Raw genomic sequence first — 576,716 nt, 5'->3', positions numbered from 1 at the left:
ATTTATTTTTCCCCACAGTTCCATTCTCCCCATTTTAATGCTAAAGTTGGAACTGTCACCTGCTTCTAAAGAGCAACACTTAGAACGTTAGGGAGTTTTTGCTACATACAAGTTTTAATTTTCCTTACTTTTTATATGTAATTCAGAAAGTCCTAAGAAGTAATTAAGTTTTGGTTTTAAACATGTTTCTTGTATAGAAACATAAATTATATGTATATGCCTTGGGAATTCACAAAACTTGAAACACAGTTTAGCCACACTGAAAAATAACTCCAAAGAAATCAGAATTGTCCCATAATTCACTCTGGAGTTAAGTATCCATGCTTAGGTAGAAGAAAAACCCCATCCTAAGTTCTGTTTTCTATCTTCCCTGGAGTAAATATTTTACTTGTAGACTTTTAGAAAGAAAAGGAAATGCTTGAAGGTGTCAATAGGAAGCTGAAATCTGGGGCAGGATGAAGGATGGGGCAGGGGAGGCAGTGCCCCAAGCTGGCAACAATTTTAGTGAAGACGAGAAATGAACTCTACTTAAGTCAGTAGGTTTGTTTATCTACAATGAGTTTAAATTAGAGTTTGGCAATGTTTTATGCTCCTCTTCTCAAGATAATGACCAGTGTGTCAAGCAAAGCTGAGTTTGGCAGAGCATCCCACAAAAAATGCATTCAGACACAAATACCAAGCGAGATTAGCATCTTCAAATAATTTTCTTGGCCAGTATTTTTTTTTAAAACCTGGGGGACAGGCCAGGAAAAGAAGGGGTAGTAGGAGAAAAAGAGACAAGGCTGAAGAGTGCTTAAAGAACTACTGAGCAGCTCATGCATGTAACCCCAATGCTTTGGGAGGCCAAAGTTGGAGGATCGCTTGAGGCCAGGAATTTGAGAGCAGCCTGAGCAACATATCAAGACCCTGTCTCTATAAAAAATTTTAAAAATTAGCTGGGCATGGTGGTACACGTCTGTAGTCCCAGCAACTTGGGAGGCTGAGGCAGGAGGGTCGCTGGAGCCCAGGAGTTTGAGGATGCAGTGAGCTATGATGACGCCACTGCACTCTAGCCCAGGCAACAGAGTGAGAGCCTTTTGCCAAAAAAAAAAAAAAAAAAAAAAAAAAAAAAAGCCTAAAGTCAGATTGTAGAAAATTTTTAAAATTATTCTTCCCTTTCTCCTTGATTTTTTAAAATCAAATTGGTGTAACTATAATGTAATATTACAATCCTATTTCAAAATTAAACCCAATTTGCTATGAAAACATCTAGGTTTTGATTAAAAAAGGAGGGACTATATCACTAACATATACTGAGTATACCTAAGAGCTGTTGACTACCCTAACTCCTTTTCTGGAGGGTAAGGAACACAAAGAGTAAATAATTCAGATGAAAAATAGAAAGCAAAAAGTTCCTAGCAGTGAACTAATAGAAGACTGCTGCAATTACAGGCAGAATAATGTGTTATAATTTTTAGAAGTGAGAAGGAAATGTTGGTGAACCAAAAATACTTTTACCTTTTAAGCATAATGTTCTTCATATAAACTGCAAGACATTTACTAAACAAAAGATTAATCATATATCATTAACTAAAGGTATAGGCCCATTTCATTTAAAGGCAAAGCAGAGCCAGACAAAAGAAAACCCCAAAGGCATTCATTCTCATTAGCTGCAGTGTAAGTCAAACCAAATGTGAGATTTAAGAAAAATTTCAGAGAAGCCACTCTTAATGCCCATTTTTTGTTCAAAAATAGATGTAAAAGCAAAGAAAAGCTTTTCCACCATGTTTACATGTACCTTTCACAATCCTGACACTTCCTCAATAGGTCTTTCACATTTGCCATCCTGTTTGATCTCTGTTGCTCACTTCTAATACCAGGTTGATGGATTTTGATAATTACATATTAATTATCAATTAGTAGCTATGTCACCTCCCCTCTTAATTCTTTCCGAGACCAAAATCCAGTCAGTTGTCCCAACCTACCAAATTTCATAATAATTATGAAGGTTAAAAACTTGTGCTTAATTTAAAAATCACTGTCATATTTGGTGTTTATATATATAAAGATTCTTGAGACTAAGTACCATACCATAGTAATTTTTTTAAAAAAATTTTAACAAGTAACCACCTTTACCATACTTTCTGTGTCAGATATTGTTTCTCATGGTATCTGGTTTTGAAGCATCCTCCATACCCTCAAAATTAAAAGCCTCTTGAGTAACGTCACATTAATCTTAAGAAAGCAGACAAATCCTGTGTTGGGCCACAGATGTCCTAGTTGAAAAAGGAGGCAGAAAAATATAGACAAGGACTACAATTTTGTTTTTAAGAATTACCCTTTAGTAGACTTTCTTACTAGCTATGCCAGGTATCAATAAACATTTCCTAGTGGTAACAGTGATATATCCTCTTGTCCCTAAATGTTCCAATGGCATGTTGGTTAGAGGGGTAAGATCCTTAAGTTCTATAAGAAGAGATGCATATAAACTGCTGGTCTAGATATAGGACACATGCAGGGGGCAAAAGCAAGATAGCAAACTGAGCATCTAGAAAGGAATATGTTAAGAGGAATAGAAAAGGAGATATAGCAAGTTTTTATGTGAATATAATCCCCCACCAAAATGATGTGGGTCATTCTTGAACTCCATAATTCAAAAATGTTTGATTCATCATGACTGGCAAAACATTATCACCTGGACATTTACATATAACTGTAACACATTAGAACTGATAATGTGCTTCTTTCTCTCTCTTTCTATGCCTCTCTCTCTCACAAACACACACACGCATATATAAAGAGAGACATTCAAAACACTTAACAAGTGGTATGGCATAGGCAGCAATCTTTCAGAATAGACACTGGTCAGCATGCCACACTGGGGTGTACCTGCTGAATGTCAGCCCTGGCTCTAGGACATGATCCATGTTATTTGAAGAAGACAAAACCCTGTTATAGCACAGATTCTTGTCTGCTTGCCATTTTTCATTTTGAAATGCCTGGGTGTGTTATGGGTGGGAACAGAGGTAGATGTGGTAATCATGCAAAGACTAAGGGCTATTAAGGAGGCAGAAATCCTTAAAATGTTCCACAAAAACCAGCATGAAAATCTAGAATGCTGACTACCCTAGGCTATGTACTGAAAGCCTGAGATCTTAATGAAGGCATATAACTGAATACAACTTATGGGAGACAGACCATGAAACCATTTGTAGATGGTAGGTATTTAATTTTCAAACAGTGTATCAGGTATAGAGAAGTATAAACAAATTTTGGGTATTCACTTTTAGGCAAAAAAATCGAGGAAAGGATGTAGAAAACTGGGTAGTTGCCCCACCCCAGTGGGGTGATGAAAGTATCATACAAGGACCTATTGGCTAATAATGACTTTAAGAACACCTAATTTGCAATAAGGGACCCCTTCCCCACCCGCCTTGCCTTACTGTGTCTAGGTTAAAAAAAAAAAAAAAAAAAAAAAGTACCCAAACATAATAGAAACTCAATCAAAGAAAAATGATTACAAATTTCCCACAACAACCAGGACAGAGATGTAATCGAGTCAGGATTCTTAATACTGCTACACGGGACTGTACAAAAAGGAAGCAAAATCACTTTACAGAATAAAAACAACAAACTAAGAATAGTAGTAAAATGTGGTAACAGTGCTCTGAGGCTCCTCTAGGTGACAGATGAGGGCATTTCTGAGCTGTTAGTAAAATCTGGCTTGAGGACGATAAAAAGTAAATTTACCTATTGTTTGAACTATAAATCTTATACCAACTTTACACTTCAAACTAGCAGTGTCAATGGGAACGAAAGTAAATTTGTATTATGCAGAGCCGCAGCAGAGTTAAGTAGAGACTTTAGAACCTAGAAGGATTCTGCCTGAGTTCAAACACCTATCTCTGCCCCTTACTAACTGTATGTCCTTGAGCAGCTACTTTATTTCTCTGGGTTTCCATTAATTTGTTTTGAGTACATTTAGGGGCTTATTAGTTGATGCAATGTGCAATTGCTTGTGCTAAAACACAGAGCCTTCACTTTACCTATTATTTATCAATGTTAGAGAGGTGGGGGAGAGACTCCTTTGGGTGTACTTTATCATTTCTTAAAGCTGGATGCATGCCTACTCGGATGTCAAGTAAAAAAATCCAAAAAGCTCTTAAGGTAAAACTTTCTTTGTGTATTATTCTGGGTCCTTCTTGGTTATTAGCCACTAGAAAAGATCAGGGTAGGAAGAACTTCTAGGAATCTCAGAGCCTTGACCTAGGAACAAGAGATCTGATCTGATAAAATCCAAGTAAAGTTAGCAATATGCTACAATGAGACGTGGCAATGGATTACTGCTTGAGATACACAAGATTTTTAAATTTCCTTGTGAAAGTTCTTTGTAGAATAAAAATCAAGCAGATAGCAAGAATAATACTATAAAAACAGTTGTGTTGCAGGTTGGGGTCCTTTTAACCTTTTAACAATGCATTTAATATAAGCCTCCTGAATGTGGTCAAGACTCCATGCTGTGCTTTTATTTTAGCAACAGGTTAAAGCTAGTGTGGATAAATAAGTCCCATTATTTTGTACAAATGCAGGTTCCTAGGATGTGTAAAATTTGTTATAAAAGATAACTTTAATAATTATGCAAACTGTATCAGTATACTGAGCAGGAAGTAGATGACAGTGACCTAGCTTTATTAATGTTAGAAATAATGTTTACAGTATCATTTTAGACACAAAGCTGCTTCACTTACCACTTCTGTTGATGTTTCTGCATGTTCAGAAGTAACATGTTCTTGAAGAGATGTCTCCGTATAGCCCATTTTTCCACAATATGGACAAGTAAAAGACTGTGGCTGCTCTACAGAGAAAGCTTCCCCACCATAGTATAAATCTGAAAAATAAAGTAGAATTGCACTGAGGAATAATTATTAGTTTTTACAAATATATAAAAATGTAATCATATGGTACAATAATTTAAAAAAAAAAAAGTGTGCCTGAAACATCCACCAACAACCTCACTCTGTCAAAGAGTGCTTAGGTAGTGCTGTTTACATTTGTAACATCCGTATTCCCACAAGGACTCCATGGTACTCCTCCAACATTCCTTCCCCAGATAGCTACTATAGCCTTAAGAGAAAACAAAGCAAATAACTCCCCCTCTCCATTTAATTTTGAAACACTGCTCATTTCACATCTGGTTCTAATTTTATTGTAATTTATTTTTTCCTTATCTGTGTATACACTGTGGCAAAACTGCTATCAACAGAAATAATCAATGGTCTATTATATAGAGGGAAACAAGTACTCAGACGGAAGGAACAAATAACCATGATCAATGAGCCAACTAGCAGATGCAGCTATTTATCTAAAGAACATACCTTCTTAGAGCAGGAAGGAACCTAGACATTCAGTTCTTGTAAATGCTAACTTGAATGGGGTACTACCACAACATACTCTGCCCACCTGGGTTACTGAAGAACTGACCAGCTAGAGTTTGTGAGAATAATTTGTTCATCTCATTAGTATATCTCAGGAAATAACTCTATTTTTCTCCATTAGTAACTGCTATGGCATGAATATGGTTTGTCCCCAAAACTCATGTTGCTGCTCAGTCCCCAATGTGGTAGCATTGGCAGGTGGAGCCTTTAAGAGATGATTAGGTTAAGAGGGCTTAATGCCTTTTTTGCCTTTCTTGGGAGTTAGTTCTCGTTCTCTTGGGACTGGATTAGTTACCAAGAGTGGGTTGTTATAAAGTGAGGCCGCCTCTCACTTATTGTTTGGTGCCTGCTTCCCCTTCTGCTTCTCTGCCATGTCATGACACAGCATGAGGCCCTCATCAGAAGCAGACCAGATGTAGCTGCCTGATCTTAGACCTTCCAGCCTCCAGAATCATGAGCTAAATAAACTCCTTTTCTTAGTAAATTACTCAGTCTCAGGTATTTTGTTATAGCAACAGAAAAAAGCCTACGACAGAAACACACACACACACATACACACAAAAATGAAATTGAAAGTTTATTCAGTATCCTTTGCCACTTTACTACAAATAAGTATTTGATTCTTTAACATGAAACAAATGACAAATTTAAGAGCACATGATTGCTTTTATGAGAAGAAAAAAATGGAAGAAACTGTTCATTACATGACTGATATGTTCATATTCACTTTTAGGGATATTTAAACTATTTTAAAAGTATTTACTCATTATGTATATACTGACCGTTTATTATGTGCACAAGACTTGCCAGATGGATTTGGGGTAGTTGGGGATTAATACATAAAAAAGAATAGAACTTCCTCACCTGATAAAGGGCACCTATCAAAAACCCACAGCCAACATCATTATTTACTGGTGAAAAACTGGATGCTTTCTCCCTAAGATGAGGAAAAAGACAAGGGTGTCCACTCTTGCTACTTTTATTCAGTATTTTACTGAAGGTTCTAACCAGAATAAATAAAAGGTATCCAGATGGAAAGGAAGAAGTAAAATGATTTTTATTTGCAGATGACAGGACCCTATATATAAGAAAATCCTAAGGAATCCACTAATTAGATCCACTATTAGAACTAATAAACAAGTTCAGCAACATTGCAGGATACAAGGTCTATATAAAAAAAATCAATTGTTTCTCTATACATTTGTAATGAACTATCCAAAAATAAAATTTAGGCCGGGCGCAGTGGCTCACGCCTGTAATCCTAGCACTCTGGGAGGCCGAGGCGGGTGGATCGCTCAGGGTCTGGAGTTCGAGACCAGCCTGAGCAAGAGTGAGACCCCGTCTCTACCAAAAATAGAAAGAAATGATTTGGACAGCTAAAAATCTATATAGAAAAAATTAGCCGGGCATGGTGGTGCATGCCTGTGGTCCCAGCTACTCGGGAGGCTGAGGCAGTAGGATCGCTTAAGCCCAGGAGTTTGAGGTTGCTGTGAGCTAGGCTGACGCCACGGCACTCACTCTAGCCTGGGCAACAGAGCGAGACTCTGTCTCAAAAAATAAAAAAATAAATAAAATAAAATAAAATAAAATTTAAAAAAATTCTGTTTACGATAGCAAAAATAATAAAATACAAATGCTCCTTGATTTACAATGGGGTTAAATCCTGAAAAACCTATTGTAAACTGACAATGCATTTAATACACCTAACCTACCAGACATCATAGTTTAGCCTCGCCTATCTTAAACATACTCAGAACACTTACATTAGCCTATGGTTGGGCAAAATTATCTAACACAACGCCTGTTTTTATAATAATGTATTAATATCTTATGTAGTTTATTGAATACTGCACTGAAAGTGAAAAACAATGGTTGTATGGGTACTCGAAGTACAATTTCTACTGAATGTATATCACCTTTGCACCATTATAAAGTCGAAAAATTGTAAGTCAGGGACTGTCCCCACTTAAGAAGATATATATATATATAAAATGAAAGAAGTGCAAAACTTATATTCTGATAGCTATAACACTGTGTCAAAAGAAATTAAAAAAGACCTAAATAAATGGAAACATATCCTATGTTCATAGATCAGCAGATATAGTATTATTAAAATGGCAATACTCTCTAATCTACAGATTCAATATAATCCCTACCAAAATCCCAGTTGGACTCTGCAGATATTGACAAGTTGATTCCAAAATTCATACAGAAACTCAGGCATACAGAATACCCAAAACAATCTTGAAAAAGAACAAAGTTGGAAGATGCACACTTCTCGATTTCAAAGCTTACTACCAAGCTACAGAAATCAAGGCAGTGTGGTACTGACATAAAGCTAGAGGACATATATATAGATTAGTGGAATAGATTCAGAGTCTAGAAATAAACCCTCAGTTACAGTCAACTTACTTTCAACAAGAGTACCAAGACAATTCATTGGGTAAAGAACAGTCTTTTCAACAAATGATGTTGGGACAACTGGATATTCATATGCAAAGAATGAAGATGACCTTCTACCTTGCTCCATACACAAAAATTAATTCTAAATCGATCAAAATCTAAATATAAAAGCTAAAGTTAGAAAACTCTTAGAAGAACACACATAGGTTTAAAATCTTCATAGGCAGTTTTCTAGATATGATACCAAAAGCATGAGAAATGAAAAAAATAGATAAACTGGACACTATCAAAATTAAAACTTTTGGGCTTCAAAGCACACCATCAGGAAAGTGAAAAGGAAACCCATAGAATTGGAGAAAAATTTTGCAAATCGTTTATCTGATAAGGAACTTGTATAGAGAATATATAAAGAACTATTACAATTCCATAATAATGACACATCCAATTAAAAATGGGCAAACGGTTTGAATAGATATTTCTTCAAAGGAGATATACAAATGGTCAATGCACAGAAAAGATGCCCTATCTCATCAGCCATCAGAGAAATGCAAATCAAAACTAACTGCTTGAGATACCACTTCATATCCACTAGGAATGGCTGTAATCAAAAAGACAGATATTAAAGTGTTAGCTAGGTAAGGAATTATAGCATGCAACATTTATAGCTTTTCTTATGACAATGTCTTCTAATCAGCTGTAGAAACAATCTGCTTTCTGATCACCAGAACAAGAACTAGTACTTTGGGTGCTGTTAACAAGAACAGTCAGTTTGACTTTATTCCTTTTCTACTGAAGTGCTCTTCTATTTCATACCTTGTCAGTTGTGCATATTTGTGAATGGCTTTCAAAAACAAGTAAACTATGATTAAGAAACAGAATTACTTAGAATATAAAAGTAAGCTTCATTTTATTTTTAACAAATTTGGGGCCTCATGTATGCTATTGGGGATAATTTAGGAACATTTTACCTTTACTTCTTCACACACATACACACAAAATTCTAAATGATGTAAGTCATTAAAATTTGAATTAAATACTTACCAAAATCTACCCTTGTTAATATGCACTGCATTGGGTGGTCAGTTGTATGCCTTGTTGTTGTTGCACCACTTTCATAACAAGATGCACAAAGATCGTAATCGTAGCAAATTAAACACTTATATCTGCGACCTCGAAAATTTCCTTTTAAACATGCATCACAGCTGACACCTATTAAAAAAAGAAATAATTTTAACTAGCAGCTGTAAAAGGTCACTCTCCATTTCATTTTTATAAATGTTTCTTATGCTCATTTAACCCTATATATCCTTTCCAAAATGACTAGAAATGACATAGTAAAATGATGTGGGAATTTCCAGCAGTGTGGTAGATTCATTACTCTGATTTATACTCCTAATAAAAATAACTTAAAATGTTTGTTAAAATGTAAAAACCCCCTTTAAAAATGTCTCGATAAGCCAGCAAGAGGGTAAAAACCAAGGGAAAGAGGAACTGGTGACTAGAAGCACTAAAGGGGGCTTTTCACTTTTCACCCTGAAGGCAAAGCAGGTCAAACTCTGAGCTTAGTTTTCCAGAGCATTGCACAGGAAACAAAGACCAAGGCCTGCTGAAGGTGGAGTATCTAAGAGGAGATTCCCCATGAAGCTGAGACCCTAATATACTCTCAATGTACGGTGAGCTAGAAATTCTCCCTAGGGGATTACAAAAATTGCACTAGTGAAGCTTCCCACATCCCCTGGGCACAAAATGACAACAAAAAACCCTGAAAAGTCAACCACAAACCAGCCCTCCTGTACGTTTATTAACCCAAACTCTAACAAATGGTTCCAAAAACCTCAGGCCAAGAACTGAGTTTAAAGTGGTCTTAAATTAGCATTGCCACCAAGCATCTGGCGGAAATAAACTTCGGAGGAATGAGTTCATAGTTTAAATCATAAAATACAAACAAAAAACAAAGCACCACCAGGAAGAAATAGCAGAATCAGACAGAGTTCATGTCTGAATTAGGTATCTAATAACAATTCTTAATATGTTAAGAGAAATTAAAAAGGAGCTTGAAGAGGCAACCAGCAGATCTGAAAATGAACCGAACAACTTCTAGATACAGATATAAAAAACAAGTTAAAATTTAAAACTCAATGGGCAGGTTTTCATAGTACGAAATTTTATTCACATGTGATATGCTTGTTTATGTAGAAAACCTAAATACAGCTAAATAATTAGAAGTAAGTATTAAGTAAGGTTGCTATATAGAGACCAGCTTAATAAAATAATGATTATATTTCTTTACTCCAAAACAGACAGAAAAATGTATAATTAAAAATGTCATTTATGATGCTACCTAGATTAGCCAATTAGAGAAAGAGCAGAATATTGGTTACCAGGGTTGGGGGGAAAGGAGAATGGGGAGTTATGGTTTTGTGGGTACACAGTTTCAGTTTGGGATGATGAAAAAATTCTGGAGATGGACAGTGGTGATTTGTTGCACAATAATCTGAATGTACTTACTTCAGGTGAATTGTACACTCAAAAGGGGTTCAAAATGCCAAATTTTATGTTACGTGTATTTTACCACAATAAGAAAATACACCATATAGCATTTTTAAAAAGTGGCTATGAATAAGTCTAACCAAATATAGGCAGCCTGTTATGAAGCAAATTAGTAAAAATGAATTCAAAGACATTAAGGGACTTTTAAAAAATATAAATACCAGGTTCATGGACTGGAAGATTCATAATAAAATGACAATTCTCCCCAAACTGATCTGTGGATTTAATAGTAATACAATTCTAACCAAAATCACACCAGAATATTTTTGTGGACCATAAGCTGATTCTAATTTTGATACAAGTTACAAAGGGCCAAGAACAGTCCAGAAACTCCTGAATTAAAACACGATGGACTTGTTTAGCATATCATCAAGAGCTACAGCAATAAATAATAAATAGCACAATAACCAATAAGAAAGCTATAGTAAATTAAGATGGAATGGTACTGGCATAGCGGCAAACTGACCTATGGAACAGAACAGAAAGCAAGCCCAGAAGCAGACACACACACATTGAAATCTGTTCTACGACAGCAAGGTCACTACCAAAAGAAAGGGGCAGACAATGAATGGTGCTGAATAGGTGATTATCCCTATGTGGGGAAAACAGAATTGGATCTCTTTCCCATCTCCCTCTCCCTCTCCACCCCCCCATACACACACACACATACACACCCAATTCCAGATGGTTTAAAGGCAAATCCAAAAGAAAAATGAAAAAAAAAAAATCTCCAGAAGACAATATAGGAGAAAATTTTTATGAGCTCAGAATAGGAAACAATTTCTTAATCAAACGCTCATTCACTCATACACACACACACACACACACACACACACACACACACACACAGTCCAAACATAAGAGATAAATTCAACCACATTAAAAGACTTTTTCTTCACCTTTTAACAGCCTAGAGTGATTGAAAAGACAAGGCCCAGAAACAGGCGGTATGTGCAATACACACGACAGACAAGCTTGGTATTCAGAATACATTAAGAACTGGCTGGGCACGGTGGTTCACGCCTGTAATCCTAGCACTCTGGGAGGCCGAGGCGGGTGGATCGCTCGAGGTCAGGAGTTCGAGACCAGCCTGAGCAAGAGCGAGACCACGTCTCTCCTGAAAAATAGAAAGAAATTATCTGGCCAACTAAAAATATATATAGAAAAAATTAGCCGGGCATGGTGGCAGATGCCTGTAATCCCAGCTACTCGGGAGGCTGAGGCAGTAGGATCGCTTGAGCCCGGGAGTTTGAGGTTGCTGTGAGCTAGGCTGACGCCACGGCACTCACTCTAGCCCGGACAACACAGCGAGACTCTGTCTCAAAAAAAATAAAAATAAAAATAAAAGAACTAAGTAAACAAATCCCAGCTCTGCTTTGTATTTACTTATTTTTTGTTTGGAGGAAGAGACTTTAAAAAACAATATTAAGTGTATATACGAGAATATTTGTAAAATAATTGCAAGGGAAAAGAATGGTACTATAGATCCCCTTGGCCAGCTCTAAAAAGGTTATCTTTCAAGATCCCTAATGGCTCCATACTATTGTTTTCTTCCCCCCATACTATTCTCTTAATCTCCCCTCACCCCCCAGAGGGAGACTCTGACCACAATTTTGTCATTCCTTGTTTTCCTTTTATAGTTTTACTACATGTTAGATTTCCTAAACTAGACATTGTTTTTTAACCTTACACTGTGTTTTCTTTGGGACTTCCTTTCACTCATCTGAAACTGTTAGATGTTCTTGCCTGTGGCTTTGATTCATTCTTTTTTCAGTTCATCCTATAGATATGAACTGTTGATGAACCTTTGGGTTAATAGCCTTTTTTTTTTTTTTTTTTAATTCTCCTGGTGCACATGGAGAAGATTCCCTGGGGAATGTATTTAAGAATGAAATTGTAATACCATAAGAAGTACACGTTTAACTTGATTAGAATGTGAACAAATTTTTCAAAGTGGTTGTACTGGAGTCTGCTCCCACCAGCAGGGTATCAGTATAACAGAGTCCTTCCTAAGTTTATCTGTCAGGATTTATATCATTTTATAACACAGATGAACAAAACTTGCTCTGTGAGTGTCAACAACAGGAATGTACAGTTCCTATTAGAGAAAACAAGTTAACCCTTTGCTGCAGTTCCTTGGTTAACAACAGTGTCTACCTGGTACCAGGAGGCTCAGGGAAATCTGGAACAGAATACATGACATATATAAAATTACCAATTCCTTGACAGGAAGAACGGAGTTGTTTCTGATGAGATAGCAATAAATTATATTTAAGATATTAAGAATCAAAGTTCCTATAGAAAAGTATTATGACAGAAACAAGAGTTCAAATATTATCAAATAAAATATTGCCTTGAGAGGCAAAGCTGAAGAATCACTGGTTGTCTAGACAGCACTAAGATCTATTATATTAGAAAATGTTAGGTTTCATTTACTCTCTCTCTCTCTCTCTCTCTATATATATATATCTCCATCCTACAAAAGCTGAGTTAACCAAATAATAAAATATGCAACCCATCTAGCGTCATATCGTGTCAAAAAGCAGCTCAGAAAATCACTAGGTTTGTAAAATGGTAACTAGCACAAGCCACATCGTAAAATTATGGTGGGATATTTATAATCCCCCATCTGATCATATTTACCCAGCAAGATAAATGAAAACGCTAACAGATAGAGTTTAACCCCAATTTTGACACTGACACCATTAAATCAAAATAAAAAGAATGGTGTGTATCTGACAACCCCTATCTGAAAAAGTAATATCTGAGCAGATTCATATCCTCTGCATTTACCTCGTATTTGGCAGTTCTGTAAAATAAATAAATAAAAGTTATGAACTAAAATCAGAGAGAAAGAATGCCCTCTAGTGGGAACAGATTTTTTAAAAGCTACTGAAATAATACGTAAAATCTTTTCTAGTTTTAAAAAATGAAACAAAGAGGTTTTTATACTTACTTGCTTACAGCTTTTTAAAGGGGAAAATCTGAGGTTGATGTAGCTTTTACTTTTGATTTGAATTAATTTTTAGATGGGGAATAGGGAGTTAGTGGGAAGGAAAGGTAAATAAAGGACAAGTTACCTGTCAAGAAACACAGTGAAAAAGAATACAACAGCAAGTCGACTCCACCTGCAATCTGAAGGTCTGGGATGGGGTTATACAGCACTTTCAGGTGACAACCAATTTCAACTTCTAGATACCATGTAATTTGGGGGTTGGGGGAGAGTCCTCTTTTCTACTTCTGTGAAATGGCTTTGTATTATCTTTTCAAACATTGTGACCTTTTTTAAAAAAGGCTGTGTGTATTATATATAGTATACAATAATTTTAATATTGAAAACTGCACAGAGAACCGTAGTACTAAATGTAACTTTATGATGATAAAGACAATCTCCAAGAAGAGGCTCTTTGCATTTAAGCAGTTGAAAAATTGTATAACCTTTTCAAGAGGGTCTCAGATGAACACAAAACTAAAGAAACAAACTATTAGTAACTCAGTGAAAAGCAGAAGTAGCTAGAATTATTATGCTTTAAAAAGATGGTCAAAGGGTACTTCCAGAAGTGAAATTCCTAGAGGAAGAGAATCTAAGACAAATTTTATAACGTTTCCTAAATTGGGAAGGAACCTAGATAGTGGAAAGTTTTTTCTCTCTTCTATTTAAGAATCATAGGGGAAATATAAATAATTATCCCTTGCAAAAGTAAAAAGTAACTTTAGGGGTTTGTTTCTTTTAAAAAAAAACCTATTATTAGGATTAGGAACACGACTAAAACATCTGTTAAGTACATGTATTTAACTCTATATATGTGCATCTTTAAAAATCTATGCTATGTGTTTAAGGGATAGACTCAAGAGGAGCAACAGGGTACCGAGTCCCATACAAACATACCTTTCAAGAAAAGGCCTATAGCTAAAGATATTCCAGGAGCAGAGAAAGAGAAATGAAAAAGAGGGTATAAGTTGGGGGACAGCAAGATCCAGAAGAAAGAGAACTGGGTGACTAAGAAGATTAGTGTAGAGGAAAACACAGGAAGCTCAGTAAGTAGGCTTTGCAATATGTGTGCTCTTCACACTTAGGAGTCTTGCTTGAAACTTCAATACATTCACTTAAACCAACTCTTTCTGTACTGGGAATCAACTTTTCTACTTTCACTTTATTTTTTTTCAGGTGGAATTCTACAGGTTCTGTGATAATGTGACAATGGGAGCGTCCACTCATCCTTTCATTATTTATTATCTATATGTGCCAAGATGTAACAGTAGACAAAAATATTTGCTAAGGATATAGCAGTGAATAAAACTTTGTCACACAGAGCTTACACTCTAGTGGTATTAGCAGCAACTTCCTCATTTATTATGTGTCAGATGACTTACATATACTACTTTATCAATCTTCACAAAGTCCTGAGGTAGGTTGAAAGTGTGATAAAACTTCTTTTGTGGATAGACATGATTCAAAGTTGGTTCAAATCTGACTAGCAAAATGGATGGAAAGACGAAGGGATACTGTATTTAAAAAGTTCTTTATAAACTTTATCAAAGAAGGAAGTTTAATTCATTTCTAAAAGTTTTCAGTACAGAGGAAATTGGTACATTTTGAAACAACTGATTGGTTTGCTTGGTTTTAAAGAACTGGTCTGCCTGCACTCTTATTCACAGAAATGTATCCCTGGCCTGCAAACAGAAGCCTATCTTAGTAACAATGGACTTGCTCATGAGTGAGCTTGGGAACAGCCTTTCAGAGCCTCTTATCTGGAAATAGAGAAGCTTCTATATTATTCAATCTACTATTATACTCAGCCATGATTAGAGTTGTTTTCTGACTCATAAAATGAAGGAAGAGGAGGTATGTAAGGAGTGCCTGGGACAATGTAGTGATTCAATAAATATCTGTTGAATGAAGTAAATGAAAAGAGAAGGGGGTATTTCCTAGAGTAACTCAGTAAGAGCTCAAAAAGAGAGATGGGAAAGAGGGATTAATGTGTATCTATAATAGACTTTTGATGTAAGAATTGCCGAATAGTGAAAGCAGACAGGGGAATAGAAGAGGATGAACAACAGGTACTTGTTTCCTATAGAAGTAAAAAAATTAAGTAGGTAAAAATGCTGCACCAAGTACTTCTAGGAGTAAGCCACTAGGTGGCAACACGAGCCCAGGAGAGCTTAGCTGCAAGTTGTTGGTGGAAAAACAGGTTTTTAAGAAAAGAATGGCCTGTCAACCATGGTTCTGTGATAACAATTTTATATGTAAAAATAAAAATATAAAACCCAGTATTTTCATATACATGCACAGTTCAGTTTAGTTGCTTTAAACAAGGCATACTAGATAGAAACTACTGATCCGTTTTGAAAACCTTGCAGGCAGGTCTGTGGGTAAAGGCAGAGAGCTTGGTTTAGGCTCTATACCTCCCTAAAGACAAGAGTTCTTTAGGGAAAATGCTAATTTTTATGAAAAAATCTAGTGATCACATGAGCATTTTGCAGAGATTTGTAAAAGAGAATGTCTGTTAAAAAATACATTAAATTTCAAACTTGTAAGGGTCTGAAAAATTAAAACAACACGGCATAAGAGAATGTCCCTCAGATCACCTCTAAGCAGCAATGTTCCCTCAAACCACCAATCTGGTCACTGAACTGTTGGTTCTTTTACAGATGAATAAACCAAGGGACACAGGCACTTGCTTCAAAGGCACACAGCCATTAAGTGGCAAACTAGTGACCTACTGAAGCATATCTTCTGTTAACAATCCGGCTTTTTTTTGCCCCCAGAAGTGGAGGTCTTCAGAACTTTCTATTTATTATGGTATAGAGATACACATTTAATGTCCTGCTTATTGTTTTTCCCTCAACTTCTTATTTTCTAAGACCTTAAATTTTACCAATTACATAGCTTCTTTAGAATGGAATCCTGAGGTTGAAGAATTATTCTTGAGGCAGGTGCTTGAAGATATTAATTTATTTTCAGATAATCACAAACATAATTCTACCTAAAGTTACTATTTTGTAAGTTCTTACCCCAGAGTAGTGTTTTCTCAACTCTTTGAAAAGCCATGTCCCATATTTTAAAACTTTACCATACCATCTCTTTTACCTAAAATTTCAGTAAGTTAGAAACTTGTCTGGTCTCACCCCTTCAAATCAGTGCAGAATAACAATCAATATGATTCTCAAATACATGATTTTTAATTTTTGGTCTTTTCAAACATATAAAGAAATTTGGCATAAATACATCTTCAGACAGGGGAATCAACAATCTATGACACGTGACATCACATAATGATTCGAATACTGGAACACTATACTCCCATGAAACGGACTTACACATGTATCAACATGTGAAAATCCCTACAAAAACAAGTTGTGAAAGAATACATATTATATGGGAACACTTAAATTTAAAAATATACAACATGAACCTATATAATTGTTTTTGGACACATACCTATGTGGAAAATATACTGAAATGTGGATGGGAAGGATACACATCAACAGCAAAAAGTGATGACCTCTGGGAGGTAGAGAGAGGGAAGGAAACCAAATAGAATCAAAAAAGGGCACAAAGTAGAATTTGTCAGTATCTACACTGCCTTAGTTCTTTCTATATTTTTGAGATGTTTCATTAGAAAAAAACCAACATGGACAATTCTCCATCCCATCTTGACATAAAGTAGCATGTAAGATGACTTTCACTCGTTTTATGCTGAAATATAAATGGGTAAAATAGTTGGATCTAGTAAATTTATGAAATAAAAATACCTTTTTTTTGTTCCCAAAGTTGGAGTCTATATCGCATACTGGTTAATTCCTGTGTAAACTAATCACTGAGTTTACAGCTAAGTGCTCATAGAATGACTTTTCCCAAGCACAGTGTATGACCCAGGCATGCTAGACAACTTACAGGCAACATATAAAGACTATACTATTGAGCACTGACAACAGAGTCTAGGAGCTGTTTAGAATGCCTTCCCATTGTATACTTGGCCAATAATGTACAGACAGCAGGAGATAACTTCTGGCCTATAAAGACAGACTACATATTTATGAAAGAAGAATGTCATTTCAAACAACTAAAAGGTAAAACATATTTAATAGGGGTCTTTCCCCCCTTGGGAACTTCTTGGTCTATTGTTTGAATACTTTCATATTGATTTTCTACAACTGTTTGAGGGAAAGAGCTTCCAGAAAAGTGGAAATCCTCAATGTACCACAAGATGTGTAAAGAGGGAGCAGAAAACATACTGCTTGCTAAATGATATTTATTTAATGATATTTGAGCCAGAAATATCTGCCCATGTATTTATGACAGATTCCCAGTCAAGTAAGACACATGACCACTCTTTCTGTTATAGTGGAAAAGGATTTGTCCTAGATCCGTATTAGGAGACCATTTCACATTGACTTATCTTAACATTATTTCTATCAACAAAAATTTTTGAGCACTTACAGTACAGCGTTTTAGGCATAATGGGGAATAATGGAAGTAAATAAGCAAATAACATAAAGTATGAAGACTAACAGGCCAGGTGCGGTGGCTCACGCCTGTAATCCTAGCATTCTGGTAGGCTGAGGCGGGAGGATTGCTTGAGCTCAGGAATTCAAGACCAGCCTGAGCAAGAGCGATCAGTCTCTACTAAATACAGAAAAATTAGGTGGGTGACATGGCTCACACCTGTGGCCCATGCCTGTGGCCCTACTAGCTACTCAGGAGGCTGAGGCAGGAGGATTGCTTGAGCCCAGGAGTTTTAGGTTGCAGTGAGCTATGATGACACCACTGCACTCCAGACAGGGCGACAGAGTAAGACCCTGTCTTAGGGGAAAAAAAAAAAAAAAAACCACACAAAACTAACAGAGATCATAGAAACAGCCAACATATAAAAAAGATAAAAGATGACCTATTCTGGTTGGGGGAGTACAACAGCCTCACCCTGACACAACTCTTCAGACCAAGCAGTCCCTGAAGTATCTCCTCTTCAAAACACTAAAATATAACCTCAGGTCCCTTTGTTCCTATGTTCCCTACACATAGAGTAGTTACTCTAAATCCAGTCTCAAAAACCCACAAGAATTAAGTCACTTTTCCCTCTTTTCTAGGCTAACCAATTTAAGATCTAACAGGTCCTCCAAAATCCTACCTTCAATTGTTAAATTACTTTTCTTTATATCTGCTCCAGTTCCTTCATGGATTTTTAACTAAAGGGACCCACTACAGCAGACATAAAACTCTGGATAGAACTAGGAATAACTGATACAAAGTACAGAGAATACTCTAGCACTGGGAAAAAAGAGGCATGGTTTATGTCTGGTTTAGGAGGCATGGTAGCCTAATTTTAGACATGTTTGGTTTGAGGTGATAATGAGACATACAAGCTGAAAGTTACAGTAAACAGTTGGTTAGGCTAATCTAATCTTTGGGACAGGGCATGTCTCCCAAAGATCAGATCACTGAGAGTGATAGATGATAGTATGGAAAAGAAAGAAGGAAAGGATTAAGCATAAAGATGAAATGAAGAAAATGGATAGTGTTTGTATGGTTTCAAGTCAATCTGAAATAAACCAAGGTATTCAAATACAGTATAATGGCCCGGCGTGGTGACTTAGTCCTGTAATCCCGGCACTTTGGGGAGGTCAAGGCAGGAGGATTGCTTGAGCCAGGAGTTCGAGATCACCATGGGCAACACAGCCAGACTCCATCTCTACAAAAAATTAGCCAGACTCTAGGAGGCCGAGGCAGGTGGATCATTTGAGCTCAGGAGTTCGAGACTAGCCTGAGCAAGAGCAAGATCCTGTCTCTACTAAAACTAGAAAGAAATTAGCAGGACAACTAAGTATATAGAAAAAATTAGCCGGGCATGGTGGCGTATGCCTGTAGTCCCAGCTACTTGGGAGGCTGAGGCAGCAGGATTGCTGGAGCCCAGGAGTTTGAGGTTGCTGTGAGCTAGGCTGACGCCATGGCACTCTAGCCTGGGCAACAGAGTGAGACTATGTCTCAAAAAAAAAAAGGAAAAAAAAAAAAAGCCAGGCATGGTGGCATGCACCTGTAGTCCCAGCTACTCAGGAGACTGAGCTGGGAGATTCATTGAGCCTGGGAGTTGGAGGTTGCAGTAAGCTATGATTGTACCACTGTACTTCAACCCGAGCAAAATCTTGTCTCAAAACAACCTCCTCAACAAATACAGTATAATCATCCAAAACTGAAAAAAAAATTTTAAATATTGATTTTAATATAATTATTCATGCTTCTTCCTTCCATTTATGAACATTTCCAGCCAGGATTCTGAGAATGACCCTAATAGAGCAATATCCAGGTTAACAATGTATCAATAACAACTCTGAAATGCAATTCAGTCAGGAAGCAATTCACCCACATAAAAACAGTATGGCAATAACTTCAACTAAGAAAATTCAAAACCAAACTTGAAGAACATGTAAATAAATATCAATTTTATCAGCAAGAATTTGAATCTTGCCTGACTATAAAGAGACTGCTTACCTGTTCCTCACTTTCCTCATCAGTGAAAAAGAAAGAAAAAAAAAGGAAAAATGTAATCTCCATATTGCCGGGCCATCACAAGCACATAAACATTAACCTCTCTTCCCTGCCTCACATTTTGAGGACATTTGAAGTAGGGTGCTGGTTACCACTGCTGTTTCTCAGCTCCAAGCCTACCCTTCTATACTCTGTTGGGCAATGCTGGGTCTAGGAAATGGTTCTCAACCAGGGGCCATTTTGCCCTCCAGAGGCCACGTGGCAATGTATGGAGACATTCTCAGTTGTAACAACTAGGGGGAGGGAAGGGCTACTGGCATCAATTTTGCAAGGCCAAGGATGTTACTAAACATCCTACAAAACACAGGGCAGCCCCCTGGCCCAAAATGTCAATGATGCCAAAGTTGAGAAACCACGGTTTAGGTTCTGCCAACTCAATTATTCTGACTCCCTCAGCAGCTTGCTTCTGGTTTACGTTCTGTGAGTGGGAGGCTCCAGAAGGAGAGGAAAAGATAGGAAGAGGTCAGCATCCCTCCAGCAGCAGAGAGGCTCCAGCATCTGCCTCTTCAGGCACTCTCATCACCAGCCAGCTGCAACCCATCCCACTCAGAAGGCCAAGTACCAACTGTGTGCAGATGGGCAGGGGGCCTCTGAACTCCTGAATTCTAGGAACTCCATCTTTCCCCTTTTTGGAATGATGGAAATGTTCTACATCGGTACTGTCCAATGTAACAGCCACTAACAATTAAAACACCTTGTCAGATATGTGGGCCTAGAAGGATGAAACTTCAGTGGCATTGAGCACACCTGGCAAGCACCCAGATCTTGATATCTAAACAGTATCCTCCACTAAGAAGAACCAGGGCTCCTTGAAGAATTGGATGATTCGAGGGGCTGAGCACGGCCAGTACATGAGCCTATGATATCCAGTTCTAAAATGAGTGACCCAGAAACTACCCAGAAAAAACAATGGGGGAACGTCAAAAGGACATGGAAGAAACCCTGAAGCAGTTCCCACTGGCCAAATCTGGGACAATGTGAGCATCAAAATAAATAACAGAAGTAATAGATTATAACCCACTGAGAAATAAATATAGGAATCAATGACTCCTTACTGGTACGAATAAATAAATCACTGAGAAGGAAACAGAAAAAAAAAAAAATCTTCCAATGGTAGATATACTGACCAGAACTTACATTCCAACTCCTTCACTAATACTGGAGCACTGCAGTCCAGTATGGTAGCCACTATGCACATGTGACTATTTAAATGTTATGTATTTATTTATTTGTTTTTAATTAATTAATTTTTTGGAGACAGAGTCTTGCTCTGTTGCCCTGGCTAGAGTGCAATGGCATCATCACAGCTCACTGCAACCTCTAACTCCTCAAGCCATCCTCCGCCTCAGCCTCCCAAGTAGCTGGGACCACAGGCATGTGCCACCACGCCTGGCTAATTTTTCTATTTTTTGTAGAGATGGGGGTCTTGCTCTTGCTCAGGCTGGTCTTGACCTGCTGACCTCAAGCAATCCTCCTGCCTTGGCCTCCCAAAGTGCTAAGATTATAGGTGTGAGCCATTGTACCTAGCCTAAATGTAATTTGTTAAAATTAAATAAAATTTAAAATTCAGTTTAAGTGCACTAGCCGCATTTCAAGTGCTCATGTGGCTAGTGGTTACTGCACTGAACAGTGATGTACTGGACAGTGGTATTTGAGACTCAGCCATAATTTTGTAAAAATAAAGTCGAGAACAGTCCTAAGATAAAACTCTGATTTTGTTCCTTTCTGAAACTTAAAATTTTGTAATAGAACTGAAATGAAAAAGACAAATTCACAAGGATAAGAAAAATAAAAGTAAATAATAGCAATAAAATTTTGGAAGCTGGAAAGGAGAATTAGGTAACTGAATTAGGAGATTGGAAAAAGCTGAGCCGTAGTATGCATGAAGGGGACAGCTAAGAAACAACCCAATTTCAAATGCAGATTTAACAAAATGTCCAAGACTGGCAGCATCAAGTAGTACCAGAACTAGGGTTAGGGTACAGAATTGCTGAAAGATGGAATAGGGGTAAAAGCTCTTTGAGAAGCAGTTAAATTTCTAAGTTGCCTCTCCAACATTATACTCCACTTCAAGTGGAAAGCAGTTTATTCATTACAGAGGGTCACTGACTTAGGGAATTCCAGGCATCGTTGACAACAGAATGAAGTGCATACTTTACTGAAGACAGATGGATTAAGTAACTAAATCATTTCCAGAAAGGGGAGGAAAAGGAAAAAAGAAGAGAAAAGGGAGACAAAAAATGGAACATAAAAGAGAAGAAAACTGGAACATCAGTCTAGGAGCTTTAATATCCTGAAAGTGAGAAAATGGAGGGGAGGAGGTAACAGAATAATTCAAGAAAACTTCCCAGAATAGAGAATATGAGCTGCCAGACTGAAAGGGCCCACAGAGTACTAAACACAATGAATAAAAAGAAACCTATACCAATCACATTTCAGAAGAGCAGGCCTCAAAAGGGAGATTCTACTAGCTTCCAGGAGAGCAGGTAAGGGAAGGGAGTAGAGATTGCACACAAGGATCAAGAATTTAATGTTTTCAATAGGAACACTGGACAAAAAATAACGCACTAATGTCATCAAAGTTCTGAAAAGGAAAGCATCTCCAAATTAAAATTCTATACCTAGCAAAGTTATCATTCAAATATGAAGGTAGTAGAACAGTATTTTCAGATACATTAAGTTCTGGAAAAAATTACTTCCCATGTACCCTCTTCGCCAATACCAGAAGAGAGAGGGGTAAAAAATGGGGAAATGGAATTTAGGAATAAGGAGATCCAATATGAGATGCAATGAAAATCACCAGGAAGACGGTGAACGGACAACCTCTAGGATGACATGCCATGAAACAGATGAGGGCAACTACTCTACCACATTGGAGGAGTGACACAAGAGTCCACTCAGGGTGAAGGTACTGTTTGCTTTATACCGTTTTCTGAAGTGTAACATGCAGAAAAGGATACAAATCATAAATGTACAGCTTGGTTTTCACAAAGTGAACACATCCTGTAAATAAACACCTGGATCAAGTTATGGAACATTACCAGGCCCTAAAAGTGTCCCTTATGCCCCCTTCTATTAACTACCCCGAGGTACTATCCTGAACATCCTAGATTAATTTTGCCTGTTTTGTTTATGTGTATGTATAAATATGTATACATAAACACATGTCAATACTTGCAGGGCCTTCACAGTCATTCCAGGACATTTACAGAGCCACATAAAAGCTGAGTGGCCTGATGCCCACATTTCAGCTTAGGTCCCCAGCTCAGGTCATACAAGGCAATCCTCTCTCTTCTTGTTTCTGCTCGCATTTTGTGAACAAGTGTCCTTTTTGTGGTCTATTTAGTGCCATGTTTTTTACCTTTCTGTGATGTTTGTTGATGATTTTGCTATTTAAAATGGCTGAAAGCATAGTGATGACGGCTTACACCCTAGTGTTCCTAAGCAACACAAGACTGTGATCCGTCTTATGGAGAAAATACACGTGTTACATAGGCTTCATTCAGGCATGAGTTATAGCATTGCTGGCTGTGAGTTCAACATTAATGAATCAACAATATATAATAAACTGACCTTCAACAGAAATACACATAAAACAAGGTTATATATTGATCTGTTGATTAAAATATTGTGAACCTAACCCTATACTTCCTCTAGAAGTGGAGGTTCAGTATTGGCTAATTTGGTGTTCATGTCAACTTTATAGCTTTCCTCCCTCTCTCTGTTTCTCCCTTCCCCCCTTCCTCTTTTTCCTTCTTTCCTTAATCCCCTCTCCTTCCTTTCTTCCTTCCTCCCTTCCAAAAATAAAAAAATTAAAAAAAAACTTTATATAACACAACTAGCATGTATAACAAGAATTGATTACACACACAGAGAGAGAATCATATAGTATTTTACCTTTTCTTTTTAACTTGAGGAAAGAATAGTGCCCAGGGAGTCTGGCCAGGTCCAGCCTTTTATCTGGATTTGGCTGGTCTTGCCCATGTGATGATGAAGTTCCTGCTCTCTCCTTCAGAAGAAGGGTTCAGCTGAGGACTTTCATTTTACCCCATGGGAGCATCCTGCTCTGATCTGCTCCTGGGAGCTAAAGGTGGGCAATGTTGAGCAGCCATCCTCTGACTACATCTCTGCTGGAAATCCACCCTGGTCCACACAAACAGCCCAGCTAATCCCCCATCTATAGTGGGCTCTGAGTTTCAAAGGTTCATTTGTGAATGATTTCTCCAAAGGGTCTCTTGCAAACCCTCAGGGAGGCTGAAGGCAGACTTTGTTCAGCTTCTCTTCTCCTTGGAGCTTCTGCCTAATAGTGCAATCTTGTCCTTTCCTCACATTGTGAGGCCTGAGCTTGCTATTCTGTGTTTCATAACTAGACAATATGTGGCTTAGGGATGAATATGTCAGAAGTAAAACTACAGAGAAAGGCAAGAGGATGATCAAAACGGAGGTCCAATTAATGGTTACGAACATGTGTGTGAGATGTTTATTTCTTAATATGAGTGGTGGATATGTGGATGTTTCATTCTCTTTTTACTGAATACATAATTCTTGTACACTCTTCTGAATACATAACACAGTTCTTACGCAAACATAAAAATTTCATTCTCAAAGGACAGGCTAGCTGTGTACCTTAAAAGCAGCAAATATTGTTTCAATTTTTTTTTGAGACAGGGTCTCACTCTGTCGACCAGGCTGGAGTGCAGTGGCATCACTGTAGCTCACTGCAATCTCAAACTCCTCGGCTCAAGCGATCCTCCTGCCTCAGCCTCCCAGAGTAGTTAGGACTACAAGCAGCTGTCTGCCATGCCTCACTAATTTTTTCTATTTTTTTAAATGGAGATAGGGTCTCGCTATGTTGCTCAGGCTGGTCTTGACCTCCTGGGCTCAAGTGATCCTCCTACCTTAGCCTTCTAAAGTGCTGGATTACAGCCATGAGCCACTGTGCCAGGTCTCGATTTTTTTAAAAAAGGCAAGCTTCTTATAAGAAAATGAGAATATTTTTATACCTCTTGGTGGGTAAAGCCTTTCTAAGCAACAGACGGAAACTGAAACCATAAATGGGGAGGGAGAAGTACTTGTAAATTTGATAATAAGTATAAAACTTTAATATTGACAAAAGGTCCCATAAACAACGTCAAATGAAAGCAAATGTGGAGAAATATCTGTAATAAATACAACAAACAAAAAAATGGGCTCCTAAAAATTAAGAAAAAGACCAATGGGGGGGCCCAACAATAAAAAAATGGGAAATGATATATGACCAAGCATTATTAAAGAGGAAGTATGTCATTCAAATACCTCCTTGGTAAATAAAACAAGTACGCTTAGCTAACCATAATTTATTGCATATTTTCAAATAGCTACAAGAGAGGATTCTGAATGCTCCTAACACAAAGAAACAATAAATATTTGAGATGATAGATGTTAATTACCCAGATTTGCTCATTACATATGTATACATTCACTGAAGTATCATTCTGTACCCCATATATATGTACAATTATCAAGTGTCAATTAAAAATAAAGAAAGTATGTCAACAGTCCTCCAAAATTTTCAGTACTATCCATAAAAAAGCCTAGTTCAAGCAAGGATCATGAAAACCTCCAAGTAGAAGGTTCAGGCATGACCAGGAAAATAAAAGGTAAGCTAACAAGCCTGTGAACCACAACTGGCTTCATTCCTAGTTAAGACTGATCTTGTGCCCCCTTGTCCCCCTCCAAGAAATTCAGTTGCTCTCATTCTGCAGGAGTTATAGCTTAGGCACCAACCAAAGTTCACATTTATAGTAGTCCCCTCTAATCTGAGGTTATGCTTTCTTTCTTTCCTCTTTTTTGGAGACAGGGTTTTACCCTGTTGCCCAGGCTGGAGTGCAGTGGCAGGATCATAGCTCACTGCAGCCTCCAACTCCTGGGCTCAAGTGATCCTCCTGCCTCAGCCTCCCATGCGCCTTGGAATTACAGGCACATACTACTGTGCCTAGTTCTTCTTATTTCTTGTAGAAACAAGGTCTTGCCATGTCACCCAGGCTGGTCTTGAACTTCTGAACTCAAGCAATCTTTCCTGCCTCAGCCTCCCAAAGCGCTGGGATTACAGGGTTGAACCACAGTGCCCGGCCCGAGGTTTTGTTTTCCGAGGTTTCAACTATTCATGGTAGACAGTGGTCCAAAAATATTAAATGAAAAATTCCAGAAATAAACAATTCATAAGTTTTATATTGCACATTGTTCTGAAATCTTGTGTAGTCCCACCTGGGAAGCAAATCATGCCTTTATTCAGCATATCTGTTCTATATAACTGCTCACTAGTCACTTAATAGCCGCCTCAGTTATCAGATGCAAAAACACAGTATATATAGGGTTTGGTACTATTTGTGGTTTCAGGCACCCATGAAGGGAACATCCTGGAATGCATCTTCTGTGGATAAGGGGGGGGACAACTGTAAAGAAGGCAGAATCGACTACCTAACATGTTTTCCACTTCTTCACAGTTACATACTTGCTATTCTTTTCATTTGCCCAGTTATCTTGCACCATGGTAAGGTCCTGTACTTGACCCTATTTTACACAATGTTTTTATTGGTGACTTTGAAAATGACAGCAAACATATTTATAAGTTTGTGCATAAAAGAAAAGTTAAAATATTAGATGACAGAATAGAGATCAAAAGAGAGAAAAATGGGTGTACAAAACAAGATGAATCCTAAAAGCAGTTCATATAAAGTCCTACCTTTGGATTAAACAGCAATTCATGTGGTAAAAAAATTCTAGATGAATTAACTAAACAGAATCCCAGCTTCAGTATTAACCCAAGATGGGATGTAGTTGCAAAAACAGCCAGCAAATAGCAAGCAAGCTTAGGCTGAATTAACAGCTGTACAAGATCCATAACTGTAATATTTCTACAACATTTTACTCTTGCCAGACCATATGTGAAGAACCACATTCAGTTCTGTGTGTCTTGTTTTAAAATGGGAAATAAGTATAGTAGTATATTGAAAGAATGGCAAAGTATCCAGAAACTACACCAAGAGAAATTATGAAAGGACAAAATGGGCTCTTTAGCTGAAGAGCTGGGAAAACGCAATGCTGAGGGGGGTGCTATAGCTTCATACAGAACTAGTAGGAAGATGCAGTGTACTCAGTTCTCTGTGTAGCTACTGAGGTCAAAAGCAGGAAGCACTAAATGCAACAAAGTATCCTGGATCCTGCAAGAGAAAAGGGATATTAGTGGAAAAAGGGGCACCTGAAACTCTAGAGTTTAGTTAGTAATAATGTACCAATGTTGGTTTCTTAGTTTTGACAAACGTGCAAGGTAATGCAAGATGTTAACATTAGGGGAAACAGGGTGAGGGGTGTGTATTGGGAAGTCTCTATGCTATCTTTGCAACTTTTCCCATAAATTTAAAGTTATTCCAAAATAAAAAGTTAAAAAAAAATAAACAAGGGGGCAGACGGTTCAAAGGATGATTCTCTAACAGTACAGTGAATGCTCTGTTAATGCATAGGTTATGTTCAGATATTAGAAGACAAACATGCTTTTGAAAGGATTTCTGCATATTTCATAGGACACTGGTACCATCTAAATTGGAGGGCAAATGAGCTTAGCAGGGCCATTAACATTTATCTTGGAGTCTGAAAACCAGAACGTAAACAACAAACCTAACTGAAGGAGATCCATTAACACTAGGAAAGTAACAATTTTATATTTGCAATAATGCTGCAATTAATTCTTCTGCCAGTTTTGGGGAAGATGCCAAAGCTCACCACGGTTGGGTCAATAACAGATCACATATATGACTGTGGTCCTATAAAATTAAAATATGGCATTTTTACTGTACCCTTTCTATGTTTAGACACACAAATAGTATTATGTTAAAACTGCCTACAGTATTCAGTACAGTAGCGTGCTGTACAGGTTCAGTACCCTAGGAGCAAGTTTGTGTCAGTATACTTCATGATGTTCACACCACAACAAAAATTGCCTAACAATGGATGCGTTTCTCAGAATGATACCAGTTGGTAAGTGACACTTGCCTGTATAAGCGTTTTTCAAACTACAGTTCATGAACAAGTAAAATAAATTTAGTGACTAACGCTCAGTTGGGAGGCATCACCTCCACAGGGCATTCTGAAACTCTGTGGGGGTATTTTTTGATTGTCACAATGGGGACCCCACTGGCACTATTGGGGAAAAGCACTAAAGGTAGTAGGCATCTTGCAATGCACAGAAAAGGTAATGAAGAATTATCCAGCATCCCAACAGGACTTTCCAAATCTCCTATGAGACATTCAAGAAGGAAACTAAAAAACAAATAGCAAAAAACAAAACTTTAAAATTATCTAAGCGTAATATCTCATTAATTCCATTTTTCACATTCACCCAAAATATTTGCAGTTTTAGTAAAAATACTTGTTTTCCAGTATTTTCCAGGTACGCCACAACCCCACAAATTAAGATTGGTTTGCTTCATTTAGAACTTTACCAAAGACTGTTTAGCATTTCAGAGAATCTGACAATAAAGCTGTTTGTAGTAGCTGAGTTTCCAGTACAATGTACCTGATCAGTCTTTCATAGCAATAACTTCCAAATATGTAACACAGACTTTTCTAAATAGACTGATTTCCAAACATTATTAAATTAGTAGGATTTATGAAACACAGGGTTCCTGTGAAAATATATTAACATGAAAACATTGACATCAATGTCATCCTATTTATATTTAATTTTTTATGACACAATGACTAGAAAGCTATGTTTTAAAAATTAAATAGTGAACTTATTTGTTTTGGTGTTGCCATTATTTTTCTCGTTTTACTCTAATAATACCCCTGAAGTCTACCACACAGCTGTTACTGTTTCTTTTTCCAATCCATTCTCTGTTCCTCAATGCCTATCAAAGGATATGCTTTGTAGGGTCTTTTTTTTTTTTTTTTGAGGCAGAGTCTAGCTCTGTTGCCCAGGCTAGAGTGCCATGGCATCAGCCTCACTCACAGCAACCTCAAACTCCTGGGCTCAAGCAATTCTTCGGCCTTCAGCCTCCTGAGTAGCTGGGACTACAGGCATGCGCCACCATGCCCGGCTAATTTTTTCTACATATATTTTTAGTTGTCCAGCTAATTTTCTTTTTACTTTTAGTAGAGATGGGGTCTTGCTCTTGCTCAGGCTGGTCTCGAACTCCTGACTTGAGCAATCCTCCCACCTCGGCCTCCCAGAGTGCTAGGATTACAAATGTGAGACACCACGCCCGGCCTGTAGGGGGTTTTAAGTACCAGAAGCTCAATGTAGATTGGTAACAGTGGGTTCCAGGTTTTCTGTAAGATTTCCTGCTTCCTTGTCTTATGTCAGCTCATTTCACAGGGAATTATTTTCACCTTACACTTATAAATAAGGCCAAACTCATTGGTGACTATGTGATATTACTTTTATTTCTCCATGTTGATAGTCCATAATTTGTCTTATGGTATCCCCACATCAAATAAGGTTATTTCCCCCTTTCTGTTATCATATATTAATACAAATAATTTTTATTTATACTAACAATTTTCTTTCTAGTAACTACCCCATATCTCTAACTATTTCCTATACTATAGTGTAGGAAAATGGAAGATCTTCTGCTCTTATTTCTTTTAAATCCAAAGTTATTTATTGTAAAGAGGTACAGGCACTCAACTACTTCACTGTAATGTCTAATTGTAGTTAAAGACATATATATATATATCAACTTTATTTTAGGCTCATCAGCAGGTGTTAAAATATTTGTTATAAAAATAAATGAGGCACTGAGTTTGGGTCTGACAGGGTTGAGAATCACTAATTTAGTGCCTCTCAACCAGAATTTCTTAAAAATAGACTTGAAAATTATCAGACTATACTGTACTAGTTAGGGTATTATTTCATGAAACTTTTGTTTCAATTATGTGTGTTTTCTGGAGGCTACAAAAATGTACTTTTTGCTGTAAGTCAAGATCAAGTAAGTTTGCAAGCCACTATTAAAGTACTCCCCCAACCACAAGGCCTTTCAACACTTGGAGATGAGGCACAATAACTGAGCAGACCACACTACTCAACAATTCTCCTACCTCACATTCCTGGTTCCTTAACGGAGATCTCTTCCCCTCTTGGGCCCCAGTCTTACTCTGTGATCCATTTCCCACCTCTCCACTCCCCCATGTCCTCCTTTCTCTAAGGTGAATGCATTCACATTGCCCACTTCCTACATGTATGCTTTCTTCAAGTCACTCCCTCAATTGTTTTTTTACCTTTTCTGTCTTAAAAGCAAACAAAAAATCATGGGCATGGCAGTGGCCTTTTTAGACATGATAGAATCCAGAAGGCATAAAGAAAAGGCAGAGGATATGTCTACAATAAAAATGAAATCCTTTGAGGGAAGCAAGACACTACATATAAGCCAAATGAGAATGGTAGAAAAGTCCTAGAATATCAAAGAAGCTTAACATCCTTAAGACCTGCAACAATCAGAGAGGGAGAAACAAGCAATTCTATGAGGGCGGGGGAAAGTGAGTACAACAAAAAATTTTAAACAAAACTAAGTTGTACACCTATCCCAGGACCCAGTAATTGTCACTACTAACTACAGTTATGCACCACATAACATTTTGGTCAACAACAGACCACATGTACAACAGTGGTCTCATAAGATTACATACTTTTACTGTACCTTTTCTATGTTTAGACACACAAATACTTACCAGTGTGTTACAACTGCCTACAGCATTCAGTACAGTAACATGCTGTAGCCCAGGAACAACAGGCTACACCATACAGCCTAGGTGTGTAGTAGGCTATCTAGGTTTGTGTAAGTATATTCTATGATGTTCATATAACAATGAATCACCTAATGACGTGTTTCTCAGAACTTGTCCCCACCATTAAGTGACATATGACTGTACATACCATACCCAGCCACTTATTAGATTATCTCATTAATTCTAATAATTTTTAAAGAGTCTCAGGTGTTTTAGATATAAAGTAGTATCAGGAAAAAGACATGATTTTTACCTCTTATTTTCAAATGTTTTTTTCTACTGGTTATTTGATTTCTTATCTTTTATTACATTCACTTGACCAGTGGTTCTTAATGAGGATGATATTACTTCCTAGAGGGTATTATGAAAATTTGGTTGTCACAATGACTGGGTGTCATTTTGGCATTTGGGAGGTCATTGCCAGGGATTCTAGACACCTGCAGTGTTATGCACAATACTATACAATGAAGAAATGTCTCACCTTGCACATGACTTTCAAATATCCCAACAGAAAAACCTGTTTAAAACTGAGTTTAGAAGCTAACTCAATTTTACGTATAGATACTAAGTATTTTTGCATGATTTTAACATACATGGAAATCATCAATAATACAATTGTTTGGGTAAACTGCTTGGAACATGACATCCTGAGTTGTTTAAAAAGAAAAGACACTGATGGCAACACTGTTTGTGTTATTTGAACTGTCAATACAACAAGTCTGTCAAGGATTTGCATTTGAAGCTATCACATTCACAGTGATCCTGCATGTAGGTACGAGTATCTATCTTCATTTTTTCCTTTAAATAATTATTGCTGAGCATTTACATCTTGAAAGATGTATTATTTTATTATGTTTTTTTCTTTTATATTAAAGCATTCTAGTGATTTCTTCAAAGTATGTGAGTAAGAGTTCTTTATAGAAGAATTCCAATGAATAAACACAGAGAAAAATGGTAAGAGTTGGAAAGTCAACATCTTGCAATCACTATGAAACAATGGATCCAGGTGGCTCACATCAGTGACCACCAATGGAGTGATAGCCTGACATCTGAACCCCCTGAGACAAACAGACATTATGGGCCTCTCGGTGTGATGTAATAATAAATATAATACTAATATTTTTAAAATAAACTATCCAGCACCTATGAAATAGTCCTACCAAACAAAAACCTAAATCAAGCTTCTAGAAGTGAGTACCACTTAAAAGAAATACAGGGCATGAAAGGATATGTTAAAATGAAATCCAGACTATGGGAAGTACCATCAAAGAAATGATCCAGTTTTTTCAACAAATAAATAACATTTTTAAAAGAGGGGAGGGCTGTTGTAAATTAATAGACATCCTAAAGGACCTATCAACCAAATGTGATATTTGACATTATTTGGATCCTGATTTTAAGAAACTAAATTTAAAAAAACATATTTGACAAATGGGAAAAGTGAACATGAACTAAGTATTAGATACCTATCCGTTACAGATAAATACTGAAATATTTATGAGTAAAATGATATGTGGGTCTGGAATTTGCTTTAAAATGTTCAAACTAAAAAATTGATGGGGGCGATAGGGAATCAATATAAAAATGACAAAATGTTGATGTGAAGCTTGATAATACAACACGGAAGTATATTATCTCCATGTTAATCTTGTTTAAAAAAATATCTTACAACAGAAAAAAGTGATACAGAATCATTTCAGTGATCCTCTCTGTATTCCAGGTTGACACTAACCTGTGGATCAATACTCTAATGAGCTACTCAATCAGTGGCAAGTCCCTCTTATATCATCATCCAACACAACTATCTTGTCCATGAGGACGATGATGGTCTTTGATATACTCTAATAAAGGAAAGATACTGTCTATGGTGATGCTTTGATATACCAACTCAGAAGCTCAATTAAAAAAAGATGTAAGTTTGGTATGCTTGGTCTTAGTACATCTTCAATGGATCCTAATCACTACCATTTTTCATGGGTCTTTTCCTTAGCAAAACTGTTCTTTTCACTGTTCATAAATTCTTCCTTGTGTTTTCCTACCTCAGCTGCCTCCTTACACATGCCGTAGGCCTGGAATGTCTATCAGCTTCTACTCTATCCAGACAAGTCTCTTCTCCACAAAGCTTGATCGAATCCTTTCTCCTCAGTCCCCTGGCCTTCATCTGAACATACTCTGAATTCACAGAATGTCAGAAAAGGAAGAGACTATTCACAGCTCTGTCTTATTAACATAATTTTAAATAGGTAAGCCTAGTAATGTATTTTTTATTTTTACACTTCCTTCCCTGTTAGAATGAAAATTCCTAGAGGGCACAGACCATACCTAAGGAAATACACCTTGTATATTGTTATCATTCAAATTATATGCAAAGTCACCACAAATAAGTATGTGAGGTAATATGTATGTTAATTAGCTCAATTTAGCCATTCCACAATGTACATACATTTCAAAACATCATGTACACAATAGATACAATTTGTCAATTAAGAAATACATATATAAATAGGCTGGGAGTGGGGGCTCACACCTGTAATCCCAACACTTTGGGAAGGCCAAGGCAGGAGGATTGCTTGAGGCCAGAAATTCAAGACCAGTCTGAGTAACATAGGGAGGCCCTGTCTATACAAAAAATAAAAAAATTAGCCAGGTGTGGTGGCACATGCCTGTAGTCACAGCTACTTAGGAAGCTGAGTCAAGAGGATCTCCTGAGCCCAGGAATTCAAGGCTGCAGTGAGCTATATGATCATGCCACTGTACTCCAGGCTGGGCAACAGAGCAAGACCTTGTCTTGGGAAGGGGGAAAATATATATATGTATAATTTTTAAAAAATTGTATGCAAAGTCTGTATAAGGATGGTAGGCAGCAATTTTCTGTACACAAAATGAAAATGATGAAGATAGTTACCAATAGCTAAAACAATGAATGCTTACTATGTGCTAGGCACTACTCTGAACACTTTATACATAATAATCATCAAATACAACCACTCTCTAAGTTTACTAAACATTTTGCCCATTTCATGAAATGATACACAGAAAGATAAATAACTTACCCAACCAAGGTCACAGTTAGTAAGTGACCAGGCTGGGGTCTGAACCAAGGCAGTCTAGCACCAAAGTTCCATTCCTAACTTCACTATTCAGCATCTCAGGAAAAACTTAAGAGTAAACAGAAAAACTTTATCTACTGTAGAAGTATGGCCTTGGGGTATCTATGAACTAATAAATTCTCTCTGAATCTGCAGTTTTGGGTCTCTCATACCAGCAGCATATGCAGTGGAAAATGGGCTGAAATAACAGTCACAGGATCTGGATTCTAGTCCTGACTTTGTCGCTAACTCGGAGTATGATCTCAAGTTGTATGACTCAGCCTTTCTAGACCACAGCTGGAGGGAGAGGTGGGAAAAGGGGAGGGGAAGGAGGCTGCTGCAACTGATTTCCTTCTGGACCAAAAGGTCTATTATTCTACCTTCCTCTTGGTTTTACTGGAAAGAAAAGAACTAAAATAAACTAATTCATTATCCAGCTGCCAAACTGGCCTAATTCCCACAGTGAGATCTCCAGGCCTGGACCTGTATCACTGTAGCATTGGCATAGAAGATACACTGGGCTTTCTACCTCTTTGCTCCCTTTCTTCTGCTACTGTGGGGGAAAAGACAAGGTTCACAGGCCACCAAACTTATGTTTACCTAATAAAAGGTTTAAACAGAAGAGAAGGGCAACATAATCACACCAAGTCTTTACGATTCCTAATGATACTGCTAAGCAGTATTGATTCACATTCATTCAACCAAATAAACTCCAATTTGTTCATTCCAATGGCCTAGACATCTCCACTTGAACATCTAACAGACATCTCTAACTTAACACGGTTCCAACAGAACTCTTTACCCCTACCCTCCAAATATTTCTCCGCTCCTCCTGCCTTCCCCATCTCAGTAAATGACCCTCTTCTCTAACCACTTGCTTTTGTAAGGATGACCTAGCTGTCATCCCTGATTCCTCCTTCTCCCCCTACACTGTACCAGCAAGTCCTGTTGGCTCTACCTTCAAAATACACTGGGGACAGATCACCTCTTCTCCTCACTGTCATGTCTTCCTCCTAGCTCAAGTCACTTTAATCTTTTCCCTAAAGTAGCCTCCCAATTGGTCTTCCTGTCTTCTACTCTTGCCTCCCTTCACCCTGCAGCTAGAATGATCTCTTAAACACAGATCAGGTTAAGTCCACTGGGTTCTGAGTAAGAATTAAATTCAAATTCCTCACCATGGCCTATAATGCCCCATATAATCTGAACCCAACCTATCCCTAACTCCTCTTCTCTACTTCTCCACTTTGCCTAGCTCCAATCACCCTGTTGTTCCTCACACTCCAAGGTTTTTATACTTGATAAAGACTCTCCTCCAACGTCACCTCCTCTGAAAGGCCTTTCCTAACCATCCTTTCTAAAATAGTCACACAGACCACTCATCACTTTTCATGGTTATTTAATCCTTATTCTCTTGCTCTGCTTTATTTTCTTCAGAATATTTACCACCAAGTCACTTTAATCTTTGACAAAATTATATGATTCATTCCTACTTCTACCCCTCACCCCTAATCTCCACTAAAATATAAGCTCTACAATGAGAACAACTTTCTCTTATCTTTCATCCTATCCCCAGCTTCAATGACAGTGCCTGGCACAGTACTTGTTGAAAGAATGAATTTTCCCAGTCTCTATTATGTGCCAAAACTTGCACTAGGTGCTAGAAATACGTTTCTAGCTGTTGTCATCTCTGCTTCTCTTCACAGCTGAACCTTTGGGTAGTGTCCCCAATTTCTCATGTTCATTTAGGATTTAACACATAGCAATCTGGGCTCTAGCCCACTCCTCTGAAGCTACTCATTAAGTTCCACAACTCTTCCCACTCCAATGACTCAAGCCAATGAACACTTCATTCCTTATCTTCTTGACCTTTCTGCAGTGATATCAACCATATCCTCCTTCAGGAAAGTGACCTTCCTAAATTTTAATACCAATACTGTCTCTTGGACCTCCTACTTTCCTGGCTGTGGCCATGTTTTCAGTCTCCTGCTCCCTCAATGGCGTGTGTCCTCCAGGGTTTAATGATCAGTCTCCTGATCTTCTCAGTCCATGTGTTCTCACCACCCCTGAGCAATCACTCTACTACTATGGATTTTTCTTAGCCCAGACTTCATGTTCATATGTTTGACTCCCCCTGGACATTTCTACCTGGATGTCCCTCAGGCACCTCAAACCCAACATGCTAAAAACCAGAGTCACTTTTCTGTTTCCTGCTTCCTGCACTCACCCTCAAAGCATGCTTCTCTGTCCTCTATATGCATCTTGATAAATGCCCAACTAATCAAGCTAGAAACCTGAGTTTTCGTAGACTTTTCATTTTTCTACAATCCCTAAGCCTAATCAATCACCAAATATGTCTCCTATTTGCCCCTATAACTACAGCACTTATCTTGTGTGGTGGTAACTCACCTGTGCCCCTCCTGACGTCCTCCCTGCAAATCCATATCCTAGAACGTATCTTTCTAAAACACAAAGATCAGATCATATTACTCCTTGGCTTAACATCTCCTAAAAACTCACTCCCCATTGCTCTATCCTCTTGACAAAGTTCATTTCCTGGCATCAGCCCCTCCTTTCTGCCCCAGTAATGCTATGCCTTCCCCTATACCATAAGCCTAGTAATCCATCACTAATACTCTTTTTGAGATGCCTTCATAAATTCATCCATGAAACTGTGGAGTCTCCCGTATCTGTTCTTCCCCTATATTTTGTAAGTATAAATGTATTATAGTTCTTACTACACTGTACCATAATCACCTGTTTCATCTTAGAGGGCTGGAACTCCCCTTTGTCTTTTGTCTTCAGTGCCTAGCACATCTCTACATAGAGTAAGTATTCAATATGTATTTATTAGATGAATGGATTAAAGCAGAGGTCAGCAAAACTACAGCCCATGGGCCAAATCTGGCCCACCATCTGTTTTTGAACAGCCTGCTAAGAATGGTTTTTACATTTTTAAATGATTGAAAAAGAAAACTTTAAAAAGAATAATATTTGGTGGTGCCTGAAAATTATATGAAATTCAAATTTCAGTGCTGATAAAGATGTATTGGATCATAGCCATGTTCATCCGTTTACATACTGTCCTATGGTTGCTTTCATCATACTACAACAGCAGAGTGGAGTAACTGCAATCAAGACCATATGGCCCACAAAGCCACATTTGCTATCTGGCCCCATACAGAAAAAGTTTGATGACCTCTGAATTAAATATGAACATGGGCTTTGGTTTCTGACATAATTTGATTCAAAACTCTGGCTTTAACCACTTACTATCTGTGTGACCTGGGACAAATAACCTAACCTCTCTGAGACTCAATTTCCTAATCTGTAAAACAGAACAACATATACCTTACTGGGTTGATTTGAAATTTTAATAAGCCTTCTAACTGAGGTCCCTTCTCTGGGAACCAATCTAAAAGTTCCTGGTACAGAGCATAAACTTCATGTTGAGAACTCAGGCCTGGGTTTGAATTCCAGCTCTATCACATCCTTTGTCACCTTGAGCTAGGTACTTAACTTCTCAGTGCACTAATTTCCTTACCTATAAAACTAGGATAATAATATATATCTCATAGGACTGTTGTGAGATGTTGGTACCTGTGAAACACTGACAACTTGCCTGGTACATAGTAAGCATTCAATAAATACTATTAGTAACATAGCAGATGCTTGGTTAATGTTAGTTTCTCTCCCTCCCAGCTCCATTCTCAAGAAGCCTACATTTAAAAGAGACAGGCAAGTAAGTCAATACTTGCATGACAAGTGCTAATATAAAAGATGGCTTTCAAGTCAATACACGACAGTCGTCCTCTTAGTTCTCTGATTGCTCCTATCCTGAACTACTTCTCTGTCCCTTGTTCCTAAATATGACCTCACTTCTCCCTACCCTATGCTTTCTTCCTCAGAAATCTGGCCATCCCCAGGCTTCAATGTAGAGGGCTATACAATTCGTATCTCTGGTCCCAATTTCTGTCCCCTGAGCCCCAGTGTAGTATCTCCCAACTTCCGATTTCTATCTAATGGCCTACCATCACCTTAATTCAAAATGTCAAAAGCTAAAAATCATTCTTTTTCCTTTCTCTCCCCTCCTATCTTCTCAATTTACTTGAAGAACCTGCTATTCTTCCAGCACTCTGGCTGGTTGTCCTGCAATTATACTTTATTTCTTATTCTCTCACAATGAGATTTTATCTTAAGTCATCTTTTTCCTATCTGTTCCTACTGTCATTGACTAATGCAGACCCTTTTTTTTTTTTTTTTTTTTTTTTTGAGACATAGTCTCACTCTGTTGCCTGGGCTAGAGTGCCGTGGCATCAGCCTAGCTCACAGCAACCTCAAACTCCCGGGCTCAAGCGATCCTACTGCCTCAGCCTCCCAAGTAGCTGGGACTACAGACAAGCGCCACCATGGCCGGCTAATTTTTTGTACATATATTTTTAGTTGGCCAGATACTTTATTTCTATTTTTAGTAGAGACGGGGGTCTCACTCTTGCTCAGGCTGGTCTCGAACTCCTGACCTCGAGCAATCCACCCGCCTCGGCCTCCCAGAGTGCTAGGATTACAGGCGTGCGCCACCGCACCCAGCTGACCCTTTTTATTTGAAGCTCATTCCAGCAGAAAGCCTCTAACTGGTCTCCCTGCCATGCCACAGGCACCAATCTATCCCTCGCATACTACCACACCAATCTTCCTAAAATATACTTTTCCTTGTTCTCTTTCTCTGTTTAAAAGTTTTGGTACACTACCCCCTTTACCCATCCCATAATCTATATGGAAAAAAGACAAGATTAACCTTTACGTGGCAATCAAAATCCTTCACTTATTTACCTTGCTCCAACCCCCCTTTCTAATTTTATCTCCCATGATAAAAATACCATCACATTACATTCACACAGCTTAGAAAACTTCATCTAGCTTAGAAAACCTTGCATGCACTGGCATTTCATCTCCACAACAACCCTGTAGAGAAGCTAAACAGGCATCAGTGTCCTTCTTTTACGCATGAGAAAACAGACTCCTAGCACTGAACCGGAAGTCGGAACAAATGGCTCCTTGTCCCACTTCCCCCTTGGAACCTTAGGTAGTCAATCAATCTTTCTAACATGCCTCACTCCCACCACTTACATACAGGAGTCTTCTGTTCCAGAAATTCTGGTCTCCTTACTATTGTCCCACCCACCTCTCTCCAATACACCTCATGTTTTCTTAGCTCTGCACTTTACCTCCTACCCATTCTCTCACTTGGTAGACACCCCTTCCCAACTATTCCTATAAAAATACAGTATTTCTTCAACTCTTGAGTCTAAATGCCAGCTGTTTGGAATCCCTTCTCTGACACCCAAATAACACTTTGTTCCATTTGCCAACACTACAGAACTTGTAGTCAACAATTTCACACTTTTTCTTGCCCCAGTCATACCACAGCTTTTTTACATGCTTAGATCTTACCACTTCAGTCATACCATATATCCCTTTAAGAGAAAAAAAATCTAAGTTTGCTATATATCTCACAGTACCTATTATGATACCTTCTACATAAGAACTCAAAGTTTTGGATTAGACAGCGTACGCCAGTGTTTTTCAACAGCAGGTTACAATCCACGAGTAGAATATGAAATCAATCTAGAAGGTCACAAAAAATAGTGTTTTTAATGAAACAAAATTAGAAAGAGTGTATCAGGGCCAGGTGCCGGTGGCTTACACCTATAATCCTAGCACTCTGGGAGGCTGAGGTGGAGGATTGCTTGAGGTCAGGAGTTTGAGACCAGCTGAGCAAGAGTGAGACCCCATCTCTATCAAGAAAAATAGAAAAACTAGCACGGCATGGTGGCACATGCCTGTAGTTGCAACTACTACTCGGGAGACTGAGGTGGGAGGATCATTTGAGCCCTGCAGTTTGAGGATGCAGTGAGCTATGATGATGCCACTGCACTCTAGTCAGGGTGACAGAGTGAGATTCTGCCTCCAAAAAAAAAAAAAGGAGTATATCTTTCAAGGAAAGATACGTACTATTTTGCAAAACTCTTGCTTCATTACATACACACATGACTACTAAATCACAATATAAAATATTTTTTTTTTTTTTTAAGTTTGAAAGCTGCTAATGTAGCCAACCCAATTTCTAGGCTCAAGGGCTTTTCATTCAAACCAGGGAGATCTGCTCTTCACCAAACATCACACCTTCCAGGAAACCTCAGCTACACAGAGTACATACATACATGGAGACTGAGGAAGACAAAGCTTAAAAGAGTGATAAATGGGCTGGGTGCGGTGGCTTACCCCTGTAATCCTAGCATGCTGGGAGGCCGAGGCGGGCGGATTGTTTGAGCTCAGGAGTTTGAGACCAGCCTGAGCAAGAACAAGACCTCGTCTCTACTAAAAATAGAAAGAAATTATATGGACAACTAAAAATATATCTATATAAAATTAGCTGGGCATGGTGGCACATGCCTGTAGTCCCAGCTACTTGGGAGGCTGAGGGAAAAGGATTGCTTGAGCTCAGGAGTTTGAGGTTGCTGTGAGCCAGGCTGACGCCATGGCACTCTAGCCCGGGCAACAGAGTAAGACTCTATCTTAAAAAAAAAAAAAAAAAAAGAGTGATAAATGTAAGGTAAAAAAAGTGTATAAAGAAACGTTTCTTAGAGATGCTTGGAACAACACTTTCTAGCCTCTGCCATCTGTTTAACAAAAAAGACTCTGCTATAGAAGCAGGGCTTCTAAAGTGTGTTTCTCAAAGCACTCACACTACAGTCCTCACTGCAGCCTACACTACAACGGTGTGCAGGATCTGGCCCTTACTATGCCAACTAGATTTCCCTTTTGAACTCAATCACTGCCCTCCAGCCACATAGCCTCTCTGCCATTCCATGAACATTCCAAATTTCAGGGCCTCTGCCCTTGCTCTATCTTCAGCCACATCCTTTCTCCTTTAAATATCTCTCACTTAATTCAGGTTTTTCTTTGAATGTCCCATCTTTAGATAGGGTGGTCAGGAAGGGCCTATCTGAAGTAGCCCCGAACTCTATACATTGGTAAGGTAGGTTAAAAATAATTTTAAAGTGGAAAACAAATCTAAAATCTAGGTTTCCTAGAGAGAAACTGAAGTAGAAACGCAGAACATTAATGAACGGCCCAATAGCAGAAGGCAACACTGCATCAAGATGTACCTACAAAAAGAGGCAGCTTATGATGAAAAGATGAACTAGCAGACCTTCAATGCACAAGTCTAAAGATCAGGTATTTTTGATGAAAATTTAGCAACTAAACTAAAATGTGCTGGATATAAAATTGAAGACTTAAGACTTGGTAAGAAAACATGTAAAAATATCTCATTAACAATTCTTACATTAGTTACACGATGAAATGATATTCTGGATATATGGATAGTTATTAAATTATTAAAATTAATTTTACTTCCTTTTAATTTTTTTAATGTAGCTGCCAGAGAATTCAAAATTACATATGTGGCTTGCATTAAATTTCTATTGGATAGCAATGGTCTACTCCAATTCTGCATGTAGATTTGCTCTTTTCCATTGAGTGGCTCTTAAAAAGTTTGTAGGAAATGACCCAAAGCAATGAAGGAACATGAAGACATATATTATTGTATGTCTGACATGGAGTGAAGATCCTTGATCCTGGCCTAATATAGAACACCTATGTTCCTCATCCACTGCTCATTCACTGTCACTTGAGGTTCTAATCACCATTTTTCCTAAGGAAAGGAAGATTAAGCCCATTTCTGTGACCAATATGTATATCCGTATACAGCCATACAAACACACTGCACAGTTTGCATTCATTTCAAATTGTAATTAACTGTTTCAGAATCCCTAACAGTGTCAGTTAGGCTGAATGTCAAGATTTCTGAATATAAAAACTACCTGATTGCCATCCATCACCGAACCATCCTCAGCTCCCAGCATGTATTTCGTTTTTACAGAAAAGAAGGGACACATCTGTAACAACTCCTTTACATAATCCCTGGCTGCTCTACATCAATGTCCTTAACTCCTAATTTAGAAAGCTTCTCATTTACTTGCACTGCCAAATCTCTACAACCATAGAGGACACCAAAGGAGAAGACTGGCAGACCAAGCATCAATTATTCTTGAGCAGTGGGGAACCTGTGGCCTTGGGGCCACATGTAGCCTTCTGGATCCTTGAGTGCGGCCTTTTAACTGAACCCAAATTTTACAGAACAAATCCTTTTAATAAAGGGATTTGTTCTATGAAGTTTAGATTCAATCAAGGGGCCACACATGGGGATCTGGAGGGCCACATGTGGCCTTGAGGCTGCAGGCTCTCCACCCTTGTAGGAATAATCTAGTTGAACATATGCAGATAGATATGTATTCAGACTTCAGAATGACAGCACAGTTTAAGGAGAATATTGTTACGGAAAGAAATGTACTGCTGGGCAGGATTAGAAATAATTGTGAAACATAAATGAAAATAAGCTTTAAAAAGGGGAGAGTGCACAAATATTGCCAAAACTTTAAAATATTTACATGATTTAATTATCCTGTCATAAGACATAAGCTTCAAGGACTAATTCCAGCACGCTGGAAAACAGCCACAGCCTATGCATCAGCAAACCATTTAATTGCCAAACATGTGTTTCAAACCCACCTAATATCATCCTCCTCCAACAAGGGGTCAATGACTTGTGGCTTGTGTTGGAGAGGACTTTGAGTGGTACTAGAGTAGGCAGTCCATAAATATTCACTGAACGAACCAGAAAACTCACACACATAGTGCAACTAATATGCAGAACCCATGGCCAGTTAATCTGAAACCAGAGCCAGAGGTAGAACAAAGCAGTATCCCTAGGCCCAAGCCATTCCCCCAGGAGTCAGCTCCCCTAAATTATTTTTGCCCTGTGTAGTTTATTCATCCCCTCTTACTTCTGAAAGTTCCAAGTCCCTCTTAATCAGCTTCCCCATATAAAAACAGAGAAGAGCATTTTCCAGCCTCACCATTTTTAGACAAGTAGTAACATATCTATCTAACAATCACCCATAAGCCAGACACTGCGATAGGTGGTGAGGTACAAAGGTAAGTGTAACATTACACCTGCCCCTCAGGTACTTTGTGGGGGAGGCAGACAAGTAAACAATTATAGGAAAAAAAATGCCTGGAGAATAAGGCAGGACTGCCACTGGAGGGACCCTTAACTTTGCTAACTGGGGAGGGTGACGGTCTTAAAAGGAACAATAAAAGGAAAGTCATAACTAAAAAATAAATGATAGCCAAATACACCTGTGATGGTTCTAACAGTTAACTCATCAACTTAGTACTCTACAAAGTGACTCTCCTAATGAAAATCCTCTTACTATAGAAAAAGTTGAAGATCATGACACTGACACCTACTACCAGTAAGAGAGAGAAAAAACCCACATAATTTGACAGAAGATAATGTGCAAACTTAATTAGTCATGATATCAAGAGGCTTCACCCACTTACTGTTCTGTCCCTCCTAGCTGAAGGTGACTCAAGTAACCCACTCTTGCGGTTTCAGTTGTTTTTTCTAGCAGCAGTGATGGATTTATAGGGAGACATCCACACTTTCTCCCCAATACGCCTGTGGCCACTGGCAAAGTTTGCTAGACTGCTGGTTGGCACTGTGGCCACAGAAAAGACTAATTGGCCATTTATATGAACTAGATGGACCCACAACTCTGTTTTGTTACAATTCAGAAAGACAACAACTAAAAACAATTCAACAATTCAATTAGGCAGTAACCATGATTACCAAATGCTGGGAGGATCATGAGGGAGGTGGCAGAGATGGCACTGTGGAAAGTGCCTAACAAGGCAATTCATCTCTTGCTCATTTCTCTGGACACAGAGTTTTCACCTCCTCGTACTCAGCTCTTAAGGACATCACACGCAGCATGAGAGCTGGTTTTCCTTTCCCGACACCCTATAGCTACAGCTCATTTCCAAGCTTCATACCTACCTTGCCTGTCTTTCTTCTGCCAACACCCACCTGGCCTCTTGTCTTTACCATCCCAAGAACACCATCTTTTCCTGATCACTCAATTCCTTCCCATGTAATATAGATAATAATGTTCTCTTAGGAAACCGTCTGCTTTATCCCAGATATCTAACATGAATCAGGACAGGTCATACATATAAAAATTGCCACATTTTTAAAATGTTCTGATCTGTGTACCATTTAATGGCTCTTTCCTCAATTTTAATGAATAACTTCAATGACTGAAAAGAAATATACCTTATCATTTTAAGGAAATGAAAAAATCACAGCCCCCAGCACAACACTAAAATTAATACAAAATTAATCTTCTAAAAACAAAGACTTATTATTAACAGTATTCTACTTTTAACTTTTATGAAGTGTAGGGAATGTTTCCTTTGAGTCTATATTCATGAAAGTAGCCCCGCAACAATATTTATAAAGTAATCAAAAAACATTATTTCTAGAATAATTCAACAATATCTTAACCTTCACCAAAAACAATTTTTAGAACTTCCAGTTTAAAAAACAAAAAACCTGGGCAAATGTATATGGTAGGTATTGTAAAGCTGATGTTTTAAAAGTTAATTTATGACTTATAAATACTTGGTTTTCTTTTTAAAAGACTGCAAGCCTAATATGAAGAGATTTGTGTGGTCACTTTACATCAGTTTTGTAAGCTGCTGCTGTGAAAAAGTTTTAGTATATTTAAACAAGATTGCTGCTAATATATCTTAAAATTCTAAGACTAGCGGGGTAAGGTGGCCCTTGCCTGTATTTCCAGCTACTCCAGAGGCTGAGGTGAGAGGATCGTTTGAGTCCAGGAGTTTGACCCCAGCCTGGGCAACATAGCCAGACCTTGTCTCTTAAAAAAATAAAATTCTAACACTAAAAATTTCTTTCAAATTAAATCCCCAACTTAAAACAAAACAGTTATATTTTACTATATTTTAACTTAAATGTGAATGTCAAAATATGGGGAAATGGGCTTCAAAATGAACTTTATATGAAATCGTGAAATAAAAGACCCTATAAATTAAAATATAATGCATTTTCCCATAAATTTACGTTCTTATCTATTCCCTACTAAAAGTCAAAGCAAATGTAATTCATGATTTATTGAAATGGAAAAAGTTTTAAGAATGTTATAATCTTTTAACAGATAAAAGTTAAAGTAAAATAAGTTGTAAGACATGAGGGTAAGGACCTTATCAGTGGGAGTCAATTGTCAATTTACTTTTCTACAAAAAGGCAAAAGGTACCACATTAGAATCATGTGCTAATTACCAGTCCTGGTTTTGTAGTCCCCTAAATCCTGAAACCAAAATTATTGCAATTCACTCTGGGATTGTCAGTATGTGTGTTTTTAGTGGCAGACAGCATTTTCTGAGAAGAGAAAATTAAAATCTACCAAGAAAAGAGTGGTACAACTTTCAAAAAGTTAGGACTGCCATTCTGCAATGTATACATATTTCAAAACATCATGCTGTACATGATAAATATATACAATTTTTGCCAGTTAAAAAAATAAAAACCAAAAAAAAGGAACTAACTACATTAATGGCCTACATAGTCTTGTACTTTACATTTTGAAAATAAATTATATTAAATGCTTTTGAGAACAGCATAACAATACGATCATCTGCCCATTTATCCACTATCATTTTTACAAGTGAAAATCCTCCAAAAGCTAGGGGAATTATAAATCAGGTAATCAGATAAAGATAAGAACTCTATTTGAAATCTCAAACAATTTTACCCAAAATCAAGAGTGGTCCAGAAAGAAGGCACTCAAAAAAAGGTGTTAGGGGCAGTGCGGTGGCTCACGCCTGAAATCCTAGCACTTTGGGAGGCTGAAGTGGGAGGACCGCTTGAGGCCAGGAGTTCAAGACCAGCCTAGGCAACATAGCAAGACCCCATATCTAAAAAAAAAAAAAAAGAAAGAAAGAAAAATTAGCCAGACGTAGTGGTGTGTGCCCGTAGTCCCAGATACAAGGGAGGCTGAGGCAGGAGGATTTCTTAAGCCCATAGTTTGAGGTTGCAGTGAGCTGTATGATGACACCACTACACTCTTGCCTGGGCAATAGAGCAGGACCCTGTCTCAAAAAAAAAAAAAAGTGTTAGAACCACATTAGATTCCTTCTCTGAAATTGGGAAAAATTAGTCAGGAAAAAATGGTAATTATTTTGTCATCAATTTGTCTATCTCGTCCTTATGTCATGTTTCACTTTGTGCCATGGAAGCTCTGTACAAATGCATCTTCCCCACCAGACTTAAGGTGAAGACTTGTGCCTCATTCACTCATCCTCACATTCCTTGCTAACTAACAGAGTGCCTTATACATAGCAACGACCGAAAAAAAGTTGAATTATTTAAGGCAATATATGTACACCTAAGTCCAGGTAATTAATTATGCTCCAATTCAAGGAAGAACATTCATAATTTCATTTTAGCTAATAAGCACTGTATAATTTGATAAGTGTTTTTTTTTAATCTACAAAGCCATTAAGTGGGTTTTAAGCCCTGAATAACATACTATTTTAAATGTATTTAAAAGAAAGTATGGTAGTGAGACATTTTAAAAAATACACAATTAAAACAACGATTCCTTTTGCTGTGTATAATACAGAACTAGATAGTGTTGGTATGGTGAACATAAAGTGATTGGGTGCTAATGTCTGTAAAATGTTTATTAACATGACAAAAACATTATCAAGTGAGTTAAAAACAGGCCCTGGCATTCTCCTTAGAAAAGTCATAATGGGCAAATAGAAAACTTAATTGATGTTCTGTCATCTCCATTCAGATAGGGTCTAGAAGGTGAGGAGCCTGTTCCTTACCCCTGAGGAACAATTACTTCTATTCCAATCTACATAATGTTGCTGGAAACTGAGGTACAGAAAAACTGGTTCAGTCCATGGACTCAGTCACCATCCCCCAAGGAAATGATGGAATACTACGCAGAGTAGGCCCTTTCTAGACTCCCAACAGTTCCATCAACTCTCTAAAGCTCTACTCTAGAGCAGAGGTAGGCAAACTACAGCCCTTGGGTCAAATCTGACCACCATCAATTTTATGTAGCCCTCAAGCTAAGAATGGTTTTTATATTTTTAAAAGGTGGAGTGGGGGGATCAAATGTAGAATCATATTTTGTGACACCTGAAAATTATATGAAATTCAAATGTCAGTGTCCATAAATCAAGTTTTAATTGGAACCCAGCCATGCTCACTCAATTACATGTTGTCTATAGCTGCCTTCGTACTACAGCGGCAGAGATGACAGAGACCTCACAGCTCACTAAGCCTATGTTTACTACTTGTCCCCTTACAGAAAAAGTATGCTGACCCCTGGTATAGAGCACTTCTCTATGCTCCTGGTTGCATCTCCTTTCTCAGAGGCAGTCCACTGCTTCACAAGGTTGGGCCTCCAAGCTTGACAGGTGTCCATCCTGGGGCTGTGCTATCCAAGGTTACATCGTTAATACAATCATATAATATAGTGCAATTCATTAGAGTGGGCACAAAGACAAAGTAACAAATTACTTGCACATAGAAGGCACTGCAAAGGAAGCATCATTCAAGTACATTATAGCCAGCACAGTTCAGACCCTTTACCAGACTGCTACATCCAGTTCTGGGTCATATTACCAAAAGGAAATGAGGAGAACTACAGAGAATTTGGAGGCGCACAGATGATTGAGAGCTCAAAAATCATACCACTGAAGACATGCTAAAAGAAATAGGATTAGTTGGTCCAAAAAAGATAAAAGTGAGAAAAGAACCGGTAACAGTGAGGATGTCAAACTATATTTTGCTGATAGGTCAAATTCTTATTGGTGACAATAATAGCAGTCTGAACTAATACTCCGTAAAACATATAGGTAATGAATAAAATGTGATTCATGAGGCTATTTCTACTCTAGGCCATTAACTACTACACCCTCGAAAAATAGTCACTTGTCAAATATTGTACTATAAATTTTCAACAGATGTACTTAGGAATGTTCCTTTTTCAGAAATATCTGACATTAATACAAGTTACCAGGAAAGGTGTGCTATTAGTGTGCTGAGGTTCAGTAATATTCAGGTAACTACAAGGTAATATAAATTTCATAACCACATGCATTTCCAAAGAACCAAACAGGGAAAAATGGGCTTAAATTACAGAATGTATATTACATTCAATAATGTTCCAACTATGGGATTTTAATTACTCCAACAGAGCACTAAGGGTGAAGGAATCTTCTTCCCAGGACGGCATTCAATTAGAATGCTCAGTCTGAAACTATCTGGATGCTTTCTTCAAGCCAGGAGAATGGGTCTCAAACATTCTTACACGACTATAATTCTGTAATTTTAACTCTCCCGGTTCTTATGAGTAAGAGCCTGCAGCCATTGCTCACTTTCATTTTGTCTAAAGTGGTCAATGTTTACAGGACTAGAGTTAACAACTACAGTTTAAGTTTATTTTAATATCCCAAATTGAAATTTGATAACTCTAATTACAACTTTTTTAAATTACAGAGGTAGGATATATTTCCAGTAAGCAGATAAAATGGGAAAACAGGTACAGCTTCCAAATATTTCTATGTTCCTTTCAATGAAAGTAAGTACCTCATTATTTCAAAATGTCCAACACTTGAACACAGTAAGTAATAAATGCTTTGTGAAGAAAATACAGTATACTTCCTATTAGTTCTGTAACTTTTGAAATATAGAAACCTTGAATACAAAATGTTCTTTGATTCAATCTCAACGTTGCAATTAGAAATGCAAATTCTGAAACTTACTCTAAATATAATTTTAATCAATCTAGGTTTTTCAACCTTGAAATTCTAATAAGGTCTGTATTTCCCAAAGAATACCCTTCCTTCCCACGATGTGAAGCACACATTAATCTGACTCACTAAACTTTCTCCACTCCTACATCATCTATACGAGGATTTTAAAATCAGCAGTATACAATACTTTAAAGCCACTTCTAGAATCCTGCATTAAACTTACCAGGATTAACTTTTCGCCAAATCTCTTAATACTTTTACTTAAAAACCTGTAGTAGTGAACAAAGAAAACACAACCCCCCTCCCCCTTTTCGAAACCATATGGCAGTAAATTAAAGTTAACTTATTTTTTACCAACTCAATGCCTATACATTGGCCCTAAACATTTGTCTCTTTGTGTCCTGGGACTGGGCTAGAGCTGTCTGCTTCTTTGCAACTGTACCCCAACTGTGTTTTTAAATGGTACAACAAAGTCCAAAATGCCCCCTGACCATTAACAGACCTCACCATGGTCATTTACCAAAACCTGGTTTGGTAGGCAGCACACGCCGATGAGGGCCCTGGGGCAGGCCGTGAGCAAGCCCGCTCCGGCGGGGTGACTGAGCAGGGAGTTTGCTCGCCGCGGCCGGGTCGGATCCACCCCGGGAACTTGGTTACCCGAGCCCAGGGACGCGCCGAGGCCTAGCCGCGAGGCCAGGCGGCCTCCAGGCGGCGGGAGCTTCCCGTCCCCCGGCCGCAGAGCCTTCCCGCCCGCCCGCGGTCGCCCGCAGGCGGGGCACTCGCCGTCGTCTCCCGGCGACCGGACGCGCCCGCCAGGTCCCGGGTTGGCTCTTCTGCCACCAGCCGCCGCCCGCGGCCCGGCTCTGCGACCGCACCGGGCCCTTCCGGGGCGGCGGGAGCGCTAGGCCGCGCTGGGGCCCGGGACTCCCGGGCCGGCCGGCCGGGCCTCGGCGTCCGGTATCAGTCCCGAGGGCCGGGCTCCCGCCGGTAACGGGCCCCGCCGCCTCCCCTCCCCCTCCCCCGCCCCATGACAGTGCAAACCCTCCGGCCGACCCGGCCGCCCCGCCTCCGGCACCAGGCCCAGCTCAGGGCCGCGGCCGTGGCGGCGGCAGCGGCGCCGCGACTCTCCGCCTTCGCTTGCTCTCGGGCCCAGCGCCTCGGGCCCGGCTCGGGCTCGGCCAAAGTCTCCGCCGCTTCCCGGCCGCCCTCCGCGGCGCCGGTCCGGGCGGGGTAGGCCGAGGCCCGGGCGGTGGGGGTGGGGGCGGGGGCTCCTCTCACCTTCATGTCGGGACATCCTAGTTCAGACGGTGGCGGCACGGCCCCTCCCGGGCTCCGGCTGCAGTGTCCCCCGCAGGGTCCCGGCGCTGCCCGCGCCGGCCAGCCGACTCCCACTCGACTCCCGGGCTCGGCCGCGGGGGCGGGGTGGGCAGGGGAGCGCTCCCGCGGCGGCGGCGGCGGCGGCGGGGAGGCGGCGCGGGGCGGGAATGGGGCCGGGCCTGGCCGGGGCTGAGCTCCTCCAGGAGGCGGGTCCGAAGCCGCGGCTCCGCCGGCGCCCGCCGTGACTCGGTCACTCTCGGGCCCGCCGGCTCCCGGCAGCGGCGCCGCGCTCCGCAAATCCCGCTCCTCCCCCGGCCCACCCCCCGCCCCTCTCCCCCGGCTCCCGGCCGCCGCCTCCTCCTCCTCTTCCTCCTCCTCCGCCTCCTTCCGCCGTCCGCACGCCGGCCCCGCCTCTCGCTGCCCGCGCCGGGCCCAGCCGCCCGGAGGCCCCGCGGCCGCCGGTCGCGGCTGGAGAGGCGCGGCAGCGGCGGCTCGGGGTGCCGCGCTTGGCCGCGCTCGCCAGCAGGCCGCGGTCGGGCGCCCGAGCCCGGCCTCAGCCCGGCCGCTGCCTCGCAGCGCGTAGAGAGGAAGAGGAAATGCCGGCGGCCGGCTCCTGCCGATCGCCCTCCCGCCCTGCCTCGGCGACGCCCGCTTGCCCCGCCGCCCCCAGCCCTGCCTGGGACCTGTGTGGGCCCGGGCTGTAGGTGTCGATCGCACTGGGCTGGGCTGACCGCAGCCGGTGGGTGCGGCCCCAAGGGGCTCCTTTTCCCTGGTGCCTGGCTGCCGGCGGGCCGGCGCGGGCAGCGAGCTCCCGCCTCGAGAAGAGGCCGAGGACCGCCTGGGGACGTGTGTTTGTGTTTATTTTTAAGCGAAGAGCCCAGAAGGGGAAGGCGGCCGGCCTCCGGGAGTCGCCCGGTGTTCCCCGGCCCGGTCAGTCGCGGTTGGGAGGGCGCGGGCGCAGGAGGGAAGCCGGAAGGCGGCCGGCCTTGGCTGCTGTACTCCAAGGCCGACTCCCTGGGAACCATCTCTTTGAAGACTCCGCTGCGGCCAACCTGGGAGTCCGGCGGGACCCGCGCAAAGTTTGTTCCAGCGCCTTGGCTCACCATGAATGCACTGCCTTGAAAACGGGTTTTTTTGTGTTTCCTGCCCGTGGACTGCTTTTCTGATTTATATCTCTTTCCATTTTTACGCTCTTCGTTATTATCAACTTTGTTTTCAGGCATTATTAATTCAGCAAATATTGTACTTCTTACCACGTGTCTTGGTGTTAGTAGCGTGGTTTAGTGGAAATAGATCTCAAGCTTTGGAGTCAAGACAGATCGCGGCCATGGGATTCTGGTTCTGATATCCTCTGTGTAACCTTGGACAAGTAATTTAACCTTGCTGTGTCAGCATTTGTCTGTTTGTTTGTTTTTGGTGGTTATTTTATCCTTTTCCATTTAAAATTGGGGGGGGGGTGCATAAAACAGACTGTGTCCCCGAGCTAAGTCTACTGAAATTGGGTTATAGGGTACTGCTTGCTTTGTGGTTCTCTTATCCTGTCAACCAGGCTATGTGACCTGGGGCAAGTGACTTGTGCCTTGACTTCCCTGTCTTTCAAGTGGGCATAACAACAGACATTTAATAATAAGAGTTAGATGTTTGGAAGACTAAGTGCTAAAATGTATATAAAATATCTAGCACAGGACACAGTAAAAAGTTTGTTACCATATTTCATTAATCTGATTTTAAGATACTTCCTGATTTCAAAGATACTAAACTCATCTTAAAGTCAAGGAAGTAGGTATCAGGTCACTCAGCTCTACCCAAGGGATTGTATTAGTAGTGATAAACTAGGGTTTAAATGAGGACTTTGTCACCAGAAATATTTCCATTGCATGTATGGAGCTTTTGCCTAAATTTATTCCAGCACAATTGTAGAAAGATGTCCAACCTGGGCATAAATGGGGTTTGTTGGACTAGAGAGAACAAGGCCTTAAACAAGACTAGCTATAGTAATTGAATGCCTACCCTCTGCGTGTGCCTTTCTAAGCATTTTAAGGTATTGACATATGTGATCCTGGATACCACTTAGGAGCCTCAATTTCTTGGGCTATAAAAGTGAGGACAGCACTTACCCCACTGTCTCATATGAGTAAGTGATGTCTATAAATAAACTGTGTAGATATTAAGCATTATCAATAATATAGTCAGGTAAAATGTTGGAGCAGGTAAGAAAGCTTACAAAAATACTCAACTCCAGTAAGGAATAAGAGTAAGTATAGACGTTTAATTTGTTTAGCTTTGGTGAAGGGTTAGCTAATCTTAAACAAATAACTTTTTCTAAAGCCCAAGGAATATCAGGTTTTTGACAGTTATTTCATAGTTTTCAATCAGGCAAAAGTAAGGAAATGAAGACAGTCACTAAACATTTTTATTCCTGTTGGAATAAGAAGAAGCAGGAATATTATGGTTATCTGGGGTTTTCATGACCTTCATTCAATTAGTGGTCAGGCTGTTTAAAACAACCTTCTGCTTGTTGTCCTGCCATATGGGAAATTTCATTTCTAAAAAAAGGATTAATTTGAACTATTTTTTTTTTTTTTTTTTTTTGGAGACAGGGTCTTGTTCTGTTGCCTGGGCTAGAGTGCCGTGGTATCAGCCCAGCTCACAGCATCCTCAAACCCCTGGGCTCAAGCAATCCTCCTGCTTCAGCCTCCCGAGTAGCTGGGACTACAGGTGTGTGCCACCACACCTAGCTAATTTTATCTATTTTTTACTAGAGATGGGGTTTCCATCTTGGTCAGGCTGGTCTTGAATTCCTGCCCTCAAGCAATCCTCCCTCCTCGGCCTCCCAGAGTGCTAGGATTACAGGTGTGAGCCACTGCACCTGGCCTAATTTAAACTTTTATACCAAATTGTCCACCAGATGATTTCTGTTCCACTCCAGAAATGTTTTCCTCTGGTCCTCTCCTCTCACCTCAAGTTCTCCTTTCCTCTGTGGACAATAGTAGCTAACTTCTGTCCTTGCCAGGCCAACCCTTCTTTCATACTATGGCCTAGTTATGTTCTTCAAAACAAGCTAATGCATGTAAACACTGGTGAAATCTGAAAAAGGTCTGAAGTATAATTAATAGTATTGTATCAATGTTAATTCCCTAGTTTTCATATTTTTTTATAGTTTTTTAAGCGTACCATTGGGAAAAGTGTACATCGGCCCTTTTTGCAAATTCCTGTCAGTATATAATTATTTCAAGGTAAAAAATTAAACTATAGGGACAAATCAGATCAGGGTGATTACCTGCAGGTGTGTTGACTACAGAGAATTTTTGAGGTGATGAGAATATTCTATATCTTGATTGTGGTATTGTTTAACATTAACTGGATAAGTCTGTCAAAACTCAGAACCATATACCTAAAAGGGAGAATTTTACTTTTCTGTAAATTATATCAGACTTAAAAAAAAGAAAAGCAGGCCAGGTGTGGTGGCTCATGCCTGTAATCCTAGCACTTTGGGAGGCCAAGGCAGGAGGATGGCTTGAGCCCAGGAGTTTGAGGTTGCAGTGAGCTATGACTCCACTGTACTCTAGCCCAGGCAAGAGAGCAAGACCTTGTCTAACAAAAAAAAAAAAAAGGAGAAGCAAGCTGTCATCACCCCAGCTTCCTGTTGCCTATAGGATGCCCAGCATGCTTTTCCAGCGTACTGACTTTTCCTTCCGCCAAGGCACCCTGTGCTTCCTTCTTGTACTATACTGATCTCTGCCTCTGGGCCTTTGCATGTGCTCTTCCTTCTGTTTAGAGGGAGCATAGGAAATTCAAATTCCCTGTACTTGGATACGTCTTCCCTGCCTCCCTTAGTCCCACTGGTAACTTCCTAACTTCCTTCTTTGTGCTCGTTCATGCTGTGCTGTAATTTTTAACTTGTGTTCATCTTTTCTCTCAGCTAGACTCCTCCAAGGAAGTGACCACATGGTTCACGTGGTTCATGTTTGTCTCTGGGATCCAGTAGTGTTGAATGAGTGAGTGAGTGAATGAATGATTTAGAACTGAAAGAAAGCTTAAAATAATGATTATCAAAGTGTGGTCCAGGGTCCCCAAGACTTTCAAGTGATCAGTGAGGTGCTAGGATTTTCATACTTTAAGCAAACAGCACATTTCAACAGATTGAGTGCAGAAGCAGATAAGAGAATCTGGCTATCTTCAATTAAAACAAACGTTAAAGAGATTTGTAAAATTGTAAAATAATATCACATTCCACATTTTTTGGAAAAGTATATTTCTTTTTCTTACAAATATTTATATTATGAGGTAATGGGTTTATTGTTTTTAAGTGAATGAGTATTTTTAAAGTATTTTCTTCATTTCAATTTCTAATAAGAATATTGATAGATATGCACATTTTTAAAAGGTTCTTTGGAGTCTTCAGTAATTTTTAAGAGCATAAAGGGATTCTGAGGCCAAAAAGTTTGAGAGTCTCTGCCTCAGACTGTTATAGCCCCCTCATTGTTCAAATGAGAAATGATGGCGCTGAAGTGTAAGCGGTGCTGTGGTACCTATGGTGGGCCTTGTTATAAGCACTTTCTTGTGGGTACTAGTATGTCTTCGTTTTACTAATACAGCAAGTGAGGCACAGACGGGTTAATTGACTCACCCAAGGCCACATAGGTAGTTACTGGTGGAGCCAGGATTGGAGCTCCACTGTACTCCAGAGGCCCTGATGCTAACACGGTGCTCTGCCACCTCCCTGAGGCCTGGAAAGGGTGAGAAAGGCTCATGCCATCTGGTTACCTCACCAGCTTTATGTTCTCGGCCAGTCTCACAGTCACTGTGCAAGAGTCACTGAGGCCTTCAATGCGCTTTACAGTCTTCAGCCCAGATTCCACCACTCTTGAGTGTTTCAAGTGTGGTCTTCCAATGCCTTGATTTCTTCAAATCTAGCACTTCACCTTCCACCATGCATTCCCCTCTTGAGACCATATTTCAGGCTCTAATAATCTTGTCTTATTGTAACTTCATATTTTCCAGTTTTCTTACTCTTTACCACTAAATCTATTCTTTTACTTCTTTAGGACTCTAATCCTTTGATGTTTCTACTTGGCCTTATTTTCTTTTTCCTTTTAATGCCATTTTCTACTTAACCAACTGGTCCCCTGTGTTCAATTTACACTTCTCATTCGTACCTTCACCTCCCTAGACCCCTCATCCTCAAATTGCACCAGATTTACCAGCTCCCGATCCTGAGTCAGTTGCATGACTCAGTTTCTCCCCACCTATATCTTCTTGTGGTGCAAAACTTAGCAGCTAAAAATGACAGATTGGGGCTGCTGCAAACCTCGGGGATCCAACTGCAGTTGGGCCTGCATGCAATCAAGCAGTCTGTCTTTGGTCAGTACCCTCTGCGATTCTTCTCAGATCATTATAAGCCTTCACCGCGTGGCTCCAACTGCTTACTAACCCACATCCACAACAGAGAACCTCATGTTCTAATTCACAGAGGGAGGAACGTTCAAAAACCAGGAACTTGTCCCCCTTCCCGCCATGAGCCTCCAGAGGGATCTGTACATCTGCGTCCTGCTGCCTCACCCTCGCTGCCATCCCAGAATGGCAATGCCCTTTTTTCTGTTCAGCCCCAACTCTGCTATGATCCCAATTTACCCCATCTCTGGGATCTTGCTCTTTCAGCCACTCTCTTGGCACCTGTACTTTCTTTCTTTCTTTCTTTCTTTTTTTTTTTTGAGACAGAGTCTCGCTCTTTTGCCTTGGCTAGAGCGCCATGGCGTCAGCCTAGTTCACAGCAACCCCAAACTCCTGGGCTTAAGTGATCCTTCTGCCTCAGCCTCCCGAGTAGCTGGGACTACAGGCATGCGCCACCATGCCCAGCTAATTTTTTCTATATATTTTTAGTTGTCCAGATAATGTCTTTCTGTTTTTCAGTAGAGGGTCTTGCTCTTGCTCAGGCTGGTCTCGAATTCCTGCAAGCGATCCTCCCACCTCGGCACCCAGAGTGCTAGGATTATAGGCGTGAGCCACCGCGCCTGGCCGGCACCTGTGCTTTCAACCACTCAGCCTCTACTGGTCCATTTCCCTCAACCAAAAAAATATTCCTTCAACCCTACACTCCCTCTGATTATTACCCTATTGCTTTTTTTCTCTGTAGACAAGCTTCTTGAAAGAATTGTCACTCCTCTTCCTCAACTTTAAAACCCAACTAATCTGATTGCTCAGCTTTTGGTGCTGTTGGCCACCCTCTCGTTTTCTGGGACACCACTTTCGTCATCCCTCCTATCTGTGCTCTTCCTGTCTCCCCTATTGGCTTGAGTAGGGTCCTCATCGACCTAGTCAGTCACCCAGTATGGAACCCAACAGTCATCCTAGACTCTTCCCTCCCATTTATTTTCCACAGCCAATCAGTTGCCAAGTCCTGTGGGTTTTACCCACTAGACATCTCTCAGGTCCACCCCTTTTTCTTTATTCTCGTGGCAACAAAACCAATCCAGGCTGCTACTGTCTCTCTTCTAGACTCAAAGTGATCTTGGCTCTTCACCACCAGTCATACTCCTTTTATGTGGTCCCTTATACCGCCCTGGGCAATGATGATGCTGAAGGGGCCCACAGAGAAGAAATCTACACCAGAGAACAACAGTGGCCAGGAGAGGTTATGGAAGCAGAAGCCAAACAAGCGGGAGAGACCAGTGGCGTTCACCCAGCAGAGTTACCTCATGAGGTAGACCAAAGTGCAGCCCCTGGGTTTCAGAACACAGATATCATCTGTTAGTGAAGGAACAGAGTGGGAAGCCGAGAAACAGAGTAGCTAGAGGGGACTTCTTTCAAAAGATGAGATGAAATAAGCGTGTGAATAATGCCTAACCACTAGGCATCAAACAAATACAAATTAAAAGGAGATACCATTCTAAGTTGACAAAAAAATATTTTTAGTACTACTTGATGACAGTGAGGGTGTCAAGAAAGGAATATAAATTGTTACAACCATTCCAAAGCAGGATTTCATGGTAGGCTTCAAGACCCGTAGATGTTTGCCCATTCTTTGACACAGCAATCCCACCTTCACTCATTTAGCCTTTTTTAAGTGATTGATACACGCAAAGATTTTAGACACAAGGATTTTTACCACAATGTTATTTTTAATATTTAAAACTGAAGACGATCTAAGTTACAGTCTATCTAAACCCAAAGCAGCAACTAAAAATGAGGTGATAGATGAATAGGTCATGAACTAGAAATATATTTGTGGTATGTTTTTAGCGAAAAAAGGTTACAAAACATATCCTTTTCCAAATTATGTATGTGCAGCATGATGCCATTTTTGTTTTTTAATAAAGGAAATATGTAAAATAAGGATTGGATGGGTATCAGATTCAATATGGTTATGGGGGTGTAATACGGATGATTTATGTTATTTTTTTCAATTATATGTGTTTATTGAGTCTTCTGTATCTACTGACTGAAGGTGCAGGGATGCAAAAGAAAACCAGGTCCCTATCCTCAAGGTGTTCACACTCTGGTAACAAAATTAATTGAAGCAGTTCTGATAGACATTTCGAGAGCTTATCATGGGGGCATGAAGGGCTTTTTTTCCCTTTAGTTTTGTAATTTTCTATAATGAATATGTAGTGATTTCATAGCTCTTTTCTTTTTTCTTTCTTTTTTTAAATTTGAATTTAAAGTTTTCTTTGAGACTAGGTCTCACTCTGTCACCCAGTCTGGAGTGCAGTGGCTAGATCATAGCTCACTGCACCCTCAAACTCCTGGGCCCAAGCAATCTTCCCACTTTGGCCTCCCAAAGTGCTGGGACTACAAGGCATGAGCCACTGCTCCCAGCCTTTTCTTTCTTTTGTGGTTAAAGAAGCTTGGCTGAGAAATAAATAGGAACTAGAAGGTGGGAGGTGGAGAGGCCCAGAGTGAAGGAAAGGATCCTGACGGATTTGGGGATGAGAGAGACTCCAGTGTGTTCAGAGGCTTAGAGGAAGGACCCTGGAAAGGAGATTGAGAAGTTCAGTGTGTACCTGTGTGTGGAGCAGGGAGGTGGGGTGGGGGAGCGAAGGGTAAGGAGGAGCCCAGATGAAGTTAGCTTCGCCTGGGAGGCAGGACACTTCATCCTCTGCTGACACTGGAGAGAAAGTTGTCAATGCAGACAAAGGTGTCAGTTTGTGTAGGCCAGGAAGCTGTGGGAGTCAGGGCTCATGGCCTCCATTTTCTCAGAGTGGAAGGTAAGATCATGCCATTTTGTGCCTCTGTGTCTGGTGAGTTTCTGCTCCTTCTACCTTTAAAAATCTGCTGTAGACCCCAGCTTCTGTGAACCATTTCTTGAAGGAAGGTGTGAGTTGGGGCCACTTCAGCGGAATCACCCGCAGGGAGGGGAGTGAAGGAAGCCAGGAGGCCTTCGTGATAAACATCCAAAGTCCTTGTACACTCCCAGATCCTGGAGATCAGAATCTCTATGGAATGGGGCCCAAAGATTGGCATTTGAAAGAACACCCATGGGGATCCGGATGGTGCAAGGAGGTTGGAGAAGCACTCCACTAAGTGCTCCTTTTACTATTCCCCTATACTGCCGTTAAACCATTCCCTTCCCCCACTGGGCTGTCCTTGGGCTGTGGTAGGTGTGTCCTCATTGACACACTTCTAGCAGCGCTGCACTTGGCTATCATAGTGGGCTTTGGGCCCTTATTTGTGACATGAGTGAATGATGTGTCCAAAATTGGAACACAGGTGTGCTGATCCCCAAAACCACGGTTTGCCCTGTCACATCATGTTTTATCTGCGGAAGCTGCTGAATTCTCCATGAAGGCATTTCCTGCTCTACTGTGCCTAAAAATCATATACCTCACAAATCCACATAGAAAAATCTTTGGAAGGCTACGACGGAGTATACAGGGGATGGGTTGCTCTTACAAAGGTCAGAAAATGAGGTCATCTGAAAGCGAAGAAAGTAGGATTCTCATAACATGGATGAGTAAGCCCCTCCAGCAGGTGTCACCCAAGTCTCCCCAGAACCCATCAAGGAGTTAAAACACCCTGGAAAAGAGTCCTGGGATGTAACAGTTAATAAAGTGGCTGCTCTGGAAGTAATTAATGAGTTATAACAGAAGGCTCATGTGTGGACTGCGTGGACTCCAGGAAAGGGGAGGCTGTAGGTTAGAAATTACAGTCTCTCATATTATCCCAGGATAGAGCTACTCTGATACTATTGAGTACTGCTGTTAGTTTAGAGAGAACTAGCCCCAAAGAATGTCAATTCATCTTAGAAGAAATAGATCTTTGCCCTAAGAACAGCCCACCCCTTTTCTTTAATCATTCAGCAAGTTCTCATAACTCGAGCACCTCCCCTGTGTTGGGCTGCAGTAGCTGCAGGACATTTGAGAATGGGCCAAACAGGCACAGTACCTGCCCCTAAGAAGGCACATATTATTCTTGCTCACTCATCAAATTTCCAACCTGTACTTTGGTATGCTTTGTGGGTTTGCATGGCAAGGCATAGTACTCAGAGCAAATGACCAAAGCCAATTATTTTGCCAGTTAGGCCTCGTGTTCTCCCATTATTAACGTTCTAGTTTTAAGTCATTGGGTGAGTGTAAAACAGCCAATTTTTCTGGGAATTGATTTTCCCTGGACAAATGGATACAAAGCTAGGCCTGCCGATGAGCTCAATGAGAGACATCCCTGCCCTGGGAAGCCCTGCCAACCGCCAGTGCCCTGCCTTCAGTGGGCTCCCGGCTACTGCACAGCCTCAGTCGCAGCTCCAGCTCCGTTAGAACTGTGTGTGTCCTTTCTTGCCTGAATGGCCCACCGAGAGGTCCTTGAGAGGAGTCTCAGAGCATGGGATTCCTGGGTGTCTCGAATTCCAGAGAGCTTGAGTCAGCAGAATCCATAGGGCCCAGGGCTGTATTTTCAAGGAAGCAAGAGCAGGACAGGTGATGGGAAGTGGAGGAGAGTGGATGTGGCAGGAGGAAACTTTGGATTGGCTGCACCTGTGACTTTGAGGACAGCCCCCAACCCCACATTCTTAGTTCTCCTGAGAAGCCCCTAAGGGCCAAAAACAGGATGCTCAGCCCCTGGTAATTCCTAACAAATAGGCCTCAATCAGACCTGGCTCTGAAAAACATTCATTAAGGTAGGTCCAGGTTTGGGGGCCTGAAGCTTGTATGTTCAGGACAGGTGATTCTAAAAGAAATGTACAATTTGGCTGGGCTCAGTAGCTCATGCCTGTAATTCTGGCAGTCTAGGAGGCTGATGTGGGAGAATTGTTTGAACTCAAGAGTTCGAGAGCACTCTGAGCAAGAGTGAGATATACCACCACCACCACCCCCAACCTCGTCTACTGTAGTCCCAGCTACTTGGGAGGCTGAGGCAGGAGGATCGCTTGAGGCTGGGAGTTGGAGGTTGCAGTGAGCTATGATGGTGCCACTGCACTCTACCCAGGGTGACACAGGGAGACTTTGTCTCAAAAAGAAAAAAAAAAAAGGAACCTGAACTCCCCTCCTCACTGTCCCCCCCAAATAAATAAAAACCTTTGAAAATGCAAAATTAGATACAGGGCCTTGGAAGCCCTGGTTCAGGAAGTGAGGGACCCTGAAGCTGAAGCTTCAACAGTTTCACAATAAATCCACCTATGCATCCAGGCTAGAGAGTAAAAATATCAGGTGTCTGTGATCCCAAAGGATCAGAGAGCTTTGTCTGGATGCTTAGAAGAAGGAAGGAAGCAGGGATGAGAGCAACTTTAATGTTTTTACTTCCTTGATCTTATTAATAAATCACATTCCCTTTTCTTCATCCCCTATAACCAGTTATAGGTTTAAATGCTAGACTCTGAGCTACTCAAGGATAAGAATGATATTTCATTTGTCTTTCAATCCCCAGTACTTTGTAAATAGCATAAGTATAATATTTGTTGAAGGAATGAATGGGTGAGTGAGTGAGTGAATTCTCTGAGGCACTGAGACCTGGGCGTCCTACATTCCCTCCTCCCTTCCTCTGGACATCCTCCAGTAGGTGGGAGGGAATAACCATCAGCTGGAGTTGGAGCTGAGTTTGAATCCCATCTTCGCCACACACCATCACTATGACCCTGGGCAAGTCACCCAACATCTCTCAACCTTAATTTCTTTATCTGTAAAAGGGAAGCAGTAATGCCTCCCCTGCAGAGTTGTTGTAAGAATCAGCAATAATGTCTGTAAAGCGTCTAGTTCTTAAAAAATGGTATTATTAAATAATTACAATTAAAAATTGTATTATTACTTTAGGTCCAGGGTAGGCAAACTGCAGCCCATGGGCCAAACCTGACCTCCACCACCTTTTTTATAAATAAAGTTTTATTGGAACATGGCCATGCCTATTTGTTACATATTATCTATGACATCTTTCCAGCTACAGCAGCATAGTTAAATAGCTAATATGGAAACCATATGGCATGCAAAGTCTACAATATTTACCAGGTGACTCTACAGAAAGAGTTTGTCAAACTCTGATTTCGGCATTCATCACTTTACTCTAGACTTGTAGTTGCCTCCTGACTGGTCTCCAAACCTCTGGTCTTTCTCCCAGTCTGTTCTCTCTCGACTCTGTGCTTTTTTTCTAAAATATAAATCCCATTAGATCCTTCTTGTACTCAAAAAACTTTTGCTGGCCACTCATTTTCTGCAACTTCCTAGTGTAGTTTTCAAGTTGTCACAATCTGATCCCAGCCTTCTCCTGCAGATTCGTCCCTTTCCACTCCCTCCCCTCTCTGTATCCTGCACACCAGCCAGCAGCAGACACAGGCTGGCCAGTGGCTCACACAGCTCTGTCATTCTGCACCCTCCCCACTCTGTCCTCTACTGCTCCAGTCTACTGCCTTGGTCTCTCCAAGCTTTTCTGTGAAGCCTGTCCTGATCTCCTACCTCTGTACTCTTATATGTCAGGATAAGGTAAATTATGCCATAATAATAATAATCCCAGTAACTTAAAACTACAAGAAAATGGAAAAGTGCAACGTATGTACAGGTGTCCCACTCCTGGAGCACTCAATGAGCATCTAGGATGGGTTTTTTCCTTCCAAGAAGAGAATAAAAAAAAATGCCTATCCTTTTCTTTGTAATATACACACTACAACTGAATTACCTTATTCACAAATACTTGTCATTTTGCCCAAAACAAATGTTCTCATTGATAAGTAATTGTAAAAACAGAACTTTGTTTAAAGAAGAAGGAATGGAAAGTCTGATAAATAAACTGCAATTGAAGAGTCATACTTAGAATTGCTCTTGGCCACAGTGAAAGCTGGGCCCACTGCTGCTTTCCCTAACTCTAATTCTTGAGCCAGTCCTAGAGGCAGGGAGTGTGTGCTCAGGGGAGGCCCAGGTGGTGGGACTGAGAGAGAGGGAAGGAGGACACAGCCTCTGTCTGAACCAGCGTTGTGTTTTATCAGCACCCCCTTCTGGGGGCATAAAAACCACATTTGACTGTGCCTCAGTAGCTCCAGGGAATTTTTCCAGGGCCATCTCCCATTTCCATTCTGGACACACTTGCCCTATCCAGACATCCCTAGTCCTTGTTCTGCCTCCCGAAATTTGGTTTCTGACCAGCTCCTTCAGACTGCCACTTTGGAAAGAGACTCTGCTAGGCTTGCCCTTTGCTTTCCCTGATGCTATCTTGTCTCATGGGCACCCTGTTATGCACTCTGTAGGCCCACCTTCATTCCAGGGAGCCAGTTGGGAGCAGACTCAGCTCTGTTAGCCCCCAGCTGAGCCCTGAGTTCATGTTGCGGTTTCCCATACCTTTGCTTTATACCCTGGTCCCAGCAGCCAGTGGCCCAGGGAAAGCCACTGGTCACATGTTGTTTCAGAAGTCATTGCTTGCTCTGCCTATCATCCCCATCCCTGAGTTTGGCCTTTCGTTTCAGCTCTGCCGCTCTGTCCTGCTGTCTTCATTGCTGTCCTTGTGGCCTGGATCTCTGACTGTGAGCACCACCCCAGAGCACTGGCTCCTGCCCTTATTCTCCCTTATGCTCCATGAGAACCCAGGGAAAACCCAGGCTTGGAAATTGACACTGGCATCATCCCTGTACTCCATGTCCCAGACCTGTGCCTCACCCCACACATCTTGGCCCCAGTCTGATTTCATGTGCATTCCCAAGAACTCTTGATATAGATCTAGGTTAAATTTACCATGTTTTGTTGGGATTAGGTGTTGTAGCACCAGCCTTTCCATGGGGCACTGAACATCGTCCCCTTTTGGGAACCCACTTCTCACTCTGATTTCTTTACCAATTCCAGTCTGCAACCTAGTTCCTGATTTTGATCTTTACCTTGTTCCTCTGTTGCTGGATACTGTTCGGGCCTATTCTCTATTAAGGTTCAGAGTTTTCTTTTGATTCTTTTGAGCCCTGTGCCCTGTGCTCTCTCTCCACACCACTGCTGCCCACCATCCCAGCGCTTAGGCCAAATCTTCAGAACTTGAATGGGTGGGCAGACATCCAGGACCGCTGGTCCAGAAGGATAAACAGTGGATCCTCCCACCCGGTGGAGTTCACTGATTCATGTAGAGCACTTTGTGTAGTGTCTGACCCAGAGCAAGTCTATAGACGTGTTACTTATATTTTAGATGTGCTAACATTAAGCAAATGAAGCAAATGTTCTCTCTTGTACAGGAAGGTCTTTGGGATGAAACGTTAAGGCAAATCACCAATGAAAATGGTTCACTGGTATAATAATATGTGACTTTTAAAAGAATTTTATTCACATACCATAAAACTCACCCTTCTAGAGGTTTTTAGTTTATTCACAAAATTATATAACCATCCCCACTAATTCTAGAACATTTTCATCATCCCGTCCCCATTAGCAGTCACTTCCCATTTCCTCCTTTCTCGCCCTCTGGTTGCCACTAATTTACTTTGTCTCTGTGGATTTGCCGATTCTGGACATCCTATACAAATGGAATCATACAATATGTGGCCTTTTGTGTTTGTTATTTCACTTAGCATGTCTTCAAGGTTCATCCATGTTGTAGCATATATAGGTACTTCTCATGGCTGCATAATATTCTATTATGTGGATATACCATATTTTGTTCATCCATTCATGAGCTGATGAACATTTGTGTTGTTTCTATTTTTTGGCTATTGTGAATAATGCTGCTGTGAACATTTGTATACCAGTTCTGTGTGATCACATGTTTTTCATTTCTTTTGGGCATATACCGAGGAGTAGAATTGCTGGGTCATATGGCACCTCTATGTTTAACTTTTTAAGGAACTGCCAAATTGTTTTCCATAGCAGCAGCACTATTTTAAATTTCTATCATCAGTGTATGCAGGTTCTAGTTTCTACACATCTTGCCATCACTTGTCACAATCTGTCTTTTTACGATAGCCATTCTAGTGGGTGTGAGGTGGTATCTCATGGTTTTGATTTGCACTTCTCTAACAACTAATGATGTTGAGCATCTTTTCATGTGCTTATTGGCCATTTGTATGTCTTCTTTGGAGAAATATCTACAGCAACGTATAACTAACTCTTCTCATACATGTCCATATTCTCCACTGTGGTCTGAGACTGTGCATGCACTCTGGTGTAAACCACCACTATCATCGGTGGTTTACAGTGGAGGGGGAGCAAATCCTGAGACTTACTTGGAGGAGGAGGAATGCTGTGTGGGTTGATGTTTTTCCTAAGTTGCTTCTCTTGCCTGTCAGGTGTCATATTACTGTGGGGATTAAATTAAGTATTGAATACAGGCAGTGTGATACTCCGTAGCTCACATTGCTTGGTGATATCAGTAATTCAAGGTCTGCGTCTGCTCTGATTGGCTGATGCCTGTGCCGTCATGGTTATTTAACATTCTGAACACCATGCGGGCCTATAGGGTATCAAGCACATGTGCCTGGCATGTGCTTGATAATTGCTAACTTCCTTTTCTTTCTTTCCCATCTCTTTTGGGCTCCTTTATGTCCCTCCATCATTGGTGGTAGGCCACTGATGGCTAGTGTCTATGTTTTGTTGTTCTGCATCCCTGAATTCTCACCTCATCCTGGACCCTAGAGTGTGCTTTGATGTTCTTTGCTGAGTGTTCTGGTTCTTTATTTTTTAAAAATTTATTTATTTATTTATTTATTTTAGAAGATGGGGTCTTGCTCTGTCACCCAGGGTAGAGTGCAGTGGCCCAGTAATAGCTCACTGTAGGCCGGGCATGGTGGCTCATGCCTGTAGTCCTAGCACTCTGGGAGGCCGAGGCAGGAGGATCACTTGAGGTCAGGAGTTTGAGACCAGCCTGAACAAGAGCGAGACCCCGTCTCTACTAAAAAAAAAAAAAAAAAAAATAGCTCACTGCAGCCTCGAACTCCTGGCCTCAAGTGATCCTCTCAGCTCAGCCTCCTGAAATGCTGGGATTACAGGTGTGAGCTACTGTGCCCAGCTCTTGTACTTTATTATGAAAACAATATCTTTCTGTATAGCCTTGATGACTGGCAATTGCTCATATTCCCAGAGTCGTCCCTTGAGCCATGATGTCTATTAACTTGGAGGCCTCTTTTTAAAGGAAATCTTTCTGTGTGGACACATTGGGTTCTCACACATTGATACCCATGTTGGTCATCAACTGAAGTAATGTTGAAAAAGAAAGTATTAATTGTGAGATTATTTGTAATGCTAAACAAATGGAGACAATGTAAATGTTATTAATAAGGCACTGGCTAAACTGAGAATGAAACAGCCTTGTATTGCAGGGGTTGGCACACTTTTTCTATAAAAACCTAGACAGTAAACACTTTAGGCTTTGTGGGCCATGGAATCTCTGATGCAACCTCTCAACTCTGTGGCTGTAGTACAAAAACAGCCAGAAACAATCTGGGAATGAATAGGCATGGCTATGTTTCAGTACAACTTTATTTAGCTGGTGGGCCATGTTTGGCCTGCAGGTCATAGTTTGCTGACCCTGATATAATAAACTCTTACTATGTCACCATGAAAAAGAATCAAACAGAATTATATGTACTGACAAAGATGTGGTTCAAGTTGTTTTTATTTAAAAAAGAACATACATACACACATGCACACACACATCGGGAGGGGTCAAAATTACATACACACACATTTGTGCAGGCCTGAAGAAGAATGATAAGGACACACCCAACTGCTAGCAGTAGTCACACCAAGGTGGGGCAGGTAGGTGCCTTATTGTTTGAACGTTGTACAATGAGATTCTTTCGAAATAATTAAACAAAATTGAATTGGGATTTGTTTTTAAAGTTTCAAAGAGTCTTACTAGTCTTAATCATAATGTATATAAAGTTGTATTCTACATAAAATATAATCACAATCCCAATAAACACACACCCAGCACTAATACGGTGCCTCTAAACCACGGCCTCTCGTGGTTATCAGCCGGAGGATGGACGGATCCATGGACACAGGGAAGGAAGTTTTGGTTCATGAGCCAGGTCAGAGCCTTGGTTGGGAACCATGAGGCTGTTTCTGGAACCAGCATCTGAGGTGAGCTGGGGACAGAGGTATCTCGGCTCTGGCCTTCTCTAGTCAGCAACTCCCTCACATGGCGCTCCTTCTGGGTTTAAAGGGTCTCAGGAATGTTAAAGCAGCTTCTAGCTTCCTGGTCATTAGCTGCATTTTCACCTCCTAGAAGCCTCGATTCCTCCTTTGCTGAAGGCCCACAGCAGGCAGGCCCCGGTGCCCCGGGAGGAGGCCTGCACCTCACAGTGGCAGCAGGAGGGAGAGGTGCAGAGAGATAAAGTTCACGGCCCTGGAATATGTTCACCTCAGAGGTGAGTGCAAGTGGGAGGGGCCTTTGCGGAATCAGTCACATATGAGTCACATCTGAGTCACTCTGAAATATGAATAGGAGTCTGCCACATTAACCAAGGCAGGGCAGGAAATTTCAGGCAGACAGAAGCCCAGGGATGAAGGTCCAAAGATGGGAAACACTGTTGAAGGTACCATAAAGAAGTCTGTGAACAGAGGTGAGGCTGAGAGGCCACAGATCAGAAAGGGGAACCTGCAGAGGGTGGCAAGCAGGGGAGACAGGAAGTTGAATTTGAGCTTTAGAGAGATTTTTCGGGTGATAACGGAGGAGAATGTATGGGCAGAGCAGTTAATGCTCTCCTGTCCAGATGAGAAGTAATGTGGGCCTGGATCCAGACTACAGGTGGATTCAGACCTTCATTTCCTTGCCTCTGGGCCCTGCCCAAAGCTGCCCACACATCTGCTGTGATCTCTTCTTTCCTTTTGAAAGAAGAGGCCAGCTCTTCTTCAACCTTTAAACTCTTAAAACAGGGGCATCACCCCCCTCAAGAAAAGTCCACTGACATCCCCACCCATCCCTCGCTACTCCTAAGCTGGGTCAGGGATCCCTGCTCTGGTCTCTAGGATGCTCTGTGCATTTCTCTGTGTGTGAATCCCATTGCTGTATGATTGTGTTTTTGTTTCTGTTTTATCACTAGACTGTGATTTTCCTAGGGCAGGGGCCAGGTCTCATTAGTCTTTCTGTCTCCCACGCCTAGCACAAAACCTGGCACAGAGAAGGTCATTAGCAACTATCTGTGATTGAATGAGTAAAGGATGAATGAAAAGCAAAGGAGGAGATGAGTGAGATATTTGGGGGTTGGATCAGGATAACTTGGCAAGTGACTGGCAGGGCTAGAGGGGAGGATGGGCAGGGAGAGGGTGGCATCGATGGCTCTGGGTTTTCTGGCTTGGGAGTAGGGGAGCTCTGAACTGTTTTTACTGTTTTTACTCACAATGCTTCTGACACCTAATGTGTAGGTTGGTTTTTCCTGATACCAACCAATTGTCCAACTCTCTGAATACTAACTGGGTATTCAACAATTCAATTCAATTCTGACACTAGCTACCTGGAATTACCGTCAGATTCCACAAGTTAAAGGGTTCCCTTGTTCTCATTTCAGATGCCAGTTGCTAGTCCAAGGTTGCCATCTGTACTTCTGACCAACCAGCTATAAATCCCAGCTTCCCGTGACCCCCTCTTCACATTTGACAATTTGTTAGAACAGCTCACAGAACTCAGGGAAGCACTTTAGTTAGGCTTACCGGTTTATGATAACGGACATATGTCAGGAACAGCTTGGTGGAAAAGGTGTATGGGGCAAGGTATTGGGGGACACACGGAGCTTCCATGCCCTCTCCGCGCATACCACCCACCTAGCACTTCAAGGTGTTTACCAACCCAGAAGCTCCTTTAACCCCATCATTTAGAGATTTAATGAAAGTTTCATGCATAGGCGTGATTGATTAAATCATTGGCCATTGGTGACTGACAATCTTCAGCCCCTTTCCCCTCCTGGAGGTTGGGGGGTGGGGCTGAAAGTTCCAACTCTGTCATGCCTGGCTCTTTCTGGTGACCAGCCCTCATCCTGAAGCTATGTAGGGGCCTCCAGCCACCAGTCATTCATTAGCATACAAAAGACATTTTTATCATTCCAGAGATTCCAAGGGTGCCAAGACCAAGGACAGAGACCAAATGTATACTTATCACAGGAGTTGATGTTGTCATTAACCAAGGCGGGAGATAAGAGTAGAGGAGCAGATATGGGAAAGAAGATTGTTTCAGTTATCTATTGTGTCATGACACAAAACAACAACAATCCTTTATTACCTCTCATGGTAATAGGGCTTGAGCCCCACCCCCACTCCTGGACTGAGCCGACAACCCCCAGACACTGGACCTGGCTTTTGACTGACCATCCCCATTCTCTTCCGTGTGTTGACACATCTGTTGCATGTCAGTGTAGTGCAGCGCACTTCTTACTGACCTTCCTCAGTGCCTTTGTTTCATCCACGTATCTAGGGATCTTTCCTCTTCATCTTCACAAGGGGCCTCTCACCTATACCCAGACCTATAGCTCAGGCCTCTGGCAGCTTTGCGAAATAAAATTTGTCATGTGACCAATTTTCTTTGCTCAGAGGGACTGGGGAATAAATGCTAGAGCCCATTCTTGCATTTGACTGAACCTAACTTTAGGCATGGCTGCATCTAGGGATGTGAATATTGTCAGGCCCTTGATTTCACTCCCTGAAGATTCAGTCTCACTTCTTCTTTCTTGGCTCTAATTCTGAGGAGTTTCTCTCTGTGCAGTGGCAAAAATGACAGTGGTAGCTCTAGCTTGTTTCTTTCCAGCTCAAGTCAAGCCAAAAAGAGCAAGCCTCTATTCATAGGTGCCTGCGACAGTGCTGAAAGTCACTCTGATGGGGCCAGCAAGGTTATCTGTTGGCCCCTGAATGGATCTCTGAGGTCAGCAACTTGCAGCAGGGTCTTGTGCTGGAGGAAGAGGGATGGGTCCTAGGTGGGGGGAGGGGAGGAAACAACAGGCATTCACTATAGGAGGGTAATGCTCTGAAGTCCACCCCTCTCCCAGGTGGAGCTCTGGCAGCATGCACACAGTGCCTGCACATTGCAGCCCTTAGGAAATACTTCTACTTCTGAAAATATGGCAGCACTGAGCCATGACCTAGGATTCTAAGGCCAAAGCTACATGCTAGCTTTACACTCAGTGTGGGCCCGGAGCTGAAGAAGCCTGCTGGCTGAGTCAAGATACCCGACATGCCTACGAAACATGGACCCTTTTTGTTTTAGATATTTAATTACTAGTCTATTTCAGGAAATACAGAAGACAAAAACCCCTGCATGTGGGGAAGTTACAGAGTCATTAAGTCTCTTAAGATTATTATAGTCTTAGTCCTTAACAGTGTATGGTTTCCAATTCTTTTTCCTAGATGGAACCTAGAAGCCCAATTTATTAATTTGTTCACTCATCTATAAACATTTATTGATCTCCTATTCTGGGCCAGACACTGGAGGTATAAAGGTGAACAAGGACTAATCTTAGCTCTCGAGAAGTTCACAGGCCAGAGTGTGGAGAATTACTAGACAAATTACCATGGTGAATTTGATGAGTTGGAATAATAAAGGTTTAAAGGAAGAGCTTTGGAGGAAGGAAGCTGCCCCTTCCTCCTGGGGCTCACTCACCTGCTCTGTAGAAGCCACCAGGAAAAGCACAGTGGGGTTGGAATCATCTCAATTCGAGCCTGGAGCACTGCCCTGTATTGCAAATATTGTATTTGGAAGGTATTACAGGGTGAAGTTGGCATAAACTTTATGGAGGGCAGTTTGGCAATAACTAGCAAAATTTTGCCACCATTTTCTCTTTTAGGACTATTTCTTTCCTTGTGTATGTTAAAAAAATTAAATTTTTACAAGGTTTTTCACTGCAGCACTATTGGTATTATAATAACTAAGACTGGAAATAACCTCAGTGCTCAACATAAATAACAAAGATGGTACAACCATACGAAGAAATATTATGCAACTAGAAAAACAAAGAGGAAACTCTTTAGTGTACTAACCTGGAACATTGGCCAAGACATACTGATAAGTGAAAAAGCAAGTACCTGAACCATGTTATAATATGCTACCTTTTGTAGGAGAAAAGAAGAAAAAATTACACACACACACACACACACACACACACACACACAATTCCTTGTATGTGTATAAACCAGCTCTCGAAGGGGACAAAAGAAACGGATAATTTCTTTGGGGAAAAGAACTCGGTGTGCCAAGGAGGGAAACTTCACTGTGTAATCTTTTTGCCATTTGAATTTTGTATATATTATCTATTTTGTTGTTGTTGTTGTTTGTTTAAAAAGTCCTCTCCCCACCTCTCCTGAGCTGGGAGCGGAGGGTGAGGGCAGTTTGCATCTCGGGGAAGGTATACAAGGCTGATTTCATCTCAAAGATCCTTTATTCACCACCAGAAAGGCCATCTTTGGGCATTTCTTTCTTCCGCATTGATTTGGCATGAACTTTTACTGTTATCAACAGCTGCTTAACCTAATATTAGCTTTCATTTCCTTTTCTTGCCTTCCTACAAAAGGCTTTGCGCTTTCGCAAACCTCTGGGTTTGGTCTGTGTAAGGTCCTGGATCTCAGGCTTGATGGGCACCTTACTGGTTCCAGCTGCCTGCAGCCGTGTGGACGTGCCAACAGCTCAGCCTTTTTGCTTGCCAGCTGTGGTTGTTTTGGCTAAGTTTGCTCCTTGCTCACAGGCTGTTCCAGTTGTCAGCTCTTCCTCCTACTTTGGTGGGGAAAGTCCCCTTTAAAGCCATGTGCTTAAAACTGAAACTGAAGTATAACGGCCAACCGGCCACCAAAAAGGTGGGGTCTCCACTCTCATCTTGGTTCCACCAATTGCAGCCTCCCAGGTACCTCCTTTGCTGATGACCTTTTCTCGTAGGAAGTTCAAGGCCAAGGCAGCTCAAAGAACCCGGCTCTGGGCAGTTTCTAAATCTAGATTAATTTTCCCGCCAGAGAGGGATTTTTGTCCCCTGCCTCTCCTTCCCACCATGCCTTTTCTTTTATGATTCACATTTTAAATTTAGCCAAGAATTGCAGAACATTTTTAAAGGTGAAAAGAAGCCACCAGGCAATCCTCTCTCTTTTTCTTTCTCCAAAGTGGAGGGTTGCAGAGCAATCTCCCTTATTTTCCTTGGAAACCCTAAGGGTGGGTGTGGGTCGAGGTGTGCCTCAAGGTCCAGGCAGGCAAAGGAAGTGAGAGCAGCCACCCAGGGAGAAGGTGGTAGCGGCAGTGGGCGCTGTAAGAGCTGGGGGTTCCACAGCCCTCTGCTCCAGCCTATGAGCGCACCTGGGATTTTTTGGTTGGGGGAGGAGGCACATAAGATTTCGATGTGAAATTCTATGTATCTTTAAAACATCGTGAATAGCCAAATCTAGGGTAAGCCTCCTATGTACACACTCTGGAAAAAGCCTGCCCTTCTGCAGTTTTCTCCTGACTGCTTCTCAGTCTGAAACCTTGCTGGGACTGCCTCAGGGCTGCTGCCCGCTACTGACCTTGTGCCAGACAGTGCCCACGTCCTGGGTAACCAAAGGGTGTTTGATCAATACGGCCTCCCAAGGAGAACCCAGCCCTGGATTTGGATGGTTTTAATATTTGTTTTGCTTGTTTTACTATTTAATCTGTGTCTCTACCCTTTAGCATTTCAAAATCACTTAAAATTGCTTATGTCGTCATTGATTATTTCGAGATGTTTTCCCCCTCTACTCACTGTTTTTGGCAACAGCTTTATTGAGACAGAATTCACATACATACAATTCATCCATTTACATTGTACAATTCATGGCTTTTAGTAGATTCATAAAGTTGTGCAACCATCACCAAAATCAATTTTAGAACATTTTCATCACCCTGAAAAGACACCCTGTTAGCAGCAGCTCACATCCCCCCATGCCGTGCAGGGGAAATGTGGCCAGCCCCTGACAATCACCAATCTGCTCTCTGTTTCTGCAGATTGGCCTGTTCTAGCCATTTCATGTAAATGGAATCATGCAACATGTGGCCTTTTGTGTCTTGTTGTTTCACTTAGCACTGTGTTTTCAAGGTTCATCCATATTGTAGCATGTATCAATACTTTGTTCCTTTTTATTGTCAAATAATATTCTATTGCATGGATATACTACATTTCACTTATTCATCAGTTGATGAACATTTGGGTTGTTTCCACTTTTTGGCTACTGTGAATAGTGTTGCTGTGAACATTCATGTATTTTTTTTATTGTGGTAAAATATACATAATACAAAATTTACTATTTAGCCTTTTTTGTTATTACAGAATATTTTATTAAATGTATAAAATAATTTCTGGGTTGGGCGTGGTGGCTCACGCCTGTAATCCTAGCACTCTGGGAGGCCGAGGCAGGAGGATCCCTTGAGCTCAGGAGTTGGAGACCAGCCTGGGCAAGAGTGAGATCCTTCTCTAAAAATATATATATAATAATAATCATAATTTCCTTAAATTTATGAAACTGTGTTTGTCTGGTTTTTTTCCACTTCTTTGTTTCTTTAAAAATTTTTGGTAATGAATTTTAAAAATTATGGTAAAAGATAACATAAAATTTACCATTTTTACCATTTCTTTTTTTTTTTCTCTGAGACAGGGTCGCACTTTGTCACCCTGAGTAGAGTGCAGTGGCGTCATCATAGCTCACTGCAGCCTCAAACTTCTGGGCTCAAGCGATCCTTCTGCCTCAGCCTCCTGAGTAGCCAGTACTACAGACACCATGCCTAGCTAATTTTTCTATCTTTTTTAGAGTCCTCCTGCTTTGGCCTCCCAAAGTGCTAGGATCACAGGGATGAGCCACCATGCCCAGCCTTCTTTTTACCATTTCTAAGCATACAGGTCAATGGCATGAAGTACATTCACATTCTGGTGCAACCATCACCACCATCCATCTCCTGAGTATTTTCATCTTCCCCAACTCTGTACCCATTAAACAATAACTCCCCAATCCTCCTCCCCTCAGCCCCTAGCAACCACCATTATACTTTCTGTCCTCTATGAATTTGCCTAAGTACCTCAAATAAGTGGAATTGTATAATATTTGTTGTTTTGTGACTGGCTAATTTTACTTATGATTCATCCATGTTGTAGCATGTGTTAGAATTTCATTCCTTTTTAAGGCTGAATAATATTCCATTGTATGTATGTACCACATTTTGTTTATCCATTCATTAGGTACAAGTTTTTATATGAACATATGTTTTTATTTCTCTTGGGAATTTTCCTAGGAGTGGAATTACTGGGCCATATGATAACTCTATGGTAAACCATTTGAGGATCTGCCAAACTGTTTTCCGAAGTGGTTGCACCATTTTGCATTCCCACGATCAGTGTATGAGGGTTCCAATTTCTCTACAGCCTAGCCATCACTTGTTATTGTCTGTCTTTTTTATTATAACCTTCCTAGTGGGTATCTGCTATGATTTGAATGTGTCCTCTCCAAAATTCACATATTGGAAACTTAATCTCTAATGCAACAGTGTTTGGAGGTGGGGCCTTTTGGGAAATGTTTAGGTCATGAGGGCAGAGCCCTCACAAATGGATTAATGCGGCTATTCAAAGGGCTTGCAGGAGTGGGTTCTCTTGCCTGCTCTTCTGCCATGTGAGGACATAGCATTCGTCTCCTCCAGAGCACACAGCATGCAAGGTGCCATCTTGGAAGCAGAGGGCCCAGTCCATGACCTGCCAGTGCCTTGATCTTGGATTTTCCAGCCTCCAGAACTGTGAGAAATAGATTTCTATTTTTTATAAATCACTCAGCTTGTGGTATTCTGTTATAGCAGCACAAAACAGACTAAAATAGTATTCTATTTATTTCTGTAAACATTTGGAATAAACAGAAAAGCAAAAATGAGAAAATAAAAGCTACCCATAAGCATACCATCGTATCGCCAGAGGTAGATCTTTTAATTTTTTGTTTTCGTCTTCCTTATTCCTAATCATTTATATATATATGTATATATACAATATATATATACACACACATGTGTATATAGTATACATTCTTTTACAATCTGTTATTATTTAACTTAACAATATATGATATTTTTCTATGTCATTACATATTATTTTACAATGATTCTGTAATGTATTTATAGTGAATGTGCTATTTTTCGTTGTACCCCTTCCTATTGTGGACAATCTCCCAGTGTATGTGCTTTGATAGTAGGCAAGGTAGAAACTGGCAGGGGAGCTGGCTGTGGTGGCATGCCCCTCTGGTCCCAGCTACTCAGGAGGCTGAGGTGGGAGGATCTCTTGAGCCCAGGAGTTCCAGGCAACAGAGTGAGACCTTGTCTCTAAAAAAAGAAAGAAAGAATGAAAGAAAGAAAGAAAAAAGAGACTGAAAGGGAGCCAGACACTTTGCCACTTGCAACCAGGGTGCTGCCATGTTACCAAGCTTGGCCAATCCAGCTCTTCCCCAGGTAGAAGGATCTGGAGGGACTGACCCAAAGATGACAGACAAATAGGGATTATTCTCAGCAGCCATGGCAGTGGAGTACACACTGCAGCTTTAAGTAAGTTGACTGAGATCTGAGAGCTAGTAACTAGCAGGTCTAACTCCAAACCTTAAACTCTGAACCATCACAAAATGTAAGGCTTTTATGCAGGTTTCCTCTGCCTTTGATTCTGTGGCAGGAATGATAGAAGCTAAGCTAAGGTACCAGCTGGGGTGTTCCTTACCTTCCTTGATGGTGATGTCATTATATTTTTACATAACAGTTTTTAATGCTAAGACAAAAGGCATTAGAGTAATAATGTAAAATCAAGCCTGGCAGCTGGCCTTTTTGTAAGCTGGCTTCCAAACCAACCAACAGGTCAGCCCTTCCACCCATATTCCATGAGCCAGTACCTTCTTCCAGCTGCCCCACAAAGTTAGAGCCTGCTTCCTGCCTCCACCCACATAGTAACAACATCAGGACAGCCAGCAACCCCAGGTGCAAAGCAGTTAGGATACCCAGAGGACCCTTGGGAACTGTGTTCTGCCCTCCCTTCTTTATAACTTGCTTCCAAATGATCTGGGCCAGCTTTGGCATGGCTGGCCACACAGCCACTGGTGCAGAGAACAGAAAGACGAGCTTTCTCCCACAAATGAGGAGATGGCTCTGTCACACTGAAATAGATAGGAGGAGTCACAGTGGGCAGAATGATTGCCCAAAGGCTCACAGTTCAATGAATGTAAAACATAAGCTATGATTTTGGAGAGATGTTTTCTAACTCTTGGCTAGTTTAAAAATAGCAATCTGGGCTAGGTGTGGTGGTTCACACCTGTAATCCTAGCACATTGGGAGGCCAAGGTGGAAGGATTACTTGAGGCCAGGAGTTCAAGAGCAGCCTGAGCAAGAGTGAGATCCTATCTCTACAAAAAATAGAAAAATTAGCTGGGCGTGCTATCTTGTGCTTGTGGTCCCAGCTACTCAGGAGGCTAAGGCAGGAGGATTGCTTGAGACCTAGAGTTTGAGGTTGCAGCAAGTTATGATGACACCACTGCACTTTAGCCCAGGCTACAGAAAGAGATCCTATTTCAAAAAAAAAAAAAAAAAAAGGGCAATCTAAGCCAGGGGTTGGCAGATGATTGCCAGCAGGGCAAATATAACCTGCTGAGTGTTTTTATAGGACTTGGAAGGTTAGAATGGTTTTTACATTTTAAATGGTTGGAAAAAATCAAAGGAAGAATTGTATTGCAGGATTTGTGAAAATTATATGTAATTCAAATTGCAGAGCTCATAAATAAAGTTTTATTGAGACATAGCTATCTTGTTCATTTACATATTGTCTGTGACTGCTTTTGTCCTACAACTGCAGAGATAAATAGTTACAGAAGAGATTGCATGGCCTGTGGAGCCTATTGGCCATCTGTCCCTTTGTAAGAGAAAAGTTGCCAATCCTGGATCTAAGAAATCAAGTTACTTTTAAAAAAATTATTTATTCTTTTATTGTGTATATTTATGTGCACAATGTGATGTTTGTGTTTCTTTTTAATTGACACAGGGTCTTGCCATGTTGCCCAGGCTGGACTCGAACTCTTGAGCTCAAACGATCCGCCTCCCTCGACCTCCCAGAGTGCTAGGATTACAGGTGTGAGCCACCGTGCCCAGCCTTTGGCCCATTTTTTAATTGGATTATTTGATTTTTTCCTATGGAGTTGTTGGAGCTCCTTATATATTCTAGTTTTTAATCTCTTGTCAGATGGATAGTTTGCCAATATTTTCTCTCATACTGTGGCTTGTCTCTTTACTTTGTTGATTATTTCCTTTGCTGTGCAGAAACTTTTTAGTTTGACGTGATCCCATTTGTCCAATTTTGCTTTGGTTGCCTATGCTTTGGGGGGTATCACTCAAGAAGGCCTTGCCCAGACAATGTCCTGAAGTGTTTCCCCGTCTCTACCTTACTTTTGCCTCGGTTTTAATTTCTGTCCTGTTATAAACCTGTAAACCACTTTAAATCCTTTCTGGAACAAGACAGCAGTTAGAATGGGCAGATGTACATCAGATAACCCTCCTCATATGTAAATTGAAGAGATTGTGCTAAAAATGATGGGGGAGACCTCTGGATATTGCATGTTGAAATTAAGGTTGTTTGAATAAATCCATGGCTCTAATATCCTGACGATAATTTTTGCTGTATCTCTGAAATTTTAGCAGTGGAAGTATTCATTTATTCAACAAATATGTATTAAGTACCAACACTGTTCTCAGTGTTGCGGAAATAGCAATGAGAAAAAGCAAAAAACCTCTGCCTCACTGAGCTTGCATTCTAGTGGAATATTCTCTGAAAATGGAATTTCACGTCTACCCCTGAATAACTGGTGTCTTGAGGGAAAATCACTTTGGTTTGCAGTTTCCTCATCTGAAATTGGGGATGACATCTAACTGGTAGTACTGTGTGAAAAGTAAGTAAAATATGTATATGTCATTAAATGAGTCCTTCCTAATGGGAGGCAGTATAGCATAGTTCTTACAAGCGTGGTCTCTGGTGTTTGATTCCTGTATGTGTGGCCTTCCTGAACAAATTGTTTAATTTCTCTGTGCTTCTGTATCCTAATTATCCCCATTTTTAAAATGGGGATAGTAATGGCATCTCTTTCATAGGCCTGTGAGGACTACAAGGGTTAGTAAATGGAAAAACTGGCACAGAGCAAGACCCCAATAAAAGTTAACTACTCTCAATTACAATGAAGTCTTAGTCCTGTGTCTCATGTCTTCTCTCCCCCTAAACATATAGTTAATATTTATATAATAATCCAATCAGGACACTATACAGGGTAAGAAAAGTATGATAGTTAAGCCACATTGCAAGCACCAGGGGGAAAGGCAGGCTTGGAAGGGGGTGGGTGGTGCGGGACGGAAGGCTGGTAGAACCGTCCATGCCGAAAAGCTCCTGGGGATGGGAGTGATCTGTTCAGATCATTCTTGTTACCAAAGACAGCAAAGACACTGAGCTAATTTTTTCTCTTCTCCCTTTTTTTTTTTGCATATCAGAAATGTCATTTATAAGAACTGCTGCTCCCTGGGAAGATTCCATTATCAAGGAAGGCATTTCAGATTCTGGCTTAAAGTGCACCTCTGAATGTGCTGCTACATACCCTGTTTTAAGGGAGGAAGCATTCTGCTCTTGAAGAAAAATATCCCATTTTTCTCTTTTCACTAAGGCATTTTTTAAAAGTATGATGAATGCTTTTGATGAGAAGAGTACTGAAGAGCAGCAAATGAGAGAGAACACCTAGAGGCCAGAACAAAGACAGTTGGGCTGATCCTTTGTGTGAGTGAATCCTAGCCCACAAACTCAGATGCACAAAGAGCGTAACTTTCTGTATTAAAAAAAAAAAAAATAGGCCAGGCATGGTGGCCTGTGATCCTAGCACTCTGGGAGGCTGAGGTGGGAGGATCACTTGAGGCCAGGAGTTTGAAACCAGCCTGAGCAAGAGCAAGATCCCGTCTCTATGAAAAATAGAAAAATTAATCAGATGTGGTGGTGCCCAGCTATTTGGGAGGCTGAGGCAGGACAATCTCTTAAGCCCAGGAGTTTGAGGATGCAGTGAGCTATGAAGACGCCACTGCACTCTAGCCTGGGCGATAGAGCCAGACTCTGTCTAAAAAAAACCCCAAAACCAAATAAATCCAAACAAAACTCACCCTAATTCCTATTTTTCAGTGAATAGGATCAACTGCTAGGATTTGTGTGATTTTGGAGGAGTTGCAGAGGATCGTGGCGGGGGTGGGGACTAGGGGTGAGGAGAGGACCCATCCTTATTGTCTTCTGTGGGGCTGGCGCCCACCGAGGCGCACACGGTTCTGGTCCACGAAGGTTGCTGGTGTGCTGTGGCTTCTCACTGAGGGCCTCCACAGGCCTGCTTTTGTCAAAGCTCCTTTCCACAGGAGAAAGCTGGCTGCTTCTCCTCCCACACCAGCCTGGGATAACAAGGTTCTGGGGCTGCCTTGGGCCTCTACTCACTACTGTGCCCCTGCCATGCTCGGTGCCAGAGAGCTCCCAGGCCTCCCCGCCCCAGGGTCTACCCAGGAGAGGTGGGAGAGGTCTCTCTGCCCTCAGACCCCACCCAAACCTCTCTGGGCTGTCTCCTCTGGCTTCTCCTGTAGCTCGGGCCCTTCTCAGATCTTTCTCATTTCCACCTTCCTGCTTCTCTTAGTCCTCGTCACCCCTTCCCCCCACCCCCACTCTCTCAGTCTTTCTGTATCTTGCAGTCCAGAACAGTTTTTTTCTTCCTTTTCAAAGGGAAAACCTTACAGAGACTGATTGAATAGTCTTCTACATCATCTTCGGATTGGGGAAGCACCAAAGTCAAGATTCAGACATTCTTGATCCTTGATCCTCTGTAATCACCGCCTCCCACCCCGTGAATCAATGGGGGACCCCTGGTCTAGCCGTCTGAGTAGGCGTGGTCACCGGGTAGCAGGAAATACCAGGGAAAAGCACGTCTGTCTGGACACTTACGTCACAACACTATCCATCAATTTAAGCTTCATCTGTTTTTTAAAATAATAGACTATTTTTAGGACAGTTTTAGATTTACAGAAAAATAGTAGATAGTAAAGGAAGTTCCCATACAACTGCCTCCCACAGTTTCTCCTATTATTAACATCTTGCATTACTGTGCTACATTTGTTGCAATTAATAAATCAATATTAATATATTATTATTAGCCAAAGTCCACAGTTTACACTAAAGTTGATTCTTTGCATTGCACGGCTCTGTGGGTCTTGCCAAGTGCGTGTCATGTATTCATCATCACAGCATCATGCAGACGAGTTTCACTGCACTAAACCCCCTGTGCCTCCCTGATTTATCCCTTCCCTCCCCTGCCAACCACTGATCTTTTTACCGTCTCTATAGTTTTGCCTTTCCCAGAATGTCGCACAGTTGGAATCATACAGCCTTTTCAGACGAGCTTCTTTCACTTAGCAGCATGCATTTAAGGTTCCTCCAACGTCTTTTCTTGTTGGCTTGATAGCTCACTTTTTAAATTCACTTAATAATATTTCATTGTATGGTTGTGCCACAGTTTGTTTATATAGTCGCCTATTGCAGGACATCTTGATTGTCCCCAGCTTTTGGCAATTATGAATAGAGCTGTAGTGCTATAAGGATTTGTGTGCAGGCTTTTGTGTGGACATAAGCTTTCAATTCAATTGAGTAAATACCTGAGAGTGTGATTGCTGGATTGTATGGTAAGACTATGTTTAGTGTTATAAGAAACTGCCAAACTCTCTTCCAAAATGGCTGTGTCATTTTGAACTCCCAACCAGCAATAAATGAAAGTTCCTATTGCTCTACATACTCACCAGCCTTTGGTATTGTCAGGTTTTTGTTTTTTAAAATTTTAGCCATTCTAACAGATGTGTGGTGGTATCTCATTGATGTTTTCATTTGCAATTCCCTAATGACATATGATATGGAACAGCTTTTCATATACTTATTTGACATCTGCATACCTTCTTTGGTGAGATATGTTTAGAGCTTTTGCCCATTTTTTTAAATGGGTTGTTTCTTTTCTTATTGTTGAGTTTTAAGAATTTTTGGTATTTTTGGTTACAAGTTCTTTATCAGATAAATGTTTTGCAAATATTTTCTCATATTCTGTGGCTTATCTTTCATTCTATTCACAGTGTCTTTTGCAGGGCAGAAGCTTTTAATTTTAATGAAATATAATTTATCATTTATTCTTTCACGAATTATGCTTTTGATGTTGAATCTAAAAACTCATTGCTATCCCAGGTTGCCTAGATTTTCTCCTATGTTATCTTCTAGAAGTTTTACAGTTTTGCATTTTACACTTATGTCTATGATCCATTTTGAATTAATTTTTATTAAAGGTGTAAGTTGTATGTCTAGATTAATTTTTTTGCACATGGATGTTCAATTGTTCCCAACTATTTGTTGAAAAGACTATCTTTTCTCCATTGAATTGCCTTTGCTCCTTTGTCAAGGATTAGATTACTGTATTTGTGTGTATCTATTTCAGGGCTTTCTATTCTGTTCCATTAATCTATTTGTCTATTCTTTTGCCAATACCATGCCAGTTTGATTATTGCAGCTTTCTAAGTAAGTATTGAAGTTAGATAGTGTCAGTCCTCTAACTTTGTTCTTCCTCTTTAATATTGTGTTGATTATTCTGGGTCTTTTGCCTTTCCATATAAACTTAAGAATCAGTTTGTAGATATCTACAAAATAACTTGCCAGGATTTTTCATTGGGATGGCCTCAAATCTATAGATCAGGTTGGAAAGAATGGACATCTTAACGATGTTGATTCTTCTCATTCATGAACATGGACTATCTCCTCATTTATTTTTGTTAGATTTATTCCTAAATATTTCTTTTTCTTTTTTGGTACTAATGCAAATGGTAATTTATTTTATTTTATTTTATTTTTTGGAGACAGGGTCTCACTCTGTTGCCTGGGCTAGAGTGCAGTGGCGTCATCATAGCTCACTGTAGCCTCCAACACCTGGGCTCAAGTGATCCTCCTGCCTCAGTCTCCTGAGTAGCTGGGGCTACAGGTGTGTACCACCAAATCCAGCTAATTTTTCTATTTTTTTGTAAAGACAGGGTCTCACTGTGTTGCCCAGGCTGATCTTGAACTCCTGGGGTCAAGCAATCCTCTTGCCTCAGCCTCCTAAAGTGCTAGAATTATAGGCATGAGCCACCATGCTTGGCTGGTATTGTGTTTTAAATTTCAAATTCTAATGGTTCATGCTAGTATATAGGAAGAACAATTGACTTTTTTTTTTTTTTTTTGGAAACAGGCCCTCTTGCTTCATCACTGAGGCTAGAGTGCCATGCAATTGACTTTTGCATATTAACCTCCTATCCTGCAACCTTGCTATAATGCTTAATAGTTCTAGAAGGTTGTTTTTTATTCCCTGGGTGCAGAGACATTCATGTCATCTGTGAGCAAAAACAGTTTTTTCTTACCAATCCATATACATTCCCCACTCCCTTCTTGTCTTATTGCCTAACCTAGGACTTTCAGTATGATGTTTCATAGGAGTGATAAGAGTGGATATCCTTTCCTTGTTTTTGATTTTATGGGAAAGTATCTAGTTTCCCACCATTATGTATGAGGTTAGCTGTAGATTTTTTTGTAGATGTTCTTTTTCAATTTGAGGAAGTTCCTCTCTATTCCCAGTTTGCTGAGAGTGGGTGCTCATTTATCATGAATGAGTGCTGGGTTTTGTCAAATGCATTTTTCTGCATCAATTGATATGATCATATGATTTTTCTTTTTTATCCTGTTGATGTGATGGATTATATTAATTGATTTTGAATGTTGAACCAGCCTTGCATACCTGGAGTAAATCCCACTTAGTCATGGTGTATAATTCTTTTCATACATTGTTGAATTTGATTTGCTAATGTTTTGTTGAGGATTTTTGCATCTATGTTCACGAGAGATATTGATCTGTAGTTTTCCTTTCTTACAATGTCTTTAGCTGGTTTTGGTATTAGGGTAAGGCTGACCTCATTCAACAAGTTAGGAAGTTATTCTAAAATGTGTACTTGGGATTTGTTTTCATTAGGTATGGTAAGGTGACAGGCACTGCAACAACTTGCCTTTGAAAGAAGAATTTATTACTTGTGTTTCCCAGGAAAAGAGGGGAAGCACCAAAGTAGGTCAGGAGGCAGAGGGAGCGAGGGGAAAGCCTGGCCCAGAGCCTTCCGTGGGCTTTCCATGGGAAAGGCAAGACAGGCAAGGGAAACAGCTTGGGATCGGCTGGTTGAAATAATTCCAGTGGGCTTTGGGGCATAGGGTCTGTCCCTAGTTGTCTGGTACCTGACCCTGGGTTGATTTAGGGCAGGGAAAATGTCTTGATGTGTGAGAACTAGACAAAAAGGGTGGCTCAGAGTAGGGACTCTGGGTCGCATACTCTACTAACAGGTGCTAACAACTGTGGCCATTAGTTTGGCCCTGTGACTAATGGATGCTAAATAGACAAAGAATCTAACAAGACACAGAACAGGAGTATTGTCTCTGCTTCTATTATCTGGAAAAGATTACAGAGAATTGATATCATTTAAAAAAAAATGTTTGGTAGACTTCACCAGTGAAATTCTCTGGGTTTGGCACTTTCTTTTATGGAAAGTTGTCATTATTAATTCAATTTCTTTAATAGATATAGGCCTATTTGGATTATCTATTTCTCCTTGTGAGTTCTGTTAGTTTATGTCTTTCAAGGAATTGGTCTATTTCATTTATATCATCAAGTTTGTGGGCTTAGGGTTGTTGTTCATAATATTCCTCTATTATCTTTTTAATGTCCATGGGCTCAGCAGTGATGAACCTTCTTTTATTTCTATTATTAGTAATTTTTGTCTTTTCTCTGTTTTTCTTGGTTAGCCTAGCTAGAGGTTTATTAATTTGACTGGTCTTTTCATGGAACCAGCTTTTGGTTTCATTGATTTTTTTGGTACTGGTTTCCTGTTTTCAGTTTTATTGATTTCTGCTCTAACTTTTATTATTTCTTTTCTTGCTTAGGCTGATACTGCTCTTCTTTTTCTAGTTTCATAAAATAGAAGCTGATTTTATTGAATTTTAGATCTTTTGTCTTTTCTATTATATTTTCTGCTTATATTCAATGTACCCAATGCTATAAATTTCCATTTAAGCACTGCTTTTTGTTCAGTGCTAGGATCATAGCTCACTGCAACCTTGAACCCCTAGGCTCAAGTGATCCTCCTGCCTCAGCCACAAGAGGAGCTAGGACCACAGGCATGAGCCTGCCTGAAGAATTTTTTTTATTTATTTATGTTTATTTATTTATTTATTTTTTAAAATTTTTAATGGAGACAAAGTCTCTGTTGCCTGAGACAGAATGCAGTGGTGTCATCATAGCTCCTTGCAACTTCAAACTTCTGGGCTCCAGCGATCCTCCTGCCTCAGTCGCCCAAGTAGCTGGGACTACAGGTGTGCACCACCATGCCCAGCTAATTTTTCTATTTTTGTAGAGATGGGGGTCTCACTTTGCTCAGGCTAGTCTCAGACTCCTGACCTCAAGTAATCCTCTAGCCTTGGCCTCTCAAAATGTTAGGATTATAGGTGCGAACCACCACACCCAGCCAAATTTTTTAAATTTCTTATTTTTTGTAGAGATAGGGTCTTGCTATGTGCTATGTTTACCTGGGCTGGTCTTGAACTCCTGGTTTCAAGCAATCCTCCCATCTTGGCCTCTCAAAGTGCTGGGATTACAGGCGTAAGCCATTGCGCCCGGCCCACTGCTTTCACTGCATCCCACAAATGTGGATAAATTGTATTTTCATTTTCATTTAGTTCAAGATATTTAAAAATTTCTCTTGAGATCTCTTCTTTGATGTATTTATTTTGAATATTTACAATTATATTGTTTAATCTCCAAATGTTTTGGGGTTTTTTTGGCTGTTTTTCTGTTACTGATTTTTAGTTTTATTCCACTGTGGTCTAAGGACATACTTTGTATGCTTTCTATTCTTGAAAATTTGTTGAGGCACGTTTTGTGGCCCTGAATATGGTTTATCTTGGTGAATGTTACATATGAGCTTGAGAGGAATGTGTATTCTGCTTTTGTTGGATGAAATATTCTGTAAATGACAATCAGGTACAATCGATTAATGGTGCTGTTCAGTTAGTTCAACTATATCCTTAATAATTTTCTGCCTGATGGATGGGTCAATTACTGGTGCAGGGGTGTTGAAGTCTCCAACTAAAATGGTCGATTTTTCTATTTCTCATTGTAGTTCCATCAGTTTTTGCCTCACATATTTTGATGCTCTGTTGTTAGGTGGATATAAGTTAAGGATTGTTATATCCTTTTGGAGAATTGACTCTTTTATCATTTCATACTGCCCTCTTTATCCATGATATTTTCCTTGTTCTGAAGTCTGCTTTGTCTGAAATTAATATAGTTATTCCAGTTTTCTTTTGATTGGTTTTAGCATGGTGTATCTTTCTTCATTCTTTCACTCTTTTTTGTGGGTGTGTGGTTCTTTTTTTTTTTTAAATAAAACAAGGTCTTGCTCTGTTGCCTGAGCTGGAGTGCAGTGGTGTTATCATAGCTCACTGTAACCTCAAACTCCTGGGCTCAAGAGATCCTCCTGCCTCAGCTTTCCAAGTAGCTGGGACTACAGGGCACACCACTGTGCCCAGCTAATCTTTACTTTTTGTAGAGATGGGGTCTCACTGTGTTGCTCAGCCTGGTCTCGAACTCCTGGCCTCAAAGTGTCCTCCCGCCTCTACCTCCCAAAGTTACTTTTTTTGCTGTTTTTTTAAGAGATAGGGTCTCACTCTGTTGTCCAGGCTAGAGTGCAGTGGCGCGATCATAGCTCACTGCAACCTCGAATTCCTGACCTTAGGGGATCCTTCTGCCTCACCCTGCTGAGTAGCTGGAACTACAGGTATGTGCCACCAGGCCTGGCTGATTTTTTTTTTTTTTTTTGTAGAGACAGGGGTCTTGCTATGTTGCCTAGGCTGGTCTTGAACTCCTGGACTCAAGTGATCCTCCTGCTTTGGCTTTTCAAAGTGCTAGGGTTACAGGCGTGAGCCACCTCGCCCAGCTCATTTTAACCATTTTTAAGTGTACAATCCAGTGGCATTAAGTACAATCACAGTGTTGTGTAAATATCACCACTATTTCCATAATTTTTTTATTATCTTAAACAGAAACTCTGTACTCATTAGACAATAATTCCCCATTCTTCTCTCATCCTAGCCACTATAACCTCTACTTTACTTTCTATAAATTTGCCTGCTCTAGTTACCTATATAAATGGAATCATACAGTATTTGTCCTTCTGTGTCTGGCTACATCCACTTTTAAATAACACTATACCAATTCACAAGTACTACAAGTAGTGCAGGTACTTTGTAACAGTGTTCACAATTCCTCCTTCCTGTCCCTTATCACACTGCTGTTATTCATCTCACTTACTATATGTTGTAATTGACACACACATTGTTGCATATTAGATCAACTAAGAATAAGAAAAGATTTCATTTTGCCTTTATTTATTACTTCTATAATGCCTTTTGTTTCTTTATGTGGATCAGGGTTTCTGATTTATATCATTTTCCTTCTTTGAAGAACTTTAAAATTTTTCCTTTTCTTTTAAAATTTTAATAGATTTAGGGAGTACAAGTTGAATTCCGTTACATTGAAGAACTTCTTTTAGCATTTGTTTTTTGTTGTTTCTAGCCTGGTGTGGCCCTGAGGTGCTACCCTGATCTCCGATTTTTCCTGCTTGGTTCAAGGTCCTGAGACAGAGTCAGAACAAAATATGAAAGTGTCCCAGTTCTCTGCTGCCACTCCAAAATGACCACCAGATGGCACTCTTTCTCCCGTCTGAGGTTTCTGGTCTTTGGCATAGCAGCCCGGACCTGAGCCCTGGCGTACCTGGAATCTGCTTATAGCTGCCTGTAAGCTGGTGTTGAGTTCCTTGGGCTCCCTCCAATCCTGGCTAGAGAAGAGGTCTGCTTTCCCTCTAAAACAGTGTTTCCTTGAGGGAGGATAGAGTCACAGAGAATGGAGTCCTGGGAGGAGGATGAAGGAATCCGTGAAATAGGGGCAGCCCAGATAGTGCCCATCCGAAGCAGGGACAGGAGAAAAGCAAGGACAGTACCGTGCAGTACTGTGTCTGGGGGCCCTGTAGGGACCAGAGAGGCAGCCTTTCCTCGGGAGCCTTGGAGCCTCAAGTCATCATATACTGCTGCTGATGGGGTGAGGGGCACCCCCAAATCATTCAGTGCGAAGGACTGCAGGCTGGCAGCACACCCCTCCTGCCACTGACAGTCATGCCACTCAAGGTCAAGCGCGACCCTGCAGGGTCATAAACGCACGTGCCTCAGGGCCAGGGAAGTGATGCAATGTGTGCAGCCGGGGTTAATTACAGACTGCAGGGAGCGGTGGGGTCTGTGGGCGAGCAAGCTCCTCCTGAATGTATCCACATCCCAAATTGCTTAAGACACTGCTGGCCTAAAAAGGCACATCTGTAAGCTACTTACCTTTAAAATGCCTGGCACAGGATAAAGTCCCAAATCCTTAGCAAGGCTCTGGGTACCCTTCACGGCCATTCCCACCCTCCTTTTCCATCCTCATCTCCTGCCGCTGCCCCGCGCACCATTTGCTCGGTCCAGACCGAACGTGCCACGCCCCTCTCTGCCCTTTGTCTGGGGCACACGCCCTTGGTCCAGAAGGCCCCTTCTCCTCCCCACCTCTTTCACAATCCAGCTCAGGCCTAGCCCGGGCTCCTCCAGTGGGCTGTGGGCACAAGCACAGCGGGCACAGGCAGCGCTCCAAGGGGCACCGTTCGCGTGGGAGCATGAGAGAGTGGCGCCCCCGGAGTGCCAGGGGGTGTGCGACGCCGCTGCCGGGCTCGCGGTGGGCCCTCCACGCGACCTAAGTCACTAGGGTCACTCCTCTCGAGGCTACCTCCTCGGCCAGCCACCAGATGGCGCCCTTCCTCCCTCCGGGGGGCTCCACATTCCTTGGCGACTCCGCAACGCGGGAGCCGGTTTACGCGCGCGCGAGGATGGCTCTCTTGGGGCTCAGGCTTCCCTTTGCTCCGCGGGGCCCCTGAACCTCCTGAGCCCGGTAGGGGCCGGCCTTGAGGTGCATTTCCACCCCATACTGCCCCATAGCTGCTCCTGAACACCCCTCAGCCACAATTCCTGCCCACGAGGACAATGTGGGCTCAAGAAATTGCCCCCTGAATCATCAGACCCTGTTGTGATGCTTAACCTGTAATATATCAGCCCTCCACGCCCCGCTGGCCCAGACCTGCCCTGGACCATCAGCCTGTGCTCTCTTGGCGAGGGGAGGCCAAGAATCGGGCCTGCGTGAGGATGGGCCAGGCAGGCAGCCTAGCGAGGGTGACCTAGAGTCTCCCTGAGCTCGTGGGCAGAGGGGAGGACCCAGTCGTGGCAGGGGAGCTGGGCATGGGAGATGGGAACAGCCATGGCTGAAGAGCCATTCATCTGCCTTGCTTCATATCCTCAGTAGCCTCTAGGATTTCTAAAAACAAGGGGTTCAGGGGCAGCCATCTGGTTGGAAGCGAGTGGTGAGTCGGGTGGGGATGAGGGGGCACCCACGGATTTGCTGTGAAGCTTTGTGTGTCTAGTAAGGATGCTGCTTTTGCAGCTTAATAAAAACAGCCACATTTTCCAGAGATGCCTTTATTCACCTGACCTTTATATGAGGATAGTTTTGCAAGTGTTTATTTTATTTACGAGGGTCGTGAATATTACAGTGGGGCAAAGCATCCCTTGGTACAAATCGTGGCCTGGGTGACAGGTGCGTTCATGAGCAGTGTTGGTGGTCAGGAAATCTGGTGGGCTTTAGCATGCCATCGGGCCACTTCAGAAAGGAGTGGCCTGCACAGGGGTTCTAACGACCAATGGAGGAGAGATTACGTGGATTCAGCCCAAGGGAAGAGGAAGGGAGGAAGTGGCAAGACAACGGGGAGGGAGGTTTGGGAAGAATTCCCAAGACTGGGAGGGGCCAGAAGTGTGCAGTTTCCTCAAGGAGTTGAGACCCACACTCCCTCCCTCTCCCTGTCCAGGGAAGTGGCCTTCCCTTGTGGAACACGGGTGTGGTAGGTATAGCTAACAGTGGGCTCTGGGTTAGATTTAATTTCACTAGAATAATATGGTAATTTAGGGGGAGGGGCCTGCTCCAAATCTGGGCTGTATTAGGAATAACTGTGAGGTGAAGGATGAAGGAGTCTGAGCTGGGACTTGGGAGTTCAGGGACAGGTTGGGCAGCAATGAAGGCCAGGAGGTAGGGATGGCAGAGACCTGGAGCAGATGCTAGGTGTGGGGCCCCGGGGAGTAGGTAAAAGAAACCATCCTTTCTTAAATACGGCAAAAATCCAAAGCCATAACAGAAGTGATGAACTTTATATGTAGAACTTTGGTGGCTAAATGACATCACAAAGTTAAAAGACAAGCAATAGGCTGGGAGAAAATATTTGCCACATGTATGAATTCTGATTAACATCCAGAACTCCTACACACTGATAATGAAAGGACAAATAGCCCAAATAAAACAGAGGCAATTCATTCAATCAGGTAAGTCACAAAAGAAGAGATACAGATATCCAATAAACTTGTGAAAAGTCCTCTCAGCCTCAGCAGTAATCATTGAAACACCAACTCAAAGGATATACTGTACTTTTTATCCACCAGAGTGATAATCAGTAAGGATTATTAAATTATTAATAACTAATCTTTATTTGATACTATTAAAGTGACAATACTTAAACATTTCCAGGGCTGGTGAGGTATGGGGAAAAAAGCATCCTTGTCTACAGTTGATGGAAGCATTAACTGGCCCAACTGTTTGGAGGCTTGGTGGTGGTATATGAGTAAAATGTGCATGGGCATTCCTTCCATTCAGAGAGAGCCCTGATAGGAGGCCTTTCCACAGGAACACAGGCTCAAGTTTGCAAAGCCTTATGTGTTAATACATATGCATACTTGCCAGCATTATTTATCAACGCAAAGAACTGTGACAGCCTATATGTTCATTACTGGGTAGTTATGTGGAATTATAGAGAAATAAAATAGAAATATTTTTAGAAAACAAGATTGATCTGTACATAGTGCAGTTGCAAGATGGCATATTATTAAGTGGAAAAAGCAAGTTGAGGAACGTGTCTTACATTAATAGCATGACCCCAGTGATGGTCATGCCACAAACAAAACTTCTATGTGGCTCTACAAGTATATGCACATATGTAGTGGATAAACGTATTGAAAAAGGTCTACAGGATACACACAAACTGCCCATAAGTAAGTTGCTTCAGAGGGGAACAGAATGGGCAAAATGTTCAAGGGGGATTTTGTTTCATCTGCATTGTTGGAATTTCAGCAAGAATGAATTTATGTAGTATTTGGCAAATATAAAAGACGCATAGGTCAATGCGACAGAATAGAGAACCCAGCAATATTCCCACACAATTACAATCAACTGATCTTAGAAAAGGTACAAAGGCAATTCAATGGATGAATTGAATTTGAATTGATTTGAATTCAATTCAAATCGTACTGGAACAATTGGGCGAAAAAACCAAAAACAAAACAAAACGAGCTAAATCTCACATATATATAAAAATTAGCTACAAACATTAATAAATCATAAGGCTGGGTGTGGTGGCTCAGGCCTGTAATCCTAGCACTCTGGGAGGCCGAGGCGGGAGGATTGCTTGGGCTTAGGAGTTTGAGACCAGCCTGAGCAAGAGCAAGATCCCGTCTCTACCAAAAATAGATAATATCAGCCAGATGTTGTGTTGCACACCTGTAATCCCAGCTACTCAGGAGGCTGAGGTGGGAGGATCTCTTGAGCCCAGGAGCTTGAGGTTGCAGTGAGTTGTGATGATGCCACTGCACTCTACCCAGGGTGACCCTATCCGGAAAAAAAAAATTGTAGACTTGAATGTAAAATATAATACTCAGAACCTAGGGTTTGGTGAAGAGTTCTTAGACATGATACCAAAAGCACAATTCATAAAAGAAAAATCCATAAATTAGACATCACCAAAATTAAAAACTTTTGCTTTGGGAAAATCCTTTTTAAGAGGATGAAAAGACAAGCTACAGACTGTGAGAAAGCAGTTATAAAGCACTGATTAGTTTCCTATTACTGCTGTAACAAATTACCACAAACTTAGTGGCTTAAAATATCACAAATTTATTCTCACAGTTCTGTGGTCTGAAATTTAAAATCAAGGTGTCAGCAGGACTGGACTCCCTCTTGAGGCTTTGGAGGAGCATCCATTTCCTTTCCTTTTTCAGCTGTTAGAGGCTGTCCACATTCCTTGGCTGGTGGCTCCTTCTTCAAATCACTCCAATCTCTGTTTCTATTGTCACATCTCCTACTCTGTCCCTGAGCCTCCCACCTCCGTCTTATAAGGATGCTTGTGATTACATTGGACTCACTCAGATAATCTGGGATAATCTCCCCATCTCAAGGTCCTTAACATAATCACATCTGCAAAGTCTCTTTTGCTATATAAAGTAACATACAGGTTCTGGGGATTAGGATGTGGAAGTCCTTGAGGGGCTGACAAAGGACTCATACCTAGAAAATATAAAGAACTCTCAAAACTCAACAGCATAAAAACAAGCAATCTTATTAGAAAATGAACAAAAAATGAGGCATTTCACTAAAGAGAATACACAGATGGCGAATAAGCACATGAAAAGATGTTCCACATCACTAGCCATCAGGGAAATGCAAATAAGGACTATGATGAGACACCAATATGCAGCTATTAGAACAGCTAAAATAAAAAATAGTATAATATTAAATGCTGGTGAAGATGTGAAGAAATTGGATCTTTCATACATTGCTGGTGGAAATACAACATGGTACAGCCACTCTGGAAAATAATTTGGCAGTTTCTTTAAAAAATTAAACATACACTTGCCATATAACCTATACAACTTAATTGCACTCCTGGGTGTCTAACCAGAGAAACGAAAACTTATAAACTTATATTCAAACAAAAATCTGCACATGACTGTCCATAGAAGATTTGTTTGCAAAAGCCAATAATAAGCAAAATGCCCCAATATGCCCCTCTGCAATAAAAGCAAATAAACTGTTGATACACCCAAGAACCAATGAATCTCCAGAAAATTAAGTGAGTGTAAACAGCCGATCTCAAAAGGCTACATATTGTATGATTCCACTTATATATCATTCTTAAATTGAAAAAATTATATGTTTGGAGAACAATTTAATGGTTGTCAGGGATTTGGGATGGTGGAGGGGGGATGGGTGTGACTTTAAAGGGGAAGCCTGAGATACTAAGACACTAAGAGGGAGATCTTTGTGGTGATGGAACAGTTCTGTGTCTTGATTGAAGTGGCAGTTATACAAATCCATGCATGTGACAAAATGACATAGAACTATACATGGACATTATACCAATGCCAGATTCTGGTTTTGATATTGCACTATAATTATGTACAAGTGGAAACTGGGTGAAGGGTATAGGAGACCTCTCTGTACTATCTTTGTAACTTCCTGTGAATCTGTAATTATTTCAAAGTAAAAAGTTAAAAAAATAAGTTAAAAAATAAATATAAGGGAATGAATTAAAAAGAAAAAATAAAAAGAAGAGAGAGGGGGAGAGAGAAGAGAACCCATCAGAGTGGAAGAGCAGCTAGATGGCAGCTGCAGATTAGGGCTGGAGCCGGGCCAGGCAGCCCAGGGGCGGGGCAACGATGAGTGTGGGGCAGCTGGCAGCACCAGTTTATCTTCCGAGATCACATTCTGGTCTCTATTTCTGATTCCATTTTGGCCTCCTTGGGTAAACCTAAGCAGCTATCCAGCTACAACAGCATCCCCCACTCCCAATAAAACCTGCCCTTAGGAAAGGTTCTAACATCTGTGCTCCCTCTTTTCAGGGACTAATTTTTCATGGTGGAGTGAAGGCAAGATAAAATCAGTCCATGTATCAGCAAAGGCGGGTGGGATTTGGGGGTAAGACAATATTGAGAGGCAATTTTACATATATTATCTTATTGATTGCATATAGGGCACTGGTGCTCCGGTTTTCAGATGAGGAGACTGAGACTTGGAAAAATTACCTAACTTTCCCAAAGTAGCCCAGCTGGTGCAGGTCCAGGCAGAGTTGCTCCTTAGTGCTCTTGAAGCCGCCCAGCCCTTGGCAGTACATGGCTGCCTCCTTGACCTTTGGGAGACTCGGGCAACCAATCAGCGGTGGCTGTGGACAGGGACAAGCTGAGGCCTCCCTTGGAGCAGTGCTATGTGGTCCTTGGACTTGGTGCCTGTGTAAAAAGCCCTTCCTCACTCCAAGATAAGGAAAAGTATTTCTCTATATTTTTTCTTGATTATTTTATGTTTTTGGACAATATTAAATCCTTAATACATCTGGAATTTCTTTTGGTGTCTGATGTGACACAAGTATCTATTAAAAAAATTTAAACTAATTATTATGTATTTATTTATGATAAATGGTACTTAACATTTTTTTCAGCACTGATTTGAAATGCCACCTTTATCGTACATATACATAGTGCCAAATGTTTGGATCTATTTCTAATCAATTCCATTGATCCAGCTGGCTATTCTAGCACTAGCTCCAAACTAAAATTTATTGTGGATTTACAAGGTGCTTTGGTATCTGGTAGTGTGAACATTTGTGATGGTTAATTTTGGGTGTCATTTTGCCTAGATTAATGGCTACCCAGATAGCTGGTAAAGCATTATTTCTGGGTTTGTCTGCTAGGGTATTTCCGAAAGAGATTAGCATTTGAATTAGTGAACTGAGTAAGGAAGATCTACTCTCATCCAATGTGGGCGGGCACCATCCAATTGGCTGAGGGCCCAGACAGAACAAAAAGGCAGAGGAAAGGCAAATTCACTCTCTCTTCTGGAGGAGTCCCAGTTTGGACATCAGAACTCTAGGTTCTCTGGCCTTTGGACTCTGGGAATTGCACCAGCAGCCCCTGGGTTCTCAGGCTTTTGGACTTGGACTGAGCCATGCTAACAGCTTCCCTCATTCTCCAACTTGCAAATGGCATATCGTGGGACTTCTCAGGCTTCATAATCTCATGAGCCAATTCCCCTGATAAATCCCCTCTTATATATTTGCATCTATATATATCCTATTGATTCTGTCTCTCTGGAAAACCCTAACATGACATTCGCCTCTAAATTTTTTTGAATATTTCTACTATTTATTTTTCTAGAACAAATCTGTTAGTTTCAAATGATAATTTCATTGAGGTCTTAATTTAAATTGCACCAAATATATAAATTAATTTGGAGGATAATTGTCATTTTTACAATTTTGAACATTTCTATCCAGGAGCATGGTGTATCTCCCATCTTATCTAAGACATTTTATTTCCACTAGTAGAGTTTGGTAGTTTTCTATATATAGGTTCCGTACATTCCTTGCTAAATTTATTCTTAAACATGTTTTGTTCTGGAATACTGCTGCTTAACAAACGACTCTGAAACTCAGTGTTTTAAAACGATAACCATTTTATTATATTGAGCCTATCCTGTGGGACAGGAATTTACTTAACAAATTTTTTTTAATTGCTGTAAAATACACATAAATATAAAATTTACTCTTTGTATTAGTCAGAGTTCTTCAGAGAAACAGAGCCCATAGGATACATATATATATGATGAGATTTATCATGAAGAATTGACTCATGCAATTATGGAGACTGAGAAGTCCCACAATTTGCTCTCTACAGGCTGGAGACCTGGGAGAGTCTGGGATGTAATTCAGTCTGGGTCCAAAGGCCTGAGAATCAGGGGAACTGATGATATAAATCCCAGTTTGAGGGCGGCAGAAGATTAAAGATGTCCCAGTTCAAGCTGTGAGGCAAGATAAAAGGGAGTGAATTCCTCCTTTCTCCACTATTTATTCTATTCAGGCCTTCAGTGGCTTAGACATGCCCACCCACATTGGAGAGGACAATCTATGAGTCCACTGATTCAAACGGTAATCTCATCCAGAAACACCCTCATAGACACACCAGGAACAATGTTTAACTGGGCCCCTCATGGCCCACTCAAGTTGACACATAAAATTAACCATCACAGGCTCATATCGAGATAAGCATTTTTTCTTTTACCAATTAATGTGCTGAATTATGGCAATAGATTTTCTGATATTGAAATTTTGTTGTATCTTTATAATAAAACTTAATTGGCCATGTTGTAGTATTATTTTAATATACTTCTTGATTAAATTTGCTAGTATTTTATATAGAATTTTGTCACAATATTCACAATAGATTTTGTTTTCAGGATTATATTGGCTTTGTAAAATGTATTGAGGGGTATATTAGTCACAGTTCTCTATAGAGAACTATAGAGACAGAACCAATAGGACATGTATGTGTGTGTGTGTGTGTGTGTGTGTGTGTACACAGTTGGCCCTCTGTGTTGGTGGGTTCTGCACACCAATTCAACCAATTATGGATCAAAAATATTGGATTAAACAAATGAGACTCCATCTTTATAAAAAATATGGTGGTGCATGCCTGTAGGCGCAGCTACTCTGGAGGCTGAGGCAGGAGGATCACTTGAGCCCAGGAGTTCAAGACCACAGTAAACTATTATCATTGCCACTGCACTCCAGCCTGGATAACAGAGAGAGATCTTATCTCTAAAAAAAAAAAAAAAACAATTTCTTTTAAAAAAAGCATCTGTACTGAACATGAACAAGTATAGACTTTTTTCTTGTCATTATTCCCTAAACAATACAGTATAACAACTATTTACATAGCATTTACATTGTGTTAGGTATTATAAGTAATCTAGAGATGATTGTAAGTATACAGGAGGATATGCATGGGTTATATGCAAACATGACACTATTTTCTATCGCAGATTGAGCATCTGTGGATTTTGCTATCTGCAGAGAGTCCTGGAACCAAACTTGCACTGATACTGAGGGACAGTTGTCTATAGATAGATGAGAGGGATTCATTAGGGGAATTGATTCCCGTGGTTATGGAGGCTGAGAAATCCCATGACAGGCCATCTGCAAGCTGGAGACTCTGGGATGCTGGTAGCATGGCTCAGTTCAAGTCCAAAGACCCCAGAACCAGGGAAGCTGGTGGTGTAACTCTCAGTCCAAGGCCAAAGGCCTGAGAACCTCCTGGCAGGGGTCAGGGGGTGCTGATGTAAGTTCCAGAGTCCAAAATCTTGGGAGCCTAGAGTTCGCTGTTCAAAAAGAGGAGAAGGGTGTCCCAGATCCAGGAGAGACAAAGAAAAGAACTTGACCTTTGCCTTTTTGTTCTATCCAAGCCCCCAGCTGATTGGATGGTGCCTGCTCACATGGAGGGCAGAGCTTCCCCACTCAGTCCACCCACTCACATGCCAATCTTCTCTGAAAAAACCCTCCCAGACATACCCCAAAATGATGCTTTACCAGCTCTCTAGGTACAGTAGTCACCCCCTTATCCTCATTTTCACTTTCTGCCGTTTCAGTTACTCCAGGTCAACTTCGTCTGAAAATATTACATGGAAAATTCCAGAAGTAAACAATTCATAACTTCCAAATGACACACCATTCTGAGTATTGTGATGAAATCTCACGCCTTTCCACTCTGTCCCTCCCAGGATGTGAATCATCCCCTTGTCCAACATATCCATGCTGTCTATACCAGCTGCCATTAGTCATCAGTAGCCATCTCAGTTATCCGAATGGCTGTCACAGTGTTGAAGTGCTTGTGTTCAAGTAACCCTTGTATGGCTTAATAATAGTGCCAAAGTGAAAGAGCAGTGATGCTGGCATGTTGTTACAATTGTTCCGTTTTATTATTAGTTATTGTAGTTAATCTCTTACTGTGCCTAATTTATAAATTAAACTTTATCATAGGTGTGTATGTATAGAAAAAAACAGTATATGTAGGATTCGGTACTATCTGCAGTTTTGGGCACCCACTGGGAGTCGTGGAATGTATCCTCGGTGGATGAGGAGGGACTGCTGTATTCCTTAATCCAGTCAAGTTGACAGCTGAAATTAACCATCGCAGGAGGCATATGTCCTTTTCTAGCTACTGAAACAAATTTTGAGGTATTGAAGTTATTGCTTTCTTGCAGCTTTGAAAGAAATCATCTGTGAAACCATCTGGGCCTGGCACTCTTCTCAGTGGTAACAATGTGCGTGTGTGCGAGTGTGTGTGTGTGTGTGTGTGTGTGTGTGTGTGTACACGTGCGATGTTACTCAGAGCATAAAGATTTATGGCTATTTTTTAAATAGTGGACTTCAATATTAAACTACTCTCTTTAATTATGTGATGTTTTCTGGCTTGCATTTTACTTTGTTTGATATTAACATCCTAATCTTACTTTTCTGAAAAGAACTGTTGCAGATGTGTTGTCCCTGAAAAAAGTATGACTGAAAGTGGTTTTGACCCAGTCTGAGAATCTTTCACAAGAATTTAAAAAATAAATTTATATTCATGGTAAAAAAAAATTCCTTAGTCTTATTTTTGTTATCTTGAATTAGGCTTTTTTAAAAAATGCTTCCTTGTTTAGTGCTTTGTTTACCATCTTTTCTTAAATGAACTGTATTTTCTTTGATTTCTGTATTCCATAGAATTAGGTTCAGCTGCATATGATAGGAAAACCCCCTAAAACCTAGTGACTTAAATATCATAATAGAAGCTTATTCCTTTCTCCGCAGAGTAAATCTCGAAGCGGTAACCCAGGCCTGGGGTAGCATCACTGAGATCCCGGGCTCAGAACAGAGGCTCCTTCCTGGTTTCTGCTTCACTATCCAGCATCTACTTTGTATCCTTAGGGTCATTTCCAGGCCCCAGGTGGGGGTGGGAGCACTCAGTGTTCCTGCTGTCAGCGGCTTGGCGTGGGATGGATGGGTGCCCAGATCTAGGGAGACAATGCCTGCTGGAATGTGGGTGCCTGTGTGGATGACGTGGAAAATAAATCCTCAAACACTGTGATGGCTCATTTTATGTGTCAACTTGGCTAGACTGTGGTGCCCAGTTATTTGGTCAAATACAGTCTAGATATTGCTATGAAGGTATTTTGTGAAGGTAGATGTGATTAATATTTACAATCAGTTGATTTAAAGAAAAGATTATTGGTGTGAGTGGACCTCATTCAATCAATTGAGGCCTTAAAAGCAAAAACTGCAGTTTCCCTGAGAAGAAAGAATTCTACCTTAGCACTATAACATGGAAGAACTGCCTGAGATTCCAGGCTGTTGACCTGCCTAGTGGATTTCGGACTTCCAGCCCCCACAATTTTATGAGCCAATTCCTTAAAATCTCTCTGTGTATGTATGTATGTGTGTGTGTGTATACACACATATGTATAGTGTGTGTGTATGTGTATGTATCTCCTATTTGCTCTGTTTCCCTGGAAAACTCTGATATAAACACCAAACACAGTTTTGGGACTCAGGAATGGCTTCAGCTATTACCATGAATGTCGCCCGACTCTGAAGCCTGTTTACACATGCCGCAAGATTCAGCTTCCTCACTTGGCCCCTAAGCCCTGTTCTGTTGCTGAGTCCAACCCACCATGGCTTTCAGGCTGGAATGTCTGAGCTGTAACTTACTGTGTCCAAGGTTTGCTTTTCTATTTGCTTTAATGGATCCTTCTAAAGGTAAATATTTCATAAATAGCCGAGTTCACTTTACTGTTTTTTAAAATTATTATTTCTTCAAAATAATATAAAGATAAAAGAACTTCATGATGTGTCAAATCCATCGTCAGTTTAGACCACATGCCTGGTTTTCCACAATGTTGGACTAGAGTAGTACTTATTACTCTCTCCTTTTTAAAAAGCCATCTCTGTGAATGGTGATAAATTCTTATTTTTATTTTTTTTAACTTTTTATTTTGCAATAATTTCAAACTTACAGAAAACTTACAGGAATAGTACAAAGATCTATACTCCCTCTACTTGGATTCAACTATTAATATTTTGTTACATTGGCTTTCTCTCCCTCTACACACATGCGCACACGCGCACACACACACACACACACACACACACACACCCCACACTGTTATTATTTTGCTGAATTAGTTGACAGTAAATTGCTGACATGTGCCCCTTCATTCCTAAATACTTCAACCTGTGTCTCCCAGGGACAGGGCATTCTCTTATATAACCACAGTACAATGATCAAAATCAGGAAATTTAGCATTGCTAGAATATTATTCTCTAATAACAGTCCAATTTTAATTTTAAATTTCTAATTTAATTCAAATTTCACCAATTATCCAATATGTTTTTGACGGCAATTAGTTTTCCAACGCAGAATTCAATGCCGAATCAAGCAGTGCATTTGGTTGTTGTGTGTCTTTAGTCTTTTAAAATCTGAACAACCTTTCTTTATCTTTTGTCATCTTGACATTTTTGAAGGGTATAGGCCAGTTGTTTGTAGAATGTCCTTCACGTTGGGTTTGTCTGGTGTTTCTTCATGATTGGACTTTTATGCATTTTTGGCAGGAATCACGAATGTGATGGTGAATTCATTTCAGTGTATCATATCAGAAAATACATAATGTTGCTTTCTTCCATTATTGGTAATGCCAACTTTAATCTGATTTTTTTTTTTTAATTATAGCATATGACCTAGGTTTAAAACAATCTCCGCCAGCTGGGCTTGGTGGCTCATGCTGTACTCCTAGCAATCTGGGAGGGGGAGGCCCGAGGATCACTTGAGGTTAGGAGTTTGAGACCAGGCTCAGCAAGAGTGAGACCCCATCTCTACTAAAAATAGAAAAAAATTAGCCAGATAACTAAAAATAGAAAAACTAGCTGGGCATGGTAGCACATGCCTGTAGTCCTAGCTACTCGGGAGGCTGAGGCAGGAGATTGCTTGAGCCCAGGAGTTTGAGGTTGCTGTGAGCTAGGCTGACACCATCCAGGCAACAGAGTGAGACTCTGTCTCAAAGAAAAGAATAAAAAACAACAATCTCTGTCTTCCCTTCCCCTAGCCAGAGTGATTAGATCAAGGATGGGCCCTTGGCTTAATTCAGGTCAGTGAAAGATAGGCCCAGGGTTTTTGTTTGAACTGGATGAAAAAGAAAGTCCTCTGTTTTCTGCTGTTCCTATACCTGGGAGGAATGTAATTTTTGAGCTGTAGTAGCCATCATGTCACCATGAGGGGAGAGTCAGACCGGGAATGAAGAAGCAGAGCCGAGAGATGGAGAAAGAGAAACACCAGGTCCTTGTGACATCATTTGACTTTCTCCATCAGCCACACCTGAAGCAAAACCTACTCCACGGACTTCTCATTTATGTGAGTAAATAAATCTTTTTTGCTTAAGCTAGGTTAGAGAGAATGTTTTGTTTTTTTTTTTTGTCTTTTTTGGACACCAAACCAAAGAATCCTCACGATACAATTACACACTTTACTAATTTTTTTCTAAGAACAAGCCAGATCAACTAACCTGAACATCTGAGTAGCAGGAAACAAAATAAAGGATAGCTTGGCAAGGAGATAACATTTGGACAAAAAAAAAAAAATGACTCAAAGAATAGGTTCTTTTTAGTACAGATGCCTCAGATGAAGGTCTTGTGGCTGCATTGATGCAAGAGTAAGAGTTTTTCTTGGCAGAATTGTCTTCCTAGAGAACAAGATTTCTCCACAATATAGAAAAAAATCTTAGTTATGCATGGGGTGTTTAATAACTTTAAATAGCATTCATAGGGCCAATGGTTTTCAATCTTCTAAATCTTCTAACCGATAGCCAGGCCAAGGAGTCAAGTCCTTCTGATCTGGCTGATTTTTGTGAAACACACCAATTTAGCCTTAAAGAGATAGACAAGGATGCCACAGGATTTCAGAGTAAATGCTGAGTAAAGTCAGGGTAGAGCCAACATGGCTGTCTCTAAGACAACGTTAGAGTCTTGGTATTCTGAATTTTGTTGGGAAGGTAAAAAAAATAAGCTTAGTGGGCTAGGTGTGGTGACGCACACCTGTAATCCTAGCACTCTGGGAGGCTGAGGCGGGAGGATCGCTTGAGGTCTGGAGTTTGAGACCAGCCTGAGCAAGAGGGAGACCCCGTCTCTACCAAAAATAGAAAGAAATTATATGGACAGCTAAAAATCTATATAGAAAAAATTAGCCGGGCATGGTGGTGCATGCCTGTAGTCCCAGCTACTTGGGAGGCTGAGGCAGAAGGATTTCTTGAGCTCAGGAGTTTGAGGTTGCTGTGAGCTGGGCTGACGCCACAGCATTCTAGCCCGGGCAACAGAGCAAGACTCTGTCTCAAAAAAATTAAAAAAAAAAAAAAAGCTTAGTGCCCTTTTAGTTTTAAATCAGAATACAGAATTCTATGATCCCATATTTTGTCATTATCTGGGTTATCTGTTCATTTTACCTTTGAGAGAAGGTTAAAAAGCATCCGTTTTGTTTATCCTGAGCAAGTACCTAGTCTAGGACCCCCAGTACTTAGCAGATGCTGAATAAATGTGGTTGAATAAATGGAGAAAGCAAAGATCAGTTAAAAACTACAGCCCGTCAGTTTGTCTGGCCCTAACTAGCTGTTGATTCCCACCAACCCAGCCTGCTTTTCTCCCTCCATGTGCTTCCACCCAGACTCCCACCGGTGTGTGCTCCCTGGGTGTGCTTGATACAGGTTCTCTGACACTGTGACGTCGTCCAAGTTCACCCTGACCTTCTCAGGGATCATAGCCACAGGCACCAACTTTATTGTGGCCTTGTTTTATTGTCTCTCTTTACAATGTGTTGGCCATAAAATTAATTTATGATACTTATTTGGGAACCTGTTAAAAAAAAAAACAAAACTTTCTCCAAAGTACTATGTCTCCCTATGTACTTTCTGGGAAATGCCCTGGCTATAGAATGCTTTAGTCTTCCCCTCTGGAACTGAAGGTAGAAAAATGAAGTCACACAGACAAATAAAAGTTTCTGTTTGTCTGTAATTTGCACACATAATCTGAAGTCTTGCTAATTCTCCCTCTGCAATATCTTTTATATCGGCCCTGCTTTCCTATCCCTGCAGTTAGTGGTGGGCTGGAGCCAACTGGCACCAGCTTGCAAAGAGCCAATTATTAAATTTGCAGAAAGCAGGCAAGTTGGTTGTTAAACTGTCGGCAGCTTGAAATTGGCAATATTTATACCACAGAAATCAGCAAATGCTACTAATCAGCTCCTCCCACCTCTACCCAGAACCGAGTGGACTGTTAGATACTTGCGCATACTGTTAATATTATGTAAAGGTCTTTCTCTGATTCGAGTTCTCATTCCCTCTCGTCTGGACTATTACAATATCCTACTAACCAGTATCTCTGCACTTGGATTCTTCTCATTCCAGCTGATCATTGTTAGAATACTTGTGACTATAAGTAACAGAAAACCCAACTATAGACTTCTTAAATATAAGAAAACTTTATTATTTCACAGATCTTATTTCAAAGATAAGGCACTCTCAGGAAAACTCAGCAGCTCAAAGGCTTTTTCACCAAGTACCCAGATTTTTTTCATTCTTCAACTTTGCCACCCTCAGCATATTAGCATTTCTCCTAATGGCTTCAAGATGACTGTCATTGTTCAAGCAGTACATTCTCACACAATGACGTTTGTACTTTTTCATTATGTCCTTAAAGAGCAAATACGAGCTTCCAAGAAGCCCCTATGCAGGCTTCCTCTTGGGTCTCCTTGGCCAGAATCACAGCGCCACCTATTCTTAAGTCAGTCCCTGACAAAGGTAATGGAATTATCAGGATTAGTTCAGACCACTGGTTTCCAAACCACTAGAACCAACACCTCCTTATATATAAAATATTTTATAACACCCCTCTTTCCTGAAATGAAAATGAAAGATAATAAAGCCTGTCCCAACACACACTTTAGAAACCTAAATCTATATAAACCCTAGCTGGAATATGAAGGTAAAATAAAGAAACTTAATTTATAAAAAATCATAGGCATATACATTTTAAAATATATGGTATATTGTCTGATGAGTTCTAATTATTTCCTGATTTTCCTATAACATAATTATATATCCCAGCCTGATGGCTTGTGACTAACAGTGTCTCACCAAATTGATTTAAGTCTTGCTTTAAAATTTGCTTTGGCCAACGTAATGTGAATGGAAGTGCCACATCTGAGAAGAGCTTGAAAAGCCATTGTGTGACTCTGCCACTCCTTTTTCCTTCTGCCAAAACAATAGCATGTCCCAGATGGAGGCTGCTCCTCTACCCTGGCTCTCAGAATGAGAAAGACACGTGGAACTGTAGAGGAGCTGCAACTGATGTGTAATGTGAACAAGAAATAGATTTCTGTTATTGTAGGCCAGTGAGATTTTGGGGGTTGTTTGTTACTGCAGCATAACCGGTCAAAAGCTGACTAATACAAAATGGCACAATAATATTCTAGAATATAAAGAGGTAGTTTGCACTTTGTGTATGTTTTTACCTACACATAGCATTACTATGGTCCATCAGCTTCAGATGAACACTGATACAATTGTGTTGTATGAAACAATTCGGAAACCAAGAGGACATTGCTGTTAGCACCATGATTTTCTGCAATGGTGATCAACTCTTAGTGAAGCTGTAAGTTAAAAATAGGCGTCTCTCAATTTATATTTGCAAGTTTGCATTCTTGGAAAATGAAGTCTATAATAAAATTGGCAAAATCAGTTGTTCCTAGACTCATATAGTTATGAGATGTTTCACCTACATGAATAGAAGTCATGGGTCTATTTACATAAAGTTCAAAAACACGCAAAATATATATATGTTTTTAGAACATACATAGGTATGTAGACTGGAAGGAGGCACAAGGGTGTGTTCAGTTTATGAAGATTCATCAAACTGTACACTTATGTACATTTTTCCATATGTATGTTATACTACAGTAAAGAGTCTTAAAAAAGGCTTGCAGGGCATGAAACAGATCTTTGATGTGTAGGATTGTCCTATGCATTGCAGGATGTTGAGCATTCCTGGTTTCTGTCCATGAACTGTCAATAGTGTCCCCTAATGATTCTGACAACCAAAACAAAACAAAATGTCCTCACAAATTTCTATAATGCTGATCCCTTAGTGCTATAAATTTATACTAATCAAGCCTCACTTCCTGGGCTGGGCCCCTTGAAGCTTATCAACTGTCTGCTACCTGAATAAAATTGGTCTTCCACTGTCCATTCTTCATAAGCAGGGTGGAAGGAGATGAGGCATGGGTGGTGGTGTTGGCATTGGTGTTGTTGGTAGTGATGATGATGATGGTGATGGTGGAAGTGGTGAAGGTGATGGCAGTGGTGATGATGGAGGTGGTGGTGATGGTGATGGTGGTGGCCGGGTAGATAACCACCGCTCTCTGTAACAGTAGCCTCCAGATGCTACCACATACATCTCAGATCACTTTGCCCCACCCCTCACATCTCCAGTGGCTCCCAACTATCTATAGATAAAACACATCCAACTTACCTTATAGGCTAATTTTGAGGCTGCTTCAGTTTTCACTGAACCATTGCGTTTCCCTTCACTGAACGTATCACTACGCGTTGCCCCTCCTGTTGAGACAGCCCTGCTTTCATTTTCACTTCTCTGAGTCTTCATTCAAATTAATTCCTCTTCTATGAAGCAGCCCCCTGTCCTGAGTGAACCATTCCTTTGTCTACCTTCCCATGGTTCTTTACTTATATCTCTCTTTAGCATTTCTTTCTTTCTGCCTTTTGTATAGCTAGTTGGCACGTGTCTTTTAAGCTTCCACAGGCCTCGTACTGTGACAGGCACTCACAGGCTGCTAAACAAATGCATGCTGAATTAAACTGAACAAGAACACAGCTTCTGAATTTCACAGAAATCAGTAAATCAGCACCCCAATATCCAAAATCTTTTAACTGGCTGAGACCTATAGTTGTCATCTGGCAATTTCTACCCATCGCCTCAATTGTGAATTAACTGTACTTCCTCTCATTGTAATAGGATTGTATCCTGGACTGGGCTCAGGGAAGGAAATGAAGATGTTTGGCTTCCCTGAACCATAGTAACTTCCACAAATTCATTATGCTAGGGCCCTATCGCTGTACTTGGGAATCAACAAGACAGAGGGGGAGGGCAGCTGGTGGCAGCTCGGCTTTAGCAGGGCCAAGATGGAGAAGGTGAAACCAGATACTTCAGTTACAGTTCAATAAACACTCACTGAGTGTCTACTATGTGCTGGCTACTGTGGGAGTCACCAATGTCAATCAGTAGGAATCCTCTGTTCGCTGTACGCAGGAAGGTGATCACGTGTCTAGGTACCAGGAGGGAGGTGCAGATAGGAGCTGAGAGGAGGAATGTCTTTGGGCATCAGTTTCCACGGGCAGCAGCTTCCTTGGGCTGGGTGTCCCAGCTCTGGTCTGCTGTGGCTGCCTGTCTCCCGACTAGATTTGAAATTCCTTGTGGACAGGGATGGTACCTCATTTGAATTAACTGCCTCCACCCAGTGCCTAGCCCCTTGGGGCCTGGCAAAAATGTGAAACAAATCACCAAGCAATGTGTCACCCTTTCCTCCCTCCTTAAAGTAAACTCCACCCCCTGGAATGATAAGCCAGTTTCTTCTATTCCTGAATGCCTTGCAGCCCCAGGCTCCAGGCCCCTCTGGGCTGGTGCCACTCCTTCCCTGTGGGTCCAGGGATGTGACCCCATGGGGTTCTGCTGCCAGTGCCAACCCCCGCCTTTCACGTTCCCACCCTTCCTGCTGAGCACAGCACTGCACTCCCTCTAATGGCCAATGCTTTTGTGAGAGGTTCTGAGCGAGGGTTAAAAGACAAAAAGCTAGGCTCTCTCTCATTCCTCCCCGCCCCCCAAGTTCTAGTGTGGGTTCATCTAGTTCCCAAGTTCCTGCTGCTGTTTCCCTAGATCCCGCCTTTGTTTTTGTTCTAACGCCTCTTTTTATAAGCTCCAGAAGAAAGCCTTCTGGAGACTTTGTGACCTCACCCAATTTCCAGCATTCCAGATTGTCTTTCCTCCCTTTCTTCCCAGACTTTAAATCACTGTTCTCTTCTGCTGCAAATCAGCTATGAGAAGGCGAGAGGGAAACCAGTGGGACTCTAAAAGCTTATTAAAACCAAACCCTGCTCTTTTTCCCAAACAGCTTGCAGGAGACAAAGTTGGGTTAAATTTTACATGGATTACATTAAGAGCAGGAGCTAAGCAGCTAATAAGCCATGAATTCTTATGGAGAAGCAGATATAGCCAAAATTAAAAACGGTCCCTCCGAGCCCGCCCATTCTGCGACCCCCCTCCTCCCTCCTGCGGCAGGAACTCGATTCGACGAGTGGGGCTTTGCTGCAGCGGCACTGCCCACGCATACTAAACTAAGAGACTCAGACCACGCCAGCCATGCCACGAGGTGTGTTTTATTTTCATTAATCATACAAACAATTTTCTATAATATCCCAGGGCAAACCGGAGAATTTGGCAGTCCGATTAGGGGTCCCCTCAAAGACCCACGGGCCGGTGGCATCGGCGCGGAGTGCCCAGGTTCACAGTGCAGCTTGTGGCTCGTGTCCATCTTGCAGGTGGCTCTTCCTCCACATCACGACTGGGGTCTCGAAGATGACGGGGATAGGGAATCCTCCAAGCTCTTAGGAAATTTCACTCCGCTTCTCCTGCTCAATGGCTGTGGAGAGCGGGAAGCGGTCACGGGAGGGTGAGGCCACCTTGCAAGCCCCCAACCGTGGCACCCACTAAGTCGGGGATTAAGAAAGAAGCTTGGGGCTGGGGAGGGACCAGGCGCTTTGTGTAACTGACAGGGTGGCCAGGGCCAGCCAGCACAGGGGCATCGGCCGGGTGTGGGGTGGGTTTGCAAGGGAAGGGCAGGGAGAGGGGCTGGGCCGGGGGCCCGGGAGGCGGGGGGCACACTCACTCTCTTTGGTCGGCAGGGTGTTCTTCTCCTGCGTCTCCGTCTTCTTCAGCTTGGCCTTATCGAAGCTGGCGATTTCCCCCATGTCCGGTTTGTCTGCCATTTTCTTAAACCAATCCTAGTGGGCAAACCAAGGCGGTCGGCCCGGGGCTGGGGCCGGCGTCCCGCTCCGCGCACGGCCGACGCCTCTAGACGTGGCTCTCGCGCCCGGGCGTTCCCGGCAGCCCCGAGGCCGAGGATCTGGGCGCGCCCCACACCCCGCTCCGAAGCCCCAGGGCGTGGTCCGCCGCCCGACGTCCCGTCGGGGAAGGGCGCCTGTTGCGGCCGCGGCGCGCCCGCCCGATGCACCGGCTCCGACCCCACCCCGGCCGGGCGCCCCCCCCCCAGCGCCCCGCTCACCCTGGCGTCCCGCTCCGAGCCCGGGCTCCTGGTGCTCCCACTCGAGTTGCTGCAGCAAGAGACAAAAGAGCGGCGCCCGCCCCTCGCCTTATATACGCCGCGCCCCGCCCCGCCCCTCACCCGCCGCAGCGGGGGCGGCGCTGGCACCGGAGGGGCGGGGGCGGCGCGGGCGGCGCGGGCGGCTCGAAGCCCCGGCGCGGGCTCCGCGGGGCCGCCTGCCAGGTTGGCGCGGCTCCTCCCGCGCCCGGCGCCCCCGGCTCGCCGCGTCCCAGGCGTGGGGGCTGCAGGCGCTGCTTGGGTGGGCGCCAGGCCCCCGGGGTTTCGTTTTGGCTGCATTTCCCTCTCTCTGGGGAAGCTGCTGCTCAGCCCCGCAGAAAGGGTGTGGAGGCCGCGGGGGGAGGGGTGCGTGGTTTCGAGTGTGTGTGTGCAGTGTGTAGTTGCGGGAGTGGATGTGCGGACATGCACGCGCGCTCTGCAGCAGTCCTTGGTCGCCGGAGACACCCCACCTGTGTCGCCCCCACGTTTCTCGCCTTTGGCCTTCTTTTCCTCTCCTTGGGGAGTTTGAGTCCTTCCTTGGTCTCGAACTAAAAGAATCCGAGCCCAGAGCCCCAGGGGTGAAGCGGGGGCGGGAGAGGGGCCCGGGGGCGCAAAGAGGTTTCCAGTGCTTTTGGCTCAGGTTGGGGGCCAGTTGCCCTCTCGTTGTCGTCCCCATTCCCGGATCTGGGCAGTTGCTGCAGGAGCCTTGGCGTGGTGGGTGCTCCCTAAATCCTGTTTGGAAGCATTGTCTGAAGGGCGGTGGTGAGAGCAGGGAGTTCAAGAGGGCCCTCAGTGTTCCTTCTCTCCCAGGGTTCCTAGGAACACTGTATCAGCGGGTGCGATTTTCCTCCTTGAAGTTAACCTTGAAGATAATAGAGACCCATATGCCTACAAACGTTCTTGTTTTTCGTATCAACCCATTATAGAAGTAGTATAATGCAGTTATTCAAATGGTTCTTAGAAAAGTTGTACTTTCAGCCTGTGCAACAGCTTTAGACAATAAGTTCCATGAATTAACAGGCCAGGGGGTGAAGCTGATTATTCTTTGATTTGTCCTGCACTTTCCTTTTTCAAATGTGAAGGAGTATGACCAAGCCCTGTTAAAGTGGGATTTGGTGGAAATGTCCTAAATTCTGTCCAGTCCCTTCCTAATTTTATCTACTTTTCTCACATTCCCTCAGTGTATTTGGAACAGTGGGAAGAAAACTTAGGCTTATGCATTTGATATATCAAATTATGTGACCTTGGGCAAGTCTTTTCCTGCACCTCAGTATCTTTATCTGTAAAATAGCTTTGGCTTAAGCTTAAATGAGATTAAGAACAGGCATCAAGTGGATACTTCATATGATAGCTCCATTAGGATGCCACACACAGAATTTGTTAGTGTATCAGTCAACTACTGCCACAATATGCTATGTAAAAAACCACCCCAAAAGTCAGGGGCTTAAAATAATGACATCTTCTTGTTCATATATGGGCAGGTCAGATAGTGCTGGGCTGGGCCAGGCTGGGCTTGGCTTCAAAGTGTGGGTCGCGTCTGGATTTGCTCCACCAGTGTCTCATCTTCTGGCTTCTTCTCCAGGTGCTGGCAAAACAGCCAGAGGGCTGTAGCACAAGAAAGTGTAGAAATGTTGAAGTATAAAAGCATGTCATAGCATGTCATGTCTGCTAATATCCCATTGGCCAAGCCCACCAGGGGAATGGGGAAATATATGGTCGGAGAGGAAGAGGAGTGAACATTTCCTGAATGAAAATCGAGCTTCACACTCAGGGTAGGCAAATAAATGTAAAACAGCCTCCAAGGTGGCTTAATACAATAAAAGTTTATTTTCCACTCATGCAGCAATAATCTATGCTGATGTTCCTGGTCAGGCAACTCTCTTCCATGTAGCGACTTAGGCACCCAGGCCCCTTCTCTCTTCTCACTCTGCCTTCCCCTAGGTCCTAGAAGTCCACATTATCTAACCAGTGGATGGGGAAAGAGGAGAGGATAGAGGACCACACTAGAGGTTTTATGGACCAGGCTTGGAAGTAGTCTCCCTTACTTCTGCCCTTATTTCTTTGGCCAGGGCTCAGACACATGGTCTCACCTAACTGCAAGCGAGGCTGGAAAACGTAGTCCAGCTGTGCCTAGGAGACAAAAAAATCAGGGTTGGGTGACTTGGAACAGTCTCTGCCATACTCTGTTGAAGCATCTGCTGAACTTGAACATGAAAACATACAGACATCCAGAGACAGCGATCCTTCAGAGGGTTTCACTGGCACTTGATTCCTTTTCAGAGGCAATGCCAAACATTATGTAGCTATTACCTTCCTGGGCCTCACCTTTGGACCGGCAGTCATTCCTTATTCTTACTCAGTGCAGATCTGTGGTCCATCTCTATGGCAGTGGTTTTAAAACATCTGCCTATTCTTTGGCTCTTCCCACCATTTCTTGAGTATAGACTGGCCTTAGTGACTTTCTTCTAATGAATAAAATGTGGAAGAAATGATGCTCTATGACTTTTGAGGCTAGCTCATAAAAGACCATATGGTTCTGCCTGACTTTTTCTCAGGCTCCCAGGACTGGGGAAACTATGGATCTATAAGGAAAGGCCACACTTAGGCATTCCAGCCCCAGCCTTAGCTGAGATCAGAGCAAACAGCCAACATCAGCCACTATCTGTGCAAGTGAATGAGCCTTCAAATGTTCAAACTGCTCCAGCTAATGCTGAGTGGAATAGAGACAAGCTGTTCCTACCCAAACTGCAGGCTCATGAGCAAGATAAATGTTGCAGTTGTTTTAAGACATTAAGTTTCAGGATTTTTTGTTTCACAGCATTAGAAAACTGGAACACCGTGAGACAGAAAAATCATAACCTGGTGGCCCCAGGGTTTCAGGTCCCATTGGGGATGTTTCCTAAATAGTTTCCATAACACTCGCACATATACTTATTCAATAAATGTTTATTGAATGTCCGTGAAATATCTGGCAGTGTTGTGGGGGTAGAAGATATAGTGAGACTCTCGAGTTACAAGTCTAGTGTAGTAGATGAACGACTCAGTCAATCAACAATGTTCATGGTCATGGCTTTTGTTTACTTATGACTTGGGATGTCATTTATATGTGACAGCATGTCAGCCTGCTGCTTGGGACAGATTTTATACTGTTCACAGATGGCATAGAACAAGCTGAGCCCTTAGATTCCAATTACATTTCCATCTTCCTTGTTGAGAAGGATGCTCTGGAAAATGTAGAACTGATTAAGAGGGAACTAAGAGTCTTGATGACTCAACCTGGTGGGAAGGTCAGAGGGAAGCCTTTGAAGGTTTGCTGGGGGCTTCATTCCTCAGACTTGTCCAGCTTGACGTTTTTATCAGGTTGGAATGAGGATGTAGATAGAATGCTGATTACAGAGGATGAATCGCTGTAAACTCCAAAACCAGCTGGATCCAGTAATCCAGAGAAATGGACAAAATATGAAGAGATGAACCTGATAGAGACACAGGTGTAGGCTTCTTGGCCCTCACACCAACCCTACACATACAGGGAGACATGATTAACTTGGTTAAACTCTCAAGTGGCAGTGAGATTTGTGGCTGTATGGCTGGGAAGGAAGAGTCCAGTCCGGATTTCCTTTGATTGTAAGGAAGCCATTCACTCCTGCCTTAGGGCCTTTGTCCTTGCTAATGCTCTTCTCAGTCTAAATATTCACATTGTGCACCTGCTTCCTTCATTCAGGAACCTGGTTACGTGTCTCACTCCCTTAGAGAACCCTCCTTTGCCACCCCTATAGAGCTACACCCTTGTCATTCTCTAGCTTTTTACCATAGTTCATTTTTCTTCATAAAATCCATCTCTAACCAATATATAACCAACCAATGCTACATACTCATTTCTTTGTTTATTGTCTATGTCCTGCAATAGGAAACGGGAGACCTCATCTGTCTCATTCATCATTGTGTCCCCAGCACCAAATGCAATGTCTGACATGCAGGAAGTGCTCAATCAATATTTGTTGAACAAATGCTTTCACTTCCTAATCAAAATGGAGTGAGCTACTGTGGGGGAGGTGACGAGTTCCCTCGCATTCGACGAGAAGTGGGTAGCAAAGTGTTTGGGCTGTTACAGAGACGATTCATACCTTGGGCCAGAGTAGGCTCACAGTGAGTGACACATCTCCCTAGATGACCTCCCTCGTCTTCCTTTTGCTGCTTTTCCGTTTGTGAAACAGCCTCCCTTTTGTGCCAGTTTTGCCAGCCTGAAAATAATTGTGTGACTCTCACACAAAGGAGGCACAGGAAGTAAAGAAATCAGGATATGACCTCTATATTTTCCATACTACCAAAATGCTGAGGTGTCTTTCTTTTTTTTTTTTTGTAGTCATGGTTTAAGGGCTAATCCAAGATAAAAACTGTAAAGAAAGTAAAGTATAAAGTGGGCCTTTGACATGTAGCCTCTGCAGGGATTGTCCTGCTCTGTAGATGTGTGGGTCATCTCCTAAATAAACTTTGGCAGTTGCTTCGGTAGCCTAAGTGGCTAACAGCCACAGTGCGGGTGAGAATATTACAGTTTGGTTTTTCATCTCTGTTGCTAGAATAGCGACAATGACAGCAAGTCACATTATCGAGCAGTTACTGTGTTCTCAGGACTTTACATGTATTATGTCACTTAATCCTCACCAAAATAGTGTGAAATGGCACTATTTTTAACATCTCTGCTTTACAGTATAGGAGTCTGAGGCTTGGTCAGGGTCACACAGCTGTCACTGGCATTGCTGGGACTTGAATCCAGGTCCGGTTGACTGCAAAGCCTGAGCTCTCCGTGCACGACTCTTGCCCAGACCTTGTAGCGGAGTGTGCAGACTAGCAAGCAGCCTGCACTCAGCTGGCATGTGTATTTCATTTGGCCACATTAAATTTAACAAAAATCTTCAGCCAATCCTCAAACATTGGAAGAGTTCCATAGTGAAGATCCACTAGCACTGGGTGTTTATATTCTCATGGCAACATCATGATCAGCAGCTGCCCCCTTGAAATGGGGCATGTCTTCTTCACTTTACTGGATTTGCCACCTTCCCTAATGTTTTCCCAGCGTGGAAACCAGTGGCAGTTGCCACTTATCATATTTGTGCTAGTGTTTGGCTTATAGCATAGAAATATTTCTCGTTCCTCAGTCTCTGTGGGAGCTAAACTGTGAGATGGCCCCCTGTTCCCATCCTTGTGTAGTTCCCTCCCTATACTGCACCAGGGGTGCTCTGTGTGCCCAACGGCATAAGGCAGAGATGATAGTATGCTGTTGCCGAGTTTAAGTCATAAAAGACTATAATTTCCATTTTGGTGCCTGGCTTTATCCATCTGTCCCTTGGATTTCTCACCCTGGGGGAAGCCAGTTGCCATGCCTGGGCAGTCCTATGGAGAGGTGCTCACGTGGGGAGGAAATGGAGTCCCTGGCTAACAGCCGGTGAGCAGCCAAGTTCTGCCAACGACATGAAGAAGCTAAGAAGTGGGTCCTCCAGCCCCAGGTGAGGTTTCAGATGACTGCCGCCCTGGCCATCAAGTCGCACGCAACCTCATGAGAGACCCTGAACCAGAAACCATGAGATAATAAATCTTTGTTGTTTTGTGCTGCTAAGTTTTTGGGTAATTTTTTATTTAGCAATGGATAAACCAATTCATTCTCAAGGGTAAAAGAAAATACAGAGAAACAGAAAGTAGAACAGTGGTTGCCAGTGGCTGGGGGGAAGGGAGAATGGAGAATTCTTGTCAATGGTACAGAATTTCAGTATGAGATGATGAAAAAGTTCTAGAGATGAATAATCTCGATGGTTGCCTAAGAATGTGAATGTACGTAATGTCACTGAACTGTACACTTAAAAATGGTTAAAATGGTAAATTTTATGCTACGTATATTTACCACAATGAAGAAAAAGGTGAAAAAAAAGTGAGGAGAAAAGATAGATCAGGAGTGCTATATGATTCAAGAAAATGAAAAACAGCATATTTATTTGTGGAAGTGAAGGATATTTATATCATTATAAAACCTGCCATAGTAAGAACTTTGTGCATGGGAAAGAGTGACAAGTCTTAACAAACCAGGCCTGTTTTACTTCCTCCCATGGTCTACTTGGCCCTTATGTCTTTGAGGTAGCTGAGCTTACTGCAGAGCTGTGGTTTTTAAACTGTTTTTGACCTGAGAGACCACTCCCAAGAAGTACATTAAGTACATTTCATACGGTGAGCCAGAACTCACATGAGCACACACAAATGAAACAGAAGTTTCACCAGAACAATACTCACCCTTACTGTGCATGAGGAACTATGACCTTCTATTCTATTCCTTTTCATTAAAAAAATTTTTTTAATCTGAAATGATGATAGATTCACAGGAAGTTGCAAAGATAGTGCACTGAGGTCCCCTGTACCCTGCTCTCAACTTTCCCAAGTGGTAATATCTTGCATAACTATAATACAGTATCAAAACCAGGAGAGGGACATTGGTGTAATCTATAGACTTTTTCCAGATTTCTCCAAGTTTTACTCATTTGTGTGTGTGTGTGTGTGTATGTATAGTTCTATGCATTTTTATCACATGTATACAGTTGTATAACCACCATCACAATGCGGTTACAGATTTATTCCATCACCACACAAGGAGTCCCTCGTGCTATCTCTTTATAGTCCCACGCACCGCCCCCCGTAACCCCTGGCAACCACTAATTTGTTCTCCAACTTGAAAATTTTGTCATCTGAGGAATGTTATACAAATGGAATCATGCAGTGTGCATCTTTCTGAGATTGACTTTCCCCACTAAGCATAATGCCCTTGAGATTCTTCCAAGTTGTTGAGTGTATCGATAGTTCATTGATTTTTATTTCTTAGTATTCCATGGTATGGATGTGCCACTTATTGAAGGGAATTGTGGTTTGTTTCAGATTTGGGATATTAAAAATAAAGCTACATTAAAAGTAAATGAACATCTGTGTACATTTTTTGTGAGTGGACGGAAGTTTTCCTTTCTCTGGCATAAATGCCCAAGGGGGCGATTGTTGGATTATATGGCAAATGTATGTTGAGTTTTGTAAGAAAATGCCAAACAATTTTGCAGAGTGGCCATACAATTTTATGTTCCCACCAGCAATGTATAAGAGGTCCAGTTTCTTAGCATCCTCAGCAGTATTTTGTATTGTCGCTGTTTTGTTATAATTTTAGTTGTACTAATAGGCATGGACTGATGTCTCATCACGGCTTTAATGTGCATTTCCCTAATGGCTGGCGGTTGACCTATTCCTTTCCATTTTATTATTTCATTAAAAATGCTGATTGTAACCTGCCAATTTGATTTTATTGCCCACTAATTGGCTGTGACCAGCAGTTCAAACACCGCTAGAGTGGGACCACTTGATCAGTGGCTTAGCATCTATTGTTCAGAAATCATCCCTTTAAGGTCTAAATTCTCCTTTCACCTTCACAAGATAGACGTTTCTGAAATTTTATGTGTCACTCAGCCATTCTCTGGAGTCGGACCAAATCTCGATAAGAATGATTCCAACTCCTGTTTGATGCTTTCCCATGATTTCTCTGAATGTTCAGGAATATTCTGTTCTTACGGTTATTTCTGATCTCTGTGAATTTTTATGTCTCCACATTAATGCACCTCTAAACATGGTAGAGAGCCCTTGGCCTTGTTTCATTTTCAAAGCAGCTACGTAAGGTAAGGCTGACATGTGCTGCACACTTTTGTCAGAGATTTGTGGATTAAGGAGAGGAGCAAACATATTTTTAATGACATATCCTTGTGCCATGGGGGACCCCCCCTGTACCTGAGCTTCTCCCAGGTAGCCCCAAAGTCACACTATCTCACTGTCTTCTCCTCCTTTCTGATTCCCTACTTCCTCTCTTAAATCTTCCCTTCGAGAAATACCAACTCCCTGCTTTCTCTCCAGCAGAGCGGTATATTTGTTCTTTGCTACCTTGGTTCTTGCTGAAAGGTTTTTGGATCTCCCTTTCTACCACAAACAACTAATTGAGATACTTCCCCAAAGATAGTTCCTTTCCTCAGTGGAATTTTGGTTTCAGCTGTTAAGATAATAGCCCAGGGGGAAACAGAGAAGCTTCCTGAGGCTGAGTTTGCAGGGGTGGTGGCCTCACCGGCTCTGTAAAGATGGCCACCCCCCCCCCCCCCCCAGGGAAGGCTGCCCAAGCCAGGGATTTAAGGAAAGTGGCAGTCAGATCTTGGGGAATTTGCAAGGCAGGGAGGTGAAGGGGAACGCTGAGTCATCGAGGGGACCCCCGGACCTTGACTCTACCGAGGAAGCGGGCCCTGAGGAGTGCGAGCAGCAGAGGCTTCCCCAGCAGACGCAGCTGGAGTGGCGACAGGACAAGGGCCAGGAGCGTCTCCTCTCCCTAACGACCCTGAGGCAGGTAAGCCCGTGGCCTGGGCCCTCCCTGGGGAGGAGGGAGAAAGAAGGAACCCCCAGACTGAGGATTTCTGCCAGGGAGACTGAATGAAGCCCAAGAAGACTACTTCACACAGGAAGAGACTGAGTCTCCTTTAATTGGCTCACACTGCCCAGCTGCATCCAAATGCTGACAGAGAAATAAAGCAAGCTGCTTTTTTTTCCCTAAATATGGGTCTCAGTGCATAAACTTTGACCTCTTCCCCCCACCCCCAACTACTTTATACAGTTTAAGTCCCTCCTATTTGTTTTGTCTTCCTCTGGTCCTGATGTCTGTATGATTTCTATCAAGAAGGTACAGTATAGCAGTCATCACAGCCCCAGTCTGGTGACTCACTAGGTGACTGTGTTAATTACACTCTTTGGATTGGAAGGAACAGAGACTCACTGGAGCTCCCTTAAGCAAAAGGGGGTGTGGCAGGTTGGATTTCTCTGGAAGCAAACTCAGACAGGTTTAGTGTGCAGGATGTTTATTAAGGAGTTCCCTGGGATTAAGTCCTATTGAAGGGGAGGAAGGAAGAGGGTTTGGGCAGAGGGAGAAGTCAAGCTGTGAGGAAGGCTTAGTGACAGCCTCAGCCCCCCCAACACCCCAGGGGACCTCTGAAGTTAGAATTGTCCCAAGATGGGCTGAGATGGGCTGAGACTAGCAGGGAAGGTGGCTCTCAGTGCTGCAGGGGCTGACACCATATTCCTAGCCAGGGGGGACAAGTCCTCCCTGGAAGGGGCATCTGAGCAGTGCCTCTCAGTGCCATCCCAGGGTGTTCAGGGTGAGAACGCTTTGGGACTGCAGCTGGACTGCTGCCAGCAGCCCCCAGGAGCTCTGAGTTTCTCCCTCCCTCCCCTGCTTTCCTGACCCCTCTGCTCTCCCTATATGCTGTCTCTGCTTCCTCTGTGCCTCTGGTCTGCTCTTTCCTGGATTGCCCTTACCATGTTCTTCTCACCAAATTCTGGAAGAACCATTCATAGTGACCTAGATCTGTGATTCCCAAACTGTGTTCCATGGAACCCTAGTTTTGGAGCTGTTACTATGTCCTTCAAAAGCTGGATGGTAGGCTGGGTGCAGTGGCTCATGCCTGCAATCCTAGTACTCTGGGAGGCCGAGGCAGGAGGATCCCTTGAGGTCAGGAGTTCAAGAGGTCAAGACCAGCAGGAGCAACAGCGAGTCCCGTTTTTATTAAATTAGCTGGGCGTGGTGGTGCTTGCCTGAAGTCCCAGCTACTCAGAGGATCACTTGAGCTGAGGAGTTTGAGCTTGTTGTAAGCTAGGCTGATGCTACTGCACTCTAGCCAGGGTGACAGAGTAAGACTCTGTCTCAAAAAAAAAAAAAAAAAAAGCTGGGTGGTACATAACATATATACGAATTCATTATACTCTTCTCTCTTTGTCTTCTTCTTTTTTTTTTTTTTGAAACGGGGTCTGTCATCCAGCCTGGAGTGCAATGGCTCGATCATAGCTCACTGCAGCCTTGAACTTCTGGCCTCAAGGATCCTCCTGCCTCAACCTCCCAAGTAGCTGGGACTATAGGAGCATGCCACAGCACCCAGATAATTTTTAAATTTTTTGTAGAGGCAGGGTCTCACTGTGTTGTCCAGGCTGGTCTGAAACTCCTGGCCTCGAGTAATCCTCCCACCTTGGCCTCCCAAAGTGCTGGGATTACAGGTGTGAGCCATCTCACCTGGCTTTCTCTCTTCTTTTGTGTGTGTTTGAAAAATAGAATGTTCAATTATGGGGTTTTTTCAAACACACACTATTCTATAATTGGTGTCTTTCAAACACATACACACATTCTTAAAATGCTAGCTGGCAGTGAGAAGAGGCAGTACAGGGAAGTGGGTGAAAGTTTGGACTCTAAAGAGTGTGTGAATTTGAATCCAACACCTACTAGATGTATGATCTTGGGCAAGTAATTTAACCTCCCTATGCCAACCTCTGCTTCCCTGAAGAAGGGCTGTGCACGGGGTGGCTCCTGTTATATGGGGACACTGAGACACTGGCATGTCCATGGCAGTTATTTTCTGAAAAATATGAAGCCCAAAATGTATTTTAATAAAACCGTATATATATGTATACAATGACCAACTGGAAAAAATAAAATAATTTTATTGATGCTTCATTTCTGGGAGGCTGTAAACCACATTTTCCTTTGTAGACATAGATCTTTCCCTGGAGTAATCATGTCCATGCACATCTGGGGAGAAGCTGCCTCTTGGGCTGGAGTTCTGGGCCCACCAAGGAAGTTCCACAGGAGCCATAGGAGGAAGGAAAGTAGACTCCTGACCCCGTCATGGCCAGGACAGCTTCTGGCCTGCAGGGCAGGGGATCTGGGGAGATCTTCTCCCTTAGCTAAAGCTACCAGCATTATTCTGTGAGGCCAGGGCCCCCTATTGCTCACTATACATGTGGCAAAAGGAACTTGCTACCCAAGAAACAGTGGATCTCTGGCAAGAAATGAAACAAGTAGGAAAGAACACCCATGCTTCTTTTACTCCATCATAAAAAGTATCAGTTGCCAAAGGCTGGTGGGATCTCAGGGGCCAGATGGGGGTCATGGCAGCCAGCCAGCCAGAGAGACCATGGCCCAGGCTGCTGGCAGCAGGTTGCACCTGTTGGAAAGAACCAGCTAGGCCAGCACCGGGGCCCTCGGGGCCACTGCTCATAACAAACAGGTCAGAACAACAAGAATGATAATCCCAGTGTTTTCTGCAGCACTGGTTTTCTTCACTATACTCTTCCCTGCAGCATTATTTATAATCATGAAAAATGGCAAATAAGCCACGTTGTAGGAAGCTCTGTAGTCAGTAGGGAGAATGAGAACATTGCTATGCTTTGAAGTATAAGGCACACTCCCAACTGGACTGGCAACATAACACATGCCCAAGAAGCAGCCAGTTTTTGAAAAATCATTAAAATTAAAGAAATTATCAAAGATGTGTTTGTTATTTAAAAAAATACAATAGAAAACATAGTAAACACTGAAAGGCCCTCTTTCCTTCCCTGCCCCACCCCACACCGCTCCCACTCCCTCCCCAGAGAAGTGGGCGGCTTGCCATGTGTCCCTTCATTCTAGAACCTAAAGATCTACTTCTTTTGTTAACTTTCCATTATAAAGATTTTTTGAGACTTTTCACTGTTTTAATGCTGCAGTGACCCGGGCTCAGTGATTCCCCAACTGTGGTGTGTGTGTGTGTGTGTGTGTGTGTGTGTGTGTGTGTACGGGTGTGTTTGCACACATGAGTCAATATTTCCTTAGGACAGATTCCTGTGGTGGAATTTCTAGGTCAAAGGGCATGCACATTTTAAATAGTGCCAATTGCCTTACAAAAAACTTTTTTACTTTCTATTGGTCATTGCTATGCTTTTATTTTTGCCAGTTTGAGAGGTGAAAATGCACCTACTTGTTTTAATTTGCTTTTGAAAAATTATTTTGTTTGAATTTTTAAAATTGTGAAAAAAATATAACAAAATTTACCATTTTAATCATTTTCAAATGTACAGTTTTGGGGCATTAAGTCCATTCACATTGTGGGGCAACCATCGTCACCCATCTCCAGAATTAAGCTGTTTTTATTTAGTTAGCTAGTAAGTATTTTTTCATTTCTTTATGAACTATTGTCTTGCTCCTTCTCTCCCTCACTCTTCTCTCCCCCCTTTTTCCTTCCCTTCTCCCCCTACTCCCTTTCTTTTTCTCAGCTCTTTATGATCTTTGCAGTATTTTGCTTGGCTCCTTATATATTACATAACTTCTAGTCTTTGCAACATCCCTGCAAGACTAGTATTTTTATTCTCATTTTGCAGATGAAGAAGATATAGTTCAGAGATGTTACATGACTTGCCTGAGGTCACAAAGCTAAAAAATGGCAGAGACAAGATGGGATTCTTGTTCTATCCACCTCCAGGGCCAGAGTGCTTCTCACAGTGCTCAGGCCAAAAGTAAACTGCCTTAGCCGGTAACACTCTGCTAAGGGCAGGCAAGACTTGCAGGGTGTCCAGGAAGGCCAGGGGGAGTTCTAGAGACTTCAGGGGGAGGGTGGGGTAAAAGAATTGGGGTGGATCCAGAAGTGCTCCTGAGCATGGAGGAAGTGAGAGACAGACTCCTTCTTCCTCTTCTGCTCTCCTGGCATGAAGGACTATTGAAAAGCTTATGAAATTGGGGATCTTGTGGGTGTTCATTCCTCTTACCACTGTGGCTGCAGAGTTGAGGCCAGAGGGTGTGGTCTGGAGGCCCTTTCTGGGCACTAATTGCAGGCAGTTTCTTGTTCTCCCCCTCCCCTACGTCCAATCAACCACCAAGTGTGGGGGATTTTACTTCCACAATAGCACTTTGCTCCTCTTCAGCCTCTGCCAGAGCCTGGAGCAGGTCCCCATTGTCCTTCCTCCTCGACTCACCATTTCCTCTTTCGCTTTCTCCGATTTCCCCTCCATGCTGCAGCCTGAGTGATCTTTCTAAACTGTGCACTTGATTACACAACTCTTCTGCTTAAAACACTTTGATGGCTCTGCAATGCCTTCAGGATGTGGGCCAAACTCCTCAACGCTGCCCACAGGCCCTCTGCTGGTTTCTGCAATCTCTCTCGCTCACCCTTACCTGCTACCACGTGCAACCAGATTGAATTCCCTGAGCACAGGGAACGCTCTCTCGTGCCTCAAGGCCTTTGCCTGTGCTCTTCTTTCTCCCTGGAATGCTGTTCTCTAGTGAACTCTTACTCAAATCTTAGGTCTCTGTGTAGACAACATTCTGGTGGGAAATGCTTCCTGGAACGATGGGCACCATTGTGGGCCGTCATGGACCTTGTTGCACTCATACTACCACCTTGTGATTTTCTTTTTGTCTGACTCTCCAGCCTGGCTCACATTAGAATTACCAGGGCAGCTTTTAAAATGCTGAGGCTTGGGCTGCACCCCGCAGAGATTCTGAGTTAACCAACCAGGGCAAGGCCTGGCTTTTGGTAGTTTTAAAAGCTCCCCGGGTGATTCTAATGTGCAATCTGGGCTAACAGCCCTTGATACGAAGTTTCAGGGGGCGGAGTCATGCCTGTCACAGTCATCATTGTCAGCCCTCACTTGGCACTGAAATGCTCAGGTATTTAATAAGGGTGTGGGAGAAAAAAAAGAAGCAGTTTCTAGAAGGGATGCAGGATCCCTTAAGGACAAAAAATGGTGCATACCAAATATGCATTAGGTAGCAAGTTAGAGCTTTTTGAAGGTTTTGTGGAACAATCACTAACTTGTCTTACAGAAACTCACTGAGCATTCAGGTCACTTTTAGAAAATATTTGTAGTTTTGTTTACTTTAGATTCATAGTAAAAATTACACATTTAGATCACTGTCACTTGTGTGTGGCTGGGCCCCCTATGGAAGCCTTCTCTCTTCCCCCTGCCCACATTGAAGCCAACTGCCACAGTCAGGGGCCTAAAAAATCTTCTTGCTATTGTCCTCATGGGGTTGTCCCTCCATGTGTGTCCCTGGTGTCTCTTTTTTGTGTGTGTAATTTAAATTTTACTGAAAATTTCCTGAAATTTCCATGACTCACGAAGAGTAAAGCAGCTCTGCGGCCACGGGATAGCCCAGCCGGGCCGGGCGGCCACCGCTGCCCCACTCCTTCCCTTCGCGTCCCGGGCTTCGGAGCTGCCGTGAGGACCACGAGTCCCTGGAACTGGTTCCTGCTGCCGACCCGCTGCCTCCTGCCCACGGGCGCAGCCCCTTGGCGCCCGCCGCCCGCCGCTGCCCACTGCGATCTCAAGCCCCAAGGAAGGCGCGCGTCGGGCGCGGGCGAGGCGGCCTCCCCGCACCTCCCCGGGGTGATTTCCTTCCGAACCCCGCGAAGCACCGCGCTCTCGGACTCCGAGCCGACTCTCAGGGCTGGGCTTCCACCGGGCGCCGCGGCGCCCCCTTGCTCACGAGCCTCTCCGCGCGCTCGGCTGCCCCATTCCGGCCCGGCGCAGCCCGTTCACGGCAAGCGGCTCGGTGCCCTGGCCCTTGCTCCCGCCAGCCCAAGGGCGTCACGGAGGGCCCCGGGGTCTCGCCAAGTGCTTCGCCGGCGTTCGGGTGACGCATCTGCGAGGGCAAAGCGGTGCCGGAACTTGGGCATGTTTGCTTTGGAAGTTTGCTTTGCCCTATCTTCCCTAAGCGTTCGATTTTACCTGTTTTTATCAAAATATTAAAAGCACCCTACATTTGCTTGAGGTAACCTTTGTATATTCATTGCCTGAGTTAGAAGAGACTTGAGGGAGCTGAATCCATTTCCCCTGTTTTCCTGGTCTGGGACATCGAGGCTCAGAGGAGGACCTGTGTGCTCCGGGTCACAGAGCGCTTTCGCGGAGTGACCACTGTCTGCCAAGCTGGCACACGGCGTTTCCTTAGATACTCGCGTCAATATCTATTTTACCGGTAAGGGAAACTGAGGGCAGGGAGGCGCAGTGACCTGTCCCGGTCCGCCCGGCGCTACAGGAGCAGAAGCGGAGCGGAAACCGGACAAGTCTTGCATCTCCGAGGCTAGACCTCTTTCGGGACGAAGTTTTCTTCTCTTCATCAGTTTTCTTCGGAATTTTCATTCCTTCTCAAGTCCCTCTCTTTTGAGCGCCTCGGAGGTTGAATTTTGCGCCTTTGCATCAGCGGGTTTGATCTCCCCGACTCCGACTCCGACTCCGGGACGGGCGATCCTGGGCTTGCCCCTCTGGTGGCTTGTGCGCCCTCGGACGCCCAGTGCAGGAATTCGGTGGTCGGCCCGCGCAGCTCCGGACCGGCCTCTACCCTTGGCGGTGCGCAATTTTATTCATCGTCCTACCCACAGCAGAGCAGGGGGTGGCCTAATTGAGCGGTTCCTGGCCGGGAAGCCGCACAGTGTCCCTAGGGCGCCGCCGGACACTGAGGCTCACGCTCTAGGAAGGCAGGAGGCGCGGCTGCAGGCGAGGGACGACCGCGCCAGGCATGGTTCCAAGTTTTGCTGCCGTGTGGCTTGTTAGATAAGGCAGGACTCCGTCTCTTCATGTGAAAGCAGAATATCTTTCATGCTTGCCAAAATCTGTTACCAACTCTTAGTTATGACCAGCGGGTCTTGATAAGGTCTCTCTTCTTTCTTTTAAATCTGTCTTCATGAGTCTTTTATGATCTCAGTTCTCTAACCTTTTGGTCCCAGGACCCCTCTACACTCTAAAACAAGTGTTGAGGACTTCAGAGAGCTTTTAAAAATGTGAATTAATGGAGATATTAGTAAAACACAAGAATACACAAGGACATGTTTGATTAACCAAAAGAGCAGCGAGGTCATGACATGCATGTAGGCTCCAGAAAATTCTTTACTGTGCTTGTGAGAGAGTGCAGGTGAAAGAGGGAAATACCTTAGTATTATGAAAATAGTTTTGACCTTACAGACTCTCTGAAAGAGTGTTGGGGACACCCACAGGCTCCTGGACCACACGTTGAGAACTGCCGTTCTACTCTGTGGGCAAACTGTCTTACCCACTGCCGAGTTGGGACGGCCAGTCAGTGGCAGGGGTGTATGTCTGACCTACGTGCTGCAAGGGGGTTGTGAGTGGGTTCCTCGGGGGCTTGGTGGCTTGAGATTGCAAAGTGGAAGCTCTGGAATCCAGCCTCCAGTCCAGGGTGGCAGCCCACTAGGATTCTGGAGGACTGTGAGCTTGAGAGCTGCTTTGGTTTTCACAGTTGGTTAATCATTAGAGAGATCTTCTGAGCCCAGGTCGGTGCCCAGACCTCAAATAAGTTTGGGCATCCCGGCATCCTCTCCCTCGCTCAGGGAGAATCACATTGCACATTAGTGTATCAAAGGCTGAGAAGTTCTATAAAAATAAAACCCGATTAATTTTTTGAGCTTTCATTCCCACCGCCCCCTTTTTTTTTTCCGCATTGACTTTCATTAACATCCCGTGGATCTCATGAATTCATTAGCTGGCAGTATTGATCGTTCCTGTCTGGTCCTTTATGTAATTGGAACCCATCGGTATTGGGTCTGCCTGTGTGTCCCCAGCCCCCTCCCTGCCCCACTCCCGGCTTCTTCAGCTGTTTCTCACAGCAGCTCTTTCTTGGTCACTGTCATGGAAGAAAGAGTTCCAGGTCGTATGTGTCTCTCTTAAGGCAGTTCCCCAGGTGTGATCTGATGGGGGCTGATTTGGGCAGGACTGTCCTCCTCCTTCTTTTTGGACACTGTCCAGGGATTTGTGTTTTGTTTTTTAGCAGCCGTATCCACGTCCTTACATAATGAACACACAGGTGGGGGTCTTGCCAGCCACGAACAAAAGAAATAAGATGGCAGCGGATGGTTGCCTTGGCAGTGAACTTAAAAGAGACCTATGTTTTCTCCCCCATCTTTCAGGTCATCTTTGCTCTGAACCAGACCCTCCTGCAGCAGGAAAGCCTGCACGCGGGGTGTCTTCAGATCCCACACACCACGCAGGATCTCATCAAGCACTATAACTGCAGGGACCTCAGCTCTGTCATCCTCAGCCACGACCGCGCCCAGGTGAGCGCCCTTGCCCTCTGCTCAGTACACATTTCCTTACAAGAGTAAAAACATTACCTGCCGACACCTGGACACCCTGTGTACAAAGGATGGAGGTCATGAACGGCTCTAAAGATAAAACGGGGCAGATTTAGATGTCATTGAAGGAGGTGCTGCAGTTAATGAAGGCTTTATGAACCTTTTAAGAATGGGGAGGGGCACTGATGAATAAGCCACTGATGAGGCTTAATTCCGGAGCCCCAGCTGTAGGGTGAAGCTTCAGAGAATTCAGCAGCAGGCAGTGTGAACCAGCCTTCAGAGAGGGGAAGGGATCTGATTCCGATGGCCTCCTGGCTGATTTAGGTGACACTTTTGGGACATGATGGAGTAGAACTTTGGCTGCGGCTTTGATGGCTTCTAGGAACATGTGAGCATGATGTGACTGTTCATGTGTTCACGGGACTCTTGCAGGGCTGGCTCGTGAGAGCGGGGAAGGCCGCCAGCATTTGCAGACGTGGATCCTTCAGCGCTGCAGGATGAGTGTGGCCGAGCTGGTGGAGTAAGTGTGTACCCCGGACGGGCCTTTACCTGGGGGCCTTCGAGGACGAGGCTGCTCAGGCCTCAGAGGAGTGCAGCTGCCCTACAGGAGGGCAGTGGGCGGATCTTTTGTCCCCATGCACGAGGATGCTGGGGAGGAGAGAAGGGAGCTAGTGGGTGTGGGCGAGGCTGTCAGGTGTATGTTAGCTCTGAAGACTCAGCCCTAAGGAGATGTGCGTGAACATGAGAGGTGAAGAAGGGACAGCAGCACTGGGGAAGGGACAGTACTGGCTGAGTGCAGCATCAGCCCAGAGGGTGACATTTCATTCATGAAGGAAGTGTCAAAAGATGCAATGAGAGTTCCAGAAAATCTAGAGTGAGAGGAAGTCAAACCAAGGCAAAAGGAAGCAAGAAGGAAGGGGGAACGAGAACCACATTAAAGGAGGAACTGTGGAGTTGATGGTGGGATTATTCTTACCTGCACTCTTGGTGGGGGTGGGGAAAGAGGAGAAAGGTCAACATCAATTGGGAAATTGAGATTTGAAGTAGCAGAAAAAAGTTAATGTGGGCGGAGGATTTGGAAGTTACGTGGGCAAAGGTGAGGCTGATGGAGCGGAGGGAGGGATGTCTTGTGGATTTCTCACCTGGGGCTCCTCCGGGCCTGTCCTGCCCATAGGGCCCCCAGGGGCGCAGGGTGTTGGGGATGTGTGGCTGCTGTGAGTGAGGGCCAGGCCGGCCGTGGGGGAGTGCTGCAGGCTTTGGGTGACGTCTGGAATTTAGGTGGAGCAGGATGGCAGAGGGAGCAAGTCCCCCTGCACTTTCAGGGTCACCTTGGTGGAGAGGCTGGTGCAGAGGGGGTGCTCTGCCAATGAGAGGAGGTTTTGGGAAATGGGCAGGAAGATCTGACATAAAAAACCTGATTTTTTAAAAAAAGATGACAGAATAGAAGATGAAGGCTGTTGGTTTAAAAACGAAAGAATGTCATTTCAAGGAAGTAGTGAAAGGAGATCTGTTATCCATAAGATGGATGTTAATGGCTACGTTACAGAGCGTGAAGACTTTGAAAAGGTTTCTGAGAAGCTACTGGAAGTAGCAGAAGCAGGCAGTGTGGATACTGACCAAGGTTAACGTTGTCCAGCCCTGGGCAGAGGATGCAGCACACACCAGGGCGGGTGGGAGGCCGAGGTTTGGGAAGTCAGACCGCGGAGGGGGTGGGGAGGAGACAGTGTGCCTGCCCCACCTGCTGCCGCTGGGCTGCAAGAGCCACCCCGATTGTCACAATTTTGTTGTACTTGCATCCTGTTGTTAGCCAGACACTGAAACCTGCTACCACCTGTACCAGAATCACGTGAAATATTTGCCCAGAGGGCAAAGACCACTGGGGAAAGCCAGAGGGAGAAGTAGGAAGTGGAGAAATAACGAAAATGTAAATGTATAGGATTTATAAGACAGTTAAACATTTATAGAAATTCCATGTTTGTGGTTGTGGAATCATAATTATTAATTCTAAAATATGTAACTATATAAAACTATTTTTATGTAAAAAAGCATGTGTGAATCAAACAAGTTAAAACTAGGGATGTGCTATGCAAACATATGGTGCACTTGTATAAACACATGGCATCAAGCAGAATCATTTAGATGGAACAGAAGTACTGTGTTAAACAGCACGGGAGTTCATTCAGTGCATTTCACTTAATGCTTTTGCACTTTGGTTGCAAAGAATGATATTATAGCAGACAGGAGACTCCTCCTCAGCCTTCTCCTGACAATGTCTTGACCATCTAGGCTGAGGGATTTGATGACCCAATGAAGTAACTTTGTTAAAACTCTGTTGCCCTTATTTTATTTTTTTCTCTTTATTTTGGTGGAGGTTCCCAATTTTATTAATGCCACGTACTGCCTCAGGGGCGCATCACTGCTCAGGAGATCCACAGCTACTTCCACCAGGAGCTGATCTACAAGTGGAACAAGAGGATGGGGAAGTGGTGAAGGCCCTTTTGGAGGAGTTCCCTGGCAAAGGCTTCTTCTTTGCCTTTGGAGCTGGTGAGTAGTAGGTCACCTCTGATGCTGGGGTCTGATGCTTCTCCCATGAGGGAATGTCGTGGTGAGCTCCTGCTCAGCACTTGTGTTGGCCATGAAGTGAGATGAGGGCGGGGGTGATACTTTCCTTGACTTATTTCAGTTTCAAAGTGGCTCCTGCTGGTGCCTGAGCATCCAGTGTGGTTGAAATGTTGCTGGATGGGCTGGTGTATGCGATGTCACCCAGAGCTGTCTGCATGTGGCTTATGACACATGAGCCAGCTGGGAAGGCATTTCTGTCCTCCTAACGCTGTATTTAATCCTAACTTCTTCCTGGAACCTTTCACTGAAATTTGTCTTTCTTCACTCTCCTACCTGTGGGCCTCCCAAGTATAAGGCCAGGGGCTGATACCTCAGTTATTATTAACTATTCATAGCACACATGGAGACAGAGTAGGCAAATTATTTCCTTTTGTTGGCTTTTTGAAGTAATTGCTCTCCTCTTGAGTGATTCTAATGTAGAATTCTTTGCAGCCTCAGGAATTAAGGACAGAAATGCCACTGGGCTGGGTTTTTCTTTCAGATTTTTCCACTAGCCTCATAAACTTGGACACATCATGTCCCTCATTTTCTTTACCAGTAAAATGGGGGGTGGAGAGAAGCACTTCTGGAGTGGCAGAGTCAGGGCCTCCAGAAAACTGCTCCTTCATAACAGCAATGAGAACACTGGAAAAAATGATCAAAATCAACTTCCTTAAAGCTCTGGAAATTAACTAAAGGCTTACAACTCTCTGGAATTAAAGGCTTACAACTCTCCTAGGAGTGTTTATTTAAGAAAACTGATTGAATTTTAGTAAGAACAGTGAGCTTTGCGGATTTTAACTTGCTATATTCTCATCTTGCTTGTACCAGCTTCTCAGTAGCCTTGAAAACCAACAGCCTTGGAACTACGGTAGCCGTGGAAACCAGTTGCCTAACAGTTCCTAAAGGGAGCAGAATGAGTTCAGAGTTCCTCCCAGAGCTAATTCCTCAAGGAATCATCACTATTTGACCTGTCTGATAGTTCCCTGAAAATTCCATTCTCAGGCCTGTCTTCATTTGACCTGACTCTGAACTTGCCCTGTGTGAATAGCCCTTTTCCTAGGGTGTTCGTTGAAAACAATTAATGGCAGTTGTTTAACATCATAGCTGCCTATTGCTGAGACAGCAATATCAAATTAAAAGAAAAATGGAAGTGAGATGCCCCATATGAGATTTTGAAGAGCTCTGACATATTTCTGGGAACCTAGAAAGCCGTGTGCTTGAGAAGGACTGTGCACTTGTCCAGGAAAGACCTGAGAAGGTCCTAATCGCTCATCTCTGACTGATATTGAGGCTGTGTGTAAGCAGAGTGTGAAAGCAAAGGCAAGGTTGTTGTAAACTGCCTGCTGGAGCATCAAAGCCATGTCTCCAAATGCACGTAGCCCCTCACCAAAGGCTGGGAAGCTTATTGGTTCAAGGTATTTAAGGAAATCTCTATTCAGCCATAAGCTGACCACAGCAAAGAATACAGGCTTTACAGAATGGATCCTACAGAATTTGTCACTAGACAAACAAACAGCAACAATGCACCCTAGGAAGAGGGGAGAGGAGATGTGATTTCCAGACACAGTATGTCATATTATTTAAAATGTCTAGTTTCAACAAAATATTAGAAGACAGGGAATGAAACAGGAAAGTATTGGTCATACTCAAGAAAAAAGGGAATTAATAGGAACTGTCCTTGGGGAAGCCCATATGTTGGACTTGCTAGACAAAGACTTTAAATCAACTATTATAAATATGTTCAACAAACTCAAAGAAACCATGCCTAAAGAATTAAAGGTCAGCTAGAAGCTGTTACGGAAGATGGAAAGAAAAAAAAAAAAAGAAAAAAGAGAAAAAAATAATAAGTTAAAAAAAAGAATTAAAAGAAAGTATGAGAGGCCAGGTGCGGTGGCTCACACCTGTAATCCTAGCACTCTGGGAGGCCAAGGCCGGTGGATCGCTCGAGGTCAGGAGTTCGAGACCAGCCTGAGCAAGAGCGAGACCCTGTCTCTACTAAAAATAGAAAGAAATTATCTGGCCAACTAAAAAATATATGTAAAAAAAAAAATTAGCCGGGCATGGTGGCACATGCCTGTAGTCCCAGCTACTCAGGAGGCTGAGGCAGTAGGATTGCTTAAGCCCAGGAGTGTGAGGTTGCTGTGAGCTAAGCTGACACCACGGCACTCATTCTAGCCAGGGCAACAAAGCGACACTCTGTCTCAAAAAAAAAAAAAAGAAAGTATGAGAATATCTCAGCAAATATAGAATATTAATAAAGAGATAGAAATTATAGAAAAAGAAAGAAATAGAAATTCTAGAGTTGAAATGAAAAATTCACTAGAGGGATTGAATAGTAGATTTCAACTGGCAGAAAAATGAATCAATACTTGAAGACAGGTCAATTGAGATTATTCAGTATGAGTAATAGAAAGGAAAAAGAATGAACAAAAATGAATAAATAAATCTTCAGAGACCTGTGGGACATCCTTAAGTGTACCAACATGCACTTAGTAGGAGTCCCAGAGAAGAGGAGAGAGAAAAAGGGAATAGAAAGAACATTTGAATAAAAAATGCTTGAAAATGTCCCAAATTTGGTGGAAAACATTAGTTGCACATCCAATGAATGAAGTCTAAGTTGTATAAAACCAAAAAGTTCTACGCCAACACATACAATCAAACTGTCAAAAGCCAAAGAGAGAATCTTGACAGAAGTAACAGCAAAGCAACTTGTTATATGCAAGGGATCCTCAGTAAGATTAACAGTAGATTTCTCATCAGAAGCCCTGGAGGCCAGAAGGCTGTTAGGAGACTTATCCAAAATGCCAAAATAAAAAGACTATCAACAAACATTTCCACTTCCAGCAAAACTGTCCTTCAACAATGAAGGAGAAATATGTTCCGGGTAAGCTGAATAGAATGTGTATTCTGCTGTTGTTGGGTGAAGTATTCTATAAATGTCAATTAGATAAATATGGCTGTGATGCTTTTTAGTTCAGCTACATTCCTTATGTGATAATTCCACAATTTTTATCATGTCTGTGTTTGGGCATGATGCTTGCTTGGTTTCTTCAGACAGTTATTTTTCTTGCCTTTTAGCCTGCCTTGTAATTTTTTATTGAAAGCTGAACGTGATGTATCTGGCAGTGGAAACTGAGGTAAATATGTCTTTAGTGTGAGGTTTTATGCTAATCTCTGTTGGAGATGGGTTGTGTTTAATGTTTTGCTATGGTCTGAATGTCCCCCTAAATTCATCTGTTGAAACTTTATCCTTATTGTGGTGGTGTTAAGGGGTGGGATCTTTTGAAAAGCGATTAAGTCATGAGGGCTCCACCATCACGGATGGATTAGCGCCTTATAAAAAGAATGAACTAGTTTAGGCTCATTTTTGCCCTTTGGCCATGCGAGAACACAGCATTCGCCCCTCCTGCCACGTGAACACGCAGCAAGAAGGCTCTCGCCTGCCTTGATATTGGACTGTCCGGCCTCCAGAACTGTGGGAAATAAATTTCTATTATTTATAAATCACCCAGTCTGTGGTGCTTTGTTATAGCAGCACAGATAGTCTAAGACATATTTGCTGTAACTATAGGTGTCAGAGATTTCAGTTTCCTCTACTGTCATTTTTTGTCTCCCCTGTTGTCTTTGGATTTTCCTAAGAACCCTTTTAAAATAAAGTCTGAATCTTGCGGCTCTTTGGGCTGTAATCTGCTGTTATTTCCTGGAGTCGTTTCTCTGAGCTGTTTCCCCCTCCCTAGGTCTTTGGTTTCTCATTTCTATGCAGAACTGCCCTCTGCCCCCGGGTACCTTTCTGTAAAGAGCTCAGGAAGGCTCCAGCCCCTCGGCAATGCCATCGACCACACTGGCTTCCCTCCTAGCCGTCCATCGTAGCGGCACACACGGTCCTCCCCTTTCCCCTGTGTTAGTCTGCCAGGGCTGCCGTAACAAAACCCACAGACATTTATTTTCTCACAGTTCTAGAGGCCAGAAGTCCAAGATCAAGGTGTCCACAGGTTGGTTTCTCCTGAGGCCTGTCTCCTTGCTTGCGGATGGACACCTTCTCTGGGGTCCTCACATGGCCTTTTCTCTGTGAGCAAGCACCTTCATCTGTAAGGACACCAGTCAGACTGGATTAGGGCCCATCCGAACGGCCTCATTTTAACTGAATTATCTCTTTAAGGACCCTAATTCCAAATATAGTCATATTCTGAGGTACTGGGGATTGGGGCTTCAATACATGAATTTGGGGGGTATATGTCAGCCCATAGCACCTCCCTCTGGCCCCCACTTCCTCACCAGCACCCCCTCCTGGCAGAGAGCTCAGCTGTTATGAGAGTTGTCCAGGACGCAAGTGCCCATCCTGGTAGAGGATCCAGCCGTCATGTTGTCCAATGGCCACCCATCCCCAGTGCCCTCTTCCTCCCAGAAGTCACCTTCACCCCACGTGTCTCCCTGTGCCCTCACTCCAGAGGCCCCTGCCTGGCAGTCTGCTTTCCGTTGCAGGGGCTGTGAGCATCCACTGTGTGCTCAGCACGGTGCCAAGCATGGGGCATGCACTGTTTGAATGCTCAGCTAGGTGAGACAGGCTCAGGAAGGTTACTTATCTCACCCAGAGATCCAAGCCTGGGATCTTTCCTGGATACCACATGTCCTTCTGTGGGTCTGTGCCCAGGAGCGAGGCCATGTCAGCCAGTGTGCTTCTCCTCACTTCCATGGAGAGAGGAGGCTGTGAATTGCAGGCAGGGGACAAGCACGCTGTCAGCACAACAGGACAGTCCTATACTGTGGCCAAAATGAGCACAGGCTTAGCTAACTTCATGAGTAACTAGCAGTTTAGCTTAACTATAAGAATTCAGATGTAATCTAGATCTTGAGCAGCAGGATGCTCAGGCTAACCCAGAAGCTCTAGGATGGATTTGGGTGTGTTCAGTGGCTGGAATTTTCTGTTCCTGGCAGAAGAGCAGCCACCCCTACTGGCCTAGGGACTCTGAAGCCTGTGTCTGTACCCATGTGAGCATTTGTTCATAGCATCTCTCCCTGGACAGTACAGCAATGCTTACTTATACTCTTGTTTTCTACAATGAGAATGAATTAGCTTTATGACCTGAGAAAAAAATGATGTTATTTAAAAATGTCACTGAATCCTTTCTGGAACCTAGGGCAAGTTGGTTTACTTTCCTGGTCCTCACTTTCCTCCATTGTAAAGTGGATGTTATGATTCCTTAGGACACCTTCTCTCAGAAATATGAGAGAGAAAGAAAATAAGTCAAAGCAACAGATTTTTCTTGAGTGCCTATTGTGTACCAGGGCCAGTTTGGGTTATGTGGAGGCCAAGGATGCCACAGACATACTCTCTTCCATGGGCAGAGGGCCTGGCCATGGGGCTGTCTGACCACGTGCTCCTGAATCCTCTAGGAGGCCACCTGAATCTTGGAGTGCCTTAGTAGGGTACAATGTCTCTCAAGGCCCTAGTTTCTTTGTTGCAACAATGAAGGGGTTAATTTAAGTGGTGTCACAGTTAAGTACCAGGCATTGTGCTGGGCTCTGGAGATAGTAATGAATGTAGGAGGTCCTGTCCTCCAGGAACCTTCTAGTTATGACTTCATGTTTCTGGTTATATCCCCAGTTTCAGGTTCAGAGCAGGGGGCCTTTTTTTTTAGTAAGACAGGGTCTTACTCTGTTGCCCAGGCTGGAGTGCAGTGGCACGATCATAGCTCACTGCAGCCTCAAACTCCTGGGCTTAACCAGTCCTTCCTGCCTCAGCCTCCTGAGCAGCTAGGACTACAGGCGCGTGCCACCATGCCCAGCTAATTTTCTGAAAAAACTTTTTGTAGAGATAGGGTCTTGCTATGTTGTCTAGGCTGATCTCAAACTCCTGGGCTCAAGTGATCCTTCCACCTTGGCTTCCCAAAGTGCTGGAATGACAGGTGTGAGCCACCGTGTCTGGCCTTTCTTTGCAATTTGAGGATTTCTCTTCCTTTATCCTTTTTGCTCAACCTAGGTCTTTCTTTCTTTCCTTCCTTCCTTTCTTTTTGTCATATACCTCCTCCCTTCCTCAAACAGGGCCAATAATACTAACTGACCTCTCAGATTCTGTCACGTCGTGGGTCAGAAGTGAGGCCTGCCTCTGACAGGTCGATGGTTCATCAAGGCTGGATCAGAGCAGAGGAAATGAGTTCTTACACATGCCAGTCAGTCAGCTGCACCCACATCCCTGGGGGAGGAAGGATCCAGACATGGCACATCCGCTGCTCTCCTTCCTCAGGCAGATGGGAACTTCGGGCCCTCACTGCCTGCATCCAGAGCCGATGGGATTGACCTCTGCTGGCTGGAATTCTTCTCTTACTCCCCCCACTTCCTGACCCACCACCAAACCCTTGACAAAAGTTGCTGTAGGAAGAAACTTGATCCTTCTAGTACTTATTTCTTAGCTGGAAGAGGTTTCTGGGGACTATGGTTTTCCCTTTAAGGGAAAACTAGAAGTCAGTTTGAGTTTCCCATCAGTTGTGAAAATATGTATTCCCTTTGGGGAAGATGGTTTAAGGCCAGCCCTGAGAGCCTCTTTCTGAATAGAGCCCTCATAAGGGTTCAGGAGGGATTAACAATAGGGTTAAGGGCTACTTCAGTTGTTTTAAGCAAATGGCATTTAAATGTTTCCACTCCTCTTTAAATGCTGTAACCTTCGGTGGCTTTCTTGACGGTGCTGACCCACTGTTGTTGGGGAAGTGCAGTAATTAACATACATGCAGTTTTAAAAAAATCTTAGATTTTTCTCCCCAGACCTAGGGGATTTGGAGACAGTACGGTGAAGCTGTGTGGCGGGGAAACAAAGGCACCAAGGCGATCCACTCTCAGGTGGCTTGGAGAACCAAGTAACTCCTGCCCTCACTGGCCGGGAGTGAGGTTGCAGGTTATCTGCCTGTCCCGAGGCCCTGGGCTAGGAAGATGCAGGGCGTGTCCCAGTGGAGGGAGGAAAGTCCCTTGAACCTGTGAAGTGGGTTCTTGGCTTCACACGGCAAAGAATTCTAGAGCTAGACGGACGATAAGTCCTACTCCACAGACAGAGCACGGATCCTTTCCCATCAGGAGGGGCACCCCTTGTGGGGCCATGGTAACACATTTTTGCGTGTTCAAAAACCCCGTTAGCTGGAGGCCAGCACTGTATTGACGTCAGGCCATAAAGGTTAATCATAAACCGCTGTCACAGAAAGGCAAGCACGGTTTGTAAGGCATCGGCTTGGTAATTCATCCTTCCTAAGTCGGTCCTGGTTCGGAGACACGCTGGCGACTTCCTTGTTCAGCGTGGGTGGGGTCCGGCATGGGTCAAAATGGCTGCACTCAGGCTCTCTCCACTTTCCTTTTTCACCTTATCCCTACCTTAGTAAGAGCAGAGGAGGGCGGCATGCTGTGTGACCCTCCTCCAAATACCTCCTCCTTCACCCCTGTTTACAGAGAGAAGAGTAAGAGTCCCTCGACACCGCCCTCCCTGTCTGCCCTCTTTGCGCCACACAGAAGCCCACCCCAGCGCCCACCCCAGCGCCCACGCCAGCGCCCACGCCAGAAACCGTATCTGCGGTGCACTCCATGCTGCCCCCCCATGTGTCCCCGCCCGGAAGTGCTGACCTGTCTGGGGAGGACCAGCAGAAGTCTTGGAAAAAGCGGAGGTGGTCCCAGCAGAGGCAGCAACTCTTACTCCGACAATCCAGCGACCTGTGTGTCCGCCTGGAGGACAGGTGAGGCGGGTGGGCTGACCAGGCCGGCCTCCGCCCTTACCCTGGGAGGACGGGTGTGAGCAGACCCAGGAACGCCCCTCACTCTGGTGGGGATGGGAGCCCCGCGCTTGGAGCAGCCTTTCCCTTTCCTCATGGCCCCGGGCACCCGTCCTCTGTCCTCTGCCACAGAGATGAATCTGGATGTAAGGTAGTTGCTTCAAGCCAGAGCAAGGGCAACATGTTTATACTTGTTAAAGAACAAATGTGGGGGTATGGATAGGTCTGTTCAAAGTAGAAAGAGGCTGGAATTCAGGTTGCAAAGAACTTAAATTTTCCAGCCCTTTTTCCACCACAGAGCATAGCTCTGCAGAGCTGGAAGGAACTCTGTAGAATGGGCATATTTAAGCCCCATAGTGTACAGGGAGAGTGGTGACCACAGAATGTGCTCTTAGAGATGGCTAGTGGGTGGATCAGAGGTGGGCAGAAAAGCTGGGGTCTGCTGGAAGGACCACCCAGAGAGGCTGGGATCCAGGATCTAATTAAATTCGTTCCAGACTTACCGAGTTTCTCCTGTGTGCCTGCTGTTGTGTTGTGTTGGGTGTTATGTCTGTGGGGTGAACCAGACACGTGCCCCACCTTCATGGACTCAGTCTGCTGAGGAAGCCAGATTTTGCATAAATCTGCAAGGGAAAGTGTAGATTGCTGTGTGTGTGTGTGTGTGTGTGTGTGTGTGTGTGTGTGTCTGTGTGTGTGTGTGTGTGTGTGTGTGTGTGTGTGTGTGTCGGAGGTTACTACTAGAGTCAGGGGTCAGTAAAAGCCTCCCTGAGGAATCATCCTTTGGCTGATAGGAGTGGAAGCCAACACAGCAGGGCCTAGGGTTGGTGGAGGCAGGGCTGCACAGGTGCTTAGTAAGTGTCGAATGAATGAGTTAGCGAACAACTGAATAGGAAGGGGAGGAGTTGGGGGCAGAGGGAACAATTCTCTTAAAGAAACCAAGATAAAGTAATTCTGGCTGGAGCCTGGGAAGTGCAGGAGTAGTGGGGTGAGATGTGTCTGGGGAGGTGAACAGGGAGGGAAGTAGGGAGCCACTGAAAGGTTTGGAGCAGGTGTCTTATATGCTGTGTGATTTGCATCTTTAAATGGACAGAACCTGGCAGCCAAATGACACCTGGAGAACAGGGACAGCTCTGTCGGTGCCCACGTCCCAGGGTGGCTTCTCAAGGATCTTTCCTTGATGGAGGGATAAACCGACCTGTGGCCTGGGCCATTTCCTTTCAAGGTGGCTGGGGATTGGGCACTTTGCACCTCAGCTGAGCTGAAAGGGCCAGGTGAGCCTGAGGTCGTGTCTTCAGTGCGTGCTGCCTTGTCCTGGCCGCGGCTGCATGCTGTTCACACCAGGCCTGAACTTGGGCAGGTGAGAGGCAGAGACCCAGGGAGGAATCTTCATGACCTGGCTCACCTCTGTGGTGGCCAGTGAGGAAGGTCCCTGTCTCAGATTACCCAGAGGCTAATGATTAGCAAGAGGCCTTCTTATACCAAGATTTTTAATAATGCTTAAACCAAGAACCAAATAGCCAGGGACATTTGGCTAGTCTGACAGTCTTAATACCCTCCCTCACTTGGTTTTCTGGTAGCAGTGGCCAAAGACCAGAGAGGGCCAAGGATATAGGAAGCCTATTAGCATACTAATCTCCACTCCTGTCTTTGAAGAGGGGAGATGAAAATAAGCTGTGTGGGCATTTGGGGGCCTTGGAGAGTGCAGCAGCTTGCGCTGTGCCCCAAGACTGTCTTTCTCTCTGCCTCCTAGTGCTGTGGCTCCACGCCTCCAGGTCCCCGTCCTGGACGGACACATCTCTGCTGAGCCTCAGCTCCCTCGACACGGGCGTTCCCACCACAGCCGGGTGCTGGCCCGCAGTGCTGCCTGCCTCTCTGGACTCCTGTGTTCTGGGTGCTGGCGCTGCCTTCCAAACACAGACACCCCTCCTGCAGCGACTGCAGGAGGCAGGCCAGGACCCCACGCCCTCGGACTTGGAGGACGGCGGTTCCTGCACTCCCCGCTCCGGTCTGGCCTTCCTAGGCCCAACCCAGGAGAGGAGACTGTGCCCGAAGAAGAAACCCGGTGTTGATTCTGCTCTTTCCAAGAAATGACTTGGAGTTACCTAACTTTGGGGGAGGTGTACAGTTTTGTAACATAATGAGTTGTGTGAAAATAATAAATTGTTAATGAGTTGTTTGAAAATAATTAAATTTCTTTTTGGTGTAGACTTTTTTCCTGATGTGTATGTATCAGGCAGATAGCTCCCGCGCTCACCCTGTCTGACACCGTCCCTGCCTCCCCACTGGCCCTCCCTGCTCAGCGGCAACTCTGACCCCTTTGGGCCCCAGCTTTGGACCCTGACCCTTTCCTTCTTTCTGCTGCTTTTCCCCCTGTTTGCTCTTGGTTCTGGCTGTGAAACTGGTGTTCTGCACCCCTCTGTCCGCGGTCTGGTGAGCAGGGTGCTCTCTGTGCTTGACGAGACCTTTCCTGTGGCACAGTGTGTGCGTGTGTCTCGCTGGCATCTGGAGCCTGTGGGTGGGTAGGCTTCCTCAGAGGCTGTGCGAGACAGCGGTTTCCAAACTCTACCCCTGCCAGCCATGTTATTTATTTTTTATATGTTTATTGCCACTGTCTTTTCCACATAAAATCTTATCAAAATCCCTATATAAAACAAGTAAAAGGTTGAGTCTGGAGTGGGAGCTTTTAGCCCTGCCCTGCTGATCTCCCTCCCTGACCACCCTGGTTCCAGGTCAGGGTCGTCCCCATGGGGCAAGCTTCCCTTGTAGTCCTGGGCCTGGGTAGCTCACAAAACCCCGCAAGCTCTGTCCAGGACTTGAGTGGGGCCAATACAGAGTGGTCGCATTTTTTCCCAGTTGGGCTTAGGCTAAGCCTGCCTGCCTGGGTTTGCAGCTCTGGCTCCCTGCTCGGTCATTTCTCGGGGCTTTACTGAAAGAGGGGTGTGACAGCACTCAGGACCCTTGTCCACCACCTTCATTCTGTTCCATATGCCCTGAATCGCAGGGGTCGGAAGGCTGAAATCCTTCCAGATTCCCTTGCTGCTATCATCTACATTCTCCTAATGGGATACACCTTGGTGAGATTTGGAAGGTAGAAGTGGGCAGAGGGTCTTTTTCTTGAGCAGTGGTGGCAGTTCGGTGCAGGCTCCAGCAGACAAGTTTGTGCAGCAGCAGACTCTGCGTCCCCCTCTCTCACCTGCTTCCCGGGGGGAGCGCTGTGAGGTTGGCACCGTTTCCTGCACCTTTCTCACTTTCGATCACAGCTGCTGCGGTGCCTGATATCAACTCTCTGACTTCTGGAGCTGCAGCCATTCCCATGACTTTGTTGGCACCTATTTCTGCTCAAAACACCAAGAGTAGTTTCTGATTTGTGCACTGAACTCTGACTGACAGAAGTGTGCTCTCTGCTTCTCTGTGACATGAGTCTGCTCTCACCTTCGCCAGGTATGGGGTAAAGGCGGGGAGGCAGCAATACCCTGGGAGGCTAGGGTCATGGTGGCTGACCCTGTTCCTCCAGTTCTTTCTCAGGGTGTGGTGTGGCTTTCTCCAGAGCTAGGTGGCTAGTGTCTTGGGTCACGTTATGGCTGGGGAAGCAAACAGACCACGGTTGGCAGGGCTGACACAAAATGGCTTGTTACAGTGGCTGCTCCATTTTAGTGCTGGCCCAGAAACCTCTGCCTCTTAGGTGGCAGAAGCTCAGATGCACCTGGCTGGGACTTGGCAGGTTTTCACACAGGTGCATCCTGAGTGGAAGGGGAAAATTCCTCTGTACTTGGGCAGGACTGACCTGTACTTCTGTGACAGCATCAATGGTGCCCCACCAAGGGGGAACTGGCATCATGGGCCCAGATCTTATAGTCCTGCTCATTTGCTCCCCCTGCTGTTGTGCTCGCTGCATCAACCCCCCCATGTGTTGGGCTCAGAGAACCTTAATCTGGTCTAGAAAGGGAAGCCCCGAAACCCCCCGGGGCCTCTCACATCAGTGGGAAGAGGAGGAGCCTGTGTGGGGGAGTCCTGACTCCCACCTGGGGTGGGAATAGCAGGTTTAATAGGTGGGCGCTGAACTCACTGCTTCCACATCAGAGCTTGGATTACCAACATAAAGAACACAAACACTTTATTTTAGGTCATAAGAGAAATAAAAGTCACGCTTAATATCCTTAAGTCAAATCAGAACTAACAATTTTGCTCACATATAAATGATTCAAACCTTTCCCCTCATCAGGAAAGATCTCTGGCCTTTTCATCACTTCCTTTTCATCATGGGTGTTGCCTGTTCACTCATTCAGCTGGCAGAGCAAAGCTGATCCCTTGGCAATCCAGTAGTCTTTGGAGCGCTTGGAGGGTAAGAGGATGGTTACCACGAAGTTGGTTGAATGGCCTAATTAAGGATACAGGGGAAAAAAGGGTCATTACTGAAAATTACATCCTGATACAAAGAGAAGATAGTGAGAGTCAGGGCTTATGGGCTCCAGCCCTGACTACCTCAAAAGATGCTGGGAAAATAGTCCTTTATGGGTTTCAGTCCTATGTTCTATAGAACAAAGATTTTAGAACAAATGATCCTTTAGGACTTGTCCAGCTTAGACTTTCTATAACTTTATGAGCTATGTTCTAAGTTCTCTGCAGTTGGAATTTGGGAACACTGGACTAGGATTCAGTCCTGAGCTTTCAGTGGGACTAGGGGGCATGCAGTGGTAGGTTGGGCATCCATTTGTCCATCCATCCATCCTTTCTACCCTGCAGTGGTAGGTGCTTGGGCTCCGGAGATGAATAAACACAGTCACAGGTATTCTGTCCTCAGCTCTGTCATTTCCATTCTGCTGTTGATCCCATAGTGAATTTTATACTACAGATATTGCATTTTTTTCAGTTCTAAAGTTTCCATTTTACACTTTATATTCCTCTGCTGAGTATATGTATTATTACATTAATTTCTAGTGTGTTCATCTTTATTTCATAGAACATAGTTATAATAACTGCTTTAAAGTGTTTATCTGACAATTCTGACATCTTGGTTGGCATCTGTTGTCTTCTACATTGGGATTTGGTCATATTTTCCTGGTTCTTGGTATTTTTGAGTGGTGTAAGATTGTATCATGAACATTTTGGATATTATGTTGTATTGACCTGTTAAAAATTTCAGGAGAAAGTTGAATGTTTTTGGTTTGTTTTTGTTTTAGCAGGCAGTCAACCCAGTTAGGTTCAGATATATCCTGTCTTGCCTTCTAGCAGTGTTTCCAATGTTAGCCCAGTTTTCTAAGTTTCTGCTGTGCTGCTTTGGCTCTGCCCTGCCCATTGCTATTCAGGCATTAGTCTGAGACTTGGGTAGTGATTTAAACCTAGTTCAGTTCTCAAAGTCTTTGCTAGGCTGCTTTTGGTCTGTTCCATGCGTCAGGGATAAGTCTGAGACGTGGGTGATAGTTTAAGTTATAGTTTAGCTCTCAAAGCCTTTGTTCTGCTGTTTTGAGTTTGTGCAGATTCAAACACAGAATTAAGGGACCACCTTACACAACTTGCAGGGGCATATTTTCCTAGATCTCTGGCCAGGAAGATGGAGTTTCTGTCACAGTTTCTGCCATCTGTGCCACTGACTTGGTGCAGCGCTATGACTGAGCCTATACTGGAATGGAGCAGGGCAAGAAAAAGGAGTGGGTTTTCCCTCACGCTCTTCTGATTGCAGAAATCCCTTTCTTGGTTTCTCTTGCCAGAAAGACAGAGTTTCTTTCACAATTTTAGTCAATAATAAGACAAAGGATTCAATTAAAAATGGGCAAAAGATATGGATAGACACTTCACCAAATAAGATATAAATAAGCACATGAAAAGATGGCTAATGTTGTCGTCATTAGGGAAATGAAAATTAAAACCACAATGAGATACAAGTATACAAGGGCTTTCCAAAAATTATTTAGCCATGTAACCATTCTTGTTATATTATCAATGGCTGGATACTTTCCAGACAGCTCTGGCATATCATATACATTTTAAGACTAAAAAGATCAAGTGGTGGTGAGGGTATGGAGGAACTGGAACTCTCATACACGACTGGCAGGAATTTAAATGATGTGGCCACTTTGGAAAACAGTTTGGCAGTTTCTTAAAAAGTTAAACATATACCACGTGATCCAGTCATTCTGCTCCTAGATATTTATCCAGGAGAAATAAAAGCACATGTCCACACAAAAAATGTATATGTACCATTATAAATTAAAAAATACTTTTTTATAATTTTTATATTTGTCATAGGAGTGGGAGATCAAGGCATGTGATAGGCATCTACACGGTATGTCACTCTCAGGAAACATACTTTTATTTTTTGGAGACAGAGTCCTGCTCTGTTGCCCAGGCTACAGTGCAAGGGTGTCATCACAGCTCACAGCAACCTCAAACTCCTGGGCTCAAGCCATCCTTCTGCCTCAGCCTCTCAAGTTGCTGGGACTACAGGCATGTGCCACCATGCCCAGCTAATTTTTTCTATATATTTTTAGCTGTCCAGATAATTTCTTTCTGTTTTTTAGTAGAGACGGGGTCTCGCTCTTGCTCAGGCTGGTCTTGAACTCCTGACTTCGAGTGATCTTCCTGCCTCGGCCTCCCGGAGTGCTAGGATTACAGGCGTGAGCCACCACACCCGGCCATATTAATACATCTTGACTCTTCTCTTTGGTTGCTTTGAGAATTTTCCTGATCTCTGATACGAGTATCACTTTGGTATATCTAGGTTTCTTTGAAAATTTGATTGTTTATTTGTTGTATATTTTAAAAAATCATCCCTACCACTTTGTGAGATCTCTTAATCTAAGAACTCAAGTGTTTCTTTAGTTTTGGGAAATTATCAGCCATTATTTTTTTTCAAATATTCCCTCTCCTCCATTCTCTTTACATTCTCCTTCTAGGTTGCTTACTATTATAGATAAATGTTGAAAATTCTGGCTCCTTCCAAAGTGTCACTTATTCCTCCATCACATTTGTGCTGTATTTTGTGGGACTTCCTCAGTTCACTGTCTTTGCTCATTGTTTAGCTGTCTCCCAGCTTATCTGTCGAGAGTGCTTTCTGTCTATCTAGCTCCTTTTTCCAGGGCTGTATCTCAGTTTCAGGTCTACTCAGAGTTTTGCAGCAGGGCTTTCCATTTATGAGTTTATTTTTAAATCTCTTTCCTATGATGAATCAAAATGGATTTGGTGAGAAAAAGAGAGATTTTGGTGTCTATTCAGGCCATCATTTTGAAACTGGAAGATTTTGCTCATTAAACTCTATATTTTACTCATTAGATTCTACTTAATAATAAAAGCAAGAATTAATTTTGTAATATCAATCTACACTCAGTATTAGAACAAAGAGAATTCGAAACATGTATAAATCTGTATGTTACAGTGGTCTCATTTTAAGTCTAGTTAATTGGCCCAAGATCTCCCTTTGATTGCAGTTTATATTTGGTCATTATTTGTACTAATTTTGAGGACATCCTCACCTGTGGTTGACAGTGTTCCTGCCCGGGCCCCTGTTTTATAAAGTGGGGAGTGGTAAAGTGTTGGGTTTGGCTCATAATTTTGTTGTGGCTCAAAATGCACCACAGGCAGCATTGGATTCATCTGTCCGGGCAACGCATCTTCTATCACCATGTCCTTATCGTCCCATCGAGAAGCATCCATGAACATCCCATGCACAAGAACGCCATCCTCAGGAGAGGGCAACTGAAAGATACTCACAAATTTAAAGGTGAGAGGAGGAGAAGGGGATCAGTACTTGTGGGCCATTTCCTATGTCCCACATCTTCACCAGGTTAATTCTAAAGAGCACACTATAAATTGCTGGTATTACTCACATTTTAGAGAGGACGATCCTGAGGCTTTGAGAGGCAGAATAATTTGCTTCTCAGTTTGACACCAAATCTCACACTTCTCCCACCCCACCAGGATGTCTAATAGGGGCTACCCCTGGGAAGCCCATTTGTGAGCTTCAGACTATCTGATACATGATGCTGTGACTTTCCCCCTTCTCACGGGAAGCAGATAAGAGGGCTGGGATTATGGTCTGTTATTCTTAGCAAGGTCTTTCAAGGATGCCCTTGAGGAGACATATTATATACCTGCAATGATATCTGCAGAGTGCTTATGGAAAATTCCCTTTTTTCTTATCTTTTTTCCAATATTTAAAAAAAATTATGCTCACTTTTTAATGTTTCTATTAAATATGAGAGAGAGAGACAGAGAGAGAGAGAGAGAGAGAGAGAGAGAGAGAGACAGAGACACTGCCTCTGAGTCCTGTGATTGGATATCTGCACAGGTGCCTGATTTTTGCCAATTGTGGGGACCCGGGTCATCCTTCCTCAAACACTGGGTGAATTTGGCCAATTCTGGCCCCAGACCTTTGGATAACGGGAGCCTCATGCCTGCAGGCAGAGGATTAAGCAGTGCAGACAATATGTAGTGCATACTATAGTGAATAGAAAGAAGGCACACTAAGTTCTTTTGGGCTGGCTTTGCTTTTTTTGTCCTGAGCTCTCTGTTTCTTGGGTGCAGTGCAGTGGGCCGTCCTGTTTTCATGGCTGCTATGTATGCTCGTGCGGGTTTGCCTTAAAACCGTCTTGCTACCTACTTGCCAAGTCATGTGTAGGAGTCACCTGGGCAACCACGCAGAGGGAGTGCCTTCTCCTAAGCTGCACAAAGGCGGCAAATGGGCTGACAGCCGCCCTGCCTGTGTGTGACAGAGGTAAAGCTGTCTCAACATATGCACCCCTTTGCTGTCTCTTGCAGACATTTTGCTGGGCAGACCAGGAGATGGGCCAGCTAGGCAACATGAAGTCTCCACAGATCTCAGAGATCGTAAGGCATCGCTATGGCTCAGTGCACATGACCCAAGCAGAGAAGTGGGGTGAACTGGGGTAGGGTGGAGGGACAGATGCCCCTGGTGGTCACTGTAAATGTCTGAGAGTCAGCCTCCATGGCAGAGTGTGCCAGGCACAGAGCAGGGCCAGCATCCTGGAAGGCTCTGGTGAGGGCTTTTATGCAGTTGTTGTTTTGTCCTCCTGCAGCCTCATACATTCCTGACATGGGCCTGGGACACCCCTCTTGGCCAAAAAGGGCCTCAAATAATAAGGAATGCATCCCTAAACTATTTTTCCTTACTTTAAAAATATTTTGATACTAAAACAAATTTCTTCAAAGACATAGCCATCTTACTGTCATTTTAAGATACAAGCAATTAAGAGCCACGGATATTTCATAGAGTAAGCCATGAATATGGGGTTAATCTGGTTTTTGTATGTTTTTGCTAATCAGAGCAAAGAGCTGATCAACCAGACCTGAGTGGGGTGGATATTGATAGGGTCACCCAGGAGCAATTCCTACAGACTAATACCATGATATTTCAAGGAAAGTTTAATAAAAGCCACTTACCCCAACTACACTGATTGGTCAGTGAACATTTTCTTGGCAAAAAAGATCTGGAGCAGATCTTTGATTTCATGGCACATATAGAAAATTCTATTTATAAGACATGCTGGGGTGGACAGATGCTTTGATGCGGAGGCTCCCCTGTCCCATCCATATCTCAGCACATCTAAGCTGGGCAGCTGAGACTGACGGTGGCCGTTCTCATCCCTGGCCGTATGCTGAATTCAATGGGGAACTTTAAAAAATAATCATGCCTGGGACCACCCCTAGTAATTCTGATGCAATTCAACTGTGGTCTGGGCATCAGGATTTTTCAACAGCTCTACAGGTGATTCTAACCTACAGCCATGGTTGAGAATCCCTGATATTCTGCAGCAGTAGTTCTCAAACTTTAGTGGGCTTAGAACCCACATAGGAAATGTTAAAATGTAGATTTCTGGGTCCCAGCCCAGAGGTTCTGATTCAGTAGGTCTGGAATGGGGCCTGGTAATTTGCATTTCTAACAAGTTCCCAGGTGTGATGCTGATGCTGCTGGTCTGGGGAAACACTTCAGTAGAGGGAGTAAACTACACAGCAAACAGCTTGAACTGCTTCCTTAGCACATTCCTATTAGTTATTTAATGTGGTTATAGTTATGCAATGTATGAAGTTAGTATATCAATTCTGCTAGGAGGCAGCTGCATGAATGATATAGATAAGTTTAGCCTATAATAATTGTTATTTATTGTGGGTGTAGTAAGTGCTGATTACATGACATTTGCCATTCCATTTACACTGCACTACAGCTCTGAGGTTGGCAGTGTCAGCCCCATTTGACAGATGAGAACACTGAGGTGTAGACATGTTAGCAATATGTAGTGGTCCAGCACACACAGCTGGAGAGGGGAGAGTTGGAATCCAGACTCAGACCTGTCTGATTCTGAAACCCTTGTTTTTCATCTCCTGCTACATTGCCTCTGCAAGATGGAGAAAGTTATTGTGGGTATCTAAAGAAATAAAGTAGTATTGCTTTAAAAATATTTCTATAAGTCAGACTAATTTAGGCAGTTCCCACCTAGTCATTGCTAATTGAGGAGCTTGTCTTGGGGCTGTGATTACCATCCTGCCCCTCCTGCTCTTGCAAATGGGAGGTGTTAGGGGAGTGGGGCATGGGAGATCATCTGAAACTTTCAAGGAGAGTGAGATAGAGGCTACTTTGCTGTAACAGTCAGGTGGACAATACCTCCAGGTCCATGGGCAGTTCTTGTCCAAACTGCACTGACTTGGCAGCTTCTATCACTGCAGCTTGATCCCGATAGGTAGGAATTATGTTGTACTTGAAACTCAGCTCGTCTATAGGCAAATTGTATTTCCGAGCATGATTTTGAAGAGTTCCTATACATACGAAAACCAGAAAGCTGGGTCTTCCAAACAGCACTGCTACTCCATAAACCCTGGCCCTTATCACCCCAACCAGGATGCCCTAGTGTTAGAGAGCTTCCTCTCCATAGAGAAGACCCAGCTATTAACACCTTGATCTGAATAAGTTCACAGAGACAGGAAGCCTGTGGGTCACGTGGGAGGTAAGGACCAAGGGACGTACAGGTTCTAGCCATAGTTGGGAAGAGAGGGAAGGAGGCCAAGTCTGAAGCATGTTGCCCTGCCCTGAGGGAGACAAACCCAAGAGGAAGTTTCAGAGCCTGATCTCGCCACCTGTGGGATCTTGCCTGACTTGTTTTATATGGGCTGTTTATCAGGGATTAATAATGAGACAGATTGAGGCCTGGGCTAATTAGCCTCTAGTATCCCAAAGGCCTTGGCCCCCTTCTGGGCCTTTCTAGCCAGATTCCCCCAGGTCTGATAGAGGAACATCAAGAGTATTTCTTAGAGGAAAGGAAGCTGCTCAGAGCTGGGGACTGAGCAGGGGGAGAGCAGTTGGTGCCCTTGAGAGTGGGTCACACAAGGAATTGAAGCACATGCTGAGGGGACAGGGATTAGGTTGCTGGGGAACATCTGCTATTTCTGTTATCCTTTTTCTCCCTGCAGACAAGGAAGAACGGGATGTCATTGGGCTGCCCTAAAACCAGTAGCCCCATTGTTAGGCCATTAGCAGCCCTGCCATCTCCCCAACTCCTGGAAACCCTGTGTGTACCAAATTGTAATCTTCCTGTGGGATTTTTCTAGGGAAAGCACTGGTACCTGTTAGAAATCCTTGAGGAAAGAAGAAACCGGAGATCCAGTAGGACTTGGGCTGTCCTCTTTTGAGCCACAACTGAAGAAGAAACATATTATGATAAATTTTGACACTTTGTTTCTGGGATGGAGTTTGTCTTCTAAACTGAAGTCCTACTTTGGAGGGCTTCTCAGGAGGCAGAGTCCAACCAGCCTGAGTTAGTCATCACCCCCATTTTGCTGCTCTCCCTGTTCCCCTTCCTTATCCGTCAGCCTGACGACTGCAAATCCAGAACCTGGTTATTACAAGGCGTGTGTAAGAGGGACATGGCAGCAAAGTCACACCTGCTGTTTGGACCCATCTCAGATTGGTCAGTACTGCACAGCGGGGTTCCATGAACTAGAGCTGAAAACCCAAGGATGGCTTGGAATTAAAATGGAATGTGGGGATAAGGGCCTACAGCAAATGACATTATAATCAGTGTAAGACTTTCAAAGTAATAACATTCTGGAAGTTTCTGTTTCTCTGGGCTCAGACTATCCATCAATGGTTGCCAGCCAGAGCTTCCTGGGGACTTTCAGGGAAACTATCCTGATGCTTTCAGAACTAATCAAACCCCAAAGAAGCAAATTTTCTTACATCTACAAATGCGGTCCTCAGAATAAGGTCTTTGACCCATGATCCTAGTGGCTTCAGGGATGGGTAGGCTGTGTTGGACCAGAGAGAGGGAACCTGGTTGTTGAGGAAACTGTTATACACCTTTTCCATTTCTTCAGACATCACCACAAATCCAGCAATCGCTTTGTCAAGTGTTCGTAGAGAAATCTGAAAGAACAAAAAAGGATTGTTGCCTTTACAGATATAGTTATCAAGTGTCAATGACACTCATTCATGATGGCAGGTGCTGCCCTGGCTGAAGGGCCCGCTTGCCGGGTTCCACCCTCTCTGCACACCATCTGCTGGGCCAGACCCTCTAATATTTCATGCATTTTTACAACATGTGACCATAGAGTGTAACACTTGGGGGTTGTGGGGAGGTTCAGGCAGTTGATAGCAGAGTCCAACACAGAGGAAAGAAGGGAATGCTTTCCTTCCCCTACAGCTAGAAGCCTAAATAACAGGGTGGCCTTGTCACTCCAAGGGCCTGCCCCGTCTCACAGTTCTGTAACTCTCTGGGGGACAGCGAGCTCCCAGGATGGTAGCTCCTGAGGCTGCTGGGTGCTGCCACCTTCCCTTGGCCTTTCTTGTTGCCACCACAGTACTGGCTGGCTGTTCCCAAGGGGAAGTGAAGGTGAGGCTGGGAACAAAGCCAGGGGAAGGTGGGACTAGGCCCTGAGGTCTAGGACTAGAGGTCAGGATGAGGAAGGCCCAGGGTGCAGGCACAGCCTGGGTGGGCGCTGCCCTTCCCTCAGATGGAGCACTTGGCTGTGATTCCTGATGGCCCTGCAGGCTGCCTCTCCCTGTGCTCTTCCTCTTATGCTACCATTAGGTGAATTCCTCCATTATTGGTGGACTGGAGTTTGCTTGACTAGCAGAAGTGACCATGGGGAGACCTAATAGCCACATTGGTTCACTTGTACATTGAAACATTCATGGAAGATTTAGTATGTCAGTTATGAAGGAAACAGGGATGGATAATATACCAGTTCCCTTGTCTTTAAGTTCTTTGTCAGAGTAGCCATACTTATGGAAGGATAATTACAAAAAATGTAGTGAGTACAGTGATGGACAGAGACCATCTGAAATTATGGAGCTCTAAGGAGCGGCTCCTAAGTCATCTGGTGGTGGAGGGAAAGGCTGTTGTTCCAGGAAAATGTGATGGAGGAAGTGACATTTGGACTTGTCTATCTTCAGGTAGATGAAAAGTCATGATGTAGAAAAGGCAAGAAATGAGTAGCATCCGTTTCCTTTTCCTCCTCATAACAATAGGTATTAGCTGGGTACATAGCACTCCATCTAGAGACTACATTTCCCAGCCACCCCTGCAGCTGGGGTGTGGCCATGTGACCGAGTTTTGGCTAATGGGATATAAGAAGAAATGTTATCTACAGCTTCTGGTTCACATTTTTGTAAGGAATCTGCTTTTTCTTGGCCCTCTCTTTCCCCCTTGCCACTAGCTGGCAAAAGTGGGAATTGGAGCAGCCATCTTAGACCTAGAGATGGAAGTTACCTGCTGAAGCTGGAAGAGCCAACCTGCTCATCCCTGGATGAGCTCACAAAACAGGATTAACTACCTGGCCTAGACAAGCTTCCTCTAGGCTGTTGTGGGAAAGTAAAGTGAATTTCCATCTTGTTTTAGACTGTATTGTGGGGGTCTTTATCAGAGCAGCTTAATCTGTTCCCTGAGTCATTCAACATAGAAGGTGATAAGCCCCAACCTGGCTACCTGGCCTGCTGACACTGGTGCACACCTGACTAGATGCCATAGTTCCAAGGTGAAAACTTCACCTATTCAGTTGACGCAAGGCCTGCCTAACCAGCAAGCCTAGGTGTTGCCAGCCAAGCAGCAATGTTTGGAGACTTTGCTTTCCTATTAGGTGACAGAAATGGTCTTTGGCTTTAAAAGATCCCCCAGTTCTCCCCTAGTCTTATCCCCAAGCCTTGACCTGGGCTAGGTATTTGGTTCCCTGCTTAGCAGTAACACTTTTCTTCTTAATGCTCAATACTTGCTCTCTAATAGTGTTAATTTTTCTGTTCTTAAAGTTATGCATAGAGAAACTAGGAAGTCGTTTAACCATCATTATAAATCAAGGTGATCCAGAGAGAAAGTATCTGTGAGTTTAAGGCAAAGGATCAAACGGTTGTTTGCAAATTTTAGTTGCATTGAAATCATCTGGGGATATTGACGTATTCCCAGGCCCCACCTTAAGAAATTTGAACTCAGTAGATCTGGAGTGGGATCAAGGGCTCCACATTTTGAACACATACCACAGGGGATGCTAATGCAGGCATTTTGTGGCCCGCACTTCAAGAAACTCTGGTTTTCATAGTCTAGTCCTTTTCATACCTAGGTCCCTGATCAATTTCTAGTGAGTCAATGATAATTCTAAGGGTGTAAATTAAGATAAAGAGGAGACTGAGGATTTGTACTGTTACTTATTCACTCCATCATTATTAGAAAAAGGGAAGACAGACTCGTGAGAGGAAGATACATTGAATTTTAGACAAGCTGGGTTTGAAGAGTTGTTAGTGTATCTAAATGGAAAAGCTGAAGTGATGAGAATGGAAAATTCTAAGCACACTCATGTTATTGTACAATCCTCTACAAAGCTTTGAGAGCCAGTAGCAACGACGGGTGCTCTCATACATGGATTAGCTTGAGCAGGTTGTTAAACCGGTCCACTTCCTGTCCAAGAACCGTGGTCAAGGAGTTCAGGCGTCCTTGGGGATCCTTGACGAAAAGGCTCTCAGAAGCACCCTCCATTTCCAGTTTTTCTGAAACACACAGAGCTGATTCCTCAGGTCAAGTCATTATTGGTTTCTGTTTTCATAACTTTACTATTATAATGTGCTTATCTTCACATTTTTCTAAAGCCAACTTCTCTCATTATTTAAGCTGGATATATAGGGTTTAAATGTGGTATTTCTCTAGTTCAGAACTCTTTGGTGATTCACCTGTGTTTATCTATAAACAATCGGTATTTTCACCTTCTTTGCCAGTGAGAGCCCTGGGACAGGGGAGGGTAGGTCCTTGATTGCTGAAGTAAATGACAGAGAGACTGGCTGTGCTAATGTAGAAGGAAGGTGTGAGCTGGAAACAGGAGAGAAGCCTGCTCTTTTTGATTCTGGGTGACTGTGGAGAGGGGGAGGGGGTTAAGAGGGAAGAAGATGAAGGTGAAGTGGAAGGTCAATGAGGCTCAGTGGTATCTGCACATTTGATGAGGAGTTTGTCTGAAAGCTTTCCATGGTGGACAAGGAGACTTTGCAGGAGGGCACAGAAGGTGAGTCCATCTTTGCCTGAATGGCAGAGCCCTGAAGACTTCAGTGGCAAATGCTAGCAGGACACAGCCGCTACCCGGGAGACAAGGGATATTCCAGAGACCAGAGGGGCCAGGGAACCTGAGTCTTCTCTCTGCCATGCAGCTGTGTAAGACTCACTCTTCCCTATACGCCTGTGTTGCATCTAGGAGAGGCGGGGTTGGGGATGGGAGACAGAGAGAAGAGAGAGACTTGGTATTTATCCCAAGTTACTGAGCATTATTCAAAGGGACTGACTGAATTATTAAATGGGCTCTTGGTTCAGACTAGATGGAAGATTTAGCACTTCTTTTTCCCTATAATCCACCAAATGGAGACTTAGATGAAGAACCATATGAGCTATAAAAGACGAAGGAACTGCATTTTCCTTGTACATCTGAGGAAACTGTGAGTAAACAAGGGGCTATGACATATATATATATATGTATAAAATTTGTTCTTAACTACTCACATTTTGGCTGCTGGAGAAAAATCCCACAGCAGTGAGGGTTGGTCCAGTCTCTTGGGTCTACAGTACTGCGGTTACATGTTCTTGGCCTTCGCCTCCTACCATTCCCTCAGGCTATTCCAAACCCTCAGCTCTTTTGTTGAGCCAATTGTATCCCTGCTCCCTCAGTCTCAGCAGATGACCTGCTTAGCATTTCACAGTAAAAGTATAAGCTTTATGAAACTTGGAGAAAAAACACCTTCCCAGGTGTCAATGGGACTCTACTTAATAAGTATGCTATCTCTCTAGCCACCCATTCATCTATCCATCCCTTCTCCACCCAGCCCTTCGTCTTATATTTATCTATTAAAATGCTTCCTAAAAGAACTGACTCAGTTTGCTTCATCAACACAACTCTCTACCCAAATAGATATTCTTTTGAGGGGCTGCTCCTAGGAGGCAGATAACTGGCTTCTGAAATCACAAGTCTCATTTTCCTCTAGGGGTTTTAAGAGCATCGACAGGACTCAGTCACTGTTTTTTTCTGCCTCAATTTTCTTTTTCCTATAATCACATCTCTTCTAACCATGAACTACCAACCATAAGAAATCTAAATCTACTGCCAATCTAAGAAAAGTGTCAAAGTGGATCTCCTGTGATCATTTAGGAAGATTCCTTAACTCATCAGCAAGCAAGGTGAAAGTAATCTGGCTATTTCTTCTGAATGAAGAAAAGAAATGAAATGAATTCTAGAGCAGGACTGTTCAATAGAAATTTTTACAATGATCAAAATGTTCTCTATCTGTGCTATTCAATATGGTAGCACTAGAAATGTGACTATTGCAACTGAGGAATTGAATTTTAAATTAAATTTAATTTAAATTTAAGTAGCCATATGTGGCTAGTGGCCATTGTCTTGGACAGTGCAGGTCTAGAGATATCAGAATAATGAAGTCAAGGGAAGCTCAGAACAAAGTCTGGTTAAAGTTACATTGGGCTAGAATCCATTTGGTCCTAATGCTTCTGGCAGTTGAGATGTCAAGGTGCTGGAAGCTTCTAGTCCATAAATGGAGTACTCCATATCAGAAGAGCTCTCTGGGCAAAGTCTAGGTAATAAGCAGGTTTAGTCACTTGCTTATTGCTCAGTTCTGAGTTTATTCCTAAAATTCCCATTACATACAGATTTCAGCAATTATTTATTACCTGGGACTCTGGCCTGGATAGAAGCAACAAGTTCTTGCACAATTTCATCATTGCTTTTTCCCTCTCCACCGGAAGATGACCTTGGCTGAACCTCAAGTATGGTATTGATTAATGTGTTGGTTTCTTTGTGCTATAATGGCAGTAAGAGACAGAAAAGTGAAGACTAAAATTCTCAAAACATAATTTTGCAGTACATATTATTTACTTACAGAAGTAAAGGCAATTCTCAAAAAAAATTAGAAAAGTATTGTGGCTTATTATAGAAAATTTAGAAAACACAAAAAATTCATAATTCCTGCTTTTTAGAGATAATTAATTATAATTAAATATAATACAATTATATAAACAATATTTAATTTACTCTCACTTAGACATTTTCTCTATTTATGTGCAAATAGTTTACAAAATTGAGCTCAAATAATTTATGTAATATTCATTCTTTTTTCAATATCATGAGGCTTTTCTCATACCATTAAAAAATCCTCATGAACTATGCCTTTAACACGTTGACTGCCATACTAGAAAAAAAATTTTTTTCCTTGGGGCCAGGGTGTTTTATTACGAAAACAGAATAAAAACTTCAAAAACAAAACAATCCTTTCTAATTTAATGAAAATTTTGTCATTTTTTATTGTTTTCTGTGTGTGAGTTATATGCAAATAATTCTCAATATTAATTGTAACAGTAAGAACATCAAGTAAGATTTTCACAAACCAACTGCAGGGTTTTGCCCAGGGGGCCACCCATCATGTAACATGAATGCTACAGCATGGCAGCGTGAGTTACATGTGCACCACGTGGCTCTCAAAGTAAAGAGACATGTGTGTTACATATGCTTCACAAGGCCCTGGGCTCAAAACTAGCGTGAGTTAAATACAACTCACATGGCAGTTAATGTGTTAAGTGACTATGTGATACTTTGTGGTATGACTGTACCATAATTAATATAGTGATTTATCTACTTTTTAGACATTTCTAGTTTTTTGATCTTATTAGATCCTGGGAATAAAATATCTGTATATAAATTTCATCAACTATCTTTGAAATTTTTTAAATGATAGGTTACTAGAAGGAATATTTTTAAACTGAGAATTACTATATTAATTTATAAAAACATTGTATCAATTATGTTCCCACAATAGTGTATCAGAGGGCCTGTTTTTCTGTGTCTTTGCAAGAATTATTATTACTTAAAGAATCTTTTCCAATTTAATAGATAAAAAAATAGCTTCTATTTTTTGAATTTCTTTGAAGATTAACAGATTTAAATATTTGAAAAAATATGTTCATTGGCTATGATTTTTAGTGTTTTGTAAATTATCGATTTATAAAAAGACAATTACATAATAAGGAAAGTTAACTTTTCTGTTTTTTTTTTTTTTTCCAAAAATGTTTTGGCTTGTCATTCGCTTTTTTTGTTTTTTTATGACCTTTTTGATATAGTCACATCTATTGGCTCTTTCTAATGTGATTTATTTTTCCATTTCTTTTTATGTTCAGAAATTTTTATTCCAGGGTCACTTTTGACATATTCATTAGGTCCTAAACACAAATATGAAGTTATTTACTTAATGCTATAGTTAAATAGCTTGATGTCTTTGCTCAGTGCCAGTCATTTAATGTTATAACTTTTTCATTTTAGTTTTTAACATTTTGGTTGGTTGGAATGAGTCTCGGGACATTTAGTGCAGCCGGCATAGTATCACTTCCTATGATAAGTGAGCTAGAGACTTCTAGTTCACACCAACTCCCAGTTCTCCTTTCCTGAGGGCACAGTGAAGATTGCATTTTCCCTCATCCTTGCAGTTGGGTAGGCCACAGGACTATTTTGGCCATGAAACGTGAGCTGAAGTGATGATGGACTGTTCAGGCTGAGGCAGTGAAAAGCCTCTCGTGTCTAGCAGTAATTCTCTAGTCTCTCTTCCCATGCTGCAGTGAAAGAAAAGGCTGTTTGTTCTAGTAAATGCAGCTACAATATAACAGTGCCTCTTCCAGACGGGGTCCCTGTGTGGAGGAGAGCCCCCTCTGTCAACCCGCCAACACAATCCATGTTAGATTAAATCACTGGGATTTGGGTCACTTTCTTACTGCAGTATAACCTAGTACGTTCTGATTAATATGATAACCCATCCATCCCTGTTTTTCGGTGGGGGGTGAGGTAGATAACGTGATCTTTTTCTAATCATCGTAGTTCCAAACTTGTGCCAGAGTCCATCCAGGCATAGCTTCATTTTTTTTTTTCAATACAGCAAAAAGTAATTCAAGACCCTCTTGAATTATTGTTTCTGTTTCTTATTGTTTTGTTTAATCTCCTTGTATTATTCCCTGTGTCTGTTATCATCTCTCATCATTTTCTATTTTTGGACATTTTAATCTCCATTATTTATTTATTTTTTTTGAGACAGAGTCTCGCTTTGTTGCCCAGGCTAGAGTGAGTGCCGTGGCATCAGCCTAGCTCACGGCAACCTCAAACGCCTGGGTTCAAGTGATCCTCCTGCCTCAGCCTCCTGAGTAGCTGAGACTACAGGCATGCGCCACCATGCCTGGCTAATATTTTCTATATATTTTTAGTTGTCCAGCTAATTTCTTTCTATTTTTAGTAGAGACGGGGTCTCGCTCTTGCTCAGGCTGGTCTCGAACTCCTGACCTCAAGCGATCCTCCTGCCTTGGCCTCCCAGAGTGTTAGGATTACAGGCGTGAGCCACCGCACCTGGCTGGAAGGCTTACTAAATTTGCTTCCTATATTATACATGTGATAATCTATATGTCAATTCTGGTCTTTAAGTTTCCAAAGTAGTTTTTAATTCTGCTACAGTATTTTTAGTTTCCTTGGAATATTTCCCTCTCACACATCTCATGGTACCCTTTGTATTTATGTGTTAACCTGCTGTCAAATTCTGGCTTTCTTTTCTATATAGGCTAGATTTCACATACTATCCCAGATGCCAAAATATATTACTTATTGTCTGGGTTCTGCAGCAGATGATTTGCAGAGGGTGAGTCTAAGTCTTCTGATTTGTGCTTTTTATCCCTTATCCTTCAGCATGTTTTTTTTCTCTCCATTTACTCAGATTGTGTTGGTTTTTTTCTCTTCATTTATTCAGCTTCTAACGAGAAGAAAGAGAATAGATTTCTGTCTCCCCACAGACAGCCTACGCAGATGGCCCTTGACTTATGCTTATTGTCCTCTTGGGAGGCAAATTTCTTCCTTATTTCTCCAGCTGATGTGGACAGGTCAAAATCCAAATTTCTTTACTAGTTTGTGATAAGCATCCATGTGAAGCATAGTTTGCTGGGATAAGCAAGGAATAATTTATATCTTTTGGGTTAAGATGCTACTGATTACAAGAGGCAGCATTATCTAACCTAAAGCAACTAAAGCAAAGCAAAGGAATCTGTTGCTCATGTAACTGGGGAGAAGAGAACACAAGTCACATGGGTCTCAGGTGAAGGGTGGCAGAATATGCCAACCCAAAATATGCCATTTTGACATCAGGATTACTTCAAGCAAAAGGCAATTTGAAAAACAGTAGATGCAAGAAGGGTATTCTAATCTCCCCTTTTCCTGAAAACAGGAGATAAAAACTCTCATGTGAAAGATGCCCTCCCCATACCAGGAGAAAAGACACATTGTTTAATGGGGAGTTACAGCCAAGAGAATTTTGTACAAAAAGACCTTGTTAAAGTAATTCTTAACTTCCGTTAGCCTTCCCAAATATTCCACAATTGCCTCTTTTTGTTCAATCTAATAAAAAAGCGTGTAGGTTTTACCACTTCTTTGGTTCTTCATTTCCTTACTAGTGTCATGTAAAACTTATATTAAATGTGCATGCTTTTCTCCTGTTAATCTCTCTTCTATCAATTTAATTCTCAGGCCCAGTCTGGCCCCTGTGAGGACACAGATGGGGTTTTGACTCCCCCTCTCTAATGCCCTCTCTCTTGTGCAGGCTTGGCTGTTTCTTGTACATTGCCGTCATTCTTTCTTAGGGCAGATGCACTTCTTCCATGCAGCAGATGGGAGGGGGTGGGTATGTCAGGGACAAGACCACAAACAGCTGCTGACATACAGCATCCTGGCCAGGGATTCCAGAGGACACAGACAGCACCCCCTACACTCCCGGCATCCATCTATACTGTGAGCTCCCATTTAACTCACATGGGTCATGTGTGCACTCCTTGGACCAGAAGGAGTGGCTGAGGGAGGAAGTGCTGCCTTCGGCCAGGCCTGGGTCACATGTCTGCCTCTATGGAGGCTGCAAGTGGTTGGGAATCTTATCAGAATTTCATGGAATGGGAAAGAGGCAGTTGCTCCAAAGGAAAGAGATGGGAATGGGGCATGTACCAACCAGAAGAATGGAGGAAGGAAGGCTAGACAGCAAAACACACCAGGGGCTCACTAGATACCTGCTGTCTCAGTCATTCTGAAACCAATGGAAAAGATTAAAAAAGACACTGCAGGTACCCACTGCCAAGAACTTCACCCCACCAGCAGTGCTGTCCGCACAGGATGCAGCGGACCTTATCATATCCACACTGCCCTACTCCTTCTCTCAGCCTCTCCTTCCCCTTCCAGAGCAGATAGTCAAAGAGGAAGAAAACATTGACAGTAGGTTTAGCCACCATTTTTTCCCTCCTGAAAGTAGAATAAGGAAAAACAAGATGCATTATTCTAACTCCCAGCTGAATGGCCAAGTGATCTTAATGCCAGAGAACATGAAATAAGGTGTCAGAATGTTGACCTACTGGTGCTCTTTCTAGAGGTTCCACAGTTATTTTGCCTGGATTCCTTGACATCTAGGCAGATTTCACCTCTAACACTTACAGCGGCAAAACTTAAGTTGAACAGAAGGATGATTCCCCTTGTGAAACCAAATCTAGTTCCCAACATTAGAGTTTTCCAGAGCCCTCAGGGACGCACCCCGTTTCATGGCTTCAGTTCTTTCACAGATGCCTGTTCATGGCAGACGATGGAAGTGCAAGGGTAGGCAGTGCCCAGGTCACGGGGAGCCTTGAGTGCCATGCTGAGGAGCCTGGACTACCTTGAAGTAATCGTGCAACATCAGGAGGTCTGCACAGAGGAGTAAAACAATCCAGTTTTCTTCTGTGATCTGATACTGTGACCATGCTTTTAATTTATCTGTTTTGTATATTTGTTACTGTACTTTATAATCTAACCACATATGGATCCATAAATCTTTTTGTAATGTGAGACAAATGTGCCTAGCACGGAGGGATAAGGCCAAAAGAGAAGGGGTTATACTATTGTCCAAATCCACATGCTATGGTTGGACTATGAGCAGGTAGATTATGGACCAGGCAGAAAACCTGGGGATGGAGGGGGTTGGCCAGGGTCAGGGAAAATACATGATGATCCTAGGATTCTGTGAAGGATCCGGAAGGAACAGGCTAAATTGGACCCAAATGTTGAAGTCAAGGTGAAACAACTATCTTATTTATTTAGGAATATTATAACTTACAGAGAGAGTGAGGTGATTATCGACATTTTGAATTTGTATACACAACATAAATATATAAGTTTAAAGGCTACATACCTGGAAAACTAGATTGGCATTTTCATGCATACCAAAAATTTCTGGGTCATCTATTAAAGGCAGATTTTCAATGTAGTCCTTAAACTCTTGAAGGCTGTCAGCCTTGGGTGCAAAATAGATGCCTGTTATTAAAAACACAGAAGACAAATATGTCTTAAATAGACTGGCTTTGCCCTGCCAAGATGGCTCTTCTCTGCCCGGTTCAGGTGGTGGCTGCAATCAGCTGCCTCATATAGAAAAGGGATTATTTTTTCCGAAACCTCCTTGCTTTCATTGCTGTGTCTAGTTTTGTTACCTTTTCTTAAGGCCTTGAGCATCTGTTATTGTCCTAACCTTTCAGGACGTCTCCTCCAGAACATTTCAAAATTCTGAGGATCCAGGGATGTGCCACTGAAACGTGCGCCCCAGTAAGGCCTCCAGATTTATGCTTGTGTTAGAGATTGCTTTGGTATTTGTTTGATAAACAACAACAACCCTCTCCAATAACAGCTACATTTGCAAAACATTCACATCTGGGGCTATTCAATTTTCTGTCGTGATTACAGGACATGCGGTTGAGTCTTATCAGCTGTCAGGGGCAGTCTCTTACAACTCAGTGGTAGGAGCTTTTATGCGCTCACTTTGTGCTAATCAGTCGCTCCTTCCAGGGGGATGGACGCTCAGGACCATTATCTATTTGCTGTCTGACCCATAACAAGCTGTCACCAACTCACAGATCTGTTTTTTACTCAACTTGCTGTAATGGAATTTTCTTTAATTACTTTTAAAATGTACTGGGATATAACTTTGAAAACACATTTAGACATAATACAGTCAACTTTAAAACAGAAATAATTCCAAGTGGTTACTGCACACTACGTATCTTGTGCTTTTACTATCAGACCAACTCTGAAGGTGGTTAAGCATGGGGACGGGGTGGGTGTGGGACTGCGTTGTGAAGACTGGACACAGACAGCCCCTGGATGGAAAAGTGAGATGCTGTCAGCGGCTTCCCGGGAAAGCTCTTTTCAATAATATTGAAAAGTCATTCACCTGATTCAGAATATTTATAATCATCTTCTAACGTTTCAGGAGAAAAAAATCTTTTCAAGATAGTACGAAGGCATCTTTGATCCCAGGTGTCTGTGACTCTACCACCATATGTAATTTCACCTGAAAAGGAGTTTGCATTTTAAAATGATTACTATTTTTTAAATTGATAAGCATACCCCTATTCTAACAGGTTTATTTATATATACATTTATTTGGTACTTAAAATGAAGAGAGCACATCAGAATTTCCTTCCACTACTCGTTCCCTACCCAAAGAGAGAAAAAATCAATTTTAAAAAAAGCAGAAAAATATCTTGTATATGTACTCTACCCTAGGTAATTTACAGAAACTTAAGCCATTGAGCTCTATTTACATATTTCCTCCTTCTTCTTGTTCTTTTGCTTTGAAGTATTAATTTTGAGTGTGTAGTCTAAAACATACACACTTTCCATGAAACAGTGCTTCTTTTTGGGGCCGATGAATAAAATGAAGCCAAACACTGGTAGCAAAGCATTCAAACCCTATACATTCCTTATAAATTACTGCTATCAAGCTAAGGAGGAAAGATAGATCCAAGATGAAAGAGAGAACTTGCCTCACAGAAATCATGTTATAGAGAATTAAAACTTCCTGGTATCGTATCTCTCGTTCCACAGAGAAGCTACTTTTGGTATGCTCCACAGTCATCCCAAAATTATGGGCGGGAAGGAACTGTACTGGAATGATATCTATTGCCGACACAATTCTTTGGAAAAACTCCAGATCCATTGCTACAATTCACCAGTCAGCACTGTTGTGTTCCCAGAAGGATTTCACCTGTGATACTGACATTGTTTACTTCTGAATCCTCTGTCGATCCATTCTCATGTCCTTCTCTTCCATCATGTCAGAAGGAGATGTTTTTTTCATTGTCTTTCAAGCTGAGATGGTTGGTTGAGAGAAAGTTATTTCAGTCTTTGGAATCTCAACAGTTTATTTCTTCCAAGACGGCAATGTCCTTACCCGCACATCCTGTAGGGATGCCTATTTTCCCCTCTCCTCTTTTAGTACCTCTTGTCAGTCTTGTTGGATCAGCCACTCAGGGAGAGGCCAGGGGGAATAGGTACTCCGGCTGACAGTCCAGTTGGAGAATTCCTGTATTAGCAATGCCACGAGGGAAGGAAGAGATGCTCTGTGTTTTCCTGGGAATATTCTTTAGCCACTCTCTGGCAAGTCTTGGAACACAAAGTTGGGTTAAATCTCTGTGGTGGGTCTGTCTAGTCTGGGCTTAACTTGAAGCTCCTAACTTGGATTCTTGGAATTGGATAGGAATGGAAAGTTCAAATTTCTCCAATTGCAAAAAGGAGAGGAGCTTGCTCTAAAGTTTATTGTTCTAAAAAATGTTTCTAATTAAATATCTGCCTTTTGAAAAGCAGCGCAGAAATGTTTTCCTTACAAATCAACTAACTTTGTGCTTCTCCATCCAGATTTGGTTTTATACTTTTTCTTGGATCAAGCTGAGTAAACAAGGAGCCCTGCCATTTGACTCGGGGTAGATGACTCACAGCTTACTTCCAGGCAGGAGACTTCTGGCTCTAGTCTCCCCAGGAGAGAGGCCGTGTGTGTCTGGGGGTGTCCACCATACATGCCACTGCCTGGCCTGGCCCCAGCATCACCGTTCCTGCGGGTCTCCCTGCAGACCCTGCGGTGGAGGCTTCCCCCACCTCCTCCTTTCCTATCCCCATGGGCTGGCTCAGGGATGGCACCATACACTCTGGATAGTCTCCATCTCCAGCACCACCCCTGGACGTACGCATTGCTGTAACCTACACTATAAAATTTGAAGACCCTCCTCCAACCCCAAATATCTTCCTGTATTTAAAGCCTCCTAAATATGTCTCTGTTTATTCTCTTCTGTCCAGTCTCCCTACTGGTATTGCTACATCCCTGTGTTCAATCCCTCATCATCTTGCTTTTATTACAGCTTTATAAATTATTTCACCTCTTCCCAACCTAAAAGACTACCATTGCTAACCATCATTTATGAGGTAGAGTGAAAATTTATTAGCAAGACACAAGCTGGATATGCCCCCAGCTTACCTTTTTCAGTTTTGTTTAAGACAAACTGCCCTCCATACACACCTCCCCTCATGCTGTGCTCCAGCCCTCCCCCACCCCCAGCAGTGTGTGGGATGTGGCATGACTATACCTTTATTGATTTATAATTGGTATAGAAAAAACTGCACATAATTAATGTATACAAATTGGTGAGTTTAGACTTAGGTATACTCTTGTGTTGCCATCACCACAATCAAGGTAATAAACATATCCATTACCTCCAAAATTTCTTTGTGTCCCCCACTGTTTTTTGGGGTAAGAACCCTTAACATGAACTCTACTTTCTTAAATTTTTAAGTACACAATACCTTATTGTTAACTATAGGCACTATATTGTACAACAGATCTCTGGAACTTACTCATCTTGTGTAACTATAACTTTATGCCCATTGAACAACTCCCCATTTTCTTCCTCCCTCCATACCTCTATACCATCTCTTGTCTCCTTCTAGACTTTTTTTTTTTTTTAGGCTGGTCAAGTGAAGCAGTGGGAGTGGAGAAGGAACAAAAGAATCCGTAACTGGTTGTGATCAATTAGTTGTAAACACCACTGCACTCAGATCAACCCTACTCCTAGACTTTTGACCATTTCAGATGCCTCATATAAGAGGAATCTTGCAGTATTTGTCCTTCTGTGACTAACTTATTTAACTTAGCATATGTTTTAGGTCTATCCATGTTGTCCTGAAAAGGGTAGGATTTCTTTCTTTTCTAAGGATGAAGGAAGAATAATATTCCATTTCATGTATTATATACACTACACTTTCTTCATCCATTCATATGTTGATGAACATTTGATTGTTTCCATATCTTGGCTATTGTGAACAATTTTTTATGCCCATCAGCTTTTTGGTGGGCAGAGATCATGTCACCTTTGATATCCAGCATTTATCATAGTAGTACTAATCAATATTTTTTGGATTAATCCATAGATGAATGCCTAAAAAATCCCATCATTAGCAAGTATACCACCTAAAGCATTGCCTTTGCACTCCTTTTTTTTAAAAAAAAAAAAACAGCTTTAATGAGGTATAATTTATGAACCATAAAATTCACATGAAATTTATATGTGTAATTCATTAATTTTTAGTAAATTTACAGAGTCGTGCAACCATCACCACAATCTAATTTTAGAACATTTCCATTGCTCCCCAAAAGAAACCTTGTGCCCATTTGCCATCACTGTCCATTTCTACTCCCTGTCCCATGCAACCACTGATCTAATTTCTGTCTCTATAAATTTGCCTTTTCTGGAAACTTCATACAAATAGAATCATATATATGGTCTTTTGTGCCTGGCTTCTTTTACTTAGCATAAGGTTTTTGAGGTTTAATTACGCTGTAGCATGTATCAGTACTTTATTTCTTTTTATGGCTGCATAATAGTCCATTTATGGATATATTTTATTTATCCATTAACCAGTTCATGGAAATTTTTGGCAATTATGAATAATGCTGTTATGAACATTTTTGTACAAGTTTTTGTGTGGACATACGTTTAAATTTTTCCTGGGTCGATATCTAAGAGTAAAATTGCTAGGCCGTCCGTACATCAACCCTATTTTAAAATTTTCCAAAGCAGCAAGACAATTTTACATTGCCACCAGCAATGTATGAGGGTTCCAATTTCTCCATATACTTGCCAATATTTGTTCCTGTCTTTTTTATTATAGCCATCCTATATAGTGGGTGTGAAGTGTTATCTCATTATGACTTTAATTTTCATTTTCCTAATAACTAATTGAGTATCTTTTCATGTGGTTATTAGGCATTTGCATGTCTTCTTTGGTGAAATGTCTATTTAAATAGAAAATTTGCTCATTTTTAAATTGTGTTATCTATCTTCTTACTATTGAGTTCTAAGAGGCCTTTGTATACTTTGGATACAAATATTTTCTCTCAGTCTGTGTCTTGCATTTTCACTTTTTTGAAGTATACAAATTTTAAATGTTGATGAAGTCCAATTTATTTTTTCTTTTTCGTTTGTGCTTTTTGTGTCATATCTAAGAAGTCACTGCCTAACCCAAAGTCAAAGATTTACTTCAAAGGTTTCTTCTAAGAGATTTATATAATAGTTTCATCTGTTGCTTTTAGGTCTATCACCCATTTTGAATTCATTTTTATGTATGATGTGAGATAAGGGTCCACATTTATCCTTTTGCAGATGGATATCCAATTGTCCCAGCATCATTTGTTGAAAAGACTATCTTTCCTTCACTGAATTATCTTGGTACCTTTGTTGAAAATCAATTGGCCATAAATATAGGGGTTATTTCTAGATTCTCAATTCTGTTCCATTGATTTATATATCTATTTTTTATGCCAGTACCATAATGTCTTGATTATTATAGTTTTGTAGTAAGTTTTGAAATTGGGAAATGTAACCCTTTGACTTCATTCTTTTTTTAAAGATTGTTTTTGCTATTTGAGGCCCTTCGCGTTTTCATATGAATTTTACGATCAGTTTGTCAATTTCTGCCATATGCCAGCTGAGATTTTGATAGGAATTGCCTTAAATCTATAGATCAGTCTGGGAGTATTGCCATTTTAAAATACTGTGTCTCTCAGTGCATTAGAGTGGCTGTCTCTCCATTTATTCAGATGATCTTACATTTTTTCCTGTAATGCTCTGCAGTTTTCAGAGCAAAATCCTGGCTAAATTTATTCCTAAATACTTCATTCTTTTTGATGTTACTGTGAATAAAATTTTAAAAATATTTTTTGGATTTTTATTGCTAGTGTATAGAAATGCACAACTTCGCTGAACTCATTTACTTCTAGCTTTTTTGGGGGGAGGGAGGAGGACTCCTTAGGATTTTCTACATATAAGATTATGTTGTCTGTGAATAAAGACAAGTTTACTTCTTCCATTCTAGTCTGGATGCTTTTTGTTTCTTTTCCTTGTCTAAGTTCCATGGCTGCAACTTTCAGCACAATGTTGAATAGAAATATTAAAATAGTAAGAGCAGATGCATCCTTGTCTTATTCCTTTATATTCATTTTAAATCCCAATTATTCCACAGCAGTAGAGATTGAGGTAACCTGAAAGGTCAAGGGTTCCAGGAATGGGAGAAGAAAGAGAAAAACGAGGAACAGGAAAATTCAGGGCATGCAGAGAGTGCCAGAGAACAATTCTGTCTACTCACCACTTTGCTAAGCAATCTTGGCCCCACTGGAATGGCTGGGGCGGGACAAAGTAGCCTCCCAGATCCCAGGCCCTCCCGTTGGTTCACCCTAGGGACTGGTCCTCATCTATTTTTACTGTTGTTTTGCTGCTCTCATCTCAAACACGTTTTAAGGTTTCATTTTGCCTTTCAAGGCTCCAGATCACCTGCTACCCCTCTGTTGTGCTCCATTTCTCTTACTTGCCAATGAAAACCATCCATTGCCTTTCTGCCCACTTCCCAGTGCAAATGTCCTCTCTTTCATTACTTGAGTTCACATGGTCCAAACTGGATCTCATTTTGGTGATAAGATCCCTATGTGGCCAGATTAATATTTGCCAAAATTTAATTCCTGAAAGATTTTTCCTTTTTCACAAGTATACCTGAATCAGTAGGTCTCTATACAGTCAATCGATGTCCAGATTCTTTTGAATGGATTCTGGAAGCTAGACTGCCTGGGTTCATATCTTGGCCCTACTACTTGTAAACTGTGCATGTCAGTTTTCTTGTGTATAAAATGGGGATAATAATAGTGCTCACACTATAGGGTTGTTGTGAGGATTAAATTAGCTAATTCATGGGAATTGCTTAAAATAATGCCTGGCATGTAGCAAGAGCTATATAAGTTTTTCCTATTATTGTTATTTGTCCATTTTCTGTGTATAAATATTCTCAAGATGTACTTATTATGCATTCTTATTACTATCTTATCTTTACAAATGGAACATCAGAAGTCATCATCATCATCATTAAATACTGGGGGAGGACAACATCTTCTTATGGGCCAGGTGAGTGTAAACCAGCAGGTTTGTGGCACTCAGCTGGGTGCCCTGGCCACAGGGACATACTGACCAGTAATGTAAATTAGTGCATCCCAGGGAATCTTTCCTTCTTGACAGTAAAGGTTGAGGTTCAGTAAAGCACATTCCCTGTCACTGTCGTTAAATTCGTAGCAGATATTCCAACCAAGGGGGCCAAACTTCTTTCTCTCCTAGAATGGAAAATGAAAATGGTCTGAAATAAAATTTGATAAAATTAATTTTGTGTAAAATATTGAAAACTAAAAGGTTTCCATTGAAGGTGGCATCCCCACACTGCAAAATCAGTTAAAATCATGCAGTTCAACTTGAGCTAAGCTTTTGCCTAACAGAAGAAGCACTCCTTCCTTCCTCCAATCCTGGCTCCCCCTCATATTTTCAAAAGAAAATTTACTATTGCTGGAAATTTGATAGACCTGTCAAAAGGACATTTGTTCTTCAGGATAAAATAAAATATTTCCCCATGAAAACAGAAAAAAAAAAATCCCACCTAGAGTCTTTTGGCATAAAAATGCTGACACTATAATCATCCATTGGGTGGAGAGGGTTACCCCCTACTATTTTAAGGAGTCTGTCCATGGTTTTTCAGTCATGCCATACTTTGCAGATTACATACTGATTTCTCCATCATGACATACATATTTTTAAAAAACTCGTACACAGAATCACAATCCTTGTTTCATGATGCCCCATAGTGAGATCCTCCTACTTTGTTGTCTCCTCATCCCACCTTAATTCTAAGCTGATGCTCAAACAGAAGATTGGTCCCAAGTTCCCTCCTCTTGATCTCAAAATTTCTCTTTAGGAAACTGCCTCCTCATCTCAGCTGCTTTTGTTAGTGGAACAAGGGCCTCATACATGGAGCCCCTGGTCCCAACCTCTCGGACCTCCTCTAGGACATTTTCACCTATTTATCCCATATCTTTTATCGTTAAGCTTTGTTTTTACCTAACTGATTCTTTTTCTGTAGACCACACACAACACATTTGAAAACCCCAGAAGCTAATCCATTCAAGACACCACCTAGAGATGTGTAGTTGGAGAGTCAGAATTCAGGAATGAGGTCACAGGATGGATACCAGACCAAGCAGTGAGGTTTGGACAGAAGAAGGAGACAGTGGTTGAAGGTCATCCTTCAGGGGACTCGGGATTCGGTCATAGGTAGGGGGAGTGGGGGTGGTGAGAAGCAGTTAAGGGTGACGAGCCCACTCAAAGGAGCTGGTGAGAGTGAAGCTATTGCCAAGAAAAACAAGGAGGACTTGACGACTGACAAAATATGTGTATATGTGAAGAGGAAGAATAAAAGTAACGCTGAAGTTCTGATTATAGGTTATCAAGAGAATGAAACCACTGATTTCAGAAGTAGAGTCTGGAGGGGAAGCAGAGTTTGAGCCTGAGGCAGAGCTGAGAAGATCAATTTTGTGCTTGTTGAATTGGACCTACTGCATTCACCCAAGTGATAGAGTTCTGTAGGCAGATCAGAATAGAGGTGGGAGCTGAAGCTGTGAGGTACTGAGGCAATGGTAGTTTAGAGGTCAGAAGTTGAGTGAAAACGACTTGGGTTCAGACACAGAATGGGGCCCTCAGCGTTTCACAATGCCATTTGCAAGCTTTCACTTAATTCTTACTTTTTGTTATTTATTTATTTGTAACGTAATATACTTCTGGTTGTTATTAAAAAGCAGAACTGAGTGTACCTGAATAATTGCATGGAAGAAACAAATGCCAAATATTATTTGTCTCCATTTTTTTCCAAGTATATTTTCTTCAAAAAACGAAGATGTCATTTCAGTAAATGCTCGTCTGATATTTGCACGCAAGCCTTTTGGAGGCTCATTGGTTACCTGGATTTAGATAGAACATACATGGCAGAGAGCATGATTTTATAGGTTTGCATTATTTCTGAATAACACACAGGGACTGCAGCCGTTGAGAGGGTGTAGATAACTGATTCCTATGGGCCATTCCTGGCATGTTCCAGCCTGCTTCGACCTCACTCAGCCATAGCCCAGGGAGAAGAGGGCCTGATAGGGTCCTTAGACCTACAGTGGCTGAAACACCTGCACAAGAACCTCAGACACTTCCATTTAGTGTCTTTTTCAAAAACATGGGCCAGTCGATTTGACTGAGCTAAAGGAAAAAATAAATAAATAAAAAAATACAAAAAATATGTAAAACCCCCCCAAAAACTGTTAAAGTCTGAGTTTTGCGCTGAAAAATCAGTAATCTGCCATTCTGCCTCTGTAAACCTGCTTGCTCCTGCTTACTCAAGATAGTACCCCCAGCACAGAAATTTCTAAGTGACTACAACACCCATGTTCTGCGTAAAATGATTACAGCCCCCATGTTTTGCGTGAAGCTATTACAACACCCATGTTTTGTGTGAACAAGATATGGCCCAGAGCCCAAACTGCCCAGATCCTGTTACACCAAAGATAAGAAAATGATATAATGCTTACTCAAGGCTTTTTGTACACGTGCTTGCTCTTAGTAATTGTCCACCCACAAACTTACAATATAAAAACTTTCTGTTTCAAAGGCTCACTGCTGCTTTCTGTGCCGCCTTTGGGTGGTGCAGAGGGTAGCTGCTGGCTAGCTAATAAAGACTCCTGATTTGGCTCAATTCGGTCTTTAGGTGGTCAATTCTCACGTCTCAGACCATAACAAAAACAAAAATGTGGGCCGGAAAGTTTGCTCAGGCTTTCTCTATTGAATTTTGCATCATTCCAACATATGACATTTTCCCAGACTTTGTCCCACGATGTCCCATGACATGGGCCAAGGAGGGAAAAAGCACTCTGTTTCTCATATGTATAGGCTTCCCACATATTGGAAACTTCCAGCACATTGGAAAATCCAGCAGCCACCCAGCTGTGGGCCTTCCTGTCTCTCAAATGCTAAAACATTCCCTTAACTCTGTGAGGGGTTCCCTTCTCATTACTCTGCACCCTTAACATTTTTTTGTGGAGGGTAAGAAATGGAAGACTTGAATGACCAATAGAATGAGGGCATGCAGGGATGGGCACTGGCTTGGGAAATCATCTCCTTGCTCACTGTTAGGTGAAAGGAGAGGGACTTCTACCTCCCTACCCTGGCCATGTAGATCTCTCTGTGGTTCTGTGCAAGGTCTGAGCTCCTTGAAGCCACTAGGTGAACACTTTTGAGACCAATCATTTTACATTGTTCCAACCATATGCATACATTACCTTGACAGAATTTTGAAGAACCGTAACAGGAAATGTATTACTAGGCATGGAGCTTAAAAAAAGTCGAAAAGTGTCCTTGATAGTACTACCTGTTTAAAACAATGACAAAACAAAACAGAAAAATGTTTAGTTTGTAGTAGCACTTTTCTATAAGAAACACTTATTTTAGGGAAGGAAACAATGCTAAAAGCTCTGTTTAAAAACCTAGTTAATCTATTGCAAGTATTTTTGTAGACTGTTTTAAAATGGGGTGGAAAGAGTCATTCTGGCAATGTCACATCAGGAGGGTTTGGCAGTCTAGAAGCTGACAAGTTTGGGTAAAGAAATTAGGTACATGTTAATTTTTAATATGTGATGAGATATTAAGGGCCTTTTCTTTGAAATGGGGAAATTTTTCAGTTGGAAGAGGACAGTTTTCACCAGTGCATTTATGCTCATGAGCCTTTTTTTTTAAATTATTAAATATAAGGCAAATTGCATGGAAATGGTCAGAAAGTCCTATGGAGAAGAAATGGATTTCTCCCCTCAGCAGAGAAGTTGCAAAGGGAACAGAGAGCAGGGATACAGAAAAACCCCACACATAGCATCAAGTTAAGCCAACAGGCTTGCTTTCTGAGCAGTGGCTAGGAACTTAGGAAAGGATGAGCTCCGCTTTAGGTTCAAAAGACCAAAGTAAAGGTGGAAAAAATCATTGTTCCCATAGCAGGAAGACAGAGGCTTCATCCAAGGACAACTTCCTTGGCATTGGTTTTTAAGTGCATATTATGCTATTTCTCAAACATGCCAGGCTTGCTCCCTCCCTAGGGCCTTGGCACTGGCTGTTCCCTCTGCCTGGAATGCTCTTCCCTCCAATTCCCTCGTTTTCTTCATGTCTATACCATTTAAAATTGCTATCCTCCTTCTTCCCTCTCTCAACTCTCATCCCAGTCTTTCTGATCTTACCTTCCTCCCTTTTTTATTTTTTCCAAAGCACAACCACATTCTGTCATACCATATAAGTTATTTATTATGTGGTTTATCCATCATTTGTTTCCCCACACTAGAATGTAAGCTCTATGAGGGCAAATATCTATGGTTGTTTTGTTCACCAACATACCCTATACCTAGAACAGTGCCTGGTACATAGTAGGTTCTGAAATATGTATTGAATGAATGTCCAAAATTAAAAGTTACGTCCACTAAATTCTAGAGCAACATTAAAGTTGTTTGCATAATAGAAACTACTAGGCATAGAAGTCAAACAGCAACCAAAATCTCAGGGCCAATGATTTCACTAATTAAAAAACCAAAGAAAGAAGGCGGCCAGGTTTGGAGAAACAATTATTTTTTTTCGTACTTTTGCCCTTATAGTCATCAAGCTTCTTAACTTTCATAGACATCATAGAATTTAAGAGCTGGAAGAGAATCTTAGGAATCATCTTAGTCCAGGACTTTTAGTGATGATGCTATGCAGTCATTGTATAGTTGGGGAAACTGAGGTCCAGAGAAAAGATATGACATGCACAGTCAAGAAGTGGTGGGGCAGAACTTAACTAAGGTCTTAGAATTTCAAGTCCAGAGGTTTTCTTCTTTTCTCTCCCCCTTTCTTTTTTCAGCTTACTATATGAGTGTATTTTATTTTATACTGATTCAAGTTAAACATCAGCTCAAGCGGTTGGGTTATAAATGGTTATAGCAAGGGCCAGAAAAGGATTTTTCTATCCACTTTAGTTTAGTGAGCTACAAGCACTTACAACCCTGAAACAACTTCAGCTGGCTTCCTTAGCCTGTCCAGTCTCCCTGAAGAACCGGCAAATGCTCTTATTCTAGTTATAGTGAGGGTGAACGATGTCTCTGATTCTGGAGGCTCATGTAACACCACTGCAACAAATTTCTTTTTCGATGCCTTTCCTGGCATTTTTTCTTAATTATAATCCTAATCATCAGGGACCCCTGGACAGTAGTAAAGACCTTCTTGTTATTTTTGTAATTATTTAAATGCAAATAAGCCATAGGCCCAGCAGGAAGCAGGCCATCCCTTATTTGACTGCAAAGAAGTAGAAAGAGTGAAGATTCTGGATGGTGGGTACAAACGACTCCTTATCCTTGGCAGCAGCCAGCAGAAGGTGGGGTGGGAGAGCAGGAGGAAAGCACCAGGAAATGAGGGGCCTTTAGGGAAAGGCTGCTGAGCCCCAAGCTGTGGCTTGGTGACCAGTGTAGGCTGGTAACTCTGTAAAAAAGCAGCTCTTCACCTTAATAGGTAGCGATTTGTAAGACTGTCTGTGTAGCTCTCACCTTCCCAGAAAGCTTCCTCTAGTCAGGGCACAAAGGAAAGCCCCAGAGAAAGGGCTCTTTGCAGACATCCTTGGCCAGTGGTTCTCTCCAATGGCCTCCTAGCAGAGTGGTCGAGTGGGACTCACACAGTTTGTTACCAATAAAACGGTTCCTAAGGTTTTGACTATTTTTATACTAATATTGAAAAATGAGTAGATTCTAATCCACTTCTCTCTTTGCAAGCCATTATACTTTCTTGTTTGGGAAAGTGGTGAGAGTGACTATGAATAATGCTGGGCACACCCATGGGGTGTGTGTGGCTCTGAGGTACATGTGAAGGCTAATTGTTGTGTGGTTTACAGAGGATAAAAAGTGGTTAAGCACTACAGGAATTGGTGGTAATCTGAACTCTGTTCCTTTACTTGTCTCATTTTAAGGAAGGATTTAATTTCCTTTCTTTGTCCTAAATCTGTCTTTCTATTTCTTTTCACTATGCCTACAGGTAGTATATTTCAAATTCAAATGAGCTCCCATAGAAGGCAATACAGAACAGAAATGATCCAGTGGATCATACCCTCAACTTGGGGTCTGAAGACTGTTGTTTGAATTCTGGTTGTGTAACTTAACTAAAGCTCTCTGGGTCTCAAAGTTCTCTTTAATATAGGGAAACACAATGCTTACAATAAAGAATTACTATAAGGAATGAATTCAGCAAGAAAAGGCTACATAAAAATGGCATTATTATGCAAATGCTATGTGCTCAACATACTTGGATCTGTGAAGGTTTTAATTAGCTCTTCCATTGCCAACATCCAAGAAACAGCAAGATGGCAGTTTTGTAAAAATACCCAGTTTCCTGATTTCATTGCATCCTTGATCATTTTTTCAGCGATAGGCCCTTGTCCTTGCCCCAGTGAAATTGACTGCACCCTGAGTTGAACAGCAACAACAACAACAAAGTACTGTTTTGTGCTATTTTTTAAGCAAAACAAATATTAAGAAATGTAAATATGTTAGACTCTTGCTTAGAATATACATACATTTCTATTCCTTATTCTGATAAATGTTCAAATATTTTTCATATTTTTTATGTTTAAATATATTTTTACTATAACACACAAGGAAAAGTGCAAAAACCAAATAAATACCTCTATGAATGATCACAAATGGACACTTGTGGTTGAGAACTATGCTGATACCCTGGAGACATATCCCCTGCATCCCTCTCCTCCCCTGTCATTTCCCTTGCCTTCTTCCCAAAGATAATCACTATCCTAACTTCTAACTACAGCACTATAGATCAATTTTTAAAAACTTAAAAAAATTGAAGTCTAACATATGTACAGAAAAAGTACATAAATCATTAGTGTATGGCTTAATGAATTCTCCCAAAGTGAATGTGCACACTGTGTACTACCACCTAGGTAAAAAATAGAACATTATCAGTATGCTACCTATCAATAGCCCTCCTTATATCCAAAGGCAACAACAATTTTGAATTCTAATACCATAGATTAATTTTGTTTTGACTTTTATATAAATGGAATCATATAGTATATATTCTTTTCCATTTGATATATTTCAATCAAAGTTATATTTTTCACACTTATTCATGTTACTGTAGTTCATTCATTTTCACTGCTGTATAATATTCCACAGTGTGATTATACCATAGTTTATTCATTCTGCTCTTCTTGAACATTTAGGTTATTTCTTATTCTTGGTTATTATGTACAATACTACAGTATACATTTCTGTACATGTCTTTTAGTATACATGTACACTCCATTTTGTTATGTATATTCCTAGAAATAGAACTGCTATCTGACAGATTATATATATATATTTAACTTTTAAATAATATCAAATTGTTTTCCAGAATGTTTTCATTCTATACTTACACCAGCAGTAGATAAGAGTTCTGTTTCTCTACATCTGGCTAACACCTGGTAGATGTATAGTGATATCTCATTGAGGTTTTAAATTGTTTTCTCTTTTTATTGGCTATTTCCTTTTGTGTCTCTTAGTCCCCTTTTTTCCTATTGGGCCACCTGTCTTCTTCTTACTGATTTCTAAGAGTTCTTTATGTTGGATATAAAACTTTTGTTAGTTATATTTACTACAAATATTTTCTCCCACTCTATCACTTGCTTTAAAAAACCCCCTCTCTTAATACTACTTTTTATGAACAGAAATTCTAAATTTTAGGGCACTTCAGTCCAATTTATCAATATTTTTTAATGATTTTTTTTGCATTTAAGAAATATTTCCATACCCAAGATGATACTCTGTTATATTACTTCCATTTATTGTTTTGCCTTCTATGTTTAGAGCTGCAATCCATCAGGAATTGATTTATATCTATGGTGTGAGATACTGTACAGGTCAAGGTTCAGTTTTTGCACGTGGCTATGCAATTGACTCGGGACTATTTATTGAAAAGATCATTTTTTCTTCATGGCTCTGAGGTACCACTTCTGTTGTAAATATTGTCCCAATATACTTGAGTCTGAATTTTCTGTTCTCTTTCTTGCATTTATTTATTTAGCCTTGTGCCAGTACCACAATGTCTAAATGACTCTAGTTTTATAATAAGTTTATAGTAAGTCTTGATATCTGGTAGAACAAGTCCTCTCACCTTGTTTTTCTTCTTCAATACTGCCTTATTCTTTTTTTAAAAAAAAAGTTGGGCTAAAATTCATAAAATAATAACATTAACCATTTAAACCATTTTAAAGTGTACAATTTAGTGGCTTTCAGTACATTCACAATGTTGTACAACCATCACTACTATCTAGTTTCAGAACATTTTCATCACCCCGAAAAAGAAACCTTAAACTCATTGTATTGCTAGGGTTCTTTAGAAAGACAGTCAGTAGGACACACACACACACACACACACACACACACACACACAGACCAAGAAGTCCCATGATCTGCTTTCTGCAAGCTACAGGACCAGGAAAGCTGGTGGTATAATTCAGTTTGACTCTGGAGGCCTGAGAACCAGGAGTGCTGATGCCCAGGCTGGGCAGAAGATGTCCCAGCTCAAAAAGAGAGAACAAATTTGTCCTTCTGTCTTTCTGTTCCATTTGAGCCATCAATAGATTGGATGGTACCCTCTTGTATTGGTGAGGGTAATCTTTTTTACTCAGTCTACTGATTCAAAAATGCTATCTCTTCTGGAAAAAGCTTCACAAACACACATAGAAATAATGTTTTAACAGATGTCTGGGCATCCCTTAAACTGGTAAAACTGACATATAAAATTAATCATTATATGCATTAAGCACTTTCTCCCCCTTTTCTCCATGCCCTGAGCCTCTTGCAACCACTAAACTGCTTTTTGTCTCTATCGATTAGCCTGTTCTGAATATTTTATATCAATGGAATTACACAGTGTGTGACCTTTTATGTCTGGTTTATTTCACTTAGCATAATGTTTCTAAGGTTCATCTATGCTGTAGCATCATGTATCAGTACCTTACTCCTTTTTATGTTCAAATAATATTTCATTGTATAGATATACCATCTTTTGTTTATTCATTCATCAGTTGATGGATATTTAAGTGGTTCCATTTTTTTGGCTATTATGAATGCTTCTAAGAGCATTTGTGTGCAAGTTTTTGTTTGAACACCTGTTTTCAATTGTCTTGGGTATATGTTTAGGACTGGAATGACTGAGTCATATGGAAATTCCATTTTTAACTTTTTGAGGAACTGCCAAATTGTTCTCTGTAGTGGTCCACCATTTCACATTCCCACCCGCAGTGTATGAGTGTTCCAATTCTTCCACATCCTTGCCAACTCTTGCTATGTTTCATTTAAAAAAATTATAGTCATCCTAGTGGGTGTACAGTGGTACCTCATTGTGGTTTTGATTTGCATTTCCCTAATGACTAACAATGTTGAATATCTTTTCATGTGCTTATTGGCCATTTGTTTACCTACTTTTAGAGAATTGTCTATTCTTTGCCAATTTTTAGATTATTTTCTTTTGTCTTTTTGTTGTTGCATGGTAAGAGTTCATTATATATTGTAGACACTAGAACCTTATCAGATATCTGATTTGTAAATATTTTCTCCTTTTCTGTGGGTTTTATTTTCACCTTCTTGATAGTACCTTTTGAAGCACAAAAGTTTTAAATTTTGGTGATGTCCAGTTTATCTACTTTTTCTTTTGTTGGTTGTGCTTTTGGTGTTGCATCTTAGAAGCTATTGCAAATCCAAAATCATGAAGATTTACTTTATGTTTTCTTCTAAGAGTAGTATACTTTTAGCTGTTACATTTAGGTCTTTGATCCATTTTGAGTTAATTTTTGCATGTGGTGTACGGTAAGGGTTCAACTTCATTCATTTGCATGTGGATATCCAGTTGTTCCAGAACTATTGTTGAAAAGACTACTTTTTCTTCATTGAATGGTCTTGGCACCCATGTTAAAAATAAATTGACCATAGATATGTGGGTTTATTTCTGAACTCTGAATTCTATTCCATTGATCTATATATCTACCTTTTTGCCCACACTTTTTTTTTTTTTTTGAGACAGTCTCACTCTGTCACCCTGGCTGGAGTGCAGTGGCATCATTGTAGCTCACTGCAACCTCAAACTCCTGGGCTCAAGTGATCCTCCTGCCTCAGCCTCTCGAGTAGCTGGGAATACAGGTGTGTGCAATCATGCCTGGCTAATTATTCTATTTTTAGTAGAGATGGGGGTCTCTCTCCTACTCAGGCTGGCCTCAAACTCCTGAACTCAAGCAATTCTCCTGCCTTGCCCTCCCAGAGTGCTAGGAGGTGTGAGCCACTGTGCCAGGCCCATACTACATTGTCTTCATTACTGTAGCTTTGTAGTAAGTTTGAAATCGAGAAGTATGAGTTCTCCAACTCTGTTCTACTTTTTCAAAATTGCTTTGGGGTCCTTTAAGTTTCATTTAAGTTTTAGAATCACCTTGTTCATTTTTGCAAAAAAGGAAGTTAAATTTTGATAGAGACTGGGTCACACAAATTAATATTGAGCAAAAAAAAAAACTAAGTTATAGAAGAACTACATAATATTGGAGAAGTATGACAAAATGTGTAAAATTTTTAACATGCAAACAATTATATGTTGTTTAGGAATTTATATTTTTAAATAAAATGTAAGCAGGAGCCCTTCCGGGCTGGAGGCCACATGGGAAATGAGAGCCCTATTCTCTCCTGCCACCCTGTGGTCTCATGCACTTTCCTATCCACCTGGACATCATTTTGAGGGGAGGGGGGACTGCAGAATGGAGGAGTGAGAAAGACTGAACTTTTATGAAAAAGAAACGAAATCAGCTTACCCTGAAGGAGATATTGAAATCAGAAGAAAATATAATAATCTAAATGGGCAAGCTTAAACTTCCCCTTGTCCTTATTACCCAGCAGAGTGTAGGCTTGTGAGGAAGATGAGATTAATAACAGAACACAAATTGCTCGTTTTTTGCACATTTGAGCATAGGAAGTAAATGTCAGTCCCTTTTTGGTTACATTAAAATCATGTGTTATATACCAAACAAGTTTTAATCACCATTCCACTAGATTATTATCCTTTAACATTTTAAGCAATCTCTTTTGCTCAAATTTACATCTGCTTTTATGATTTCTGACTCCATTTTAACAACATACATAGCTAAATATTAACACTTCTTAATTTATTTAGTAAGAGATATCTGAATGTAAGAATTCATGCTGCACAAGGGAAAAACAAAGGTAAATTTTTGCAAAAGGATGTTCATATGGACTGTTAAAACTGCACAATGTGCCCTTACCGTTCTGAATACCCATTTTCCCGGGCGAACCTCTGAAATGCACCCATGGGATCTGAGCCTGTGCTTAAAATGAATATAAGGGGAGTGTTGCATGACATGTCTTGATACAGAGTAGCCAGGTCCACAGGTGGTGTCTCTATAAACTGTTTTCCAAGATTTTCTATCACAAAGTCTGTAATAGCAAAAACCACCTGAAAGTTGAAAAGAAAAAACATTAAAAAAAACAGTATGTTGGATGAAGATCCTTCATAATTTTATCCTAATTTTCCCCTTCAACTCCTCAGAGGATGGTTCCCTGTACTCTTGAACTTTTCTTTCTTGATTGGGTATATACTTCTTCCTATACACATAATTTGGTGGGTATGTACACCAAGTATCTGCTGACAGTCATGGTTCTCATGACTCACTGAGCAAGATGAAATATTGGGTAAGAGGGATGTCCTTCATCACTCCACGTTTCTACAAGCCTGCTGTCTCCCCTTCCTTGCCTCCTTCTGTCCTGTCCCTTTCACATTCTTGTGGACTTTACTTTCAGCCCCTCCATTGTCTCTATCTGTATTATTGATCTCTTTTTCTCTCCTTGGTCTTCCTATCATCATATTATTAGGCATTACCATATTCTATTCTTAAAGTCAAAACCAAAACGTCCCTTGATTGCAGCTATTCTCCCAGCTACTATTTCATTTCTTTGCTCTCATTCACAAGCCAACTTTTCAGAAAATTGACTCCATATATTGTCTCCCTTTCTTCATCTCTCATTTACTCATCAGTCTCTTCTCACTCTTCTTGGGAACCAGCTTTGGCCCTGATGAGGATGCCCAGGCCCAGCCATTTCCTACATCAATGCATTTCTTTCACTGATCCCACCCTAACCTACCTACTCCATTTCTGTCCTTGTGAGTCTTGTTCCTCCAGAGCCCATATGAAGACTTTGTGTGAGATACAAAAAGGTGTCCCCTCTTCAAGATACTTTAATGTGTCAGAAAGCTGTCATTATAGCCTGTTATAGGCTATAATATCTACACTGTGAATGGCTCTTCCCCAAGGGTTGTGCAGTGTACATCCTGCAAAACTGTAAGTAGCAGCCCCTGCTTTAACCTTAGCCCTCCATTAGATGTTGACATTGTCCTGTTCAAATAAGCCTTGCCATATTTTTTTTTAGGGGAGGTGTCCCAACCTGGTCTAGGGCCATGGACTTGGATCACACCCTTCTGTGGCCAAATTGGGAAAAAATATTCACATGCTTGTCCCTTTAAGTAAATATGTATCATGATACTAATCACAAACGTGACAAGTTCCAGAATAAACAGCCATGCAGCAGGGCCAGGGGGTTTGGGGCTTAGTTCTAGCCATGTCACTATGTGACTAAGTATAATTCACTTAACTTTTCTAGTATCAATTTCTTTATCATTTTTATTTAAAAAGGTTTTGATTATGTAAACTATTTGCTTTTACGATACTAAAATATAACCTTAATCATTGCCTAGTGCTGGTGGCATTGGGGGACAGTAGCTATGGGTGTGATGTTTCTTTTGGGGGTAATGAAAATGTTCTAAATTGATTTGGTGATGATCGCACAACTCTGTGAAGATACTGAAAGCCATTGAAATGAACATCTTAAATGGGTGAATTGTATGATGAGTGAATTATATACCTCAATACATTTTCATGGAATTTTCTTCCATGGAATACCTTAAATAAATAATCAGCACATGGTAGAATTAACAACAAGGACTTAAAATTGCATTCATACAACTGGTGTTCCTAAATTGGGAAAAGCTTTCAACTGTTGTTCTGAGTGAGAAGATTTCATCCTCAGTAATTCTGATTACACTATGGTTTTTCAACAGAGAGAAAACCAGTTGCCAAAGAAACAGTCTCCTTTCTGAGGTGGAGGAAGCCTGGATTGAACCACTAGTCCTGTCGAGGTTAGAGTTCCCAGCGGATTTAGCCTTGGAAACCAATGATGCCGAAAGTCATGACATATGTTCTGATTTCCTAATCTCTCTGAGGCTTTGAAAATGGTTTCTCCTAATAATGACCTTAAAACAGTGGCTCTTAAAGTACAGTTGCAGGATCAGCAGCATTAGCATCACCTGGTAACTTGTTAGTAATGCAGATTCTTAGCCCTTAGCCCAGGCCTAGTAAATCAGAAACTCTGGGGCATGGGCTCCAGGATTCTGTGTTTTAACAAGCCTTCCAGGTGATCCTAATGCACACCAAGATTTGCAAACACTAGTGTAGAGGAGTTTTCTTAGCTTTGTTCTGTGGTAATGAATTATTCTCTATCAGACCATCTTCATTCATCTTGAATTAGATGACAGTTTGTTTTTTCTCTTTCCAGTTCAAATTTCTAATAATTGTTTTCTGAAAGATATTGATAATATTGATGCCAGAGGAGGAATTGTTGGGATAACAGGAAGGAATTGTTGGTATGACAACTTCCTGTTGCAGTGCTAATGAGCCTGCCACCTGGTTTACTAAGAGCTTTTTGAAATGAAATTTCATCTTTAGATTGCAACCCCTATGGAAAGCAATATGGAGATACCTTAAACAGATTCAAGTAGACCTACCATTTGATCCAGCAATTCCATTATTGGGCATATACCCAGAAGAACAAAAGTCATTCTTTAACAAAGACACCTGTACCCAAATGTTTATAGCAGCACAATTCACAATCGCAAAGATGTGGAAACAACCCAAGTGCCCATCAATCCACGAATGGATTAGTAAACTGTGGTATATGTATACCATGGAGTACTACTCAGCTATAAGAAATAACGATGATACGACATCTCTTTGGTTCTCCTGGAGAGAGCTGGAACCCATTATACTAAGTGAAGTATCCAAAGAATGGAAAAACAAGCATCACATGTACTCACCAGAAAACTGGTTTCCCTGATCATCACCTAAATGTACATCAGGGAAGGATACCAATTGGATATCAGACTGGGATGGGGGGGTGGGGGGAGGGGATGGGTGTATGCCTACATGACGAGTGCATTGCGCACCCTCTGGGGAATGGTCATGCTTGAGGGTGCAGACCCGGGGAGGTGGGGGGGAAGGGGATCGAGGTATGAATACATGGCGAGTGCCAGGCGCACTGTCTGGAGAGTGGGAGCGGACGCGCTTGGGACTCTGACTCGGGGGGATGGGCGGGACAGGGACAATGTATATGACCTGAACTTATGTACCCCCATGATGAGCTGAAATAAAAAAAAAAATAAAATAAAATTGCTTTTGCTATAAAAAAAAAAATAAAATAAAATATGCTACTTTTGAAGGAGGTTGAATTTTTGTATAAGAAGCCACTTGTGTTGAAATGTCTTCTTTTTCCCAAAAGAGTAGCTGGCTCCAACATTTAGAAGCATTAACCCAATAGGCTCTGCTTGTGAACAGAGCTGGAACAGTAGGTTTGTCACCTTGAACTCATTCATCACAGAGATCTCGTCTCTGGTCTTGTTTTTGTTCTGAGACTTCCTTAGACACTCCTTTTCTCCAGGCAGGGAATCTAGACCTTCAGGTTTTTTTTAAATTTTTTTTTAATTTCAGCATATTATGGGGTTACAAAAGTTTAGGTTATGTATATTGCCCTTGTCCCCTCTCCCCTCAACCCCGAATCAGAGCTTCAAGCATGTCCATCCCCTAGATGGTGCACATCGCACTCATTATGTATGTATACACCCATCCCCTCCTCCCCTCACATCTGCCCAATACCTAATTAATGTTATTCTTAAATGTGCTCTTAGGTGATGATCGGTAAAACCAATTTGATGGTGAGTACATGTGGTGCTTATTTTTCCATTCTTGGGATACTTAGTAGAATGGGTTCCAGCTCTATCCAGGAAAATACAAGAGGTGCTAGATCACCATTGTTTCTTATAGCTGAGTAGTACTCCATAGTATACATATACCACATTTTATTAATCCAGTCATGTATTGATGGGCACTTGGGTTGTTTCCACATCTTTGCAATTGTGAATTGTGCTGCTATAAACATTCGAGTGCAGATGTCCTTTTTATACAATGTCTTTTGTTCTTTTGGGTAGATGCCCAATAATGGGATTCCTGGATCAAATGGTAGGTCTACTTGTATCTGTTTAAGGTGTCTCCATATTGCTTTCCACAGAGGTTGCACTAGTTTGCAGTCCCACCAGCAGTGTAGGAGTGTTCCTGTCTCTCTGCATCCATGCCAACATTTATTGTTTTGGGACTTTTTGATAAAGGCCATTCTCACTGGAGTTAAGTGATATCTCACTGTGGTTTTGATTTGCATTTCCATGATGATTAGAGATATTGAGCATTTTTTCATATGTTTGTTGGCCATTCTTCTGTCTTCTTTTGAAAAATTTCTATTCATGTCCTTTGCCCACTTTTTGATAGGGTTGTTTGATTTTTTTCTTGCTTGTTTTCCTGAGTTCTAAATAGATTCTAGTTATCAGTCCTTTATTGGATGTGTAGCATGTGAAAATTTTTTCCCATTCTGTAGGTTGTCTGTTTGCTCTTGTGACAGTTTCTTTGGCTGTGCAGAAGCTTTTTAATTTAATCAGGTCCCATTTATTTATTTTTATTGTTGCTGTGATTGCCTTTGGGGTCTTCTTCATAAATTCTTTGCCTAGGCCAATGTCTATAAGAGTTTTTCCCACATTTGCTTCTAGAATTCTAATAGTTTCACATCTTAAGTTTAGTTCTGTTACCAAACTGTGATTTGATTTTTGTGAGAGGTGAAAGGTGTGGGTCCTGTTTCAGTCTTCTACATGTGGCTATCCAGTTTTCCCAGCACTATTTATTGAATAAGGATTCTTTTCCCCAGAGTATGTTTTTGTCTGCTCTGTCAAAGATTAGATGGCTATATAAGGATGGTTTTAAATCTGGATTCTCAGTTCTGTTCCACTGGTCTGTGTCCCTGTTCTTGTGCCAATACTAAGCTGATTTAATAACCACAGCCTTGTAGTATAGTTTGAAGTCTGGTAAATTAATACCTCCCATTTTGTTCTTATTGCCTAAAATTGCTTTTGCTAAACGGGGTCTTCTCTGGTTCCATACAAAGCATAAAATTATTTTTTCTATGTCTGTGAAAAATGATGTTGGTAATTAAATAAGGATTGCATTGAATCTGTAGATCACTTTGGGTAGTATAGACTTTTTAGCAATGTTGATTCTTCCGATCCATGAGCATGGTATGATTTTCCACCTGTTTACGTGCTCTGCAATTTCCTTCCTCAGTGTTTCAGAGTTCTCCCTGTAGAGGTCTTTTACCTCCTTAGTTACATATATTCCTAGGTACTTTATTTTCTTTGTTGATATTGTGAAGGGTATTGATAGACCTTCAGTTTTGAAACTGAATTTGGATTCTTTACTATTGAATCCCAATTTCTTGAGACCTTGTTTAGAGGTTCTAGCAGAGGAGCACAGCTACTTGTATACCCTTGACCAAAGAACAGTCCTCCTCTATTGGGGAAGGTTGTCTACTTCAACCAAGCATGTAGCTTCAGAAGGGATGCACATGGAGTGGTGAGGAAGGGCACACCTGCCTAGCCAGTCAGATCAGTCGAATCAACCCTGGCAATCAATGGGGTGACAGATGTCTCAGCCAGATTGCTCTCACATCCTGAATCCCAATTTCTTTAGCAAGTCATCCTCTGGAATCAATAGCAGGGCAAGGGTTGTTTCTAAATACCTTGGTGAGGGTTCTAATTGGGAGGGGGTGTAGCTGGTATGGCATTGTCATGCTTCAATCTTCTCTTCAAGGTAATCCTGTGCATGGTCTTGGTGGATCCAGGTCCCTGTTTTCTCTGGAATGGGTGTCTGGCTCTTTATTTCTGAAATCTAATCAGGGTTCTAGACTCCTCAGTGTTGATTTGTGAAGTAAGTTTTGTTTGGTAGCATAACCTGTAAGATTTTTGGTTGAATACATTGATAAGAATTTTCAATTAATCCTCTGTGAATTTGGTATGACTGTGTCTACCATTTGTAGCTTTAATCATATTTGGAGAGCTCTCCTAGGACATGTTGCAAGAGAGTTTAGGTGTGCAAGGATGTGATCAGAGGTTAAAACATTTTTTATTATGAAAAATTTCAAGCACATATAAGATGAGAGAATAATGAGCCCAATGTTTCACCCACCTTCACATTTCTTAAGACATTCACTATTTCATTGATATACTCACCCGGCCAGGATGAGGATGAGAAAGGATCCCTTATCCTTTCTCTCTGCCCTTTAAAAGTTGGTGGTCATCAGAGTTTCATCCTTTGCCCACCTGTCCTTGTAGTCTACTCTTTGTCATTCTTCTACAGTCCCAAGAACTCCCATGATTTTACTTCCCAAATCAATGCTGATGATTCCCACCTCTATTTCTAACCCATATTTCTCTTTAGAGTTTCCTACCCACATATTAGTAGCTTCCAGACTGCTATCCACTTTGATGGCTGGCAGGCATGTAGACTCAGTGATATCTTTCTCTCACACATTTCTCCTTTCACATTTGTTTAGTTGGTACAACTATCCCCTTTGGCATGCAAGCTGAAACTGGGATCCATACTGTTTGCTTAATCTCCACACCCCCGCTTCAGCTCTCCAATCTATTAATATTACCTCTGTCTTAATTCAGACTGCCATTATTTCTTATATAGACCATTTCGATAGTCCACAAACAGGTCCTGGTGACTATAGTTTTGTGCCTTCAAACGTTTCCTCTCCAATGTTGCCAAGATCTAAAAGGCCCATTAAGTCCCCACTAAAGCCCTCCAATAGACCCCTGTCCTCTGGCAGAGAGCAGGGTGCTCTAATGGCACACACCAAGGAAAGAATGACCACATGCCTGGCTGGCTCTCCAGTCTTTTCTTTCCTCACTCTCTGTATAAAACATTTTGTATAAAATATTCTAGTAAAAACAGAGTCTCTATGTTTTTAGAGCCATTTCCCAAACTTGGCCATTAATCTCAAATAAATTTATGAATCATAACTGGCTAGTGAAATTTAGTAGAAATATTTATAATACTGTCCTTTAATTAAGAAAATTCCCTACCTTTTCTTCTTTACAACATTTAATAAGAATCAGCTTATGGAAAGAAGTTAATTCTGCACCCCAAGTATCCTGTTTTGTAGCCTCTTTTTCATGTGTCGTGGGTTGCTCTTCCTTCGTTTTAGGATAGCCTTCCCATTCGTATGGGTTAATGTAAGTCTCAAAAGATCCTGGAAACAGAATTATAAAAGATGCTTTAATTAGAGTTGTTTTGACTTTGAAATGAAATAAATAAATGTTTGGTAATTTAAAAAATCTCTATATTTACTATCGGTTTTAACCACAGATATACTGTAAATACATTAATTTCCCTCCTATCCAACCTATTCAAAAAGTAAAGAATTTAAAATGTCATCAGAAAACAAAATTCAACAACACCTTACAAAAAAAAAACCAAAACCAAGTTAACATAACAGAGAGGTTAAAAACAAAAGGATGCATAGAGATATATCAAATAAATGTGAACAAAAAGGAGATTGAAATGATAGGAGTAATATTGGATAAATTAGAATTGAAGGCAAACCATTAAATGGGACAATGTAGGTCAAGTTTATTAATTAAAATGCAAATTCCACAATAAAAACACAATAAAATGAACTTGTATGTGCTAGCAAATAGCATAAAAATACATCAAGTAATCACTGTTATAGGTAGAAGAAAAATCAGGAAAAAACATAATAATGATGGGAAATGACATACAATTATCAGTCTATGACAGATGAAGTAAACTGAAAATTATGGCATATATAATTTGAACAATATAAATAATAGTTGAATAAATTGACATGTATCCTTTACGCTCTAATAAACAATATATCATCCTCTGCCCTCTGGCCATAGAATATTTATAAGAAATGGACTTGCATTTTACATGAGGTTTAGGATCATATAATAGTTAGCTCTTACAATGATTATAACATATAGTAAGAATTAGCATTGAAATGTCTGTAGGTACAGCATGTGTGGTGTGGTATAAACCTCAGAAAGCCAACACAACCAGTGTGTCTTCCAGGGATAGGACAGGCCTCTTGGGCTGAACATTAGGTAAAATCAATGGCTTGCATTTTGGGCTGGAAAACAACTTTGTCCAGCTGGTCTGCTGGGGCTCTCTCCCTGAGGGCCTAACATTAGCGACCAAACAGCTGGTAACACTTAAAAATTTCGTGACACTTCTGACCATGGCCCTGGAGTAGTATTTATCTTTGAAAAACTTCTACTTTTGATATGGAATATACACAATTACACGGTATGAAACCACAGGGCATGCCATACCACAATGCTCTTTAGTTAAAAGTGGTTGCATTACTCTGAGGAATAGGTAGCAGAACCGTTATTCATTGCAAAAGGAACACTTTTCCCCTGAGGTTCTTGTTATTTTATTGTATAATCACTAGGACTCTGGGTAATAGGACAGGATCTAATAATATATATTTCAAATAACTCTCAACTAATAGGTCATGAAGTACTTAGAAATAATAAAAGACAAGAGATTAAGGCAATTAGGAAATGCAGTGCAATTAATTATTAAACATCACCTGAAAAGATTGAATGATCACTTTTAGAACATAAGCCATCCCATCATACACGCACAAACCTTCACAATGCTGCAGAATTTTTGGAATAAACCTAAACATTTAGCAAATGAAAGCAGGAAATTTTTTTACATTGCTGAAATTTTAGTCCCAATTGACAGGGATACTGTGTCTAACTGACATTGTGCTTTTTATCCAAAAATAATGAGTTGTCCCCAGAATTACTTTGCTTTTCAACCTCTGCACCTTCCCTCTTTCTTTGCCTCTGTATATGAGGCTCCACCTGTCCCTTTCTGCTTTGGATCTGTACCTAACTGACCATCTCTGGCTTTCTATGAGCATTTTTCTTTTTGTGTTCTACCTCTACCTATAACTGTCTTATTTAACTGGTGGATAATATGGAAACATAATTTTTATTTGATGCATTTACTGAAAAGCATTTTTTCCTAGTCTTCACTTAGAAATCAAATTAATATTAAGATCTCAGAAATTCTGGTCCATGGGGACTTTAAACCACCACCCTTGCTGGGTATACTTAGTTAAATGAACGTTAATTACTGAAAAAAGTAGAAATAGAATTTCAAATCAGTAGAGGGAGAAATAAATAAAAAAGATGTGGATGATCCACCTGAAGTTAAGAAAGAAGAAAAAAAGAAAGCAAAGAAAAAGACTGGCAAGAAAAAATCCCCCCAAGTAAGATGATAGAAGTAAGTCCAAATAGATCAGAGTTTCTCAACCTCACTAATAGTGACATTCTGGATCAAGTAGTTATTTGTGGAGGGTTGTTTTGAGCATTGTGGGACGTTTAGCATATCCTTGTCTCTAACCACTAGACATTAGCTGCACTGCCCCAGTTGTGGCAAACAAAAATGTCTCCAGACGTTGCTAAATGTCCCCACGGGGAAAAAAAATCTTACCTAGTTTGAGAAATACTTAAGTAAATCAATAACCATAATAAATATAATTGGATTAAAAATTGCCTGTTAAAAAAGAAAGACTCTCACACTCTTCAAAACAACAAAATCACACTGAAGAAACACCAAAAATATGCTGATACAAAAGAATTGAAAATAGAGTGTAGAATATATAGAGTAAGAACACTAACCAATAGAGACTTGCTGTAATAATATTAACATTAGAAAATATATTTTATGTCAAAAAAGCATTATTCAGAATAAAGGGGAATATTATTTAATAAAAAATGAACACTTTACTAAGAAGGTAATAATCCCAAACATATTTGTATATAACAGCATATTTCATAAAGTATAATGAAAAATATTCCAAAATTACAAAGGGAAATTGTCAGTCATAATGGTATACCTTAATATACCTCTCTTAGAATCTGACAGATCAAGCATAAAAAACCTTGGTAAAATAAACACCACAGTTACTAAATCTGAGCTAAAGGCTACATATGGAACCTTGCATCCAAGAGACGACATACATGGAATATTTTATATAAACTGAACAGGTACCAGGTTGCAAAGGAAGTCTAAAGAATTACAAAGAATCAAAGAAATAAATAAGAAGAAGATGGTCCCCCAAATCCTAAATGCTTTTGAACTAAAAAGTATAATTTTAGAATTGAAAGGGCTACATATTAGAAATTGTGGGGAAAATTAATATAGAATGTTATAATTCAGAGCAGGGGAAGTGGAAAGCAGGGAGGATGAGGTGCTTCTGGGCTTCTGGTACTGTTCTATTTCTTGATTTGGGTGGTGGCTCATAAGTGCATACAGTTTGTGATAGTTAAGTTTTACACTTTTTGATTTATGCACTTTTCTGTACATATGTTATCCTTCAGTAAAAAGTTAAAAGCCTATAGGATGCAGCTAAAGCAATATTTAGAGGTATATTTATATCCTTAAAGTGGATATAATAGTCAGCATGAAACACTGAAAATTCATGCAACAAGCATTTGACTAAAGAAACTGTGAAAACAAGTCACAGTTTCTTAAAAATGAAATTCCCTAGGGAAAAATATTGACATTGCAGAAGAGTTTAAAGTAAATATTAAAGTTAGTGTTCAAGATCCTGTTTACAATCCCCCTACAGCAGATTCTTTTAGTCACATTACCTAAGCGTATGGAAATAGGATGTAACAATATAGAGTATGTAAGTCCTTTAAAAACTGGAAACGATTCTTCTAAGTCACAGCATGCAAACCACATGGGAGTAAGTAGCCAGGGAGCTTCAGGCTTAGGCGGGCGTTCCTATTTGAAGACAGAAAATGAACAAAATGAGTCACAAAGACAACCACAAAATTCACTTTCACCTTGTCCAAGTGAAAAATCAAGCTCTAACTACCATATCTAATTACTAAGGATTAGTAATAAGATATTGGCAAATAGAAATGATGTTGAATCAATTCTACCTGTGGATCTTTGGACAGAAATGCAATTGATGAAAACTTTTCAGGTTGACATTTACAGAAATCAAATTGATCAATTAAAGCTGTTAAGTCTACATCCAGCCTGTATCCCACATCAGTCTTCCCCTTCCCCAAGTATTCTTATGGTTAATGATTTTTTCCTAGAGAACTAGTCTCCAAATCAGATTCTCAGATGTTCTGACTCCTAGGAAATGAGGAAAGCTGAGTAGTGGAGCAGTATCAGTAGCAAGACAAGCTACGATCTCATTCCAGCTATGATGTGTGCATGTCTAATCATTTCATATGTTCCCAGAAATTTCTGGGAAAAGTATTATGCCATCTGGCAATATTCCATGACATGTTTGCATGTGGGTAAAAGTTTTAAAAGAGACATAGAAACAGTCATGATTGCAGACTGATACTAGTTCTTTATAATTTACTGAATATTTGTGGGGGTGGGGAGGAGCAGCTGGTGGAGGGGTCTTGTCTGGGCTTGTCTTGGGAGTATGAGATGCTGAGAGTCCAAAAAAAGCATCATGTCCAACATCCCAGTGATACACTGATGCTCAAACACTGGCAAACAAGGGCAGATGTCAGGTCTGCAGGGGCCAAGGGCAGGGCTTGAGGTTGGCAGGACAGAGCCAAGAGTTTCGAGTGGAGCTGAAGTGAAACTGCAGACAAGGGTTGGGGGCTCACCTCTGTGGGCCACTAGGTTTGTGGCACATGGGTGAGTTAGGCCAGTTAGGCAGGAGAAAGCAGGACAAAAGGATGAACATGAAGAAGAGAGGTGTAGCAGGACTCATATTACAGTATTCCAGAAGGTGAAAACCAAGTCATTCTGTTACTTCCCATGTTTCATAATGAGAGATGTCTCCAGGCAAGAGAGGGTCATGATTTTACAAATAGTATTGCAAAATTTGTGAATCACAACTTTTGCTGATTTTAACTCTTCACAATTGGAAGATGGTCAGCTTTCCAAGACATGTTCACATCTACTAGCTCACTGGTGACTCCCAGCATCACTTTCCTGTAGGTGAGGACGCGGCTGCACACAGAGGCGAAGCATCACCACCGTCACACAGCCAAGTGGAGGTAGCGTCTCCTGACCTCCAGCTCCCCTCCACTGGGCCACACCTCCAAACGTATGACCTTCAGCCACCAGAGTCACCACAGAGCATTGGTAAGGTGATTGTGGGATTTATCTAGGATAATATGAACCATCTAAATGTGAAACAGGTACCTTTTCTAATCCTGCAGAACCTCGGAGAAAGAAATTCCATTCAGCATCAGTGAGGCTTCCTTGCTGACGCATGATCTCAACACAGAGCATGAAGCTGTAGATGAGTTTATGTTGTTCAAAAAGTCCTCTTGAAATATTGACATAAGCAGTTAGGAGAGTTTGTTCCAGTAGTATGTACAGGCGCTCCTGTAGATCATCTGCCTTCGTAGAGGTTTCAATGGTTGTATTGAACAACTATGTGAAAAAGAGCTCTGTCAATATCTCTGATTTAATTCATTCTCTGTGGAGAAAAAAATCCCTGTCTTCATCCCATCCCTACTCCCTGCCTATTCAGTGAGTAAACAGCAGCACAGGAGGTGAATACAGTAAGTCCTCACTTAACATTGTCAATAGGTTCTTGGAAACTACAACTTTAAGTAAAATGATGTACAGCAGGTCCTTGAATAATGTTGTGTTCAACATTGTTTCATTATAACATGGATGAGAAAAAAACTGATTTCATCATATGTTGCTTCACTTAAAGTTGCAGTTTCCAAGAACCTATCAACAATGTTCAGTGAGGATTGACTACTGTCCAGGAAAAAAAATCTAGAATTAATCCCAAATTGACATGCAATATTATATTCTGTACTCCCCTTCTATTTTTTTTAGAAATGGATCAATGCCAAACTCTTGACACATTCAAAAGACATCATCTTGATGCGAGACATAAAACTTGGGAAAGTGGAGGTGAGCTGGCAGGATGAGTTTTTTCACATCCTCAACCCAGATTTGATAAACCCTTCATTTTGGGTGGAGAGATATAAGGGCAAGGTAAGGTCATGTACCCTTCTTAGCACTTCCTCAAGATAATTCTTAGGGTGTAGAAAGAATGTGCTAGAATATTTCTTGAAATTTAAGAGAAACAAATTTTAAAGGAGTCTTTCACTTTGTTTCCTACCTGGAAATTCTGAGAGTAGGTCTCCTACTTTAAAGGTGCCTCACATGACAAGAACCCTGGGAGGTCAGTAGAGATGGTGGCAATGAAGGATTAGGCATGAGTGGGCCAGAGGTAGCCCTTCCTATTTCCTGTAACTTCTAAGTAGTATGGAAGGAAGACCCAGACACTCCCAAGGGCCACAAGCTCTGTGAGGAAGCTGAACTCATGGGCCTGCCTGGAAGTCATGGGGCAAGAAGATCTGACAGCAGAGGCTGCAGGGAAGTCCCACCAGGGTCCAGAGGGGCATGTGGCTGCAGTGTCAGGATCCACAGCCTGAGGGGGCAAAGGTAGGAGGTGAGGTAGTGCCTGCCTAGTCCCTGGGATCAAGATACATTGCTCATGGGTAGATCAGACAGATCAAAACAGACTGGAAGCCAGAAACAGCTGAGGACCAAGACAGACCAGGGCCAAGCAGTAAACTTTACTCCTTAGAATACTGGGTTGCAACTGTGCAGGCCTCTCTTTTACCTGCCCCTTCTACTAACAGGATGGAGCACAAAGGGAAAATAGCCTGGTTGGGTCAGTCCCCTAACCAGAAGATAGGTCTCCATTCCTTCAAATTAAAAGGGCTTAGAAGATGCGAACAATTATTGTAGAGAATTGGGGAAGTCCTTGTTAATTCTCCTGAAAGTATAGTTGACAAAAGGTAAAGGTAGTAGAGTTGTTTTAATACACTCAGGAAGAAAGAGGATTGAGCTTTCTTTAACAACCTGACAAGAAGCAGAGAGGTTAAAGCCCAGTGAAGATGTGATAAGTTTGGGGCCAAAATAAAACATAGCAAATCTCAAAACGCGCTAAAAAATTTCAGTGTGAAATGGAATTACAGATGGGTTTGGCAGAGGGTATCCTGGCCAGGGCTGTCCTCTACAAACATGTTTTGGGTTTCTGGTTTCCCTTCTAAACCATAAAACTCCAGAGCTTTGATGATTTATCCTATATCCCTTTTTCTCTCAGCCCAAGATATTTTTAGAACATCTTTACTTTTATTTCTTGAAGGAGATTTTAAAAATACCTAGGATAAGAAAAGTGTTACCAAAGTAATTTAGGTGGCATTGAAGGACTTACTAATCCTTACTTTGCTTGGCTTAACTTTGCTGCCAACTAAAGGAAGGGAGCAGAGATGTGAGAACTCAAACCCCTGGTTCTAGGAACTGAGGTTTGACCTCAGTACAGATGACTTCCAAAGGCTGCTAAAGCAAAGACACATCTTGTTGAAAGAGAGCCAAGGGACATCTACATGACAGGATACTAAATAAGACATCTAGTGGAAAAACCAAGCTTGGTCTAGTGTCATAAGAATTGTTTGAATGTTATGGAGGGATCAAAATAGAGTCTTCAATCATAAAAGACTCATGAAGTGTTACATGGTGCTAAGCACCATGGTGGATATGGGATGGATGAGGCTTCATTTCTGCCTCCTGGGAGTTGAGATTCCAGCAGGAGAGAAAAATCCACCACCCAAGACAATGTTGGGTAACATTGTGCCATATGCGGCATATGGCATACCAAATGTGCTGGATAAAAGATTGCTGAAATCGTTTGCTACTCTTCCCATTGAGAGATGGAGTCTAAATCCCCTCCTCTCAAACTTGGGCTATCCTTAGTGACTTGATTGACCAATGGACCGCAGCAGAAGTGAGGTATGACATCCAAGGCTAGGTCAGAAGGAGCCCTGAAGCTTCCACCTTGGTTTCTTTCAATGTTTGCTGCAGATGCCCTCTTGGAATCCAGTTGCCCTATAGTGAGGAGCCCCTGGAGTGAACAGGGGGGCTACTGGGGATGACTGGTAAGTCTTTCTGTGTAATGAGTGATACAAACTCTGTCTCCCCTGGAAGTCTTTAGCAAATTTGTCCTTGCTTGTTGAAGCTTTGTGACATTGAATTTGCTTTTGGGAGATGATGGAATGCTACAAAGAGGATGAGGGGCAAAAACATCCTATTCACAAGAAAGCAGATAAAATTCAACTGTGAATATGAGATAAAGTAGAGAGAATGAAATAAAACAAGAAAGTCTGATAGTTGTATGGTGAAAGTGGGGAAGAAACAAAGGAAAGAGACCCCTCCTAGTCAAAGGCAGGGGTAGGGGGAAGAACGAAGACAGGCTATTGTACAAAAAGTTCTGGAAAAACAAAAGATGCATAAACCAATGTGATTAAAGTCAGTTCTTTCAGAGACCTGAGCTACAACACAGAAAACACTAACAGTGGAAAGGAAGCTGGGTTACTGGAAAAAGTATAAAGAAATAGTACAGAGCTGTGACTCTGAAAAGAATAAGAGAAAGGCAGGTGAGAGGGAAAACAAGCTAGCTAGGTAGTTGAGGAAGCCAAGAGAACATGAAACTTGCAAAGCAGCTTTCTTTTCTTCCTCTACAGAGTGTTCTCTGCCTACGAGGCAATCAAATCTTTAGGAGACACAGTGGTGGAGCTGCTCTTGAACCATAGGTCTGGACCCAACCTTCTGTAGGGTTGTTGTACCTGACAACTAGACTTGTGGCTTATCTGAAGCAAGAAGTAACTCAACAGGGTGTAAATGAAAGCCAAAGAGATGAATCTCATTAACAACAACAACATACTTACCTGTTTAAAATATTTTAATGAGTATTGGTACATAGGATCTATTTCTGAGAGGCTTGCAATGACAAAGTACATAATGGAGCCTTGAGTGGCTACTGGCCGATACTTCTCACGAGCCACATTGATCATTAGCTCAGTGGACTCTGCTTCTTTCAGCCTGACTTTAATGGCACCGGAAGTGATCTGATTAAAGATACAATAACAAATTCTTAGGGATCAGCTTTAGAAAAGCGGTGGGATTTCTGGAGTGTGTCCAGGTAGGCCTGGGAAAGAAATAAGGATAGAATGAGTTAGTGATTATAATAAGGGGGGGTCCCCAACTGAAGTAAATGAGTCTCAAGACTCAGTGACCTTCTTGTGACCAAGCTGACCTCCTTTCCTTCCAGAGTCAGGAATGGGCAGAGGGAAATAGGCATTACAAGTAGCTCTGAAAAAACTGGAGCAGTACCTCTCTGAGACCCGATCTGAGTTACTCCTGAAATGGAAACACTAACACAGCACTCCTAATTGCCCCCTAACTTCCCCAGGAGCAGTCCAAGGTTCCATAATGAAAGAAGGGAGAAGGGATATCCAGGAAAGTGCTCAAAAGAGGGGACTAGAGAGAGGCTAGAAGGACATAGTACCACATCCCACCCTGGAATAACACGAATGACTAATATTCTTGTTTTTTACTTAGAATTCCCAGGTGTAGACATACGGAAACCTGGGGATAGAAGCTGTTGTTTGTGAAGGGTTATAAACCTATGTGAGTTTGAAAAGTTTTCAAGGTTTTTTGACATTCTTTTGGGTTTCTATGTCTTAGGTTTGTCGATCTGGGGAGTCTTTTGGCCAATGGGCTTTCCAAGATTCCCTTCTCTGTGTCTCTCTTTCTATTGCTGTCTGTCCCTACCTACTTGCCCCGCCCCATTTTTCAGCTGTGGATATTCCTAGGTTGGGAGATTCTTTGTCTCTGGAAAGTCAAAGGGTCTAGGGCAGGGGCCATGAAAAATCACCAAATACACTCCTGCAGTGTAACCAGCCATGCCAGACCAAACACAAGTCAGAGTCAGCTTTTATTCTCAGGTCTTTCTGAAGAGCGACAGTTTATGTAACGGCATCAGCACTTTAGTTGGAGAAAGCTGTACACGCACCACAGAAATACAAATTAAAGAAACGTGGTGGAAAAACAGAAAGAGAAATTCTGTCATTTCATGCATATTTAACTGTAGTGGAAAAGTCATTGCTGGCAAGGCATGATTGAAATCTTGAGCTAATAAGTGGAAGCATTCTAGACGTTATTCACCCCCCAGAAAAAAAAATCACCATGGGAACTGGCTGCTCAGTATTTGCTCCACTGAAGGGAGAGCTAAAGGAAACCATCAAGTTTCTATGTAGACCAGGGCTTCCTAATAGAAATATAATGTGAGCCACATATATAATCCTAAATTTTATAAAGAAACAAATGAAATTAATTTTAACAATATATTTTATTTAACCCAATATAACCAAACTATATCAAAATAAAATCCACATATTGAGTGTTTTTTTTTTTTTAAATTAAGCCTTTGAAATCTGGTATGTATTTTATACTAGCAACACATCTTAATTCAGTGTAGCCACATTCCAAGTGCTCAGCAGTCACACACAGCTAGTGGCTACCTACTGTATGGAAGAGTGTGAGTCTAGATGGTCCACCCCAGCCCACCAGGAAACGGAGCTGTGTCTAGGAATCAGAAGGTTCAAACAAACTCTCTCTGTAATGACCCCTTAGGAACCTGGGGCGAGGGGAGGCAACAGAGGATAGAGTTGAGTGGGAAACCCCAGCCTCAATCCTGGACTCAACAAAGCTTTCACATAGGTAGAAAAAGGAAGCTGATATGGGAGCAACTGGATCATGGAGACCCACTAGCAAATAATTCTTTATTCCTTGGGGAGCACAAGGCACTGATAACATAGATCTCAGGACTAAAGAGAAAGGAAAGTAGATCATTTTCTTCTTTTTGCCAGAGAATATTAGAACACTATATACCTCAGTTGAGTTTGGTGACAACTTGCAGACATTATGCCATAGAGACGTGAGGCTTCAGTGGTAGTTAGAGAATATGAGACATATTTTTAAGTAAGGGTTCTGGAAGTTGAGAGGAGTATAAACTATAAGCAGGAAGTGGCAGGAAATGCAGCCAAGGATCGTAGTTCTATCTCTTCTCTAGAGAAAGGATATCTCCAAGGCAACTCCTTGCAAACAAAGAAACCAGCTTATAGATAAAGATGGCAGTCATCACACATATTCTACCTTCACTCCCTACTAAAACTATGATAAAATTGTAGGAGAGGGGTTTAAAAAGCAGTGTAAATCCACAAAGATGGGAGAAATAGGAGAGGAAATATCAGTAAATTTTGGGAGCTGGAAAGCAGACAAAGGGCAGTAATGACTTAGCAGATCAAAAAAAAAATTTTTTTTTAAGCTGCAAAAGAGGAAAGCCAAGAACTTTCCCAATTTATAGAATAGAGTCCTCCACAAAGGCCTAGGAATTAGTTGCAAAAAACATTGCTGGAAGTAGGAGGTGCCTAAAATAAGAACCGGTTGTAAGACCCCCAGGTTATATGCCCAATACCACCCTCAGCCAGGGGATTGTCCTTTCCCTACCTTGGCAGAAAATAGAAGTTTCCCTCTGGAGAAAGTAAAAGAGAGGGTTTTTTGATGGAAAGAAAGAAGTTGGGAGCCAGGTTCCATACGGAAACAGAGTGATTGGGTGGATGTGCACACAGCACACAGCAGATGCTGCGTCCCTGTCCTCCTCCTCTTCTCAGGCCCCAATACTTGCAGCCAGATCTTCACCCTTAGGCAATGTCAACTTGAATGTTTGGCTATAACCAAGATGTAGCTGTAACTACTACGGGAGGCCAAAGGCTGGGAAGCGGGCATGTGTGCGTGTGTGTGTGTGTCTGTGTGTCTGTGTGTGTGTGTGTGTGTGTGTGTGTGAGAGAGAGAGAGAGAGAGAGAGAGAGAGAGAGAGAGAGAGAGATACAGACGCAGTTAAGATGTAAAATGAGAGCAGTTGTCTCTGTGAAGGGAGCCATGGGTGGATGGTGGGGGGAGAAGGCAGGGAATGCTGCTTCTCATAAGCCTCATAGAAATAGTTCGTTGTTTAAATAGTTTGCATGTAAAACACTGCTAAAAAATAAAAATAAATGGGTTAACAACCAACTGCCAGGAATGAAGAAAGCCCAAAGAAGAATAAGTGGAAGGAGGATAAAGAGATCTGTGAACAGATAAGCCAAAGGAGAGAGGAAGGAGATGGGGGACCCAGAATTACCCATTTATTATTGCTTCACTACTGAGATCTCAAGGGACTGTAGGATAGAAAGCCCTAAACCATTTTTAATGTCAACAAAGGCAAGTAACATAACCTTATGTGCTCGTTGCCTAGTAAAGTTAAAGGGATTTTTTTAACAAATTATTTTCTGTCTCTCACAAATGGATGGAAACCATTTTGTAAGCTGTGTTCCTAGCATACACTTTGTGGTGGTTCGACTCTGAGAAATAATTTACTGAAGAATTATAAATTTAATGCAAAACTTTATCTTGCTATCAACACATTTTTATTGAACACCAATTGTGTGCAACCACCATGCTTAACCCTTGGAGAAGGAATATCAAGATTCCTATTGCATAGACCTTAACAACCTAACGGAAGAGATAAGACATGTAATTGAATAATTATGACATAAGATAAACAGTGACAAGTGCTGGGACAGAGATTGAGATAAAACGCTATAAAAGGAGAAAGAGATCAATTCCAGCTGGGAATACTAGGGAGGCTTCCTGGAAGGGGTAATATTAATATGAATTTATAAGTGTGTTTGTTTCTTTCAACTTATATTTTGTCCCAGTTCTTTACATTACATGCTTTATTAAAAAAATGCAGACAAGACCAGAGGAGCCATTGTTTACAGTTTCTCTACATCTTTTTGGTTGGCGAGGATCCCTGATGGCCAGGCATCCTCTATGCATGACCCTGGAAGCCCAGGGTGGCTCCCATTCTTGCTTTAAAAGCCCCTGCAGCTATAACTTTTAAAGTAACACTCTTTCTATAAATATGTAAAATATATTACTTGCCTTTGAATCCTGGAGTGTTTCAATAAGGTCTTCATTGTCCAGAACATTTCCTTCAGATGTAAAGAGCATTTTCAGGATTTTATCTTCGACATTTTTCAGCTGGTTTTTATCAGCGTTGATCCTCACAATGAGCTTGACTCTTTGTTCTTCCAACTCGGGTTTTTCAAGTCGCACCACATCACTACAAGAAAAGTTGAAACACCTAAATTACGTCTTTGTCAGTGCCCTAAGGTTGATTCTATTTTTCTTTCCTCGTTTGTAATTTTTCTTATTCTGAATACTATTTAGCTGAGTAGCTAGTAGCCAAATCTGAATGCAGAATGTCTCTTTTGCTGGGTTTTCACTGAACTACATGTCAGTTCTGATTCTTTTATCTTGTATTTCAGAGACCTACCTGTACCCTTCCATGTTTCCCATACCTTCTGCTCATCTCTTAGGAAAACCTGCTTAATGCTTGACTTCTCCAGTTATCCAATTTCTGTCTCTAATGCTTGCCAAGCTGAAAATGGTGCTAACAATATTCTTTTTCTACCAACATGGGAGATTCTGAGATCCTGACACCTCCATGAACCAATTTTTGGTTGCATATAAAAAAGGGGCCTTACCTCAAGGTTCACCCTTGTCTAAACACGTGAACTTATACTTCCCTTCACTTGTTCTTTCATAATTTGCTCCCAGTCCATTTGCAGAAGCTAATCTTTATTAAGCATTACTCTACGATGGGCACCCTGTTGAGAGTTTTGCATGGATCATCTCTTTTAATCCTTTCAATGCTCCGGTGAGGTGGGCACTGTTGTTATCACCCCCAGGTTGCAGATGAGCACACAGACCCTGGTGGGCTACTTCCTGAGGTCATACCGCTATGAGAGGCAGTGCTGGGCTTGCACTTGGGTCTCTTGGCTGTAGTGCACAAACTATTACTAGTACACTACCCAAATGGTGGGTGGAGACTTAGGGTGTACCCTGATCTCCTTGAGAAGACTGTGGGCAAGAGCAGTGGCTGTGAGCAGCTGTGAAAATGTAAAGAACTTGGCCATTTATTCATATCTTTTTGACTAAGGGTTTGTGTGTGGTGCTTTTACATGTTAAAATTTTTCTTTGTTAAAAACTCAGTGGAAATCAACCAGAGGGAGTAGGGAGGAGAAGAGGAGCAAAAACCTACCCAATGGGTACAGTGAACACTATTTGGGTGATGGGCACATCTATAGCTGGGACTTAAGCATTATAAAAGTGATCCATGTCACCTAAAACATTTATACCCCCCTAATATTTTGAAAGAAAAAAAATTTCTAAACAAAATATTAGGAAACCTATGACATTCCCCTTATTCCCCTGCCCTTTCTTTTACCTTAACAACTGATCCTCCAGACCTGATTTAGTTACAGTGAAATTGATGATGGTAACTTTAATGCATACCTGGAAGAGAAGCACAGAGTACATAAAAGTGCTTAAGTGCAGAATAATAAAATAAGAAGTGCTTTCTTTATTAGAACATGGCTCATTATTTCCCAGGTGGATACATCTCAGGTGTAATTGCATGTGTGCGCACAAACCCACACACACGCTTCAAGCATAATGTGGCTTAAAAAATCTTAATATGATTTTCCCTGCCAGTATGAGTGGCAATCTTGTTCCTCAAACACCACAAGAATCCTACATGATGTTTTAAGGGAAAGTGAGCCAGTGAAGGGTTACAAGAAGTATTCTAGAATCAACAACTTGAGTTCAAATTCCAGCTGTACCAATCTTTCGTCTGTGCTGACATTTAAAAATTGGGATAATAAAAGTAATAACTCCTAGGGACACTGTGAAGTCTAAACTAGATAATAAAAGCACTTAGTTATAGTGACTTGTACATAGTGTGTCCCTGTTTAAAAAAGCTATTATTGGTAATAAATAGAACTTTATATGTTTTTTCCCTTCATAATATTTTTATGAAAAAATGCTATTATATCATAATATTCTGACATCACTTGAATAAATCAATAGCAAAACCTCACAAATATAATAAGAGTGTTTGAATGCCATATACTTTACACATATTACAAATCCTTGAAGGGTTTATCTTCAAATTCGAGTTGATTGACTTGAGGATCCTGGAGATGGAATAATTTGCCCAGTCACAGAGCTGAAGTTGAGTCTTGTGTGCAACACTTCCTCTCAAAAGGTAAGTAAGTGAGAAATCAAAGATTGCAAGTTGGCTCACTGATCACTTTCTAAACTCTGAAATGAGACTTGGGACATGAGCCCTGGCAGTCACTGTACAAGTAAACTCCTCCAGGCTAACAAGGAATTTCTTTAAGCAATGTGTCAATTTCACTCAATCTGAATATGTCTAGTGAAGACAGATAACTATTAGAAATTCAATAACTTAAATGAAAGTGACACTCTTTGGAGTGGTATATTCAAGGATTTTTTTGGGTGGTAGTGGTGGTGGTGAAAGAGTAAGGTTCTAATGTCAAGGTCCTTCCCAAGGCAAGATCCTGCACAGTGTGCAGATGGACCTGAAATTGGGGCAGCACCTGGGCATGTGAATGGTGGGCAGCCAGGCAGTGGCCCACATGAGAGGGGAGAATGGAGTCCCAGCTGTATTCATTTCTGTTGCAACTGCCTTGTGCTCTGAAGCACTACAGTAGGGTTTCTTCTGGATCCTATTGTGGCTCGAGGACATGTGTATGGAGTGGAACCCATACAGCTCCCTTCAAGGAGTCTAAAGACATGAAGAAGGGGATAAGATGCCCCCACCACTCAGAACTGTAAGTACAGGTATTGGATGTTTGGATCATGATCCTCTAGTGTTGCCTTGTCACTAGAGTTTTCAAGTGGGCAACCTCTTTATCTGGGGGTATATGCTATGGGCATTTGCATATTTAAATGTTGACCCTCCCTATGAACTCTCAGGTAAGCTCAGATTCATTTATCAGCTATGAGAACAGGGGCTAAAACAGTCCTTGCTGAAGTAGAGAGGAGTGGAGAGAAGGGAGTGGCACCCCGAGTTTATCAGGTGTGGCTGTGGACAGGAGAGGTGTACCGTGGTGTGAGATAGGGCATTGGCCTGGGGCCTGATTGGGTAGAGGCTTGAATTCTAACTAGAAGGCCAGGAGAAGGGGGACTGGAATCAGAAGAGAAGTAGAAGTGGAAGATAGTGGAAGGAAGGGAGACTGGGGAGGGGAAGAGGGAGAAAGAGAAAAAGCTGTTACCTCTAGGTGGGAACCCACCAAACTCCAGAGACTCATCATGAAAGGAAGATCTTGCTAAACTAGCTAACAGAGAAAGATAAACTATCAAACAGAAAGTAAGACACATAAGTTCACAGCACACTGCCCACTTTGTTTTGTTTCATTAAACGTCTGGGACTAAACTCATTGTCTTCAAGCCTAACTCATCATCTCTAAGAGTTTGTTTTCATAGCCTTAAAGAGCCCTAAGCAGATAGCAGGGGTGCGAACTTTCTGCATCAGTCCCTGCCAGGATCACATTTCAAGGACTTTGATAAGCCAGCCTGACAGAGAAAAGAAAAAAATAAAAATGGAAAAAGCAAACACAGCTGCTTCTATTATCAGCTGGCAGCCATAACTATTTTTTTCCTTTTCTTTCTCTTCTCTTTGTCCCCATAAAAATCCTGAGCTCCCTTGGCTTGGGGCTGACACCTTTCCTTCCCATCTTTCGTTATGTGCCCCTCCCATCTTTGGGAAGTAAAATAAACTTTCTTTCTTTAAAACTGTTGTGATCTCTAAGGTAAAGTAAACTTCACACTACTTTCTATCTGAATCTTTGTGTGGGAAATCTTTCTCAGCTCATGTACAAATTCATACCCTACCACCTCACACCTCAATAATCTAGATAGGCGGAGAACTCCAGACCAGTAGTGCATACCTCAGGCAGGTAGTGGGGATTTGGCATTTTGGTTGTCATATAGAACTTAAAGTTTTTGTCATAATCAATGTCTGAGTCTCCAAGGCGAATGAGTAGTCGGCCACCACTGATGAAAGTTTGTTTCAAGAGAATGGGTTCTAGAGCTGGATCCAAGGTTTCCTTGAGCTTAAAAATTAAAAGAAAACAAGATAAGACAAAAACCAAGCAATTAAAATGGAAGGCATCAACTTCTCAAAATTCTTTAAGTCTCAAAATTTACTGTGAACAAGCAATTTTGCAGTGATCTTATAGATATTTATTAGCATCCTCACACTAAATCTAACAGTATATATTTTCCAGTGGTTATTTTATCAGTAATCTAAGGAAATAAGAGCATATGAAGGCAATACATCTATTAATACTTGGACTAGTCTTACACACTATTCATTGCCATGAGAAATAAGCTAAGGAGAGAGGCTGTAGATCAACCCATTGAAAGGTGGACTTCAACAGGCCCCATGAAAATGAAGATCTGTTCATTTTCATGGTTGTTCTAAGTCAACGGTTGGCAAACTATGGTGTGCAGGCCAGATCTGGCCCACAGAGGCCTGGTTTTGTATAACTCTTGAGCTAAGAATCATTTTTTACGTTTTTAAAGGGTTGCAAAGACTTAAAAACAATGCCCCTCCACACCAAAAACAAACAAGGAAGAAATATGCACAGAGATTAGATGAGGCCTGAAAAAATTAAAATATTTACTATGTGGCTCTCTACAGAAAAAATTTGTGAACCCCTATTCTACATGAGAGTTATGCTTTTTCTCCCCCTTAAAGCAAATCTGGTTGTTGGCAAGGATTTGGGCATGCAGATACTGTCAAAGGACCCCATTAGGAACATCTTTATGTTAGAATGTACACGATGGGGTCCTGTGGCCCAGGGGCTTTTGAAATTTGATTGTAATCCATAGTAAAAAAAGTCTATTTCATATTGTTACATGGTAACCACACGTGTAAATACTTAAAATAAAAGTTTATGAGATAAAATTTACCCTTATCTATGATATAATTTTGTGCTTTTAAAAATTCTATTTCATAAAAAAATTCTGATCGAGATAGACTAAATTGGAAGATGGAGTTTTAAAATATCCTAGCAAATGTAGAAAGCAGCAAGGTGCATAATGCTAATGACCTCAAGTTCCAGAGAGCCGAAAGGCCCAAAGTGTCCTGTTCCTGGCTGGGGTCCTGACAAAGGCCCACCTCCACTTCCAAGAACATTCTGCTAGAGTTAAAGGCTCTTCTGTCCAGGGGCAGAACATCACAGAAAGTCTTTTGTCCACTGCTATGAAAAAGGAAAGTCCTCCAGGATTTCCTGTGCCATGAAGTAAACCTGGGTTCAAGAATCCAGTTTGGGGCTAAAGTAACTGTGCCAAAGATTTGCAGAGACCTCACCCTCTTCTATGACTTCAGGGTTTGAGGGAGGGCCTGGGATCCATTACAGGAACATCCCTGTGTTGGTCAAGTTCAAAGCTTGGCCACATCGAGGCCTCTTGTGCTCTTTGTGGGTCTAGTGGGGAGGATGGCGACTTGCTGGAGATTTTCTAGGCAGGCAAGGCTATTTGGTTTATGTAAACTTTCTACGCCTAATTTCCTCATTGACAAAATGGGATAATAATAGTAACTACCTCATAAGGTTGTGGTGAGGATTAATAAGTTAATGTAAATAAAATATTGAGAATAGAGTCTGGCGTGTAGTGAACACTCAATAAATGATAGCTAATGCTAACATTGTAATTATTATTCCTACTCATGCAAGTGCTGCAGCTGAGCTGCCCCAGGTTAAAGGTCTTTTCCGAGCTTCCTGTCTTTCTGCTGAAGCAGAGGCACTTCCAGCCATGGTTAAACTGAGGTTAACCTCAAGGCCCATGCTTTTGCTCACTCATTTTTCTCTCATAGGGAAATAAACCACGATCATTGACCAGTCTCTTTTGTGTCCATGGCTCTTGCACATGCTGTTTCCTTTGCCTGGGAAGCCCTTCTCGCTGGGCTTGTCACATGCTGAACTCATCACCTAGATCACAGCTTCAGTAGTACTCCCCCTGGCCAGGCATCTAAGTTGGTTAGGGTCCTTCCCTCCCCTTGTGGGCTATCTGAGTCATCTGCTTGCTCCTTCAAAGCCCCGATCACAAGTTTTCTTCCTCACCCTCTCTCTCATTTCTTCTTTCTCTGTTTACTATCTCTGTCCCCAACTCAACTGTAAGCTATTGAGGACAGAAACCACATTTATACTGTTTGTCACCAGCTTTCAAATAGTGTTTGTTGAAGCGAGTGAACAATTTCTAAAACATCCATTCTTGAAGTGATATCCAAAGAAATGGAGCATCTAGACTTAACAAAACTCAAGTTCATCTTTATCAGTCATCACTTAATCTAATTCCAACCTTGGTCCAAGCAAAAAATAATATTTATACCCACTGGAAAGTTTTACTGGCTTCACATCCTTGGTGCTGTAGACAGTTCCTGACTGCTTTGAATTTTCAGTGCAGCAAACCACCAAGGACTACAGTGAGGTCTGCAAATCAGCAGTGTCAGCAAACAGAGGCCATCCCTCTTAACACCAAAACAATGTCTGAAAGTCAACAGATTGCCCCTCACTTCCCTGCTGCTCCCCCATATGAGAACGTATTGTTTAAGGAGCAAAGAATTGGTTTGACCAATTGGAAAATACAGTTGACTGGTGTCTTCAGCATGATGCCGATGTGGCCTGTACAGAGTTCCAGAGATGATCTGAAAGTGGGAAACTAACATAAGAAAATAAAGTGGAAAGCAAACCTCTTCCAGTAAGACAGGTAAACCAAGTCGGATTGAATTTTCAAGTATTCGTAAGAAATTACTATCTGTAAGCTTAATGATCTTTAAGCCATTTCTGCTTTCCTTGTTCCTTATCCAACGGTTGGCCTGTATGAGAAAGCACAGAGCAGGACATTTGTTCCAGAGTATAATAAATGGCTAGGAAGTGACAGCTTTAGAATAAAGTTTAGAAATTCAATCTAGAAATAGATTTGAAATATAAAAAGAAAAAAAAATAACGCCACCCCCCTCAATAAAGACAGCTTTTAAGCCCAATGTTTGTAACTTTTCCATTTGCTCAAATCTGTAACAAGTGAAGAAAAGTCTCCTAGGAAAAAAGCCCACATGTACGATACTCAGGTATGTCTGCCTTGCTTCCTTACGCCTCCCTTGACAAACCCTATTTAGTCCAATCTGATCCATGGACCTATGGAGTCAGATAACGGGATTTTGTAAATTCCAGGGAGGCTTGCCCTAAATTCTATCATACCCTGATTTCATTCTGTCTCCTCAGACCTTTTAGGATCAAAGACTACAGAGGAATGAATTTCTGGGAATCTCTGCCCTCACAGAAACCAGAAAACTGATAGTCAATCCCTTAAACAAAACCAATCAAAACCCAGTATGAGAGCACTTAGACTCTCCCTGTCTTACTGTCTACATCCACAAAGTAAGAGACTTGGACTAGGAGGCTTCTAAACTCTCTACATGGTCTAAAACTCCATGATCTTATAAATATGTCCACTTTTACAATTTTTAATAGACAGCTCGATATTAAGCAGAGCTAATAGGCCACTCTCTTAAGCATTTGTTACACACCTGATCTTGGGGATCAATCATCAAAGGCCACCGTCTCCCTTCAGTAACCAAAATGCCATTTTCTGTTGATATCATGTCACGGGGCAGCCCATCAGTGTTCCACTGCCGTATTTCGTAGGGATCTCCAAGAGTGTTAATGAGACTGAAGGAAGGATCGATTGGGATCTCCAGAGACTGACAGTACTGGATCCAACACTCTATAAGCTACAGAAGGAGGAAAGCTTACTCAAATAGAGTCAGGAACACCCAGTAAATGAGGGCACACACAAAATGTGGTGGGCAGGAGTAAGGCAGTGGCTAGAAAAATGAAGCCCTCCCGGTCTTCACAGGCATGCTGGCATCAGAGCATGGGACACAAGACGTGAACTAAAATTCAGGAGACCTGGGTGCCCAAACTATACCATTAAGTAGCTGTAACTTTGGGCACCTCACCCTCTGTCTGGACCTATTTTCTCATGTGTAATTGACCGGGTTGTCAAAGTGGTTTCCAACCAGGGGTGTTTTGCCCCTCTTGGGAGAGTCTGGAACCATGTGGAGAAGTTTGGGGTTAACACAATGACTGTGGGTGCTACTAGCAATCAATAGATGTGGAAAAGCAATGTTAGCATCTTATCTCCTTCAATGAGTGGTGGTCACGCACAACAGAGAACTGTCTGCCCCCAAAAGCCACCATTGGCCCAGGAAGAAACATGGACCAGATGACCCCTGAGCTCCTGGGGAGTTTATATGAGCCCTGTACCAGGTCTTATAAACTTAAGGATGAGGATGAAACATTTTTAGGAAGACCTTTCACACAAATGACCATAAAATCCTTCCAAATAACTTAGTTTCCTAGAAAATGCATGTAGAAGGAACTTTTATTCTCTGATAATTAAGAAGTTTTATTTCTCATAAAGATAAATGCCCAAGGAACCACAGACGCCTCCATGTCCCACTCCTTTTCATTGCCTGTCCTTCTGTAGCAGTCTCACCAATGCAGAGCATCTCATCCTGGCTGACTTTACACGCCACTTGTGATCTGTCCCTTTTCCGTCCTGCCGGTTCCTGTGCTGTGTAAGTAAGTGATGAATAGCTTTCTATGGCAGGGGAAGGAAAGGGAGGAATGTGTTAAGGAAAGCCTAGGTGTAGACCATCGCTGGCTGGTACGGGAGGTCGGGGGCTATGGAATGTATACCTAAATTCTACCATGGAGAGCCTCCATAGTGGAGAGCCTCCATCTGAACTCAGAAAAATGACACTTTTGCAACCTCAGTTTCGGCTGCTTCTTAGCAATCCTTACAGAAAGCAGGTTTACTCACTGTTTGCCTGTACTGGGCTGTGAAAGCCCCATAATAGGCCACACAAGCCGCTGCTATGAACACGTTCCCTGTGATATTCGCTAGCTCCTCCTCGAACTTCTGTATGCTTTCTTCCCATCGAACCTGCTCATCTCCTAACGCAGCTGTTAGCTTTCCAGCTCGTAGTAGGCGTGCTTTTGTCAGGCTCATATTCTTCGCTAGAAAATTAAATCAGGTTATGTTATTCAATATTTTCCAAAAATATTAAAAGTTTATTCACCTGCTTCTATTTATAGCAGAATTAGCATTATTTAGCCAATGATAGCAACATATCTCTATGAAAACTCACAGCAGTTCAGCATTTATTCCAATTTCAGAACCAAGTTTAAGTTTGCCTCTTCCATGCCAACAGCTCTTTTTTGATACTGTTACTCTGGCTGAAGATAGTGCTCTCTGCACTCCTCTAGTATTTATTTTCTGGATCAAATCCATATGCCAGCAGTCCCCAACCTTTTTGGCACCAGGGACCATTCTCATGGAAGACAATTTTCCACAGACTGGGGGGTGGGGGATGGTTTTGGGATGATTCACGTGCATTACATTTATTGTGCACTTTATTTCTATTATTATTATATAATTATACAACTCACCATAGGTTGGGGACCCCTGCCATACGCTGCTTTATATTTTAAAGTAACATGCTGTAGTAAGCCCTGTTCAGATACAAGATGTTGAATGTACACAATATATGCAGTTCTCATTTGATATTAGAAGACTAATGCAATGAGTCCAATGGAGTAAGTCTTACATGTTGGATAAAAGCTGAGATCTTACTGCCTGAAAGTTCTTTCTACTTTTGAAAAACAGATGTTTCCTGACCAATGTAAGTTTTATGAGTTACTTACCCAGACTTTCTTTTTCATTCACACCTTTGTCATATTCATCTTGTAAGGCCTGTATTTGATTTTCCACTTTTCGTAGCAATGCTTGCTTTTCTTTCAGGGTAGCCATAGTAACGTCAAGTTCAGCCTAATAAAAGCAATTATTTAAGAATAGGCCCCCAAAGAAGGCTGAATTTGCAAATTTATAATAGATTTTTAAAAATATGTAAGATTTATGTTCACTTTTCTATGTCCAAAAAGACTTTGATGTGATATTCAAAGTTAACACAAATATAAAATACAATAAAACATAAGAAGTAAACAAAACCAAACAAAATCAATCATAAAGTCCAACAGAATAAATCATAAAAGAGAAACAGATGTACCAAGCATTTGGGATGAATTAGTTACCACAATGGATTATTAATTTTAAATGATGAAACATTTTAATTAAATATTCATGCAACAGTGAAAAATCTTTCCTAATTCTCAATATTAGGGGGTCTACAAACTATGGCCTGTAGGCAAATCTAGCCTGCTGCCTGTTTTTGTACAATCTGAAAGCTAGGAATGGTTTTCACATTTTTATATGGTTGGAAAAAACTAAAAAAAAAACTAATATTTTGTGATGTGATAATTGTATAAAATTTGAATTCCAGTGTCTGTAAATAAAGTTCTATTAGAACATAGCCACGCTTGTTCATTTATGTATTGTCAGTGATTCTTTTTGTGCTGCAGTGACACAGTAGAGTACCTTGCAATAGAGATCATATAGCCCACAGTGCTTAAAATATTTACTATCTGGATCTTTAAAGAAAAAGTTTGCTGATGGCTGCTCTATTGCCGTGGTTCTTTCAGAAACCCACTTCACTAAATGACCATTCTTTTTTCTTCTTGGGAAGGCTAAGGACCTCACATCTGATTGTGGGTTAAGCTGGCTCTAAAACCTCAGATGACATCATCAAGAGTGGGAGTAGTTAGCAAAGGGAAACAGACCATTAGATGCTAGAGCTAAAAGGCATCTCAAAAATATCGTAGGCCGAATTCTCTTTTTTCAGATGAATATACTGAGGCCTCATATTCCTTTTATGCTGGAAGAAGGCTGATTTTAGAAGTAATTTCTGAAAGTTTTTTTTTCTGCTATTGTTTAAAACAAAAGCTATTTTTCAAGAGCTTTGTTACAATTTGTATTGTATAGGATCATGGTAGCATTATAAAGGCAGCTTGAATGATTGGTGACCAAAGTCTTCAGTTCTATAAAATATCATAATATAGATTGTGTACCTGTGTAGCCCGGAGTTTTTGTCTCTTTGGTTCGACTTCCTTGACTACCCGAGAGTACAAGTCCATTGCTCTTACCCACATGCACATGGATTTACATGCTTTCGACACTTTCTCTACTTTTTCAGGCACAAAATCGGGATTATTAATATACTTTTGAAGCTTTGCCAATATCTGAGGTTTTATGTTTTCCTTATCATATTCTAAAAGCCTTCTTAGAAAGTTAGAGTCACCAAGAAGTTGCTTTGCTGTTGGCCAATCAGGCCTGAAAGACAGACATGATAAGTTAATAGCATTGCAATAAAGTAATGTAAGAACAAAAGAAATGTATTCCTCTGAAAACATTACAATATTATCCCCATAAGTGGGTAGTTTTAATCTTGGTGCTATAATCCTAGTAATTGGTCGTTATGTGTATCACAATTAATTCATGGGGAGAAAAGTATTTGGATTACTGACGTTTCATGCAACCCAGCTTTGGTAAAGAAAGAATTATAAAATCATAGAGTTTTAGAATGTAAGGCATTATAGAAACAATAGTTTTATTTTAAAAAGGTCCTAAGCACTCACATTTTACCTCTTTTGCTAGTTTCAACCCTTAAAAATCTCTTGCCATGACACTACAATTGCCTTCTAACTGGGCTTTATGTCTTTTGGTCAACCTTGCCCCTCTGAACTCTTGCCAGATTGGTATTTCTATCATGAAAATCTGATTAGCTAAAAAATGTTCCATGGTTCTTAGTTCCCTCTGCCCAGGGCTCTCTACCTGTTCTCTGCAGAGCCCCTGGGCCTTACTGAGGCGCCAGCTTGAGGGTCAGTGGGGAGGCCTGGTGGTGGTGGGCTGCTCTGAGTCCTTTGTTCAGTTTTATCTAGAAAGGTTCATTGTAACATAATTTTTTATTGCAAAAGGGATTGTATTGCCAAAGAAAGTTTGAAAACTACCTATCTCCAAGATGAAATCTGAACTGTTTATCACAGTTTACAAGACCTTTCATGATATAATCACTGCCCTCCTGCCCAGCCTCAACCCATTCCATGAGCATCAAAGCTCATTCCTCATGCTCCCACGGTCCCACAACTCAACTAGCATTATCTTCTGAAAAACCCGCTCTCACCTCCCCAGAAGGACTTAGACACTCTTTCTTAGCACTCCCAATACTATAGAGCTCACACATTGTCTTGAAATTATTATTTTTTATGTCTGTCTCCCCCACTAGCCTGTGTGTGTCTTCAAGGGAAAAACATATCTTTCATCATCTAGCACAAAATAGATGTTGGGAAAAAAAAGTCTCCTTGAATCAATTTGTTGAATGACCAACTGAATCGGTAACAGAATGGAGAAGAGAATGAATATATAAATGAAAATGGAGAAAACCAGTAAAGAAATCCCAACAGGTATTCTGGTAATATATGATCCTAAATTACTCACTTTGCATTCAAGAGAATGGAGATCGCTTCCATTACAGTCATGACCATATCTGGGGGCTTTGTAAAAACTCTGATTTCAGATATATCTGCTTTATCTAAGGAATCCAGTGCCTTATTGGCGGCGTCGAGTGCAGGTAATGCTTCGTCAAGATCTCTTTGAGCATCATCAGCTATTGCTTGGGTCTCTTCAGCTTTCACTTTTGCTATTGCTTCATCTTCTTGCACAACATTACGGACCTAACCATTGGAACACAGCTGCTTAAGTGGCCTCATTATTTGAATTTCCATGTTTAAAAACAAAGCCAGTAATAATGAGTCATATTTGCTCTTTGGATTAGACCAAGGTGAAAGGGAATTAGCTAGACTGCATTTCATGCTCTCCTTTGTCCATTTCATGCCATGCTGACAGCACAATGAAGATAAAATCCTATAACTTAAAGCTCCTTCTTAGGAGAGGAATAGCTGCTTTATATTTGTAGGTGGTACTTTTCTCACAGCTCTCTCTGTCCCGCTCATTGGGATTCATCAATTCTCAGGGACAGAACCAGGGTGATTTAGTGAAGGGAGATTGCTTACAACTTAAAAGCATTGGTAAGTTGCTAAAAACAATTCTAAATCTATCACTTAATTATTTTAATGACATATATGATAATCCAAAATAATCCAGTCTTATATCATTGTATATGAGTGATCAATTGCTTCCCTAAGCCTTCTCCCCCACACTGTCAGGTAATGCAGCATACCTGATCAGCATTTTCTTGATCCACTGCCAATTTTTCCATCAGGGCTTCAACATCTTGTGATTTTTTTAAAAGGACAGGTTCTAAAGCTGAAAGATCTAATTTCATTTTATCTACTAGTACATTCGTTTCTAATAGCTTGGTGAGTCCATTCTTCACCCGATCTCGTGCCTAAAAGACAATGAATATTTCTATTGTAATGAGTACTATCAACTATAGGTTTACTGGCATCTATTAATATTACTCATTAGGCTTTTACAGCTACAGAATTGGTAAATCCGTTTGCGATATTTCAAATTGTGAATGCATTACAAGCTAGGAAATCTTCAGGTAATACAACTTCAGGAAATGGCCATGACATTCACCACGCTGCGTTTGTATCCATGCCCTCTGGCCTCAGCACTGGGACTCCACTGGGCTGTGGCTCACTGAGGGCAGGAACTGCATTGTATTATTTTTATTCTCCGTGGTAGCATGTTGAGTGAGTGAGGGACAAGATCAGATAGGAATCCCTGGAGACCACAGCTAGGGGGGCTTGTTTACTTGGGTCAGCAGGGCTGAGGACTCCCAGGGAGATGAAGTCCTGGGTGCCAAGCTCTGGTTGCTGGATCTGAACCCTACATGGTGACAGAAAATGCTTAACTAGAATCAAAGGGCTGGTATCTGCTACAGGAGACACCTGGGAAGCACTTTCTTTTTCAAGGTGAGTCAGAAAGATTGGCTCACATTGGCAGGTTTCAAAAATATCTGTCAAGGCAGGCATTTTACCACTTACAAATCCTCTGAAAAAAATTTAAATACCTAAATTGTAAATGCTTCTCTTTCAGTGTGTTTAAAATGTTGAAAATTTTAGGTCACGTTAATAGCCTGATGATGATGATGACGATGACATCCACTATTTTCTGAGCACCTCATATGTGTCATATCATAGTGCTTCATGGACAGTATCTCATTTAAATTCCTCAACGATCGAAGAGGTAGATTTAGATATTTCTGAACCTTATTTTCTACTAAGGCTTAAAGAAGTAATATAATGTGCTCAAAGTTGTGTAGCAAAAGGCAGAACATAGGTTGTACATAGTTTTTGGTTGACACTAAATTCCTTAATGGTAACCAAAGTCCCAATGCTCTTAATTGGAACAATTGACACAACTGGTAGACAACTAAAATACCAACTTGATTGCTTAACAAAAAGTTTTCCTCTGTATTAAATACTGCAGAGATGACTGACTGTTCTCTGCGTAACTTTGATGCTGTTGTGATGCCCATATCATTCTACTCAGTCAAGGATACTTATGTAAGCGATAGAAGGACAACATAATTATCAGGGAAGGGGAAGGCCCTGGGATCAACAGCATGGGACACTTTTTTGGTCCTATTGCAGGTTGTCTAGGGCACCTGTCAGGATGGAGAAGGCTCTGGCAGGTAAGACGGCGCAAAGACCTTTCAAAAAGGTTTTTTTTTTCCATTGGTAATATTGAACTTACTGAAATAATCTGCTTCCTTTTTTCAGACAGCATAGACAGGTAGAGATTGATGAGCTCCAGGTAGGAGGTGGGTGTTGTGTAGTAGTGCCGGCGCAGCTCCGTGTAGTAGCGCTCTGCCATGGTGGAGACGCTCAGGTGAACATTCACGCACATGAGGGAAAGTTTGTCTTTCAGTTCTTCATTTTGAGGGTCGACATTTGAGAAAAATGTCTTTGACACAGAAAGAAGTGCTTCTCTGGGCCACTGTAAATAAAGAAACAGTCTGGAAAAATCTGTTGGTCATTTCAATAACATATAATTTAATAATTTTAAAAAAGATTTCTCTGGAACTCTCCCTTGCCAGTCTTCCCTTTCACCTAGTTAACTCCTACTCACACCTACGATGCTTAATTAACCAAAAGGCTCTGTCTGTTTGAGAGGGCCTGGGTCTGCATTTGCTGAGCACCGCGTCTCCAACACACTGTCAGGCACATAGGAGTTGTTCAGTAAATGTTTGTTGCTGGAATGAATGGATGATTGGGTGTCTTTAGAATTCTATAAATAGGATCATACGTGTTATGGGGCCCTCATGTCCTGACTCTGTTTATTTTACAGTTGGGACTTCAGGTCCATCATTATAATCACTGTCCTGCACAGTGATTTGCTCCTCAAGTCCTTTGCTCCTCTCTTGTTTCTTTGAGTTCACCCGAACCTTAGTCAAAAGCAACTCTGTTACTCCAAGCCTGCAACTACGCAGTTGAGCATGGTCGGAGAAAAACACACAGCCATGCTGACTGCCCACACTTTACATTTGTGACGACTAGCTCCTTCATGCAGCCCAGAAATGCTTCTATGTTTTCTAATACATCAGTTTTGTACTCTTCTAAGTGAATATTTCACACCCTTTTCTACTTCCTCAGACTGCTAACAGTTCCTCTTTCCTCTTCATTCTCAGCTCATGACCTTGCTTCCCACATCACTAAAAAAAATTAGAAACAATGCAAAGGCAACTTTGATGAGCTCTTACCCTCATACCTCCCCACCTACCTGCATCTATGCTCATATATTCTGCCTCCACTCCGGCTACTCAGGGGTAAGCTGTGCATGCTCCCTGCCAAGGTCAGCCCCTTCACTGACGACCCCCATCCCATCCCTTTTTGCTTACTGAAGGACACGCTTAACTCTGTATGCTGTGTCATCAATATAGTTCTCTTTTCTGGATCATTTTCGTAGTACATACACACATGATCCTTGTGTTTCTCATTTAAAAATATTTCTCTCTCGACCTCACATGCTCCTCTATTTATCACCCCATCTCTCTGCTTTCATTTGGGGCAAAACTCCTCGAAAGAGTTGCCTATGCTCACTGTCTCTGATTCCTCTCCTCTCTTCTCTCCTGAACCCTCTTCTCCACCACCAATTGAAACAGCTGTTGTCAAGATCACTGATAACTACATGGCTAAATTCAGTGGTCTCCTCTTTATAAATTCTGTTTTGTCTTTGTTCTATGATTGTCATTGTCATTCCCTGTGTGAGCAAATTCCTAGCAGGCTTTAAAGCTGATGCAAGTACCCATGTGCTATTTTCAGACAATGTGTTACCCCTTTGAAATCAAGCAAGTCCAACTTCTGAAAGAGATATCCTGAGATGTCACCAACCTGGACAAACCAGTCAATGGTGCAACAGTTTACAAGGGATGGAAACATTCGGCATCGGGACCGAAAGGCCTCCCCAACTGGGCTCATGCAGAGAACAATGTGCAGCTTCTGACGAACTCTACTGATAAAGTATTGAAACACCTGACAAAAAGATATTTTCCAATTTAAAATACGGATAAAGCAAGAATAAAAGTTAGTGTTGGCTAATGCATTGGAGGCTACCGACATCAAAAAAATTGTTAGTATAGAAGATATGTGAATAGCCTGTTCAACATTCATTCCAACCCCTTTCTTTCATTCACACAGCCTGGAAAGATTAAAAACAACATTTTGAGGGCTCCAGTGCGACTAGGGTTCTGAATGTGACTTAGATCCCCATCATCAGTGTATTTGAGGAGACCCCTTGGATAAAGTGGAGAGAGATATTCATATAAGGTTTTGCTCTGGGGCAGAGGACAACTGGGAGAGAGGGCCAGGTTGCAGGGCATCAGTTTTTGCAGGTGTAGGGCCTGGCAGAACTGGCATGGTCTTAAAGGTCTTATTTCTGGTTGTGGCAGTTGATTTCAGTTACTTCCGGATGTGGCGGAGGACACAGGACTTTGGAGCTGGCAGCCGGAACAGAGGCATGCTGACTGGGGTAGCGGCTCCTCGGTTCAGCAGGAATGGTTGTGGCAGAGGCAGTTGCTTCCTTGACCATTGACTTCTGCTTCTGCATTTTATATTCATTCCAAACAGTTCAGTTCAGAATCTCTTTCTCCGGCCTTCCGAATGATTCTCTATCCCTCTCATAAATCCCTTTCCACTTGCATTAGCTGAAGTAGACTAGTGTCTGTACCTATAATCCCTGAACTAGCAGTAGAAGAAATTCTCACAAAGGGACACAGAAAAGATATGACAAGGAATAACCAAAAAGTTAAAGAAGGGGCAGAAAGAAAAGGCTGGAGTGGACAAATATTAGCATATGGAATCTAGCATGGAATTGGAGAAATGGAAGTGGACCACAGTGACACTGCTCCTGGGAGAGAGAGAGAAAACCCATTTCTGTTTTATTTGTGTTGCAAGCTTGATGCTAGGCAAGGGCATCCAAAGCACTAGACTTGTGCATTCAGCCCTCCTCAGGCAGGACACTGTGGGTGTGTGAAACAAACTGGTGCTTAAAGAAGAATAAAAGAGGCTGGCCGGTTTGGACAAGACTGTGACCTCCATGGCGCAGTAGGATTTCTGTTTTCTGCTTCCCATGGACCTTTCTGGAAGTCTGGTGAAGTAACACTTTAAACACTTAAAATAAAATGCATAGAATTACAAAGCAAACCAATTATATTAAAAAAATTCTATCCATGGGCTTCTTAAGGGGATAGGTGCACTGTTAAATAAAAGGTTAAGCCAACTTTTTGCTTACAAAGCCATATAACTATGTCCTACCTCGTCTCTATTTCCCTCGGAAATTCCTGCTTCTTTTGCTCTTGGTCTGGTGGCTGCTAAAACATACTCCAGTTCATCTTTTTCAAATAAATTAGGCACTTCACCTGAGTTCAGGATGTTATTTATATCTTCCAGGAACTCCTCCACTACAATCTGTGGAAGAAAACAGAGAGCTCTTTATAACGTACTCAATTGTTTTACATTTATTACATATAAATTATAAAGCAAATATGTATTCTAAAATTCACAAGTTAATTTTATCTTTAAGAAAAGGTAATCTTAAAAATTTGATGGCACTCTAAAATTCTAACATGGCAAGTGCACTGATTTTTCATTTTTTCTTCCTGTTTTGTTTCTTAAAAGGCATTCATATTTTATCTGGTTCAAGTCATTATGTGCAAGTATTTTATATTCTGCCCCTTTCAATTACCATTTTATCATAATAATCCACAGTTCTGTACTCATCATTTTCATAACCATAAATATGGGAGCTGATGTACCACTGAGCTGATGTACCATACATTTACATCGACTTAGGCGGTTTACAGTCTTGTTTATATTATAAGAACAACTTTAGGCCTATAGCTTTTCTTCCCAGTTGGATTATTTTTTTTGAATAAATTCCCAGGCGTGAGATTAGCAATTAAAGTGCATGAAAAGTTTCTGGATTTTGAAGATTTTACTGTTTCTCACTCAATTCAAATATTGTTTCTCTCTTTAAATTCCAAGTAATAAGTATGATCAAAGGTTGAGGAGGTGAGCAAGTTTTTAACTTTTCTTTGAGGGAAAAGGCAAAGATAGCAGAAGGTAATAAACTCTATAGTACACATACATATAAGTATATATAAGGAAACCTTTAACATTTATTTTTGTTAACTTGGGGAGTATATATTTCCTTTGGGAAAATCTCCTTTGCATGTCTTTGATTATTAGAAAGGGCAAATATTATCCCACATTTATTATTTTCCATTAAAACGATCTGCCCAAACTTTGCAATCATTTATATATTGGGATGTTCTTTTAAATTTGAATGAGTAACTTACATCTTATGAAATAATCCTTTGTTATAATTGATGCAAATATTTTAAAATAATCTCTCACTTATCCTTTTTTTCAGTTAACTTATTAGTTACATAGAAGTTTGGGTACTACATATTTAAACATGACAAAGTATCTGTTATTTTATTTTCTTCATTTGTAATTTTTTGTTTTCCTTGAATTAACTTGGCATACTTGCGTTTGTTAATTTTTCCCAAGAACAAACACTAGTTCTCCTTGTCCCAATTTATTTCTGATTTTATCTTATTGTTTCCTTTTCTTATTTGTCTTTATGCTTCCTTGTGACATTTTCCCCCTAAAGTTTTAAGTAAACTAATTTGTGTAGCCTCTAATTTTTGGTTCACATCCATAAACTTAACCTTGAGAACTGTTTGGCTGCATTCCAGTGATTTTTATTTATATTAAGTTCATTTTCCCTATTCTTTAAATAGAGATTTTGATTTTCCTGATCTTTGAGTGTTTTAAAGTCCTGAGACACATCATTAATTTCTCTTTTGATTAAAACATGAGCAAAGAATGTTATCAGTACAGTTTATGCTTTTTTAAATTTAATAAAAATTTCTTTAAACCTAATATATAATCATTTTTTATAAACTTTCAGTAGTATTAGAAAATATTTACTTTCTCTGTAAAAGATAAAATATAGCTATTAATTGCAGCTTAAATGATATTATTTATTCATGTTATCTAAACATACTTATTTCTAGTTTGTATTTGCTAGTAAAAGCAAATTAAACTCTATTTTAAACATCTTGTTTTTCTCAATTTCTTCTCACATTTGTAATAGTTTTGTATACACATATAAGTACATATATACATATACATGCATTTTAGTTATTACAGTTATGTTTACTCCTCATTACTATAGAACATTTGAGATTGAGTGGGGCTTTCAAAGTGTGTAATAGCTTTTTGTTTGTTTAAAGTGGAGCAAGACAGTATGACTTGATCTTTGAAACTTTAATACTTGGAGCCTTTTTACATAGCTTGCTTGATTTTTAAAAGCAATACTAAAAATACTATAAGAAATGCTTTAATTTTAGAATAATTAGAAACTATAGATAAACAAAACTAGGAAAATAAAAATCACTCACAATCCCATGATCCAGATGTTTTCTAATCGTACATGTGACATATTTGTTTAGATATAGGTTAAACCCAAGAGCCTATATGGTAGATGTTGTGAACACTTGTTATGATGCAACAACAGATCATAAACATTTTTCACATTAATTAATGTGTATGTCTTTTACAGTGTAATTTTTAATTTTTTTACATGGTGCTCTATTATGTGATTATACCAGAATTTACTTATTTGACTCTCTCTCACTGGACATTAAAGGGCTTTCAAATTATTATTTGAAAATATTACAATAGATACTCTTATACATGCAACTTTGTAAACAGCTCTGATTGTATGTAAAAGAAATATGAAGGCTTTATCTACAGATTGCCACCTACCTTCCAGAAAGATTTTGCTAATTTATAATCTCCCGGGGACGGATGAGTAGGCCTGTTTTCCCCATACCTTTGCCAATATTATATATGGATTTTAACCTTTATCAACTTTCAAGGCCAAACCACTGGCATTTTTATTTACTTAAATTTCTTTGTTGATATTTCTTCAGGTGTTTAACCGCTCCCTTGCTTTTTGAATTTCTCATTCATATTTTATTAACATTTTTACATTTCTTTATATATACTTTTATATTTCTTCTATTGGCTTGTCTTTTCCTTTTTCATTTGTAATAAATATCTTCATACTAAGATATAAACTCATTGCGTGTCATAGATGTTAAAAATATTTTTCTCATTTTGTGTTTGTACTTAATCCTGCTTATACTGTTTTAAAAATTAAAAGAAAGTTTAAAATATTTATATCTCAAATCTATCACTTTTTTATCCCTTGGCTAATTTCTAGAAAGGTTTATTTTCTCTAAACTTAAAATATCCAAGTTTAATCAATGTCGAAAATCCTCTGCTATAGAATTAATTTAGATCAGTTAAAATGGCTGTTGTAGATATAGATGGAATCTTACTTTAATTTTAAAGTTAATTTAACCCTAAAACATAGGACTTATTTTTTTTTTTTCCTTTCTGGGGTAAAGCATAATTGATTTTTTAGGAAATTCTTATCTTTTTTTTGAGACAGGGTCTGGCAGCCTCACCCAGGCTGGAGTGCAGTGACTTCATCGTAGCTCACTACGGCCTTGAACTTTTGGGCTCAATGGATCCTCCTGCCTCGGGCTCTGGAGTAGCTGAGACTACAGGTGCAAGCCATCACGTATGGCTAATTTTTAAAAAAAACTTTTTGTAGAGATGGGGGTATCACTGTGTTGCCCAGGCTGGTCTTGAGCTCCTGGTCTCAAATGATCCTCCACGTTGGCTTCCCAAAGTGCTGGGATTACAGGTGTGAACCACTGCGCCTGGCCAGAATTATTTCCTTATAGGTACTTATATGTACTGTAGAAAGAGTTTATTACCTTCTGCTATCTTTGCCCTTTCCCTCAAAGAAAAGTTAAAAACTTTCTCACTTCCTCAATTTTTGATCATATTTAATTATTTAGAATTTAAAGAGGGAAACAATACTTGGTAAAATAAAAATATATTATAAAAGTCTTTTACAAGGTGCAGGAGAAGTGTTATCAGAGGGAACAATTCCCTGAACTACATCCTACAAACCGTTCAAAGCACACACCGACTGTAACATCTTATATTTGCTGTTCTTATCTGTGGGCCATTTAAACATGTACCTGGGTGTCGGTGAAAAGAAAAACCATATTCTTGTCTTCTACACCAGCCATTTTGTACAACTTCCTCAGGTCTTCGTGGAAAGTGTCATAATTGTATCCCCGGCTGAGTTCAATCTGCAAACATTTGTACCCACATATATGAGCTGCAAGTCTCGTGAGAGACTGCTTTCCTGTGCCTCCTACTCCAACGAGCAGGGCATTGCCTCTTTCCTGACGAATCATCCGGGCAATCCTGCAGAAAGCAAAGCAGAGAAACATTTATTTCGAGTTCACAGATATGGCTTCTGCTCAGAATGCCTGCCCCAGCGCTGGTGGCTGTGGAGCCTCATCACTGAGCAGGACCCTGCAGGGGAAGAGAAGGCTACATCTGAGGCTAGGGCTGTGCAAGTAGTAACACTGGGATTTTCCCTTTTCACATCTCTTTCCCATTCCCTGCAGGCTGTTCGCTCCTGGGCCAAGTTGTACAAACTTAGAATAAAGTAAAATCTCTTTTTCCTTTGTCAAAGTGTGAAGGATTTTGTTGGGGACTCTGGCCAATCTAGATCACAATCTATATGAACCATCATATTGGCAAGCCAGGTTTTCATTTACCAGGATGAGCAAGAAGAAAAATACAAGAACTCAGAAAAGACATTGCAGTTCAGAAGGAGAGATCAACGGAACGCTTTGAAATGGATTTACTGCAAGATGCCAACAAAATTTTAGAAATAAAAAAAAAAAATTTAAAGATGGGGCCTGTTCTGTTGCCCAGGCGGGTTTTGAACTCCTGGTCTCAAATGATCCTCCTGCCTTGGCCTCCAGAAGTGCTGGGATTACAGGCTTGACCCATCATGCCTGACCTAAATTTTAGAAAATTTTTGATTCATGCTAACAAGAATTTTAAAAAGCACTGCAGTCATGATACCTGAGTGAGCACTTAAAAAGTAGGAGAAAAAAATCTGAGTTTAGAAAAAAGTGGATAAAGATAGAAAATCTTAATATAATGGGTTCCAATATATTAAGTGAAGTATCCCAAGAATGGAAAAACAAGCACTACATGTACTCATCAGCAAATTGGTTTCCCTGATCATCACCTAAATGCACATTTGGGAATGACACCAATTGGATATCAGACTGAGGTGGGGGGTGGGGGGAGGGGATGAGTGTACGCCTACATGATGAGTGCGTTGTGCACCATCTGGGGAATGGCCACGCTTGAAGGTGCTGACTCAGGGAGATGGGGGGTGAGGGGAGGGGATGGGGGTACAACTACATGATGAGTGCATTGCGCATTGTCTGGGGAATGGACACACTTGAAGCTCCGACTTGGGGGGATGGGCGGTACATGGGCAACGTATGTAACCTGAACTTTTGTACCCCCATAATAAGCTGGAAAAAAAAAAGATAGAAAATCTACCAAACTGAAAACCTCCGTGGAAGATAAGTCTCATAAATAGGGTACTGTAGAAAACTGAACAGGTGAAATAGAGGACAAACTCAAGGAATACACCCTGAACTCAGAGAAAAAAAAAAGATATTAAATGACAAGAGAAAAAATTGAAGGTGAGGAGGACAAATCTAGGAGAAATAAATAGGGTCCCAGGGGCCACATAATAGGAATTACAGAAGGAGAGACAAGAGGAAATAGAACTGGTACAACAGTGACTGAAATCATAGAAGAAACCACTGGAACCAAGCACACAGACCCAAAGATCAGGAAAGAAAACCAAAGAGGAGAGGCAAACACTAAATACGTGTATTTTGTAGGAAACATATAAAAATTACATGCACACAAACATATATAGTAGAAATATATATTTTAGACATAATTGAAAAGTATTGTGATCATCTAAGGCAGAAATAATAGATTACCCCCAAAGGAACAAACAATTTTAGGCTGGCTGTAGACATCCATTCTATAAGATGACAGTCCACAAGACAATGGTTACAGGAAAAAATACCATGCTACACCTCAGAGAGTAAATCATCTGCAAACCCCTTCTAAAAGATTCTTTGAAGATATACAGAAGTATGAATAAAATTTAAAAATCCAAGAAGGAGGAAGGGATGTCAGTAGAAAGTTAGCAGTACATATGAGAGTCAAGTCTATAGGTTACTGTTAAGATAACGGAAAAGGGAATGATAGTGTCAATAAATTCTTCTCAGAATGAAGAGACAAAATGTAAAAATAACTTTATTTTTTAAAAACTATCATCATCACTGTCTAAAATCTAAGACTGGGTTAGCAGAAATTAGAAATCATGGAGGAAATCTAAGAGCAGGTTTAATTTCTTCTTTTTTTATAGAAAGTCTATGTATCTATCTATCTAGTTTATTCATGATGCTGATAATTGGAGAAAACAAGGTTTAAGTATTTTAAAATGATAATGGTTTTGTTATTTTTTAAATTATGAAAGTATAACATGGTCACTGTAACCCATGCGAGGGCCTGGATGCTATACAGTGCTCTAGGAGAACAGTGCATAGCTCATGGAGGGTGTTTCATACATTAACGACATTCAAATAACCAACTTCTGGAGACCTTGAAGACTATGAAACAGAGAACATGGATTAGTTATTATACATTGTCATCTTTGGTGGCAGAGGACAGGAGCTATGCAGTGTAAGAACAGAACAGGGAGTCTACAGGAATTTATTTAAAAACTGTTCCTTCAGGACAATGCCCAGACTCTTAGCCATTATTGAGGATCTTCCGAAATAAGAATCAAACTTTCAAATTTGTCTCCTCCACCTTCACACCCCTCCTGCTCCTCAGACAGGTCTGCTATTCCCATACCCTGAATGCCTTGCTAACATTTTGTTAGCTTTGTCTAAAACAGGGTCTGTTGGCCAAATCCTGCCCCCTAACTCTGTGTGTGTGTGTGTGTGTGTGTGTGTGTGTGTGTGTGTGTGTGTGTGTGTGTTTAATGGCCTACTGGCTAAGAATGGTTTTCAGATTTTAAAAAATGGTTAAAAAAATCAAAAGAAGAGTAATATTTCATGATACGTGAAACTCATATGAAATTAGTGTCTATAAATAAAATTCCATTGAAACAGGGCCACACTCATTCATTCACTTACTGTCTGTGGCTCCTTATACATTACAAGGGCAGAGTTGAGTATAGTCTGCAGAGTCTAAAATATTCTTTATCTGGCCTTTTACAAAAGTATGTTGACTGCTTTCCCAAAAGCTTTGGCCAACTTATTTTTCTAGAATAATGATAACCCACAGGCACTATTTTCATTGCTATGTCTCTATCACAATGCACATTTAACACATCAGATGGTCTGTTTGCTTATTTCTCTTCAGCTGGCCACTTGGGTATAAAATTGAGGGTCAAATGGATAGAGAATAATGTTTTCTTATTTTTTCTCATAATGCACAAGTGTTCTATAGCAGATGAAATATTGAATATTATAAAAATCTTGCACTTTATGTGTCACTCTTTCCTTGTTTCATGTACATTATTATTTATATTATAGTAGTTTGATTATTTCTATCTGAGATTATTGGAAACAAATGCCTTGTCCATTCTGCTTCCCAGTGTTATTTTATCTGGCAATTTACTTATAAATGGATTAAAAAAACACTCCCCAGTAAGAATCCTCTAATGTAGTAGGCAAATTACATTTTATCTAATGTAGTAGGCAAGAGATGACTCTCCTAATTAGTGGCTTATATTTTGATGGAGAGATTCATTCTACCATCCCTGGAGTGTGGTGAAAACCTTGGGGGCATGTAATAGGTAGAAACTGCCTGGTACATTTGCCCTTTGAAAGCACAGGCTTTGAAGCAAATTTTCTTCCTTGATTTGGAAAGGCTTTTACCCACTTAAACTATGCCAAAGAACAAAAAACTTGAAACTAAAATGTCATCAACAAGTGGAAATGTAGTATGAGCTAAGTTACTATTACTGAACATTTAGTAATTAATCCACAACTCATATTCATAATGAAGCCCCTTCCATTGCTAATCAGTGGGTGTTTGAAAGCTCTTATAACAAGTAGAAATATGTTTTCTCTGATTCCTAACCAATGATCCTCTCTTGGATAAAAGAGAACACATCTACATCATTATTTACACGGAAGTCTTTGGTGTATCTGAAAACCAAATCTTCGCCATTCTACAAATGGCTTTTAATTTCCCCCTGTAATATTTTAAATAAATCTTGAGTGGCCTGTCGATTCTCTTTCACAAAAGTAAGAATGATTATAAATAGAATTAAGCTGGCTTTGCCTATAAGTCTCGTCTATTCTCTAGGAAGTTTCTCAGGCCAGAATGATGCCATTATTTTTTTCTTTGCAGGCTTAGGGCCTTCCTGAGCTATGGGAATAAAAGTCGTTAGGGGACAGTATGAGGGTATGCTGCCAGGGGGACAGATGGGAATCAAGTGGCATCTCCACAACCCAAGGACAAACAATTGTATATTGTAACACTTGAGCTGTGACAAACATAAATCTTGAATTAGAGTTAATTAAAGAGCAGAAATATAGGATAGGTGAAAGACTTTATTTGCTTATGGTTTATGTGAAAAAATCCTAGGATTTAATTATCAGTCTTAACAAGGACCAACACTAAAATGTAGTTGACATGAGAAAAAAACAAAAACAAAACAAAGCCATGAAAATCTTGCTGAGATAGTAGACCACGGGAAATCCTGTTCTCATTTACCTTTTATACTGCTTATTCCACAGAATATGATATCAAATCTGCATACCACATTTTAAGTGGAACATTGAAAAATTATAAAGTGCTCAGGATGTTGAAGGCTGGAAATAATCTCTAACAGGGAATATGAAAGATCTGGGATAATTTTGCCTGGAAAAGATAAAGCTAAGAGGCGCCTGGGAATGCTCTGCAAATATTTGGAGGGCTGTTATGAAAAAGAGTGAGCCCATTGTGGGTGGGGGCACCTGTGGTGAGTTAGACACAGAGCCCTAGCCTGCCTCACACTGGCTAGGGGACTTTGGACCACTCGATGTACCTGATCGCTCTGTGGCACACTGTATTGTTGAAAACATGGCTGCAGTAATGCTTCTGGTCCTACTTGCTCTTCAACTCCATCAAGAGATAGAGTCTCTGTCCTTTTCTTGTGACCTTGGGTGGGCCTGTATGACTACCTTTACTAAAAGAGTGTGGTAGAAGTGATGCTATGTGACTTGCAAGGCTAAGTCAGAAGGGCTCTTTGGCTTCTTTCTGGCTCTCTGTCTTGGAGCACTTGCCTTTGGAGCCCTGAGTTACCACACGAGGAGCTGGACACCCTGAGGCTGCCATGCTGGAGAGACAGGTGGAGAGGAGAGAGAGCACCTGGAAACAGGGATGCTCCAGGCACTCCAGCTGCCCATCTGATTGCAACTGCAAGAGGGACCCCCAGTGAGAACTGCCGGGAACCATGAGAGATGATAAAATGAAGCTGCTCAGGGAAGAAGTGGCCTATTGCACAGAAACATACCAGTGGAACACTCTGTGAGCCTTATTTGTAAAGACATTATGATACTGAGCCAAAGAGAGGTGTTGTGACCAATAAAGGAGATGCTCCATTTTGTGGTTTCATACTTATACTGAGTGCCATGGTCATGCCTGCTTGACAGGATGAGACTGACACCAGAAGCCACAGGAAGCATAGGTTGGCCCATCCTGGAAGGGTCCCTACCTCCAGGTGGTCTCTCCACACATCTTTCCAGCGTGGCCACATCAGGGTGTCTGACTTCCTCATGTGGTAGCATGGGGCTCCCAAGGCAAGTGCTCCAAGACACAGAGCCAGGCAGAAGACAAATGGCCTTTCTGACTTAGGCTTGCAAGTCACATAGCCCCACTTAGAATTGTTTAATGGGACATTAGTCACTTCAAAAAGTGTGCCCCAAAGACTGCAGGTATTCAGGCTGGATGCCCATGTGTCAGGGATGCCCCTCAAAGGACACTTGCAGTGGGTATGAGTCAGTCTTACAAGATAAATCCAGAGTCAATCTATAATCTTAAACCTCTTTCTTTAGGTGTACATGTACTTAACCTTGTTATACCATACATGCATCTCGCTAAACCACCTCAGATCCTTTTTATAACAAGATGGGACATATAAAAATAAAAGCAATCTATTAATATTTAGCAAAAATAAGATTCCATAGAAAGCTCATGCCATATATATTTAAAATATATTAAAAAATAACTTTTAAGTTGTAGTGAGAATTGCTAAAAGACCTTTGTCCACTAGCAATCTGTTTAAAGAGTTTTATACAACTTTTTACCTTTTAATACAAGAGAAATTAAATCAGTTGCCTAATAGGGCACCTTATAGCGCTATACCTTGAAACGTGTTCTATAGCATCCTGGAAGAACACCAACTTTACTTCTTTGGGATTTACAAGGTTATAATCATCAAGATAGTCCTGTAGAACATTTGCGATTTTATCCATATCAGGCATATCATCATAAATCCGATCAGACTTATCCTCTCCAAACTGTAAGATGATTTAGGGGAGAAGAACCAAGTTGGATCAATTCTGATATATGAATATACATAACATGCATAACCTGGAAAATCCATTTCATTTAATTTCTTCAAATGCTACATTGCACTTTCAGTGATCTCTACATTAAAATTCACATGGATTTAAATAGATATATTTCACACAAATAAATTATTTATCTTCTTTATTTGCCAGGTGGTAATACTCATCTAGAGGGGGTTACCAGAGTGGTGAGATATTGCATACATATAATGTAAAGATGAATTTGGTCATTTGTTGAACCAGCATTGTTGGAAGCCTGCTATGTACCTAGCTCTGTATAGGAAGCTGGGGACTTAGGGTAAACAAAACAGACATGGTCCCTGCCCTCTTGGAGACACTGGGAATGTTTTACCTGAATAAGTGTCAACTTGGTAAAACAAGATGGTTATCTGCCATTATAGGGTGGTAAGATGGAAGATTTATTCTAGGCAGGCCCAGAAGGTAAAATTAGGCCCATATGTAGATATTACTGGGGGGATAGACTTGAGGAGCTTATAAAAAAAAGGAAATTAAATACAAGAAAAATTTTGCTATTAATTAGAGTTACCCTGAAATGAAGAGGGCAGTTCTGTTCACTAAAATTAGCTTCCTATCACTGGAAGCATTTAAGCAGAGGCTGAACAGCTACATAGACTATATATAATAAGATCCTGAGTTAAGAGATTAACCTCTCTGTTTCCTTCCAAATCCAATACCTGATGGCTCTCTCATTCAAACTATTACCAAAAGGAATGTACCTAGATCAGGGGTCAAGAAACTTTTTCTGTAAAGGGTCAGATAGTAAATATTTTACGGTTTGCAGGTGATATATCTCTGTTGGTACTACTGTACTCTGCTGTGGTAATGCCAAAGCAATCATACAGATAGTGCACAGATGAATGGGTGTGGCTGCACGCCGTAGAACTTTGTTTACAAAAATAGGTGGCAGGCAGATTTGGCCCATGGGCCATAGTTTGTTAACAACTGGCCTAGATCTTTATTCTTCACACATGCAAAATTCTTATAGAATATGAACCTGGATTGGAAAAATAGTAAATGGTTTAATAATCTTCAAGTATAGTCACGTCAATACAACATACTTGCCTTAATGAAATCTCCAAATATGATTGGCTTATTCAAAAAATATTCCAGGCCAATTGCAATTCCAAAATGTTTATCTATTTAAAAAACAAAAGCAATTTTTAATATAATGATACGCTTGAATGCGGTATTTTAATAAGTCATACAGAATAATATCAGCTGCTACTTTACTTAGAAGACTTAATTAATCCAAATGAAAACTGAGAGAAAGCCATGCTAAAACCAGGCCACTTTAGCCTGGTGGATAATCTCCTAGATTTAAGATTATTTACTAAATATTTAAAATTTTCATTAAATAACAAATATTGGGTACTTATTTAATAAATAAGAAATACTTTAGAATTATCCTGGCTTCTGATCAGACAAAATGCTATTTCTCTTATTTTTTGTCCTCTACTTAAAATTCTATACTGAATTAAAAATATTAACCCTTCCTGAATTTCAATGAAATTATTAGTATAGTATTGCATAATATTTCATATATTTTTATATGTTTGAGCCATCAAAGAAAATAACTTTCCCTCCTGAATGACTAAAATTCATTTTGTGTTATCCTATATAAACTCATTTTAATTTTCCTTTATAGAAACCTAATTGCTTTTCTGCTCCAAAAAAAAAAAAAAAGCAGCTAAATAAAGATTTATATTTACTGGCCATTTCTGTCAACATAACATGGAAATAGTGCTTATCTTCATTATTAATCAAACGATCATGGAAAACTCTTTGACATTCGTGGCAGAAGAGTCTAAATATCTGAATTTCTTCTCTTATTGTTCCTGGATCACATTGAAGGATACCTGTTTTTAAAGGGAAAAAAAAGGAAAATTCTACATTTGTGGAATCTCTAGTAATAGTTTAATTAAGTAGGAAATCCTTAAATCCAACTTTACCTCCATATTACCAGAAATGAATGCTTTCCCAGTGGATATATACATTTAATAATGGTGACTTCCTTTTTTATAAGAAAACTGGGACACATTATATGACAAAAACATTTTTTTCCTGTTTTGTGATGTTTCCTTAACTGAGCATGTGAAGTGATCAGACTTCACAATATAAGCAACATTTGTCTCATTGTTACATGGTTTGCAATATGTTGAGAAGTGTCACATTAAAAAAATACATACATTATATATATATATATACACACACAATATATGTGTTTACTTATCTTGCAACTTTTCTCCTTCTGATGCTTATACTGTTTTCAAAACATCAATTTCTTTCTCATTCTTCTCCAATATTCAGTTCTCACCAAAGGCCCCTGGCTGTTCTGGCTTCTACTCAAATTATTCTAAGTACTATTTATTAATATAAATTGTCATTGCAAACACAGTTGTAATAATTTCAAGTCATAATGAAAGTAATCATGTATAGGAATGCCCCTAGAAATGTTCCTTGTCCATGGGGACTATCAATATGGGGCTCCTCACACTGTACATACTGGGGCAGGAAGAGTATCTACTACATATATAGGTATACTCAGCAAAGCATGTACCATACAACATAGTAGGTACTGTCCATGTTGCTTTGGAATACTATAGTATTTCTTTTCTTTTTCTTTTTTATTATTTCAAAATATTACCAATGTTTTTGGTTACATGGATTGCTTTTGTTGTGCTTGAGTCAGGGTTATAAGTGTGCCCATTATCCAGATAGTGTTCAATGTACCTGATAGGTAGGTTTTTGCCCAACTCCTCTTTTTCCCTACCCTCTGCTTGATTTCCACTGAGTTTTACTTCCCTCTGTGCACATGTGTACTCATCAGTTAGTTTCAATTTAATAGCGAGTACATGTGGTGTTTGTTTTCCATTCTTTAGCTACTTCACTTAGGATAATGGTCTCCAGTTGCATCCAAATTGTTGCAAAACGCCTTAATTCATCCTTCTTCATGGCTGAGTAGTATTCCATAGTATACATATATCACATTTTGTTAATCCACTCATGAATTGATGGGCACTTGGGTTGATTCCACATCTTTGCAATTGTGAATTGTGTTGCAATAAACATTAAAGTGCCAGGTGTCTTTCTTTTGGGTAACTACCCACTAGTGAGATTGCTGGGTCAAAAGGTAGGTCTACTTTTAGTTCTTTGAGGAATCTCCATACTGTTCCACAGAAGTTGTACTAATTTGCCCATGTCCCATCAACAGTGTATAAGTGTTCCTTTCTCTCTGCATTCACAACATCATCTATTATTCTTGGACTTTTTAATAAAAGGCATTCCTACTGGGGTAAGGTGATATCTCATTGTGGTTTTAATTTGCATTTCCCTGATGACTGGTGATGTTGAGCATTTTCTTTATATGTTTATTGGCCATTTGTCTATCTTCTTTTGAAAAACTTCCGATCATGTGTTTTGCTCACTTTTTAATGGGGTTGTTTTTTTTCTGATTTGCTTCAGTTATTTGAAGATTCTGGTTATTAGCCCTTTATCAGATGTATAGCTTGTAAATATTTTTTCCCATTCTGTAGGTTGTCTATTTGCTCTGTTGATTATTTCCTTAGCTGTGCAGAAGCTTATTAATTTAATCAAATCCCATTTATTTATTTATTTATTTATTTATTTATTTATTTTATTTTATTTTATTTTTTTGAGACAGAGTCTCACTCTGTTGCCCAGGCTAGAGTGAGTGCCATGGCGTCAGCCTAGCTCACAGCAACCTCAAACTCCTGGGCTTAAGCAATCCAACTGCCTCAGCCTCCCGAGTAGCTGAGACTACAGGCATGCGCCACCATGCCTAGCTAATTTTTTCTATATATATTTTTAGTTGTCCAGATAATTTTTATTTCTATTTTTAGTAGAGACGGGGTCTCGCTCAGGCTGGTCTCGAACTCCTGACCTCGAGCGATCCACCTGCCTCGGCCTCCCAGAGTGCTAGGATTACAGGCGTGAGCCACCACGCCCGGCCCCATTTATTTATTTTTGTTGCAGTGATTGCCATTGGGATCTTCTTCATAAATTATTTGCCTAGGATGATATCTATAAGAGTTTTGACAACATTTTCTTATAGCATTCTTGTGGTTTCATGCCTTACATTTAAGTCTTTTATCCAACTTGAATTAATTTTTGTGAGTGGTGAGAGATACGGATCCTGTTTCATTCTTCTGGGTGTGGCTATCCAATTTTCCCAACACCATTTATTGAATAGGGATTCTTTTCTACAGTGCATATTGTTGTCTGCTTTGTCAGAGATCAGTTGGCTGCATATGGATGGTTTTATATCTGGGTTCTCTGTTCTGTTACAGTGGTCTATGTCTCTATTTTTGTGCTAATACCACGCTGTTTTGGTTATTATAGCCTTGTAGTATACTAATAGTTTGAAGTCTGGTAATGTGATGCCTCCAGATGTGTTCTTTTTTTGCTTAAGGTTGCTTTGGGTGGAATACTAGAGTATTTCTATAGATAATGATGCTACATTTGTTTTTTGCATCTCACATTTGTGTGTGTGTGTGTGTGTATATTTGACATATATGTTTCTTGAAATGCTTAAAGTTTTAATTATTTTCAGCTAATATTTTTAGAAGAAAGGGAATTTTCAGGACATTTTGATGAAATGTGGGGACAAGGAAAAAGATATTCAAAATTGGAATTTCTTGGATACTTTATGACGTGTCATTGCAAGAGGTAAAGGATACTGAATTTTCAAGCTTAAAAATTATCTAAAAATAGGAATAGAAGGCAATGGGGAAGGATAATAAATAAATGCCTAGATTCAACAATGCCTGGGGATCAGGAAGTGAGTTTGAAGCAGTTTACAAAGGAAACAAAGCCACATTTTAATGTTGTCTAGGAAAAATGAGTTCATGAATCCTAAGACTAAACTGCTAATATAAGAGGTTAAGGTTTCAGTGGAGTAAGAGGAACTCAAGTTGTCATGTCATCCTATGGCAAGGATGGTGTGCCAGCTTCGAGAGCCCCCAGGCACTTGATAGAGAAGGAAAAAGAAAACAGAGTCACAGAGCCATGACATTGGGAGCTGGAGAGATCAGGAACCTGTGACGAGAACCCAGCATTAGGGAAGAACAGGTGGAGGCTCTTACAGCCAAGCCTCAGCTCCCGCCATGGCCATCATGTCCTAGCTCATTCTCAGCCTTGCTAATGCACAACAGACAATGAATTAGATTTAAATGAGGACAGAAAAGGGAGCTGGCTTTCAGAGAGGCTTGTCATTGCTTTACATGGAAGCGCTTGAAATCTTTCACTTTGACTACTTTGCAGATATTAAAAACAAACTTGTGTACTTTAGTTTGTGCGAGTCTTTTTTTGAGAAAAAAAAAATGAGTGGTGTTGAACAAAGAACACCAGATGGGGAGGCAGGTGACAAAGCAGATCATGGAGGAACTAAGAGTTAGTGTCCTTGTGGACAAAATAAGGCGAGGGGCTTGATCTGGTACTACAAAAGCTTTTTTTCAGTTCCGACCTTCTGTGACATTCATTTAGACATTCTTTCCTTCAGTGCCAGGCACAATTCTAGGCCCTGGGATGCAGTGGTGAACTAAGCAAATAGCCCTTGTGGAGCTGACATCCCAGTGGGAGAGACAGAGACATAAACACATTTGCAGAGAAATATCTAGGATATGATTTCAGGTAATATGTGCTTATGAAGGGACATACAGGGGAAGGTTTGGCTGAGGAGGTGACATCTGAGCGAGGAAAGTGAGCCATGTGGGTATCTGGGGTCAGAGCATTCCAAGAGGGTTCAGAGGCCCCTGGGCAGGCCTGATTTCATGAGTGCCAAGGAGGCCACAATGAGGGCAGAGGAGCCCGGGTTCAGGTCATGTAGAGACTCAGCCACACGGCAGGAGCTGGGGAAGCAGCCTCAGGAGAGTCTGAACAGGGGACACCTCTGGCTGCTGTGCAGAAGGCAGAACTGGGTTCAAGGTGGGGTAAATGGACAGGCTAGAATCAGATTAGAGAGAGGCCCTTACTGCTAGGAATCTTGGTGAGAGGTGATGGTAGTTTGGGCTAGAGTGGTAGTAGATGGAGGGGTGAGAAGTAGTTAGATTTTAGATATATTTTGAAAGTAAAGCCATCAGTATTGTTTATGGATTGAGTGAGGATTATCACGGTTTGTGGCCAGAGCAAGTAATGCCCCTGTAGGGCAGGGGTACACATGGCCAGGGGTGGAGGGATAAAGCAAGAATCCAGCTTCTACATGCCAAGTTTAAGAAGCCCAGCTGGATGTCTGAGGGAAGACACTGAAAAGGGAGTTGGACGTGCAAATCAGACACACAGAGGAGAGGTTGAAGCTGGAGATAGCTATTCGAATGACATCTCTGAATAGATGGTACCTAACACCATAGAATTGACTGAGGGAGTAGCTGTAGATAAAAAAGAGGAGTGAAGACAGGGCCCTGTGGTCCCAATATTCTGAGGTAGGGAAGAGGAGGAGCTGCCATCAAAACAGACCAAGTGGCAGCAGCCAGTGAGGAAGGATCCCAGGAGAGTGTGTGCCCTGGAACACTGGAGAAGGGAAGGGAGGGCAAGTTGTGCAAACAAACACTGCTGAGAGATTAGGGCACGGCTGAGAGCTGACCAATGGGTCAGACAAGATGGACACGTGAACTCAGGAAGAGCAGCTAAGCGCAGTGTTGGGTAGAAAATTTTGATTGGAATGCATTAAAAGGAGAACTAGATGGGAGATCATTCTTTAAGTGGTCTCTCTCTCTCTTTTTTTTCCCCAGAGATGGGGTCTTGCTCTGTTGCCCAGGGTGGAGTGCAGTGGCATGGTCATCGCTCACTGCAGCCTCGAATTCTTGGGCTTAAGCAATCCTCACCCTTCAGCCTCCCGAAGTGCTGGGATTACAGGTGTGAGCCACTGCACTTGGCCCTGTAAGGGGTCCTTCTAGAAAGAACAGAGAAATTGGGGTGTGTGTGTACCACCAGGGGGTATGGAGGCCTAAGGAGAATTTTTTTTAAAGATGGGAGGTATTGAGGTATTATAGCAGTTTTGGAAAATGCTGTTAGGAATGATCCAATAGAAAAAGAAACACTGAAGATTCAGAAGAGAAGTGGGAATTTTGAGAGCAAAATCCTTGCATAGGCAGAAGGGGATGGGGCTCAGTGCCAGAGGGAATATTGGCACATGATAGGCACAGGGGCAGCTCAGCCCAGGGACAGAAGATGCAGGTTGTCAGGGAAAGTTAGAAGATGATGCAGCTCTACTCCAATTGCTTCTATTTTTTTTTAGAGAAAGGACATCCGCTGGGAGTGAGAAATGGGAGAGGGTGTCACAGGTTTGAAAAAGTTATGAGGTAATCGGCCTGTGGTGGGGTGCAGGGTGACTTCAACAGGGACTGGAGATTGGATTTCCAGGTGAGTCACAGACACCTCGGATACAATTCTACGCAGAGGTTTGGGGGCCAGCGGAAAAGAAGGGAGGGTGCAGGTCAGAGATTGAGGGTTCAATACACTACCTTGCACACATTTGGATAAGTCCCTCAAATTAAAGACGTAATGGGACTTGGCTGGTATTGGCAGGAGATCAACACTCATCCTGTTATAAATCTCAACTGAGGCTTCCACAATGTTTGGTGCAGTCTGCTTTACAGCTGGTGGGAAATCATGCAGGAAGCCATTTAAGATAGACTAGAACCACAAACATAATAGGAGAGTGTTAGATTTTTTTTAAAAAACCAAATATTTATCTTACAACTACTCCAGAGCTGACACTTTTTCTAATAATAAGTAGAAAGCCAGATTCTAACACAAAGACGACTGGGTGTTAAAGCTCTTCTGTTCATTTTAAAATACGTTCTCAAGTATGGGCTCACTCCTGTCTTCTGTGATTGTTGGTGATGCCTGAGCAGCATTCATACCTGCCTAGTGAATTTACCATAACCTACCCTCAAGTAATTTGTATCTATGCCTGCAGCGGGTCAAGAGGGTCTTCACAGAGGGCACACACTCATCTGGAAATGAACTGAAACCCTCTCTTTGACTTTTATGGGTGAATGAACCACAGTCCCATAGGCTTTCATCTTCATGCATTTTTTTAAGTGCAACTTACTTGTAAGAATGAACTCCCTCACCCCTCCACTTCCCAGTCTCAGTAACCAGCCCTACTCTCTTCTGCTCAGATCAGGAGCTTGGAAGTCTCTTTCAACACCTCCAGCTCTCTGTCCCGCACAATCAATCTTGAATACATTTCTCGGATCTGTCTGCTTCCTCCCTCTGTTTCCCCCGACCCCACCCCATTCTGGCCCCCTGCTCATTTTCATTCCTCCTTTACTCAGTGGCCTCTTCACTTACACTCTTGTTTCTCTTCTGTTACCTTTAATCACGCAAATCAGGTCAAGCTCCCCCAGCCTCCTCACCTCCCTGCTCCCTCTCCGTTTCACTCTGGGTCCCAGCCACACGGGCCTGGACACCTGCTCCTCCCTTCTCCAGGCCTCTGCACATGCTGCTCCCTCTCCCAATGCCCACCCCAAACAGCCCTGGCTCTCCATTTGGCAGACACTTTCTCATCCTTCATTTCTTAGGTTACATGTCATCTTTCCAGAGATGCCTTCCCTGACCACCCAATCTAAGACAAGTCCTCCATTAGTCTCTCTGATCTTCTCAGACATAACTTATCACAATTTGAAGGTACATATGTATTAGCTAGCTGCCACCCCAGGTGCTTGGAAAAATCATTATAGTTTTTTAAACAGATAAATTCTTATCACTCTCAACCCTGGAGTTACTCATGGGAGAAGCCACCAGAATGCATATATGAGATCTTTTAAAATAATCCAAAGTATTAATATTTGTTTTTGGTGGGCCTCCTGTTGAACATTAGCTTCAGCAGCTTATGAGAACTATATGCTTGTTTGAGGTACTTCCTCTCCTCGGCCTCCAACATGACTTTAATATACTGCACATGGCCTATATTTTGAGTAGGACCATCCCAAACCCAATCTTCAAGTTTTCTGAAAATCTGTTCAGCTCTATGTGTATGATGGAGAACAGAGAAACTGAAATTTTAATTTTTTTATATATAAAATATGTATATATACACACATTACATATATGAAAAAGAGTTCCAGCCTGTCCATTCTCCATCACACAAATACAGTTTCTAACGTGTATATTGGTAACTGTGTGTATATATCTATTTATCTCATTCATCTGTTTATGATTTGTCTCTATGGTGGAAGATCCATGAGGACAGGTTTGGTATCTGTTTTGCTCAAAAGATACACCAATGTCTGGCATATGGAAGGTGCTCAACAGATATTTGTTTAAAGAATAAATTGGGGGCTACTAAATTGGTATTCATGAATTAAAATTAGCATGTCATCATAGAGTATACTGAGGACCATGGCTTGGTATTCTACTTACAGGTCTGGCTTACAGGACATGTTTGACCACATTGCAAAGCTCCTGCTAAGAACATACACACAAGATAGAGCCAGAATTCTCGCAGTTTGGGAGAAGAATGGGAGAAGGATGCTTTGGCAGGAGGATATTATTAGTATTTTAAGGAGATGATCATTGTTTTCAATTACTGCTGTTATATCTTTCTAACTAGAAATTTAATTCAATTTGGTTACAACATCATTAATTAAATTTGTTGCGTGCTATTCAGTGTACAGTGATACATATTTTGGCACATAAATTCCCATAAGTAAATACGCAGGTGTGTATGAATTGTGGTTCAAGGAAGAGTCACCCATAACATACATATTCCAAATCTGTGAAAACTGTGACCCATTATTAGTGGTGCACTCTCTGCAGGTATGTACTGTTTAATTTGCAACAGACTATGGAAGAGAGTACAGTGATATGACTGATTGTTTAAAAATTACTAAGTGATTAAGAACATTACATATATATAAAATATACATGTACTATTTGGACCCACAGGCTTCTTTTATACAGAAGAAGCTAATCAATTTATATATTAATTCAATCAATATATATATATAGGAATTGCTTCAAATTTATTAAGAATAATTTCCCACGGATTTAGCTATTTCTATATGAATAGAAAACCCCTTTCCATGTACTAGAGGGTGTGTATGTGCTGGGTCTGTCCCTCCTCTAGTGGGGCTCCATTGGAGAAGAAGCTGATACTGGTAAAGGCGGAGGTTCACTTAATCCCCACTTCACTGGGCAGTTACTGACAAAGTCACCTTCAGACCAGCCACCTTCAGACCAGTCACCCGAACAGTCTTATTCTACCTGTAGCTCTGCTTTACCATGTCCTGCCTCTGTGACTGCACTCACCCAAGTACCTCCTGCTCCCAAGATCTCTTCCTTCCTGTCAATTCCCATTCTCCCTTAAGACCCAGCTCACCATCTTCTCTAAGCAGCTTTTGCTGGTTGGCTATGGCAGGCTCTAGTCAGGCTGCCTCGTGTTCCGTCATCATTCTATTCAAAATAATGTCTCTCATATTTATCGAACATTCTGTTGAACACTCACAGGGCAGGAGCCATTATTTTCCACATTTAAAAGATGAGGAAGTGGTGCCTTAGGGATGTCAGTACAGGTGGAAGAAGTATGGGTTATTGCTCTTAGTGGTGATAGCCAAGGTGATGAGTTCTGTTTTAGGTGTGTTGAGCTTGAGCATCCTGGGGTATCTGTTTGGTGTCTGGTGGCAAGTGGACATACACACATGGCAGTCAGGTATGAGATGAGCACAGAGGTGGGGACTGGGTAGTGTTCAGACCTGCAAAGGGGCAAGGACCTAAGGCACAACCTTCTTTAAAAACAGGGGTTATGTTTGCACAACCGTTCTGCATGCCTAAAACTATCTCGGAGACCACAAGCACAGAAGGCAGCGATGCAGGTGCCTGGCAGTTACTCTCCAAGTACCCATGTTTACCTGCTTTCTACCCAGGAAAGAGATGATGGGCTCCCTAGAAACCCAACAGACCACTTTGATTGTGGGAGCTTTGGGAAAACTGTTTTCTTTTTCCCCTTTTGCTTAGGTTTAAATCCACACTCACCTGAAAAATCTGTTTCAGACTGTGCTCCGAGGGCATAGGGAGACACAGCATGCTGAAGTGTCGGATGAAGCGGGGCGTCACAGGGTTGCGGCCACCTCCTGGAGGTGCACATGCTGATACAATGGTTACATCCTGCGTGGGGAGAATCCATCGGGTCACCCGGCAGAGAAAGAAATGAGACCCGCCCATCCCAACAGCAGGACTCAAAACGATTTTTTTTTGATGACCTACCCACATGCCAGCATTACATTAAATTTTTTGTGCACATTAAATGACTTAATTCTCACAACCACCCCAAGAGATCACTATCATTACCCCTATTTTATGGATAAAAAAATCAAGGCCCTGGATGGTTAAGTAAGTTGCTCATGGTCACTCAGCAAATTCAGCCACTTTATATAAATACCTTTATATAAAAACTTGATCTTAAAAATTTTGTATTCGAAGTTAAAATATAGTCATTCTTTCAGAAAATACTAAGTATAGTTGATGCTCATTATTTGTAAAGTTGACTGGGACACTGAATTAGTAAATACTGAACCATTGCTCCTGGAGGAAATACAGGCTCAGGTTCCTATGAGCCTCTGGTCATGACATTTTTCTCAACTGACCATTATGTAACCTTGTTTTATGTGTATAAAGTAAGTAAAATAAATAAAACACCTTATTTTATATTGTTGATTCATTAACATTAAACTCATGGCCAATAGCACTATAACACATGCCTGAAAAAAGCTTATCGAACTCATATATTTTTTCTGTTAGGCACATCACATCCTTACTGTGCTTAGGACAAGTACAGAGCCCCTCAGCACTACACGTGGGGCCATTTTAAATGGCAAACTCACCAACAGAAAGCACAAAAAGTGAAAAATGTGCCATGAAGTAGACCATGAGAAGGGCGCTTGTTTGCAGTGTGAGAGCTGAAACAAGAAGGCAGAGCATGGCCTTGTTCGGCCTCAGCTGCAAAGTATGTGTTGGGTGGCTAGAAGTTTTTGCTACTCTCTGCATGTCTACAAATGACAGAGAGAAAGTGCTATGAGTGTTGATTTTTCCGTTACAAATAGATTTTGTGAGGAGGACACAGAATCCACAAATAGTAAGGATCTACTCATGATGTAGCAGGCGTGGTACTGGGCTCTTGTGAGTAAAGTGGAGAGAAAAAGCAGCCTTTTCCCTGCCTTGATAAAGCTTGAAAATAAATATGTAACACAAACCACAGTAAGGTCTTTGGAGGAAAGGTATATAATGCTGAGGCAATGCTTGATGGGGAACCTAACTCAGTCTGTTGGGTGGAGCAGACCTGACCAAGGGAGGGGCATCTGCAGTGGAGAACGGGATGCTGATGGGGGTTAAACAGAAGATAAGGCCATGGATGGGAGGGGTGGGGTGGGGCTGATGCATTTCAGGCAAAGGGAACAGCATGTGCAAATTCCTTTTGTGGGAGGAAGAATACTAAAACCAAGGGAAGGCACTGATGGGTCTTAAGCAAGGGGTTGGCAGCATCAGAGCCGCATTTTGGAAAGGCTGTTCATAGACAGGGAACAGACTACAGGTATGTGGAGCCCAATTAAGTGTGGCAGTTTCTGTATTCCAGGAGAGAGAGAGGGCTTGGCCTCAGATAATGGCCATAAAATGAAAAGAAACAGGTGATTATAGAAATGCTTATAGTAGTTAGCCTATATGTTAGATGAAAATGCTAGAATTTGGAAAAGTCAATGAACAAAAAATAGCAAGCTTTTTCTTTTAGAAATCAATCATCAGTTTTTTGGGGGACCTGGTAAAGTAGGTGAATGGTTTTTCTGGGCTGTGTCTCCCTTCATCTTGGTCTCAGATTTATAGTACCAAGGCTTGAGGTGGGCAGGTTCCTGTCTCTATGTGAATCAGTTCCAACAAATAACAGCCTACTGTGTGCAAGGTACTAAGCTGGGCAGGGCCCACAAAGGTGAGGAGATGGAGATCAGGAGCTCAGAGTCTGATAAGGAGGAATAAGGCACAAGATGGGGACACCAGCAGCTCTGACTCAAGATACAATGTGACATTCACGACGGGGACAAACACTGTATTTCACATGGGTGAAGGAGGAGATCACACTGGGAATGGAGGTTCCAGGAAAGGCCTCGTGATTGAGACAATTTGGAGATGGGCCTTGAAGGAGTGGGAGGATCCCAAAGGAAGAGCTGGAGAGAAAGGCCCTTCCGGGTAGAGGACACCTTCACAAAGGTGCAGGGGTGGGGAAATGAATGCGTTCAGGAGACAGCAAGCCTTCTGCTCCAGTGGGACTGTGGGGCTTGTGCAGGGTCAGAGCAGCCATTTATGGCCAAACGTGGGAGCCCCTGAGTGCCAGGGTGAGGAATTTCCCTGTAATTTGTTTGCCACCAGACACTAGACACTGGGGTGAGGACCGGCCTGGTGAGGAGGGGTGGTGGTCATTCTCTGCCCACCCTCATTCCCATGGCACTGAGTCAGGGAAATTCTAGCCCTGCAAATGGCACATAATATTCTCTCCTCACTGGGTTGTTGGAAAGATAAGGTTAGATAAACTCATTTGGAAAGTTTAAAAAAAAGCCTTATGCAAAAGACTACTTTGTTTATGAGGTGGTCTAATTATATTCTATTTTTAGGAAAGATTTTCCTGTCTAATTACAGACCCTAAATACAGTCCAGAAGAAGAAAGCTGCTGACCACTGCCCAGGAACTGAACGTGGGCTTATTTTCTGTCCCAGGCTCCCTGTACTGGTGACCAAGGGATCCCTTTCTCAGGACCTGTGGGCCCCATCAGTTCTCACCTCTGTGTGGTTTGAACTCTCTCTTCAATCTCTGTTTTCCCCTTTAGCACTTACACTTGTTTTAGATAAAGATACAAAGAATCTTCATATCTTATTTAAATTCTCTACTTGACTTCATGCAATCTCTGCATTTCGTCTGTTACTTTCTGTGGTGAGACCCCCTTCCTTGGCTCATGTGCTTACCAGAATGTGAGCTCCACCTGGGCAGAGATTTTACACAGTCTCATTCACTCTGGTGATCCCAGGACCTAGAACAGTGCCTGGCACAGAATACATGCTCAATAAATATTTGTCGAATGAGTGAATATGCTTCTCATCCACTCTTGCAGTTTAAACTGCTGGACACTGTATTCATTATGTTGCACTAAATGATATAGTTAAAGTCTAAAACACCCTGTTTTTTTCTGGCTTCTAACTACAACCAATATGCTGCATTTTTTATTTTCCTTTCAATACTGCATATTTCTGTCCACCCTCTCTCCAGAGCTCCCAATTAAGAGGCCAACAGCTTGACAGAGAGAAAGAGCTCTACCTTGATATCCCAAGGGACCTGAGCTTAGCAAGGGGATGGGGGGAATCTTAGCTGAAATCACAGATTCAGGAGTCAAATGGCCTGGGGTCTAATCCCAGTCCTGCCACTTACTAGTAGTGTGACCTTGGACCTGTCACATAACTTGCACTCTGATCCTCTGCTTCATCTGTAAAATGGGGCTAATAACACTATCCATCTCATAGGTAAGCTAGGAGGGTTAAACGAGCTAGAAGTGGGAGGCACTTAAAGTAGTGCCTGGTACAATTATTAATATTTGTTCTTATTGTGACCAAAACTAAACATGCCTCCCTTCTTATCTAGGATGGTGGCTTCTCTTCTCTGGAACAGACCTGGGGCAGACAGCCTAGGTTTCCCCATCTCCCTCAGACTGCACAGCCCACCAGTCCTACCGATCTGCCTCCTAAACCCTTCTGGCTGCACATATCACGTGAGGCTCTGACCCTCATCCCTTCTCCTCTCAGCTACTGCTGTTGCCTCTGGTCTTGCCTCCTGTCTGGCCAGGCCCCTGCCCGGCACCAAGGGGATCCTCCCGTCACATTTCCTTCAGAAGCTCCCCACCACTTACAGGATAAACCCAGGTTCTCATTGTGGGACCACAGCCCTCTGGGATGTGACCTCTGTACCTCCTGCCGCTTTGGTACACACATTTCACAACACTGTGGAACTTTATATTCCTGCTTCTGAGATGTGAAATGCTCTTTCCCTGCTTTGGCATGCCCTGCCTTCATAATCCAGCTCCGGCACTGCCTCTGGGAAGGCTTCTCTCATCCTCAACCCAGCCTCACACTGACTCTCTCCTGTCCACCCCCACTCATCACCCTGCAGTACCAACGTCTGTGCACCCTCTGAAGAGCAGCTCTCTGGGAGGCAAGAATGTCTCACTTGTCCATGAATTTCCTGAACGGAAAGAACTCAGTATGGTTGAATGAATTGAATTACATGGAAGTAACACTGAGGCCATATATTATGGGCTGAATTGGGTCCCCTACCCCCATGTCATATGTTGAAGCCCTGACCCCAGTGCCTCGGAATGTGACTGTATTTGGAGATAGGGTCTTTAAAGAGGTGATTAAGCTAAAATGAGGTCATTAGGGTGAGCCCTAATCTGACATGACTAGTGTCCTTATAAGAAGAGATTAGAACACAGACAGACACAGAAGGAGGCCTGCATAAAGACAGAGGGAAGACGGCCACTAAAAGCCAAGGAGAGAGGCCTCAGGAGAAACCTGCTAACACCTTGATCTTGGACATTTAGCCTTCAGAATTATGAGAAAATAAATTTCTGCTGTTTAAGCCACTCAGTCTGTGGTAATCTGTTATGGCAGTTCTAGCAAACTAATACACCATATTTCCTTAACGTTTAAATTTAAACACACCAAGTAATTTAAAACCTAAAGTAACCTGTATTTCCTTCCAAAACAGTTTGTTTCTGTCATAAAATCCACCAAAATCTTGATACTGCCGAAGTAATTCAATTGGAGGCTGAGAGCCATAGCGATCTAGTCTGGGCATGTTTAGATCATCAACAAAAATCACAACTCTTTTGTTTCCTGGTGCTCCTGGGGAAACAAAATGAATTTAATTTAAGAATTATGACTTGCCCTTAGAAAACGTAAGACAAAGCTGCGACATGGCTTTGGACTCAGTGCCACCCTGTAGGTCATAGGGAGTTCAGCTCTTCTCTCACGAGTGAGGAGGGCCCAGCAGAGTCCTCCTGGAGGACAAGAGACTTGCTCTGGTCCCACCCAGGACCCTGCAGGGAGATGTGTGCCTGGCCAGGACGTCCATGTTGTCATGGCAGGTGGCCCCTCACCCTCTCTCTCAGAGCATATGACGATGGCAGTTCTCCAGTGAGGTCTGGACCTTTCTCAATCCCAGCCACACCTGCCGACCTCACCAACTGTGTGGTCTGGGCACGGCTGAGGAAGGTCCTTTTCCTCCCACAGTAGGAAGAGGAAGAATGCCAAAGGTTCCCTTCATAAATGCCATCACACCGCCCTCACGGGGAAGATAGGGTTAGTTTATTCAACAGCATCCCAACCACGTGAGAGGGAGATTCGGTACAGGGGAGCTGCATAATGCCACATTTATCTTGGAGAAAATCAACGTACACACTCATCAGAAAAAAAAGAATGAGTGACAGCAGGGAAAAGAGAGACCTGGTAGGCAAATGGCCATATCCCTGTGGTTGGGATTAATTGTAGGAGGTGATTCCAAGGTCACAGAGGTAAACAGTGCTCCACTCCATCCTCCGGCCCCTGGAAGCCAAGTAGCAGGCCAGCAGGCAGGGAAGGGAGCGGAGAGAATCATTTACAGAGGTCTGGGACCCCCACCAGAAACCAGACTGGCATCTGTTGCCTTGTGCTTACCTGAACAGGAAAGAGGGAACAGAGAGAGGAGGCAGTGAAGTAGCTGGCAGCACCTCTGCTTGGTAAAACAGGGCCTCCTGGATGGTGCAAAGCCTGGAAGGCAGCTGAGCCCAGCCCTGGCTGGTGCCCCACCCAGGCAGCTGCGGATGGATCACCAGAGGATGGGACTGAGTGGGGGCTGAGACCCTGATTCAGGGAACCTTTCAATGGGGAGACCGATGCCTGACCTCCAAACAACTCGAATGGGAGTCCCTGAAAGCCTGCCTCACAGACAGCATGGACAGTCATTCAGCGCCAGCCAGAGACACAGGGACCATCCGCAGACAGGCCCATCTAAATGCCAGTTAGGGAGAAGACACACTCCTACTTTCCTTCTCCCCCTCCCATCCCAACCCACCACAGCCTCCTACAGGGAGGGCAGGGAGGAGTACAGAGCACCCCACACCCCCCTCCACCTCCAGCACCTGGGACAGCCATCCTGGCTGACAACAGGGGAGAGGAAGAATTATAAAATGGGTTTGGGATTGAAGCTTTACATTGGCTCAGACTCAAAATATCTGAAGGTGTCCAGAAAGTCATGCTATTTATCTAAGCAGTTAATAAGGGAGGGTGAGGGAGATATCACAATACCTGGTTGAAAGCGCTGACAGAAGTAAAACCAAAAATTTTCATTTTTAATTCCCACAGACAACTCAATGTGCCAGATATAAAGAGGTTAGTTTGATTTAAATAAGGGAACATTGATATAGGTTGGAAAAGCGTGGGTAGAGAGAGGGAGAATCCTGGAGAGGCAGAGATTGAAGATGTTCTGAGTTGAAGGTGATGATGGAAATAAATGACTTGCTTGTTAAAAGGAAGATATCTAGAATCACCTTTACAAATAAATCAAAGAAAATATCCAGTTGTCATTTTATTATATGCACTGTTTATGTGATTTGTCTGCTTAATGAATAATTTTTATGAGACAAATTAAAGTGATGATTCTTACCTAGAATGTTTTTTCTTTTTCTCTCCAGTTTTGATTCAATGATCTCTTGTGTTCTTGCAGATGAAGTTTGAGCCGAAAAATTTAGATAGACAGGGACATAACCAGCTGATTCTTGAATTTTACTTAGCAATCCCTTTGCAATCACAGACTTTAAATTAAAAAATAAGTTAATTGATTTCACATTCAATATAATCTCCTTCAATTGTCAATATCAGTAATAATTCAGTACAGTGGATAAGAAATAGGATAAAAAGAGAAAAGTTAAAGCCAGATTGAAACGTCTACTTTTTTCTTACTGGAGATTTCATTTTGTTACATTTATCAGAATCAAAGAAATATTCTAATCAGCTCTATCTCAGCAAAAAGTTTTATTTTAGTTTCATAGCCAAGTTCATCTTATTTACTCTCCAAGCCAATTTGATAGCAAGAGTCACAGAAAGACCCAAATTTCTTTTAGAAATAATTTAGAGCAGAAACAGTGAATCGCTGTTATGTGGACTCCTCCAAAACCAAGAAGCCCAAACAATTGGTATTTCCTCCTCTATTCTACTTTTTTCCAAAACATTTAAATGATACCACTGTTGTGTCAGGTAGAAGTAAATAGGCGGGAATAGACAGGCTGATTTTTATCAACAATCTTTTGGGGACACAAACCTCTCTGGCCAATTCCCACCCAGCCAGTGCAGTGGCAGTCCCAGAGATACCAAGGGATACAACATAAAAGCCTCTAAACACAAACATTGGTCTACAGGGTCCTCTGGTTTATATAGTATCAATCTTAAAGATTTACTCAGAAACTGGCAAACTTTGGACTAATTTCCAGGGACAATATAGATTGATCATAGTTACATTCTTCCTGAAAAAGTGATAAAAATTAAAAAAATTTCCTCTGAGAAATAATGTATCATTCTGTTGCTGACAATTCTAAGTCCACCAAGCCCTCATTTGGGAACAGAACTTCATGCATGATATAGGTTTCCTACCTTGCCAACTCCAGTTATTCCAGTAAACAACACCGAATGCCTGACTGCCAGTAGTTTTTCCATTAGATACCCATAGCGCACTGTGTCAGTTGTGGGGACAAGCATTTCAAAAAATGGAATGTCTTGGCTGTACTTGAAGGTAGGTATGATTCGTTCCCAAGGATCCAGCCGTTTTGTGTCAAAGTCCATGTGAATGCTCCACAGATCACCAGAACTGGGAAGCTAAAGTATAAAATTAAATACCACTTCCAATAAGCAATAGGCAAGACTGACACACGGCAATAGATACATTTACATAGAAACAAAGGCAGTCAAAGAACACAAATGGATTTGGATTTCTTTTTTCTTTGCAGAAAAGTAGTTATCTAGGTATTTGAGACTAATTCTTTAAACACAATCATGCAATACAATGCATGAAGAAAATCTGATATACTGATTATATTAAAACCTCATATCAGAAGTGTAAAGCACTTTTAATTCACCATGCAAAGACTCATGTCATGTCAAATACTCTGCTTGGTGCTTGGACAAGTGCTGAATGAGACCCAGCCTTTAATGACTTGGTAATCCAAATGGGGGATATAAGCACTTAAGTTAATTCCTATGGGGAAATAAGGGCTCTAAGGGAGTTTTTTTACAGTCACATGGGAAGGATGGCTCATTTCTACTTGCAGGGGAGTTTTGGTGGTTGGCTGGAGATTTCAGGCTTCCAGGGGTGGTGATGCCATAGCTCAGACTTGAAGAACAAGCAGAAGTCAGATGGACAAAAAAGGAATGGGATAGAAATGGGGAAAAAGGGGTCAAAGTTCAGGCCAAAAAGACAGGATTGGAAGGCTGAAGCCGTGGAAAGTGCTGTATATGCTGGGAACCATGTGAGCCCTGCATATGATGAGAGACAAGGCTGGGAATATAGACAAGGGCCAGGTTATGAAAATCTTCACTTATTAAAGAGCTTGGAGCAAGGGTTCAGTGAGGGATTCTAAGCAGGTAAGTGACATGATCAGACTGCATTTCAGAAGGCTTATTCTGGCAGCTGTACAATGCAGGGTGTTTCAAGCTCATTTGATAGTGACTCTTAGTAAGAAATTCATTTTACGTGGTGACTCAGTATGTACATATATATGTATATCTACAGACAAGTATAACGTTTATCACTACCATGTGCAATTTACTCTTTTTTTATTCTATTTTATTTTTAAAAACTCTTAAGGTATAACATAACATCTTTTGTCAGATTTTAAGAGTCCAATTCAAAGAGTTTTTATATAGGTAACCATCCCTGGGATATAGAACATGTCCAGCACCTCAGAAAGCTTGTTTTTCCACTTCCTGGTCAATACCAGCCACATCTGCATCTTCCTCTGAGGTAACCACTAGTCTGTTTTTCTGTCCTATTTGTCTATCTTTCGCCAGTCCCACCCTTTCTTAATTATTGTTGCCTTATTACCTTGAATTCTTAGAGTCATGTACTTTGAGTCCTTCACATTTGTTTTCCTTCTTTGTCTTGATTACAATAGGTCTTTTACATTTTTATATAACTTTTTGAATGGGATTGTCAGTTTACACAAAAAGTCTGCTGGGTTTGGGATTGGAATTGTCTTGAAGCTTTAGAATATACTGGGGAGGACTGACATCTTAATAATACTGAGTATTATAACCTATGTACATAGTATATCTCTCCATTTATTTAAATCTTTAAAAATTTCTTTCAGCAATATTTTATAGTTTTCAGTGCAGAGGTCTTTCATATCTTTCAGTAGATTTATTCCTAAGTAGTTGATATTTTGTTTCTATTGTAAATGGTATTGTTTTAAAATTTCATTTGTTAACTTTTTGTAGACCTTGTATCTAATGGCCTTGCTATTTTAACTTATCAATTCTAATCATTTGTTTGTAGATTTTTTTAGGATTTTCTATATATTAAATCATATTTCCTACAAATATTGACAGTTTTACTTCTTCCTTTTAAAAGTCTGTGCTTTATTTCTTTTTCTTGACTTACTGCACTGTCTAGGATCTCCAATATAGTGTTGACTAAAAATTGTGATAGTGGCTATTTCCTTTTTATAAACTGGGTTGCGACCCTTTCACTTTATTTTGTGACCAACTAATAGATTGTGACCTGTAATTTTAAAAACACTGTAGAGAGGGTGAGTTAGATAGGATTAGACCAAAGGCAAGGGAATAATAAATAGTCTATTTTAGTAGCACAGAAAAGAAATGATAAGAACCTGAGTTATCCAGAGGCAGTAAGGTTGAAGAGAAGAGGACATATTTTAAAAAATATTTACGAGATAAAATTTATTGAACTTAGTGTTTTATTGGCTATAGGGAGGTGAGTAGAGAAGGAAGAATATATAATGCTTCCTAAGTTCTGAGTAGTACTGCAGGGCTGTAAGGCCGTTAACTGGACAAAGAATACAAATTCAATAGCTCATTCATTGGGACTTGCAGACAGAAAGAGGAAACCAACTTTGCATCCGGATTCCTTCCTGCTGCCCAGATGGCATGACCATTGCCAGGACAGGGGCTTGCACTGTTCTGTTATTAATAAATATGCTCTGGTCACAATATATCAATGGCTACTTATTACCCAAGGAGAAAAGCTAAAGTCTTTACAAGGGCATATAAGGCCCTACATATTCTGTTCCCTGCTACTTCTCTAACCTCATCCCTTACCACACTCCTACTTGGTCATTCTGCTCTGACCTTACTAGCCTCCTTGCTGTTTCTCAAAATTGCCAGGTACCTTACTGAGTAACAGCCTTTGTACTTTTCCTTCTGACTGGAATGCTTTGCCCCTACATAATCACTAGTTCTTTGACTTTCTTTAAGACTCTGTAAAAACATAACCTTACTAGCGAAGCTTTCCTGACTACCATACATAAAATATTAATAGTTCCTCAGTGCCGTCAGGCACTTCCTATCATCTTTACTCTGCCTTATTTTTCTCCATAGCACTTACCACCACCTGATATATGCAAATTTATTTGCCTGTTCCTGACTCCCCTCACTGCAGTGTAAGCTTTATGAAGTTAGGGACTTTGGTTACTTGCTTTAGTCCCAGTGTCCAGAATGGTGCCTACCATGGGATAGGCTTTCAATAAATGTTTGTTGAATTGAATGCTAAATACTTGCTTTTGGCCATCTCCTGCTGCCCTTTGATGGTCCCAGATTACTCCCCTCGAACTAGTGGGGTATGTGTGTCTGTCTCAAACTCCCAGCTGTCCTCAGTCTGATGCAATCATTTTGAGGATCCAGCGGGGTTTCACATTTGCTAGAAGATCTTCATCCATTGGTCTCAGAATTTTAGGGAATCCTTATCTCTCTTTTGATAACTTTTAAATTTGGTATATTTTTAAAAACTTACAGAAAAGCTAAAAGACTAGGACAAAGAACTCTCATATACCCTTTATCTAGGTTAACTGTTCACATTTTGCCCTACTTGCTTTTTTTTCTTTTTAGAGACAGGATCTTGCTCTGTTATTGAGGCTGGAGTGCAGTGGTGTGATCATATAGCTCAAAGTAACCTCAAACTCCTGGGCTCAGGTGACGCACTTGCCTCAGCCTTCTGAGTAGCTAGTACTGAGTGCACCATCGTGCCCAGCTAATTGTTTTACATTTTTTGTAGAGACAGGGTCTCACTGTGTTGCCCAGGCCAGTCTAAAACTCCTGGTTTCAGCAATTCTCCCACATTGGCTCCCCAAAATGCTGAGATTACAGGCATGAGCCACCATGCTTGGTCCCTATTTGCTTTATTATTGCCTTTCTCTCACTTTGTGAGAATCAGTTGTACACAAGATTCCACTTTACCCTAAATAGTTGAGTGTGTATTTTCCAAGAACAAGATATTTTCTTATATAACCACAGTTATATAACAATCAAAATCAGGAAATTGAACACTGATATCATTATGTAATTTACATTCTATATTCAAATATTGCAAATTTTCCCAATAATGTAATTTATAGCTATATTTTCCAAGTCTAGGATCCAATACAGGATCATGAATTGGATTTAATTATCTCTCTTCAGTCTCTTTTCATCCAGAAAAGTTCCTCAACTTTCTTTGTCTTTCATGACAGACATATTTGGAGAATGTAATAAACTATAAGCTCTCTAAAATTCCTTCTAACTCTGAGATTATAGAATATAGTCCAGTTTATTTTATCAAATACTCGTCAGTTTGGGTTTCAAGGTATATCCTCATGATTAGATTCAGGTTGTGCATTTTTGAAAGAAATATCACAGAAACAAGGTTCCATCTTCACAGTGCCCTGCATCAGGAGGCAGGCACAGCTTTGTCTTGATACTAATGAGGTTGAATTGATCACGTAGTAAAGGTGCTCTCTGCAAAGTTTCTCTATTAAGGATACTATTTTTCTTTTTGCAATTATTATCTGGTTCTTACCCTGGCATCAGGATTATCATCAAATTGTGCTCTAATAAATGTATCAAAAGAATCCCAGTAGTTTTCAGTTAAATTTCCACCCAAAGACCATAAATAACAGAATACAAAAGTCTGACATAGTACAGTGTTCAGTTTTGCTTGCTCCTGAAAGAATAAAGAGAAGCAGATTTAATATTTTATATGTAAACATAAGAAGAATCCTAAATTGAAAACCTAAAAACATTTTTCTTTCATTTAGATGCACACATTTTTAAATGGGCACAGTGTATATTTCCTACACTTCATTCAATGTTTCACAGAGTGGTGTTTTCTTATAGTTATACATAATGGAACACTGAAGAGAAAATGAATGAATGGCAAGGCATATCGAAGAAAAAAAAAGCCCAAGGCTGTCTTTCAACTGATTATTATAACTTTGTTTATGCCTACATGAAGGCATTTAAGCAGATTGAGAATATGTTGTATTGGGAATATGTTGTAGACTATAGGGAAATTCAAAATTGAGTAGAGGAATAAACTATAGTTTCTCTAACAGTTCCTTCTAACTCTGAGATTCTAGAGTTAGAATCTAATCTAATCATAGTCATTAGTCCCCTGAAAAATTAACTTGAATATAAAATGATCATATTTTAGAAAATTTGGGATTGCTTATTCTCAAAAAAATCTATATAATAATCTCATTTTCCAAGCTTCATAGCAATAATGAAACCCTTCATACCATTGTCAAGTTAACTCCCTCTTTCCCAAGTATCAAGGACTCTAACAGGCAACAAAGTGTAGTAACTTTGCTGATGTCCACTTGTGGAATTGCTTGGCCACACTTTTTATTGACAAAATTTAAACCATCATCAATATAACGTTGAAAAAGATTCAATATATATTCTTGGGTTTCCTCAGTGAGCTGAAAATGAAACAAACAAATAACATTTTATCAGGATCAGATGAAATATATAATTAAGTTTAGAAACAGGTTGATTAAAATCTATATATTTCAATATATACCAAGGAGTATAAGCACAAAATATTAAACAAATTAAATTTTAAGGAAACAGTAATCAAGACAGTGTGATAATGATGAAAGAACAGACAAATCGATCAACAGAACGGAATAGAGAGCTCAGAAACAGACCTACATAAATATAGTCAACTGATTTTAGTCAGTCCAATGGAGAAACGATGGTCTTTTCAACAACTGGTGCTGGAAAAACTGGATATCCACATGCAAGAAAAAAAAATTAATCTAGACACTGACCTTATATCCTTCACAAACATTAACTCAAAATTGGTCATAGACCTAAATTTAAAACACAAAATATAAAACATTTAGAAGATAGCATATGAGAACATCTAGATGACTTCAGGCTTGGCAGTGACTTTTTAGATATGACACTGAAGGCACTATCCATGAAGGAAAGAATTGATAAGCTGGATTGCATTAAAATTACTAACTTGTTCTCTGTGAAAGACATTGTTAAGAGAATAAAAGGTAAAATATTTGTATAATCTAAAGAGAAATAGGAGTATTGTTAAGAGAATAAAAAGGCAAGTCACAGACTAGGAGAAGATATTTGCAAAAGGCATGATCTGATAAAAGACTTGTATCCAAAATATACAAAGAAGTCTTAAAACTTAACAATAAGAAAACAAACAACCCATTTAAAAAGCAGGCCTAAGACCTTCCTTAATAGACGCCTCACCAAGGAAGATATACAGATGGCAAGCAAGCATATGAAAAGATGCTCAAACCATATATTGTTAGGGAATTGCAAATTAAAACAAGATACTACTATATGTCTATTAAAATGGATAAAATCCAAGACACTGACAATGGCAAATTCTGGAATGGCGGAAACATGACATTGTACATTTTCAAAACCCATACATGGTATAACACAAAGCGTGAACTACAATGTAAACTATGGACTTTAATGTATTGATATTAGTTCACCAATTTTAACAAAGGTACCACATCTATGCAATTAATAATAGAGGAAAATGTGTTTGGGGGAGAAGGAATACATGGGAACTCTCATTTCTGTTTACTTTTTCTGCAAATCTAAAACTGCTCTAAGTATAATAAAATCTGTTAATTTAGAAAAGAAGCAACTTTAAGAAGGTTTAAAATATTAAGGTAGCCCATTATAAATTCTCAATTCTGAGACTTATAGTCTTTAATAAGGTACTCTTAGACTAGACTACAATATTTGTAAAATGTTTATGCCTAAAAATAAGGAAAACAATAGTTTTCTGATTCATTTTTGGAAAGGGAGAGGCAGAGAAGAAGATGGCTTCCTTGGAGTGGAGGATGGGATGGGGGTGGGGAACACCTTGAAGGACCACTTGTTAGGCTAAGGTAAAGAGAAACATCCTATTTTAGAATGGAAGGAGTACGGAGAATAATATGAAATGAAGTTGTTCTGAATAATAATGTATACACTTTCCTTCACTTTGGGTGGAATTGTACCTCTAAGGTTAGGATGTGTCTTAGGTCTTGAACCTATAATCACTGATCTTCTTTTCTCTTTCCCTCTCAGAAGTGTTAGGGGCTACTAAAATCTAAAAACAAGGCAGTTAGTGTCTGGATTTAAATTATTTTTTTCTGCATTGTGATTCCCTCTCATTACTCCCAAGCTTTCTGCAAAGTCTTCTCCAACGCCTCGGGCTGTTCTAGCTGTGTTTTTAGGGATTCAAGGAAGTGTCTGTACTTGAGAGGAGCTGGTCTGAGGAGAAACCAGACACAGCAGGCAGGAAGAAGAGTGAGCAGGCAGGCTGGCAGGCAGAGGTAACACATAATGAGAACAGATTTAGGGAGTATATAAACATTCCTGGAGCACTCCAGGAATTTTTAGGGAGAAGGACTAGGTAAAATGATAGAATTCCCTCAATTAAGCACAATGAGGCCTTATCCTATTGCTATTTGTGCGTTCGAGGGCAATGTGAGCCTGACATATGGAGATATCGGGGAATGTCTGGTTGCACTTACTTTTTTAGAAATTCCAGTCATCCAAGTTTTAACATAAGGCATCCATTTCAGTTCTTCAGGATCCACAAACACCATTCCACAGCGGCTGACTGTAGCAGGGGAGGCAACCTTTAGATCTTGCACCTAAAGTTGCAGAAAGTTGAACAGGAAACAGTAATATGATACTTCCTTATTCCTCCAACTTCAATATTCACACTTTTAAAATGATTCACACTTTTCAAGTTTAATACTGAAAGGCTTTATGTAGAAGAGAGTGGGAGAGCAATAAGTAATTAGAAATGGAGAAGGAAAGTTAAGTGATGCATAAAGTGAAAAAAATGCCAATGCCAATGAACACAGGAGGATTTTGTCAAATCCTATGAGCGGAAATAAGTGATTTTTTTTCTTTTATTCTCTTTGCTTTTCTCTTCTTCCCTTTTCTTTGTTGTATCTGAATCCCTAGCCTAATACTTAGCATATCACAGAAATTCAATCAGTGTTTGAGGAATGAATAGAACAGGAGTGGTACCCTCCATAATGTTTTATAGTTGTATTTGGTCCACATTCCTTTTCTGATCCCTCATCAAACATTCGCACCACAATGGGATAATTTTTTCATATTAAATATAACTTTTTTTTTTTACTTACAAAGCATTTCAAATTATGTAGTCACACACACACACACACACACACACACACACGCACACACATCTTTCTTTCCAAGGGAAAGCAAGTACTAGGGAAGCCAGAATTTATTGTATTTCCTGTTTCTATTGAGATACTTTGATTGTAAGGATTAATAATCTATTACAAAAGGATAATTTAATAATTATTAAGTAGACAAAACACCATGGTAGGCATTACAGATAGTAAATGATACATCAGCATGAGAAAAAAATTTAATGATGGTATGGCAATTTGAAAATTTCACTCCACAGTAAGGCATATACTTACCTCAAAAAGCATGTGAATTTGAGGTGTGAGTTTAATCCTCTCACTGTTAGCCAGGCAAAGCATCTTGTTATCATCCAACACTGTATTCATATTTTCAATCCAAAGAGCATCCACTGGCCCATCGCAGATGATCCATTTATGGTCTTCTGAAGTATCATTCACAGCTGCTCGGACACTTAGTGCCATCAAACCATCCTTCCATTCCAAGGTTACATTATTAACTTCACCATATAACTCACCCATTGTAATTGATTTAGGATTGAGAACGTATGTTTTAACTGCTTGGTAAAAGGGATTGTCTATACCAAGTTTTTGTAAATTCCCTAAAGTTTCTGCTAGTACTCGGTAAACTGTGGTCTTGCCACCTCCTGTTGGCCCGACTAACATAACACCATGCCTTACTAGCATAGTCTCATAGAACTGTATCACTTTTCTAACCATACATATCTCAGGCTGAAGATTTTGTCCATTCATAACATCCACAATTGTTGACTGCAAAATACCATAATCATGTTCTGGAATTTGGACTCCAGGAAAAAGGTCAGATATGATTCCACTGATGAAACAAAAATAGAATCAATTAGTAACCATTGGTCATTGATATTTTCCCATATTAGTTACAATTAATTGATTAGGTATTATGAGTCTTATTTTTTCTCATTGATCTCCTTTTCTTCTGAACATGTACAGCATTAGTCTGTCCTATGTGCTATACGGGGATCTATCATTTCTCTGATACTTTGTATGATTTTGTAGCTACAGTAAATTATGGAAACTCTGCCTGGCTATTTAGCTCAAGTTGTACTGCCGTACAACTAGACAGAGGACGGGTGGAGGGGAAGAAGTGCAAGCGCATATCCTCATCTCTCATTTAGTAACTTAATATCTAAACCTGAAAAATCAAGAAATGACAGAAACGTGGTGCTAAGAAGTTTGGAGAGGACTAGTAAAATAAATGAATAAAAGAGTTGAAAAATGATTGTCTTTGGGAAGTGGAAGTTGGTAAAGGGCAGGGAACTGTTGTTTTCCATGAGACTAATTTATGAAACTATTTTATTTTTAAAACTATGTACATGTATACCTTGGAGACACATAAAATTAAATAACTAATGAACAAATAGATCAGAGCAATCACATTTCTGTTAAGCCTCAAGGCTGACTTTTTTTGGGATCAGAAATTTCTCTTTGTTCAGGAACCTGTTAAGCAAATGCTTATTTGTACAGCACACAGCCTGGTGATTAATACTCTGAAAAAAAAATAAGTGATTGGAATGATGTCAAAACTTTAGTATCTTTATTTTAAACTAGTATTTCTTAAACTGTAATAAGTATGTACAGAAAAGATGAGAAAGTTATTATCTTGTTAGAGGCAGAAATAATTGAAGATGAGACTCCGCTTTACTTACACATGATAGCTACACTTTATTATGTAACATCTAGAAACTTACCTGAACAGAAGAGCATCATCTGTTAGAAATTTTGGCAAGTTTGAGTCTCGTAAAGCTCTTATTAATACCACATCTTCACTTAGGTCTGGGTTCTCTCTTTTTAAAGATCTAAATTGAAAGGAATGTTTCAGTTAGTATCACAAGAACATAAGATTGAACGTGATCTTCTAAGCCTGTGGGTCAGGAATTCCGCTTGTAGAAAGCTGTGGAGGGCATCCTATGCCCCTGAGGATTCCCGCTGGAGGGAGGACTCTTTTCCCTTCTGTGCTCAGCAGCCATCTCCGTCAGTCCTGCACTGGCCCCACAGCCTTAAGGAGAATGACAAGGACATCTTCTCAATACCACCTTGCCCTTATCAATCCATACTTTATTACAACCTGAATCTACAGTCCCCTGAATAGCTCCTGATGACCCATGTAACTGTGACTTTCTTTTCTCTCTGCCTGAATGCCCTGACTTGCTCTTTGCCTGCTCTTATTTCCCCTTCAAAGCCCAGCACAGTTACTCCCATCTCTAGAAAGCTCCTCTATCCTCTATCTCCCTCCTCAGTGAAGCTTGGGCGCAGCCCATCACTGCCCTCACCACACTGAATCGTAGACAACTATGCATTTGTCTGTCTCCCCACTGGGCTGCAGTTGTGCTTTCTTAGTGCAAGAGCATCTGAACGTCTTAGTATCCCTAGCCCTTACATGGCCATTCTGTAAAGAGGAGAAATACTGAATCTGTGAGGTTAAGAGAAAGAACAGAGGGCAGAGAAAGGCAGGGAGATTCGTGCAGAGTCCATGGATACAGGAGCCAGGCAGAAGGGACCCTGGATGTGCAGAACCCAAGCCAGTGTGTCCTGGTCTGACAGGAAGGACTAGAGAGAAAATATGTGTAGATTCCCTCAGAGGTTCTGCACAAGTTGAGGATTCCAGACACAATAGTTTCCAGAAGTTATAAAGAGAAAAGTTGGTGCCTGAAAAGAGAAAAGACTCTTGCTTCAATAGAAACTAGAAACAAGTTAAGTCTTGGATCACACCGTAAATACACTTCACAGAGGTGAAGTTTATGACATAAGCTGAACTGAAAATGAAATGAAGTTTCTTTTAACTCTTCAGACTTTGTCAGGCAACACCATATGACTGACCTTATCGCACTTGCACAGCAGGATGCCTTTTAAGTCCAGTCATCCTACCTTATGGTGGTGACGGGTTTTGTACACTAAAAACCAATGTATGGGATGAGTCTAGGGGAAGTGAAAGTTAGCCAAAGCCTAGTTGGGGGTCGGGTTCAGTCTGAGGGCATCCATGTCAGGACCTGCAGTGAAGAACTGTCATGGGGTGAGGAGAGAGAGCCCATTTCACTTTGTCATGGCAGTGTCAAGGCAAGAACGATGACAACAGCAGCAGCTAATATTTATCAAGCACATACTGTGCACCAAGCATTGCTACAAGAGCCTTCCATGGGTTACCTATATAATGCATTTAATAACATGGTTTGGAATTTCACTCTTGACCGCTTTGGCTTCTTACCCAGCCATGACGAGGACAGACTTCACAGCTCTCATGCCAAAGTCGTAGTGATCCTGCTGAGAGAGCTGTTCACTGCACAGCTTATACATCTGAGTCATTTTTCTTGCTAATATTTTACTAGATTCAAATCCTTCAGAATACAGAATTACCTAGAATAGAAAAATATAATGTGACACTTATTGTATGAATAACAACATATTAGCATAATTCCAACATATTCGAAATCTACTTTAGGCATTATACTTTTCCAAGTTGTTATATCATTTAATAAAGAAATGTAAACATTGGAGGAAAAAGGTTTCTGGGCCACCTGCCGGAAGGCAGAGCACATACAGGGATACCCAGGCATTGATTCTGTGTTCCCTCTACAGATGAAGATGTGGCCCTGGTGACATTTGGTTCAAGGAGCAGCAGAGCCCAGTGTTTGAAAATGTCCCCGTCATAGAGGTTGGATGGTACTAGAAGGCCTGAGTACAAAAGCAAGAATTGAGCTTCTCTGATCTGACAGGAACGCCACCCTGGTGGACAGTATCAGTGATTGCCATTTGCTTCCTTAGGTTCCCTGGGAGGCGAGGGAAGCTATGCAAAGAATTGCAGCCTCTCTTTTTCCCTTGTTCGACAAGTTTCTGCATCCTTACTTAAAGTACTCAGGTGATGCCTAGTGTCTTTGACAGTGGAGGTGGGAATGGACCTTTCCTTCTATCCATAATCTGCCTGAAACAGTTGGCCCCAGAAGCAGGATTTGAAATGAGGTAGAGATTTCTCACTGGGGTCTATTTTGCTTACTGCTTTATCCCTACTGATTAGCACAGTGCTCTGCACATGGTGAGTGGTTAAAAATATTTATGGATGGCAAACCTGGTTCATTCAATCTCTAACAACAATAGGAATAGCACCCAGAAGACTGGATTTTTAAATGTGTCCAATTCATTACTGAGTAACATAACAATAGGACAAAAGCATGAGATATGAACAACATGTTGGACTGGGTTCTACACCTGGTTTTCTTCCTACTAGTTTGGGATAATGTGGTAGTCATTTATTGTCCCCATTCACAGAGAACATCAAAAGTAAAGATACCACCTGCCTTAACTGTCTCCCACTCCACCCTGCCTGCATGGGGTGCTAGGGACCCATGAGATGCTGTGAGCATTATATTAATATAAGTTGCTATTTTGCTAATGATAGGATTTGGCATGGTCTATTCTAAGCAATTACTTTTACTTCATATAGAAGAACATTTAAAATTAGTTGTTATCAAAGGAATTTATTAGCCAAAGGGGTGATCTGTGCTTTCTGAGAAATTCCATTCTAAAATGGGCAGTGTCCTTTGTTATGAAATGCAGCACTGAGCACAAGTGGCCTTCCGAAGTCCTGAAAATGCCTTATATTTTGGTCTTGGTGGTAACACAAATGAATACATGTGTAAGAATTCACTGAGCTGTACACTTAATGAGCTGTGCACTTTACTGTATATAAATTATACCTCAGCAAAAAGTGCCATGAAAAATATGTGTAAAATTTAGCTGGGTGCAGTGGTGTGTGCCTGTAGTGCCACCTATTTAGGAAGCTGAGGCAGGAGGACCACTTGAGCCCAGGAGTTTGAGTCCAGCCGGGGCAACATAGTAAGACCCCATTTCTAAAAGGAAAAAAAAAAAAAAACCAACAAAAACTAAAAAGAAAAAAATGTAAAATTTAAATACATCCATTTTCTTGGTTAGCATTTAAATTCTTGGCTATGTAAAGCCAATTTAAATAGAAGGATGCTTAGGTAGATACAGAAACAACAAACACAATCATAAATAATTTATTAATGATTACTATTTTTTACTAAGTTGATAAGATTTACAAACCAATCTTTGCCCTCCATCTTAGTGATTAGTACTGCTTCTGCTCTACATCACTTGACTCTAATAAAAAATAATGTGCAAGGAGAAGTGAGACTAATATTGTCTTTTTAGAACTAACCCAGACATTTTAATTCCTAGACAGGAACTGATAAACCCCAATGAACTTGTTAATTAACCTCAGTGATTCTTTCCAGTTTTGGGAGCCTACATATATTACAGACACCATTCTGGGCATTATGGATATAGCAATAAACAAACACACAGAAGGAAACATTCTGTATGATAACAATCATATCTACACTTAAGAGCAAACAATCATTGTAGCCATTATTAGGGTGCATTCAGAAAGGAATCTTCCTACCTCCATAGAATCAAATGGTAAATAAAAGAAACAAGCTTACATTTTTGCTGCTTTATAATGTGAAGCTCACCTCTGCAATCAAGGCATAATTTGGAACCATCATTGCAAATGGTCTAAACAGGGCTTTTAAATTATCTGGCAATTCGGTTCTGCCTGCATATCCAGGATTCATTGTGATGAAGGCTGCGCAAGTCATAATCAACTTTATTTCCCGCCCCTCAAACATGAATCTAGAGAGCTGTTGAAAGAGAAAGTATAAGTTAACATTCCTCTAGACATTTGTAAAGTCTTTCACATAATTTTTACTCGGTGGCATGACTCATGTAAAGGAACACTGGAACAAAGACTGCTGAATCCTGCCGTTGGACAACAGGGAACATTTCTCTCCTGATGGTGTCCTGCTCACTTCCAATTTCTTCTGTGTGCAATGTTTCCTGCTCTCCGACTCCCTGACCCTACCTTGACCAAATTGTCTCTTCCTTCCTGGCCCAGTCTTGAAATCTTTTAGGCCTTGGCATCTTTTGCTCCTCAATTCAGCTTGGACTTAATGACCACTAAACCTACACTCCCACTTTCCGGTATTTCCCACAAAATTCCATTCTAGCGTCAGTCCTTGGGTGGTTAAGGCCCAAGTGTCACTGTCTTTGGCACCACCCCTTCACTTTCACTCAACAACAAACACCATGGAGCACCTGTTGCAGGTGAAGCGCCAGGTTAGGCATGGAGGCACAGAGCTGAGGGAGACTTGCTCTGGAGCCCTTGACAAGCCACCAGGCTTGCTGTGGGAATCAGCCTGGAAACCATGACCACACAGTGCAACAAATGCCATGGTGGAGGTGTGTGCAAAGCCCATGGGGGGAACAGGAAGCATGCTCGAGACTTGAAGAATGAAGAGGGACATTTTGGGTAGATAAACAGGGGTAGCCACTCCAGGAAAAGGAGAAAGAGCAAGAAACAACACTACATGTTCAAGGCATGAACAGCAATTCACTTTCCTAAAGGTAATATTCGAAAGGGAAAGTATAGCTAGGCCAGTCTTGCACACTAAGCTAAGGAATTTAGATTTTGTCCCGCGGTTGGAGGGAAACAGAGAAGACTTTTAAGCAGAGTGATAGGATCAAAGATGGCAGTGGAGGGGTTGGACAAACTATGGACAGGGAGACCAGTAAGGAAATGTCACTGGGGAGATGAGAGTCTTCCAAAGTTATAAATGGGGAAGAAAGACAGCTAGCGGAAAAAATTAATAGGATTTAGTGAAGGTTTAGATCCTGGGATTCATAGTAGTGGGTCAAATCCAAGGTGAATTCCAGCTTTCTAATTGGGCCACTGGATGAAGGTGCTATTAACAGAAATGAGGAATACAGGAGAAGACCAGGATGGAGCTGGGTGACATGTCATAGTCTGGAGGTGACAGTGCTGGGTAGTACAACCGGAAACCAGTCCTACTGTCACTAAATGCCTGAGAGTGCTAGCCAAATCCCCTCATTTCTATGCTTTGGTTTCTTCATCTATTCAGGAGATATATCCTACTCCACTGTTTCATCTGGTCACTGGCACCTTGAGGATGAAGCTGGTCAATCTCAGATGCTCTCCTACCTTCCTCTGCCCTCACAGGGCTGCCCTCCAGCTGTTCATCCTCTACTATCTCCGGGCCCTGCCCCCTTACTCCCCATACTTTGCTTGCAGCTAACTGTACAAGATGGTAATGACTTACAGGTTATGCTACATCTTGAGGCCCTTGTATTTAATACAGGCCTCCCCAGAGTATGTGGGAGGCAGGAGGAGGGAGTACAGATGAAGGAGCTCAGACTTTAGGGTCCCATAGATTTTGGTGTGTATCTTGGTTCTATAGCATCTACGGAAATGTTTTTTAACTTATTTGAATCCTTTTCACCTATAACCTTTGGAAAATAATATCTACTTCTCATAGGTTTGGTGTAAAGTTGAAATAAATGTAAGTACATACAATAATGACTGTACAATCTAGCAGCTCATTAGAGTCCAATTCATGCTTTCTTTTTATTTGTTCTATAATTTGCTTTTTTGCCAACATGATAATCCCCCAAATATTTACCTCTTTATCAGGGCACTTTCTAATGAGATGGCCTCTGCCCCTAGAGCTAGAGCTGAGTCCATTATTGGTGGATCCTGGGTAGGTCTGGTGCTCTTCTGAAAGGGGCCAAGGAAGCAGTGGTGGACCCCCGAGGTGCTCGGGACAGTGGCCGTCCCGGTTTGTACAGCCTGAATACCACCAGTGTTCCCCATGGGTGAACAAATCTCAGAAGGTCTTCACAGAGTGGTAGGGATGGGTCCCATCCTTCACTGCCATCAGCTTCTGAATGGAAAGCCCCTTCTCCAGGGACATACTTATAAGGGGCTAAAACAAAGTTTAAATAACAGGACCACTTTACGCTCTTAAATTTTCCAGTCCAGTGAGTTCTGGAGAGCCAAGCTTCCCTTGGGTTCCCCAGGACTCCTCCCGTTTTCCCACCAGCAGTAGGTGGAGCCTGGAGGCCATGATAAAGGCTGTGCAGCTGCAAGAGCCAGTGTCAGGAAAAACTAGTAAAGAACCAAATGTCAAAGGCAAGAACAAGAGAGGTGAGGAGGACAACAGGAGGTGGAAGGCAGAGGACAGGCTGTGTGTGTGTGTGTGTGTGTGAGTGTGTGTCTTTCAGGGTGGGAAGAACAGAGTTCCTTGAGGGCAGGAACTGAATCTCAATCTCTGTATCCTGAGGGCCCAGCACAGCACAGTGACACACACGTGTTTATCTGTGTTGCCTAGATGAGGAAGTAATTCACTCAAGTGAGTCGTGTTGGTGTAGTACCTACCAATTACACTGAAAACATGAACTAGATAGGCTACAGTTAGTTGGCATTGTCCTTCCTAAAATGCAACATTCTGTGAGTTGACTATAAACTTAAAAGCGACACTTTTGCCAAATGCCTTACCTTTGCGGCTTTGGCGTTTCTAATGGTAATGAGTTGCTGTGCAATGACTGACAAAACTTCTATGTCAATTCGGTTAAATTCGTCAAAGCAGCACCAGGCCCCTGACTGTGCCAAGCCACTGAAGAAGCGACCCATCATCTGAAATAAAAATAAAGCCTTTTAGTTTTGTATTGCACAGTCAACTCCTTCAAAAGTTAAATTTTGAGCTGAAATATTAAAGACAAAAGAGATGGTATTTGCAAATAAGCAATAGTTTTATGTGAATATTGGGCTATGTTTTTTTGCCTCTCTCCAGGTGATGTGAATCTAATTTTATTTTTAAGTAAAATAACAATCTGACCAATTTTCCTTCTTTTTCATAACCCCCACTTATCTATCTCTACAAATTCTTGACAGGTTCTCAAAGAATCTAACAGATGGAACAGACAAACTTAAAGTCTTAAAAAATTGAAAAAATTTACTAATGGAAGCTTTCATTGTCTTTAGAAGGTAGGCGGTGGACGGCACACAAGAACTCCTGAGCAGAAGGCATAGCTGCACAGGTTAACACAGTGGTTCTTAATTTCTTCTACAGCAGAATCCTAATGGTGGATAAAAATGAATATGTACTTGTGGCATCTAAAGTGTAGAATTTCTTTGGGGACTTGTTAAGCATTATACAAATATTGCATTATACTATATGTCTATATACCTTTAAAAATAGAGCTAATGTTTTTTCTGTTTCAAGGTGGTCAATTGAGCATACACTGCTACTTCCCCTTCCTCCAATTCCCACAAATCACAGAAAGACTAAAAGCTCTGTGTCTACACTTATATCTGTACCTGCCCAATAAAACCACAATGGAAAGGGAAACCAGCAGCAGGAAGCAAGTTTTGAAAAAAACGCTGGAAGATTAAAAGTACATGGAAACAGATTGGCCGACTGAGAAGGGAAAATTGTAGCCCCAAAGCAGAGGGAGGGAAGAATTTCCCTTCAATGAGGCCTCCAAGAAACTCCAAACCCAATATCAATACATACAAGTTGCGATGTCAACACGTACATGTAAGGAAAGCAGACACAGGCCCTTGGGCAATCTTTGGGAATTAGCCAAAGATCAACACTTGGAACAATCAGGTTTATAGGTCCCTCCTTTCTCTGTCTTTCCTTCCCCTTAACCCCAGGTAGAGTAAACAGGGCTCTTGCAATTTTAGTGCTGACTTTCCCACCAGGCTAAAACCAAGGACTGCCTTGTAGAGAAAGGGTGGAGATCTGCCTTGGGGAGATACTAGCAGACACTGGGAGAAGAAATTAGGCTTGGAAGATAAGGAAAACAAAGGAGAGAAACATGATTCCAAAATTGCACTTCAGTCACTGAGATTCAAAAATAATAAAGGAAAGCTTCATCCAGGAGTGAAACACACTGAAATGTATTATTTTAGAAGGAAAATCTTTATTATTTGGCATTTAATGGGGACTTTCTGTCTTCCTGGCTGCTCCATGCTCACACACTGTATGGGGAAGCCTGTTGTCCACATATGCTATATTTCCACGGTTAAGGAAGGAGCATTTTGGGGAAATAAGCTGTTCTCACTAATCAAATTAGTCCTTCATCCATACTTATAAACCAATAAGTGGAGATCAACAGGCATTTTGGAAAAATCAACAACAAGAAAGAGAAGGAATGAGAAGAATGAACTGAATAAGCCACCTTGGAGAAAATGGAGATAATTTAGGGAACAGAAGAGATATTAAAAAGAAATTTACATGGAATTCTCAGAGAGATTCAAGGGGAAATTGGATCCCTAAAATAAAACAAGATACTCTAAAAAAAAGGAATTAGTCAGAAATAACAAACAGAAACAGTCCCTGGAAATTAATAATAATATAGCCAAGATAAGAAAACAATTAGCTGGATGCACTGAGGGATAGAATGAAGAGGACTAAAGACTAAGCTGGTATCGTGGACAGCAATGCTGAGGATCTCTTCCATATTGTACAGCAGTGGTCTTTATACTTAGGGTGTGCATACTCCCTGGGGTACATGAAGACTTCCCAAGGGATATTTGTGGATGGGCAGTTTTAAAGGAAGCAACAAAGAAAATTCCAGATCATTATCTTTGATATAGTTTCTTTGTTAAAATTTATCTCCTTGAGAACATGTCTGTGGTCATACTGTTTCTTTGCAAGGGCCCTCTTCGCTGCTACTCCTGTTTGTGCAGTTTGTGCCTGGCTGAGGAGGAGCGTGGGGCTTAAAAATCCAGCCGTCACATGGCTTTGTCCGCCAAGTCATATGGCACAGACACAAGGGCTAAGTAGATGCCACTAGCAGGCCTGCTCTCACTCAAACCAAATCTTACTACAGTGCATTGTCCCAGGATGCAAAAACCTATAGGATGCCAAAAAAAGGAGTAATTCCAAAAGTTGATCTTGAACAAAGAGATGCTTACAATGACTGATTAGATAGCAAATACTTTTATCAATCAGGTAGTTTCCAATTATTTGCTTTCAACAAAAGTAAAGGAGAAGTTGATGCCTGTAAGCCAAAGATAACCAGAAACATACCTATACTCAAACACAATTGGGTTTATTACTTGTTCCAACAAGGGAGACCATGCACTATGCGGAACCATGAGAACCACAAGGGTTGTTTCAGTAAAAGGACATTGAGGGGCTTGTTATAGGTTTGGATTAGGAAATTTTGGGGGAAGATTCAATGAAGAAGGGTTTTGCTTTGTATATTAGTTTTCTAGGACTGCTGTAACAAATTGCCATAAACTGGGTACTTAATGCAACAGAAATTTATTCCCTCCCAGTTCTGGTGGCTAGAAGTCTGGCTCTAGGGGAGGGTTCTTCTTTGCCTCTTCATAGCTGCCAGCGGTTACAGGCATCCTTGGTGTTCCTTGGCTGGCACCGTATCACTGTAACCTCTGCCTCCTTTGTGTCTTCATGTGGCCTTCTTCTCTCTGTGTCTCTATATCCACATTTCCCTCTTCCTTTAAGGGCACCAGTCATTGGATTAGGGCCCATCCAATTCTAGCATGGCCTCACATTAACTAGATTACTTCTGTAAAGACTTTGTTTCCAAATCAGGTACATTCACAGGCATGAGGCATTAGGCCTTGAACATCTTTTTGGGAGACACAATTGAACGCACAACACTCTGAATTAGGTGCTGGTAGAAAGCAGGGGCAATTTTATGATGGGGGTCATAATAGTGCTCCTCTAGGAGGCTGACGGGCAGCTGGCTGAAGAAGCCGTTATTAGTAAGGATGTAGCAGTTACTCAGATTAGCAGGGAGAGGGCGATGTTAGGCCATTTTTGTGGTTCGGACAGAGTTCTTGTCTGTGTCTGTTCTCAGACATGATTATGGTGTGTTTTTTTTGTCTTGTTCCACAAGTGTAGACAGCGTGATGTTGGTGGTGAAATTGTGTTCAAGTGGAGAAGGAAATAGCCTGTTTGAGCCAGGTCAGATCTTAGCTGATAGCAGCCAGGGCCTACTTTTTTTTTTTTTTTTTCAATTTTCAGAGACTAATTGTTTTACCCTTAGAAATAATTTTTGGAGCCATTTATACCATTTCATTTTGTGAGGCTTTGTACTTCTTAACAGATTGTACTTCGAAAAATTTCAAACACATGCAAGAGATAAGAAGGTACACATCATCTAGTTTAACAATTACCAATATTTTGCTGTTTTTAAAATATTCCCGAACATTTTTCTGTTGTTGGAATATTTTAAAGCAAATCCCAGACATTGTATTATTTCACCATAAATTCTCTAACATGTAAGAACCTAAAAATTGTTCAAACCAATAAGACTAACATACTCAGACAAAACCCCAATAATTTTTTTCTTTCTTTTTTTTTTTTTGCGACAGAGTCTCGCTTTGTTGCCCAGGCTAGAGTGAGTGCCGTGGCGTCAGCCTAGCTCACAGCAACCTCAAACTCCTGGGCTTAAGCGATCCTACTGCCTCAGCCTCCTGAGTAGCTGGGACTACAGGCATGTGCCACCATGCCCGGCTAATTTTTTCTATATATATTTTAGTTGGCCAGATAATTTTTATTTCTATTTTTAGTAGAGATGGGGTCTCGCTCTTGCTCAGGCTGGTCTCGAACTCCTGAGCTCAAATGATCCACCCGCCTCGGCCTCCCAGAATGCTAGGATTACAGGTGTGAGCCACCGCGCCCGGCCCCCAATAATTTCTTAATATCATCTGATGCCAGTCCATGTTCAATTTTCCTCAGTGGGACCACAACTGTCCTTTTACAGTTGGCTTGTTTGGACAAGGATATAAACAAGGTCCAAACATTGCATTTGGTTATCGTGTCTCTTAAATCTCTTTAGATCTATAAAAGTTACCTGCATCCTCCTCCTTTTATGCAATTTATTTTTGAAGGTCTATAGGTTGTTTTCCCTATAGATTCCTCTTATTCTGTATTTAACTGATTGTATTCTTGTGGTGTTAATGTATTTTGTTATCTCATATACATGCCCTTTCTGAAAACTGATATTTAAATCTAATTGGATTTATTAGGTTGAAGTTTAAATTTTTTTGAAAAGGAAAAGTTCATAGCTTATATATTATAACAGGAGATACACATATTTCCTGGTTGTCCCACTTTCAGTGAAGTTATGATTGATCACTGGATTACTAGCCTGATTCATCATTATACACTTTCCAATTAATCTTTAACATAGTGGTTTTAGTAATGATGGTCATTGCTAGATTTGTTACATTTTTATGTAATAAATAGCAAAATAGTAATTTCTAATGTTATTATCCTTTCTGCATCTATTAACTGTGATTCTTCAATAAAGGAGAATTTTCCTCATTGATTCTTTTTATTACTCTGAAAAACAGTCCATAGGAAAGGCAGGGTAAATGCTTAATTTTTTTGCTTCATCAATTTTTCAAATAAGTTGTTCTAGAAACCTCCAAAGTGAACAAAGAGTGTTTTGTTTCATATTTTTATGTGAATAATTTTATATTCATGGATTCAAAAACATTTTATGTGTTTTGATCTGCTCCAGTCATTATTATCATTACTCTCACATTGTCTCGTCTTTGGCCAATGGAAGTCCCTTTTAGTAAGATTCTGATTGTTATTAATATGATCACAATAAGTTTTGGTGTTTTTTTATTGTTTCAGGTAGGACAAGATGTGGCAGGCTCATGTTATGCATTTGCTGCCGCAGACCTAGAACCAGCTCTGGTTACTTTTAGTAGGAAATGGTATTTAAGGCTACAGTCTGGGTACTAGATGTGCTCATTGTTACTAGGCTATCAATGTCCTTTTCCAGAGAACAGAACTATTAGTAAAAACTACAAGTCAATTAAAAAAAATCATAAACAAGCCAAGAGAAAATGGACAAATGATGTGAATAGGCATTTCACAGAAGAGAAAATACTAATGATTATAAACATTTGAAAAGATGTTCAACCTCATTAGCAACCAGGGGAATACAATGAAATACTATTTTGTACTCCTCTGATTGCAACAATTAAAGAGCCCAACAGCATGGGCAAGGATGTGGAGTGGAGGCAACTCATACAGTTCTGGTGGGAGTATAAATTATTACAATTACTCTGGAGAATGATTTGTTTTTATTGAGTGAACATGAAGACATATATGTACCCTGAGACCCACCCCTATACCCCAGGCTAGGGAAACCATGTATCCATGCACCTAGAGACGCGTGTAATGATGCTCATTGCTGCATTGCTTGCAGTAGCAAAATACTGTATTAAAAACAACCTAGATGCTTATCAGAAACAGAATGGATGAATGAATCATGGAATAGTCACAGAATAGAAGGCTACAGAGCAGTGAAAATGAATAAAACAGAGCTATAGTACCAACCTGGATGAATCTCATAGACAATGTGCTCAGTGGAAAAATCAAATTGTAGAATATAGCACACAGAATGATGCCATATTTTAAATTTAGGGGTACACACACACATATACACACATATGAATGATAACCCCTGAACTTAGAATAGAAGTTATCCCTGGTGAAAAGAGACAGGGGGCTTCAAATGTGCTGGTAACATTTTATTGCTTAGCTGGGAGGTGGTTAAATAAATATTCATTATTTTATTCTTTATAACTTTTTCTATTTCTTAATTTACACATAACATGTGTTTCTTTAAAAAAGAGAAAATTAGACTTAAATAAAAAGATGAGTTCAAATTCTGTCTCTGCCGTTTACTAGTGGTGACCCCAAATCACTGCTCCAAATCTCACTCCCATCCATGCAATGACGGCAATACCTTCCCCAGAGGATTGCTGGGAGGTAAGGGAGATATGCCTTGCACTGTGTCTAAACACAAAGTACCCACCCAGTGTTTGAGCATTTTGTTTGCTTTATGTAGGAAGAGTTCAAAGAGAAACAAATCCTGAGGGACAAGAGAATTTCTAAGGGAGTAGGAACTAGGTCTTAAGAAAGGCAGTTCCTCTGACCAAGGAACTGCTCTCTTTCTTGTGAAGTTGTCAGGAATGAAGAAGAGCAGGTAGAGAAAATAGGGAAAGGGGTCTGGTCAGAGCCTTGGGGAACATCAACACTAGAAGGAACATTTAAGGCAAGAAAGAATAGCCCTGGGGAGACAATCTTCTTTTGCTCAGAAATCTTATGCTCCAGAAACTCTTAGAGGACACCACTCTCCTTTCTCTGGGAATTGCCAACCATACCTGGCTCTCAACAGTCATGTATGCCCGTATGAATTTGACTCCACCCCTGCTTCTGGCTATAGCCCACGGGTCTAGGGATGGTCACCTGAACCCAGTTTGCCAACTAGGATCCCAGTTCTAAAATTTGAAATATGAACTCTCTCTTTTCTTGTCAAGGTTCTAATGAGAAGACCTTAAAGCACCTAATGCCAAGGAGGTGCCTGATACTGTTGTAGACCCTACCCTGCCTCAGTCATGTTCAACTCTTCTGTGGATTCCATGAGATATCCCACTATCCCAGTATCCTTTCAATAAATTCATTTTTTAAACTGTTGCATAAAAGATGAAATAAGAGTGTTTATGTGTTTAACAATCTAAACAAATAAAAAATTACTTTAGCAACAAGCAAAATAAAATATGAGAATATTTAAGAGCAGTGGAGAATAGAAGTAGGAAATCCAGAAAAAAGAACAGAGACATAATGATAAACAAAGAAGCAATAAAAGGAAGTTCCACTAGGCTGGAAAAAAAGAACATAATTTCTGATTAAAAAGCTCAAAAAGGCAAAAAAAAGAATGACAAAAATTATCTCATCTAGACACATCCTCATAAAATTTCATAATACCAAGAATCAAGAGAAAATCCCATAAGCTTCCAGAGAGAGGAAGTAAAATATTATTAACCCTCCAAAATGTATTAAGCTATTATCAAAATGTATTAAGCCTTATCATTAACACAACTGATACAAGAAGACAATGAAGTAAAGACTTCAAAATCATGAGAGAAAATGATTTTGAACCTATAATAATTCCACCTTCTCTCAAATTACCAATCAAATATGATGACCAAATAAAGATAGTCCTGGATATTCATAGACTTGAATGGGAAAAGAAATTGCTCAAGGAATTATCTCAAGAAAATTAAAAAAATGAGAAAGAAGAAAAATTGAGATACAAAGATTAGTGGCAGTTGAGTATACTCTAGAACAATGGTTCTTAAACTTGAGTGTGCATCAGATTCAACCAGAGATTTCTTTTAAAAAGCCTCAGGTTGCTGGAATCAAGCTCCAGAGTTTATGATTCAGTAGGTCTGGGGTGGCCTGATAGTCTATGTTTCTAACAAGTTATCAGGCGATGCTAACGCTGGTCCAGGGTTCATACTTTGAGAACCACTGCTCTAGAACTTAGCTTCTCAAAGTGGACCAGTATCAATTTGTGCCACCTTGGAGGATGTTAGAAATGCAATATTTCAGGCCCTGTCTCAGTCCTACAGATCAGAATATGTATTTTACTAAGACCTTCAGGTGATGTATAGTTAGAAAAACATTGTTCTAGAAGAAGTAAAGAAAGTGAAAAAGAAACAATAAAACAATCCATTAACTCTGATGCTTGGAATATTTTCCTTTGAATGGCAGTTCTGTGATGTATGCATTGATCCTTCTCTGTGGGTCCAATTATTCCATTAAATTTCATTGTTAGTAATTCTTGATACTCTTAAGTGCTGTATAAAAGGTTTACTTTTTTATACTCAACCCCCAGACAAAGCAACGAGGACTATTATAGTTATAGAATAGTGTGCAAATTTCATAAACCTTGACATGGTAAAGGTGAAGTTGGTATAGAAAATCCAACTTTATTAGACACAGAAGGTTGTATCTAATAAAATCCTTATCTATTTAACAAGTTGGCAGATAGGGTCCAAAGTTAATATATACAAATATAGAAATAAATATATGTGTTTAAAGTTTTAATAGCAATGACCAGAAGAACTGAAAAAAGAACAAGGATTCCTGCAAATTCAATAGTTTCTTTCAGAGGGTCTGTGAGGTCAAAGAATTTTTGTAAGAATACAAAAGTTTTATTTGCCTTTTCACTCTCATTCTTTCAAGAGAGTAAGCAGTATGAAAAGGTTATGGTTTTTTACACAGCAAATAACATTTAAGAAGCTACCACTTGTCAAGTTTTGGTGTGTTTCAAAGAAGAATATCAACAATTACCTAAAAACTTTATGAAAATATTCCTCTCTTTTGAGAGTACTTATCTATATGATGTTAGATTTTCTTCAAATACTTCAACCAAAATAACATATGCTAACAGACTGAATATAGAAGCAAATATGAGAATCTGGCTGTCTTCCATTATGTTAAACATTAGAGATTTTAAATTTATAAAAAATATGTTTATGTTACCATATAATGGCTTTACTTTAATTTTAAAACAAACAAATATATACCTGTTTTTTAATTTCTAACATGGTAAATATCTTTTTAAAATTTTTTAAAATTTTTAATTTTTTAAATTTCAGCATATTATGGGGGTACAAAAGTTTAGGTTACATATATTGCCCTTGCCCCCCTGCCCAATCAGAGCTTCAAGCGTGTCCATCCCCTAGATGGTGCTCATCGCACTCATTATGTATGTATACACCCGTCCCCTCCCCCCTCACATCTGCCCGACACCTGATTAATGTTATTCCTAAATGTGCTCTTAGGTGATGATCAGTGAAACCAATTTGATGGTGAGTACAAAACATGGTAAATATCAACAGAGGTAACACATAAGAACAAAAGTTCTTCGGAAGTCTCAATAATTTTTAAGAGTATTAAGGGGTACCATGACCAAAAAGTTTGAGAACATCTGCATTGAAAAAACTTACCATGAATTCTCATCTCCTACATATTTCATTTTCAATACACAATTCTCTGAAATGCTCATTTCTTCCTGTAAGCTTATTCCTTGTTCCTAGGTTTCCCTGTTATATTCCCCACCCCCTCCATCATTTGAGAAATCATCTCCTGGCTTGATTCTTACCTGGACTACCCAGGCCACCATGTGTTTGTTGATTTTTCTCTCTTGCTCTCTTTAACCATTCTTTGTCCCACTTCTTTTCCCTTGCTTGCCATCACCTCATTCTCTCCTTATTTTGTTATGTTATATTGCAAGTAGAGGATGACACATAAAACACTTAATGTTAAGATTCAGATACAGAGACTGTACCTTGTAGTCCAAGCCATCGGAACAGTTGAAGACCACACACTGGATGGCAAGAGCCTTTGCTAGATCTTTGGTCGTCTCTGTTTTTCCAGTGCCAGCAGGACCAGCTGGTGCGCCCCCCAGGTCAAGCTGCAAAGCTCCCATGAGGCAAAGATAGCAGCGATCCTGAAAAACATCAATAAATTGTCATTATCGGGCATGGTGGCGCATGCCTGTAGTCCCAGCTACTCAGGAGGCTGAGGCAGAAGGATTGCTTAAGCCCAGGAGTTTGAGGTTGCTGTGAGCTAGGCTGATGCCACGGCACTCACTCTAGCCCAGGCAACACAGCGAGACTCTGTCTCAAAAAAAAAAAAAAAAAAATTGTCATTATTGAAGGGAACTAACTCTGGCCACAGATTTATAAGTCATTCCTTTCCAAAGGAGCAGGGTCATTGTTTTCCATGAAAGGTTTTGTAACAATTGAAATACACTCAAAGGCCCTGCACATAATTAAATAATGCAAATCTTTCACAGCAAATGCGTTCAAGAGTTAGTGGTAGATGAAACTTCTCAAGACTTCTGATAAAAAAAGCACTTGCATCAACATTAACCTAAGTGATCAATAACTTACCGTGAGAGGAGTAATAACCAATCTTGGGCATGCACCCAAATACTCGTAGCCGTAAGTGTACTGAGAGAGTGCCATTCTAGCCACACAATTATCCAGGTCTATATCCCAATAATAGCGCAGTTGTCTCTGCCAGTCAAAGGAGTCAACTGTCCCTACCTACACAAGTGACATAAATGATGCATATATTAGATACACCAATTTCAGAAAGAAGTATATGATTTTACTTAAATGAAACATTTACCTTGGATTGAACAAGTTCGGTGACTATATCTCTTGCATGTACATCAATAGTAATCAATGCAGTTATGATGTTTCTGTGTAATTTAGGAAGACTGCCCCGAACTAGTGCAGCCAGAGCATTTAGTCTCTACAAATTAAAAAAATTGTTATGGTGAAATTTCCAACATCAGCTTGCACATATACTGTATTTTTTTCACTATTAAATTTGGAGTAGACATTGCTAAAATCATCTAGATTTAAGAATCCATAATTCTGTGACCAAACAGGATAATACTTTAACTTATAATTCCCATAAAGCTTCTATAAAGTATATGCTACCCCTACGCTCATTTTACATTTGAGGGAACTTAAGGTCAGAGAGTGTAAGTAACCTGATGGCAGTCACACAGTCATAAAGAGGCAAAAATGAGATGTGAGTGGATATTTGCTTCAAGGACAGCCCATGCTCTTAACACTATGTGATGATGTCTCTAGAGGAGACCAGTCCCCTGAAAATTAAATATGGATAAAGGTGATAATCCTCATTTTCAGGGGTAGTTTTTCCACCGATGGTCAGAAAACCTGATTGTTTTAACCAAGCCAATGACTGATTAAATGAAAATATTTTTGGAAGGATTTAGCTTCAAATTTTTACCTAAATGGTTAAATCTTTTTCAAAGAAGAGCAGTGCCTCTGAGAGCCTTGCACCACTGTGCTAAAATTTCACTTAGGCCAACCCTGATCAGGGACCACCTCTACATAGAAGTTGATGGAATCTTCTTTGGCAATCATTTCTCTTTCTGGGGCGCTAGAAAGTGAATGAGAATGTTTTCTCTTATTTTAAGAAAGTTGTTCACTCCTTTTTCTGTTTTAAGGATGCATCTTTAAAAATGCAATATTTCTTGGAAGTAGAATTGAATTTGGAGTTAAAGAGTAGGTCTAGGTCTTTATCAGATATATAGTTTGCAAATATTTTCCCCCATTCCCTAGGTTTTCCTCATTCTGTTGATTGTTTCCTTTGACGTGCAGAAGCTTTTTAGTTTGATGCAACCCCACTTGTCTATTTTTGTCTTTTTTTTGCTTGTGTTCTTGGTGTTGTAACCAAGAAATCAATGCCAAGGCCAATGTAATGAAGTGTTTCCCTTATGTTTTCTTTTAGGAGTTTTATAGTTTCCAGTTTTATGTTTAAATCCTTAATCTAACTTCTCCTATAACTTGATAGCAAAAAAACCAAATTAACCCAATTAAAACTGGGCAAAGGACTTGAATAACATTCTCCAAAGAAGACATACAAATGGCTAACAGATATTTATGAAAAGATGCTCAGCAACGCTAATTATCAGGGAAATGCATATCAAAACCATAATGAGATGTCAGTCACACTGTTAGGATAACTATTATTAAAAAATACCAAAAGATAACAAGTTTTGGCAAGGATGTGGATAAAAGAGAACCTTTGTATACTGTTGGTGGGAATGTAAAAATGGTGAAGCCATTATGGAAAACGGTATGCTGGTTCCTCAAAAAATTAAAAATGGTACTACCATATGACCTGGCAATCTCACTCTGGGCATATATCCAAAATAACTAAAATCAGGATCTAGAGGAGATTATCTGCATTCCTGTGTTCATTGCAGCATTATTCACAATAGCCAAGATGTGGAAACTAAATGTCCATCAAAGGATGAATGGATAAAGACAATGTGGTATTTATGTAAAATGGAATATTACTCATCTTTAAAAAAGGAAATCCTATCATGTGTGTCAACATGGATAAACCTGGAGACATTAAGTTAACTGAAATGAGCCAGTCATAGAAGGATAAGTATTGCATGATTCCATTTATATGAGTTATCTAAAACTAGTCAAACTCATAGAAACAGAGGTAAATGGTAGTTATTGGGGGTGGGGAGAGGGGGAAATGGGAAGTTGCTGTTTAATGGGTATAAAGGTTCAGTTATAGAAAGATGAATAGGTTCTAGAGATCTGTATAATATTGGGCCTATTGTTAATAATACTGTACTGCACACTTAGAAATTCGTTAAGAGGCTAGATTAGGCTTAGCTATAAAATAGCATTTCCCAGCTATAGCAAAAAAGTTCTTGTAGAATAGTATTTAAATTCATTCAATTATTTATTATTTTTTGATAGCTGCCTGTAGTTCTTTAAAATAGCAGAAGAGTCTATCTTGAGCCTAGAAATAGAAATGGCACAAATCCGGAGGTTTTCCTCAGTTGAATAAACTTCCATGAGAGGTATCCAGGACCAAGTAAATATAATTTCTCCTTAAAAGTTGCAAACTATTATAACCCTGATGTTTTCCTCTTGAATTGTTTTTTTCTCCTGTTTCTGTAAGTATCCATATAAATATGACACAGACACCAAGGTAGTGTCCATAAGAAAAGTTGAACACAAATGGTTTTAGTAAGAACCCCAAGGCTTTGGAACTTGTCTCAGAGCATTAGAATTTCTGAAATAAAGTGCATTTGCATTAACCATGCTAATAAAAACCACTGAGACCATTCTGCACAGCGACATGTTCAACATAACTCACCTCAAAATTTACTTTTTCAAAATTCTCCAGGGCCTCTACATGATTACTATTTTTTGTTTCCAGACATTCTGTCAAATCCCGGCACCACATAATTTGGGAAATGGTCAGGATAACCTGCAAGAAAACATCTTCTTTGAGTGTGTAATGCATCTCAGCAAAAAAGGATTCTGAGAAGAGAATTTAACAAGTGCGAATTACTTGAGAAGGGTGACCAGCAATCACCCATTCTGTCCTCAGTTTCCCCTGATAGTCAGCGATGGCAGCTTTGCACAGGCGACGCAGAGATGTGAACATGGCTTCCTCCACTTTACCAAGCCATTCTTCCACATTGCCTCGAGCCTTGAGGCCTTTTCCTAAGCTAACCTAGAAAGTAATCAGAACAATGACAAAATGGCTCATGTGGGACTTGTAAGCTGTACATCTTCTGTATTTCCATAATAGAACCCCTGAACGATGTAAATGCTGAAGCCTGGCCACAAATATCAGAACTTTCTATATTCTGCTATATACCTATCCCCACCAACTTATTGCCTTATTTTAAAGCTCCCCCTTGGCAACAGCTCCCTAAAAGAGGAGTCTATGTGCACTACACGAATTTCTTCACTTATTTCATTTTGCTACTCCTTGCCATCTGATTTTTGCCCCTGACCACTTCTCTAAACCTGTTCTCATTAAGGTTACCCATGTTCTCCCAACTGAAAAGTCCAATTGACACTTTTTAGTACTCCTCATATTTATTTTTTGGACTTCCAGTGGCTTGACTGTCCTGCTTGTTTTGGTCTCCTTCATCAGTTCTTATTCTACTCTCTCCAAATTTCATGTTTTCCCAAGATTTTGTCCTTGGTCTTCCCCTTCCTCTTCTTCTGCATCAGTAATGAGCAAATTCTTTTGCGAGAGGATCAATTCAGGACAAATAAAATGTTTATGTGTTCCTGCTACTCCCATAGATCCACCACTGTGCTCTACTGGATCCAATTCCTTGGTATGTTCCTGCAGTTCCTCTGTCTGGAATGCTCCACCCTTCCATGCCCACATGGCAGATACTGCTCTCCATCACCCTTAACTCTGTGTGTGTGTCTGTGTGTGAGAGCACGGGCATGGCCCTTCTCTGTGAAGTCACATTGTTCCTCACAGTCTGCCAATGCATTCAGTCTCTTGGGGTTCCCCATATGCCAGGCACTGTGCGGTGCCCTGGAGATGGTGCCACCAATAACTAACACTTACATAGTGCTTACTGGATACTGCTCTAATTTACATATAGTAACTCCTGAACATCCTCTTCATTCCCTCAGTCAGGTAGTACTACCAATTCCTAATTTATAGATGAGATTATAGGCTGGGACTTGAACCCAGGTGGCCTGGCAGTACAACCAAAGCTTTCAACCCATCCACCACTGCGTCTCTTGTGGAGGGTTTAATAAGACATAGTTCCAGTTTTCTCTATTCTGTTTCCAAGAACAGAACACATGTCTCTGTTATTGCATTTACTGTGGTAATTTTTAATTGTTTGTTTGACTAGTTTTCCACTTGACTTTGAGCTCTTTGAGGGCAGGAATTTTATCTTGGTTATCCTTGAACCTGCTTAGAGTGAGAATAAATAGACCTCTACTCCCACCCCTACAAGAGTAACAAAATTTTTCAATTAAGAATTATAAACAAAAAGAACCTTACCCTTTCTCCCTCTGGTGACAGCATCGCTAAAATATCATTAGTATACACCTTTTCTGGCTCTGCATCAAAACCAGGAATTTTTCCTTCAGCAGGAGGCATGAGAGCAAATTCGAGCCTTGAAATGGAGTCGAAGCATTTCCTTAAATGTGGCTGCACAGCCTGTGGATTTCGTGTCTGGGCCAGAATCTCCAGAAGTTCATCATTTGACAAGAAGTAAAATCTGTGTTAAAGAACATCCTTAAAATATAACTGGAAATTGAAATAAAGCCTTAGACAGACATAAAAAATAAATTCCTTAGCCACATCTCTTCCCTATCCACTGATTTCCTGGACCTCCAATCATACTGGTCCTGGTTTGCTGGGGAAGACATTGCTGTGAGGTTTAGTGATAATGCATCTCAAACACCTAGAATTAATGCCTAGTACATAAAAGATATTTTTCAAAAAAATTGTAAAATTCTAGCTGCTGTTATAATACTGATTTATTTACCTATCTATCTTCCTTGGCTTTGGGCTCCAAGAGTAAAGATATATTATTTGTTTTCCCTAAAATCTAGCTTGGTACGTCACACATACCTGGTATTCAATACATTGTTTGTTGAACAGATAATAGATGAATGGGTGGTTGCAGGAGAACCTTGTTTGGTTCTGTGAATGTACACTGGGCCATTCAATTAATTCAAAGGTACAAGCTAGTCCCTGCAACATGTGCTACTGTGAAAAGTGGTAGAATGGAATACAATTTTGCTAACGCACCACCTCCAACTATAAGAGGCTATACTTATTTAGAAATAAAACATTTTGTATATATTTCAGTATCTTACCAGCAAGTTAGCTAAAGGAAATTGTAAACTTAAAGAATACTATTTTGCTATAGATCAGAGGTTGGCAAATTACAGCCCAAATCTGGTCTGCTACCTATTTTTGTAAATACAGTTGTGTTGTCACACAGCCATGCAGACATACTGTTATGGCTCTTTTTGTGCTATAATGGCTGAGCTGTGTAGCTGTAACAGGGACTATATGGCCTACAAAGCTATGGATATTTACTGTGTGGCCTTTTATTAAAATATTGCTCCTCCCTGCTCTAGATAACTAAAAATATTCTTCCAAATGCCAGTCTTCATGCAATATAGTTTCTGTATTATGTTTAAACTCTCTGAATAACTCCAAAGGAATTTGATTTATTATCTCAACTGACTATCCCAGTTCATTCTACAGCAGGTCAGAGCAATTAACAATTTAGGTTTAAGACAATGGTTTTCAAATATTTTTCCCCAATTAGCAAGTGTCCTTTCTACTGCTATCCCCATCCCTAACTCTCTTACATTTTGAAGGACTAAGTGTACAAACCAGCATTTAGTAAATGCGCTTGATAGTTAGTTGTCAACTTAGCAATATTCCTATATCACACAGAAACTAAAATGACACTTCTTAGACTCTCTTTCCGGTAACTTTCAGATTAGATTCTGCACATGAGATACTCTTCTGTGACTGAGAAGGTGGAAGGCAAGCAGAAGCCATTATTCTTCCATTTAAGTAAGGGTGGAAGGAAGGGGGCAGGGTTTTGTCCTCAGTTTTCAGGTGTTCTCCCGATAATCACTCCCTTTCTTGTTACAGGGAACTGAGACTTTGGTGGTGCTTCCCTGAGATCTCTGCCCGCACCTCCATATTTCCTCAAAGTGGCCCTCATTTCTTCACTTCTTCTGCCTCTAGCATCTGTGAGAACCTTTAATTCCCTGTATGAAACACTTGCTCTAAACACCTAGAGTGACTTCTGTGTTTCTAACCAAACCTTGCCCAAGTAATATAACCAGATGTGAAAATGTAACTATTTCTAGGGCTCTCATTTACTTGAGGGTACCAAAGTGTTAAAGCTGGAGAGGCTAGAGATAGGAAGATGTTTTTGTAGAGAGATGTGCTAAGGGCTCCCTCTACATACATGAAGAGGGGTGGCATCACTCTCCTGAAGCCTAGGCATTCTAGGGACCTGAAAGGTGTCCCCACCAATTAACCTAAAGAAAACTGCTCAGGCAACACAGTTCTCTCTAACCTTTCACACACGCATCTATGGACCCATGGACACGTGCATGTGCACAAGTACACTCATTCAACAGTAAAACAATACTGCCATCAAGAATCTTTTCAGCACCTTGGGTACATACCTGTTCAAACTTTACCAAATATTTTATATTTATCCTTGAGACTTACACTGCCCAATCAAGATACTAGCTGGATTTTCATTATTGTAGATCTTTCTTGTTTCCCTGTCTGATTCCCTGATACTTTGGGGTTATAATCATAACCTCAAATTGGCCAATAATCATAGGTACTAAAAAACATCTTAGGTTGCTTTATAAACTTACCTTGGAAAGATAACTCTTTTTGATTCTAAATGTGCCTCTAGACACTTCTGAATTTGGTCAAGTAATGCATTATTGTTTTGAAAAGTCTCTAGAAGCCCTGTTTATTGAAAAAAAACGTATTGGTAAAATTGTGTTAAAATAAAAAGAGAATATAATTTTAAATAGAAATAAAATATACTATTAACATTGTAAAAGCTTTGGTATTATTTGACAAAGTAATTATCTAAAATAATAATTGGGGGATTGGCTAAGCGTTTTAACTATTACTTTTAATAATAATATTATTTTATTTATTTATTATTTCAGAATATTATGGGGGTACAAATGATTTGGTTACATAAATTGTTTTTGTATCATGCCCATCCCCCAGATAGTGTGCACTGTATCCATTAAGTGTGATTTTACCCATCCCCCACTTCCCCTAATAATATTAATTTTAACATTTACCATGCGTGAACAAGTATACTTAATTTGAAACATTTTTAGCTGGCATCTCCCACTTTGGGAGGCTAGGAGTACACAAACCAAAGCCAAGCAGTTTCCTTCTCTTTGAACCTCCAAACAAAGCCAGTCTCTATACCCTACCCAACCACTGCCACTTTCTTACTCCTGTCTTTTCTGTGTCTTCTGCCATCTTTATATGCCAAAATTGTGATATGATTATCACTGAACTACAGCTCATTAAGGAGCAAGATCCATATCTCCTTTGTCCTTATATTAGTAGTTTTGGTGCCTATCACAGTAGCTGGCTTCCCTACCTGCCCAAGAATCAAATCCAAAGTCTTTACCATGTGCTCCATGGCTGTTTGTAATCAATGACCCAATCTGATGCCCAAACCCCCACACAAGCACGCACACTTCTCTGGCCTCATCTCCTAAGCCCTTCTCCTTGTGCATTTTCACTCCAGCCCACGTTGGCTTCCTTGTTAACAGCTGAGCATGCAAAGCATGTTCTCACGTCGGGAGCCTTGCCTTTGTTTTTTCCTCTGACTTTACCACCTTTTCCTTAGATCACATATGTCTTACTTTCTCATTCCTGCAGGTTTCTGCCCAAAAGCCACTTTATCAAAAAAGTCTTCTTTCTCTCTGTCTCTCTCTCTCTCTCTCACACACACACACATAGAGCTACTCTTTTAGCCCCTTTACTCTGCTTTTTTCTTCTTCATAGCTTTATCATCACCTGAAATGATATATGTAGGTTTATAATTCTTATGTGAAGTCCTTAGGACTGATGTATTTTGGGATCAGATTTTTAAATAAATTTTCAAAAGTTAGGGGAATGGTCATGCTTGAAGGTGCAGACCCAGGGAGGTGCGGGGGGAGGGGATGGAGGTATGACTACATGATGAGTGCCAGGCGCACTGTCTGGAGAATGAGAATGGACGCGCTTGGGACTCTGACTGGGGGGGATGGGCGGGACATGGACAATGTATATGACCTGAACTTATGTACTCCCATGATGAGCTGAAATAAAAAAAAAAAAGTTATATTTTATAACAAGTCTAGTAGGGACTGGGATAGCTTTCAGTAATCAAAAATATTAATATTTTTGCAGGAAAAATTTTGAACATGACCATTAATTGGTTACGGTAGGCAGAATACTGGCCCCTTAGAGATATCCATGTCCTGATCCCCCAAACCTGTGAATATGTTAGTATACACGGAAAAGAAACTTTCCAGATAACACTGAGTTGAGGTTCACAGGATGGAGAGATTATCCTGGATTGTCTGTTGAGCCCAATGTAAGAGAGAAGCAGGAGGGTCAGAGGCCAAGGAGGAGATACGATGGCAGAGGCAGAGGCTGGCGTGATGTGATTGCTGACTGGAAAAAGGCCCCGAGTCAAGGCACATGGGCAACATCTAAAAGCCCAAAAGAGCTTTCAATTCTATCATTCCCTATAGTGTTTCCTTTCTGTTTCTGTCTTACGTAAGAGTGTCTGTGCAAAGAACATAGCCCAATGAGCTGCCTCTGCTTAGCAGGGAAGCTGCCCAGGGATACTGAATAAATGATGCTGGGCAAACTGGATAGCCACATGCAGAAGAATGAAACAGGATCCCTGTCTCTCACCATACACAAAAATTAACTCAAGATGGATTAAAGACTTAAATGTAAGACCAGAAACCATAAAAATTCTAAAAGAAAACTTTTCCAGACATCGGTGTAGGCAAAGAATTTAAGACTAAGACCCCAAAAGCAAATGCAACAAGAACAAAAATAGACAAATGGGACTTCATATGCCATGTGCTGCCATTTGCTGAACAACAAGCAAGTTTGCGGAAGCTTTGATACAAAACAGAAAGCTCAACAGTCATGTATGTGTGCCCAGAAAGACTTTGATTCCACTTCCACAGAAACAGAACTTATTAAATAGATCTCAACCTTGAGGCTAGAGAATTGCAATAAGTGGTCATATTTTTTAACTAGTTTTAATAACTTAATTAAAAATAAGGTGTGGAAATTTTTGTGATTGTAACTCTCTGGGGGAGCTTTAACAGAATAGGTCAACTGAATGCAAATATATGTTTTGTTGTCAAAACTGCAAGATGAAAACATCACTGATACCCTGTTATAACACCCTGAAGTCATAAAAACAGCAAAAAGAAGCTGATTCTTGTGTTGCAAAACTGCAAACTACAAACTAAGCTGAGAGATGATAACAATAATAAAAGTACAGTGTTCCAGTCACATTTGCTTAGCAAGTGTCAAATGCAAATATTCCTAGTCATCAATGCTGACTATAATAGAATCAAAGGTTGAATGCACCACGTTATTAGATTTTCATGGATGAAAAACATTTTAGATGATTGCAAATTCTTTTTGTCTGTTTGTTTTTTAAAATTTTGTTTTGTACCTGGTTGAGTAGCTGCTCGAAGAGCATTAGGCAGTCGGTTCACCTTCCTCATAATTTCTTTCCATGACTTATCCACCTGCAGAAACATCTTGGCCTCTGCAGGCAATTGCCTCTGAATATCTGGAGCATTAAAAATACTTTCTAGGTAGAGCCAGTTTCTCTGGCAGTTCAGCCACTCTTCCTAGGAGGAAAATATGGACATTAGCAAATTTTAACTCCCAAATTAAAAACATATGGTTACATTAAAAAATCATTGTGTGGGGAATTAGTATCTTTTTCCTTGAGAGCTGTTTAATAGCTCCTCACAGGTCATTTGAAATTAGATTTCTTGAAGATTTTAAGACTCACCTCTGTCTGACTTCATCCCACTCCCTGAGTAGAGTTATAATGAGTCTAGTATGTGGTAACCAGAATGGATTCAGAGAAACCTGATTAAAATGCCCTCAGGAGACATTCTAGGAGGTAACAAGATGTTTACTTAAAGAAATATGAAGGGTTGGGGAGGTGGTAAGTTTAGGGACTATTTCCAAATATATACAGGGTTATAATTAAAAAGTTGTTTTTGTTTGTCTCAATTATGTCTACATTTTCCCCTCACCTTTTTTTTTTTAAAAAAAAAGCTGCTCATGACAGAACAGGTGGTACTGTGAAGAAGAAGAAAATCATGCAGTGTCTCTCCTTTTAGAGACAATCACTTTTTTTCTTTTCTTTTCTTTTTTTTTTTTTTTGAGACAGAGTCTCACTTTGTTGCCCAGGCTAGAGTGAGTGCCGTGGCGTCAGCCTAGCTCACAGCAACCTCAAACTCCTGGGCTTAAGCGATCCTACTGCCTCAGCCTCCTGAGTAGCTGGGACTACAGGCATGTGCCACCATGCCCGGCTAATTTTTTCTATATGTATTTTTAGTTGGCCAGATAATTTTTATTTCTATTTTTAGTAGAGATGAGGTCTCGCTCAGGCTGGTCTCGAACTCCTGACCTCGAGCGATCCGCCCGCCTCGGCCTCCCAGAGGGCTAGGATTACAGGCGTGAGCCACTGCGCCCGGCCAGAGACAATCACTTTTAATAGAAGAAATCAGAAATGCAGGGTCAGAAATTAAAGCCCATACACCTCACATTTTCTCTATGCCTCCTGCCATTGCAGGTGTGGACCCAAGATCCATGGAAGAGTTTCTCACTCCTCACTCTAGATTTGGGAATTATGCCAAAGCCCTAATATCACAACCACTTCCTGGTTTATCTCAGGTCTCACAGTTTCTTTCTTTTTTTTTTTTTATTTCAGCTCATTATGGGGGCACAAAAGTTCAGGTTATACACATTGCCTATACTCCCCCATCCCCCCGAGTCTGAGCTTCAAGCGTGTCCATTCCCTAGACAGTGCTCATCGCACTCATCAAGTAGGTATACACCCATCCCCTCCCCCCAGCCCCCACCTCTGTCCGATACCCAATTGGTGTTATTACCAAATGTGCACTTAGGTGATGATCAGGGAAACCAGTTTGCTGGTGAGTACATGTGGTGCTTATTTTTCCATTTTTGGAATACTTCACTTAATAGAATGGGTTCCAACTCTCTCCAGGAGAACCAAAGGGATGCCATATCACTGTTATTTCTTATAGCTGAGTAATATTCCATGGTATACATATACCACATTTTGCTAATCCATTCATGAATTGATGGGCATTTGGGTTGTTTCCACATCTTTGCAATTGTGAATTGTGCTGCTATAAACATTCGGGTGCAGGTGTCTTTTTTATAGAATGACTTTTGTTCTTCTGGGTAGATGCCCAATAATGGGATAGGTCTCACAGTTTCTATACAATTAATTCTCTGGAGGGTCCCCACTATTCAGCACAGGCTTCTTTTAAGGACCCTTTATGAAAACATACCCTTTAACTTTGATCTTAGTCCCTCCATTCACAGGGCCCAGCCATCAGTCCAGAAGGCTGGACAAGGGTCAGACGATGTGGTATTCATGTGGCTTTCTTAATGAGTTCTCTTTGAAACAATGTTGGCACAAATCGTCTTTCCCCATTTACTGCCTTTACTATTTCACAGATAACGTTTCACACTAGAATATATAGAAACCTAAACATAATTATTAATAAGTCAAGCTAAAAATCTGAAATCCCAGAAAGAGATCGGATGGGAACAAAGTGAGATCAGTGTTAAGTGGGTTCTTTGTTTTACTATGGAATCACCTAAGGTAGAATATAATAAAAAGGAGATGTGTCCCATCAGGAAGGGTTCCAGGGAGACCTCAAGCAACAATGAGTGCACTTCCAGTAAAGTAAGACTCTTAAGGTGGCCCCCAGGATGTGGTGGTCACACCCTGTGTGATCTTCTCCCCTTGAGTGTGGGCACCACCTGTGACTTGCTTCTAGCCATAGAGGACATAACAAAGGTAACAGGATGTACGTGATTATGTTTATGTTGCATGAGACTGTAACAGCCATCTTGCCAGGAGACTTCTTCTTCCTTGCTAGATCGATGTAGCAAATGGTCATGTTGGGGAAGTCTACACATAAAAATACTGTGGGCAACATCTAGGAGCTGAGGAGGACCTCCAGCTGAAAGCCAGCAAGAAATTGAAGCCTTTAGTCCTAGAGTTGCAAGGAAATATCTTCCAACAACCCGAGTGAGCTTGGAATCCCCAGTTGAACCTCTGATGAGAACCCAGTCTGGTTGACATCTTGATTGCAGCCTCATGAGACCTTGAGCAGAGGACTCAGTTAAACCATGCCTGAACTATTGACCCACAGAAACTGTGAGATAATAAATGTATATCGTTTAAATTTGTTTCACAGTAAAATAATAACATAGGCATACCTCATCTCATTGTGATTTGCCTTATTAAGCTTTGCAGATACTGTGGTTTTTACAAATTGAAGGTTTGTGGCAACCTTGCGTTGAGCAAGTCTGTGGGCAACATTTTCCAACAGCATGTGCTTACTTTATGTCGCTGTGTCCCATTTTGGTAATTCTTGCAATATTTCAGACTTTTTAATTGCTATATCCTGCTCCCCTGTAGTTGTCACTGGGTCACCGTGGCAGGGCTAGCCCATGGTGCAAGGTGTTCATGTGAGGTGGGGCTGGCCTGTGGGATGGGGCATGCATGCCAGATGGAGGAGGCCTTCAGGCATAGCATATGTGTGTGTGGGCCTGAGCAGCTGAGGTGCCGGGTGCATAGGCGGGGTGAGGTGTGTGCAGGGTATGGTACATGTGCGAGGCCTAGCGGGTGTGCAGGGCATAGAGGGCCTGTGGGGTGTAGCAGGCACATGGGGCAGAATGGGCCCCTGGGGTGGAACAGGCCCCTGGTGTGGAGCAGGCCATAGGTTGTGATGCAGGCTTGTGGCAGAGTGGGCCTCACAGGGTGGAGTGGGCCCATGGGACAGAGTGGGCCTACAGGGCAGGACACCGGCTTGGGATGCAGCGGGTCTATGGGCCATGGTATTCATGCACATGGGCCAGGGCAGCTGCAGCACTGCTTGCATGGTTGGGACAGAGTGCCCACAGGGCATGATACCCAGGCACCTGTGTGTGATGGTGTGTGTCTGCAATGTGCAGTCCACCCAGATCCAAAGGCACCAGCTGCACTGGTTGGTTACCAACTTGGGCCTTCCCAGGCGGTGGTGACAGCAGGAGCGGCAGGGGTACAGCCACCCTGACAGTGGGTGATGGGCACCGAGAGCTATGAGCGTGTGCTCCACCCGGGTCCCACAGGAGATTCGATTGAGCAGGATCACCCAGGCCACAGCAGCGGGCACCAGGCCTCTGATTTCCTGCTCTGCCCAGGTCCTCCAGTGGTGACAGTGGTTGTGGTGGTGCACATCACTTCCTCATGGGGTGCACACAAGCACTGGGACTCCTTGCTCCCTCTCTGCCCAGCAGGGTCAAGTGGGGACAGCAGTCACAGATCTGACCCCTGGGCAGGAGTAGCATTCTTAGGTTGGGTTGTCACAGTGGCACCAGCTGCAGTGCCCAAGGCTCCCAAGTCAGCCATGCCTTCTCTCTGGAACAATGCAGTTGCACAGCCTCCAAGCAGGTCTTTGTGTCAGTCCAGAGGCCTGCTGCAGTGGAGGGGTCCTTCCACCTCTCTGGTTGCAGTATCCTCAGGGGAAGTGTGGAGCCTGGGATTCTCTCCTCTGTCCCTTCCACACATGTGGGTGCCCTCTCTGTGTACTTCAGGTCCTACTAAGCAGGTCATCCACTTCTCTCTTCTTCACTTCACTCCCACCTCCTCTCTGTGGATTCCCCATGCTTGCACTCAGTCGATCCAAAAGTGTGTATCTATTTGACACTTTTGATCCTCTCTGCAAGAGTGGCATTGTGCAGACTGCTTCTAGTCTGCCATCTTGGCCCTTCCACATTTTTTTTTCAGACATTGTATTTTTGCACATCTAATAAACTACAGTATAGTATAAACATAACTTTTATATGCACTCGAAAACCAAAAAATTTATGCAACTCCTTTTATTGCAATATTTGCTGTAGTATGGTGGTCTGGAACCAAACCTGCAATATTTGTGAGGTATGCTTGTACAGGGGTGATGGTAGTAACATTCAACTGTATAATTCCATACAGAAGAGCTCAATATGTGTGCATTTCCCTTACATTCTAAACATAATAACATATTGGCAATTAAATCTTACATTTTAAAGCCACATAATATTTAAATGATGGAACAAACTGTTTCTAAGGTCATTGTGACTCTCTTATTCTCCAAGTCCATGGTTTGAAATTACTGTTACTCACCAGTGTTTGATTAAATAAAGCAAGTTGTTTTTGCCAGTCATCCACTCGAGTTTTCAGTGGACCAACATAACGTGATGAGGCAATTGTTGCAATGTTGATGGTGCTATCATCAAGAAGGACCTTTAAAGAAAGGGGAAGAAAATATAGGCAGTGCCATTTATTTGTGCTCTCAGTAATATTTCAGATATTTAATCCCAAGCATCCATTTAAAGGCCAACTCTTTGAATGAATAACTCAGCCCCACCTACTGTTTCCTATTCATCAATTTCCCCTCCTTATTCTCATCACTGTGGCTTACAGTCCACTATCATCCTCTTTCAAAGGTCACCCAAGGACTTCTGATTGCCAAATCTCTACTGCTCTCTAATTATTAATGGCACAAGTGTTTGTTTAGTTTAACATTTGTCTTCTCTCTTGCCCCACTATTTTTAATAGGTAACTGGTATATCTTCTTTACACAATTTGGTCACCTAGACAGGCCTTCATTTCTTAAAATATCCTGCACTTGCAAAACTCAACTGTCTTTTGTCCAATGCATTATCACTTTGTCTCAATAATCTTAAGGAAGAGAAGATCGAATTCATTGGTGTTAAGCTCTGAATGGTTACAGAGAGTTTTCCCTTCACCCCCCTCCCCTACTGCTGCCCCTTATGCAGCTGCATCCCACACAGAATGTGCAAGTTTAAAAACTGTGTTTGTTAACCTGAGGGATTTAATGGTCTGTTTCAATTATAAACTTCTTGAGAGCTGAAGCTGCATCACTTGACATCACTTGGCCTCAGACTGACCTTCTGTTTGGGTCTGCTCTCCCATCCACTGCCCAAACTGCTATGTGGTCTTGTTCTTCTAACTCACACCTTGAAGGGCCATTTTATCTCCAATTCTGGCCTGAGAAAAGTTGGGGCAAACCTCCCACTGTGTCAGGACTTTGCCTTTTAAGTTGAGCTATGTGACCCAGCTCCCTTTGCTAAACAAATGTGCTTTCAGGTTTTAAGTGACTACGAATGTTCCAAACTCATGGGTTAGATTTATCTTTTGTGGTTGATAGAACACACTGTCTATTCCTAGTTTCAATAAATTCAAGTGAATTTAGCCTCTTAGTGTGTTATAAACATAAAATGCTCATTCACGTTTTTTTGCCTTGTTTAAACAGTTTGAAATGCCCTTTATTCTCTTCTTTGTCTTTCAAATCCCGCCTAATCATTAAGTTCTAGCTTGTTGTGGCTGGTCTAGGAAGGATTCTCTGATCGCTTCAGCCATAACTGATCTCTTTGCTTTTCTAAATATTTCATGTGCAAGCACTCATTTCAATTATTCATATTTATATCTTGCTTTCCCAATTAGATTTTTTCTTATTTAGCAATTCTCATATTTCATTACTTCATCACAATCTCCTAAAGAAGATTTAGGATGAGGTATGGCTAAGACCTTTACCGTAAGTTTTCAATAACCCAGTTACCCACCTGTATGTCGTCTGTGCCACCCAGGATAAATACATCTTTCGCGTCACGGTGAGGCAGAGTGACAAATTCAGTTGTTTTCCAAGAATCCTCCACCTTAGAAATAATTTAAGACTTAGGATATTTTAATTCATTTGTGTTTAGGTACTTAATAAATGCATGTGGAATGAAATAAGTAAAATGTGCATAATTATCCCACTTTCTTCCTCATTGCTCTTAAAATTCTTAAAATCTTCTTGGTTAGATGAAACTGATTTGGTTAATTTTATTTTACTAATGTTAATACATATGAATAGCTTGTGACACTTTACTGTGCATCCCTTCCATTTTATGCTTTAAGAGGAAAAAAATTTCTTTTTATGCAGGCAATTGGTAGGTGTACATGTATTTTTAGGGCAAGCAGGTAGTGTCACAAGTAGGAAAGTCTTCTCAATGCCTTTTGAAGCATTTAACACAGTTAGACTTCTCTGGTAGTTTGGAAGATATTGTATTTTGTTTTAAATTATCTTTCTTGGTATGGGTTCTTTATATAAGCATGCACATTTCAAAATGTTTTGCCATCAAGTTCCTGTTGGGCTATAGGCTAAGCAGAAACAGCAGATTTATAGAGGCAATAGCAACAATAATGAAGAATAAATATGTGGAAACAACAAAGCGATGATTGATAATGAGAGAGTGAAAGCTGCAATGTTGAAAAATTCATCCAGATAACAAAAAGTTGATGATTTTTATGCCAAATCTGAAAACCTTGACATTCCCTAATTTTCAGAATATGTATATGCGTGTATATTTTCCAGATTTACCTTTTTAAGAAGTGTTTCTAAGGAAGCTTCTCCAGAAGCCTGTCCAGATATGTCTTGTATTTCTTGTGCAAAGTCAAAAACATGCAACTCGGAGAGCCTTTCCAAGGTTAATGGAATTTCAACATCTACCAGGGTGGCATCAACTGTTTGTTCAATAGCTGCCCAATGTCTAGGCTTTAAAGTTGGGTTCCTTAAGTCAATGATAACTGGAAGCTGGAAAACAAACACTTTCAGAGGCACCATGCTTTTTATCTTAAAAATGCAACCGAAGGCTTCTGGTTTTAATCTGTGAATGTAGAAACTGGAATAAGCCTAACTTACACTCTTACAACAAAGAAAAATTTGGAAAAACTCCATTTCAATGAATTTTATTGAACTCATCAGAAAACTGAGTTTGTGGGGCAAAATTACCCCAAAATTTGGGGAAAGACTGATTTCCACAGGTTTCTCCACAGGGGGAAACAGTAACTGAGAATATGCTTACCTGGGGCAGATTCACTGGAATGACATATAAGCTAGTAAGAAAATTCAGCTAAATTTTAAAAACAAATTGCCAAAGACTAAGTGTGGGGTAGCATGAGGATGAAAAGTCCCTGAGCCTCCAAATTTGGGAGTGTTGGCAGGGAAGATTGGAATGACTCCTAAGAAAGCTTCCTTTGTGCTGCTGGCTGGGGGAGGGAAACAGTTGCCAGTATTGTAATTCTTAACCTTTTTTTTATGCAGGTGATTGATAAGTGTACCTGCATTTTCTTTTTCATTCACTGTGATTATATGAATACATCACAGGTTATTTGTCCATTTTTCCATTGATTAACTTTTATGATTTTTCAGTTGTGACTCTAACCAACCCATCTCTCCTAGTTCCCCCATGGAACAAAACTCTTGATGTGCAGGGAAAAGAGCAACAAATCCTGTCACCTTAAGGCACTGGTGATAACTCATTGCAGGTATCTCTATATAACAGGAGATATGGGACATGGAAAAAAAGATCTACCCCTGGGCGAGGCACACAAATACATGCTAGGCTCAGTACTACAGCTGGAGGAGGTGCAGAAGTACCTATGAAGATGAGAATTCTGAGGACAAGAGATACAGTGTCTTGCTAAGATAGAAGCTTAATCAGAACATAAGCAAATGTTCCTCCCCCCCTCTCCCACCAGGCTAACAAGTACTGAATAAAAATACAATGGAATACAGGGGGAAAAGCTGAAAGAGACAGATTATTAATTGGGCACAACACAAAGGGAGGACACAAGGTCAGGAGAAACAGAAATTGAAAAAATAACCTTTGGTAAACCAGCTGAAACCCTAAACACACGATATCACTAGAAAAATTTGAAGCCTGTGATGCAATGAGGGTAAACATAGCAACATCAAACTTTAAACCTAGCCCAATTCCTAACTAGATTTAGCACAACATGTCACACAAAAAGCCAAGTTGAAGGACAGGCATGCTACTCTCTAAGCATAAAAATTATATACCTCACTATTTACTGTACTATGTAAGATGTCTGGCTTTCAACAAAAAAATTAAGAGCCATATAAAAAGGAAGAAAACCACACATCTAAGAGACAAAACAACAATCAGAACCAGACTCAGAAATGACACAGGTATTGGAAACAGAATTTAAAATACCTATGATTTATATGTTAAAGGATCTAATGAAAAAGTAGATAGCATGCAAAATCAGTTGGGGAATGTCAACAGACAGATAGAAAGTATAATTACAAATCAAACAAAAATGCTAAAAATGAAAAAAGTCAGTAAGAGAGATAAAAATTCCATTTATCTCTCTTGATATGGCCTTTGATGGGCTTTAATGGACTTCACATAGCTGAAGAATTAAAGATAACTTGAGTGAACTTAAAGTTAAGTGAGTATAAATTCCCAAAACTGACACACAAAGAGAAAACAATGAAAAGGAAAATAAAAACAAAACAGAACATCCAAGACCTACGGGACAGTATCAAATGGCAAAACATACATGTAATGGGAATCACGGAAGAGAAGAGAGAGAGAGAAAACAGAGCAGACAAAATACTTGAAGAAGTAATCACTGCAAATTTTTCAAAATTAAAAACAAACAACAAATTACATATCTAAAAAACTCAGAGAACACCAAGCAGAATAAATATAAATAGCAAACAACAACACATGCCTAAGCATATCATATTACAAACTGGTAAAAATCAAGATAAAGAGAAAACCATGAAAGCAGTAAGACAAAAAAGAACATGTTATCTATAGAAGAACAAGAATAAAAACTAAAGCAGATTGTTTGTCAGAAACCATGTAGCAAGAAGATAATGAAAGGGTATCTTTAAATAGCTGAAAGAAAAAACCAAAAACTGTCAACTCAGAATTATATACCCAGTGAAAATATTATTTAAAAATAAAGGATATGGATCCTGTTTCATTCTTCTGCACGTGACCATCCAATTTTCCCAGCACCATTTATTGAATAGGGATTCTTTTCCCCAGTGTATATTTTTGTCTGCTTTATCAAAGATCAGTTGGTTGTATGTGGATGGTTGTATATCTGGGTTTTGATCTGATCTGTTCATTGGCCTACTTATGTCTCTATTTTTGTGCCAATACCATGCTGTTTTGGTTACTATAGACTTGTAGTATAGTTTGAAGTCTGGTAATGTGATGCCTCCCAATTTGTTCCTTTTGCTTAAGATTGCTTTGGCTATTTGGGCTCTTTTCTGGTTCCACATGAAGCTTAGAATTATTTTTTCTACATCTGTGAAATATGATGTTGGTATTTTGATGGGGATTGCATTGAATCTCTAAATCACTGGGTAGTATGGACATTTTAATCTCTATGGAAAACAGTATGAAGATTCCTGAAAGAACTAAAAGTAGACCTACCATTTGATCCAGCAATCCCACTACTGGGTCTTTACCCAAAGGAAAAGAAGTCATTTTATCAAAAAGGCACCTGCATGTCAATGTTTATTGCAGTACAATTCTTAATTGCAAAGATGTGGAATCAACCCAAGTGCCTATCAATACATGAGTGGATTAACAAAATATGCTATATGTATACTATGGAATACTACTCAGCCATAAAGAAGGATGAATTAAGGCCTTTTGCAACAATTTGGATGGAACTGGAGACCATTATCCCAAGTAAAGTATCTAAAGAATTGAAAAACAACCACCGCATGTACTCACTATTAAATTGGAACTAACTGATGAGCACACATGTGCATAGCAGGAAGTAAATCTCAAAGGAAGTCAAGGAGGAGGGGAGGTGGACAGAGGGGATAGGTGAAAACCTACCTAATGGGTACAATGAACACTATCTGGGTGATGGGCACACTTTTAACCTTGACTCGAGCATTACAAAAGTGATCCATGTAACTAAAAACATTTGTACCCCCATAATACTTGGAAATAAAAAAAGGATAAAGATATTCTCAGAATATTATAAAAGCTGAGGGAATTAATTGTTAGAATATCTACTCTATAAAAAATATTAAAGGAAGTTTTTCAGGCAGAATGCATATGTATGGATCTAAGTCAGAAACTTAGCAATGAAGAACATTGGAAATGGACTAAAGATAAAGTAAAACTCATTTTCTTTCCTATTTTTATTGTTCTAAAAAGTAACTATCTAAAACAAAAATAGTAATGATATGTTGTGTTTATAACATATGCAAAGGTAAAATACGTGACAACATTAGCATAAAGGATGAGTGGGAGGAATCAAAAGTATACATATAGTGTATGTTGTACTGTTGCATACTATAAGTTTTTTTAAATAAGGTCTTTATAAAAAGCAGTAAAATATTATTTGAAGGTTGATTTGGATTAATTGAAAATCTATATTTTAAGTCTAGGATAACCACTAAAAATCGTTTAAAAAGAGATATGAATGATAATTTCATTCAGAAGATAAATGGGATCATAAAACATGTAATTAAATCAAGAGAAAACACAAAAAGAGAGAAAAAGAAACAAAGAACAAATGGAATAAATAAAAAGCGGCTAGCAAGATGGCAGATTTAAATCAACCATGTGAACAGTAACTTTAAGTGTGGATGATCTAAATATGTCTGTTAAGAAACTAAGATTGTCAGATTGGATACAAAAGCAGAAAACAATTCTATGCTAAGAAATACACTTTAAATATAAAAAATATAGATACAAATAAAAAAATGGAAGAAAGATGAAACACTGAAAGAAAGCCAAACTAGCTATGTTAATTTCAGACAATATAAATGTTAGAACAAGGATTTTTTTCACATTTACTCTTTTATTTATTTCTTTATTTCTTTATTTAAATTTCAGAATATTATCGGGGTACAAATATTTTGCTTACATATAATGCCGTTACCTCGCCGGAGCCAGAACTATGAGCATGCCCATCCTCCACAGAGTGTGCTCCATGCCCATTAGTTGTGAGTTTACCCAACCTCACCACTCCCCACCCGTCTGGCACCCAATGAATATTACTTACATGTGTGCACCTTAGTGTTGATCAGTTAGTACCAATTTGATGGCAACTACATGTGGTGCTTGTTTTTCCACTCTTGTGATACTTCACTTTGAAGGATGGGCTCAATCTCTATCCAGGATAATATAAGAGGTGGTAGTTCACAATTGTTTTTTGTGGTTGAGTAGAACTCCACGGTATACATGTACCACATTTTATTAATACACTCATGTATTGATGGGCACTTGAGTTGTTTCCACATCTTTGCAATTGTAAATTGTACTGCCATAAACATTCGAGTGCAGATGTCTTTATTATAGAATGTCTTTTTTTCCTTTGGGTAGATGCCCAGTAATGGGATTGCTGGATCAAATGGTATTTCTATTTTTAGTTATTTGAGGGACAACTCATAAATGATGAAGGGGCCAGTTCTCTGGGAAGAAATAACAATACTAAATGTTCACACACCTAACATTGATATTGGCACATTAGTTGTGACAAATGTATCATGCTAGTGTAATATGTTAACAGTAGGGAAAACAGAGAGTGGGGTATATGGGAACTCTCTGTATCATTGCTATTTTTTATTTTATTTTTTTTAAACTTTTTTTATTTCAGCATTTTATGGGAGTACAAATGTTTATGTTACATATATTGCTGTTGCTCCACCCAAGTTAGAGCTTCAAGCATATCCCTCCCCCAGATGGTGCATACCGCACCCATTAGATGTGTATATACCCGTCCCTTTCTCCCCTGTCCCATCTGCCTGACACCCGATGAATGTTATTACTATGTGTGCACTTAAGTGTTGATCAGTTAATACCAATTTGATGGTGAGTACATGTGTTGCTTGTTTTTCCATTCTTGTTTGTATCATAGTTATTAAATACAACTTTTCTATAAATCTAAAACTATTCTAAAATTTAAAGTTTATTAAAAAATAAATGAGGCAAAAATTGATAGAACTGAAAGGAGAATTAGGTAAATCCACAATTATAGTTAGAGATTTCATCGCTCCCCTCTGGGTCATAAATAGAACAAGTAAGCATAAAATCAGCAAAGATATAGATACCCTGAATAACACCATCAACCCACATGATCATAACATGCATGGAATGATCATTGAACGATACCAGAACACACATTCTTCTCACATGCATACAAAAAAAAAATCACCAAAATAGACCATATTCTGGGTCATAAAACAAACCTTAACAAACTTAAAAGTGAAGAAATCATAAAAGTGTGTTTTGGGGGACATAATATAATTTAATTTAATTCGATAAATCAATAACAGAAAGGTATATGTAAAATCCTCAAATATTTTAATAATAAAAAACACACTCCTAAATAGACCATTTGTCAAAGAAGCAGTCTTAAGGGATATTAAAATTTATTTTGAACTAAATAAGAATTTAAAAAACCAATATATAAAAATTTGTGGGATTCAACAGTGATTAGACAGAAATTGATAGCAATAAATTCTTATATTATAAAAGGATAAAATCTTCAAATCAGCACCCTAAGATTCCATTTTAGGAACTTTAAAGAAATAAACAATTAAAATTAAAGCAATCAAAAGGAAGGACATAATAAAGATCAGAGAAGATATTAATGAAATGGAAAACAGGAAAGCAATAAAGAAAATCAATCAAACCAAAAGCTGGCTCTTTGGAAAGATCATATGGATAAACCTCTAGCTGGATAAACCCAGGAAAAATGAGAAAAGGTATAAATTACCAATATCAGGAATGAAAGAAGCGGCATCACTACTGATCTCACTTTAAAAGGACAATAAAGGAATTCTGTGACCAATTATATGCCAATAAATTCAACAATTTAGATGAAGTGGATCATTTCCTTGAAGGTCACAAACTATAAAACTGCCTGAAGGACAAATAGATGACTTTAGAATTCAATATGTATTAAAGAAATTCAATTTGTAGTTAAAAATTTCTTCCCCAAAAGAAAACTTCAAGCTGAAATGACTTCACTGGTTTATTCTAGCAAACATTTAAGGAAGAAATAATACTATTTCTATACAATATTTTCCAGAAATAGAAGAGAACACTTCCCAACTCATTTTATGAGGCCACATTACCCTAATACTAAAACCATACAATGACACTACAAGAAAACTACAGACCAATGTCCCTTTTGAATACCATAAAACCATACAATGACATTACAAGAAAACTATAGACCAATGTCTCTCTTGAAAACAGGCACAAAAAATCCTCAACAAATATTAGTAAATTGCATCCAGCAATATAAAAAAGAATAATACATCATGATACAAGTGGGTTCATCCCAGGAATTCAAGCCTGGTTCAACATTTGAAAATTGATCAATGTAATTCACCATATTAATGGACTCAAGAAGAAAGATCATATGATCATAAATGCAGAAAATCATTTGTTCATATTTAATACCTACCTGTGATAAAAAATTCAGCAAACTAGGAATAGAACTTCCTTATATTATGGTACCTTTAAAGAACCCATGGCTAATATACTTAAAAAGAGGTGGGATGTTTTCCTTCTAATTTTAGAAACAGGGCAAGGATGTCCTCTCTCACCACTTTTATAATATTATATTAATATTATACAGGAAATCTTGGCCAGTGCAATATAACAAGAAAAAGAAATAAAAGGCATCATATTATAAGGGAAGAAATAAAACTCTCTCTATTCATGGATGCCATGATTGCATACAAAAAGTTCTAAAGAACGTACAAAACTCCTAAAATTAAAAAGTGAGTTTAGTAAGGTCACAGGATATAAGGTCCATATACAAATGGCAATGGTATTCCTATAGACCAGGGATGAACAGCTGCAACTTGAAATTTAAAAAATACCATTTAAGATGATATCAAAAAATAAACTACATAGTTATATATCTAACAAAATATCTGCAGGATTGGTATACCGAAAACTTTAAAACTCTGATAAAAGAAATAAAAGAAGACCTAACTGAATGGAGATACACTACTAATAGATTGAAAAACCCAATCTTGTTAGAATGTCAAGTCTTAAATTTATCTATAGATTCAACACAACCCAATAAAAATCCTGGCAGGTTTTTTGTAGATATTGAGAAGCTAAATATAAAATGCATATGGAAAAACAAATGAATTAGAATAGACAAAACAATTATAAAAAGGAAGAACAAAATTGGAGGACTTACACTACTTGATTTCAAGACTTACTGACTATAATAACCAAGACAGTGTAGGTATTAGTGAAATAATAGACAGAGAACAATGAAACAGAATAGAGAGTTCAGAAATAAACCAACAAATATAATTAGCTGACTTTTGGCACAGGTACAAAGGTGATTCAATGGAGAAAGGATAGTCATTTCAAATTGATATGTAAAAAAGTAAACCTTGACAGATACCTCATATTTTATGCAAAAAATTAACTCAAAATAGATCCTATACCTAAACACAGAAAGCAAAACTGTAAAACTTCCAAACGAAAACATAAAGAAAAATCTGTGTGGCCTTAGGTTAGACAAAAAGTGTTTGGATACTATATGAAAAGCTTGACCTGCAAAAGAAAAAATTTATAAATTGGAGTTTGTCCAAATTAAAACTTTTTGCTCTGTGAAAATTACTGTACAGGGACTGAAAAGACAAGTCACTGACTGGGAGAAAATATTTGCAAGTTATGTATTTGAAAAAGGACTTACATCCAGAATATAGGAATCACTCTTAAAACTAAATTATAACAAAGCAAACAACCCAATTAAAAATGGATAAAAACTTGAAGTCTGGTAAACTGATGCCTCCCAATTTGTTCTTTTTGCTTAAGATTGCTTTGGCTATTCGGAGTCTTCTCTGGTTCCACATGAAGTGTAGAATTATTTTTTCTAGATCTGTAAAAAATGGTGTTGGTATTTTAATGGGGATTGCATTGAATCTGTAGATCACTTTGGGTAGTATAGACATTTTAACAATGTTGATTCCACCAACCCATGAGCATGGTATGGTTTTCCACCTGTTTACGTCCTCTGCTATTTCCTTCCTCAGTGTTTCATAGTTCTCCCTGTAGAGGGAGAACTACCTCCTTAGTTAAATATATTCCTAGGTATTTTACTTTTTTGTTGTTATTGTGAAGGGTATTGAGGTTTTGATTTGGTTCTCAGTTTGAATGTTGTTGGCATATAGGAATGCTACTGATTTGTGTACATTGATTTTATAACCTGAGACTTTGCTGAATTTGTTTATCAATTCCAGTAGTCTAATAGCAGAATCTTTGGGGTTTTCTAGATATGAGATCATATCATCAGCGAAGAGTGATAATTTGACCTCTTCTGCCCCCATTTGGATGCCTTTGATTTGCAAGGCTATAGTAATTAAAACAGCAGGGTACTGGCAGAAGATATAATATAGAACAGAACTGAGAACCCAGATATAAAACCATCTCATATAGCCATCTAATATTTGACAAAGCAGACAAAAACATACACTGGGGGAAAGAATCCTTATTCAATAAATGGTGCTGGGAAAACTGGATAGCCACATGTAGAAGACTGAAACAGGATCCATACCTTTCATCTCTCACAAAAAACAACTCACATTGGATAATAGACTTAAACCTAAGGCGTGAAACCTTAAGAATTCTGGAAAAAAATGTGGGGAAGACTCTTTTAGACATTGGCCTAGGTAAAAGATTCATGAAGAAGACCCCCAAAGCAATCACAGCAGCAACAAAAATAAAGAAATGGGACTTGATCAAATTAAAAAGCTTCTGCACAGCCAAGGAAACTGTCCTTAGAGCGAATAGACAACCTACAGAATGGGAGAAAATATTTGCTTTCTACAAATCTGATAAAGGGCTGATAACAAGGATCTATATAGAACTTAAGAAAATCAACAAGAAAAAATCAAACAACCCCATCAACAAATGGGCAAAGGACATGAACAGAAAAATTTCCAAAGAAGACAGACTAATGGCCAGCAAACATATAAAAAAGTGCTCAACATCTGTAATCATTAGGGAAATGCAAATCAAAACTATGATGAGATATTACCTAACTCCAGTGAGAATGGGCTCTACCAAAAAGTCCCCAAATAACAAATGCTGGTGTGGATGTGGAGAGATTGGAACAATCTTACATTGCTGGTGGGACTGCAAATTAGTATAACCACTGTGGAAAGTAATTTGGGGATACCTCAAAGAGCTAAAAATAGGAATACCATTTGATCCAGCAATCCCACTACCAGGCATCTATCCAAAGGAAAAAAAGACATTCTGTGATAAAGACATCTGCACTCGAATGTTTATAGCAACACAATTTATAATTGAAAAGATGTGGAAACAACCCAAGTGCCCATCAATACATGAGTAGATTAATCAAATGTGGTATATGTACACCATGGACTACTACTCAACTACAAAAAGCAATGGTGAACTAGCACCTCTTATATTATCCTGGATAGAGCTGGAGCCCATCCTTTGAAGTGAGGTATCACAAGGATGGAAAAATATGCACCACATGTACTTGCCATCAAACTGGTACTAACTGATCAACACTAAGGTGCTCACATGGTAGTAATACTCGTTGGGTGCTGGTCAGGCGGGGGTAGGAGGGTGGGGATAGGGGGATGGGGGAATGGGAGGTAGAGGAGGTGGGGGAGTAAACCCACAGCTAATGGAAACCGGGCACACTGTATGGGGGAAGGACATGCTTGTAGCCCTGGTTTGAGCGAGGCAAATTCATTTCATGTAACCAAAATGTTTGTACCCCCATAATATCCTGAATTTAAAAAAAAGTGACTTTTACGGTATGTAAGTTTTTAAAAAATAAACCAGGATTTTGAGGGAAGCCAAGATGGAATGTAGACTGTGACAAATGAATTTGTTTACAATTGCATGATATAACCACATTAAAGGCAATAAAGAAGAACGAACCTGCCAATAGATATTGTGAATTAATGGGGGAAAAACTGTGCAAAAACATTCTTTACAAGGTAGAAAATTCCTTCCCATTGTGTCTGAGGCTTTGCTTATTTTTCTTTCCCAAGTTTTCTTTTAGTCCTTTATCTGACATTTTGAAAAAATCTAAAACTACTTAAAAGGACAAAATCATTTTCTTTTTCCTATCCATTTCAAGTCCTGGCTTAGCAGTGATGGTTTCAAAGAGCCAGCCCTGTACCCCTGATGTCTGGGTTCCTAACCTTCTTTACATCATGGCACATTTGGAAAATAGCATGGTCGTGTGGTGCAGTGGTGCAAACAGACAAAGATTTTTGGACAAGGCTGTCCTAGGCTCATCTGGCTGCTAAGGGCTGAGCAGATCACTATCTTGGCACAACTACAACCTATTCCTGCACTATTTTTCCAACCACTTGAGAAACTCTTTCTATGAATGCCCCCTCTAACCTCAGTATTCAACTGCATTATTTGACCAGTTGAAGATAGGGATGCAGTCTGTGCCACTGAAAAAGGTGAATTTGACTATTCTTTCTTCTCTCTGCAAAGCTCACTAACTTAGCCAGGGAAGAATTCTTGACTTTGGTTTCATTAGCATCCATTAAAAACTGATTGATCTGGAGTTTTAAAAGTAATTTCCATTAACCTTACCTTTTCTTTCATTTTTTCCACCTTACTTTTCAGCAGGGGCACTACACCGTTGGGTGGCAAGCCTTTTTCCAATTGAGTCACAAATTTGGCATATTTAGAAACCTGACCATTTAGGACTTCTGGATCGAGGCAGTCAAATTTGGACTATAGAAATTAAAAAATAAAAAAAGTTAAAACATATGATAAAAGGCAAGCTTGTAATAATAAAAAGGTTTTTATTTTACTTGAATTTTCCTAGTAGTTAAATTGTTAATACAAATAAACTCTATACCTTTGGAAATGGCTTTATTTATTAATTATTAATAGCTAATAATATACCAGGCATCATCTGTTTATTCCTTTTATGTCCTTGTCTCCCACATCATCAAATGCAATATTGCAATCCCTGTAGTTTATTTCTGAGGGTTACTACTCATAAACTCTTCTAAGGAGATAAATAGCTAATTTTTACTCTTGCTAACACAAATTTTTTTACCTAGTAGTCTACTATATACACCCATTTAATATAAATACTTTAAAGATTGACCCCTAATATATACATATATCTATAATTGTATTTTTCAATTATATGAACAGATAAATATACACATATATTGATATGCCAGATAACCATATGTATTGAAGGCAACTGAATATTTGTAATCCTTCATTTTTCTTTTTTTTCTAGATTCAACATTTTCTTTCTGCTCCCTATTGGGTTTTCTTGTGCATTCCTAGAATGAACGCATCCTACTTGGAAGTCACTGCTCTAATCTCTGGTGGTAATTAGAAAATTCTCTAAGCTTCTTCCTTACTTCTCAAGAGTATTTTTTTTTACTTCTGAGGTAAGTGATAAGTTATGGGAGAACACTTAAAATTATCTGATATTATAGCATGTATTTGTTTGTTTGTTGTTTTCATCATCAAAAGCTAAGTTCTGTGAGAGTTTGGACTTTGATCTTCTTATTCTCCATTGGTACTCCCAGCATCTAGCTGAGAAACATTTCCTGTGTCACTGTTCTTTAAGCCAGACATGTGACTTAATTAAGGCATCAGCACAGGCAGGATGAATGAGAAGTGTAAAACAATATTTGTGAAGTTGATAGTATTTATAACACAACCATATCACACTTGAAAGTATAGGTGGCCATCTAGTCTGTCTCTTGGAGAGTTGACTCTTGTTAAGGTTTAAACATGGGGCAGACCCTAAAAACAAAATTCTGTAGTGGCTATTGGTACTTGACTCCGTAATTAAGAGAGTTTATTGGGCTCTCAGGGGAAGATCTTAGATCTTATCACTCCAATTCTATACTATCACAGTGAATAAAACGGTTTCCTTTTTAAAACAACAAGAACAGAAACCCTTATAAGGTAACAGAAACTGAAATTGAATAGATCACAAATAAAATCCTATAATCCTTAATAACACTGGAGTATATCATGACAACACAGTATTTAGAAACCACAGTGGTTAAGTGTCATGCAGTGTGGACCACTGATGCTTCTATTATTTGGCCATCTTAAACGAAGGACCCAAGAAGTCTGCCTTACAATAATGTTTTCTGCTCTGTACCATACACTGACATAAGGATCTTTGTGGATTTCACTGGAAAGCTTATAAAAATTACCATAAAATTATAACATTGCATATTTTACTGACATTAAGAAAACACCAGATTGTTAAAAATTATAATTCAAATTATTGGGATTTAAAGTTTAATTAATACAAAAATAATCTAAGAGTTGAGAGCCTTTTTCTACCTTTAACCATTCTTCTTGGAGTTTATCCCATTCAGAGAGAGAATCCCAGAGCAATTGTTTGAGCTTCAGTTCTGCACTAACTTCTTCCAAAGCTTCAAACTTGGACACTTCTACCTTTAGAAATATAACAAACAAAATATACAGTTTAGTTTTAGATATAAAGATCTCATTCCATTTTTCTACTAGTAATTCTTGATACAATGACTACTTGGCAGAATGTGGGTCCTAAGAAAATGAGAGATAGAAACAAATGAAAAATAAAACCTACACAAACTCCACATATTATAATTTCCATTTGAGTAACAAAATGTAACTCTTTATATTTCCTTAAATACTCTCCAAAGACATAAATATTATTAGAGTATCATGGGCATTCCTTGAGTTGGATCATACACGCACATATATGCTTGACTGTTTTTGGAAAACAGATGTGTCTTTTAGAAGCACTGATTTCATTTGGGCTTCTGCACTTAGATGATGGAAGACCTCCACAGGGAGAACTACAAAACACTGAGGAAGGAAATAGCAGAGGATGAAACAGGTGGAAAACCATACCATGCTCATGGGTCGGCAGAATCAACATTGCTAAAATGTCTATACTACCCAAAGTGATCTACAAATTCAAGGTAATCCTTATTAAAATACCAACATCATTTTTTGCAGATCTAGAAAAAAATAATTCCACCCTTCATATAGAACCAGAGAATACCCTGCATAGCAAAAGCAATCTTAAGCAAAAAGAACAAATTGGGAAGCATCCAATAGAGGGGGGTGGGATAGGAGGGATAGAGGGGTTTTAATTGACCACATTAAAAAATCCACATACATTTTAACATAGAAACTACATTTCCTGGTCTAAAAGTTTTCTGTAATTCACATTTTTTTTGTTAATTAGAATAATAGTTGTCCAAACATTGAATGTTTACAGTCACATTATTGAAAGTGCTTGTGCATAAATGCTATTTCTATGTATGTACACATTTTAAAAACAGATGTGTAGAGCTGTCATTACCTTAAAATTTTTCTGATAAGATTTATACTGGAATGCACGTTTTTGAAGATCATCTAGTACATATTGAAGATCATTCAACATGAACTTTATTTTGTCTTGGTCAGCATTAATATCCAAAATCTGTGGATCCTGTAAAATTAAGATAGTCTTTAGTTAATCATTCTTCCTTTTTGATGCAGTCCAATTAAATTAAATGAATTAATAAACATTTTCAAAAAGATTCATTTAATTCTCTTTCTGATTTTTAGAAAGTGTGTTAAAAATGTGTGCTTTTTCTGAATTTTAAAGCAATACATACACATTGTAAACAGTACAGAATTGTATAAAGAAGTGTCGCGGAGATAACATTGTTTTTAAGCAGTACCTAATATATTTTCTCTCATCTGCTTTCATTTCCTATACTTCTTCAACCAACATGACTTCAGGTAAGGAGAAGTGAATGCAATGGGAAGAGAATAAAGAGGATATGATATAAGGAAGATTTTTGTTTTACAATAAAGGAATGGAAAGTCATCTGAATTCTGAGAGGGGGGAAGAGAGAAAATGAGGAATATAAATGTCAAGATACATGTTTTCTGGCTGACCTATTGTAGTTGAAACCCCAGTGAATGGGAATGGAATTGCTCAGGAGCAAAGTAGAAACACCTAATTAGGTTTGGGATAATTTGAGAAAGTTGGAGGAATCTGAAAACTGTAGGAGCCACAGCTTGGGGAGGCCAGGTATTCTGTCTCTTGTTTAGCATGGCCCTGCATTCAAATGGCAACATGCTCTATTTAGACCAGAAAAAACTAAGGAAAGTGTCCAGGCAGAAATGGCTTGTGTTGACACTCTGGTGCCTCATGGATTGATGTGACATGTAGGGGATCCTGAAGTTCTCATGTATCTTGATTCTGGAGAAGAAAACTGCTGAGAGAACTGGTGGACCAGAAGTCTGAGGCCGGGATGAGAAAGCCACAGATTACTTGAAACCGTAGGCTATGGAAAAAAAATGACAGATTGCACCCTAGGGGCTAGCGCAGTGCCTAAGGAACCAGGAAAGACCCTTAGCTAACAGCTGCCTGGGACAACCAGGTCCAGCCCAGCCAAACAGCACTGGAAGCTGCGGGGTCCAGAAGGTAGCAGAAGGACTGGATACCCCTCCTCCCATCCACCCTGAGGAAATGCAAGTTTCCTTTTATGGGGCAAGAGGTGGGAGGTGATGGTGGCCTGGCTGAAGAAATGCCTGCTAGGAAGTTTAAATTTTTAACAGAATGAAAATCTATCCAGAAGAGACCAAGTTAGAATAAAACAGATACTTCAAATAGAAATAAATTGAGCTATCATCAATTGTCACATTTAGATTTTCTCCCTAACCCCTCCTTCAGCAGGGGTGGAAGTCTTGACAGCAAGATGATATCATTTATGTAAATAATGAAGTTACAGTTCTTTGTCCAAGAATGACAGCGAATTAATTTCAAACTCTCTATAAAAGAAGCACTTGCTAGAAAAAAACCAGGCTTTCATTTTTGTGTATGGGCATCATGCTATTTAAAATTCACGATTACACGCAAAGTACATGCTGGCAATTTTCCCCTAGCAATCTACCATATACACCAAGAATAATTATTCATACTTTTTAATAGTCTGCTATGTGTAGAATACAGTACATGGTGGCAGGCTATTAACCATTGGAAGTAGACTGCCTGAACTTGAATCCTGATTCCTCCATTTATCATCTGCATGACCCTGGGCAAGTTACTTAACCCTGTACTTTAATTTCCTTATCTGGAAAATGTGAATAATAAAATCTTGTAAGTGTTTTGAGAATTAAATGAGTTAAGACATATATAAGAATGTTTCTAGGGGCATTATTTATCACTGTCCAAAACTATAAACAATCCCAATGTCTATCAACCATGGAATGAATAATTAAATTGTAAAATATAATAAAATACTATATAGTGACAAACACGGATGAATTACATCCACATACAGCAACATGGATGAATCTCAGGAACATACCAAAATGAAATAAAGGGCATACTATTAATAAGGGCATACTTCTAGTTAATTGAAATTCAAAAGCAGGCAAAACTAATTTATGATATTAGAATTTAGAGTAGTAGCTGCCATTGGCGAGGAAGACAGGATTAGTGATTGGGAGGGGACACTAAGGGTACCAGTAATGCTCCAGTGGTGGATACATGGATGTGTTCACTTTCAGATAATTCATTGAGTTGTATAGTAATTACTATTATGCACACTTTTGTCCATGAGAAAATACAAAAATCCTTCAATACAAAGTTAAAAATAAAATCAAGTCCTTAGAACCATGCTTGGCAAATAGAAAGCACATAATGTGACTTGTTTTTACATTTTCACATCAATACAAGGGCTGTGGTTTGGAAATGGTTTGTTTGGCCCACCAAGTCTCATGCTGAAACTTGATCCTCAGTGTTAGAGGTAGGGCCTAAAGAGAGGTGTTTGGGTCATGGGGGCAGATCCTTCATGAATGGCTTGGTGCTGTCCTCGCTGTAATGAGTGAGTTCTCACTCTTAGTTCCTGCGAGAACTGGTTGTTAAAAAGAGCCTGGTACCTCCTCCTCTCTCTCTTGCTCCCTCTCTCACCCTGTGTTCCCTTTTGCTTTCCACCATGAGTGGAAGCTTCCTGAGGTTCTCACCAGAAGCTGGTACTGACACCATGCTTTCTGTATAGCCTGACAAATGGTGAGCCAAATAAACTCTTTTCTTTATAAATTATCTAGCCTCAGGTATTTCTTTATAGCAATACAAATGGACTAAAACAACAGTAAATGTACATTGTAATCTTTAACATCTGTATTGCATTTGTTTGAGTGGATGTACCCTAATGTATTTTATTAAACCTCTATGGATGGACATTGGGATTTTTTTCCATTTTTATAATTTGATTATAACTTCACATGGTTTTATATGTCTGTGATATTAATAAGATTTAGCCATTATTCATAATAAAATAATGTATCATTACAAAATCATATTTTCAGGTATGCTTCAGTTAAGAATTACCCAGATGTCTATTCTAAATTCTTAAAAAAAGAGCCTAGTATCTTTTCTATAGTAAAATTAGTACAACTGTAAAATTGTAAAATATTCTTCACTACCATTTACCAATTTATACTCTGCCTTTCTAAAGGAGAATTTTCTAATATGCTAAGCAGACCTTAAAATTATGACAATATCTGTAAAATGTGCTAGCAAGTCATAAAACACTCATTTCAAAATAATAAATACAAGTTATAATATTACAATAACACAAGTAGAATAAAATATTACATATATATTTTGCTTATAATGGTCTGGATTTTAGAAACGCTTTGATTTTAAACTGTAGCTCAAAGACATTATGGATTGGTTAGAATGAAACCACAAAAAGAGAAAGTTAAATCAGTTTAAAATGAAATCTGTTCCCTATGTGGTTTAAAGAGTAGGTCTTAAATGTTCTCACCACAAAAACATCGTGTGTGAAGTGATAGATATATTACTTAGCTTGATTAACCATTTCACAATGTATACATATATCAAAACATCACATTGTACACTGTAAATATATATAATTGTTATTTGTCAATTACACCTTAATTAAAAAATTGTAATAGTCACACTTTGCACAGATTATTTTTAGGAAATTCTGCTTTAGCTTACCTGTGCTTGCAGTTTTATTTCATTTACTTCATTGTTTAGATCTTCAAGATCTCTACCCAAATGTTGACAAAATTGCTTAATGCTTGTTTCTCTATCACCCACTGATCTATCAATGGCATTCCGAATAGCAATAATGGATGGCTTCATAGTTGCAAAAACAGCAAAATCTTCAGGAGGTGTGGGCACCTGATATTGTTCAATAAGCTTGTACATTTGAATCACGACATTTCCTTCCTCTTCAAGGCTTTCAATCTAGATAGAAACATTACTTGCTCATTAAATATAGCAGAGGTCTATTATACCCTTTAAGTGTGTTCTAATAGGAGACAGTCATTGTACAACACGAACATCAAACTGTGAACACTCAGCATATGAGGAGTGTGTTTAACGTTACAATCAAATTGACTGAAGCCTGCTGAATGATAAATATAGTCATTGCTATGGCAGAGGTGACCAGGCCCAGGAGGTGAGCTGTTCAGAGATGAGCACAGTTAGTAGTGCTCATATAAATGGTTTTTCTTTCTTTCTTTCTTTCTTTCTTGTTTGTTCTTTATTGATTGTTCCAGAGAAGCCCCTAAGGTGTGAATAGGCCATGTTCCTGGTTGCATAGGTTCAGAAGCCAGATCTATGGTGAGCCTTCCACTGTCCTTTAATAAATTACTTTACTATATCCAAATAACTACTAAGCATCTTAACTTTGTCTTCCTACTACCTTCAGCGGACAGTATTTCTTATCTTTCCTAATTTTCTGGCATCCCTCACCCCCAACTCTGCTACATAGTTATAGGGAAAGCAGCCATGTTCATACTACTTGATCCAACTTTCTGGCCACACAGTAAACCAAGCAGCATCATTGGGATCTAGAGAATCTAGCTCAGTCTGATCTTTCTCTTGAACACAGGAAGAGTTAGGCTGTAGCTGTTGACAGAGGCCATTTGCTTTCATGTGGAAACATAAAGCAGGTCCTTAACATGAGAAGACAACTGCAGAGAGGCTTTTAGAGACATAGTGCTCCATCTTTAGCTTGCATTGCAATGACTTTGGAAACCTTGTAAAAACAGATTGCTGAGCCCCGTTCCCGAGTGTCTAATTCAGAAGGTCTAGGGTGGGGCCCAAGAATGTGCTTTTCTAACAAGTTCCCAGGTGATGCTAATGCTGCTGATTTGGAGTCCACACTTTGAGAACCACTGTTCTAGAGAGAAGCAGAGATGAGAGGAGAGAGGCCTTTTTGGTTTCCTTACACCGCTCCAGTCCCTAGTTCCCTGTCCCTTTTAAACGCCTGGCTCTATCCATACCTTTAGATTCTGGAAGATACCCCTGCAAACTTAGAGTAAATCTTCCCATTTTCCTAAGCTATCTATGTGAGTTTTGTGTCTTTCAACCAAAGTGTCTAATATCTCAAACAAGTTATAAACAGAGCTAAGTCTCTCTCTATACCAAGATCTTTTCATCTTCCTTTATTTCCTGTATTTTGGGGGAGCACATCTCCAGGTTTCTCTGTGAGGGTCCTGGTTTACACTTACTGTCCTAGTAAAATGATTAATAGTGTCTCTTTCACTCTCAAAAAGCTGTCCTGATCAGACAATGGATTATATGGCACACCCTACCTATACTGGTATGCTATCACAATGCACTCTGTAGAAAGGTATCTAAGAGTCACCTGAGGCTCCTCTTGCTGTCCTCTCATTCAGTTTCCCAGTCCTTTCAACAATAATACTCAATTAACATCTCTGTAATTCATTCTTTCTCTCCTATCCTTGAAATCTCTCCTATCCTTGAAAATACTGCTTTAGCTACATACAGTTCACCAACTTTTCAACCAAATATCCTTTCTCCATAACACACAAATCACCAAATCCTGCTTTTGTCATGTTGCTTTCTGTTTTTACACATGGTTTTCCCTCTCCCTGGAATGCTTACCTGAATGTTTGATGTACTTTAGGACATAGCTTAAACATCCCATGCTCCGAAAAGCCCTGTGTGACCCATAGACAAGTATGACTACAAACCCCTGGGCCTACAACAGTATGTTGTACCTATACTCATTGTATCATAGTTGTCTGCTTGCATTCTAGACTCTGAACTCCTTGATAGCAGGTCTACTCGTTGTAATCCTTGCAGCCTGCTAAATGGGTGTTCACTAAATTTGCTGACTGAATGGATGAGGTTCCAAAAAAAATCTGTGTGTGCAGAGCATCTCTCTAAGGGAAGCTGCTTCCCCAACATACCACCCAGCAAACACTGACAACCTTATGGAGATGGGACACAGTCTGTGTCTTCTGCATGGTGTGTCAACTTCCTGTTCTGCAAGCCCAAGGTGACAGCAGTTCACCTTCTATAGCCACTGAATATGAGGTGCTCCTACCTTCCCGACATATAATAGTTTATATAACAGAAGGGGGGACCTGAGTCCATTTAGTAGACATTTAGAATAGACGTTGGGAAAGAGATTCTGTCTCTCTCAGCGACTTGTTAGACTTGTAACCTCTAACTTGGAAGGTGCTGGTGCTCACGATTGCTGCTGTGGGGTAAAGAAGCAGAAGTGCCTGTCTGCAATGGAAGGGAAGTGAAACAGACCCTCAAAGAGATGCAGAGAGGAGAGTTGGAGAGGGAGGACTACCCGGGGCTTCTACAGTGTCCTATTCCTGATTCTGGACAGTTCCTAAGCCTTGTTACATACTTGATGGGGGCTCCATGAAACACCCATGAATCCTTAAATGGTGTCCCTATTTTGGCCTAAGCTTGCTCAAGTGGTTTTTGGTTATTTGTCCAAAGAGACTCAATGAATACAAATAATAACACATGCGATGCATCTTTAGAATCCTGGGATGATGTATAAGTAAATTTGAGGAAAACCATATTCATCTCTGGCCTTTTGAGAAGGTACTATTTGTTGAAATGAAAAACAAAACTGTTACTTCTGTAGGCATGTGAAATCGCTTTTTTTTAAATTAAATCTGTTCATGTATTACAAACTATTCAGGTTGTTAATGACTTATTTCATTCTGTTTATATTTTTTTACTTGTAACATTTCTTCAAATCTCAGATATTTAAGCAAATACTTTATCCCTATTTCAAATACCAAACTGATATGATTAAAAGTTCATGAAAAACTGATTATACAAGTCAAATACTAGATTGCCTGCTACAGAGAGGACCCTGAGAGGAGGAAACCAAGATTCCAAAGAGAAAGAAGCAAGGGAAACAAATGAGTGAATGTGTGTGTGTGTGTTAGAGAGAGAGAGAGAGAGAGAGCAAGAGAGAGACCTGCCCCCTTCATCTGCATCACTTGAGTCCTATCTACTTTTTTTCTACCCCTGCCCCCCTCACCTCCCCACTTAAGCTAGTTTGAGTTGGGTTTCTTTCATCATAACAGTGAAGTTTCTGACTATCATGCAGCTATAGGTTAAGGGTAAAGACTTCCATTATGACTAATATCTAGATTACAATTCTATTACCATTTGCTAAAAATTAGAATTCCAATAAACTGTGGTTGAGAATATTGGCTTTGTGATCAAAGAGACCCAATTCTAAATTCCAGCTCTACAGATATACATGTCTGTGATCCTGGACACCATAGCCCATTTTAGTTTCTGTTTCCTCACCTGCAGAATGAGGATAAAAACCATCCCTACTTGTCAAGCTTTTGTGAGGATTAAAACTGCAATGCGTGTAAAAAATGTAATACAGTGCCTGACTGGTAGTAAGAGTCTGATAACTGTAGCTGGCATTATTGCTGTGATGTAGAACATCCAGGTACTCTGTTTGAAAGTGTTTCTGATATTTCAACAGCTATTTTTTGACCTCTAGTCCCTCATTTTTTCTTGTCCTATATCTTCTTTTCCTACCATAAGATCTAGAATATGGAGTAACATGAGATAATCAACTCACCCGTTCCTGAATTTCATCAAGAAATACTAAGCTATTAACATATTCTATGGTAGTGGTAGGAACAAACTCAAGTTTATACTCTGCATCTTGTGCCTCAGAGATAATGGCATCCACTTTTTTCTTGCTTTGACAAGGAAGCATAAAGTTTAGCACCTAATAAAAAGAAAATGTGAATCATAAATGTTTGAATATTTCCATTTTATCATATATTTTAGATGAATTTTAATTGGATGTCTGTTAAATCAGCAGGTATTAGAAGCAACAGGGTATATGAAAGGACTTTTTTCCTCATTAAATCATTGAACCAACAGGAAGGTCAGAGCGAAAATCCTTTTATCTGAGAAATGTCAGCCTCTTTAAGATATCGGGCCCAGAAAGGCATTAAAATGTAACAGCAGGCACATCTCACTCCCCCTTGAGCTAAATAATTACCTCCTGAAGCCACTTGCTATGTGGGTTCTAGACTGATACCAAGTAGCCATAAAATGCCATTATAGTTAAAAAATGTATAGCCGATCACTAACCAATGTTATTTCTGTAAACCAATGAGAATTCCTGATGAACAACTTTTGTGATTGCCTCCTGCCTTGATTCATCCTTTTTCTCCTTAAAAACTTGAGCTGTCTTTTGTTCTCCAGAGCACTCCCCAAGGCAACTTGGAAATGTGTCCTGGGCTGCAGTCCTCAACCTTTGTGCTTGAATAAACTCTCTTTAAATTAGATTCTGACATTTTTGATTATTTTAGGTTGACAAAGATCATTTCCAGAACAAAATAGGATACACAACTTACTAAAAAGTTTGCCTAAATGCTCTGATACTTTGCAAGTACACTTTCTGCTTCTTTGTCCTATGTAGTGGACATCGCGCTGCCCTCCCCAGCATCAGTCCCACTCCTTTCATGTTGGGTGGCAGCCATGTGGTTTGGGGAAAATTGATCTCTCCTTCAGAAACAAAAATGGAGTTGGATCAGTCACTAGGAAAATATGAGCATGGCTTCCTTTGGCCAAAGCAATCAGATTAGGGTGGACTTCTGACCTTAGTTGATCTGATCAGAGATAGAGGCCTAGGACTTTTGTGTACAGCTGAGAGACATTCGTACTGAGAACCTCAATCTCTCTTTCTTTCTGTATGGGAGCAGGGAAATCATTAGCCTGTGGAGCTTTCAATAACCATTTCACAAATGCTAGGGAATGCTTACCTTAGGATGAAGCTGGTGCATAGCAGGCTCAGAAAAGAGAATGAAAAAAATTGGGTCCTTGGTAACACCACTGAGCCACTAAATCAAACCTCCCTGATGTCCACACAATCTCTGGACATTTTGGATACATAGTCTATGACTTTTCTGATTGCTTAAGCCAGTTTGAGTTCAGTTTTCTTTGGCTTGGTATGTAGTAGTGTTCAAAATGTTTGTTGAAAGTGAATTAAATTTGCTCCAATTATATATATATATATATATATATATATATATATATATATATATATATATATATATACACACATATAAAATTTTCTTTTTTTGACAGATGAAGAAGCAAAGCTCTAGGAGAAAGGCCAATGCCATACAACTAATTAATGACAGAACATACTAGCACTCAGGCCTGCACTGTTTTATACAGTGCTCTGTTTTCTGTCACCTACCAGTGAGCAAAGGGTTTCTGTAAGGGCCAGATAGTGCATATTTTAGATTTACAGGGCACACAGTCTCTGTTACAACGACTCAACTCTGTCCTTGTAGTGAGAAAGCAGATGTAGACAATAGATACATAAACCAATTGTCATGGCTGTGTTCCAATAAAACTGTGGATACATAACAGGAGGCAGGCTGCATTGGCCCTGTGGGCTATAGTTTTCCAATCCCTGTTTTATACCACTGTCTCTCTGGAGGGATTTGAGAATATACGGGTATACTCTGGCTCCAAAGGAAATTATTGAATTGGTTCTACAAGTTATTCCAGAAATTTCTCTAGCTCTGTAATACACCAGAACATAATCAGACCTATAGGGACAGTTCCAGATGAGGAAACAATTCCTTAAACTTGATCTCAGTATCCTAGAATCAACCATTACTCACACTACAACACTGAGCTGTTACAATGGTATCTCTCCTGCAGGAATTCTTGAAATACTCCAACAAAAGAAAAAGGAATAGGACAAGAGGCTAGTCTGAGGCCTGCGGACCTTTCTCTCATCTCATCTAAAAGCCGATTATGCTTGTGACAGAAAGAAGAATATGGGTCTTTCCTTGGAAATTAAGGATACCCAGTAGTCTTAATTTTAATATTTGTAATATTAGAAAATAAATATGGCTTTTTTGTGGTAGGAAAATCATAAAATAATTGTAGAGACATAGTTAAATTTTTTCCTAGTCCATAGTTACCTCTAAGCATCGCAAAGGTGATGGAATTAGTTTTTCTTTCAGTTGCTTAGTGTCAATGAGCAGCAATCCTACATTTCTGGTGGGTCTGAGAGCTACCGCATCTTTGTGCTGTTTGTGATATTTTTCCAGCTGTTCACTAAAGAACTTAACATCTACATAAAAAAATCACAGACAGCATAAAATACACCATATTGGATTTTAAAAGATCATTACAAAACATATTAAAATTATTGCACTAATAAATTTACATATATATTTACAATATTATCCATACTTAGAATACCTTATGTAACTTTAAAATGTTAATCAGAATGCTGTATTTTATTCTTATAATAAACTAATATTTTATAATGTAAATATGTTTTCTGGCTCTTATTAAGAGATGACAGATGAACATTACTTGTAATTGCATTAGAGATTCTAGTCTGGAATGGACTAGATTCTAGAGTTAGGTTGGTCTGAAGTTGGGCTTAATCTAAATGTTTTCCCATACACTACCTCAAAGTAAAGTATTTTGAGAATATTAATAACAACAAAAGTTTGAAACACAAGAGATCAAGTATAGCTAAAATTATCTCTGTTCCTGTTCCTAACATCTCTCTGCCATTCCTGCTCCTTACATGATGGTCAAAGCCTTTGTCAATTGGCATTTGGCATATGCTGCAGTTGCATTTTGGTAACTTGCCTCAGTTTTCTTCCTTGTTTAATCCACCTGGAACCACCGGAAAGCTGAGTATCCTTGAATACACTTTTATTATAGTATTGGTCAAAGAAAGCTCCTTCTTTGACCAAGTACAATTCTGAACTCCCCTGCTTGTCTTTCAAAATCCTGTACCCTCTAGGCCTCTGAAAATGTATCTAACTTTATTTCCAATTACTTTTTCCCCCTGGGTAAGATTGATTTCCGTACTGCCCTCTTTACTCTTTCTGTAAGCCTCTGATACCAACCCAGAGAAAAAAGGCTGTTGTTTCCTGCCTTTATTAATGCCATCTCCTCTCCTGAATATAAGGGGGAGTTTGATATAGTATAAAGAACACACCAGACAGAAGACCTAGGCTCAAGTCTTTAACCTGTGTGTGGCCTTGGGTAAGTCACCTAATCTTTCTGAGCTTTAGCTTCTTCATAAGATAAACTAGGGACAATTAACTTCCTGTCTCACTTCAGAAGGTTTTGATGTGTGCATTTTTGAGATGTGACTAAATAATAAGGATATATCAAGTGATCTGAGAAGTCTTCTGGTAAGGAAACATGTATAATGTTGCTTGGCTTAGTATTTTACAAACTAATTTGAGCATAGTTTTTTTTTTTCCCATGGTGTCATATAATTATCCTTCAGAATAGTGGTCTATTCTAGAATGCACCTTTGTGAAACACTAATTTAGTCCAAAAATCTCATTTCATACCTAAAGAAATAAAGATCAATAGAAGTTAAATGACTTGGCCATGGTCACACAGCCAAAGAGAAAGAAAAGAGTAAGGCTGACAGAAGAAAATTAATATTTATTTTCTATTTTTTTTTAGATAGAAGAGAGGCAGTATATATACTGGTTAGGCATATAGCTTTTAAGTCAGAGAACCAGTTTCTAAACCGCTGACTAGCTGTGTAATCTTGAGTTGCCTAATCTCTGTAGATCTCTATTTTTTTTTAAAGAATAAGAAACATTTTTACGTAAGGATGTAGAAAGATCTCCACTATTATTAAGTAAAAAAAATAGTAAGGAGCAGAGATGGTCTCATAAACATAAAAAAGGTTGTCGGGATAGAGAACATATACATTTTGGTATACATATGAATAAAATTTCTCTGGAAAGATTTTAAAAGTACTAACAGTATTGGTGGCATCTGGCGAGGGTAACAGAATGACCAGGGATCAGTGATGAGGAGAAGCTTTTCAGTAACCTTCTATGTTTTTGAGTTTTGAAACTTGAGATTGTATTTCCTAGTCAATAAGTTACATTTAAAAAAAATAACATAAAGGTTGGATACGTCTAGTTTCCAAGTAATCATGGAAATCTCCTTCTTTTTAGAATCTCTTTTCCTTACCTACTCCTTAATTCTTGATATTTGTTTTTAGATACATAAAGTTTAATATGTTTAAATAACCATATTCTTATAACCCTACTTTCATTAAAATTTTAAAGCAAAACCTTTAATAATACCTCGATGATTAAAGTGGTAAAATTTTATGTTATGTATATTTTGGTAAAATTTTATGTTATGTATATTTTACCAAAATCTCCTTTTTGCTATGAATTTTTTTATTTCAGAATATTACGGGGGTACAAACACTTTGGTTACGTATGTTGCCTTTGCACCACCCAAGTCAGAGCTAGAAGCTTGCCCATCCCCCAGAAAGTGTGCACTGCACCCATTAGGTGTGAATTCACCCATCCCCTCCTCTCTCACCACCTGCCTGATACCCGATGAATGTTATTTCTAAATGTGCACATAAGTGTTGATCAGTTAGTGCCAATTTAATGGTGAGTACATGTGGTACTTGTTTTTACATTCTTGTGATACTTCACTTTGAAGAATAGGCTCCAGCCCCAACCAGGATAATACAAGAGGTATTAGTTCACCATTGTATTTTTTGTTTTTTTTTTTTGTAAAATGGTAACACTAATATTAGCCTCCTAGAATTGTGAAGATTGGATGAGATGCCTGAATATCACTTAGAACAGTATTTATTATGTCATAAGTGCTCAGTAAGTGTAGAAATTATTAACAAACACTGACATTTATAGGAATTTGATGGTGATGTTTGGCTGATTGTTTGGAAGGTAGAACCTATCCTCTGATCATCCTCTGAGGCTAGACAGCGGGCAATCTGGCTAAAAGTTCAATTAAACAAACATTTATTAAGGATCTACAATATGCGTTAGGCAATGTTGTAGTAGTCTGAAGGTATATGATAACAGGCAAGGCATGGTAACCAGGGGCAAAGCCACCTTCTACAAAACACCTCCGGAAAACAATTGGATTTAGAGGTTGGGAAGTATCAGGGAGTTCCAAAAAGAGGAGGAGCCCAGAGGTCAGGAGTTGAAGCCAAGGTACTCCAAAGTCCCAGCCAACAAATAGTTACTGTCTGGGAGACCTGGTTACAGGATTGGGTTTTGGAGGCAGGACTGACAAGCCACGGTAGCACTAGATCACGAGCAACCAAAGAGTCAGTGGACTTTACCCAGATGTAAGTTTTTCAACGAGAAATGTGGTAGCAAGAGACTAGGAGGCCTCGGGCTCAGGAGGTAAGCAGAAGTGCTCAGTGATTAGAACTGGCTATTTGGATCAGGACTTCTCCGTGTCCTGAAACACCAGGCTCCACACCTTCCTGCCACTGTGATGCCATGCTATAGCACATGGGACATCACGTCTTCATGTCCCTGTTAGTGCATTGCAGTTCAGCACACACTAAATCCTAGTGTCACAGTGCTCCTGAAGAACAGTAGAAGTAGACTTGTCCAATTTTTTGGAAAACTAGGGCTCCATTTTGGTCATTCTAACAAGTTAGTATCTTGAAAAAAAGAGTCTGTTTCATATTTTTAAAACTTAAGGAACATAATAACCAGATACAATGCCTGCTCTTGGACTAGATCCTGGGCCAAACCAGTTGTAAACTATTTGGGAGATTTTAAATATAGAATTAAGTGTTGATATGAAGGAATTGTTGGTTTGGGTGTGATACTATTACTTTGGCTCTTTAGGAACATGTTTTTTAGAGATGTATATCAAATTATTCAACTTACAGATGAAATATCTACTTTAAAATATTTCAGCATAATAAAAATAAAGAGTTGAAAGAAAAACATAAAAGCTTACAGAAAAAATTAGTACTGGTTTATGAAGCAAAGTATCAAAGTGATTATTTTTATATATAAGAAAATAAAGTCATAAAGCCAGTTCATAAAATAAAAAAAGAATATGAATGATATGCTTCACATTTTAAAATAGGAATAACAAATAAAATATACTTAATTTTCATAATTATCTGAGAACTTCCTTGCCTGAAATTTCACTTGGATATTGTAGATTATTTTCTTTTGTTTAAAGATGATAAGTCTAATAAAATAATTTCCCTGTGCATCTAATTTCATCACTGAGTTGTTGATTCACACCCACCAGGTCTCAACGTGGTCCCAGAAAAAAAAAGTAACTTGAATTCTTGAGATAGAAAAATTTATGTAAACCTTATTTAACAGAATTGGTAGAGGTACACATTCCTTTCAACTCCTTTCCATGTACAGGCTATTTAACTTTAGCACTGATACAACCTCATACTAAAAGATAAGCCATGAGGTAGGAATTGCTTCCCATAATATCCTGAAATAAAACAGTAATAGAATGTAAGGACAAAGGAAAAAGTAATTATTTGGAAAATAACCTACAAATGAATAAACTCTTGCCTTTTGTCAGGCCAACTCTTTTGGGCTACCATTTCCATCACCAAAAACCATCATACAGAAACCTAGAAGACTACAAATCTCGGTATCCTTATCAAAAATAATTAGTAAGGACAAATGGAATACTTACCAGGTTCCTGAAGTTTAAGAGCCTGTAAATCAAGACTTTCATTTTCCTTGAAGAATATCTGGAACTTTTCGAATGTAGCTGCATATAAGTGGGCAGATTCAAATGCTGCCTGAATGGTTTCCTAAATATAAACCAACAGCCAAATAAAACTATATTTTTGTTAAGCAGATTTAATTCAATATAACTAAACAAGCAACACACACACATACTCTGAACCCAACAGTATCCTCTGATCTGGAGATACATGAGTGAAGAAAGATACCATCCTTAATGTCAAAGAGCAGTTAATGGATTCAAGAGGAAAATGTTATGAAATTAAAAAAAAAAATCCATCTTCAGATCTGGCTTATGATAGAAAGGAAGCACACTAGTAATTTTTTTCTGTTTCACACTATGAACTTATCTATTACTAGTAAACATATGGCAAAGAGGCAATACCTGTTTATTTTCCAAACCACAAATTTTATGTCTGAGTTAAAGTGTTTTTGAGCCAAGGAAAACTGTTTGGCATGCCCACAAAATCAATTGCTTAATCTTACTATCAAATCCTTTGCACCGGCCAGTCTCATACCAAAATGTCATCTGTACTTGCCCTAATAAAAACCTTTCTCTCACATTTCTTAAACTTGGCTTCAACCTATATTTCCCCACAATTTTTTTTCAAACCAAGATAATCATTTCCAATCATTTCAGTCCCTTTAACACCTATTTGAATATATATTATCATATGTTCAATGTCTATGAAAGGCAGTTGGATTTGTTTGTTGTTGATCTTGGTCCATGACTCCCTGGCTGCACTCCATACCCTTTTCTTATATTTCCTACCAAGACTTGCAAATGCCTGCAATTTGTCCCAGGGAAAACTAGAGATGATCAATGGAATTGCACAAACACACCAATGTTAGGGAAAGTGGCTCACAGTCATGCTTTATGGATAGTAGGCTGGTAGTATTAATAGAAAGTTCATAAAAAATAGCACACACCCCATATGTCTATATTTAGTTATTTGTTCATTTATTTCTTTTTAATAGGCTCTTGTGTAACCTTCCAGAATATTTCTGCTGTTTCTTTCTTTATATTAAAAATTGAGAAGAGCCTATGTCAAACTGTATCACCTTTGAGCTGACTAAATAGTATCTCTGATATGTGATCATGCAGGTAATAGAAATATCATATGAGGCTTGTAAATGGGAAGCTCCACCAATGTTCAAAATCTGATTTCAAAACATTTTTATTTTGAAATAATTTCTGATTCACAAGAAAGTAGCTGGAATATTACAAAGAATTCCATATATTTGTCACCCAAATTCCATAAGTTTCAACAATTTATCATGTTTACTTTATCATTCTCTCTCTCTATATATTATTTCACTCCGAACCATTTGGGAGAAAGTTGCAGGCATGTGACACATTTGCCCCTAAATATTTCAGATTTTATTTACTAAACATGAGGACATTTTCTTACATAACCACAGTATAATGCTCTAAATCAAGAAATTAACATGGATATGAATACTATTACCTAGTTACAGAACTTATACAAGTTCTACAGTTTATCCCAGTATTGTCACAGCAAAAACTTTTTTTTTCTGGTCCACTGTCCTATCCAGCATCATGTATTGTATTTTGTCATCTCTCTTTAGTTTCCTTTAATCTGGGACAATTCCTTAATCTTTCTTTGTCTTGCATGCTGTTTACATTTTTGAAGAGTATCATAGTTGGGTCTGTGTGTGTGTGTGTTCTATATTTCCTCATGCTTGGGTTCAGATATACATTTTTGGCAGTAATACCACAGAAGCGATGTGTGTTCTCCATGCATCGTATCACAAGGCACTTGTCAATTTGTCCCATTGTTGGTAATGTTAACATGTTGGTTAAGGTAGTGTCTACTAGGCTTATCACTATAAACTTACTATTTTCCTCCTTCAAAATCAATAAATATATTTTGGAGAGATGACTTAAGGCTATGTAAAATATCCTGTTTCTCATCATACATTTGCATACTCAAATGTACACTAAAATGTAGTATTTTAGTAGTTTTTTTTTGAAATTTAAAGAAAAAATTTATTGAAGATCTGAAAAACAATTCCTAAAAGATCAACTTTTCCAGAACACTAGCCACACAATGCATTGTGTCTATCATGTTAAAACGTGCATTAGACACAAATACAAAAACCATGAAACAAGCCACCATTCTTCAACAATCTGAGCAAAGATAAAATGCCCAAGGAACAACATGGATGACTTGCAAAGGACGGGCTCTTTACTTTAAGCACCATAAAAAAAAAAAAGGAGCACAAATGGGTGATTGTGTTCAGTTATATACACTGAATTGAAACTTTGGCACTAGGAGTCAGAGCATTTGTCATATAGCATTAACATGTATTATAAAAGTGCGTAGTGTAAAAGGAATAGAACCACCAGCATTCAGAAGCAGCTTTGTAGACTAGGCAATAAACACTCTACAGCATGTCTCTCTGTTGTCCGTCATTGAATACACTGGTAGCAACTTTGAAATGAAAAAAAAAGTAAGAAAAGAAAAAAGGAGCTATAACCCCTTTTATTTTCTCTGTTTAAAATCAAACAGAAAACAAACATCAATTCTGTTATACACTAACATCTTCAAAGTACATTGTTTGTACAGGAGAAAGACTAAGAACAAAGATGTGTTTACAGAGATCCAAACACGGTGAGTGTCTCATGGCTTTCTAGTGGTACTTGGGAGGGGCCACTTCATAGTCGCTGGCACTGAACAAAGTCGCAGAATTCTTTGCCAGGTACTTTAGGAAATCATGGAGATAGTTCAGTAATAAAGCAAGGCTCTTCTCATCCAAAGGTGTATAGGCCAACATTGCTCCAGTTTGTACAAACAATCTCAGTAGATGTGGTGCCCCATACACCTGGGACATGGGCGCATCAGGGTGATCTGCAAGGATTTCTGCATACTGTGGCCTCTCAAATTTGTAGAGCAGCTGAGTGCCCAACATCACGTTGAAGTATTCCTTTATCCCAGCCACAACTGCATTAACAGTATACTCCTTGTTATCTGTGTTTCCACGAGATTTTTTGTAATTTGCATTGGAGATTCCAGCAACCTATTTCTGTGATGGCTGTGTGCTGATTTTTCTAATTACATTTGTCTTCTAAATGTATTGGTTGGCATTCTACTAAAGGAAATACTTTCCCTTCTCACTCATTCAATTAATTAGTTAATTATTAATTCACAATATGGACTCATATTCTCATTTTATTCAAGGTATGATGGTGTTGTTATAATCATTATTTATTTTAATTATCAAATTGTCCCAGTGAGACACTTCAAGGTGGATTTTTGTCTTTTCTACTTGTCTCCATTATTCTTTGGGAAAATTCATATTTTTTGGTTTAACAATATACTCTGGGCTCATCTTGCATTTCTCTGCCCCATCTCTTGAATAAAATATTTCTCTAGAGAGACCAAAGAGAGTTCCTTTTAATTTGGTATGACATGTAGAAACCAACATGTGGATACTAGATGTGGTCATTGCTCTTAGGATGTCATTGCTTCTAGGCCATCTCAGCAGACAGGTCTAGGAAATATAAACACAATCACACACACACACACACACACACACACACACCCTACATACATACACAAAACCCTACATATTTCTCTTTCATTCTACAGATCACTTGAAAGCCATGAGTTGATAATTCCAATTGCAATACAACACCACAGGGTTCATTCTAGCCTTCCCTTTTACGAATCTGTAACTCCCTTTCTTAGGATGAGTAACCTCATTTCATTATTCACAATATATTGGCTTATTTGCTCAACCCTAAAATACACAGAAAGCAGTTTCAGAATTGCTAGCACACTAATACCACTGTGAAAAACAAACCTACTAACTGCGGTTTAATATTTGTTATAGTGGTCTTTGGCCTAAGGTTACATGGGTAAAATACTGTGTTCAAAAGTTACTTAGTTTAGATTTCCCCCTCTTCCCTTCAGTGTGGTTATGTTACACATTTGAAATATATTCAGGTTCATTTGCTTTTGTTTGTATTTTATTTTAGAGGTTTTTCCTCCATGTCTGGTTTTTTTTTTTAGGACTATATTCAAAGGTATACTCGAAAGTTGTTATTTCTCCCATATTTTCCACTCCATAGCCTCATCTTTTCTACACCATTCCCTTTATTTCCTCTAGGTAATCAATTTCCTTAGTTTCTGGTTTATCTCCCCCTAGCCCTTGCCTCTGACATAAACAGTAGTATACTATGGATATTCTTTTGTACTTTTCCTTTTTCCCTAATAATATATCCTGGAAATCACGCTATATTAATTAATAGCTATCTTTCTCATTCATTTGTTCAATTGCATAGTATTCTGCTGTGTTGATTTACCATAGATTTTTCAATCATTCTTTTATGTATGGGTGTTTTGGTAGTTTCTAATATTTTGCAATTATAAACAATGCTGCTGTAATAAATAACCTAATGCATATGTACTTTTGTATTGTTGAAAACATATTTTCAGAGTGCATCTTTACAGGTGGTATTGCTGGATCAAAAGGGAAATATATATACATTAGGTCATTAAATCTGAAATGTCTGATTTTGAATCAAAAGTTTAGTTTATTATAACTCAAACAAGAAGAAGTACAATTAATCAAAGTATGCAGCTAAACTATAGGCACAGTTTTGCCATCTTAATGTAGTTTGTGTATGCCAGTAGCGAAGAAGCCTGGACAGCAAGTGGCAATGAAATTGTGAAAGGCATTTTCCACAGCTTGTAGAGAATTGATTATTTTCCCTTGCAAGAAGTGGTCCAAAGCCTGGAAGAAGTGGCACTCAGTTGGTGCAAGGTCTGGTGAATACAGTGGATGACAGAGAGTTTCCAAGTCCAACTTCTGTAGTTTGAGCAGTGTTGTTTGTGTGACATGTGGTTGAGCATCGTCTTGCTCTATTGACCAATCTCAGCTGCTTAATCACAAGCATCCTTATCATGTGGTCCAACTGGTTGCAGTAGACATCCTCTGTAACTGGTTGGCCAGGTTTCATGAAGCTGTAGTGGGTACCAGTGCTGGACCACCAAACAGACACCATTAGCTTTTTTTTGATGACTATTTGGTTTTGGACTGTGTTTTGGCACTTCATCTTTTATCCAACCATTGTGCCAAGCACTTGTGATTATCAAAAAGAATCCAATTTTCATCACACGTATGAATACGGTGTAGAAATGGTTTGCTTTTATGTCTTGACAGCAAAGTAAGGCAAGCCTAGAGACGATCTCTCTTCTGACTCTCATTTAATTCATGTGGTACTCATCTATCCAGCTTCTTTACCTTGTCCATTTGTTTCAAATCATCCAATATTGTTGGAATAGTAATATCAAACCTTGCTACTAATTCACTCGTAGGTTGAGATGGATCCAGTACAGCTTTCATCTCATTATTATCCACCTTGGTCTCAGGTCACCCACATGACTCATTTTCAGGATGAAAATCACCAGAACAGAACTTCTCAAATCATTGATGTACTATGTGTTCATTAGCCACATCTTTCCCAAACACTTGATTGATATTTCTAGCTGTCTGTGCTGCATTGGTTCATGATGGAATGCATATTCAAAAATAACATCAATTTTTGATTTATCCATGTTTTCACAAAAATTGCTCTAAAAAAATTTGAAAGATAATCACAAGCCAAAACATACGTTTGAAAGACCAAGGATGTACCTTCACAATAAAAATAAAACAGAAAGTGTCAAAGTGATATGTCAGAGATATCAACTGTCAAACTTAATACTTAAGGAAATTGAACATTTCATATTTAATAACCTAATAGTTTTGTTATATGTTGCAAAATTCTTTTTTATTGTTTGCATTGCCACAAGCAAAATGTGAGAGAATTTCTGTTTCCCCATAGGCCAGCCAACAGAATGTGTTGGCATTTTGCTAATCTGATAGTTAAGAAATGATACCTCAGTTTTGTTTTAATGTGCATTTGTCTTATGAGTGAGGTAGAATATATTTTCACATGTTTAGATGCTATTTTTTAATGAATTTCCTGACATACGTTTTGACAATTTTTCTGCCTAGTTTTGGTCTCCTTCCTCTTCCCCATTGTAAAATTTCTTCATTTATTAGGAATATTAGCCCTCAGCTGTGATATTATGATGCAAATAGATTCTCCCAGTTTGTAACTGTATTTTACTTAAAAAATTTTTTTTTGCCTTGCAAGAGTTTTTTTTTAATTTTTATGTAATCAAATTGATCTATTCATTCTATTATTGCATCTAGATTTTGAGTCATATTTAGATAACATTTTCTTTTTCTTGGTTGTTTTCTGGTCTTCAATACTCATTTTTTCCTGTCATTCTTCTACACGTATGTTAAAGTTTCATTTGAGTTTATTCTCCCTTAGGTACCATGTAATTTATTCTTCATTTGTGAGAAGATTTTTGCCTTTTTTTCCCACTTCTATTTTAATTTTGAAATTTTTACTCAGTGTGGTTTCCATACATTCAGATGTTTCTTTGAGAATATTTACTTCAGTTTTTAGCGTTGCTTTTGCTTCATGATTGGGAGTGGAGGGGAGTATATTCCTCAGCTGTCTTAATTCTCATTTTCTGTTTTCTCCTTGTAGTAGATTTGCATGTATATAATCTATTTTAATTTCTTCAGCTCATGGATTTGGAGTGATTTACAAAATTTATAATTCAAGGGCAGTGTATTTTATTTTATTTTATGGTGGTGGCCAAAGAGCTTGGTGTACTCCACTTTTTTGGTTCTTTTTTTATCTTGGAGATCTTACATTTTCACTAGTTGCTTCACTTCCTCTGTACTACCCCAATGTTCAAATAATGCCTATTGTTCTTTTTCAACCTTATTTTCTCCCCAGAACTGATGCCCTCTTGAATAGCTTGAACTTTTAAGTCCTTTCCTATAGTCAGTGCTCTGATCTACTAGGCCTTTTTAAAAATTATTTTTGAATGTAGGGTGGACTTCTTTCTGGCTCTGATTTTAGATTAACCTCAAGCCTGCTGCTAGCTCCTTGCTTCTCACTTTTGTAGTTTTTCAAAGGACTGGCCTCACTGTCTGCAAAGGCTTGTGGCAGGAGCCTAAAAAAGAAAGCTCACTGGTTTTTGTGTTTATTAGTCTACTCAAAGGTAATTTGACATTTGGGTGCTCTCTGTCTTCTAATTACTTGCTAAGGGCATAAATTTTGTTTAGTTTTATTTCTTTTTCTTATAGGTCCTCATTATTTTTGGAAAATATGTGGGATGATTCAAATTTAGACAACTGCCCTTGACTCCTTCAAATTGAAAATATAATTTTTAATTACAAATGTTATAGCCACCATTTTAAAGAAAAATAATTGACTAAGGAGAGAAGTTGATGAAGTAGAAACTATTTTGGTATTTGTTATTAGGCCACATAATATGGTAGTTAGTGAATGAAATGAGGTTGTGCAAGTCCCTCCTTAGTAACAAGTATTAATGCAAAAGAACAAAACATCTAGAAAAAAATTTTGGAATTAGAAACTACATAGAGTTAAAATAATTTGTAAAGTTAAAATTTTGAAAGGGAGATGAAGAAACATGGTAGGAGCTTATAATTTTTGAATTGATAATTCAAAATAATACAGTTGAGAATAAGAACTCACTATAAGCAGGAATAGAAACAGTATTAGATGGAATACACTACATCTGTTTTTTAAAATCATACTGTGATAGGTATAACAATATCTTCATAAAATGAACAAAATTAGACACAATGCTAATTTTAAGTTACATAGGGCTCTATGTATACGGATATCGATGACTGACAAATAGGCAAATTTTGAGTCTGAAAATTATAGTAGCACTTGGGTGCCGAGGAGAAAAGGCAATTGCAGTAAGTTGAGGGCCACTGTTTGTTGATTTTGTGTTGCTATAAAAGAAATACCTGAAGCTGGGTAATTTATAAAGAAAAGAGGTTTATTTGGCTTGCAGTTCTGCAGACTGTACAAGAAACACGGTGCCAGCATCTACTCCTGGGAAGGGGTTCAGGGAGCTTCCAATCAATGCAGAAGGCAAAGGGGGAGCAGGTGTGTCACATGGTGAGAGAAGGAAAAACAGAGGGAGGAGGTGGCACCACACTCTTTTAAACAACCAGCTCTCACATGAACAAACAAAGCAAGAACTCACTCATCATTGTGGGGAGAGCACCAGACATTCATGAGGAATCTGCCCCAAGGGCCCAAACTCCTCTCACTCGGCCCTACCTCAAATAGTTCAATATGAGATTTGGAGGGGACAAGTATTGAAACTACATAAGCCACATTCCTGTTTTCCATGTAGGAGACTAGGTTACCCAGAAATCTAGAGAAGAAACAAGCCAAGGAGTAATGCTGTTCTTTCCCTTCTCACATCAATTTCCTCTATAAATGTACTTTTGTTGTTAAATATTAAAAAATTATTTCATGCTTCATAGCACAATTTCTAAAGGACAAAGATTATTTTCAAATTTTACCATTTAGAGATTAGGTGTATTCCAATTTTCGCAAGCAGAACATTTAAAGATAAGAAAGAAAGAGAATGTGTTACTCAATTTCTTAAAAATTGAGAACATTATAAAATAGGTTAGGCAAAGTAAATATACCTTTATTTGATAGATAATTGTGTGAAAATTCTTATCATCTTCAAATACTGCTGATAAGCTCGGCCCAGTTCCACAGGTTTTTTCCTCAAGTTTGTTGTTAATGTAAGGACTGGTGAAAGCATCAAAATATGAATCAGGCACAAGATTAGGAATGGATAGCACGGTGTTTTGACAATGATTAATTGCACCTGAAATACCATCCTGTTAGAGAGAAAGACATAAACATAAATGGAAACACACATATGATTATGAGTACTTCTGAATTTTTTGAGTATTAAAATAAGTAAAAACCCATTCAACCAGGCCAGGTGTTGTGCTGATTCTGAGTAAATGATAAATCAGAAGACACAGCCTTGCCTTCAGGACACATATTTTCAAACTGAGAGAGAGCCAGATAAGCAAAAAATTGCAACACATTGTGCTGAGTTCTATAGCTGCAGTGTGAACAAAACACTAATAGGTCATTTTGGAAACATGTCAAAAAGCCCAGTGTTCACTTTTTACCCTCATAATTGCAGTTTGGCTTTGAATGCAGCCACCTTATCTACCGACTTGAACACAGTTGTCGTTCTCTCCTAAAGTGACAGTTGAGTCACTAAAGAAAAGAAAGGCCGAAGTAAGCCTGTAGGAAAGTTTAAAGGGAGGGTTAATAGTTTATGTTCTTTGAGAAGTAATTTCTATTCTAGAAATCTAACCTAGGAGAAAAAATTACATATATAAACTAAACAGAGATTTACATGCAAGGACACTCATTGCAACATTGCTCATAACTAATTAGAGCAACACTTAAGTGTTCAAAAATAGGAGTACAGTTATATAAGTTATGATGCATTTATTAAATGGAAAATCATGTATCCTTTCAAAATAGTATCTCTGAAAATTGTTTAATGACATGGAAAAAAGATTATGATATAATGTTAAGTTACAAAAAAGAGCGAGTAGGACATAAAATTGGTGTATGATATCATCCCAGTTTAAGCACGTATCTGTATCTATATCTATGTTTATAATCTCATGGTAAGCTACATATGTCAGTGTGTCAGTATGTACTAAAACAAGACTGGAAGGAAGCATATAAAAATGTTAACAGAGGTTATTTCTATTTCTGGCACATAGGATTATGAATGCTTTCAATGATCCTTTTTCTGTGTTTTTCAAATTCTCTTCAATGCACATTAAGTAGTTTATAGTTTATAACAAATGCAAAATCTAATTAGAGAAGATAAGGTAAAGAAAAGGTACCTCTTGAACACATGGCCATGTAGAGTGGAATAATAGACACTGGAGACTCCAAAGGTGGGAGGGTGGGAGGAGGGTGAGGGATGAGAAATCACCTATTGGGTACAAGGTACACTATTCGGGATATAGGTACACCAAAAGCTCAAACCTCACTGCTATACAATATATCCATGTAACAAAACTGTACTTGCACCCCCTAAATATATAGAAATTAAAAAAAAAAAAGAAAAGGTACCTCTTGAAATGAATGAATCTTAAAAGATGAATAGGAGCTTGCCAAATGTACAAGACAGGAGTACAATCCTTGCCAAGTCATTGTGTATGGGGGACCTGAGGAAGGGGCGGTAGGTTTGGGTGCTGTGAGTTGTACAGGCACTGAGCATGGTGCCAGCGTGGAGAAACAGGATGACACGCAGTTGGTCCCCTCATGAAAGGTCTTATGCATGATGCCAATGTTGGCCCATAGACCGGTGCTCCCCAGACTGTGACTGGGGACTGCCTAGAGGATACAGGGTCCCAACTTCCCAGGTAAGTTTGGGAAGAAACCTTGGGTTGAACAAAGTTAAACAGGATTCTACTCAGGACTTGCTCACCAGGATTTTTCACAGTTGTTAATATGTAAATGTGTATTGCAACCCCTTCACTTTTAAAATGCCAATCAGCATCTCACAGAGCTTACTCCGAAAAATGCTACTATAGGTGATGGAGAAATTTTAAGCAAAAAAGTGACATGATCAGATTTGCCTGTGAGAATAATCTTGTTGTCAGTAACGTGGAAAATGCCTTAGAGGGAAGGGAGGCAGGCAGATGAGAAGAGACTTTTATGGCAGGCCAGGTAAGAATGATGAGGTCTTTTTGGAGAAGAGAGGTGGAGCGGGTGCGACTAAGGGTCAGCACACCATGTCTGGTATTCTGGTCTTGAGGAGGTAGGGGAGGATCTAGGAGGACTCCCACATTGCTGGCTTGGGCATCTGGATAGTGCCTTTCATTGAGGGGGAGATAGGGAGGGAAGAGTAAGTTTTAGAAAAAGTTGATAGGATCAAGTCATTTTGGTGAATTGCAGTTAATTTGGTGACATTGAGATGGAGATTTCCTGATGGCCATTAGTTGAAGTTTAGAAGAAAAGTACTGGATCTCAATATATATCTACGTTGGCATTCTAGAAGTGGTAGTCAGAGAAATGGGCACAGAAAAGAGCACCCAAGAAGAGCACACAGGTTGAGAAGCAGAGGGAGGGGACCTTTTAGGATAGCAACAGTCAAGGGTCAGACAAAAAAAAGGCTCTTGGAAAGAGGACAGAGAAGGAAAAAATGTTGGTACAGGAGTAGAACCAAGAGAAATCAATGGAGGGAAGAGTCTACCTCAAGAGGCGAAAGCAGTAAACAGAATCAAATGTAACAGGAGGCCCACCAAACAGAATAGGAAAGATAAAAACTGAAAAGTATGTATTGAATCAAGTATTAGGAATCCATAGGTAATATAAACAAGAACAATGCAAGATGTCATGATTTAGATATACAATTTTCCTTTAGACTAAGCTCTATATGTGTGTATGTGTGTGTGTGTGTGTGTGTGTGTATGTGTGTGTGTGTGAAACAACTGGATGGGGATGATTAAGGCTAATGACAAAACAATAAGAGAAAAATAGAAAATTTAAGGATTATAGTCCTATTTAACATTTATTGGCTAATTTGGGTTATATGAAGTAAAATCTTATATTGGTATGAACACACAAACATGCTGATTATGCATGAGCTTGGCCATGTATTTTTCATGTACAGGAGTTAAAAATACCCATGTGGGGAGTAGAGTCCTACAACAGGAAATAGGAAGGGTATAGAGTTATATGAAGCAAAATCTTAGGGTTATATGAAGTAAAATCTTATATTGGTATGAACACACAAACATGCTAATTATACAGAACTTGGCCATGTATTTTTCATGTACAGGAGTTAAAAATACTCATGTGGGGAGCAGGGTCCTACAATAGGAAATGGGAAGGGTATAGAGTTTTTTGAGGCCCATCACTTGGGGGTAAAGAACAGCTAGCTGCTTGCAGGAGAGAGCCTCATTGTGTCATCTGTAGCACAGGGGCACCTTCATATGGGCACATTGTCCCATGTGAAGGACATGAGTCTCGTGGGAGGCTGGGACCTAAGAGCCCAGTGCCTCTCTCTGTGGGAGCTTTTGAGTGGGCTTTCAACCACAGGGACCTTAGCAGTCTGCCTAACACTGTAAATATCTTATAAGAGCCTATCTCTTAAATTATAAAAGCATAGACTGCTGCATGGAATAGGAAGCAACACTGGAACTCATTTTACAAATGCAGAAACTGAAACTCAGAGAGGTAAGTGGTTTTCCCAAGGTCAAATAGCTTATTAATTGTGAAGCCAAGGCTAAAATCTAAAGATCTTCATTACCAGTGCTGTTGCACCATAGTATACCAACTAACAACAGAAAATACAGACTCCAACTGGCTTACTATGTAAATGTCATAGGCAGAATTCTAAGATAATCCCTAAGATTCCTGCCCTCTGTGTACATACTCTGTACAAGCCTCTCCTTTTGAGTATGGGTGAGAACTGTGAATATGATGGGATGTCATTACATGATTAGGTTACATTATATGGCAAAGGTGGAGGAATTTTACAGATATAATTAACGTCTCAAATCAATTGATTTTGAGTTGATCAAAAAGGTTATTATCTTGGATAGACGTGACTGAAAGCCCTTAAAAGAGGAATCAGGCCCTTTCTGAGAGAAATTCTCCATATGGCCTTGAAGGTTAATGGCCATATTGTAAACTGTCTATAAAGGGGACCACATGGTTTCTAGGACGTAAGGGTGGTCCCTGGCCGACATCACTCAAGAAAATGGGAACCTCAGTCCTATAGCTGCATAGAGCTGAATTATTCCAAAAACCTGAGGGAATTCAGAAGTGGATGCTTCTCTACTCAAGCTTCTGATAAGATCTCAAGCCCAGCAGACCCCTGAATGGCAGCCTGGAGAGGCCCTGAAACAGAGGAAGAGCTGAGCAGTGAGTGCCAGGCCCCTGGCCTACAGAAACTGTGAGATAATAAATGGCTGTTTTAAACTGCTAAATTTGTGGTAATTTGCTACACAACAATAGATAACTAAAACAATGAAAGTCTCCCAGATGTAGCATACTTTTAAAAAGATTTCAAAAATGGTATTCAGGACAGAGAGATTTCTTGGACTCTACTTAGAGGGATGTATATAGTCAATTCCAAATTTTGTGTAGAGTATATTTTCTTGCTTGTATACCTTACAAGGTCCCTGATCTGCCTTAAGCTAAAGAGAATGTGCTAACCTATCAGATAGTTTGATGTAGATGTAATGCTGTGAGAGACCAATGCATTCTTTCTTATGATCAGTTTGGAGACGTGCCATCTGCAATCCTGCCATCCAATTCACAGTAAAACAGCTGCTTAAGTTTCCAAAAAAGGTGCTTATATGTGGATTTTATATGAAAAAACACACACCAGGAAGTCTTCCAAAGAAGGCTCAAAGAGTAGCGACTGGACTGTCAAGATCAGTTCTGTGAGGAACATGGGGATGAGGGACTCATCTTCTTCTTGCTTTTCCACCACAGGGGCACCCTGAAATGAGCACGTTTGCAGTGTTATAAAGATACAAGTTCCAAGGCGTAAAATTAAAAAAAACAAAAACAAAACAAGAGACATGTAAACTTGGAAGTTTATACAATTAGCTGAATTTATAAACTTGGCTTGCAGAAAATCGTTCAAAAAAGTAATATCACAGAAAAAAAGGCAAATATTGAAAGACTACATAGTTATGTAAAACTTCTCTTTTTATAAAAACACTATTGACAAAATGGAAAAGTAAATAATAAATTGGGAAAACATATCAGTAATGTATAATATGTAACAGATAGAAAGTTGATAATAGTTGAATGAAAATATAGTTGGTATATTTAATAGAAGTACTGTAATATATTAATACCTAAATAGAAATATATTCAAATAGACATGTACTCAAACAGAAAAATGGGAAAAGGGAATGATCTGATAATTCTTAAAAGGAAAATACAAATGATCAATGAACCTCCTCCTCCTCTTCCTTAAAGTGGTTTATTAGTAACAGCATTGGTTGTTTACTGTGTGCCAGGCACAGTGCTATTCATGTAATTCCCATATCAACTATATGAAACAGGTACCATTATTACTCCTGTTAGAAAATGGGATCTGGAGAAGGTAAAATATTTCATCCACAACATATTGGCTAGTAAGCAGCAGACCAACATTCAAACCCAAGTCTTTCTGATTGCTGGACCTATGCTTTTATACCTGCACTAGGGTAGCAATTAAAAAAGTATAATGTTTAAAAGCAGTGATATACCACTTTGCATCCAACAGACTGACAAAGATTAAAATGAATGATAATATCTAGTGTGCACGTGGGTAAATGCTCATTCTCAAACATGGCTAGGAAGGTTGTAAATTAGCAAAACTTTCTAGAAAGTTATGGATCAGCATGTATCAAAAGCCTTAAAAAGCATGCATATTTTTGATCCGACAATTCTACATCTAGGAATTTCTTCTAAGAGGAAAAATCAGAAATGTGTGAAAAATGTATAGACAAGGAAGTCCTTCACAGCATTATTTGGAATAGTGAGCGCGTGATTAATAAAAAAATTTTTTTACAAGAATCGTAATACATTTCTGACAACTGGCAAGACAGCAGACGACAAAAACTGCCAGCCAGAGTGTCTCTGCAAGAAAGATAGATTTTAGATGAAAGTGAAAAAAACAAACAGGCAGACAAACATAGATCAGATAAGGGTCAGAAGAAAGGTTGCCTGAAACCACAGGAGACTCCAAGGGAAGAAGTTGCGGAACAGAACTGGAAGGAGAAAGCATCAGCAGGGTCTAAACCCTGAGAGGCTTGGAGACCAGCGACAAGGGTAGGTGGCGTGGTTAAATTTCCCCTCTCTTGCATCTTGGACTGTTGGTGGGATCCTGAACTGCTGGAGAGACTTGCCAACACCAGCCCAGAGACAGCTGCTACCAGTGAGCTGTGAGCCTCTTATGGACAGGGCAACAGCCTCCCTGCTCCCTTGGGGCACCTCCTGCCCCACAGATCCGAGCCCATTGGAAGGTGCCATATTGCTTCATTTTCCCCTTCCCCTCCTCTATCCGCAGCTGTTGAGAGAGACAATTTAGCCACCACTTGGAGGCATCCGCAGGGAATGGGGCCTTTCCTTTTGGGGCCCTGTAGCAGATTGAGGAGTACTTGGACTATGAGCTCCCTACCTGCCAGCCCTCCCAGTTGTTGCTTGCCTGGTGACTCCAGCAGAGCAGGGTAAATCCTGAGGCACAGAGACATTGATCCAGCTTGGGCACCCTGTGGGTGACTTGACACCAGCACTCTTCTCCCTGGCAGGGTCAGGGATTGATCTCCAGGGCCCAGGGCACAGGCCTGCAGGACATATCCCATACACCCAGGTCTTGATCGCATTGCCCAGGGGCACAGAAGGGATATTTGTGACCTAGTTTACTGAGGTGTGTGTGCCTTGAGGGGCAGATCAGAGTGGGTCCTAGCTGCGGCGTGCTCGAGGGGCAACCTTCCTCCCATGGGAGGGCTGTGCTCCCAGCTCAGGCCATGATCCTGGGCAGGGAACCTCCTGGCTCGCATCACAGTCAGGAGAGATCCACTGGCTTGAGGTCCTGCCTGCCAGCAGAGACCCAGGAAGAAACACAGAATACGGGAGGGTGGAAAGGAACAAGGTCTGCTCCAGACTGCCAGACTGTGGGTCTAAGACAGCCCTACCTCCACATGCAGACTTTTTGGTTGAGTGGGATCATTTCAGCCCCTCCTTGGCAGCTTTGCCCAGAATCAGAGAACACACCTTTGACCCCTGCTAAAAGCACTTGTGGAACTTGAGGGCAGGCTCACCTAACCCAGCTCTGCCCAGCCTCACCCCCCCACCTATCCCTACTGAGGTGGAGAATAAGGACACACCTGGAAGTCCCAGGGCCCCACCCACCAACTGAGGCACTGAGTGCTTCTCCAGAGGAACAAGAGCTGGTTACAGGACCCAAAACCAACACTGCAGCTTGCTAGTTCCAGCAAGTGCCACCTACTGACAAGGAGGTCAATTTGCATGCCTTTTTACTACATTTACTGACTCATCAGATAGGGTGTGGTAGAGTCTCACCCACAAACAACACCTACTGGCTCCGAGACTAAAGTAGGTGTGTCATTGTGTCATTATCTAAACAAAAATCTACAGGTAAGAAGTAACAGCTGCTCCAGATGGGAAGGAATCAGCAAAAGAACTCTGGAAGTATGAAGAATCAAACTGAGAGCACACCCCCAAAGGGGAACACCAGCTCTCGAGCAATGTATATCAACCAAATTCAGAACACTAAAATGACAGAAGAATTTTGAACATGGATTGTAAGAAAACTCAATGATATGCAAGAGAAAATGGATACCCAACACAAAGAAACCACAAAAAAAAAAAAAAAAAAAAAATCCAGGACTTGGAAGAAAAATTCACTAAGAAAATTGAAATATTAAAGAAAAATATTTGCATGCTATACTTCTGATAAAGGGCTGATAACTAGAATCTATATAGAACTCAGGAAAATCAGCAAGAAAATATCAAACAACCCTAACAAAAGGGGGGAAGAAAGGACATGAACAGAAACTTTTCAAAAGAAGATAGACCGATGGTCAACAAACATATGAAAAAATGCTCAAACATCTCTAATCATCAGGGAAATGCAAATCAAAACCACAAGGAGATATCACTTATCTCCAGTGAGAATGGCCTTTATCAAAAAGTTCCAAAACAATAAATGTTGGTGTGAATGTGGAGAGAGAGGAACACTACTACACTGCTGGTGGGACTGCAAACTAGTACAACCTCTGTGGAAAACAATATGGAAATACCTCAAAGAGCTACAAGTAGAACTACCATTTGATCCAGGAGTCCCATTACTGGGCATCTACCCAAAAGAACAAAAGACATTCTATAAAAAAGACATCTGCACTAGAATGTTTAGAGCAGCACAATTCACAATTGCAAAGATGTGGAAACAACCCAAGTGCCCATCAATATATGAGTGGATTAATAAAATGTGGTATATGTGTACCATGGAGTTCTACTCAGCCACAAAAAACAATGGTGATCTAGCACCTCTTGTATTATCCTGGATAGAGCTGGAGCCCATTCTACTAAATGAAATATCACAAGAACGGAAAAACAAGCGCCACACGTACTCACCATCAAATTGGTATTAACTGATCAATACTTATGTGCAAATATAGTAGTAACATTCATCTGGTGTCAGGCAGGTTGGAGGGAGCAAGAGGGGAGGATGGATATATTCACACCAAATGGGTGTGGTGTGCACTATCTGGGGGATGGACACGCTTGAAGCTCTGACTTGGGTGGCGCAAAGGCAATATATGTAACCTCAATATTTGTACCCCTGTAATATGCTGAAATAAAAAAATAGCCATAAAAAAGAATTATAATACATTTCTATTTGAGAATATCACATGGAAAAATACATGTTGACTTGGGAAATTTTTCAGACTACCTTATTGCTAAGTGGAAAAGCAAGATAAAGTAGTAAGTAAAAGTATGATATCTTTTTTCCCCTTGGAAATAGTTATATTTGGGCAGCAAAGGATGCTTTTCTTTGTATATTTCTGTGTTTTTAGAATTTTCTGCACTTAGCATATATTACTTTTATAATTAGAAAAATATGGCCGGGCGCGGTGGCTCACGCCTGTAATCCTAGCACTCTGGGAGGCCGAGGCGGGTGGATCGCTCGAGGTCAGGAGTTCGAGACCAGCCTGAGCAAGAGCGAGACCCCATTTCTACTAAAAATAGAAAGAAATTATCTGGCCAACTAAAATATATACATAGAAAAAATTAGCCGGGCATGGTGGCGCATGCCTGTAGTCCCAGCTACTCGGGAGGCTGAGGCAGTAGGATCGTTTAAGCCCAGGAGTTTGAGGTTGCTGTGAGCTAGGCTGATGCCACGGCACTCACTCTAGCCCGGGCAAAAGAGCGAGACTCTGTCTCAAAAAAAAAAAAAAGAAAAAAAAAAAAAGAAAAATAAATGCTACTTTTAAAATTTGTAGTATTTATAAAAAGAAGGAATTGAAAACAGGGAAGGAGAGAAAGCAATGAAAGGAGTATAGGACTATGTTTTAACTTTTGGAGAAAAGAGAAACTAAGACAAAGAGGATCAGTTCTTGTACTGCACAGTTAGGTTTCCTGGGTGGAAGGCAGCTGAGATGCAAAGGTGGGAGGCTTGATCAAACCAGTAAGCATGTTTTGCTATGTTTTTAGGTAATTCTGGCAAGAATCTTTTAGTATCAAAGATGGACCTAGGCCAAAGCTTACTGAAAACCTTGGATATGAGACAATATGAGTTCTCTCTTCACTATGCTACAATGTACAACTTTGTACTACTTCATCTCAAATACCCGAAATTACTCTGTGTTGTTAAGATCAACATCCTCCTGAGAGGTCATCCACTCAGAGCACAAAGATTTGCTTTCATGATTTACTTCTTCTCGCCACTAAACTATTGCTTATCTCTTTCATTTATACCACTTTTCCTGCTTCTCCCTGCTAGTTTATGCCCATGATGACCCCCAAATTGTAAGTTTCTTGGTGGCAAGGATCCTGTCTATCCTTTTCATCACTATATACTTCACATCCAGTGTGGGGATTGGCACCTAGTTGGTACTTAAGAAATATGTCAATGAACACGTGAATAACCTTTAGCAAATTCCTATGAGAGAGACAGTAACATTTTCTCAGTACTGTGGATTCTTACTCTATTATTAGATACTCATTGATATGCTGATTTTCTTTCCACCATTTCATATGCATATGGTAGGCTCTGATTATATTGTGAAATCCTCTAAGCATTTCTCTGTTTTTCCAGTGCACAGAAAAGAACATAATTCATAGATCATAGTACGTACTCCTCAATAAATGCTAACCAATGAATATTTTAAATTTTGTCTGGATATACCTTTTTATCAGTGACTTCAGGTTTCTCTTCAGTAATCCATTTCTGAATGACATCTGCTGAAGGTGTTCGTTTTAGCTTGTCAGTGAGATAATTCAAAAGAGAGTTAACAGAATTTACTGTTAAGACGTGCATGGTGTTCTCAATTAGATAGTCATTTAGACGGATAAAGCTTGAAAAGAAAAAAATAAATGCAGCTTCAGTTTTATATATTCACTACATATTTTTGACAGTGCCTCTAAAACAAGTGTTTAAATTTTAAAATATCATAATTTCTTCTTAAATTTGTATTTAATTATAATAGCAGAGATGTATTGTCCAGAAGAGTTGTTCTTTTAAAATACAAATATATTCAAATATATAGCATCAATTTAGCTAGGTGTTCTAGTTCTTCAGTAGGATATTTAATGAGTAACATAATGAAGGAAAATGTATCTGGTTCATCTAGCCAAAAGAGCCATCAGATTTTTTAAAAACGTGCTTTAAAGAAGAAATCAATGCATAAAACATCTGTAACTTGCATTCTAATGATAAAAGTATGAAATCTTTGCTGTTGAATAAATGTTGTTTGACAGCAATTGCTAACCCAAAGGTGCAAATTTTACGTTTCCTTACTTGAGTGCTTAGAAATGCAACTGAGTCAGCAAGACATTTAAAATAACTTTTTATTTTGCTTAAGTAGAGTTCCAGGGCTTCTAGAACTTCTAGGCCCATGATGGTGGTGGCCTCAGAGACTGCTTCACTGACTTCTGTTGCTACATGGACATTATCATACATAAACTAGTACACAGTTAAGATTTGTTAAATAGACACTTGCAAAAGTTGGATTAAGTTAGTGAGCATAAAATAACGACCATCAGTACTTTACAGTTCCACAGATAACTTTTCAGATAATGTTTGGTGATTTTGTTTGCAAGAGTTGTTTGTAATCATGAGGTTTTAGAATGATGGGAAATCTAAACACTGCAACTGTCAAGGTCAAGATCCAGTTGGGTAAAGCAGGTGGCAGAACTAAAGCTAATGAGGGTGAGTCCCCTGGTGAAGTTCTAGGAACACAACTTTTATCTCTGGCTCCCAGTTGCAAGACCTGCCTTAGGGATAGGGTGGAACTTTGTGTGGTTATACAGCTGCCTGTAGTTCTTTAGTGACCAAAAAGATGGACACTCCAGGCCCACTTGAGGAGGTCTACAAATCTCTGTGTGCCTGACTTCTCCTTACCACAGCATGCTCTACTGAAGGTCTTCATGCTCCAGGCTGGGCCAGAGGGAAACAAAGTTGGAGAGATCAAAGAGGATCTTGGCCTTGGACTCACACTCTAGCCTCTACCAGCAGCTGCTTTGCTTGGGTGGCAGCTGGGTAGGATGGGTGCTTCTGGAGCATGCATTCGGGTCACCATATCCCCAAATTCCTCATCACTATTCATGAACCCTGTGGTGAAGAGTTTAGTTTTTTCTTTTTGAAATGAGACATCATTTATTATCTAGAAAGGATTCTATTTTTTTTTATTTTAAATTTTTATTGTACATATTTAAGGTATACAACATGATGTTTTGATATGCATAGTGAAATTATTATTCCAGTTATGCACATTAATGTGTCCATCATCTTCTAGGGTTTAATTTTTAATGAAACTTGAGAAGGATGGATGCTCTAATTTTTCTTAAAAGAAAGAATAATCAATTACCATGTCAGCCTCATGCAGTGATGCCTTTTGCTGGCCTGTTCTGTGTATGTCATTCTGTCAGAGTCTCCGTAAGTGGGCAACTCAAATGGCACTTCAGTGAAATCTGTACTATCTGGCATTTTAAAATAATCTAAGAACAACAGAAGGTACAACAACAAGCATTCTTGTGTAAAAATTCCATTTCTTTCAATATAATTAAAAGAAAAGACAAATAAAATTTAAAAACAACAAAATCTTTTGGAACACAAACCATTTCAAACCCCAGAAAACAGCCCAGCTATCCAAGAGTTTCACATCAAAGGATTTCAACTGGACAAGAGTGCAGACAGTTTAACATTCTTGTTAATGGAATTTGATCTGTATATTATGTTACTTCTTTCCCAGGAACACCTTTGTCCTCCTTTCTATCTGCCTTTTAGTCATCTTTTATAGTACATGCCAGCTGGGGCCAATCCTGAGATCCATCCAGTCCCTTAATTTTAACAAATTTTAACAAACCTACTGTCTGTCCTAGTAGGTTGGATATACCTTTAAGGAGAGAGGCCCTGAGTTCACTATAAAACTTTGCTTTTGAATTGAGATTCTGTATCCAATTTAGAAATACTACACAAGTAGGAGTAATATGAGAAAAATGAAACATTTACTTTCCCCTCTCCCCTTCCACAAAATACATTACATTTATAACATATTAAGCAAAAGTTTGGAATCACTGAAAAATAGGATCATTATTTAAACTTAAGAAAAGTAAAATAAAAAAGAACTGATATTTTAGAAAGCCACTATTCTGATATATCCAGTTTCTTTCTTCTGCATACCCTCATAATGTCCAACTGCACAGTCATCAGGAATAAATCCTGCAGCACGCAAAGCAAGTCGACAAGCCTTCCTGACCACCTGTTTTGCCTCATTTCGAAATTCTTCTAGGCATTCTATCACCTAGGCATTGATGAATATGTATAATTAGTGGTACTGAAGTAGTAATAGTAGGAAAAAAAATCTTGATTGTTATAGAAAAAATTTCTTACCTCTGCTAGCCGTACGACTTGCACAGCCTTAAATTCGTACAGGGTGTAGGTGTGAGATTTTTCAATATAACATAGTCCCATGAAACTCAATTGATAACACAATTCATTTATTTTAAGAAGAGCTGGTCGCAAATACTGAATGAAAATAAGAATTCATCATTACTTAGTGAAAAAAAATCCTGCATTTTAAAAGTATAAAAATATTTGAAAAGCAAGAATTGTTATTAAGGATAGTAAATCGTTCTGTATATTAACTTTAGCCACAACTGCAAAATGCATACATTAAACAGCAGCACTTCTGAAACTTTTTCTAAAAGTATTCTTTGAATTATCAGATTTAATTTGCCAAAATTCCTTTCTTATCATTTTGAAAACACATACATGTCTATTTAAGGAATGAAATTGGGGGCAAGTAACAGAAAACTAGGCAATATCTTAAATATCATTAGGTTTGGCTAATGGCTAAAAAAATATTTGTGTTAACTTAAGGACTTTAAAACGTCTGAGCATAATGATAATGCAAGAGCCCATCTATTTATCTAAAAGGCTATGACATAGAACAAACACAAATTTAATTTTAAAATTTTAGTGAGTAACAAGTTGCTTTGGAAAACTGTGTCATTTGCTCAAAAGGTTAAATGTAGAATTATTAAGGATCTAGCAATTCCAGTCCTAGGTATATTCGCCCAAAAGAAATGAAAACATATGTTCAGACAAAAACTTGTACATGATTGTTCATAGCATTATTTATAATAGCTAAAAGTGCAAGCAACCCAAATACCCATCAATAGATGAATCAATAAATAAAATAGGTATATCCATACAACAGAACATAATTTGCCAATTAAAGAAATGCTATGCAACAACATAGACAAACATTGAAAATACTGTGTTAAGTTAAAAAACCCAGTCACAAAGGACCATACATAGCTGGCTCTCTGTATCTGTGGGTTCCAGGTCTGTGAACTCAACCAACAGCAAATTAAAAATGTAGTTATGTATATAATGTTTGTGTCTGTATTGAACATATAGAGACTTTTTCTTGTCATTATTTCCTAAACAATATAGTATAACAACTATTTACATAGTGTTTACATTGTGTTAGGTATTAAAAATAATTTAGGATGATTTAAAGTATATGGGAGGATGCATGCAGGTTATATCCAAATACTGCAGCATTTTATATAAGGGACTGAAGCATCTGTGGATATTGGTATCCATTGGGGGTTCTTGGAACCAATCCCATATGGATACTGAAAGATGAATATATTGTATGACTACATTTATATAAAATGTAAAGAATAGGCAAATTTATGAAGACAGAAAGAAGATTAGTGGTTGCCTATAGTTGGGGGAGGGACAGGGGAGTTGGGGAAAAATAGAGAATGATCACTAATGGGTAATGAGATTTCTTTTTGGAGTGATAGATATGTTCTAAAATTGACTGTGGTGACAGTTCTGTGAATATACTAAAAATAATTGAATTGTATACTTTAGATGGGTGAATGGTATGGTATGTAAATATATATCAAAATTGTTATAGAAAATGTAGGCACAGACACCAAAAAAATTGGTTGTTTAAAAAAATCATAAAAAGAAAATTTTAAAGGACAACTCCATGTTTCTTCCTTCAACCTAGTGTAATTAGCCACATTAGGTAACTAATTGTAAATATAATACTAATGGTAAGTGTGTGGGTAATTATAGCATCTAATAGATATTTAAACCACTGCAATGGGTCTGTTACTTAGGTCAATGATATCTTAAATGGATGAGAACTGTCTAGTTTGCTAGCACTAAATTCAAGAGAAGATACTACAAAAGCCAAAAAAACTACTGATAAGAAAGGTGGAGAGCAAGAATGATAACTCCCAGCATGTAATATAAGAGAACATGCTTTGAGGATTGATAGAGGTAGTTTTAAAGACAAACCCAGGAAAAAGTATTTTAAATACTTAGTAACAAATTTATGATATGCCTACTGTTCAAGACATGGTAAAAGATGAAAGGTGGTAAAATAGCTTCAAATGACTGATGGGTCCTTAATGAAATTTGAGTCTGATGTCAAGAAGGACTGGAATATTTTTTCATAACTCAGAATGCTCAATGGAATGGATGACTTGAGATGGTACATTTTATATATTTGTTTTGCATTAATATTTGTGTTAGCCAGAGTCCTTGAACATTCCCTCGTTGTGTGACTGACATGTTGATAATAGTCTTTTGGATTAACATATATAAAGTGAAGGAAATGATTGGAAAAAAAGCAAACTTGAGGCTTCACCTGAGAGGATGATACCTCACTGTCATAGATATAGACAGCTGAGGACCCAGTACTCTGAGCATGACAATAATGATGATTCCAGTTCATTCCTAGGAGGCAAGTAGATAACTTCCAATGCAAGTTAAAATTTAATACATACAGGTTTTAAATAAGGACACACAACCTTTAACAGTTTTTTTCATAATCACCCCATCAGCATCCCAAGTAAATATTAAAAATTTCCCTACTATCTGAATCCATTGTAGAGGAACACATATACTGGGGGGCACTGAATACAAGCCCCCAAATTATTCTGGACAATAAAGTTCAGAGTGTCTCAAAGATGAGGGGAGGTGCCTTTGCTCAGATGCCAGCTGCCTTTGCTCAAAAGGACATATAACTTTCCGGATCAACAACAAAAGGGATCACAAATCCAAAACTCTGAGGCTGTTTCTAATCAAAGGGCACCTATGCAACTCTCTTCTTATATTTTTGCATTTTACAACTCTAGACAAAATGTAGAAATACCCCTAGACTGTCAGACTCCTAAATGATAAGACAGGATGAAAATTGTGAATTTTTTAAAAAAGATGAAATATTCTTTTTAGCAAGTCTATACCAACACCTGTAATACATTTACACTTTCTTTTTCTATAAGTAGTTATTTTAAAATATGATTAATAAATACATACAGGATTAACAATGAACAAATTTTTTTGTAGAGATTTTCGACATGCAGTGATTTTCTTGGAGCGAACATTCTTCTTCCATACGTTAAAAGCCTTCCATTTCCGGAAAAGTGAAAATATGGGAATCTTAGTGAGTTCTCTGTGATATAGATATTCCTGTTCCCATCGATCAATTTCAATAAATTCAATGTCATCATTATAAATGTGTGTTACCGCCTTTTTGCTAATAGTATAGTAGTCATTTTTATTGAGGTTCTCATAACTCACAACTCTAAGAACAAAAAAAATTGGGAATAGTGAATAGAGTATTCAATATCAAATCGAGCAATTGTACTACTTTTTTGTTTTAAAGAAATAAAACATTTTTGGAAAACAAATATTATTTAAAATTAAAAAATCTAACAAATTATTGTCAGATTGAATAAATCAGTCAAGAAAACAAGAGTTAAATAAGTGTTCAGATTATTATAAAGATTTCACAACCATTGCAATATGCTTGATAATTTCACTCACATGATTTTTACAATAAAACAAATTGATTATAGATTTTTAAAACTTAATAGTCCTATATGAAAGCTGGAACTAAGATTTTATTATTAGCTCTTTAGAAACTATTGAGTATTAATATTATAAAAGAATTTTACACTACCCAGTATTGAAAGAATTTTGAGAAAGAGCTAAGTAAAAAAAAAACAAGAATAAAATAAGATTACAATCAAGATAGATTAAACTAAAATTTATGTTCAATTTATCTCATACAAAATAATTTATTGTTGAGAAATTGGTTCATGATATCTTTCTTTCAACTGTCATCAAGGGCATTTTTCAAATGCATGAGTAACAGGAAATTGATCAAGTAAAGAACACAAGCAAGAATGGGATAAAAGCAGGAGTAGGTGTAGGAGAAAGAAACAAAGCAATGAGAATAGAAAGGGCTGACATAAATAGAAGTAAAAACAAAGACCATATGATCCTCTCAATAGATGCAGAAAAAGCATTCGACAAAATTCAGCACCCTTTTATGATAAGAAAAGCTTAACAAAATAGGTATAGCCATATACGATAAACTCACAGCCAACATCATACTGAACAGGGAAAAACTGAAAGCATTCCTGCTTAGAACTGGAACCAGACAAGGTTGCCCACTATTATCACTTCTATTAAGCATAGTGCTGGAAGTCCTAGCCAGAGCAATCAGAGAAGAGAAGGAAATCAAGGGCATCCAAATAAGGGCAAAAGAGTCAAACTATCGCTCTTTGCTGACAATATGATCTTATATCTCGAAAACCCCAAAGATTCTGCTATGACACTACTGGAATTGATAAACAAATTCAGCAAAATCTCAGGTTATAAAATCAATGTACACGAATTAGTAGCATTCCTATATGCCAACAACAATCAAACTGAGAACCAAATCAAAACCTCAATATCCTTCACAATAGCAATAAAAAAAGTAAAATACCTAGGAATATATTTAACTAAGGAGGTAAAAGATCTCTACAGGGAGAACTATGAAACACTGAGGAAGGAAATAGCAGAGGACGTAAACAGGTGGAAAACCATACCATGCTCATGGGTTGGCAGAATCAACATTGTTAAAATGTCTATACTACCCAAAGTGATCTACAGATTCAATGCAATCCCTATTAAAATACCAACATCATTTTTTACAGATCTAGAAAAAATAATTCTACACTTCATGTGGAACCAGAGAAGACCCCGTATAGCCAAAGTAATCTTAAGCAAAAAGAACAAATTGGGAGGCATCAATTTACCAGACTTAAAACTATACTACAAGGCTATAGTAAGCAAAACAGCAGGGTACAGGTGCAAAAATAGAGACATAGACCAGTGGAACAGAACACAGAACCAACTTATAAAACCATCCACATATTGCCATCTGATCTTTGACAAAGCAGACAAAAATATACACTGGGGAAAAGAATTTATATCCAATAAATGGTGCTGGAAAAATTGGATAGCCAAATGTAGAAGATTGAAACAGGATCCAGATCTCTCACCACTCACAAAAATTAATTCAAGATTGATAACAGAATTAAACCTAAGACATTAAAACATAAGAACTCTAGAGGAAAATGTTGGCAAAACCCTTCTAGATATTGGTCTAGGCAAAGAATTTATGAAGACCCCAAAGGCAATCACAGCGACAACAAAAATGAATAAATGAGACCTGATTAAATTAAAAAGCTTCTGCACAGCCAAGGAAACAATTATTAGAGAGAATAGACAACCTATAGAATGGGACAAAATATTTGCCTGATATATATATGATAAAGGGCTAATAACCAGAATCCACAAAGATCTCAAGCAAATTATCAAGGAAAAAATCAAACAACCCCATTATAAAGTTGGCAGAAGACATGAACAGAAGCTTTTCAAAAGAAGATAGACTAATGGCCGATAAACTTATGAAAAAATGCTCAGTTACTAATCATCAGGGAAATGCAAATCAAAACCACAGTAAGATATCACCTAACCCCAGTGAGAACAGCTTTTATCAAAAAGTCCCAAAACAATTGATGCTGACATGGATGGGGAGAGAAAGGAACACTTATACACTGTTGGTGTGACTGAAAACTAGTACAACCTCTATGGAAAACAGTATGGAAATTCCTCAAAGAACTAAAAGTAGATCTACCATTTGATCCAGGAATCCCACTACTCAGTATATACTCAAAGGGAAAAAAGTCACTTTATCAAAAAGACACTTGTAGTCAAATGTTTATTGCAGCACAATTCACAATTGCAAAGATGAGGACTCAACACAAATGCTCATCAATTCATGAGTGAATTAATAAAATATGGTATATTTATACCATGTGGTACAACTCAGTCATAAGAAAAATGAATTAATACCTTTTGTAAAAGTCTGGTCAGAACTGGAGACCATTCTCCTAAGTGAAATATCACAAGAATGGAAAAACAAACACCACATGTACTCACTATTAAATTAGAACTAACTGATCAGCACTCAAGTGCACAGATGGAAGTAAAATTCAGTGGAAATCAAGCAGAGGGAAGGGACAGAAAGGGATGGGTAAAATCATATCTAATGGGTACAATGTACATTATCTGGGTGATGGGCACACTTATATCTTTGACTCAAGTAGTACAAAAGCAATCCATGTAACCCAAACATTTGTACCCCTGTAATATTCTGAAATAAAAAAAGAAATATTTGATGCCACTTAAATATTTAATAATAAAACAAATGTGAAATATATTGCACCTTATTAAAATATATTTAGGAATTTAGGAGAACAACATTTATGAAGATTCTATGAGAGCTTAGAATAACGAGAGAAAGGTGAAGTGCAAAAATAGAGCCTCAAAGTGTTTCTATGTTAAAGCTATGTAAAAATTACATGTATTAGACAAAGATTAGACAAGAACACGCCAGTAAAAATCAGCGGTTCCCCATGTCTCTCAGTCTTGCTCTGCATTCTGAACCTGGAGTCTATAGCTCTTTAAAATAGCCTTCAGGCCATCTGTGAAATCCCTGAAATTGTTCTATGAAAACAAATTCATGTATATACATATGATCAGTTTTTAAGGGATTGGAAGAAAACTCTCATTTTCTTTGGGTCTGTTAATCAAAAAGCTAAGAACCACTGGCATAAATGATTTTTAGCTTTTAATATCTATTTTTGTTTTAATAAAACTGAGTAACAGAAATATTTTTTAAATTATGGCATACAGAATGAGAACGGATGCAAACCCAAACTGAGCAATATTCATGTAAGCCCACAAGGAAAACTGGGGGCTGATGGTGCTATGGAGGGTGGAAGAGGGGCTGATAACCAACTCTAAGGATGTTCTCCTGCTTCAGTGCTGCAAGGGAAAACTGTCAACCCCCTTAGCTTTTATTTGTTCCCACTACTTTTTGTCTGTGTTCTAGTTAACTTATACCAGAAAGATCTGGAAAAATGCCAGGAATTGCATGGCACTGGTAAAGTGTACCGAAAACATTTTAAATGTTTTTCCTTTTTCCATTGTCAACAGCTGAAGATTTAATGAGGATATTTTGGGAGTGATTCTCTCTAAAATGTGAAACTTCAACTTGCCAGTGAAATTGCAATCAACTTCAGATGTTTCATTTACATCAGACATCAAACCAACCTAAAAACAAGAACAAATAGCTGACTGGGGCCTTGGTGCATGTCTGGGAAACTTGCTCTGTGTGGTCTATCTGCTACTTATGGCCCTTCTAGAAGGTGGAAAGTGTGATCCATGATGTTGAATTTTAACTTGTTGGTGCTCAGTGTCACTTAGAAATTCTGTTTATTATATTTTTCTTCCTATTCAAGATCTTCATTCTCAAGCCCATAAACCTTTTCCTTCTCTACACATCTCTACTCTTCATAGAACAAATGAACACACAAGAGTCTTTTTCAAAGATAGGATCACCAGCATGGAAATCATGTGGGGTGCTTATTAAGAATCTAGATTTCTGGGTCCAACATAGAATCAGAATCTTTATGCATTCCAAGATTGTAGGCTAATGAGATGCCTGAGTGATTCTGACACACAATCATATTTGTGAACCACTGAACTTTATTTGAAAGCAAACTACTCAATTATAAAAAACGATGGTGATCTAGCACCTCTTATATTTTCCTGGATAGAGCTTGAGCCCATCCTCTAAAGTGAGGTGTCACAAGAATGGAAGAATAGGCACCACATGTACTCGCCATCAAACTGGCACTGACTAACACTAAGGTGCTCACACAGTAGTAATATTCTTTGGGGGTATGGGGGTTGGGGGTGGGTAAACTCACAACTAATGGATGCAGTGAGCATTGTAGGGGTGGAAGGGCACGTCTTAAATCATGGTTGGGATGTGGCAAAGTCAACATGTAACCAAAATGTTTGTACCCCCATAATTTCCTGAAATAAAAAAATTAAAAAAAAAAGCAAACAACAACAAAAATAGGGCTGAGATAAGGTGAATTCTCTCTCATACCTTTAATGGGAAATCAACATACCATGTTTTTTCCCCTGAGTGTCTCTCTCATGCTTTTTCATCCATATGAAGATGTAGTATTTTCACCTCACTTTTCTCAAACTCTCCTTCTGGTTACTTTTCCTCTGCATCTAAAAACGCACAGAACTTCTCGTTTGCTTAAAGAAAGATTTTCTTAACACTGCTGCCCATTTAACTTAAAATATCATGTCTTCTTCCTTCTTTTAAACTTCCTTTATAATGATGTGTATCAACAGCCATATCTATTTCATCCATTCCTTCTTAGAGTTCCCGAGAACTGGTTTTGTTTCTCACTACTCTAATGAAATTATTCTCTCAAAGATCAACAGGAAACTCTTCCCAGCCCAATCCAGTTGGTAGTAGGAGGAGCAGCAGGGCCAAGAAAAGCTTTGCAAAAATTAAGAGGGGGTCTGCACAGTTCTCTGTAATTCTATTTTCCTTAGACCTTCCAGTTCATTTCTGAGGGGTCACTCCACAAATCTACTCCTTGGACTTCTGCACTTTGCTCTGCATGTTGAACCACTATTCCTATGATGAAGACTGTCCATTCAGCATTTCTTGGCATTCATGATTCAAATTAGCTGCCTCCTCAATAATTATTTTGGTTGTTTGTTCCATTACAGCCTTTCTTTGAGGAGATAATCAGAAAAATTAGGCTTCCTATAAGAACTAAAGATAAAACTTTTTTAAAAAAAAATTCAAGTGCTGTGCTATGAAATTCCTACTTTGTTGATAAGGATGACTTTATGATCCAGTTAACTTAACAGAGATCTTTAGATAGTTAATTAATCAGACTGAGATGAAAATCTTGAATAAAACTGCATTTAACTATGCTCTCTGTCTCGTAATTAGAAAAAAAAATCTGTACTGCTTTCTTGCTGTTCAATGTAGAATCAAGGGTTCCCTTGTCAAATCATTTTACTGTAGAACCTGTCTATCTGAAATGAAATGTAGACTCCAGAGCTTCCAGTAATTTCTAAAAGTATGTTTGTCTTATTTAACAGAATCACATGGAGTGAGAGAATTATAGGCCCTTGTGGTAGGTCATAGATTGTCCTGTTACTATTCATTTCACATATAACTAAAAGTGAACATACTTAGAGATTTAGAACCCCTACTGAGGTTCTAAAAAATGGATTTCTCCTCCTGAAATCAATTCTTTGATTTTCCAAAACAATAAAGCCTCAATGTGATCTGTTATTTCAAATAGCAGCTCTGTCACACCCGGCAACGATTGAAAATGCTTCTGCTCATCTTTAAACCAGTCCACCACACTAATATTGCAGAAACATGGTTTGCCTCAAGTGACCTTTCTGCTCAAGAACTTTGAATAGTCTCCTATTGCTCATGTTATTAAATTGTAATTATTCTGCCAGGTATTTGTGGTACTCTCCTCCTGTTTCACATTATTTTCCTTCTCTGTCCACACACATCACTCTTTTTAGTTAGGCTGGTTTCTTCATCATGTCCATCTTAGGCCATGCCTGAATGCATGCATATGTCTTTGTTCACCCTGTTCCCTCCTCCCACTTCTTTCAAGTTTCTGATTTCTACAAGACTGAGTTATTTCTTACCTGCTTTAAGGTAGTAGGCTGAATTAGATAAGCTCTCGTGGCCCTATGCAACTCTTAACTTGTCTAATTATTTTCATTGTTATACAGGTTTAATTGTTATAATTTGAACATATTCATTGAATGAAGGTAAGCAAGCATCAGCAGAAACAGGCCATTTCCTGAGTTCTGCATTTATATGCCTCAATCTGTTTGATGATGGTCAATAATATGACGCAATGAGTCTAGATCTAACCTAAACTGGGGAAGAGAAATGCCTGATTTACTTCTTGTTTGATTAATCAAAGATGGTATAATATCTGATAAGGAACTAACTCCTTTTTACTTAGAATATTAAACAAAAGCATAATTAAGAGGAAACTTCCTAGTTTCATCAATAAGAGAGTGCTCTAGGGTCCATGGTTCTCAATGTATGGTCCTTGGAAGAGTAGCATCAGTATCCCATGGGAATTGCAAATTCTCAGGCCCCACCCCAGATCTATTAAATCAGAAACTCTGGGGGCTTAATAATCTGTGTTTTAACAAGTACTTCAGGGCTTACTTGAGAACTGCTGCTCTAGGTCCATGGTGTGCAACTCTGGTTGAATCTTGGAATCATCTAGTGAGTTTTAAAGAAATGCTGTTGCTCAGGCACCACCATACACCAATTAAATAAATCACTGGGAGTGACGCCTGGGTGATTCTAATTAGCAGCCAAGGCTAAGAACTACTGCTCTAGATTCTTCAAATTTTTGTGTGATATGAAACCATCATCCATTAAAGTGTCATTGGTCTAGAGCAGTGCCAGGGTGTGTGTGTGTTCACACAAGCATGTGCGCACATGTGTGTTTGAAGGGAGGATAGGAAGACAATCTGGAATCTAGACTAATCTGAACTGGAGAAGAGAAATGCTTGGTTTGCCTCTGGTTTCACTAACCAGAAGGAGGATTTTTGATGATTTATTTTACTTGTTAGATTTAAATTTCTTCATGGACTAGCGTAAGAAAAATTGTCATTGTGTTAGATAACCTGGTGAGATTTCTGATAATATGGCTTCAAAATGATCTGTTCTTTATTATATAATATATACAACTAATTATAAAGGTTTTTTTTTTTATAATTTATAACTTCACATGGAAACCGAAATGCTGCCATTTGAAAAAGTTCCAAGCTGGCATCTATCTGTGTTTTCTGTTCTAGGCCACTAAACATGTAATCTAGTTTAAAGGACAAAATAGCTTTAGTATAAAATTTTAAAAGCTGCCTAAAAAATATTTTTAACATAACAGCCTTGAAACAACCTGAGAATAAACTTAATCATTTAGAAAGTAACATGTCCTGAACCTACTGTAGACATTTACATGCTCTAACAACTCAAGTCATGTAACTGTCTCAAAGAATCCTAATCACAACCACTGATTTAACTAAATTTGTCTCAAATTTACATGAATACAGAACACATTTATTTTTACCATTTTAAAACATCATTTAGGTCTAATGTTCCTGGAAATACACATTGGGAAACACTGAGGTATAGAAGACATGGTGTCCTCTTTCATGGCTTTCCATGGACCCTAAATTTGAGGAAGGCTCTGCTGAATAGTTTGACCTATCCAGTACATTCTTATACCTTTAAAATTGACATTGTACAGAGGATTAAATCGCATAATTGAAAGACAAGAGTATCAGTCATTATTTTGATTTCCTATCTGCAAATCACAAAACAATATTGAAAAGCAAAGTCTAATATATCTGTACCTCAATTTTCTCATCTTTCCACTATAGATAATGCTGTTCTAATGGGACTCTTATGAGGATGAAATAAGACTAATGTACAGAAAGCACTCAGCACAATGCCTAGCAGTGTGACAGAAATGTAGGACTGCTGTCATTATGAAGATGAGTATATTAGGCATAGTGCATCAGAACTTGGGTTCTAAAGTCTAACTGCTTGGCTCTGAATCTCAGCTTCACAACTCACTAGCTTTGTGAACTTGGTCAGGTTACTCAACTCTGCCTCAGTTTCATTATTTGTATAACAGATCTATCAATCTGACCTGCCTTATAGGGTTTCTATGAAGATGAAATGAGCTAATACATATAAAACATTTAGAACAAGGTTTGGAATACACTAAGAGTTGGTGTTAATACTATCATGTTGTAGTACTCACACATTGACATTGTAAAGACTTAGTACTATGGCCTCGTAGAAGCATCCACAGTTCCTTAACAATGTGAGCAAGTTTATATTTCAATGATCAAAACAAAATAGAGCACATTCACAATTGCAAAGATGTGGAAACAACCCAAGTGCCCATCAATATATGAGTGGATTAATAAAATGTGGTATATGTATGCCATGGAGTTCTACTCAGCCACAAAAAACAATGGTGATCTAGCACCTCTTGTATTATCCTAGATTGAGCTGGAGCCCATTCTACTAAGTGAAGTATCACAAGAAAGGAAAAACAAGCACCACATGTACTCACCATCCAATTGGTATTAACCAATCAACACTTAAGTGCACGTATAGTAATAATATTCGTTAGGTGTGGGGCAGATGGGAGAGGGGAGGAGGGGATGGGAACATACATACCTAATTGGTGTGGTGTGCACCGTCTGGGGGATGGACATGCTTGAAGCTCTGACTTGGGTGGGGCAAAGGCAATATATGTAACCTAAACATTTGTACCCCTGTAATATGCTGAAATAAAAAAAATTTAAAAAAATAGAGCAGTATGTGGACTTATATAATTAAAATAATAGTAAGGTGAGGGGTTACATTGATATGAAAAAAATCCATCATCTACTAGGGAGGGAATTATCCAATACCAAAAGTGGCTCTTTTTACACCAGCATGAAAAAGAAATACTTAACTATTGCCCCACCAGGGGTCTTCTTAGATCCAACTAAATGTTCAAACTCACAAGACTTTCATAGACTACATTTGGCATCTGTCCACTCAGAAGGACACAGGACAGGAACCACTTCTTATCATCAGGGTGGCACCATATTTTACTTTTCTGTGGGAGACCTTGTAGCAGTACAGCAGCCACCTGGGAGCTATCTTCTTACCAAGTGATAACTCAGATGCAAGGTGAGATGCACATTGAGTGTGTGTGGAAGCCACTCTGTCTTAAAAGCCTTATTACTAACAGAATCCAACCTCTCTCACAATACTCCATAAGCACAGATTTCAGGGTCCTACAAAGGACATACTCAGAAAAAGAATCCATGCACTGTGGGAAGTCCAAGGCTGTAACTCCTCATTGAATACTTATAATTCATTTTTAGTTCTTTCCAATACAGATGTAATTTACCAACTAAGGTAATTTTTTATCATAAGCCATGTTGCCTAGAAACAATCCACATTTTAACTCTTATTAGTTTACCAGGGGTATAGAGCTGCAGAGTTAACCAAAGGTCTGACTCTCATGCAGAAAAAAATTGTTCTACAATCCTAGAATAATGCCTCCCAAACTTTAAGTGTTATAAAACACCGACACAATGACAACAATATATAAGACACATTGATATAAACTGTGGTCACTTTGTGAAGATATTGATTTAATTTCTTTATATTATATAATAAGAAAAATAAAACACAAGATATCAGGAGCATAGACAATATTGAATTTGATAAAACTTCCAATTAAAGTCAAGCTCATAAGCAACCAGAACTGTGACCGTAACTTTTCTGAAGTAGCTACCTGCGTGTCTAATCAAGACCACTGCTGAGAAACTTCATAAAAGAGAAGGCAGCAAGTGGCAGAAGATGATTTATTGCTTTGTCTCTGATGGATGAAAACTCCATTTTCCATTAACCAGAATGTGGATAACTCATTCTCTTGAACTTATACACCAAAGGTACCACACTATTCTGTAACAGTTGTTTCTTTTCTTTCTTTGATAAATACAGTGTTGAAATTTTTTCTAATAATGTAAATTGATTTAAAATCCAATCAAATGTTTCCATATCAACTATTTCAGAAACAATGGCAAGCTTTTTCTCAAACACAGACAGATGTTATTACTCTATTTGACTTAATCTTTAGGTTCAAATCCATAACAATGACTAAAAATCATTAGAGAACCATTTTAAACATCACTTTTCCAAAGTTGAATTTTTTCTGAATTCTTAATCTTTGTCAATAGATATTAATATATTTTCTGGCAGCACTTGTATTTTTTTATTAAGTTCACTCAGGTGCTCAAATGTCAGTTAAGTAACCTAGTTGTGTAACCAAGAACTATGCTTCACTTAATCTGCAAAGTTGAATCATTTGCACAATATTTTCCAATTCTTGACAAAATTCTTCCTTTGGATCACTTAGTTATGAAACAACACAACATGGTTTTCTGCTCTCATTTCTTTGTAGAAAGCTAAAATGCAGAAATATGGTTATGTGGTGTCTTGGATTTTATTATAGTCACCATTTAAACATTATTGAATTTGTAATTCAAAACTGCAGGGAAACATTTATATATAGAAGTTCCCCTGTGAATAAAATAATGTATTACTTGAATCTCAGGGTTATCAGAATAAACTCTATGGTATACATATACCACACTGGAGCACTACTCAGTCATAAGAAAAATGGTGATCTAGTATCTTTTGTAACAACCTGGATGGAACTGGAGGCCATTCTTCTTAGTGAAGTATCAAATAATGGAAAAACAAACACCACATGTACTCAGTATTAGATTGGAACTAATCGATCAATACTTATGTGCACATAGAGAAGTAAAATTCAAGGGAAATCAAATAGGTGGGAGAGGGGAGGATGGGATGGGTAAATTCACACCTAATGGGTACAATGCACATTAACTGACTGAAGGGCACACTTATAACTTTAATTCAAACTGTCCAAAAACAAATTATGTAACCAAAACATATGTACCCCCATAAAGTTCTTAAATAAAAGATACAGACTGAAATTAAAAAAGAATAAACTCTAGATGTAATAAACGTTTTTAAAAGTATTTTTATAATATCTCATTTGCCTTGAAATATTTCATCTCCTGTAGGGTTTTTTTTTTTACCCCCTTCAAAACAAAGTTCTTCCAAACATTTCATTTCAGGGATTCTAACTAGTGCTATTATCTAGCAGTTACAAATGTCTATAGATTCATCAATATGCAATAAAACATTTTTTTCCTTTGCAGTAAAACTTTAATAATGTCCTGAATTATGGTAATATATGTTATCTAACACGTTGATCTACTAATGGTATTATTTATTTTCTTTGCTTTTCAGGGTCCAAGTAGAATAAAAAATTTCCACACAAGGTAGTAAAATTGCAATTCTGCAATAGTGATTCATTTGGACATTAGATATTACATGTTTTTGCATCCTTAGATCCTTGAGCTTCTTGATCTGATACTAATCTAAAAGCAGAACTTTGTTTCATATTTTGTTCTTGTACATGCTTTAAAAAGTTCAAACCCTTTTCTTCAGGGAGTGGATATCTTCTGGTAAGGTGTTGATGATATAGCTTGCTTGGCACCACTGACTCATTTGATGACATTTCCATACAAATAAGATATTTAGGCAAAAGGACAGGTATATTATTGTAGTTTACAAATCTAAGTTTGAGATAATTCCGATTATGTTCCCTAATTTCTAATCTTTTTCTGACTACTTTGCCTTATAGATCTAGTAGTTTTCCAGCTTTAATAGAAAATTGTCTATTATAAATGAGTGAAAAGATAAATATTAAATCCATATAATCAAAAGTATTTAAGAGAAATGTAGATCTTAATGATATCAGAAAATGAATTTTAAAAACTCAGGTAATTTCTACGAAAAGTGTTTAAAAAATTCAAGTCAAGGATGTGATAAGAAAAACAGGAAGCATTGAGATATAGATTTCATTAAGAAGTACAATTTTAAACAAATTAAAAAATATAAACATTACATATACTTTATATAAAAACATTTTTTAAAACTGCAAAGGCCTACAGTGCTCTTTACCAAAACAATTTTATTAAAATATGTTTAAAAATTATGTTTTGGAAAACCATTTATAATTTTTAAAAGCAATTCATTATAAAATTCAATTAAGAGTTTTGTCCAGTTGATAACTTCAAAAACCAAACAAGAAGAAAGGATGAAAGAAGGGGTAAAAACAATAATCAGAAACATGCAATTGCTTTTTTTTAGGAACACCTAATAGTAAATACTAATAATGATATGAAAATAACAGCAATTACATCTGTGTCAATAGGAAACCTTATGAGAAATAAAAGCAAACAAAAATCAACAAACAAAACTAAAAAAGAATTTCTTTGTGTTTGTCACGTACACAAAAGAAAGAATTTTGCAGATAAACTGAGTTTGTCTTAGAAATCTAAAGGCAGTGTCCATAGTAACAACTTAACTAGGTGGAAGGACTTGACAGGGAGGCAGCAGGGTTGTGTTCCTGCTACAGAGCTGCTCTCTGGCAGAGGGCCTACATAGTTTTCCCTACGAAAATAATTTCTGAATTCAGGAAGTTTAAGAAGGTAGCCATATGAATATTAGGAAAATGAAATTTCACCTGTGGTGAAAAAATAAATAAAATTTCTGAATGAGTATATTTTTTCAAAAAAATAAATTTTTCCCACTATAAACAACTTGGGCACACCAGTAGTCATTGCTCTGCAGGAAGCTTCCTTGCAAAGCTTCACTTTATAGCCATGCTACTAGAACATTTGCACCTAGAACCACTTAGTGGGCATTTGGCAGTCATTCAGACTACCAATGTTATGCAAATTTTTTAAAGGTCTCATCACAAATTTTAAAATAATAAATATAAGTAATAACATTTTAAAATGAATAACAAGGTTCTCTTTAGCCAGCTGAATGACGGGTAATGTAAGCCTCAGATGAGGGTTCACACACAGCTGGTTCCATTTCTTAGTTGTAATTTTTTTTTTTTTTAAGTTAAATGATCTTAAATAACAACTTGAGGTCTTTGGAAGTGGCAGCATATAACTGGAACTTCTGTAACACAGTTTTGGATCTCTGTAAAATCTATGGACCAAGAATTTCTTGATCATTTCATTTGAGTCTGCTTTTAGCACTGAATCAGATGCTAAGTCAAGTACATTCATTGTGTTATAAAGCTGAAAGGCCAAGTGTTTCAACTAAGGAGATAGCAGTAAATAAATTCTTAGCAACTCTTTGATTGCATTTGGATTAAAAAGTATCTCCTCTTATTATGGGGGTACAAAGTTCAGGTTATATATATTGCCTATGTCCCCCCATCTCTCTGAGTCTGAGCTTCAAGCGTGTCCACTTTTGTACCCCCATAATAAACTGAAATAAATGTATATAACCTGAGCTTTTGTACCCCCATGAAGAGCTGAAATAAAAAAAAAAGAAAGAATAGTACTTGAAATCAAGGTTAAGAATAGCTTCTTTTTTAAATTTTCTTAGTTCTCCTTAGCCAGTTATCCTCTGTTAGTTTCAAGACCAAAGACTTCATCTAAAATCATAGCCATGGTCTCAAATTTGTGCTGTGGGTCACACACAATGAGGACTGGATAAAAGACCTTAACATTTTTGTCTATTTCCTTAATTTAAATAAACATTTTAATTTCAACCATGTATTTCAAACATATAGAAAAGTACAGATAATAATGTAACAAACCACAATGCACCCTTCCTCCCAATTTAATAAATGTTGATATTTGACCAAAAAATAAATAAATAAATAAATAAATAAATAAATAAGAAAACTAAAAAAAAAAAAGAAGAAAAAAAGAAAAAAAATGTTTGTTTACTTTAAAATAAATTTTATTGTCCATAAAAAAAAGTATCTCCTCAAATTTTTGCATTTAAATATGATTCTTGGATAGATACGCCCACTAATACATTATTTTCCTTCAATGAGTAAAATCATCAGATATTGGAAAGGGCTAACTCTGTCCCAAGTAGAAGGCATTTGACATTTACACTAGAGTTCAGTCAGCCTAAAATCCCGATACTGTATTGTTACCGTAAAAATATTTTGGCACTGAAGCGATAGGTTGTCTATTCAAACACTAAACGTATCTCTAAGACATACTCCTTGAGCAAGCCTCCTGAAATCATAAAAATAGCCTTTAGTAGTATTATTAGTTTCACAAAATGTTTTAAATTTTACTCCTTATTTCTGGCATTTTTCATGATTGAAACAAAATCTTCCACTTGCCATTTCACTGTAAATAGCACTGCACACTTTCACAGTGGAAGAGTGCACAGTCAGTAGCCCTGATGAAATTCTTAATTTTCACTCTTGGTCAATGCTGCCAAAAATGAGAGGTATACGATTGTATGTAAATGTTCTCTTGGAGCAGAGCAAAGCCATTCTTGCTGCACACACAACTAACTAAGTGCTCAGACACTACTGATTCCCAAATGCCTTTTCCATTCTAAATCCCTGCTCACAACTAAATGAAAAAACTCTTCTATAGCACAGGTTTTTAGTGATAATTAGAAGAAAACAGTAGTCAAGCACCTTTTCTTCATACACGTGCTGTATTTATTGCAAACACTGATTTGTGCATTCCATATATGGGACTCGTTAAAGCAAAATATCTGTCAGCACACTGTATAATGACATCTGCAGTGTCAGTTAATATGGGAATTTTGCAAATAACGGAACTTACTCTATTTTCTTTCTGAGTACACCTTTCCATAGGTTCTTTAGCAATAATATGACATATCTTTTTTTTTTAAATCTTTTTTTGCTACAAGGAATGCAACTTTAAACAATTTCTGTAGTTTAGACCTATTACACCTTTATTCAATTCTTTACTAGAAAGCATTATTTTGCATTTTTTTTCACATTGGTTCTGGAAAAATTCAATAGGCTTATCAGAGAGACAGATTATTGCTCTGGATTTGGAAATTATGGAAAATGTTTCCGTTGCTTCACCACATTTGTGATGAAATAAAGGAATTCTTCGATAGTGAACTCAGTCTCTTGGGCCTCTTGGGAACAGCTCCAAGTTTCATCCTGATTTTAGTAGAGCAAAGACATTTAATCCAGAGCATAGCTTCTAGAGCCAGACCATCATTTACTTATTGTATGACCTGGGGGAAATTATTTAATCATTTCTGCCTCATCTATAGAATAGAGATAATAATTCTATTTATATTATGGTATTATTATGTAGATTAAGTGATTCAATGTATGTAAATACTTTCGAGTATCTAGAATGTAGTAAACACCAATAAATCATCTTTTAGGACATGTAAAATGTAGTGACTTGCTTTGGTGTCCTCTCACTTAGTGGGTATATAACCCAGCTCTCTAGCTATCAGACTTCCCCAGCACCTCATGACTACTGGCAATTACAATCACTCTTGCTCAAGGTCTAAGTCCTAACAAAATAGACTTATTTTGTCTTGACCAGCACTGTTCTTTTTTCTCTATACTGTTTATGATCTCTCTAGGCCCTGATCCTTTGCCTTGTTGCCTCTCACTTGTCCCAGATCTGACCAGAGTCACCCATTATGCCTCCATGCTGGGCAAGATTATCTGCAGCATATAGTACCAGGCTGATATTCCAACATAATTAGATATCTCCTTGAAGGTTATTCTTGACAAAATTGTTAATGCCTAACACATACTGTAACAGTGGAAGGGAGGCTTAGCATAACTAGCTCCATTTTGCTTCTGACCCCCTGTGGTAATATCCTTTGGGGTAAAAGCTTCTGCTTAGCTCTGCATGTAGGCTAGAAAAAAAAATGATAACTAGGTGAAAAGAAAGATGATAACTGTTCCTTTCCCAAAACTAACTTCCAGGGAAATAAGAAAAATATACACAGAAGTAACAATGCTATGTTAAAGATTTGTAGGACCATCCTGACCTACCTGACCTTTGTTTAATTCTCTCATCTTGAAAAAAAGCCTCTCTTCTTTTGACCCCAATTCTCCTTCATCTACCACCCCATGTCTCTTCTCCCTTTGGCATCCCCAAATTAATATATCCAAACCCAAACTTGTATTTTTTCCTTGATAAATCTTGTCATCTGGTCTTCTTTGTCTCAGTTAACAGCAAGTCTACCCCTCTTGCTCAGACAAATGGATCATTAAATTCATCCAGACTCCTCTCTGATTGTCTACTCTACATGAAATCCATAAAAACATCCTGTTGGCTTCACCTTTAAATTATTTCCAGAATCAGACTCATTTCTCACCACCTCACCACTACCACATGGTCCATTTCTCACCACAATAATTACAGCCTTTAACTAGTCTTCCTGTTTTAATATTTGCTTCCTAAAAATCTCTACACAGCAGCCAGAGTGATCCTTTTATTCAACAACACATGAAAAAGATTATTCATCATGATCAAGTGGGATTCATCCTAGGCATGCAACGATGGTTCAACATACACAAATCAATCAATGTGACACATCATATCAACAGAACGAAGAACAAAAACCATATGATTATTTCAGTTGATGCTGAAAAAGCATTTAATAAAATTTAACACCTGTTCATTACAAAAACTCTAAAAAAATTGGGTATAGAATGAACTCACCTCAACACTATAAAACTCATATATGATGGACCCATAGCTAGTATCATACTGAATGGGGAAAAACTGAAAGTCTTTCCTTTAAGATCTGGAATAAGATGAAGATGCCCACTTTCACCACTGTTAGTCAACATAGTACTGGAAGTTCTAGCTAGAGCAATCAGATGAGAGAAAGAAATAAAGGGCATCCAAATTGGAAAAGAAGAAGTCACATTAAACTTGTTTGCAGACAATATGATCTTATATCTAGAGAAACCTAAAGAATCCACAAAAAAATTATTAGAACTGATAAACAAATTAAGTAAAGGTGCAGGATTCAAAATCAACATACAAAAATCAGTACATTTCTATATGCCAACGGTAAGCAATCTGAAAAAGAAACCAAGAATGTAATACCATTGACATTAGCTACAAATAAAATACCTAGGAATAAGCTTAATCAAGGAAGTGAAATATTTCTATAATGAAAACTACAAAACATTGGGGAAAGAAATTGAATAGGACAGGAAAAAAAATGGAACGATATTCTATTTCATGGACTGGAAGAGTCAATATTGTTAAAATGCCTATACTACCTAAAGCAATCTACAGATTCAATGCAATCTCCATCAAATACCAGTGACATTCTTCACAGAAATAGAAAAAAATAATCCTAAAATTTATATGGAATCACAAAAGACCCAGAATATCCAAAGGCATCCTGAGCAAAAAGAACAAAACTGGAGGAATCACACCATCTTTATTCTACAAAGCTGTAGTAACCAAAACAGCATGGTACTGGTATAAAAACAGACAGACAGACCAATGGAACAGAGTAGAGAATTCAGAAGTAAGTCCACACATCTATAGACAACTTATCTTTGACAAAGGTGCCAAGAACATACATTGGGGAGAAGACAGTCTTGTCAATAAATGGTGCTGGGAAAATGGGATATCTATATGCAAAAGTATGAAACTAGATCCTTATCTCCTGCCATATAAAAAATCAAATCATAATGTATTAAAGGCTTAAATCTAAGACCTGAAACTATGAAACTACTCCAAGAAAACATTGGGGAAACACTTCCGGACATTGGCCTGGGCAAGGACTTCTTGAATAATACTCTTAAAGCACAGGTAACCAAAGTAAAATTGGACAAATGGGATCACATCAAGCTAAAAAGTTTCTGCACAGCAAAGGAAACACTCAACAAAGTGAAGAGAAAACCCATAGAATGGGAGAAAATATTTGCAAACTACCCATCTCACGAGGGATTAATAACTAGAATATATAAAGAACTCCAAAAACTCCATAGGAAAAAAAATCAAATAACCCAATTAGAAAATGGGCAAAGGATATAAATAGACATTTCTTAAAAGAAAGATACACAAAATGGTTAATAGGTATATGAAAAATGCTCAATATTGTTAGTCTTCAGAGAAATGTAAATCAAAACAACAATGAGATATCATCTCATTCCAGTTACAATGCCTTTTATCAAAAAGACAGGCAATAATGAATGCTGATGAGGATGTAGAGAAAGGGTAACCCTCATACACTGTTGGTGAGAATGTAAATTAGTGCAACCACTATGGAGAACAGTATGGAGGTTCCTCAAAAAACTGAAAATAGAACTATCATATGACCCAGCAATCCCACTGCTAGCTATATATCCAAAGGAGGGGAATTCAGTATATTGAAGATACCTACATTCCTACATTTATTGCAGCACTATTCACAATATTATATAGCCACAAAAAGAACAAAATCCTGCCATTTGTAACAACATGTATGGAACTGGAGAACATTATGTTAAATAAAATAAGCCAAGCACAGAAAGACAAATCTCACGTGTTCTCATATGTGGGATATAAATATTAAAAACCATTAATTTCATGGAAACAGAGAGTAGAATGATAGTTACCAGAGGCTGGAAAGGGTAGTGGGGAGGGGAGGATATAGTGGGGATAGTTAACATGTTAGATAGTTAGATGCGATGAACAATATTGATAGCACAACCAAATGACTATAATCAACAATAAGTTAGGGTATACTTTAAAATAACTAAAAGACTGGAATTGGAATGTTCCTAACACAAAGAAATGATAAATGGCTAAGGTGATGGATAACCTAATTACCCTGATTCAATGAATTCACATTGTATGCCTGTATCAAAACATCACATGTACCCTATAAAGATATACACCTACTATGTACCCATAACAATTTTTAGAAAAACAAACCAAAATGTAATTCAAAGCTGGATACTTCTCTGTGCGAAACTTTCAATGGTCCTCCATTTTTTCTCAGAGTAAAACCTAAAGTCCTTACAGTGGCCAAGAAGGCCTTGCACAATCTGTCTTCTATCTGTCATTCACTCTACTGTGGTCACAACAGCCTCCTCTTTGCCTCTTGAGCAGGCTAGGTCTGCTTCGGCCTCGGGATGTTTGTATTCATTTTCCTGCTGGCTGGAATGCTCTCCCCTGCACCACCACACAGTTCACTCCTGCTTCTTCTTGTCCAAATGCCAGCTTTTCACTGAGGCCCACCCTCAGCCCCCCCTTAATTCACAGCTTCTTTCCCAGCACTCCTGACCCTCTCTGCCCTACTCTATTTTTTCTATAATACCTATCACTTTTTTTAGCATTCTACATAATTTAATCATGTATCATGTTTATTATTGTCTTCCTCTGCTAAAATGTAAGCTCCATGAGGGCAGCAGTTTTGATCTGGATGGGTTACTAATATATTTCTAGCACCTAAAACAGTTCCTGCTACAGAGAGGGTGCTCAATAAATTTTGCTGAATGATTGGATTTCCATAAGCATCTCTGTTCTTCCTACAAATTATTTCTCACTCCCATTAAGCTCTTTCAGATTTACAACAAAACTATTGTATTAAATTTTGATTAAAATATGTTTCTGCTCTCCTCTTTCTCTCCAGAAGGAGAGCTTTCCTCAGTGTCACTTGGCTCAATCAAAACCACAGGGCTGAATAAAGGAGAATGAGAGAGCAGAGAATGGGGAAGTTAGCTCAATGAATTTGGCAGCAAAGCTATTATCTCCATCAAGTAAAGACTATCTCAATGACTGCTACTAGCCCAACTAAACAATAGAGAAAAGCCGCTATCATCTTTAAGGTCTACTAACCAGCTGTCACCTGTTGTGCTGAAATGTAAAGCAATTCTCAGACTCAAAATTGTGTGACTCTTCAAATTATGTTAACAATAAATGTGTGTTAAGCAACAATAGATCATATGTGTGTTTTTTTAAACAATATATGTGAATACCCTAAGTTATCAAGCTCGTCTTATTTCGAAAAAAATCCTCATTTTTATTCTATAAAGGAAACATGAAATGACATGAAAAACAAATTAGGAATCACCTACTTTTTATAGATTGCCATCTTCTTCTCTCAGTAATCACAAATTATCAAAACTATGTTTATAAGACTGATTAAAAACAGAAGGCATAACGTTACATAGAGAAGTGCAACAGTGTATGACTTCACAAAGTAGCTAATGTTTCTAAAAGAATAAAGGAAAGATAATTGGGAAAAATAAATAAAATTATTGTGATTATGATTCATTTATCATCGAACGATAACCAAAATTATATTTGATCACAATTATCATTAATACCCCAATCAATTATGGATAATATAATATTTGCAATCTTATTTGTAATTTTCAATTTTAAAGAAGTTACTTCATAAACGAGAACTCACTTCAGATTATATGTATCGTATTCGGTGGAAGACCTTGGCACTGCAGGGATCATATAAAGAAATCCGAGATTTTCATTTTCACGTATTATTTTAATGATTTGCAAGGGGTCAGAGATGTTGGCTTTAATGACTTCTTCCTGGTCTTGGAATGTGTACTTAGGGTAAGCTGAAGAGCGAGTCCCAAACAGACCTCTTCTTCCGATACTCGCACGTGACAGTTTAGGAGGAGAGGGAGAGAATACCTCAGCAGAGGGCTGATGGATCTAAACAAAGCCAACGTTTTAAAAATGAGTTTCTGCACACACACAGAAGGGACAACATATCACCCTCAAGGACTAATTATGAAAATTTTCAAACTGTTGTTAGACAGTGATATTCCTTCTTAGTACTCCCTGTCCATGCCCACCCCCGTCCCACAAAACAGTCCCAGTGTCAGCTCCCATTGCCTCCCCCCTCCTTTAACTCCATGTTTATTACATGAAAATAGTACCAGCTCTCTGGTGTCCCTGGGGGCCCACCACCCTCCTTGCTCAGTTGCTCTGCATCTGTCCTGACTGTGGTCCCTCCCCCAAGCCTCCTCACCTGTTCTGACAACCTTTTCAGAACTCATAACTTTCTTTGTGAATATGAGGGGTAGTTACATTGAGTACTTGGGAATCACTGTGTGATAGCCTTATACAAGCATATATTTTATTAACTAATAATCGCCTGTTTGTAGACTAGGTCCTCTCAAACTTAAATGTGCATGTGAATTACTTGGATGTCTTGTTATCCTCCAGATTCTGATTCAGAAGTGCTGGGTGGAACCTGAGCTTCTGCATTTCTAACCTGTCCCTGGACAAGGATCCTGCTGAACCACACATGGAGCAGCAAGGCTAAGTCCCGCCCACCATGCTCACACACTTCAGCTTGGCTCTACTCCCTGGTCTCACTGCGCTCTCAGTGCCACTCACACCCCTTTGTTTCTCACTGAAAAACAGGGGTGGTGTTACCCACATTCTTTCCTCATGTGGAGGAGATTAATCACCTTGTTTGAGGAAACTGAACACTAACCCCAAAGGTTAGTGTTAAGTTAACCTATGTCTCTCTGACAGTACAGGGGTAACTGGCTTTATGGTAAAAGAGTCACTATGGTGGACCTGCTTTGCTGAATAACTAATGTAAATGTATACACGATTACTTTATTGCCTGTTAGTGTAGCTGATAGAGGCTGCTACTTCTGCAAGAGATGTATTACCACAAGGTCTGTGGGACAAGTTCCCTAGAAAGGTTGTATTCACGTATTCACAGGGATCATTATTCTCCATTTCTGATTAAATATACCCTGCTGAATAGCAGTTTGAGAGAAGCTTAGCAAGTTCAGAGCTGAAGGAAACACATCTTTGAACCTAAAAGATAAAATGTGCTTCTTCCACCTATTGGTCAGGGATGGCAGCAATGACACTGTTCTCTTATGTCAAAGAATAGGCCAGACCTGATACCCAGAATCAGAGAAAATACACATGGCCTTATCTCAATATTTCAACAAGGCCTGTAGTCAACTCTAATATTTTTATGAGACTAAAGTATTGATATTTTAACAGAAAATGCATTTATTTTCTTAATTCTATTCTTTAAAAAGTTCTACTGTATTCTAAGTGAAAGATTTCTTCAATAATAGGGCTACACATTTTCATTTAAGCACTTATTTCTAATTATGGAACTCAGTGTGAAAATGTAGTTCAATTTAGCAGTCACATATGCTTAGACTTGGGGGTGGGAAATAAAGGAAGCATTTATTTCTAAAATGTAGAACACCTGCAGTACTCCTCTCTGATGGATGCCTAGTCCAATTTGATAAGTCAGCATCTTCCGAAATTACCAGAAATCTCCAACTTTCCTTCCTTCCTGCCTTCCTTAATCTTCTAGGAAATTCTCATTGTTGCATTTCTATTCTAAACTCATTCTGAGAAATCAATACCTGAAAAAAATTACCCTCTTCTCAGAATAAATACCTTTCTCCTTTATGAAATATCCTTTTTTCCCCTTACATTTCCTTTTAATCCCTACCTTTTTACTGAATTCTTCACTGAGTGAGTGAGTGCCAGTTACAATCAGGAAGCACAACACACAGTCTAACATTCCTTTTCATCTCCCCTCTTTCATCACAGGTGCTCATACACATTTCTCTCCTCTTTTTAAAATTCAAGTTCTTGAAGCCTTACTTTATACCAAATAAATTAATTTATGGGCAATCAAATTTTTCCTGCCTCTATTTAAGATAGCTCCCTCTCTATTTGACAGAAACTATATTAACTGCGGCTATACAATTCCATATAATTCATCACATGATTTCATTCTCTCCAGAAGATCTCACCTACGCCCATGGTGAGCTCCTACCTCTTTCATCTTATCTATCACATTAACTTTTCACTCATTCCTCTGAGCTTAGCGCAACTCCCAAGGGTAGCTTTTTCTCCATGGAATGGGCTCCTGACAGTCAGGTATAAGAGTCCTTTCTATCCATCATTTTGAACCTTAAAGACAAAGGAGAGCTCTTACTGTACCGCATACTTACCATACTGTGCTTGAGTGCTCACTTGTCCACCTACCCACTTCCCAGACTCTGAAATCCTTGGGGGCAAAGCTTGTCCTCAATTCTGTTTGTCTAGCACTGTAGCCCAAAGGCTGGAATCCAACCAGCACTCAAATGTTTAATGAGTGTTGAAGGATCCTCTCAATCAAAAGCTCAGAGAAATCTTGGCTCTGTTGGTATCTTTACTGTAGGTGTGCCCTTCACATTTTCTCCCCTTTCTGTTTTTTTCTTTAATTATCCATAGATATTCATCTAAAGCCAAGGCCTAGTGATTTCTACCCTGAGCTACTATTCATTTATGGTTTGCAAGGCAACTTCTCCACTATACGACTCTCATGAGAGACACAAATTGTCCTTCTAGCTGGCTTAGTCTTTATTGCCTTTCAGCAAGGTCTTCAAAGATTGCCATTTTTGGTAAAAATGATGAAAATTTCAAAAAAGTTATAACAACACCCAAAATACTATTATGTCTTAACCTGCAAGAGAAGGTCAGAAGACACTGTACAGATGCTGAAAGTTTCCTTTACGATTTTCTTCTACTGTACAATTTTTCCATAAATAGGAAGAACTGAGAAATGTTATGTTCCCCAAACCCATTATGCAACATTATAGAAAACAATTTTGCTACTATTCTTATGTTAAAAGTTAACATAAAAGCTAAAGTTAAAAGTTAAAAGTATGTTAGCAATGTCGTATAAAACTAAAATTAAATTAAAATGATCATTTAAATATGTTAATATTATACCTGTGTTTTTTTCAAAGCATCTTCACGTATAACAACAGTTGGTTTTGTAGGACGTCTTTCTGCAATGCTTGCTGGGGGTTTAAGGATTCCAGAAGTTATTAACTGAAGTCGGTTCTGTTCATGTATGTATTCTGGTTGCTTATGATCTTGGTAGACCTTTAGCACTGGCTTTGGGAAATAGAGAGACATGTTAATCTTTTTAACCATTGGTGTGTGTGAACTTGTCTTATTTTTCAGTACTGTTGGACTCCCTCCCTGTTGTAAATGGATATCCTCCTTGGACTAATATCCTATCAAAGCCACAGTCCTAACAGCTACTATCACCATTGCATGTCCCTGGCCTATTGCTTGAATAAGACTTTTCTACTTGGTTTCCATTAATTTTATACTTTAAATTACCCATGAATCCTTCTAGGAGTAAGTTATTACAGAAAAGGCTCAGAGGCATAAAATCATATACCCCCTAATTTTCCATTATAAACCTCCATCATTCACTACCACTGCTACTATGGGAAGGAATGTATAATCCTACCACCCTATCCAAAAATCATCAATCATTTCCCATAGCCATCGTTGACTGAAAATCTAAAAATAGCTGGCATTACCTTAGGCTAATCTAACTTCAAATTACGGCAATAAAACCCCAGTTTTTAACACGATAAACTAAAGCAAGAAATTCATCATAATGGCTTTTAGTTTCTAAGCATTATGAGTTTAGCATTATAGCTAATCTCTTATACACTGGGATAAGAAAAAAAAGGCTTGAGAGTAAGTTAAGGAAACAGCTGTTAAGTTGTCAGGCAAATTGCATTAGTTTTGGACAAAAATACCTCTTGAGCCACTTGCTGAAGAAAGGAAAAGGCTAGCTTGGTGCAAGAGAAATGAGGAAGAGTTAAGCTATATAATAGTGCTAAAAAGGAACAGAGACCAGAATGACAAGTTGAAAAGTGGGAGAAGAGAAGGTGCTTGCTTAGACAGGATGACTTCACAGAAACCAAACAATCGTCTATAAAAATGATGGTAAGGTAAGTGTGCATTTACAAAACCCTTCTCTGAAGCCTACTGAAATGAACAAAGAAAACTTAACTGAAATTAAGTAAAGATGCCAACAACATATCACATCATAACTAGATAGGATTAGAACTAAAGTGAAGGAACACTGGGAGTGAAACACACAATTAACCCCCCGTCCCCAAATACACACACATATTTGAAAGCACAAGACAGAATAACATATTACCTTCAAAGTTATGACAAACATCTGACTTCTCAATAGTAGCAACGGAAGTCAGAAGAGGGGAGTGAAACTATCTTTCAAGAATTGGAAATTTCTTGAAACAAAGATATTTCATATGAATAAAAAATGATAGAATTTGTCACTAGTACAATTGTAATGAAATAAATTCTAAAGGATTTACTTTAAGCAAAAGAATGAAATGAAAAGCAATAAATATGAAGTAAATCCAAATAAACATCAGTGGAGTGAAAAGTAATAACTATCATTTGTGGTGTTTAGAATATATAAATTAAAGAGGTGGTAAATGGCATAAAAGAGTATAATCTGGGAGGAGGGTAAAGATATAATTTTGTTAATTTAGGGATACATGTAATTTCTAGGGTAATTATATAATAATGCCAACAGAGTAATAAATAAGTATTTACAAATTCCAATTTGTAGTTTGAAAAAAGGAATTAAAAAACAACTCAAAGAATACAATGTAACACAGAAAAGAAACAAAGAACAGGTTGGACGATTAGAAAGCACAAAATAGAAGTTTAAACTTCAGTATCTCAGTAACTACAATAAATGACAATGTATGTAATGCTCCAGTTAAAAGAAGACTTGTCAGCTTGGATTAAAAAACAAATCCCACCCTATGCTGTTTATAAGAGACACCTAAAATATAAATACACAGAAAAGTTGAAAAAAGATGGGAAAATCATAACATGCAATTATCTATGAAAAGGAAGGTGACGTCGCTATTTTAATATCAGATAAAATAAACTAAAAGCCAAAAGCATTATTAGTTGTAAAGAAGGTCACTTCATAATAATAAAAGGGTTTAATTTACTGGGAAGATAAGAGTTTTAACTTAATATGTATCCAATAATACGACCTCAAATACATAAAGCAAATAAAACTGACCTAGAAACTAGGATCATTAAACCAAAAACTTATGGACACATATAACAGAACAAAGTGGCAAAGCTTTTCTTATGACATTAAAATCCAAGTACATAATAAAAAACCACCAATAATCTATGTGCTGGAGGAAGCAGAGAGAAGGCAACAGGACATGTAACGTGGTCTCAAGAATGGGGAACCCTAAAATTTCCAACATACACTCCATGGAAAGTATGACAGGAGAAACCAAGAATAGCAGTGGAAACTAAGTATGAGTTCTTCAAATTCCAATTCACAGGTTATTGAGGCCAAGTTTGAAGTTATCAGAGTAGCCTTGGTCCTGTAAGTTCTCAAAACTAACAAAATGAAGATCCATCCTAGGACAAAGTCCCACATGGGAAAGCAACTGCAGGGAATAGAATCCTAATTGAGTGAGACAGACACAATAGGAAGAAAAGAGATGGTCCAGATAAAAGCGGGGAAAGACAGCAGAGGAAGCAGATCTCAGCCTGCTGAGCCATTTTTCTAATCAATTAGTGAAAACTGCAGATGAGAAAGTTCTAGAGTTTTGAAAACTACCTTAGCTACCTTCCCTTCCTTCACCTCTCCTCCCCAAAAAAGTACAGGAAAACTAATATTTTACAAATGAATTGTAGCAATGAGCAACAGAAAAGGACTGTAGTCAACCCTCATACTAAATTATCTTAAGAAAACAGTAGAGTAAGCAGCAGAATAACAGCCCTACAGGTAATGGAAATGTGCTAGAATGACATGCTCACACATAGAAAGCAAAATTTATAATCCAATATTTCAAAGTGAGTTAAAAAATTAGGGAGAGACACTAAAAAAAGAAAATGGAATTGGATTTAGAAAAAGCCAGAAATAAGGTGATTAAAGAGAAACAAAACTTCGCAGATAAGAATAAATATTTGGTTTCTCATACTGAAAGGGCATATCAAGTACTTGGGGTATCAACCCAGAATGACTCATACTAAGTTATATTCTAGTAAAAGTATTTGACGAGAAAGAAAAAAAGTTTGGGAATTCAGGCAAGAAAGACTAAGTCATTTATGAAGAAAAAAAAATCAGATTGTCATTAAATTTTGTAAGCAGTGCTTTAAGCCAGAAGAAAATGGAATACGTTTAAGGTATGCAAGGAAATAAAATGTTAGCCAAGGGTTTTATATCCATCCAAACAGATATTCAAGTATAAAAACTCCAAACAAAGCGCTACAATTATGCAAGAATTCAGGTACATCACTTCCCTCTGGAGAGAATCTACTAGAGAATGAGTTTCAGACAACCAAAATGACTAGAGACACCAACACTAAAATTGGTCAAAGGTAAGGAAAAAGTTTTGGAAATGGATGCCTGGTGATGGTTGCACAACATTGTGAATGTACTTAATGCCACTGAATTGTATACCTAAAATTGTGAAATGGTAAGTGTCATGCATATTTTATCACAATAAAAAATGGTGGTGAGCATGCAGTATGTATTTAGCTATCTATGTATGGTATGTAATGACTACAATCTCTGACAAGGTAGGTACAATACAGCAATAAAAAATGCAGGACAGTTTATAAAAAGTACTTATACTTTAAAATAACTAAAAGACTGGAACTGGAAAGTTCCTAACATAAAGAAACAGTAAATGCTTGTCTATTTATAAATACCTCAATCACCCTGATTGGATTGTTACACATTGTATGTCTGTATCAAATATCACTGGTACCCTATAAATATGTACACCTATTATGTACCTATAATAATTCAGAATAAAAATTTGTTTAAAAAGTTGTTGAAAAGTGTACTAGAAAAATTCACTGATTACCTTATAGCAGTAGTTCTCAATCTGGGACAATTTTGCCGCCCAGAAAACATATGTCAATGTCTGAAGACATTTTTTGTTCTTATATCTGGGGGGGGATGGTGCTGGCAGCTGATGGGCAGAGGTTAGGGATACTGCTAAACATTCTACAATGTACAGAGAAGCCTCCCACAACAAAGAAAATTATCTGATTCGAGATATCAGTAGCACCAAGATTGAGAAACCCTACTTTATAGATATTAACTATAAATAAAGGAAAAGCGGTTAAAATGAGATACTGGGGACAAAAAGAGGAAACAAAAAAGTTACTACCCGATTCCAATATTGCTTATTATAGAGAATAATAGTAGCTAAAAAATAGGGGGCTAAAAGTATTATAAAAAACATTAATACAAAAATATCCATCAGAATAAAAATACAAATTTTCCTAAATACCATAAGGTATACTAAAAAGTGGGGAGAGGGCAAGTAAAATATGTCACAAAGCAAAAGACATTTATAAGAGATACACACCATTTACACACACACACACACACACACACACACACACATATATAAAACAATAAGAACTGAGTTCATACATATCAACCATAAATGGCAAATATGGACTATAGAGTTAACATTAAGACAGATTGTTAATTGAAAAGAGCAGGTTAAAAAATGTTACAAAAATTGATCTCAAGGAAGTAGTGAATAGAATGGTGGCTACTAGAGATTGGTAAGGGTGGTCGGAAGGGGTAATGAAGAGGTGTTAGTGAAGGGGTAATTCTGTTAAATAGAAGGAAGAAGTTCTGATGTTCAGTGGGACAATGGGGCAACTAGAGTTGATAATAGTTTATTGTATTTCAGAATAGCTAGAAGTTTTAAAATGCTCCCAAAATAAAGCAATGATGAATGTTTCAGGTGAATCATGTCCCAGTTACCCTGATTTGATCATTATATGTTGTGTGCTTGTATCAAGATGTAACATGTACTCCAGGAATATGTACAATTATTATGTATTAATAAAAAAAAATTAAAAAAAGATACATGCAAAAAAATGTACGTAGTATGACAAGTTTCACTTAAGAATTTGGGGGATCCAAACTTGCATACATACACACATGTATATGTGTATAATTTGTTTATATGTATGTCTGAAAATGGAAAGAAACCATAAAATTAAAAATGTTAATAGGGCAGGAAGAAAAAATAGGGTGGAGGTGAGCCATTTTGGTATATAGTTTTGTAGATTTGATTTTGTAACCACTTTAATATTTTGCATAATTATAAAAGAAAGTTAATGTTTTAAAAGGCATTGCTAAAAGAGTTAAAAAATACAAGGCAAATATAAGTGTGGGTCTAGTTTGTAGCATAATCACACTTAGAGGAACTCTGTTGATTGACTTAGGATACATTAATTCTATTGTACATCCCTAATGGATATGCTCTTAGGATACAAAGATTTACAAAAATAAATTTTGAACTGTTTCTGGTAATCATGCTTTTTGTGGTGGTACTCGTATTATAATTATGAAACTATTGCCTGTGCATTTTGGACTAAGGCAAATAAACAATCATATTGTCATCATCCAGAAGTAGAATTTCAAAGTGGAAGTAAAAATGTGCAAATATAAGAAAGAAGTTAAATTAAAAATTAGTAGCCACAAATCTGAATTGAAAGTATCACTATGAACTTGTGATCTACTTTACCTTACAAAAATTTAATACTTCTGTACCTATCCAATGATTATGTCTAATAAAACGATTAACCCAGTGTCAAGATTGTGTTCTGTAAATATAATTTTCCACTAAAAAATCAGACTTCCTTGGAATAATGCCTAATTCCATGCTTGAGACAAGAAATACACAAGCATCTGCAATATTGTATCATATCATCAAAGAAGGGTGCTATCAAAGGTCACTAGGTTCTCTTTAAAAAGACGGAATATGTTCCTACTTGCCAAAGATGAAATATTTTGAGTATCAGTAAGAATAATAACTGCAATTGATTATAATACATCAAATATTCTAAATATGTAAATTTAAAAAATTCTTTGCTTGCCTTTGGAGGATATTAGAAAACCAACTGATCATTTTGAAAATAGAAAAATAAAGGGGAAAAAATCAAGAATTTGTACTGCCTAACCAATGCAAACTGTAGCAAAGGTAACCAAATAGCAAAAGAGGGGAAGCTTCTTTTTACATAAATAGTAAATAAAAAAGGAAGTATAGAATTTTAACATTTTATTAATATAATCCCTAATGAATTGATAGGCCTAGGTAATGATCATCAATAGCTATTCATATTAAAAAAATAGAGACAATCAGACACTATGGGCCAATTAATGAAAAAACACCACACCTGCTGAGAAGTAGTTATGCCAAAAAAAAAAAAAAAGAAACCCAAACCTGAATTAATTAAGCCTCTAGATCTTACTACCAACGTATAAGAAATACAGGGGCCAGAGCAACAGGTTAGATATCACAGCAAGGATACATTCAACAAAATCAGACTGTGGAAAACTATAGGACAAATAATAAAAATTTTGTTAATTAAAAAATTTTCCCAAGAAAAAAATTAAAAGGTTGATGGGGAACCTATAGATTCAAAAAGACTTAAAAGAAATATCAACCAGTTAGTGCATGGATCTTATTTTGCTCCAAATCTTAGCAGAGTCTGCGAACAAAATTATTGTAAGATAATCAGAAAAATGTGAATAATTTTGACAGTTTAATTTTATTTATTTTAGCAGCTTTCCTGGGTAAAATGGACATACATCAAACTGCACCTATTTACTGTGCACAATTTGATAATTTTTGACATGTGCATATACCTGTGAAATAATCAAGGTAATGAACATAACTTTCACTCATGAACACCCTCCAATAACTCCCCAGGCAAACACTGGTATGCTTTCTGTCACTTTGTTAGTTTGTATTTTCTAGAGTTTTAGACAAATGGAATCAAATAGTATGTATTTTTGCTCTGCCTTCTTTTAGCATAATTATTCTGAGATTCATCTATGTTGTCTCATGTATCAATAATTCATTTATTTTTAAGACTGAACAGTGTCCTACTTTCAGTATAGACATGACATGATTTATCCATTCACCTATTGACAGACATTATGACTGTTTCCATTTTTTGGCTATGACAAATAAAATTATTATGAAAATTTGAGTACAAGTCTTGATATGAATGTTTTCTTTATTTCTTCTTGGCTAACTACCTGGGAGTAGAATAGCTGGATCCTATGGTATGTATACATTTAACTTTTTAGAAACTGCCAAACCATTTTCAGAGAAATTGTACTATTTTACATTTCCATCAGGGGTGTATTGAAGTTCTAGTCACCCCACATTTCCACCAACACTTGGTATGGTCAGTCTTTTTAATTTTAGTCATTATACTGGTACATAGTGGTATATCACTGTGATTTTAATTTATATTTCTCTAATGACTAATAAATTTGAGAGGGGCTGGAAAACTTTTTTAAAGGATCAGATCGCAAATATTTTAGACTTTGAGAACAAAATAGTCTCTGTCTCAACTAATCAACTCTGCTGTTGTAGCACAACAGCAGCTATAAGAAATACATACATGAATGGCTATGGCTGCATGTCAGCGGTCCCTAAAAGCACTCCCAAGTTCAAGGATATGCTTGGATGACTTGAAGGACCTAGTATGTAGTTGTACTCATGGTTATGATTTATTATAGTAAAAGAATACAATGCAAAATCAGCAAAGGGAAAAGATGAGTGGGGTGAAGTCAGGGAAACCGGGAGGAAGTTTTCAATGGCAGTCTCCCAGTGAAGTCTGTATATATGTGGTTCTATATCTGGACTCTCTACCTTGTTTCATTAATCTGTTTGTCTGTGACACCAATGCTACATTGTCTTGATTGCTATAGTTTAATAATAAGCCTTGAAATCAGGAGTGTTAGGCCTCAATTTTTCCTTTTTTTCCAAAGCTCTTTGAAAGCTACTGGGATTTGGGCAGGAATTGAGACAAATCTATAGATTAGTTTGGGGAGAACTGATATCTTGACAATATTAAGTCTTCTGAATTACAAACATGATATTTCTCTTCATTTATTTAGCTCTTTTTTAAACTTCTCTGTAGTATTCATCAGGTCTTACACATTCTTGTTAGATTTATCCTTAATTCATACTTTTTGTTGGTATTGTAAAATGGTATTGTTATTTAATTTCAATTTCTGATTGCTTGTTGCTCATATACAGAACTGATTTTTTATATTGATCTTGTATTCTGTATCCTTGATGACTTCATTATCAATTCTAGTAAATTTTTTTTGTAGATTTCACTGGATTTTTCTAAATAGGTAGTCATGTTGTCTGTGAATAAGACAGTTTTTACTTCTTCCTTTCTAATTTGGATTCCTTTTACCTTTTTTCCTTACCTTTTATTTTATATTTTATTTCCTTTTATCTCTTTTCCTTACTTTACTGGCTACTACCGCAGTACAATGTTAAATAGAAGCAATGAGAGAGCAGAAATCCTCTGTTGTTCATAATTTCTCACCGTTAAGTCTGCTATTAGGTGTAGATTGTCAATGGATGCTTCTCACTAGGTTAAGGAAATCCCCTTCTATTCCTGGGAGTTTTGCTGGGAGATCTATTAGGAAAGGGTATGAAATTTTGCCAAATCATTTATCTGTATCTATTGAGATAATTATGTGGCTTAAAATTTTTATTTTTAGTTTAATATAGTGCATTACATTGCTTTTCAAATGTTAAACCCTTGTATTCCTGGGATAAATCTCACTGGCAGTGATATATTCTATTGGGTTCAATTTACTAAAATTTTTTTAGAGTTTTAAAATTTATGTTCATGAGGAAGGTTGATCTACAGTTTTCTTTCTTGTGATGTCTTTGTCTGGTTTTAGATTCAGGGTAATGCTGGCCTAATAGAATATATAGAGAAGTATTCCATCCTCTTCAATTTTCTGGAACAGTTGTATAGAATTAGCATTATTTCTTCCTTAAAGTGTTTGGTGGAATTCACCACTGAAGTCATTTGTACATCAGATTTTCTTTGTGCAGAAGTTTTAAACTACAAATTCATTTTTAGAAACAGTTACTGGGCTATTCCAGTTGCCTGTTTCTTCTTAAGAAAGTTTGATAGTTTTGCCTTTCAGGGAATTTACCCCTTTAATCTAAGTTATTAAACTTTTTACAAACATTAAGTTAGCCATAATATTCTCTTATTAGCCCTTTAAATATGTAGAATAAGTAGTGATGTCACCTTTCTCATTCCTGAATAATATGGCTAGAGGTTTATCTTTTTCAGAAAAAATTTTCTCAAAAAACTAGTCTTCAGTTTTACTGATATTATTATTATTATTATTATTATTATTATTATTATTATTATTATTATTATTTTTGAGACAGAGTCTCGCTCTGTTGCCCAGGCTAGAGTGAGTGCCGTGGCATCAGCCTAGCTCACAGCAATCTCAAACTCCTGGGCTTAAGGGATCCTACTGCCTCAGCCTCCCGGGTAGCTGGGACTACAGGGATGCACCACCATGCCCAGCTAATTTTTTCTATATATATTTTAGTTGGCCAGATAATTTCTTTCATTTTTAGTAGAGACAGGATCTCGCTCTTGCTCAGGCTGGTCTCGAACTCCTGACCTCAAGTGATCTACCCGCCTTGGCCTCCCAGAGTGCTAGGATTACAGGCGTGAGTCACCGTGCCTGGCCTATTTTTTGATTCTTTATATGACTTTTAATACTTTCTTTCTTCTGCTTACTTGTGTTTAATTTGCTCCTGTTTTGCTAGTTTCTTTTGAAGGAAGTAGAGTTAATTGATTTGAGAGTTAAGTGATTTTTTATTTTCTATGATAGGTTTTGACTGCTCTAAATTTCTCCCTAACTACTGCTTTAGCAGAATCTGATAAATTCTGATCTATTGTTTTCAATTTAATTCAGTTCAAAATACTTTCTAATTTCCCTTTTGATTTCTTCTTTGATTTAATGGATTATGTGGAAGTGTATTATTTAGTTTCCAAATATTTGGGAATTTTCAAGAGCTATTTCTGTTATTGAACACTTAGTTAATTTTATGATGGTCTGAGAACAAACTCTATAGAACTTGAAACTTTTTAAATTTATTGAGATCTCTTTCGTATCCAAAACCACAGTCTATATTGGTACATGTATTACAAGTATTTAAAAATGTATTCTGCCGTTGTTGGCTAGTATGTTCTATATGCTTCAATTATGTTGAGTTGATTGATGATGCTCAAGTCTTCTATACCCTTTCTGTTTTTGTCTACTTCCTCTATCAATTATTGAGATAGGGGTATTAAAATTTCTGACTATAATTGTGGATTGATTTGTTTCTACTTGCAGTTCTATAGGTTTTTACCTCATATATTTGGAAGCTGTCTTAGTAGGTCCATAAATGTTTAAGATTGTTATGTGCCCTTAACATATTGTCCCAATTATTATAATAAAATGATTTTCTTTATTACTGGAATATTCTTTGCTCTGAAGTCTACTTTGTCTGACAAATCCTTCCCTAATTTGAGTTGAGAAAGGTATTCTTCCTTTATATTTTCTTTAATCTATTTAGAATTTAGTTTTTAGTATTGTGTAAGGTAGGACTCTATTTTTTCCTTATGTAAATAACCAGTTGTTATAGCACCGTTTACTAAATAACCCATTCATTCCCAACTGATTTTTATGCTACCCCTGACCTATATAAAGTTTATATTTTGTTGTGACTCTTTTTGGGGGCTCATTATGCTGTCCTGTTGGTTTATAAAAGTTGGTTATTATATACTGTCTTAATTATTAAAACTTTATTTAAAAAGCTTGATATCTAGTTGGGCAAGTCAGGACTTATATCTTTTTTCCAACTTTGTATAAGTAAGTTTTATTTTTTTATTTTTATTTTTTATTTTTTTTTATTTCAACTTTTCATGGGGGTACAAAGGCTCAGGTTATATACATTGTCCGTGTCCCGCCTATAAGTTTTAGACCTTTATTCTTCTACATGTATTTCAAGATAATATTGTTAAGATCTAAGGAATAGCCTTTGGGAATCTGATTAAGATTGAATTAAAGTGAGATCAATTATGGGAGAGTTTTATATTATTTCCATATTGATTCTTGCCTTCCATGAGCATAGTAGAGTTTTATTTAGGTTTTCTTAGTGTTTCTCATTCAGGCGTTACATTTTTTCTGCATAAAGGCAAGAGTGTAATTTAAAAAGAGATGCTATTTTCAATAAATGTTGCTGGAACAGCTGGAAAAATCATTTGAAAAACGTAAAATTTGATACATATCTCACAACATAAATGAGAATAAACTCCAGATGGGTCAGAAATATAAATGTAAAAATTGATGCCATACAAGTTATCAGAAGGAAACATGGGCGAATTCCTTTATAAACTGGATAAGTAGAAAGGCTTTCTAATTATCACTCAAGAAATATTTAATTTTATTGGTAGGCTTCTTGTTGTAGTGATATTGAGGTAGCAATTTCAAAACTTTTTTGTATATTGAAGGCTTAAGAAAATGAGTAAGTATACTGGTGTTATTAAGAACCACGCTTTTCACTACAGGAGAATGAAGTACAAATATGGAAGGAAGAAGATTAAGAAAAAATTTGTATGCCTTGGATTGGAGTTAGAGGTGTCAGTGTAAATTCAAGATTAAAAAATCCTCAGACACGCACACACACACACACACACACACACACACACACACACACACACACACAATTCCTAGCTCTGTTTATTGAAAAGGTCTAAAAGCAATGATGGCCTGTGGCAATGTGTATGCACAGTAACCACACCTTGGGCTTTAAATACCTTCTTTCACTAAAACGAGTGCCTACTTCCATGGCTAGGGCATGGAAAATATAAGGTAACCCTTGAATATCCTGCTTTGCCAGAAAGCAAAGAAGTACTCAAAAACTGTTGCTGATATGTTCAGAAGACAAAGGAACTTAAGGATATGCCCCTGGATACATTTAAGCACCAAAATGAAATATTACAGTAATGGAGTATAACACTGGATTTTTAAAAAGCTATAAATCCACACCAGGCGCAGTGGCTCACACCTGTAATCCTAACATTTTGGGAGGCCAAAGTGGGAAGATCACTGAAGCCAGGAGTTCAAGACCAGCCTGGGCAACATAGGAAGACCTTTGTCTCTACAAAAAATAAAAATTATCCAGGCATGGTGGTGCATGTCTGTAGTCCTAGCTACTCGGGAGGCTGAGATGGGAGGATTGCTTGAGCCCAGGAGTTTGAAGCTGCAGTGAGCTATGATCATGCTACTGCACTCTAGCCCAGGTGACAGAGCAAGAGGAGATAAATATATTCTCTACAGAAGAATGCTAACTAATAAGTGTATGGGGCAATTCGAACATAAAAAAAGTCTATAATTGATTTTAAATACATTGAATAAGTAAAAATCTATGAATCCATGGATATTTTCTTAAACTGTGGCAGAGGGGAGAGAGAAGCTCTTATTTTTAGAAGACTACAACTCATAAATGCAAATGAAATGACAGAATTAGAAGTAGTATTTTGCCATCTCCAATGTAATACTTGATCCAGGCAAGTATCATCAATAATGGCTGAAATCATTTTGTAAAAGGTTTTGGGGCAACAAGACATTCCTGCAATGCCAAATGATCATCCACGGATTATGTATTAATTTGCTAAACAGTTACCACCTTAACCAAGTGTTTAAACTGATCATCATGGAGAATGAAACAACATGATTTTATACACTTCCTGATCTGATAAAATACAAAGTTTGCAATATCACCTATGAAGCACTCTTGCCAAAAAAGTTTAACTAGACTCTAGTCAAGCCTCTAGACCTACAGGAGATAGAGAAACATGTGAAATGACACCATGAAAAAATAATCAGACAAATCAAAAATGTGCTATATATTACAAAATTGTCCTGGGCTCTTCAATGAGTCAATGTTACCAAAAAAGAGGAAAGAAAGAGAGAGGGAGGCAGGGGGGCAGGGGGAGAGAGAGAGGGGAGAAGAAGATATGGGGGAGGAGAAGAGGAAGAAGAAAGAGAAGGGAAAGAAGGAAGAGGGGGAGGGGAGTCAATCATAAAAAAAAAAACATATACAGCATTACCAACTCCATTAAAACAAATCAAACTACAGACACCCACACAAGGGCAATTAGCCACTTGAATGTTAAGCTACTTTCTGCATGGTAGAGCTTTAGGTCATTTTCACTTTATTCCTTATTATTTTTTAATATTGTATGCACTATTATGTTCATATATTATTTATACTGTTCCAGCTATTAGTGTATATCAAACTGCCTCAAACTTAGCAACTTAAAAAACATTAATTTTGCTAAAAATTCTGCAATTTAGGTAGAGCTCAGTGGGGATAGCTTGCCTCTGTTCCACCTGGCATCAGCTGATACAGCTCAAAGCTTGTCCATTCACAAGTCTGACAGCTGACACAGGCTATGGGCTGGGACTTGTTCATATGACATATGTAATCACCTAATCTAAAGTAGTCTCTTATCTGTCTCTACCACAATCTTTGTATTAATATTGTTTTCTTAATAGTACCTATCATTAGATGAAATTGTTCAGCCTATTTATTTAGAATTACTAGAATGTCAACAGGAATCTTATCTGTTTTGTTCATTGCTGCAGCCTCAGAACACGGGTCAGAGCCTAGCATAAATAGGCACATATCAAAATTTTAACATACATGAATGAATTGCATTGGTGACAAGTAGAACTACTTTAATCATCAATAGTTAATGATACACTTTTATCAAGAGAGGGCAAATGTGTCAGAAAGAGTTGTAAAAGGTTTCATACTAATTCCATGGAAGATAAAAGGGAGGCAAGACTTGACGCCTCACGTAACGTGATAGTGAAGGCACATTGAACTCTGGAGAATAGGGGAGCAGCAGTCAGTGACATACCCACCTTGCAAATGCCACTTCAGTGTTAACTCAACAACAACTGTTATAATACTTTGCATTTTGTATGAATTTCAACTGTATTGGTTTTGTAATTTTCTTGGTATTTAAGATGTTAATTTGTTAACAATTAAAGTTAATTCCTAACAATATTTTTCCCATAAATTTATATTAAATAAAAACTAAAAATCAGCACTATGGATCCTCAAGAATGTTTTCCTTCAAAAGAAATCAGTGCTCAGACTTAAGTTTCAGAAATAATAAAACAAAGATCAATATACATATTTTTAAAAACTCAAAAAATGATGAGATGAAAGCAAACAATTTTAAAGTGGACAAAGGTTATGAACTGATAACCCACAAAATAAGTAATATATGGATGGGATGATGAATAAATGAAAATATACCTAACTTCATTAATAAGGGTAGGTATATTCACAACAATGTTGATACCATTTTTAACTTATCAGCCTAACAAAAATAAAAGAACTGATACCATCAGGTTTGACATAGACATGGATAAACAGGCCCTCTATTACACTATAGTTGGAAAGGTAAATTGATTTAATCTTTCTAGAGGGCATTGGGTCAATATTTTTCAACATTAAAAATGTATGTATTCCATGACCTATAAGATACCATTTCTAGGAATCCATCTTTATATGTACAAAGCCAAGTTCATTCAACACAGCATTATCTGAAATAGCAAAATAACAACAACAACAAACCAAAAAGGAAATAACCTGAACTCCCATCAATAGGAGACCAGTTAATGGGTACTATATTATAGCACTTCCATACGGCAAACTACAGGGCAGCTGTTAGAAAAGATTCCTCTATATGCATGTATTAGAAAGATTTCTATATGTCTAAGTGAAACAAGCACTTTGAAGATCAGTATACATTGTATAATCTTACTTAAAAAAACTATAGATGTTTATAAACACACTTATATATGCAAACATATTTGAAAATAAACATATACAACTGAGAGACACATAACCAACCACATTAATAGTAGTTAATGTCTGAGGGTGGGGGTAAGAATTTTCACTTTTTCTTTTATATACTTTTACTGTTCCTTTACATTCACTTATAATTATCTAAGGGCATAAATTGTTTCTTAAAGTTAAGAATTTTCAGACATGCAAAATTTTTTAAAACACCAGACATGTACTGTGAAAATAATAAAACTATATAACTATATATAATACTTTTACTGAAATTTCTAGTCTTAAGTGGTACCCTAATATCTACAAAAAGCCTTATAACCTACAGAGTTAAGTGTCTGTATTGTACATAATTCTAAAGAGGACTTACCCACTAGAAAACTTTGTTCACCACTGCATCCTTCAACTTAAACAATGCCTAGAAATTAATATTTGTTAAGTAAATATTTACAGTGTTTACAACTTCATAAACAAGTTCTTAACTTTTAGGTTTTCATTCCTTCTTTGCCAATTAAGAGTCGGGAAATGACTTCCGTCCTCCAAAGCAATTTTGCAACTTCCTCTGTAGCCAAAAAGTAGCTAAAATGCTGGTTTTTGAACTTACCAGAGGCTCCAATTTTATAGGCTGTTGTCGTTTTCTTGTTTTCTCCTGAGCTTTTGTAGTGTGTCTAAATGTCAGGGTTTGTACACCAGATTCAGTTTCTGTGGGTGTTATATAACTCACTCTTCCCTTTGCTCTTATACTGTGTAGTCTTGAAAGCCTAGAATTTTCTCCAGGTTCTTCAGTATTTTTCAGGTTGAATTCACTGTCTCTGGCCTGAGAAGCCATTCTTACTCCTGGAAAAGATAGGGCCAGGAAAGGAAAAATGAAAAGTGGAGCAAAAGGATTAGGGAAGGGGAATAGTGGAGGGAGGCTTAAGGACTAGGGAGAGCTGAATTCACTCCTCCCTCCAAAGAAAGCACATCAAAGTTATCCTAGTCTTCTGAAATCAAGGACTTGAACGAGAGGAATAAAATTAGGAACTGTGCCTGGACTTCAAGGACCCCTGTAGCTGGCTGAGATGGAACCCAGCAACTTGGATTTTAACAAGTTCTTGGGGGCTGTTGCTGCCATTGATCTGGGGACCACACTGGCCTGGATTTGGAAGGATGAAGAGAAATGTAATTAGTATTGAAATCAACGTTTCTCATTTTTGAGTATACAAAACATTTCCTGGGGAACTTGTTCAAAATTTAGGTAATTCTAAATACAGCTTAGATACTTGAAGAAACAAAGAAACAAAGGGCTAAATCCCCAAACAGTGCTTCTGGAGTTTTAATGTGCGGCAGAATCACTTGAGGAGCTTATTAAAATACAGATTCTGACTCACATACACTTTGAGTAGCAAGGTCCTAAAACACTAGAACCAAGAATCTTTTGTAGTGGTCTTACACTCCTCGCCACCACACACACTCCCACCCCATCAGGTGGGTAGAGGTACTTCAAAACACCTTTCAAAACAGCATTCAACACAAGAGGTTTTGAATTAGGATTCTGAAAACCCAGGTTTTAGTCTAGATTCGGGCTGGCCAATATAAATATGAGAGCCTCGTATGCATTTTAATTTTTCAAGTAACCACATTAAAAAAAAACAACCCAAAATAGGCCAGGTGAAATTAATTTAAATGTTTTACTTACCATATACATAATATTTATCATTTTAACACACAATATAAAAATTGTGATATTTTATTATATTTTATTTTGGGGTACTATGCCTTCAAAATCCAGAGTGTATTTTATATTTAGAGCACATCTCAATCCAGACTAGCCACATGTGGCTAGTGGCTACCGTACTGAATAGTGCAGATCTAGATTTACCACTCAGTGTGAGATCTCGGACAAGCCTCCTGAAATCCCTATTCCTCACTTTCCACCACTTTAAAATGATAGGTAGATAATAGGTAATCGCTGAAATGCTGTTCCATTGACTTTCTTCGTCTCTCTGAGCCTTTCCTTATGTTCTCTGAAAGCCAGGCTGCTTTCGTCCGAGAAGTCAGAGCCCAGCCCCAAGGCTCGGTTCCGCAGGACTCACCAAGTCACTAGAGCATTCGTCGCCGAGGGTCTCCAGAGACAGAGCAATGCCTGGTCTGCGAGTAGAAAGTCGGCTCTAGAGGGGAATGTTTCCCGTTGCCTAGCAGCCACCAGGCCTCTACAGATGCTCCCGGCGCCCCCTGCGTGACCTGTCGCCATAGCGACGCCTCAGCCAGCCACAGCTCTCCGTTCAGGAGCGCGCCAGGCAATCGAGCCAATCAGTGTCTCCAGAACATTTCCTACGTCGCTGGTTGGTGCAGAGACCGCACAGCCTGGTTTCTCCTCTGCGCAGGCAACTGAGAGCTGCTTAGGTGGTGTAGGCAGGGCAGCCAAAGGAGGTGGTTTTAATTCTGTTTGTTCCTTAGCTCTTCTACGTCCCACGCTCATCCCAACCTCCTATAGAAATCTCTTTTCTGTTTTCCCTCAAGAGGCTTAAGAGTGACTTGACGTCCACTTCAAATTTCTCTAGCTGGCAGAGTCAGAATTTCAGGAGAGGGACGTGCGTTGTGTACACCGTGGTGGTCCCACTCTCGACGGAGAAACAATCCTGCATCCCTGCTCCACCCGCTGACCTCCTCCTGAGTGTCCTAAGGTGCAAGAAATAAGGGCTTTTCTTCCCCTCAAACTCCACCATGGTCTTTCAAATAGTTTTCTTTTCCACTTGGAAGGTAACGTAGTGTCAGGCATGGCAAGAGCCCATATTACTTGGTTCCTGCGCCTTATATACCAAAACCAAGCCTGGATCTTGTTCTGGCGTTTAGTCCCACTTAAGTCCCCAAATAACTGTTGCTAAAGCTGTATGGAGACAACCTTACCAAAGTTTAGGGCCAGTAGCGCTAAAGAAACAAAAAGTGAACCAAAATCGCACATTTAACAAAAACTACCTAATGCAAAAGAAGGCAATAATGGAAGAATTGATGAGAAAAAATACATAAAAAACAAACAGAAAATGGCAAAGTAAGTCCTTCCTCATCAGTAATTACATTAAACTCGAGTTAAAAGGCAGAAATTGGCAGAATGAATTAATACAAACCCACCATGATCCAAATACATATTATTTACAAGAGACTTTAGATCCAAAGACACAGATAGGTTGAAAATAAAAGGATGGAAAAAAATATTCCATGCATACTCTAACCAGAAGAAAGCTGAAGTGGCTATACTAATTAATATCAGACAAAGTTGACTCTAAGACAAATACTGTGATGAGAGACAGAGGACATTATATAATGATGAGAGTCAATCTATCAAGAAGATATAACAATTATAAATATATATTCGCCAAACAACAAACCCTCACAATACATGAAGCAAAAACTGATGGAATTGAAGTGAGAAATAGACAATTCAACACTAATAGTTGAAGACTCACTACTCCACTTTCAGTAATAGATAGAACAACTACTTCTATGGTTTGAATGTGTTCCCCAAAGTTCATGTGTTGGAAATTTAATTTCTAATACAACAGTGTTAGGAGGTGGGGTATAAGAGGTAATTAGGTCATAAGGGCAAATTCATAGCTATAGAAAGCAGATTAGTAACTGCCAGGGGCTGGGGAGAGGGAGTTCTGGAGTGACTGCTTAATGAGTATGGGTTTTCCAATTGGATGTTGAAAATATTCTGGAACTAGGTAGTGGTGATTGTTGCACAACATTGTAAATATACTAAATGTCACTATTGGTGAACTTACTGTTATGTTTATTTTAACAGCCCCCCAACTACTTGGTAGATAGAAAGAATAGCATATTAAACACAGCTAAAGAGAAAATAAATGAACTGGAGGATAGGTAAGAAGAAATAATTATAAATGAAGTATAGAGACTAAATTATGGAAAATATAGAAGAGAAGGTAAGATTCATAGAGAATTCTGGGATAAGGTCTAAATTCAGTTGAATTTCAGCCTAAAAAGGAAAGAAAAAGAAAATAGAGGAGGTGTAATATTTGCAGAGATATTTGCAGATAGGACATTATCTGAGAATCTGAACTTCAGAACTGAAGTTATGTTAGACTTGGCCTTGAGGTAGATAAAACCTGTCTGAGATGATGATATTCTGGCAAAGTAGGTAGGTTATGCTTGAACTCACAGAGTCCAAGTGATTGAGATGCAGAGTCATAGCACAATGGATCTCACGATTACTGGGAAGCTGAATCATGTCAAAGAGATTTAAGAACAATAGGCAAGGTATCATGACTTTTAGCATTTCAGTAGATGTTTACAATAACCCATCTTAGCTGTTTTTGTCTATTTCCCTGTTGTGATATGCAATGAAATCTTTTCAGTCAAAGGGTCTGTGTGTCTATCTTTGGTAACAACAAGGAAGATAAAAGATAGTAGACTGTCTCATTCTACAGCTACTCTAGTCAGTGAGGGACAGAGTGAGGGGTGATAGCTATCAGAGAAGGGGAAGGTGAACTGCATCTATGAGGCTGTGGTGGTATTAAAAAAAAGTAGCACATTTGTAGCAGGGCACAAACTCAGATGGGTCCGAGCAGTACAAAATGTAGTGTGCTCTTACTTATTTTTGTTGCTTTTGAACTCTGCTCACCAAATCTTTTTAGAAGCAAGAGCACTTTGGCTTGAATCTCTGGATGTTTTCCACAATCTCATTAAATCACTCAATATAAAAACAATTTCTTCAATTTTTTGAACTTGAGAAGGCTTCCATTCTAAAAAAATAAAACCCCCCAAAACAAACAAACAAAAAACAACAAAGCTTTAGATTTAGAATTTTTATATGAAACAAAAACAAAGTGATTTAAATAAATGCTACAAGTCTTTCTGAGCACACTCTGAAAAAGCCATAAGTCAGGGGCCAGATATCTCTGAAAAGGCAAGGCTGAGAATTTAAAGACTGGCTGAGGACTGGAGATGCTGCCAAAGGAGCAGCAAGGTTGAGAACTCTACTAGTGTCACGACTGGTGGGAGCTGGGCATGAGACTGTTTGGTACTTCAGCCTATAGATTCTTAAAAGAGAGATGGGGGAAATACCCCAGCTATAGTATTTAGTCTCTGTAAGACTTTTGAGAAGTACAGAATGAAGCCCACAGGGCTGGATGAGTTGTTTTGTTCACTGCAGGACCTCACTGGTGGTCCTGTGGAAGTTTAGGCACAAACACCTAACCCACCTGGAAGGACATTGCTGCACACAGCAAAAACAGTCCAGAGTTCCCGGAGGAGAAGTGGAGGGCTGGGAAGGGACAGAGCCTTTTAAAAGGATGTGTACAATATGCCAAAGGTTGGGGAGAGGTTGAGAGCTGGAGGCCACATGGCTTTCCAGGGAATGTCATTGGGTCTGTGGCTGCAATTCTAATGACATACACCACCAGTTTGCCCAGATGCCTTAATACTCCTAACTGATCTCTTCTTGCTTATTTTTATCCTAATATTAAGCCTTTGGTTATTCTATAATGCTTTGCTGCTAAGTTACAGTATGCCTACTCATAAAAATATGTTACCACACTAATTTTCTGTGTTTATAAAAAAAAATTTAGCAACTTGTTTTTACTGTTCTAAATATTTCCCAGCAATAGCCTATGACAGAGAATCCTGGGGCAGTTCAATGGCTTAAAATTCTGGGTTGGTAATCCCATTTTGCAACTAAGGTTCAGAGAGGTAACGTTACTCTACCAAAGCCACACAGGCAATAAATTGCCAGTGAAGGAGGATAAAGCCATCACATGACTGGCATTTTATTCTTAGGTATTTACCCAGAGAAATGAAAGCATATATCCATACAAAGGCTTGTATGTAAGTGTTCATAGCAGCTTTATTTGTAATAGCCAAACCTGGAAATAACCCAAATGTCCATCAACAGGTGAATGAATAGGCAAATCATGATACCTCTATATCATGGAATTCTACTCAGCAATAAGAAGGAACAAACTGTTGATACAGGGTCAAACCTGAAAAACATTATGCTGAGAAAAAGAAGCCAGACACAAAAGAGTACATATTGTCTAATTACAATTACATGAATCTCTGGAAAAGGTAAATCTCATCTGTAGTGCCTGGGAATAGATCAGTTTGTTGCCCAGGACTGGAGTGGGGTAGAAGAGTGACTGGCAGGGAACAAGGAAATTTTGGGGAGTGATGGAAATGTTTTGTATCTTAATCATTTTGGTGGTCACATGGGTGTATACTTTTGTGCTAATTCATTATACTGTATATCTTAGAATGTGTGCATTTTATCACATGTAAATCATAACAATAAAATTGATTTAAAAATTATATTTCTGGTATTACACTTCAAAGTCACAGGTGAGACTTTCTCAACATACAGATTTCCAGGCCTCATGCTGGACCTGGTAAATCAGAATCTTTGGAATGAGCATTTAGGCAAGTATATGCTAAAAAATTATTCTAGGTGATTCACGTGAACATCTCTGATTAAGAACCACTTCTGCAGGTGAAGGTGTATAAAAATGAAAATATTTTAAAGTTGTATTAAATTAAGTTTTAAGGTCATAAAACAATTTGAATAATATGATTATATTTTTATAAGCACATAATATATATAAACTAAGAAACTATCTGGAAGAAAAACATAAGTATTTATGAGAGTTTTGGGTATTTTTATGTTATGCCCTTTGCTTTTCTGTGTATTTAAAAATAAAGACCATATCCTATTTTTACATGGAAAAAAATGAATTATTTTAAAATTAGCACAAGAAAATATAAGAAAGTGTAAAGTGGAGGAACCATGAACTTGGTGGAGGCCAGGATGGAATGGATCAGGAACACTACTGGCCTCTGTTCCATGGAGATGGAAGGAAGGTGGTGGTGGATTAGGTAAAGTGGTAGATTTGGGGTCTTATTTATTCTGTTTTCTCTCTGAAGCAGGAGATATGATCAGCAGCTGAGGATGTAAGTGGGAGAGGTAGAAGCTTCATATAATGTATACAGGGAGTTAATGCCTCTTTAGCCTTGGCTGTCCACAGTTTAATTTCAGCATCTGTAAACTACTTAAAGTTGCATTCATGTTTGTGTGTGTACATTTCTTTGTCCATAGCTTTGATCGAATTCTCAAAGGAGTCTGTGACCAATCAGCACTCAGAAACAAGAACTGGACATACTCTGCAAGGGTGCCATTCTTAACTGTGTTAGCATAGGACACAAACGGGCTGCTCAATTTTCTGAGGGGTTTGTGATATCGTATTCCGTTGCTTCATCACCACCTTGTGGCCAAATGAGTACACTGCCAAAGGAGGTAGAGATTTTGAATTGGGGCAATGGTTTCTTAGACCTGGAAGGGACTTGGGGCATTGCACAATTTAATGTCCAATACGTTATGAAAATTAATAATTATGGCAAATTTTTCCTTTAAAATTTTGCACCAATGTGAATATGTATGAATGAGAATCCCTGGACAAGCCCAGTTAATTATATTCCAAGAATTAAAGGTCTTTGAGAAGTCATCTCTGAGTCAGTGATTTTGTGATTTTGAAAGACCAAAGAGCATTTAAACTTAATTGCATGTTAGGATCACTTGGAGAGTTTTGAAAAATCCTGATGCCCAAGCCACACATCATGCTAATTAAACATTCTAAGAGTGAGAGACCCAGGCATCGATACTTTTTCTAAAGTATCTAAATCACCTACCCCAGGTGATTCCAATGTACAGCCAAGTCTGAGAATCTCTGTCACAGGACCTTGCTATTCAAGGTGTGATCCACAGACTAGCAACATTGGAATCACCTGAGCCACGGACTAGCAGCATTGGAATCACCTGAGAGCTTGCTGGATACACAAAATCTCAGGTCCTGTCCTAGCCCTCCTGAATCAGTCTGCATTTTAATAATTTTCGGGTGATTCACTGCATATTATATTTTACAAGTGCTGTTAAAGAGAACAGAATGAGTGTCCACTTGGTCTGCTGGATATACAAGGAAGGAATGGTACTCATAAAGTCGGCTTCTCGTCTCTGATCACTGCCAGTTACAGAAAATGTATTATTAATACTTCCATGCCCCTGTTGGACAACTCTAATTGTCAGAAAGTTGTTTTTGGTAGATGTCAAAATCAAAATTCTTGTCAGTTCTACAAACTGTCCCCATGATCTCTTTTAAAATACTTGAATACAGACAAATGTTTTCCCCTTAATTTTCCTTCCTTGAATCTGTCCCTCCTAACTTTGCAGTTTCTTCAGTCTGCATATATTTTTGCACAACTCTTTCTAGTAATTCTACACTAAAAATGGCTCTTGGGACTGAATGTGAGATTCTAGATATAGTGTGACATAATGGGTTCAGAAGGAAAATAATCCCCTTCCATCTAGAAATTCTACTAAGACTCCTTTTTGCTTCTTGAAAGTTAGGATATTACTCAGGGTCTTTGTCAAATGCTGTATTATGGAGAACTGTATCCAGCAAACAAACGAATATTGATGGTCCCAGGGCCTCCAATCATTCACACACGACCACTAATAGTCCTGAGCTCATACACAGAGATCAACATGGGAGTCCTGGGCTGAGACAGTTGGGGCATTTGCCCTGAGTGGAGCTAGACTCCTGTCCCCAACTCCCTCCTCCTAGGACCACATCCTTTAGCAAAGACAGCCCTTTCTTCAATGTGGTTGTCAGGGGAAATCTCCAGACATTACCTGGTGCCTCTGATCTCAGACTGTCCATTCTATTCTGCCTTTGGCTGCAAACTCAAACTAATGACAGCCACTCCTATCCTTCTCACTGTGGCCTTAATTCCTCATGCTTGACCACACCACACCTGTGTGCTTTGGAGGGGAGCCCTGTTGTCAAGGTTCCTTTAAACTGAACAAGCAGCCTACCCTGGTCCCATCCCACATCATTTCTTCTTCTCTGAATATTAATCTCAGCATCTCACTCTTTTACCTGTTTGGGGGCCTGAAGCTGTTGTATTTACCAAAGGTATCTCAGCCCACCTTCATCTTGGACTACTTGCATCACTTGCAAAGCCATACGGTCTTCTGACACCAATTCCATCTACAGCCTTTCAAAGACATTCAGTGGTGACTCTTTTATGTAACTCTTTAACCCCAAGAATTTCACTCACCTAGACTTGGCCAAGGTATTTTGCCTATAGAGTTCAAATTAGCATAGTATTTTGGAGAGAAATTTTGCAGTATGTGTTGATTTTTAAAAGCTATGCGTATGTTTTAGAGGTAGTTTCTCTTTTAGAAATCTGCCTTAAGAATATATGATCAAGGGCACACAGATTGTTACATAAAAATTTTTTATGGAAGCTATGTTTAAATAAAATATAATATACAAACTATGATACAAATGAAATTGGCCTAGCCAATTAAAACAATGAAGCAGAACTATACATATTGACATGACATGGGGGAATGTACTCAATATATTAAGTGAAAATGTGAATTTCAGAATATCATGCATTATCCCATTTTGTTGAAAAAGAATTATATGTATGGTATATAGTCTACACATATAGTACAGAATCTGTATATTATAATATATTGCCTATATATAGCATAGAGCAGGGGTTAGAAAATTCTATACTATGGGCCAAATCCAAACCTCTGCTTGTTTTTTGTAAATAACACTTTATTAGATCTCAGCCATGTCCATTTGTTTACATATTTCCTCTGACTGTTTTTGCACTTCAACAACTGAGTTGAGGAGTTGAAACAGAGACCATATGACCCACAAAATAAAGAATATTTACTATCTGGTTGTTTAGAAAGGGTTTTCCAACTCTTGCTATAGTAAATAGATATATAGGATATAGAAAAACTACAATATATAGAACATATACTAAATATATTATAGGAAGTAGTCACTATGTTAAGATAAATTATCATTCTAATTTTAGTAGATTGTCTTCTAGGAAATTTCTCATTGCTGTCAACTTTTACCTCTGTCATGATTTTGTAGTCTGTATCATTATTTTTTTATCTTAAGACATATTGGAATTCAGTAAGCTAATACCAGAAAGATTCTAGAAATTGTGCTTTCAAATGGTAAGAAGAGAGTGACCCACACTGGGCAAGAGCAGGAAGCTTTGAGAATTACATTCCCCAAGGCACTGAGGTATTTGGATAAAAAGTGTTTGAAAAGATTATTCCTGTAGGCAGTAGGGCAAATATGACATTTTAAATATACCAAACTACTTTTATGTGCTCTTAAAATTCCACTAAAAGGATTTTTTAAAGTTATAAACAGAGAAATCAGGACAATGGGAGAAGAAACAATAGCTATACCAATTTGAATTCTGGAAAGCAAAAATAGAATAGTAAGCGATTTAACAGAAACCCAAAAAGGTGAATTCTAAGCAGTGCTGAGAAAAGAGAGTAATCAACCTGATACACACTATAGAATCCCCAAAGAGCCCGGAATTGGTAATATCAGACATTTCCAGAAATTGGGGCTTAAGTAAGGAAGTTGGTTGGTAGTCTGCTCGAGAAGTGGTCAGCTCTTCAGATCTGTTTCATTCTCCTTCATCTCAGCAGAAGACTGGAAATATATTATCTGGAGTGGGTAAAAGAGAAGGTCTCTAGACTGAGGGGTACAACGTACAGTTGAGAGTGTACCATACTGAAAACAGTGGGGTTACCTGAATGTGTGCATGCAAGATGACGGGATCATCCAACCCTCTTTCCCTACTTTAGTTCCCAGAGTGGTGGCATACGGTGTCCAAACATTCAATTTTCTTGAGCCTAGGATGGAAGATATTCCTGGGATGGAGACTGTCAGTTTTAAAACCATGGCAGTACCAAGCAAACCAGAAGGAGTTGGACACCCTTGCATGAAAACATTCGCAATTAGACCTCTACCTTCTGGGCAGGAGACTGGGAGAGTCTTCTCTGAGGACTCTGACCAGCCCAAGGGGAAAGACCTGAAATGTGGACAGCAGAGGTTCTGACAGCTAAGTGGCCCAGCCAGATCAACCTTGTAGTGAAGCTTACAGTGAACAAGCTCTATCTGGGTTTTCAAAGCCTTCCTCTAAAAAACAAGTAGACAACTAAGGACTGTTAGAGAATTCAAGGAGAGCCTCTAACAGAAAAGACAGAAGCCAAAGCATTCAAACAAAAAAAAAACAACTTGAGGGGTAATCACATGATTCTACTTGCAATGACCAGAGTGTTTCTCTTGAATTTTATAAAGTGGGTTTGGGAGAGAGAATGCTCTCTCTTTCTTCAGTCTCAACCATTATGTCAACATTCAAGACAGAAAGAAGGTTATAAGGTTAAAGGATATACATGAGTTAGCTGAAAGGGAGGCTGAGAAGATAGGGAACAAAATTGTCATAAGTGGTTTGGAACAATCATGACCCATTGCCTGAGGCTGGGCAAATTGCCACCTCCCCTCCACAGCCCCCACTGGCCAAAAAACAAAAACAAAAACAAAACACCCTTAGTTAGGACTCTACTGACAAAGAAAAATAGGGAAAAAGAAGCTTTAAGGGAAAATGTCAGTATGGTACCACAGGAACCAAAGTAAGCAGGTTAAAATGTTAAAAACACAGCTGAACCTGGAACTCTCACACATTGCAGGTGGGAATACAAAATGGTACAGACAGTTTGCAAAACAGTTTGGAAGTTCCTTATAAAGTTAAAAATACATTTTCCGTATGACCTAAGCATTCGACTCCTAGAGATTTATCTAGATAAAATGAAAACCTATGTTTACCCAAAAATCTGTATTGTAGATGTTTATAGTTAATTTATTTTTAGTCTCCAAGTATTGGAAGCCACTCAAAGATCTATCAATGGATGAATAGACAAACACACTGTGTTACATTTATACAATGAACTATAAAATTGAGCAACATAAAGGGACAAACTACTGATATATGCAGCAACCTGGATGAATCTCAAATGCATTATGCTAAATGAAAGAAACCCAACTCAAAATTATATACTTAAGATTCCACTCATTTAACATTCCGGAAAAGGCAAAACGATAGGGACAGAAAACAGGTTAGTGATTGCCAGGGGCCAGAGATGGGAGGAAGGGCTAACTTCAAAGAAGCGAGGGGGATGTTTGAGGGGTGTTGGAATTGTTCTATGTCTTTTTTTTTTCAATTTCAGAGTTTTATGGGGGTATACACACTTTGGTTACATAATTTGCTTTTGTACAGTTTGAATCAAAGTTATAAGTGTGCCCTTCATCCAGTTAGTGTGTATTGTACCCACTAGGTATGAATTTACCCATCTCTTCCTCCCCTCTCCCACCTACTTGATTTCCCTTGAGTTTTACTTCCATATGTGCACAAAAGTGTTGATTGATTAGTTCCAATTTAGTATTGGGTACATGCTATGTCTTGATTGTGGTGGTGGTTACATGACTGTGTACACTTTTTAAAATGCAAAGAATTGTGCATTAAAAGGGTGACTTTTACTGAATGTAAATTATATTGAAAGAAAGAGAAGAAGAAAGAAAGAAAAGAAAGAAAGAAAAAGAAGGAAGGAAGGAAGAGAGGGAGGGAGGAAGAGAGAAAGAAAGGAAGAGAAAGAATGAATCACGTAACCAAGACTTTCTGAAAGAAGTTGGAATAATATGAAAGTAGAACACTAAAGGCATATCCTACTTCTCCAGAAAAAAAAGACGTGGCAGATGCAAACATTTCTGCTGCAGTTTCAGGCTAAGGAGTTCAAAGCATGTAAAAATGTTAAAAACTGAAGAAATGCTTTGTTCTGGGATTCATGATGTATGACAGGGGTATTGGTTTTCACTGGGGCCTTAGGGACACAAGATTCAGCAACATCAACAGAGGTGTCATTTCAAGCATCTGTTGATAGTGAGTCTCTAAATCAGTGGTTCTCAAAGTGTGTTCCCTGGACAACAATATTAGTGTCATCTGGGAACTTGTTAGAAATTAAAATTTTGCAGCTCAATCTCAGACCTACTGAATCAGAAACTCTGGGGATGAGGTCTAATAATGCATTTTAACAAGTCCCTAGGTGATTCTGATGCATGCTTGAGTTTGATAACACTGCTCTAAATGAAACAAATATAGGGTCAGGGAATGAACTGTGGATCTGACCAATTCAGGGTGAAGTTCTAGCAAGCCCACAGACTATATCCTCTAATCAGCTTTAAGAGTAAGAAGGTGCAAGGTAGAGGCAATTTTATGGAACTTCTTTAAGAGAAAGAAACAATACAAAAAAGAAAAAAGAAGAGAAAATACTTTTGAAAATTTTGCAAAAACCTTTAACTATATGAAGGCTTGCACAGGCCCCATGCAGAACCTTGGAATGCACTTGTCCAAGTGAGGAGTCTGAAGCATAAACTCCATTCAGTTCATGGTAAATCTGCATTTGTAAAGGTGACATATGTACTTTTTAACTTTTAAAGTGTATCATATATAAAGAATAATATTTTTGTCTCTATTACCCTGACTCCTGTGTCCTTCTCAAGAAAGAAAGAGTAATGCCTCTCAAATCCAGCAATTGAAGAACGTATAATTTCCTAGAGGAAATGTGAATTACAATGGGCATACCCTATGCAGTAATTATGCATGTAGATGTTGATTCTAAAGAAACTCTTACATATGTGCATTATTGGGACTTTAGGGGGGCCCAACAACATACCCCACTTTTCCTTGAGTTCAGAACTGAGAAATAAATACAGGAGCCAAGTAAATCAAAATACCATCTTTATTACTGATGAATCTGTTATGATGGAGGAAAGCTAAAAGTGAGGGCCAAGTGGGCTTCTCTGTGCTCCTGCTACCCACTGTCTCCATCCCTGCCCCCCAATCTACACCTAGTGACAGCTTACCCCAAAGGGTGGATTAGCAGTAATGGCCCTAGATCACCATTTTAATGTCTGCTGTAGTAGACAGACTAATGGCTTTCAAAGATGTCCATGTGCTAATCCTGGAACTTGTGAATATGTTTCCTTACATGGCAAAAGGGACTTTGCAGATGTGGTTAAAGTAAGGATCTCGAGATGGGGAGATTATCCTGGATTATTCTGGTGGGCCCAATGTAATCATCAGGGGCCTCACAAGAGGGGAGCAGGGAGATTAGATTAGAAAAAGAAGTGATGGCAGAAGTAGAGTTGGAGTGGTGTAATCTGAAGATGAAGGAAGGGGCCATGAGCCAAGGAATGTGAGTGGTCTCTAGAAGTTGGAAAAGGCAAGAATTCACTCCTAGAGCCTCCAGAAGGGTTAGCACTGCCAACACCTAAATTTAGATTTAACTTAATTTTAGATTTCTGACCTCTAGAACAGTAAGAGAATAAATTTGTGTTGTTTTAAGCAACATACCATTTGTGGTTAATTTGTTACTGCCACTGTAGGAAACGTATATATCTACCTAGTGTTCCTATCTTTGGACATCTAGACCAGTTCTTATTTTTCTCTGCACATCTCTGTAAACATATATGAAATTATTTTCTTAGGACAATTTTGTTTTTATGCCTAAGAACAGAGTACCCAATTTATATTCCCCAAACTGAGTATAAAAGGTAGGCTGGAATCCTTAGAGTATGCGTTGATGAGACACAAAACCTCTTCAAAAAGACTGCTTTGAGCTATACAAATATCCCACTGTGTTATGACATCCTAGAGTAGGGTGTGTGTCCCCAGAGGTGTACTTTCCCCTCTTTGCAGTTTTCCTCATAGACAGGGACTTGGTACCAGGTCTCAAGAGTATAGTCAGCAATTCATTAACAGGCTTGACATGCTGTCCTCAGCTCTCCTACTGACCTGGGAAAGGGGCCTTCTCTTGCTCTCTGGCTTTTTCCACCAGGGAGCCCCAACATTTGTGAAACTCAAGTAGGGTTTCATCAATGGCAGGATTTAGGCCCCTAATTCACAGGCAGCATCATTTGTGAAGTGTCTACAAGTGCTTAGGATTTAACAACAAATCTTTTCCTATATTGTCTGTGGCTTTAACATAGGAAATAAATTTGGGTTCTGTCCACTCCATCCAAGGATTAGAAGTAACAAGGATCATTGGCTCTGCAGGAATTACATTTTCTTGTCCAGGGATACAATATCAGACAGACTCCATGTGACTTTGGGGCATGAGTAACAATGCATTTGCTTAAGCTGTCTATGATAAGTTGGGGTTTTTTCAACTCTTCACAGGGTTCATATTCTAGTCCAGCCTGTGCCACTTAAAGCTGTCATGCCTGGATTTGAGGCATTCAGAAAACAGGATAATATCCTACATTTACATAGCATCATCTATTGTCCAGTGGAATTTCAATGCACATTCAATCCTCAAAATAGTTTTGGATCATAGGCCAGGCAGAAATACATGTTGTCATTTGACAGATGAGAAATGTAATGCACAGGGAAATTGCACCTTTAAAAGTCTCAAGTAATCAATGCCAGGATCAAAATCCTGGGTCTCCTGACTCCCAGACTATATTTACCACTTCTGTCCATGGTGAAAAAGAAAAATAAAAACCTGTGTGAAGCTCATATATATATGTTGTCAGACCTGTGGCCTGGCTGTTTTCGGCTCCTTTGGGATCCCCAGCTGGGTTCTTGCCTCTTCAGGCATCAGAAAGCTTCCTTTGCTTACCATTGTATGTCACCACTGAGCACTGGTCCGAACACATAGGTGACGCTAAATAAATATTTGTTAAGGGAACAAGTGATTGATTGGTTCTAATCATTACAGTCTTAAACCACTGAGTCCAGGAAACCCTGCAGATAGTTTTATAGAATAGGTTTCTTTGGGCATCTTTGTTTCTTGTCCACTCAATATTTTGTTCTTTTATTGCATTTGCAGTGAAAGAAAATGCCTCCTTTCTTGCCATGGGAAAGGGAAACAGCCACGCTGAACTTGAAGATAGCCAGGTATGTATGGGCAATAAAGGAGGCAAGCCAGTTAGCTATTAACCAGCAGGAAAGATAATTCAACTACTTATCACAGTCCAGGCACCTGCCTTTGGAGGTCTCCTCCTGACTTTTTCTGTCCCAGAGTGGTAAGGTAGATTAAGACCTTGGGCAATTGCAATGTGCATTTGGCCTCCCTACTTTCTCCAACTGTATCCAGGTAACAAGAGGGGGTAAAGCTCAGTGGTAGAACATTTGACTGTATCCAGGTAACAGCAGGTTATAATAAACACCAGGCAGCTTGAGGTGGAAGAAGTCACAGGCAGGCAGGCAGTCTGCAGGCTGAGTGGAGAGCAAAGCTGGAGGAGGGGCAACCTCAAGAAACTAATCCACTTCAAATTTATTTTTGCACTTTTTAAGGCAAAGCCTCAATCTTATTTATTCCCCATTGGTGGCTTATCAAGGCATTGTGGTCCTTATACTTTATACTTAAAGGTACACAATTATGAGAATATTAAGATGTGTTTGAGAAAGCTTGAGTAGTTAAGGGTAGTGTGTCAGATAAACTACTGTCTGCAATGAGAAATGAGGCAGAAAAGGGAGTTTGAGCTGAAGCCACGGAAGTCTTCAGGGATAAATGTTCATGGTTAAGATGAGATATTTTCCATCTTATCCCACAAAGTTGATACCATTGCATATAATCACAGTTTTAACCTTTAAAAAAAACTTAACATCTCAAGCATTTATCCTACAGTGATTGAATATTTTTGAACATGGGGATGTATCAAATAATTTAAAGCTTTTGTTTCAATTCTATTTGTGAAGGCATGGAAATCAAATCGGGAGGTCAGAGTCTGGGGAAAAGGCTAGCATTTTCTGTGCCCTGGAATATTTCTAAGCCGCACAGATGAGCAGCGGTGAGTGGTGGGGGCTATGTTAGTGTGGAGGGGGTGGAATGTCCCGCAGACTGGCAGACAGATGTTGCAGTAAGACCCACTCTAGCCATGAATGGATAGAGCTGGGTACATAATTGGCCTTTAGGAAGCGCTTGGCAAGGTGGAAATCTCCAATATTGGAGAAAAAATGAAAACCCCTCTTGGGCAGAAAGGAGGTAAGATCTCCTGTGCCTTTAAGCAGCATGTAGCACAGATTGCTCTTCTTGTTCTGCCTCTGCAGGTACCATCCACTATCAGACTTATTCCAGGTCTTACTGCAGGAGATCATGAAAACATCTAGAGTCCAGAGGATGGTGAGAATCACTTCTTTACTGTCCCTTTCAGGTCTTCTTTCATTTAAACAGAGTCAGGCCTAAGTGGATTACCCAAAGGCCACCAGTCTCCTTCCCTTCTTGTCTTCTTTACTTTCTACCCCTCTACTTTCCCCAGAGTTCTACCTGCATCCAAGTGTTCCATTGGCAATATCTGTTAAAATGCAAACATGTAATCTGGGAGGTGCTATCCATTAAACTAAGCCAAAGCACCAGTATATCTAATCTGTATGTGAAAGCACTGCCCTGAGAAATAGGGCAAGAGTCTGCGGAAGTTTTTGGAGCCAGGAGAATGGCTGGAGCCAATGCAAGATGGCATGAGAGCACCAGCTGTTTGGGGAAAAAGAAATGAGTCACCTTCAGAAGAAGAAGGTCACTGAATGGGGAAAGGAGGGACACAAACTAAGCTGTCTTCTTTATGATTTTGCTAAGGACTGACTCTTGATTTTTCAGCAGACTGTCTCCTGGAAGGGACATCTGTGATGTGCCACCCAGATGCCTCTTCAACGAAGGGCATGCTGCCTTCCAACTGGGAGTGCTATCAGTGAAGAGCCTTCAGCTGTCCGCCCCACACTTTCAGGAATTTCCTGGATGCAGAGAGTTGCCTCAACCATGATCATGCCCCTGCCCAGGGCTGCTTATATCTGGTAATGATCCAGGTGGAGGTACAGAGTCCTGACCATCTTAGTCCCATCCAGAGCAAGTCTAAGGGTTTGGCCAAGACTGTTGTTGGAACTGTGACAAACAGCTGGACCTCTCCCTCTGTCCAGCCTTCCTCTCTTCCCTTCCCTTCAACAGGCTTGGTCCCCAGAGCATTCTTGCATAAGGTGTTCAGAATCTGCTTGCCAGGGGGCCAAATCTGCAATGGGGCTCAAGTATGGGGAAAATAAATTATATTTGGAATCCATTTGTTCTAGAGAAGTCAAAGCTCTTGCCCTTCTTGTTAGGTTCAATGCATATAAAACCTCCCCTTCAGAGGTGCTGAGTCGATCAATCATTCAATAAATTGTCATTGGCTTTCAGGAGGGCCCTATAGTTGCATTTCAGAAAGTTCCTTGTCCTCATTCTTCAGGAAAGGTAATCAAACTAGCAGCGCCAGTCCCTATCAGGGAAGAGGAAGAGTCTGTCTCCGCTTAGGTCAGCTAGTGGTGTTAGGTAGCCCTTTCATAGAATTGTGCTGTGTGATTTTGTTTCTCTTTGAGGTTTCACTTCAGATGAAAATAATCCCCTGCCTTTCTAACCCATCTTTCCTCCTAGCTCTCCAAACGCTGAAGCGCTGTCTGGGGTTAAGTGTTTCTGATGTGCATTGTACCATCTTCCATTAAAAAGGCCAAGGATACAAGCTCCCTACACTTCCCATTTGTTTTATGAAGGGATTAGCGATACTCACAGTGAGGCCTGAGAGCTTAGGATATAATATGTTTCTCTTCAAGTATGCTTGTATCACCAGGGATGAAGCAGCTGTTTTTCCCTTTAGAAGGCAGATTTTTTTCCTGGAAATAAGTTGGAGAACTGGGCCTAGAGATGGTTCTTTTTGTTCTATTTCCACGTGTCAGAGTCAGACTGTGGGTGAATACACACAAAGCCTTAACACATCTGGATAATAGCAGTAAGATACTTTATAATATTAACAGATGCTTTTCTTTCCCATATTTCTTTCTATTCTTTGACCCTCTTCTCACCAAAATTTACCCCTCCTCCCTCACCAGTTTCTGTTTGGCATTCACAGCCTATTACTCTAGGAAAGGAATGTGTATCTCAAAGACTTGAGGATAGAAATAACTCAGATTTAGAACAAAAATATGAGTTAATGTCTCCAAGATCAGAAAAGAATCCTCAAGCTAGGGAAGAAAAGGAGAAGCCAAGAGAGCTTAGGTGTTAGTGTCCCCAGTCCCTACCCTACTTTCCCAGCTTGGAGGAGGAGAGGTGAGTAGCCAAAAGAATCACTGGACAAGTTTGAGAGATCCATGAAGCAGGGACTTTGTATATGTGTGTGAGAGACTGGGAGCAGACTAGTGGCAAGATGCAGCTAAATGGTATGGCTTGGCGAGCAGGGATGTTTCCTGTGGCTGAAAGGTTCTCATGAGCCTAGGAAGAGCCCAGGGATAGCGGACAGAGCTAGAGCAAAAGGGGTCTCACAAGTAGGAGGAGGGGATGATGCAGCAGTAGCTTGGAGTAACAGCTGAGGGCCAGATGGAAGGATGTATGTATCAGGAGATGCCAGCACCAACAGATGACCAAATGCTCCTTCCTCTGCATCCACCTCACCCTAGCATTACATTAGGGATTTAGACAAAACTGTGGTGGAAGGAAACGGATCTAAAGTCCTGGCAGAATGGGGCTCATACTGAAATCAAGGTAAGGTACAGAACTATAACTGCTTTTATGCATAAAGAGCCAAATTTCTTGATCAGGCAGAAAATCCACCAGACTCTTGGTTGACCCTTCCCCTTTCTGGTATGATTGCATTACACATATCAGTGACAATAACTGATTAATTTCCTTAAAAACAATGCAAATGAAAGAATTTGCTCCAACAGAGTGAACCTTGTTACTTAGCTCAGACCTGTCAAGATTCTTGGCTGCAAAGAGCAGAGACCACTTAAGGTTAACTTACTCAGAAAAGGATCCCGGGCTGCTACCATAGACACCAGCCACTCTGACTGCTAGTCTCCTGACTCTCCCAACAATCCTGTACATAAGCCGTATTTCCCTTGCTTACTCCCACATTAGTGAGAATATAGAAGGGTGGGGTAGGGAGAATGGATATATGTACATGCCTGAATACATACACAAAATACAATGTAGCTCAAAGTACACAAAAATAGCTCTGGAAAGACACATAAGAAATTGGGTAATATTGGTTTCCCCTGGAAGAACTGGACGGTGGGGAGACAAGTGGAAGGAAGACTTCTCACTATATGCATTTATTATACCCTTTTAATTTTGATCCATGGGAATAATTTACCTATTTTAAAAATCAACAATTAAAAGTTTCATCCAATCCAATTAAAAACTTCAACCTTATACTTCATTTACAGCTCTTCCTCCCCACTTCCTAGGTCTGGCATGATCTGTGGCTCCACAACATGCACCTGGGAAGGGGTCAAGGTCTATTTTTTTCTCCTTCCTCTTTCACTCCACCTCCCCTGATGCCCTTGCTCTAGGCTTCTGCAGGGCTGGGGTGAGGTTTTGGATAAAATCTCTTAGATGGTGCTATTTGTCTGTCCTGATGGTCCATACTCTCTGGAACACTGGCTCTTTATGGGCACTCTATGGATTTTTAGAAGCTCCTCTTGCACTCCCCTGCACAGTATCCTAATGTGAGTTATGTGCTCTTTGGCTGACCTCTTGTAACTCTCCCTGGCTCCCCTTCTTCCCCCTGTGGGTTTTCTACCATCTTTTATGCTAGGGTTCCTTGCCCCAGAGGTTGGTCCTCTTATGGGGAAGCTCAGCTTTCTTTCCTGGCATCCATCTCACTCATGGGAATATCATGCATCTTGCTACACCAAATACTGACCTACCTGCCTGCCAGTAAGGGCTGCTCCAGCTAGCCTTCTGCCTTTACAATTCTCCAGGAAGGAGGCAGACATGAGTCTCTACATTTAGGTCAGCCTTCCAAACTCAAGTTTTCCTGAGCACTCTTTGACCAAGAACTACTCTAGGGCACTGAGATGGGCTCATGAACTTCTGTAGTTTTGCAGGGATTTAGCTTGGAATTTACTGCCAGTATTCTTTTGATAAAGAACCCTCCCCTACCAACTTGGCTGGGCATGGAAGGAAAGGGGAACATTAATCTGTCAACTCCTGACTCAGACCAATCAGGCTCTCATTCAATGAATTGCAGTCTTTTGCTTATTTGAGCAGGGTAAGGTGTGGTGGTGAGAATCTGAAGACAAGTTTGGCCACTTCCTATCAAACTCTGGAGAGATGTAGCTCCTAGATTGCCCTCCTTAGGATGTGGAGGTACTTATGGCCTGTTGCCCTCAGCTTTTAGGGCTTTAGCCAAAGTTTTGAGACAAACCGAAATAACCCACTCTACATCTGGTTACGCACATCAGTTAAAACCTTCACAACATCATCCTGTCATAAGAAAATGAAAGTTCTAATCTTTAATAACTACCACTTACTGAATGCTTGGTACAAGGTACTAATAGCTTTACATACTAAATGTATTAACTGCTTACAACACTCTTATGAGATAAGGAGTTCCATCCCCATTTCAATGAGAAACCTGAATCCCAGAGGTCACATTGCTAGTGACAGAGTTGCAATTTGAATCCAAATGTCTGATTCCAAAACTCAATCTACACTTAAAGATGAATGGCACAGTTACTGTCTAGTGCAACTGTTCCCTACCTATGAGCTACACAATTGGGGTGGAGGTGTAGTTATCACAAGGAATTGAAATATCCTTAATCCACATGTCTGTGGATTCAATAAATAATGTATATGCTACTATTTCTCCTAGATAGCAATTTAATTCAACAATGAGTTCTCTTTGTGCCATGCATTGTTGTAGGTGCTGGGGATACAACAGTGTACAAAACAAACTAAAATCCGTCTTCATGGAAATGTAAATTCATTAAAATCATACTGAAATTACATTTTTTGTCATGCATTTTATGAATTAAATGAAACTAAATGCATTAACTATTATCAAATGAAAGCTCAGGAAGGATTTTGCTATTTATTTGCTATATATCGTACTGGACACATTTGGAAACAACTGATACTATTTAATTCTGAGGAATTCAGTTATCACAAGGACATGATCCACTAGATGAGCAGCGAGTTTGCAGTCAAATCCAACCCAAGCGAACAATAGCTGGGTCATAAAGGAAATACTGGGCAATTTCCTTGGGTAATCCCACTCAACCATCACACAGCTCAGTGCAAATTATAATGGCAACCTAAATAAACAAATTAGGATTATAATTTCACTGACAATCTCTTGTTCACATTTTGACTCCGCGACTCTCTGAGGCTCCTTCTAAAGCTCCTACAGAGGAAGCGAATGGTTTGTCCAAACGGAGCAAAGTCACATTTGACCTCCAATTTTAGTCCGTAGGATCCCTAGGAAATAGACTTTCATACATTTAGTGCCAGTCAAAGACTGTATGATAGTTTGTTTAACCAAAAGAAATCAGGCGTCAGTAATTTTGGTCTCTCTCCTCACATCCTTCCCTGCCCCGGCCACTAGTCCGAGTTCTCACAAGGGTAAGCGGTGCGAAGTATTATCTTTTCCACATTGCAGACGAGGAAAACAAAGATGTAGGAAACTGGCCCAGGAACCGGAAGGTTCTGGCCCGGCTTTTCGCACCCACCTCGCCGTTTCTTCGCTCCTTCGGTCCCCAAGGCGCCGTCTCCTCGGGGGGACTCCGCCTTCCCTCCTTCCCTGCCCGCCGCTCCGCTCGGGCGACGAAACGCTCGGCCGAACTACATTACCCACAACGCCCCGCGCCGACCCATCGCCACTGGGGCTTTCCCTAAGCTGCTGTTGGAATTAATGTTAAACCCACATTTTAGAGGGAAACCCGAGTTATTATCTGATTTTCCGATAAGGTGCCTCTTTTCACCTGCGATGCCCACTGTTCGGTGACGAGGCCTCATCCGTTCAGGCGACCGCTCTGGCCACCCTCCTCCTCCTGCCCCGGCCCCTGTCAGGTCCCCGGGGTCCTGGGAGTGTCATTGGCGGATGACCGCCGCCCTTGCAGGGGCTGTTGCGTTCGCGACCATGGTCTCCGGCAGCAGCGGCCTAGCAGCCGCCCGCCTCCTGTCGCGTGGCTTCCTCCGTGAGTCGGGCTGGGACTCTGTGGTCCTGGCCTCCGCCGGTTCTTGGAACCTCCGCGTCCGACGTCCGGGCCCAGGCCGCGGCGGGGCCCTCCAGGGTAGCAGCTGGGGAGCCGCAAGGGCTCCGACTCCGAGTCCGGGACCCTGTGGGGTGAAGGCAGCTTTGCTGCATGCATGGGATGGGGGGATAATTTAGGCCGCTGGTGGCTGGGGACGCCGGGTGGCTGAGTCAGGATTCGGGTCTGGTAGCTCTGCAGACCTGGGAGCTTGCTCTTGCCCCCGCAGTGACGAGTGGCACAGTGGGGGTGGCGCCTGTGTTGACCTTTATGGAGTGAGAGGTGAAGAGGTCCAGGGTGAACCTAGCTGGGAGGATGAGCGTCAGTTGAAAGGTAGGGGAAAGGTGTCTCAGTAGGAAATTGGAGGGTGAGGCTGTGTTCTTTGCACAGAAGGGTCCTGCACTTCGAATTGTTCCTTCTGTGGATTGTCGGGGTCAGGGGAAAGATGGTTTCTGCATCTAGAGTCGGTATAGACATGTAGAGTCCTAGAAGCTTAGGGTTGGCTGAGACCTGGACCAGTTTATTTGCAGTGTCTCCACCAGGCGGTTGTGTGAAAACCTCAGTTCCTGAAAACTTAACAGTCTTAGAGTCATGCTGACTGTTGAACATTTTTGCTGTGTTCTGAGGAAACTTTGAAACAGCCATGTCAAAGTTTGAAGTCTGGCTAGATCTTTTATAGTCTGTGTTATAATCTTGCGCACTTTTCTTAATCTGTTTCTCAACTGTTGTTTCCAATTACATGAAAGGAATACCGTATTTCAGTGAATCTGAGGCACCATCTCTTGTAAGGTGCATCAATATTTTTGTTCCCCACTGGAAAATGATTACTAAAGTTGTGACATGCCATTGGTTGTCAGATGCATCCTGATTTAAGAGGTGTTAAAAAGTGAAAATAATGTGCATCATAGAAATAATGATGTACAGGATGATCTGTGCAGAATAAGTGAAAAAATTTGTGTAGAACACCTGATAAGTGATAGACATCTAATGTTAGTTTCCTTTCTTTCCCTTTGCTCCTAATTCTGCTGCTTGTACTGAATATTGGATGAGACTTATTTCCTTTCTTGAGAAGATTACATTCTAAAAGTGGACAATGATGAGTGTGCACTCAATAGCTACACTTAGTTACCAAATCACTTGAGGACAAAGATCTGGCTAGATAATTTTGGCAGGTAGGAAACAGTTGGGTTTATTTGGGAAAGTTTTCTGGAAATTCTTATTGTATGATTTAAAGGACAATTGAGGATGTTGTAGACAGAAGGAAAAAAGCGATTAGTTAGATCCAGGAATCACTTTGGTCGGTAGTTTGAGCTCCAATAATGAGGTAGTATTGGATATGGGCCTAAACCAGCTAAATTTGAATAGAGTATGGGTTAGAATGTAGAAGGCCTGTTGTGTAGCACAGCCACTATGGTGGGAAAGCCCAGGAAGGAGTTGCCCACCTATGTCTTTCTCTCCTGGATTCTTGCTGGTCTGAGGTTCTGAAAGGTCCTAGCCTTGAGTAGGTCTACTATCTTATTAGGAGAAGAATCTAGAGAAGAAAGGATGAATGTCCAAAAGATCCAGGTCCTTAATCTACCCTTAGCAGTACTTAACAATCCTCTTCCCACAGAACTGGAAGTTCTTTCTTCTTCCCAGGATCTTGAGGTCTCAGAGATCATCTGGTTTAGCTTTCTATTGCTGTAGAGGTCTCGAATTATCCAAATCATGTGATTAATTTGTTATTAGGGGTCTGAGTTATGAGATCGAAACCAAGATAATGTATGTTAGAGTGTTTCAGATGACTGCTTAATATATAAAGACCTCTAAATTTGCAAACCTCTGACTCTTCTTTCCCAGGCCACATTTCTAAGCCCATTTTCACTCCCACTAGAAAAATAGCAGCCACAACATCACCTTGCAAACTTTTTTTTAGGGTGTTAAAAATTATGTAGGCTCTGAGGTTAATAGAATTAGAGGTGTTAAGGAATTTTGTTCTCTTAAATTTCAGTTGACTGTACATTATGTACTGAATATTGAAGGTCATAAGTGTTACAATATTAATTTGAGTTTAAAAAATAGAAAAAACAAGCAAACACTGAGAGGTGTCTTCCAGAGCCCTATTGGAGATGCAGAAACAAAAATTCCATTTTTATAGCTTATGAAAAGAGGGAAAGAAGCCAGTTGAAGTGGGGAGGGAAAATAAAAGGAAAAACGAGAAAGATTTCTTCTAGGAGAAAGTATAAGGATTTTTATAAGCACCTTTGAAGTTGAATAGTGAAGTTTTAAAGAAGTATAAAGCAATGCAAGGTCTTTTTAAACATGTCAGGAGCTTCTATAAATTGAATCTTTTAGAATAAGTAGGGAATAAAAGCCAGTGTTTTTGAACTTCAGAATTAGGGTATTTTAATGCCAGAAAGTGAACCTTACATCCAGCCGGTCCCACACCTTTGTTTGGCAGATGAGGAAATAAACTCAGAAAGTTTGCACCTAGTATCAAAAGGGGTCTTCAGACTCTATGCTGTGTGGTAGCCTTTCCACCAGCATATGCCACGTGATAGTTTAAGCTTCCTGTTTTGGAGATCTGATTTTTTTGGCAGTTTCAGTGGTTTGTTGAGAAGGTGTCTGTCCTGCTCAAAGGTGCTGCCTTCCTGTTCCATGTGTTTGCAGAGTGTGTAGGCCTGTTTTTAGAATTGGGGAAGCAATTAGAAGTGTAGGTTGGAAAAGGAGACCCTCAACAGTGATGTTTCTGACACTGGTATTTGTTACCATTGCATCTAGGAACCAAATCTTTATTTCAGAAATACAGAATAGGTTTGATCCAAATGTACCAGTGTAGCCATGAGAAAGTGATTTGATTATGTTTTTAACATCATATTTGTTTTCCCATATAAACATAATTGGAAATGTTCAAAATAATTTCCCTTAACTATAGGGGAACAATTTCATTTTGCCAAAAGACAGGCATTTTATTGCCTTATACCTACATTTTTTTACATTATAACATTTCTAAAATTGGGATGTGTCTTATAATTATTGATAGCTTGCAAAAATTGACAGTGTTTTCCTTTCTTACTAGTACTTGATAGTACTTCAAAATCAATGGTGTTTTATATTTGATGAAATATGACACTTAAAGCCTATTAAGCTTTATTTGTAAGTCAGTATTAAATGATTATATAGTTTTGTATTTGAATAGTGGGTTGTTTGGGGTTTAGGGATAAGTGGATGGTAAGCTACTCTGCTGTATTTTAAGGTCCTATAGGTATGGACCACAATAGCCTGTATATTACATATGAATAATGTAATACATGTTGTTAATAAGTATACATTTGTTAAATTCATGAGTACCTGCATGAATAAGTGACTAATAGGGACACAGTTTGAGAGGTGAGTTGAAGAAGGAGTACTTTCATGAACAAATCTGAGATTATTGGTTAGGAGTGTGGTACTGGTCATACAAGGCCATGGTTTGAGTCTCACCTGGGCAGGAGCTCTTTCATTATACCCTTAATCCCACCAGCCGTCTTGTAAATGATGTGGTTGCTATCTGTGGGAAAAAGGACTCACTATGTGACTGATTGGTACAAATTTGTCACCACTGTTGAAAACACATCTCTCTTAGATTACTCAGTTCCTTTCGTTCATTGTCTTTATTACAGTTTGTCTTTATTACACTTTCATAGATGTGTGCTTCTTTGTTTAATGTTCAGCTCTCCTACTGGGCAAGAAGATTCGTGTGGGTAGGGCCTGAGTCTGTCTTGTTCACCTGTGAATCACTACCACCTGACAGATAGCCTGCCATAATGAACATCTCCAAGCAAAACTGGTCTGCTCATTCTACATCAGTAATGATGATAATAAAATAGCTCTTCGTGATATAGCACTTGCTCTACTCTAGGCTCTAGTTTACATGCTCTATATATTATTAACTCATTTAATTCACACACTGGCCTATGAAGTATATACTGTTATTATCCCCATTTTTACAATGAACCTGCACCTTTACAGATGTTTCACATGTTAAAAACTTGCAAGTATATTTGTGCATACTATACATTATATATAGACATGGGTTAGCACATTTATAAATAAACATATAGGATGTGCATGAGGACATATAAAACATTTCTGATTGGATTTATTCAATTTTAAAATATGAATTATATGTTCTCTCTATTTAGGAAAAGATTTTATCTTTGTGCTTATGTAGGGTTGTAATCCCAATTTTGTGTGTACATCAGGCACTTTGTTAGCCAATTTACAGGCATCATCTTGTATTAACATCACAGCCTCCTCATGGGCATCTGTTATTGCAAACAGGGAGACTAAGGCTAAGGGAGATCAAAAGAAATGCCCCGGGTTGCATGACTGGTGAGTGGCAGGACATAAACTCAGGTCCAGGCCTGTCTGATTCCTGGGACAGTGTTCTTAGCTGCTCCCAGGACACAGTCCCAAGGTTAGGCTGGCCAACCTCTAAGAACCTGAAAAGAAGGTGACACCACCACATCTACTGAAGGTGGCCCAGGATGTGGCAGCCATAGCCTTTACTATCAGAAAATTCTTCCTGGTAGCCAACCTCAGGCTTTTCACATCGTGCAGTTATGGCCCACTTCTATGTCAGTTCAGATGGATTGTGTGTTCTTTGAAGGTTGGAACTATATTATTCAACACTTTATCCTTGACACCTGGCATTGTGGCTTGGCATAGTTGCTTCTCAAATCTTGGTTGAATAAATGAATGGCCATGACAACCCCAGGAAGTGGTGGTATATGTACTTGATGTTCTAACATCCTCTCATTTCAGTATCAGTGATAACCTTGTCTGGCATCATACAGGTTTGTCAGGACGGATTGTTATCTCACTTTCTTGTCTCTGAATGCATATTTTGAGCTTGCCTCTAAGGTAATGATAGTCTGTTAGTTCTAGCTTATCTCAAACTGGGTCTGAATGAGTCTGGGCCTGGGGAGTAGATGTGGAGATCGCACGTGCACGAGGACATATCCACACCTATGCACTAGAGCTTTCTCAAGATCTACTTCATTAGATGCTGTAGGCTGTCAGGGGCATTGTTGCACAGACTGAGCACTACTAACGGGCAAGGAGACTGGGAGGTGAGCTGCTATATATCACACTTCTGATCAGATTTTTATGAGCACCAAAGGTCTGGTGTTGTGAAATCTTGAGCTTTATAGAGTTGGTCCAGGAGATTTGGAATTACTAGGAGAAAGCTGGTCTGTTATTGAAGCCATGCTTTAGGGACATAGGCAGATATGTCTCTTCTCAGGGTTACTCCTAGCCCTATGGAAGGAGAAGTGAACCATCTGATCTCCTTTCTTAAGTTTGTGAGTATACGAGGAGGACCAAACTTTACCTATAAAAAGAAGTAGTTTCTTTTAGCAAATATGGACTCTAAAGATTCTGATCTTGTCATCTGATCTTGTAATCAAATCTTCTACATTCTGGTCTGAAAACTCATGATGGATGGACAATTTATTGAAGATTCCAGGAATGGGAGGGACTGGTGGAGCAGAGTCTGCCACTAGTCGGGAATAGCAGCAGGGGAGGAAAGGAAATATAGTACCGCTCTTGCACAAGTATTGTGGTTGTGGGTGTCCAGCTGGGAGAACAGAGTGCTAAGGGCAAGAGTGGACCTTGAGCACTGACTGGGTTGGAGTCTTGCACAGCTCAGTGGGGGTAGGGTCTCAGGCCATAAATTCCTGTTGTGTCCACTGGCCTAGGGTCAGGTGCTTAGCTGTGCCCACTGTGCCAGGACTTGACCCTTTGTTCAGCATAGTGTAGTCCAAGAATACAGCTGTCAGTTACTCAGCAGTTCTGTGGGTATACCAAATGTTCCTCTCGTGGATGGTAATGGTGAAATCTGGACCTGTCTCTTCCCTTGAGGTGTAGAGGACTCCAAATACCTCTGCTAGAGCAGATATTGATGCTCAGTTATGGAACCTGAGGTCTGAGGATTTAGGAGAGCATAAGGCAGTGATTCAAGGCAGAAAACATGATATGTGACAAGATTTTCTTTTCTGGAGCTAGCTTTCATGGGCTACCTCAATGGTATGTGGAAGTCTAGCTACTTAGAAGGGGCCCGGGATGGGCCACAGAGAAGGCAGGTTGGTGGCTCTAATGGAGGAGGTTTAGAAGGTAACCCTTAGTTTTTTAAGTCATCCGTGCTATACTTCTACTGATTTTGAAATATGGGGAGTTGGTTGTAGTAACTACTTAGATTTGTCAATTTTCGTTTAGGTTGATTGCTGAAAATAACTTGTTTTTTTTTTTACAAATTTTTCCTATTTGTCTACTTTCCTATTTATTTCCTATTTCCTATTTATTTTCTATATTTCTTTTATATATGAAATATATAAAAGAGTCATATCAGAAGAGATCAAATTAAGTGATTTGGGACGATATTTTAGACAAGTTTTATTCTATGACTTAACATTTAATATATTATTATTGGGGAATGAATTGCAGAGTAGTTCTTCCTTATACCCCTGACAAAGTTTGCCTCTTAGCTTACGTGTTGTTTGCAGGCTTAAAAAAGTTGGGTCAAATGGGAAAGCATGTGGCTGTTTAGTAAACATTATTAGTGGGGATGATACCTAGTTTTCAGAACCTGGATTTAATTTAAGCCATTTATCTTTGAGCCCCAATTTTCTTTCGGAGTAATAAAAATGATAAACTTCAGCTTTGCTTTCTCAACTCAGAAAAAAACTACAAGACTGTAATTCTTGGTAAAGAGAAGATCCTGGAGAATAGAACACTGTCTTTTTTGTTTGGTTTTCTAAATTATTTCTGTGGTTAGTGTGTCTCATTAAAAAGTGACATTTAAATTTGTCATGATCGCAAGATAGCTCTTGCATTAGAGGGCTTTGCTATTGTTAGTAAGTTGAGTTCATAGTTTAAAAGTTAGGAAAAATTATAATGTGTCATATTTTCTTTACTTCTCAGTGCAACAGAATGGAATTCGGCATTCTTCCTACACAGCTTCACGGAAACATCTCTGTATTGATAACAATACGAAGGTTATTTGCCAGGGTTTCACTGGTAAGCAGGTATGTATATCTAGATTTTTATTTTAAAGTGTAGACTCGAGATATAAAAAAATGTAACTATTTTTTGTTTTTGATATCACAAAATTAATAATGCATGATTGTTGCAGTAAACTATACTGTACAACAATGGGATTGTATCTAAGGAGGAGGTTAGGTGTCTGTAAGATGAAAATTGTGTTTAAACATACCTTGAAAATCCCTGGAAGTATACTATGTTGGAGAACCACATACTGTCTTTCAGCAAGTACAGCATTACTGGTTTTCCTCCAACATTGGAATAGATCACCATTTCTTTGATTAAGCACTAGGTAAAGTAGGTTACTTGTGTTTGGGTCTTTTACAAAAAATATATATATATAATGTTAAACACAGAATCCACATTCATTGTGGAGAAATGCTCAAACCCAGAGAGGCACATTGATAGTGAGACAGGCAGAAGAACCAGCACACTGACTTTTCCCGTCTTACACTGTCTCTGTGGCAGTGGTCTAAGATTAGCAGGCAAAATTGCCTAAAGTGTTTTAATTTGTTGTTATTCATTTGTCGTCATTCTCTCTCCCTCTCCCCCGTAACATCATAGAATCTGCGTAAGTTTAAATATATCAGTGATGTAATTTTGCAATAAAATGCAACATAGGAATCTCCTTTCCCTATTCTCTACCACCTACTCCACAGGAATTCATTCTGTTAGTAAGTTGGCATGTGTCCTTGCAGATATTTTTCTTGCACATACAAATACAGTATCTTATGTGTATTTTACAGAGTTTATTCTACAGTACTGTATATATTAATGTTTATATAACATTATAAGTATATAATATATATAGTGCATATATCTGTAAAATAGATTTTTAAAAGTAAAATTGGATGTCAAAGTTTCTGTGTATTTAAAATTTTAATAGCTTCTACTAAATTGCCCTTTAAAACATTTGAACGAACTTATACTCCCACCATAGTAGGTGCACAGAATTTTTTAAATGAGGGAATACTACCAAATCAGTTAGAACATAATCACATGTCTTTGCCCCAAATATTCCTTTCTTCATTATTAAAGGAATTATGGCAAGATAAAAGCAGTTAATTTTTGTTTTTTGCTAATTTCAAGTTAATGATTTTTCTGTAATTAAAAGAATTGTTATGCCAGTTCTGCAGTATTTTGGTTATCTAGAGCAGAGGTCAGCAAACTTACTCAGTAAAAGGCCAGATTGTGAAAATTTTAAGCTTAGTGTGTTAATACAGTCTCTGTTACAACTACTCAGCAGCATTATAATTGCAAAAGCAGCCATAGAAAATATGTCAATGAATAGACATGCCTGTTCCAATAAAACTTAATTTACAAAACCAAATTCCATAGGCTGTAGTTTGCCAAGCCTTGATCTAGAGGATGACAGCTAAATATCTACATTTCTATAACTTTTGTTTTAGAAATGTTAGGAATTGTTTTAAAACTATACAGTTCTATTTACAAAAATAAATTTGGTTAGCGGATTGTTTCATATAAAATATTCTTTTGCTTTTGACTTTTTTTGACTTTTTTCTGAAATAACTGGGCACACAAATGTGAATTGCAGTGGACCTTTTATCTTTTTCTTCTTTTACTCTTCTACTCTCTTAAAAAAAAAAAATTCCAGTCAACAGTAGGCTATTAGAAAAAAAAAAAATCCACCACCAACCAGAAAATAAACATACACAAAACTCTGAAATTTTGTTCATAGGTAAAATTGGCTTGCTCATAGCAAGACAATTTATGAGTCCCATATATGCCATTCTAAGGAAAGTAGATGCTCATCCAAGATTTGAAGTGCATTCAATCTTCCCCTTCCCAATTTATGTGTATGTGTGTGTGTATTTATTTTTTTATATATGTATGTATGTGTGTGTGTGTGTGTGTGTGTGTGTATAAATATATTTCTTTTTATGGAAACAAAGTCTTGCTGTGTTGCTCAGGCTAGTCTCGAAATCCTGGGCTCAAACAGTCCTCCCTCCTCAACCTCTTGAGTAGCTGGGATTACAGGTGCACACTGCCACACCTGAATTAATATTCAGCTTGTTTTTTGGTTGTATATTAATATTATTAGCATATAATCAAATATTAATTCAAATTCCCCACATAAGCTTATTATGTATGATTTTGTTTTTCTGTTTGCTAAACTTTATGTGATCTTACGACATTTTAATCTCTAAGCTTTTCTGTAAGAACCATTGTCCACATGTAAGCACTATCTAGAACTGTCTCTGCTTCCTAAATTAGGTGATGGTTTGCCTAAATATTTAAATCCAAGGTTGGTTTCAGTGTCTTTCATTTACCAGCAATTACCTTGTTTCCCATTTACTTTCCATGGTTTTGCTTTTGTTTTTAAAGTAATTGAGAGCCATAATTGCCTCAGATTTGTTGATTCAGATTCCGTTATTATAGAGGTAATGATGAGGTGTGAAATTTAGAGCTTATATCTGCAGGAATTCTGCATTTTTGTCTCAGTTCATTTTTTCAGTGCACATGTTGTGCCACATATGAATGAAAAATATTTGTATTGTAAGCAGATTTCAGCAATGCAGATTTCTAATGGTTGCTCTCTAATTTCTTTTAGTGACTTTTATGAGCTGCTAAAATTATTCTTATTCCTAATTATACTGGCTGGTAATATGGGAAAACTAAGAAAAATAAGGCGATTTTGAAGGGAAATGTTATTCCTGTTTAGCACTCTATTAGAACTAAAATTTGGTCCATTTGAATTTACCTAGCAGTGTAGTCTAAGACCATCTGGAGTGAAAGACCAATCTAATGTGGACCGATACTTTTATAAAATATAGTAGAACTGTTGCAGCAATGACATACTGCTATGTTTGCAAACATTTTCACTTTTCATTTTGTTTTTTCATGAGATTTTTCTTTCTTCCCTCCCTCCTTCCTTCCTTTTCCTTCCTTCCTTCTTTTCTTTTTCTTTTTTTTGTCATTTACTTTTTCTTTTTGCTTTTATTTCATTGCAGACCAACAAGAGTCTGCAGACCACACTTTGAATAATACTGTTTTAAGAGAGAGAGAATTGGCCTGTGGTTCTTTATAAAACTCTGTGCCTGACTTTAGACAAGTCACTTAGCAGGCTTAGGGCCAAGTTTCTTATTTTGAAAAAGAATTTGAATCAAAAAATTTCTGACATCCTTTTTAAGGCCCCAATTTTTATGCCTTTAATAGAATGTGAATAGTTGGGTCAGCAAATTTAGGTCATTGAATGGCCACATAGATCCATTCATTTTTCAACAACTATTTATTGCGTGTCTACTATATGTAATGTGTTGATTATGTGCCATATTGCAATGAACAAAGTAAACAGAGATCGCCGTCTCATGGAATTTACATTTTGTGGTGGGTGGTAGAGAAATACATCAAAATCAATGGATAGTTGATATGTTAGAAAGTATTAATATAATTGCTATGGCAGAAATAAACCAAGGAAAAGAGAGTGTGTATATGTGGGTGGAGTCATGGTGGTTAGGATGGCAGGGTGGGGATTTTATATCAGGTGATCAGGGTGTCTGACCTCTGAGTCAGGATCCAAAGGAGATGTGAGAGTGAACCAAATGGATATCTAAGAGAAGTGTATTCCACGGAGGGCATAGTGAGGCCATGAGGCAGGCGTGTGCCTGCTGTGTGTGGAAGCTGCAAGGGCAGCATGGCTGGAGTGAAATGAGCAGGAAGATATGGGGTTCTGAGGTGGAGAGGCAGGTTGTGTATTGATCTGTAGGACAGTGTGAGGAGTTAGGCTTTTACTATGATTGAAATCTAAAATAATCAGAGTGTTTGAGCAGAGTGACATGATCTTCCGTATGTGTTAACAGGATCACTCTGGCTGCTGTGGAGGTTAGATTGAAAGGGAGTAAAGGCAATAATCCTTCAAGAGTTGAGGAGACTGAGACCAAGGTGGTAGCAGTAGAAGTGGGAAGAGTTGTCAAATGTGTTTTGAAGGTAGAGCAATAAGATTTACTAATGAATCTAATATGGGATATAAGAGAAAGAGAAGAATCAAGAATGACTTTAATATTTTTGGTCTGAACATCTGTAAGGAGCAGAGTTGTCATTAGCTGAGATGGGATAGACTGGAGGGGAGTGATCAGAAACTCAGTTATGGGCATGTTGAGTTTGAGATGTCTACCCGTTCTCCAAGTGGAAATGTCAGGTAGGCAGTTGACAATGTGAGTATGGAGTTCAAGGCAAAGATCTCAGGTAGATATGTGCGGTGTGTATGTCTGTATGTGTATGGGAGGGGTCACCATATGGATGATATTTACAGCCATGATAAGGGATGAGGTCACCAAGGGCATGAATGTAGATGGAAAAGAAGTCTAAGGAGACAGAGAAAGAGAAGAAAACCAGGGGAAATGAAGCCCCAGAAGCCTAGTGAAGAAGAATTTTTCAATTTCTGGAGCCATTTTTTGTTGTCACATCTGGATGGGGTGTGGCAGGGGTGTGGTACTGGCATCTAATGGGTAAAGGCCAGGGCTGCTACTAAATATCCTACAAAGCACCAGATGACCACCCATAAGAAAGAATCATGTCCAAAATGTCAATAATGCCGAGGTTGAGGAGGAAAAATGAATGGATAGGGAAATACAGGATGTTGACTGGGTAGCGTTAAAGGCTCACGTAAGGTCAGTGATCATTAATTTAAAGTGAGACCAGTTAGAGTGGCTTTGCAGTTTTGGTTTTTTTTCTAGCCACTGTTTGGTTGTACATGTGCAGTCTTAGAATAAGTAGAAAATTGGTTTTAACCCAGGTTGTAGTTTTGCCAGATGTGTAAGCTGAAATGAGAGAGAGCCAAGTTGGTTGTGTGAGTATAATGATCTACCAGGTATTTTAAAATATGTAAAGAGTGTGAGGACACAGATTGCTGAGAAACAATGAAAAGGAGATACTCTTCTAAGTAAACACCAGGGTGTTTTTGATCATCAGCCAAGTTTGAAAACAGGAACCCTTTTTTATAGCTATTTTGGCTTTACAAAGGCCTGTTTTGCTTCAAGGTTCAAAGCTGTGTTTATTAAGTTGACAGGAATGTTGGACATATGTTATTGTTTGGGAGTAAAACCTATTTGTTTTTCTATTCCTAAATTGCTAAGATTGCCTTTGCTTCTCCTTAGGCTTTCCAGTCTGTCTTTTCTCAAGGTTCTTATGCTTTTTCCCCTCAGGGCACCTTTCATAGCCAGCAGGCATTGGACTATGGCACCAAACTCGTTGGAGGAACCACTCCAGGGAAAGGCGGCCAGACACATCTGGGCTTACCAGTCTTTAATACTGTGAAGGAGGTAATTAATGGCACTTGAGTTAGGCCAGAAAAGAAAAGCAGAGGAAAAGTGAGCTTTCTTTGGGCAGAAATCTTAATTGTGTCCTTTCTGGGAGAGCCACTTGTTATTTGAAAATTCAGTAACCTAGAGAAATTTCAATCGCAGTAAAAACCATTGTGTCATTTTTGCTTATAGACATGCATCACTAACTATTAAGGGAAGAAGTACTGTGGCCAGGGTTCTGTTTGGCTTATTATCCATTCCTTCCAATGTGTTAGTAGTACAAATGTCAGCGACCACTTCCTAACTCTTACTGAGTACGGACTGTGCAGCAGGCACTGTGCTAGGTGCTTCGTACACATTGCCCTATTCAGCCCTCACCATGACCCTCTGATGGAGGTGCTGTTGTCATCCTCATTTTAAAGACAAGAATATTACTAGCGCAAAGAGGTTAAGGGTCTTGCCCATGGTCTCCCAGCTGATAAGTGGCAGAGTTAGGATGGCTCAGAGTAAATAAAGAGAGTGGACCTATGCAAACAAACTGAATTGCAGAATCAAATCGACATATCGCAGGGTCCTAGTCTCTTCCCCAAATTGCTGATTTCTTAATAATACTTTTTAAATGATTTTTAAACTAAACTTTAATTCTTTGTTACAAAACTAATATGTGCTTATTGTAAAAATTCAGGTGATAACAAAGGTAAGTTAAATTTCATAGTGTTTTCCATACCTCAGATTTTGCTTCTGTAGAGAGCTAATTCAAACTCACTGTACATTCTTTTATTCTCTTTTATTCTACTCTTATGTGAATATATACAAAAATAATAGTATTTTAAAAGAAACTGTAGTGCAAATCCTTGGGTATTTAATAAAAACAAATCTAGTAAATAAATTTAGTACTTGGTGTTGATGTATTGATTAATCCTAAGTGTACCTCTCCCCTCTTCTGCATACTTTTCAGGTATGTTTTAAAGTATTGCATTTTTTAAAGTACAAATTTATGGACTTAATCTCTTTTCCAAATAGTAATCAAATTGAGGTTAATTTGTACTCTTAATCCTAAAATACAGGAAAAAACAAATATCCTTCAAATTTAGATTTTTCATTTTACTTTAAACTTTAAGATAGGATATACTATATATGTGTATTTGTGTTTTAAGTGTGCTGAATTTTTAAAAAGTAAAAAAAGTTATAAATTGTAAATTCTATTATGGCTAACCTTATGACCTCAAAATATAGAGAGAAGATGTTTTTTTCAAAATTGTTCTAGGTAGATAGACTTTTCTTTTGTCATGGGCCTATTTTTGCTTTCTTTTAAAGAAAATTTGTGTTGCTAAGCAATTCATTTATTATTCATAGTGACAAAAATAGATGTGGCATTTGGAATATTCTATAAGTTCTTTGACAGATACTGTTTATTTCTCACCCATTTAACTCTTACAGAGAGCTTTCTGAATGAGTAGGATTGGTACCTTTCATCCGGTATGACTTCCTAGCCCAGTTCTTACTGTCACAGTCCAGCTTCTGGAAGTATTTATAGCCTTAATCTTTTCTATAAAATACCTATGTGCCTATCATTTGACTTCTTTTGATTTCAACTTAGTTTTTATTTCTTTTCTTTGCCCTCCCCCAATCATCATCTTAAACGGAGTTTTTCAAAAAAATATTTTTAACCCTTAGCCTCATTTATAAGCATCATTTGACTTTTTCACTGTCACTTTTTTTATTAGGGATGCAGTAGAGAAAGTTCGTCAGTCTTTGGGGATGTGAGGAGTCATTCAGGGGTGATTCTCAAAGACACTGTTTTTTACTTCTGCCTAGTTTTCTAGTTATACTTGTATGTTCTATAGCTTAGTATTTGTTGTATCCATTGTAAAATCTTTGGCACAGCCTTCTGAAAGATTTTGATTTGTATCTTGATTAAGTTACATTTTTTAGCATTTACAGGGAGGCAGTCTGCTGTAACTGAAAAGAATGGACACTTTGGGATCAAATATACTTAAGTTTAAATCTTGGCTCTGCCACTTCCTAGCTATGTGACCTTGTGCAATTATTTCATATATCTTGGCTTTGGCGTCTTGATTTGTAAAACAGGGATAGTCACCATTCAGGATTGTGATGAAGCCTTAACTGAGAACTACGTAGAGCCGTTTTACAGGGCCTATTACAGAATAGGTGCTGCTCTTGGAGAGTCAGAGATCATTGATGGTCTCTGTCTTCAAGGAGCCTCCATTACAGTAGAAGAGAAGTGACCACACATAGAGGTTGGAAGAAGGATACATCCATATTGATATTAATATTTATAGAGAGCATGCAAAGACCAAATGCAAGCTAATGTCCACAGACAGAACAGCAGTCAAATTGATATTCTCTAAATGTCTTACATCATGAAAGGTGATAGCAATTGAAAGAACCCAATGCTTATTTAACCTACATTCTTATTTTATGTCCGTTTATGCATGCACATTTTAGTTTGTTATGTTCCTTTCTAATAAGTGTGTGTTTGGAGTAAAAATTGTCAGGTGAAAAACTTAATTTTTTACTATCTGTTGATAATATTTACCATGTGTATGATATATTTTTAAACAGACGTTTGAGAGCTGAGTTCTAAACACTTGGAGGCTTACTTAGTCCTTGTTTTCCTAAGGAAATGCAGGGTCTTTGGCATTGAATAGGTGGTACGGTATCTTGGTCAGCATGAGGCTGGTGTAGAACAAAATTGAGCATGTCACAAGAATGAGGGGACACATACATAAATCAAGCAGTGCGTTCAGATTTACTGACATGTCATAACCTGAAGGAGTGAAATGTCGCAACCTTTCAATTCACAGTGGCATTCAGAAGCAGAGGCTATGCTTGATTCAGCTCTTTTCTGACAGTGTAGTGAACTTGAGAATGGGAAGAATGAAGACATCCTGTATCTCCTGGTGGTGTCCTTTTTGGACCCTAAGACATTATTAAAATCATGGTATTGACTTTATTTTACAATGTTTATTACTTAACCAATAATAATGTGCTTCATGGTTAATGTTTTAGGCCAAAGAACAGACAGGAGCAACAGCTTCTGTCATTTATGTTCCTCCGCCTTTTGCTGCTGCTGCCATTGATGAAGCTATTGAGGCAGAAATATCCTTGGTTGTGTGTATTACTGAAGGTATCCCACAGCAGGATATGGTACGCGTCAAGCACAAACTGATTCGCCAGGAAACGACAAGACTAATTGGGCCAAACTGCCCTGGAATCATCAATGTGAGTACAAAAAATAAAAAGAAGCCCAGATTTAGTCTCTCACAAGGCTAAAGAGCTTTGAATCTTTGGATCAGTCTAAGTATGTTTGTGTGACTTTTGTGACTTTTTTTTTTTTTCTTTTCTGAAGCTATGATTTACTTTCTTTCAGCCTGGAGAATGCAAAATTGGCATCATGCCTGGCCATATTCACAAGAAAGGAAGAATTGGTGAGTATGTCACTTTCTTATAAAAATTCTTTGGTCTAAACTCTCAAAACTCACAAAGAGAATTTGTAACTCTGCAGATCAAGTTTATTTTAATGAATTTACCTTTAGTAGAATTTACCAAGGAAGTTTTGTAGTAGATGGATTCTATATCCTAAATACAATGAGTTTGAGAAACAATTATAATTTTACAGAATCAATGAAGATTTTGGGTTTTTTTTTTAAAGATTTTTTTCTTGCTCAGCACTCTGTGGATTCTTCCCTGTGTTCACATGCATTAATAGTTAATTTCAGGTTATTGCTAAGTAATATTATTGTTACATAGAATTCTGTTGTATGATTGTACCACAGTTTGTTGATCCATTCTCCCATTAATGAATATTTGGGTTATTTCCAGATCTGAGCCTTATGAACAAGGATTATATGAACATTTGTGCACAGGTTTTTTTTTTTTTTTTGGTGGACGTGCTTTCATTTATCTTAGTCAAATACAGAGGAATGGAATTGGTAAGCCATAGAATTGAGTATGTTCAATTTTTTAAGAAGTCGCTAAGTAGTTCTTTGAAGTGACTATCATTTTATATTCTCACATTCTCAACATAAGAGAGTTTCAATTGCTCCACATCTTCACAAACATTTAGTGTTCTCAGTATTTTTTAATTTAGCCATTCTACTGGAAGTGAAATGGTAACTCATTGCAGTTTACATTTGAGTGTTCCTGATAGAGTACCTGCTTATAGGTCTTTTGTGAAGTACCTGTTCAAAGTTTTTGCCCATTATTTTTTGTTGGGTTGTCTTTTTATTGTTGATTATAGGGGTTCTATAAAAATTCTGGATAGAAGTCCTTTGTCAGATATATGTGCTGTCAATATTTTTATTGTTAGTGTTTTTATATCCTGTCCAAGAATTACTTTGCTTTGTTGGATATCATAAACTGTCTCAAAATGTTTTGGGAAAATACATTTTCCCAAAATGTACTGCTGCTTGGTTAGTTCCTCAAGAAAATAGCCAAATTAACATTTCAAAGTTAGCCACATTATGCCTGTTTTTAGACTCTTCATACCTAACTTTCATTAAGCTATATTGTTCCCCCACAATAATAGATGGTTACAGTGTTTACAAGCCACGACTACTAATACTAAATAAGAAAAATCGTCATAATGGGTGAATGTCAGTTGTGTAGTTTACAGAATTGGGTTAAAGGTTGTCATTTTTCTTTATTACTGATGTCTTTTAGAGCTGTCAGCTCTGCTGCCAGTGTGGACTTGGTAAGTTCACTTATGAGGGAGGTTACAGGGAGCTTTCTAGACGCCTGATCCACATAGTCACCACTGCTCTTATACATATTTGGATTTTACTTAGACCTTTTGGTCTGCTTTGAATAGTTACTGCTATAGTCTTGAGGTAAGCATGGAAGAAGGAGTGCTCTGTGCTGAGTTGCCTCTCAAATCACTGTTCAGCTTTCTAAGGTGCCCATAAACCTAAAAAAATTAAAAATTAAGAGAAATTGAGGGAAGTCCTTTAGATCTTGGCCCTGTAAATGGCCATAATACTTGATGAGACAGTCCTCTGGGAGACTGCTTGTAATTCCTTTGAAAAAGGACCGTTTTTTTCCCCTTAAATATTTACCTAAAAGAAAATATGTGACACTACAAGATTTTTGAGGAGGTGAAGAGAGAAAGATGGTTATTTGTACTAATTATTCCTATTTTGATACCATTGCTCATAGTCTCAGTAACTTTGTTGACTTCAGATCCTTGAGTTAAGAGTTTAGGGAAGGGAAGGATTTTTCAGTCCCTTGAATATTTCTGAATGGGGCATAATTTAATATGATAGCAGTATAATAGTACAGTGGCTTTCCAGTTTGTGGTAATGACAGCTAATAAAATCGCATATCTGATAATTGAATGTTATTAAAGGGAGTGACTGCATTCAATCTTATTTGCTTTGATTTAAGCCTTTTCTTCTTATTTCATCATTTGAAGATATTGATGATTTGGATGGCAAATCATAGAATGAATTTTATATATACCCATGTTACTAGAAGTATTTGTAATTTAGTTTATCATATGATAGTCTATAATATAAACACAATCTAATATTTTTGAATTCTTTTCCTGTAAGGTATTGTGTCCAGATCTGGTACCCTGACTTATGAAGCAGTTCACCAAACAACACAAGTTGGATTGGGACAGTCTTTGTGCATTGGTGAGGGATTTTTGCTAAAATCATTTTATTGGTGTGTAGTGTATTCATTGAATGAATATGGTAATAATTATTGATTTTATTATTTATAAGAGGTTTTGATACTATTTTATTAAAAATGTTATGATCTCAAATTTAATTTGATTAAGTGTGAAGTTCTTCTGTATGTTTTCAAAATTCATGGTCTAAGGTTTAATTTCCAATTTGAGGAAGAAACATCTGGAGACATGTGGTTCCTGGAGAGCCTTAGTGCCTGAAAATATTTATTTTGATTGCTGTGAAGAAATGGTTCTTCATATTAGGGTTTTTGTTATCTTTATAATTATGTTCCGTGTGTCACAGTTACTGAATTCTTTGCCATTCTCTATCTCATTCTTAAGGCATCTCTGAACTGGAAGGTTGTGCTGTTATACCTTATTGGTGAGAAAATTGAGGTTGAGGAAGGTTAAGTTCCCCAGAAACTCTCTTTTTTCCACACCATACTGCCTCCCTCTTAAAAAAAATAAAAACTCCAGCAAGTTTTTACATTTTAAAATAATTTCAGTATTTGCTGCCAAAAGGCAGGAAAATTTCTCATTTTTATAAATATTCCTTCAAATCCTTAGACCTTTCAGAAATATCTCTTTTATAATAAAATAAATTATAAAATATAGCCCTGGAGTATTTTTAAGATCAAAATCCATAAATTCAATTTTGAAAACATTAATTGAGCCTTTCTATGTGCAAAACTCAATCCTAGGCCCAAGATAATGTAGTGTGATAGAGCTATGATCATGCCATTGTACTCCAGCCTGGGGACAGAGCAAGACCCCATCTCTAAGAAAAAAATAAAAAGTAATTAAAAAAGAAGTAACAGTCAGTCTGTAGGGAGCGGTTACCTTTAATCCTGCCAAGTACTCATTCTTAAATGTCAAGTACTTGTGGTAGAGTCCCTGTATGCAGGCTCTGTCATCACCTACTCTGGATCCAAAGGAACAGGGATCAGGGTACCCTTCATCCTGTCACACACTGGCACTTGTGTCTTAAAACTTATGAGTGGTTTTCTGCAGTATGCCTCATCACATAGTTTCTTTGCACAAAGAAATTTGTTAAATATTTGTTCTTTCCTCTGGTATAACATCAGCAGGCAACACAAACACACATTTTCTTAAGATGCTCATTTCTAAAGAGTTATCCAGGATAATTTTGTGGAAGGGAAGAGGCTTGATAGGCTTGATAAAGGAGCTAAAACAAAAAGAGGGTTATCTTTGTGAATATCAGGAACCAACCACCTTTTAGCATTCATGTAGTATTACGAACAGAAATAAATATGTGATTGTTGAATGTTAAGTGCAAGAGTGAAGATACATTTAAATATATTAGGAAGAAGGGGTAGGTAAAATAAGAAACCAATTGAAACAGCATTTCTTGACCTGCATTCCATAGTTCATCCTTAAATTTTCAGCTGGTGTTGATATTCTTTGACTTTTTCAGGTATTGGAGGTGATCCTTTTAATGGAACAGATTTTATTGACTGCCTTGAAATCTTTCTGAAAGATTCAGCCACAGAAGGCATCATATTGATCGGTGAAATTGGTGGTAATGCAGAAGAAAATGCTGCAGAATTTTTGAAGCAACATAATTCAGTAAGTTTGGGATTGGAAAAATATAGCTCCTTGCTCTTAAATGTTATCAGAGGCTTTAGAAGTTATTTTTATGTTTTCAAAGATTAATTTTTCAAGAAAACATGAAAGATAAAATTAAACCTTTCTAAGCTAGGCTGTCTGTACCAGACACTCAGAAGATTCTGTACTTTCTGGGTTGATTCTCCTCCCGCTTCCCACAGTACCTGTTCTCTACTTTGCTACTCTGAACCCTTCTCCCCAGGCGTAACCCTACACTTGGTGGCAGGTAAGTTGGCCTCTGGCTGAATGGAGAACATTCCATCAGCCTCAAAGCCCCCACTAGACCTGCAGACTTATATTTTCATCCGTGGTTGGTGTTCTTTTGCTGGGTCTCGGGGGAATAAGTGTCCTATCTCTTTTTCAAGGCTGACCTTCTAAGGATCCTATTCCTCTTCCAGAATCTTGGCTCCCTCTAGCTTCAGTCTTTCATTCAGTGTAGAATGGCACTTCTTTTCAGAGGTCGAGCAGAAAAATTTACTGTCTGTCCTCAGGAGGCTTTCCTTGTTGCCTCTTCCTTAGAATTAAATGTAAAGAAGTAATGTGGAGTTGTATCATAATTTCATTTAGCTTAAGGGAATTAAGCCCTATACTGGGGTGAAGAAGGGTGGTGGGAGGAGGGACACTGAAGCAGCTTGGTGCCCAGCAGCCCCACTCAGTGACTGTGCTCCAGCCATTGTGGTGTCCGAGAACTATGGGGAAGAAACATGCAAATGATTTCCAGAGTTTCTCTGACACAGATGAATAAGTGGAAAGGCATCTTCAGGAGGCCAGGCAACAGGATGGAGATACTTTCTCTATGCTTATTAAAAATAAAAAATAAAAAAATTGAAGAGGAGTGAATGAATTAAATGTCACTGTAAAGTAATGAATACTGGAGAGTTAAAGGAGCCAATAATGTTACGGGGTAGTTTAGTATACACAAAACAAAGCATATTTATATGTGCTTTAAGGAATTTTTAAGGGCTATTTTGAGTATACTTGATTTTCTTCTGTGGTAATTTTAAGCCCTAGCTCTTTCTTATATAAGATGTGACTCAATTTTCCCCCACTCTCTGGATCTCTTTCTTTACTTTTCATTCACTCCCTAATCCTCAGCAATGTGGCATCTGTCTGCCACTTAGAAGCTGTGTGACATTGGGAATGTTTCTTAACCTCTTGCTGCCTCAGTTTCCTCGTTGGCAAAATAGGGATATAGTAGTACCTGTCTCCTAGAATTGTTGTAAAGATTGTAAAATTTAAATGACTTGGTAACGTATAGCAATGCAGTGCCCAGCACGTAGCATGCTCTTGAGCTGTTTGCTGGCATCGAATCTTCTTCTTCTCTTGCCATTGTTTTTGCAGAGGTCACTAGTGGCCTTGATTCATTCTTCCTCCTATCCATCCTCTTGGTTTTTCTCCTCATTTTCCTCCTCTTTATCCCTTCCTGGATCTATTTTCTATGTCTATTTCTTAATTGTAAATGATTATCTTATATAAACAACATTGTACTTCCTGCTGTTTCCATGGCAGAAACCTGAGAACTACCTTTTATTCTCTCATCCCGTTTCCACTCAGTTACCCAGATCTGTCTAGGATGGCAGGAGCCACATTCTGTCAGTGGATTCATTCATACCTGACTCGCACTCTAGACTGTGTTATGGATGGCAGGAAAATGGTATCCTGGGTGCCAAGCCTATCCCCTGGCACAGTAGGCACCAATACATGTCAAATAAATGAAAGAATAAAGTAGATTGTTAGGAGATTGGAGTAAAATTCAAGGTTCTCTTGAATTCAGAAAAGTTGTAAAGTTTGAAATTTAAGTAAAAACGGACTTTTCTTTAAAAAAAAAAGATTTAGGTTAATATGACATAGCACCATGTTAAATTGAATTTTAAAACCTATTGCATAAAACACAATACCTGGCATAGAGTAAACAATAAGTGTTATCTGCTGCTACCTCTGCTGTTATTGTTCCAGCAAAAAAAAAAAAATTTTTTGCAAAAAAATTATTGTTTGCAAAAAAAAATAATTTTTTTGCAAAAGTTGTGTTGTTTAATCTTTAGCTTGACCTTTTGAGTAAGACGTTTTTGTCATTCTTTTATGAATGAGGGAACTGGCACAGAAGGTTAATAACTTGCCAATGGTAGCACATGGCCGAGGGGTGTGATTCATACTCAGGTCTGCCTCACTTCTCCATTATACTGTGGAGAGATCAGGAGTCGGATTGCAGAAGTTAAGGATGAGGAATTAACAGCCCTGGGCTATATATGCTCAGACCATACTGATATCATCCTAACTGGCCTTTCTGTTTATAGGCTTTCAAACTCCTCATCATTTCTATGTCCTATTTTCAGACTATACTTCCCATAATCTTTTAATTGTATTTTTCTCCACTTAAAAAACCTCCAGTGACTCTTTTTGTCAATGAGACAGAGTTACTTTGTTTGACATTCTAAGCTTATCATCAAAATCTTGTTTCTTTCTAATGCAACAGTATTCCCACTTTTGGGGGGTTGAAGGAGAAACCAAGTAGAAATTAATGCTACTCAAACATGAGATTCTGATATTCTATGCAGAGTCCACGAATGAATAAATAAATGACTTGTGGAGTCTTTTCTTTTTGATTGTGTACCACGGGTATTACAGTAGGTGCTGGGCATACAGAAATGAGTGAGGACATAATCTCTGTGTTCACAGAATTCATAGTTTAGTGGGGGAACACATGAGACATAGGTTACAGCCCGTGTACTGAATTTAACAGTAGAAACGTGTAAGGCACAGCACAGTCACTGAAGAGATGATCAACTATGAGGGCCATTGTGGAGAGTGTGGGGGGGAGAGTCAGGAAAGGTTTATGGGGAAAGAGAAGGCTTGAACTGGGTCTGAAAAGTTGAGTAGCAATTTGCCAGGTATCCAAGGAGGGTCGTGAACATTCTCAGCAGGGGCACAGAGGTAGAGCCGTGTAGGGTTACTTGAAAATAAAAAGGAGGGAAGAATGGTGGGAGACAAGGCTGGAGTAAGCAGTGTCAGACCTTGTAGCACCTTACATTGGCACCTGGGCGTGAACAAGGCAGTCAGTAGACCTGCACTAGTAATCATTCACTGCCATGTACTACTCACAGTAAAAATAAAAAAGTCAGTTTCACTTAAGAATTTTCTTGATGAAGCATTAAAAATTAATTTTATTAAATCTTGATCCTTGAGTCAGTATTTTGTGATGAAATTGTGAAAGCACTTTCACAACTGAGTTGTGAACTGAACTAGCTGCTTTTTTCATGGAACATCAATTTTACTTGAAAGAATGGCTAGCAGACAAACTGGTTATTTGGACTTGGGTATTTGACAGACCTTTTCTCAATAATGAACAAAGCAAACCTGACACATCAAGGAAAACAACTGATAATGTTTGTTGCTAATGATAAAATTTTGAGCTTTCAAATGAATATTAAAATTTTGGAAAACTTGTGTCTGCCACCGTGAGTTTGACAGCTTCCCGCTACTTAAAGGCTATTCTAATGAGGTTGGTGGTGAGACTGCTGACTGATTTGTTGATATTAAATGATGAAATGTGTCAGTATTTGGAAAATCTGCAAAACTCAATGAACCACTATTTCCCAACTGACTAATTCATGTTACAAAATCATTGTGGGTAAAAGATCCATTTAACGCACAAGACAGACTAATGGATTTTAAAGTAACAGAGGACAAAATGTTCACTGCTATGGTTTCAGATCCCAAAATCACATCTAGCCTTTAAGAAATTACCACTTGAAGAGGTTCGTATAGTATCAGAGAAGAATATCCACAGTTATCTGTAAGGCAGTCAATTAAAATAATTCTTTCTTTTCCAACTACATATCTGTGTGAGGCTGGATTTTCTTCTTATACTCTAGCCAAAATAACATATTGCAACAGATTGAATGAAAAATCAGTTATCAGAATCTATTTGTCTTTTAAGTTAAACATTTAAGAGTTAAAAAATAAGTTGTGACATAATGCCACTCTTCTCACTAGAGTGATTTTTAAAGTTTTAAAACATGATTAATTTTATATGAATTAACAAATATTTATAAGATTTCTCAGTTTTAATTTCTAATATACTAAATTTCATTAGCTACAATCTACATAACAATAGCTCTTTGAGAGCCTCAGTAATGTTTATAAGTGTACAGGATCCCCTGACCAAATGATTTGAGAACTGCTGGTCTAGGGGAAGATGATAGTGCCTGAATGGAGGCTGTCAGATTCCAGATTCCACTTGTGCTCAAGTTCTGCCTTCTACACTCTCCGTTTTGCCTGGTTCCTTATTACCTCTGGTCTTCTATTATGAACATGGTATTACCATTCCTTATGAAACTTAAGTGTATATTCATATATTACTTTATGGTATCTCTTAACTGATGTATATACATATTTTATATTATTTTTTCAACTACATTACAAGTCTAGAACACAGGAATTCTTGTATTTCCTGTATGTGCTTTTTTTAAACCTCAGAATCTAGTACAGTGATATTTATGTATGTAGAGGTTGCACATTAGAATGGATTTTTGTTGAATAAAACCAATCCCAATCTTCCTTCTTAGACACCATGAATGTCAGGATGGGGAGGGCTCTTTGCTGTCAATCTAGTTTAGCCATTTCATTTCATAGATGAAGCAGAGGTCTGAAAAAGTGATGTGCCTTGTCCAAGGTCATGCAGTTTTAGTCACTAGGAAATTGAGTCCTAGGTCCTTTCTAGCATACCTTTCCACCTCATCTTTTTTATTAAGGGTGAACTAATAATTATGACACAAAATTAGGTTGAAATAGAATAACCCATTTTTGTATCTGAAATTATTATTGCAAATCATGTATATTTTCAGATGTGCTTTTTTTTATTTTTCAAATGAGTCTCATGTATATTTGTGAAACATCTTGTGCCAGTGAAGTGGAAGTTTAATATTCAACAGATATAAACTTTCGCTCAGTATTGTTTTCCTGAGTTTGGGTAGAAAGTTGAATCAGCTCAATGGAGAATGTAGTAGTTTCAGTCATAGTTTAATGTTTGTGTTAGTTTTCTTGAGATGCATGATGGGCTTTCCCTGCCAAGCCATTTACCATTTACTGGCAGAGTTATGAATTTGAGGTTCAGTTTTGATTGACTTCTTCATCAGGGTGTTTAAACTGTCACTTTCTTCTCAGGGTCCAAATGCCAAGCCTGTAGTGTCCTTCATTGCTGGTTTAACTGCTCCTCCAGGCAGGAGAATGGGTCATGCGGGGGCGATTATTGCTGGAGGAAAAGGTGGAGCTAAAGAGAAGATCTCTGCCCTTCAGAGTGCAGGAGTTGTGGTCAGCATGTCACCTGCGCAGCTGGGAACCACCATCTACAAGGTGAGCTCCAGCCGTGGCCTGAGTGCTCTGAGGTGACAGGCCTTCTCAGTGCAGGGCCACACTGGGTGCCTGGAAACCATGGCCTTTTCTTCTGGGTCTTAATCTGTTTTATTTCATTCTGATATGCAGTTTACCAGTTTTTATCAACTCTCTTAACGTTCTAAAGCCCAAATTGGGCATGACCAGGAATAACATTCTGGTTTTAAAACTTTCTTTTTTAAGCATTGGGACTTATTGTTTTATAAGTGGCAAGATCTGACGTACAAAAAAGCACCTCTTGGAGATCATAAGTGTAATTATTCCCATTTTAGCGGTATAGGGGGAGGATGTGCAGAGAACTACCTTGTGTTTTGTGTTCTGTTTTTTCCGTGGAGGGCCTTTGGGATATAGCCACCCTGACCACACATGGATTTCTGTTATGAGGGAGAAGGGTTGGAGGCTGAGTAACAAGAAATAAAAACTGGATGAAGAAGAAGCTGGGGTGGAGGGAGATCTAAAGAAGAGAGTGGGAGATTCAGCCTTTAGTTTTTGGCCCTGGCTATGTTTGAAGCCATTGTCATTTATAGGTTGAAGGAGTGACTTCCTAACCTTCCCTCCACTTTTTAATTGGCCATTGTGAGTTAAAATATTCTAAAAGATTTGATATCTTCCAAAATCTCTTTGCAGTGATTTTCAGCTTGTCTCTCTTTGAGTAATCATTTAAGGTTTTTAGTTCCTCTTTGTTTTTATGATGGTTATAGCCTTGACAAAAAAAGCAAAGAACAAACAAACAAAAAAACGTACTTCTTAAGAATGCTGAAAGCAGGCACCAATTGTTTTTGTAGAAGGGAACAGCATTCACAGAGAATTTGAAAATTCTAGTTTGGTACAGTCTCTTTGCCCTTGTCTTAGGAATAATGAAATGGACTCCTTGTTTCATTGAGTCTTTGCATGATCCTGTCTTTTGGAATATAAATACTATGTGCCATTGTGTTTAGAAGAAATCTGGGTGGTTAGTGTGTGAAGAAGAGTTTTATCTGCAAGTAGGGAAAAAGGAGAAAAGCAAATGCTTAATTTCACATTGGAGATGTGTGTTACCATTTTACTCCACTAAGTGGCAGTAGGCATCTATATGTTTTGTCTTATTCTAATTGTTACAATCCAGAAAAATATGATTTTCAGTATTGTTTCCTTAAACAATACTTCATTGAAGGTATTTGTTTATTTCAGATGTTTCTAAGGTTCTTGACATTTTGTTCAAATCCTATCTGAATCTGTGTTTAGTTTTATTCTCTGGAAATAAGCAAAGCTGTTTCCATTGCCTTATTAAAAGGGCTGGTTGTAGTTCAGGTATATATTATAGCATTACAGGTTTGGATAAGTACAATAAAGTTTGTCAACTCCTAATAATAATACTGCAATGAAAAAGTAAGTATTATTTAAAGCATCCCTTTCAGCTTCTGGGTTTGGAAGACATAAAGTTCAAGCTCAGAATCTAGCTTTGTGAAATTAAAGCTGATATGAACTAATTTGAAAGCTGTTATTTTGTGTTCATGCACCCTCATCCTGGTATATTTTACTTCTGTAATTTGGTTGTTTAGGGATCCTAATGATAATAGGTTTGAGAGCCATTTTGACCATGAATGTAATTTGGATTTTTATTTTTATTTTTTTCCCTCTCTCTCCTCTCTTCTCCCTCTCTTCTGTTTCTGAAGGAATTTGAAAAGAGGAAGATGCTATGAAAGAAAAAAACAGAAAGTTTCCTGAAACCATGGAATGAATCATTATAGACACGTAGCAGCAGATTGCTTCTGTTGTCCACTGATTGTCAGCCTCTGTGCCTGACGCTGGTCTCTCAGGACAAGGGGAAGCCAAAACAAGGTTGAGAACGTCCTACATTAAGATGTTTTCATTTCATTGTATAACAGAGACAGCCAATAAATCTACTATTTGATTTGAATATGGTTTTGAAGACTTGTTTCAATGTGAGGGATGGGGAGAGTGGATGAAATGGGAGTGGTGGTGGTGGTGGTGGTGGTGGTGTGTGTGTGCGCGTGCACGCGCGTTTTAATAGGCTCGGGATTACAGGCAGAAGCTCATCTGTGTTTCAGTTTCTGCCTAAGTGGGGAATTTCTGCCTAACTGAGAAACGGAGAGTCTTCACTAATGCTGTACTTTTCTGTGGTTATGCAGAGAGCTCTCCCCTTTCCCATCCAGAGCCTTACATTCTTTGCTTGAAGTTTAAGACGTTCACTGCAAGAAAGCAGAAGAGCTACTAGCCATCCCACTTTGTGTTTAAAGGGGAGCTTGTTAACAAGAAGTAATTCTAGTGGGTAATTGTCCCTAAGGAAGACAAAGAGGAGGGTGCCTATCATTAGAAACTTACATTCTGGAGAGGGAGAGACAAAATATTCCCAAATTGTGTAACTGCCCTGAAGGAAACAAATAAGAGCTTCAAAAAATATATTAGGGAGAAGCCCCTGAAGAAAGGCTGCCTGGAGAGTCTTCCCTGGAAAGGGGACATGAGTCGGGACATGTGGACTGAGAAGGTACTGGCTATACAAAATGGAGGATGGGCACCCAGGCAAAGGGGACAGCCTGTGCAAAGGCAGGAGGGGGCAGAGCTCATCTTGAGGAGGTGAAGGAATACTGGGTGCACTGGGTGGGGTTAGAGGAGGTGTTGAGGGGCCTGAGGAAATGGGTGTTCTGGGAGCTCACCTGACCATGCCCAGACTGCTGCTGAGGGCGCAAAAAGCGGGTGTTAGGAGATGGATTCACAGCCCCAGGAATTCTGCCAGGCTGAGGGACACATGGTAGTTGACTTTGGGGTCAAGTAGACTTTAGTTCCTGTATATTTCCTCATCTTGAAAATGGGTACCTGGGTAGAATATATGATGCGGGGTGTGTGAGGGTGCCCATCACAGGGTGCACTCAGCTGGGGCTTGGCATTGCTTCATAACTGCCCTCCTGCCGTGCTTAGGGCAGCCCCTGCTGACTACTGGCCAGGGGGGAAGGCACTTCCAACTCAGGCTCCCTACAGGGCAAACATCCTTTGGTTTAACTCACTGGGGCATTGTGACAGGGATCATTCATGGGAGGGGCAGGTGACCTGTTTTTGTTCAGGCTGCTATAACAAAACCATAAACTAAATGGCTTAAACAACAGTTTAAGTCCAAGGTCAGGGTGCTGCCACAGTGTTGAGTTCTCGGTGAGGGCCTGTTCCCAGGTTTACAGACAGCTATCTTATTCTTCACCCGGTGGAAAGAGAGCTAGCTTGCTCTCTGGTCTCTTAAGACCACTAATCCTATTCAGGTCCACCCTCATGACAATTACCTCCTAAAGGCCCCACCTCAAAATACCATCATTGTGTTTAGAGTTTCAGCATGGATTTTGGGGGAACATAAGCATTCAGTTCATTGCCCGACCCTAAGAGAAGACATCCTTTCCAGGGTCTACCCTGACCCCAGGCTGCTCTGGGCCCATGTCAGCACCCTGCCCTGTCACCTGAACATCCATCCCAAGACAACCTCTCCTCACACCTCTGCTCCTCTTGCCTAAACTAGTACTATGCCATTATACCACATTATATTTATCCATTCTCCAGTTGGATTTTTGTGTTGTTTCCAGCTTTTGGCTGTTGGTAAATAAAGCTGCTATAATCCTTGTGAGCAAGTTTTTTTGTGAACATAAATTTTTTCTTGTAGAGATACTTAAGAGTGGAAATGCTGTATGTAATAGTATGTCTATATTTAACTACCTTTTTTCCAAAGTGGTTGTACCTTTTCACGTTCTATCCCAGGAAAACATGAGAGTCTGGTTTTCCCCATCTTCACCAACATTTGGTGTTTTTGATCTTCTTAATTTGAGCCATTCTAGTGGGGGTGTGAGTGGTATCTCATTGTGTTTTAATTAGTATTTCCCTGAAGAATAGTGATCCTGAGCACTTTTTAATGTGTTTTTTTGGCCTTTGGCATTGCTTCTTTTGTGAAGTGTCTTTTCAAGTCCATTTTTATTTCTTTGTCTCTTTATTACTGAATTCTCACAATTCTTTATATATTCTGGATATATGTTAGAACTTGCTGAAATATATATTCTATATTTCTCAGATACATATTTTAAGAAATTTTCTTACACTCTATGGCTTGCCCACTCATTTTCTTATTGGTGTCTTTGGATAAAATTTTGATTAAAAAGTAACTTAGCCATTTTTTTTTGTTACTGCTTTCTCATCCTAAGAAATGTTTTTTCTACCCCAAATTCATGTTATTCTTCTGTTTTCTTCTAAAACCTATAGTATTTATTTTTTTAAAGACCATATACATTTTGACAACCTTGAATTAATTTTTGTTTATGATATGAAGTAGAGGACAAGACAGAGTTTTTTTTCCTTATGGATATTCAAGTGGGTCTAGTAATATATTCAAAAATCTTTTCTTTGCCTATTAAATTGTTTTCATTTATGTGGAAAGATCAATTGACCATATATGTATGGGTCTATTTCTGGACTGCATTAGGTCTTTTGTAGTTTCATATAAATTTTAGCATAAGCTTATCAGTTTCTATAAAATTATGATTGTGATTGAGTTGAATTTTATAAATTATTTTATTGTTTAATAATAGAGTTTTCCAGGTTCCACTTTTTTGTTGCAAAAATATACAAATATAAATTGGTTTTCGTACTATCTAGTAGTTTTAAAACATAGATTCTTCAGGATTTTTTAAATATCAAAATGTATGTCATCTATGAATAAGGTAAGTTTTTCTTTTCTGGTCTTCATGCCTGTTTTGAAGATTGCTGGATGATGCTAAGACATCATTCTGCACTAGAATGTTTAAAGCAGCATGATTTTCAATTGCAAAGATGTAGAAACAACCCAAGTGCCCATCAATACATGAGTGGATTAATAAAATGTAGTATATGTATGTCATAGAGTTCTACTCAGCCACAGAAAACAATGGTGATCTAGCACCTCTTGTATTATCCTAGATAATAGAACTTGAGCCCATTCTACTAAGTGAAGTGCCACAAGAATGAAAAAAACAAGCTCCACATGTACTCACCGTCAAATTGGTATTAACTGATCAACACTTAGGGGCACATATAGTAGTAACACATCCATCAGGTGTTGGGCAGGTGGGAGCGGGGAGGAGGGGATGGTATATTCACACCTAATGGGTGCAGTGTGCACCATCTGGGGGATGGACACTCTTGAAGCTCTGACTCAGGTGGGGCAAAAGCAATATATGTCACCTAAAGATTTGTACCCCTGTAATATGCTGAAATAAAAAAATAAAATAGCTCAAGGATGTTCATGGATGTTCATTACCATATGGTGTGAATGCCCCTCTATTTCAAGTTAGCTGAATGTTTTTGTTTGTTTATTTTTTAAATCCTGAATAGGGGACAAATTTTGTCCAGTGATTTTTCTGAATCTATTGAGATGACTATAATTTTTACTTTATTTTTTTAATATGGCCAATTTAAATATTTGATTTTTAAATGTTAACTTGCATTCCTGTTTGTATAACAATTGCCACTTGGTCATGATCTTATCCTTGTCATAGGTTGGTTGCTGGATCAATTTGCTAATACTTGGTTAAGAATTTTTATGAATGTGATCATGAAGGATATTGGTCTTAATTTATTTTTTTATTATTGTCTTTGCCAGGTTTTGTATCAGGGTAATATTGGCTTTATACAATAATTTGGGAAGTGTTCCTTTTTCTTCTGCTTCGTGAAAGAGTTAATGTAAGGTTGATGTTGTTTCTTCCTTAGATTTAATAGAATTCACTAGTAAAACCATCTGAGCTTGAAATTTGCTTTGTGACAGCTTTTGATTATAAATTCAATTTCTTTGATAGATAAAGGGCCTTTCAGATTTCCTGTTTGACCTTGTACTATTTTTTGGCTAAGTTTTACTACTTACTGCTTATTGGGGAGGGCCCTTAAGTGAAAAGCTACAAACTCAGAAATCTCACCCCTTGTAGCTCTTCTTTCACAGGTAATCTTCATCATCTGGCTGATTGTGGTCACTCTCCAGTGCTTCGAGGTCATTGTTTTCTTATAAATATTTTGTCCAGATTTCGTAATTGTTATCTGAAGGAAGGTGAATCTGATCAAGCTATTCCATCATTACCAGAAGCTGGAACTCCTCCACTGCATCTTTTAACAGAAATGAAAAGTCTTCTTATCCAGCACCACTACTCCTGCCCTAGAACAAGTGGCATAAACAGGGCAGGGCACGTCATTCTTAGATGGACTCAGATTTGTCAGCTTATTCACCTGCCCTGTGAGAATCACAGAAGCAATGACTTTGGGATATGTACACACCACGGTTGAAGTTCAAGGGCAAGATTGGACAGATTTCTATGTTCTAAAGCTCTCTCAGTCACTTCTGGCCTTTGTGATATTGCAGCTGTTTTACTGTTCTGAGCATCTCACACATTTCCTGTCTCCCTGGGTCCACACACCCCCGGCACAGAACATTGCTGCTTCTCCTTGAATTCACAACCCATTCTGGAAGCTTGGTTGTGGTAGAACCTTACTTAGTGAGGCAGCAGGGTGCACTCAAGCCAGGAGTATCAGTCACATTTTGTCTTAAGTCATACCAAGGCCACAGAGAAATCTTCACCAGGGGACTTTTCTTCTTCAGTTTCTAAGCCTCCTCCCTTCTCAGGCTGAGATGTCACTTTCCCCTCCCTACCCCACACTGCCCTGCTGCAGTTCCGCATCTCACCGCTGCGCCAGCGCCAGCTGTTGCCAGCTCAGAAAATCACTTTTATTTCTTCCGCAGAGCCTTTAGCGCTTACTGTGTCTCCTAGCACATTCCAGCTCTTTAGGAGGTCCTGGTCTTCAAAATCAAACACATTAACACTCTATAAATAATCACAGTCACAGGCGTCCCCTGGGAGAAATTCTGGTGTCAGTACAAAATGAGGCTGTCTTTTTATCCTGTTTCCCCAGACTCCCAACTTCTAATCTGGCTGATCCAGTCCCGTGTTACATTCTGTTAATGACACCAATTCTCTGACACCAGCTGGGTGTTCTGCAGTTTAATTCGGTTCTGACACTGACTACCTGGAGTTAACACAGACCTCTGGGTTAAGGGGCTCAGTCCCACAAGACTGCCCCCACTTCAGATGCCAGCCAAAAGTCCTAGCTGTGCCCATGCCACCCACACTTCTGTCTTACTTGGCTACAAATTTGGTGCTTCCCATAAGCCCCCACAGATTCAATAATTTGCTGGAACGATTCACAGAACTCTCTGAAAGCACTGTGGATTAGAGTTGTATTATAAAGAATACAACTCAGGAAAAGACCAATGGAAGGGGAGAATATGGCAAGGCTAAGGGGGTAGGGCACAGAACCTTCTGTCTCATGGAGTTGAGCTGTTCCACCCTCCTGCTACATTGATATTAGTACTGAAATAACAGAATAGAGTGGGAATCTTTTTGTTCTAAGAAAAGAGAATGCTGAGAGGTAAACAGGATGTAAGGTTAACTGGAAATGGTTGCCATTTTTGGCCCCATATCCCTTTTCAAATCTCATGAGTGCTATGAACTTTGCCCAGAAATAAATATCCTTTGCACCCTGGGCACCCGGGTTAGAACCCTTGACTTAAAAGCTCTTCCCAGAAGCATATGTATTTTAATATTGACCTTCTGGTTTTGCCTCTCCTATCTTGATTCCTGGTCTGACTCCTGGACTGGGCATTAGGATCGATTCTCTCATGTATTTGAATGTTGGGTCTCCACGATGGACTTTGGCTTGGGTGATCCTTTGGTTTCCATCAACCTGGATTGTTCCTAGTAGGTGTCTAATAGGTGACACTCCCTAAGATGAAGCACCCTGGGGTTAGCAGCAGTGAGAAGTCATTTCCACCTTTAGACCTGAATGACAAGGGGTGAGAGCTCTTCCTGAAGCCTGTGAGAGACTCCTGGCAGGAGCCGTAGCCCTGTATAAAGGAACACAACACTGCCCAAGTGAAGACCTGACACGGAGTGGGTGAGGATAATAAATGCCCCAACTACAAATTTTTTCTGATCTGCTAGTAGGGGGATTGGCTGAACCCATCTGGAAGGTAGAGAGTGGGCAGACACCGATAATGCCATGCACAGAGCAATGTCCTGGGGCACACAGCTGGGCAGAACGGTGGAGAATGGATCCAGAGGGCCAATTGGAGAATCATAATTTCACCCCCCAGACTCTTACGCTTGTACAATAGCCTGGCCATTGCAGCAGCAAGTCCCTTCTGTGAGGACGTTGGGGAGAAACCAGATATTAGGTATTGTGGGAGGTCAGCACAGAACACACTTGAGGCAATACCTGATGCCCCCAGGGAAGTCCTTGGTGGAATTTTGCATTATACCCTACCCTAAGGGGTATTCCCCAGAAAAGAACAGTGTTAATTTTTATTGTGCTCTCAGGTGTTGAAAGATAAAAGGGCATTTGCAGGGAAGTGTACCGTGGTATGAGGCTTCTTGAGTGTGCCAGGAGACAAGTGAAGGTAGCCTGGGAGTGAGGGCTGCAGCTGCAGATGAGCACCCTGCAGCCCAGCAGGAGAAGGGCCTGGGACCTGCAAGGGGCGCGGTCAGGAGGTGGGGCCAATGTAGGGTCCCTGGAGAGTGCAGGACTCACTCCCAGTAGTTCCCCAGAGTCCTGGTGGCAGCTGTGCAGTTGTAAGTCTCTTGGTCCCAGGCTGCTCTCTGGCTGGATTTTCAAAGTGATTGTCCCAAGGTCACCTGGTAGGAAGCATTTTGGGCATGGCAGGCAGGATGGGACTTGTCCCTGAGGCTCACAGGCAGGTAGCAGTGGCCAAGGACACCGTTCTTTTTGTGTGGTTTCTAGATGGTTTGTCTTTGTCCCTTGTTTCCTGGATGACACAGAGGGGCTATAACAGAGAAAATCTGAAAAGACTGACCTAGCTTCGTTTCTTCAGGTGAGAGAGCTAAGATTTATGGAGATAAAGCCTAAAATCATAACTGAGTTGGTAGCAAAACTGAAATTTGAATTGGATCATCTCTCCTGGCTCCCGGACCTGGGCCCCACCTGGTGAGGGGTGTGAACCAGTCATCATGAAGTGGAACAGAGGTGAAGGGCAGGTGCTTAGAATAGGCAGCATTTTCAGGGATATCAGAAAACAGTTATTCAAACAGTGTGAATTATGCTTGTGACCTACTGCCTTTGAATTTTGCATATTCCAGAAGTGGGATAGGTTTGCCCTGAGAGGGGGGTCCCAGTCAGAGTGGTCTGTGGCCATGGGGTGGAGTAAAGCTGGCGGCCTGGGCAGGAGTCAGGACCTTGCCTGTGGCTCCAGTAGCTCAAAGCTCCACTCTTCTCACTAATGAGCTGACCACAGACAATTGAGATGCATGATTCAAACGGGTTGTGGCAGCTTTAGGAAAGGCTGCTGGAAGAGCAACTGCAGTTCCACCTCAATTTCACTTTATCAAGAATTCCACCAAAGCTCTTTGGGGCTGGACATCTCTGATAGCAGCTCTGTCCAATCTGGAACTGAGGTTTGAAATTGCTCATGATCAAAAGCCTAGTTAAATATGCTGTGGCCCAAGGGAAAATTGAGCTGACAATGTGAAGGTCCGTACTCGTGGCTTTTATTCAAATAAAGGAGTTCTATCTTTTAATAACTTTTTAGCTCATTAGTATTCCCATATGGAAAGGAAGGCATCTTCTCAGCGGCTGAATTAATGATGTTTAAATATATGAGAACTTTCATTTTGACAGTGCAGGTAGGGGCAGCCTCTGCAATGTGATGTGGTTGGTGCTTTGGTGATTCCTAACAGCTGGGGAAAGTTAAGCACTGCTTCAGAGAAGACTGTGGCCCTTTCAGCAAGGCACCTGCAGGTGACAGGTTTCCAGTGATGGGGTGAGGAGGTGCTGAACCCAAGAAGGCACCCCATGGGAGAATCATTCTCAAATATCATCCAAGACTGGTGCTGCAGTTGGCTGAACTCTGAGATAAACCATAAATGTTCCCTCCTTCACTCTGACCACATCACCTGCTTGAAATCCATCTTCTTGCAAGTCTAAATCTGTCCTATACTTCAACTTAGATGCTTCTCCTTACTCTTCCACTGATATTCTCCAATCCCCCACCTGCCCCAAAGCTCTTAGGAACTGTGTTTGACATTTGACCTCCTATGACCTGAATTGTCTGTGCTTCTCCTGGCACTTGGTCGGGTCCTGTCATTTATCTTTCTTGTATCTGCCTTGTGCTTCCCAAGCAGACTGTACATTTCTGAAGGGCAGAGCTTGCATTTTATGTCTCTGCGTATCTCCCCAAGTCATGTCCTACATCTACTTGATGCTCAATAAATATTAAAGAATAAATGATACTTTTTAGACCCAGCTCTGCATGGCTCAAAGGAATTGTTTTATGCACAAAGTTCAGGAATAAAAAGCCAAACCCCAGCAAAATCGCTTTCTTTTGCATTCTTCATTTTGATGATGTCTCTAAGGTGTGGTTTTCTAGATTCTTTATGTCCCTAATATACTCCAAATTACCTTATATTTCTGTTTTATCTAACAGATAGGAGGTGACATGTAAGGGTACAGGGCCCCTGGTCACCTAGAGTCATATACCAAACCCTGTCGGAGTAATCTCAAAAACAGATCACACCAGAATATTTTATTGAAGGCTTTTACCTTGTACCAGATAATTATTCACCATAAAGTTAATTCATACTGGAAGGAAGCAACAGGAATTTTGGGTGTATTGAATGCAATTCATCCAGTTTGGACAATAGTGATTAGGATTACTCTGGGAAAACTACAATATATCATCCTGATCCAGGCATTGTTTGGAGGTCATTGAAAGACACTATTTGAAATACTGCTATACTCTGGGAAAGCAGGAAAGGGAGAAAACAGCAGATTTTGAATGATCCAAAAGCTGTGTCCAAGGTATTTAAACCTATACACTCTTCAACCCACCCCCACATCAGGGACATTCAAAGTCAATTCCTTGAACCTTCAACCTGAACTCAAATTAGCCTACAGTTTACTTTTGCTCAGTAGATAATGATAATTGTTGAGGATGTGTCTTTCTCTAAAAACATTTTTAACTCAAATGAGGGATAACCTGACATTTTTCCCTCTCCTCTCTTGAAGTCATTAGTTACTTGAGTTATCAGAGCAGTTGCTTCCTCAGAATCAGCTCAGGGGAATCCAGCTTTCATCCAACCACAGCTGAATCTTGCTCTCAGCTTTCTTTGCTGGAGAAGACCAACACCACATGTCCAGAAATCCACCTGAAGAAATTCTACCCTTTCCTTCCTCACCAGGCTCTATCTCCTCCTACAAAATCAAACTAATTGCTAAGTACACCTAAAATGTCTTACACAGAGGAGCAGTTTATTTCTATACACTATATATGTGTGTGTATATACACACAAACATACACACACACATATAAAATCTGCAGAGATGAAGCAAGCAGCAGAATACTGCAGATGATGCGCGCCCTCACAAGACAGTCTTTTTATGAGAGTCTTTGAGATTGTCCTGCTTTCATAGGACATCATATTCTTGGGGAGATCATTGGCTAAAATGACCAGGTCCTTGGCCTAGACCTACAAAAAAGCCCTAAAACTGTCTCTTACTCAAAAATTGCTAAGACGTGTGCAAAATGCTCAATCCATGAGACCAACAAGTGTATCATCTATTCACAGCTGTAGCCTCAGAATCTAGTATAGGACCTGGCACATAGCAGATATGAAAAATACTCCTTTGATCATGCCCAAAGATTCCTAGGTGCTCTATAATAGTCATTGAAAAATGATAGATTTTAGATTTAATCTAACAAATACTGGTATATTTGTTAAATGACCAAATGAATCCTGACTGCCTACATTATTGCTTGCTTCTGGATGCCGGCCTGAATGGGAATTCATGTGGTTAGAAGGGAGTCTTAAGTCTTAATTAGGCAGCTCTGTGGGAGGCTGTCACCTAATGCAAGGCAATAGGAGGACAGAAATGGAATAGAGGTAACTGGGGAGGCTTACCATGAAGCCAACCTAGCTTAAGCCTTGAGACTTCTTATTTGTCCTTGCCCTTCCAAGTCTCTGTGAGAGATCCTGCAATTCTATGTTTTCTACCTTTTCCCACTGTGTATTCTTGTAGCCTTTCAAAGATCTGTTGACTATATATGTGTGGGTATATTTCTGGGCTCTCCCTTCTGTTCCATTGGTACATGTGTCTGTTTTTATGCCAGCGCCATACTGTTTTGATTACTATAGCTTTGTAATACAGTTTGAAATCAGCGCGATGTCTCAATCTTTGTTCTTTTTGCTCAAAATTGCTTTGGCTATTAGGGGTCTTTTGTAGTTCCATACAAATTTTAGGATTGTTTTTTCTATTTCTGTGAAAAATGTCATTGGAATTTTAATAGGGATCACATTGAATCTGTAGATCACTTTGGGCAGTATAGACATTTTAACAATATTTATTCTTCCAATCCATACACATAGGTTATCTTTTCATTTATTTATGTCTTCAATTTCTTTCATCAGTGTCTCCTCATAGTTTTCAGTGTTCAGATCTTTCACTTCCTTGGTTAAATTTATTCCTAAATATTTTATTCTTTTTGATGTTGTTATAAATGAAATTGTTTTCTTAAGTTTTTTGATTGTCCGTTATTAGTATATAGAAACTATGGATTTTTACATGTTGATTTTGTATCCTGCAACTTTACAGAATTTGTATGCAGTTCTAACAGATTTTGATGGAATCTTCAAGGTTTTCTACACATAAGATCGTGTCATCTGCAAACAGACAATTTAACTTCTTCCTTTCCAGTTTAGATTTCTTTTATTTCTTTTTTCTTGTCTAATCGCTCTAGCTAGGATTAACAGCATTATGTTAAATAGAAGTGTCCAGAGTGGGCACCCTTGCCTTGTTCTTGATCTTAGAGGAAAAGCTTTTAGATTTTTATTTCAGTTTTTCCTCTGGGACACCTCATATGTTATTCTCTTTGCCTCCCCTGCCCACATATACACTATTAGCTTGATGAATTTCTTCCCAGCCACTCTTTGGAGCTGTCTTCTTAGATACACCAAATCTATATTTGAAACTTCTCCCTACCCTTGTTAATTCTCTTTTAGAGTAGCAGCCTGCTCATTTCTGCTCTAGTAATTGTCATCCATGTTTGGCTTAGAGTTATTTGCCTGCCTATCTGTTTAATATCTATCTCCCCCATAAACTGTAAGGTTGGTCAAAGTAGAGATAACTTGTATACCCACATTTGCTGTAGTCAACTCAGTGCCTGGCACAAGGTATGTACACACTGAATATTTAATGAATAAATGAACAGGTGCTCCCATGGCACTGAGTATAAATCACATTTCATTATAGTTTAGTTTTTGTTTATGTTGCTCATTTGTTTTTACATTTTTTTTTTATTTCAGCTCATCATGGGGGTACAAAAGCTCAGGTTATCTACATTGTCCATGTCCCGCCCATCCCCCTGAGTCAGAGCCTCAAGCGTGTCCATTCTCCAGACAGTGCGCCTGGCACTCATCATGTAGTCATACCTCCATCCCCTCCCCCCACCCCCCACCTCCCCGAGTCAGCACCTTCAAGCATGACCATTCCCCAGACGGTGCGCAACGCACTCATCATGTAGGCATACACCCATCACCTATTTCTTTTGTTGCACATGCCTGCTCTTAGAAGGGAGGAACCATGTGTTTTTATCATTTGTGTGAGGCACATAGAGAAGTGCTTAAAAACGTAATAACAGTTAAAAAGGAATCCTCTATGCCCTCCCCCATGCCAGCGCTAGTGTGGTACGTATGCAGTGATTTTGCTGCCTGACTGCACTGAGGTATCTGGGGCCTACATTGGCACAGGGGTTTGTTTTCCACTGGAGTAGCTGAGCTGGGGAAAGAATCTCTGAGCCCATGCTGCTCTTGACGTCTGCTTCTCTGTCCTTGTTAGTGATGGGCTTTCGAAGTAGGAAGCAAAAAATTTATGTTCCCTTTGTTGGTAGTTCCAAAGAGTATCTGATACACTGGAGCCATGATCCTCAAATTGGGCACAGGAGGTTTGCTGGGGAAACTTCCAATGCCTGGGCCCCACACTGGAGCAATTATAGCACAGTCTCTGTGGTGGGTCCACCATTGAGGTGCTTTAAACTCTCCTGGGTGATTCTAATGTGTAGCCACATATGAGAAACACTGCCCTGCGAAATAAACATGGCTGTAGCATTTTCTGGAGATGGTTTTGTAGAATCTCCACTGGAACTGGTCTAAGTTTTCTGTTATAAACTCAAGTAGGAAAGCTTTGCTCCCAGGCTATGATTCATTTTTTGTCCCACACAAATGTGGAAGGAACAACCCCCAAAAGTCCTTGTGTCTTGGAAAACTTTGAAAGAGAAGTAAGGCTTTGGGGTCCAGAGTTTTCCTTTGATTCTCTACATTCTTGCTTTTGTCAGCAGGGCAGGCAGGATTTATGAGGTCTACAACCAGTGAGGCCAAGGTAATTTGAAATAATTATTTGGGCTGTCAGAGTATTTTAGAGAGAAGTATCTCCAAGAGAGACAGAAGTGCCATTTATCTAGCCTTAGGACTTTGAACATAGGGTTCTAGGTTCTCATTCCATTTGTAATAAGGGGGCCTACATTTGTTCTCAACTTGGCTGCTTACCACATGTATGAATCTGGGGAAGTCACTTAACTCCTCAAAATATTCATTTGCCAAATGGGCAGAATGGTATATACCTCACTGGATTCTTGTGAGGATTAAATAGATAATGTTTGTAAAATGCTTCAGCACAGTACCAGGTGCATAGCAAATACTCAACAAATGCTATCTGTTGGTAATAATAAAAGCAAATGTAAGCTCTCTGAACACTCTACATGGCTAGGCCATAGGGTCTAGGTATCAGTAGGAATCATTTTATTGCTGTTTCTATCCCCAGCCCCTACCATGTGTCCTGACAATATGTGTGGAACTGAATGACGTTTCAGAGTTGGTTGCAGTTCTCTGCTTACAGGAAGGCAATGGGAGGAAGTGTGGAAGTGAAGCTTTTCAGGAAGGACTCTACCGAGCAGAGGACCTTGTGCCTACTTTAAACCAATAGATCTTAAACATCAGTGTGTGTCTAGTCACTTGGAGGGCTTGCTGATGCCTGGCCCCTACCCTAGAGTTTCTGACTCAGTAGGTTCGGTGGAAGCTTCTGAGATTTCCCCTAATAGTCCTACCCCCTGGTGTTTATAGTCTGTGTGATCCCCTCCCCTCGAGTGTGGATGGGGCCTAATAACTCACTTTTAGTGAATAGAATGTGGCAAAAGTGATTGAATGTCACTTTAGAGATAACAAAGAGACTGTGGTTTCCATGTCGCTTGCTCTGAGGGATGCCAGTGGCCTTTGTGGGCTGCCCTATGGAGAGGTCCATGTGGCAAGAAACCAAGGTCTCTGGCTGAAAGCCAGCAGGGACAGGCAGCTTGCCACCAGCTATATGAATGAGCTTGGAAGCAGATCTTCCCAAAATTGATCCTTGAGATGACTGCAGCCCTGGCCAACGCCCTGACCGCAGTCTTGTGACAGACCCTGAGCTAGAGGCACATGTTAAGCTATGCCTGGCTTCCTGATCCACGGGAACTATGAGATAAAAAAAAATTTAAGCCACCAAATTTTGGGAGTAATTTGTTATATATCAATAGATAACTAATATAGTAGATCTGCAGTGAAGTCCACAAATTGCATTTTTAACAAGTTTCCAGATGAAATTGATGCTGCTGGTTTAGGAATCACATTTAGAGAACTACTAGTTAATCATCCTAGGATTATTCTGTCTTTGGCTTCCCAATAACTGGGGTAACTGAAACAGCATCTAAATGTATTTCTCAGATGCTAGGCTGGGTGAACAGCAATCCACCCTCCTCATTCTACTTTCTGCGTCTTCTTTACCAATGCCATCTACTGACTCAGGAGTTGGTTCCTTGGACCAGCCTTCCGCAGTTATTAAATTCAAGCCCAGCAGCATTTGCTGAGTGCTTAATGTGTGCTTGGCCCGTAACTGTCAGTAAAGGTGTTAACTTCTAAAAATCTTTTCCTGTTTAATACCTCATATATCTCTCTAGGAAACCAAATGGGGCAGATGATATTATTCTCATTTTAGAGATAAGAAAGCGGAATCACTGAGACAGAAAGTGAGTTGCTTATAATTGCACAAGGAGGTAGAACCAGAGGTAAGATTGGAACTCATGTCTCCTGATTTCATGGAACCACCCTTTTCTACCCTTACCCTTCACTCAATATCTATCCTTCAGTTTTCACATTTCATGATTATTTGCTATTTTATGACCTCTAATGTCCTAGTCAGGGATCAGTGTTACAAGGAAAGGAAACTCCTTTAGTTAAAGGTTATGAAAGGCTATTTAGAAAGGCAATATTTTGACTTGCAATTTTAAAGGATGTATAGCTTGGATACATGGGGACTGAAACCGGAAGGTCCAAAGCAAACCTACTACTTCAGTTTCTTATAGGCTCCGTGGGCTCTGTCTCTGTACCTCTCCACTCCATTCTCCTACTTCTCCTATTTACCCACAGGCTGTCAGCTTCCCCAGAAGTTCAGCTTGATTTTGCTTTTGATTTGCTATGGTGCTGACCCTGGCTCTCATTCAACAATGACTTTTTGGTTCAAGAACTTACTGCTAATTGACTAGAGTCCTTGTCTCTTAGTTCCAAGACAGGGAATATCTCATTAGCCACCTAAAGCAGTGGCTATTAGATCCCCTTGGCTCGGGTGCCACCTTACCCCTACCCTGTACCATCAGATGGGAAGTACAGGGGGATGCATGGCTGGAGGCCCACTCGACAGAGTCATTATTTAAGAGCAGCGATTGACGAAACTGTTCCATAAGGGCTAGATAGTAAACAATTCAGGCTTTGTGGGTTATATGGTCTTTGTGGCAACTAATGAACTGTGCTGTTTCAGGGCTTACGCAGCCATAGACAATATGTAAATGAACAGGTATGGTATGTGCCAATAAAGTTTTATTTACATAACCAGGAGTGGACTAGATTTGATACTTGGGCCATAGTTTGTTGAACCTTGTCCCAGAGCACCGTAACACCTATCAACTTAATTACAAACTACTTAATAATTTTTCACTGTGTTAATCGTGTCACCTGCAAAGGCTTGCAGGCCTCTCAGGACAGAGGTGGCATTGTCTATTTTTGAGACCCCACATTGTTTCCTGTGGGATCTCAATAATTTTCCCAGGCTGGTCTCGAACCCCTGGTCTCAAGTGATGTCCCTATTCCAGCCTCCCAAAGCACTGGGATTGCAGGGCTGAGCCACCACGACCAGCTCCACCTTGGCTGAACATTAAGTTGCCTGGGCAGCTTTCAAACATCCCAATGTCCAGACTGCAAATTTCTTTGAAAATGAGACCCAGACATTGTGTCTCACTGAATGCTGGGGGCTGCAAATCTAAATAGAGATGAACCAGCTTCCTCCCAGTTGACAACCCATGCAAGATTAGAAGGAAGAAGTGACCATGTTGAGACAAAAATAATTGTGGCAGAGTTTTTTCCTCTTCCTGTTGCAGCTGTAGCAGAGGTCCCGGTGTCTGGTGTCAGCTTTGTGGAGATTAAGAAGCAAGGTATTTGATTGCAGATGAGGATCACAGAAGTGGTGTGGTGATCTTGGTGCTAACAGATGGCTTCCTGGTCTCGGCCTCCTGATCTCAGCTTCCTGATCACAGCAGAGGCAGCAGCTGTCTGGGTGGGCAAATTCTTCTGAGGAACATTCCTGGAGCTCAGCTCAATTAGTCCAGTTTTCTTTAATGTCACCTAATACTGAACATTAAATTCCTTTATACTATAGCTATTTAGAGTGAGTTCTGTTGTGTACCCTGAAGGTGGAATAATGTGGAAGCAATTGCAGGCAACAGATATTCAGGAATGGGAATCTGGGTGGGTTCCATGACTTGGTTAGGTTTGAAGACTCTCAGGCTCTGGTAACCAGTGGAGGACTGGCAGACCATGGCAGGGAGAGATGAAAGTTACTTAAAAGGTTACATAAATTCCAGGGTCATCTGGAATGAAGTGCCTGTTGGAATCATGGCTCTCATGGTTTGAGTGGCTGTATCGTGGGGGACCATGGGGATGTGCTGACTACTTATAACAATATTTGAAAACTTTAAAAAAAGGCTTGGATTTTAAAATTTTCATTTCAAGGCAAAAACTGGCAAGTTTCTTCTGCCCTAAAATAATCTCTTATCTCTTATGTTACAGAGTTGGCATAATCCAAGTTAGTTGTGGAGTCTGTTGTGCGTGTGGTGGGAGGGTTGGGGTTGCTTCATTACAACACAGGTCAAGCTCACAGCCTCACCAGATCACGTGTGAAAGCTGAGCATTTATGGGAAGGAGTAGGAACCTACTGTTGGGAATGACCACACTGGGGAGGATTTAGATGCTTTGGAGAATCCTGAATCCCCAAATTTTGCTGTGTCTCCCTTGCACCAGAGGCCTATATTTCTTATATCTTGGGCTCTGCAAATGTCCTAACTTCCACCAAGCAGACACACCTCCACGAGACTGTGAAGATGGAGTAGACGTACGGTGGCAGATGTCTCCACTCTGCTGGTGCTGATCATGGCAGAGGCAGTGTGATGCTGGAGCCAGCAGATGTGGTACAGCTACCTGATGCTTCAGCTTGCTTCCTAGCATGGCACAGGCTCTCTCGGAGGGTGAGTTCTAGTGGGTGCTTCTGAAAGTTTTTCCTGAAATCTCAGGGTTAGCCTGCCCTTCTGCTATTTCTGCCAGCCACCTAATAGGGCATAATAAATTTCTTTCTGTCTAAAATAGCTAGATTCTGTCCTCTACAACCAAACCCAGATACAGAATGGCAATAAATTAATTCATCATGAGCTTTTAACATTCTAGCTCAAATTACATTACTGAAGTCTTTTAAGGGTCTTAAAGGACCCATTTTCTAGTCCCTATAGAAATACTCATAACAACCATGAAAGGAAGACAGGCAGGCTCTGCTTGAATCCCTCCAGGGACAAGTTCCTTAGGCAACTCATTCCATTTTGAACAAATTCCAGTTGTAAAAAAAAAAAAATTATATTTGGAATCTGCCAGTTTGTAACTTGAGCCCATTGATTTAATTTCTTGTTAACACAGTGGTTTAGTTTTCTATTAGCTAAAAACTCAAATTCTTCCACATGTTCCTTCTGTAACATAGTTCCCAGATTCCTTAACACCATGTATAACTAGTTAAAAGAGCGAGAAGGAGGAGAGGAGAGGTGATGGGAGGAGAGGAGTTAGTTAGTCTTGGTGGGAATTGTTGACATTGAATGTGGCAGAATGTGTTGGTACAAATCTTTACATAAGAAAGCAAAACAAAAGGGGTTGGATGCAATATGTGGTTAAAAACTTTCCTATTTAAGAAGAATCCTGGCACTAGCTTATGTTTATTTCCATGTTTCCAGCCCCATTGGAACACTTTCTTTTCACAATAATTTATCCTGTATCTATTTGTCCATCTTTCTGTTTGTAAAATTAATGATCCTTGAGTCATACACTTGATAGCATGAATTTTATCATTTTACCCATTGGATAGTTACTCATATTGAAAAAGAGACAAGAATGGAATGGAAATTAAGAACAAATCCAATGTAAGGGGGGATTAAATTACATTCCCCTCTTATTTTTATTTCTCAAACGGTTTATTACTATCAAAAATTGTTGTTTTCATGCTTATTGTCTGTCTTCCTCCATAAGAATGTAAATTCCAGGAGGACAAGGACTTTGCTATAATATTTGTATACTTGAAGCCTGGCCCAGGGCATTTAACAGAGTAGATTCTCAAAAATATATATATACTAATTTAATGGATGAATGAATGTTTGCAGACATGATGACAGAAAGAAAAGAGGAAGGTGAAGGAGCAGGAGGGAGATTGTGTTAGTTTTCTATTGTTGCATAACAAATGACTACAAACTTAGTTGCTTAAAACAACACATATTTATTATCTCATAGTTTCCATGGGTCAGGAATCTGGGCACTGCTTGACTGGGTCCTCTGCTAGGGTCTCACCAGAATATGCTCTCATCTGGTGGCTCATGTGAGAAAATACCATTTCTGAGCTTATTTGGGTTGTTGGCAGAATCCGTTTCCTTGCAGTGTGACTGAGGGCCCCAGCTTCTTAACCAGTTATTGGCTGGGGGCTATTCTCAGGCTGTGGGTAATTCCCGGACACATGGTCCTCCCATAGGGAGTTCTCACATGGCTGTTTGGCTTCTTGAGGGCTAGAAGAATATCTCTTTCTAGTCTGCTAAGTCAGAGTCTTGTGTGATGTAACATAATCATGGAGTGACAGCCCATCACCTTGGTGAGATTCTACTGGTTAGCAGCAAGGCACAGGTTCTGCCCCCACCCCCAGGTTGTTGTGATGTAGCACAGACATGGTCACTGGTCTTTCCCTCCTGTGGGACCGTCACACGGCAGGTGGTTTGGGTACCACTGTTCACTATGTTGGTGGGTGTCAGCTAGAGATGCAGATGCACCATGGCACATTGGTTTGCCTTGGACCTCAAAGAGCCAGACCTAGAGTGAGAGCAGAGCAGGTGAAAAATGATAACACATGTTAGAGGGGCTGTATTAGTCACCCAAAGGAGACAACCTTGATGAACTGCCCAAAATAGTTGGAGATTATTGTAGTGGAGTGGGACCCTCCTTGTGGTTTCCATCATAGAAATCTGGGGGACAGAGCCAGTTACACATTATTTGCCAAAGCTGAAGAATTCTGCTTTGACCAACAGTGAAGAATTTGTGGACAAACACAATTATATTTTCACCAAATGTACTCATTATAACCTACACTACTTTGGTGGCTCTTAATTGTCATTAATAAAATATTAACATTTTATTTAAATTTTAGTAACACATTAACAAAGTGCTAATGTATTTCATTTATTCATATTTGTACATTATCTCATTCTTCTCTGATATAATTAATGAGACCAATATTCAGACTCTTAGGAGAGCTAATAATAGATGTCTTTGCCTAAATTCAATTTTAGGAATGTGTAAGTAGATTCTTTCAAAAGTCTGTACTAATGACTTGATGGTCATACAAAAAGCTGAATGAAAATGAAACTATTTTCTTTTAAACATGAAAAGCACTTTTTAAAAAAATCATATGTGATTTAGAGGTATGGATAGGGTGAAAACAAGATCCAGGTTAATTGCAGCGCTGACTGCGTCAGCCTTCCTGGGAACCGGAGTCTCTTTCAGTGCCTGTTTTAACTTGAGAGTATAGAAGTCCCCCATCCTCATTTGCCGGAAAGGAATAATATAATGATGCTATCCAAATAGTTTTAAAAAAATAAAAAATTAAAAGAAAACATGGTTCCTGTCCACATAAAACTCACAATGTTCCCTGTTGTAGCGTATTTTCTAACTTATGCTCTCCCAGGTTGGTTTATGTTAATCATTGGCACCCCACAATTTTATTAGTCTTAAAAAATTTTAATTCTTCTCATTTCCAGTTGTTCTTCTCTTCCTTCCTCATTCTGTCTTGGTATCGTAGTATTTCGTTTTAGAGAAATAGTCTATTTTATCTATTCTACATTGTTATAGTAATATAAGTTTTTCTCTCAATGGTGTTATCCTGTACTTCTTCTCCCTCATGAGTTTTAGAACTGCTGCTTTAGACCTTTGGCTACAGGTCTGAATGTTAGGGTGGAAAGTCTAGTAGGTGCTTATGGTGTCGGTGGAGAAAGATTTCTCACACAGAGATTAGGATATATGTAAGTAAAAATGTTTATTTTATCTTAGAAGGAGAGAGAACGAGAGAGTGAGAGAGAGAGGAAAGAGAGGGAGAACAGGGAGACGGCATGGCTTCACAAAGAGAAGGGGATGCCAGCAGCGAGCCCAAGTGGCTTGCTGATCTTATGAAGACAAAGAAATACGAAAAAAAAATAGTCATTGTTGTCAGTTGAAACAGAAGCAGCTGAAGGGTAATTAGCAGGCAGCTTTGAGATGGCATTAGCTATTTTTCCATTATTTCAGCAAAGCCACCTGTTTCGCTAAAAGGAATAGATATCGTCCTCTCCTATTTTTTTCTTGTGATTATTTTAAACACATTTAAACAGGACAGACCTGTTTTTAAACAGTCATACAACAATGTTAGAGCAAAACATGATCAGATCTTACAGTAGCCAGAAAGGCATCAGGAGATGAGCTTCGAAGCCAGAAGTCGGCTTACCTTTATATCCTGTCTCTACCGTTCAATTGCCGTGTGACCTGGAACGCCTTACCCAGCCTCTCCACGCCTCTGACTCCTCAATTCCTCATCTGCAACATTGAGATCACTGTAGCCTCTAACTTATAGGGAGGGCGGTCGTAAGGAATGAATGAGTTCCTATTGGTAAGTGCTTTGAACAGTGTCTGGAACAGAATGAGTGCTACATAAGTGATTGTTAAATAACAAATGAACTTGCAGCTGAAGGTTTTAAGAGATGTGATCCAGGACAGGCCACTATGAGAGGGACACAGAACAGGTGGATGGAACAGCTCACATCCTTTGCCGAGTGGCCTTTGTCACAGCCTGCTGGTGACCACTGCCTACGTCTCAGGCCAGAGCTGTTCTCCCAGATGCTGAGGGATGAGATGCTGAGTACAGGAAACCTGTATCTATTTAAGCAGGATGGACGCCTGTGCTGTTCTGATCGCTGGAGGAGAAAGCAGTAAGAAATGCAGTTATGCTTCACCAGCATGAGGCAGCACTGAGATCTTGGGCTGTGATTTGGCTGAATCTTAGGTTTTAGAGCTTTCCTATATACTGCTTTCAAAAAAAAAAAAAAAAAATCAATTGCAGCATTATCTAGGCACTAACATTCATTCCTGTTGGTTGTTGGTATATTCTCCATCACTTGGCAGATTTGATGTATTTTAACCTCGCCTTTAGCTTTCTCTAATCTCCCTTCATCAATCCTCCTGTGCTCAGGCATGTCTGCCTTCATCTGGCAGACATGGTAGGTTTTTCATTTCCCCCATGTAAATGACTTGTTTATTACAGTAGGGGTCCCTGGTCTTTGGAAACAGCTTACAGATATCCTCAAATAGAGCTCAGAAAGGGCTTCATGAATAATAATGCCCAAGTAAACCCGAGATCAACTAGGACGTTGCCTCTTTGAAATTCATACATCATCCTAAGTGCTGTCATTTAAACAGAGAATGTAGAAGCCTTCCTGTGAAGGCTGAGTCTGAAATATACTTTCGTTACAAAACTTATCATTTCAACACAAAACAAACAAGTGGCAGAAAGCAAAGGTGGGAGTAGGTGATTCCTGGCATGTGTTTTACTTGAGCATAAAATTTGTTTTTCTGATTGTACTGAGACTTTTCACAGTTTCTGGTTTTAACTTTTTAATTTGCATTTCTCTTTCTATTAAATATTCCTCAGCTTCCTTACATTACATTATGAATTTACAGTCAAAGACACGGAGCTGAAGATGAGGAGATAGTTATCTAAAGTAAGTTAACTCTCAATTGCGTTTGTCTTGTGAGACAAAAGAGAATTGTCAGGTGTGTTTTAGCATGGGACCTCAGCTTCTGTCTAAACCACAGGTCCTCAAACTAGGCTGCACCTTGTAATCACTTGGAGACTTTGAAAAATACTGATGCCTGGGATCCATCTCAGATCTTCTGGTCCGGTGTGACCTGGAAATTGGGACTTTTCAAAGATGCTCAGGTGATTCTAATATGCATCAAAGTTTCAGAACCAGTGGTGTATATTTGCCAATTACGTGGATTGGGAGATGATGGCCAGACGTTTGTGGTGAATGAGTCATACCACTCATCGGAGATCTCCTCGGTGAGGGGGCTGAGTGGCTTCTTAGGAGAGAAGCCATCCCGAGGGAGGAAGGAGCCAGGCACAAAGGCCAGGAGCTCTGCTTCTAGGTGTGTTCACTTCTCTTTGTCCCCTGCCCAGTGTCATGGTTGCAAATCTCAGAACTAGGGAGAGAGAAGGCCATGAGCAGAAATGGAAAGTGTTTTTCAGTAAAAGCTCAAAGCACTGCTTCCCAGCAGATCTGGTCACAGAGTATGACATAATGGGAGTGGGGAAGGTTCCCCTGCTTTGCTGCAGACCATGGGGCAAATCAAGCCTCCCAGGGGCTGGAGGGCAGCAGTGAACATGGCCTGTGAGCCACAAGGACCTCCATAGCAGACTGCAGAGCCCTGTGTAATTGTGCCCAGCAAAGGCGGAGTGGTGGGGGTGGTCTACACTGTGGGGTCTTTAGGAGCTGGGGTTGCATTGGCAGATATCCTGCAAGATGGCATATTTGTTGGGGTGCTGTGATCATCTACATGGTCAGGTAACAAGAGAAAACCTGCTTGGACTCCAGGTCTGTATCTATTTACCAACAGGGGAGGCCTGGGACTCAGGTCACAGTTTATCTGTATAACTGAGGATGCAGGATGTAATTATAGTGCATCAAATTAGGAAATCAGATTGCTAGCTTTCTGACCACATTGGTTGAATTCCCCTGCAGAGCGGTTAGACTTTGATGGTATGCCTCTTGCCTAACTTGAGGAAATGGCTACACGAAGAAGATTTCAGCCATTGCTAGGGAATTGCTGTTAAAGGAATTGTTCATTATATCATTCAGTGGCCTTCATAAAGCCCATGTGATGAATTCCTTTGAGAAATCAAGAGTGAGGCTCTGACTCAGGGGGATGGGCGGGACATGGGCAATATATATAACCTGAGCTTTTGTACCCCCATAATAAGCTGAAATAAAAAAAAAAGAGTGAATCTTTCTTGAATATTTGGCATGCTTCCATTCATAATAAAACAAGGACTGAACAACTCCTTGCATTTCATGCCTTCCCCTCCTCCTCAGCAGTGAGGAATCTCAAAACCAAATAGAATGCTTACTTGCAATAAATATAATCTCTGGTGTTAACAACATTGACTCCTTCCTTCTATTATGGCATCACTGTAGTCTTATAATTTTTTGTACATGTGTCTTTTGTGTTAAACCACTCTGAAACATTTTTTTAAAGAAGCAAAGGGAAAACAAATGTCTCAGTTTAATAGAATCCAATTTTTCTTAAATTTTTTTACTACTGTGTTGTGATATAATATATACGATAAACTGCATATGTTTAAAGTATAATATCTAAGTTTTGATATATATCCAATTTTTCTTAATTTTTTTACTGCTGTGTTGTGATATAATATATACAATAAACTGCACATATTTAAAGTGTAATATCTAAGTTTTGACATATGTATATACCTTTGATATTGTAAGATATATATTTGGTCTTCGATCTGTTTCTTGGCACACAACTCCTAAAATCCTCAGACTCTCCGAAGTGATGTCTTTTTGTTAGCTAATGGCTTGACTGATGGCTTGCTGCCCCTTGTTAGCTTCAGGATAGGGACTGGTCACCAGAAAGACCAAGGTATGATTAGAGGTATGAAAGTTGATCATAAGAATTGGGTCATTCTGGTCATATGCAACTAAAACAGAGTCAAGAAGCCAGAGGGAGAAAGCACTCCAGGTGCAAAACATGGTCCAAGATTGTAATTCTCTGTAAGTCTGATTGCTGAAACTGCTTGTTGTAAACTGAAACAAGTTTTATCTCTAGCTTTTGTGATAACTTTCTACAACTCTAGGACTAATTTTGTCCACTACAGTTGCTCACCAATAGGAGCTTTTCAATCCCCAACCCCTTGCTAGTGCCAATGAATTTTCTCAAAGAGCAATACATAACATTTCTCCTTTTTAACGAAACTTCTAACCTTCTGTTTGTTCTTTGGACATACCGAAGACCACCAAGTCTGTGTGTATGACCTGAATTGCAATTTTTTCTTCCCAAATAAAACATTAAATTTAGAGACTTGTCTCTACATTTTGACTCCAACAGAGGGTTAGGACTCTCAGCTCCACTCGCAACCTCCAGGGAGAAGGAGGACAGGGAAGGGCCTGAAGGTTAAGCTGATCACCAATGACCAATGGTCTAATCAATCATGTGTATCCTTCCATAAAAGGTCCAAGAGGATAGGGTAAGGAGAGCTTCTGGAAAGCTGAATATGTGAAGGTTCCGGAAAGATGGCATACCCAGAGATGGCATGGAAGCTCCATGCCCCTTCCCCCATACATTGCCCTATCCATCTCTTTATCTGTATCCTTTGTAATATCCTTTCTAATAAACTGGTAAAAATGTTTCCTTGAGTTCTGTGAGCCACCCTAGGAAATTAATCAAACTTGAGAAGGGGGTCATGGTAACCTCAATTTATAGTCAGTGAGTCAGAAAGAAGCACAGGTAAAACAAGCTGGGCTTGCAATTGACATCTGAGGAGGAGGGCAGTCTTGGGGACTGAGCCCTCAACCTGTGGGATCTGACCCTATCTCCAGGTAGATAGTGTCAGAATTGAATTGGAGGACACCCAGCTGGTGTCCTCTGCAGAAATGATTGTTTGCTTGTTTGCTTTGGGGGAAAAAACTCCACGCGTTTGGTCACAAAAATCTTCTGTGTTGATTGTTGTGATGTGAGAGGAAAGGAAAAAGAGTTTGTGTTTTTTTCCACTCACAATTACCCTGAAACCAAAAACCATCACTACAATTTAGGTAATAAACATATCCATCACCCTCCCAAAATTTCCTCATGGCCTTCCTTGCACCCTTCCCCAAACCTTCCCCATCCCTAGGCAACCACTGATCTGCTTTCTGTCACTTCAGATTAGTTTGCCTTTTCCTCCCTCCCTCCCTCCCTCCCTCCCTCCCTCCCTTCCTTCCTTCCTTCCTTCCTTCCTTCCTTCCTTCCTTCCTTCCTTCCTTCCTTCCTTCCTTCCTTCCTTCCTTCTTTCCTTCCTTCCTTCTTCTTTCACTAGGATCCCCCCTCTGGTTAATTTGGAGATTCTCTAGGGAAGGCTCAGCATACTTTACCCTCAGGTGAGGACTTGCTGCGTTGGGGGCTCTCCACCTCTGCAGCTCCCTCCTCTGCTCCTCCCAGAGGCCCTGCTCTCTCACCCACTGCCTGTGGGTCTGGACCAGCTGCCCTCAAATGTTGTTTTGTCTTCGTCTCAATAGCTTTCCCTTTCCCTTAATTCTCTTCAGTGGGAGTGAAGGCATGGATGAAAAATTTAAAGAACAACGCATATAGGTAGTATGTACTGGGAATAAATAATGAAGGCTGCTCACAGAGCCCAGGCAGCCAAGACAGCGGCCAGGCACTAGTTCTCTGTTTGCATCGCTGTGAGATGGGAGTTGAGCAGGGAGGGAGGGACATACCTGGGACCTGTGGACTTGGTCTAAGCAGAGAGGATTCTTTGAAATTATTTGATAAATAAAAGTCCATTGTTTTATCTGATAAATAGTAATTCTTCTCTAAAGCCTTAGCTACAAATTTGGATGGAACTGGAGACCATTATCCTAAGTGAAGTATCCCAAGAATGGAAAAACAAATACCACATGTACTCTCTAATAAATTGGAACTAACTGAGGGGCACAAATGTACACACAGGGAAGTAAAAGTCACTGGAAATCGAGCAGGGCAGAGGGGGAGGAAGGGAGGGATAAAAACCTACCTAAGACGTACAATGAACACTATTTGGGTAATGGGCACATGGACAGCCCTGATGCAAACCATATAACAAAAACATTTGTACCCCCTCAGTATTTTGAAATAAAAATAAATAAATAAATACTTAGCTACATTTTACATGTCTTCTCATTAGTATATATATTTTTAATTAGTTTCTTGGAGATGTGTAACTAAATAAAAGATCATCCTTACCATCACTGGGACTTGCAGTCTAGTGCAGGGATATATGGCAGTGAATGAGGGTGCAGGCAGGACATGGTGGGGGCCTTGGACGTACGGAAGAAGCCAGGCGCCAAGTCCCGGATTGGCTGCTTGTATCAGAGCACAGGGGCCTCTTGTAACATCACACCCCCATGCCTGGGAGGAGAAGAGCAGACCAGATGGAAGGGAGCAACTTTTTAAGTCTATCCCAATGCCCATTTGAGGCAGTTTCCCAGAATCACACAGATGTCCACATAGAGAGAGTTGGGTACACGGCCCAACGCTCTGATTCTTAGATGATACTCGATTTTCTCAGTTACCCTTGTGCTGAGCAACCATCTATACTTAAAAATGACTCCTCGGCTGATACTGCCACAAAGCTTGACAATTCACAAGAGTCACTTCTTTGGTTTCTATGGAAGGTGTCTTTAAAATGCTCATGTTTCTAGAAAGATGTAGAGGAGGAGAGAACTCAGAAGACAAAAGTAGTTGGTAGATTGTTCCACACACTTTGGGTGCAAGAAAAAAAACACACTATTTTATGAATAAAATTTAGTATAGCTCTGTGCCTGTGTCAGCGAGAAATCCAGTATCAGTGGAGACAACCCTGCCACCTTTCTCAGGTCTGAGGACAATGGGGACTGGGCCTGGCTCTCAGGCCATGATGGGCCTCAGTTTTTGTTCTCTTGCATGTTGCTCTATTGAATGTGGCTTGCCGCCTTCCGCCAGCCTGGGGAGTCCCACGAGATCTGGGACTGGCACCGTGAATTGCTTTGGGCCATGATTCTGTCATTTAACAGCCATGTGAAACTGGATAAGTCATTAATCTCTTTGAACATTAGTTTCCTCATCTGTGCAATATGAAAATAATGTTGCTTGGTGTCTAAATAAATTGTGGAAAAAATGATTGTGGAGAAAAATAATTTTCATTAAAATAATTTGTATATGGTAAGCCTTTAATTACGAATTGTTATGACAAAAATAATTATTTTGCAGTTGTAGAGAACTACAAAATTGAATAATAATAGCTAATGTGTACTGAGAGATTGCTTTGCATCAGGTACAGTTCTTAGCTCTTTACACATTAACTCATGACTCATTGCAACCACCGAGGAGGTAATTACTATTTAGGTTCCATTGGTTTTTGTTTTTGTAAAAAGCTCCCTGCTCTGCACAAGAACTAAACCATTTGTCATCTTCTCTATCCACAGAATACTCTCTCCAAATTTATATTCTCACACTTCCCTCTGATGTCAGACAAAGAAATTCCTTTCTTCTTCATTTACAACCTTTTCACCAGGGCTCGGGACCCCTTTCCTCCATATCTCACTAAAACCCTCACTGTCCTGAATTCCCTCTCATTTCATATTGTCCCTAGACTTCCATATTGATAGGTTTTGTTTCTTACCCATTCAGAAATTTATAGGAGTCCATTAAAAATAGGAAAACTTCTTGACTCTGCTATTTCTTTTAACTATCTCCTATATGTGCTTGTTCTTTTTCCCGTCAAATCATACTGAAAGGTAGTCTCTAACTAGATTGAATTAACATTTCTTTTTAACTCCCAAAATCTGGCTCCTACTCTCTGCTGCCCATAGTATGGCAGCAAATCTCCTCATCAATCTTCCCGAATTTTCTTCTCTGCAAGATTAGCAACCTTTCCTATCATCTCCTACCTTTTGTCATCTACCTCAGACTTTTCTGGCAGTGCCCATCAAGTCTGACTAACATCACGCAGTTCTGGGATCTTTCTCTCTTTTTAATTTGCTCTTTTTTTTTGTTTGTTTGATACTGTTGCCTTCCCTCCCACTGAATTGCTCTTTATCACCTTATTCTATTTTACTGTATTTTGAGAAATTATTACTACTTGAAATTATTATATATTTATTTTTCTTTTATGACTGCTGTCAAAATTGTCTTCCTTTTTCAGCTTTTCTATTTCTATGGCTTTTATTTTTATAAGGGGCACATGGGTGGGGTAAAATGAAAACTAAGCCAGTGGCTTCTGTTTTTAGCTGGAGACTGAACATCTTTTGGGTCAAATCTTTTGGTCTTTTGGGGGTCACTTGAGGGCTTTTTTACGTCTTCTCTGTGTCACTACTGGTGGTTCTGGGGGTGTCAGAGAACACAGAGACTGTGAGAAGAAAAATAGACAAGCGAGGTGGCAATTAGTGAAGGCGCTACTAGTGAAGGCTCCTTTCTTACCGAGACTGAGTGGGGCCAAAGCTGGTGGAGGAAGAAGTTTGAAGATGGATTAGGATTGAATCTTTGATATCAGTGTGGATTGGCATCAGCAGCCTATTGCAATAGGGCAGGTGAGTGATGTCCGGTGAGAGAAGAGAGAGGATTAGGCATTGGCTACAGGGGAAATAAGTTGATTCTGGAATGTATTTAGAGGGTGCAGCAAATGATATTTGTAGTTGGAATGGATGTGGGGGTTAAGAGAAAGAGAAGAATTCAGAGTTATCCTCAGTTTGGGGCCTGAGCAACTTAGAAAATGGTGGTGTCATTACCAATGGGGGGAGGAGCAGGTCTGGAGGCAAATCCAGATTTAGTTGTAAATGTGATGTTTGAAATGTCTGTTGCACAGGCTGTCTTGTTTGGATGGAAGGATTCCTACATTCTCTCGATTTAAAAAGCTTTCCTTTTAGTGTGAATTTTCTGATGTATGGAAATCTCTGTAAACCAGGAGGAATGAGGGGTAGCATGGGTTGGCTGGCAAGGCCTCCCACATTCATCACAGGCACAGGACTTCTCCTGGACTAATTTCCTAATCAGCGATGGCAAATGATTTCATGTTGCCTGCCAAACTAAAAAAATAGTCCTCATTAACTATTTTATGTGCCATGAATGGAAAAGTAATAAATCAATATGATTTAGTATGAAATACTTAATAGAAGCCCATTTTCATCACTGACTCTAATCAAAATAATACAAAGGTTTGATCAATATTGGTGATATCATTTTTAATTTGTTTTACTGTGTAAAACTGTTCTCATCTTTCAGGAACACAGCAAGATTATTTTTGACTGCATACAATTTGTAGTAGAGAAAAGACATTCAGAAAAATTAGTTATTGGAAAAAATGATCAAATAAAAAATTATGTTCTTCAAAGGCCATAAAAATATTAGGTTATAATTTTGGGAGGTGCAGATACTACAAACACAACCTGCAGATAATACAGCAATTGCCTCTACTGATGACACCCTGCAACTGATAGGTAAACTTCTGGGTTATTTCAAAATTTTAACTGCATTTAACTGCATGGTCTTTAAGTGCATTTCAACTCAGCTCAAATTCATGATTGCATATAAATGCTATTTTGGTGTTTACTTTTTAAAATTTGGAAAAACAGAACAACTTATTTATGGCTCTAAAAGTAAATTCAGCATTCAAATATTAATCTAGGTGATTGACAAACATTTATTGTGTACCTACTGTGTGTCAGACTCCAGGCCAAACATTGAGTACACACAGGTGATGGGAACCAATGAGGTCAAGACTTTGTGGAAATTACATGATTATTTTAGGTTCAAATATAAAGATATGATGAAATTCTTTATCATATAATTTGAACTGCATACGAATTTTATTTATTTGTTTATGTATGTATGTATTTAGTTAGTTAGTCAATTACTGTTAATAGAGCCTCATTCTGTTGCCCAGGCTGGAGTGCAGTGGTGCAGTCACAGCTCACTGTAACCTCTGGTCTCAAGCCATCCCCCTGCCTCAGCCTCCCCAGTAGCTGGGACTACAGGTATGTGATACCATGCCCAGTTAATTTTAAAACTTTTTTTGTAGAGATGAGGTCTCACTATGTTGCCTAGGCTGGTTTCAAACTCCTGGCCTCAAGTGATCCTCCTGCCTCAGCCTCCCAAAATGGGATTATAAGTGTGAGCCACCAAGCCCAGCTGAAGTGCTTACAAATTTTAATAATTTATATGTTTTGTATGTTTTTAAATATTAGAAAATATTTTCTCATATTCACTTATATTTTCTTGATATATAGGCCCATGATTTGATTTAAAATGTCTTTTTTGCAGAAAATAATATACAATGAATTGACTTAAAATATATAAAACATAAGGATTTATCTCTGTTTTATAAGATACTAGTCTGCAAACCACAATTATTTCAATCATGTATATCTTCTCTTTCCTATTTTTTAACTATGAAATTTTAAAATTCAACTTGACAGTCTGTGTAATTAAAAAAAATTTGAATGAAGTTCATTTTAGTTTCTGTCAACAGAATTTTAGGATGACAATAAAATCATTTAAGAAGCCTATATTAAATAAAATATCCACAACTCAAACTAAAAATCAAATTACAGCACTCAAACCAAGTGGAAAGTTTTTGAGTCAGGTTTTAAAAGTCATTTGCTATGAAACAATAGCACACTTGACTGATTACAGAACTACACAGAATAAGATTTCCAAACAAATTGAACATTCAGCTGTATATTGAGTAATGAAGTGCTATAGATGGAATGCTGTATCTCCCCCAAATTCATAAATTGAAACCTAATTCCCAGTGTGATGGTAATAGGAGGTGGGGCCTTTGGGAGGTGATTAGGTCATTAGGGTGGAGCTCTCATGAATGAGATCAATACCCTTATAAAAGAGACCCCCCAAAACTCCTCTTCTTCTTCTTCTGCCATGTGAATACACAGCAAGAAGTCATCCTCTATGAACCAGAAAGCGGGCCCTCGCCAGACAACCAAATCTGCTGGTTGGTGCCTTGATCTTGGACTTCCCAGCCTCCAGAACCATGAGAAATAGATTTCTGTTGTTTATAAGCCACCCAGTCTATGACGCTTTGTTATAACAGCCTGAACAGACTACAACATTAGTATTAAGCTTAGGCAAGGCATACAGCATGCACATACGTGTTGCACAACATCACAGGCATTGTTGTCAGATGTTGTTATAGTCAGACTTATTGTCATCTGATTCATTACATCATCTTATACTCTCATGGGCAAACTAAGGTATGTCTAAGGTCATTATAATAAAACTTAAGTAGAAATTCAAATTAGTAAAATTCATTTCCTTCTAAAAATTTAATTAGAATGTCAAATGAGATTCTTAAAGTAAAATACTAATTTAAAAATATCTCCTGTGATAATATTAGCAAATGAATCCTAATGTGTATGTGTGTATCTATATCTATGTTTATATCAGTAGATATAGGTACACATACACTATTCCTACTTGAACAAACGGCAATTTATATGTGCTTCACATTCTTTATGTCCACATTTTTTTCCCTCCAAGATGAATCTCTGATGGTGAATAAGAAAGTTATTCTGGGGGAATTTTCTGGTGTGGATAAACTATTTCTATGGCTCTCAAGCTGTTATAACCTGGGCCATCTTGTTTGGTTAGACTGTATAGCCAGTTCTTTAGAATGCAGAGGGTGAATCATTAATTCTTGCTGGAATGTAGGGGCTAAGCTGTAACTTCTGGCAGGTAGAGTGAGATCCCGGCTTAGGAAAAAGAACATCACACTTGGAGTCATGAGTCCTTATTTGGACTTCCAATTCTGTTACTACCCTAATATGTGAAACCCAAGCATCCCCAGACTTTGCTAACTTTTGAGTATAAAATTAGGTCATATAAATTGTCAAATTTCATTTTCTCCTCACTTGCTTAATAAAGGACCTCAGCAACCTAAAATAATTCTTTCTCTCAAGGGTGTCTCTTATACACTTAGCAATCGTCAACTGGTGTTCTTCCTGCAGTAAGCCCCTCCAGACTGATCCATGGATACATGTAGTTCCCCTTGAATGTATTGAAATGAAATTTTCTGGCTTTGTTATCTGTACTCTATGGCCAGTATATTACATGGAATTTGCTGAATTCAATGGGGTTTTCGCAGAAGGAATCTCTCATTGCAAATGCTTACACTTAATACTATAATGTGTCTCTGGGAAAGCTAAGCCAAATGCAATGGCAAGCTTCATTCTCTTTTACAATTGTGCTTGAGGCCTGCATGGACAGAAGGCTAGAACATTCATCACTGAACACCTGGCACCAAATAACAAGGTAAGAGACATTATGAAATCTCTGTTGGGGGCTTTCAATGAGAAACTGCCTTTGCCAGTCTAATTTTTGTCTGTGATCCCACCATGCAACTCTTTTTGGCCAGACTCTTTGCACTCAAGTCTAGCAACTAGACTCAGAATTTTGGTAAGAAGAGTAGTTAAATGTGATACCAGTCTATGAGGCTCTTATTATTATTTTAATTCTAAATAAGTCTTTAGTCCCAGACTGGACTTCCAATTATATCTAGGCCAAGGTGAAATGGCTGCTTGCCTCAGTCTCAGACAGCTCTCTGCTGTCCACCTAAAGATGACCTGGTTCTGGGGGATAAAACTCAGTTGCAGATTGGGTTGTGCACAGTGAGAAATTCGACCTGAGGAGAACTTGGTTTGTCCAAGTCGTTCTCTTTGAGCTGACTGTTTGTAGACTTAGGCAGTCTTACAGAGGTCTCCTTGGGTGCATCACTAACCCTGGCCACTTACCTTAAGTGGATTTTCCCTACAGTCAGTGATTCTCAATTCTGGCTGTGTAAAATAACCATCTAAGGCTGCAGTCCCCAACCCCATGGTCTTGGACAAGTACCAGTCTGTGGCCTGTTAGGAACTGGGCCCCACAGCAAGAGGTGAGCAGCTGGAGAGCGAAGCTTCATCTGTATTTACAGCCACTCTGCATTGCTAACATCACAACCTGAACTCCACCTCCTGTCAGATCAGCAGCGGCATTAGATTCTCATAGGAGCATAAACCCTACTGTAAACTGCACATGCGAAGGATCTGGGTTGAATGTACTTTATGAGAATCTAATGCCTGATGATCTGAGGTGGAGCTGAGGCGATGATGCCAGTGCTGGGGAGCGACTGCACACACAGATTATCATTAGCAGAGAGGTTTGACTGCACAATAAATGTAATGCACTTGAATCATCCTGAAACCATCCCCCACCCACTGGGTCTGTGGAAAAATCATCTTCCATGAAACCCGTCCCTGTGCCAAATAGGTTGGGGACTGCTGATGTAAGGGCTTAAAAATGCCTAGGCCCCAACCTAGATTGGGGAGGACAAATCCTCTTGTTTTTCTTAATTCCTGAAAACTCAAAGTGGATAACAGTGGGTGATCAGGCAGTCTCAAGCCTCCAAAAGTCCATGTCAGAGAAAGTCAAAGTACTTAGTGAAACTATGTACTAAAAGAATGTTGGGTACAGCAAGAAAATAAGCCAGATTGGAAAGACTGATGTGAACTCATAACCTTAAAAGAAAATAGATGCTCCATCTAAAAAAGTGGCTTAATGGAAGTGATAGTTTCAGCAGCAGCAATTTTGATCAACACTAACTCTCATGTGTGCCTCTAGTGCCCAGATTTTCATTGTGTGTTTTTTTTTTTTTTTTTGTATTTATCCACTAAAAGAACAAGGTCTTCTTAAAGGGTAGCTGATTACCATGTCTTAGGCAGGAAAATTTAGGATGGGTCTGGACTGTCTTGCTGTTGCTAGAAAGCAAGGATGATCTAGAAGTGTCAAAACCTACTACCATCAGGAACATATTTAGAGTTTTTTTTTAGCTTGCTGTAGCAAGGAAGAACATACTCCAGGAGAATCTTGGGGTGGCTGGGTAAGAGAGAGTTGGGAAAAGCTTATTATGAGATTTTTGCTTACACTGACTGATTTTGTGGAGAGACTGGAGAAGTGGGGACCCTCTCTGGATTGGATAATGTCAAGAAGCTGGGAGCAGTTTGGCAATTGAATATCTAGTAATCTTTGTCCAGAAAGGGGTAGGAATGACATTAGGCTGGAGATGTCATTGGTAAGAAAGCAAAAATCACTCAGAGATATTTTTTTATTCTAGCTGAATTATGGCTTTGGCATTGCTTGTTAGAAATTGTTTGCCATAGCTTGACAGCCAACAGAGCTGATTTTCACTTTCTCATAGACATTCAAGGCATTACTAAAAGAATAAAGGAACCAACTTAAAGGGACTTGTACTGGCTAAGTTGAGACAATTTTAGCATCAAGAAGAGAATGATAATTATGATTATAAGAGCTATGAGATCATTAAGATACTCAAATGAAAAGGTAATAAAAGCACACAAAAGGTAGCTATAATAAAAAGGTGAATATAATAGGATATATTTACTTATTTAATTTTTGATTACATAAGCTTCCAATTAATGTCTGCAGACAGATAATTAACACCTACATGTTAAGAAATGTCAGCCATCCCAAGATTACATAACATATATCTGGGAAAGCAACATGTTTCAAAAGGTTAAAACCTATCTGAAAGGAACAGACCTAAAAGTACCATGATGTAACAATTACACCAATTACAGTTTTAATTATTGTAAAAAGAGGACTCAGTCTAATGCCCCAAAGGTTGGGTTTAAATCACAGTGGTCTACACAATCAAGGCTCCTGGCCAACCAAGATTTCTAAAACCTGCCACTTCAGCTGGTCGGAGATAATATTCTTTTTCCTTTGTGGCTGGTAAAACTACTTGAGCCCTGACAAACCTTAGTAATACATAAAAATCCCAGGAAAGAAGAAGCATAAGAATGTATGAAATGCATAAAATTCATCTTGATTTAAGTACCTTTGTAACCTGTTTGAAGTTCACTTCAAAGTGTAATAAAACTTATTTAAAGCATTGCTTTATTTTTATATTTTGTTTGATTTTCCAGAAAATATGAAATATTAGAATAATAATTTTAATTAAATTCTTTAGGACATTTTATTAAGTAAGTTTTAAAACCAATTAATAAGTTTGGGGAAATCTAATTTGTTAGATTCCAAGCCCATATTTATTAGTTATTAAAGTACTGTGAGAATACTTAGAATAGTGCTTATTTACTCCTCCAAAAAATGTTAATTTTTTAGTGAAGTTATACAATTAACAAACTGGGCATTAAATAATACTAATGAATATTCCTGTTTATGTACAAATCTTCTCAGACATCAAAGAGTCTACCCACACAGCAGAGGAGAGCAAGTCATAGAACTAAAAAACAAGGTGTTGGAGAATCACTCATCCGTTATGGTTTGCGATATTTCTAGAACAAAGCCCCTTCTTTTGAGAGAAGCGCATCACCTGTAACCCCTGAGAACCTTGTGATTTCCTCATCTTGGCCATAAATAGTTAGGTTAGAGGAACTGATGTTTGTTTCTCTTGGCCTTTCTCTTCTGGTCACAAAGTGGCTCCTTCAGGATCAGGCAGGAAACAGGGAGAATGGGTAACTAGGAAGATTCTGCTCAGAGCTGTCCAGAGAAGGGTGTGTGTCTGGGTCAGGTCACTCAGTGAGCACCACCCCATTATGACACTCTTTCTATGGAAATCAAACATGGTAATGATCTGAACTTTCCATTCCCAATATGGGGTCCTAAGGGACATCCTCATTTTACAACTAAGGAACAAATTTATGGTCTCTTATGTCTCTGTGGCTAGAAAGATAAGGGAAGTTGGGAAAGCAAGAATTTATGTGGGTTATTGCCACTCTGAAAATACTTGGGCTATTTAATAAAGAAGACAAGAAAAATGGATGTTGGGTGACCAATTATAGTGTCTGCCACAGGAATGAAATCAATTTTCCAAAGCTGGCATAACCTCTTAATCTTTGAACTGAGGAAAAGAAAAGTGGTTCACAGAGGGAAAACTACCTGGAGATACTCACCCAGGTGAAAACCAGGTAGCCAGAGCAGTTCATTTGGATAAGGGAAGATGATATCTTTTGAGATTTTGGCTTGGCCTGTGGCAAATATAGTCATCACCTATACATTCTCAGAAGCCTGGACTTTATCTCCCATCAGCAATTTCCCTCCTTTGATACTCTCACACTTCACCTGTCTCAGGTGAAGAAAATACCTGCTGTCTAATGAGGTTTTCCTTGAAGCCTGCAGAGTAGACCCCATCCATTGCAGCTCTCCTACGTCCTTGGTGTGCCTGTCTCTCTTACTCGCTCTGGTTTTCCAATCTGTCCTTCCTACCCTCGTACCTTCAGACATTTGCACATCTCTCTTTGTAAACTGTGAAAACCCAGGCCTGACATCATCAATCTACCCATACATTTTTTTCTTTTGTTCTTTCTGCATTTAAATACTTCAGTCTTATGGCTCACACCCACAGTTTCCTTTTTCTTTCTGGCCCTACAAATTTGGAGTCTACCATATCACTACTTTACTAAATCTGTTCCTTAGAGGACACACAGAATTCTTCCTACCCAAATAGAATGGATTTTTTAAAAACTTGTATTATCACCTTCCAACTTCCTGTTGTAACAGGTGCTCTTGACCTCGTGCTTTTCCTGAAGATGTTTCTTCTTGGGTTTTCTTTCTTTCACAATAGTTTTCTTATTAGCTCCTCTTCTCTCTTCCCCAACCTGCAGATATCCCTGGGGATTGTTTTTTTTCCATCTTCTTTTCTTCTCCTTAGAGAAAAGTCACACATATCTCTCTCTGAGTCTTTATTCTGTCTCAAAAGTTCCCAATCAATATGAACCTCTAGTTCTCTTGTCCACAAAGAATAGTTCCACAATCTGAGTTGCTGTGGGAGATTTTCACTTCAAAGTCCCACAACCATTTAAAGCCAAAATCATCTCTGCAAAACCATTTTCCCTTCCTATGGTTCCCATTTCTAACAGCGTGGCACAGCATTTTTCAGCATGAAATTTGGAATCAGACAGCTTGAAATTTACCTCTGACAGTTATGTACTGAGGGACCTTTGGCAAATTACTTAACCTCTCTAGGTCTCTGTTTTCTTACCTGCAAAGAGAGGATACCTATATCAGAGGGAGTGGTACTTATTGTGTAGTTATTGGCTGTTTACAAATATATAGTTCTCTCCTCCCAGGTAAATGAGATGTCTGTACTACTGTGCCCCATTGAACTCAGGTTGGCCATATGACTTGGTTTGGCTGATGAAATATGAGCAGATGTGACAGATGCAGTTGGCCAACAGAAGCTTTAAAAGCCATGAACCTCTTCCCTTTGCCACAAAAACCAGCACTGTTCTCAAGGCTGGCTTCTCTGTCACACCGGAGTACAAATGGTGTAGATCAGAGTCCTACCCATCCTTGATGGATATGTAATGCCAGTGAGAAATAAACCTTTGTTGTTTAAGTAATCTGAATTGTAGGGTTGTTTTGATACTATTGCATAACTGAGTCTACACTGACTGTTACATCTCTGCACTGAGAACAAGATAGATGTGATTCTTGACCTCTTACAGCTTCTAGCTGAGTGAGGAAGATAGCACTGGAAAGTATTAGGTTATTTTTAAGTAGGAAATGTCTGATTTCCTTAAGTACTAAGTCTGACAGTTGATATCTCTGACATTTCACTTTGATACTTCTTGTTATATTTTTATTGTGAGGTTACAGCCTCAGTCTTGCAAATGCATACTTTGGCTTGTGATTATCTTTCAAATTTTTTTAGAGCAATTTTTTCTGAAACCATGGATAAGTCAAAAATTCTTGTTATTTTCGAATATGAGTTCCGTCATGGGACCAATGCAGTGCAGACAGCTTGAAGTATCAATGAAGTGTTTGGGAAGGATGTGGCTAATGAACACAAAGTACCACACAGTTGATGGTTTGAGAAATTCCATTCTGGTGATTTTAATCTTGAAAGTGAGCCACATGGGCAACCTGACAACGAGGTGGATAATGATAAGCTGAAAGCTGTAGTGGAAGCAAATCCATCTCAACCTACGTGTGAATTAGCAAGTCTTGACGTTACTATTCCTACAATATTGGACCATTTGAAACAAATTGACAAGGTAAAGAAGCTGGATAGATGGATTCTGTATGAATTAAACAAGCATCAGAAGAGAAATCATCTTGAAGCTTGCCTTTCTTTGATGTCACAACATAAAGGTGAACCATTTCTACACCATATTGTTACGTGTGATGAAAAATGGATTCTTTTTGACAATCACTAGCATTGGACAAAATGGTTAGATAAAGATGAAGTGTGAAACACAGTACAGAACTGAATATTCATCATAAAAAGCTAATGGTGTCTGTTTGGTGGTCCAGCTCTGGTATTATCCACTACAGCTTCATGAAACCTGGTCAGTCAATTACAGCAGATGTCTACTGCAACTAATTGGATGAAATGACGAGGATGCTTTTGATTAAGCAGTCAAAATTGGTCAATAGAGACAAGCCAATCCTCTTGCAAGACAATGCTCGACCACATGTCACACAAACAATGCTGCTCAAACTATAGAAGCTGGACTTGGAAACTCTCTGTTATCCACCATATTCACCAGACCTTGCACCAACTGACTACCACTTCTTCCAGGCTTTGGACCCCTTCTTGCAAGGAAAAATATTCAATTCTCAACAAGCTGTGGAAAATGCCTCTTGTGATTTCATAGCCACTCACTCTCCAGGCTTCTTTACTGCTGGCATAAACAAGCTACAGTTAAGATGGCAAAACTGTGTCGATAGTTTAGGCACATACTTTGGTTAATTGTACTGCTTTTTTTTGAGATATAGTAAATTATGCTTTTGACTCGAAATCAGACATTTCATGTTTAATGACCTAAATAATTACAGAAAGCTTTTCTGTGGTAGCTCTTGTTATGTCCTTATAATTTAGCATTGAATACTGTCAAATGCTATTTGTTCTGTGACTAAGCTTCCCTTTTACCTCACCTAATTCCTTTCAGTTACCATTTAAAACCTTTGTTTTATTTAAGTGGCTCTCAAGCAGAGGCATACATTGAAATTACCTATATGGCTTGTTGAAACACAGATTGCTTTTTCAAAAAATTATTTTATTTTTAGTTGACAATAATTTTATATGTTTATGGGGTACAATATGATGTTACGATATACATATACACTGTGGAATGATTAAACTAAGCTAATTAAGATAGCCATCTCCTCAAATATTTATCATTTTTTGTGGTAAGAAAACTTAAAATCTATTTTTTCAGCAATTTTGGTAACAGCCATTCTAAAAGGTGTGAGATGATATCTTATCATAGTTTTAATTTGTATTTCCTTGATGATTAATGATGTTGAACATTTTTTCATATAACTGTTGGTATATGAAATCTATCTGTATGTTTTCTTTGAGAACTATCTATTCAGGTCCTTTGTCCATATTTTAATTGGGTTATTTGTTTTCTTGCTATTGAGTTGTTTGAGTTCCTTATATATTTTGGATATTAGTCCTTTTTTAGATGTATAGTTTGCAAATATTTTCTCCCATCCTGTAGGTTGCGTATTCACTCTGCTGATTGCTGCCATCGGTGTTCAGAAGCCTTCCAGTTTGTTGTAATACTATTTGTTTACTTTTACTTTTTTTGCCTGTGCTTTTGGAGTCATATCCAAAAGATCATTGCCCCTACCAATGTCATGGAGATTTCTCCCTATGTCTTCCTCTAGTAGTTTTACAGTTTTAGGTCTTACATTTAAGTCTTTAATCCATTTTGAGTTGATTTTTGTACATGGTGTGAGATAAAGGTCTAATATCATTCTTCTGTATCTGGATATCCAGTTTCCCCAATACCATCTATTGAAGAGATTGTCCTTTCCCCATTGTGTATTCTTGGTATCTTTGTCAAAAATCAACTCACAGTAAATTTGAAAAATAACAAGTGTTGGCAAGGAAGTGGAGAAAGGGAATCCTTGGTACACTGTTAGTGGGAATGTAAATTAGTGTAGCCATTATGGAAAACAGTATTGAGGTTTCTCAAAAAAATTAAAAATAGAACTACCATATGATCCAGCAATCCCACTACTAGGTACATATCCAAAGGAAATAAAATCAGTATGTTGAAGAGATAGTTGGACTCCCATGTTCACTGAAACATTATTCACAGTAGCCAAGATATGGAATCAGATGAAGTGTCCAACAACAAATGAATGGATAAAGAAAATGTGGTATATATACACAACGGAATACCATTCAGCCTTAAAAAAGGAAATCACGTCATTTGCAACAACATGGAGGATCCCAGAAGACATTACGTTAAGTGAAATAAGCTAGGCATAGAAAGACTAATGCTGCATGGTCTCACTTATATGTGAAGTCTAAAAAAAGGTGAATAAAAGTAGAATGGTGGTTACCAGGGCAAGAGGTGGGGGGACAGAGTAGGAGATGTTTGTCAAAGAACATAAAATTTCAGTTAGACAGAAGGAATAAATTCAAGAGCTCCAATGTACAACATGGTGACTATAGTTTATAATTGTATTGTATACTTGAAAATCACTAAGATATTAGATTTTAAGTGTCTTCATCACAAAAAATGATAAACATGTGAGGTAATACATGTTAATTAGTTCAATTTAGCTATTCCACAATGTAGACATATTTCAAAACATCATGCTGTTATATATACAATTTTTATTTGTCAAATAAAAAATGAAACAGGCTGGGTGTGGTGGCTTATGCCTGTAATCCTAGCACTCTGGGAGGCCGAGGTAGGAGAATCACTTGAGCTCAGGAGTTGGAGACCAGCCTGAGCAAAAGTGAGACCATGTCTCTACCAAAAATAGAAAAATTATCTGGGCATCGTGGTGTGTGTGCCTGTAGTCTAAGGTACTTGGGAGGCTGAGGCAGGAGGATCGCTTGAGCTTGGGAGTTTGAGGTTGCAATGAGCTGTGATGATGCCACTGTACTCTACCCAGGGTGAGAGAGAAAGACTGTGTCTCAAAAAAAAAAAAAAAAAAAAGAAAAAAGAAAAAAGAAAAACCCAAAAAACTAAAACCAAACCAAAACAAATCAGATTGCTGGGCTCCACCTTGAGATTTTGATTTAGTAGGTTTAGGGTGGAGCCTAAGAATTTGCATTTCTAACAAGTTGCCAGGTGATACTGATGCTGCTGTTCCAGGCATCTCACTTTAAGAACCACTGTTTTACCAGTTCTGGTTCTTAATGAAATGGAGCAGCTTCATCTTTTTTAATGCTAGTCTTCATATATACCCACTAGTTACTGTTAGGTCTGGCTTCAATGTTCATAGGAATTTTTTATATAATTTCAGGGAGGGAAAGAATATTGGGGGGCATTTGGGAAGAAAACCCACAAGAATAGGAGTCATGACATTTCAATTCCCTCGGGGCTCTGTGATGATGCCAGGAGCGAGGCAAACAAAATTTTGGAGCTAGAGCTCTAACCTGGGTGGAGTTTAGCATGTTTTATTGGTTAGTGAAAGGGCCATACTGTCTCTGCAAAGAGCTGATCCTGACAGAAAAATGGGATTTAACCCTTTCCAGAACATCAACCTCCTACCTCCAGCTGTCTGCTCACATGAAAGGAACCACCCTTACAGAAGAATTGGGTCCAGACAAAAATCAAATAGCTGGTGTAGACTGAACCGTGTTGACTTAGCAGTAAGGTATAGGTTTGTAGAGTTTCTTAAGACAAAATCTGAACATCGGGGCAATTTTCATTACAGGTAAGTGCAGATAAAAATCAGCTGTGTCTTAAATGTCCAGCTCTTTTCTTTCTATTCCTTTAATAACCCTGAGCACTATGCTGTTTAACTCCAATAGCTTGTTTTCCTTCTAAAGTTTGTGGCTCTTTGAACAATATTAAAGGCAGCTAGTGTTTACTATGCCCCAGACACTACATTAAACCCTTTTACTTATTCTTATCTTATTAAATCCTAACTTCAACTAATTAATTTTAATCCTAGCTTTGATATAGGTATTGCTACTCTCATCTATTTATAGTCAAGAAAACCAAGACCCTGGGAGGTACAATTGCCCAGTTTTACCTGGGTAGTGAATGGCAGCATCAGGGCTCAAACTCCAGCTGTCTTATTCTACTCAGTTAACTACTGTGAATGATGTGTAACAAACTCAGGGTAGGCTTACGATTAAACTTGAAATCCTCTCCTTCCTTCTAGGCATTTTCAAACTTCCCCATCTGTGTCAAAAGCACCCAGAATAGGATCATTAGGCAACAGAATGAGCCAGAACAGGGGTTGTAGAAAGAATAACTCTAGGTAGGTTTGTCTTCAAAATTAACTCTTGTTTTTTATTTAAAACAAAATGGGGAATTTTCATCTTCAGGCTCTTGGCTGGTAATTCCAGACTCACACTCTTACTTTGATTCCTTTCTGAGGTTTTGCATTAAGGCCAGAACCTTTACATCTTTGCCTAATTACTCAGTAACATATTTCACTGCCAGATAGAAGGCATGTCCAATATCCTGTCTGTGAAGGTGTAAGGTCATGGCTTAGGGAGATATGTTTCCTCAATGACAGTACCTTTCTTGAAACAATATTTTACATGGTACCCTAATATATAAAAGTCATACTAGTGGCACTATTGAAGTCGGGCCTCCCCTTGCCAACATGTCCCTCCACTCCAGTGGCTCTAAGGAATTGGAGGAGCACCTGGTCCTGAAGGTCAAACGTCTCCAGAGCATCAACCCCCAGCCTGCCTTTGGCTGGGATTAGTGACTACACATTAAACTGAACTTCAACCAGTATTCCTGCTTTCAGCACCACCTTTTCCTCCTCTTTCAGAACTATCTGGTGCTACCAATTCCTGAGCCTTTTGCAGTTCTTCAGTATAAATAAATTTGCCTCTTCCTTTCCACACTACCAGGTTTCAGTGTTCTTGGGTCTGTTGAGTTGGTTTCCATATTTCTATCTGCTTCTCAGCTTTTATGTGGATGTATGCACATATGTATGTATTGTATGTATATAGTTGCTCCCCCTATTATTTTGTGGGGTAATGCCTTTAAAAATTCACTCATGGGCATCTTAATAGAGTTTTGAGAGTGGTAGAGGGGCTTCTTTAAGCAGAAGCTGTCATTAACTCTTTAAATCTTGCCTCTCCACCTCTTCCAGTCTCTGCTTCTGCAACACCTTTTGGGCATATGTGGGTGATTGGCTGTCTATTCTCCTATGTAGACAACTTCTATTTCCTATTTTTAAAGAAGCTATTTTCTACATTGATATGTTCCAAGTTTCTTAATAATTTCTTCTCATTTACTTAATTATTCTTTCCTACTAAGATTACTTTGCTTCAGTGGTTATGGTTTAAGTTTTAGTATTTCTAATTGGTTCTTTTAAAAATCTTCATCTGTTTTTGATTCATAATCGCTTGTTTTTGTTGCATAATTTATTTTTCTTGGTATAGGGATATTAGTCATTCCTTTATCTCACTGAAGATTTATACTGTTTTAAAGTCATCTTTTACAGAAGAATGCATTATTATTTATAATCTCATAAAAGTGAATTCTGTCATTTGTTTAGTTTTCTGATTATCTTTTCTGGCATCAGTTTTGCTTACCTGCTTTGGGATTTTAGTCTGTGAGCTGAGGTGGGTGGGTAGATGTTTGTGTGTACGACCTTGGTCTTGTTGCACTCATCCTTACGGCTTCCTCCACCTTCTCAAAGGGCCCCACAGGTCAGAGCCAGGGTGTACTGATGGCCTAGAGCTCTTCTCTAAGGATGTTGCAGGTCCAGATCTGATTCCTGAGTTCACAAGTGGCTGCCTCTGCTTCTTCTTGCCTTCTCAGGCAGCAGCATGTTGCAGCCATGGCCTCAGCACCGGTCACAGCCTTGTTGTCTCTCTACATAACATGGGGAGATGCCAACCCAAGCCCCAGTTTTACTCCAGGGGCCTGGCTTTTGTCTACCAACATTTTTGGGGACCATTATCTCACACAAGCCCAATATACCTATGGCTTCAGCTCTTCAGCTGTTTTCCTGTTGTGCTCTAATTGTTCTGTGTGTGTCAGTCTCACCACCTCAATAGTGTAAACCCTTTTCTATGCATAGTGTTTGTGATTGAGGTTAACACTTGTATACCGTTTTTGGTATAGATGAAGGTTCTGCATGAAATCATAGTTCCATCTTGTCCCAAAATCAAATCCTTTAGATTCTTTAACATGATAATATGCAAGACATACCTTCCTTTTGCTAATATTTCCACTTTCTAGCATAACTTCTGTGAATCATTGAATAATTGGTTAACAAAGCTTATGTTTTTTTTTACCATAGACCCCTTTTAAAATCTTTCTAGGAATAAAGTTTAAAGGAAGTAGGGAGTTAAGGGAGAAGGAAATTGTTCTGCTAAAAATGTAAGTGTTTTTCAGGTCAGCAAGATTAGTTAACATTCATATGATTCTAAACTTAAGCTTATGCAGTTTGAAACCTTTAGTGTTTTTCAGTCTTTAGTTCTTCAGGTCTTTTGGTGTTTAGTTCTTGGACTTTAGATGTTCCTCCTCCATGACGTCTTCTCTCACTGCTTGAACCGTCTCCTCCTATGTTTTCCCCGACTGAAAACACATTTAGGGTTTGTTCATGATAGTGTCTCTTAATTATACATTTTTTGGGGGGGTGCAGTTTGAGCTGAGACCATTCTGTGTGTTTTAGTCTTACCTCTTCAATAGTGCAAGCCCTATGAGGGCAGACTGTGTCTTTTCCTACTTCTATGAGCACATTGTGATGGTTTATACAAGTGTTTAATGAGTAAAGATTTTTTTTTTGGAGACTTATAGGATGCTTCCAGCCAGCATTGCTACCAAAGCTATGCTAGTTTTGATACAACTCTGAAGTTTATACCTTCAAGACCAGAATTGATCTTATAGTGTGATATATTTCATGTCTCCAGTGCCATAGAGTGTTAGCTCATTAGAGAAATATCTGATTGGAAGAGACACTGGGGACATATGATCCAGTGATTTTCAAATGTTTTCTTACCCAGGGAGCACTGCCTTCAAAAATCTTAATGTGGGATGGTCATGGTGTCTCACACCTGTAATCCTAGTACTCTGGGAGACTGAGGCAGGAGGATCTCTTGAGCTTAGGAGTTGGAGACCACCCTGAGCAAGAGCAAGACCCTGTCTCTACAAAAGATAGAAAAGATAGCTAAGCATGGTGGTACACACTGCTTGGGAGGCTGAGGCAGGAGGATTGCTTGAACCCAGGAGTTTGAGGTTGCAGTGAGCTATGATGTTGTTACTGCACTCTAGCTGGGGCGACGAGACTCTGTCTCAAAAAAAAAAATCTTGATATGAAATAGATAAAAGAGAGAGTGGTAGATCTTTCTTGTTACGTGGGATCTGGGGGAGAGACTCAGACACTCCTTTTCCCTCATGGCCTTACCATTCTCTCTACCTTTCTGGATGTTACCCAAAGTGTCACTGGGAAATACAGAACCTACCAAACATATGTGAAAATCTGTGACCTAGTCCAAACTGCTCATTTGTACAAACTGAGGCCCAAAGAGGAAAGGTATTTTGTCCAACATCTCATAGCTGGCAAAGGCAGATTCAGGATGTATTCTTTACCCAACTCCTCTCCTTCCATGGTGCCTTTTCCACCCTATCATGGAGACCTCAGAGAGGTAGAACAAAATGAAAATTTAAATTGGACTGTTAGCCAAAGTTTTGCTGAGTGCGGCTCCTTTTTATCCCATACCTTTAGACTCCCCCTATTGTGCTAAGCCCTAAATAGCAGAGCCTGCTCATCCAGCTGCCAAACCCACTGGCTTGGTTCTTTGGGGCAGACTCTTCCTATAGACACGTGAGAAGGCCTGGGCTTCATTTGGCCTTCTAGAGAGTGATTCCTTGAATGTACACCAAAGAGTAGCCATGTAACCTTAGCCCAGCTATTCCTTCCAGCTACCATTAAGCCTCTGACCCATCTGCAGTACCCCAGCCCAGGAGTCTTTGCTAAGAGCATAACTGAGCAGAGAGGATCTGGATTTGGGGGGATTCAGATACAGAGTGAGGAGGTAAGAAAGTGTAGAAAGGCATTAAGTTATGCGACCTCCTTGGTTCAATAAAAGATTCTGGGAACTTCCCTATTGATTTTTTTTTTTGAAGTTGAATATACTAATATTTCATCAGAAAGTCAAAGACTCAAAATTCTTGACAGATTCAGGAATTTTTAAACATATATTCATAGAAAAGTCAATAATTGAATTTCTTAAAAGAAGTTAACAATCTTCAGGATTCATAAGAAAGCAGAGCTTTCACACATAATTCAGCTAGACTAATTCATATATTTAGATTGCATTGCTGTCTAAAAGGTACTTTTAAAGTTAGCATTGCACTGAATTTTCACATCACCAAGGAGGTACTACGAGAACTATTTTATAGATGAGTAAATTAAGGCTGGGGTAAGCAGATAAATAACTTGTCCAAAGTCACACAATTCAAAGTGGTAGAACCAGGCCCCGGATCCAGATACTGCTGTCTCCAAATTTCATATTCTTTTATGCCCTTTAAAAGGCAAAATACTGGACAGGACAGACCATAGATCTGAAGCAGTTCGGTAGTTTTTATGCACAGTGATGCCTCATTAATCTCATATTACTGGGGAATGAGCTGTTCTACATAAGTGAATATTTCATGTAATGGAAGCTTTAAGCACTAAAGCTTAACATAAAACTTAACCATTTTGAAGCGAATCTTTCTGGCTTGCATTAGAGATTGTTCTTCTGTAGCTGTCTTCCTGTGCCAGCCCCATTTTCTCTGTGTCCAATGTTGTCTGCCATCTGCAGACGCGACCCCCCCGCCAGGCTCGTGGCCAATGAAGCTGTGGTCCCGGTTGCGCACCGGGTAGTCCCCACCGTGGAAATTGGAATCAGGGTGTGCAGCTCCAGTTGCTTATTGAAATGCGGCTGGATTTAAGCCCCTAGGTGCCTTCGGGCTCACCGAGCTGTGGCTCCCCAGTCTCATACCACCGCGTGCCCGGACGGCAGATGTTCTTGGCCTTTTTTGTGAGCGCCTGCTGCTCGGTTATGCAGTTAGAGACTCGGGAGACTGATGGGCCGGGCTGCCTGCCGTGTAGCGGAACTGGAGGCCTAACCATGTTCTGAAAACAGAGCCCTGCTTCCACATTCTGAATATTTTTGAGCTCCTGAATTAAAGACTTGTGTGTGCCCTCACCTGATATCAAGAAGCACAGACCTCAGATACTTTCACTGCATCTTGCCCCACGCTTTGGTCATGATCCCCTAGGACTCTGATGATGGCTCAGGCTACCCTTGGCTTTGTCGGTCTCGTCAGTTTTCTTCGTCCTCACACTAGCGTCCTTCTAACTTGATGACTCTCTAGGTGAGAACTTCCAGCATAACCACTGGCTTGGGTCAGCCTCTTTCTCACATCTGACATCATTTTTAAAGTCATTCAAAATTTTTACCACAGTCATATTTTTATCAAAATCAAACAAAATTAGAAGGCTGTTAAAGAAAAACCGAAATCAAAACCCAAAACCAGAAACAGCAGTCTTCTGCTCCACTCTTCCCTAAACGCTTTTGAATAGAATGCTGGTTCTTGATTTATGAAATTTTGTCATTTTTTCACTTTTTATTGGCTTCTTATTATGGAGATGATGATTCTGCATCCTTATATAATCGAACATCCTTGCTTCCCTTCCTGTTTTCCAAATAAAAGTATTCACAATTTTTAGTTAAAAAAATGTAAAATGCTTGCTTAATGTTTTCCACCTAACATTTTGTGCTTCCATTTCCTTTCTTGTTCAAAATATTTTGCTTTCTGGAGTTAATAATTACCTTGATTTTCCTCACCTGCTTATTTGTCTGTGTTCCTATCACTAATTATTTTCAAACTCCCCAACCCCAGTGACTAATATTCCCCACCCACACAAAAGCATCAGCTTTTCATCAAGCTTGGAGATGTTGCTCTAGCAGTCCTCTCTCCTCTTGCTCCTGCCTGGCCAGGCTGTGCTCTGGCCTACACAGCTGTCCCCTGGCCCTTCCCTTTGCCTCTCTCTCAGGATATATCTCCTATTTCCTGCTTCCTCACCTCTTTCTCTTCCTTGATTTATACCCTTATTTCAGTAGAGCACCTGCTTCAGTAGCTTCTTGAGAAAGCATGGATGAGGAATATTGTTTGAGATCCTGAAAGTCTTAATATGTATTATCCTCTCTTCACACTTAATTGATCATTTGGCAGAATGCAGAATACCGGGATGCCAGTTTTCATTCCAAATTTTTAGTTCTTGCTCCGTTGACTTCCAGCTTTGAGTGTGTGGTTGAGAACTCTGATGACATTTGTATTTCCAGTCTTTTTTTATGTGAACTAGTTTTTTGTGACTTCAAAATTTTAGTATCTTTTCTTTATCCTTGATGCTCTAAAAATTTCCAGTAGTGTAAGTGGTGTGGGCAATCTCTTTATTCATTGTGCTATACATTCAATAGACTCTTTCGGTATGAAAATTCATGTCTCTCAGTTATGAGAAATTTTTTTGTATCGATATTTTGATAATTCCTTTCTCTTTTTTTTAACCCTATTCTCTTCTTTTTGGAACTCTATTATTCAGTGGCTAGACTTCTTGAACTGATTGATACTCAAATTTCCTCTTACCTGCTATTGTTTTATCTTTTGGTTCTGAGAGATTCTCTTAGCTTTATAGTCTAAACTTTCTATTGAATATTTTTCTGTTGAATCTTTTATTCCAAGTATCATATTTTCAAATTTTAAGAGTTTTGATTTGTTTTCTGTTCCTTAAGAAATATGGCATCCTATTCTGTTGCCATGGATAAGTATTTTTTTTTTTTATCTTTCTTAGGATATCAGTTACAAATATTTAAAATTTTCTTCCCTCTTCACTATTTTTTTTCTTCTGTTTATTTTGTTAATTTGTTTTGGTCTTGGTTTTTCTTATTGGAGGCTTCCTTTTAGTATTTTTTTTTTGTCTGTTTATACTTGAGAATATTATATTAAAGCTGATTGGCCACTCTTTTGGAGGAGAGGCATAGCTTGTCAATTACAATGTGATTAGATGGAGACCTAGGTGTTTGTGGGAGAACGCTGAGTCACAGTTTTTAGAAATCTATTCTTTGGGCCTATTCCATTTGCCCAGATAAGAATCCTCCAGTTTCCTGCCTGGGAGGGTGGTGATGGGAGCGGTATAGCCCCGAGAGGTCCATGCCAGTGTTCTTAGAGTCCAGAGAGACAGGGCATCTGGAGCCTCACTGTTCTGTGTGTAGACTTTCATTCACACCCTAGTTTTTAGATGTATGCTCTCCCTACCATCTGCTGTGATGCTGGGGCCAGACCTTCTCTGGGTCCCTTTCTTTGTGGAATAAATCTCCAGTTTACTACCAAGTTGGGAGAAGGAACTTGAGAATTTAACCACTCTTTTATCAGACTTTAAACAAATCCTCCTGAAGCAGCCCAGCTGTTCATGCTTCTTGTGTGGTTACCTCTGATTTTGGAGTCTTTCCAGGAATCTGACCTGGCTGGCTTCTCATTGGATCTATTCTACAGGCCAGGACTGTTCAGCTTTATCAGCTCTGATAATTTTATTTGATGTTTTCTTATCTACAAATTTTGGCTGGCATTTCTTATCCATTATGGATCCTTTTCTCTTTCTTGTTCCTTGTGGAGATCACACACACACATACACACACACACATGCACACACCCACAGACATTCCACTTTCCTCACATTTTTAGTAAAGTATTTGGAGGGAGCAGAGATAAACACATGTCCAATGTACCATGTTTAACCAGAAGTAATCATCTGCCATCTTAATGAGAGCTTATTGAGCATAATTTAAATTTTCCTTGCTGAGTCTTGGCCACCCACATGAATATTAATTGCAGCATGTGAAACAATCTTTAGGAGGCTTGCCCTGATCACTATACTTAAAAAATGGTATCTGTTTTTTGTATTAATTACTTCATTCATTCATTCATTTACTGTGCATTTATTATGTTCCTGATGCTAGGTATACAGCAGTGAACCAGGCAAAGTCCCTGCCCTCTTGAAGTTTTATATCTGTTTTTTCCTTTGGGCTTTCACTTATTATTGTCAGTATTCTTGACTTTTTTTTCCTCAAATTTACCCCTTCTAATGTACTGTGGGCCTAGTGAATAAGGAAATCAAGTTTATTAGGCTAGAGTATGAAGAAAGAATAACTTGAATTTGAATATGTGCCTACAAGGTTCTGGGAAGCTTAAAATGCATGGACTTTGTAATATTAACTCATGCTTTTTGTGGATCTTTTATTTCTTTCCTTTTTTTGGTGCCCTACTTTTGATTCATGGTTATATTTTTGATAGTTAAAATAGTCAGAAAAGGGACTTCTAAGTGTAGGAGTTGTTTAGGATCAAAGGATTTTAGAGCTGGACGAGACCTTCAAGGGCCCACAATAAATTCTTTTCATTTTACAGTTGCAGTAGTTCATGCCTAAAGAGGTGAAAATAATTGCTCAAGGTCACACAGCTAGTGATTGGCTGATCCTAGGCTGGAACCCAGATCCCTGGGGCTTTGTGCTAAAAAATGCTCCGATTTATACCTTAAGAAACATGCATGGAAAAATTAGCTGCCGGTTCAGATGATGGGAAATTACAGCAGAGATGAGGCCGCCTTTTCTGAAGGAAGTGGATTTCATTAGGATACCAGGGCATCTGCAGCTTGAGACAGCCTGAGATTGGAACAGGAAAGCCTTTAATATCTGCACCCTTCTTATGTGTAATGTAATTACATTTTCACTTCTACTTAGCGGGAAAAAGAGCTTGACTTTACAGTGTATATGATCTTTACGTGTTTTCTGCTGATCACTACTTAACAAGGTATTCCACAGGAGAGGTTTGTTAGTTTTAATAGCCCTTAAATTACTTATGGCAATTACCTGCATCACTTTCAACTCCATGGAGGTTATTTAAATGCTCTCATGGCAACAGTAAAGAAATATAAAAATAGGTAAAGATGAAATTATGCCCGTTTCCTGAAGGCATTTGCTTGGCATGTATTTACATTGCTTTTATATGGGGGAATATGTTTAGTTCAAGAAAAATATCCTAAGTCTGAGGCTTAAGCAATCTCAAAACAGATGTATCTCATCTTAAAAATTCTTTTAATACCCCACTAGGTTTATTCCAATGCTATCTTCATAGAGGTAACTGGAAAATATTTTTGTTGAGATTTAATAAGCATTTTTTGAGTCTCAAACATATGTCAGGATGTACTAGGTAATGTCACATAATTTCATTTGATACTCAAAGAACCTCTGTGATATTATACCTATTTTATAGATAAGAAACTTAATTTCACAGAAGTGAAGTGAAAATCATAAAATCACATAGCTAGTAAGTATAATAGGTAGGATTCAAATTCAACCTCAATTCCAGCATGATTTTTAATATACTACAAGTGCCACTAACTAATTAAATGGCCTTACCTATAAACAGAAATGCTTCTGTGGTATTATTTATAGGATTCAGGAGATATGTCTCATCAGTCCCATCTGATCACTGAAATTCCATCATTTCTTATATTACTGTGGGCTGAAGTGCTTGCTTTCTGTGATTCTCGTTGAGAAATTAACACCCCAAATAAGGTAAAGCTTTACTTAAAGTCTCTAATGCCTAATGCCAGGCTACTCAAACTGTAGTCCATAGGCCAGCAGCGTCAGCATCTGCTGAAACAGCTTAGAAAAGGGCAATCTTAGTCTCTGCCCCAGACTGAGTCAGAACCTGCATTTTAACAAGATCCCCAGGGGATGTATATGCACATTAAAGTTTGAGAAGCACTGCCCCAAGGTGAGGGAGCTTGTCAGAAACTTCTGTTTCTCTTAGAGAGTATTTATGATTGGCAGGAGTCGGGTGAGAGAAGGAGAGAGGACTTCTACGCAGAGGGGGAGAATCCTGCTTCATAGAAGGATGTTGCATATGAATCTCACCTACATCCCGCTCTCGTCTGGGACCTGCCCCAAGTAACTAACCGCAGGAGGGAAGTGGTCAGTGCGTCTGCATGATTATTTTCTCACAACGCATGTTGGGATTTTCCTTAGAAATGGTCCAAGCATTTTTATGTGAAAGCATGGATGTGTTTTTCTGCCTTGTGTGGTAAAGAAAAGCTTCCCAAACCATGCCTCCCTGACCTTTGTTTTTCATCCTGCCCCTTCCCTGAGCGCCCATCTCTATCTTGGACTTATTTCTGAGCACCATAATTTAAGGGTCTAATAGTGCTTCTAACTCAAAATACCTAATGCCAGACACATCTTTCCCGTCTCTCTTTCTCTCCTCTGTTTCTATTGTGTCAGTGGTCAATAATGACACTGATTTATGAATTAATCCTTCTACATAGAACAGCCTCTCATTCTACATGGAGTTATTACGTAGCTGCAGTGAACTGGTGGTTGTTAATGGTGCTGTTCTTAGCGAGCTCCTCACAAGAGGGCTGATGAAAATGTAAACACATAATCACATAAAAAATGCGCTCAGTGTGACATTACGGTGGCACTGTCCCATTCAGCAGCCACCAGCCACATGTAACTACTGAGTGCTGGGAATGTGGCTCATATGGACTGAGAGGTCCTCCAAGGGTAAAACACACTCTACTCCAAAGACTTGGAATTAATAAAAGAATGTAAAATGTTAATATTAAAAAAATTATTGATTATACATTAAAGTGATATTATTTGGGATATAAGTGAAAGAAAATATCTCATTAAAATTAGGTTCACTTGATTCTTTGTGCTTTTTAAAATGTCACCATTAGAAAATTCAAAATTACACGTGTGGCTAGCATTATACTCTATTGGGTGGTGCTCCATCACTGGTCAGCAGCGTCAGCATCTTAGCACTTAGTCTACAGGTAAAATCTCAGGGAGGAGTGCGGTGAAACCAGAGTCAGGCAAGGCTTCAAAGGGGATGAAGAGGCAGTAGGAGTTTTCCAGGCAAAGGAGAGGGTTCTCTATGGATTTAGTGGCCAGGAAAGTAGGCGAGTTGAAAAGAAAAGAGATTAACAGAACTGTTAATTTTTTGTTACTAGCAACCATATCACCACTGAGGAAGCAGAAAACTTCATAATGTCTCCAGCCAGAGAACCAGCGGCTGTCTCCTCCTGCAGTTATATTATTGAATCCAGCCCCACTTGGTCGATGCAGTGCAGGGCTTTCTGAAAAATCTCCTTGCCTTTCCTTCAGTCCCCTCGAATCAGAGACCTTGCTTCTACCTGCAGGCTGCTGTGTGCAAGGATGAAATAAAATTCATTTCCAGCTTCAGATGAAGGGTTAAGGCTAGTTCAAGGTTTGTTTGTGATGTGCTGTTTTCCTTGCTAAGTGGTGACTTAAAATCAATTATAATCAAATGAGAAGAGGCAAAATTTGCTGATTCCTGAGACCCTGGGGAAGGGGGAGGTTAGGACTTTTCTCTCTCTCATTTTTGTCCTTTAGATAAAAGTGGGCACTTGAGAGCACAAGTTAATCATATGATTGATGTGAGATGTGGCACATTGATACCACATGGGCATCTTCTATCCCAAATCCAGAATAATGAGGACTGTGGGATCCTTAGATGGGAGAGGAAGCTGTTCTTGCAGCATCTGCCTTCTTCATTGTCCGGGGGTGTTTTCATCTGTCTTGTGTTTTGGAAAACACAGGGTTCTGCTGGGAGACCCCAGACCTACAAAGGACGAAAGGATGAGACAGGAGCTAGAGACCCAGGTAACATCCAATGGATGGTCTCCAGATTCATCTTTCAGCTGCAGAGAAAGATCCTCTAGGGGAGGATAAATTGAGATTTTACCTGTAGACTCAGAGCTGGCTCTGGACAAAAGGTGATGTTTATTCAGTAAATATTTATCACATTATTTCTCCATGCCTGGCACTGCTTGGGGTGTGAGGAAAGGAAGGGAAACACCATAGTCCTATGTGATAGGTATTTTTCTCCCCATTTTATAGATGATAAAACTGAGGTTAAATGCCTTGCTTGTACCACAAAGAAAGAAATGATAAGTATGTGAGATGATGTATATGCTAATCAGTTTGATTTAATCATTCCACAGTGTATATGTGTATAGCATCACATTGCACCCTCTAAATGTAGATAATTATTAGCTGTCAATTAAAAATACAAAGTAAAATAAGTGCCTTGCTTTAGTCGGTCTTAAAACCTAGGCCACTGGCCAGGGGTTTATGGTTGTATCCTCTGGAAAGCCCTAGAGGTCTCCAAAAGAAAAGAGCTGCCCTAGGCTTGCTCTTTCTGTCCCCAGTCTGTTGAAATCCCAGGGTGAGCATATCTTAGGCCCCAGAGAGGCAGCCCAGACAGGCTGTAGTCATCTTCCTCCCTGTCACTATGCTATTGAGGGGTAAGGGCTGGAGAGAGGCAGCCCTGACCGGCTCTAAGCCCCCAGGGTATGTTTTGAAGGGTCGGGTCGGGTCAGGGTCCAGTCCTGAGTAAGCAGCCGAGCAAATCCTCTCACAGGGTGCAGGCAGCTTCAGGTGAAGCAAAGGAAAACAGCTGGCAACAGAATACTCTTTATTTTTATTCTTCTTTCTTCTGTGACTTGGTGTCTCGAAGACTGGCTACAAATATGTTTCTAATATGAAGTAAAAATTTCCTCTGATTTATCCTATAATGCACCAAAATCCCTGTCTCCTCCCAAACCAAACAGAGCACCTGAGAGTTCACATCTCTTCTGAGCTCCGGTTGTCAGATGTCTAAATCTGACCCTGAAAAGCCAGTTTTGAGTGCCCAACTGTGAAAACATCAGACTTATAGGTGGAATAAGTTTATACCATTTTGGCTGATAAATATTTATCATGTGTGTGAGGCGTTTTTGTCGAAACCTTCTGGCAGTCTCTCTTCACTCCTTCAGACATGCCCGGGTTTAATGTCTGGAGACCTAAACGCTGTGTCAAAGGCAGGCGTGAAAGAAAGGAGGGATTCAATCTGTCCTAGCACCAAAGACAGAACACAGCTGAGGAGGACTTTAGAAATCTTCCACCCAGCCCCTTGTTGGACAGATGTGGAAACTGAGGCCAGGAGAGGGAGGAGGCAGGGTAACATAGCGTGTGGTGGGTAGGGCCCGGCTGGGTTCCTGACAGCCGGTCCACACTCTCAGGGACAGAGCAGTGAGGGCGGCCCTCCGAAAAATTCTTCCAGCTAGGAAGCAAAGAACACAAAAACCCTGTGGTTCCTTCATCAGTCCTTTTTCCAAGTCAGAAAAACTATGCTGCTGGGAGGAACTCACACAGCCCTGGGTGGAGATTTGGCATTCAGCTCCTCACTCTTCTCTGGAGAGGTTTTGTTATCTCAGACAAGGCTTTGAATTTCTCTGTACCTGCCTCTCCCTGTCAGTGAGTGAGGGGCCTATTAGACTTGCCGGATTAATCAGGCAAGGTGTGGAGAGATGTCAAGAGACCCCCCTGGAGGATCCAAATCAATACCAGGCATGAAAACAAAGCCGGCTTTGAAGCCCCCCAAGTTCACAAAGGAAAGTTTTTGCTACTAAGGCAAGTTAGAGCAATACAGAAATGCTTAGAACTAGTTCCAGATCTTTCCCCCCAACCTCAGAGTTTTGGCATTGAGAAGAGATTTCCCTTCTGGGCATATTTGGATCAATATGAGGAGGAAAATAATTACGAAGTGAGCAAGTCTGCCTTGTGTTGGCTGATAGTCTATAAAGCTTCCGCTCACCTCTGAGCGTCGGGTCTCGTTCTGGAACTTCTCTCCTCTCACCCAGACTTACATGCACCATGTTCACCCACTCCCTTACTTCTTGTTTCTTCAAGGGCTTGCTCATAAATGGTTGAAGTTGGTGAAGTAGCTAGATGCTTTTCAAGTTTATATTTTTGGATATTAGTGCTTTGCCTAGGAGAGAGACTAATGCTCTGTGATTTTGGACAAGTCATTTAATATCTTGGAGCTTGCATTTTCTTATTAGTGAATAAGTGATGTTTGCTCTACCATCCCAAGAGGATTGTTGCAAGATAAAAAACCCACATGAATTAATGAATGTAAAAGAGCTTTGTCAAACTGTAGTGTGCTTTATAAAATATGAGGTAGCACGACTAAATGCCTTAGTTTAAAGAAGCAAATTTTCAGGACTTATGTCTGATTAAGGGCAGACAGTTGTTGACAGATAACCCCTGAGCACCCAGGTTCACAATGTAGACCCTGAATTTCTCTGCCTGTGCCTAAACCTTGTCCTTCTCCTTTGTTTAATCCCTCCGTTGTCTTGCTTTCTTTTTCTAGAGAGGGGAGCGGTGTGCCCCTGGTGACCTAACCTTTTCATGCATCCTAACGTAGAGATGAGGCCACGGGGAAGCAAATCTTAAATGAGCTGCTACAGAAGCAGAATGAATGGCAGCCACCGGAGAAGAATCGGAGGCTTTGCCTTTTGTTCCTTTCGAGGGCCCATGTGAGCGCTAGACTCTCTAGGGAGGAGACACTAAGTGGAACTTCTCGTGTTGTCCAGAATTAGTGCCTAGAGGCCCCAAAATGAGGATGAAAAAGCACCAAATAACCCATGTTCTAAAGAGAGAAGCCAGAAAATGCACCCTGCTCCCAGCCTGGCCTTCCTGATCCTTGGTTGCTGTCCCAGGCTTCGGTTCATGGATCCTCCCTCAGGCCCAGTGGAGTGGGCGGAGGGACTCCAGTGCATACCTTGTGAAGATGTCAGGCACCTGCCAGAGCGGGCCGACAGCATTTCATCCCTAGGGAATGCTCATTGCTGACCTGTCCTGGGCCTTGTTTATGGGGGATGAGAGTAGGTACCGTGGAAGTGGTCTACATTCATATGGTTTGCTGTTCTCCAGTGGGGAGGGATAAAGTAGTTGGAAAAATAAAGCATAATGTGCATTTGCACCCCTCATTGAACTGTGGTCCAGCCCCTCCCCAGCAAACCATTTATACCAGGGAAAGGGAGTAGCGGGAATAAAAGACAAGAGCAACTCAGGTATTCATTTCATTGCCCTGATCTCTGTGTCCTGCTTGGTTCCCTGCTAAAGCACTGGGTTTCCTTCCCAAAGACTGGTTATAACGCGCAGTCTATTAGAAACGCGGCCGATGGTTTCAACATGGACTATTGGGGTCCCAACAATAGCCTTGCCCCTGACATGACTTTGGCTGCCTCAGTAGCAAGATGTCTCTGAAGGGTTAAGCTATGAGGTCCCAGGAGTCCTCAGAAATGTCAACAAGCCGGTGTCCTGGGGTTCCGCTCAGAACTGAGCTGGCCAGGCTGTGTGTAAGGTGAGCAGGAGCTTTCAGACTCCTGCCAAGACCAGAGGCCAGGTAGCTCTCCTGGTCTCCTGGTCCTCATCCAAGCTCCTTTATTTCGTTTTGTTGCCCTCAGGGTTTGCATTGCCCTGGTCGGGAACCCTTCCCCATGGTGTCCTCACACCCACGGGGCAGCCTGCGTGGGCACCACATCTGGCTCTTTTGCTTATGCTCAGTTAATGAGTTGCAGCCCTGGAAGCGCCACCTTGACAAGGTTAGCCTGCAAGGTGTTAGGTGAGTAAAGACCACAAGGTGGCAGCAGAGGACTAGCCTGGTTGGAGGCCTCTTGCTAGTGGAGCTGGGAGGCTCCGTGGGGGTAGGGAGACGGAGGTTCCTTACCACCGCGCAGGTTGGAGAATAAAAGAGAGTGAACTAACATTTTAGAGCACTGGGAGATCAATGCTAACAGGTGCAGAAAGATTCCAGGAAGGTGTTGAGGTGGGACTTGAATAGAAAGTAGAATAATCATGTATTAAATGTTTATAATGAACTAGGCAATGTGCTTAGCACTTACACATTGTATGATCCATTTCTTGGAACAACCTTGTAATTATTTCTGTTCTACTAGTGAGGAAATAGAAGCTCAGATTAATTAAGTTACTGGCCCAAGTTCATACAGCTATTAACTGATGAAGCTAAGAATAAAAATCAGGTCTGACTGACTTTAGAGTCTGAGTTCTGAACCTCTTTGTTAAACATTGCATAGACCAGTGGTTCTCAAAGTTGGTCCTGGAACCCCAGTTTTGGCATCACCTGGTGTCTTGTTAAAATGCAAATTCTCAGGCCCTGCCCCAGACTCCCTAAGTCAGAAACCCTGGGGTGGGACTGAGCAATCTGTATTTTTAAAAACTTTAAGTAGGATTCGATGCTCTCAACTTGAGCACAGCTGCCTCCGGGCATTGCCTCTGATGTACGGTCACCTCTGACTGAGCTGGAACTGCCCCACTCCCGACTCTGGGTCAGCCGTCCCCAAGGGCAAGGAATTGGTTTCAGGTTCACTGCAATTCTGCCCCTGAGTTGCTAACATCTCTTTCTCTCTCCCCTTCAGCTGGGGGTGGGAGGGGAGAAAAGTCTTTGTGGAACTTGGAACTTTTCTCTTCATTAACATGACGAACAGGCTACCTCTATCAAGGGCAGCCGGTGAGACTGGCCTGGAATTCAGAATCTCCTTATAAATAAAGTCTCAGCTTTAAGCTTTAATGAAAGACATGGGATCTTTATGGTACCTTTCATTTCTGATGTTGCCAATTCAGTAGCCAGAGAGTGTCTTGTGTCTTTGCTCTGGGTACTAATTATGGAACTCTGACCTCATCTGTAGTAGTTCAGGTTCTTAGCAAAAACTGTTAGTCATCTAAAGTTACTGTATAATATGTAAGACTGAAAGAAAAGACTTCAAATTATTAATCTTTGTATTTCTAGCTACGAATGTCTGAGCGATTTTAAGTTATTTCTTTGTGATTTAAAATTTTTTTTAAAACTTCGAAGTGTGTACACATTTTTTTTAGTAAGAGAAGAAAATAATAAATGCTGTTTTATAAACAAGTCTTTTATTCTGGGAGATGAACCCAGTGGAATGAAAGTTATGTGCTTGAAATTCCTGATGGAGATGATTTAACTAGGGAAGACTGTTTGAAGCTTTTGTATAGCCATTTAAAGAAAAAGAAAACTCATTAATTTTCATTTTATTCATTTGAAATGTGTGATTATATCCCTAGCAGATAGGAGCCCTTTTTACTGAGGTTACAAAAGGATATTAAGGACAAGGCAAGGCTTAGGAGAACAGATTGTTCCCATGAAGTCTGAACTACCTTTGACATTCTCATGTATATACCAGCATTCAAATGCTTATTGTACATTTATCTTATATATTCATTAGTCAGATTATAGATGGTAATTCCCTACATTAGCACCTACCTCTAGCTTTGAAATCAGACCTATGGGCTATTATCAGCATACTCCATTAAGCTCTCATTGTTTGTGAATGGTTATTGAGACAAATACAGAACTTACAGAAATTACAGGTTCAGGAATTCTCTCCCTAGGCTGAATCCCAGATGTGCGATGTCTTGGATGTCTGAGGTTGCAGAAGCAAAGCAACGAGTTCTGTTGCAGTGCCCACCTCTCACAGAATGGGCTTCTGGACAGTTCAAAACTGTTTAGAGGCCAGGTAGTCTTGGGGAAGTGAAGACATCTCAAAGGCAGACTCCTCATTAGCAAAGGATCCTTCTGATGTAGAGAAACTAAGACCAGGGCACTTCTCAAAGGCAAGCTGGTTCTCACGCTCCGTCAGATCTTAGATAAGCTTCTGAGGAGAGGGGGCCGCAGTGGCAGCAGTAGTGGCACATGCCAGCCGATCCCCCTAAACTGAGCTGCTGAGGACGCCTGGTCTTGCTAGAAAGGAAAGTGACTCTTCCAAATCCGGGAGGGCCGAGTGGGAGCGCCACCTAGCAGAGTCTACCTACAGGACCCTGTGCGGACAGATTCCTGAGACTGAAAGATGTATATGGTGTGTCTTATCTCATTTATGCATTTGTCTCTTGCTTGTCTCCCTCTATTAGAATTGTCGGAAAGGAAAAACCTTAAACAAGTTTAAATTGATCAGAGTTTATTTGAAGGAGAAAAAAAAAAAAAGACTTGTGACGTGAATCTTGCTGCCCTTAGAACCAGAACAGGTTCAAAGCGCTCCTGAGCTCCTGTGTGCTACACGGCCAGGCAGCATTTGTGGACAGAAAATAAAAGGGGGGGTATAAAGAACAATTTAATTAGTTATAGCTCAGCATTTTGTCTCACCTGAATCAGCTGATTACCTACCATTGACTGAAACTCAGCTCTCTGTTACGTGAGTACTCACCTAAGTTAATTAGTTTCATTTAGCATGAATGACTACATATTGGTTTGCTGGACCCAGTATAGGAACCTAGTGCAAATAAATGGCCTCCTAGAAATTTTGTTTAATAGAATATAAGCTTCCTGAAAGTCAGACTTGAAAGGCCAGGCAGGAGGATCGCTTGAGCTCTGAAGTTTGAGACTAGCCTGAGTAAGAGCAAGACCCCGTCTCTACTAAAAATAGAAAAAAAAAAATTAGTCAGTGTCTTGGCACAAGCCTATAGTCCCAGCTACTCGGGAGGCTCAGGCAGGAGGATTGCTTGAGCCCAGGAGTTTGAGGTTGCAGTGAGCTATGATGACACCACTGCACTTTAGCTGAGGTGACAGGGTGAGACTGTCTCAAAAAATAAACAATAAATAAAATAAAATAAAATAAAATAACATAAATTAACTGGGCCTGGTGGCATGTGCCTATAGTCCTAGCTACTCAGAAGGATGAGGCAGGATTGCTTGAGCCCAGGAGTTTGGAGTTGCAGTGAGCTATGATTATGCCACTGTGCTCTAGCCCAGGTGACAAAATGAAATCCTGTCTCAAAAAAAAAAAAAATCATGTATGGTTAGGATAAAACAGACTTATTGATCAAATGCAATCACTGTTAGGGTGGAAAGCTCACTAGGAGCTCACTGTGCAGGTAGAGAAAAATTTCTCACACAGAGATTAGGATATATAAAAGTAAAAAGGTTTATTTTATCTTCTTAGAAGGAGAGAGAGTGTGAGAGTGAAAGAGAACGGAGGGGGAGAAGAGAGCATGGGACGGCGTGGCATTCCAAAGAAAGAGAAGGGGAATGCCCGTGGCACTGAGGCCAAGTGGCTTGCTGATTTTAAGAGGGACAAAGAGAAAGAAAAAATAGTGCTTGCTGTCAGTTGGTAACAGAAACTGTAGCAGGATGTCAAAGTCCAAGAGTTGGCTTCCTCGCCTTTCCTTGGAGATGGGATTATGGCAGGAGATGTGACTCTGCCCTCGAGATACCAGATACGGTTGAGGCTGTAGCTCATTCTCCTGCTGTTTACTCAGGGACTCTGTAAAAGCAGATTCTCGAAAAACAATTTTAAAGAGAAAGATTTACATTTCTTTTCTGCCTGTTCAGTTCTTTTCAGAAGTTGTGCAAAACAGAACTCCCATGGGGTGTCTGTTAGGGGTGGAATTCATAGGACTGATCTTTAACTGTTGCTAGGAAATTGCGGGATTGGGTATTTTCCTGTTATTTTTGTAAGGCCACCCCTGTCAATCACATCAAGACTCGATTTATCCTTAGAGTTGTGTTTAAGAGCATGGAGTCATTCTTCAGGCATACCTGGGTTCAAGTCCAAGTTTTATTATTCATTAGCTGGGTAATTGCAAGCAACTTAATCTTTCTAATCCTCAGCTTCCTCATCTGGAAAATAACAAAATAACAGTACCTACATTATGTAGTTTATATAAGGATTCAATGACACATTAAACATAAAATGGCTGAACAGAGTATCCGATACCAGTGCTCATGAAAGGTTTTAAAGGTATTGTTCTTCTTAATAGTGATTTATACCAGAATTAAGGGATTCTGCCTTATAACTTAAAAGAGGTAAGACTTGGTCAGGTGAAGTTAGGAGTACACTCATGAAAATTGTTTCTAATGAAAAGAGTTATATGTTAAAATGATAAACAGGTTCAAAGAAGATTTAGGCAAATTTCTAGATATAATATCCATAGCAACTGGATTTTAGGGAAATTACGTATTCTTGTTCCTAACCATTTGACTTGGACGTGGAGGGCAACCTTGACTTCCCAGAAACCACACCATACTGCTAGAGAAAGGCTTCTGGAATGGATGTACCTACTATGGAATTTTAATGTTCCCAGGAATTAGAAGACTTCATATGACCAGATCTAGGTGTGGGATTTTGTAACTTTATGAATAAAATTTCAAATAATGACTGATATGCTGGGGTCTAGATGTATCCATCTGTTTTACAGTGTATTGTTTGTTGCTGGATATTGATTTACTTCTTTATTTGTCCAGCATACAACATTATAATAGAATGTGTGTCAGTTTGTTGAGTTCACTTATTCCTACATTTGCAACATGCTCAGGAAATAAGCAGGTTGTAAATGCTGGGTAACACAGTGCTTTGGAGGATTGTAAATTAACAGCTTTATGAGATAGTGTAGCCAACATTTCTGCCTATGTCTATCATTTAGGGCAAAAATATCTGAGCACACGGCTTCTCTTTATGGTGGTCCAGATGGAATGGAAAAGGTCTGGATCCCACGTGGATCCCTCAGACCTTCCCAGGCCTGGGTACTCCCACCTTGACTGCTAGTAGTCGCCATCTTTGTGCTTGAGAGCTCGTCCTAACACTGCAGAAAGCCACTGACCCTGCACAGACAGCAGGACAGAAATGCTGGGGCAATAATTCCTGCGCTAGCAGTCCTCAGGCCATGACTAATGGGTTGCTTAGTCATGCTCTTTGTTCCTTTGGGTGACAATTATGAGCTGAGTTACCTGTACTGTTTCTGGAAGCTGCCTGTGGAATTATGCTTCAGTCATGCACTATGGTCGCAGGCTTTATAATGCACCCTTTCTTCTCTTCCTTCTCTTTTTACTTCATTGCTGGTATTTTTGGCACCTCTCAAATAAACTACCCATACCCTAATCCTCCTTGGGGAAGCCAAGCACCTGCCCTGAGTTATCCCGCTTGTCCTGTTGTCAGGTTTTAGTCTGAAATGTCGGTTCTTGGAGCACTCATGGCCGATGAATGACCAGAAGCACCAAAGTAAGGCAAGTATGAAAATGAGGTTTATTGAGGAGAGAAAGATAGTATTATAGAGTAAGAGTATGATATAGGTTTATAGAGCATGATACATGTACCACAGATGACGTCTGGACCCATTGTAGCAGCAAAGAGAGAGCAAAAGGAAGGGGCCAAAAATAAGGGCTTGGTTATGGTCTGCGTCCTGCTTTATAGTGCCTGGATTGGGGCCTTCCTCATGGTTCAGAGGTCACCATGAAACCACTTTGATTGGACAGTTGGGACTTGCATGACTTGAATCTTACTATGCATTCGGGGTGTTCTAGGTCACTTTCCAGACTGTATGGTACCCATGCTGCTTGGCCCAGGGGCAAGAGAGTCCTCTGCATTCTTTTGCAGTTGGCATGCTAAGTTCTGATTGGCAGATGGTAGGGTGTTCCCTCCTCCCCCAGGTATGGCAGTAGCTCAGGGCAGGATCAGGGTGGGGCAGGACCAAGATGGGGGCTTGGGGCCCAACCTTGTCCTTCTTCCCAGGTGGAGCAATTGACCCAAGGCAACAGCACCCCCTTTCATCTCTAGGAGACCTGGAATCCTTTGCTAACTACCTAACACTGTGACTTTGGTTGGTCAGGTAGCATCCATGAGCCTCAGAATTATCACTATGTTTATGAATTTTCCAGGCTGCTGTAATAAAGTACCACAAACCTGATGGTTTAGAACAAGAGAAACTTATTCTCGCACAATTCTCCAGGCCAGAAGTCCAAAATCTGTAAGGTAGGGCCATGCTCCCTCCGAAGAATTCTTCCGGGGAAGAATCCTTTCTTGCCTTTTCTTGGCTTCTAGTGGCTGCTGGAAATCCTTGATGTTCCTTGGCTTGGGACTGCCTTCCAATCTCTGCCATCTTCACATGGCCTTTTCCTCTGTGTATCTCTCTGTGTCCAAATTGCCCTCTTTTATAAAGACACGAGCCATTGGATTTAGGGCTCATGCTAAATCTGCTATGGTTTCATCTTGAGATATTTAATTAATTACATCTGCAAAGACCCTATTTCCACATAAAGTCACATTCTGTGGTTCTGAGTGGATATAAATTTTAGGGGGATGCTATTCAACGCACTACACTATGAAAGGGGACCAGTTACCTCTATTCTCTATTACTGTGGAAATGCAGGTGAGGGGAGTTCTTGGTAGTGGGTAAAGTGTTATCCAAATGTCAAGGTTTACTGTGGTAGTTCTGGGCTCAGGAGCTGCCAGTGCCTGGGGGGAAGGGAGGAAGTTAAGCTCTGGTCCCACTGGCTAGTTCCCTCTCTCCTGGAGGCAGCTGCTCATAAGAGTACATGCACGATTTTCTGATTGGCTTTGCCCTCGTTTTAGTATAGTACTGAGGGTGTAGGGCTTGGCATCAGAAAGACCAAGGTTCAAATCCTAGTGACTTACTAGTATTGTGTCTTTGGGCAAATTAGCTCACTATGGATAAAGTCCATGAGAGCTGGAATGGTACTATTTATTGAAAATGCCCCTCAAAGACCTCCTATAGCAGATACTTTGTGGCATTTAGCTGCATTTTATCTATGCTACTACATAAGGATTCCGCTTAGCTTATTTCAAGCAAAAATATAAGGGCTAGACTTTCTACATGTGAAGGACTCAACAACCAGCCCCACATAACCATCCTCAAGTGCAAGACACAGGGCAGGCATGGAGGATAATAAAACATTTTGTTTCTGGAGCACTTGCCAATAACAACCCATCCAAGGTCCCTTAGCTGGTATAGAGTTGAACCATTACATGAAAAAAAACCTGTCCAGGTGTGGTGCCTGGGGTTTGGTAGGGACTTAGCAGATGGACACAAAGATTGATAGCGGGTGGATAAATAAATTGGTGACTGAACTAGAGAAATCCAGAGGAAAATCAGGGGAAAATGGGAGTAAGAAGGAAAAGGAAGCAGGAAGGAGAGATGAAATTCAGACACATTGGGAGGACAGTTATTAATGCCAGTTCTTATAGGAGGCTCTTAGAAGTATAATGGCTTAATTCACCTTACAGTACTTAGTCTTTCTAGATTTTGAGGACCAGTGAATTTGCTCCTTAGTAAGAAAACCAACGCAAGATAGATTGAGAAATTGACACTGGCAGTTTCTGTGTGGTGAGAGCAAGATGATATTTAAAAAGAAATTGTCTCAGTAGAACTATGCAAATGTTAAATAGACACAGGTATCTCTTCCCACTCACTCACATGGGAGTTACAGTTTATGAAGTCTGTAGACTGTCAAGCAGGGACCAGATCTGCAGGTGGCAGATACAGGCCAGGAGGATGGTTCCTAGGGGTACAGAAGGGTGGGGAAAGGATTGTAGGAAAATGCAGCTAACAACCACAAAGAGTATGAACTTGAGGTTTTGAGGCAAACACACCTGTGGAGCTGCAACTTTGTTATAAGAACACCTGTCAATCCTGTATATCAATCATCTGGTAACATCCCACACCTTCTGTAAGCCTTCCCCCTGACAAGGCCAATAAAAGGAAACACCTTGGAGTCCTCAATGTCTTTCTCCAGTCGTGGAGACTGACCCGTTCCTCCCTGGAACATACTCTCGCTTTGTATAGCTCCTTTCTTTTCTGCAATAAAAGCTGTTTGTGTGGAATTGCTTCCTCTCTGTGGTTACTCTGTCACACTGGCCCTGCTTGTGAATTTTCCAAGCAAGGAGCCAAAGAACAAGGACAACAGTCTGCCAAGAGGCTGGACCTGACATATACTGTTTTTATTTAACCCTCTTAAGAAGCCTCTGAGGTAGGCAGAATAGGTATTTAAAAGGCAAAAATGTTTATGCATACAACACTTCTGACACCAAATGTGTGGGTTTTTCCTATACCAACCAATTCTATAGTTCTTGGTGGACACTGAGTGGGTGTCCTACACTTTGCCTGGATTTGGGCACTCACTACCTGGAGTTAGCAGAGATCCCACAGGGTAAGGGCTCAGTCCCACAAGACTTCCCCCCTTCAAGTGCCACACCACGAGTTCCAGGTTGTCATCTGTACTTCTGACCAATAGGGTATAAATTGGAGATTCCCTCAACCCTTTCTTCATGTCAATAATTTGCTAGAAGGGTTAATAGAACCCAGAGAAACAGTTTACCTACTGTTATCAATTTATTACAGGGATATTTTAAAGACATGAGTGAATAGCTAGATGAAGAGATATATAGGAAGAAGTCTGGAAGGGTCCTGAGCATAGGAATTTCTGTCCATATGGAGTTTTGAGGTGCACCACCCTCTCAGCAAATAAAGTCTCCTTTGCCAACCTGGAAGGTTCCAAAGCCTTTGGTTAGGGATTTTGTGGAAGATTCATTACCTAGACATGATTGATCAAATCATTGGCCAACGGTGATTAACTCAACCTCTAGCCCCTCTCCCCTCCCTGGAGGTCAGGTGGTGGGGCTGAAAGTTCTAATTCTTTATTCACATGGTTGGTTCCCCTGGAAAACAGCTCCCCATCCTTAGGAGCTTACCAAAAGTCCCCTCATTAACATAAACCCTGATGTGGTTGAGAGGGGCTTGTTAGGAACAACAAAAGATGCCTCTTTCTTCTTTATCACTCAGGTGCTGTTTCAGGATGTGAACTAAAGTAAATTCTTAAGCCGCTCAGCCAAATGAATGGACTTCTTCTTGGCCAAGGGGACCCTGCAAAAACCTTGAAGCTGAGTTGTCAGCCACGAGGAGAAGGGAGTTCAAACTCAACTTGTGCCCCCTCCCTTTTTGGAGTTACTATTTGTTACAGTAAGATACTAACTCAGTAATAGGCCTAAGGCTTGAAAAACAAAGCTTAAATCACACCTGCAGGCCATCAATTTACTTAACAGAGCACTTGAGTTCCAGTAAATGTCAGGTGGGATGGCTTGTCTCTGATTAACAGACCTCCTGCTTAAGTTAAAACATGTCAAACTTTTAGATAAAGTTTCATGTCTTTAACCAATTACAAATCAAAGAATCTTTAAACCCACCTATGACTGTAACAGAGGGAATGGCCTGAAAAAGGGTAAACTATTTTATAAGCTGTTTTTTTAAAACCTCCCTCACTCTTTCTGGGAATTAAAATCTGCATCCCTGCCTGAGGCCAGTGGTTGGAAGGGCAGGGGAGTGTACTTCTTTTTTTTTTGTAACACAGGAGATGGCTCTAGGCAGAAGTCAAAAGGTGAGATCAATCAGAACAATCAACTGTAGTTAAACAATAGTACCCTGAAGTTGAAAATCCTCCCTTTAAAAAGCTCTGTATTTCTGCTAATAGGGAGGAAAGTGGTACTTTAAGATGGGAGTCTGTCTTTTCTTCATTTGCTGGCAAATTAATAAACATCCCTTTCCTTCTCCTCAAACTGCTTGTCCTTGTTCCTCTGATGCGGCCTTGAGGACAAGTACTGAACTTTCAGTAACATAACCTGTAAGCCTCCCCTTCCATATATCCCACCATTTTGGGTCAAACCAATGTATGCCCTCCACATATAGACTCATAATCTTATAAGCAGTTTCTGTCTGCATGAGTATATAAAACCAGACTGTAACCTGGTTACCATGGGCACTGTTCTGCGGATTAAGAGCCTTTAAAGATTCTGTATAAAGTGAGCCAATACTGAAAAATGACACTGGAGGACCAGAGAAAAGAGATGTGCGTTTATTCATGGGACTATTGTACAAGGCACTGGTGGCAGCAGGCTGGGCAGTTCTCCACGCTGCTCCCGGAAATGGCAACTGATTATATGGGTAAGACAAACAAAGAAACAATAACTTGAGAATATGATGTGCATCACCAGGAATGATAGGGCAGTCTTCCGTAAAGGTCAGCATGTTTTCAGTTGTGCTCCATGAGGGAGTGGCCAGTCTCCTGCAGTTTTCTTCATTTTAACTCTCTCAGCCTCCTTGAGTGGATTGGGAGCAGGATCCCCAGTTACTCCACAGGCACATTCTTTCAGAAGCTCTTGAAAACATGTGCTCTGGGCTATTGGTCACACACAGCGGACTCAGAATAAACCTCTTAAATTATTTTCCAGAGCTTTTTTTTTTTTTTTTCCATTAACAGAAACTGAGGACAGAAATCAAATATTATAGCAAAAGGTGCTGCTATCTTTCTTATCACTTAGGACATTTACAAGGGTTTTAGGAGTTCTGGTCAGGAGCTGGGAGTGAAGATCAAATTTACATTTCTTATATCACAGCATCATAGTATTATTATCCCCACTTTATACATTTGTAAGTGTGTGAAAGTTAAAACAATTATCCCACGATTTCATGGCAAGGAAGTGAAGGTTGCTGGAAATCAAACCTAAAACTTCTGATGTCAAATCTTGGACTCTGTATTTGAACCAGTGAGATTGGAGCAGGAACCCCCCCAAGCATGGAAATAAAGGAAAAATGCTGAATGCCTTCAAGGGAAATGTTGGGCACCTAGCTAGCCTTGAAATGGGAATGGGCAGGAAACCCGATGAGCAGGAAGACAGTAAGAACAATGGTCCTCCAGGCAGGCCTGAGTCATGAGGTGCTTTGCTTCCCTATGAAAACTAAAGATGGTGTCTTAACGTGTGTTCTTGAGTTATTTTTCAGAAACCCCTACCAGATGGAAAATGCAGATAAGGGAGAGCTGAGAAATTTAACTCTGATCACAATTCTTTTTTCTAAGTTTCTCCCTGAGAGGCCTAGAGGAAGTCACACCCACCTCAATACCTTTTAGCTAATCAAAGAATCTCTGAATTCACCTATGACCTGCAAGACCCTCTACTTCAGGATATCCCACATTTTTGGGCTAGGCCAATGTATAACCTCCATGTATCGATTTACAATTTTGTCTGCCTAAAATGTAACCCTGCCTTTAAGAACCAGGACTTTTAAGCCATTGGGGAGTTTGAGTCTTAAGTGTTAGTTGCCTGCACTCCTTGCTTGGTATCCTGCAATAAAAGCTTTTTTTCTCCTGTTGTAACCCTCAGCTTCAGTGTCTGGCTTTGTTGCATGGGGTGAGTGTCCCCAGTTTGGTTTGTTAACACAAGGTAGATAAATCCATTATTACTATTCTTTCATAGACTCTATGAGTAGAACAGGCCTCTAAAGTTCATGGTCCCATAATGTCTAACCCAGAAACTAGGTTCACCTTCACCTCTTTCAGAGGTGGAGATGGGACAGGGCCTGGGAGTCAGGCTGGTCTTGTCTGGAGAGTATTGGAGCAAGGAAAATTGTCTTCATTCTCAGAGCAACATTAGCCAAGCAGGGGATAAACCACTTCTTCAGATGATTTGGAGAGTCTTACCCTGTGAACACCATTGCAAAGCATCATATTGAATAACACTGTCCGGGAATTAATGATGGCCTAGGAGCTGTGGACCTGTGGCATAGCTCTGGGCTATTAATTGGATATTGTCTTTCATAGGAAAATCCCAAGCTCTTTTCTTTTTGGCTACTAATGGAAGCTACTTTAAGGAAAACAAAAGTTTTCTTTGAGTCAGAAGAACTTTAAAGATGAGATATTAGGCACAAAACATTTTCTTGGCAGAGTTCTTGGGGTGTGAGTGTGTATGTCTAAACCTAGGTATTATTCAAGGTTAGTCTTGGTTGCTTGGAAAAGTTAGTGAGAAAGGTGGGTGAGGTCTTCAAACTTTGTCAAAAGAAATACTCAGGCACAGTTGAATTAGCTATTTCATTTGGAATTTTTGATTCAGTTTAGGAAAAAAATATGAACACATTGGCTATATTCTGTGTTGTGGAAGAAGGAGTGCTGCCTGGGAAGGGCTGGAATGGAGCCAAAGCATTTAGGTGGGGTTGGATTATGGCCCTGGTCTTCTATGGCCTTGGTATTCATTCTCTCATTCTAGACTTGTGCCACCCCACCGAGGCAGATGGCCCTTGATGCCTGTCACCTGGGCTCTTAGAATGGGTTCATAGTGGTTATTGCCAATTTTTGGCTACCTAGCTTCCATTCTACCTCCTAACGGCATCTATGTTTCCTTCTGGGGAATTACCTCTCTGTCTGTGGAGCAATGCAGGTGGGTGCTGGTCCTCCCACCACAGATGTCTTTGAGTGATCCCTGGGGACTCCTTCACAGCCCTGGTACATCCAGGGATCAGCATGATATAAGCTCAGCCAATTGTATTTTCCCTCCCGAAACCCTGACCCTGAGAAAGAACGATCAAAATAGAAGGATGGTTAGGATCCATGTACCCATCAGCAGTGTCTAACGTGGGAAGCAGGCAGCTGATTGGATCTTGTCTTCACACTTTTTGGAGCAGTCCCAATTCTGAGGGTTACCAGCCTGGTTCTCCAGCCCCTTCCACCCTGAGTACCTGCACAGCCTTTGATACATCCCTTTTTGCTCCAGCTGGTTAGAGTTCCGGTCCCCTTGGCTCAAGAACATCCTGTACATTAACCATATTGCAGATATGACCACAACAAGTGCATGCCTGAAAGTCCTCAAGGTCTCTCTGTTGCCTTGGGAGGAAGCTCATGCTCTTTAGTGTGGCAGAGAGGCCTCCTCCTTACCTTGCCATGAGGTGGTGCTACTGCCTTCTCAAGAAGCATCTCTCCCCCACGCCTTGGCCTTTTTATCCCAATTTACCTGGCAAGCATCTCATTGTTCTAAACTTCGGGCAAGAGTCACTTCCTTTATGAAACCTTTCTTGAACTTCTCCTCCCTAGAATTGACTACTCTGTACACAATTCTGTTTTGATTCTCTTACTTGTGTCTCTATGACCCTAGCTAATAAAATTTCATTGAGGGTGGGCATTATATCATACTCACCTTTGTATCCTCAGAATAGATTTTTCATTTTGTATTTGCAAAATGACTAGCTGGATGAATGAGCGTCATAATCTCTACGGCACACTCATACACATCAGTCTGGCCCCTGTTCTTTTAAATGCCTGAGACAGAGCACACACCTGCTTTGTAATCAGGAACATGGTCTTGATAGGCCAAAGAGAATATAGTAACATGTTTGTAAAGGTGGTTGCAACTATATCTCCCATCCTGTGCACACACACCTGGCACTATGACATTACTGTGCTCCCCATCAACAGGTGGGTTTAATTCTCCTCCCATTGAATCTGGTCCTGTGTATGGTTTGAATATATCCCCCAGAGTTTATGTGTTGGAAAGTTAATTCCTAATGCAACAGAGATGGGGCCCAATAAGAGGAGACTATGTCACGAGGACTCTGCCTTCATGAATGAATTAATGTCATTATTGCAGGAGTGGGCTAATTATTTCAAGAGGCTTTGTTATCTCAAGAGTGGCTTTGTTATAAAAGTGAGCTGGGCGCCCTCTTGCTTTCTCTTGTGTGCGCTCTCCTGTCCTTCCACCTTCTGCCATGGGATGGCGCAGCAAGAAGGCCCTGGTCAGGTGTGGGCCCCTCAACCTCGGACTTCCCACCCTCCAGAACTGTAAGAAATAAATTTCTTTTCTTCATAAATTACCCACTCTGTAGTAAACAGACGAAGACACCATGAGACTTACTTTGCCCCAATGAATGTGATATTGAGAGACTGCTGAATTTCAGCCTCAGAAAGCCTTACAATTTCTGCTATTCTCCTTTTGGACTGCTGGCCCGAGACCACCCTGCAAAGCGGCTCTGCCCAGCCTGCTGCGGCACAAGAACAAAGGCACTGCAGCCAACAGCCAGCAACGACTGCCAGGCGTGTGGACAAGGCCATCTTCTAGCATCTCTCCCTGGACACGCTGCCAGAGACTACCTTCATTTGAGTGACCTCCAGGGAGACCAGCAGGAGCGCTGCCCAGACGCTCTCAGCCCAAACTGCTGACCCAGAGTTCTGAGCAAATGAATGATTGTTGTGTTAAGCTGCTAAGTTTTAGGTGGTTTGTTATGCAGCAACAGGGAACTGATACAGAGATATTGGGGACCAGTACACACAAAGAACAGGGGTGCCTTGTCCTCCTAACACTATTCCTCAATGAGTATGACTTTTTGTCTCTGCTGACTATTGATGATGCTGACCATTGTTGCCAACGGCCACACTGAACCCCAGACTCTTTGCTGCCTGTGTTAGTGTATGTGCTGCCCTAACAAGCTACCACAGACTGGGTGATTTAAACAACAGAAATTAATTTTCTCACATTTCTGGAGGCTAGAAATCTGAGATCAAGGAGTCAGCAGGGTTGGTTTCTTCTAAGACATCTCTCCTTGGCTTGTAGATGGCTGTCTTCTTCCAGTGCCTTCACATGGTCCCCTCTGTGTTTGTCTGTGTCCTGATCTCTTTTGATAAGGACAGCAGTCATGTTGGATTAGGTCCTACCCATATAACCTCATTTTACCTTAATTACCTCTTTAAAGACTCTTTTTCCAAATAGAGTCATACTGTTAGGTACTGGGGGTTAGGATTTCAACATACACATTTTGGAGAGATACAATTCAGTCTAATCACTGCCTAAAGTATGAGCATTCGCTATTTTACCATCTCCTTCTTGCCTGCTGGTAGCTGGAGGGGTTATAGTATTGTGCTCAGGCTGACCGACAATGAAGTGGCCAGGAATCATTCTGAGCAATACCCTTCCAGGTCTGCAAAAACCATAAAATGATTTGGGAAGTTCAGATCCGTATGTCACCTTCTCATTCACGTATCATGTTTTTCCTGGCTGTATTCTGAGGTTGCCTGAACATTTCCTGGAGGCACAAAAGAAGTGGCATTCTGAGGTGGTGTCCGACAGTCTGTGGAGGCCACTACAAGCTGGGGCCACGTCTGCCGAGGCTCTCGTGTTCCTGCTGTAGGAGGTATCCTCTTGCTAAGAACACACATTTGCTCTTGAGTAAGGAACAAAGTGGGAATGTAGCTTTGTCGAATTCTCAAGAAGAAAAGCAAACTCACATGGTTTGGGGAGAAAGAATTTGCTCAAATTCTAAGAATTAGATCTGGTCCCTTAGCAGCCAGCCCACACATGCAGACAGTGAAGGCAGGGGGCAGGGGAGGTGGCAGGATGGACACACACAGCAAAGGAGAAATTTGGCTAATAGAATTATCTAGATTTCTGAAGGATAATCAGTTAGTATTTATTGAATGTTTGCTGCCTGTGAAGCCTTGTATTATGGGTTGTGAAGAAAGATTCCAATTTTAACTCTTGCTGTGTAAATAATTTCTGAGATGCTTGAGTCAATGTTTCTGCCTAATTAAGTCTAAGTTAGTTTGCAAGATTGAACCTGATGACTTGGCTCCTAGACAGCCCCAGGGTGCTAATTCTCACTTTTAGTGATTATTGGTATGGGGATGGAGCTAGCTGTGGAGAGATGCTTGGGCTGCTTCAATGGATCCAATTTGTTCTTTCATCTGTTCGTATAACAAGCATTCATTGAAGATCTTATTCTGGGTGCTGGACTTGTGCTATGCACCCTGAGATCCACAGAGAATGCAGTGCCAGGGCCACTGTGTCAGAGAGATAATCCTAGTGGGTTGTTTAAAGACTCAACCTAGAAGTTGCTCATTTGAGTAAATTCTTAGAAATAACAGTAAGTGTCCCTGTTACTTGCATCATTCCAAAAGTGGACTTCAGCAAAGATTCTAGTTAATACCAGTTAGTTAGATTACATGAAATTTTATATTATATGTCCACTTTAATTGTACACATTTCATTGTATAACTGTATATAATCATTCTTATTAATCAGTATTGCTGTTCCATGCCTGTCCTTGCTCACATGTGTACACATGCACAATCACGCATAGATTGACATTTGTATGTAAACATGTTTGTGTAGGAGAAGGGACTTTCTGAAACTTCACTGCCATTCCTAGGAGAGAGACCACAGAGATTTTAGAGAGGGGGCCTCAGACACTAAATCTAGTCTGAGATTTTGGTGGGTGGTCGAATTTAGGGACTCACATTCACTGGGAGATCAGCGTGTGGTGTTGGCTGGCATGAGGAGAAGTGACTGGGATGCAGGGGAGGGGACAGAATAGAAAAAAGTGTAGCATGTGTGGGCATTCAATGGGGTGAGACTGACTGATAGCTCTTTGTGCATTTACTGGGTGGTGCCTCTGTGGGGGCTGCCTGACATGAAGGGTCCCACCAGAAAGCCAGAACGACCTTGTTCTGAAAACCAGCACTTCTGGCATTTCTGCCCACTGGCCATTTCCCTCTCAAACTTATTGGGAGGATTAAATAAAATAACACATGTAAAACACTTATAATTCAGAAATCTTTCAACAAATGCTAATTCATTTCCTTCTCTGGCTTGAAGCCACTCAGAGTTAGGAAAAAGAAACGGACAGATCATGCAGTGTCCCCCAAAATATGCATCCCAGATGGATAAAAGTTGAGAAATCTTTCTCTTTTCACCACTTTCAGAGCTATTTTACTTTCCAGAGAGCGTAAGAAATGTCCGAGGAGAATTGAATTCCACACATCTCTGAGCTTAAAGTCGACAGAACCCAGGCACATCCTCTTGGCAGGAGGTTGAGGCACCTGCAGATGGCAAGTGAAGCGTATAAATACTGACACATGCAAGAGAATCAGAGAAAGTCTTCAGGCAGAATATTGATCACGACAGCGCCGAGCTGCATGGGGTAATTTTTTTGTTTTTGCTGTTGTTAGAGCATGGCAAGGATGATCATGGGGTCTGAGTGGCTGGGAGAGGAACTTTAAGGGCAGAAAAAAGATGTTGCTAAGTCCTATAAAGCATTTAGCATATGCCAGACATTCTTTCTTCTAAGCACTTTTACATATATTAACTCATTTAACTCTTATAAAAACTCTATAGTAGGTACTATTACAACAGAGGAAGCAGGCACAGAGAAGTAGAGCAGGTTCTCATAGTCACACAGCTAGTAAGTGGCTGACCCATGACTCAAACACAGCCAGCCTGCCTCCAAGCTGGCACTCAAAACCATGGGGGTATGGCTCCCATTATAATTGGACAAAGAAGTTTGAGACATTTTAAAATTTAATGCCAGGAGGGCAAAAGACCTAAATGTGAAAGGCAGAACTATAAATCTTCTGGAAGTGAATATAAGCCAATATCTTTATGTTATTGGGGTAGGGAGAGATTTCTTGAAGACTGCAAAAGCACTAACGCTAAAGGAAAGACTGATAAATTCAACTATATATTTTTTTATTTTTTAATATTTTTATTTCGGCATATTATGGGGGTACAAATGTTTAGGTTACATATATTACTATTGTCCTGCTTGAGTCAGAGCTTCAAGTGTGTCCATGCCCCAGATGGTGTGCACCACACCCATTAAGTGCGAATATACATATACCTATACCCTCCTCCCTCCCCACCACCATCTGCCTGACACCTGATGAATGTTACTACTATATGTGCACATAAGTGTTGATAAGTTAATACTAATTTGGTGGTGAGTACACGTGGCATTTGTTTTTCCATTCTTGTGATACTTCACTTAAGTAGAATGGGCTTCAGCTCTATCCAGGATAATACAAGAGGTGCTAGTTCACCATTGTTTTTTGTGGCTGAGTAGTACTCCATGATATATATATACCACATTTTATTAATCCACTCATGTATTGATGGGCACTTAGGTTGTTTCCACATCTTTGCAATTGTGAATTGTGCTGCCATAAACATTTGAGTGCAGATGTCTTTTTTATAGAATGTCTTTTTTCCCTTTGGGTAGATGCCCAATAATAGGATTGCTGGATTAAATAGTTGTTCTACTTTTAGCTCTTTGAGGTATCTCCATATTGCTTTCCACAGAGGTTGTATTAGTTTGCAGTTCCACAAGCAATGTATGAGTGTTCGTATCTCTCCACATCCATGCCAACATTTATTATTTTGGAACTTTTTATCAGCCATTCTCACTGGAGTTACGTGATATCTCATTGTGATTTTGATTTGCATTTCCCTAATGATTAGAGATGTTGAGCATTTTTTCATACGTGTGTTGGCCATTAGTCTGTCTTCTTTTGAAAAGTTTCTGTCCATGTCCTTTGCCCACTTTTTAATTGGGTTGTTTGATTTTTTCTTGCTGATTTTCCTGAGTTCTATATAGATTCTAGTTATCAGCCCTTTATCAGTTGTGTAGCATGCAAATATTTTCTCCCATTCTGTTGGTTGTCTGTTTGCTCTTGTGATAGTTTCCTTGGCCGTGCAGAAGCCATTTAATTCGATCAGGTCCCATTTATTTATTTTTGTTGTTGCTGTGGTTGCCTTTGGGGTCTTCTTCATAAATTGTTTCCCTAGGCCAATGTCTTCAATAAATGGTGCTGGAAAAATTGGATAGCCACACACACAGAAGACTGAAAGAGGATCTGCACCTCTCAGCTCTCACAAGAATCAACTTACAGTGGATAACAGACTTAAATAGGCATTAAACTATAAGAATTCTAGAAGAAAATGTTGGAAGATTCAATTATATTAAAGCTAAGAAATTCTGTCAACAAAACACAGGAACAAAAAAATGAAAAGACACACTCCGGGGTGGGAAAGATATTTTCACAATTATCATTACAAAAGTCTAGTGCTTAGCATGCATAAACAACTCCTTCAAACCAATAAGAAGAGGACAAACAATTCAAAGAAGTATCTGCAAAGGTACAGATTTTGACACACTCTTCACAAAAAGAATATAAATGATCAATAAATATGTGAGAATGTGCTTAACCTCATTAGTTATCAAGAAAATACAAAACAAAACCACCAAGGAATATTGTTAACGAAGTCACCAGAATGGCTAAAATTAAACACTCTGAAATATCAAGTGTTGGTGAGGTTGCAGAGCAGTGGAAATCCTCACTTACACTGTTGGGAACAGAAAATGGTGCAAATACTGTTAGAAAATTGCAGTTGAAGATCTTCACACCTTATAAAGGACACCCAGGGCATCCTTTTCTGAGTATATAGCTGGAGAAATGCATTCACAAATGCACCAGGAAACATGGACAAACAATAAACAATGTTCATAGCAGCTTACATGATTGCCTCTAACTGGGTGCAACCTAAGTGTCCACTAACAGGGAGGTGGAAAAATGGCAGTGGCATGTGTAATAAGCAGCCTCTTATTCTCCATAAAGTGAGTGAAGCTCAAGAATGTCTCTGGAATTTTCATCCAAAGATCTTGTCTGTTCTCTGTGAATTGCAAAAATCAAATGAGTTAGTGCCCTCAAAGGTAACATATTTATATTTACAAGGAGTCTTCTGGGGAAAGTGCATAAAGCACCACAGTAATCCACTGGGGGTAGACTTTGGGATGAACTTCCATTTCAAGTAGAAATAGTGAATGGCTTGCTCATTTTGAGACTACGTGATCTAGTCTCTATCTTTTCTGCAGTCTATTGAAAAAGTGTGAGACACGGTTCTAATAGGTGCAATCTGAGACAATTCCTCTGGGCTTGGAACTCAGAAGAAACACACGTGGATGGTTCTGACATGGCAGAAAGTGGCTGAGTTTTTAATGGAGTCAATGTTCTCTGAGCAGATAATTTCCAAACTGGTCTATTTTTCCCTAGGCTTGCAGGAGAGGACAGCAAGGATAGTGTGAAGGCTGGGATGGCATACTTATGCCCTGTACTTTCAACATTATAAGACTAAAAGTCCTGGGCTAGGTAGGTTCAAGGACCTTGGGGTTCTATACTTACCTCTGACATTCTGTTAACTTTGGGCCTCAATTTATTCCTCTGTACATTTAAAAAGAATGATTGCTAAGGTCCATGTGAGTTCTGAAACTACTCTCTCCTTTCTCTCTAGTATTTCAATGGACATATTTCAAGCCAGCAGTATGAATTTTACAACAATTCATTTGGTTGCTACCAATTCTCTGTCTGTGTATAGAATATCTATACCTTTTATTGGTTGACAGTTACCTGGACATCTGCTGGATGCTTGATTAGGCTGGAGAATTCCTATGTGGCAGTACTTGTTGAATATACTATGAATCAGTCACTTAAACTCAATCCAATTTTGTGACCTTAGGGTACAGTCTAAAGAGGGCTGTCCTAGATGCCAGGGTTCCTAGACCAGACACTTGGAAGAGAGATTTTGTGTTCATTTCTAATAGCATGGGGACACAGGCCTGGCCTAAGGCCAAGGTGACTGAAATGTTCATGTACTGACTTAATCCTCCAGTGCTCAGAGCAGACAATGCTAACTAATCCTTCATAGTACAACACTCCAGTTGATCAGAGTTGGCACCCTAGATGGAACCCATCTGCCATCTTTGAGAAGGAGGAAAGTAAATATGTTTAACTCAGGTGGAGAATCTAGTATAACCTAGTCTAGCCCCAAATTGCATGGCCTGTGTTGGTCCATAGCCTCTTACTTGATTCTGTGAATTCTGGGACTGACTTTCTCAGGACCCCTTCTGCTTTCTGCTTCTGCTTTCATGTGCTTTTCCTGCTATACCCAGTATCCACCTTTAATGTCAACATTTTTTCTAATAAAGACATCACATTCCAGGAAAAGCTTCTATTATTGCTTAGACTCACTGTCTCTGAATTCCCCACCCATCCCCCATCCACCTCTTTTCCAAGAGTAAACAAATTCCTTTTCTTTTTTTCATTCACAGCATAACTGTTTATTGAAAACTTCTTCTGTTCCAAGGACTAGTTTTAATTCTTTGCATGTATTATTTCATTTAATTTCCACACAATGTCATAAAAGATCCACTTTCATCATCCTCATTTTGCAGATGAGAAAACCATGGCACCGAAGAACTAAGCAACTTGTCTAAGGTCACACAGCCGGTACGTGGTAGAGATGGGATTCAAACCTATGCAGCAGGTTTTAGATCACATGGTCTCAGCCCTGGAGCTGTAGTGTCTCCTATTCAAACATTTCTTCTAGACAAATACAGGATTCTTATGAATAGGGACTTTGGTGAGTGAAACCTCTTTATCTCTTTCCATAAATATGCATTTCAAAATTGTATTGGAAAGGCAACATTGGGAATATTGTGTTTTATTAACTCCAAGACACCATTGAAGGGAAGAGTCACCATTATTTAATGCATTATTTAAACTATGACATCAGATCTTGATGATAGTCTAACATAACTCATGATTTGGTTACATTGCCTCAAAATTTCTTTAATGAATTCCAAAAGTCTAGGCACTTTCTCCTGCCTTCAGTCTTAGTAACAAAATATCATTGCTTCATCCAATTGTAGATATCTTTCTTTCTTAGGTCCTGAAGAGGGCTTTCTTGTTATTTTCTAAGAAAATGTAAAATTGCAGTCATTTCTTCACTGTCAAATATTTGTTTTACTAATATCACATTGACGCCCCACTGCTCTGTTTTTCTCCTTTTCTGAAACCACAATAAGCATTTTCGCTTCAATGCTGAACCATTGTATGTTTTGGAGGCATTTTTCCTTTTTATTATGGAAATGTTTAAACATGTAGAAAAGTGGAAAGCCTGGAACAGTGAACTCCTAACTTCAGCAATTACCAACATTTTGCTCTTCTGGTTTGAAGACATTTTAAATGGTAATTGAACTTGATACCTGACAGAAGACAGAGGGAACAGCTCTGACAAAGCTGTGGACTGTGGGCAATGACAGCTTCACCACAATCATTGCCTGGCTAGGAGGGACTGGAGGCCATAATTACTGCAAGGCGTGCCCCAATTTCAGAGATGTTGAAATGTGAGCACATGTCCCTCTTAGAACTGATGCCATGCAGCAGCAGTGAGGCCTGGCTGCATTTTAATTATGAGTTAATACCTAAGGGGTCAGATTTTTCCTTACTGAGTGCTTTGCTTTTGTTTTTGCATCTTTTCACCAAAATACAAAGAGAGAAGACTGTTTACATGTTTCCTGAAAGACCTCATTTCCTCACCCTGACTTTGGACTATGGTGGTCAGGCAGGCTTTAGCACTCCATTCATTGATTGTTTTGTGGTGCCTGGTTGGAGAGAGCCCAGTGCTTGCTTCGTCTCCCTAATACCCCGTCCCTAGGTATTAGGTCACTCCCGTGTGCCTGAGGATGTGTGCACAGCCTGGATCTGGCTTGCTCTGGGCTTGTGAGCCATGTCCAGGGATGTGTGCTTCTCTGAACCACAAGGGATGCTCACTGTTTGCAGATTTAGTACCTGAACCAGGCAGGTACTCAATCTCCTGTACCTTGTCTTGCCCAGATGGTCCTATCACCTGGACTCTAGCACTTGCCTTTCTTCATACTTGCCTTTTTCCCTGGGTCACTATTCTCTCTCCTGGCAAAGTATCTCCCTGGGTTGATATCCTGGTAACTGACACCCTAGGCCTGGAAACAGGCCCCAAATCTGTGAGTTCTCATGTCAGGGACTTTGAACTCAGCTTGCAAGGCTGGGCATTCTGGGCTGAGTGTGTCAGAGCCTCTAGAGGACAGTTTGGCTAAGGGATGCCATCTCTGAGCTCTGAGCCAATGATGTTACCATGTATGGGGAGAAAACATTGGCAGGAAGCAGTCTGCGCATTGGCAGAAACCTCACGAGGAGGTGAGTCAGGAGTGTTGTGCCATAATGTCAGAGGAGGCTGTGATACCTACAGTGCGGGAGACCCTGTCGGGATGTCAGGCAACTGAAGTTTGGATTTGAGCTCTGCTGATCACTGTCGAAGCCACTGCAATGCCACACACGTATCTAGGGGACCTTACCACGTCAGTGCTCTCTGGCCGACCTCCACCAGCAGCCTCCACTTCCTTCCATTTGCATGCTTTCTCTAAAGAGCTGTGACAGCTACTCTGCCCACACCCTGTCCCCGCAGCCTCACCCCATGGCCCTGTGGAGTTGGTCTGCAAACCATGCAGCTCCCTTATTCCATGGGTGGGATAACTTTGAGGCCTGTGTTCTGCTCCACTTCCGGAATTTCCTAGGGAATTTACCGTCAGGTGCCCACAGTGGTAGCTAGACTGATACAGCTTTTTTTATTGGCTGCCTTCTCTGCTTTGGTTCACTTTTCCACTTCTCTGACAGTTTTTCCTGACTCTTTTAAATAAACTCCTTGCATTGGAATGCTTTTTTCAAGGTCTGGGGATGCCTAAACTAAGATAATGGTTAAATGGATCATGTGTTTTCTCAGGCCACAGGTTTTTCACCTGTGAGGTGACAGGAAAGCTCACAAGTATACTGTGGTGTCAGTTTCCCACGCATCATCTTATGGGTTCAGGGCAGATCTGTGAGTAGACAAGGCAGGTTTTGTCACTTTTATTTTTTAGATGAGGAACCAGGGGTCCTAAGGGACTTTGTGAGTTTCCTACAACCTCTCTACTGAGAAGTGGCTGAGCTGGGACTGGAGCACAGACCTCTGAACTCTGAAACAGTCAATTTCCTTTCCAGTGTTTCTTGGTGCCCACTGCTCCTTTCCAAAAGTGGTTCCTACATTTCTCAGAGTACAAAAAAGAATAGTTCCGTATCTGAGGCAAATTCCATTATCCCGGCTTTGTCTTTTGGGTTGTGGTCAGTCTTGGCTGGATGAGGTGCTCCTGGGTGTCTCTGGTGCCCTGGATGGGCTCAAAGCCTCTTCCGTGGGTCTCCCAAGGAGGCTGACCTCCCAGGGCCACTGAGCCTTAGGGACACATTCACATCCCATGCCCCACCTTCTGGCAGATCCCCACAGTCCTCTCCAATTGGCTTTGGACCTTCGACTCCAGTGGCACGGTTAAGGCTGCCTTGGCCCTGCCCTGCAGGTGCAGTTCTTGCTGCAGGGTGGACTGTCTCTACTGGTTCCACGTCTCCACTTGGCTGAGTCCTCCTAGCAACATTATCCAGTTCTTGGCACTGACTGTCAGCAAGGACTTTGTTGTATGACATCTGGGCAGAACAGAGAAATGGTCATTAAGTCCTGGAGGAAGGAGTGGAGATGCTCATCGGATGGCATTTTCCCCAATAAGACAACAGCCCTGAGAAGTGATAGCCCATCCTGGAGAGGACGTCTCTGGATGATGTCCACTCTCACCCCACACCTCTCACCTGGGCCACATCCCACCCAGCCCTCAGGCAGGAGAGCAAGTGTGGGCCTCCACCTTGTTGTTAACTCTCTTGGACTTACTGGCTTCTCTCCCTCATTTATTCCTGAAACACCCCTCCACTCCAGCAGCTTTTCCTGTGACCTTGGTTCCTCATTCTCAATCTCATGGTCTCCCTTAGTGTTTGGAAGGTGACCACATTTAGTCAATCCTACTTTGACTTGGCTTCCTTAGGACAGGCTTACAATCAACCAACCTCCATCTACTCCTGGCTATTTCAGGTGACTGCTTCACCAGAGCCAGCTCTAGCTGCCAGGTACTGGACAGGTGTTGATTTCTTGGCCAGCATCTATCTGAGCCAGTCATGACCAACCAGAAGGGATATTTGGAAAGGGGGCCTTTATATCTCTAGACAAAAATAGCTTAGACTATGCTGAGCCTTTGAAAAGTGTTAGGTGCTATCTGGGCCAGCTTTCTTTATTTCATGGGCTGTTTTTATTTTGGGAGATACTTTTGGCTACCAGTCATCTGATGGAGGGAGGCTGGAAACAGTCTCAGCCCATACCCAGTAATATCTAGAGCTATCAGCTACAGCAGTGCTGGTGTCTGAAATTCTCCTATCACTGTGGGGATCAGGTTGAGTCAACAGAACCCTTATCAAACTATCAGTGCTATTGAGGAGGGCCAACACAGGAGTGACTTCTGATCTCCATTCAGTACCTGAGCACACATGCATCCCGACTCTCAGAGGGGGAGGCACTTCCCAGGAAGTCAGATAATCAGATTGGAATAAATCAGTTGCTTAAAGAGAAGCTGAGGGAGAAAAACACAGGTAAGAACAGGGAAGCCTTGAAGGGATGGAAGGAGTCAGTGAAGCCAGAGTGGATGGTGCCGCTCATGTGAGCAGCACAGAAAAGCTGCCTTGTTTAGCAAACGGGCAGAATGAGGGCCCTGGGCATTGGAAGATGGGGCACAAGGGTGTTTGGAGTAGGGGATGGAAAGGCAGTACGGTCACCAAAGATTATCTTTTATGGTTCTGCTTCAGGTTGGCCCTCACCTTGATCTGCCTTTTTCAAATTTTATAACCCACCCATTTTGCAAGTTGTGACACCCCAACTCATTATTCTATCCCTTTTCAGAAGCAGTGTGGAATGGTGGACCAGGAGTTCTCTCTGTTTTCTCATCCGTAGAATGGGAAAAAGACGGAATTATTGTAAGGATTCAATAAGATCATGTGTATAAAGTATTTTGTAAACTGCAAAACTCCTGGGCAGATGTCTGGTTGAATTATCTTGGCAAACACTTCCCTTCAATACTCTCACCTTTAAGAATCAGTCAAGGATTTCACAACATCTTGAGGAAACCAGAAGCCTCTTTGTATTTTGCAAAACTAGAGAGAGGAATTATTTCAGTAGGCCCAGTGGTGGCATTTATTTATTTTTCTTGGACTTATCTGAAAGGATAAGGCTCAGTACCTCATCTGTTGGGAGGTACCCAGGAGAGGGGCTTGGGGAAGCAGATGGGGCTGAGTCGATGAACCTTCAAAAAGCTGTGCTGCCTGAGACCTTTTGCGTGGTGCTTTCTGAAGCCGCAATAGAAAGCTTTTCCCAATTTGTGGGCTTCACAATGGTGGGTGTTGTTGCCAGGAACCCTCTGCAAATGTCAAAGCCATTATCAGGCTGGGGAAGGCAGGGTTCTAATTGAATTCTTCCCCCAGCCTTCTGTCCTCTCAGCCGTAACAGGACTGGGTGTGCTGCTGTGGCCTTTTTATCAGGCCTTGACTGGAAAAAACCAAATTATTTACAAAGAAATATTTGAACCAAAATTAAGTCTGAACTTTTGAAATCTGTTATTTTATTTTATTTTTTTTTTAATGTCCTGGTATCTTCCTTGCTGTCAGCATTTCTTGCTGCCAGGTTAAGGACACTATCCATGCCAACAGGTCCTCAGGCAGGTAAAAGAGAAAAATAATATCAAGAAAGGCAGAGAGAGAATTGGGAAGACACTTTGAAGGGAGGACTCACTTTCCTCGTAGCTCTATAAATGAACTCCAATTCTCTTTCGTCCTAAACAGTGCACCCGCCTCACCCTGCAGAACGTTTCTCTGACCCTGAAGTCTCTTTCCCTGTCCCCATGGTCAAGCTTCTCAAAAATGTAATCCCCTCTTGCTGTCTGCACCTCTTTACCGCCCATCACTTGCCCACTGCGCTGGCTGCTTCTGCCTGGCCGGGTCCAGGTCCCGGGCCTTCCTGTCCTGGTAGCACAAGTGGTCTCTCAGCTGTAATCCATGGCCTCTCTCCAGCCCCACTTCTGCCACTTTATTTCAGGCCACTGTCATCTCAGGGCTGGATTACTTCAACAGCTTCCTAATGGGTCCCCTTGTCTCCTATCTCAGCCCCTTTTAATCCATTCTTTTTACTGTAGTCAAAGGGATCCTCAAGGGCACTTCAGGGCCCTCAGGCTGCTCCAAATCCCCCAGCCTGGAGTCCGGCTTACTAAGCCATTTGAAGTGGCAGCTGCTCACCTGCGGCCTCTGGCCTGCCCAGCCCTTCTCACGTCCTGCCTGTAGCTGGGTGGCTCTGTGTGTAACCTCCCTGAGGAGCTCTGATGCCGTTCTCAGGATCTTTGCCCCTGTTGCCTCCTCTGTCACAGATGCTGTCCCCCTTTGCTGGGCTGACCCCAGTGCCAGCATAGCTCTCCTTGTCTCTCTGAAGCCCTCTCTAGCTCCAGAGTCTTGACCCTGGGTCCTTTCCAGGGCTGCTCCGGCACCGTGGGCTCCCCCATTCTCTCCCACTGTGTTAGTCTGTTCGCTTGGCCATCTCCCTTCCTAGAGAGCAGGCACCTTGGAGGCCTCAGAGGCAGGCTCTAACATTAGGATTTGTGCGCAAGTGGTGTATTAAGGAGCGGCTCCATGGGGAGCCAAGTAAGGAGTGGGGGAGCGGGACAGAGAAGGGGGATACCAAGCGTGAGGGTGTCCTCAGGCAGCACCCTACAGGGGAGCTCTGCAGGGTATGTTATGCGTCAGAGTTTCTCACGGGGGGCCAGGCAGCTGGGCTGTGGTGTCCTGATTAATACCTGTGGTCACTGGCCAAGGGTTGCCCTGGGGAGAAGTGGATTCCCAGGATTCCAGCACTTCCGTGAGTGAGTGTGTGTGGGAAAGCCTCTCACGCCAGAGGGCTGCCCTCACTGCTGAGATGCACTGAAGTGTGGTGGTGCACAAAGATGACAGAAAGTGATCCGAGGGGTCTAAGTGGAACACTGGCATTGGTGCTCTAGTGGTCTCCTTGTGTGGCTTGTCCCAGTGCCTGGCACATACAAGATGTGCAGCAATTTGTGTTTTGCATAAATGGATAAGCAATTTTCATTCGTCTTCTCACTGACCTGTCAGTGATATTTTACACTCTTCAAGTTTCCCTCCCTGAGAAGCTCTCTTCTGTTGGCTTTGGAGGGCCCACCCTCGGTGCCTCTTCTCCTCCTACCCTTCCACCTCCTTTCTTGGCTCTTCACCTCCTCCTTCGTCTTTAGCACTGGGGTCCCCAGGGGTGAAGCCCTCAGCCTTCCTCTCAGTTCACACTCTGGGAGCGCGCTTCCCTGTGCTTATGTGTAGAGTAAATGTCATCTACACGCCCGATTCATAAATCTTTCATTCACTTCTTAATTCATGTAATGAGTATCTCTGAGAACCTAGGTGTGCCCACCACTAGTCTAGGTTCTTGAGATCCAATGTTGGACAGGTCATACTGTCTCTGCCTTCAATAGAGCTTGCTTCTGGTAGCTGGGTGGGAATGGGGAGACAGTACACAATCAATATAAGAAAACTGTGTAATGCACCAAAGAATAAAAGGAAGAACAAAGCAGACTGAGCCGCATGGGAAGTACTGAGCACACCATGGGCAGAGGCAGTTACAGTTGTAGAGAGGGTGGTCTGGGTGGTCCTCATGGAGAAGATGGCATTTGAGCCAAGGGAGTAGTCCAGGCTACTCTCTGTGGGAAGAACATCCAGGTAGAGGGGGCTACCAGGGCAAATGTCCTGAGATGTATCCTTGACATGTTCAAGGACATGACAAGGAGGCCAGTGTGGCTAGTGGAGTGGTCTGGGGGAAGAGAAGCAGGTGATGAGATCAAATAAAATGGGGGCGGGGGGAGGGTTGGAAGATCATGTAGGGCCCAGCAAACTATGATAAGGACTTTGGCTTTTGGTTAGAGTGACCAGTGAGAATTGCAGGCCTTTGAGCAGATATGTGACCTGTTTGACTTGTAGCCCAGACATCTCTTTTTTGTCTCTAGACAAAATTGCTTTTTGGATATCCTACGGACAGCTCCAGTTAAATGCAGTCAGTTCTCATTATTTACAAATTCTATATTCGTGAATATGCCTACTAGGTAAAAGTTACTAGTGATCCCCAAATCAATGCTCGAGATGCTTTTGTGGTCATTTGTGGTTATGCACAGAGTGATGAACAGTTTGGGCTGCCTGATAGCACATGCCCGGCCGAGGCACAACAAGGCAACGCTCTGCCTTCCTGTTTCAGCTCTCACTCTGTAAATAAGTGTTCTTTTTGTGGTCCATTTAGTGCCACATTTTTCACATTTTTGTGCTTTTCCTTGGTTATTTCACTGTTTAAAATGGCCCCCAAAGCATAGCGCTGAAGTGCTGTGTAGTGCTTCTAAGCACAAGTGGGCTGTGATGTGCCTTATGGAGAAAATACATGTGTTAGATAAGCTTCACTCAGGCATGAGTTATAGTGCTGTTGGCTGTGAGTTCAATGTTAATGAACCAACAATGTATTATATATTAAACTAGGTGCCTTTAAACAGAAACACACATAAGACAATGTTATGAATTGATCAGTTGATGAAAACGTCCGGGAGCAATGGTTCAGTGTCTGCTAATGCAGAGTTTTCGGCGACTATAGGACATAGTTACGGTGAATAACAAAAATGAACTGCGTGTTTTTATTAACTCATTGTCTTTCTTCCAGACAGAATTCTCCTTTTGTACTATAACCTTGATTGTTGAGCTTTACTATTCACCAAATCACCCCAGCCAGATAGAAACGTCCCCATTCCTCACATCCAGTGAGTTCGAAGCTCCCCCTTAAACATCCTCTTCTCTCCCATTTCCATTGTCACAGCCTTAATTAGAACTTTTTGACAGAACTGATACAGCAACCTTTTAAACGGTCTCTCCGCCTCTGATCTGGCCCCCTCCGATCTCTCCTCCATTCATTTTCCAGAGAGATCTTTCTAAAATGCAGCTTCGATCACATTATTTCCCTGCACATAACCTTCAGGGGGCTCCCTTTTGCCAACAGCACTGATCTGGCACTCATTGCTAGATACTTACTGAGTATCCACCTCCCAACTTTCTTTGTGTAACAATGTGCCCAGTTCGCTTCCTCAGCCTCCTTTATAGCACATGGCTTAACACTCGCCAATAAGTTGTATGCAGAAGTTACTAGGTGGAGCTGATGGGAAATCCTTTAAAGAGGACAGACTTGACTGGCATCAACTTTTTAACCTTTATCCATCTTTCTTTTCCTGGGACTTGAAGACAGAAGCAAAACACAAAAGATGGAGTTGCAGTTGTCTATTAAGGTGCAACAAATCATCCAAAACTTAGTGGCTTGAAACAATCACCATTTATTTGCTCACAATACTGCTATTGAATTGGGCTAAGCTGAGTAATTCTGTAAGTCTTGCCCTGGGGTCACCTGTGTGGCTGGTCCTGGATGGCTTAAAACCCATGAATGGAGACTATTTCTCATTCTTCAGGAGACTAGGGCATCCTTACAAGTTTGTTTCAGGGCAAAACAAAGAGGGCGCATATTGCAAGGCTTCTGGAGGATAAGGCTCAGAGGTCACACAAAGAAACTTTTGCCATATTCTATTAGTCAGAGCAAGTCACATGGCAGCTGAGATTAAAAGGCATGTGTTCAGGGATGGAAGCAATGCTTGTGGTCATCTTTGCAACCAATTTGCCATAGAGGACAGAGGAGGACAGGGGAGCCTGGATCCCCTGATTACTGGGAGTCATAACGCCAGTTCTGGACTTCTTTTTATATAAGAAATATAAATCTTACTTGTTTAGCTTCTGGAGCTGGTGGTACTGGTGCTGGCATTAGGGGTTGGAAGAGAAGGGACAGATTGAAGGTAAAGCATTTATGAGATAAAATTGGTAGAACTCAGACATCCCCTGGTAGTATTTTGAGAATTTCTCAAAGACACCCCCAAGTTTAATCCTCTGCCAGCTTCAGCCGAATATATTCCTAACTGGTATAAGTCCTTCCTAACTATGATTTTATTGTACCCTGGTATTTCTAATCAGTTGTCGAAATCTCACAGGTCATTTTTATTACTATGAAAAAAGTGCCAAAATTTATGAATGATTCATAGTGCTTAAAAAATAAATTAGAGTGGATCCAAGGTACCATTCTTGAATTATCCATCATTTTTGTTATGGGGATAAAAGCCAGAGATACACTGCCCTGTAGGAGCAAGTCCATCATCCTTTGCTTGAGGCTAATGCAGTTTTGTTAATATTCATAAGAGACTGTATTCAAGTCCCTGTTGGCTTTATTGTGTGCCCTGACTCCCACCCTCAAACCAGACTCTCCCCTATTCATTTCTGAGAGCCTGCAGGAGTGCTGCCCTGTGCATGCAAATCACTCCCCACCATTAGCTACTGTTGTAGCTTCCTGAGGCAGGACCTATGGTCCTTCGCTCTGACAAACTCTGTGAGATGCTGCTCTGAGCTGGAATTATTTTTTTCTCGGTGTTGCCTAGAAGTCCCAGACCTGTAGGGCCCTGGTGTTCTTCTGACTCCTTCTGCCACCAGGTAGCATTTATTACTCCTTCTCACAGCGCCAGCACGTGTTACATACCCTTTTCATTGTACAGACTAAGAAGGAAGATGCTCCTTTCTGGTTACAGTTGATTAGAATCCCCCAGCAAGGTGGACTGAATTAAAAAATTTTACAGCAGAAAACTCTTGTGTTCTCTGCTGGAAATAACTGTGGTAGGACACTTTCTCTCCCCCTTTCTCTCTCTCTCTCTGTTTGTGATGGATTTCAGAAATCTCATTCTTGACACTGGCATCACCAGTGGAGCTGAAATATCTGTTCCACCTCTGATGAGCTTGTCCACTACTTCAGTGCTGGGGATCACTCAATACCCAGGAAGACCCTTGAGCACTGAGAAGGATGTTTCCTCCATGTTTTATTCAGAGGTTGTTCAACAGCAGTGTTGCTTGGACCCTAAATATTTGTCACTGATACAACTTTTACCTTTAAGAATAAATTTTATAAAAAGTTTTTGAATAGCTACTTCATATATGTGGTTAAAAAAATCCAAGCAGTACAAAAAAAAATACAACAATGAAAAACAAGTTTCTCTAATCCTGAAAAACAGTTTCTTGGGCTCCTTCACTTGAACAAACTTCCAGAGTAGTCTGTGCATGCTCATAAACTTATCATCCAGCCCTTTTAATTCATGAACACAGCAAGAGCTGATCTGGAGGCTGCGTTAGGACAGGATTTGGAATAAGCTGCCTCACCATGTCCAGACTCTCACTCCACTCTGACCCTCAGGCTCTGCTGTTTGATTCAGCCAGACTCCTTCTTCCCTGATGGAAACTTCTTAATTAATCTCTTTATTCCATCTGCTGTCTTTTGAAATCCTATCAGTCATGTTTTCCCATGTTCAAACCCCAATGGGAGGCAGGATTTAAGTATTTTTCTCAGGAGGTCTATGAGCCCCTATGTGAAGATGAGAAGTCACCTACTTCCAGCCTGCAGATACGTCTGAGAACAACTCCAGTTGATCCTTGTGCCCCTAAGCTTGTCTCTCAGTTCCATCGTTGTAGAAGCCCTGGCTGCTCCAGCAGCCTGATCCCCACCCCACCCCGCTCACTGCGTCCCGCCTCTAACAATACTCTGCAAATTTCTTCCAGCCCAGAGCGCTCACACGTCTGCACCTTTGCCAAGGCTTTCCCTCTTCCTAGAATACTCTTTATTTTTATTCTCTTTGGAAATTCCTATTTTTCTATTAGGTCGAAACTTAATTGTCACCTTTTCTGTGACTGTTTTCTATGATTTCTATTCCCTCTTGACCCCTGAGTTGAAGTCATCATGTCAACTTTGTCCAATACTGTCTCCAGCACTTCTGTGACCCAATCCATCACACCATGCTTCCATTTTACCTTTTTTTTTCCTTAGATTTTTCTCTATGAGCAACTTGAGAAAAAGATCTTGATGTTAAAGTGTATGCACGCCACATACATGGCATTTGACAAATGCTTCTTAAATGAGCTCTTATGCATAATATATAATTTTTGTACTTAGGCAGCTTTGGTGCTATGGAAAGGGTTTTGAATTTGGAATCAGTTGAAAGAAGCTGGGAACTATTACCCTACAGGCTATAGCCCAAAAGTCTGTGCATGCAGGCTGGTATCCCCTGCATCAGGAGACCTGCCTCTAAATTCTCAACCACTTAGGAACTGCAACAGTGGGCAGTCACTTAATCTCACTGAGCTTTGGTTTTCTTGTCAGAAGAAAAAGAGGATTTATATACCTTGCAGAGTTCTGAGAACTAATCATGATTACGAGATGCTGCCCAGAAGAGTGCTGGGCACCTACTGGGTGAACAATATATGTTAATTAAGCTTACATAAATGCCCAAAGGAATATTCTGATTTGTAAACATATTTATGTGCGTCTACATTTTATTTTTGAACACACACACACACACACACACACAAAGACTGTTTCTTCCTCTCTTGTACATACAGGTCCAGTATCTAGGTTTTTTGGTTGGTTATACAACAGACCTCTAGGAAGAGGTCTTGCAGATGACAGAGAAGTTGAGGCGGCCTTGGCTGCAGTTTTGATGTTACGCCCTGGCGATGTTTCATTTATTTTTGTGATTTTTTTTTTTTTTTTAGTCCAAAGCTGTTACATACCTTTTCTTTATGTGCGCAGTTGGTGTGTGCCACTTACCAGGATTTTGTCAGCCGTTCTGATGGCTGCTGTCCATATCAATATTCTATGGGCCTAGGATTTCTAGTCTTCCTGGAAAGCCCTGATATCTTATCATGTGGATGCAGGAAGTTTTTATTTAATTTTTTTTCAGTGCTTACTTTGCTTCCATTTTTAAGTATGATTGAATTCTGTAAAAGCCGCTCAGTGAAAGAATGTCTTTTGATAAGCACTTGAAATCCTTCATTTGTCAGATTTCACTTTTAGTTGGTGTTTGGGCTACTTTATGCAACAAAGGCACCCTGGGCTCTCCATCTCTGTCTCGCACAGGCGTGTGTACCCACGTGTCCTCTCAGTGCTGGGCCCTCAGCACACATAGCTGTAGGGACAGCCTGCTCCCGGTTGCTTTCTTATTTCTGAGCATATTTGGGGAAAAGCGAACTTCTTTCATATCTGTTCCTGTAATGGTTAATTTTATGTGTCAGCTTGACAGGGCTGAGGAATGCCCAGTTATCTGGTAAAACATCATTTCTGGGTGTGTCTGTAAGGGTGCTTCCAGAAAAGGTCAGCATTTGAATTTGTAGACTGAGGAATATGATCACCCTCGCTGAGGGGGTGGGCATCCCCCAATCTGGCGAGGGCCTGAGTAGAACAGAAATATGGAGGAAGGGTGAATTTGCTCTTTCTGTTTGAGCTGGGACACCCACCTTCTCCTGCCCGTGGACATCAGTGCTCCTGGTTCTCAGGCCGTCAGACCTGGACCAGGACTTACACCACTGGCTACTTTGGGTTCTCCAGCTTGCAAATGGCAGATTGTGAAACTTCTTGGCCTCCCTAATCATGTGAGCCAATTCCTATAGTAAATCTCTTTTTTTCTCTCTCTTTCTCTGTATTTATACCTATATCTGTCCTAGTGGCTCTGTTTCTCTAGAGAACCCTGGTGAATACAGCTCCTAAAGTGAGCCACACTTAGCCTGCTTCTCCACTGTTAGGCCTGGCTCCACTTTAGGTCTCAGCTCTCGATCACTGATAACCTGGCCCTTGAGGGCTGTGGTCCTCCCTCAGTAAGATGCTACTCTCCCTACACTGTCTCCAGAGCAGAGTGTATTAGGGGACAATGTGTGGGGAAGGTCATGACCCTACCCCACGCACTGCACACTGCCCATCCTGTACTTCTCCTTAGCACCGCCAATGTGACCTTAACAGTCTCAGACTCAAATGTTGGGACTACCAGGGAGAATGGTAGCACAGATCAGAAATATCCTGAAACTCTTCCCCAAATCAACTGGCCACCATTAAAAAGAATCTGTCCTTAATCATATCTTCTTTGAGGCCTCAGGCTGCTCCTAGGTCGGTGAGTTGGAGTTTTCTTCTCAGAGACAGTTATGCAACCCTTTTCATTACAGAGTTCAGATCCCCATTCTTGCTTGTTCAAAGAAAAACTCAACTCATCCCTTTATTACTCGGAGAAGTTCCTCTTCCTTCTGTCTCAACCACTAGGTCCAGCACAATGTGGCCCTCACTTTCACAACCAAATTGTTCGCTAAGGTGTCTTAGCAAAACAAAAGAGCAAACTTCTCCACTTCCTTGAATTTTACCACTCTCCTTAGAATATTAAAGTGATTACAGTTAGTTTAAATTATTTAAAATAAGTAACATTTTTCCCCTTATGGCACACAGATCCCTACTCTCTCAAATAGTCACCCCTAGTTTTATGTTTCAAACATTTTTCTTATTGGTCCATTAAAAAAAGGCACTTTAAACCCATGAATCCATGGCCATTTCAGTTACAATGGATCTACTAATTCACAGCTATTACAATAATTATGGTAACTGTTACTAATGGTAAGGGGAATTATTAAATCATTATTAATTATATATTAACTATTAATGTGTTCTGTTATAAATAGCTGTGACAACTCATAATGCACAATTATCATTCAAGGAAAGAATCTCTTTTGAGTTCCACACCCAGGGTGGAATTTAGCTGGTAGGATGTACCAGAGTAGTGTACCGGCCAGCACACATTTTGGTTGGTCCGTAGTGACTATTCTGACTGATAGGTCTTCTTCTCAATATTTTTTAATATTGTCCATGTCCATGTACATATCTGGCATCAAATAAACAATTGGAAATAAAATTAGTCAAGCTTCTAACTACTTGGAATATATAAGTCCAAATATTAACTTATTTTAATTAATGAATTGGCTTAAGCCAACAGACACCTGAATATCAGAATGATATTCAAGATTTACTGAATGTGTAGAACTCCTTTCTAAGGGTTGGGACCGTGTGTTCAGGGGACTGAAACTCTAATTGTGCAGACAAGAGCACCCCATGCTTCTGTGAGCTATGGTTGCTTGCCCAGGCCTTACCCACTCGTGGGATAGTCTTGGCCTTCACTGATGATAGCAGTGGGTTTTGACTGTGATAATTTGCACAATTTGATTCTCAGGGCTTTTTGTCTGTCTAGGGTTTCTGGTGGCTCACTTGTTTGGTGGTAGTTCACTGCTCCTTGGTGGCTCCTGTGGTTTCCTGCCCTTGCTCCTTTGATTTTTTTAAATTTTTAATTTTTTTTTTTTGAGACAGAGTCTCGCTCTGTTGCCCAGGCTAGAGTGAGTGCCATGGCATCAGCCTAGCTCACAGCAACTTCAAACTCCTGGGCTTAAGTGATCCTCCTGCCTCAACATCTTGAGTAGCTGCAACTACAGACAAACACCACCATGCCCGGCTAATTTTTTCTGTTTTTAGTAGACATGAGGGTCTCACTCTTGCTCAGGCTAGTCTCGAACTCCTGAGCTCAAGTGTTCCTCCAGCCTTGGACTCCCAGCTTGCTAGGATTACAGGCATAAGCCACCATGTCTGGCCTTATTCCTCTGATCTTGTCCAAATGGCTCTCCTTGGGTAGCAGGAGCCTGGGGTTCCAGCTTGACTTGTGGCTGGGGCAGAGCTGGATGGCAGCTGCATGCTGTACAGCAAAGGGGAACTCAAGGAAACATCCAGGCACAGTGTCAAGTGAGGTGGAAAGTTTTATAGATGGGGTAGGGAGCAAAACCTAGAGCTTGATGATGAAGGAGACTGGGGAGGAGAAAGAGCCAGGGAAGATTGTTGAGGCAATAACCTCTGGAAAGTTGATGCTTTCAAAGGGGACTGGTGGCTTTCGGTAGAAAAGAGCTGTTAAAGGCTGGCCATCTTTCCCAAGTATTGCTGTGATTGTGGGCATCTTTATTCAGCAGAGAACTCTGTTCACATCCCCAAGACCACACCCCTGCTCCAGGACTGTAGATCTTTTACCAACATGAGATGAGCTAATATCTAAGCAATGACATATCTTAAGTATTATACTTTTAATTTTGTTATTCCTTCTCTTAAGAGACTTCAAATAAATTTTCAAGGGAGCTTGTCCAGGGGAGCCTGTGTCACTATTTAGAACTAACCTCACATCAGTGGCCTGTATTGAGTCCCCCATACTTCAGCTCTCTCCTATTTCCTGTGTGCTCTCTGCCTTTCTAGGGCACCTTCTTTAGTGGGATCCTCCATGAGGGTTGGGCAGCCATCACTTTCCTCTTTGTCTGAAAGTCATAATCCCAATGTCCTAGGGCCATACCTCAGTCTCTGAGTCCCTGTTGACCTGGCAGCACTCTTACAAATAGTTTTCTAGTGTCCTTTCCTGGAAGCTTGACAGAGGTATGCAGATAGATCTACACTCTGGCATCCAGGAAGGTACGCAGATGGAAAGGCAAGAGAATGTGCAGTGACCACCAAGTCGGAGGCTCTGCTGTGGCTGTCAAAGCCAAGGGAACAGGGACACCATTTCCAGGTTTGTGCTTCTTTCCTGTCTTTTAACATTGTGTCTGTCTGCTACTCCTGCCCCCCTCTGGCTTGTCAGCCTGATGAAGAGTCCTCAGCACTAATTGTCCCCTCCCTTCTGCTCTTGAGTACCATTTGTAGATGTTAATGTTCCTCTCAACAGGAGTGAGGTGAAGAGTTCTCAACACTTGGTCCTCATGGTGCACCTCTGGCCGCTGCAATGCCAGTCCAACTTGACAGAAGCTGGAGAAGGGTCACTGTGTGGTGTGCAAGCCTGTCAGTTGCTGTCAGTTACAGCCAGTGCACTTCAGGCTGCAATGACATCCCAGGAAAGAGGACTGAAAAGAATTTTTTCTTCCATTTGAAAATCATAAGATCTAGGTTATCCTTGGTTGCAAGGTGGACCCTGCCTTTCTAGTAGGAAGCATGTATTTCCACATTTTCACAATCATTGCAGTCTCCATTGGGAGAGAAAAATGAACCAGTTGAGATACTTCTCTACATACTCACTCCCACAGATGCTGATGGTCTGGCCCAGGAGCCTGAGCTATGTGCTGGAAGTGTCATAGGATAATATAGGGGTCAATGCATCAGCAGGAGGCAGTGAATCATGGCCAATGGGCTGCTTGGAACAGGGAAAAGAGCCCTGGGCTTGCTTACCATCAAGAGAAGAAGTCTCTAAAGTCACCTTCAACATAACTTGTGTAGCTTTGTCCATCTATATTTGGACCCCATTGTTCTTGTCTGTACAATGAAGGGATTGATATAGATAATTTTTAAATTACCTTTCAGCTGAGTACACTGGCAGAAATGCCATATATTTAACATTTCTGGACTTCAACAAGGCAAATAAAGAGATTTTTATATACCTATGAACAAGATGCCAAAATGTGGGTGTGATTACCAAAATTCAGTGGTTTAGTAATAGGTGGGATATCATAGCAATCTGTAAGCTATATTTGATATCTACCAGGAAGTAGGCACCTCATGATATGCTACAGTGCTCTATCCTATGCAAACATTTTCTTTATAATATGGATGAAGATAGAAACCATGCATGAAAATTGTGTGGATGGCTGAAGACTGGGAGAAATGGCAAGAAGAATGAGGGTTAAAAATTTCTTGACCTTAATTTTTATCCCAGTGTCCCTCAACTCCCAATGCAGAACTCTCCTTGCTTCTCAAAATCCTAAATTGGAAGAATAAATGAGTAGAGATTTGGGCTTTGCAGCAGCACATAAGAAGGACAATTAAGGCCACAATTTTTACTTTTTTGAGTCATAGACTCCCTTGAACAACTGATGACACACACATTCACACATAAATACACACACACACACAGAAGCATATATATATATATATACATATATATATACACACACATACATAAGTTTTTTTGCATACCACTTTCAGAAAGTTTATCTATATATTCAGTGTTAAGAACACTTGACTTAGGGGATTCAATCAATGGCATGATGTTGTCTCCCCAAATCTGATGAGATCGTGGAGGGAATTAATGAAGTACAGTGATTATTGATAGTACAAATCTAATCTGTTCACATCAGCTGACACTGGAAATTTGGGCTTCATGCTTATGTGACTCTTTGAGGAGGTATAGACAAGCCAGATATTTCCAGAGGAAAGTGGCCTTGGTATCTTGTCATATGCAGAGAAGCTGAGGTGACTCTGCAATCTCGTCATACAGAACAGATGTGGAGAAGAAAGAAGAAATGTATGGGCAATGCTTAGAGTGATGACCCTGAAGACTCGAAGGAAGTAGACTTGACTATTCAGGACAATTTCATAATAGGATTTGGAATTCAAAATAGCCATCAAGTTAACCAGAAAGCTAAGTTTAAGAGAAACTTTTATTCCCCTGGTGCTCCACTTAGCTGAGCTTTTACTGTGCTGACGCGTTTGCATGAATGAAAGGCTATGGCGAGTGCTTTCACTGATGCTGCGGGGTGAACCTGACCATCTCGGTAGGTGTGGAGGCTGAATCGTCCAAGCACACAGGGACCACAGGCTACCTAAGTAAGCACTAAAGGACACTGAGAGGGTCCTTTACCTTAATGTCTATGTCCTGGTGTTTCCAACCAGCATGCAGGCTTCCCCGGATGTCACACGCCTAAGATGGTTCTGACCACGAGCTCAAATGTGCACCGTAGGTGCAACTTCCTTTATTTTTGAATCTAACAGGCTCTCTTCTATCTCAAGCTTCCATTGTGCCTCATTAATCTAGTTATTTCCAGGTAAATTCTGTCATTTCCAGGTTTTCTGGGTCACTATGATATAAACTCAATCGATTCAGGATTTTCCCTTACCCTCTTTCTCTAGATTCTGGGTCTTGATGAAGATAAAAGAGACAAAGTCTGTGAGGTATCCAGAGGTTAGAAGGGTCGTCTTTATATAATGGTCTTGGATGAGATGTATATTGTCTTTAATGGTTCTTGGTCACTGGTCTCTCTTCCTATCAATACCCACTGAAATATCTGTGTTTGCTCTCTGTCACTTGGCTGTAGTTGCTCATATTTACATTTTCCTTGTTTCTCAGGCCCATAGATTCTCTCTCAGCCTCCTTGCAGCCTCTATGAAGAATTGTTCTTGTCTTGTGGGGGCTCTGTCCTAAGTCCCCCTCTGCCAAAACGCATCATGCTCTAAGCTCTGCTCAATTGCTCTTCCACCATGCTGGCATGGGAGCTGTTTTTACTTCCCTAGTATGTAAGGAACTGGGATTCCTTGTTCTTAAAGTCCTTAAATGTGTCTGGTATTTCTGTTCCCTCCCTCCATCTGCCAGCTTAGCATGGGACTGAGAAATGCACAGGAAAGTTTACACCTATTTTTCTACTCTCTTTCATTCTCCCCAGCAAATCTAGTTTGGATTGTTATGGACCCTGGCACTTCATATATTTTCATTTTGATTTGAAGAAAGCAACATTTTATGTTCTGTATTTTTCAGGTCTTAGGCTTCCAACTAAAAAACCCAATAGGTTTGCAAACAAAAAGTCATGACTTTCAAGTTTTTGCTACAATTTTCCAAAATCTATTTAGAAGCTCAAAAGCATAGTGAGCTTCTGCTTCCTTGTATTCTGGATAATTCTTGCCAGGAGGTAACACCTGCTACTGACTCAGGGGATGTGGAGGAAAAGTCTGATCAGAAAGTGTGGAGACAGGGGGTTGCGGGGGCAGCTAAAATGATCCCATGATACAATTGGATATTTATGTATTTATTTAAGTCCATTATCCTCTGCTGGACACAAATATCCCATGACAGAAACAAAACCAAGGATCCATCATCAGTGTGTACTAGCAACTTGATGTCAGTTAGTGCCTGTTGTTTACACAGGCTGGTTCTGAGAACAGGCTCACTGGGGAGAGTGGAGAGGCAGGGTTGGGGCAAGGGCTGTGGAGAGAGTAGGTGTGGTGTGAGGAATGGGCAGCCGGGGGCATTTTATGGGTAATGGAATGCTGGGATGGAGGGATAGGGCTTGAGGAGAGGAAAACAGGGAGCATGTTGTGGGGGGCACAAAAGATAAGCTTCACACATTTTATAATTATGCCAAAGCCGGGAAAATATATAGTCAGCACATTCAGGCAGAGGATGAGAGACACCGTTTTCAGAGTCAGGTCAAAAACTGATTCAGTGATTTGTAAAAGGATGTAAAAGACACACTTCTCAGATTTCCACTTTTACTATCTCAAAGTGATAGAAGTAAACTCCAATACGACAGAGGTCAAAGCAGCCAAAGAAAAATGGACATGAAGGGGGTGCCTGAATCCAGCGGGGAGAAAACCATTTGGGAACACAGGGGGGAAGAGTAACATTGGCATGACCTGAACCCATTATGAGACACAGAGGTGTTCTAGGCTGGGGGATGCACAGCCTGAGGCTTGGGTGAGGGTATGTCATTCTAAAATTAGAGCTTTTACATCTAGAGTGAGACAAAATAGGATCATGCCTTTTCAGGACACATGACTGAAGACTAGCTGGCTATTGTCTTCATGTTCTTTTCAGTATTCCTCATTCTGCCTCCCTGCTGTGTGGCTGCATGAACACACTGAGCGCTTCCCAAACTTTACTTCGATCATAAGTCATCAGACAGTGTGATGCCTCTTGGAAGGAATGCAAAAGAAGGATATGGCTTTTTTTTTCCTTGAAAGTTCCTTGTGTTCTGAGTTTTTGGCTTTCTTTTTAGAATGTCTTCCCTAAAAACCATTCTATCACACGATGGCAGTAGAGATATAATCTAAATTTATAAGCTGTGATGCATGGATGCATCCCAGTGGGGAGAAAAAAGTTTAATTTATGTTTGTCCATATATTTTTCTTTGGTTGGTGTTTGTGTTCTAAGTTTCTGGAGACATCAGACATAGAAAGGCCCTGTAATTCCAGACGGAATTAATGCAGACAATATTTCATTCAGGAAATGTGACCATAAATAAGAGAAGGTACCTTTAAATGGTCTCTAAATTTTTTGAGATACCACTCAAGTGCCTGTAAAACCAAAATCAACTTTCTACTTGCATTCTTAATTTTCTCTGCACCTCATTTCTTTCCTGGATAGAGACAATTTTTCAGCCTGGCCAGGACAGGAAGAGAAGCTATGTAAGATTCAGACTTTTCCCCTTTCACATTTTCTTTACCTTCACTCTGAATTCCTTCTGTTTTCTTCAAAGAAAATTTTTCTTGGGCCCTAAACAGTGATAAACAAAGCAACAGGGGAAGTGTGGAATCTATTAGGGTCGGCTGAAAACCTTTGTTTGTGAAGATTTGTATATTTTGTCCTTTTGTCTGGATATACCTATCTCAAGCCCCAAAGGGGTTCTGTAGAGTAACCAATGTCTTCTTTAATAATGCCAGATTTTCTTCTGAGACAGAGCTCCAATGTCACTCAGGATTCATTCATTCATCCAACACTCAGCGGATACCCATTATATTCAGCATTTTAGGGAAATAATACTAGCTAACATCAAGTGACACTAATCTCCTGTCTTATAGTGCTCCAAGTTCTTTACAAAAACTGTCTCGTTTGATCCTCTCTGCCTTGCCTAGAGATAGTTACTTGCAATGTCCTCATTAATTTTACAGATGAGGAAACTGAGGTGCAGGAAGGTAAAGCAACAAAATCACACAGCTAGTAAGGGACAATTCCATGATTAGCAACCAGATAGTCTGGCTTCAAAGTCCATGCCATTAACCATTGAGCTGTAAGAGACAAAGGTGCTGGCTTCAGGTAATCTATAAACTAGCAGGACACGAAAAGTCTGCAGTTTAAGGCAGACATGTTGAAACTAAATGAGATGTCATTTTGGTGGCACAACAGATGTGACTCGTGAGAAAAATTTAGCCTAGAAAACAGGTCAATTCATTAAAGGTTCATGGTTTATTCAGGGAAAAATTAGCAGACAGGAATTCTTCCATTTAGAGAGTGACAAGAACATTTCTTTTCCTCACTTCTTCACCCAGGATATTGCAAGGTTTTATGTGGGATTTCTGATAGCCGTGTGAGGAAACTGAGTCTTAGGGATCTCAGTTGGGGGGAAATTTTTTTTTTTTTCAGTATGGGGCAGTGGCTACTGGCCTGTGTTTTTAGTATTTTGGCCTGAGTGCTTTTGTGGGGTTGTCTCTCTTTCATGCTCACTATTTTTCTTCTTCAAATGCTTTCCTCCGGGGAGTCCCCTTTGAATCCGGAAAGCTCAGGGAAGATAAACAGGCAGGCTGCAGAGTGTGGAGCTGAATTCAAGGGTGAGAAGGGAACTTTGGGTCTCCTTGTTTGCTCACCTCAGCTTGTTTGGGGTAGGAAAGGAGGCCAGGATTCAGGGTAGAAGCTCCAGAAATAGGGAGTATGCATTTATCTGAAATATCTCTTGGGCCATAATTCTCAGGAACCAGGGTGAGGAAGATGGATTATATAAACCCAACACTGATCTCTTCATATGAAAATTAATTCTGTCTGAATAGCAAAGGTGTCACTAAATCATATTCTTGGTGCATCCAAAATTCTGTTAACTTTGTATTTTCCAATTAAGTTTCATGTTAAGAATAGTTTGGGGTTGTTGAGCTCTTGTCCTAGAAAACACTGTTATTTTGGAATAACTATAGTCCTCTTTATTTTTTCTTTTCTACATTTTGAAATTTGCATGGGTGGGTTAGAAATTAGGTAACTGAAAACGCTTTCTCTGTACTTCTAGACACAAAGGACCATTAAGCTCTTTTCTGGTCCATTTTCAAATGTCTAAAGTTTGAGAAAAACATCTTCAGAAGGCAGATAATCAAATTGAGGCCATTCTTAGGGATCATGACGTTAAATGGTGCTAAGGATACTTAAAATGACAAAAATTCAAGGAATACAAATAATGCTTGACTTTCATTTTACTGTTCAACCATTTGAACTATTAAAAGTGAAAAAATTTATTATAGTGCAACAGTTTATGTTTTCCCATTTCTAAAGAGATAAATAAATAGAGAAATGGGGCCATATTTCTCCAAAGATGAATGGCTTAAGACAACAGAGAGACTATTCACTAAAAGCCATAATGAGTAGGAGCTAAAAATATAGCCACTTTACGATGTCTGCAGTAGCTCCTCAGCTATCTGCATTTTATAGGGTGGAAGAGAAAGTGTCTTCACTTGCTCTGACTTATCCTCTATTCAATGCACTTATTCTATTTCTCAGTATCATTTGTTGGCATCCAAAGTATTTCCATTTACTTTTACAATAGCCAAGAAGCAGCCTGGCTTAGAAGGCCAATCTGAGTGTCAGGTGGAAGAGAAGGCAGGATGGGATGTTATAATTTTGATCAAAATGTCTATCTGTGTGAATCCCAAGCCCTAGAAGTGAAATTTTTGGTCAATGTGTCCTCATTTTTTAATCTCTATGTTGTGAAGCAACCTTATTAAGAATAAATAAGGCAGTGTCCATGAAATAGGAAAAGGTTCTGTGTACAGTACTCTCAGGATACATTTAAATAGTCAATTAAAGTTCTTTTCTATGGAAGGTACAGCTGTTATGTCTTATAGAGAGAAAACTGTCCATTTTTAGACAATCCCTGCCCTTCTTCAGACACTCAGGCAGGGCCAATCTAAACTAATAGGACCCTTACCTCTGACATGAGGTCAAACTGTAAATAAACCTCTCAAGAAGTGGGAAGTAGTGATGCTCATAGTCTCAATAGTTCAGGAAGCAGAGGGCCTTCTAATCAGTACATTTTTGTTTAGTCTACTTATCAAAATTCAGAGGTAACTGGAATAAATTATTACCATCTCCTTTCATTATGTAAATTCTATTTTTTATTGGTCTTACATGATTTTCTGTAAAGTGGCAAACCAGCTTGGTCAGTTCTTGGCTGGTGTTTATCCAACAAAAGGGCTCTGGAGTAGTAGATATTCTTAATGTAATAAGCCTGCCCAGCCCATGAATTAATGTCTCTTCCTCCTTTTCTGGGAACTACTCTCCTCTCCTTGTCCAGGGGGATGGGCCTCCAGATCCACGTTTCTTCTACATGACTCTTCTCCCTTGGTAAGAACTATCAGGAGTTGAAACTTATCTTAAATTGGGACTCATCACATTCTCTTTTCTAGGATTTGGAAGGGAGGAGAGGAGAGAAACAGGCAGGGAGAATATGAGAATAGATGGACTGGAAACAATGCAACAAAATGCATTAAAACGTATCGCCAGGGGCTGTAGAGCAGCCCTGCAATCAAAGGAGAGAAAGCTGAGAAAGTTGATCTGGAGTGAAAGTGAGAAAAGAGAAAAGAAAAAATGCATCATCAGCTTTGCAGTTTTTTTATCTCCTTGCTTTTTATAAGACTCCCTACATCCTTGTAATAAATTGTCCCAATTTCATCTAGATCGAACTGGTTTCTGCAACTTTCAATCAAAGGGCCCTAACTAAAACACAGACTAAAGAAGACACTGATAATTTATTTGGCTTGTGGATTTATTTGCAATAATTTAAAATATAAATCTGAAAAATGGCTTGTCCAACTTGATATGACTTTAGGACAAGAAAGTCAGGCGCTGATTAAATGTGTATATAGGTGTGCTTTGGAATTCATATAGAGCAGATATGAATGGTAGTTTCTTGCTATATCTTAAGAAAGTGGGTATATTGCTTAACCTCTCTGAGCCTCAATTTCCTCCAGTTTAAAATGGAAATTATACCTATCTCATAGGATTGTTGTTAAATTTATGAGTTACAATATGTAAAGCAGCAAGCTAGCATATGAGTATTCCTTATTGGTTATCGGAGATTTCTATTAATTTGCCTTTTTTTTCCTGATCCTACTTGGGATTGGTGCAGGAACTGGACAGGACTGAATCTGGGCTGGAGGAGCTATAGTCTTCAAGCAGAGGCTGGAGGGGAAGGTGTAGATGGGCTGAGAACCTCCGAAAGGTAGCCTATGGAATAGGGGAGGGGAAGAGTAGGGGCCGCGCCTTGGCCCCGCCCCCCAGAACCGCGGCCCAATCAGTGAGGGCGCTCTCTAATGCAAGGAGCCCCTCCCCAGGAAGCAGGAGCGAGAGGGAGGGAACCCAGACTCCAGTTCTTTCACTTTCTGGCTTTGGGGAAGAGCAGGCGACTCTTTTCCCCAGAGGTGGAAAGGCAGGCTACAGGGAGATGGCAAGTGTCTCCCCCAAGAGATGTATCATTCTCCCGGGTGTGTGCAAAGAAAAAAAAATGTGTTGGACTGATTATCAGTAGTTCTTACTGCTATTTTAAAGAGAGGGTTGGAGGTTTGTGTAGATGACAATCTTCAGAGTTCACATTCAAGAAGGTCCTTCGTTTAATTTGCCACTCTCCACCCACGCGTTAGTCTGCAGCAGAGGTTGAGTCAATTTGACATCAACAAGAGTTAGAGCACTAAATGGCCAAGTCTCAGAGTGAGCTTAATGGGTGAATTCTGAGCAGCAGGAAGGTTATAAACGAAGCCTACTCCTTTAAGCAGTGTTTTTTAAAAAAAGTTTGTGCGAATTCTTGGATGATCTTGAACAGGGGGCAGTGAACACCATCTGTTTTGTTTTGTTTTGCTTTTGGAATGATGTAGGATAATTCCTGCTGACCCTTGATACATGCACAGCGTGGCCTCCAGTAGGTACAGACTGCTCTGATTCTGGATGTCTTGAGCCTGCTTTTCATACTTGCTTTTGTTCATCTTTAGGGACAGGAGCTCACTGTTGTCAGATTTTGTTTACCAAAAATCGCTTCTAATTTCCTGCTGAAAATCAAGCATAGCCTAAGATACCAAGTGGCTAAACATATTAGAATAGTCTCTAAAATAGGAATAAATAGACTCTGATTGAGGGCCTAAGGCACATTTCTCTAAGTCATGAATTGTATTAGTTCCTGCACTTTATAATATCTATTTTGAAAATTTATAGCTTCTACTCTCTCTCTCATTACAAACAAACAAACAAACATTACTTTGTCGTGAGTAGCTGAGATTTTTAATAACTGACATTTATTATATTAAAGTTATGTAGTAGAATACATACTGGTACCACCTAAGTTTATACAATATTAGCTGGAAATAAAAATTTTTAGAAAGATAATAAATTCTAACATTAGATTCTTTTGCTGGGAACCGAAGAATAGCCCAGCAGTAAACAAAGAATCGAGGGAGAATACATTAAATACTATATTTTGGAAGACACTTTTTCAAAATATATGCATACATCTTTGTCAACTTAAGTAAATTAATTCTTAGCCCAAAAAATTAGCTTAGAAATCATGTAACCAAGATAAGCTTCTATCTATAATAATAATGTTTTAAAATGAGCATCATTAAGGGCCCTTTTTAATACTATAAAATTTTCTTTACCTAAATTTTCTTTACCTAATTGAAATGGCTGTTATGGAGGCCACTGTGAGCAAGGCAGGAAGTCTTGACATTTTGTTGGGAAGGGACAGAGTTAGAGCTGCAGAAATGTTCTGAGAAATTCATTGCAGGATCAGAGATATTGCTAAAGAGTGATAGAATGCAAGATATGCACCCCTTTTGCATAGGTAGCATTTCTAGGATCCCTGTTAACATGAGAACACATTCTGGAAGACAGGTGTCCTGGAAATCTATTTGGCCTATCTGAACAACCTCTTTTTCTTTTTTTCCATTCGTCCCTATGTACCGTGAGAATTTTCTACCTGTGATTTGGGGTAGTCTGAGAGGATAGCTCCCAAGTCTGCTGGATTGGGAATAAATATGAGCCAATAGTGTAGTGTTTCCTGGGTCCAAATCCTGTGTCAACGTTTACCAGCTGTGTGACCTTGGGGTGAGATTTTAATTAGATAATGCATTTAAAGTGCTAGCATAGTGTTTGGCAAATAGTAAACACTCAATAAACTAATGTTTTATCATTTTAAAATTATTATTAAAACATTATTCTTGTTTATTTATGATCCACTAAAAATGTCCAACAATCCAAAGTTCTGTGTGTCTGGTGCTATGGAATGTGGGGCATGATGGTTTGGTGGGATGCTGTGGCCTTCTGAGGTCTCCCCCTACCTCTCACCTCCTGTCCCATCAAGTGGCGTTCACCCAAAGCAAAAGAAGTACTTACTAAGTTGATCTGGTGTGATGAGGATGATGGCTTCATTCATACCTTTCTCAATACCCTCTGACTGAGTCTCAGTTGGTACCAAGATTGATATGAGTGAGACTGAAAGGTCTCTTAGTCCCCAAATATCTCCTGACCACTTGTCTCTGTCTGAAATTCCTCCCACAGGTCATTCTTTTGGCAAGGGACATTTTGGAGAAGCAAGGGCAAGTTTGACTAGTTCACCCCTCCCTTTTGGAGGTGAGAGACAGGTGGACTCCTGAGCCCTCTCACATCCCAGCTATAGGTGCTGTCATCAAAGAGAGGTTCCTGGATGGGAAGGGCCACAGACAGCTTCTAAAGTTTTAAATTTTTCCCATATTTTTCATGGGTGGTTTCTATTGGAATAAACGCATAACATGCAAGCAATTTCTCAATGCCTTGTGTTGAAATCCGTGGGCTTCCATTAGAATCCTGGCTTCAGGCTTTGGGGAATCATATGTCCATCTCCACTTTAGCTGGAGAAACAGAAGGTGGAGTGAAAGAGCCCGTTCAGAGCAGCCAGATTTTGTTTTGGTTGTCAGCTAAAACAGAAACCCCATCATTCTAGACTTGGCAGCTTGTTAGTAGAAAAGCTACCGGGAAGCTTTGAGTTGGTAATTTAGAGCACAAACTTATTCCCTGATACAGCTGCAGAGCAGCAGGTGGCTGTGACTTAAGCAAACACTAGCTTTGAAAAAAGGGAATAAGGAAATGGAAGGACTTTTTTTTCTTTTCTGTACATGTCAATATGGCTAAGGATCTGAGAGTTTGCTTCTTGTGTCTCCAGGTTTGCTTCTTATTAACTTGCTTATACACGTATAAGTAGCATTTCACTCAAATCAATTTAATTAAAAAAAATTAATCGAGCACCTACTGTGTGCCAGACACAGAGCTAGGTGTTGGGATCATCATTCCCTGTTTTAGATTTTGCTGTAGAGACTGACATGCATATGGCTTCATCACAAAGGAACAAAGAAATTCCTCCAGAGTGCTGGACAAGGAGTGATTCTGATCATAGGAGAAGTCTTCCAGGAGAAAATGAACAGGAGCTAAAGGGATAAATAGAGCTGAAATGGATTGGAGGGAGAACATTTGAAGCATATAAGAGGGATTGAGGGTAGGAGGAAAAATTAGGGATGTTCATTCTGTGTCTCTGTCAGATGAATATGCTCATATTCAAAGATGCAAACGATCCTTTAGATCACTTCTACCAAACCATCTGCCCTGGGGGCCACAGAGCACAGACGCTGGAAACTACAAAGGCCTGCAGGAACCTTTTCTTGTCTATGAAGTACAGGGAGAACAGAAGGGAGAATCAGCAAAAGGAGAAGATGACTTAGAGAAGCTATGAAAAACACATACAGAGTAATAAGAGTGTAAAAAGAACTAGATTTCCAATAAATACAGAAAATTTGATAACTGTTGTCTACACATCTATTATAGCTCCAAAGATATAATGGGAAAATGTTATCCATATGTGCAATACAAATGTAAGACACCTGTGATTTACCTTAAACAGAAATTTAATGCAAAGCCTAAATAAAACTACAAAATGCCCTAGAAGCTATTTTTAAAAGGTTATTGAAATGATTTGACTAAATGAATAAAAATGCCTTGTGTTGAAATCCATGGGCTTCCCAGAAGCAGAGGCTGGGAAAAGTAGGGGGGAGGATGAAAGGAGGTTTGTTAGTGGGTACAAAAATATAATTAGATAGAAAGAAGATCTAGCATTCAATAGCCCACTAAGGTGACTATAGTTAACAATAATGTATTGTATAGTTCAAAATAGCTAGAAGAGAAGAACTGCAATGGTTCCAACACAAAGAAAAGATAAATTCTTGAGGTGATGGATATCCCGGTTACCCTGATTTGATCATTATACATTGTATGCATGTGTCAAAAAGTACATATGCCCCCAAAAGATATTTGAACAAAGTATAAATAAAATAAAATAAATGTTCATGAATGGGAACTTTCAATTTGTGAAGATATCATGGGTTCCTTAATTTTTATAGGTACAATGTGATTCCAATAAATTCGAACAGAATTTTTAAAAAACTTGTAATTCTAAAAATTCATTTGTTAGAATAAACAGCCAAATAAAGAAGTTTGAAAGAAGAAGTGCTACCTTACTAGATAGTAAAATGTATTTTAAAGCTAAAATACATAAAATTTTATGATATTGAGGCAAAATACACATAACTCAATGAATAGAAAAAAGATAGTAAAACAAAACTCTGAAAAAGACATTTGTATATGTAAGAATGTAGTATATGATTAACCAGAGATTTCTAATTAGTGATTAAAGAAAGAATTTGTTAATTTGTGGTGCTGGGACAATTAACTCTATGGAAAAATTGTCTAATACTTATTGTATACTGTATACTAAAATACATTAACATTTAATTAAGGAGTTAAATGTAAAGGAATAAATTACATAAGTATTTTTTTTAAAACTATTAGTAACTATGTGTGTGGGAAAAGCCTATTTTCAACCTAAAAACAAAGGAATAAACCATTACACAAAAATTTAATAGATTTGACTACCATGCTTATTTTTTAATACAAAAACATTGTGATTCACTAAGCTAAATGAAAAAAATGGAAAACTATTTGCCACATATGATTCAGTGTGTTAGATCTTTAATATATAAAATGGTGTTAACAGATTGTCTTATTCCTTTTGCAATAACAAAATATCATAGACTGAGCAGCTTGTAAACAACAGAAACTTATTTCTCACAATTTTTAAGGCTGGGAAGTCCAAAATCAAGGTGCTAATAGATTCCTGTCTAGAAGGGCTGCTTTCTGGTGCCCTCCAGCTGTGTCCTCATATGATGGAAGGGGCTAGCGAGCTCTCCGGGGTCTCTTTTTATGAGGGCACTAATCCCACTCATGAGGGCTCTACTGTCATGACTTAAGGCCCCACCTGCTAATACCATCCTCTTGGGGGTTTGGATATCAACATATGAATTTTGGGCAGACAAAAGCATTCAGAACACAGGGCAGATCAATACAAAAAAAAAAAAAAAGGTGTAAAGCACAGTAGGAAAATAAACAAAGGCCATGGATAGACATTTGGCAAAAGATGACAAACAAAAAGTATACCAAAATTACCAAGAAACTCTTTTTTTTCTCATCAAATTTGTAAAGAATTTTGAAAATATACTATTTGGTATTTATAAAAGTGAGAAAAATGGAAATACCCTCTTAGTGTTAATGGCAATTGAAATGCTTAAAGCCTATGGAGAATGATTTAATGACAGTTGAGATGGCCTTAAACATGTTTATGCCCACTCAGCAATTCCTCCTGTAGGAATTTATCCTAAGGAAATGATCAAAATCATTCCTTTGTGTGTAAAGACTTATCAATGGATATGTTTATCACAGTGGTTTTATTTTTTTATTTTTTAATATTTTTATTATAATTTTTATCAGGAGGGGACTGAGCCTGGAGAGTCTGCAGGGCCGCGAGCCCCCACCCCCCATCACAGTGGTTTTAAAAATGATAGTGAATAATTGAAAATTACCCAAATCTCCAAAAAGGGGATTGGCTAAATAAATTTATATGACAAAATATTATGTAGCCTATAAAAATCATGTTGTATAAGAATTTCATGACCACGGGAAAATACTCCCCATTTACTTTATGTTGAAGAAGAAGAAAAAAGACTATGTAACATAATCCAGATTTTGAAAAAATATTAACAGTTGTGTACATATTTACAAATTTAATGATGCGAGCACATAGATCCCCTCAACAGTGATTACCGATGAGTGGTAGGATTAGAGGTTATTTTAATTTCATTTGTTGTATTTTTCTTTACTTTTTAAATCTCTACAAACAATTTGAAATTAAAAAATAAACACACATACACTCAGTTTTCAACAGCCTCAGCTTGTGCCTGGCAAAGAGCGTTCTTTCAGAAAGAGGGCATTAGAACATTTAATAGTTGGAGGGGACAGTCTGGAAATAAGAGTGCCAGTAGCAGTGGGGATAATGCCAGGACCTGGGTCCCCAGATTCATGGCAGACTGGAAGACACAGAGGCCCCAGAGACTGAGAGTGGGAACAGTCTGTAAAACTTCCCAGAAGCCTTCCCCTCCCTATTCTCTGCTCTCCCCGCCCTGACGTACACCCACCCAGCGCCAGGGGAAGGACTTTGGGTTGTACAGGAACTAAAGGACTGGTGAAACAGCCAGTGGGGCTAAGCTCTGGTGCTGTGGATTGATCCACATCCTGTATTCTGTGCATACTCCCCTGCTGCTGTGACTTTGAGAAGTACCTTTTATGTAAAATAGAAGAAAAGTGCTTTATTCCTTAAGAGGCTGACAGACTGGAGAATCAGAGGGAATGGCAGTTAACTGAGGATTCTCTTAACTCGGTAGGCCAGGAGAGCTTCATCAAAAGGAGTCAGCAGGATGAATGAGAATTCCCATTACCCTAAATGAAAGTGAAAGGGGTTGACTGCAAGTGGGTTAGAGCTGAGAGCAAGGCCTGGGCAGAACACGGGAGAACTAAAATTAACACAGGGTTAAGGCTGGCCATGTTCTACTCATTCATTCTCTCTCTCTTCTCTTTCTCCTTCTTTCCCTCCCTTCCTCCCTCTCCACATTTATTAAGCACCTACTGAGTACCACCATACCCTGAGAGCCCTAGTTCCAGACGTCAAGCAGCTTGAATCCTAATGGAGCTACCCTTCCCAGTTTAAGGACTTTTTAATTGGCTCATTTCCTCTTCCAGGGTCTGCTGGTCTCCTCTTTTGCTCTTTTTCCTCCAGAGATAAAGTGAATGATGATCTGTACTCTCCCCCATGACATTGAGTAGACTGTAGGATTTAACCCCTTTTTGCTTGAAGGTGACTAATACTGAGAAGACAGAAAAAAGAATGGAGTTTCCTAGGTCAGTGGAGTGGAGTTAAGGGGTGGGGATGGGAGAATCTTCTTACAATGCAGATTCCTGGGCTCTATCCAGGTATCCTGGTTGAGGAGAGTTAGGGTAGGGTGCAGACCGTCTGTGTTTTTAACAATGTTCTTGGTTGATTATGAGGCAGGTGATCCTTCACACTTGGAGAAATTTTGAGGCTTTGAGTCCTAATCTTGGCATACTCTCTGCTTCTCTCAGTTTCAGGTCTTTTAGGTGACAGAGTCCATCTATGGTCTCTAGAAACTTCCGTGAATGACTGTTAGGTCTCTAGCCAGGCAGGAAGGCAATTTGGCCCACATCTTGACTCACTTTCCTGTTGAGCTCCCTTCTCTGAGCCCCTGTGCCATTGTACAACTTGATTAAGAAACAACATTTTTGAAGGGACTTGTTCAACATTCTCTAGGTTTCAGGGAAAGTTCTAGAGAGATTTTCTGTTTCCTCAATAGACAATTCCAGAGCTATCTTCTCTAGGTCAGTAACGAGGGAAGCAATAGCATAGTAGCCAGACTTAGTTGTCAGGAAGGAAATTTGTGCCAATCAGTGCCGAATAACCCTCTGACATTCACATGCCTCTCAGGTAGGCTCTGCCAACCTGTCTGAGCTACCGATTTCCTCTCTCTATGAGGCAGGAGATAGATACAACACTTGAGGATCTTTTAACTTTTACCTCTGTTCACTTGCCATTTTCTGTGTACTACCCTTCTGTGACATTTCTATTTCAGTGCTGGCTATAGTTCTTATTCTTTCTAAGTTAGTTCATCTGCTTCTCAGAGCTCAGGATTGGCTGAGTTCAAGGACTTGGTTTGCTGTATCTTCAAATCTGACCTTGACCTCCTACCTTTGACCCCAGAGATTCTCTAATCCAGGTATGGATTTCCTGATACTGGTGCCTAGCATGATGACTGAGAATGATGACACGTGATACGCAGTGGATCCATGTTTTGGTTCACAAAGAGGGTAGATTAGATGTCAGGCATCTCTATCCTAAAGCACCAAGTTTAGGAAGACAGGGTGAGAGTTCTCTAAGGAGATTTGCTAGCTCAACAGACACATCTAAGGCTCTGCCGTGATGGAAGTCTGGGGTCTTGCCTCTGGACCTTTTGTTAACAAATTATAAAATACAGCCTTTTATTAATGTTCAACCTCTATGTTTTTTACTGAAGAGAAAACAAAAGGCATGTACTCCAGTGGGATGGGAAAAAGCTGAAGAACTTGTCCTCTGTATAGAAGAGTTGAAGATTATTTAACTAAGGTTCAAGAAGCAGTGATAAAAGGCATTTCATTTTGAATTCATGGTGAGCCTCATGCAGAGTGACCGAGAGGGCAGCTGATGGCTGACATGGGTAAGCAGTATCATGCTAGTTTTGTCCTTGGTAGCACACGTAAAATCAGATTGGTTCCATGGAGGAAATGAGGAAAGGCCATACTTGCATGGGTCAGCAAGACCGCTTTCTCTTTTTCCTGGTCTGCCCTATAGTTTATAAGTGTACCTTCTGAGCCATTTCTGCAAAAGCTCTTATTCCCTTCAGCAATCTTCCTACATCATTCCGCCCAATTTTTCTGATTTCTTCTTTTCTCGAACTCTTGGAGCTTATTACCTACACTTTGTATTTTCCATTGACTATTTCTCTTCCTTTTCTGTTTCTGACCTTTGCAATTTGATTTTGATCATTTATGTGAACCTGTTCTATATTGTTCTTTGTATTGTGGAGATGAATTTTCCATTCTTTCTTCCCTACTTCTGCCCTTCTGTCTATCTTCTTTTGCATTTCCTCTGTCTGCATCCTGTTCCCTAGAGTGGAGGGATTGCTGCTCTGGGTGTTGACGAGATCGGAGTCTGTCATTTGCAAACACGGTCACTGTGCTTTCGAGGTCCACGTTGCCTGCAGTTCTTACCTTGGTACTACTTGATCCTACGTGTTAGATGTACCTGGGCAGGCTCTTTTCTCCTTCTTAACACCTTAGTGTTCTCTGGGCCTCTCTTGATTGAGGCCTGAGCATCTCTGTTTAGTGTTGGAGGGGGTAGAGTTATTTATGTTAGGGATGTGTGTGTGTGAGTGCATGTGGAGGTGTAGAGACTTAGAATGGAAGCTCAAGCTCTGAGTTAGCTGTTATCAGAGAGCCCTGAACAGGTTGTCATTAGCTTAATACCATCATAATACAGGTCCAGATTACACCAAGAAATCCAAACATGATATATTTCCATTCCTCTTTCACATTGTGCGTGCGGAACTGAATGAATATGCAGATGAATGAAGCAATGAAGCAAGCCAAAGAAGGTGGTCTTTTGAGTTGCATCTTTAAAAGTGATTCAAGGCTGGACACTGTGGCTCATGCCTGCTATCTTAAAACTCTGGGAGGCCTAGATGGGAGGATGGCTTGAGCTCAGGAGTTTGAGACAAGCCTGAGCAAGAACAAGACCCCTGTCTCTACCAAAAAAATAGAAAAATTAGCTGGGCGTCGTGGCACATGCCTCTAGGCCCAGCTATTCGGGAGGCTGAGGCAGGAGGATCACTTGAGCCCAGAAGTCTGAGATTGCAGTAAGCTATGATGATGCCACTGCACTCCACTCAGGGTGACAGAATGAGACTCTGTCTCCAAAAAAAAAAAAAAAAAAAAAAAGTTACTTGAGTGTTTGACAGTAACGGAAGGAGACATATTCCCTGTATCTGGGAAGGGCTGGCCTGAGGCAAGTTTGTCAAGTAGTTAGCCTGGTTGTCAGGGGTCCTACTTCCTGCTCAGTCATCTACTTTCCTAATCCTGCCTTTAGGCTGGCCAGATTCTTCCTGTTGTTTTTATTCTGTTAGTTTTCAGTTCAGGATTAACCCCCCAGACACATTCCTTGTCCATCACGAAGGTGGAATAAGTTCAATGTTTAAACAACTAGTGTACTTTGAGGCGTGTGCCTAAACTCACAGGAAATGCATTCCAGAGCATTGTGGGGAAAGGGAACCAGACAATCTCACTGGGCTTGTTGGTATGCAGGGAGTAGGGGAGGGAGGAAAGGAATGCTCCCACAGTTGAATGGAGCTTGGAATGTTTCCTTTCTGTTTACTGTAGAAGTGAGGTCTCCAGGGCCTGATGTAGGGGCCAATAAAGTGACTATGTGCCTGTCCTGGAGGATGTTCTTGTAAAGAACATCAACTTTCTCTGTGAAGGGCGATGAGGTCACAGTTGTGGACATGAGGGCAGCCGCCCGTGTGTTACGATCTGGATGGTAACAAAGGTCTTGTTGCAAAATCATTCCTCTGTTGGCCTACTGTGGTGCTGGAAATGCCCATGCTTCTCACCCCTACGGATTTAGGCATATTTTGCAAAGCCCTTGTCAAAAAATAATCAAGTTAACTTGGAGGTAATGTTCAAGTAAATACCCTAATGAGGAATGGGAATATATAAACTCACAAACACCTGGGAAACATGAGCTTGGGTTACTTGATAAAGCTTTGTTACTGGTGGCTTACCCTAGGAAGTGGAACAGAGGCCTAGTCAGTTTTGGGGGCTAGTGTGCTCCCAAAGGGGGCATATGTGGAGATTCTGGGAATGAGGACAGGACATGAGGTTTTTGGGTATTTGGGGAAAAAGTAAAGGAAAAAAGCATAAGGGAAGATGTCTAAATAGAAAGTGGGGCACTGAAGACTGAAGATAATCTTTTATAACTTCAGAATTTTTTCCCACCTTTATTTTTTCTGTGGCTATTTTTATTTGTATTTAAATATTTTGGGAATGAATCAACAAACAGCTCATCCTAAAGGATAGACTATAATTAATTGCCTATTAGATTATATTAGATTGCCAAGCTGATTATCTCAGGCTTGTAACAGACATCCATCCATTCAGAACAGTGAACTCTACGGATTGACTGTCTAGACTACCCGTATGAGTGAGATAATTGATATATATCCTTAAAATCACTCCTTAATACCTACAGACAGAGAAAATGGCCCTTTAGACCTATAGCCTAGGTTTTTGTCTGTCACACACTTGTTTTCTGTGCAAAAAGGAAGGAAGGGAGTGATTTATATATCCTGTGATGGTTAATTTTATGTGTCAGCCTGACTGGGCTTAGAGATGCCCAGATAGCTGGTAAAATATTATTTCGGACCAAGTGTGTCTATAAGGGTGTATTCAGAAGAGATTAGCATTTGAATCGGTAGACTGGGTAAAGAAGATCTCCCTTACCAATGTAGGCAGGTGTCACCCCATCCGTTGAGGACTCAAATAGAACAGGAAGGCAGAAGGGCAAATTTGTTCTCTCTGAGATGATACGTCCGTCCTGCCCTGGGACATCCATCGATGCTTCTGGTTCTCAGGCCTTCAGACTCAAAATCACACCATTGTCCCCCTCCCCAACCTTGTGGGATTCTTGGCCTCCATAATCACATGAGCCAATCCCTCATAATCTCTCTCTCTCTCTTACTCCTTCTCCTCCTCCACTGCCCCTCCCTCTCCCTTTTTGTTTCTGTTTCTCTGGAGAACCCTGACTAATGGACTTGTTAATTGGGGAATTAAGGAAACATCTGTGATCTTCCCTTTGGCTGAAGGAAGGTAGTAAAAACGTTTGAGACTTTGTTTAAAAGAAGTGGTATGGAGTCCTATTACTTTTTAATAGCCTTAATTAAAAGGCCTATTTTTGTCAACAAGACCTTCTACTGCCCTATTTCCTCAGGCAGGATCAATACGCCCACTTCGTTGTTTTGTTCTGAAGGTCCCTTTTCCTCCATTCCTCTGTCATTGTTCTTCCTCCTGCGGTGCCCTCTTTTTCGGTCAACTAAAGATGACGCACTGCATAAGATGTGCTCTAGTAATAAACAGACCCTTTAATTTCAATGTCTAGGACAATCATTCTGTTTCTTATTTGTGGACATCTGATGTGTGTCAGCTGGGTTTCTCGTCCAAAAAATGATGTGAATATGTGGCACGATCTCTGCCATTATCACTGAGAAAGACCCTTGGGCCAGAGGGGGTACCTGGTCTATGAGATCAGACTGATCTGGGCTTGAATTTCATGCATCAGTTTATTCCCCTAAAATACAGATAACCTCTTGGGGCCTTAAGGAGAATTAAATAATGTGCCACTTATAAAGATTCTAGATCAGTGCCTGGCTCAGATCAGATAACAAATATTATTTCTCTTTACTTCTCAGGTCTGACTATGCTAGACATGGTGTTGTGAATGATGGGAACAATATTATAACCCAACTTCTTCCCTGTACATCCTGACTAGATCATTTTGGGGAGGTAAAGTGGTGGGGGGAGAAAGCAGCTAAAATTTTCAGGCTAATTCCTTCGAGTCACTCCTTTCATTTACCTCTAGACTTAGCATTTACGAAGCAGGAGTGTCTCCGACCACTGGGGAGCTGAGCTAGAGAAATAAACATATTGCCTGTTTCTAATTAATCTGGCTACTCCTTAGAGCAACTTTAACAAGCTATGATATGCAGAGAGATGAAACATTCCAATTATTTTTCTATAATGCTATAATCCTTTTACAAGTGCTTCTCTCTGATGTATAATCTCCTAAATCAGACTCTAAAGAACAAATAGCAGTTTGATCTGACAAGCCTCTCCTCACGGAAGGAGGGAGAAAGGACCCACCAAAAGCCTTGATTCTCCCACCAGCTGTGCAAGCGTTCCCTCCAGAGCCCAGTCTTCCTGCCGCTGAGTGCTGCGTCCTCTCGTGCTTGATTTGTTTCCTGCAGGGGCCACCGCTGATTACGGCATTTGGATTCAGGGACTGTTTTCTTTCTGATGACAATGAACAAGATGGGAAGTGGCTGGGGTGGATGTGGGAGGAGAAGGAGCAATGATGAGGAAGAAAATACGAGGAAATGGAGTAGTGAATGTGAAAAGGGCAGAGAGTGTGGCAAGTGACCAGACTCCATTGCCTCGAATCATCAAAAGACACAAAACAAGACAGCTTGGGAGCGGAAGCCAGCTAAGATGAAAATGGAACGCCCGACTTTGAGTTTTGTGGGACTTGACAACTGGTTTTGAGTCCTGGGTCTACCATTTTCCAGCTGTGCACTTTTAACTGCGAGAATAACTATTGTGAGATTAAAAAAAAAATTGAAAGAACCAGGTGGAACTGAAGGCACCATACAAATATGAGTCATGTTTAGTTATTTTATAGAAATGCAGTTAGATGCCTGTAGAGTTAGATTGAGAGTCAGCAGGAGAAAAAAAGTTTGTACTCGTTTAAGAAAGTTTCTGAATATATATATTATATATGACAAGTTTAGTGAAGAGTCTCAACTCATTGGGAGTAGAAGCGGGCGGCAGTTTTGTTTTCTGAACAACTGCTACCAGCTGTGCACTGTTCAACATTTCTACCTGGTAGCAAGATTCCTCGTGGCCTCAGTCTGATTCCCTAATTTCTCAGACACTTTTTGTTAAGCAAGTGGTCTCCCATAAGTTCTGTGAGACTCAGGCTTGATTATTTGAGAACTTCATTCTCATGCATGAATCAAAACAATTCATTTCTGCCACCTTCTCTCCCCGTGGCTAAGAGTTAGGTCAGATCGAGGAGGAGAGAGGAAGCTGCGGTTCATATTTATGCAGGGGTGTTAGTGCTTCTCCAGGGCTGGTCCATATCCTTCATGGAGTTATTAGCCTGTGGGCCAGTGTGACCGGTTGTTGACGGGAGGCTCACTCCCACATTGCTCTTCAGGCACTGCAAGTCCTCTCTGGGGCAGGTCACATCTTCTGTTTCACCTTTAGTTGGAAGCTTCTGTTCAAGGTGCCTGTTTACCTCATAACTGAAATTAGCCAGCCCTTTGAGGAGATTGCTGCCCCCAGCAATAGATATATTGTAAATTTAGAAGTGGGGAGTTTTATTTTTTTTCTTAGCTGTGCTCTTAGTTGTCAGAACTAGGAAAATTGAGGAGGGAAACCTAATCTCTCTGGGGTTTAATATGTATATGGACATGTAAATATATAAGATGTGCATAATAAACTCTAGAGGGCTCTCTCTTACTCTCTCTCTCTTTCATTTTTATCTAAAGCCATCCACAGAAAATCTTAAAATCTTTTCATAAACACAATTCATTTCCAATTTCTTTTTTGAAAAATGGTAAATGTTCCCTTTTATTTTAAAGAGAAGATCACTTTCATGATGCTATAGCTCCTCTTGTAAATTTTTGGAAGTATGGCAACCACATCATGTTGAAAATTTCCAAAGGTGGGCAAGATGGAGAATTACACATGGGAGATGACATGAAATGAGAGACAGAATCTGGCCTGTAAGTTGGAGGTTCCTTGTACTTGATGTGAAGGAACCTTAACCTTGATGAACTGGGAACTTGTGTTGACATTTTTGTTAAATGCATAATTACAACTTCTTAATCTTTTCAAATGCATTGTACTGTATGTTTACGTATTCAGATTTGGATTTTGTAAATGAAAGACTCACTTGTAATGATTCCTTGATTCTGTCTTTGGAAACATTTTTGCTGGATCCATATGACCTTAGAGTCATCTTTTCCTTGAATGTAATCTTTATGCCAACATTTAATGCCAAACTCAGCAGGGTGTGTTTTCACAAGCAGACAGAGGACACTGAATCCCCTAGGTGGGATCCATTAACTGCTTCCCTTTTGGCTCTACAGGTCTGTACCCACTGCTCTGTTCTTTTCCTTTTTTCTTTTTTTCCAAGATAGTTTTATGATATACGTTGTTTTCTGATGATGAGATACGAGGCCATTAGAAGGATTTCACTGAGGAATGCTTGTTGACAACAGAATTCCAGGAAATGACATGGAAGCACAGCAGCCAACCATAAGGCAAAGGTTTGCAGGGTCACTACTTTGGGTCACTACATCTTTCTTTTTTTAGTTTGTGGAGCCAACTTCTTTTCTGTCAATACAATTCTGTTAGGAAGATTCTGCAGAAACATCCACTCAGTAAATTAATTTCATTCCAATCACAGAATTAGAATTCTTATAGTTGTAAGAAACCTTGAAAACCATGTAGTCTTATTATCTGCCCTGTGTTTAATTCCTTCTCCAGTATCCTGAAAATATCTTTTAGCATCTGTTTGAACAGACACAGGGATGGAGCATGTACAAGCCCAGGGGGGCAGCACATTAACAGATATTAAAAATGCATCCTTATCAGGAACCTAAATCTATCACCTGTCCTTTCCACGCTTCAGATCTTGAATATAGCTATTTTCTCTCCCTTAGATTTCTTTTCCATTTAGGTCATTGTTTCCCCCTTTCATCTCTTCCTCACTTGATGGAAGTTCAAGGCCACCACCATTTTGGTTGTTCTGCTCATCTATATCTATCCATTTGCAGGGTCATCCCTAGACTGGAACCCAATATTTCAGGTATGGTCTGATCAAGCTTAGAGTAGAGCAGAATCCTATATTTAAGATATCACATCTATAAAACCTCTAAGGTTTCTTTTACCCTCCCTTCTACCTTTTTCAGATGCCAAGTCACATCTCCCTTGCACCTGTGCAGTTGAATTTTAGATCCAAGGAGGATCTCGCATTTGCAGACAGTATCATTGATGTTCTTAATTTCATTTAGAAACATTTTTCTATTTATTATATAAATTACCCAACCTGCCTACTTTATACTTTTTCTTTATAATTCTTGAGTTTGAAAATAATTTTTTCTCTTTAATTAAGAATATTGTTTTAGGCAAAGATTTATTTTAGAGGTTTACACTTATTTCTAAAATTTTGTTCTATGTAAGGATCAGTTTACATTCCTACCTCCACCACACACCACAGAGAGATTATTTGAAGATTTCAAATAATTTCCAGATTTAAAAAATTGTCCCTAATGCCACATATTTTTCTTTTTTATTCTTCTAAACATACATTATTCTTCCTTTTACTTCAAGAATTTAAACAGTCTGACATCATCTATATTTCACACATGTTCTGAAAGTCTTTTAAAAAGCTATGTCTTCTCTTTAATTTTAGAGAATATTTGTGGTAACATTTTGTATTATTTTTTCCATATCTCCTGTTTCACTGTCTTCCGGAACGCTTAGGTATTGGTAATTATGTCTCCTTGATCAATGTTCAGGGTCAGGGATCTCTATATGGTTTTTAACCCCTATTATTGTTTCAGGCAAGCAGGTGATTTCCTCTTCTGTGCCTCTAATTCTAAACACCTGCCTTTTGCTGTTTCTGTTTGGATGTAAACAGGTTTTGAATTTACTGTGTATTTCTTTAACTGTCATCTAACTCTGAGTTCTTTTCAGTACACAGGTCTCTAAAGCTTCTTACCAGAAATGGGCCTACCTTTTCATGCAGTCTCTGTGTGTCAGTCATTTTCACCTTCTCTGTTGGTCCTTCAGCCTTGCTTCAGATTTCCTGTGTCTTATTGCAGAAATTACCAAGAACACTCTTCATGGCCGGCTGGTCTTCCCCCCTTTCTTTCTTCCTTCTTTCCTTCTCTCTCTTTCTTTCTCTCTTTGTGGCAATCTTTGTGAGTTTAATTTTTTCTCTTAGGGTCCTTTAAAAAATCATTTAGCCGAGTGGCTGATGGCTAAGCCCCCATGTTCTGTTCACCTCGCATCTCTACTGGAGGTGGTCAGTGCTCATTGATATTCTTGTCCTTGATATTTTCCAAACTCCCTCACAATTAGGATTGTCATGTGAGTAGTTCTGTCTACACAGGTGTCACTTCCAGGCTGAGAGTAGTTCAATATCTCCTGTGTCTTCTCTGTGTGCTCATCACCACCATCTGTGGTTGGCTGTTCCTCCACATGACCAAGAAGCCACAAGCTGGTGAAGCCATGAGAAGGAAGCTGCCTTGGTCTATAAATTACAGTTAAAGGAGAACAGCCAGTGCACATCAGGCTGTGTCTTAAGGAGACATGAACATGCATTATGTTAAGTTGAAATGTAGGATTTATTTGTTACCTCAGCCTAGACTAACCCACCCTGACTAAAACAGCAGTCATCTGGCACCTTGATGCAGCTGATTCTAACTGTGATATGCACTCTAGGGGATGGCTCAACATTCATGGCACTCATGGCCCTTAGAGTGTAAGGACCAAGAATACAGGTGAGTCACTGGATTTGGGTTAGTGGTGGTAAGTTTTCCAGGCATCTTAAATTTAAATGTTTTCTGAGTCTTTTAAAGGAACCATTTCTTTTTCTCCTTTTATCGTGCTTTCAGAAGCTTGGAACATAATCACTGAAGCATTTTCTGTTTATATGATTGTTTCTGATTTTAGCCTCAGCAACCAGTTTTCAAAAAAAATCTAGAAAAACCGCTTTGCTTTTCCAAGCCCTTACCAGGGCCCCCGTTGTTTTAGACTCTCTCCCATTCCCTCAGAAATGTCACTTTTTAGTTCAGGATGCTGGAGGCTCCCATTTAGCTGTGCGGCCAAATGTGCCCAGCAGCTGCCCTCCTTAAATTGGGCTACAGCAGCTGAAAATCTGCCCAGAGAAGAACTGGGCAGATTTTTGGCTTCGGGGAAATCCTGGGGCTGCTTACAACTTTGCTTCCCCACATGTCTGCAACAGAAGGTGCATGGAATAGACAATCAAGTGCTGCTTCCCAGGTGGTTTTGCACCGTCTGGAGGACCATGATCTGAGAGAGAGGCTTTCATGATGTTTCACAAATGTATATTGTTCCTTGTTTCTTGTAATCAACATCTTTCTGAGGCAAGTGAATATCCTCAGAAGATGAAGGCAAACCACAGCCTATGATGTGGTTCCAAACAAAATTGGAGAGACATATGGCAGATGGAGCTTTGTCATCTTCGGAAGCTCTAAATCCAGTCCAACCAGACAGTTGCCCTCTTTGACTCTAAGGTCAGGCCTCCAGATCCGTTTCTAAAACAACCTAAAGTTAACGATTTGCAGTAACAGTTATAAAGCTTTTAGGATAATGGAATGTTTCATCTCTTTCTGTCTCCTAAGGAGGTAAAATAATATTTTATTTTCTGTTATTAAAGAAGGTAGATAAATAGTTCTGAAAATAGTACATTTCTGCTATTGGCATCAAGACTGATCTCTTTTCTTAAAATGTAATAATATTTTCTTAGGCAGGAATTTTGCACCAGGGATGGCTTTCAGCAGCCTTTTCCCTTTGATCATTATAATTGAATGATTGTCATATATGCTTGAATGTTCTATTTATGCTAATGCATTGGTTATACAGAATAACACAACAGTGTTTTGCATTAAGCATGGAAAAAAGGCCACATTGAGGTAATTTCATTTCATTATTTTTGTAACTATTTCTTCTTCACTAATGTTTCTAAAGATCTTGATATTCAAAGCTATTATTTATTGAACAAAGTTTCTTCTTTCTTTAGCTAGATCATTGTTCATAAAGCCCACAGGCTGGGAAACATTTAGGATCAACCCTTCCTGTCTTCATCAGTTAGGATTAGTTTCATATCTTGGTAAAAGAGAATCAAACTAAATAAGTTAGTAGTTTATTTCTCTCTGGTATGGAAGTTTGGAGGCAGGCAGGCAGTCCATGGCTGGTGTGGTGCCTCTGTTCTACAAGTTGTAAGCAACCCAAGCTTCTTCTAACTTGTTGATCTACTTTTTGTGCCTTCTATTCCTAATGTCAACCAGTGACTCAAGATAGCTGCACTGGCTCCAGCTATCAGATTTACATTCCAGTCTGCAGAAAGGAGGAAGAACTATGGAAAAGGGTGCATGCCAAATTACTTTTAAGGATGGTCCCTGGAGATGCCACACATCATTTGTGCTTAGATCCCATCAGCTTCATCAGCCAGAACTCGGGGATCTGGCCTCATATAATTGCAAAGGAGGCTGAGAAAACTAGGTGGTTTCCCCCTCCACCCTAGGCAGTCATGGACTGAGGTAAACAAAACAAAACAAAAGAAATCCTCAGAGTTTCATTGCTATGGAAGAGGGAGAGCATTTGTTGGTAGTCATCTAACAGTTTCAGCCTCACTGTCCTTAAATTCTTGAATGAACCAGAGGGACGTGGGCTGGAACTTTATTGAGTAACATCTAAATGAGGCCGATAGAGGATCATTTGGATTCTACCCCAACTGCTGACCTTATGGACAATTCATCTTGGCCCCCTGGGGAAAGACGGTTATTTCTTCCAGCCTGCATTTCTTATATAGCCCATTTATGTTCTTTAAGACTTTAAAGCTTTGGACAAATGCAAATGTTCTCTGGGAGTATTAATGGATTGACTAGCATGATGTAGTACAAGAACACAGATGTTGGAATCAGACAGAACCACTTGTAATTCTGGCTCTGTTACTTATTAAATTAGTGAATATGGGAATGAATATGAATACCATGTGTGAATATCCTGGCCTCAGTTTTCTCATCTGTACAAGGAGTTACAATAATGCCTTACATGTTTTACGTATGTGTAGTAAATTACATAATGTTTGTAAAGTGCAAAATTGGTGATTAAAAATGACTTCTTCTTTGCCTTTCTCTATTAACCATGCACATAATAGCTCAGATTAGATTCTTATATTAGCAGTTCACTGAGCCCCAAGCAGATGTAACTGGTGATGAGTAAATTTTTATAAAGGATGGTCAGAATTATTCTAGGGAAGAGAAGAAACTTTCTGGAAGGGATGGATGTGTTGCTGTGGCTTAAGGCCTGATCAGCATAAGGGAGAATTAGAATCCCCAACTGCATCCAGGAGGACATTTATAATATTTTGATATGTTGCTGTGGTTGTTTTAAGCCAGTCATTTTAGCATGAGGGCATTTTGATGTAATCTAAAATATAAACCATGGAAGTTTCATCTTTAAAAAAATTGTTTATTTTTAATTATTATGGGTATATTATATTATATATATTTACCTTACAAATACATATAACTATAATATATCCATGATACAGGCATACAATGTGTAATAATCAAATCAGGGTACTGGAGTATCCATCACCTCAAACATTTGTCATTTCTTTGTGTTAGGAACATTCCAACTTCACTCTTTTAGTTATTTTAACTTACTGTTGACTATAGTCACTTTATTGTGCTACCAAATATTGTTCATTATAAAGATCTAACTATATTTTTGTACCCATTAACCATCTCCACTTTATGGCCCCCCTCTCCACTACACTTCCTAGCCTCTGGTGAAACCATCATTCTACTCTCTGTATCCAGGAGATCAGTTGTTTTTAATATTTAGCTCCCATATATGAGTGAGAACATTTGAGATTTGTCTTTCTGTGCTTGGCTTATTTCACTTAACGTAATGCTCTCCAGTTGTATATATGTTGTTGCAAATGACAGGATTTCATTCTTTTTGGTGGCTATATAATATTCCATTGTATATATGTGCCACAATTTCTTTATCCATTCTTCCATGGATGGACACTTAAGTTGATTCCAAATCTTAGCTATTGTGAATAGTCCTACAATAAACAGGGAGTGCAGATATTTTTTTTGTATACTGATTTTCTTTCTTTTGGTTATATACCCAACAGTGAGACTGCTGGGTATTGTGGTAGTTCTATTTGTAGTTTTTTGAGGAACCTCCATACTGCTCTCCATAGTGGTTGCACTAATTTACATTCCCACCAAAGAAGACAGAGAAATTTACTGTTACTTGAAACTATAACTCAGATGAGTCAAGACCAACAAATCATTAAGTTGACATTAAAATATATTTGACCAAATTTGTCATTTGAAGATTTCTCTATTGCTAGGCACTTCTGCAACTAATTTGTATAATTTGGTATAAATATTTTGTGACTATTTTTAAAGGCCAGTAAAAGGGCATTTATGATGGCTCATCATAAATATACAATAATATATTTTACATAATATGTGTTAATTGATGGATTGCATTTTTTCTTTAAGTTTATTAGTGTTCTAGAAAGATTCTAACTTCACTATATTTTATAAATATCAAGTTGGATATTCCTGTTGTACATTACATTTGTCAATACTTAAGAGTGCTTCTTTTATATATGTCAGATAGTGGACATTCAGTATACAGAATGCAGTGTTCGTGCTGACTAAGCACAGCATATATTGCCTGGGAAAAAGAGTTAACCATGTAGGAGGGATGCAGTCTTCTAGAACATCAGGAAATCATCAGTGAAATTGGGGAGAAACACCAGGCTCTGGAGATCCCTTCCCAGGAACTTGGAGGAATCAGCGTGCTGCACTCCCTAATGTGTGTCAGTGTCTGTGTTCACTGGTAGTGCTCCTGTGCTTTTGAATTTGTGCAATGGCATGTGCTGTGGCTTAGGGCAGAGTTGGGTTTGAACAGTTTTTACTCCATAAAGGACTGTTGCTGAAGGGTCGCTCCCTTCTCCCTGTTTTACTGCTACCATCTGAATGCTGTATATGAGGGCAGCGAAGCAATGATGCACTAACCATGCCTTTCAGAGCTGTGTAAATCCTTTCCTTGATAAACTCAAGCATGTGAACAAGATAAATGCCCTAGAAGCAGGAAGCTATCCAGGAAAACAGCCTGACATACGTCATAATAGATATGCAGAGAAGTTCTGCTCAGAAGAGTATTTTTCTAGACCTTAGAACTCTGTGTCATATTATGTTTCACTGCTTAAATGGCTTCTGTCTGGCAATGCCTAAAAATTTAAGAGGAAAGCAAAGAATAATCGGATAAATGTGGCTGTATATCTTCTTTGTTATAATGTAATGGTGATACTCTTGTGTCAGGTTTGCTGACCCTAAATAGGGATTTAAGGAGTAAAGTAATGGATCCATCATAAAAAGAAATGTGGTATATTTTTAAAATTACTGATATGTGACACTGTACTTGTGGGGCTACAACTGAGAAAACATTGAAGTGAGGATTTTTTGAAAAGAAATAAGTTAAACTGTCAGTTCCTACCTTCGTGTGTCACAAACAGTTCTTGGGTAAGAGAGATCAGTCCCAGGGCTATGTATCATAATTGCGAGGTGTAAATAAAACATGGTAACAAAAAGTCATGCGACTTTTATGTGGAGAAATAAAAATGACCTATTGTCTACTATAAATTGGGATGCAGACATCACGGGAGGCAAATGTTAGGCCAAGAAGTAAAATGTGCAAAATATATGGCCACCGTTTTCTAAGTTTAAGTCTTTTGTGGAAGTTGACCTTAAATGAAACTGTGGCCTTAAATGAAACTCATAACCCTGAAACTAACTGTATTAATTTGTTGAATTTATAAATGAACTCTCTGTATAAGTACTTTTTCTTCAATAGAAATAAAATCTGGTTTTTTTTTTTTCTTTTTCTGTTTTAACCAACCAGGCAACTAGTTTGAACTAGACCTGGACTTAAACATATTCAAAATCCAAAGATATAAAACACCCAAAATATGTCCTGGATCAAATAAAAATTCCATTTTGATCATCTCTTGAGAAGGTTATACCATTAAAATATTCTTATGAATAGATTTCATTATTAGATTAGCAGGACAGAAGCAAATTGTGCAACTCCCTGCCCTGGCCTTTTTTAAACTTTTTTTTTGTTTGTTTGTTTTTTAACACATTGACAGCCACACTAGAAAAATAAATTTTCTCTGGGGCCAAGGTGTTTTATTAAAACAAAATGGTCCTTTCTTATTTGTTATTTTTTATTGTTTCTGTGGGTGAGTTATATGCAACACAATTCACGTTTTTAGAATTCAGTTGTCCACATTAATTGTCATAATAAGAACATCAACAGGTAAGATTTTCATGAAGCAACGGCAGGGGTTTTGCTTTAGGCGGCTCTGGCCTCAAAAATAGCGTGAGTTAAATACAACTCATCTGGTAGTCAATGTGTTAAACTAGAAGTGCTTTTCTTTTAAATTCATTTGCCTCTGGAGCACCTTCCAGCATTTAGATGTTCATTTAATTGTCACATGGCACATTTTGCATGGTAAATATTTGCTTATTTCTGGCAGATTTCTTATTTCTCTAATGTTTGATTTCATCTTGGGCTATCTTGTTGGTTTTTAATTGAAAGCTTCATCGAGTAAATATGCTGTACTCTCCAGTCTAGATTCATCAATTCACACAGGGCACAGCTCACTTGTGCCCCGGGAAGCCATGTTTATTGATTACCATGCTGAAGATTTAGACAGGAGCTCTCACAGAGTGAGGATGGAGGAAAATATTAACAGTTGCAGAGGAAGAGCGAGGGATCTGGAAGTTGATAACATTCCACTTTTTATAAATGCTTGCATGTGTCCAAGAAGTCAGGAAGCTTTGTTGGTTTGTTTGTTTTTTAACATCAATTAAAAAACCGTCACTGGTTTACATTTCCACCATCTTAAAAGAAAAAAAAAAAAACCCACAACACAATCACTGGGAAATTACTAGGACTAGGAGAGACACTTGCATATCTTCAAAAGCACTTTCCAAGCATTCAAGTCTTAGCAGAGCCAGAGTTTTACTCTGGGTGAATGTTTCTTAGCATTCTCATTCTCCCCAGGCAAACATTCCCACATTTATTTACAGGCTACTCAGAGCTTACATTGCTGCGCCTCAAGGTTTGGTATTTGGTGCTACATTATTTTTGTTTTATCTTTACCTCCAATGCATTGAACCAAATCATAAAATACTGCTGTTAAAACACAGGCACACACAAGAAAGGAAGAAGCTGACTTGACACTGTGCTGCAGGAATTGAGGTCATCCTGTGTTGGATGTGTCCACATGGGCAAGACGAGCCTCACTCAAAGGGGCTGGGGAAGGAGATCGAAATCCACTTGGAATAAAGGCTGTGGGCATTGTCTGCAACTCCTGGCTGAAAGATACCTAATACATCTTCCAGCATTTGTTTTTGCTGCTTTTACTTTTGATTTGTGTGTATATCCCTAATACAGTGCAGATATGGTCAAGAACAAAGCCCTGCTGGCCCCCCACTTTTTTCCTCTGGTTGTGCCCATGGGAATCAGAATGCTGGGCCAATATGACCATAGGACTTATCCTAGAGATAAATCCTGATGGTTTTTACTAGAAAGAAATCTGTATTTTGTTTTCCCAGAAGGAAACATCCACTTTTCTCCCTGCAGAATGGGGGTGGTATTGGAGTGACGTTTCTGCCTCCTCCAGTAAAACCTCTTCACTCAGTTCTTCCACCAGGAAGAAGCACAGTTTATTCTTGATGAAATTGGTGAAAAGCTAACTGCTATTGGACCTCATTACCTAGGCAGCGAAGCTAATGCATCGAAAAGACAGAGCTTGCCCGTCCTTCACACTCAGGAAGTCTGCATTTTGCTGAGTAGGCTGGTGAACAGGCTTCACGCTGCACTTCAGGCTTTCACGGATGAGGTTGCTGCTTCTTCCCCCATCTCACTGTTACTTCTTTGTGTTTATACCCTTCCCCTACCATAAGGGAGAAGAGGGTAGTAATTGGTATTTCTGGGGTGCCCACTGCCCAAGTGCTGGCCAGTGGCTGCCTAGGGGCTTACCACTTCTAAGACCCTTCCAGGACTGACCTGCAGTGGTTCATAAACCATGCAGATCTTTGGAATCCTCTGGGACAGCAGGTAAAAATACAGATTTCTAGTACCAACCCCAGAGCTAATGAACCAGCACTTCATGGGGTGGGGTACAGGATTCTGTATTTTGAACAAGTCCTGTAGATGCCTGTGATGATCAATCAAATTTGAGAACCCTCTTTTAAGACTTTTCCCCAATATCATCCCCCACAATTAAAATGTACCTCTTTCATGTTATATTCTTTTTCAGGTTGCTGTTTAGGAGGTAATCAATGATTCACTTTTGTTGGAACCATTGGTTTAAAACAGAGGATATTTGTATGTGTTATCAATGACTTTCTGGAGACAGTGTTAGAATTAAAAGAAGGATGCCAGGCTCTGTGTTAGCTTGTGGGCCAGAATGTGAGTGGCAGAGTCCTTGACACCCTCTTACTCCTGTAGAACTCACATAGGCCCTTGGAGTGTATTCCAGGGTGACAGTTTTTTTTTTTTTTTTTTTGCCCTGCTCATGCTGCTGAACTTGGAATGAGAGAGTAGAGGAAATGTAAATTCAGACAACATTGGGAATCAGTGGTTCCTTCTTTTGAATAGATTGGCATGGAGTAGAAGATACAGGTGACAGGCCAGGGGCTGGGTGACATTCATAAATTATCAGATACTAAAATTCACATTCGAACAGGATTATTTTAAAGAAGCAAAGAAGCTTAGCTCTCTTTGGGTGCATAATGTCTTATTCTTTCATCTTAAGCATTCATGTTTGATAAAAACGATTCCTCATGTAAATTCATTTATTGTAATTCAATCCTTCCTAAACTCCCTTGATGTAGAGCTACAAAATGTTACTTTTCTTTTTCCTCTTGAGAGAGGTGCTAAAAATGCAATACTGCCTTATGGTATATAAATTTATCTGAAACTCTTGGAACAAATTCTTCTGCCTTTTAGAAGCTCTGCCCTTCTATAACTTGCCTTTCACCTGCCTAACAAATTATTGTTCACTTTAGAAATATGTGTGCGTGTGTGTATGTATATATAATATATGGTTGATGAAAATTAGATTCAACCAAATCTAATCAATTGATCTATTTACTCCCTTCTTCTTCCCTGAGCAGTCTGCCCTTCACCACCTTCATGGTTTCCAGCCATTTTACTCCTTTTCATGAAATGAATGCACCTTCAGAGTGGCCGGTCCTTTCTGGTCACCCCATGGTCCTGCCAATCCAGAATTACGGCACTGACAGGGGTGACAAGGATGACTAGCGTGAGAGCTGGTCTCTGAAATTCCTGATATTGATCTCAAAATTATAGAGGTACATAGTTTATCTTTCCCTGGTAATTGTAAGCTAAAATTAACAATGATATACCAGTTATGGTGTATTAGTCTTGTAAATATTTAGTTTATAGATTGACTGTTAATTAAATGTCTTCTAGGCATTGGGAGAGCATAAGGGAGAGGAGTTCTGGGTGCTTTGCTTTGCTGCAGATGAAAAAGCAGATGGACCTAATCTGCATGCTAAGTGGTTCTCTATGTTCCTGCTGCATGATCAATGCAATTCAGTGCTCTGCTTTATAGATGGTTTATGCCTGGCAAATGGAGCTGCCCGGCCTTGGAACCAGCAATGCTGCAGCTTACTAGTGCTATGTCTGCTGGAGATGACCTATGGAATTAGTAGTTGCTATGAGACAGTGAATAAGGAATTCAGCTGCAGGAAACAAGCAGAGCAGGAGGCCCTTGCATTTGCCCCGAGTTACCACTAATCTGATTTGAGACCAGTAGAGAAATGCATTGTTGTCCCCAAATCCTATCCCAGATTTCATTTCCTTAAGATAATATACTGTGCTTCTAAGAATCCTGTGTTACAATGTAAAATCCTCCTTAGGCTGCCAAGTTATTATTATTAGCCCTAACGAATGATAGCCAGTCACCAGATATTAATAGCATCCTGAGGACTGTGGCAAAAGATTGGAAAGTTTGAGGGTGGATAACAGTAGGATGACCAGACATTTACTGTGTCCTGGGAACCCCCATCAGTCCTTTAATACATTTGGCAGTAAGCTGCCTTAGGCAGCGCGAATATAGTTTCCTTATAACCTACCTAATGAGCAGATACTTAGAATGGAGTCCTAAAAGGTCCAAGGTCTGAGCTTGACAATGCCCATTTATAAAGTGTTCTGTTAGTTTTTGAGAACTCTGTGCAGTATTCTAATACACCGTGGAAGGGAAGTCCTTTGGGAAGGACCCTTGACACTTGCTGCTTAGATTCATGTTTCCTCCTATGAAATTTCATTTAGAAATTTTTATTCATGTTTAAATGTCACAGTAAATTACCATCTGACCACCTTTTTGAATTTGATTTAAATTTAAAGCTATTTATACCTCTATTTTTTTTTACATTGAACATAGGTATCTCCGGTGCTGTTCCTTAAATCACAATCGTTTTTTCAGTTTTGTTTTATTTTTAATTGACAAATAATAATCAGAAACATTTTTAAGTAAAACAGTGGTTTCAACTAAGAGATTGCTGGTTTCTGAAGAAAACGTAATTTTATCGAACCAATTAAACATGGCCTCAAGGTGTTACTTTAGTAACTTATATACTCCTTTACTCTCTAGTCCCTTGTTTGTGGAAAGAGGTGTGAGCCTGTCTCTCACACATGTGGGGCAATGCAAGATTGAGTTTTCCACTTACTGTTAACCCTAGATCTTCCATCCAAAGTCATTGGGTTGGTATATGCCTAGCCATTTTGCTTAATGTTTGGTAAGGATTTTATCTTTCTTTCGTAAGCTTCACTCTTCACAGGAACAATGGACCTATTCTGTGGGAGGTGGGAACAGGACAAGTATTTTTTTAATCAATTATATATTCTATTATAAAAAAGGTATAAGAGATGGGAAGGAGCAACACAGAGGCTACAAATAGAGTCAGTTTTGGTCTATACCTGAGAATGGCAAAGGCTCTGAGAGCTGAAAGTGTTTACATCCACAGCACACTATAAGAAACTTTTCCAGGGAAGCCACTCTATGCTCACAAAGTGACTCCTCTCCAGGAGAAATTAATTTTACTGAAATTAACTCCTCTACAGCCTGCACCCTAACTTTATAAAAGATAGCCATATGGAAGTCTACAAATAAAATCACAAAAAATTCCCCAAAGCAGAAATTATAAGGTTAGAATCATTATTTTAAATACATTGACATTTAAAATAAAAGAGAGCACTGCCAATTCACTTAAAAGAAACAAACAAACACACCAAAATCTTCTGACAATCATATGATTGTAAGGGAAAATAAGATGGCATTTATGGATTGCTTAACATTAAAAGGGAATGCAACTCTCTCTCTAAAAGCCCATGAGAATTCAAGCTAAAGTACTATTCAGAGAAATTTTGTAGTTTTTATTTATTATAATACAAGAAAGATTGAAAATCCCTGAGAAGCTAAAACAGGATAAAAAAATAAATAAAAAATGTGGAGGGAAAATGTTGATATAGTCATATTTTGAAAGAAATTAGCATAGATGAATGCAAAAGTTAACAAAATAGAAAATAAAAAGTAGAGATGGACGGGGATGGTGGCTCATACCTATAATCCTAGCACTCTGGGAACCCGAGGGAGGAAGGAGGATTGCTTAAGCTCAGGAGTTTAAGACTAGCCTGAGCAAAAGCAAGACCCTGTTTCTACTAAAAAATAGAAAAATTATCCAGGCATTGTGGCATGCACCTGTAGTCCCAGCTACTTGGAAGACTGAGGCAGGAGGATCATGTGAGCCCAGGAGTTTGAGGTTGCAGTGAGGTATGATGATACCACTGCACTTTACCTGGGGTGACCAAGAGAGACTGTATCTAAAAAAAAAATAGAGTTGCTTAGTCAAAGTAAAATTATTTTCTTAGAAAAAACCAATAAAACAGTCAAAAGGAAAAAAATTATTAGAGGAGCCCCACAGTATTTAAACTGGCAAAAGAAAAAAATCAGAGAACTTAAGGATGGACCTATCCAAAGAACAGAGAGAAAATAGAAGGAAGAAAAATGAACAGAGCCTCAGAGAAATGTGGGACAACACTGAGTACGAAAACATACATATAATAGGAGCATCTGAAGGAAGAGAAAAAGAAAAAGGGGCAGAAAAACTATTTGAAAAAATAATTGAGAAAATGTCCCAAATTTGCTGAAAAACATTAATTTATACATCCAAGAAACTCAAAGAACTTCAAGTAGGATAAATGCAAAGAGATCCATACTAAGAGCCATTAAAGAAAAACATTGAAAGCCAAAGACAGAGAGAAAATATTGAAAGTAGCAAGAGAAAAATAACTTGTCAGATACAAGGGAACTCTAATAAGATTGACAGCTCATTTCTCATCAAAACAATGAAGGCCAGAAGTCAGTGGGATGACATATTCAAAGGGAAGAAAGAAAAAAATGTCAATCAAGAATTCTATATCCATCAAAGTTATCTTTGAATTGAAGACATAATAAAGATATTTCAGATAAACAAAAACTGAGAGAATTTGTTGCTAGCAGACCCAACCTTTAAGAAATAATAAAGGAAAATTTAAGTCTAAGCAAGTAAATACAGATGGAAATTTGAATCTACATAGAAAAAAAACCACCACAGATAAAGGTAATTATGTAGTTATACAAGTCAGTATAATGTACATTTCTTGTTCCCTTTTCTTCTGATTTAAATAGTAATTGTACAAAACCATATATATAATTGTATTGTTAAACCTATAACATACATAAATGTAGTATATTTGACAATAACAGCAGAAAAGGGGTGGGTAGGAATATTGGAGTAGGGAAATGACTCCAGATGGTAGCTCAAATCCATAGGAACAAATGAAAAAAGTGAGAAATGATAAATAATAAATTTTTTAGAAATGGTAAAGAAAAGGTAAATATAATAAACTCTATAAATATATACTTCCTCCCCTTTCTTTTCTCAGCTCCTTTAACAGAAAAGTTTATAGAGGGTGTCTGTGTGCCTGCTACGGCAGGGCTGGCAAAGCTGGGCCCGAGGACCCCTTGTGAGGGGAGCGCTTGGGGTCCAGGAGGGGGCCGGCTTTGTAGCCGGGCACCGTGGGAAGCCTTGCCTGGACATCAGTGATCTTAGCTCAGAGCGAGGGCCCCGGAGGAGGCGCTGCTGCCACCGCGTGCGGTCTGCAAGAGGCCCTCCCTGGAACCCGAATGCCTGGCATGGTGGGTGCACCTCAGACCCCACTGAGGGCGGAGAAGCAGGATGCTATGCAGCCCCCTGAGGGGTCTTCTCTCCCCGCGCTGGCGCGAGGGGTGGATGGTGCAATGGAAGGAGCCTCAGGAGTGGGCAGACAAGGTGTGCGTCTGCGGAAGTTCTGTGACCATGGGGGTGCCCAGCTGTCTCTGGTCATCAGCTCCTTCCTGAAGGGAGGCCACCTGGCAAATGGGTCCCCCAACTTGGCTCCTGGGAGAAGAAGTGTCATGACGAAGCCTCTGATGACAGCACGGCTGCCTGGGCTTCAGCAGCACAAGGACTCTGGCCTTCATCCCCAGGGAAGCAGCACACTGCCAGCGCCCTGTCCCACAGGAAGTGCTGCCCGCGTGCTGGTCCGTGTGCGCGGGTCCACGGCTGAGTCCTGCACAAGCACCCCTGGGACTCTCCACCGTAATGCAGCCTTCACGACAGCCCCACCTTGACCGCTGCAGCCTTTGCTTAAGGTCTCCGAAGATGGAAACAGAAATTGCTTCGGTTCCTTGAGCACCAGCAGCTGGGTTTGGTGGGTCGGGGTGAGGCCTGGGACCTGCATTTCCCCAGGCTCCCAGGTGATTCTGACACAGGTGGTGGCAGTGGGGGGTCTGCCGGAGACCTGGGGCTGTCCTTGGGAACATGAGGAAGGAAGGAGGGGGCCCAAATGCCAAAGGTGCTTGTGGATGACAGGAAGTCAAGTGTGGTTTTAGTTATGACAAAAAACTGTTTTGGAAACCAGCTTGGTTTCTGCTCATCACTGTCATCTAAGCAGCAGAGAGAGAACGAAGACACTTGGTGGAAGGGATGGAGTTTTCAGTGTATTTTTGCCATCAGAGATTAGTTTTTTTTTTCTTTTTTTCCCTGTGGTGGATTAATATGGCTGTCTATATTTTTCTTTGTAAAAACTACGTTTATGGCTTTTTTCTGATTATAAACTTACCTATTTTGGGTAGGAAATTTGAAAAATACAGAAGAGTATAACAAAAAAATAAAAGTCATTCCCAATATCTCAAAGGTAACCACTGCTAACTTTTTAAGATAAAATGTATTAAATTTAATTGTGCTTGAATTTAACAGAATTTAAAAAATGAAGTGAAACTCAGAGGTTACACTGACCTTTAGATGAATGCCCCTTGCAAACATGTGACGTTAGTTCCTAAAGATTCTAAAGTTCCTTAGTTCCTAAAGATTTCAGAAAAAGATTATGAAAAATATTGAAGTTGGTTCATTTTAACTACATGTTTCTTAAAACATAGGCTTCAAGTCAGTAAACCTTCAACTGTCTTATAGTTGTCTAAACAAATATTAAAAGCTCTATTTTTAATTAGAAAAATTATAGCAATGCATTGTTGGGCGTGTAATAAATATAGATGTAATATGTATAACAATAATAGCACAAAAAGGGTTAAGAGAAAGTATAGTTATATAGGAATAGTATTTCTATATCTCACTGGAATTAAGTTAGTACAAATTTGAAGTGGATTCTCATAACTTAAAATGCATATGATAAGCTTTGGAACAACCACAATTAAAATGACTAAAAAACACAGTGAAAAAATTATTCAAGGAATTAAAATGTTCCATTAGAAAATATCCATTTAATGAAAAAGAAGTCAGTAAAGGAGAAATAGAGGAACAAAAAAGACATGATACATAGAAGACAAAAGTAAAATAGCAGATATAAATCCAACTATATCAATAATAATAATAAATATGAATAAATTAAACAATACAATAAAAATATGGAGATAAAACACTGGAAAAATGACATAATCCAACTAATGATGTCTATAGGAGAAACCCTTTAGATTCAAATATACGAACAGATTGAAAGGAAAAGGATGGGGAAAATATATCATGTAAGTAGTAATCATAAGAAAGCTAGAGTGGCTATACTAGTGTCAAACAAAATCATCTTTAAAATAAAAATAATGTTACTGGAGATAGAGAGGGACATTTTAAAATGATAAAAGTTTCAATCCATCAGGAAGATATAATTATAAACATATATGCACCTAACAACAAAGCTCCAAACTTTATGAAACAAAAACTGACAGAATTGAGAGGAGAAATTGATATTCCAACAAGAATATTAATACTTGCAGATTTTAATAGGCCACTTTCCATAATTGATAGAACAACTAAGGAGTAGATCAATAAGAAAATGAATGCAGTGGTTTGAATGTGCCCCCCCCAAAATTCAGGTGTGGATACTTAATGGCCAATATGATGGTATTAAGAGGGCCTTTAAAGGGTGATTAGGCTATGAGGGCTCCTCCACTCATGTATGGGATTTAGGACCTTATAAAAGAGATTTCATACAGCCTGGCCTTCTTGCCCGTCCAACTACTATCATATGAGGCAGAGTGTTCCTCCCCTTCTGCATGCTCTGTAACCTCAGCAAGGATAGGAGATATTTGGTGTCATTTATGTTGGATTTGATCCTGAGTCAATCCTTAACTGTATCAGTTGTCCAAGTGACTTAACTTCTCTCACCTTATATGTCTGCATGGACAAAGTGGGGTCAATCCTTCATGTAAACAGGGAACATAACACGTGTAAAGTTTCCAGTAAAATGCTTGGCATGTAGTAGGTATCCAATAACAAGTGGCAGTATATTGCATTTGTTTTTTTGCTATTCATGGTATCAATTAAGGAGTGTTTCCTCCCACCGCTGCCCCATCCCAGAGATCTTGCCTTTTCTCTGCCTTCTGAAGGGCTGGACACTTTTTCACCTGTTAAGCATGTGATGTTTCATTTATTTCTGACAGAGTACCAGGGGATCCTTTGAGGACTGTGCTCCAGGCAGTGCCAGCAGGATCCTTCTCCACCTTCTGCATGAGACAAGCATTTCCTGTAGCAGGGCCCTCTTGCCAGTCTTAGCCAGAAGCCCAGATGCTGCAGTCACTATTTGGCTTCAGAATACCAAGTGGCAGCTGTGGCTAGTCTTCTCCTGCTGCCCACTACCCAGTCACAGCCGGCTTTGGGCCCCTGGGGAGAGCAGCTAGACAACTGCTGCTAGTGCAACTGGGTCAGCTCCTTATCTGTCTGTCCACCTGCCCTCATCTCCTGCCTGTCTCATGTCCTCTTGCACAGCCCCGGATCCACATAGCAGCACTGATCATCCTGAATCAGAAAACACACCTGACACAGTGTAGGTTTTTGGGGGGACCCTGGGAATTGTGCCTCTATGATTACGAAGTGGGAAAAGATACATATTTAAAAACATTGCTCTTTTAAGCTGGTCTCTTCTCTGTTTCTATATACCTTGTTGCTTCTCTCATGGCGAATGTTCATAGAGATTTTATGACCGAGGAGTTCACACGTAGGTGGTGAGTTACTTGATCTCACTCTCTGTATCTGAGAGTATTCAGAAATTTGAAGATGGTCTGGCTGGAGAGTAAGAGAGGGCCTCTCACTGACAAGAGATTAAGAATTAGAATGATAATAATTGCAGGGGATCCTGCTGATTAGCCCTCCACTGCTTCAGGACCCATTAGAAAACATGTTTGCGTGTAGATCCAGTCTGGAGATAAGTTAATGAGTTTGGTGTTTATAATACTTTCTGTTCCTTCAAATTAACCTAAGCAAAGTTAGTGAATAGAACCCTTTGAAAAATGTGTTTATTGTGTTATTTGTTTTCACACTGTCCCAGGAGACTGTGAGCTATTCAAGGTCAGGAACTATATCCTTCATCTGTGTCCTCAGACAGTCATCCATGTAAATGTCAAGTCTAACTGCTAGGAGGTTCTAATGAAAGCAGTTTGCTTTGCTAAAAGCTAAGCTGAAAACCTTTTTGTTTCAGTGAATATGATGATGGTATGAGGGCTTTTCTGCTTTATTGAATCTAATCTTGTGAAGCTGACTGTGAAAGCCCTCAGGGCCAGTATTCTGAGCTTCACTTCTCCCTGTTCAGGACTCAGGAGGGAGCTGGGACAGGTGTGCGCAGGATGGGAAAAGAGAAGGCTTGAGCGGCTCCTCTGCCATCCAGTGCCCAAGGCTACCATCAATATTTCATCACGACAGGCTGTCCCGCAGAGCTCAGACAAAGCCTTAGTATTCTTCCTTAGGGGCTGCTCCGGGCAGCCGCTCCCTGCTGATGGGAAATGGCAGTTGGGATGAAGTCCTTCTGCCAGCTCAGGTGCACTGAGCCATAGATGTCCTCTAAATCTCCCTTTCTGACTAACTTCTTAATATCCAGTTACATTTCTGAGATTAACTCCTTTTGCCTTAAAAATCAGGGACCTCCCCAAATCTGACCACAGTCAGCAGATTCTACTAAATATGCATTTACCGTAAAGTGTTACTATTGATTTAACTGAACAATTGTTCAATTATTTTACTTCGCATTACTTGAGCTCAGTAATCCTGGTGCTTGAAGTAGACACAATTTATTTTCTTTCTTCCAGGCAGGACCTGCACTCAAAAATGCCAGACTTGTCCATCTCTAGGAGATACTGCCTTTTGCTTGAAAAAAATCTGTTCTTTCTCCCCAACTATCTATACGGGCAGTCCCTGACTTAGGATGGTTCAACTTACGATTTTTTGATTTTGTGATGGTGTGACAGTGATACATATTCTGTAGAAAACATACTTTGAGTGCTCATACAACCATTCTGTCTTTTTTTTCCTTTTAGTACAGTATTCAATAAATTACATGAGATACTCAGCACTTTATTAGAAAATAGACTTCATGTTAGACGATTTTTTGCCTAACTGTAGGCTAAGTTAAATGTTAAATGAGCGTGTTTAAGGTAGGCTAGGCTGAGCTATAATATTTGGTAGGTTAGGTGTACTGAATATATTTTCAACTTAGTATATTTTCAGCTTACAATGGGTTTATTGAGGCATAACCCCATCCTAAGTCGAGGAGCACCCGTACCCTACAGCCTAGAACCTTCAGGTCCCACTCGCCTTCGTTGATTCCTCTAATTACCCCAGCTCTTGTGGTTCTCAGTCCCTTCTGAAGGAAGCCTATGGGACTATGCTTAGTTGACCTTTGTCAGGGAAAGGACCGTAGCTTTTTAATCTTTGTATCCTCAGTTGTGCTAGAGATGGTATTTGGCATACAGTGAGCTTCCAGTAAATTCCCATGGTGTCAACGAACACGTACAGAGATTTACATTTTATTAACTTGTCTTTCACATAATTTCCCTATTATATCCTCAAAACGTCCTTGTAAGACAGATATTTTTTCCAGAAGAGGACTGTGAAACTCAAAGAGATTGGGTAACTGTTCTGAAATTGCATAGCAAGTAAGAGGCAGAGCTTATTCTTCTACCTCTAGACTGTCACCCCCGAGCCTCCTGCCCATATCATGGTGCTTCTTGGTCACGAGCTGTTATGCATCATTCACTACAATATTCTTGGTTTACATTGTCTGTATAATTAGATTATAAACTCCTCCAGGGCAAGGTAAATATCTTGCTTTTCTTCTTTCTGAACCCCTTTTTCCATTATTGTAATAGGCTGACAATTCTAAAAGCATGTATTCTGTAATGTCTGGTCATTGGATATCACAGATCACTGTGAGATTAAACATTTTTTTATCCCTGCTTTGCCAAAAAAATAGATTTGTCTAATGAGGTCATTAAAAAAAGCATGAAATATATTCAAAAGAATCTGGAATTTTATGCTGTAATGGCAGTATCTGAGCTGCCTGAGCACATATAAAAAACCATTAAAGAAGCTGGTGTGCTTATTAAATCTTACAAAAAAGTTTTCTTTGGTCGTTGTAATTGAAAAGACTTCAGTATCTACCTGCCTGCCAAGAATCACAGATGATCTAGTGGGACAATGTCTGATAATAAATCCTGGCACTTGGAGACAGGTCCTGGTTCTGTGAAGGTTTCTCACCCCCTTTTATGAATAGGAATTTTCCCAGCAAAGGAATAATGGTTGGGTAAACCTGGTATGTGCCCTTGAACTCATTCCAACTCACGAATATGTGTGTATGACTAAACTTAATGGGACCTTCTGGGTGATACAACAATTGCTATGTGTGGGGAGCGCGGACGCCATTGCAAGATGGCGCCGATTTCCGGTGGCCTGGCTGAGGTAAACAAGTGTGGCGCATGCGTAGTACGTCTGTAGATCTGTTATATAAGTATGCATATGAGGTTTTCTGGCTTGGCCTATTGGTGACCGCTTGTGATTGACTTTGACCTATCTCTGTTACTTCCTGTTTCCCTGAGGGTATATTACTGTGTGAGAGCTTGTGCTCAGGGTCTTCCGCATCTTGAAGCTTAGAGGGATCCCCAATAAAGCACTGTAGAAGAACTCCTGTTGCCGCGTCTTCCTTGCTGGCGAGGCGGGCGCGACAGCTATGATAACTGATGCTACTAGTTGGCTAATTTTTGGTTGTAATACAGCCTAATTTTGTTCTATAAATATGTGGTCTGAAATCATATGCCCATTCAGCAGGTGCTGAAGGCAAAACCTTCCAGTGGTTAGGTCTTACAAAATCTTATGTTCAGTTGAATTATTATTCCCTGTAATGTTACATATTTTGATTTTTTTTCTCTCTTTGGAGAAAGCTAAAGAAGCTTATTTAAATCTGTAATTAATTAATTTGAATGCAATTCACTGAAGTTTTCATGGTTGCCTTTGATGTAAAAGACGTCGGGCTAGGAACAGGGGCACAAGGGTGAGGGACGCTCTTTACACATTAGAGTAGTTCAGAATTGAATATAGAGGTAAAGCAAACTGCGCGAGTTAGCTACGCTCCCCGCAAAGAGGTTTTATCTCTTTCTTCGGATCAGGTCTCTAAGTTGACCACGCCAGTTTGCAGGGAGTTAGCTACGCTCCCAGCAAAGAGGTTTTTTCTCCCGATCAGGTTTCTCAGGCAGGGGTCGTCGCAAAGGATGAAAAAATAGTAGGAAACAGAAATAATAATAATAATACACAGAGCCAAAGATATAGTTTATAAAGTAAAGGTTTATGAAGATAGATAAAAGGAGGGTATCCGGATGGGGATATTTCCTCCCGCTAGAAATATCTCCAAAACTTAATATCCACACAGGTATTATATAGGGTAGGTACAGGCTCCTGTTGCCAAGGGCAACGGAATTCACATACTAACAGGCAGTTTGCTTTAGGGTCAAAGTCTTCTAAAAGGAAACTACAGATCCTTTAACTAACTCTAACTAGGGGAACAATGAGTTGTAAAATCTTCTCGGGGCAAACTTCTAAGTTTTCTGATAAGGCTATTACTTTAGCAAAAAACAGAGACATCCTGGCTCCGGTGATTGTGTTCTTGGGGACAGAGATGATTTCATAAGTCAACATGAGCTGTGCTTTGTGTTAACTACTTTAACCGTATGGCTCCTTCTGGGCCGGGGTTGGGCATTAGCATATCTCTCTGATCAGCTCTCATCTCCGGGGGTCCTTGCCAGCTTCGGCAACCCATGGCTCTAGGAAGAGGCCTGCCTTGTCTTTCAAAACAGGTGAGAACCATAGGCCCAGTTTACAGCTGTCTCTTTGAAGTGCAGCTTTTACTGACCAAGGAGACGCCCTCCTGAGACGAGGCAGCTTTTGAACTAACACATTTCTTTTTTCTTTAAGGCAAAGCCTTATGTGACTTCTGAAATCAAATCTTGTCACCAGAAATACAGGGGGCATTTCTATGACTCAGTATTCTTAGGCTCAACAGCAAACATGTTTTTAAGGTAAAAATTTTCAAAAGATATTAAAGGGCAGGTCTATTTATAGAGGAGGGAGAGATCACAACTAGATTAGACAATCAGGCAGGCTTCGTGGAGCAGAATTTGAAATGCACCTTAAATGTGGAACTGCATTTCGAGTGGTTAAAGTCCACTAGGAGTAAAGCCACTACTTAGGGAACAGTGAAAATACAGTTTACCAAAACTTCTGGGTATGGGCAGGGAAGTAGTGAGAAATAAAATCAGAAATGTAGATGGGGTTATGATGAATGAGGAGTTAAAAACTCTTTATCTAAGCTATGGAAACTCCTACTGGAAGATTTTAAACTAAGGTACTACCAGCTGTTAGAAGACTGGGTGAGATTTTAGAAGCTTGTCAAAGAGGGACAATTAGGGACTTATGTCTGAATAAATTTGTGATATGAACATATAAACTTCAGATACCAAAAGACAGCTTTTATGTCCAGCAAACAGTCAGCTCCTAATTCTGTGCTGGATATTTTCTGTTGGCTTCTCAAACCCAAGTCTTATGTTCTCCAACCTGCTTTGAGCCTAGGAACTGAAATGGACTGTGGTCAATAAGTTTGCTTGTTTTTTGGTTTGTGGTTTGGGCAGTGGGAGGTGTTGTCTGGAGCTCCGTATCAGTGAGCTGGCGTTTATTCCTCCTGCTCCCCTGCCCTCTATGCCGTGTCATGGCACAGGTGGGTGGTGGCTGGGTTCATTTAGCTCCTGAACTTGTAGGATAGGATTCTGGTCACCTCTTCCTCCCTGCCCCTTCAGGTCTAGGGGTATAGCCCTGGGGGTGTTTCACCTCCCTTGTTCCCTCAGCCTCGCCATTCTTTAAACTCTCCTCACTCACTCTTTCTGAGCATGCCATCTGTTTCCCAAAGGGACCTTTAACAGTTTGTCATGTATTTTGGTTTTAACAGTGACCAAACTGTGGTAATTTTCCAGTTGCTGTCAAAATGGGAAATCAGAATTGCAGATACAGCTTCAGAAAAGTGTTCTAACAAATGCAGAGGAGAGTGGGGGGCTCACAGCCTTAAGCCTCGCATTAAGCTGTAAGCCAGGCTTCTATTAACGCATAAGTAATGTTTCTTAGAGAGGAATTATTTGTTACTAGATTGAACAAAGTTTCATGTCTACAGTTAGCTAACATTGACCTGCAAAAGCAGCTTTGTTGGCAAAAAAGTCATCTTTATAATAACGTTTATTATAATCAGTTTTCACGGATGTACCACAAAGTCACGTCTACCTTGGAAAAATCAAGATGGACTTGGAGATATGTAGTGCATGTACAATGCACGTGTAATGCATTCCACTGGGAAACTCAGGCCTGACTGGCCAGGACACCCAGGGACTCTCAGGATATGTTCATATGGAATTTACAGAGGAATTTGCCTTTATTGTCACCTCTAATTTTTCAAACTTATAGAAATATTTTTCTTTTCCGTATTGCTTAATTTGTATCTTCCCATCTGCATGGGCAGAGTAGGATGTTTCCACTTGAGATTTAAATTTTATCTATCTGTCCTCCTCTCTCTCTCTCTCAATCTTGCTTTTTAAGCTCCAACTGATAGCTCCTTTACTGTCTTTAAGGCTGAGATAAAATTTTCCCCTCTTTTTTGTATCCTTCTTTTCTATGTCTAAGGACAAGAAATGTGCCCTTGGTGTCTTCCATCACTTAGAATGGAATTGACCTTCAGCTATGACTTCTGACTGGTGAAATGATACCAAAGCAATTTCTTGGCTAAAGATATTTTGAAGATAAGAACTCACAAACGCATTGCACAATTAAAGGAAGAATTGCAAGTAAAATCTTTTTATTTAAGAACTGGAAATATTTCTGTGTATATTTCTGTATAACATGTCTTAGCTCTTTCTCAACCTTCAGAACTCATCTTAAGAGTAAGCCTGGCCTATGGGCATTGTGCCTGCCCCTACCTGAGTCAGGTTTGGATGTCCCTTCTTGGCATGCTCAGACCTTCTTGGTCACAAGGCTTCACACTGCTGAGTTGCCCTTGATTAGCTCCCATTTCGTTCCCTTTGTGTTAGGAGCCCTTTGAGAACAGGGATCATCATGTTCTAACCTCGTACGCTTGATGCTGAACAAAGCCTGGCACACATGAGTGAAAGCAAGAATGAAAATGAAAATCATAATAGGTGCTTCTCTATTTCAGGATTTGAGTTTCAGTGCACACAAGAATAACTGGAGGAGTTTGCAAAACAAAATACAGACTCCTGGATTCTGCCATTCTGTGTCTACTCTCCCCAGAAAATTTTGATTCATTAAGAGTATGATCATTCTCAAGAATGTGCATGTTTGAAAATATACGCTATGCATTATGACAGAGATAAAGGGTAAGAGTCATTGATCTAATTTCTCCTAGGAGCAGGAGGGATACCGATAAATTTTGTTTCTGAATTCATAGACAACTGCAGTGAACTTGAAGCTTCAGAGCTTTGCCTCACTCTGGTTATGAGTCAGTGTTTGGGAATCTAGAGAGACTTTTGCCCTTCTTAATTTGAAAGCAATCATTTTATGAAAACTCAAAGGGCAAGTTGGTTGAATGGTTTTGTGTTCAAACACATTGAAAGAAACTATGATAAAAATTGTGAAAATTTAAAAGATTACACAAGCTATCAGAAGTTTTCAGGTTACAGTCCTTCATTTTTCTGGGCAAAGATTAAATTACCCCTTTCACTGATTGCTTTTAGTGACTTCTTGCCCATGTAAGAAATTTGTTCCTATAAGTAACCCTGACTCCTGCATTACTAATTTTTTAACTTTATATTGGATCATTTCCAACAACAAAGATACTAAAGATTTTGCTTTTCTTTTTTAAAAAGTTATAGTCTCCACCTTACTCTCCAGCTGATACTCTGTTCTTCTGCTTCCATTTATAGCCAAAGTCTATGACAGAAACTTAAAAAACAGTATCTTAGTGTCCGTTTGTCCTGAAAGTCAGGACTGACAGGAGCAGATTTAGTGGCAGATCCATACACAGAGAGGCTGGGTTTTGGAAAGGGCTCAAATAGGGGATGTGAATATGATTTACATAGGATAGCAGAGTGTCAGTTCAAAAACACAAATTGGACACACACGCTGGCCTTGAGAGGAGAAAGGAAGAATGGTCTTGTCATCAGCTGAAGAGCAAAGGGTGAATGGGAGGCAAGGAAGTGAGACAGCAAACCTGAACTTTGTCCTAACAGCTTTTTCGTGAAGGGAAAGGAAGAGATAAAGTCATGCTTAGAAGAGCTGGGAGATCAATTTGGGAAGATGTAGAGCATTATTTAGCTTGAACAAAGTTTGGGCAATTGGGCCATTTGGAGGGAAAGAACGAAGTTACTTAATTAAACCTGGCTGATTTGACTGTGTGACTGCATTCCTGTCTTCCACTCATCAGACTGATTTTCTGATTTTACTGTCCAGGAGTTGGAGGTGGGATCCCACACATCACAGAGAATTTCCCTTCTTTTGTTACCAGAATAACGTATAGCACCATTAAGTATCCTGACATTGTCAAGTTCAAATGGATTACTGTGTGCAGTATTGAATTGGCTGGCCAACTGTCATGGTTGATGAAGAGATGTTAAAAATAAGTAACCCCTAGAGTTCAATTCTCTTACCAACCAGTGTGACCACAGTACAAGAAATCCCACCATTAGAGCTGATCTAATAATCAAGAATGCTGATCTTAACATACTGAATTGCATTATCTTAGATTTGCAAGAGTCTCTTTAGTCTAATTTGTGATCCAGTTTAGGAATCTGTCCTGTCTTCTCATCATATAGCCTTAGTTTGAACTTGCCTATGGGGCCCTTAGTGATTTCCAATCTATTTTCCTCCATGAGGGGAAATAATTGCCATCTGAGTTAACCAGAACAGCTTTGCTGTCACTTAACAAAGGAGAGGGCCCTCAGAATATTGGAATGAATGGGGATGAGAATATGAAAAGGTTTCTAGAATGCTGCCCAGGGAAAATCTACTTGAGTGAGGCACAAGAGTAAGGGCAGAGCGTACAACAGTGTAGCTTTAGTGGTTGGAGTATCATTAAAAGAACACAAAAAACACATTGTGGGTTTTTTGTTCCATCATTTTCTTCAGCTCTGTCTGTGAGTGAAAGAGTTCTGTGGTTCATTGCCTAACAGAGTGCCTGGCACATAGGAGGTACTCAATAAATATTTCTTGGCTAATAAGTATCTGTTGAAAACAACCCCACTATTTAAGAATATGTACCTTAGAGTAAAAATGTTCTGGGGTTGATTGCTGGCTTTACCACTTACTCACTGTTCCTGTTACCCTGCTAACTCCCAGGCTCTTTTCTGTGAAATGGATTTACTGATCATATGTATCTCATTGAGTGCACCTACCCATATACAAATACACTCATAGGGATCTCAATGTCTGTTTCCTTCTCTCTAAAGAAAGATAATTGCTTGAGGATAACTTATATGGCAGACACTATTTTAAATATTTCCCACAAATTAACTCATTTAATCTTCACAACAAAGAAACAGGCACAAATAGGTTAAGTAACTTGCTCAGCTAATGAGTTTTAAGTTGGGATCTGAAGTCAGGCAAATTAGCTGTCCATATGAATCTAGTCCATACTCTCAACCACTACATCACCTTTCCAAAGTAATGCATATAGAAAGTTTTAACATTGTACCTGGCACAATTGTCCTTTTCGTTTGTTTGTTTTGTTTACTGTTACTATTATTTTAGTCTGAGGTTAAACTCCTGTTATGGTTTAGGGTACTTTCAGAAAGTTGAAAGAATCAAGACATCCTAAATTGAGAGGCTGGGGTAGAAAGACCTCCATCCCAGAGGACACAAACAGTAGCATGTTTTGGCAATGACATCTGCTTCTCCAGCATAGCTTTGAGTTTTATTATGTGTGATTATGTGGCACATCTCTCAGGGGAAAACCAGTTTCTTTGGGTGCTCAGTACACCATCTAGGGGTGTGCATGCACTTGACAGTTTACTTCCACAGTGATTATCACACTTGTGTTAATCTATCAGCCAGCAAATGACCCCCAAATATTCATGGAGACTGAACAATGCAGTGCAAGATCAATATCATATTTCACCTTGGCGGCAATGGATATCTGCGATAGCTGAGTAGGATGAGAGTGAAATGAGCTATTGGATTATTGAGCTGGCCCTCTCTGGAGTCATCCTGGGATTCATCAGATATTAACTAGGAGATGAATTTTTTTGTTGATCGTAGATCCAGAACAAGACAAAAAGTCTTTTATTTGATAGCTGATAAAGTATAACTTATGGAGCATGGTGTAATTAATGAGAAATTTTCCTGGTTGTAAGGAAAAGAAAAACTTCTATATTGTGGTAGTAATTGATTATATGTTTATAACCCTCTCTAACTTTCCAAACTTTTTCACATATATTATATCTCTACTTTAGCCTTGTGTTTTCTGACTCCTTATTCTTTCTAGTATTTTTTGAGGAGAAAAGTAGTTTTCCTAAACAATTTCTTTCCCTCTTTTGTTCATGGCACTAGATTACAAGGGTTAGTTTTAACAAATATTTGTGCATTGCTTTCTCTAGTCCAGGCTCTGTGGTAGGCAGAGTTGAATGAGGCACATTCCCTATCATCACAGAGCTGGCAGAGAAACACAAAGAAAGAAGTAACTGAATATCCCGAAGCCAGTTCTGCTCTCTAAAATGACTGATGCTTCATGAGGAGGAGGAATGACTGTGAGAGGTAAAATAGTCCAAATTTAAAAATTGTAAAGAGGATGTGCAGAAGAGACATTAGTTGACAAGGAATCAGGGTCCTGTGGCGCGCGCGCGCGCGCGCGTGTGTGTGTGTGTGTGTGTGTGTGTGTGTGTGTGTGTAGGGGATGGATCTGGGATCTGAGAAGTTCTTTTATTCTACCAAAATGTCTGAGAACTGACTCAGGAGCACATGTTAGTAGGAAGAAGATAATTATTAGTCAGGATAGAACACATCACATTGCAGTGACAAACAACTCCCAGGTCTTACTGGTTTATTACAACAAAGGGCTTTTTCTTGCTCATGCTATTTGTCCACTTCAAGTCAACTGTGGTTTTTGCTCCAACATCTCCTGACGTTCAGACCCATGCTGACAGAGCAGCCACCATCTTGAATGCTGCCAGTTGTCATGTCAGAGGGAAAAGAGAGTGAGTCTCTTACACTGGCCATCAAATCCTCAGAATTTATTGGCCAGAACTAGTCATGCAGCCTTGAAGAACCAGAGATGGGCTGGAAGTATAATACCGCCATATACTCTGAAGCTAGAGAGCTGGTCAACAGCATAATGACGAACTCACGTTTCCCCAGAACATGGAAGAAGGAATTCAGCTACTAGTGAAAAAGAGTTCAGATTCTTTTCTCAGCACCAAGAAACAGCAGTGAGCAGTAGCAAAGTGAATATGAAAGGAATCAAAGTGAGGACAAGCAGATTCTAATCTCAAATCAGCATCCTGACCAGGGACAGGTCTCAGTTTCAGTCTCCTTACCAAGACCAATTTTACAGGACTCTTCTGAGAAGTAAATGATATCAGAGTCTCATGTGTAGTAAGAATGAGGAGCCCATTGAGTTTTCCTGTGTTTCTCCTCTTTTCCCTGCTGTGGTACCTTCTCCTGCTCTACCTATGATGTTGTGTTTTTTCCATGGTATATGAATGAAACTGCCTTGAGTGTCTGAGAAAGTGAGCAGGTCTGTGTCTTCAGAGAGAAGGAAGTATGAGCCCAGCGGCAGTGGCTCCCATCCAGGTACCCTCTGCCCCTTCCAGGAGTGTTTGGACATGTGAAGGGGGCATTTTGGATGTATGCAGTGATTGGGGTGCCCTTTTGGCATTTGGTAAGTGTTAGACAGGGATGCTAATTCTTCTGCAATGCCCAGGACAGTCCTGCACAATAAAGAATCACACCTCCTCAAATACCATTAGTTGAGAAACACTGGTAAGGGAAGAGCTATTGTCAACCACAGAATATGAAAGCTCTGTAATTTATTTAATAGGATGACTGTGAGCTGCAGAGAGGCTTGCAGTGAGGTTGCCAGATTAGTGAGAATGTGCTTGGAGCCTTCTTTTTCCACTTAGGTGGCATTGCAAACAGTGATTGCTCAATTCAATATGTGATGAGGGAATGTCCCAATTACTGTGCTCCTGGCTCTTGCCCAGCTCTTGCATGACAATGCCCCTTAAGAGAGCAAGAGGCTTAAAAGGAAGGTTTTGGTGAATTCATGGATGGTATTTCAACACGTTAAGAAGGGTAGATAGAGACATCTAAGAAATGTTCCTAAATTCTTCAAGTCAGCAGTAGGGGTGTCTGGTGGTGCCTTGACCCCTGTTAGAAACATGACTCTTTCCTGGAGGTACAGAGCCTGGCCCCAGGTCTGAGTTATTCCTTGGCTCATACACTTCCACTGCTTGTCCACCCCCAGCTTCCTCTCCAAACTCTGCTGGGTCCTCAATATCAGGTTCAATAGTGCTTCCGCAGGGAAACTTTGATAGAGCCCTGAGGAGGAAACCCCAATCTCTCTGTCCTTTAAAATCCTGCCCAGTTTATCATCTGAAACATTCATCTGAGCAGTCTGCTTCTTCTGAGAGATCTTGAACAAAAGATGAGATTTGTATTTAGGAAAATTTATTCTACAAGTGGAATGGTGGGTGGCGGTGAGAGATAAGACCCTGAGAATTCTAGATGCTGTTAAGTTCTGCTATAATGCTTGTTTTGAGAACACAAATTTGTTTCAATACAATTGAAATATTAGGAGCTGATTTGAGCACAAGGTAAATTTTGCGTTTGTGTATGCACAAGAAACACTAGGTGAATGCAGAAGCTGCACTCTGCTGAATTGAGCTGTGGAAGAATATACCAAATGGACGTGGGCATATCTACCAGCTCCCCGGTTCCCCGCCTGTGTTATGAGCCACTACCATCCACGCCTGGCCTTTTGACATTCTGTCCAATTTCAGATAACCCTCCTTCTGCTGTTTCCCAGTAACTCACAAGCTGCAGCCTTCCTACACCCATGTACACAGGAAAACTTCAGGTCTCTCTCAAGGTAAAGAGTGATATTTATTGCAATATTTATGTGTTTCTTAATTATTTAACATGTGTGAAACTGCTACCATTTTTATTTGGTTCCTATCTTTTGTTTATATGGTACTGACAAAATTTTTGATTGTTGTGCATCCAACTCCGGTTTTTCCATAAGCCTTGTGATTTTTATTGTCCATTTTTGCATAGCAGGGTAATTTTCAGGAGTGCTATGTCATGTTATAATAGAATTGACTGTATTTTTACAATCCAAGTTTCAGGATGCTAGGTTAAGATTGTTTGCAAGGAGAAGGTGGGACACAACTTTTATCCCACTCATTATCCCCCAAACCCAGATTGCATAATAACTAGTAAATGTTTTTATCAAGAAGGGGTAAAAGAGAGAAGCTTTGGGGAAAAACAAAACAAACCTATGCATCTGTACATTATATGTATATTAAATGACTAAGAAATTACTCTTTTCTTCATGGACCGTTTTTCTTCATTTCACATGGTATGGAAGAGAGATGACCCTTCCTCAACTCTATAGGCTTGCAATAAATTCCTTTATGGACTATTCCCATGGTGAGCTCTTAGTCACTCTTTGAATTTATGTCTTCAAGACGTGAAATTGAGCTGTTTATTTGCATATATTTCATATGTAACAAATTCCAGAACAAGAAATGGTGCTTAAAAATACACTTTTAGCAGTATGGAGGCAATAAATAATAAGCACCCTCTTTAGTTTTGAAATAACATCTAAAATCCATCCATTTTTTGCCTGAAATAATAAGACAATACAAGCTTTGGGATAGGCTTTGTTTTATAAATCAAATGACATGTGTTTGATGCTTTTTTAAAGAATGACAGAAAACTCTAAGAGTTAGAGAACAGAGCTTATTCAGAGGCTAGTGGAGTCTTCCAGCTCTAGCTTTCTGTCTACTCTTTCTACTCTTGGCTGCTGCTTCTCTCTTGAGCATCTGTCATTTGGGCAGACTGAGCCTTATCCTTACGGACTGGCCAAAACCCCTGTGATTAAAACAGAAATGGTATCAGCTCTTTCAGGGAGTTTATAACTTAAGATGACCCTTGTAAAACTAAAAAGCCTTCAAGATTAAAAGGAGTGAATTTCTAATGGTAGAATTTTAGACATTGTGGTAGGTGTTTCTGAGCTTTGTCTAAGGGTTGAAGGCTAATTAAAATTATACAGGCAGTCCCCAGGTTATGGATGACCCAACTTACAGTGTTCCGTGATTATGAACAGGCTCCCAAGGCTCCCCATAAGGATATTTATAATTAATAATTAAATCAATAATTCGGGAGCTAGTTTCTTCTGCACATGGAAACAAACCCACATGGTGTGGTGGTTCCTTAGCACAGCATCTTTACACTAGTGGGTGGTCTCATTGTTCATATGGTTGCTTACACACAGCATCACTTTTGTCTTAACGTTTTTACTCAATTTTGTGAGTCTGAGTTTACCCTTATGACCATGCCTCCAAGGCAAAAGTCCACTGCAAGTCCAGGTAAGCCTGCAGCAAAGAGAAAGGTGATTACAATGAAAACAAAAGTAGAAATAATTAAGCATTTAGAGAAAGGCTAGACACCATCATTCACTGGGAAAGCATTAGGCTTCAGTCGCTTGACTATTGGAGCAATTATAAAGGATAAAGTGAGAATAATGGAACAGGTAAAAGGCAGTGCTTCAATGAAACCATCAGTTGTTACTAAGTAGTGGATTAATTATTGAAATGGAAAGGTTATTATTGATTTGGTTAGAAGATCAAAACAAATGTAACATTCCTATTAGCCTAGAAATTAAAGAGCACAATAGATTCTGTAACTTATTATTACAGTACAGGGGTATTATTATTACCACATAGGAGCCATTATAGTATTGTTGTTGTTATTATTATTACTGTACATATGCTGTTTATCAGGGATCCGAGTTACATACAAACCTGACCCAACTTATCTGTAATCTGGGGACCAACTGTAGTTGCTATTAGAGAAAGATTTGCTAAAAAAACTAAAACAAATAAAAAATGGGTGAATGGTATTCAGAGATTACCATTGACAAGTAATCTTGTTATCGAGTCCAAGCTCTTTGAACTCTGCACAGGGACATTTTGGATGGGGTGCTGCCGTGCAGATGAGCAGAGAGGCAGAACGCCAGGTTCCAACTTAGACTTGTGTGCATTTCACATGAGCTTCCTTTTAATCAAGGGTTAAGTCACTTTAAAAATGATTGCAAAACCAGTGGCTTAGGCCCATGTTCGTGGGGCTCCCGAAAGCTCAGTGCTTTTTCCATCAGTTGTCCCTCAGGAAAGAAGTTAACTTAGAGAACGAAGTTGGTTGGCATGCTGGCGACTCAGAGCAGAGCTTAGTCTTGGTGAGTAGGAAAAGGAAGAAAGAAACTAATGGTTATTAATTACTCACAATAGGCAAAACACTAGGCTGTGAACACTTTCCATATTATTATTTCATTAATGG

At 40.0% G+C, this 576,716-nt stretch overlaps 4 protein-coding genes across 4 annotated transcripts in view; 1 reads left to right on the top strand and 3 right to left on the bottom strand.

Annotated features, from left to right (window-relative positions):
- Positions 1–50,156, bottom strand: part of KCMF1 (potassium channel modulatory factor 1) — a 65,790-nt gene extending 15,634 nt beyond the window's left edge. The window contains exons 1-3 of the mRNA XM_045549961.1: positions 49,806–50,156; positions 8,859–9,026; positions 4,728–4,867 (exon numbers count right to left, since the gene is read on the bottom strand). Coding sequence (XP_045405917.1) covers positions 4,728–4,867; positions 8,859–9,026; positions 49,806–49,821 — 324 coding nt within the window. The 5' untranslated portion in view covers positions 49,822–50,156. The remainder of the gene's footprint in view (positions 1–4,727; positions 4,868–8,858; positions 9,027–49,805) is intronic.
- Positions 50,157–105,531: 55,375 nt separating this feature from the next.
- On the bottom strand, positions 105,532–106,555 carry TMSB10 (thymosin beta 10). The gene is made up of 3 exons (XM_045549960.1): positions 106,453–106,555; positions 106,057–106,171; positions 105,532–105,810 (listed from the first exon to the last, which is right to left on the bottom strand). The coding sequence occupies exons 2-3, from the start codon at positions 106,154–106,156 to the stop codon at positions 105,776–105,778; spliced, it is 135 nt and encodes a 44-aa protein (XP_045405916.1). The 5' UTR covers positions 106,157–106,171; positions 106,453–106,555; the 3' UTR covers positions 105,532–105,775.
- A 31,310-nt stretch (positions 106,556–137,865) lies between these two features.
- Positions 137,866–378,610, bottom strand: DNAH6 (dynein axonemal heavy chain 6). Its single transcript, XM_045549959.1, has 77 exons — positions 378,531–378,610; positions 377,060–377,292; positions 361,619–361,786; positions 358,299–358,561; positions 337,526–337,793; positions 334,571–334,705; positions 334,361–334,481; positions 333,546–333,675; positions 331,865–332,033; positions 326,321–326,437; positions 321,579–321,779; positions 312,955–313,075; positions 308,427–308,578; positions 306,050–306,202; positions 302,158–302,409; positions 298,495–298,623; positions 297,483–297,596; positions 295,743–295,886; positions 284,708–284,920; positions 283,908–284,000; positions 282,445–282,564; positions 277,693–277,873; positions 274,841–274,937; positions 272,475–272,694; positions 271,002–271,166; positions 270,804–270,917; positions 268,272–268,397; positions 268,031–268,186; positions 267,424–267,585; positions 257,780–257,917; positions 254,901–255,068; positions 252,620–252,768; positions 251,106–251,213; positions 249,658–250,213; positions 248,725–248,847; positions 246,460–246,642; positions 245,742–245,885; positions 241,331–241,552; positions 240,348–240,495; positions 238,392–238,549; positions 233,649–233,780; positions 230,132–230,303; positions 224,363–224,509; positions 223,716–223,789; positions 222,427–222,581; positions 216,144–216,375; positions 212,332–212,484; positions 210,910–211,050; positions 209,273–209,515; positions 207,789–207,956; positions 207,047–207,282; positions 205,621–205,882; positions 204,361–204,484; positions 203,477–203,673; positions 202,179–202,382; positions 201,342–201,467; positions 198,535–198,699; positions 196,008–196,075; positions 194,660–194,840; positions 190,564–190,743; positions 187,010–187,243; positions 185,476–185,611; positions 181,867–182,033; positions 174,839–175,029; positions 169,819–169,979; positions 166,797–166,885; positions 165,288–165,434; positions 163,625–163,763; positions 157,512–157,631; positions 156,480–156,601; positions 150,928–151,057; positions 148,627–148,754; positions 145,959–146,144; positions 145,346–145,418; positions 144,390–144,541; positions 141,244–141,466; positions 137,866–138,152 (listed from the first exon to the last, which is right to left on the bottom strand). Exons 2-77 carry the CDS (start codon positions 377,282–377,284, stop codon positions 138,049–138,051), a joined length of 12,468 nt encoding a protein of 4,155 aa, XP_045405915.1. The 5' UTR covers positions 377,285–377,292; positions 378,531–378,610; the 3' UTR covers positions 137,866–138,048.
- A 20,450-nt stretch (positions 378,611–399,060) lies between these two features.
- Positions 399,061–426,313, top strand: SUCLG1 (succinate-CoA ligase GDP/ADP-forming subunit alpha). Its single transcript, XM_045549957.1, has 9 exons — positions 399,061–399,324; positions 406,321–406,424; positions 411,606–411,722; positions 414,738–414,950; positions 415,099–415,156; positions 417,278–417,361; positions 418,832–418,983; positions 424,186–424,374; positions 426,069–426,313. The coding sequence occupies exons 1-9, from the start codon at positions 399,228–399,230 to the stop codon at positions 426,093–426,095; spliced, it is 1,041 nt and encodes a 346-aa protein (XP_045405913.1). The 5' UTR covers positions 399,061–399,227; the 3' UTR covers positions 426,096–426,313.
- Positions 426,314–576,716: the final 150,403 nt, after the last annotated feature.

Source organism: Lemur catta, chromosome 4, assembly GCF_020740605.2.
Source record: "Lemur catta isolate mLemCat1 chromosome 4, mLemCat1.pri, whole genome shotgun sequence".
Lineage (NCBI taxonomy): Eukaryota > Metazoa > Chordata > Mammalia > Primates > Lemuridae > Lemur > Lemur catta.
Note: the sequence above shows the minus strand (reverse complement) of the source record. Positions and strands in the feature narration are given on the sequence as shown.

Coding starts and splice junctions, on each gene's coding strand:
- TMSB10 (XM_045549960.1), bottom strand. CDS start 106,156: ATGGCAGACAAACCGGACATGGGGGAAATCGCCAGCTTCGATAAGGCC. Junction 105,811..106,056: donor CACCCTGCCGACCAAAGAGA/GTGAGTGTGCCC, acceptor CGCTCTCCACAG/CCATTGAGCAGGAGAAGCGG.
- DNAH6 (XM_045549959.1), bottom strand. CDS start 377,284: ATGGCTTCTCAGGCCAGAGACAGTGAATTCAACCTGAAAAATACTGAA. Junction 282,565..283,907: donor GTGGCACAGACGACATACAG/GTGGGTAACTGG, acceptor CTTTCTTTAAAG/GTCCTTCTTGATGATAGCAC. Junction 205,883..207,046: donor TCCATTCTCTTGAATGCAAA/GTGAGTAATTTA, acceptor TCTGTCTTTCAG/GCCTGATTGGCCAACAGCAA.
- SUCLG1 (XM_045549957.1), top strand. CDS start 399,228: ATGACCGCCGCCCTTGCAGGGGCTGTTGCGTTCGCGACCATGGTCTCC. Junction 415,157..417,277: donor TCACAAGAAAGGAAGAATTG/GTGAGTATGTCA, acceptor TTTTCCTGTAAG/GTATTGTGTCCAGATCTGGT. Junction 417,362..418,831: donor GGGACAGTCTTTGTGCATTG/GTGAGGGATTTT, acceptor TGACTTTTTCAG/GTATTGGAGGTGATCCTTTT.